This window comes from Schistocerca cancellata, chromosome 3, assembly GCF_023864275.1.
Source record: "Schistocerca cancellata isolate TAMUIC-IGC-003103 chromosome 3, iqSchCanc2.1, whole genome shotgun sequence".
Classification (NCBI taxonomy): Eukaryota; Metazoa; Arthropoda; class Insecta; order Orthoptera; family Acrididae; genus Schistocerca; species Schistocerca cancellata.
The window spans coordinates 907,604,363-908,181,078 of NC_064628.1; the positions used below are offsets into that span (position 1 = coordinate 907,604,363).

The window sequence follows — 576,716 nt, forward strand, 5'->3', positions numbered from 1 at the left end:
TCAGTTAGTTATTGTTCATTGCTGTATTGACTACGACGTTGTGTACACCCTGCAATAAATTTTGCATGAAAGTCAAGAAAAACTTCACAGAGACACGCCAAATGATGCAGGAAGCCTACGGTAAGAAGTGCTTAACCTGCACTTGTTGTTACGAGTAGTTCACACGATTTAAAAATGGCTGAACGGAATTAAAAGGTGACCCTCCCATGAACCATTGACCTTGCCGTTGGTGGGGAGGCTTGCGTGCCTCAGCGATACAGACAGCCGTACCGGAGGGGTATCTGTTGAGAGGCCAGACAAATGTGTGGTTCCTGAAGAGGGGCAGCAGCCTTTTCAGTAGTTGCAGGGGCAACAGTCTGAATGGTTGACTGATGTGGCCTTGTAACATTCACCAAAACGGCCTTGCTGTGATGGTACTGCGAACGGCTAAAAGCAAGGGGAAACTACAGCCGTAATTTTTCCCGAGGGCATGCAGCTTTACTGTATGGATAAATGATGATGGTGTCCTCTTGGGTAAAATATTTCGGAGGTAAAATAGTCCCCCATTCGGATCTCCGGGCGGGGACTACTCAGGAGGACGTCGTTATCAGGAGAAAGAAAACTGACGTTCTACGGCTCGGAGCGTAGAATGTCGCATCCCTTAATCGGGCAGCTAGATTAGAAAATTTGAAAAGGGTAATGGATAGGTTAAAGTTAGATATAGTGGGAATTAGTGAAGTTCGGTGGCAGGAGGAACAAGGCTTTTGGTCAGCTGAATACAGGGTCATAAATATAAAATCAAATAGGGGTAATGCAGGAGTAGGTTTAATAATGAATAAAAAAAATAGGAGTTCGGGTAAGCTACTATAATCAACATAGTGAACGCATTATTGTGGCCAAGAGAGACACGAAGCCCACGCCTACGACAGTAGTACAAGTTTATATGCCAACTAGCTCTGCAGATGACGAAGAAATTGAAGAAATGTATGATGATTTAAAAGAAATTATTCAGATAGTGAAAGGAGACGAAAATTTAATAGTCATGGGTAGTAGGAAAAGGAAGAGAAGGAAACGCAGTAGGTGAATATGGATTGGGGGCAAGAAATGAAAGAGGAAGCCGCCTGGTAGAATTTTGCACAGAGCACAACTTAACCATAGCTAACACTTGGTTCAAGAATCAAAAAAGGAGGTTGTATACATGAAAGAAGCCTGGAGATACTGACAGGTTTCAGATAGATTATATAATGATAAGACAGAGATTTAGGAACCAGGTTTTAAATTGTAAGACATTTCCAGGAGCAGATGTGGACTCTGACCACAGTCTATTGGTTACGACCTGTAGATTAAAACTGAAGAAACTGGAAAAAGGTGGGAATTTAAGGAGATGTTACCTGGATAAACTGACTAAACCAGAGGTTGTACAGGGTTTCAGGGAGAGCATAAGGGAACAATTGACAAGAATGGGGGAAAGAAATACAGTAGAAGAAGAATGGGTAGCTTTGAGGGATGAAGTAGTGAAATCAGCAGAGGATCAAGTATGTAAAAAGACAAGGGCTAGTAGAAATCCCTGGGTGACAGATGAAGTACTGAATTTAATTGATGAAAGGAGAAAATATGAAAATGCAGTAAATGAAGCAGGCAAAAAGGAATGCAAACGTCTCAAAAATGAGATCGACAGGAAATGCAAAATGGCTATGCAGGGATGGCTAGAGGACAAATGTAAGGGTGTAGAGGTTTATCTCACTATGGGTAAGATAGATACTGCCTGCAGGAAAAATAAAGAGACCTTTGCAGAAAAGAGAACCACTTGTATGAATATCAAGAGCTCAGATGGAAACCCAGTTCTAAGCAAAGAAGGGAAAGCAGAAAGGTGGAAGGAGTATATAGAGGGAGTATACAAGGGCGATGTACTTGAGGGCAACGTTATAGAAAGGGAAGAGGATGTAGATGAAGAATAAATGGGAGATATGATACTGCGTGAAGAATTTGATAGAGCACTGAAAGACCTAAGTCGAAACAAGGCCCCGGGAGTAGACAACATTCCATTAGAATTACTGACATCCTTGGGAGGGCCAATCCTGAAAAAAACTCTACCATCTGGTGAGCGAAATATATGAGACAGGCGAAATACCCTCAGACTTCAAGAAGAATATAGTAATTCCAACCCCAAAGAAAGCAGGCGTTGACAGATGTGAAAATTACCGAACTATCAGTTTAATAAGTCACGGCTGCAAAATACTAACGCGAATTCTTTACAGACGAATGGAAATCTGGTAGATGCCGACCTCGGGGAAGATCAGTTTGGATTCCGTAGAAATGTTGGAACACTTGAGGCAATACTGACCCTACGACTTACCTTAGAATAAAGATTAAGGAAAGGCAAACCTACGTTTCTAGCATTTGTAGGCTTAGAGAAAGCTATTGACAATGTTGACTGGAATACTCTCTTTCAAATTCTGAAGGTGGCAGGGGTAAACTACAGGGAGCGAAAGGCTATTTACAATTTGTATATAAAACAAGTGGCAGTTATAAGAGTCGAGGGACATGAAAGGGAAGCACTGGTTGGGAAGGGAGTGAGACTGGGTTGTAGCCTCTCCCCGATGTTATTCAATCTGTATATTGAGCAAGCAGTAAAGGAAACAAAAGAAAAATTCGGAGTAAGTATTAAAATACATGGAGAAGAAATAAAAACTTTAAGGTTCGCCGATGACATTGTAATTCTGTCAGAGACAGCAAAGGACTTGGAAGAGCAGTTGAACGGAATGGATGGTGTCTTGAAGGGAGGATATAAGATGAACATCAACAAAAGCAAAACGAGGATAATGGAATGTAGTCGAATGTAGTCGGGTGATGCTGAGGGAATTAGATTAGGAAATGAGACACTTAAAGTAGTAAAGGAGTTTTGCTATTTTGGGGGTAAAATAACTGATGATGGTCGAAGTAGAGAGGATATAAAATGTAGACTGGCAATGGCAAGGAAAGCGTTTCTGAAGAAGAGAAATTTGTTAACATCGAGAATAGATTTAAGTGTCAGGAAGTCGTTTCTGAAAGTATTTGTATGGTGTGTAGCCATATATGAAAGTGAGACGTGGACGATAAATAGTTTGGACAAGAACAGAATAGAAGCTTTTGAAATGTGGTGCTACAGAAGAATGCTGAAGATTAAATTGGTAGACCACATAACTAATGAGGAGGTTTCACAAGCTGCGACATCGTCGCGAAAAAACACAGTGACCTGAATAGGTAATAAGTTCCCTTTAATTTCTGTCTATGGTCACAATTTTGTTCTGTTTGACAGATTACCGGTTTCGGTCTTTAATGACCATCATCAGATCTGCAGCAAAAATGGGACAAATATAAATACACCTTTAATGGCCATCATCAGATCTGCAGCAAAAATGGGACAAATATAAATACACTTTAATGACCATCATCAGATCTGCAGCAAAAATGGGACAAATATAAATACACCTTTAATGACCATCATCAGATCTGCAGCAAAAATGGGACAAATATAAATACACAGTACGGCAGCTAGTTTTAAACAGTAGTTTTACTGACAACATGACTTGTGCATGTGATGTGATTTGTATGTATTTGACGATGCTGGTGCTGATTCTGCATTTAATAGTTGACTATGCCACTATGGCTGCAGTGCATTAGGACTTTGATTTTATGAGACACGAATGCCTCTTTACATCTAAAGCGCACAAATGTAAATTTTGTCAGCACTACTTTTCAGTATGCTCTACGTATTGTTCTTAAGCCGTATACAGTTTGCGTTTGTATATATATTTGTCCCATTTTTGCTGCAGATATGATGATGGTCATTAAAGACCGAAACCGGTTATCTGTCAAACAGAACAAAATTGTGACCATAGACGGAAATTAAAGGAAACTTATAATGAGGAGGTATTGAATACGATTGGGAAGAAGAGGAGTTCGTGGCACAACTTGACAAGAAGAAGGGATTGGTTGGTAGGACATGTTCTGAGGCATCAAGGGATCACCAATTTAGTATTGGAGTACAGCGTGGAGGGTAAAAATCGTAGAGGGAGACCAAGAGATGAATACACTAAACAGATTCAGAAGGATGTAGGGTGCAGTATGTATTGGGAGATGAAGAAGCTTGCACAGGATAGAGTAGCATGGAGAGCTGCATCAAACCAGTCTCAGGACTGAAGACCACAACAACATAGTTCAGAAAGCCCTTCGATGTCTACAGATGACGCTCATGTTATGAACGTCAACGAGGTTGAGCATGCCAATCGAGGATTGACTGTTTGGGAGACTGCAGAAGAATGTAACATTTCAGTTGGATCATCTCATGAAATCCTGACACAGCGTTTTGGAATGCATCGTGTTACCGCCAAATTCGTTCCACGGCTCGTGAGTCAAGACCAGAAAGACCTCCGCCTCGCAGTCTGTGAAGAGTCTTTCGATCCTACAGATGAGAACGAGATGTTACTAGAGAGAACCATAATTGGTTATGAGACATGAATCTAAGATTACGATGTTGAGACTAACGTTCAGTCTTCACAATCGGACGGGAAAGGTTCTCCAAGACCAAAAACAAAGCTCATCAGAACAGGTCAAATGTCAAAGCCACGCTGGTAGCTTTCTTTCACTTTGAAGGGTTAGGTCATCATGAATTCGTGCCATAGGGACAAATTGTTAACTAATGGTACAGTCGGGACGTGATGTGACGCCTACGAGAAAATTTGAGAAAGAAACGGCATGAAATGTGGCGAGACAATCCATGGCTTTTGCTTCACGATAACGCACTTCCACATTCGACCCTGTTTGTGCGTGACTATTGGACAAATCACAAAATTACTGTGCAGCCTCATCCTCTGTACTCTCCAGTCTTGGCCCTTTCCAGAGTTGAAAACCCGTTTGAAAGGACGAGGATTTGCAATGATACACGCGAAATAAGAAAATTGGCAGACGACGTTTCTCGCGATCCAGCAAGAGGCGTACCAAGACCGTTTCCGGTGCTGGAAACGGCGTTTGGAGCGGTGTATCAATTATGGAGGAGAGTAAGAAACGGCGTTTGGAGCGGTGTATCAATTATGGAGGAGAGTATTTCGAGGGAGACCATACAAAATAACTAAGAGGTATGCGTAGAAAAATTTTGTGGACAAATTTCCAAATTGTCTGAGCAGACAGACCTCGTACTTTCATACTTTCATGGTCTCTCCAGATGAGCTGCGGCTCCCAGTCGTCTTGCGAAACAGACGACGGCAGTGTGATGAACTTGTGTGACTAACGACCTGTTGGAAGCGTTTTCGCTGTCGAGGTCGCTTGAGAAGCTTGCACGTCAGATGGCGCAAGTGTATCTGATTCACTCACGCATATTATCAGTTTTGTGTTGCCTGGTGGGAAAGGGTGAAATCCGGAGCAGTCAGTATGGCTACACATCTCGAATAGCACCACAGGGATCGCCAAGCTTAAAGACCTCTTTATTGTTACGTTCTAGTCTCCCATCCGGTTCCGCCGCTGTGCAGTAGTAATCAGGTGGTAAATGCAGTGGGAACGGATCCTTGCCCCCGCCATACGTTCACTAAGTTTGTTCTGAGTTGTGACTATTTAGAGATTTTTTTGGTAAATTTTCTTCGTAGCTTCATTTGTGATCTATTCCGTTCACCACATATTCTTCTTTGGCTCTCATAGAGTTGAACTATTCAGAGGAGAAGACTCTTGTCGGTAAAAATTTTCTTGCCGTCCTATCAAGTTTTCTAAAGCTATGGGACCGCACAACGATTCTCTGACATTGCAGCTGCAATGATATTCCGTAGATGATATAATATGCCGGCCTGAGTGGCCGAGCGGTTCTAGGCGCTTCAGTCTGGAACCGCGCGACCGCTACGGTCGCAGGTTCGAATCCTGCCTCGGGCATGGCTGTGTGTGATGTCCTTAGGTTAGTTAGGTTTAAGTAGTTCTAGGGGACTGATGACCTCCGATGTTAAGTCCCATAGTGCTCAGAGTCATTTGAACCATTTAGTTGATATAATACAGCCGACGAGTTGTTAGTGGTTTTTTTATTTACACAATTTTTAGTGCTGATTAAGGACGTCGCCGGTATCTTTCTAACACCGAAGAGATAACAACGTATAATTTTGACCAGTGATCGCTGTCTGATAGTGCCAACCAAAGATGTTCATATTTCGTTTCTTGCCAAAATGTCACTAGAACACGAAAAGAAAGTACTTTTCTTTTCCGCTCCTATATCAGCCTATTGCATCACATGTTGACATAAAGTTCAAAACAAGAAATCAGTCTGCAATTATCTCTCACGTACAGACCAATGGAAATTTTTCTGCCAAACTACAGCATAACGAACTATGCAAAGCACATGAATCTGCAGACACGCTACAGTTCTACACTCAGATAACAGACATCTATATCCAGTTTGTATAGAGATGACTGATATTCACTGTTTGAATCTTACTTTGGTTAAGACCGCTTTAATCGCTAAAAATATTTCACTCGTCATTTCAGTTTACGTAAATCAATGATGTATGTTCATTCATACTCTTCCGACTTTCTCTCTAACGCTAGGTGAATATTAATAAAACCTACAAACTGAAGGAACGGATTCCTTACTGGAAATGGAGGGAAAAAGGCCCTATGAAAATATGTCCTTAAATGGACGGTGTGCGAGCAATGGCAACGAATCGTCCTAGAACAAAATACAGAACAGCATCACATCCACACAACGTATGTTGAAAGTTGTCTCCATGGGATGCAGTGTCTTGCTGGATGCACATAATCGCACTCTGGCTGACACCATGTTGGTGGGCCTCTTGAAAGGAGCTTGTACTATGGCTCGTATCAATATCATACAGAACCCGGCCCTCCAGAACTGCTGAAAGCACATTTCGCCGCCTCCCTGCACACGTAAGTCTGTATGAAAGGACCCATGAGCACACAAACGCTTAAAAAGGGCTAGAAATCTTGTGTGCTGTGGTTGCTGTCTGCGAGAGTAGTTGTTTTCGTATAACCGTGCAGTCTCTCGATAGTTTCCATCTGCTTGGCCGTACACAAACACGATCTCGGCGTGTTCCCGACGTTAATACCGGACCATTCTGCTACTTACAGTGCACTGCGTCAATCACACAGCCTGCAACACACAAGAAGCACACGGCACGTGGTCAGAGGAATTGTCATTCGTCAGTTCCATCCACAGCGGAATCGATGCATTTCTAGAAACACGATCATAGGACATTTTTCCCTCCATTTTTAGTCAATAATCCGTCCCTGCAATTTGTAGGTTTTATTAGTGATCACCCTGTATTTTTTTGAATAACTTGAACCATTTGTTCCCCAAGGGAAATTTTAACCCAGAAAAGGACATAAAATGCCCGTCGTGGTATGAACGTTCGAGACCACACTGGTTAGGGGTTGCAGTTATCGATCGCGGTCCGTACTACACTCCTGGAAATTGAAATAAGAACACCGTGAATTCATTGTCCCAGGAAGGGGAAACTTTATTGACACATTCCTGGGGTCAGATACATCACATGATCACACTGACAGAACCACAGGCACATAGACACAGGCAACAGAGCATGAACAATGTCGGCACTAGTACAGTGTATATCCACCTTTCGCAGCAATGCAGGCTGCTATTCTCCCATGGAGACGATCGTAGAGATGCTAGATGTAGTCGTGTGGAACGGCTTGCCATGCCATTTCCACCTGGCGCCTCAGTTGAACCAGCGTTCGTGCTGGACGTGCAGACCGCGTGAGACGACGCTTCATCCAGTCCCAAACATGCTCAATGGGGGACAGATCCGGAGATCTTGCTGGCCAGGGTAGTTGACTTACACCTTCTAGAGCACGTTGGGTGGCACGGGATACATGCGGACGTGCATTGTCCTGTTGGAACAGCAAGTTCCCTTGCCGGTCTAGGAATGGTAGAACGATGGGTTCGATGACGGTTTGGATGTACTGTGCACTATTCAGTATCCCCTCGACGATCACCAGTGGTGTACGGCCAGTGTAGGAGATCGCTCCCCACACCATGATGCCGGGTGTTGGCCCTGTGTGCCTCGGTCGTATGCAGTCCTGATTGTGGCGCTCACCTGCACGGCGCCAAACACGCATACGACCATCATTGGCACCAAGGCAGAAGCGACTCTCATCGCTGAAGACGACACGTCTCCATTCGTCCCTCCATTCACGCCTGTCGCGACACCACTGGAGGCGGGCTGCACGATGTTGGGGCGTGAGCGGAAGACGGCCTAACGGTGTGCGGGACCGTAGCCCAGCTTCATGGAGACGGTTGCGAATGGTCCTCGCTGATACCCCAGGAACAACAGTGTCCCTAATTTGCTGGGAAGTGGCGGTGCGGTCCCCTACGGCACTGCGTAGGATCCTACGGTCTTGGCGTGCATCCGTGCGTCGCTGCGGTCCGGTCCCATGTCGACGGGCACGTGCACCTTCCGCCGACCACTGGCGACAACATCGATGTACTGTGGAGCCCTCACGCCCCACGTGTTGAGTAATTCGGCGGTACGTCCACCCGGCCTCCCGCATGCCCACTATACGCCCTCGCTCAAAGTCCGTCAACTGCACATACGGTTCACGTCCACGCTGTCGCGGCATGCTACCAGTGTTAAAGACTGCGATGGAGCTCCGTATGCCACGGCAAACTGGCTGACACTGACGGCGGCGGTGCACAAATGCTGCGCAGCTAGCGCCATTCGACGGCCAACACCGCGGTCCCTGGTGTGTCCGCTGTGCCGTGCGTGTGATGATTGCTTGTACAGCCCTCTCGCAGTGTCCGGAGCAAGTATGGTGGGTCTGACACACCGGTGTCAATGTGTTCTTTTTTCCATTTCCAGGAGTGTATATATATATATATTACTGTACACGAAACACGTTACAGCTACAGAACCCAATATGTAAAAATATCTGCACCAGACTTCAAACTTATTCCTAGATATGTGTGCGCATTTATACTCTGAACACAAGCCAGGCACCATTCCGAAAAGAAACTCAGCAAGTGTGTAGCTTATAAAATCATACATACATGGACTCTCTAATTTTCAGAACAACATTAGAATGACTTTGCAAAACATGATAACTACTAGTATGATGTGGCACCGCAGGAAGCGCTGAATAACGTGTCACACCCTCTCTATCTCTTTACTTATCTACATTTAAGATGTAAATAAAATTTTCAAAGTAATGTTAGTGTTTAAGATCAGTTTGTTCGTTAATATGCTCTGTGGACTGTTATTCGCATGCATGTAAATTACTGTTTCTTTTAAGATATTCATGTCGTTTTCATTTTCGTTATTTCATCCACAATATTCACTCAAGAGTAGTCATAAAAAGATAACAATGATGATTGAAAAATAATAATGTGAGAACTGTTTGAGAACCGTGATTTATTTTCAAAAAATATTAATAAGAGTTTATTTTATTTACTAGCGATTCATCAAGAACATTAACACATTTAATCACACTATGTAGGAATGGAAGTAGTTGCCAGGGAGTAACTGATGAAATCAGAAGCAAATTCCTTTTTAACAAATGGTAATTTATTCACTTTAATGGTGCCTAAAGCTTTTTTTAAAAGAACAGATTTAAAATTATAATCAGAAAGCACCCTCTAAGAATCAAGTTACAGTTTATTCAGAGGCAGAAAGAAACAAATTTTTTGACTGTATGAGCTTTCGGGCTGAGAACCTTGCCGCTCCCTTTTGACATGGCCGTAGTTACGACCGCTCACAACAACCTCCGAAAGACTACACTGGTGCAAATCTGCAACACACCAGATTACTTTAAACTAAAAGTTTTAACAATTCACAGAAGCACACAAACTATGCACCCCGTCGGAGGGATGGAAATGGTATAAAACACTAAAATTAAAATATTAACATTGCCACCGAAGGTGCAACTTGATTTTAACTTCTAAGAAATGTCTTACGGTGAAACGGTGGGAACTCTATATACTAAAATGACCATTTAAATAAAAGCCCATAAAATGCAATCTTATATAAAATTCTACAGGGTTGGTCAAACAAGTTAAGATGCTCTACAGCACACAGATACCGCCTCTCAAGATGATAGGCAGGATCAAAACATATTTCAGGAATTGGGTTGTTACACTCCAATCAATCCGACAACACATGACAGAGGCAGCTACTAACGCGCGGTAGATTGATAGATTAACGAACAACCCGAACCACAGGTTGCTCTAACCGGCCCCTACTCCACAAAGGAAAAACGGACCACCCAATTGGTAAACAACCACCTTCCCGCGGGTGGGCAAACGGAGAAGAATGGTGGGACGGCTCCAAAACAAAACGGTTGGTGACCTCACCAAGAATACAAGTAGAATTTAACAAGTAAATGAAACAACGTATCACCAATCGCTTAACTTCTAATAACCTGCGATTTCTCGAGAAGACCTGGCGCAGCACCCCCAAATCGCTCTCCCGAACCGTCCGCTGCCAGCCGCTTCAACGGACGCAGGAAGGCGCGCCGATCTCCCGTCTCACGGTGTCGCAGCTCGCACCGGCCAGACCGATGTCGTGGGTTGACTCCTGTTGCTCTCGTGTCGACCGCGAAGTCACTACCCCCTGGCGATACGGCGCGGCCCGCTGGACTCACGTGGCGACCTCACATACGCCGATGCTCAAGTCGGACAAGTCATCTTGTGTCTCAGTGCGCGACCGACAGACCGATCGATCCAACCGCCTTGACCATTGCCTGAGCAGATTGGCGGCCTAACGCGCAGAGTCAGATGCAGGAACTAAGCCCGGACCGAGCGACAACTCGCTGAGTTCTCTTACTGGCGCAGTGGAAAGACTCTCATTTTGCCGGCCTTAAAGGTTGATACGAACGAAAGACATACTAGCACTCCAGACGACAGACAGACACTAGCTGCCTCACAACTGCGGACGAGAGACAGACTAGCAAGCTGGGGACGAGAGACTGACCCCAGACTGACAACTGGCGAGTTTTTTTTTTTTTTTTTTTTTTACTTTATTGTAATTTTAGCACCTCATACAGGCGGGCTGTCAGCAGCATAGTACGCCGCTCTTCAGCCTTAAGTGGTACAATCATATGACAAAGAGGCGACATAGACAATACAATGAAAATGGCGGGCAAAAAAAAGTAGAGACAAAAAACAATAAACATGAAGCCGTTCACGCTGGACGATAAAAACACTAACACTTCTTGGCACGGCGCACAGAACACGGAGGACGGCGACGGCACATGTGAACAGTGGAGTTGTAACTGCGAAAGAACGCGAAACACAAAACGAAGCACACACACGAGACACTGATGGCGATGATCTCTGGCGCGCGAATGTTCACTGAGCTTGTGCGAGTCCGGGGACATGCCAAGAGAGGAGGAGGAGGAGGAGGAGGAGTGGGAGAGGGAGAGAGCAGAGATGCCATGGGTAGGGGAGAGTGGGGGAGGGAGGAAGGGGGAGGGGAAGCCCGGGGCAAGAGGGGCGGAGGAAGGGGGGGGGGGCAACTGGCGAGCTCACAGCGCCCCGTAAATGCACGTGAACAGGCAACCATTCCCCTTTCCCACAGAGGGAGACACCAACGATGCGATTGCTACAGCGGCGCCACCGCCAGAAACGGAGGGCCACTGCTTTACACTACGCGCTGCGGCGCGCGCTTCAAGACAGCAATTTTTACCACGGCTCAACTTGCGTCTTAAGTCAAAAAGGTTAATGATGGTCAGCTAAAAGGACGAAAAATATATACAATACAAAAACAAAGTTGCGATGAAGTTAAGTTCTCCTATGAAAAACACTGGAGCACTGCACTTTCACTTAACATCGGAAGGTTCTGCATTGGGTGAAAAAGTATAGTGGGACGAGAGAATATGGCCCATAGACGCCGCCGTCAGCCCCCGTCCACCTTCTCCAGTTTACCGATGACACCGCCATCCTTGCCTTTGCCCCCACCCTACAGCGCTCCCAACACCTTCTCCAATCCCATCTTGACCGGTGGCTGCTCAAGGTCAATCCCTCCAAAACCCAGGCGATCATTGTAGGCAAAACCACGCCTTCCTTCCGCCTCCTTGATTTCTATATCACCATCTATGGCCGTCCTATCGCCCTCACTCCAACCCTTAAGTACCTTGGCGTCACCCTCGACCGTCGCATCTCCTGGACACTCCACCTCCGGACAATCCAAGCCAAGGCACGCTCCCGACTCAGTCTCCTCAAGCTCCTCTCCGGCCGTACGTGGGGTCTGGACCCCTCCACCATTTTCCACACCTATAGAGCCTTCATCCGCCCTATCCTTTGTTATGCCCATCCGGCTTGGATCTCCGCCCCCCCTACTTTTTACAAATCCCTCCAAATCATTGAACGCCATGCTCTCCGCCTCGCCTATTGCATCCATCTCCTCTCCCCTACGCGGCTCCTGTACGATCTCATCCCCTTCCCCCACCTCCTCCTTTTCCTTGAAAGGATACGGATCCTGTACACCTCCCGTAAACTCGATCCTCCCCACCCGCTCGTCTCCCCGATCCTCTCCCACCCCCGCCCGCTGCCGCACCTGTATTCCCACGTCCCACCCGGTCTCCATCTCTCCACCCTCCTTACCCTCTCCCAAGGTGGCTTCCGCCAGCTCCCTCTCCCTGATGATGCCCTCCTCCCCTCCATCTACCCCTCTTACCAACTTTGATCCTCCCTGCCTCTTCCGTTTTTTTTTGTTCCTTTGGGCACCCTCCCACCCTTCTCTCCCTCTTCCCTCCCTGCTCCATTTCTCCCCACTCCTCCCCCGGGCTTCCCCTCCCCTGTCCCTCTCCTCCTCCCCCCTTCTCCTCAGCCATTCGCATCCTTGTTCTCCTCTCTCCCCCACCTCACCCTTCTTCCCCTCTTGTCAGGCCCCCAGACTCGCACACGCTAAGTGGACATTCGCGCGCCGGAGATCATCGCCATCAGTGTCTCGTGTGTGCCGTCGTGTTTAGTGTTCAGTGTTCACCGTCACACTCCATCGTTCACCAGTGCCACCGACATCTTCAGTGTTAGTGCGTCGTGACAACAGTTTGTAGCGTGGATTATCGTCGAGTGTGAACGGCTCCGTGTTTGGCTTTATGTGTCTACTGTTTTATTACCCACCGTTATGTCACATCTGTGTATTCTTTCTGTTCTTTATTTATCTACTCTATGGCTGAAAAGCGGCGTAACATGCTGCTGACAGCCTGCCTGTTTGTACGGGTTTGAAAATCACAATAAAGGAAAAAAACAAAAAACAAAAATATGGCCCATAGAGATTGGGGAGTGTGGGTAAATGGATAGTATTCTGTTTGGAAGAGAAAATATGAAGAAGATAGGTAGCAGGTGAAGCAGATAGCGAGAACGGCAGAGGATAAAGAGGAGTAATTGTGTGTTGCATACTCATGGTTAGTCCCTTCGGTGTTGCGTGTAATACTTGTATTGCTTGTTGTGTCTGGTTTACTTTGTTGTGACGGAAGAAAGTGGATGGATTTGTATCGCTATTTCTGGTGTGTTCTCGATAATATTTCTGAAATTCCTTGCTGTATGTCTTATATAACATTAATCACAGTCTTGACATTTGCGTTTGTGCTACCAGACCACGATATTATGGCACTAGGCCTTCCGTGGCCGTTGTCGGAAACATGCGGTGATGTTACAGTAAACAAACACAGTGGTGACAGGAAAACTGAGAATGCTTTCAGGACACTTGTGCATATACCGTCAAGTGGTTCGGCGTGTCCTTGTGAAATATCACAAAAAGGTGACTGAAGCGTCTTCAGTCCCACGTGCAATAATATTGTTGGCGTCTAATAAATGCCTGAATTGGTGTGGACTGGTACTTTTGTTTTCCTTGAATGAATTGGTGTTTTTATATTAAAGTTGATACACCGGATTAATCTTATTCCTGTATTTTTCAGTAATGCATTTAATTTGTCGAATATATTTCCTATGTATGTTGTAAGTATGTATAAGATTTTGTGTTTCACTTTGTAAGTAGGCAGTTTAGGATTTTATGTTGGTAACGCCACGTAGCGCTTTGTATGAAAATCACTGACTGTGCTTTCTGCAGTCTGCAGTCTGCGGCTGGTTGGCATTGTTGTAATATTCGGCATTCGGCATTTGGATGTGGACAGCGCGTAGCGTTGCGCAGTTGGAGGTGAGCCGCATATATATATATATATATATATATATATATATATATATATATATATATATATATAATGACGTTTGAACATTATTCAGGTAAATACATTGTTTGTTCTCTACCAAAATCTTTCATTTGCTAACTATATGCCTATCAGTATTTAGTGCCTTCAATAGTCAGAAACTTTTATGTAACTGGCAGTATTGGCACTCGCTGTATTGCAGAATTACGAGTAACGAAGATTATTGTGAGGTAAGTGATTCATGAAAGGTATAGGTTATTGTTAGTCAGGTCCATTCTTTTGTAGGGATTATTGAAAGTCAGATTGCGTTGCGCTAAAAAAAATATTGTTTGTCAGTTTACTGTTGATCAGAATAAGTAAAGAGAGAAATGTTTGAATATGTTCAGTTTTGCACAGCTGTATGAGGGTTTACCAGCACAGTCTTCATAAATTTTTCTAAGGGACGTTACAACTTGTGATTCTTTTAATACAATAGTTTTATGTCCTTTGGCTTTTACTGTAGGCTGGGCTGTTGAGTTTTTTTAATCGAATTGAGTGGTTATGTCTGGGTTATAAGTATTTTGTTGTACTATATGCTGTAGAATTTCTAGTTCCTTTCGTACTGCAGCTTGTTCTAGTAGTAGGTTTTTTCTCATATGTTTAAAATATTTAGTGCTTTATTGTTTGGTTTGTGATAGGCCTATTTTGGACACAGTGTCACCTTATAGCTGTATGTGAATATACATGATTTGGTTAACATTTGTTTCTATTCTTATGCACGGTGATTGACAAAATTGGGAACTCATTCAATGACACCAACATCTTGCCGTCTTCGACGTCCATAAAAGGTAGCAATGATTCGGATTTATTTACTTATAACGTCTCTGCAAGGCATATTTCACGCATCGGTCCCTTCAGAACGCAAACTGAAGTATGTGTGGTACTGACAACGCTTCTAAAGCGTTCCTTGTCATGTAGCCTGGAGCCTTCCGCATTGTGCTCTGAAGCTATGAATGAGTAAGAGACCTACAGGGTGTTTCAAAAATGACCGGTATATTTGAAACGACAATAAAAACTAAACGAGCAGCGATAGAAATACACCGTTTGTTGCAATATGCTTGGGACAACAGTACATTTTCAGGCAGACAAACTTTAGAAATTACAGTAGTTACAATTTTCAACAACAGATGGCGCTGCGGTCTGGGAAACTCTATAGTACGATATTTTCCACATATCCACCATGCGTAGCAATAATATGGCGTAGTCTCTGAATGAAATTACCCGAAACCTTTGACAATGTGTCTGGCGGAATGGCTTCACATGCAGATGAGATGTACTGCTTCAGCAGTTCAATTGTTTCTGGATTCTGGCGGTACACTTGGTCTTTCAAGTGTCCCCACAGAAAGAAGTCACAGGGGTTCATGTCTGGCGAATAGGGAGGCCAATCCACGCCGCCTCTTGTATGTTTCGGATAGCGCAAAGCAATCACACGATCATCGAAATATTCATTCACGAAATTAAAGACGTCGGCCGTGCGATCTGGCCGGGCACCATCTTGCATAAACCACGAGGTGTTCGCAGTGTCGTCTAAGGCAGTTTGTACCGCCACAAATTCACGAAGAATGTCCAGATAGCGTGATGCAGTAATCGTTTCGGATCTGAAAAATGGGCCAATGATTCTTTTGGAAGAAATGGCGGCCCAGACCAGTACTTTTTGAGGATGCAGGGACGATGGGTCTGCAACATGGGGTCTTTTCGGTTCCCCATATGCGCCAGTTCTGTTTATTGACGAAGCCGTCCAGGTAAAAATAAGCTTCGTCAGTAAACCAAATGCTGCCCACATACATATCGCCGTCATCAATCCTGTGCACTATATCGTTAGCGAATGTCTCTCATGCAGCAATGGTAGCGGCGCTGAGGGGTTGCGTTTGAATTTTGTACGGATAGAGGTGTAAACTCTGGCGCATGAGACGATACGTGGACGTTGGCGTCATTTGGACCGCAGCTGCAACACGGCGAACGGAAACCCGAGGCCGCTGTCGGATCACCTGCTGCACTAGCAGCGCGTTGCCCTCTGTGGTTGCCGTACGCGGTCGCCCTACCTTTCCAGCTCGTTCATCCGTCACGTTCCCAGTCCATTGAAATTTTTCAAACGGATCCTTTATTATATCGCTTTTCGGTCCTTTGGTTACATTAAACCTCCGTTGAAAACTTCGTCTTGTTGCAACAACACTGTGTTCTAGGTGGTGGAATTAAAACACCAGAAAAATCCTCTGTTCTAAGGAATAAACCATGTTGTCTACAGCACACTTGCACGTTGTGAACAGCACACGCTTACAGCAGAAAGACGACGTACAGAATGGCGCACCCACAGACTGCGTTGTCTTCTATATCTTTCACATCACTTGCAGCGCCATCTGTTGTTGAAAATTGTAACTACTGTAATTTCGAAAGTTTGTCCGCCTGAAAATGTACTGTTGTCCCAAGCATATTGCAACAAACGGTGTATTTCTATCGGTGCTCGTTTAGTTTTTATAGCCGTTTCAAATATACCGGTCATTTTTGAAACACCCTGTATCTATCGTGCGGCGGACGCGCAGGTTATCCTGATCCGTTCTTAGGACGATCGGAGCCCTACAGTCTGATCACTTGGAATCCATTAACTGCGGCCTGGTCTCGCCCTCAGTCTTCCTTGGAATCGCCGCCCCACCCGCGGGCTAGAACGCGCGGCCTGTGGCGGAGAAGCAGTGTTCTTGATTGCTCTTTTCCTTATACGCCACCCACTAAAGGAAACCTTATATCTGGCCGGACACCTGGCCGGTCCGCTTTCAGCACTCGGGAGACCTGTTCTCATTTGCCGCTGCTGATTACGGCCAATCTCCGCCGCCGGGATTCACCGCTTCGGCCGAGCAATTTCCCGTCCGTGTCTTTTACTCAGGGTACAAGCTGCGATTCCGCGGCGCTCTTGCGCTGTGTCTTATTTCGAGCGATATACCAATTTGTGGTTCAATTCTGCTCGCATCGCTAGCGAGCGCGGCGTCCCATACGAAGAGGGAACTATCTATTGAGAGCAGGCGTTCCCGGGCATTCTGCAGTGTTCTCACGGCAGCCCGTATCTTGTCCAACCCAGGTTTAATGGCGGCAGTAACACAACTTACCGTCCGGCCTCCAGCTGTAATTTGCCTCCGCGGCTGAGAGGTTTACCGCACGAGCGGTTCCGCCGTGTGCACTGAATACTGCCGTTACTTTCGCTATCTCTTGAAACACTGTACGGGCTGTTCTTACTGATGTCTCTGCAACTGTGCTTGGTAACATTAACTGTGTCATTCTTTGTACTGTTTACAAGCTCACATTTCCCACTCCTAAATAAACATTCTAACTTGCAATCCTTGGGAAAACACAATTAATATCTGTAACTTACCTCACCCACTTACCCATACAATTTGCGCTGTTGCGAAGCTTTGTGTGTCTCCATGTGCTCCGTCTCACGTTCATTGACGGAATGGGGACTGTTGCACCACCAGGCACCAACCCGACTTATATCAAGCTTATTAGTGAGAAACACATTCGGTGTATATGCAGGGTGAGTCACCTAACGTTACCGCTGGATATATTTCGTAAACCACATCAAATACTGACGAATCGATTCCACAGACCGAACGTGAGGAGATGGACTAGTGTAATTGGTTAATACAAACCATACAAAAATGCACGGAAGTATGTTTTTTAACACAAACCTACGTTTTTTTAAATGGAACCCCGTCAGTTTTGTTAGCACATCTGAACATATAAACAAATACGTAATCAGTGCCATTTGTTGCATTGTAAAATGTTAATTACATCCGGAGATATTGTAACCTAAAGTTGACGCTTGAGTACCACTCCTCCGCTGTTCGATCGTGTGTGACCACCGAATTACGTAGGGATCCAAAGGAAACGGTGATAGGTACAGAAGAGACTGGAACAGCACATTACGTCCACATGCTAACACCTTTTTATTGGTCTTTTTCACTGACGCACATGTACATTGCCATGAGGGGTGAGGTACACTTTCGACGGACGTTTCATAGGACGTGGAGGACGCATATATTGGCCAGCCCGTTCTCCTGATCTTACACCTCTGGACTTCTTTCTGTGGGGTACGTTAAAGGAGAATGTGTACGGTGATGTGCCCACAACCCCAGAGGATATGAAACAACGTATTGTGGCAGCCTACGGCGACATTACACCAGATGTACTGCGGCGTGTACGACATTCATTACGCCAGAGATTGCAATTGTGTGCAGCAAATGATGGCCACCATATTGAACATCTATTGGCCTGACATGCCGCTCCGTAATTGAAAACGGAAACCACGTGTGTACGTGTACCTCACCCCTCATCGTAATGTACATGTGCGTCAGTGAGAAAGACCAATAAAAAGGTGTTAGCATGTGGACGTAATGTACTGTTCCAGTCTCTTCTGTACCTAAGGTCCATCACCGTTCCCTTTGGATCCCTACGTAATTCGGTGCTCTCCGATACACACGATCGAACAGCGGAGGAGTGGTACTCCAGCGTCAACTTTATGTTACAATATCTCCGGATGTAATTAACATTTTACAATGCAACAAACGGCACTGATTACGTATTTGTTTATATGGTCAGATGTGCTAACAAAACTAACGGGGTTCCATTTAAAAAAACGTGGGTTTGTGTTAAAAAACATACTTCCGTGAATTTTTTTAATGGTTTGTATTAACCAATTACACTAGCCCCTCTCCTCACGTTCGGCCTGTGGAATCGATTCGTCACTATTTGATGTGGTTTACGAAATATATCCAGCGGTAATGTTAGGTGACTCACCCTGTATATGTAGACTACTGCCTTGAGGCCACTATGAAAGTTAACATCTTGCCGTCGCATCCCAGACATACTCTACGGACGACAAATCTGGGGACCAGGAAGGATTGACGAGGATCTGGACATTCCTCAAGGCGTTTGTGTTATAAATTCCACTGTGCGGTGCTCCATTATTCTGTTCTAATAAGACATTAGAAGTACACTACTGATTAGCAGTATGATAAGAAGGATCACTGTACTTGCCACACACTAGTAAACATTCAGTCTCCTTTCGACAATTACCGAATCAGTCCTATCGTCATATTCACTAAGTCTTCACACCTCCTGTAAAGACGGCGAAATTATGAAATGAGTCCTGTCATCATTACTGCACGCAAATAAAATTCCTTAGGTCCTTTCCCTATCATTGAATATACAACCAGCTTTGTGACTGCTGCTTTCAAAATTACTCATCCGTTTGCGCGACGTCCAGCCGTCCAGAAAGTAAGTCTAGTTGCTCACGCTGCGTTTCACCTAAATGCCATCACCACGTGCTCCCAAATTCCTCCCGCCTACATACACTTGTTCAGGCTCACACACACCCAAGAGTGCAAAACATCTTGTCGTTCTACTGAACTTGATTCTCTCGACAAACACACCCAGATCCCGTTCGTACCCTGAACCACACATATGCTACCTTGACAAACTCCATTCTCTAACTAACAGTCCTTGATATGTTTGCCCCACCTATATCCCACTTTCATGATCTACACTACTGACCATTGAAATTGCAACATCAAGAAGAAATGCAGATGATAAACGGGAATATTTTGGACAAATATATTACATTAGAACTGACATGTGATTATATTTTCACGCAATTTGGGTGCATAGATCCTGAGAAATCAGTACCCAGAACAACCACCTCTCGCCGTAATAACGGCCTTGATACGCCTAGGCATTGAGTCAAACAGAGCTTGGATGGCGTGTACAGGTACAGCTTCAACACGATACCACAATTCATCAAGAGTAGTGACTGGCGCATTGTGACTAGCCAGTTGCTCGGCCACCATTCACGTTTTCGATTGGTGAGAGATCTGGAGAATGTGCTGGCCAGGGCAACAGTCGAACATATTCTGTATCCAGAAAGGCCCGTACAGGACCTGCAACATGCGGTAGTGCATTATCCTGCTGAAATGTGGGGTTTCGCAGGGATCAGATGAAGGGTAGAGCCACGGATCTTAACTCATCTGAAATGTAACGTCGACTGTTCAAAGTGCCGTCATTGCGAACAAGAGGTGACCGAGAAGTGTAACCAATGGCAGCCCATACCATCACGCTAGGTGATACGCCACTATGGCGATGACGAATACACGCTTCCAATGTGCGTTCACCGCGATGTCGCCAAACACGGATGCGACCATCATGATTCTGTAAACAGAACCTGGATTCATCCGAAAAAATGACGTTTAGCCATTCTGGCACCCAGGTTCGTCGTTGAGTACACCACCCCACGAGCTCCTCTCTGTGATGCAGCGTCAAGCGTAACGGCAACCATGGTCTCCGAGCTGATAGTCCATGCTGTTGCAAACGTCGTCGAACTGTTGGTGCAGATGGTTGTTGTCTTGCAAACGTCCCCATCTTTTGAGTCAGGAATCGAGACGTGGCTGCACGATCCGTTACAGCCATGCGGATAAGATGCCTGTCATATCGACTGCTAGTGATACTAGGGCGTTGGGATGGAGCACGGCGTTCCGTATTACCCTCCTGAACCCACAGATTCCATAGTCTGCTAACAGTCATTGGAACTCGACCAACACGAGCAGCAATGTCAAGATACGGTAAACCGCAATCGCGATAGGCTACAATCCGATCTTTATCAAAGTCGGAAATGTGATGGTGCGCATTTCTCCTCCTTACACGAGGCATCACAACAACTTTTCGCCACTCACCGCCGGTTAACTGCTGTTTGTGTATGAGAAATCGGTTGGAAACTGTCCTCATGCCAGCACTTTGTAGGTGTCGCCACCGGCGCCAACCTTGTGTGAATGCTCTGAAAAGCTCATCATTTGCATATCACAACAGTGTCGGTTAAATTTCGAGTCTGTAGCACGTCATCTTCGTGATGTAGCAATTTTAATGACCAGTAGTGTAATTATCCCACTCTATCCACCATTTTACCAAGAGAGGTTCTAGCCTCTGATCATTATCTGCCTTCCAACCCTTAGAAGCACCATCATCTCCTTCCAGTGCTGCAACGCGCAGCTGTAATGTCACTAAATTATTGACACTGGGCTTCGTATCACTACCGCTTGGGCAGTAACCGATAATGACGAAGCCTGTGACATCAACAGCCGACCTAACTATAGGCCTGTTTGCACGAAGATTGCGACCATTCGTGCGGCACTAAGGCTTGAGGGTCCGTCGCCCGCCGAATTTACGCCCAGGAGAGATCTTTGCTACTGTTTTGATAGCAGCCTGAGTCGTCATGGAGCACTCATGGAGGCAGTACAACAAGGAAAAGCCCCACCCCTGCCAGGCATTGAACACGGTATCTGCTGGGTCCGAGTCCAGTTCTCTACGACCTAGACCACCGTGGCCACAATTCGCTGAGAATGTAAATATTATGAAGACCGTTCAAAATGAAAGGTGCGAAACAACATTGTGACTCTAAGTGAAGACTTTATTCAAAAGTAACCAACAGCAGCCTGAATACAACTATCCCGCTGTTTCACTAGCCGTAGGATTCCCTGTTCTCAGAACTCCTCTGGCTGTGAGAAGAGCCAATCCTCCACTGTGTCCTTCATCATGCTAGTTCAAGGCTCCCCTTCGAGGTGATTGTTTTAGCGGACCACACAAACCAAAGTCGTAGGGCGACATGTTCGGGCCGTAGGGTTCGAACTGCTCCCATTTGAACTTGGCTATTACACTTTCTGTGGCCTTGGAGACGTGTGTACGTACGTTATCGTGCATAGGCTATGGACTGTCTCACAGACATGTCATTATTAATGCTTTTTATGTGCTCAAGGAATTCGACGAGTTTCTGATCTCGGACGTCCAAAAGGCAACGAGCGGCACCATGCCTGCTGAGGACACAGCTTTCAATTTTTTAGGGAGAGATGAGAATATTGCATTCGCGACCCTGGACGACCCACTGCATTATCCCGAAGAGGTATATGCAAATTTCTACTCGCCTGATTGTTACTTTCGTGTCTATTCATTTGAATACTCTTCTGTTGAAAGCAAAATTGATACATCATATACTTAATCTGCTGCTATTATAAACACTTACTTTTCGTTCATAGGAACTGATTTTGTTATTTTGTTTTCCTTTTAATTTCTATGTGGAGAGAGGAAGTGCCACAATCAACTGTAGTTTATTCACCATTAGTGGCGGGAGCTCAACATAGGTACAGTCTGCGTAGAAGAGGTGCAAATGTGGTAAACTGCCACGCCATTTGGTAACTAATGATGCAACGAAAAGCAAAACTAAGATAAACAGAAAACATCATGGATGTGTTTGACAGTCTGAACAGGTATTCGACGAGATTCCGCGATATTTAAGAGTGGAGAGGTGTGAAGCTGATTTTGTAATTTTAAAACGAAATAAGAAATAAGACTGAAAATTATAGCTAATTGCAGCTAGATTCGCGAATGCCTGAAGCTTGGCGCAGGGACTGGAAGTCGATTCTCAACATAACTAATTTCGACGCACTATGCGTAATTGCGTGAAAGGACAAGTTACTGTTTGGTTACACGATTGCATAATCAGTTTCTAGAAACTGCACTAACAGAAAATATTTGCGAAGTTGCATCTGTTGCGCTGGCAGGAGCACATTGAAATGAAGGCAGGAAGCGAAGGTGCCGGCCGTAGTGGCCGTGCGGTTCTAGGCGCTGCAGTGTGGAACCGTGAGACCGCTACGGTCGCAGGTTCGAATACTGCCTCGGGCATGGATGTGTGTGATGTCCTTAGGTTAGTTAGGTTTAACTAGTTCTAAGTTCTAGGGTACTAATGACCTCAGAAGTTGAGTCCCATAGTGCTCAGAGCCATTTGAACCATTTTTCTTTTTTTAAGCGAAAGTTACCGACTGAGACTGATTCGAAGAATTCAAGGGAAATGTAGATCCTTCATGAAGTAGGTAGTCTACATACTCATCTATGAAGGGATGTGTGGGTATCAGTCGTCAGTCTTACACCCTCGCCAGACAGAATTACTAGCGATGATCCAAAGAAGAGTAGAGCGTTTCGTCACGGGTTCATTGGACATGTGCGAATTCTTCACTCACATAATTACACAAATACAGTGGCAGTATCTACGAGAGAAGCGATAATCTTCACAGAGAATTTTACTGTTAAAATTGCAAGGACATAAGCTGCAGAAGGGTCAAACAGTTTATTATTTCCTCCTAGGCACATGTACGAAAGAACCATCCCGCTAAAATCACGTAAACACTATGCTTCCTGTCCCTCGTTATTCACGTGGGAGAGTATGTGGTTTCAACGTACCATCTAGCATTCGCCTTCAGGCGTCTTGTACAGTGTAGATGTATACTCTAAGGCAAAGAAACGACTAACCATGAAGGAGTTATCTGAATGAGACGCAAAACCGCAGACGTGATGTACACATACTGACAAAACAAGAATATAATTCAGAAAAATTGGATGGTTTATTCAAAAACTGAGCAAATTAATAACGCTCTGGCCATTACTCAGGCAATTATTAGGCTTGGCATTGATTGACAGAGCTCCTGGATGCCCTCCTGAGGAATATCGTGACTCATTCTGTCCAATTAGCGCTTTAGATCGTCAAAACACCGAGCTGATTGGAGGGCCCTGCCCATGATATTCTTACGTTCTCAACTGTGGAGAGATCCGGTGACGTTGCTGAGTAAAGTAGGATCTGCCAAGCAGGAAAACAAGCAGAAGAAATCCTCGCTGTGTGCAGACGGACATTGCCTTGCTGAAATGTAAGCCCAGGATGGGTTGCCATGAAGGGCAACAAGACAGAGCGTAAAATATCGTCGAAAAAATGGTTCAAATGGCTCTGAGCACTATGGGACTTAACATCTGAGGTCATTAGTCCGCTAGAACTTAGAACTACTTAAACCTAACTAACCTAAGGACATCACACACATCCATGAACGAGGCAGGATTCGAACCTGCGACCGTAGTGGACGCGCGGTTCCAGACTGACGCGCCTAGAACCGCACGGCCACACCGGCCGGCAAATATCGTTGACGTACCACTGTACTGTAAGGGTGCAACGGATGATAACCAAAGGGGACCAGCTACAGGGTGTTTCAAAAATGACCGGTATATTTGAAACGGCAATAAAAACTAAACGAGCAGCGATAGAAATACACCGTTTGTTGCAATATGCTTGGGACAACAGTACATTTTCAGGCGGACAAACTTTCGAAATTACAGTAGTTACAATTTTCAACAACAGATGGCGCTGCAGGTGATGTGAAAGATATAGAAGACAATGCAGTCTGTGGGTGCGCCATTCTGTACGTCGTCTTTCTGCTGTAAGCGTGTGCTGTTCACAACGTGCAAGTGTGCTGTGGACAACATGGTTTATTCCTTAGAACAGAGGATTTTTCTGGTGTTGGAATTCCACCGCCTAGAATACAGTGTTGTTGCAACAAGACGAAGTTTTCAACGGAGGTTTAATGTAACCAAAGGACCGAAAAGCGATACAATAAAGGATCTGTTTGAAAAATTTCAACGGACTGGGAACGTGACGGATGAACGTGCTGGAAAGGTAGGGCGACCGCGTACGGCAACCACAGCGGGCAACGCGCAGCTAGTGCAGCAGGTGATCCGACAGCGGCCTCGTGTTTCCGTTCGCCGTGTTGCAGCTGCGGTCCAAATGACGCCAACGTCCACGTATCGTCTCATGCGCCAGAGTTTACACCTCTATCCGTACAAAATTCAAACGCGGCAACCCCTCAGCGCCGCTACCATTGCTGCACGAGAGACATTCGCTAACGATATAGTGCACAGGATTGATGACGGCTATATGCATGTGGGCAGAATTTGGTTTACTGACGAAGCTTATTTTTACCTAGCTGGCTTTGTCAATAAACAGAACTGGCGCATATGGGGAACCGAAAAGCCCCATGTTGCAGTCCCCTCGTCCCTGCATCCTCAAAAAGTACCGGTCTGGGCCGCCATTTCTTCCAAAGGAATCATTGGCCCATTTTTCAGATCCGAAACGATTACTGCATCACGCTATCTGGACATTCTTCGTGAATTGGTGGTGGTACAAACTGCCTTAGATGACACTGCGAACACCTCGTGGTTTATGCAAGATGGTGCCCGGCCACATCGCACAGCCGACGTCTTTAATTTCCTGAATGAATATTTCGATGATCGTGTGATTGCTTTGGGCTATCCGAAACATACAGGAGGCGGCGTGGATTAGCCTCCCTATTCGCCAGACATGAACGCCTGTGACTTCTTTCTGTGGGGACACTTGAAAGACCAGGTGTACCGCCAGAATCCAGAAACAATTGAACAGCTAAAGCAGTACATCTCATCTGCATGTGAAGCCATTCCGCCAGACACGTTGTCAAAGGTGTCGGGTAATTTCATTCAGAGACTACGCCATATTATTGCTACGCATGGTGGATATGTGGAAAATATCGTACTATAGAGTTTCCCAGACCGCAGCGCCATCTGTTGTTGACAATTGTAACTACTGTAATTTCGAACGTTTGACTGCCTGAAAATGTACTGTTGTCCCAAGCATATTGCAACAAACGGTGTATTTCTATCGCTGCTCGTTTAGTTTGTATTGCCGTTTCAAATATACCGGTCATTTTTGAAACACCCTGTATCTACCACACCTGGCTGTTGCGCCGTTGGTGGGCGACAGTCAGTTTGGTATCTCACTGCTATCTGGGGCGCTCCAGACACGTCTTCGCTGGTCTTCGAAGATCATTTCGAAGCGGGACTCGTCACCGAAGAGAATTCCACTCCAGTCAATGCGATTACAGGCCGAAGACGTGTCTGGAGACACACCCGACAACCGTGGGGTACCCACGTGACTGCCGCCCGGCTTACGGCCAGACGAGCAGGGATGATGGTCTGAGATGTCATTTCTTTTCATAGCAGGTTCCCTCCGGCGCTCGTGCGTGGCATCCTTGCAGCACAGTGGTACGACGAAGATGTTCTACGCCCCGTTTTGTTGGTCCTCATGGCAAGCTTTTCTGGGCTTATATTTCAGCAAGATTAACTCCTGCCTGCAGACGGTAGGACTTCGTACTGCTTGTCTTCGTGGTAGCCAAGCGCTACCATTACTAGAAGTTGAGAACGTTGTGAGTGTGTGGGTGTTATGTTGAAGAGTTGCTCAACGGATTGATCTGAGAAGTACCCTTTGGCTCCTGCAAGAAGCAATTTCCACCTCACACTACTACAGAAGTCAGACAGACGCTCCTAAAGTACCGAAAAGAAATGCCTGAAAATCTTTCAGCAATAAATATCTTCTGGAGTCGTCTGCTCTAAGGAAAAGAAACAAAAATGTTCTATTTTCACGTAACTTGTGGGATACTTGGGTAATGGAGTATTCCTAGTTAGTGTAAGGAAAACATTAAACGAAATTTAAGAAAAATCAAATGAAACTTTTATTTATAAACTGATACACAAATTTCCCGGTTCTTTTCGATATAGGAGGTTGCCTGTTACGGACAGGAATTCTCTTAATGACATTTATATACAAAATTTGGGAAAGCTCTTTTATCCCTTTTCTTTAAGAATTTTATTTACTCGGAAGAATGGCTGAGAGCCGCACCTACTCAACTTGAATAATTATCCGCTTGAATTTTTCTAAGTACAGTCGAGGCTGTCGCGTGAGAAATGTAATGGAGTGATGTGAATGAAGTATGTTATTTCTAATGGAGGAAAGATGGGGGCTCGCCTATGCTGTAGCACACAATATTGTGAGCTGCGACGACTGCTGCCTGCGTCGTTCGCCGCTGAAAAATAACAAAACTATCTCTTTCTATCTGGAATGACCTCCGCCAATCGAACTCTCACTATCCCTTGATGAAGTCAAGGACTGCCGGCCGGAGTGGCCGAGCGGTTCTAGGCGCTACAGTCCGGAACCGCATGACCGCTACAGTCGCAGGTTTGAGTCCTGCCTCGGGCATGGTTGTGTGCGATGTCCTTAGGTTAGTTAGGTTTAAGTAGTTCTAATTTCTAGGGGACTGATGACCTCAGATGTTAGGTCCCATAGCGCTCAGAGCCATTTGAAGTCAAGGACTCCTATCTGCCCCTGGTCTAACTATTGGCGTGGTACACCGGTCAAATAACCAGTCCACTGCGATGCCAGTCAATGTTCGCTGGCAGGGGCTAACTAATGCTCTGTCTATGTTCACACCGCATATTAAGTGTCACAGCCTACACAGTGAACAAACGCTTAATCGTGAGCGACTCAGTATAGAGTATCAGTCCGATTCACTAGCGACGCAGAGGTGCTATCTCAGTAGAGACTTTGTTCCTCGCTCTTTGCGTACACGTACGAGCGCACTCGCTCTAGTTACATGTTCCTGCTCCAAGAGCGATAATGGAACGGCCCCTTTTTCTGGAAAAGTTGCAAGGGTATATCATTTGCTATCTTCCCTCACTCCTCTGCCTTTTTCTGTCAGAAATATTCCGCCAATCAGCGTTGCTCTTTTAAACAGGAGAATGACGTTTCGTTTAAGTCGACCAATGTGGAAAGATGTAGCATCTCCGTTAGGCATATACTGTCCTCCTGTGAGAACTCCGTAACTACGCAGTCGGTCCATCGAAAATGCGTCTTCTGGGCACTCAATGTAGCGGAATTGTCTTTTAAGTCGCACACAGGGATTGTTATCCTTTCACTCTCGCAAAAGCTGTCCTCTCTCTGGGCGGTCGTTCCGGCTGAAGTAGACATGTTGACTCACCCCTCTGAAGGGATGGACCTCCCAGTGGGCCAGCCACCTCCCTAGAACGAAAATTCCTGTGGCTCTCATGTTGTGTATGCCAGCCTCAATTTTTTCAACCTCGGTGCAGACTTGCGATTTACTTATTAGATATGCATGTCGCTTACATGAATTCATACAAAATTGACTCTACCCCATCGAGTTTGGGTTCGAATGAAGAGTCCGGATACGCAGAATACGATGTTGAGGTCGGAATATGTAAGAAATGCAGGTCTAGAGACCATGCCACCTTACAACATTTCGAGCATTATGGACAGGGTTCCCCAGTCAGCTCAGGATTCTGACGATCTAATGCACAAATTGGTCACAATTTGGCAAGGTTTCCTTCAGGGGACATCTGACAATTCTGCCAATCAAGACCACGTGGAATAAATGCTTGCATAATAGCCAGAGATGGACCAACACGTTACTGACTTGCGCAACTTGTGAAGCTCCTCCTCCTCAATAAATCATTCAGTTCTTCTCGATTGTAATCACTTATTATCTCTGCATGTTGGTCACATCTTCTGATTTCTATCCTATTCAGATAACTCCTTCGTGGTGCACCTTTCTTTTCTTACATTTCATACATATAGCTGTAGGATTGAAGAGTTAAAGGCGTGGTAGAAGGATATCATTGCGACAACCCTCAAAGGCAAACTCAAATAATGACCTATAGCTCATAATTAAACAGAAAACCTGTATTAAGTGTACAAAACTTCCTCCATTGTGTGTGTGTGTGGTATATTAATGAATGAATATAAATGTATAGAAACTCATGTTTTAAAACAGCTACAGAGCTTGTATCACGTCTAGAGTCAAATCGATATATCATGTACAGCCTCCACAAAAAACACTTTTAACCTGAATTTGCAAGCTAGCAACGAAATTAGTGCATCTACATGAGCAACGTATATGAAAAGTGATAATCCACAGGACATAAGAAAAGAAACGCTACGTATTGTCGAGAATCATGACGCATTGCACGCAGCAGCTATAATTTAAGATACCATGAGTGTTTCTCATCAGTCGCTCTTTGAACTGCAAGAAAAACAAGTTACTTATCGACGGTCGTAATTCATTCTTAACAGCACCATCTAAAACAAGCGTCCGCAGTGGTAATTTGAAGGCACCTCACTCTTCCCTGTTATACATCCAGCTCATACAATCTGTTCAGTCTTCCATTGTCCATGCTAATTGCTTCGCTTGTGTAGCACATTGCTTTGTAATTCGGACCCGCACGAAATTGTGTGCTATTCTCCACACAGTGCTCGGTTATTAACATGCTGCCATGCAGTAACGGACAAGTTGAATTACTCCCTTTAAGTTCTTTGTAATCCTAAATTTTTAACTCTGACTCCATTTACACTCTTTGCAATTGTTCGTATGTAGCTCTGAAGTACCGTACTTACTTTCAAGAGACTTATAAAATGTGATACGAATTCGTTTTCATAAAGGCTTGTATTTTGAGCCATTAAATAAATGGGCAAACATAAAGGAAACCCGAGATGCCGTTTTAATGTTCTACAGTGAAACGTCTTTATAACGTTCCTCCATTTAATGTTTTCCTCTATGTTACGTTCGTTTTTTTTTTCGGTCCCGACTAGAAGCCCATATAAACAATGTTAAATTCTCCTCTTTACTGTGTCTCCTCTATATTACAATTTCCTCCATGTAACGCTCATATTTTTGGAACCCTGGTCAATTATTTACCTCTTTATAACGTTTAAGTGACTGGATGTAGACGCATCGTTTTCCGTTCTGTGGATTCACAGTTTGCACCGGCTAGGAAAGCCCGCGCTCAGCGACAGAACCCGGTCACGTGACATGTGATGCACATTCTGCTTGCGATCTTTTTGGTGGCATTTCAATCGATGCTTTGTATTCGTAGCATGTTGTGTGAGCTGAGAAGTAAACGGTTCGTGTGTCTAGTGAGAGTTTGTCTTCGATATAACTTTTTTTTTTTTTAGCTTTCGTCAGTGGATATGAGTGAAAAGCGGAAGAACATTTCTCTGGAAGAGAAGGTTTCTGTTATTAAAAAAATGGAGGCATCTCCTGGTGTGAGTCGCGTGGAGCTAGCGAAGCAATTTGAACTGGCCCCTTCAACACTCAACACTATTATGAAAAACTTATCGTCGATAATGGAAGGGTTCAAGAATTGTGGAAATTCGAAACGTATGCGTTTGAAACCATCGATTTACTACGAAATGGGGGAAGTTTTATTAACTTGGTTCCAGCAAGCACGTACTGCAAACATTCCTATAAACGGAACTATTTTGAAGGAGAAGGCACTTCAAATATCTTTGCAGTTAGGATTGGAAAATTTTAAGGCGTCCAATAGATGGACTGATAAATTCGACAGCGTCATGGCGTTGTATACAAAGCGGAATGTGGAGAAAGTAAAAGTGTGGACAAACCAACTGTAGCGCAGTGGATGCAGACTCTCCTTAATCTTATACATGGCTGCAAACTGCGTGACATTTATGTTTTTCAATTTAATGTCGGATAAGACATTTACTTTTCGTGGGGAAAATTGCCACGGCGGTGAAAATTTAAAATGTCATCTATAGCACCATTTGTCAAAGCTGATTAGTGGTATCCCGATTTCAGTAATTCCCTATAATTATTATTTGGAAGCCTTCCTCTTTATAGTGTTTTCCTCTATACACTGTTCAGAATTTGTGGTCCCTTGAAAAACGTTAGATAGTGATTTCACTGTAATTTATTTCACATTTTTGTGCTAACAAACTGAGACAGCGTAATGCTTGCACTTGTTATGTAATTTACTTTCTTCCCGTGTTACCTATTTCTCCCTTCGGCTCCTATAGCCTTCTAAATAGTAAATACACTCCTGGAAATTGAAATAAGAACACCGTGAATTCATTGTCCCAGGAAGGGGAAACTTTATTGACACATTCCTGGGCTACTAGGGTAGCAGAGTACGTGTGGCGTGCACACGGGGGTTTTTTAGGTTAGAGGGACCCCCCCTTGGGCGAAACGATAAAATACCTGACGGCTTACCAGAGAGGACATTATCATCGTTGATAAAGAACGTCCGTCCTCAGAGACCAAAAACAGGAAAAGTTAACGTAATATTGGTAAACTGCAGGAGTATCCAGGGCAAGGTTCCTGAATTAGTATCTCTTATTGAAGGAAATAGTGCGCATATAGTATTAGGAACGGAAAGTTGGTTAAAACCGGAAGTGAACAGTAACGAAATCCTAGACACAGAATGGAATATATACCGCAAGGATAGGATAAACGCCAATGGTGGAGGAGTATTTATAGCAGTAAAGAATTCAATAATATCCAGTGAAGTTATTAGCGAATGCGAATGTGAAATAATCTGGGTTAAGCTAAGTATCAAAGGTGGATCAGATATGATAGTCGGATGCTTCTATAGACCACCTGCATCAGCAACCGTAGTAGTTGAGCGCCTCAGAGAGAACCTGCAGAACGTCGTGAAGAAGTTTCGTGATCATACTGTTGTAATAGGGGGAGACTTCAATCTACCAGGTATAGAATGGGACAGTCACACAATCAGAACTGGAGCCAGGGACAGAGACTCTTGTGACATTATCCTGACTGCCTTGTCCGAGAATTACTTCGAGCAGATAGTTAGAGAACCAACTCGTGAAGCTAACGTTTTAGACCTCATAGCAACAAATAGACCGGAACTTTTCGACTCCGTGAATGTAGAAGAGGGTATCAGTGATCATAAGTCAGTGGTTGCATCAATAACTACAAGTGTAATAAGAAATGCCAAGAAAGGAAGGAAAATATATTTGCTTAACAAGAGTGATAGGGCACAAATCGCAGAATATCTGAGTGACCACCATCAAACGTTCATTTCTGAGGAAGAGGATGTGGAACAAAAATGGAAAAAATTCAGAAACATCGTCCAGTACGCCTTAGATAAGTTCGTACCGACTAAGGTCCAAAGCGAGGGGAAAGATCCACCGTCGTATAACAATCATGTACGAAAGGTACTACGGAAACAAAGAAAGCTTCATCATAGGTTTAAGAGTAGTCGAATCATAGCTGATAAGGAAAAGCTGAACGAAGCGAAAAAGAGCGTAAAGAGAGCAATGAGAGAAGCATTCAACGAATTCGAACATAAAACATTGGCAAACAATCTAAACAAGAACCCTAAAAAGTTTTGGTCATATGTAAAATCGGTAAGCGGATCTAAATCCCCTATTCAGTCACTCGTTGACCACGATGGCACCGAAACAGAGGACGATCGAAGAAAGGCATAAATACTGAATTCAGTGTTCCGAAACTGTTTCACTGCGGAAAATCGTAACACGGTCCCTGACTTCAGCCGTCGCACGGACGCCAAAATGGAAAATATTGAAATAAACGATATCGGAATTGAAAAACAACTGCTATCACTTAGTAGCGGAAAAGCATCCGGACCAGACGAGATACCCTTAAGATTCTACAGTGATTATGCTAAAGAACTTGCCCCCTTTCTATCAGCAATTTATCGTAGATCGCTGGAAGAACGTAAAGTACCTAGCGACTGGAAGAAAGCGCAGGTCGTTCCCATTTTCAAGAAGGGTCATAAATCATATGCGAATAATTATAGGCCTATTTCGCTTACGTCAATCTGTTGTAGAATAATGGAACATGTTTTGTGTTCTCGTATTATGACGTTCTTAGATAATACAAATCTCCTTCATCATAACCAACATGGATTCCGCAAACAGAGATCATGTGAAACTCAGCTCGCCCTATTTGCCCAAGAAATTCACAGTGCCGTAGACACTGGCGAGCAGATTGATGCCGTATTCCTGGACTTCAGGAAGGCATTTGATACGGTTCCGCACTTACGTTTAGTGAAAAAAATACGAGCTTACGGAATATCGGACCAGGTTTGTGATTGGATTCAGGATTTCCTAGAAGAAAGAACACAACATGTCATTCTTAACGGTTCAAAATCTGCAGATGTAGAGGTAATTTCGGGAGTACCGCAAGGAAGCGTGATAGGACCTTTATTGTTTACAATATACATAAATGACTTAGTTGACAACATCGGTAGCTCCGTGAGGCTATTTGCAGATGACACGGTTGTCTACAAGAAAGTAGCAACATCAGAAGACTCGTACGTACTCCAGGAAGACCTGCAGAGGATTAATGCATGGTGCGACAGCTGGCAACTTTCCCTAAACGTAGATAAATGTAATATAATGCGCATACATAGGGGCAGAAATCCATTCCAGTACGATTATGCCATAGGTGGTAAATCATTGGAAGCGGTAACGACCGTAAAATACTTAGGAGTTACTATCCGGAGCGATCTGAAGTGGAATGATCACATAAAACAAATAGTGGGAAAAGCAGGCGCCAGGTTGAGATTCATAGGAAGAATTCTAAGAAAATGTGACTCATCGACGAAAGAAGTAGCTTACAAAACGCTTGTTCGTCCGATTCTTGAGTATTGCTCATCAGTATGGGACCCTTACCAGGTTGGATTAATAGAAGAGATAGACATGATCCAGCGAAAAGCAGCGCGATTCGTCATGGGGACATTTAGTCAGCGCGAGAGCGTTACGGAGATGCTGAACAAGCTCCAGTGGCGGACACTTCAAGAAAGGCGTTACGCAATACGGAGAGGTTTATTATCGAAATTACGAGAGAGCACATTCCGGGAAGAGATGGGCAACATATTACTACCGCCCACATATATCTCGCGTAATGATCACAACGAAAAGATCCGAGAAATTAGAGCAAATACGGAGACTTACAAGCAGTCGTTCTTCCCACGCACAATTCGTGAATGGAACAGGGAAGGGGGGATCAGATAGTGGTACAATAAGTACCCTCCGCCACACACCGTAAGGTGGCTGGCGGAGTATAGATGTAGATGTAGATGTAGATACATCACATGATCACACTGACAGAACCACAGGCACATAGACACAGGCAACAGAGCATGCACAATGTCGGCACTAGTACAGTGTATATCCACCTTTCGCAGCAATGCAGGCTGCTATTCTCCCATGGAGACGATCGTAGAGATGCTGGATGTAGTCCTGTGGAACGGCTTGCCATGCCATTTCCACCTGGCGCCTCAGTTGGACCAGCGTTCGTGCTGGACGTGCAGACCGCGTGAGACGACGCTTCATCCAGTCCAAAACATGCTCAATAGAGGACAGATCCGGAGATCTTGCTGGCCAGGGTAGTTGACTTACACCTTCTAGAGCACGTTGGGTGGCACGGGATACATGCGGACGTGCATTGTCCTGTTGGAACAGCAAGTTCCCTTGCCGGTCTAGAAATGGTAGAACGATGGGTTCGATAACGGTTTGGATGTACCGTGCACTATTCAGTGTCCCCTCGACGATCACCAGTGTAGGAGATCGCTCCCCACACCATGATGCCGGGTGTTGGCCCTGTGTGCCTCGGTCGTATGCAGTCCTGATTGTGGCGCTCACCTGCACGGCGCCAAACACGCATACGACCATCATTGGCACCAAAGCAGAAGCGACTCTCATCGCTGAAGACGACACGTCTCCATTCGTCCCTCCATTCACGCCTGTCGCGACACCACTGGAGGCGGGCTGCACGATGTTGGGGCGTGAGCGGAAGACGGCCTAACGGTGTGCGGGACCGTAGCCCAGCTTCATGGAGACGGTTGCGAATGGTCCTCGCCGATACCCCAGGAGCAACAGTGTCCCTAATTTGCTGGGAAGTGGCGGTGCGGTCCCCTACGGCACTGCGTAGGATCCTACGGTCTTGGCGTGCATCCGTGCGTCGCTGCGGTCCGGTCCCAGGTCGACGGGCACGTGCACCTTCCGCCGACCACTGGCGACAACATCGATGTACTGTGGAGACCTCACGCCCCACGTGTTGAGCAATTCGGCGGTACGTCCACCCGGCCTCCCGCATGCCCACTATACGCCCTCGCTCAAAGTCCGTCAACTGCACATACGGTTCACGTCCACGCTGTCGCGGCATGCTACCAGTGTTAAAGACTGCGATGGAGCTCCGTATGCCATGGCAAACTGGCTGACACTGACGGCGGCGGTGCACAAATGCTGCGCAGCTAGCGCCATTCGAGGCCAACACCGCGGTTCCTGGTGTGTCCGCTGTGCCGTGCGTGTGATCATTGCTTGTACAGCCCTCTCGCAGTGTCCGGAGCAAGTATGGTGGGTCTGACACACCGGTGTCAATGTGTTCTTTTTCCATTTCCAGGAGTGTATTATTGCTAAAACAGTTTAGACCTATTGTTTCTTAGTTCTCAAATTTATTTGTTTTAAGTTCTGTTCTCATGTCCGTAATTTAGGCTATCTCAAAAGCCAATTGTTTATTCAATTTATGGAACTTGTAACTGTACTTAAATTACGCAACCATTACAGCATCTCACCTGAACCTCTCGATACCATCAATATTCTACTGTATTTCTGTAAAGTAGTTGACATATTTCTGAGACAACATTCAGATTTGGTTTAATTTGTGATACATCGATATATTTATATTGCAATGATATTATTCTTATGTGTATTCTTTCTTTTGTCACTATGATCTTTGACGTACTTGTAACTCTGAGTTTTGGGCGCGTAAGTGATTATTAGTTAGTTGTTAAGTTGTTGACTTGTTAGAGAGTCGGACCTTGAGAAAATCAAGTCTTGGACGTCATGTTGGAAAGACGCATAACGTAGTCCGCTTATAAAATGTGAACTTTAACAGTGACTGTGAGAGAGGTGTTTTCAAGTATGTTTTGTATCGTGAAGTGATGTTTTGTGTTTACGTGATATTGCAATAAAAACAATTAAAAGGAAGTGTAACTTAATTTCGGAGTGCTGATTATTTTTTACATCACCATTGTCCAGCAAAAGTGTAATCTCCAAGAATGGTTTGAGAAGCGCATCCACAAAACTTTTGAATATAGCAGAATAAAACCTAGGCCTCTTTGCATCCGAGTTTGGAATCATAATCACCTAGATTTTCAAAGATTGAGCCATGATAATACGAGACCAGCGTGGGAAACACAAAAAGATGAGTGCCTAGTTTTTTCATTATTACATGAAATGACTATTAACTGTGCTCTAATGACACCTGCCACATAATATGACTGATGTTGCCCTAAAATGCAGTATTTAGCAGCGTGAGCAACACCACAATCGTTATTAAAATTTTGACCTTTGTTGTGGTAGGTTTGTTAGAACGTGTGTGCTCTTGCCGGGATAGGCAGCACCAAATATTCAAAAATTAACTGTGGATGTGTTTCAGGAAAAGTAGATAGTGAATCTGTTATGAAAAACATCGACAAAAACCTGACAATCAAAAGGAGACAACCACAGGACGAAAAATGGAGGCAAAAAAATGGGACGACAATTGATTTAAAATAAAGACTACGACTGGATGCCGACGGAGACGTATTTTGTAATTTGGTATTGTCATTTCTAGTGGTTCATTTCCTGTTAACAGTTAATAATGGAAAAAATTAATGCAGGGGAAGAAATAGTAGGAGGGGGTCCAAAAATTGATAAGTTAGAATTAATTATCCAGTTTCTGAGTAAGCAGAATGAAAACATAAATAATTTAAAATCTAAATTGAGGGCTGAAATCGACGAAAGGTTAGGGGAGAAGTTGAATAAGCAATTAAATGCAATAAAAATTGAGTTAACTGAGGTCAAAAATACAATGGAAAGTAACTTAAAGGTGATAGAATCGAGGATAAACAATGTGGAGAAAAAAGTAATTGTTTTTGAAAATGAATTCATTGCTGAAAATAGTAACAGAACCAGGGAAATTCAGGAACTTCAAAATGAAAATGAATGAACTGAAAGTAAACAGTGTTAATGCAGTCAGTAGTGTTGAGAGAAAGGTTGACAGTTTAGAATCAAATCTTACCAATAAATTAGACACATTGAAAACTAAAATAAATCAAGTTGAAGAATATGTTGTTAACGAAAATTTGTACAGTCATGGACCACCTTGGTTGAACCTGTTAGTAAAAAGTTTTACTTGTGATAATTTGCACCCAGTTGATTTTTTGCACCATTGCAAGGCCAATTTTGTGCCAGGAATGGCTGATAATTCAAAAATTAAATTTGTCAAAAAATTTCTTGAAGGGAAGGCCCTATCCTGGGCTAACCAAAATTTCGATCAATGGGAAACCTTTGCAAATTTTGAGAGAAGCTTCTTAAACAAATTTTGGTCAGAATCTGAACAGGGGAGAATTAAATCTGAATTTTTCAATGGACCTATTTTCAGAGGGAGAGTGGTCACCATGAAAGCATTTTGTAAAGATCAGTTGAGAAAATTAATACATTTAGATAAACTTTTTGATGAAATGACACCAATAGTTGCGCTGAAAAGAAGGCTACCTGAAAAATTGCAGTGGGATTTAGTTCATGGGCCTGATGATTCTGTGGAAGAATTTTTAAAATATGTGGATAAATTGGATAGGGCATTAGAAAGAGGGATTATGCAAAATTTTAACAATGGTGAACACCAACAGGGGGGGTGGTATTCAAACAGGTATGGAGAGATGAAAGACTACAGAGACAATAGACATGATCAACACAGTGGGAACAATAGGGATCATAATGGTAATGACTGAGACAGGGACAGAAATTTTGGAAATAGAAACAGATGGGATGACAGGAACAGGGGGGAACAAAATTGGAGATCAAACAGAGAAAACAGGCAGGAAAACTCCGGACCGCCTCAATGAGGGTCCGCAGTTTTGGGGTGAGAAAATTTAATCACAGTAGGACCTACAATAACAACTGGGAATTTACAGACAGAGGAAGAAGGAGAAATGTAACTTATTATTATAATAAAACTAGTTGAAGACAAAACAAATACACACCACAAATAACAGACACTCATGTTCAACACCAAATTAATACTTTAAATTTTGATCAGAAATTTTGGGATACAATAAGAGAAAATAATCTTGTAGAAAGCAATAAGGCAACTACTTCTGAGAACAAGTCATTTGAGGATATTGCAATTGTGCCAGAATTTTATAACTGGGTAGAGAATAAAAATCTATGTAATTCTGAAGTATCTGACAAACATTACAGCTCTGATTTGAATAAGTTATTTAATGAAAATGAGAAGTTATGTGAAGAGAGAGAGATGAAACTTAATGTGACTGTGGGTAAGATGCATGATGAGGAAAGTTTTGATTTTGATGAAAATATGGAAGCTAATGATGTTGTTGAGAGTTGTAAGTAATGGTGAGATTAATGCTGTAGGTGAGTATCAGGTATTTGTCGAGATTATTTCAAGTGAAGTAGTGAAGCTATGTGATAATGAAGTTGATAATTGTGAGTATTATGATGAGGTAAGTGTGGTTAGTAATGAGGAAGAGGACACTCATGCACCTGAAGAACAAGTAAAGTTAAGTCAGTGTAACCAATTTAATGTAGCAGAGGACTGTAATGTTGTGCCAGATAATGGTATGAAGTATTTAAAACCACATACAAGTTCTGAAGGAAAAGGTGAAAAATTTTTAAAAATATTATGGAACAGTTGCAATTACAAAACAGATAGGGAAGAGTTGTGGAACTATTTAGCTAAAATTTGTAGAAGGTTATATCCTCACTGGTGGCAAAGTGTAAAATGTAATGAATATCTGTTGTATGTTCAACCAGTTGTATCCATAGATGATGATAATGAAAGTGTCAATGTGTGTGTGTGAAGCTATTAAAAACTGATCAGGAAAATAATGAGGGTAGTTTTAGAGAAATTGAAAATGACCTCTTACATGAACCATTAAAAGAAAAAGTAGAAAAATGTGAATTAGGGTGTCCATACATTAAAGCTAAAGTAAAAAATTGGGAGGGTAAATGTTTCATTGATACAGGGAGTCCTATTTCAGCTATTTCAGAAATAAAATTAAAGACAGTATTGATTTTGTTGAGGCCCCTGTAATGGGAGTAAAGATAAGAGGAGCTACAGGCAAACACAGTAAAGTCATCAAAAGTCAAGTATTTTTATCATTTGAAATAGGAAATATAAAATTTGAGAAGGGTTGTCTTGTTATTCCAAGTTTAGAAGAGAACATATTGTTTGGCATGGACTGGGTGTTAAAGGTAAGTGCTGGATTTAGATGGAGTGAGATGAAGTTAATTGTGTGTGAACCCAAAAGCAATATTATTGTGTGTACACAACTGTTTGTTATACACTTTGGAGAACGTTGCAAACATGTCAGGAAAATCATAGACTATGAAGAGAATTTGTACTGTTGTGATAACAAGCCTAAGCTAAATTTTTCTGGTCAAAATTATGAAAACCTAGTTAAAAGCAAAGTAGAGGAAGCAATTAATTTGGACAGTGATCAAAAGAGACAGTTGGAAAAATTATTGTGGGAATTTCAAGATGTTTTCAATGAAAAACCTGGAAGAGTCAGGAATTATCAATGCACTTTACACCTTAAAAATCATGAACCTTTTTTCCTCAAGCCTTATAGAATTCCTTTTGCAAAAAGAAAAGAAGTAGAGTGTGAGATACAAAAAATGGAAGCATGGAGTATAATCGAAAGAAGTAACAGTGATAATAATAATCCTTTGGTGGTGGTTTCCAAAAGTGGAGGTGGTGTTAGACTTGTACTTGATTCTAGCCACCTTAACAAATTTTTGAAAAGAGAAAACGTTCATCCAGATAACATAGATGAACTGTTACATAAATTTGAATGTGTGAAATTCATGAGCAGCTTAGACTTAACTTCAGGCTTTCACCAAATTTCTTTAGAAATAAATTCTAGAAAATCGTTATTAAAATTTTGACCTTTGTTGTGGTAGGGTTGTTAGAAACTCCATGATATTTACTTTGGTTTTACTACACCGCAATCGTGGAAGAACTTTTGGTTCAAAGTTGTGCGTAGGATTACCGCGAAGTACAGAAAAGTGTGCGTCTCTCCTAGATTTGTAGTTGATCAACATCACTATGAGCAGCCAATGAGCCGCAGTCTGACACCAAAGAATGGACACAGGCCACCTTTGGGTGTTTCTATGTGTTAGAGTCTTCAGTGATACACATCCGATCTGCTCCCACTACCATCAAGGGTTTAGCACTGAGACGACGGAAGCCAAGAAATATCTCCTGACATCCCGTCGGACCTATTTTAACCCAGCGTAATGTAGAAACCCGACGTGGCATGGACTGAAGAAGTTGTTGGAAACCCCTGCAGAAAAATCGAGCCATGTAACCTATATAGCCGTCCATAACTGTGAAACTGTTACCGGTGCAGGATTTTGTGCACTAACTAACCTGTCTGTTATGTACCTTCATTGATCAATGAGATTCATGTCGGGCGATCTGGATGTCCAGTTTTCTTCAAACCAGTCGCGAACAGTTGTGCCCCGGTGTTGTGAGGCAGTGTCATCCATGAAAATTCCATCGTTGTTTGGAAACATGAAGTCCATGAATAGCTGGAAATGGTCTCAAAATAGCCGAACATAACCATTTGCACTCAATGGTCGGTTCACACCACACAACACCATTACGGATCCACCACCAGCTTGCAGAGTGCCTCGTTGATAAGTTGGCTGCATAGCTTCCAGGGATCTGTGCCACACTCGAACATTGTCAATTCTTACCAACTGGCCGGCCGATGTGGCCAAGCGGTTCTAGGTGCTTCAGTCTGGAACCGGGCGACCGCTACGGTCGCATGTTCGAATCCTGCCTCGGGCATGGATATGTGTGATGTTCTTAGGTTAGTTAGGTTTAAGTGGTTCTAAGTTCTAGGGACTGATGACCTCAATAATTCAAGAACAGTCTTAATCGCATTTATCATTATTATTATACGGCCAACCGGTTTCAACCCGACGTAGGGGTCATCGTCTGGGCGTTTACACCATTGGTCGACTGCTGATTGTGTCACTCTCTGCCGTTATGTAGACAGGAGTGACCCCACCAGCTGTCGACCAATGGTGTAAACGCCCAGAAGATGACCCCTACGTCGGGTTGAAACCGGTTGGCCGTATAATAATAATAATAATAAATGTGATTAAGACTGTTCTTGAATTATTAATTAATCATACTAATCGCTGCTTCTCTCCACAACCATGTTGTCCAAAAAACTGATGACCTCAGATGTTAAGTCCGATAGTGCTCAGAGCCATTTGAACCATTTTCTTAGCAACTGAAATCGGGACACATCTGGCAAGGTCACGATTTTCTAGTCGTCTAGGACCAACCGATGCGGTCACGAGCCCAGGAGAGGCACTGCAGGCGATGTCGAGCTGTTAGGAAAGGCACCCGCGCCGGTCGTCTGCTGCCGCAGCCTATTGACGTCAAACTTCGCCACACTGTCCTAACGGATATGCTCGTTGTATGTCCGACATTGATTTCTTCTTTTATTTTACGTGGTGTTGTTGGTCTGTTGGCGCTCACAACCCTACAAAGACGCCGAGGCCCTTGGTCGGAAAGTGGGTGTGCGGACATTTGCCACACCGGATATTTGACACGCCGGACATTTACCACGACTTTACCTGCTCTGAAGGGTTGAGTACCCCGCCCCCCCCGCCACCCTTCCTTCTCCTCCTCCTCATCCGCATTTAGTAGCTCCACTTTAGTGGCACTGTCATCAGTAACATTTTCTTACCAACTGAAATCGGGACTCATCTGGCAAGGTCAAGATTTTCCAGTCGTCTAGGACCAACCGATGCGGTCACGAGCCCTGGAGAGGCACTGCAGGCGATGTCGAGCTGTTAGGAAAGGCACCCGCGCCGGTCGTCTGCTGCCACAGCCCATTGACGTCAAACTTCGCCACACTGTCCTAACGGATATGCTCGTTGTATGTCCGACATTGTTTTATTCTTTTATTTCACGCGGTGTTGTTGGTCTGTTGGCGCTGACAACCCTACAAAGACGCCGCGGCCCTTGGTCGGTAAGTGGGTGTGCGGACATTTGCCACGCCGGATATTTGCCACGCCGGACATTTACCACGACTTTACCTGCTCTGAAGGGTTGAGTACCCCCCCCCCCCCCCCACCCTTCCTTCTCCTCCTCCTCATCCGCATTTAGTAGCTCCACTTTAGTGGCACTGTCATCAGTAACATTTTCTTACCAACTGAAATCGGGACTCATCTGGCAAGGTCACGATTTTCCAGTCGTCTAGGACCAACCGATGCGGTCACGAGCCCTGGAGAGGCGCTGCAGGCGATGTCGAGCTGGTAGGAAAGGCACCCGCGCCGGTCGTCTGCTACCACAGCCCATTGACGTCAAACTTCGCCACACTGTCCTAACGGATATGCTCGTTGTATGTCCGACATTGATTTCTTCTTTTATTTCACTAGGTGTTGTTGGTCTGTTGGCGCTGACAACCCTACAAAGACGCCGCGGCCCTTGGTCGGTAAGTGTGTGTGCGGACATTTGCCACGCCGGATATTTGCCACGCCGGACATTTACCACGACTTTACCTGCTCTGAAGGGTTGAGTACCCCCCCCCCCCCCCGCCACCCTTCCTTCTCCTCCTCCTCATCCGCATTTAGTAGCTCCACTTTAGTGGCACTGTCATCAGTAACATTTTCTTACCAACTGAAATCGGGACTCATCTGGCAAGGTCACGATTTTCCAGTCGTCTAGGACCAACCGATGCGGTCACGAGCCCTGGAGAGGCGCTGCAGGCGATGTCGAGCTGGTAGGAAAGGCACCCATGCCGGTCGTCTGCTACCACAGCCCATTGACGTCAAACTTCGCCACACTGTCCTAACGGATATGCTCGTTGTATGTCCGACATTGATTTCTTCTTTTATTTCACTAGGTGTTGTTGGTCTGTTGGCGCTGACAACCCTACAAAGACGCCGCGGCCCTTGGTCGGTAAGTGTGTGTGCGGACATTTGCCACGCCGGATATTTGCCACGCCGGACATTTACCACGACTTTACCTGCTCTGAAGGGTTGAGTACCCCCCCCCCCGCCACCCTTCCTTCTCCTCCTCCTCATCCGCATTTAGTAGCTCCACTTTAGTGGCACTGTCATCAGTAACATTTTCTTACCAACTGAAATCGGGACTCATCTGGCAAGGTCAAGATTTTCCAGTCGTCTAGGACCAACCGATGCGGTCACGAGCCCTGGAGAGGCACTGCAGGCGATGTCGAGCTGTTAGGAAAGGCACCCGCGCCGGTCGTCTGCTGCCACAGCCCATTGACGTCAAACTTCGCCACACTGTCCTAACGGATATGCTCGTTGTATGTCCGACATTGATTTCTTCTTTTATTTCACGCGGTGTTGTTGGTCTGTTGGCGCTGACAACCCTACAAAGACGCCGCGGCCCTTGGTCGGTAAGTGGGTGTGCGGACATTTGCCACGCCGGATATTTGCCACGCCGGACATTTACCACGACTTTACCTGCTCTGAAGGGTTGAGTACCCCCCCCCCCCCCGCCACCCTTCCTTCTCCTCCTCCTCATCCGCATTTAGTAGCTCCACTTTAGTGGCACTGTCATCAGTAACATTTTCTTACCAACTGAAATCGGGACTCATCTGGCAAGGTCACGATTTTCCAGTCGTCTAGGACCAACCGATGCGGTCACGAGCCCTGGAGAGGCGCTGCAGGCGATGTCGAGCTGTTAGGAAAGGCACCCGCGCCGGTCGTCTGCTGCCACAGCCCATTGACGTCAAACTTCGCCACACTGTCCTAACGGATATGCTCGTTGTATGTCCGACATTGATTTCTTCTTTTATTTCACGCGGTGTTGTTGGTCTGTTGGCGCTGACAACCCTACAAAGACGCCGCGCCCCTTGGTCGGTAAGTGGGTGTGCGGACATTTGCCACGCCGGATATTTGCCACGCCGGACATTTACCACGACTTTACCTGCTCTGAAGGGTTGAGTACACCCCCCCCCCACCACCCTTCCTTCTCCTCCTCCTCATCCGCATTTAGTAGCTCCACTTTAGTGGCACTGTCATCAGTAACATTTTCTTACCAACTGAAATCGGGACTCATCTGGCAAGGTCACGATTTTCCAGTCGTCTAGGACCAACCGATGCGGTCACGAGCCCTGGAGAGGCGCTGCAGGCGATGTCGAGCTGTTAGGAAAGGCACCCGCGCCGGTCGTCTGCTGCCGCAGCCCATTGACATCAAACTTCGCCACACTGTCCTAACGGATATGCTCGTTGTATGTCCGACATTGATTTCTTCTTTTATTTCACGCGGTGTTGTTGGTCTGTTGGCGCTGACAACCCTACAAAGACGCCGCGGCCCTTGGTCGGTAAGTGGGTGTGCGGACATTTGCCACACCGGATATTTGCCACGCCGGACATTTACCACGACTTTACCTGCTCTGAAGGGTTGAGTACCCCCCCCCCCTCGCCACCCTTCCTTCTCCTCCTCCTCATCCGCATTTAGTAGCTCCACTTTAGTGGCACTGTCATCAGTAACATCTTCTTACCAACTGAAATCGGGACTCATCTGGCAAGGTCAAGATTTTCCAGTCGTCTAGGACCAACCGATGCGGTCACGAGCCCTGGAGAGGCACTGCAGGCGATGTCGAGCTGTTAGGAAAGGCACCCGCGCCGGTCGTCTGCTGCCACAGCCCATTGACGTCAAACTTCGCCACACTGTCCTAACGGATATGCTCGTTGTATGTCCGACATTGATTTCTTCTTTTATTTCACGCGGTGTTGTTGGTCTGTTGGCGCTGACAACCCTACAAAGACGCCGCGGCCCTTGGTCGGTAAGTGGGTGTGCGGACATTTGCCACGCCGGATATTTGCCACGCCGGACATTTACCACGACTTTACCTGCTCTGAAGGGTTGAGTACCCCCCCCCCCCCGCCACCCTTCCTTCTCCTCCTCCTCATCCGCATTTAGTAGCTCCACTTTAGTGGCACTGTCATCAGTAACATTTTCTTACCAACTGAAATCGGGACTCATCTGGCAAGGTCACGATTTTCCAGTCGTCTAGGACCAACCGATGCGGTCACGAGCCCTGGAGAGGCGCTGCAGGCGATGTCGAGCTGGTAGGAAAGGCACCCATGCCGGTCGTCTGCTACCACAGCCCATTGACGTCAAACTTCGCCACACTGTCCTAACGGATATGCTCGTTGTATGTCCGACATTGATTTCTTCTTTTATTTCACTATGTGTTGTTGGTCTGTTGGCGCTGACAACCCTACAAAGACGCCGCGGCCCTTGGTCGGTAAGTGTGTGTGCGGACATTTGCCACGCCGGATATTTGCCACGCCGGACATTTACCACGACTTTACCTGCTCTGAAGGGTTGAGTACCACCCCCCCCGCCACCCTTCCTTCTCCTCCTCCTCATCCGCATTTAGTAGCTCCACTTTAGTGGCACTGTCATCAGTAACATTTTCTTACCAACTGAAATCGGGACTCATCTGGCAAGGTCAAGATTTTCCAGTCGTCTAGGACCAACCGATGCGGTCACGAGCCCTGGAGAGGCACTGCAGGCGATGTCGAGCTGTTAGGAAAGGCACCCGCGCCGGTCGTCTGCTGCCACAGCCCATTGACGTCAAACTTCGCCACACTGTCCTAACGGATATGCTCGTTGTATGTCCGACATTGATTTCTTCTTTTATTTCACGCGGTGTTGTTGGTCTGTTGGCGCTGACAACCCTACAAAGACGCCGCGGCCCTTGGTCGGTAAGTGGGTGTGCGGACATTTGCCACGCCGGATATTTGCCACGCCGGACATTTACCACGACTTTACCTGCTCTGAAGGGTTGAGTACCCCCCCCCCCCCACCACCCTTCCTTCTCCTCCTCCTCATCCGCATTTAGTAGCTCCACTTTAGTGGCACTGTCATCAGTAACATTTTCTTACCAACTGAAATCGGGACTCATCTGGCAAGGTCACGATTTTCCAGTCGTCTAGGACCAACCGATGCGGTCACGAGCCCTGGAGAGGCGCTGCAGGCGATGTCGAGCTGTTAGGAAAGGCACCCGCGCCGGTCGTCTGCTGCCGCAGCCCATTGACATCAAACTTCGCCACACTGTCCTAACGGATATGCTCGTTGTATGTCCGACATTGATTTCTTCTTTTATTTCACGCGGTGTTGTTGGTCTGTTGGCGCTGACAACCCTACAAAGACGCCGCGGCCCTTGGTCGGTAAGTGGGTGTGCGGACATTTGCCACACCGGATATTTGCCACGCCGGACATTTACCACGACTTTACCTGCTCTGAAGGGTTGAGTACCCCCCCCCCCCCCGCCACCCTTCCTTCTCCTCCTCCTCATCCGCATTTAGTAGCTCCACTTTAGTGGCACTGTCATCAGTAACATTACCGTTGCTGTCGCGCAGTGAAGGTACTTACTGAGCCTTTCCGCTGGTTTACTTAAGGGGCTCCGGAACGCCCTATACTTGCAATGTTAAAATAACGCTTATAAATTACATCTTTCCTCACAAAGTATTTGAGGTAGGAAGTTGAACATTTTACAGATTATTTATTGGAATATGGGCTACAACTTAACACAGGGATTTTACAAAATTTTAGTTCAGTTATTAAACATGATTTTTTTTCAATTGTAATGAAAATTCACAACATTTTTTTGCAATTTTTTATTTATATATTCAAAAATAGACAGTTTTTTTGGAAAAAGTCTGTGTTAAATTATGCAGAAGGTACTGTGTAACATTTACTGAAAGTTTGAAACAAATATGTTTGGAAGATCCTTAGAAAACATGTAATTAGTATGAGAAAATAAAAGTTTTGGGAATCGAGCGACAATGATTGGATTAACTTTTTAGTGCATTCCAGGTCCATAGGATGGATTATCTTCATCCTCTGCAAACTCCTCCTCCAGCTTCCTCTTGTTCCTCCTCCTGTTTACTCTTGCTTGTATTTGTAGACTCTTTACAGCCCTGTCTGCAGCCCGAAGGCGTTCCTTGTCTAAAGCAAGCATCGCTCGTACCATGTTAGAGTGTTATTATTTACAGTAATAACACATACCTTTGGCTTTCCAACATTTCTCCCTTTCTTAATAGCCTTCAGAGGATTTCTAATAACTTTTTCTTTTACTCATTATTATACTTCAACAAAACAGAGACTCAAGAAACAGAATTAATTACGAATATTTTCGAGATAACGACAGAGTAAATAAACATGAAACATTCGACAATCACACCAGCGATATATATTGAACCATCACAGGTTAGCCACAACACATACTTTATTTCACATCACTAAAATGTACCTGATGAACACGGACGTTAATAATAACACCATTTGACAGCAGTTTAACAGCGCCACAGTGGGTCACGCCCATGTAGAACACATTTAAAAAAAAACTAAAAATAGTTGTCGTCTTCGGAATTGAATAAATTATATATCTATTAAAAGGTAATAGTCTGCAGATTCAGAAAACACAAAAAAGTAAAAATTGAACTTTTCATGATTTTGAGCCTTTCCGGAGCCCCTTAACAGAGGACCAGAATCTCTTTGGATTTTCCGCCACATTTCTAGAGAGAGTTTCTTTGTGGGAACTATTAAATGCATCTCGCATTGAAATCCGCACCAAATTTCGAGCCTCAGTAAAACTTCGCCAATCTTGGAGATTCTGAGTTCGTCTAAATTATACGTGCCTTTCTCGGTGCTCCTTAAGCAGCTTTCTGTCGTGTTTTGTGTAGCATGCGGGATCAGCTCCGTCTCTTATTAATTTATTTGGTATGAATCTCTCGAGTGGTGTTTTTTTTTTATTCGTGTCAGAAGTACCATGGATACAGGAATATAAAAAAAGTGAATAGCACACAGAAAAAAATTAATTACAGGCACATGAAAATATATATACAGGGCTATTACAAATGATTGAAGCGATTTCATAAATTCACTGTAGCTCCATTCATTGACATATGCTCACGACACACTACAGATACGTAGAAAAACTCATAAAATTTTGTTCGGCTGAAGCCGCACTTCAGGTTTCTGCCGTCAGAGCGCTCGAGAGCGCAGTGAGACAAAATGGCGACAGGAGCCGAGAAAGCGTATGTCGTGCTTGAAATGCACTCACATCAGTCAGTCATAACAGTGCAACGACACTTCAGGACGAAGTTCAACAAAGATCCACCAACTGCTAACTCCATTCGGCGATGGTATGCGCAGTTTAAAGCTTCTGGATGCCTCTGTAAGGGGAAATCAACGGGTCGGGCTGCAGTGAGCGAAGAAACGGTTGAACGCGTGCGGGCAAGTTTCACGCATAGTGATGTGAAAGATTCAGTGTTTAAACCTCCTCTACCAAGAAACGTGCCAGAACTGCGAGCTCGCATCAACAATGCTTTCGAACTCATTGATGGGGACACGCTGCGCCGAGTGTGAGAGGAACTTGATTATCGGCTTGATGTCTGCCGAATCACTAAAGGGGCACATATCGAACATTTGTGAATGCCTAAAAAAACTTTTTGAGTTTTTGTATGTGTGTGCAAAGCATTGTGAAAATATCTCAAATAATAAAGTTATTGTAGAGCTGTGAAATCGCTTCAATCATTTGTAATAACCCTGTATATATAAATATATATCCAAATATGTGTGCCCAGAAACAAAATGTTATAGGCATTTGGCCCATAAGCGGGCTACGTCGACAGCATTTGGGGTTGCCAACATCAGATCCTCTAAAGTGCAGTGTGAAGGACATTCTGGGCAGTTATACATGTGCTGGGTCGTCTGCACCTCTCCACAGTTGCAGAGATTAGTAGAATATCCCCACTTCAGAAGGTTATCTCTTGACCGTGCAGTGTTGGTGTGTAGCCTGTTTAGTGATCTCCAGACCACCCAGTCCTCATCGTAACCTGGTGCCAATTCTTCCTTTGGTTCCATCCAGTGCCCTTCTCCCGACCGCTTCCATCTCTCCACCCTAGATCCAGGTTGGTCGCTAAAATCTTCGGTTGCTCTGAGAAAACTGCGTCTAGATTTCAAGCGTTTGGTGGCTGGCTGAGTTTTGTGGAGGAGTTGGCTCTCTGCCATCTCAGCCCTCGCTCTTTCGCTATAGGCTGCCGCTTCTCTTCGCACTGCAGGAGGTGCAATCCCAGCAAGATGGTAGAGCTTGTCTGTTGGCGTCGCTTTCAGACATCCAGTGACGAGCCTGCAGGTCTCGTTCAGAGCAATGTCGACCTGTTTAGCGTGGGTAGAGTTGTACCAGACACTGCTTGCATATTCGCCTGCTGGGAAGCAAACTGCTAGTGCTGTGGTCCTCACTACCTCTGGCTTTGCGCCCCAGGAGGAGTTCGTTATTTTCCGAAGAATATTATTTCTGCCGCTCACCTTCATTTTGGTGTTAATACAGTGCTGTTTATACGACAGAGCCCTGTCTAGGGTTACTCCTAGGTATTTGGGGTTAACGCAGTGTTCGAGGAGTGTGTCCTTCCAGAAGACACGCAGCTTACGGGATGCCTGCTTGTTACGGAGATGGAAGGCGCAAACTTGTGTTTTGCTAGGGTTCGGCTTGAGTTGATTGTCGGCGTAGTACTGACAGAGCATGTCTAGCGCATCCGTGAGCTTTGTCTCAACATCCTCAAAGGAGTCACCCTGTACGGCCATAGCACGGTCATCGCTGCAGATATAGTTTTCCGTACCAGCTGGCAGTGGTTGATCATTGGTGTATATGTTGAAAAGTAAGGGTGCTAGTACGCTGCCCTGAGGGAGACCATTTTTCTGGGCCCGCCACCTGCTTTGCATCCCTTGGAATTCCACAGAGAACCTACGGTTCTCTAACAGACTTCTAACTGTGGTTGTGAATTTAAAGTCCCTGGTAATGGCATACAGCTTCATCATTAGCAGACGTAAGTTGACGGTGTCATATGCAGCTGTCAAGTCTATAAAGGCGACACCGGTTATTTTCCGGTTATGATAGCCATCTTCAATCAGCTGCGTGAGTTTAATTACCTGAGATGTAGTGCTTTTCCCTGGGCGGAAACCTGCTTGTTGGGGGATTAGGTAGTTCTATGGCACTGGAGAGGCGATCCTGGAGTATTCTTTCAAAGATTTTAAAGATATGGCAGAGAAGTGATACGTGTCGGAAATTTCTGGGGTCATCAGCATTTTTGCCTGGTTTTAAAATGGCAATAACTTTAGCCTTCCTCCAGATTGTGGGAATCTGACATGTTTCCATGCAATTGTTAAACAGTTTCAGTAGCCATTGTTTAACGTTGGGACCAAAGTGTTTAATCTGTTCAACAAAAATCCCGTGGTGAGAGGGGTGGTCAGAGTTGAATTTTCTTGGTGTTCAATCCTGTCTATTTTGGTCTCCGACTTCCTGATTTTGGTGTCGGGTTTCCCATTCTTGAGAAGCTGGTGGGCTATTTGGTCGGCTGTGACAGGAGCATGTCCTGGAGAGAAAGTCGGGTCATTGTTGAGACGTTTAAGGAGTGTCCAGGCTTTCTGACTGCTCCTTTTCATGTCCAATTCCTCTATTGTCCTCAGCCATTTCTCTCTCCTGGTTTTAGCTAGTGACTCGGTTAGCTGCTCGCCCGCAGTGATAGTTTCCGCGGATAGAGGGTTTGCGTCAAACAGTGTCAGGTATTCCTGCAACTGGTCCTCTAATTCTGGCGTAAGGCCTTCAATATAATTGCTTCTGCATCCTCTAGGGATCGATTGCTTGGAACACCACTGCACAGCCTTCACGAAATTGTCATAGAATCTTAGTTCAGGTGGTAGGTTGTTTACAGAATCTTCCATGAGGTTTTGAAAGGTTGACCATTCTGCTTTCTTAAAATTGTACCTACGGCGAAAAGGTACGCTATGGGGTTTAACAGCAGATGTGATCTGGCACATTATTGGACGGTGCTGGGTGTTTGGTATTGGTGAGAAAACTCCTTTTGAGCATTGGGACGTTACTTGATGGCTAACAAAGAAGAGGTCTGGGTTATAACCTCTCCCCCATCTGCCACTGTTGTAGGAAGCAGGCAGTTTATTGTCATGTATCAGTTTTAGGTTGTTTAGCTCGGCCCAGCAGATCACAGCCGTGCCATTGTCGTCGTCTTCTTGGTAGCCCCACTGCGTACTGTGGCTGTTGAAATCACCGATTACAAAATTAATTCTGTCTTTATTAAAATTGTTTACGTTGGAGCTGGAAAAGTCCACAGTTGGTGGTTTGTACACTGATGTAACAGTGCAGTCACTAAGTTCAATGGTTAGCACTTCAGTATCATTGATGTCGTTTATACTGCTTGAAAGGATCTGTATGTTTGGCCTGGTAAAGATTGCGCTGCCATACTGTCGGTGTGGCCTTTCAGCTACTAGTCGCATGCCGTTTATCTTGGGTCTTTTGAGTGTGCTATCTCTGTGAGTTTCTTGTAGACACAGGACGTCACATTTCTCTTTCTGACAGAGGTCTTGTAGTAGACGTTCTTTGCATGCAGACAGGCCTTCAATATTTACAGAGATAATCGTCAGTGTTGGGCCTGATAAGGTACTTTTCTGTAGGATTGTCATGTTGCTTCTGGAGTGAAAGGATCAGCCGGTATACAACCGCCCAGGGGACGCCCGAGTATGTGTATTGTATTCACATACTCTTCGTGGAGGCTCCTTTCTTTGTGCTGTTGATACTATTTCTTTGAACTTAAGCCACATATGGTCCTCACTTACATAGTTTGGAAGGATTGGAGAGTGTTTCTTATAAAGGCGTCAACAGAATTTTTAGCTGCTTTTATAAATAGATGTATTTCTCGGTAGTTTTGGTGAATTTCTTGTTTACAGAATTGAGCCTCGCTACGACTGTGTGTTCACTAATCCCTGTATCCGTCGTGATGATCAGGATTATTTGTGGCTAAGAGGTCAAGTATGTTTTCGTAGCCATTTACAACTTGAATGGCCTCATGAACTAATTGTTCAAAATAATTTTAAAAAAAGCATTTAGAACAATTATGGCAGTTGTTTTCTATCTACAACAGGTTCTTAAAATGTATTTTTGTCAACATACGGACGGTAGATTGAAGTCACTGCCAACTATAATTGTATGAGTAGCGTACCTATTTGTGATGAGACTCAAGTTTTCTTTGAACTGTCCAGCAACTATTTCATCTGAGACCGGGGATCGGTAAAAGGAGCCAGTTATTAATTTATTCCGTTGTCGAATAGAACCTCTGCCCATACTAAGTCACAGGAACTATCTGCTTCAATGTCGCTTGTGAGCTGGAACACACGTTACATTATTTTTCCTTAAGTTGTGCTTCTTGTTTCTGTTGTAGTGCAGATCATTACGATTATGGTTTTCCCCTCCAAAACCTAGGATGCTTTCTCTGTGACCCCGTAAATACCAGAGCTAAACAATGTAGAACAACAACGTACGTTACAAGCATAGCATTTTGTGTTACTTCATTTCCTTATTGCTAACATTTTAAAATTGTACGTCGACTTTAGATGACACGTCAACCATAGGTGTTCTTATCTCTATTTCGTGAACTTATTTTCAGTCATGTTTTGAACATTGTCCCGCTACACTTTATTAACTAACGTTTCGCAGCTAGGGATATCGGGTTTTAGAGAGTAAATTAATATGGAGTATGTCGTCCTTCTTTTCAGACATTCACATACCGATTTCTTCTTTCCCTATTGTCTTTTAGACATGCAGTTGTAGTAATTAAAGTAGGCACAAATGCAGTGATCAAAAAGAAATGATTAGTGTACATTCGCATTCTCTTTACATCGTTCCTCTCTTGTTGCTCCCATGGCGATGGACTGTTTCTATTGCAATCAGTAAGCGTGAAAGGAAGCTACCGTACTGACACGAGGGATGTATATTTATACTTGGCAGAACTAATTACGTACTAACATAATCGTCGGTATTGATTTCGTTTCCCGAAAGTTATGAATATTTCGATTCCGGAAAAGAAGTTCTGTATTTCGCCAAGAGGTCGAAGAGGAAAGTCCCTTACGTACTTGTTGTGTCGAGTAAGATGTGGAGACGGCTGTTAGAAAGCGGGCAGAAGTACGAGGAAGGGCGTCCCTTACCTGCGGGATCGCTACCTGGCGAAGGGGCAAGCGTGGCAAATGTCCGGTTTGGCAAATGTCCGTAGTGGCAAATGTCCGGCATTCGGTAAGTGAAGGCCGGCGGTCAACGCTTTGTCCATGGTGAGAAGTCATGCCTGAAATTTGGTATTCTCGGCACGCTATCGATAGTGTGGAAATTGCAATACTGAATTCCCTAATGATTTCAGGAATGGAATTTTTACGCGTCTAGCTCCAACTGCCATTCCGCGTCCAAAGTCGTGCGGCCACAGTCAAGTCGGAAACCTTTTCACGTGGATCACCTGAGTTCAAATGACATCTCCCCCAATGCACTGCAACTTTATACCTCATGTATGCGATACTACTGCCATCTGCATTTGTGCATATCGCTATCCTGTGACTTTTGTCACCTCATTGTGTATTCTACTGTCCAGCATTCTGCGTGGTGTTTTTTTGTTCTAAGTCGTATCTCCCTACCACTTTCGCGCAACGACGCTCTGAGCGTGATTTTTAGGGAATTGACTAGTTTGAACCTGGGACCTGTTGCTGGTAAGGAGCCAGACCACACATGACATGTAGAGTTCAGAAGAGTTCAGTGAGACTATCGATGATATAATCAAATACTTAATGATTTCAACGTCAGCTCCACTGCACTCCCTGTAAAAGAATCTTAATACTAACTAAATTTAGTGGAAGGTGTTCAAAGCTTTCCTATTTTTAGTTAGCTGGTAAAATAACGTCGAGAAAGTAGCTAAGTTTACCATCGGAATTTTTATTCTACTCACAAGACATTATTTATAAATTGCACTATTGATAAAATGAAACATTTTAATACACGATGATAAAAACCAACTGCGTTCAACAAAAATGTGAATGAATATTCCCTGTATGGGTTTCGATGTTCTACAATGGATCTAAGGATGACCTATGCCATATCACATCTATAATCTAGGTTTAAGTTATGTTTCATGAAAGAGAAAACTATCACAATAGTCTACAGTGACTCTCAATTATCCTTAATTACTTATTTAACTTCTCGTAAATTACGGTGGCTGATGTGGCTTCGCAATAATTATATAACAGAAAAATCATCGCGTTTCAGATTTTAACTTCTAATAGCAAATGTGAATACCACGAAGTTTAATTTACGATCGACACTAGTATTACGTAAAAAGGGGGTGTAACAGATGAGACTTCTGCAGTTCTGAGTGAAGCCTTATGCGGCATCGCGTGCGTTCATTACTTTGTCTTTGATTAGGCGGCGTGAGCGGGCGGCGGGCGGCGCAGCTCCACACACCTCGCCGTCTCGGAAGCAACCCTTCTAACTTCTCCTTACTACCATTCACTGAAGTTGGTTTAAGAAAAGCTATCTGGCTGTGTTTTCAACTGACTAATCAGGGTCTCAATGTTAACCTTAAGCTCCGCCTACAAAAATTCTGTCTATCCAATGAGAAACGTTATACTTTTCGTCGTGGGGCAATGTTTTTAATGTTTGCTACGTAACAGAGACGCGAAAAAGTCTCACGCTAAAACTTGCAGCTGGTGTGGCCCTCTTAGTGTTATCATAAGATCTATACTGTTCTTCTGGAGGGCTCTATCTTTTAACATGGGCTGGCGGGTGGTCTTGGCTGTCGGCTGGCAACGTGGGTGTCTGTCCCTTATCGTAGGGCCTTCTAGCTTAACACGGTTCTGCTCTCGCCTTCTGTTCTCGTTTCTTCCCTCGGAACTGCATCTGTTTCACGTTGGGAAGGTATGACATGCATTTAGGCGTTCTTGTGTTAGCCGGTGGTATTCCATTTGCTTACTCGTTGATCGTATTACTTTGGTTAATTTAATGTCTGGATTTATTCGGAGCTATGTGACATACTGCCGGATTTGCTATCATGTCAGGGTTTTCGTGGAAGGTGTTGGATTTGCCTGACACCTTACAACTGTATAGTAGGCTAATAGCAGTTCCATGTGTTTTTATTTACAAAGCTGTCACTACAGATTTTTATTGAAATGGGCTCAAAATGTTCATGTTTCGCGCAGATTGATAATTCGTTATCCTTTCTCCTTCCTATAAATTCGTGCCTTTCAAATGGCTCAGTACGAGCATCAGCAGCGCGATGGGACCAAAATGGCTGCCACCGTCTAGCTGGCCTCGCTTTCCCTACACGGAGCTCCAACCCGTGCGACGGTAGCCGCTGGCGGCCGCGGAGTACACGATGCCATCTCCGCCTCCTATCCTGCTCCAGCCGGTAATTGGACGGCCGCCGTGTCCACCAAACAATTCCATTACACGTGTCCCGCGATCCGATCGCCCCCTGCATTTCTTTACGGCGCTGCTTCTTGTTTGTTTAAGCGCGCGGAACGTGTGATAAGTGGAGCAGGTGTGGTAAACTCTGTAATTGAAACGATATTCGAAAGAATTACTTTCGGGGCTCGTATCTTAATAGGAATCTCCGCAGAGTGGGCGTCCCGTTACGAAATTGGGAACAAAGGCTCTCCAACGATTTAATTTTCGCTTATCGTTTAGTTGCAGAGGATACCACGAAGTAGAGCGAGGAGCGTGGCGAAATATTAGTGAAGAGCACAGTAACATCTTACAGTTGCTGTACATCAAGGCATTGTATTCCGCTTCCGAAAAGTAGCGTTATGTGTTACCAATTTATGGACCCTGTCAAGGGTGGAACTGGTACTTGGTCTCTCTCTCTCTCTCTCTCTCTCTCTCTCTCTCTCTCTCTCCCTTTCTATCTATCTGTCTGACAAACACACTCAGACTCTCTCTCTCTCTCTCTCTCTCTCTCTCCCTTTCTATCTATCTGTCTGACAAACACACTCAGACTCTCTCTCTCTCTCTCTCTCTCTCTCTCTCTCTCTCTCTCTCTCTCTCTCACGCACACACACACACACACACACACACACACACACAGACACACACACACACACAGAGAGAGAGAGACAGAGAGAGAGAGAGACAGACAGACAGACAGACTGACAGACAGACAGAAAGAGACTTAGAATCTGCTACTTATTTAATTGGATAATTTTTGGAGCAACTTTGGGTGATCGAGTTATGGGAGTGGTAGATAAAGGGTCCACTGCATACATTATTGACGACAAATCTTCTTCTTCTACTACTTGAGTTCTGTACCTGTGCCAGGTACGAGTTCTTGCAATCTATTACTCGACAACAGGGTACTTTATGGTAAAAGACTGACAGCAGCTAATGTGTCGAGCAAACTGTAAATAACGCATCAGCTAATTTCAAAAATTCCCTCCCAGGAGAAGGTATTATATTTTGGTAAGACTCTTCAGAACTAAAATCTGTGCGAATATCGGCAATGGCATCCAAAACCTGCAGGAACAATGAAATTGTCCCTAGAATTGTTGTATTTTACCTCTGCTACCTTCAAAATTTTAAAGAGTGTAGTCCAGTCGACAATGTCAAAAGATTTATCTAAGTCTACAAATACTAAAAACATATCTTCATTAGTATGACTTGTAGGCACAAGCCAATTAGCGACTAAGATTATTAATGTTTATAGTCACTTTTCTTCTCTTGCTGCTTCAAATGTACCTTATCATATGACGTTAGAGGTAACTGGCTCTGAGCTCTATGGGACTTAACACCTGAGGTCACCTGTCCCCTAGAACTTACAACTGCTTAAACATAACTAAGGACACCACACACATCCATACCCGAGGCAGGATTCGAACCTGCGACCGTAGCAGTCGCGCGGTACCGGACTGAAGTGCCTAGAACCGCTCGGTCTCCGCAGGCGGCGTTAGAGGTAACTCTTCAGGCTAATCTTTCCTCTGCAACTCTCTTTATCTTCAAAAAACATCTTTAACATACAACCACTTGAACTTGTTTATTGTATTCATCTTTTGGTCTTTATCCCTCACTTTTCCTCCCAGTACTAAACTGACATTTCCTTGATATATCAGAATGTGTGCTTTCAACCGATCCCTTCGTTTAGTCAAATTGTCCCACAAATTTCATTTTCCACTACTTCTATTCAGTAGCTCCTTAGTTATACGAACCACCCACCAAGCTTTCAGCGTTCTTACGTAGCTGAACTGCTTATCGTTCATGTTTCACTTCCCTACAACTCTATACTCTAGACAAATACCTGAAAAAAAGACTACCTAACGCCTAAATTTTAGATCTTAGCATACTCCTCGTTTTCAGAAATGCTTTTCTTACCATAGCCAGTCACCAATTTATATCCTCTTTACTTCGACCATTGTGTTGCCCAAACAGCGAAACTGACATACCACTTTTAGTGTCTTAGTTTCTAATAAAATTCTCTCAGCAACGTCTGGTTTATTTGGGCCACATTTCATAACGTTCCTTTTATTTTTATTGATGTTCGGGCTGTAATTTTTTTAAAGACACTATCCATTCACTTCAATTACTCTGGAAAATCCCTGCTAGAATTACTATGTCAGCGGCAAGCCTTAAAGTTTTTATTTTACATCGCTGAACTTTAATCCCTTTGCCAAATTTCTCTTTGGTTTCCTTCGCAGCATGGTCTTTGAGCATACTGCATGTCATCGGAGATAGGCTACAACCCTGTCTCAACGGGTTACTCAACAAATGCTTCCTTTTCGTGTCCTTAGACTTTTTTCGCTCCCTATATTTTAAGATTTTAGCTTCAGTATTTTCAATACTGTAGTCCATTCGACATCTCGAATGCTTTATATTAATCTACAAATGCTATAAACATACGTTTGCTTTTCTTCAACCTGTCTTCTAGGACAAGTGGTAGGGTTAATATTGCTTCGTGTGCTCCTACACTTTTCCGGAACCCAAACTGATCTTTCCTGATGTCGACTTCTACCTCCTTTTCCCTATTTATGTAAATAATTCGTACCTCTTTTGCAACCAGGATTCATTAAACCTATGGTTCGGCTGTATTCACACCTTTCAGCAGATTACTTCTTTGCAACTAAAGTTATTACATTCTTCTTGAAGTCTGAGGCTATTTGACTTATATATGGTTCACACCAGATTGAATAATTTTCTCATGGCTGGCTCTCCCAAATATGTCAGTAATTCTCAGGGAACGTCCTTTACTCTAAGGGGATTGCTTCCAATTAGCCGTTTCAGTGTTGTCAAATTGTCAAACTTTTCTCGCAGTATCACATCTCCAGTCTCAATTCACCTACTTCCTATAGTCTTTCTATAACATCGTCTCCAAGTTGGTTTCTCTGATATAGACCTTCTCTATATTCCTTCCACCTTCAGCTTTGTATTCTTCGGATAGTACTGGCTTGTCCTCTGAGCCCTTTTCATACAGCTGCTTCTTTTTCCTCCAAGAGCCTCTTTAATTTTCCTATAGCTGTCTACCTTTCACCTGGTCACGCGTGCTTTACCGCCTTGCATTTTTCATCTAGCAATTCCTGCACAGCCATTTTTCGTTTTCTATCAGTCTCAGGTTTTATACGTTTGTATTCCCATTCACCTGCTTCGCTTGCTGCATTCTTATATTTTCTCCTTTTGGCTATTAAATGCATTATATCACGTGTTATCGAAGGTTTTACACCAGACTTAGGCTTTTTATCTTTGTGATCCTCTACTGCCTTCAGAATTTCATGTGTAAAAGCTATCCATCCACCTACTGTTATATTCCTTTGATCTGCTTCAGTAAAATTTGGTCAAATGTTTCCTTTGACACCGTCACAACCGTTGGTTCCTTCAGTTTACCCAAATCTCATCTCCTCCAATTCATTACCTTTTTTCCTTAATTTCTACTGTATTAATCTGCATTACTGTATTAATCTGCAGTTCATAACAAATAAATTACGGTCAGAGTCCATACCTACTCCTGAAATGTCTTGCAGTTTAAAATCTGGTTTCAGTCTTACCTGTATATAATGAACCTGAAATCCGACAGTTTCCCCCAAGTCTCTTCAACATGTACAACCTTATTTCATGTTTAAGAACAAAGCGTTAGCGAAGATTAAATTACGTTCTGTGCAAAATTCTATCGGGCTGCTCCCTCTCTCGTTCCTTTCCCTCTGTCCATGAGCTCCTGTTATTTTTCCTTCTCTACCTCTTCCCGCTACCGAATATCGGCCATATACTATGATTACATTTTCGTCTCTAAATAATCCGAATTATTTCCTATATCTCAGCTGATGTTCCTCCGATCTCTTCAGAAAATAGACACTAGTTGGCTCAAAAATGGTTCAAATGGCTCTGAGCACTATGGGACTTAACTTCTAAGGTCATCAGTCCCCTAGAACTTAGAACTACTTAAACCTAACTAACCTAAGGACATCACACACATCCATGCCCGAGGCAGGATTGGAACCTGCGACCGTAGCGGCCACGCGGTTCCAGACTGTAGCGCCTTTAACCGCTTGGCCACACCAGCCGGCCACTAGTTGGCATGTCAACTTGTAGCGCAGAGACCGAAGTCGAAAAAATGTCGTCTGTGTAAAAAAAATTCGTGTAGGCGCAAACTTTTGTTCAGTGGTAGGTTGGAGTGTCATGAACAACATACTGAAATTTCTGACCGGTGGGATGTGAACGTGGCGGGAGAGGTTGTTGGGAAGGGGGGGGGGGGGCAGATGGCATGGAAAGATCACTATTTCAGATTTTTCTCGAATATCTGGAAAATTAAACATAAAACTTCCAACAAAAAGGGTCCCATTCTTTTCCCTCTAGGACTAGTAGTTCCCCCGTTGCAGGAGATGCAAAACTCACAGATTAATAAAAACAACGTTGTAATGGTATAAAACTGATTTTTATTGTTAACTGAGCACGTATAAGTGCAGTAGACACGTATTACCGGAGAAATTGTGTTCTGTGGTGTAACAGGATGGAAAGTTGAGATGGAGGCTATAAGCGTGAGGGAAGCTAGTTCACCGTATTATAATCATGCACTTCCCTCCTTCATTGGTCTCGAAAATGAAGAGCTGGCAGGCAATTCCCCTTTCTCATCACCGCTCTACGTCACAAATAAAAATAACAGGGTATTTTACAAAAAATTTCCGGGGGAAGGGGGGGGCGGATGCTGTTTATTTTCCACGAAGTGTGTTTACTTTACAATGAATACATATTTGGAGGCTGTGGTGTGGTCGTGTTTTTCATGGTGGGGGCTTGCACTCCTTGTTGTTTTGCGTGGCACTATCAGAGCACAGGTCTACATTTATGTTTTAAGCACCTTCTTGCTTCCCACTGTTGAAGAACAATTCGGGGATGGCGATTGCATCTTTCAGCACGATCGAGCACCTGTTTATAATGCACGGCCTGTGGCGAAGTGGTTACACGACAATAACATCCCTGTAATGGACTGGCCTGCACAGAGTCCTGACCTGAATCCTACAGAACACCTTTGGAATGTTTCGGAACGCTGACTTCGTGCCAGGCCTCACCGACCGACATCGACACCTCTCCTCAGTGCAGCACCCTGTGAAGGATACACTGCCATTCTCCAAGAAACCTTCCAGCACCTGAATGAACGTATGCTTGCGAAAGTGGAAGCTGTCATCAAGGCTAAGGGTGGGCCAACACTACATTGAATTCCAGCATTACCGATGGAGGGCGGCACGGACTCGTTAGTCATTTTCAGCCAGGTGTCCGGATACTTTTGATCAGATAGTGTAAGAGCAGTAAAACCGAATTAAGGAATAACTCGTGTTCTGGTGAGTAACAGGGCGGAAAGTTGGGTGAAAGTTGGAAGCGGGAGGGAAACTAGATCATCGGATTATGGTTACCCTCTTCACGCCTTCATAGATCTTCAAAATAAAGAGCGAGCAGGCAGTTCGTCACTATCACTACTGTACTACCTTACAAGAAAAAACTGCAGGGTGTTTCACAAAGTTAAAACGACCTTTCCACAGTTCATCTTATGAATCGCTGGCAATACCGTACGCAGATACGCGCTGGAGGGGGGAGAAGGGAGGGTGGAAGAGTCGTGTCCAGCACCCGTGTCCTGTGCGACTGTCCCTCGCGCCGCACTCTCCCGAACTACCCCGTGTCCTCTCCGGAAACGATGCTCCCCCCCAACCTCCATACGTCTTAGTAACGAGCGCTGTGATTGGCTAGAGCGCTCCCTCCATGTCTCCAAGCCAACGTATCCACTCAGACATATTGAAACACATACGAAATACTGGATTTACATTTAAATAACTTGAAATTAAATAAATATTCCTACGACTGAAACATAAACACGTTCCAAGACACATTATTAAATACATACACAAATTAAAAAAAACGTATATAAAGCAATAGCAATGAAAGGAAATCCAGTAGCCTAATGTCTCTAAGGCAACGGCCTTGCCGCAGTGGTTACACCGGTTCCCGTGAGATCACCGAAGCTAAGCGCTGTCGGGTGTGGTCGGTACTTGGATGGGTGACCATCCAGGCCGCCATGCGCTGTTGCCATTTTTCGGGGTGCACTCAGCCTCGTGATGCCAATTGAGGAGATACTCGACCGAATAGTAGCGGCTTCGGTCAAGAATACCATCATAACGGCCGGGAGAGCGGTGGGCTGACCACACGCCCCTCCTACGCGCATCCATCCTCAGCTGAGGATGACACGGCGGTCGGATGGTCCCGATGGGCCACTTGTGGCCCGAAGACGGAGTGCTTTTTTTTATGTCTCAAAAACACAGTAAATATTTAACCAATTTCCTCGTGAATACTATAAATCGGATATAAAGAAAGACATAGATGAATAAATATATTTACAAGCATGTTGCTACCGTTTTTTCGTGTAACTGTAGATAACTTAAGACCTGACGCGATCGATAGTAATCGGCCACTTTGAACTCCAATAACTCATGTACTATTCAAGTTACGTGTCTGTAATTTACATCAATTTAGGTTTACACTAATAGCTTTCTAAATACACATCGATCGACAAAATCGGATGAAGCGTTTAAATTATGGAAATTCATTGCTGGGTGTTACTTGTATAATTTACCGTCAGATACTCAATTTTAAACTAATAAAGATATTGAAACTCTGATTACACCATCAGAATCGTCGTGCAAATAATAGTAATGTACGTGTTCCTTTTTGAGGTATCATAATTCATCTGGCTACTATTAATTTCACCTGACCACGTTCGAAGTCCATGAGTTCCGCAGAGCACCCCATTCTTCTCTGTCACGGTATCTAATGACTACTGAAGTCGCTGATATGGAGTACCTGGCGGTAGGTGGCAGCACAATGCACCTAATACGTTAAAGGTATGTTTTATAGGGTGTCGGGATACTTTTGATGACATAGTGTATATGTGGTGCACACGTTTGATGTTTGTTCTTAACCCACTTCATTTAACATTAAACATTAATTCGAGCCTTTTTGTTGGAAATTTAATGTAGTTCGATTTTGTACTGTGAAACATTTTTGCTAGATACCGCGCTTTTCGAGACATTAAAGAAAAACCTAAAAAAGTGATTTTTACATATCAGCCCCCTTTTGTTTAATTTTCTTTCCTTGACTTGACCATATATCTTGTGACAGTTTTGTTTCTGTTTTCGCTGTGCAATGCGTGGACTATGCTGTTCGTAATAGCTTACCGACATTCCTACCTGCTTGTCATAATTAGGCCTTCTCTTGCATTACCCTACACAGAACCGGCCAGATATCTGTTTTTTCTTCCAGTGCGATTTGCAACTTACTACTGCGCCTAACATAAACATATCAACTACCTTTTTGAAATTCTTTACAATTTCTATGCGCTTACGGGATCTACAGGGTGTTTCACAGTGTTTTGACACTTTCGAATTTGAATAATACTTCAACCGCGTAACAAAGTTGAATATTTTACCCGACAAGTATTCAACATTACTTATGAAATACTACATCGTATAAATGACGAGCATTCCCACCTACACAACACTCGAGACCTTTCATCCAGTTTTTGAACACATCTTTCGTTGTTGTTGTTGTTGTGGTCTTCAGTCCTGAGACTGCTTTGATGCAGATCTCCATGCTACTCTATCCTGTGCAAGCTTCGTCATCTCCCAGTACCTACTGCAGCCTACATCCTTCTGAATCTGCTTAGTGTATATATCTGTTGGTCTCCCTCTATGATTTTTACCCTCCACGCTGCCCTCCAACACTAAATTGGTGATCTCTCGATGTCTCAGAACATGTCCTACCATCCGATCCCTTCTTCTAGTCAAGTTGTGCCACAAACTCCTCTTCTCCCCAATTCTATTCAATACCTCCACATTAGTTATGTGATCTACCCATTTAATCTTCAGCATTCTTCTGTACCACCACATTTCGAAAGCCTCTATTCTCTTCTTGTCTAAACTATTTATCGTCCACGTTTCACTTCCATACATGGCTACACTCCTTACAAATACTTTCAGAAACGACTTCCTGACATTTAAATCTATACTCGATGTTAACAAATTTTTCTTCTTGAGAAACGCTTTCTTCGCCATTGTCAGTCTACATTTTATATCCTCTCTACTTCGACCATCATCAGTTATTTTGCTCCCCAAATAGCAAAACTCCTTTACTACTTTAAGTGTCTCATTTCCTAATCTAATTCCCTCAGCATCACCCGACTTCATTCGACTACATTCCATTATCCTCGTTTTGCTTTTGTTAATGTTCATCTTATATCCTCCCTTCCATTCCGTTCAACTGCTCTTCCAGGTCCTTTGCTGTCTCTGACAGAATTACAATGTCATCGGCGAACCTCAAAGTTTTTATTTCTTCTCCATGGATTTTAATACCTCCTCCGAATTTTTCTTTTGCTTCCTTTACTACTTGCTCAATATACAGATTGAATAACATCGGGGAGAGGCTACAACCCTGTCTCACTCCCTTACCAACCACTGCTTCCCTTTCATGCCCCTCGACTCTTATAACTGCCATCTGGTTTCTGTACAAACTGTAAATAGCCTTTCGCTCCCTGTATTTTACCCCTGCCACCTTTAGAATTTGAAAGAGAGTATTCCAGTCAACATTGTCAAATGCTTTCTCTAAGTCTACAAATGCTAGAAACGTAGGTTTGCCTTTCCTTAATCTTTCTTCTAAGATAAGTCGTAGGGCCAGTATTGCCCCACCTGTTCCAACATTTCTACGGAATCCAAACTGATCTTCCCCGAGGTCGGCTTCTACTAGTTTTTTCATTCGTCTGTAAAGAATTCGCGTTAGTATTTTGCAGCTGTGACTTATTAAACTGATAGTTCGGTAATTTTCACATCTGTCAACACCTGCTTTCTTTGGGATTGGAATTATTATATTCTTCTTGAAGTCTGAGGGTATTTCGCCTGTCTGATACATCTTGCTCACCAGATGGTAGAGTTTTGTCAGGACTGGCTCTCCCAAGGCTGTCAGTAGTTCTAACGGGATGTTGTCTACTCCGGGGGCCTTGTTTCGATTCAGGTCTTTCAGTGCTTTGTCAAACTCTTCACGCAGTATCATATTCCCATTTCATCTTCATTCACATCCTCTTCCATATCCATAATATTGTCCTCAAGTACATCGCCCTTGTATAGACCCTCTATATATTCCTTCCGCCTTTCTGCTTTTCCCTCTTTGCTTAGAACTGGGTTTCCATCAAAGCTCTTGATATTCATGCAAGTGGTTCTCCTTTCTCCAAAAATCTCTTTAATTTTCCTGTAGGCAGTATCTATCTTACCCCTAGTTAGATAAGCCTCTACATCCTTACATTTGTCCTCTAGCCATCCCTGCTTAGGTCTTTTGCACTTCCTGTCGATCTCATTTTTGAGACGTTTGTATTCCTTTTTGCCTGCTTCATTTACTGTATTTTTATATTTTCTCCTTTTATCAATTAAATTCAATATTTCTTCCGTTACCCAAGGGTAAGTTTATCCAGGTCCCATCTCCTTAAATTCCCAACTTTTTGCAGTTTCTTCAGTTTTAATCTAGAGCTCATAACCAATAGATTGCGGTCAGAGTCCACATCTGCCCCTGGAAATGTCTTACAATATAAAACCTGGTTCCTAAATCTCTGTCTTACCAGTATATATCTATCTCCAGGGTTCTTCCATGTATACGACCTTCTTTCATGATTCTTGAACCAAGTATTAGCTATGATTAAGGTATGCTCTGCGCAAAATTCTACCTGGTGGCTTCCTCCTAAATTTCTTAGCCCCAATCCATATTCACCTACTATGTTTCCTTCTCTCCCTTTTCCTAGTGTCGAATTCCAGTCACCCACGACTATTAAATTTTCGTCTCCCTTCACTACCTGAATAATTTCTTTTATCACATCATACATTTCTTCAATTTCTTCGTCATCTGCAGAGCTAGTTGGGACTTGTAATACTGTAGTAGGCGTGGGCTTCGTGTCTATCTTGGCCACAATATTGCGTTCACTATGCTGTTTGTAGTATCTTATCCGTACTCCTATTTTCTTATTCATTATTAAACCTCCTCCTGCATTACCCCTATTTGATTTTGTATTTATAACCCTGTATTCACCTGACCAAAAGTCTTGTTCCTCCTGCCACCGAACTTCACTAATTCCCACTATATCTAACTTTAACCTATCCATTTCCCTTTTAAATTTTCTAACCTACCTGCCCGATTAAGGGATCTGACATTCCACGCCCCGATCCGTAGAACGCCAGTTTTCTTTCTCCTGATAAAGACGTCCTCGTGAGTAGTCCCCGCCCGGAGATCCGAATGGGGGACTATTTTACCTCCGGAATATTTTACCCAAGAGGACGCCATCATACAGTAAAGCAGCATGCCCTCGGGAAAATTTACGGCTGTAGTTTCACCTTGCTTTCAGCCGTTCGCAGTACCAGCTCAGCATGGCCGTTTTGGTTAGTGTTACAAGGCCAGATCAGTCAATCATCCAGACTGTTGCCCCCGTAACTACTGAAAAGGCTGCTGCCCCTCTTCAGGAACCAGACGTTTGTCTGGCCTCTCAACAGATACCCCTCCGTTGTGGTTGCACCTACGGTACGGCTCTCTGTATCGTTGAGGCACGCAAGCCTCCCCATCGACGGCAAGGTCCATGGTTCATGGGGGGGGGGGGGGACATCTTTCGTAAGTGGTGGAATAATTCCATGATTTAACTGTTGCAAGCTTCTCGGCCGGGCGGATTACACTCTCGCCATCAGAAAACCCCATAGATAAAACAGGGGCACAGATTCTCGATCCGGCACACAGTTTTAATCTGCCAGGAAGTTTAATATCAGCGCACACTCCGCTCTTCTAGAAAAAACCTCCAGGCTGTGGATAAGCCATGTCTATGCAATATCCTTTCTTCCACGAGTGCTAGTTCTGCAAGATTCGCAGGAGAGCTTCTGTGCAAGTTTGGAAGGTAGGAGACGAGGTACTGGCGGAATTAAAGCTGTGAGGACGGGGCGTGAGTCGTGCTTGGGTAGCTCAGTTGGCAGAGCACTTTCCCGCGAAAGGCAAAGGTCCCGAGTTCGAATCTAGATCCGGCACACAGTTTTAATCTGCCAGGAATTTTCAGAGTTGTCTTTTGATTTCTGTGCACTGGCAGTTGCACGAAAGTTTCTTACCCAGTTTAATATCGTTCCACGAGCAGGAATCGGATACCGCGACTGAATCCCGAAATGATCAAAAAATACTCATTGCACGCACGCAACAGATTTTCCCCAGAGATGATAGCAGTCCAACGCGAAAACCCGAATTTGCTTCGACCAGTACAACATGGTTACTGACCTATATATGGGCTGGAACTTGACACTCCGATTTACTAACAGAAGTCACCATCCTTTCTGTATCTTGATTTGAGCTAGCGTTATTCAAATTTGAAATCGTCAAAACACTGTGAAATAGACTGTACAATGTAATTCTTCAGTTTCTCCCGGCGTATTTGTTGCTCGAACAGTCCACGGGTATACTGCCGGTTCATAGTGTCCAACAGGCCCGTTGGACACTATGAACCGGCAGTATATCAGTGGACTGTTCGAGCAGACTGTACAAAGTTCTTTGCACCTGCTATTAAAATTTGTTGCAGCCATCTCAGTACATTTAGAGCTTCAGCTGTCATATTTTAATTCGTATCAGCTGTATTTATCTTTGTAGTGTGTCACAGTTCTTAATTTCTTTTACATTGAGCTGTTTGTCGTCTAAATACTACACTGGGAAAATCGAAAGGGATTAGTGAAAGTGGATGGGGAATATTCCATGGCTTTTGAGATAAAAACGGGAGCCAGGCAAGGAGATGGAATAACACTATTCTTGTTAACCATAATAATACAGGTCGCACTTGATGCAGTAGGAGAAAAGAAGGAACGAATTAGCTTAGGAATAATGATGAACGTACTGTCCTTTGCAAATGTTGTAGCATTAATGGCTGAAATCTAGAAATGACGAGAAATCAAAGCTCATGAGGACAGAAAGAAAGTGCAAGATGAAAAGGTGGGAACCAATGAAGATTGATTACCAAATGTTTCAAGAAGCAGATGAGTTCAGACTTCTGTGGATCATTCAAAAATTTTTCAAGAAGAGCCAAAATGAAGACATACAAAACTATACTCAGATCAGTATTGGTATGTCTTCTTCTTCTTAAGGCACCTTCTACTGACGGAGGTTGGCGATCCGCGTAGCCAGTTCCGCACGTGATGCTGCAGCGTGGAAGGCTTCTTCCGATGTACCATCGTCGAATGTCCTTCAGCCAATAGTTCCTTCGTCTTCCAATAGTTCTCTTCCCTCGTATTTTCTCTGCAATGATGAGTTGCAAAAAATGGTGTCTTCCACCTAGATGTGTCCTAGATATCGAGTTTTCTTTTTTTATGGTGAGCAAAAGTTCTTTTTGCTTTTTCATCCGATAAAGGACTTCTTCGTTTTAAATTTTCAGCACCCTGGATATACGTAAGAGACGTAGATACAGATACACTTCAAAAGCACCAATTCTTCTCTCTAGATATCCGCAAATGGTCCAGCTTACGTACCCATAGAGAAAAATGGAGAACACGTAGTAACGAATCATTTGCATTCCCACTTGCAGACTAAGATCTGATCTTATCAACAGATTTTTCATGCTGATATATTGTGTCCTGGCCTGTTCTGCTCTACATCTGATCTGTTTCTGGCAGCGACCCGGATCATCCACCACAGTGCGCAAGTACTTAGTCAATCTTGTTTCCTTTTATTGACAAAGTTCCTTCGATTTTTCTTTTATTGAAGACTGCAACTTTGTTCTTGGAAGTATTGATAAATAGCCCAAACTCTTCATTGCACTGAACTAAATTGTCTATCATGTGTTGAAGCCTAGGTACATCATTTTGCTAACACAACAATGTCATCTGCGTACAAAATATTTCTGATTCTCTTTCCGTTTATAATGGCCATGTTGCTTTCTTCTGCCAACACATTCCTGAAAATTGCTTCCGAGTAAATATTAAACAAGAAATGTGAGAGTTTACAACCCCGATGAAAGCCTCTACTAACTGTAGTCGTTCCTTGGGCAGTTTTCACACTTGCGGTCTGATTGCTATACAACAGCTGATGATCAGAAACCGTTTTGTTCGATACCATTTTCCCTAAAATCTCCATCATCATTTTATGCCTCACGTTATGGAAACCTTTTTTATAGTCGATGAAACAAGCGTACACATCGGCGTTGATACCTATGCACCTCTGGTCTAGTACATTTGAGGAGAAGATTTATCCACAAATTCCAGCCCCATTTCGGATGACAAACTGGGACACGTCCATTATTTTTTGTAAATCCGTTTTTATATGGTGGCAGGAGGTAGGACTTCTGGTGAGGTGAATTCACATATGGGTAATACATTAAGATTAATAATGAAGTAAAAAACAGAAATGCGAATAAGCAACTATGAACAGCATAGTGAACGTATTATCGTAACCAAGATGGACACGAGCCCACACCTAACACAGTAGTACAAGTTTACTCCCAATTAGTTCCGCATATGATGAAGAGACCGAAGAAATATGTAATTATATAAAAGAAATTATTCAGATAGTTAAGGGAGGCGAAAATTTAATTGCGATGGGGGACTAGAATTCGACAGCACGAAAAGGGAGAGAAAGAGAAATAATGGGTGAATATGTACTGGGGAAAGGAATGAGAAAGGAAGCCGCCTAGTAGAATATTAGACAGAGCATAATTTATTCATCGTTAACACTTGGTTTAAGAACCACGAAAGAAGGTTGTATACCTGGAAGAGACCTGGAGACATCAGAAGGTTTCACGTTGGTTATATAGTGGTGACAGAGATTTCAGGACCGCTTTTTAAATTGTAAGACTTTTCCAGGGGAAGAGGTAGACTATGACCACAATTTATTGATTATGAAATGTAGAATGGAACTCAAGAAATTGCAAAAAGGTAGGGAACTAAGGAGGTGGCACCTGGATAAGTTGAAAGTACTGGGGGCTGCTGAGTGTTTCAAAGGGAGCATTAGGCTTCGATTGACTAGAACAGGGGAAAGGAGTACAGTAGAAGACGACCGGGTAGCTTTAAGAGACGAAATAGTGATGGCAGCAGAGGGTCTAATAGATAAAATGACAAGCCCTAGTGGAAATCAGTCAATAGCACAGGTGATACGGAATTAAACTGATGGAAGGAAAAAATATAGAAATACAGGAAATGAACTAGGGGAAAGGCAATACAAACGACTAAAAAACGAGATTGACAGTAAGTGCAAAATGACTAAGCAGTAAAGTTTCCAATCCTTGTCTTCGTGCTTGCCAAACCCTACCCTGGCCAGCAAGATAGCCGGGTCTCTCCACAGTCGAGAACGTTTGCAGCAATATGGGCAGGTACCTCCAGTCAGCTCGGCATTCTGACGATCTAACGCACCAACTGGTCTGAATTTGGCACGGCGTCATTGAGGTGGACAACTGTATTAATCAATACCAGACCGAATAACTGCTTGCATAGGGGCCAGAGTTTGACCAACGCGTTATTGACTTGCTCAATCTGTACAGCTCTTTCTCTTGAATGAATTATAAAATTTTTCTGAAATTGTAATCATTTGTTTGTCTGTATTTGTACATCACATCAATAGATTTCCGTCCCGTTCGGAAAATTCCTTCGTGGTACGTCGTCGTCTTCTTTGTCTCCCTTTTTAGAAAGGAATTTCATCATGGGTTCTTTCCTGCTTATTCGACATCGCTGAGAATATCTCAGTACTAATGTGCATAATTTTTGTGGAAGTGCTGTAGTACATTGTGATTCGGTTGTAAGCCTTTTGAGCAACTCACGCCGCACACACATGATGGCAGCTTCCCCACGCATCATTTGTTTTAGAACCCGCATTAAGTCAGCAGTTAAAGTGGGCTGGGTGGCTAGGCAAAATAGGCACACTCGTTTACTAGCAGTAACTTGAACAGACAGTCAGTACACTTGGAAACAAAGTAGTAACCGACAGCCTAGCAGTAATTAATGCGATTCACACTAGGCCCAACAGGGAAGTTCTGGCTTTTAAAACGCATTGCAAATCCTCATCGCCCACATCTCGTGGTCGTGCGGTAGCGTTCTCGCTTCCCACGCCCGGGTTCCCGGGTTCGATTCCCGGCGGGGTCAGGGATTTTCTCTGCCTCGTGATGGCTGGGTGTTGTGTGCTGTCCTTAGGTTAGTTAGGTTTAAGTAGTTCTAAGTTCTAGGGGACTTATGACCACAGTAGTTGAGTCCCATAGTGCTCAGAGCCATTTGAACCATTTTTGAACAAATCCTCATCTTGTTTAACGGTGAGTTATGTTCGCTGTTGTAAAAAAGTTAGTGGGAAGCAATTTACATTTACGTTCTTACACACACCACAATACCGTGTGGTCAGCCGGCCGCGATGGCGAAGCGGTTCTAGGCGCTTCAGTCCGGAACCGCGCGACTGCTACGGTCGCAGGTTCGAATCCTGCCTCGGACATGGATGTGTCTCATGTCCTTAGGTTAGTTAGGTTTAAGTAGTTATAAGTTCTAGGGGACTGAGGGCCTTAGATGTTAAGTCTCATAGTGCTCAGAGCCATTTGAACAAGTGAATCAAAGTAAGGTGGCATCCGTTAGCCAATGGGAAACCAGGCATTTGAACTAAGTAAACCTCTCTTCAGGAGCTCAGCGAATACAGAGTGCACACTGTTAGGATCTACATTCGTAGGTTATGCAATATAGCACTCTATACACAATATTCATGCAGTTATTAAATTTAGATCTCGTAATGTGCTGGGATCGCAACGCGAATGCTGTAATATTCACCACACTACGAGGATTGCCCGCATTAAAAGCAGATTCATGTATGACATTGAGTTTAGCTGGCCACTATCTGCAGAAGTCTACGTACAAGTGAGTCACCAACTGCCTTCCATTCTACTACTGTCTGTATCTAAATATATACTCCGCAAGCTACCATACGTTATATGGCGGAGGGACCTTGTACAAATAAGTACTACTCATTGTTTTTCCTGCTTCAGTCGCACATGGAGTGGGTGAAAAACGACTGTGTATTCCCGTATTAGCCCTGATAGTTCTATCTTCTCTTCGCGGTCCATACGTGAGAAGTACTTTGGTGACAGCAGAATTGCTCTCCAGCCATTTGGAAATGGGATTATCTAAACTTTCTCAACAGTCTTTCGCGAAAAGGACGTCATCTTCCCCCCAAGTATTTCCATTCGAGTTCAAGGAAAATCTTTTCAATGTTCAAAGTGATGATCGATTCTAGCGGTATCAGATCCGGCAGCACGCTTCTGAATTGCTCCGGGGTTTCTTTTAATTCGACCTCGAGGAAATCCCGAACACACAGGCAGTTTTCAAAAATGGGATCGAGCGGGAGAGAGCAGTGGTTAGCACTCTGGGCTCACATTCGGAAGGACAACGTTTCGGACCCGCGTCCGGGCAGCTGAAAGTAAAGCACCGCTAGGGACGCATTATAGACGCCTACGGAATAGTAGAAGGACATGCATCATGCGGTCGCGGCCAGTACCGGATCTGCATCATCACGTTACTTGCAAAAGGCTTGTCAGCCTGGGAAGTTGCTCGATGTGTGCACCAGTGTGGTGCGGACATGGAATCGGTTCCAACTGACAGGTACTGATGAGGACTTGCCGAGCACTGGATGTTCATGTTACGCAGGTGCACAGTCTGACCGATAGTTATGACTTCTCAGTCAAAGTAACCTCCGACTGAGTGCTCCGGAACTGAATTCGGCATTCGAAGAAGCTATAGGACAGTATGTGTCGCATCAAACTGTTAAGAGACGATTGCGTGATGCGGACCTCCAATACCGACGACCATGCAGAGCACCACGCCGTACAGCACATCATCATAGAGTCCGTTACAGAGGGGTACGAAATCACGCAGAATGAACGCCCATTTGTTGGTGCGGGCGAAAGTCGCATTTGTTTGTGACCTGATAATCGCAAACAACGTGCCTGGAGACAACCCGGCAATACCGAATGCCTCCAACTATGTGCCCAATGTATCCACATGTCCTGTTTTTCTTTTTCTATTTTGAAGGTGGTGGATAAGTCATGATCTGGAATGGCATTACATGGTGCAACCGCACAACTCTCGTTGTTTTTGAGCGTAATCTCACTGGTCTACGGTACAAAGAGGAAATTAATCAACCTATAGTGGGGTCAAGTTTTTGTATAACCATCCATGTGAGTTCAGAGGGACTTCAGCCGTTCACTTACGAAATAAAAAGTAACACCTACAGTCGTCCTTATGATGTCATTTATTTTATGGCTACCAGTTTCAGTGCTTCACTCAACCTTCAGTCCTTAGCTGACGCTAATGGGGTTGCACGATGCATCAGTGGCCAACATCTATAACTGGTCTTCGCTGAATATCTTTAAGAGTGATTCGAAATAGAATGTTTCTCGTCTCAATTGACAGTTGATAGTTGGAGAGACTGCATCGCTGTTAGTCTGTGAAAACCAGTTATAGATGTCAGCCGCCGACGATCATGCATACGGATGGTGTTAACCACATTAGCTCCAGCTGAGGCCTGAAGATCACCACTGAAGCACCGAAATTGGTAGCCATACAATAAATAATATCATAAGGATGGCTGTAGGTGTCACATTTTATTACAATAATATGACCATCACCCCTTGATTGATGATAATTTGCGTGCTCATCCTGCTGTTCTCATGAACATGTTCCTAAACCAAGCCATGTTCAACAGAATGGAGTGCCCTGCCTGTTCCCCGATAAGATCTGAACCAAATATATGAGGGATCGATTGAAACGAGCAGTTTTGAAACTCTACAAAGACTACATACTCGGCGCAATTTAAGGTGGATCGCCATTGATGACGCAGGTAAATTTGGAGAAAGGATGCTTTCATGATCTCATAGATGGCGTGCCAAGCAAGGAGACGTGTCGCCATGTATTGAGGTTGTTCAGGAGTGCTGTGAAGCACTCATAGGAAACATAAGATTCTATCATTATACAAAGCCGGCCGTGGTGGCCAAGCGGTTAAAGGCGCTCCAGTCTGGAACCGGGCGGCCGCTACGGTCGCAGGTTCGAATCCTGCCTCGGGCATGGATGTGTGTGATGTCCTTAGGTTAGTTAGGTTTTAGTAGTTATAAGTTGTAGGGGACTGATGACCTTAGAAGTTAAGTCCCATACTGCTCAGAGCCATTTGAACCATTATGCAAAACTGTTTGTTTTCTGACACTCCGCTCTTTTCCATGGAACACAAATTCTGCCACGTTTACTAAAAAAGAATCGGAAAAACTTAATCTCAACAGAACTCTTTCAGCTCGAAATATGCTACAGAGCTCACTTCAAAAAACAGAGTATTTTCTCCGCTTGTGAGAAAATCTAAAGTTTCATTCATACGAAATTGGAGAACTGCAACCACCCTTTTACTCAAGCTGAAAACGTTCTCTGGCGACGTATATTCTGCGTCTGTTTCATTCATGCGAAGCCTGAGAATGACATCCGAAATTCCAAGAATAAAGTACATTCTCCGTTTTATTCGTACGACCCATTGTTCAGGCGAACGTGTTTTTCTGCCGGTCTGGATGGCGATATGGGGTCCCCTCGGACGCTTAACATCACAGACCCAGTGACAGCGCCAGAAGATAAACGAGTGGAGCTACATCCTGTAGTGTGGTCGCTTGTGCAGCCCCAGCGTTTAGTTGCTGCCGGACCAATTTCCGTGACAGATGTCCCTCCTCGGAGCGGCGACCACCTCGGCGAGTGGGACGGCGGTCTGAGGCTGTTCGCCCGCAGCTGCGGCCGCGGCCGTGTGACCGACAAACCGGCTGACTCACTGACAGCGCTCTGATGGCCGGCCGATACTCGCTGACATTTCGTGCAGACGCCGGCTGTGGCGTGGCCGGGGGGGAGGAGCCGATGCCGATGCCGATGCCGCTGCCGATGCCGATGTCGGCAGGCCCGCAGCGCCGCTCGGCTCGGCTCGTGCCGATGGCGGCGCGCCGATACGCCCGCGGCGACCTTTCGCCGCGCTATCAGATGGGCCACTTGCGGCCGGCCACCGCGCTGCGGCCGACGCACGCACGCACGCACGCACGCACGCTACGCAGCCCGCGGGGCCTGTGCGATGCCTCCAATGCTCCGGCTCAGTGCGCTGCCCCACCGGCGGAACGGTCGCAAAGTAACTTGCTCCCTACTTAGCAATCATATACGAGGGCGGTTCAATAAGTAATGCAACACATTTTTCTTCTCGGCCAATTTTGGTTGAAAAAACCGGAAATTTCTTGTGGAATATTTGCGAACATTCCCGCTTCGTCTCGTATAGTTTCATTGACTTCCGACAGGTGGCAGCGCTGTACGGAGCTGTTAAAATGGCGTCTGTAAAGGATGTGCGTTGCAAACAACGGGCAGTGATCGAGTTTCTTTTGGCGTAAAACCAGGGCATCTCAGATATTCATAGGCGCTTGCAGAATGTCTACGGTGATCTGGCAGTGGACAAAAGCACGGTGAGTCGTTGGGCAAAGCGTGTGTCATCATCGCCGCAAGGTCAAGCAAGACTGTCTGATCTCCCGCGTGCGGGCCGGCCGTGCACAGCTGTGACTCCTGCAATGGCGGAGCGTGCGAACACACTCGTTCGAGATGATCGACGTATCACCATCAAACAACTCAGTGCTCAATTGACATCTCTGTTGGTAGTGCTGTCACAATTGTTCACCAGTTGGGATATTCATAGATTTGTTCCCGCTGGGTCCCTCGTTGTCTAACCGAACACCATAAAGAGCAAAGGAGAACCATCTGTGCGGAATTGCTTGCTCGTCATGTGGCTGAGGGTGACAATTTCTTGTCAAAGATTGTTACAGGCGATGAAACATGGGTTCATCACTTCGAACCTGAAACAAAACGGCAATCAATGGAGTGGCGCCACACCCACTCCCCTACCAAGAAAAAGTTTAAAGCCATACCCTCAGCCGGTAAAGTCATGGTTACAGTATTCTGGGACGCTGAAGGGGTTACTCTGTTCGATGTACTTCCCCATGGTCAAACGATCAACTCTGAAGTGTATGGTGCTACTCTTCAGAAATTGAAGAAACGACTTCAGCGTGTTCGTAGGCACAAAAATTTGAACGAACTTCTCCTTCTTCATGACAACGCAAGACCTCACACAACTCTTCGCACCCGAGAGGAGCTCACAAAACTTCAGTGGACTGTTCTTCCTCATGCACCCTACAGCCCCGATCTCGCACCGTCGGATTTCCATATGTTTCGCCCAATGAAGGACGCAATCCGTGGAAGGCACTACGCGGATGATGAAGAAGTTACTGATGCAGTTCGACGTTGGCTCTGACATCGACCAGTGGAATGGTACCGTGCAGGCGTACAGGCCCTCATTTCAAGGTGGCGTAAGGCCGTAGCATTGAATGGAGATTACGTTGAAAAATAGTGTTGTGTAGCTAAAAGATTGGGGAATAACCTGGTGTATTTCACTGCTGAATAAAACAACCCCTGTTTCAGAAAAAAAAATTGTTGCATTACTTATTGAACTGAACTCATACAACCGCTCGCTCACCGATAGATCTGTACCTACAGTATGGAAAATTGCGCAGGTCGCACCAGTGTTTAAGAAGGGTAGTAGGAGTAATCCATCGAACTACAGACCTATATCATTGACGTCGCTTTGCAGTAGGGTTTTGGAGCGTATACTGAATTCAAACATTATGAATCACCTCGAAGGGAACGATCTATTGATACGTAATCAGCATGGTTTCAGAAAACATCGTTCTTGTGCAACGCAGCTCGCTCTTTATTCGCACCAAGTAATGGCCGCTATCGACAGGGGATCTCAAGTTGATTCCGTATTTATAGATTTCCGGAAAGCTTTTGACACCGTTCCTCACAAGCGACTTCTAATCAAGCTGCGTGCCTATGGAATATCGTCTCAGTTGCGCGACTGGATTCGTGATTTCCTTTCAGGAAGGTCGCAGTTCGTAGTAATAGACGGCAAATCATCGAGTAAAACTGAAGTGATATCAGGTGTTCCCCAGGGAAGCGTCCTGGGACCTCTGCTGTTCCTGATCTATATAAATGACCTGGGTGACAATCTGAGCAGTTCTCTTAGGTTGTTCGCACATTATGCTGTAATTTACCGTCTAGTAAGGTCATCCGAAGACCAGTATCAGTTACAAAGCGATTTAGAAAAGATTGCGGTATGGTGTGGCAGGTGGCAATTGACGCTAAAGAACGAAAAGTGTGAGGTGATCCATATGAGTTCCAGAAGAAATCCGTTGGAATTCGATAAATAGTACAATTCTCAAGGCTGTCAATTCAACTAAGTACCTGGGTGTTAAAATTACGAACAACTTCAGTTGGAAAGACCACATAGATAATATTGTGGGGAAGGCGAGCCAAAGGTTGCGTTTCATTGGCAGGACACTTAGACGATGCAACAAGTCCACTAAAGAGACAGCTTACACTACACTTGTTCGTCCTCTGTTAGAATATTGCTGCGCGGTGTGGGATCCTTACCAGGTGGGATTGACGGAGGACATCGAAAGGGTGCAAAAAAGGGCAGCTCGTTTTGTATTATCACGTAATAGGGGAGAGAGTGTGGCAAATATGATACGCGAGCTGGGATGGAAGTCATTAAAGCAAAGACGTTTTTCGTCGCGGCGAGATCTATTTACGAAGTTTCGGTCACCAACTTTCTCTTCCGAAAGCGAAAATATTTTGTTGAGCCCAACCTACATAGGTAGGAATGGTCATCAAAATAAAATAAGAGAAATCAGAGCTCGAACAGAAAGGTTTAGATGTTCGTTTTTCCCGCGCGCTATTCGGGAGTGGAATGGTAGAGAGATAGTATGATTGTGGTTCGATGAACCCTCTGCCAAGCACTTAAATGTGAATTGCAGAGTAGACATGTAGATGTAGATGTAGATGTAGATGCCCTTCAGGGGCTTTCTGTACAAAATTTAAATAGCCTTTCGCTCCCTGTATTTTATCCCTGCCACCTTCAGAGAGTGACCTTCTGGTGACAAACAGACCCGGACTATTTGAAACAGTTAACGCAGAACAGGGAATCAGCGATCATAAAGCGGTTACTGCATCGATGATTTCAGCCGTAAATAGAAATATTAAAAAATGTAGGAAGATTTTTCTGTTTAGCAAAAGTGACAAAAAGCAGATTACAGAGTACCTGACGGCTCAACGCAAAAGTTTAGTCTCGAGTACAGATAGTGTTGAGGATCAGTAGACAAAGTTCAAAACCACCGTACAATATGCGTTAGATGAGTATGCGCCAAGCAAGATCGTAAGAGATGGAAAAGAGCCATCGTGGTACAACAACCGAGTTAGAAAACTGCTGCGGAAGCAAAGGGAACTTCTCAGCAAACATATAGCCAAAGCCTTGCAGACAAACAAAAACTACGCGAAGCGAAATGTAGTGTGAGGAGGGCTATGCGAGAGGCGTTCAATGAATTCGAAAGTAAAGTTCTATGTACTGACTGGACAGAAAATGCTAAGAAATTTTGGTCTTATGTCAAAGCGGCAGGTGGATCAAAACAAAATGTCCAGACACTCTGTGACCAAAATGATACTGAAACAGAGGCTGACAGACTAAAGGCCGAAATACTAAATCTCTTTTTCCAAAGCTGTTTCACAAAGGAAGACTGCACTGTAGTTCCTTCTCTAGATTGTCGCGCAGATGACAAAATGGTAGATATCGAAATAGATGACAGAGAGATAGAGAAACAATTAAAATCGTTCAAAAGAGGAAAGGCCGCTCGACCTGATGAGATACCAGTTCGAGTTTACGCAGAGTACCCGAAGGAACTTGCCCCCCTTCTTGCGGCGGTGCACCGTAGGTCTCTAGAAGAACGTAGCGTTCCAAAGGATTGGAAGAGGGCACAGGTCATCCCCGTTTTCAAGAAGGGACGTCGAACAGATGTGCAGAACTATAGACCTACATTATGTTCGAGTATAATGACTTTTCTGGAGACTAGAAATCTACTCTGTAGGAATCAGCATGGGTTTCGAAAAAGACGGTCGTGTGAACCCAACTCGCGCTATTCGTCCACGAGACTCAGAGGGCCATAGACACGAGTTCACAGTTAGATGTCGTGTTTCTTGACTTCCGCAAGGCGTTCGATACAGTACCTCACAGTCGTTTAATGAACAAAGTAAGAGCATATGGACTATCAGACCAATTGTGTGATTGGATTGAGGAGTTCCTAGATAACAGGACGCAGCATGTCATTCTCAATGGAGAGAAGTCTTCCGAAGTAAGAGTGATTTCAGGTGTGCCGCAGGGGAGTGTCGTAGGACCGTTGCTATTCACAATATACATAAAAGACCTTGTGGATGACTTCGGAAGTTCACTGGGGCTTTTTGCGGATGATGCTGTGGTATATCGAGAGGTTGTAACAATGGAAAATGTACTGAAATGCAGGAGGATCTGCAGCGAATTGACGCATGGTGCAGGGAATGGCAATTGAATCTCAATGTAGACAAGTGTAATGTGCTGCGAATACATAGAAAGATAGATCCCTTATCATTTAGCTACAAAATAGCAGGTCAGCAATTGGAAGCAGTTAATTCCATAAATTATCTGGGAGTACGCATTAGGAGTGATTTAAAATGGATTGATCATATAAAGCTGATCGTCGGTAAAGCAGATGCCAGACTGAGATTCACTGGAAGAATCCTAAGGAAATGCAATCCGAAAACAAAGGAAGCAGGTTACACTACACTTGTTCGCCCACTGCTTGAATACTGCTCAGCAGTGTGGGATCCGTACCAGATAGGGTTGATAGAGGAGATAGAGAAGATCCAACGGAGAGCAGCACGCTTCGTTACAGGATCATTTAGCAATCGCGAAAGCGTTACGGAGATGATGGATAAACTCCAGTGGAAGACTCTGCAGGAGAGACGCTCAGTAGCTCGGTATGCGGTTTCGTTGAAGTTTCGAGAACATACCGTCACCGAAGAGTCAAGCAGTATATTGCTTCCTCCAACCTATATCTCGCGAAGAGACCATGAGGATGAAATCAGAGAGATTAGAGCCCACACAGAAGCATACCGACAACCCTTCTTTACACGAACAATACGGGACTGGAATAGAAGGGAGAACCGATAGAGCTACTCAAGGTACCCTCTTCCACACACAGTCAGGTGGCTTGGGGAGTATGGATGTAGGTGTAGATGTAGAAATGTCTTCAGTGATCAGTCTCGCTTCCAACTGCACCCCGGTGACCAGCGCAGACGTGTCTGGAAACTCCCCGGACGGCGGTGGGACACAAACCTGAATGTCGCCTGCCATACGGCCCCACGGCCAGATGTTTCGGTCTGGGGTGCAACCCCTTTTCATAGCAGGACCCCTTTGGTGCTGGTCGATGGCTTGCGGTCATGACGTCGACGTCGTCGCTTAAAGCCGTCGGCACACTGACCGTGCATCCGAACGTTGAGCGTGGACAACAACGACTCAAAGGAAGGCCTCGGCGCTTGTTGGTGACGTCACGTCAGCTAGGCACGGCGAACGCCAGGTCTGTTGCAGGCAGAGACGCCTGGGCGTGCTTATCACTATAAATCTCTTTTTTTTTCGACAAAATGTTTGGTATTGTTTTGGATTCTGCAGTTTTATTTAGATGAAAGATTTTCTTACTATCGTAAAGCTACAAATGAAGATCATAGTTCTGTATTACTGAATCCTGTCGAAACAAACGTAGATCAATATGAGAAGACGCTTTGCCCCATTGCAAGCTCCGGAAATTTTACATTCAAGTAACTATATTTACTTGATCCATTATGTTATCGAAACTTACCCCAACCCCCTTACAATGAACTCGTTTCTTTTATTTATTTATTTGTTTATTTTCGTTTGACATCGTCACTGGAAATGTGAACTAATTTACGTGTGTAAATGTCCAACTGTTGCCAGTCATTAGATTACAGTCGTTCTCAACGAAAGGAATTCTAAACAGGAAACAAAATAGCTTCATACATCGAAAATACTGCTGAGTTTAAACTTTTTTAAATATGCACATTAGAAAAGATAAATATTCCCCTCTTGCAACTGAAAGGAGAAACTTTATAAGGTAAAAATATTGTATTTGATAAAACAAGTAGCTCTCTTTTGCCTCTTCTTCTGTCCCGCACCCCCTCCCCCAACGTGTACAATCGCAAAGATATTTCATTAACATTCAGCGCTCCTCACTCCATAGTCAACCAAGATACCTAAAGAAGAGCACCAATATGTTCACAGTTTCTTGTAAAAGCAACCCAGTACAAACGTAACTTCTCAGATTTACAAATAAGGTAAAGGAGCACGAATTCTGTTGCTGCTGGACCATGAAGTTGTTTTTGTATGTCAATCCTTAAAACAGGTGGAAATTTAAGTTCAGGAGTACACTATTTGTTAATAAGTGTAATGAATTGCACAATTAATTGATTGCAGAAATCTCTCAGAACAATGTGTGTTGGTCAACTACCGCCAATAGTTTCACATTTTCCTGTGTCAGTGAGGGAGACACCACCATTATGAGTATGCCTGCAATAGACCTGGTGTTTGCCGTGCCTAGTTGACGTGACGTCACGAACAAGCGCCGAGGCCTTCCTTTGAGTCGTTGTTTTTTTTTTTTTTGGCCTTTGAGTATGTACTCAATTTGGCCATCGGCAACACATAGTGACGATGTACACATAATTGAATAATCAAATACAGAAATGCGTATTTACAAGAATAAAAAGCTTAACTGTATTGAATTGAATTGAATTGGCAAATAATTAAAAGTGCCTCGGCTTACAATTCACACCAATTCTGAAATATCTTCATCAGCAAGACATATTTATAATTTACGCACACCAGTAAAACCTACAGATTGTGACCAGTACTCTTGATGAAGTTAACTATCACTTTATATAGACTTTAGTATAGAAAAGAGAAGAAGCTGATTGAGGAAGCAATGTCTTCAGAAAGACCAACCTTTCACGGTCAAATTTGGGGCACATAAATAAGATGTGGTTGACATCAGCTTCCGACTCAGGATCACACTCACATGCTGGTGAACTGTAAACATTGATCCGATGTAGATGTTGTGGGAAAGAGGCATGATTGAAATGGAGTCTTTGATGGTAGAAATCGTGGATCGGTCCAGATGTGTCCTCATGAACCACGACTGTGAAGGAATCCGAGGTTGTAGCACTGCGTAATAACCGCCTTTTGTCTGTTGAGAAACGTTCCACATTTCCTGTCATTGTTGTCTTGCGTGATCCTTGACTTCACGTAAGTAGTCTGTACAAGGAAGGTGCAGATCCAGGACGGTGCCTAAGGTTGCCGCTTGTTTGGCTAATGCATCAACTTCATCATTATAGAGGATACCAGAGTGGGAAGGTACCCACAACAAATAGATCGTCCGGCCCGTGCGTGTGCTGCGAATATATTCAGATATCACATCCAAGATATAACTGTTGGTTGTTTTGTTCCATCGACTGTACTGAATGTTTTTAAGAACGCTTTGCGAGTCAGATACTATCAATATCTTGGGGAAGTAAGTGCTAGAGACAAAGTTAAGTGCTGTCTCCGCCGTAAAAATAGAAGTGCTCGTAGGCAGTTTGCAGGTTTTGCGGATCTGGATCTGAGGGCAGAAAAAAACGCATCCTGTACACTCTTCTTGCGGAATTTTGGAGCCATCGGTATATAGACAGAGAAAACCCGGCATTGTGCTTGAACGAGACGATTGAAGCCAACGTTGACATTAGTACTGTCCGGCCATGTCGTACTTAAATAATGGACTGGGATCTGGGAGCAGAGCGTTTGAAGATTATATTCAAAAACAGGTAGATGCGCTGAACGTCGTATAGAATGTATGACAGGTGACCAAGTGGCGTTGAGCGTGCCGAGTTTCTGACGTCATAGCGTGGAACAGCACGCTCAGGAGTCTTTCCGAACGTGCAGAGCAATATCTGGCATGTCAGATATTCTGAGCGTGCGTCTGAGCGTTGACCAATGAGATGGCACAACGCCACCTACGTCACACGCACGCCGTCTCCCTTCAGTACAGAGCTGTGAGTCGCCATATTGGCATTTATTTCAAGCCTATACCAGTACATATATATGCCGTTTCTGAGCACCAGCAAATTGAGAATCACTGAAAAACCCGTTGTTAGTAGTGTGATTCGTTCCAATAAAATAATGAGAAACATCATATTCGTGGCAAAAGAATTATTTTAACTTGCGTATTATGAGAGTAGGCTATTTGAAGGCCGCGACACACTGAAGATCCACCCAAAACGCATTGTTCTTGGTACAATTTGTTATAATTAAATTTCAATTAGTAACATAATTACCTACGATTAACGTTTTTAGCAAGAGTAATGTAGTATGATTAAGTACATCGAGCGTGTTGTTGGTTTAGCGAAATGAGTAGTGTCTCTGTCCGGTAATGAGTTAAGGCGGTGCATCGCGTCGTAACACTTCCAAATTTTTTTCCTAACATTCGCGTTTTATTTGGTTCCGATACTTTATCATTACTTTAATATAAGTATATGATATAATATTTGATGTTATGTAAATATAAGTTCACCTGTTTTTGAGGGGTGACTTTGTTCGATTGGCTTAATCTACAGGGCATCTTGCGCTACTTGTATAAAGATATTTTGCTCCTTTTTGTTCTACGCTTCGTAATTCATATGTTGCAAAGATTCTGCTACGGGGTAGGAACAGTGATCAAGTAAGACTGACCTTGGGTTTTTACTAAAATGTGGGAATGATGAAATAATTTTTATCTTACGCGGAGAAGTATTCCAAATTTGTACCGCACTGTTTGTAATGGAACTTTTATAAACCTGTGTCCTTATTGATTGGGCATGGTACTTTCCTTTTCGTGGACGATGGAGAAAATGTGCGTTTTAATAGAGCTAATGTGGGACTTTTACACGAGCCCGTTGAGTAAACAGTGTGATTTACGAACTAGAAACATCCCTCAACTGCCGCTGGAGTACGTTGCGATCGCGTGTACCACGTTGGGGCCCGCGTACCGAATGCACAAGTCGGATCGATCCTGAGCGTTCAGCAGCACGCTGAACTTGGCATGCTCAACGTTAACGTTCGACAGCACGGTCCGTGTGTCGACGGCTTAAGGCTGGTCTGTTCGATGCAAAAGTCGTCCAACGTGTAAGAAGCAGGCAAATGAAAACTTAATACCCGCCACAATGGGAGCATAGAATATGGTCATTAAAAGTACTCACCACACCTGCCAAGGCATTTATTCCACTGAGAGACGAGACGACCAATTTCTGTTTCACAGAATGTGGTCGGCCACTAACGGATCCACAATCGCACTCACTCTGCTCTTCCTCGTGCCACTGAAACCGACGTCCACTCAATTCTTTCCTCAAGGTGCTAAAGATGTGAAAATCACAGTGTGAACGATCAGGGCTGTAAAGGAAGACGCTGCACGTTTTTCCAACCGAATCAATGAAGAGCAGCCTTCGTCCAGTTGGCAGTGTGGGAACCGACATTAACCTTCAAATGGATGATTCCGTCCAACAGCATTCCTGGGCGTTTTGACTCCATGACGCATCACAGTTTCCGCCAAGTGTCTTCAAAGCGCTGGCCATTGATTGCGGTTCCATACCCAAGGAACTCGACGAGAAGAGGGTCCCTGCAGTCGAAGAAACAGATCACAATGACCCAAACAAAACTTATGTGAACAGCTGTGGCTTTCTTTGGCGGGAGAGATGTGGGACGTTTCTGCTGTAGGCTTTTCCGGTCGCCCTCGGGCTGGAAATGGTAGCAGCACGTGAGGTCATGATGACCTTCTCCTTCAGCTGCAGGGGCGTTCTGCCTACCGGGGCTACAATCGACGCGCTGCGCTATGAAGATACTTGGCAGAAACTGCGACTCATCATAGAGTCAAAACGCTCAGGAATGCTGTCAGATGGAATCATCTACATCTACATCTACGTACATACTCCGCAATCCACCATACGGTGCGTGGCGGAGGGTACCTCGTACCACAACTAGCGTCTTCTCACCCTGTTCCACTCCCAAACAGAACGAGGGAAAAATAACTGCCTATATGCATCTGTGCGAACCCTGATCTCTCTTATCTTTGTTGTCTTTCCGCGAAATATAAGTTGGCGGCAGTAAAATTGTACTGCAGTCAGCCTCAAATGCTGGTTCTCTAAATTTCCTCAGTAGCGATTCACGAAAAAAAACAGCTCCTTTCCCCCAGAGACTCCCACCCAAGTTCCTGAAGCATTTCTGTAACACTCGCGTGATGATCAAACCTACCGGTAACAAATCTAGCCGCCCGCCTCTGAATTGCTTCTATATCCTCCCTCAACCCGACCTGATAGGGATCCCAAACGCTCGAGAAGTACTCAAGAATAGGTCTATTAGTGTTTTATAAGCGGTCTCCTTTACAGATGAACCACATCTCCCAAAAATTCTACCAACGAACCGAAGACGACTATCGCCTTCCCCACAACTGCCGTTACATGCTTGTCCCACTTCATATCGCTCTGCAATGTTACGCCCAAATATTTAATCGACGTGACTGTGCCCAGCGCTACACTACTAATGGAGTATTCGAACATTAAGAGATTCTTTTTCCTATTCATCTGAATTAATTTACATTTATCTATATTTAGTGTTAGCTGCCATTCTTTACACCAATCACAAATTCTGTCCAAGTCCTCTTGTATCCTCCTACAGTCACTCAACGACGACACCTTCCCGTACACCACAGCATCATCAGCAAACAGCCGCACATAGCTATCCACCCTATCCAAAAGATCATTTATATAGATAGAAAACAACAGCGGACCTACCACACTTCCCTGGAGCACTCCAGATGATACCCTCACCTCCGATGAACACTCACCATCGTGGACAACGTACTGGGTTCTATTACTTAAGAAGTCTTCGAGCCACTCACATATTTGGGAACCAATCCCATATGCTCGAACCTTAGTTAGGAGTCTTCAGTGGGGCACCGAGTCAAACGCTTTCCGGAAGTCAAGAAATATGGCATCTGTCTGATACCCTTCATCCATAGTTCGCAAGATATCATGTAAAAAAAAGGGCGAGTTGCGTTTCGCAGGAGCGATGCTTTCTAAAGTCGTGGTGATGCATGGACAGCAACTTCTCTGTCTCAAGGAAATTCATTATATTCGAACTGAGAATATGTTCGAGAATCCTGCTACAAACTGATGTTAAGGATTTTGGTCTGTAATTTTGAGCATCCGTCCTTCTACGCTTCTTATATACAAGCGTCATCTGCGCTTTTTTCCAGTCGCTCGGGGCTTTACGTTGGGCAAGAGATTCGCGATAAATGCAAGCTAAGTAAGGAGCCAATGCAGTGGAGTACTCTCTGTAAAACCGAATTGGAATCCCATCAGGACCTGGCGATTTTTTTTATTTTCAATTCATTCAGCTGCTTCATAACCCCAGGGATGTCTAGCACTATGTCCTCCGAAGGGTAATCTCTACGAGACTCAAACGGCGGTATGTTTGTACGATCCTCCTGCGTGAAAGATTTCTCAAATGCTAAATTTAAAATTTCAGGTTTCGTTTTGCTTTCCGTTGCCAGGCCAGACTGATCAGTGAGTGGCTGGATGGAAGCCTCATTTCGTTGCATTACAACACGAGCTCCCACACTGCCACTCGCACGATGGCTACGCTTCAGCGATTTGGTTGGGAAATACTGCAACATCCTCCACAGCCCAGATCGTTCACCGTGTGGATTCCCCATCTTCAGTCACCTGAAGAAAGACTTGAGTGGACGTCTGTTTCAGTTGCTAGAGAAAGTGTAAGTTTGGGTGCGGTTTTGGATCCATCAGCGGCCTACTGATTTCTACGAAACAGGAACTGACTGTCTCGTCTCACAGTCAGACACATGTCTTAATGCATGGGGCGATAAATTTTGAATTGAACCATTCCATGATCTCGTTGTGACGAATGTTTGGTTTTCATTTGACTACGCCTCACGATTTCGTGGAGCGATTTGCAGCTGACGTAATCAAGGGGTCGGCTGGCAGCCACCGTGGGAAGCCGTGTGCCCTCTGGGGCGAAGATGGTGATTTCGTTGACCAATTCTGAAGGCGGCAGTAGGTAGTCTTTTGCAAGCAACCGAGTTATTTATAGCAATACGGATGACTCAGAGATTCCAAAAGTGCACTCCCGTGAGCGGGCGTGAAATCTGGCTCAACTATTCCGGTCTGATACGCGAGGTTCGCGGATTTGTCAGCAAAGTCTGCTTCAGTAAAAGAGAGAGCTCTCACAATAGAGTATAGGAGACATTAGCTAGGTGGCAGTAGTGTTCAGTAAAAGCGACGGACATGGCTGGGTCGAATTCATGGCAATAAATGTCATTTCTTTAGTGATGTTTTCGTGTGACTCTTTACTCATTGATTCCTCTTTAGGTGACGTCTGTAGATAAGAAGGGTAGAAGGACGGATCCTCAAAATTACAGACCAATATCCTTAACATCGGTTTGTTGCAGGATTCTCGAACATATTCTCATTTCGAATATAATGAATTTCCTTGAGACAGAGAAGTTGCTGTCCATGCATCAGCACGGCTTTAGAAAGCATCGCTCTTGCGAAACGCAACTCGCCCTTTTTTTTTACATGATATCTTGCGAACCATGGATGAAGGGTATCAGAAGGATGCCATATTCCTTGACTTCCGGAAAGCGTTTGACTCGGTGCCCCACTGCAGACTCCTAACTAAGGTACGAGCATATGGGATTGGTTCCCAAATATGTGAGTGACTCGAAGACTTCATAAGTAATAGAACCCAGTACGTTGTCCTCGATGGTGAGTGTTCATCGGAGGTGAGGGTATCACCTGGAGTGCCCCAGGGAAGTGTGGCAGGTCCGCTGTTGTTTTCTATCTACATAAATGATCTTTTGGATAGGGTGGATAGCGATGTGCGGCTGTTTGCTGATAATGCTGTGGTGTACGGGAAGGTGTCGTCGTTGAGTGACTGTAGGAGGATACAAGATGACTTGGACAGGGTTTGTGATTGGTGTAAAGAATGGAGCTAACACTAAATATAGATAAATGTAAATTTATGCGGATGAATAGGAAAAAGAATCCCGTAATATTTGAATACTGCATTAGTAGTGTAGTGTTTGACACAGTCACGTCGATTACATATTTGGGCGTAACATTGCAGACCGATATGAAGTGGGACAAGGATGTAATGACAGTTGTGGGGAAGGCGGATAGTCGTCTTCGGTTCATTGGTAGAATTTTGGAACATGTGGTTCATCTGTAAAGGAGACCGCTTGTAAAACACTAATACGACCTATTCTTGAGTATTGCTCGAGCGTTTGGGATCGCTATCAGGTCGGATTGAGGGAGGACATAGAAGCAATTCAGAGGCGGGCTGCTAGATTTATTACTGGTAGGTTTGATCATCACGCGAGTGTTACGGAAATGCTTCAGGAACTCTGGTGGGAGTCTAAATGAGGCGTTCTTTTCGTGAATCGCTACTGAGGAAATTTAGAGACCCAGCATTTGAGGCTGACTGCAGTACAATTTTACTGCCGCCAACTTATATTTCGTGGAAATACCACAAAGATAAGATAAGAGAGATTAGGGCTCGTACAGAGGCATATAGGCAGTTATTTTTCCCTCCTTCCGTTTGGGAGTGGAAAAGGGAGAGAAGATGCTAGTTGTGGTACGAGGTACCCTCCGCCACGCACCGTATGGTGGATTGCGGAGTATGTATGTAGATGTAGATGTAGTTGCTGTTGTGACTCTCGGATAATGTTCCTAATTGCCAGTTAAACGCCGTATATGAAGAGTTAGTTGTGTACACATTCCATACAGCGCTTGGATCTCGCAATCCTTCCTGAAAGAAGTTAGACAGCATTGCGTTTTTAATTGCGGACAGTGGAATTGTGATGATAGCTTGCTGGCAACTCTTACTTGGACTTATTTTAATAGTGTGGCAGATCGTTGAATAAATCTGGGTCCGTCAGTAAACGTTTCAGATTAAGTCAGCCGAGAAGCGCGTCACGCAATGTATCTTGTGCGACACACGTCACCAAGAGTGCGTGGGTTCAAACCGCGGCCGCGACTGCGACACCGCTCGGCGCCTCGGAAGTTCAGAGGCACGAACGACAGAAGCATCTCAACCGAAGCGACTTTCGACCGTCCATCAGAAATAAACAGAAAATATATCTCTTAAAATAAATTAGCTTGACGCCTTCCCAAGCGACCATAGGTGGCTTCAGTTCAGATAAACAGTTTTCATACCAACCGAGAGTTTCATACGACATGTATTAAGAAGAGGCGAAACGTATCCCCCATGATACAAAAAACATGCTCCTCCAGAAACAACGAATAGAGCTTGCCAAGTCTTAAAGAAGGATAAATCTCCAAGATTAGCGAAGGTTTTTATTTGCTCGAAACTTACGTGGACTTCACTGCGATCCCAGCTTCTCTTCCGCATGGAATATAGTTAAGGCATAGTCTCTAACGTGAGTTCGCGCGTGCATATCATACTTGTTCTCGATGTTGTATTCATTAACAACAACCCGAAGAAACGTACTTCATCACGTAGATTTCAAGACTGAGATTCGTTTCATAATTTCATTTGAATGGAAGAGGAGATATTTTTCCGAAACTGCCCACCATAGTTGGAGAAAATATTTAGTGGCAAGGTACAAACATGAGCCAGTCCGTAAACCACAAATATTTTCTGAGATAGACTCGCAGTCACGTTAAGATTTCTGACCACTGTAGAAACTTCACAATCGATGGCCTTTGCAACAAGAATTGCAGCACATAAAATTATTTACAATAAATAACATCGACTTTTAAGATAACGCTTCTATTAAGTCAATAAGAAAGGCCCAGAATCTTTTAGAAAACAAGACGTGAAGAAAGTGGAGAAAATTGACATTCACGGTGTATGACGTTATCACAATGAGTTCAGCATAGAAATCGATTTTCGTATACGCATATACTACGCAGAGACTGTATCTACAAAACTCATTCTTTGATATTCAGTACGCACACTGTACCAAAAAGAAGCGCTTTTCGTAGATCATCATTGTGGTGTAGCATTGAAACCGTATACTTTCGTAGAACCCAAGGTATTGTAGTAAAGTCGTCGACTGGAGGAAACCCTTACCTACTGATATACAGGATTATTACAAATGATTGAAGCGTTTTCACAGCTCTACAATAACTTTATTATTTGAGATATTTTCACAATGCTTTGCACACACATACAAAAACTCAAAAAGTTTTTTTAGGCATTCACAAATGTTCGATATGTGCCCCTTTAGTGATTCGGCAGACATCAAGCCGATAATCAAGTTCCTCCCACACTCGGCGCAGCATGTCCCCATCAATGAGTTCGAAAGTATCGTTGATGCGAGCTCGCAGTTCTGGCACGTTTCTTGGTAGAGGAGGTTTAAACACTGAATCTTTCACATAACTCCACAGAAAGAAATCGCATGGGGTTAAGTAGGGAGAGCGTGGAGGCCATGACATGAATTGCTGATCATGATCTGCACCACGACCAATCCATCGGTTTTCCAATCTCCTGTTTAAGAAATGCCGAACATCATGATGGAAGTGCGGTGGAGCACCATCCTGTTGAAAGATGAAGTCGGGGCTGTCGGTCTCCAGTTGTGGCATGAGCCAATTTTTCAGCATGTCCAGATACACGTGTCCTATAAAGTTTTTTTCGCAGAAGAGAAAGGGGCCGTAAACTTTAAACCGTGAGATTGCACACCACACGTTAACGAATTTGCTGCACGAATGCGTGAGGATTCTCTACCGCCCAGATTCGCACATTGTTTCTGTTCACTTCACAATTAAGAAAAAATGTTGCTTCATCACTGAAAACAAGTTTCGCACTGAACGCATCCTCTTCCTTGAGCTGTTGCAACCGCGCCGAAAATTCAAAGCGTTTGACTTTGTCATCGGGTGTCAGGGCTTGTAGTAATTGTAAACGGTAGGGCTTCTGCTTTAGCCTTTTCCGTAAGATTTTCCAAACCGTCGGCTGTGGAACGTTTAGCTCCCTGCTTGCTTTATTCGTCGACTTCCGTGGGCTACGCGTGAAACTTGCCAGCACGCGTTCAACCGTTTCTTCGCTCACTGCAGGCCGACCCGTTGATTTCCCCTTACAGAGGCATCCAGAAGCTTTAAACTGCGCATACCATCGCCGAATAGAGTTAGCAGTTGGTGGATCTTTGTTGAACTTTGTCCTGAAGTGTCGTTGCACTGTTATGACTGACTGATGTGAGAGCATTTCAAGCACGACATACGCTTTCTCGGTTCCTGTCGCCATTTTGTCTCACTGCGCTCTCGAGGGCTCTGGCGGCAGACACCTAAAGTGCGGCTTCAGCCGAACAAAACTTTATGAGTTTTTCTACGTATCTGTAGTGTGTCGTGACCATATGTCAATGAATGGAGCTACAGTGAATTTATGAAATCCCTTCAATCATTTGTAACAGCCCTGTACTGATATATAGATTCGTATCATTTTTTATAACAAATAATAGCTAAAACGACGAGTTTTCGAAACTTTTTCAATTTTCCGATGTTCTGAAACAATTTCTATTCATAACACGTTCTCTATGAGAAAGAATAACCACCAAATATGATTTTTACCGTTATACAATATGGCGCTCATGTGTTCCGCTTGTGACGTAAAACGACGTCACACTCATTGGCCACATTTCTCTCTGCGAGACAAAAACCTAACATGCCAGATTCTCTGTTTCACGCTTCGCAGTGAAGTGGAACGTAGAATCCCACGTTTCAATGTCGGCACCTCCTCATGTACGTGCGTCTTCACGTCCTATGAGAGGACTGATTAAGACACAAACAATATATTCACTAGGTGATGGCAATGGAAATATTAGAAATGAAAATCTGCTAACACAGTGTTGTTAAAGAAAATTTTCCGAATCCTTCAACAAAGGAAATGCTGAATATAGGGTGGTCCATTAAAAGTGACCGGGCCAAATATCTCACGAAATAAGCGTCAAACGAAAAAACTACAAAGAACGAAATTTGTCTAGCTTGAAATGGGAAACCAGATGGCGCTATGGTTGGCCCGCTAGATGGCGCTGCCATAGGTAAAACGGATATTAACTGCGTTTTTTATAAATAGGAAACCCCATTTTTATTACATATTCGTGTAGTACGTAAAGAAATATGAATGTTTCAGTTAGACCACTTTTTTCGCTTTGTGATAGATGGCGCTATAATAGTCACAAACGTATAAGTACGTGGTATCACGTAACATCCCGCCAGTGCGGACGGTATTTGCTTTGTGATACATTATCCGTGTTAAAATGGGCCGTTTACCAATTACACAAAAGGTCGATATCGAGTTGATGTATGGCTATTGTGATCAAAATGCCCAACAGGCGTGTGCTACGTATGCTGCTCGGTATCCTGGACGACATCATCCAAGTGTCCGGACAGTTCCCCGGATAGTTACGTTATTTAAGGAAGCAGGAAGTGTTCAGCCACTTGCGAAACGTCAACCACGACCTGCAAGAAATGATGATGCCCAAGTAGGTGTTTTAGCTGCTGTCGCGGCTAATCCGCACATCAGTAGCAGACAAATTGCGCAAGAATCGGGAATCTCAAAAACGTCGGTGTTGAGAATGCTACATCAACATCGATTGCATCCGTACTATATTTCTATGCACACGGAATTGCATGGCGACGACTTTGAACGTCGTGTACAGTTCTGCCACTGGGCACAAGAGAAATTACGGGACGATGACAGATTTTTTGCACGCGTTCTATTTAGCGACGAAGCGTCTTTCGCCAACAGCGGTAACGTAAAACGGCATAATATGCACTATTGGGAAACGGAAAATCCACGATCGCTACGACAAATGGAGCATCAGCTACCTAGGCGGGTTAATGTATGGTGCGGCTTTATGGGAGGAAGGATAATTGGCCCCCATTTTATCGATGGCAATCTAAATGGTGCAATTTATGCTGATTTCCTACGTAATGTTCCACCGATGTTACTATAAGATGTTTCATTGCATGACAGAATGGCGATGTACTTCGAACATGATGGATGTCCGGCACATAGCTCGCGTGTTGTTGAAGCGGTATTGAATGGCATATTTCATGACAAGGTGGATTGGTCGTCGAAGCACCATATCATGGCCCGCACGTTCACCGGATCTAACGTCTCCGGATTTCTTTCTGTGGGGAAAGTTGATGGATATTTGCTATCGTGATCCACCGACAACGCCTGACAACATGCGTCAGCGCAATGTGAATGCATGTGCGAACATTGCGGAAGGCGAACTACTACTCGCTGTTGAGAGGAATGTCATTACACGTATTGCCAAATGCATTGAGGTTGACGGACATAATTTTGAGCATTTATTGCATTAATGTGGTATTTACAAGTAACGCTGTAACAGCATGCTTCCTCAGAAATGATAAGTTCACAAAGGTACATGTATCACATTGGAACAACCGAAATAAAATGTTCAAACGTACCTACGTTCTGTATTTTGATTTAAAAAACCTACCTGTTACCAAATGTTCGTCTAAAATTGTGAGCCATATGTTTGTGACTATTATAGCGTCATCTATCACAAAGCGAAAAATGTGGTCCAACTAAAACAGTCATATTTCTTTACGTACTACACGAATATGTAATACAAATGTGGGTTCCTATTTTAAAAAAACGCAGCTGATATCCGTCTGACGTATGGCAGTGCCATGTAGCGGTCCAACCATAGCGCCATCTGGTCTCCCCCTTCAAGCTAGACGGGTTTCGTTCTTTGTAGCTTTTTCGTTTGATGCTTATTTCGTGAGATATTTGGTCCGGTCACTATCAATGGACCACCCTGTATATTCCAGAAATCAAATCAAGAACTGCAGATTAATTCTGAGATAGATACTCTTGGTGTAATGAAGCTAAGACTGTTTAGTAGTTACCTTATTTTCGACGTATCCTGATAAAGTGTCTTCATTTTTAAGTACAGGGTGTTTCAAAAATGATCGGTATATTTGAAACGGCAATGAAAACTAAACGAGCAGCGATAGAAATACACCGTTTGTTGCAATATGCTTGGGACAACAGTACATTTTCAGGCGGACAAACTTTCGAAATTACAGTAGTTACAATTTTCAACAACAGATGGCGCTGCAAGTGATGTGAAAGATATAGAAGACAACGCAGTCTGTGGGTGCGCCATTCTGTACGTCGTCTTTCTGCTGTAAGCGTGTGCTGTTCACAACGTGCAAGTGTGCTGTAGACAACATGGTTTATTCCTTAGAACAGAGGATTTTTCTGGTGTTGGAATTCCACAGTGTTGTTGCAACAAGACGAAGTTTTCAACGGAGGTTTAATGTAACCAAAGGACCGAAAAGCGATACAATAAAGGATCTGTTTGAAAAATTTCAACGGACTGGGAACGTGACGGATGAACGTGCTGGAAAGGTAGGGCGACCGCGTACGGCAACCACAGAGGGCAACACGCAGCTAGTGCAGCAGGTGATCCGACAGCGGCCTCGGGTTTCCGTTCGCCGTGTTGCAGCTGCGGTCCAAATGACGCCAACGTCCACGTATCGTCTCATGCGCCAGAGTTTACACCTCTATCCATACAAAATTCAAATGCGGCAACCCCTCAGCGCCGCTACCATTGCTGCACGAGAGACATTCGCTAACGATATAGTGCACAGGATTGATGACGGCTATATGCATGTGGGCAGAATTTGGTTTACTGACGAAGCTTATTTTTACCTAGCTGGCTTTGTCAATAAACAGAACTGGCGCATATGGGGAACCGAAAAGCCCCATGTTGCAGTCCCCTCGTCCCTGCATCCTCAAAAAGTACCGGTCTGGGCCGCCATTTCTTCCAAAGGAATCATTGGCCCATTTTTCAGATCCGAAACGATTACTGCATCACGCTATCTGGACATTCTCCGTAATTTTGTGGCGGTACAAACTGCCTTAGAAGACACTGCGAACACCTCGTGGTTTATGCAAGATGGTGCCCGGCCACATCGCACGGCCGACGTCTTTAATTTCCTGAATGAATATTTCGATGATCGTGTGATTGCTTTGGGCTATCCGAAACATACAGGAGGTGGCGTGGATTGGCCTCCCTATTCGCCAGACATGAACGCCTGTGACTTCTTTCTGTGGGGACACTCGAAAGACCAGGTGTACCGCCAGAATCCAGAAACAATTGAACAGCTGAAGCAGTACATCTCATCTGCATGTGAAGCCATTCCGCCAGACACGTTGTCAAAGGTTTCGGGTAATTTCATTCAGAGACTACGCCATATTATTGCTACGCATGGTGGATATGTGGAAAATATCGTACTATAGAGTTTCCCAGACCGCAGCGCCATCTGTTGTTGAAAATTGTAACTACTGTAATTTCGAAAGTTTGTCTGCTGAAAATGTACTGTTGTCCCAAGCATATTGCAACAAACGGCTTATTTCTATCGCTGCTCGTGTAGTTTTTATTGCCGTTTCAAATATAGCGGTCATTTTTGAAACACCCTGTATCAAATACACCAATCAGCCAGAGCTGTACGACCACCGACATACTGTCCACATAAAGCCGTCCAGGCTACAGCAGCGTCACCTGACGAGGAATGACTGCTAGTCAGACATACGCGCGGTGTATGTGGTATCACTGCGTGAGCCGTCCGTGTGTAGAATGTTGAAGGCCTGCAATCTGTCTGAGTTTGACCGGGGGCAGACTGTGGTCGACACCCCCGGGGAGAACAAGGCCGTCCAGCAGTGTTAGTGACGTCACACTAATCGGCCCATAGCCGACGCAGCAGTCCACGGACACCTCCGTACAGACGCGCCTGATGCTAACGATCTTCTGTCCGTCATACAGAAAGGAGCCAACTATAATTCGAACCAAAGACCAAATTATATATATTCTTGTAAACAGCATAAAGGTTCATAACGGAATACCGATTATATATACGGACAGGAATAGGTTCTAGAACTCCTCTGAAAAGTGTTTATCTTCAGTACCAGAATGAACATCAAATTGTCAGGTTTTCTAAATAGAAAAGCACTTTGTTAGTAACAGACAGCAATAATGAGACTTGCAGTTGGTGATTTCTACTTTGAAAAGGAAATAAACTGTAGAGAGATTGAAAATGGTAAGTAAAGAGAGCCTCAGCCTTTTGCTCACATTCTTACATGTAATGCACTTGGTTATTTTTCATTTCCTTACCTTTCATAAAATTTTTAATATTGTTTCAAGGAGTGTATCTTCATTAGCAGAGTGAACTTCAAATTGTCAGGCTTTTCTTAAAGGAATGAGCAGTCCCTTAGTATCACAGTGCAAGACAGAATCTTGTGTTCAGTGATGTCTATGTTAAAAGGAGAATATTTGATATCTATCTTTTGTTTCCATTCTTTATTACTGGGGATACACTTGTAAAAATTCTTGAAAAGAGCTGTCACCATGAACATATGAGTAAATTCACAATAGTCATGTGTTTTATGAGATAAAGCGAACTCTTGTTACCGTGTTGTAAATGAAAGTTGTGAGGGTTTTGCTACGTATGACAGTGTTTAAGATAATTTTCTTTCAGTCAATAGCTTGAAAATGTTAAGTCCTGCTGCCACTTGGCATTTGTCACCACCTGTATGCGAGTTTTAAAGCTAAATAGTGTTCTGACAATTATAAAATAGTGGCAAAGTTCCTCAAACGATTAAACTTATTCCTGCCCGTATATGTAATCGGTATTTCGTTATGAACCTTTATGCTGTTTACAAGAATATATATAATTTGGTCTTTGGTTCGAATTATAGTTCGCCCCTTTCTGTATGACGGACAGAAGATCGTTAGCATCAGGCGCGTCTGCACGGAGGTGTCCGCAGACTGCTGCGTCGGCTGTGGGCCGCTTAGTGTCTATGGGTGTCTAGAAGAGCGTAGCGTTCCAAAGGATTGGAAAAGGGCACAGGTCATCCCCGTTTTCAAGAAGGGACCTCGAACAGATGTGCAGAACTATAGACCTATATCTCTAACGTCGATCAGTTGTAGAATTTTGGAACACGTATTGTGTTCGAGTATAATGGATTTTCTGGAGACTCGAAATCTACTCTGTAGGAATCAGCATGGGTTTCGAAAAAGACGGTCATGTGAAACTCAGCTCGCGCTATTCGTCCACGAGACTCAGAGGGCCATAGACACTGGTTCACAGGTAGATGCCGTGTTTCTTGACTTCCGCAAGGCGTTCGATACAGTTCCCCACAGTCGTTTAATGAACAAAGTAAGAGCATATGGACTATCAGACCAATTGTGTGATTGGATTGAGGAGTTCCTAGATAACAGGACGCAGCATGTCATTCTCAATGGAGAGAAGTCTTCCGAAGTAAGAGTGATTTCAGGTGTGCCTCAGGGGAGTGTCGTAGGACCGTTGCTGTTCACAATATACATAAAAGACCTTGTGGATGACATCGGAAGTTCACTGGGGCTTTTTGCGGATGATGCTGTGGTATATCGAGAGGTTGTAACAATGGAAAATGTACTGAAATGCAGGAGGATCTGCAGCGAATTGACGCGTGGTGCAGGGAATGGCAATTGAATCTCAATGTAGACAAGTGTAATGGGCTGCGAATACATAGAAAGATAGATCCCTTATAATTTAGCTACAAAATAGCAGGTCAGCAACTGCAAGCAGTTAATACCATAAATTATCTGGGAGTACGCATTAGCAGTGATTTAAAATGGAATAAGCATATAATGTTGATCGTCGGTAAAGCAGATGTCAGACTGAGATTCATTGGAAGAATCCTAAGGAAATGCAATCCGAAAACAAAGGAAGTAGGTTACAGTACGCTTGTTCGCCCACTGCTTGAATACTGCTCAGCAGTGTGGGATCCTTACCAGATAGGGTTGATAGAAGATATAGAGAAGATCCAACGGAGAGCAGCGCACTTCGTTACAGGATCATTTAGTAATCGCGAAAGCGTTACGGAGATGATAGATAAACTCCAGTGGAAGACTTTGCAGGAGAGACGCTCAGTAGCTCGGTACGGGCTTTTGTCAAAGTTTCGAGAACATACTTTCACCGAAGAGTCAAGCTGTATATTGCTCCCTCCTACGTATATCTCCCGAAGAGACCATGAGGATAAAATCAGAGAGATTAGAGCCCACACAGAGGCATACAGACAATCCTTCTTTCCACGAACAATACGAGACTGGAATAGAAGGGAGAACCGATAGAGGTACTCAAGGTACCCTCCGCCACACACCGTCAGGTGGCTTGCGGAGTATGGATGTAGATGTAGATAGATGTAGACGTCACTAACACTGCTGGGCGGCCTTGTTATCCCGGGGGTGTCGCTGTGATGGCCCTCAGGCTCGGCACGAGCCATTAGGAAACTGCACGACTTGTCGGCTCTTCGAGGAGTGTCTTCAACAGATGGCGAAACCAGGGTGAAAACGCGTCCTGGCCTCGTGGGTTTTGGCGGCCGCACCTCATTATACACGTAGGTGCCGCACGCAGTAGGCTGGACAGACTGGCAAAGCAGGGCAGGCGGAGAACTGTGGCGGAAATAACATCAGACTTAATACTGTGAACACACAGTGCATCGAACACTGCAAACGATGGGCCTCAATTGGACAGAATATGGCACGATAACCTCAGAAGGACATCGTACGTGTCTATCAATCAATGCCAAGTCTAATAACTGGCTTGCATAAGAGTCACTGCTGAAACAACCCGTTACTGACTTGCTACATTTATGACGCTCTTTCTCTTGAAAAAAAATCATCCAATTTCCCTGAAACTGAAATCATTTGTTTGCCGGTAGATGTGTATCACGTGTACCTATTTCCGTCCCATCGGGACATTCCTTCGTGGTGCGTCGCTTTTTTCGTCTGAGAGAGTATTTCTCGTTTAAAACCCACCAGCGTTTTTGTTGACTGTGAAACTGATGTGTGTCCTCTAATAAGCTACTGTCATGCTACATGTTACCAGTGCGAGGCAATTAATCATCTTTCCTATGTGTTTAATTGGTTGCAACACATCAATTATAAATACTTGCACTAATGAAGATGTGAGACTAATTAGCAAGGCAGGCAATCATCTTTGTATCCCGTAAAGTGGCAGCCCATATTCAGGTCGAGTAAAATCTGGCTGACAGGACTGCGACTGACAACCAGTTACGGGGTACCGGTCTGATTTATACTGTATAAGAAGGAGGTCACGGTGCCATCTTTTTTCGTTCCCTGTCTACATTTCTACTTTGGACCTCTGCTAATGCATCACTATCAGATTCGATACTTGTTTTATATGACGACATCAAAGTAAGCACATTATTCTCTCTCTACAGCCGCCATCAAGATAGGATGGCAATCCATTACGATAAAATTATGGTGGTTTTCGCTCACAAATATTGCTTTCTAAGCAAGCGTTTATTTGCCATCATATGTTTTTCGTCTACCGGTTATTGCTAATAGTGATAACTACTGTAGGAAAAAGAAGGCCAAGCTGTATTTCCAGTATACAGCCTTTGCTGTTGCGTTTTTGGTAGCATAATACACTATCTCATAAATAGTACCAATACCTCTACACTGAAGAGCCATAGAAATTGGTACACCTGCCTAATAACGTGTAGGACCCCTGCGAGCACGCAGAATTGCCACAACACGACGTGTTGTGGACTCGACACTGTCTGAAGTTGTGCTAGAGAGAACTGACATCATGAACCCTGTCCACAAGCACGTAGGGATGGAGATCTGTTTTCAACACCATGTTGCAAGGCACGCCAGACATGCTCAATAATGTTAATGTCGGGAGAGTTTGGTGGCCAGCGGAAGTGTTTAAACTCAGAAGAGTGTTCCTGGAGCCACTCTGTAGCAATTCTGGAAGTGTGAGGTGTCGCATTGGCCTGCTGGAATTGCCGAAGTCCGTCGGAATGCACAATGGACATGGATGGATGTAGGTGATCAGATACGATGCTTCGGTACGTGTCACCTGTCATAGTTGTCTCTGGACGTATCAACGGTCCCATCTCACTCCAACTGCACACGCTCCACACCGTTACAGAGCCTCCTCCAGTTTGAACACGTCCCTGCTGTCATACAGGGTCGATGGATTCATGAGGTCGTCTCCATATCCGTGCACGTCCGTCCGATCGATGCAATCTGAAACGAGACTCGTCTGACCAGGCAACGTGTTTCCAGTCATCAATAGTCCAATGACGGTGTTGACGGGCACCGGCGAGGCGTAAAGCTTTGCGTCGTGCAGTCATCAAGGGTACACGAGTGGGCCTTCAGCTCTGAGAACCCATATCGATGGTGTTTCGTTGAATGGATCGCACGCTGACACTTGTTGACGGCGCAGCAGTGAAATCTATAGCAATTTGCGGAAGGGTTGCACTTCCGTCATGCTTAACGTTTCTCTTCAGTCGTGGTTGGTCTTACAGGATCTTTTCCCTACCGCCGCAATGTCAAAGATTTAATGTTTTAACGGATTCCAGATATTCACAGTACACTCGTGTGGGAAAATTCGTACTTCATCGCTACCTCGGAGATTCTGTGTCACATCGCCTGTGCGCCGACTATAACACAACTTTCAGACTCACTTAAATGTTGATATCCAGCCATTGTAGCAGCATTAAGCGATTTAACAACTGCACTAGACACTTGTTGTGTTATATAAGCGTTGCCGACCGCAAAGCCGCATTCTGACTGTTAACTTACCTCTGTATTTGAATACGCATGGGTATACCTGTTTCTGTGGCGCATCAGTGTGTTAGCAGACATTCATATGGGGTTTGCAGAAGCTTCGCCTTTATGACGGTTTGAATTCTGCAGACGACACTTTCAGTGTGGTGTCTATATGTCTAATTCTTCGTTAAGATCCGAAATCAGAGAAGGTGGTGATGCTGGACGCTGGAATCTGGAGTGAAGTTGACGTTCGAATTATTCACAAAGGAGCTCCATTGCGTTAACTGCGGGCCTATGGGCTGGTCAGTCCATTCCGTGAATATTACTGCACACAAACCACCGCCTTGTGGATGTTGCTTTGTAGCAGGTGGACTAGCGTGCTGAATCGCTCATCGTTTCCGAACTGTTCCTCTACTTTACTCACTAAGCAATGCTTTAAAATGGGTTCACTGGTTTTCGTATTTAGCCTTTACTGAAGCGGAATATGTGGAACACACCCTAACCACGAGAAACATGGACGACAAATAGTTTAGACAAGGCGAGAATAGAAGCTTTCGAAATGTGGTGCTACAGAAGAATGCTGAAGGTTAGATGGGTATATCACGTAACTAAAGAGAAGGGACTGAATAGAACTGGGGAGAAGAGGAATCTATGGCACAGCTCGGCTCGAAGAAGGAATCTGTTGGTAGGACACTATCTGATGTATCAAGGGTTCACGAATTTAGAATTGGGGCAAGCGTAGAGGGTAAACACTGTAGAGGGAGACCAAGAGATGAATACACTAAACAGATTCAGAAGGATATTGCAGCAGTTACTCGGAGATGAAGAGGGTTGCACAGGATAGAGTAACATGGAGAGCTGCGCCAAACCAATCTATGGACTGAAGCCCACAACAACAAGAAAGTAAGAGCACCTCCTCCGCATCTCAGTGTAGGCACTGTACATGACGTCAGGTAACGTGCTCCAGACATTCACCAAATCCAAACCTTACCACTGAATTGCCGCTGCGTATAGCGCGATCCATCGGTCCGAGCCACTCGTCTCCTGTCATCCACTGTCCAGTGACGTCACTCTTTGCACCACCTCAAGCGACACTCAGCACTGAATACAGAAATGTGTGGGTTTGGAAGGTGCTACTCGACCACTGTATCTCATTGTTTTTAACCCCCTCGCCACAGTCACTGTTTTAGCTGGGCTACTGGTGGCATTTTGGAACTCGCGAGTGACCGCTTCCGCTTATCTCTTGCGATTATTTTTATATAACCACCCTCCTCAGTGCTTGACGGTCACATCATCAACGGTTGACTTTGACACCTTTAGGAAGGTTGAATATCCCTGATGAATTTCTCGCTCTGACGAATTCCAATAATTTCTCTACTTTCGAAGTTACTGAACTCTCCTGACTGAATCATTCTGCTGTTACCGCTTCTCAAGTGACGAGACAATAAAAAAAACGGCTCTGAGCACTAAGGGACTTAACGTCTGAGGTCATCAGTCCCCTAGAACGATGAACTACTTAAAGTTAACCAACTTAAGGACCTCACACACATCCATGCCTGAGGCAGGATTATAACCTGCGACCGTAGCGGTCGCGCGGTTCCAGACTGTAGCACCTAGAACCGCTCGGACACCCCGGCCGGGCATCTAGTGGTCAGTTCCGTATTACTTAAAAGGGAACCTCCCCATCGCACCCCCCTCAGATTTAGTTATAAGTTGGCACAGTGGATAGGCCTTGAAAAACTGAACACAAATCAATGGAGAAAACAGGAAGAAGTTGTGTGGAACTAGGAAAAAAATAAGCATAATATACAAATTGAGTAGTCCATGCGCAAGATAAGCAGCATAAGGGAGAGCGTGAGCTCAGGAGCGCCGTGGTCCAGCGGTTAGCGTGAGCAGCTGCGGAACGAGAGGTCCTTGATTCAAGTCTGCCCTAGAGTGAAAATTTTAAGTTTTTATTTTCAGACAATTATCAAAGTGCAGGCACTCACACAAAATCAACTTCACTCTCCAAAATTCCAGGACATGTTCAGATTTGCTTGGACATATGCATGATCTGACGGTCTACACACGGAAAAATTTGAAAACGTTAAAAACATATGTTTTGACAGAGCACAGGGAAAACTGAGCGACTGTGAAACTGTTGCATTCATTTGTTGCAGTTTATGTGACAAATTCTTATGTTTTCATCACTTTTTTGGGAGTGATTATCACATCCACAAGAAAACCTGAATCGGGCAAGGTGGAAGAATCTTTTTACCCATTCGGCAAGTGTACAAGTTAGGTGGGTAGACAACATATTCCTGTCATGTGACGCACATGCCGTCACCAGTGTCGTATAGAATGTATCAGACGCGTTTTCCTGTGGAGGAATCGGTTGACCTATGACCCTGCGATCAAATGTTTTCGGTTCCCATTGGACGGGCACGTCCTTTCGTCTACTAATCGCACGGTTTTGCGGTGCGGTCGCAAAACGCAGACACTAAACTTATTATAGTGAACAGAGACGTCAATGAACGAACGGACAGATCATAACTTTGCGAAAATAAAGAAAGTAAAATTTTCCCTCGAGGGAAGACTTGAACCAACAACCTTTCGTAACGCAGCTGCCCACGTTAACCACGGGACCACGGCGATCCTGAGCTCATCTCTCCTTGATGTTGCTTATCTTGCAGAAGTACTAGTCAGTTGCTTATTTTGCTTATTTTTTTCATAGTTCCATACAACTTCTTCCTCTTTTCTCGAGTGATCTGTGTTCAGTGTTTCAAGGACTATCCACTGTGCTAACTTGTAACTAAATCTGAGGGAGTTGCGATGGGGAGGTTCCCTCGTTAGGAATGTATGGACAGTTTTAATCATACAGTGTGTATCACTGATCTTCTTCGTGATATGCACAGCAGGCTGTTTACATGAGACTAAGTTAAAGTTACATCTGACATCTAATTACTACTTTCGCATCCTATTTCTAAAGTGTGCTGGTATGAGCAGACTGATGTGAACACTTTGCAGATACAATCCCCTCGGGTAACGCACAGGCACCAGCGCGACAGGGCCAGTAGCTCCAGGCGCAATCTCGAGTATGAAATGTCAGTGCAGACGTATAAACTGTCATACACTGCGAGTTTTACGCTTATTACATTACACTGCGAGTAGGTGGGAAGTGATAAATGAGGACAGGGAGAAACTTAACATCAGGACTGATGGTCACGAAGCAGATGAAGTCAAGACGTTCTACAACCTAGGAAGCAAAATAACCAGTGAGGGACGGAGCAATGACGACATCGAAAGCAGACTAGTGCTGAGAAAAAGGGCACTCCTAGCCAGGGGAAGTCTACTAGTATCAAACATAGGCGTTCGTTTGAGGAATAAATTTCTGAGAATATACGTTTGGTGCAATGCATTGTTTCTTAGTGTAACATGGACTGTGAGAAAACCGGAACAGAAGAAAAAAAAGGTCAAATGTGTGTGAAATCTTATGGGACTTAACTGCTAAGGTCATCAGTCCCTAAGCTTACACGCTACTTAACCTAAATTATCCTAAGGACAAACACACACACCCATGCCAGAGGGAGAACTCGAACCTCCGCCGGGACCAGCCGCACAGTCCATGACTGCAGCGCCTTAGACCGGGACAATCGAAGCATTTGAGATGTTGTGCTACAGAAGAAAGTTGAAAATCGGGTGGACTGATAGGTTAAGGAATGAGGAGGTGCTGCGCAGAATCGGAGAGGAAAGGAATGTGTGGGTAATACTGACAAGGTGAAGGTACAGGGTAATGGGACATCTGTTAAGACATGACGAATGACTTCCACGGCACTAGAGAGAGAGCAGTAGAGAGCAAATACTGTAGAGGAAGACAGATATTGGAATACGTCCAGCAAATAGTTGAGGACGTAGGTTGCAAGTGCTGCTCTGAAATGAAGAGGTTGGCACAGGAGAGGAATTCGCGGCGGACCGCATCAAACCGGACAGAAGACTGATGACTGAGAAAGGGTAATGATAGTAATAAAAACTCTGCAGCAATATTATTTTAAACGCGACTTTATTCAGGGAAATAATTTTCTTAATTATAGAACTTTTTTCAAACATGCAGCGTTGGTGGCGTGGTGTGACAAATACAGGTTTTCTATCATGTGACACAGAGATTCAGACATTCAGGACGGAAAAGAAAACAGTAGACAGAAAGTAGCATTTATTTTAAAAATTTAAGTATCTGTTGTTTATACGTAGTTGTATATTGTTTTAGAATAACTGCTCGTGAAAATAGCAAGTTGTCTAATATAGAAAACCGAATACAAAACAAAGAGTCAATTAATATCCGCCTGTACTTGCTAGAAGGCACCTCAGATCTCTTCAGACACGCTCAGTATTAAGAAACATAAAGCAAATAAGACGGCTTCGAAAAGCCAGTAAAATAAAAGTAAGCCCGTAGTTAAGTTGTACGAACCGCTTTTTTAATTTAGTTCTTTTATTATGTCACTATGAAAGTTTGTACTCTTGCTCTTATCACACGTTACACTAAAATTTATTTCCTCTCTACAGAGAAACGCATTGTCTCTTTCCTTTGGCGATTTTATTTTAGCTGAAAGATGAACACAGGTATAAGTTGCTTGTGCAGGAAACGAAGGTCCTGCATCCGCTGTGCTTCTCGGCAAAATGTTCGTCCTCAGCTACAGCACTCTTACCGGGCGCGAATTTGGCGCGATGAGTTGCTCGTAACCGTTTGCTGCGAATGTTTTGGATCTGAAAACCTTGAAACATTTTGCACTTGGTGCGTCCACTAATTACAAGTATAGCCTGGTACCTAAGTGATACGTCACTTTTCAGATACACAGAAGAAACAACAGAGCGACATATCCTTTTCGAAATTAAGGAAAAATATGCTGCACACGATTAAATAAGCAGTATTCGTACAACTAAAACAGAACCGATTGTACGTATCTAGTATTTGCATCACTTTGTAGCCAGTTTTCTGGTATGAAGCTGTGGTGTCACCGCCAGACACCACACTTGCTAGGTGGTAGCTTTAAATCGGCCGCGGTCCATTAGTACATGTCGGACCCGCGTGTCGCCACTGTCAGTAATTGCAGACCGAGCGCCACCACACGGCAGGTCTAGAGAGACGTACTAGCACTCGCCCCAGTTGTACGACGACTTTGCTAGCGACAACACTGACGAAGCCTTTCTCTCTTTTGCCGAGAGACAGTTAGAATAGCCTTCAGCTAAGTCCATGGCTACGACCTAGCAAGGTGCCATTAACTATTTCTAGAGAGAGTCTCACTTGTATTATCAAGAATGCTGTATACAAATGATGGGTTAAAGTTAAGTATTCCAGACGCTACGTACTTTTCTTTATAGCATTCATTACGTATCCTGTTTCAGACTTAACGCAAGCCGGCGTGAGTTGACGCGTGCATTTCGGCCTCCCCTTGCAACACAGTGTTGGCTCTTCTGCCAACACTACAGAAGCCACACAAATCTAGGAACATATCGAGCTGTAACAACGTAACGCAGTTGATGGTCCTCGCACGGACGCTAAGCGCTTTCTGAAAGTCGGGAACCCATAACCGCGGCCTGTGCGATGTGGACTCGGCCATAATCTATAGTATTTCACCTGCTTCGTGACGTCAGGCGGGTTACTTGTCAGTTGTCACAGACTAGGCTAGGCGGGTTTCCTGTGCTGGGTGGCGGAAGTGCTGCAAGTGACTCACGGTGTAGTTTGCAGTATCAAAGACACTCCAGACTCCTGGAAGTGAGCAACTCAGAAGATCGGAACATTGGTGCAAGTGGGCTTCCGCAAGTAGCAAGAACACACAACTCTCGTTGAAGGTAGTAGCTAGCAAGGACTATGCCACAAACACATTCTGAGGAAAGTGGAAAACAACGAAAATTAGAATATTACTACATCAGTCACAGTTAAAGTTTATTGCTAATACACTGTGGAGCCACACTAACGTGGCCACCTGTCGGAAGTCTGAATAGGCAGCTTTCGTACTGCGGACCGCTGCGAGACGTGCAGGAAGAAACTCGTTGCGGTTACACTTCCTTGCTGGTAGATGCCATTATACCGAGGAAAACCACACTGCAAGTATGGGTAGACATGGTCTCCAAGGATAGATGCACACACGTATATGTGTTGAAACGTCTCTGTGAAGTCGTTTCATAAGACGCTTGTCGAATTCGGTACAACTCATTCACTTTACAACCTGTTTTTAGCTCAATCCATGAACTCTTCCAGAAAGACTGAGCACTCAAATAAGGCCTATTGAATATTATATGTGTGTTTTAATGTGGAGTTTCCGTTTTGTTTTGTGGGAATCGCTGAGTTGGTCATCGTCTGCTGGGAGAGACGATGTTGCTTATCGTTCTAAGGAGAGCGCAGGATGACCATCTTAGGTTTCTAGTACCTGAACAGAGAGGTTTACCCGTCTTAGTCGAAGGCTGTTTTTGTGTGTGAGGTTGGTGACGGAGGGCGACCCCTCTGGCAGCTTCCGCTGCACGGGGAGCTAGGTAATCTCTTGAGAGAAAGGGACACTCTTCGGTGAACGATTTTTGAGTACGGATCAGCTCTTTTGGGGGGTTTCGGGTGATAAGGAGCAGGTTGAGTTAGGACTTCGTTATGTTTAACTGTTGAAATACTTAAGTACCTCAGCTTAACTGAAGCGTGTGAAGCGAGTTATTTTTCCGAATGTGCCATAATTATATTGCTTTAAATAGGCGATTTTTGGGAGTTTGAGTTAAAAAGGTGGAAGTTACTTTGTTCATTTTGAACAACGATGAAGTAGATTTTCAAACGGTAAATCTGATTAGGGAAAGCTGGTTAGGATCATTTCAACATACGTGAGTGTAATACTGTGTCGAAGCGAGTATGATTTTTAATGATTTTGAATCTTATATTTTGTGGAAGTTGCTTTCGTCTTTGTGTGTCGATTTTGTGCCAAGTGTTTGGTAATCAATGACCCTTCTGGTCCACCACGGCACAGCAATAGGCTTTATTCTAACAGTTTGGTTGTTTAATAAGCTATAATTTCTGCAAGAATATCTGTTATTTCTGGCGCTTTCTACAAAGCAGCACAAAAGTTTGATTCGAAGTTCACCACGTGCTCTAGTTCAGCCGTTTGCAAGCAGCAGACGCAGTTGGTATGTTGAATAATTGTCGCACAACCTCGTGCATTAGTTACACCTCTGTCGAGAATCGTAATGCGAATCTCACTGATATATTTTTATGGTATGAATGCAAAGGGGATGATAGTATCATTGTCTCCCACCCCCGTTTTCTGTGTTTCTTCTTGCTGTAGTTAAACTGTGCTCTGTTACATTCTCACGTAATTCTTACTTAAATATTTCTAGTCAGGCACCATTTATGTGTAGTTAGGATGTGCATCCAAATACTTAGATACAATAAATAATTTACGTGAAGGATAAATTCTGTGGTGTTGCTCTTACCCACTTACTCCGATTTCCAGTCCTGAATTAATCAAGTTGCTTCATGCACGACATGGAGTGCTATTTGCCGGCCGGTGTGGCCGAGCGTTTCTAGGCCCTACAGTCTGGAACCGCGTGACCGCTACGGTCGCAGGTTCGAATCCTGCCTCGGGCATGGATGTGTGTGATGTCCTTAGGTTATTTAGGTTTAAGTAGTTCTAAGTTCTGGGGGACTGATGACCACAGCAGTCAAGTCCCATAGTGCTCAGAGCCATTTTTTTGAGTGCTGTTTATCTGGCTACTTAAAGGAATTTGCATACTTGTAATTAAATTGTTAAAGTAATTAAACTAATAATTTTGCAGCTCCGTTTTTTTTTTCTTTTTCTAAATGGTTAGGAAGTATTTGGGCTGGTGCCGACCCTGAATTTCTGAACTTTTATGATTATTGGTTTGAGGGAAGCAGCTAGAAATGTGAGATAACGTATATGGATTGATGAGAAACGTCGTAAAGATAGTAATATGTTACAGTGTTTATCCACTGTGCCTTCCAGAATCACGAGATCACTCAGGCAATGCCACGAAAACAATCCGCAGACAATAACACTTCCTCCGACCTGGACCCTTCCGACGATTGTTGCAGGGTGTCTACTGTCTGTACTATGAAGCACAAAAGGTGATTCATCTGGGAAAGCTACCTGTTCACACTCACTGGACGTCTAATTGCGGCACTGGCGTGCAAATTCCAGCCTTGGTCGCCAATGAACAGTAGTCAGCGTGGGTGAATGAACCAGGCGCCCGCTGTAGAGGCCCACACGAAAGAAACGTTCGCTTAACGGTCGTATAGGAGACACTGTTGGTAGGCCCTTGGTTTATCTGGGTGGTCAATTGCTCAACAGCTGCATGTCTATTCACCCCTACACATCTCCATTGTTCGGCCCTGTCATCTATGGCCCGTTGTGCAGCACAGTTGCTTTAGCGCCGGTAATGGATAGCGTAGTTTTAGCCAGCAGAACATACTTAGCCGTTCCGAAAATACTTCCGACCTCGGCCCGAACGTCAATAATAATGCCGTTTTGAGCGTCAGATAAATCGCCCCGTTTCCGCATTAAGACAACGACTGCACTGTTTTCCACGTACCCCCGGGATGCTTTAATCTGTGAGTCGTTATTGCTCGTTGATGTTGAACATAGTCGATGATCACATTAATGTGACTGGACTTTGTAGTATGGTTCAAATGGCTCTAAGCACTATGGGACTTAACATCTGAGGTCATCAGTCCCCTAGACATAGAACTACGTAAATCTAACTAACCTAAAGAAATGCCCGAGGCAGGATTCGAACCTGCGACCGTAGCAGCAGCGCGGTTCCGGACTGAAGCGCCTAGAACCGCTCGGCCACAGCTGCTGGCTACTTTGTAGTAACTCAGTACTGAGGAAAGGCTGACTAACACAAGAATACTAACAATTAATATAAACAAAGGCAGGAAAAAACCAATAGGAAAAGTAGACTGTATGGCACTGGCGTTTCTTGAGAAGTTCTTGCATAGCAGAACCTGCCATCGGCGAAGGACTCTCTCTCCCGTTTCTAGTAAAAACGTATTGCAGCTCACAGTTACATAATTTTAGTTTTGTTTGTTTGCAGTCCTGGAACACACTGAAATCCCCGTACCGCAGTACTGTAGTTCGCCACTAGAGAATCCACGGCTAAATGGTGCAGTCCAGTTTCACTTCGTCGCTGAGTTACACTATTTTCGTTAGGCTGCTTCATCGGCTGTTACGGTACTCTAGCATAGTATTTTAATGTGTTGCAGGAATGCTGCTGTGGTATTCTACAAAAATCGCGTTGTCACAGCAAAGTTGGCACCGCGAATCGATACCACAGGTGTTAGCGAGGACTCGTTGCAATCCGCAGTGACATATAGGAGCCGCTCGTGAGGACCACGCTTCTTCTCTCAGCCTCTCAGCAGCAGGAGAGCACTCACACTGAGGTCAATACAGTGTACAGCTAGCATGAGCTCTGCCCCAGTTCCAGTCCTCAACTACAGCGTCTAGGATCAACGTAATACTTAAAATTTTTGATGAATTTGCGAGGTGCCGGGGCTAGCAGTGTATTTAACACTCAATTGTTCTAGAATCTACATATGTACATGATGCTCTAAGCCCCCCCTATTCTAACTCCAACTTTTGCTGTTGCACAACGATAAAAAAATACGCAAACTGAATCTAATCAACCCTGGCAGTGGAGTAGAAGAGAGTTTAGCACCTGCAATAATTTAATTTGATAAATAAGTTAAATAAACGAAGGTTTCATTAACATAGTGAGGGATGATGGGGTTGCTCTACCGATTAACAGAATGAAAGTTCTGTCCAAAATAACAATATGATTTATTAAGACTAAACACAAAATAATAAACAAAAACACATGAAACATGTACAATACATCAAATTGGCTCAAATTGGAGACTCAAACAAACGCTGTGAATGTGAAGTTGTCCCTAAACTAGATGGTGAGGATTATGACGAAGTGGTATGTGCAGCCAATTCCTTACAACTCAAATCTTAGAGAAAACACATAGCCAACCCAACATTAATTGCTGCTACCCAAGACAGAACAAAGTTAAAAAAAAGACGAACAGGCGCGCTCTGCTGAGCTCTGATTATCACCTAGGAAAATCCCTATCTGCCGGTGCTGCGGACATACATTACCAAACTGTCTTCTTGACTGCCAGGACACGATCTGGCGTACCGGAGCCGTTGGCTGGTTGCTTCCACGTCCTCGACCGAAAGGCGAGAGCCGACTACCCACAAGAGCACCCGTACAAAACCGAACACAGAACATTCCCGCCCTCACGACAGTGGCCGTGGTTAAACGTTCCAATCAGCAACTCTAAAACCGGCGGAAAATTCCACTCCATTGCCGGAACGCTACCATTCCACCAATGGAGATTCTTGGCGCCAATTTCTGCGCCGATCTTGCTACGTCATGGAGCTATGCCCTGAGCAAGCCAATCACAGTTACTATTTTGCAGAAAGCGCGGGAATTTTCCCGCCACAGCTGCCTGGGTACACGAGTCATTCCCACGCCTCGCTGGTAGCCCGCCAGAAAGTGTTTTCACTAAGTTTGTGCGAAGTAACGGAACCTCTAGCCCAGCCGCTACTTCAGGCCCTGCGGGCGTGCCTCTTGACAATGTCGGCGTCTGGAAAGCGTTCACTCGACTCCCTCACACCTGTCGGCTTACCCTTTCAAAGTCAAACAGAGCCCGCCTGTCACTGGACCACCCGGGTGACGAGAGACGCTTTGTGGGAAGTCCGCGTGTGAAGGAATAGCAACTTTCCACCGCATGCAATTAGAGAGGAGAATCGTAAGATAGAAATATGAGAGGGGGCTCATGCCACCTCTCAAATTTGTTCATTTAAGTGTAAAAAATTGCACTGCAAGAGAACAGTTTGTTAATTGGTGTATTAAGTGATCCATTGCTAAACAACAACAGTTGTAAACTATCGAGTACTTCTGTGTCTAAGAAGTGTGAGAAGTTAAGTAAATAATTTATTCATTTATGTACTAAAATGAATTAATATGTTATGTGGTCTAGTTCCTTCTGTCTTCTCCCAGAGCAGTCAAAGAATCCACCGTTATGGCCAGATGAAAGTAGTTTCGTCTGTAAACAAAAAAATGAAGATACGAAGCATGTTTGTTTAAATAAGGAAAACAAGTGGCTTCCGTTCTATGGCACAACAATCAGCAAAACAGGTAGAGTCGTACACAGCCAAGGAATCAGTCCTGTCTTCCGGCCACCGAGGAAAATCAAGGGAGCCTCGCTACTTGTTAATCTGTGCCCGAAAATACCCGGGATTTATAACATTCTTTGTAAACGTGGCAGCAGTTAGTTGCGGCAATCTATACGAAATGTGTTGAAAATCAAGCTCACTTGAAGTACAAGAATGCTGAAAAGTCACTTACTAATTTTCCTTTTCTTTTCTTCCCTTTTTGCCACTTCAGTCCCCTCACCCAATGTGGGCAGTAGGTGCGATGCCAGCTGTAAAATACCCGGTTCTTCAGCCGAAAATCTTTACACTATGAATAAGGACTTTACAACAAGATTATAAACGCTTCTCATATCTATAATACGTTACCATGATGCTGTTTACATAAAAAACGATGTTGTTTCTCTTTGTTTTTGTTTTCAACTTAAAATAAAAAAGACTTGTACGTAAACACAGTAAGAAAAGTAGCTATATGAAACACAGTGAAAAGACGGTGACGTTCATTGTGAAGGAGCACTGCAGGTTTTCCTAAAAAGCTGAAGGACCTGCATTGGGAAAAAATAGTTGTGGGAAAGAAAACGTTAGATGTTCTACAGGCTGGAGGTGTGTGGAAATATATAGCCTGTTGGGTGGTATCTGTGGAAATGAATATAAGTGTTAGAGTGGATTGTGATAAGACAGAATGGAAGGAGTAGTTTGGTGGGTGGGCAAGGCGGTGGTACCAGAAGAGGAAGGGATTTCTGAGAGATGGAAAGAGGGACATGGGAGCAATTATATAGAGTGGGTTGGGTGGAAAAGAGTTACACTTGGTAGTCACTGGTGACCGAGCGCTAGATAGAAAATAAACACAAGACTATCTTTGCTAATAGGAAAATTCTGGCTCACACTTATAACTATAGATGATCCGTTATTACAGAAGCAGTAGAAGTTCTATATCATAGTAACTTGAATAGACACATGGGCTATGGTCTTAGCAATGCAATGGAACGTGCACTTACAATGTGGCTGGTTCGGAGGATGGTAAGTGGGGTATCTACATTTAACTTCTGCCCTGGAATATCTTACGGCAAAGAACCACCCTTCAGTTAAACAACTACAGAGTGTTACATAACGGCCGGGCGGTGTGGCCGTGCGCTTCTAAGCGCTTCAGTCTGGAACCGCGTGACCGCTACGGTCGCAGGTTCGAATCCTGCCTCGGGCATGGATGTGTGTTACGTCCTTAGGTTAGTTAGGTTTAAGTAGTTCTAAGTTCTCAGGGACTGATGACCTCAGATGTTAAGTCCCATAATTCTCAGAGCCATTTGCTACATAACGGAAAGTTTAAACACATATGGGTGATTCCAAAGTAATTTCTGTTCAGTCCCACATAAATTTATGAAGTGAATAAATGATGAAGGTGAAAAATCCTATGTCATAACAGATAAGATTTTAAATAATAAGAAACTTATTACACCAACAGAGAATAACATTGGACATGAACTGACATAAAAAAACTTCAGTCACATCCAAGTTCTTATGTAGTGAAATAAATAGTGTGTAATGGTGTACAGTTGACAAGTCTGGGGAGTGGGTGGAGAATCGACTCCCACTATCATTAACAATGATAACACGATCTGATCAAAGCTAAGTTACTGATAGTAATTGTGAAATACAAAGCTGAAAGCTACCACGAAATGAAAACTGGACAGTGATTGCTGCTGTTTGGAAGTGCCCATCGTGGATTGTGAAAAATCTCCTTGAAAACTCCTACTGTGCGGGAGCTGCAGGAGGCTCACAATATACCAGCTAGCAGCAGCAATAGGGCGAGAAATGCACCTCTGCGTCGACTAAAACGGTCGACCTCCGTCTCGTTCTCCACGTTCAAGACCCCAGTCTTCACTCTAGTGCCCATCATGGCCTTTGGCTGACAACTTGATCCAACACTTTTTGCGGCCTAGGACCGAATCTTACTCATACTGTGGCCACCACCAGAAGACCTCTCCATCCCTTCACTATGGTTTCCCAAAAACAGACTTCGGGGTGTGCTCTCAAAAAGCTAAAATGTCCAATAATAATGCGTCAGCTCTTCCATATGCCAGTCACAAAGTTCTCCTCACTATTAAGAGTCTCCCTCCAGAAGGCAGGCATATACTATTCCTCCAATCCTGTCGCTACATGTAACGAGGAATAGGGGGCCACCAGCAGGTCCTCCTACATCACAGTCGGTGGCCCAATCAACAAACTGTTCCTCTGCGGGAACTGACTCAGCAACATTGTGACGAGTGTCCTACTGTGCCAGCCGATTTCAGCTACAGTGGCGAAATGTTTATCAGGATTTTGGCAGGTAGGGATCTCGGTAGGAAGGTCCACAAGAAACCTCAGGCAAATACCTGGAGATTCAGAAGAATGCTCTTCTCCCCAGCCAGGAATAATTATCAAGGTGTTGGTTTGTCGCGACATCCCTAAGGACGTCGTAAACATGCTATTTAGAGCCTCTAAGATAATGCACTGTGGCCCGCTCTCCCTGAGGCTAGGATAGCCCCCACTCCCTGTCCCGAATCCGCCTGAGTGAGTTCCACTGCGTGAAAGCGCCAGAAGGGACACCCAGGCCCATCCACTGTACCTGCTCCCGCGTCCCTCCTTGTTCCACGAAGCGAAGGCAATAAAGCGGCCCTTTTCGCCATCAGTACACAGTGAGCTTTCCTTCTCACAGCGGCTGCCGTAACTGTCCACCAAGACATAAACGCAGGCCCATCATCTCTAATTACTCTATGCAATAAACTGCTAATGAACTTAGTACGCAACTACTGTCAACATTCATTAACGAGCGTTACATCGATCGCAGCGCCATTACAATTTTATATTTGTTGATGAACTGAATAACGAGAATGAGAGAAATGCGAGTCCAAAGGACTTACCGCTTTTCACTCTTGATAAAGAAACAGTTCACAGTTGTGGCACTGCAATAGTCGCCAGACAGCGATGATATACACCATGAAGGCCACCCATGCAGACCTTTGGGCATAATAGTGGGAGTCTCACCAGTTTCACGAAAGTCGTACTTAATCCAGAAGACAATGACGGAGGCAGTAATCGAAAGTTTGGAATTTTATCGTAATTTGATACGGAATGATAGCCGAGACCTCTTTATCCATAGGCTCCATCGCGAAAGACTTCATTGTCCTAAAACATTTATTATCCTACATCTACTCTACCTAGATACACCGCAAGCCACCGTTCGGTGCGTGGCGGAGGGTACCCTGTACCACTAATTGTCATTTACCCTCCTGTTCCAATCGCAAATAGAGCGAGGGAAAAACGACTGTCTGTACGCCTCCATATGAGCCCTAATATCTCGTATTTTATCTTCGTGGTCTTTACGCACAATGTATGTTGGCGGCAGAAGAATCGTTCGGCATTCAGCTTCAAATGCCGGTACTCTAAATTCTCTCAGTAAAGTTTCTCAAAAATAACGCCGCCTTCCCTCCACCGACCCCCATTGGAGTTCCCGAAGCACCTCCGTAATACGTGTTGTTCGAACCTACCAGTAAGGAATCTAGCAGCCAGCCTGTGATTTGCTTGGATGTCTTCCTTCAATCCAACCTGGTAGGGATCCCAAATACTCGAGCAGTACTCAAGAATCGGTGGCACCAGCGTCCTATATGTGGTCTCCTTTACAGGTGAACCACTCTTTCCTAAAATTCTCCCAACAAACCCAACTCGACCGTTTTCCTTCCCTACCACGGTTGTCACATGCTCATTCCACCTCATATCGCTTTGCAGCGTTACGCCCAGATATTTAAATGACTTGACTGTGTCAGTGACACTAGTTATACTGTATCCGAAAATTACAAGTTTGACCTTTCTATTCATCCACATTAACTTACATTTTACCATATTTAGGACCAGCTCCCATTCATCACACCAACTGGACGTTTTGTCTATGTTGTGTTGTGGCTTCTTACAGTCACTCAAGTTCGACACCTTACCGTACACCATGCCACCATCAGCAAACAACCACAGACTGGTGCCCATCTTGTCTACCAAATCATGTGTGCGGCCCTATCACACTTGCCTGCGCACTCCTGACGATATCCTCGTCTCTGATGAACACTCAGTGTCGAGAATAGCATACTGGGTGCGATTATTTAAGAAGTGTTCGAGTCACTCACGTATCTGTGAACTTATTCCATATACAGGGTGAGTCACCTAACGTTACCGCTGGATATATTTCGTAAACCACATCAAATACTGACGAACCGATTCCACAGACCGAACGTGAGGACAGGGGCTAGTGTAATTGTTTAATACAAACCATACAAAAATGCACGGAAGTATGTTTTTTAACACAAACCTATGTTTTTTTTTAAATGGAACCACGTTAGTTTTGTTAGCACATCTGAACATATAAACAAATTCGTAATCAGTGCCGTTTGTTGCATTGTAAAATGTTAATTATATCCGGAGATATTGTAACCTAAAGTTGACGCTTGAGTACCACTCCTCCGCTGTTCGATCGTGTGTATCGGAGAGCACTGCAACATACATCGCGTTTCTACAGAATGATCTGCCAATGTTGCTCGAAAATGTCCCACTGGAAACGCGTCGACGTATATGGTATCAGCATGATGGTGCACCTGCACATTCCCCAATTAACACTAGGCTGACCCTTGCCAGGATGTTCGACGGTCGTTTCATAGGACGTGGAGGACGCATAAATTGGCCAGCCCGTTCTCCTGATCTTACACCTCTGGACTTCTTTCTGTGGGGTGCGTTAAAGGAGAATGTGTACCGTGATGTGCCTACAACCCCAGAGGATATGACACAACGTATTGTGGCAGCCTGCGGCGACATTACACCAGATGTACAGCGGTGTGTACGACATTCATTACGCCAGAGACTGCAATTGTGTGCAGCAAATGATGGCCATCACATTGAACATCTATTGGCCTGACATGTCGGGACACACTCTATTCCACTCCGTAATTGAAAACGGAAACCACGTGTGTACGTGTACCTCACCCCTCATGGTAATGTACATGTGCGTCTGTGAAAAATACCAATAAAAAGGTGTTAGCATGTTGACGTAATGTGCTGTTCCAGTCTCTTCTGTACCTAAGGTCCATCACCGTTCCCTTTGGATCCCTACGTAATTCGGTGCTCTCCGATACAGCGGAGGAGTGGTACTCAAGCGTCAACTTTAGGTTACAATATCTCCGAATGTAACTAACATTTTACAATGCAACAAACGGCACTGATTACCTATTTATTTATATGTTGAGATGTGCTAACTAAACTAACGGGGTTCCATTTAAAAACACGTAGGTTTGTGTTAAAAAACATACTTCCGTGCATTTTTGTATGGTTTGTATTAAACAGTTACACTAGCCCCTCTCCTCACGTTCGGTCTGTGGAATCGGTTCGTCAGTATTTTATGTGGTTTACGAAATATATTCAGCAGTAACGTTAGATGACTCACCCTGTATATTCCTTATATATTCCATATATATTCCTGATATGCAGCAAAGTATGAAAATCTTGAATAAGGCACCGAAAGGAAGCAAACTCAACGTTTTGGAAAACATCGGAATTTACAAAAACAGAAAGAGGTTTCCGAGCAAATTGTTGAACGACCGGTTAGAATCGGCGGATCATAATTTCTTTGACATATTTGATACGATGCTCTAGAGACCCTATGCGACCCATTCACACAAAGTGATGGGCGCTGTGTATGTATTATGCTCGGAAAGCCACCTTTAGAATACTGCTATTGTTATTTATGGTTCAAATGGCTCTGAGCACTATGGGATTTAACATCTATGGTCATCAGTCCCCAAGAACTTAGAACTACTTAAACCTAACTAACCTAAGGACAGCACACAACACCCAGTCATCACGAGGCAGAGAAAATCCCTGACCCCGCCGGGAATCGAACCCGGGAACCCGGGCGCGGGAAGCGAGAATGCTACGGCACGACCACGAGCTGCGGACCTAAGGTTATTTATATGATTTTTTAGTTGGGTCTAGCTAGGTAAAGTAAATGCTTGTTATAAGGCTTGAAGTGTAGTTGGCCAGCTTTGTCAGTAAAACTTTACTCGACGATTACCGTTGCCCGCCAAGCGTGTCTGCGTTACGTTCTTCTTTTATTTATTTTTATATTTTAAAGATATATTTGTGTATGAAGCTAGAACGCTTGTGGTTCTGGTATCATAGTAATATAGTTTGTCATTATTCCCCATTTGGTGAGGCCCATGGACGAAACGAGTGCCGTGCCGATTGGAGCGTACGTGGAGTCACTGTGCATCTTGGTCCGCATGTCATTTTCCCCCCTGTTCCCGTGCCCTTCGGTTTGCTTCTGACCTGGCATTCCTTAATTCCATGTGCCTATGCAGGTTTTCATAGTTGATTCGTACCTTGCTCATAACGAATGTATAGATGGTGAGAGACTTTATAGCAAGTGAGTATGTTCGTTTTTAGCGCTTACAATACCTAAGAGCATAGTGCCTCGACAGGTAAAGCCCAACATACAGGTTTTAATCGCCCGTCACATTATACCTAAGTCGTGTTATGAACAGCTTTCTGTGTGCATATTCCTGACGTCCTTATGTGAATAAAGGTAAATTATAATATGTAGTTTTGTAAGGAGCTAATGGATAATGTCTGTGCGTCAGATGCTTTTTCTTTGTAACTGACGTACTTTATAGTTGAAACGTCCCCTTAGAAAAATTATATAAGACTGTGCTTAAACTGACACACAACATTTTTAGCGCAACGCAATCTGACTTTCAAAAATCCCCTACAAAAGAATGGCCCTGACTAACATTAACCTATACCTTTCACAAATCACTTACCTCACCAAAAATCTTCGTTACACGAACTACTGCAATACAGCGAGCGCCACTACTGCCAGCTAAATAAAAGATTCAAACTACAGAAGGCACTAACTACTGATAGGCATAGTTAGCAAATGAAAGATTTTAATAGAGAACAAACAATGTATTTACCTTAATAGCCATCAAAAGTCATAATATATACAGCAGTTCATTACATCCATTTTTACAAACTTTCAAAACTCCGCCATCTCTCTCCCCACGTCCACCACTGCTGGCGGCTCACCTCCAACTGCGCAACGCTACGCGCTGTTCACATCCAGCTGCCGCTGCCCAACACTACAATGGCAGACTTTTTGACATTTCGATTCAATGTTATGTAACTCAGCAGTTAAATCTTCACGTGTTTGTTCGAGAGTTTGTTCCAATGAGTCTAACTTTTGAAGCTTTTGCTGTGTTTGTCTCTGATTTTGTTCCATTGTGTGTAGCTGTTGCTGTGTTTGTCTCTCGTGTTGTTCCATTGTGTCTAACTTTTGAAGATTTTGTTCCATTGTGTCTAACTTTTGAAGCTTTTGCTGTGTTTGTCTCTGATTTTGTTCCATTGTATCTAACTTTTGAAGCTTTTGTCCCATTTGTTGCATTAATTGTAATAACAATGCACTGGTGTCTGAAACATGTTCCTCAGTGCTATTCGGCAATGCATTTGAACCGGCAATATTCGCAGTTTGAAAATGATTGTAGTACGTACAGCAAATGTATGCGCAAATGTGGGCTTTGCATGGGTATGTGACAAGCAGTTATAGTAAAGTTGTGTTTTAGTTGTAATGAGTGGTTATACCGTGGGATTGTGTATGTACTGCTTGGACAGCGCTATCTGGTGGCCGGTTGTCAACAGCTAGAATCACAGCAGGTAAGCCTGCGCGGAACATGGCACTGATGATGCCGACCGGTGTTAGGCGAGCAGTGCTACTTTCATCTGGTGACTTCAGTTTTATATTTTATGGAAAGAACGACCATGAGAGCAGTTTTTTACTATTTTTTATTGGTTGTGACAATGATTTTATCAGATGGTCTGCCTCATATGCCATGATGTCCATATGGTTTTATAAATGTTAATCCACGTTTCAGGTATGTGGTTCTGTAAAAATTGTAATGTATACAGTTTACTCATGTAAGCCCTCCCTCAAACCTGTTATGTTATACCTTCACAGATCTGATGATGGCACCTTCAGAGTGCTGAAACCGGTCATCTAGTAAACGATTGATGCGATCGTGGCTTTTCAATTATTTCAAAAACAGAGTGATCGCCCCACGACACGTCATGTGTTCACCGCTTATTCCATGTGTTCGTAGAATTGGGCAACGTGTCAGATGCTTTCCGGAAATCTAGGAATATGGAATCTGCCTGTTGCACTCCATCCGTAGTTCTCCGTATATTACACTGGTCAACACTCATTTTCTTGCCAAGGATATTTGAGTGGCTTTAGGATGGGTTAGTGGTGCTGAGGACGAATATAGCAACCATTTATGCAGTTTGGCTCTAGTATTTGAGATAATGCATGATTTATTCAAAAAATTAAAAAAAATTGCTAATACTGAACTCGAGCGCTACAAACTACAATGAAAAAAGAAAATAATCTTTATAAATAGCTTCTATGAAAACCTGATAGGCATTTGTCCACGTATAAAACATAATTGAAAAGTTTCTCTATAAGTATATCATTTTCCGTCCATGACGAACCGCTTCCTGCACGCTTTCCTTTTATAGGTCTCTTCAGAACAGTCACGTTGCAGATTCCAGCAATAATCTGCCATCATATGCCTGTCCCATCTTCCTTTATATCTTTCCTCTATTCCTTTCATATCTTGATGGAACCGCTCTCCTTGTTCCTCACTGAAATCACCTAGATTACGAGGAAATCGATCCAAGTGGCTGTGAAGGAAGTGCAATTTTATGCTCATGTTAGCTCCTAAGTTTTGAAAGTTAGTGAGCATGTTTTTGACCAGTTCCTCGTAATTGGGAGCTTTATGATTGCCCAAAAAACATTTTACAACAGCGACAAAACTGTTCCAGGCCGATGCTTCAGTGACAGTCATGACACTTGTAAAATTGGTATCGTTGATGAGCCTGCGAATTTGAGGACCATCAAATATTCCTGCCTTAAGTTTCTCACTACTGAGTCCAGGGAACGTATTGCAGATGTATGTGAAGCAATTACCATTTCTGTCTAAAGCTTTGGTGAATTGCTTCATTAGTCCTAACTTAATATGTAATGGTGGAAGAACAATCTTGTCCCTACTAACCAGAGGTTCATTAATGATGTTTGCTTCACCAACAGCCATATGTTCCCTTGGAGGCCATGTTTTCTGCTTCCAATGTTCGTGCTTTGCCCTACTGTCCCAGATGCAGATAAAACATGGGTGCTTTGTGTATCCACTTTGTTGTCCAAGCAAGAAGTTCACCATTTTCAAATCAACACAAATCAACCACTGGTGCTGCATATACTGAATTTTCTGCAGAACCATCTTGATGTTAGCATATGCTTCACAAAGTTTTGTTGAGTGGGCAATGGGAATAGATGCGTAACGATTGCCATTGTGTAGGAGAACACATTTTAAACTTCTAGTGGAACTGTCTATGAAGAGACGCCAGTCCTCTGGTCTATATTCCAGCAGCCCCAATTCAAGTAAAAGTCCAGGTATATTGCTGCAATACACTATAACCTCTTCTTGGTTGAAGTATGGAAGAAGGTTTTCTTCTCTCGTCCGGTAAGCTGTTATTTTAACACTTGGATGAAGACAGTTCTTTTCCTTAAGCCTGGATGCTAAGAGTTCTGATGCTTGCTTTGAAAGATTGTGTTCTCGTATCAAGTCACTGAGCTCCTTCTGGTCGAACTGCTGGGGTTGTGTCTCACGTCCTTCGTATTCCCAACCACTACTTGTACATTCCTCGCCGTGCACCTCGTCATCTGATGATGTTAGCGTGGGTAATGTTGTGAAGGTTGGTACAGGAACATCGTTGCTGTGCACCACCGGTCTTCTTGCTGACTCCAAATCGGGATATTCCCACTTTCGTTTTTTGAACCTATTAAAACCTTGTTTTGTGTGAAATGAATACTCACCTCTTATTTGCTACGTCACGATGAAAAGGTTCTATCTCCTTGAAGCTGCACTGCACATGTGTGTGACTTTCGACCATCGCCATTTTTCTTGTTTACACTGAACGCTACCTATCGGCTGTTGCGGGGATTACCTCGGCCAACAAATGAATGTCGAGTACCGCCGAATTCAAATCTGCACAACCCTCAATATCTTCAACACACACACCGCACAACAGGACTGAACACATGCTGACAGTGTGATGTTTGCATGATGTAATCCTCAACCACACAGATGCACTCCCTGAGCACAATTGTTTAATAAAGATAGTACAATATCACTAATTAAAAAACAGGTAGCAAATACATTACACCATATATGGACCCTGCAGTCGATATTATCCACATGAAACTCTCATTTCCACAAATAACCTATATCTCAAAAACCAGAGCCAATTTGGAAAAAGTACAAATATACTCGGAATGAGTATCATAACAATATCCCATTTTCGTTCAAACTTCCCTGCCAACGAAAAAAAAATTTTATTTTGTAGAGCTGTGTTATTCCTCCTGAAGCAAACAGTGTATTGGGAACAGTAATGGTCTCACAACATTGACTCGGCACAGCTGATAACGCCCACGCCGTCTTCGAGAGGAGCAGTGCGCGCTGACTCCAGCGAGGCGGCAGGTAGGAAGAGAGACGCGGGCTGTTTGTGCCCGGGGCTGCAGTCGCCTCACGTAGCGGCGATGCGCGCGTCAGATAGGGGCGACGTGCGCGTCCGCCAACGCCACGTAATGACCGCCGCCGGCCTTTGGGCGCCGTGGCGGTGGCCCGCCGGACCCAGATAAGCCCTCCGCAGCGCCCGCCTGCCCCACGTGGAACGTCCGTAGCAGAGTGGCGGCGGTCCCAGCTGCAGCTGCGTCGTCCCCACCTGCGAGCTGCGTCCCGGTGCCGCTTCCTGCCCGTCTCCTCTCTGCCGCCTACCGTCACGCTATCTCCCTCATTACTGACGCACTGTGCACGTTGCTCTCCCAGCGAGATCCGTATCCCACGCACCAGCGTTCCAGCGAAGAGCTTCCGCACCCTCTGGCTACCTATCGCGATTGCGGTTTATCGTATCGCGACATTGCTGCTCGCGTTGGTCGAGATGCAATGACTGTTAGCAGAACATGGAATCGGTGGGTTCAGGACGGTAATACGGAACGCCGTGCTGGATCCCAACGGCCTCGTATCACTAACAGTCAAGATGACAGGCATCTTATCCGCATGGATGTAACGTATCGTGCAGCCACGTCTCGTTCCCTGAGTCAACAGATGGGGACGTTTGCAAGACAACAACCATCTGCACTAACAGTTCGACGACGTTTGCAGCAACATGGACTACCAGCTCGGAGACCATGGCTGCGGTTACCCTTGACGCTGCATCAGAGACAGGAGCACCTCCGATGGTGTACTCAACGACGAACCTGGGTGCACGAATGGCAAAACGTAATTTTTTCGGATGAATCCAGGTTCTGTTTACAGCATCATGATGTTCGCATCCGTGTTTGGCGACATCGCGGTGAACGCACTTTGGAAGCGTGTATACGTCATCGCCATACTGGCGTATTACCCGGCGTGATGGTATGGGATGCCACTGGTTACACATCTCAGTCACCTCTTGTTCGCATTGACGGCACTTTGAACAGTGGACGTTACATTTCAGATGAATTACGTCCCGTGGCTCTGCCCTTCATTCTATCCCTGCGAAACCCTACATGTCAGCAGGATAATGCACGACCGCATGTTGCGGGTCCTGTACGGGCCTTTCGGGATACAGAAAGTGTTCGACTGCTGCCCTGGCCAGCACATTCTCCAGATCTCTCACCAACTGAAAACGTCTGGTCAATGGTGGCCGAGTAACTAGCTCGTCACAATACGCCAGTCACTACTCTTGATGAACTGTGGTATCGTGTTGAAGCTGCATGGGCAGGTGTACCTGTTTACGCCATCCAAGCTGTGTTCGACTCAATGCCCAGGCGTATCAATGCCGTTATTACTGCCAGAGGTGGTTGTTCTGGGTACTGATTTCTCAGGACCTATGCACCCAAATTGTGTGAAAATGTAATCACATGTCAGTTATAGTATAATATATTTGTCGAATGAATACCCGTTTATCATCTGCATTTCTACTTGGTGTAGCAATTTTAATTCCCAGTAGTGTAGATGACAAAAGATGGGACAATATACATAACATTTCTAATGACAATGATTCCTTTGCAAATGTAACTACCGATATATACTGATCTGCCAAAACTTTATGGCCGCTACCCACCGCCACACTGAATGTTGAAAGATGGCCTGACCTTTGGACCTGCCTTCCTTCCAGTTTACTTATTCAGTCTAGCAGGTTTATACAACTGGGGTACTTTCACTAGGTTGCAATGTTTGTATGGTTAATGAAATTGTGAACACTAGAAGTACTACGCAGGTAGTTTTTGACATACGAGAGTTTTTCGAGGCCCCTGCCACACTCCATAATTACCGCAGGACCAAACACTCCCGTGACTTTATCATTTATGGCATTATTCAACTCATCTAAATCTCATCCCCTTAGACCACCGAGAAGTATGAATAATTTACCTTTTATACCTTTGACCCTTACGCATTTTAACGCAATTTGATACCAGTAACATTTGTTTTCAGACGCTACATGGTTTATGGAGTGCCTCGACATTATTCACGAGATATTGGGCCAAACAGAATGTGAAATACGAAGAATTCGGAGGTCAGGCGATACTTTACAGCCAGAGTGGCTTTCCGTTTTCTACTGACTGGCAGCAAGCAGACCTATTAGTGACACTGGAAAGCCACAGAGTAACGTATTAGGCAGTGGGAAAGTCCCTCCCCCCCCCAACCCCCGCTCTATACCGCTGTCTTCGGCACGCTAATAGCTCTCTTATACGACAGCAGATGTCAGGCGCGTCGCCCTTACACGAGTTTCCTGTCAGTATATACAGGGTGTTTCAAAAATGACCGGTATATTTGAAACGGTAATAAAAACTAAACGAGCAGCGATAGAAATACACCGTTTGTTGCAATATGCTTGGGACAACAGTACATTTTCAGGCAGACAAACTTTCGAAATTACAGTAGTTACAATTGTGAACAACAGATGGCGCTGCGGTCTGGGAAACTCTATAGTATGATATTTTCCACATATCCACCATGCGTAGCAATAATATGGCGTAGTCTCTGAATGAAATTACCCGAAACCTTTGACAACGTGTCTGGCGGAATGGCTTCACATGCAGATGAGATGTACTGCTTCAGCTGTTAAATTGTTTCTGGAGTCTGGCGGTACACCTGGTCTTTCAAGTGTCCCCACAGAAAGAAGTCACAGGGGTTCATGTCTGGCGAATAGGGAGGCCAATCCACGCCGCCTCCTGTATGTTTCGGATAGCCCATAGCAATCACACGATCATCGAAATATTCATTCGGGAAATTAAAGACGTCGGCCGTGCGATGTGGCCAGGCACTATCTTGCATAAACCACGAGGTGTTCGCAGTGTCGTCTAAGGCAGTTTGTACCGCCACAAATTCACGAAGAATGTCCAGATAGCGTGATGCAGTAATCGTTTCGGATCTGAAAAATGGGCCAATGATTCCTTTGGAAGATATGGCGGCACAGACCAGTACTTTTTGAGGATGCAGGGACGATGGGACTGCAACATGGGGCTTTTCGGTTCCCCATATGCGCCAGTTCTTTTTATTGACGAAGCTGTCCAGGTAAAAATAAGCTTCGTCAGTAAACCAAATGCTGCCCACATGCATATCGCCGTCATCAATCCTGCGCACTATATCGTTAGCGAATGTCTGTCGTGCAGCAATGGTAGCGGCGCTGAGGGGTTGCCGCATTTAAATTTTGTATGGATAGAGGTGTAAACTCTGGCGCATGAGACGATACGTGGACGTTGGCGTCATTTGGACCGCAGCTGCAACACGGCGAATGGAAACCCGAGGCCGCTGTCGGATCACCTGCTGCACTAGCTGCGCGTTGCCCTCTGTGGTTGCCGTACGCGGTCGCCCTACCTTTCCAGCACGTTCATCCGTCACGTTCCCAGTCCGTTGAAATTTTTCAAACAGATCCTTTATTGTATCGCTTTTCGGTCCTTTGGTTACATTAAACCTCCATTGAAAACTTCGTCTTGTTGCAACAACACTGTGTTCTAGGCGGTGGAATTCCAACACCAGAAAAATCCTCTGTTCTAAGGAATAACCATGTTGTCCACAGCACACTTGCTCGTTGTGAACAGCACACGCTTACAGCAGAAAGACGACGTACAGAATGGCGCACCCACAAACTGCGTTGTCTTCTATATCTTTCACATCACTTGCAGCGCCATCTGTTGTTGAAAATTGTAACTACTGTAATTTCGAATGTTTGTCCGCCTGAAAATGTACTGTTGTCCCAAGCATATTGCAACAAACAGTGTATTTCTATCGCTGCTCGTTTAGTTTTTATTGCCGTTTCAAATATACCGGTCATTTTTGAAACACCCTGTATTTGTCTGTGGTCAAGTCAAGCGCACTGAGGCGGTGCTGACCTAAGCCTGCAGTTTATTTTCGCGAGTTCGAATCATTGAAGCTACGATGGAGAGACGACGAGGCCTTACGGAGCCCGCGATTCTCCATTATATGGAAAACGTTTAACCGACGCAATCGAGTGAAGAATCTGGTAGTGAGACGAATGCAGAGGACGACGACGATTTTGTTGCAGTGGAGAACTGCTGACAAGTGATCCAGAAGCATCATACGAACAGCAAGCACAATCTGATCCATCTTACCCATGACCTACGTCTTGCACAATGTAAGTATGAACCATTCTAACTAAGGTTTTGAACCAATGAGCGCGAAGTCCACTGAACGGCTTTCTTTCTACTATTCTTTAGGTGTTGGATTTACACATTCTACCCAAAGGTGTGGATGTCCCTCCCGATGATGAGCTAAATGCGTGTGCAGTAAAGAACGGGGCCTTCGACGAGGACGTGGACGGTGGAGGTGGAGGGGTTATCGGTCAGCTACCTGACTGAGAAGGTAAGTCTTTGCTGAAAGCTCAAACGCAGTATCACTGGTCTTCTAATGTAAACATCTAAGTCAAATTGCGTCATGGCCGGCCTTTTTCCACCATTCCCTATCTCTCACCGGATACGAAGAATTTTGACATACATTTCAAGTTTCAACTGACATTGGCAATGATCCAGTTGTTGTGGACGACTCACAAAACAGCGACAATGGTGCAGTTGGCAGAACGGAGAGAGGAGGACTTGCTTGCGGCACACTGGGTGCCAGAAATGGTACAGCATCTCGACGTGGACGAGGAAGAGGAAGTGCTGTGCGACATCCACTCTCTGGTGAGGAAGTTGAGACTTCTAATAGCACCAAGTGGACATGAATTGAGCCAGGCAACACAGCAGCTAGGCGCAGTACTCAGGAGATACCCAGGCCGACGGGACACGCCAAACAACATTATGTAGACAACTCGCTACTCTCTGCGTTCACTGAAGAAAGGCTCATAGCATGTGGTAATAATGGGTGATCCCTAAGGCTGGAAGAACTAAATGCTTTCATTTTAGCATGTGGCTCTTGGGGTATTTCATACAACGACCTATGTAGCAATAAATGGCGACTTCCTTTGTTTAAAAGTACCGTGTCAAGGAACAGATTTGCAAAAATATGCAGGCCACCTTAGGTTTGATTCTATGTCATCGAGAAGACAACGTAACGGAACTGATAAATTTTTTGCCTTGCTTCAGAAATATGGAAACTACACTCCTGGAAATGGAAAAAAGAACACATTGACACCGGTGTGTCAGACCCACCATACTTGCTCCGGACACTGCGAGAGGGCTGTACAAGCAATGATCACACGCACGGCACAGCGGACACACCAGGAACCGCGGTGTTGGCCGTCGAATGGCGCTAGCTGCGCAGCATTTGTGCACCGCCGCCATCAGTGTCAGCCAGTTTGCCGTGGCATACGGAGCTCCATCGCAGTCTTTAACACTGGTAGCATGCCACGACAGCGTGGACGTGGACCGTATGTGCAGCTGACGGACTCTGAGCGAGGGCGTATAGTGGGCATGCGGGAGGCCGGGTGGACGTACCGCCGAATTGCTCAACACGTGGGGCGTGAGGTCTCCACAGTACATCGATGTTGTCGCCAGTGGTCGGCGGAAGGTGCACGTGCCCGTCGACCTGGGACCGGACCGCAGCGACGCACAGATGCACGCCAAGACCGTAGGATCCTACGCAGTGCCGTAGGGGACCGCACCGCCACTTCCCAGCAAATTAGGGACACTGTTGCTCCTGGGGTATCGGCGAGGACCATTCGCAACCGTCTCCATGAAGCTGGGCTACGGTCCCGCACACCGTTAGGCCGTCTTCCGCTCACGCCCCAACATCGTGCAGCCCGCCTCCAGTGGTGTCGCGACAGGCGTGAATGGAGGGACGAATGGAGACGTGTCGTCTTCAGCGATGAGAGTCGCTTCTGCCTTGGTGCCAATGATGGTCGTATGCGTGTTTGGCGCCGTGCAGGTGAGCGCCACAATCAGGACTGCATACGACTGAGGCACACAGGGCCAACACCCGGCATCATGGTGTGGGGAGCGATCTCCTACACTGGCCGTACACCACTGGTGATCGTCGAGGGGACACTGAATAGTGCACGGTACATCCAAACCGTCATCGAACCCATCGTTCTACCATTCCTAGACCGGCAAGGGAACTTGCTGTTCCAACAGGACAATGCACGTCCGCATGTATCCCGTGCCACCCAACGTGCTCTAGAAGGTGTAAGTCAACTACCCTGGCCAGCAAGATCTCCGGATCTGTCCCCCATTGAGCATGTTTGGGACTGGATGAAGCGTCGTCTCACGCGGTCTGCACGTCCAGCACGAACGCTGGTCCAACTGAGGCGCCAGGTGGAAATGGCATGGCAAGCCGTTCCACAGGACTACATCCAGCATCTCTACGATCGTCTCCATGGGAGAATAGCAGCCTGCATTGCTGCGAAAGGAGGATATACACTGTACTAGTGCCGACATTGTGCATGCTCTGTTGGCTGTGTCTATGTGCCTGTGGTTCTGTCAGTGTGATCATGTGATATATCTGACCCCAAGAATGTGTCAATAAAGTTTCCCCTTCCTGGGACAATGAATTCACGGTGTTCTTATTTCAATTTCCAGGAGTGTATTTACTGACAACTGCATTGCCTGCTACGAGCCAGGCGAGAACACGACTGTCGATGACTAGCTGTATCCTTCCAAGTGCAAGTGGCCATTCATACAGTACATGCCGAAGAATCCCGATAGCTATGAGATAAAATATTGGCTTTTGTGTGATGCTGACAAGCGCTACATCCTGAACGGATTCCTTTACTGTGGCAAACATAGAACTCCTGATCCAAGCATGTCGTTATAAAGTTGACACTGTCATTCCTCAACTGTATCTTAATATCAAGACTGACAAGTTCTTCACCTTGGTGGCGGATAAGCTGAAACAAAGAGGAACAAGTTTAGTTGGCACTCTTCAAAGGTCACTCAAAGATGTCTCTCCTGCGGCGAGAAGAGGAGACGACGCATTGCATGTAGCACACTCGTACAACTGAGGCGACAATCTTCGCACAGTATGCCAAGAACGAAAAGTGTCTTTATCGTGAGTAACACGCATGCTTGATGTCATGTGAGTGAGAATATTGAGAAGAAAGTTCCAGAAACTGTGAAGTTTTGTAATGAAAGCAAGGACGGAATCGATGCAGTTGACCAAATGGCTGGACACTACAGTGTCCAACCTGGCACCCACCGATGACATGTGCGTGTCTTTTACAAATATTCTTGACCTGACCATGATTAATGTCCACACAAAGTAAGGGTGGAGTCGATACAGTTGACCAAATGGCTGGACACTATAGTGTCCAACCTGGCACCGATCGATGGCCTGTTCGTGTCTTTTACAATATTCTTGACCTGGCCATGATCAATGTCCACACATTTTTTAAGTTACTTACCTCTGAGAAGTTTTCACGCCGAGACGTTATTCTCAGAGTAGCACATGAACTAGCTGCCCCATACGAAGTGCAGAGATGAGCAAATCTCCCCTTGTAGGCACTCGATACCGGCGATGGACAATAAGGAAATAGTAGGCGTTGTCAAATTCAGGTATCTTGCAAACAACGAAAGGAGACTAAAACCTCAAACGTGTTCTTCAAGTGCAACGAGTATGTGTGCGAAAGCTGCCAAGCAAAAGCTCTTGTCGAATGTCTGAACTGTGAGCCTGTACAAGCTTAGACAATTTTGTCAACTCTTTATTCCTAAATATTTCAAAATATTTATAATTATAGCCTGAAGTTCTCTGTTCTTATGTTGTATTCCTTGATTGCAATAAGCAAGAAAACACGCAGAGCATTTTAGTCACCTGCTGCGTTTTAGAATCTTTCACAAATACTCGGTAATTACCTTATTTGTCTGTAAAAATAAAAATACTATTAGTACTCACGCAAACAGTATGTTTTGACTCTATTTCAATGTTTTCATAAAGGAAAACGTAGTAACATTATTTTACTTACTTGTTTTTAAGATGAAGGATGAAAGACTGTGACATTTCTTCTGTAAAATTCAAAATGAAAAATAATAAGTTTGTTTCTGAACATTTATGTTTGACTGTCTACTATTCATTTTAGACCAAATTATCCTTTGGTTATGTTGTGGATTGGCAAGACAGCCAACCCACTATGAGAGGAAGCCGAAAGGCACGCGTTTTAGCTCACGCAGGCTGACGTGAGGTCTGGAACAGGTCAAGGAAATGAGACTAGCAAAAAACGGACTTATCTGTGCAATACTTAACTTTAATCCATAAATGGTGAACATCGCTCTTGACGGTACATGTTTTACAGCATCAATAGTAACTGGTAATGGCGCCTTGCTAGGTCGTAGCAAATGACGTAGCTGAAGGCTATGCTAACTATCGTCTCGGCAAATGAGAGCGTATTTTGTCAGTGAACCATCGCTAGCAAAGTCGGTTGTACAACTGGGGCGAGTGCTAGGAAGTCTCTCTAGACCTGCCGTGTGGCGGCGCTCGGTCTGCAATCACTGATAGTGGCGACACGCGGGTCCGACGTATACTAACGGACCGCGGGCGATTTAAAGGCTACCACCTAGCAAGTGTGGTGTCTGGCGGTGACACTTTAGTGTCTTCCTGAACGTATTGTCAACATGGCGACACTCGAAACACCACCCAAATACGAATAAAACGGCAGTTTCCGACTGTGGCTCAAAAATTATCCACATGGTACTGCAAGGTGTACAGTGAAATCCATTACTTTTTGTGTTCTAAAAGGGTTATCACTGGTTGTAATACGGAATTCAGTGGTAGCTAGATGCATACAGTTATTACAGGCTTTGGAACTGAGCGCTTGTTTGGTCGGACAGCCATGTCTGTGGCTTGAAATGATTTATTCGTGTCAGTTCAGAGAACATGGCGGGAAGGAAGAGCAGCTATCGACAAGCGCAAGGAGACGGGCCGGTACTTTCGCACAGCGGAAGCCGAGGCAGAGGACACGGCCTTAGCCACAGGCTGCCCACTGGCCACGGGAAGTTGCGAATCCGGACCGTGTCACAGCATATTGTTCAAAAATGGTTCAAATGGTTCTGAGCACGATGGGACTTAACAGCAATGGTCATCAGTCCCCTAGAACATAGAACTACTTAAACCTAACTAACCTAAGGACATCACACAACACCCAGTCATCACGAGACAGAGAAAATCTCTGACCCCGCCGGGAATCGAACCCGGGAACCCGGGCGCGGGAAGCGAGAACGCTACCGCACGACCACGAGCTGCGGATACAGCATATTGTCCCAGAGGACAGACGCAGAGATCCCTATAACTGATTTCAGCGAGCTGAGATGGACCGAGGCACTGACAGTTGTTCTTGGCCAAGGGGAAGTGCTTTCCGCCCTCTCTGTAGGAATCCTCACATTGTTTGCTCGGAACTCTCCCATAAGATCGGTACTAGTTAGCCCTGTGAAACCGAAGCAGCCTCAGAACCTCCCATGCTGTGTAGCTGGGAGAGCTGTTGCGTTTTTTGAGGCCACGTTGGCACATAAGCTGTACTATTTCCCACGCATACAAAATAACAGTGCGTTGACTGCTAAAGAGGTGCATCGACCATTAAAAGGGGTCGGGAATGGCAGGGCCTCCCCTTTCACCACCTAACGTTGATTTTGCTCACAACTGCCCCATCAGTGTGGCTTTCCCTTATCTAGAAGGGAGGAGTGGCGCTGAATTTCACACAGATCACCACGTACAAGAGTCGTCGGCGCATCAGGATTAGGGCCTGGCGCAAGGATCGTATATCTGACTGCATAAAAAATGTCTACCACGATCAAACAAAAACTACTCACTGGATTTAGAATTAATTTTATGATCTTAAGAGAAGCATATTCAGTAGGGGGCCTTCCAGTGCTAGCATTTCCTTGTTATCTCTATACATGGGAGTAACACTCTTCATTGAAAGTCGCATTAAAAGCACAACAATTTATTACAAATCGAAATTAAACTTGAAGAACGAAGTATAATTATTGAGTATACATATTTCGTTACCAATGGACGTTAATACAAGACTGGGTGGCATAGGATGATATGGCCTAAATTCAGCAGTCACCCACAATACTCGCGTTCGAAATGGACAAGGAATGGTGGGAGCTGACCATTCAGAAAAGAATTTACTCTAATAATTAGTGAAAGGTAAGAGACGCGATCCAATAGCTAATACGTAAATATATTGAAAAGGCAAACTGTGAACTACTTGTGGGTGCACAATATCAAAGTGACCTCCCGTCCGTAAACTAATAAAATTCATAAACTCATTCTGCAACACCTTGATTTACCAATACGAATAACAAGAAACGCGGGCCATGCTACTTCTGGTCAGTTTAGACACGTCTTGACACGTGGGCGACAAAGAAGGAGAAACCTAACACACAAATACCATTATGAAATGTTCACTAATATCACGGAGTATTGTAGAAGGAAAGACATTCGCTGAAGGCGAAGTAGTTACGAGGGGGGTTGATTTATACCGAACGTGGTGACTGAGAGCCCCACGTATACTTTGCGTACTGCAACCGACCAAGCTCTGACGCCAAGTCCAAGAACAAAATTGCAAAATTGGGAAGAAATCAAAGCAATGAAGCGCAAACCCTCCCGGAATTAAAGATCACCTAACACTTTAATATGTACTCGCGACTCAGTCCACTTCTGAACCTAGCAAGAGCACACATGCTTATCAGCTTGCAACCACCTTTTTCCGGCTGTCGCCACCGACTCCCCGGCACTAGGAACCTTTACAGTGAATTTCAATCATGGCACTGCATCCTCACTTCAGTAGCATTCACTGCCCGATTTTAGCACTTTGTGGTAGTTTGTTCCAGTAAATAGTTCCCAGTCTACCACCAGAACGTGTTATCAATTTTTAAAGTCAAAATTAGAGTCAATTTGCCACCCTCTGATTCACTTTGTCAACTGTACATCGGTACACTTCATTTTATGAAAACCAACATAAATACAATTCACGCATTATGTTGAGCTTTGTTCCATGTCACTCATGTTCTGCCTTATTCTCTCTTGCGTTTCTGTTCTCGAACCCTCCGTGCTTCAAGCCCATTGGTTCTATTGCCTCACCCAGTTACTTGAAATGTCTGGCTCAAATGGCTCTGAACTCTATGGGAATTAACATCTGAGGTCATCAGCCCCCTAAGCTTAGATCAAGTTAAACCTAACTAACCTAAGGACATCTCACACATCCATGCACGAGGCAGGACTCGAACCTGCGACCGTAGCAACAGCGCGGTCCTGGACAGAAGCGCCTAGAACCGCTCGGCCACAGCGGCCGGCTAAATAATAAATAGTAACAGTAAATACTGGGTAGTTATAATAGAAGTACATCTACTCACAGAGGTCCAGTGAGGACTGTAATTACCATATGGAAGAGAAACTTGGTAGATACGATAATGTGTTAATGCGGAACTGCTGAAAAAAAAAATTACTTCCAGTTTTGGCAAACAGGTGCAAACGTGGCGCTGTGGATGCAAGAAAGATGTATAGGAATATTTTCATATGAATGGAATGGTGTAAGGTAGCTGAATTTCTCATTGTGAGCACATCACACATTTTCTTCATGTTTTTTATGCTCTAATTAGTACTACGCAGCTCTATTCATTTAATGAATGTGTAACTAAGATTTATTCATCATAATTCGTAGTAAATTCATAATGCTGCCTACTATCAAGACAGAAATTGTATTTTTTTGTCACTTTGGTTTGTGAGAAGCAGTATTTTTCCATTATGAGATTCTCACTCTGCAACGGAGTGTGCGCTGATATGAAACTTTCTGGCAGATTAAAACTGTGTACCCGACCGAGACTCCAACTCGGGAGTTTTGTCTTTCGCGGGCAAGTGCTCTACCAACTGAGCTACCGAAGCACGTCTCATGTCCCGCCCTCACAGCTTTACTTCTGCTAGTACCTCGTCTCCTACTTTCCGAACTTAACAGAAGCTCACCTGCGAAACTTGCAGAACTAGCACTCCTGAAAGAAAGGATATTGCGGAGACATGGCTTAGCCACAGCCTGGGGGATGTTTCCATAATGAGATTTTCACTCTGCAGTGGAGTGTGCGCTGATATGAAACTTTCTGACAGATTAAAACTGTGCCGAACCGAGACTCGAACTCGGGACCTTTGCCTTTCGCGGGCAAGTGCTCTACCAAGTTTCTTAGTATTTTTCGATTTCGGCCCAGCAGACTAGCAGAGAGCGATAATACAGATGGCCCAAAGTCCCCAGCCTTCTGCACGGTTAAAGACACGTTGCGCTAAATTTGTGGGACTGGCATCCCACCCCCACACTCTTTCTAAGTCGGGGCTTGCCATGTATCACAGCAGGCTGTGACGCAACAGGGAGCTTAAAAGCATTCATTCCGAGGCGAGATGCCAGGACGAAATTCTTCCTTTTCTTTAAGAAAAGGTCGGTAGGAAATTCTCACTGTGAACCGCTTAACACAATATCTTAACAACTGCTCACGAACGCAGCTGGAAAGTCAGTTTTGCTGCTGGCCGTGTCTCCGCCAACGAAATAAAGAAAAAGCCTGACTTCTGCTGATGCTCTGCCGGAAGCTGTTAATTTCATAGGAGCTGTTGTCTCAATCTCTTTTAAACTTAGCCAGAGATTGGATGGCGTAACGAATCATTACCCTTGTTGGTGGATGACTTTGAGCATTTCCAAAACTGAAGAAAGAAGATTTTAGAGAGAGTACTCTGCCTACTACCTTCTTGAGTTATGGTCTTGCAGCGCTTTCCAGGTGCACACACGCAGATGGGGCTAGTACGCTACTAACAGCTGATGTCAGCTGGTGCACACGCAGCCGAATACTGGAAGTTCATTAGTTGAGATTCGGCCAGTAATGTTTTTGTGTGGAATGGTTCAGGGTGTGCAATACTTGTTAGCTTTGTGGAGTTTATTGTTTTATCAACTGATGACCGCAGTCAGTTGATAGATCTGCAGGATGCATTTTGCATCTCTGTACGGTGTTCGTCCTCCTGAGTTATCTTTTCAATAGCATTTTCTGATATGGTCTTCGCTTAACCATTGGCAACATTCTTTACGTGACACCCAACTTCTATCAAGATAGCCATTAGACATAATTGTCCCTTACGTTGCATTCGTTCACACCCTGTCAGAGTTTTTCTATATGAAGGGCAGTATACAGGAACACATTGCTCAGATTACACCAGGGAAATAAACAGTATCTTCTATAGGCTTGCATTTCCGTTTGATAATTAGATGACTCTCTAAACTAAAACATTTTTTGGTGTGGAGGCTGACTTCCCCCTTTCATGATGATTCTTAACTTTTAAAGTTGGGCCCATGCCTTAATAAATTCAGCTTAAATAAGACGTTATTCGTGGAACGAATTGTTTTATTACACTGTAAACGTAAAAGCACATGACTGCATAGGGGCTCCACTCCGTTTACTGATCACAGTGACTTTAATCTGGCCTTAAGGGGTATGCACACAAAGACTCACGACGGCCAAAATTCACAACAGATCGAGAGAAGAAAAGGCCAACAAGTGAAGTAGGCACAATGTTGATTTTATTATTAACCATCGCTTACACAATTTGTTCAATACGTGATCAACAGTTGCTCGCAGCAGCTCTATAGGAATCTGAGCAATGTGTTCCTGTATACTGCCCTTCAAATCAGATAGAGTCCCAAGATGGCCCTGGTAAACGCATTCTTTAAAATATCTCTAGAGCCAAAAGTCACATGCATTCAGATCAGGTGACCTTGCAGGCCATGCATCTGGGAAACCTCTAGAGATAACATATTCGTGGCATGTTGCATTAAGCAGATCTTTCACTGGGCAAGCGACTTCAGGTGTTGCCGCTTCTCGCATACAAAAGCGGTTTCCACACAGTTGTGCTCTTCGCATGCTGTTTAAAGGGATCTCCACAACGCACAGACGCCGTGCTATACCTGACAGGCCCTCTGGGTCTATTCCCGTCAAAGAACAGATGCTTGTGAATCCACAGCATACAGTCACATGCGGCGAGTGCAGTGGCTCTTTGTACGCAACGCGTGGTTTAACAGTACGACAAATTCGGCAGCTCTGTCAATTTTCTGCACCCTGTACTGTATAATGAGCCTTGTCACTCTATAGAATATTGACCAGCCTCACGTCATCAACATCGATCAAATCGAGCAAATTCAGAACACGGCGGATCAAGGGGATCCAGTTACTGGATCTTGTACGGGTACCAGTGTACAAAAGACCCCAACACTTATTCGTACTGTTGCTCATGGGATGGGCAATTCTCGTGACACTGCGCGAGCACTAGCACGTGCTGCATGGACAGTTACAGCAACAGCAACCTTATCAATAACTTCGGCTGCGTTAGGATGTCTTCCTCTCCATGCTGCCCCCGTGTTTCCTCATTATACTTCCATCCTCTTTAAGCCGCTTAATGACGCTGAGACTCTCCTCAGACTTTTCAGTCGGCGATACTCTCGCAACGCAGCGCTGTAATTGCTGCCGTTGACATAAAACAGTTTCACTGACACTGTATGGTCTCTCTTCTCGATCGCCATGCTGTTTACTCGTGTTATGGTTTGTCAAATTACAGCGTGGATATCATAATAAAAACAAGTCTTCTTGTCCAGACTGTGTACCAATTAGGTTTCTTCGGAGTATGCTGACGCATTAGATCCATACTTAACAATCATATACAACCGTTCGCTCGACGAAAGATCCGTACCCAAAGACTGGAAAGTTGCAGAGGTCACACCAATATTCAAGAAAGGTAGTAGGAGTAATCCACTAAATTACAAATCCTTATCGTTAACGTCGATATGCAGCAGGATTTTATAACATATATATGGTGTTCGAACATAATTAATTACCTCGAAGAAAACGGTCTATTGACACATACTCGACATGGGTTTAGAAAACATCGTTCCTGTGAAACTCAACTTGCTCTTTATTCGCATGAAATGTTGACAAGGGATTTCTGATCGACTCCGTATTTCTGGATTTCCGGAAGGCTTTTGACACTGTACTACACAAGCGGCTCGTAGTGGAATTGCGTTCTTATGGAATATCGTCTCAGTTATGTGACTGGATTTGTGATTTCCTGTCAGAGAGGTCACATTTCGTAGTAACTGACGGAAAGTCATCGAGTAAAACAGAAGTGATTTCTGGCGGTCCTCAAGGTAGTGTTATAGGCCCTTTGCTGTTCCTTATTTATACAGGCTGTTACAAAAAAGGTACGGCCACACTTTCAGGAACATTCCTCACACACAAAGAAAGAAAATATGTTATGTGGTCATGCGTCCGGAAACGCTTACTTTCCATGTTAGAGCTCATTTTATTACTTCTCTTCAAATCACATTAATCATGGAATGGAAACACACAGCAACAGAACGTACCAGCGTGACTTCAAACACTTTTTTTTACAGGAAATGTTCAAAATGTCCTCCGTTAGCGAGGATACGTGCATCCACCCTCCGTCGCATGGAATCCCTGATGCGCTGCTGCAGCTCTGGAGAATGGCGTATTGTATCACAGCCGTCCACAATACGAACACGAACAGTCTCTATATTTGGTACCGGGGTTGCGTACACAAGAGCTTTCAAATGCCCCCATAAACGAAAGTCAAGAGGGTTGAGGCCAGGAGAGCGTCGAGGCCATGGAATTGGTCCGCCTCTACCAGTCCATCGGTCACCGAATCTGATGTTGAGAAGCGTACGAACACGTCGATTGAAATGTGCAGGAGCTCCATCGTGCATGAACCACATGTTGTGTCGTACTTGTAAAGGCAGCACAGGTAAAATATCCCGTATGAAATCATGATAACGTGCTCCACTGAGAGTAGGTGGAAGAACATGGGGCCCAATCAAGACATCACCAACAATGCCTGCCCAAACGTTCACAGAAAATCTGTGTTGATGACGTGATTGCACAATTGCGTGCGGATTCTCGTCAACCCACACGTGTTGATTGTGAAAATTTACAATTTGATCACCTTGGAATGAAGCATCATCCGTAAAGAGAACATTTGCACTGAAATGAGGATTGACACATTGTTGGATGAACCATTCGCAGAAGTGTACCCGTGGAGGCCAGTCAGCTGCTGATAGTGCCTGCACACGCTGTACATGGTACGGAAACAACTGGTTCTCCCGTAGCACTCCCCATACAATGACGTGGTCAACGTTACCTTGTACAGCAGCAACTTCTCTGCCGCTGACATTACGGTTATCGTCAACTGCACGAAGAATTGCCTCGTCCATTGCAGGTGTCCTCGTCGTTCTAGGTCTTCCCCAGTCGCCAGTCTTAGGTTGGAATGTTCCGTGCTCCCTAAGACGACGATGAATTGCTTCGAACGTCTTCCTGTCGGGACATCTTCGTTCCGGAAATCTGTCTCGATACAAACGTACCGCGCCACGGCTATTGCCCCGTGCTAATCCATACATCAAATGGGCATCTGCCAACTCCGCATTTGTAAACATTGCACTGACTGCAAAACCACGTTCGTGATGAACACTTAGCTGTAGATGCTACGTACTGATGTTCTTGATGCTAGTACTGTAGAGCAATGAGACGCATGTCAACACAAGCACCGAAGTCAACATTACCTTCCTTCAATTGGGCCAACTGGCGGTGAATCAAGGAAGTACAGTACATACTGACGAAACTAAAATGAGCTCTAACATGGAAATTAAGCGTTTCCGGACGCATGTCCACATAACATCTTTTCTTTATTTGTGTGTGAGAAATGTTTCCTGAAAGTTTGGCCGTATCTTTTTGTAACACCCTGTATAAACGATTTTGGAGACAATCTGAGGAGCCGTCTTCGGTTGTTTGCAGATGATACTGTCGTTTATTGAATAATAAAGTCATCAGAAGATCAAAACAAACTGCAAAACGATTTAGAAGAAATATCGGAACGGTGAGAAAAGTGGCAGTTGACCTTAAATAACGAAAAGTGTGAGGTCATCCACATGAGTACTAAAAGGAACGCGTTAAACTTCCGTTACATGATAAATCAGTCTAATCTAAAAGCCGTAAATTCAACTAAATAACTAGGTATTACAATTGCGAACAATTTAAATTGGAAGGAACACACAGAAAATGTGTTTTATTGTCCGGACACTTAAAAAATGTAACAGACCTACTAAGGAGACTCCCTACACTACGCTTGTCCGTCCACCTTTAGAATACTGTTGCGCGGTGTGGGATCCTTACCACATAGGACTGACTGAGTACATACAAAAGGTTCAAAGAAAGGCAGCACGTTTTGTATTATCGTGAAATATGGGAGAGAGTGTCACAGAAATGATGCAGGATTTGGGATGGACATCATTAAAAGAAAGGCGTTTTTCGTTGCGACGGAATCTTCTCACGAAAATCCAATCACCAACTTTCTCCTCCGAACGCGAAAATATTTTGTTGACACCGACTTACATAGGGAGGAACGACCACCAAGATAAAATAAGGGAAATCACAGCTCGCACGCAAAGATATAGGTGTTTATTCTTGCCGCGTGCTATACGAGATTGGAATAATAGAGAATTGTGAAGGTGGTTCGATGAACAATCTGCCAGGCACTTAAATGTGATCTGCAGAGTATCCATGTAGATGTAGATACCATTGTACAAACGGCGCACAGCACCAGATTTTGCAACTGAAGTTTTGTTAAGAGTAAATCGGTTGCCTGTTAACGTATCAGCATATCACGTTATTCACATTTTTACTTGGTTCAGAAAACGTGGTGACTTGAAACCGTCTCCGTACTAGGAAGCTGTAAATTCAATTAATTTACAAGAAGCCTTTTCCACTCACGGTTTCCGCGGGTTCTGTATTAGTACTTGTCGTGTGAATGTGAGCCGTTATTCGGCATGTGAGATACGCTGTTGTGGTTTGGCAAGACAGCCAAACCACAATGAGGAAGCCGAAAGGCACGCGTTTAAGCCCACGCAGGCTGGCGTGAGATCTGGAACAGGACAAGGAAATGAGACTAGCAAAAACGTACGTAGCTGCTGGAATACTTAACATTAATCCATAATTGGTGAACATTGCTCTTGACGGTACATGTTTTACAGCATCAATAGTAACTGGTAATGGCGCCTTGCTAGGTCGTAGCAAATGACGTAGCTGAAGGCTATGCTAACTATCGTCTCGGCAAATGAGAGCGCAATTTGTCAGTGAACCATCGCTAGTAAAGTCGGCTGTACAACTGGGGCGAGTGCTAGGAAGTGTCTCTAGACCTGCCGTGTGGCGGCGCTCGGTCTGCATCACTGATAGTGGCGACACGCGGGTCCGACGTATACTAACGGACCGCGGCCGATTTAAAGGCTACCACGTAGCAAGTGTGGTGTCTGGCGGTGACACCACATACGCCACCACGGCGTAGTTGTATAACTGATCTGCTGGCAGATTATATTGTTTATCAATTCTTCTGAATTTAGATTTCGCGAATTCATTAGCCATATTCTCATTTATTTCGAGATTTCCTGCTGACAAGACTATGTCATTGCGAACTATTGCATTCACCATGAACACGAAATGTTTATAAGTTATTAAGCAAAATGGGTAACAGACGACGAAGTCATGTGTCCTTGGACAAATCGGAGCTATAATGTGCGATTTGCCTTATTTGGAGGTTGTCTTGTATGTGGTTCACAGTTCCATGCACATGTTTAATATTCAGTTGCTTTACTACCGAGTAACTTTTCCCATTTTCGTTGTGCTTTCAATGAGCTTGACATCTCCTGTCATTAGTAAAAAAGTCAGACCGTGTTATCATTAGGTCATTTGTATTCATTTCTGGCGACAGACTTCAGGGCAAGAAGAGTGTTCATCGGTAATCGAGACAAAAGGGTGGTTTACATCATGCAGTATTTGTTATGACCAGATGAAACTACAATTGTCCGGCCATAACAGTGTGTTCTTTGTTGCGCTGTGAGGTGGCTCATTGGAACTACAACGTATCTAATGTTTGTTCGCTTTGTTACATGAATGAATGAAAAGATTTACTTAACTTGATACTGACCTTCGTCGCAATTAACACTATTGACTATGAAATCGTCACCTGATGCACTAATTAACAAACTGTTCTCTTGAAACATAATGTTCTACATTTACGAAAGTACATTTCCATCTGATATTTGGATAGCTCATTAGTCTATGATGTTGAGTGCTTCGGCTGAGCTCATTAGCTGCGGCAGAGTGCTTCCACGCTGGCCTCTATGTTGACCACCGTGCGAGGGTGCTACGGTGCTGACAAGGGGAAGGCCTCAGTCACGGCCAACCGATTCGGCTCAATTTTGACAGGTCGCTTGTGTACAACCTAAAACGAAGGACTCTAAAATATTTTGGGTCAACGCCCCCGCAATTTTGAGAAAATCACCCCTAAAGGTTATGACGAGCAATCGACTCAAAATTGGAGGGATCGATAGGTAATTGTAAATACAGCATTTTTCATCATCAGATATGAGGTCCGCAAACGCAAACATTTCCAGAAATCGGGGAAAGCAACTTTTACAACTGCCGCTTCTGTACGCACATGGTAAACGCTTTCCGCCGATAGCGCAACGGCCAAGAAAACTGGCTAGGAATCGGAAAACCCGGGTTCGAATCGCGAAGAAACCTATCGGATGTTATTCTTTTAGTTTGCATTTTTCCATATCTCAATTGATAGAGATAGGAGGGTTAATAGAGTAAGTAAATCAATAAGGAATGATAATAATAAGGTAGGCAAACTAATTTCCCAAACGCCGTGAGTTATTAAAGCATTAAACTTTTAAGCCTTGTCACATAAAACAAGTCCGAGTAAGAGTACTGCGAATTCCTCACGAGTGATCACAGATAGCCAACTGCGCGACGCTTTTTTACAGCGAGGCAGAGGATGGAATGCAGGCGGGGAGAGTTATGTTGTCCCGGTTGCCTCTTCGACATATCATAGTTGTGAACCTGGAAGAGTGAAGGTGTCCAGCACGAGCCTTATAGAAGTCAATCGGATAGAGTTGTTTTCCGTCATTAGGCTGACGCGAACCTCGCGGATACATGTAGTGATTTTTCCATCGTTAATGCGCCGAATGAAATACGTTTTGTGAATGAATGCAGTGGTCTTCCGTAAGTAACATATGACGAGTACTGCATGTAGTTTGTAGTAATTAGCTCGTCTGCTTATGCCGTAGTAACTAGTTATTGTTTGTTGTGCCATATCATTCAGGTGCATAATCTGAATAATGGAGGACGTACACCCTTCGACTAGCGCTGTAATATATAGTTGGGAGCCTGTCACAGACGATGGCAAGCGGGAAGTTACCGACGCTGTGTTTTGGTTTGTAAAAGTGTTGCAAGACAGATGCATTATCAGTGCACTACCGGAAGCAGGCAGTTCTGTTTCTCGGCGTTCCAGATTGATAAGAGCGGGTATCGTCGAGCGATTTTTGGAGCTGACGAACTAAATGACTTTTGTTGATACTGAAGTACTATACCATGAAGACGAAGCAGAAGGTGATTCAGTGGGAGATATCCCGACTAGTGAATCGCAAAATGGTCATAACACTTTGGAAATCTCCACGTCACTGGGAATATTTGCTTCATCTGGTCCCGATGACTATTACGAACCGGTTACTAAATGATTGAACTACGGTGCTATACCCCTGAAGTAAAAGTAAAGGCGGTAGCGCTAGGCAGGTATCATTCAAATCGGAACTTACAAACACTGCAAAAGAATGGAGCAACAACAGCCGTGAAATGGAAGGACTTGAAATTGTAGGAAAGTGATATCGTTAAAGGAGGGACAAGGTACGACAAATACCAGGCGATAAATACGTGGACATACGACCGATTTATCGAATTTCGTTGTCGTAACGAGAATGTAACAACGAGAATACTTCAGGAGTGGGCTACAGGTGCAGCGCTTCAATATACGGCCAACAAGGATTTTACGTTTCCTGCATCATTATCTTGGGCAAGATATTTCAAATCGGAGTATAAAATTCATCAACGGCACGTCACTAAATACGTCTCTCATAAGGAGGTACAAAATATAGAAGATATACAGTAAGTGCCGGCTCCTTTCAGCCCGCAAACGGCGTCACTTATGACCGGTTTTAATCTTGATCACGTGATCAACACCGATCAAACGGGATGCGAGTATCGGGTGAACATCCGACGCACGTTATCGCATAAGGGAGAAAAACGAACCTTTGTTGCAGTTGGTAGTAAAAACAAACTAACACATTCGTACACGGCGCAATATGCCATCACAGCCTCTGGAAAAGTGTTCTCTAAGGTTTTACAGTGTTTACAAGAAACGAATGTTACATTTGGTCCTCGGGTTATAGAAGAGGTCAATCGTTTAACCGACTCGTTGAAAAATGTTTACATTACCCGCTCCAAATCCGGGAAACTGACGGATGCGGTTTACAGAACATTTCTTGAGAATGTTTTAAAACCATACATTTCTGATAACAAGTTTTGACTAATATTGGATTCCTGAAGTGGACAAATTAACACTACAATATATGACAATTTTTATAGATGGCGAGGGTGAGACGACGTGCACAGTAAAAGTAGTACCGTCAAACTGCACGCTTGTGCGCAAGCCGTGTGATGTTTATTTCTAGCGCCAGGTTCAAAACTTTTACTTCCAGGCTTCAGAATTGCAGTGTGCTTCTGGAAACCCAGCGGTAATTGCACGACCGCACGGATGCAATAACTATTCACAGCATAGTTCATAACCAACTTCCAGCATTGATTTTTCAGGCAATGATGTCGTATGCGTGGTACGCATCAAAATTAATTCCCGAAAAAGACATATTTTTAAATGTAAACCAAGTTTGTTTTCCGCCAACTCTTCGGAAGGAACAGTGTAGCTGTCGAAAGATTGCATTCATTGGATGTTCTTAGTGCCGTGAGTATATTTGTTTGGAATGTTTATATGACAAGTACCATCCATCTAGTTGTTCGAAGAAAAGTGAGGACACGTAACAGTGACTGGAAGAGCCATTGTAAAGTGACCAGGAGTAACATTTTAGTTGCTTACTATCCAAAGAGGTTTGAGAAATTTATTTGCCTACCTTATTATTATCATTCCTTATTGATTTACTTACCTTATTATCCCACCTACCGCTACCAATTGAGATATGGAAAAATACAAACGAAAAAAAGAACATCCGCTAAATTTCTTCGAGATTCGAACGCGGGTTCTCCGATTCCCAGCCAGTTACCTTGGTCGTTTTCTTTCTTTCTTTCTTTCTTTTTACAAAAAAACATATATGCTGTAATATTTAATTAATTTTGGCACACTGAAGACATGGTATAATTTTTATCTGGTGCAAACTATTCGCACACAGACAGGCCATTTCGCAGATTTTCGCACTCAGTTTGCCACGTAACCGTGACTTATTTAGTTTTTTGTAATCAGAAAACGTTCTTTCACACAGGTATGTTGATCGAAATATTAATTCTCACTATGGAGATGTCGAACCTTTATGTGCGGAAATGAATGTGGAAATCCTGGGCATTTGTAAGATAATGGGATTTGTCTTTGAAACGGGAATTACAATGCAGACCAATCAGTTACACCTGCACATGTATAGGGGTGCGTTTAACTAAAGTGATAAACGGTCTCGAAAACAGACAGATGATTGGCAGTGTCCTCTAAACGTTTAGAGAGTTAAATGATAATTAAATCAGGACCCTAAGCTGTTGACAGGCGTTGATATAGATCAACGGAGACAGTCGAAAATGTGTTCCCCGACCGGGACTCGAACCGGGCATCTCCTGCTTATATGGCAGACGCTCTATCCATCTTTTTTTTATTGCTCTACCAACTTCTTTTTTCTTTTCTTGCTATTCATTACGCTTTTTTTACAAGGGAACCACTTTATTTTGCCAGGAACGAGGTTTTTTATTATTGTTATTTTATTATTAAGGATGGTAGGAGAAACAGAAACCTTTATTATTCACAAAATAAACATAGTACGTCCTGACACATGATAACTGTCCTGGAAGGAACCTCGCTGCCGTCGTACCATGCAGCATGAAATAACAACAAAATTAAGGTGGGACCACCTCCGGCACACTAAATAAAAGTATTTATAGATATTAAAACAAAATTTGAAGTACATCCATTTACAAAGTGTGCAAGCGTTAGTTTTTCCTAGGTCGCATACTCGCATAGTGTCCTTAGCTGATCACTTTACTTGGTCGGTTTCACAACGACAGCACCGCCGCTTATCTTTGCACACACGGCACATCCCAAGTATATGGCGGGTCCGCAAAAACCGTTACTAGGAAATTGGCATTCCAATCCTTGCACTTGTGTAGCCGTAATAGTTTTGTGTGTCCACCTTGCAAGTATTGCCAGTAATCCAGGAAGTTCAGTAAGTTCGTACGTGTGTATCTATAGATGTAATGGACCGTCATACCTGTGATCCACGCCACTGCGTTCGTTACCGTTGCGCTATCGGTGCTGTCGGCGAACAGCGTTTACCAAGTGGGTACAGAATCGGCAGTAAAAGTTTCTTACCTCGATTTCTGGAAAAGTATGCGTTTTCGGACCCCATACCTGATGACGAAAAATGTTCTATTTACAATTATCTATCGATCCCGCCAATTTTGAGTCAATTGCTCGTCATAAACATTAGGACAGGAGAACGATATGGAACATATACAAAGAAGAGGTGGCAATAGTGAGATGTGGGGAACATCAACAACAAGCAAAAATTAAACAGGGTGTGAGACAGGGATGTGCACTCTCCCCTGTCCTCTTTAATATGTACATACAGAAAGCAATGGACGAGGTCAGAGAAAAGGTAGGACAGGCTAATGGAATCAGGATCCAGGGAAAAATAGTTGATATGCTGCGTTTTGCGGATGACGTTGCTGTCCTAGCGGAAAATGAGGAAGAATTACAAGTAGTGTTGGAGGAAATGGAAAACACTCTTGCTACACGGTACAACATAAAAATTAATAAGTCAAAAACAAAAATCTTAGTTGCAAGCAAACAAAATAATCAAGCAATTACGAATATAAGGCTGAATGGAGAGAAGCTGAAAGAAATACAAGACTTTGTCTACTTGGGAAGCAGAATAACATCAGATGGTCGTAGTAGGAAAGATGTAATAAGTAGAATAAATCAGGCAAAGATTGCATTCTATAAAAGCAAAGGACTCCTCACATCAAATATGATAAGTCTGTCGTTAAGGAAGCGGTTAATAAAGACCTTTGTTGGGAGTGTGCTTCTCTACGGCAGCGAAACCTGGACACTTGGAGAGGACGAAAGAAGAAGGATTGAAGGATTCGAAATGTGGTGTCTGCGAAGGATGTTGAAAATTCCATGGACGGCCAGGATGACAAATGAAGAAGTCCTGCAGAGAGCGGAGGAAGTTCCAGTTCTTTGGAAGACGGTCAAGAAGAGGAGAGATATATGGATGGGACACATTCTGAGACATGAAAGTCTTCTCCACACTATAACGGAAGGCCTTGTGGAGGGCAAAAGGGCAAGAGGCAGACCTAGAAGAAAGTACATAAGCCAGATAATGCAGGACCTAGGTTGCGGAAGTTTCACGGAATTGAAGAGGCTGGCCGACAATCGCACTGAATGGAGAGCTGCTGCAAATCAATCTTAGGATTGGCAACTTAAGAAGAAGAAAGAACCATTAGGGGAGATTTGCTCAAAAACGCGGGGGGTGTTGACCCAAAATATCTTAGATTCATACGTTTCAGGTTGTACACATGCGATCTGCCAAATTTGAGTCGAATCGGTTGGCCGTGTCTGAGGTCTTCCCCTTGTGAGAGAAAGGAGTGATCTTCATCAGCGTCTCCCCGTCGTTGCAGATAGCAGCGGCACTTCGCAAACGTCTGTGGTATTGATGTGCGTTGCCGACTCTGGTGTGACACAGCCATATCTGGACGATATCTCAGTTTCAGTGGCCGCACGTAAACTTAGCGTCTCACAGAGTACTTGCTCCTAGCCACTGGACACGGAGCACCAGAGGTCACGCAGCCAGGCGCCGCCGAGGAGCGGCTGCTCTTGCATCGGACGACCAGGGCCCGGTTCACGCGACAGCTGCAGCTGCTGCTGCGGCGACCCGCCGACCCGCAGCGAATTAAATCGGCCGCTGACATCAGCGAACAGTAGCCGCCGATCCAGCAGCGGGCGGGCGGCCGCTGTTACGTCACCGGCCGCCAGCACGTCGCAGCCGGCATGCCCCTCTCCACTAGAGATGGGCAAACTGAAACACGTAACTGTTTCGAAACAAATGAAACAGTACAATGTAATGTTCCGATACGTTGTTTCGAAACAGTGAAACAGTTTGTGTTTTGTATTCTACACTCCTGGAAATGGAAAAAAGAATACCTTGACACCGGTGTGTCAGACCCACCATACTTGCTCCGGACACTGCGAGAGGGCTGTACAAGCAATGATCACACGCACGGCACAGCGGACACACCAGGAACCGCGGTGTTGGCCGTCGAATGGCGCTAGCTGCGCAGCATTTGTGCACCGCCGCCGGCAGTGTCAGCCAGTTTGCCGTGGCATACGGAGCTCCATCGCAGTCTTTAACACTGGCAGCATGCCGCGACAGCGTGGACGTGAACCGTATGTGCAGTTGACGGACTTTGAGCGAGGGCGTATAGTGGGCATGCGGGAGGCCGGGTGGACATACCGCCGAATTGCTCAACACGTGGGGCGTGAGGTCTCCACAGTACATCGATGTTGTCGCCAGTGGTCGGCGGAAGGTGCACGTGCCCGTCGACCTGGGACCGGACCGCAGCGACGCACGGATGCACGCCAAGACCGTAGGATCCTACGCAGTGCCGTAGGGGACCACACCGCCACTTCCCAGCAAATTAGGGACACTGTTGCTCCTGGCGTATCGGCGAGGACCATTCGCAACCGTCTCCATGAAGCTGGGCTACGGTCCCGCACACCGTTAGGCCGTCTTCCGCTCACGCCCCAACATCGTGCAGCCCGCCTCCAGTGGTGTCGCGACAGGCGTGAATGGAGGGACGAATGGAGACGTGTCGTCTTCAGCGATGAGAGTCGCTTCTGCATTGGTGCCAATGATGGTCGTATGCGTGTTTGGCGCCGTGCAGGTGAGCGCCACAATAAGGACTGCATACGACCGAGGCACACAGGGTGTGGGGAGCGATCTCCTACACTGGCCGTACACCACTGGTGATCGTCGAGGGGACACTGAATAGTGCACGGTACATCCAAACCGTTATCGAACCCATCGTTCTACCATTCCTAGACCGGCAAGGGAACTTGCTGTTCCAACAGGACAATGCACGTCCGCATGTATCCCGTGCCACCCAACGTGCTCTAGAAGGTGTAAGTCAACTACCCTGGCCAGCAAGATCTCCGGATCTGTCCCCCATTGAGCATGTTTGGGACTGGATGAAGCGTCGTCTCACGCGGTCTGCACGTCCAGCACGAACGCTGGTCCAACTGAGGCGCCAGGTGGAAATGGCATGGCAAGCCGTTCCACAGGACTACATCGAGCATCTCTACGATCGTCTCCATGGGAGAATAGCAGCCTGCATTGCTGCGAAAGGTGGATATACACTGTACTAGTGCCGACATTGTGCATGCTCTGTTGCCTGTGTCTATGTGCCTGTGGTTCTGTCAGTGTGATCATGTGATGTATCTGACCCCAGGAATGTGTCAATAAAGTTTCCTCTTCCTCGGACAATGAATTCATGGTGTTCTTATTTCAATTTCCAGGAGTGTAATAAACCTACACATTTTATCATCTTGAATGTCTACTGTATAAGTATGTCCATATAAACGCAAATGAGGAGCGAGAGCGCTAATCATGTCGCTGAAAGTATGACACTATCACTTAGGCGTCTTGGCAGTCTCGTATTTCCTGCAGCAAATGCGCTGCTTTCGTGTCGCGTTACATTCATACTTTTCAATTGGCTGAGGACAGCTATAGCTCAAGACAGAAGAACCACCACGAACGGAACTGGAGGTGGGAGCAAACTGCAGAAACACACATTCCGTTAGTTTGGGTAATATACCCATCCTGCTAATTTCCATCTACACAAAGGGAATCATTGTGGATAAAAGGCACAGTGACTATATACTCACAAATAACGCCAAATAATTCGAATAAATAACAAAATATAACAGAAAATTTTTTTGTCTTTCAAGGTGTTTCGAAGCGTTACTATAAATTCACCATGCTTCCCAGCCCTTCCCGTACACCATTACACTATCAGTGATTTCTCAAACAGATTGCTTGCAATTATACCTACATCAAATTTATGTATATGTCTAATAACTGTCACTCTACGCCTTTTTTTATTCAAAATGTTGTAGGCTTACTTGCGTTTCTTAATATGATTACTATACATGAACAGAGAAGCGTACGTTATAAAAAAAGTGTAATTTAACTGAATGATTTTCACATATTTATTATTTTGAATGTGAATAGTATGCGTTGTTTTATCGTTTGGTTAGTGTTTATAAAGCAGATGTTACGCCATTTCGAAACAGGACAGTCAGCTAGAAACGAAGCTTCATTTTCGAATATCTTAAGCTTCATGCTATTGCTTGTCAAAAAGATTTCGACGACACTCTTGAACGAGTTTCATGAAGTGGTATGTTGTGTTTCAGCACCTGTACCGAGCCCGAATCTCGTCCGACACAGAGTGGAATGAAACATCACTGTTTCGATACAATTAGTCCGTTCCAGGCACAGGTGGACTGAAACAGCCTTATTTTGAAACAACGATACATTTTCTGTGTCTGGCTCGAGATCGAATCTGGTCCGAGACAGGGGCGGAATGAAACACCACTGTTTCGAAACAGTGAACCACAACCGTTCCGAAACACTGAAACAGTTCCACGTATCGATACACTGTATCGAAACATAGAAACAATGGCCAAGTCTACTCTCCGCTACCGCCTCCTTCTAGCAAGGTAGTCGAAAGGCGGGTGCGACGAACGAGACCTGAACGAAGTACAAAGTGAGTACACCGAGAGAAGTTCGAGGAACTACCAAGGAATTCATAAGCATATTTTCCCAAAGGATGTAATAAAATGTCCTAACTAGCTTCCCAAGGACGGGTTTGCTACAGATCTCCGTGTTACAGTATACAAGCCTCTTCATCTCTCTGTAACTATTGGAACCTATCAGTTCACTTACTGTAATCAAGATATAAAGTCTCTCCACAGTATCCACTCGCCCTCCGTTCCCATTGTCACTAAATTCAATATTTCTTGACGCCTCAGCATGAATCCCACAAACAATCCCTCCTGTCAAATAGAGCCAAAAAAATTTGTTTTGTCCGCAATCCGATTCATTTTGTCTTCACTAGTTACTTCACTTACCTATGCAATCTTCAACACTCTTCATTTGAAGAGTTCGCATTACGTCCTTATCTGCACTGTTTAGCTTCCATGTTTCACTCTCGTATGGGCTACACTCCAAACATATATTTCCACAAAAGACTAAACCACACTTAAATTTACACTACTGGCCACTACAACTGCTACACCAAGAAGAAATGCAGATGATAAACAGGTATTCATTGGACAAATATACTATATTAGAACTGATATGCGATTACATTTTCACGCAATTTGGGTGCACAGATCCTGAGAAATCAGTACCCAGAACAACCACCTCTGGCCTTAATAACGGCCCTGATACGCCTGGGCATTGTGTCAAACAGAGTTTGCATGGCGCGTATAGGTACAGCTGCCCATGCAGATTCAACACGATACCACAGTTCATCAAGAGTAGTGACTGGTGTATCGTGACGAGCCAGTTGCTCGGCCACCATTGACCAGACGTTTTCAATTGGTGAGAGATCTGGAGAATGTGCCGGCCAGGGCAGCAGTCGAACATTTTCTGTATTCAGAAAGGCCCGTACAGTACGTGCAACATGCGGTCGTTCATCATCCTGCTGAAATGTAGCGTTTCGCAGGGATCGAATGAAGGGTAGAGCCACGAGTCGTAACACATCTGAAATGTAACATCCACTGCTCAAAGTACAGTCAATGGGAACAAGAGGTGACCGAGACGTGTAGCCAATGGCACCCCTTACCACGACGCCGGGAGATACGCCAGTAAGGCGATGACGAATACACGCTTCCAATGTGCGTACACCGCGATGTCGACAAACACGGATGCGACCATCATGATGATGTAAACAGAACCTGGATTCATCCGAAAAAAATGACGACTTGCCATTCGTGCACCCAGGTTCGTCGTTGAGTACACCATCACAGGCGCTCCTGTCTGTGATGCAGCTTAAGGGTAACCGCACCTATGCTCTCCGAGCTGATAGTCGATGCTGCTGCAAACGTCGTCGAACTGTTCGTGCAGATGGTTGTTGTCTTGCAAACGACCCCGACTCAGGGATCGAGAGGTAGCTGCACGATCCGTTACAGCCATGCGGACAAGATGCCTGTCATCTCGACTGCTAGTGATACGAGCCCGTTGGGATCCAGCACGGCGTTCCGTATTACCCTCCTGAGCCCACCGATTCCATATTCTGTTAACAGTCATTGGATCTCGACCAACGCGGGCAGCAATGTCGCGATACGATACACCGCAATCGCGATAGGCTACAACCCGACATTTATCAAAGTGGGAAACGTGATGGTACGCATTTCTCCTTACACGAGGCATCACAACAACGTTTCACCAGGCAACGCCGGTCAACTGCTTTTTGTGTATGAGAAATCGGTTGGAAACTCTCTTCATGTCAGCATGTTGTAGGTGTCGCCACCAGCACCAACCTTGTGTGAATGCTCTGAAAAGCTAATCATTTGCATATGACAGCATCTCCTTCCTGTCGCTTAAATTTCGCCTCTGTAGCACGTCATCTTCGCGGTGTAGCAATTTTAATGGCCAGTAGGGTACATTAGATGTTAAAATATCTCCCCTTTTTTAGTAACGCTTTTCTTGAAACTGTTAGTCTACATTTTATATCGTTTCTGCTGTTTCCATCGTTGCTACCCAAGTAGCGAAACTCGTTTACTAATTTCAGTTTCGCCTTTCGTAATCTAATTCCCTCTGCATCACATGACATTCTTTTCCTGCACTCCGTTAGTTTTGCTTCAGTTTTATTGAGGTTCACCTTGTTATTCATTTTCAGAACAATACTCATTTTCTTCAACCGGCTGTCCACGTCCCTTACCGTTTCTGACAGAATAACCAAGTCATCGTCAAACTTCCAAGTTTCGGTTTCTTTTCTCTTTCCATATTTCTCCATGGCTTCTTTTATTGCTTCCTCAAAATGTCGATCGAGGAACGTCTAGGAAAGGCTACAGACCTGTCTCATTGCTTTCTCAGCCACTGCTTCCCTTTCATGTCATTGGACCATTATAATTGCGGCATCGTTGCCGTACAAGTTGGAAATAAACTTTTACTCCCCGTATTCTGTCCTGCTACCTCCAGGATTTCAAACTGCACTGTCAAAAGCTTTCTCTGAAACTAGAAATGCTATAAACGTAGGTTTTTTTCCTTTTTTTCAGTCTAAGACGAGGTCTTGGGGTCAGTACTGTTTTGCGTGATCCTGTAAGTTCCTGTATTGAAACTGTTGTTGTTGTCGTGGTCTTCAGTCCTGAGACTGATTTGATGCAGCTCTCCATGCTAATCTATACTGTGCAAGCTCCTTCATCTCCCAGTACGTACTGCAACCTACATCCTTCTGAATCTGCTTAGTGTATTCATCTCTTTGTCTCCCTCTACGATTTTTACCCTCCACGCTGCCCTCCAATGCTAAATTTGTGATCCCTCGATGTCTCAGGATATGTCCTGCCAACCCAACCCTTCTTCTAGTCAAGTTGTGCCACAAACTTCTCCTCTCCTCAATCCTATTCAATACCTCCTCATTAGTTACGTGATCTACCCACCTAATCTTCAACATTCTTCTGTAGCACCACATTTCGAAAGCTTCTATTCTCTTCTTGCCCAAACTATTTATTGACCATGTTTCACTTCCATACATGGCTACACTCCACACAAATACTTTCACAAACGACTTCCTGACACTTAAATCTATACTCGATGTTAACAAATTTCTCTTCTTCAGAAACGCTTCCCTTGCCATTGCCAGTCTACATTTTATATCCTCTCTACTTCGATCATCATCAGTTATTTTGCTCCCCAAATAGCAAACTCCTTTACTATTTTAAGTGTCTCATTTCCTAATCTAATTCCCTCAGCATCAACCGACTTAATTCGACTACATTCCATTATCCTCGTTTTACTTTTGTTGATGTTCATCTTATATCCTCCTTTCAAGACACTGTCCATTCCGTTCAACTGCTCTTCCAAGTCCTGTGCTGTCTCTGGCAGAATTACAACGTCTTCGGCGAACCTCAAAGTTTTTATTTCTTCTCCCTGGATTTTAATACCTACTCCGAACTTTTCTTTTGTTTCCTTTACTGCTTGCTCAATATACAGATTGAATAACATTGAGGAGATACTACAACCCTGTCTCACTCCCTTCCCAACCACTGCTTCCCTTTCATGCCCCTCGACTCTTATAACTGCCATCTAGTTTCTGTACAAATTGTAAATAGCCTTCGCTCCCTGTATTTTACCCCTGCCACCTTTAGAATTTGAAAGAGATTATTCCAGTTAACATTGTCAAAAGGTTTCTCTAAGTCTACAAATGCTAGAAACGTAGGTTTGCCTTTTCTTAATCTTTCTTCTAAGATAAGTCGTAAGGTCAGTATTGCCTCACGTGTTCCAACATTTCTACGGAATCCAAGCTGATCTTACCCGAGGTCGGCTTTTACCAGTTTTTCCACTCGTCTGTAAATAATTCGCGTTAGTATTTTGCAACTGTGACTTATTAAACTGATATCTCGATAATTTTCACATCTGTCAACACCTGCTTTCTTTGGGATTGGAATTATTATATTCTTCTTGAAATCTGAGGGTAGAGTTTTGTCAGGACTGGCCGTCAGTAGTTCTAATGGAATGTTGTCTACTCCCGGGGCCTTGTTTCGACCCAGGTCTTTCAGTGCTCTGTCAAACTCTTCACGCAGTATCGTATCTCCCATTTCATCTCCATCTACATCCTCTTCCATTTCCATAATATTGTCCTCAAGTACATCGCCCTTGTATAGACCCTCTATATGCTCCTTCCACCTTTCTGTCTTCCCCTCTTTGCTTAGAACTGGGTTTCCATCTGAGTTCTTTATGTTCATACAAGTGGCTCTCTTTTCTCCAAAAGTCTCTTTAATTTTCCTGTAGGCTGTATCTATTTTACCCCTAGTGAGATAAGCCTCTACATCCTTACATTTGTTCTCTAGCCATCCCTGCTTAGCCATTTTGCACTTCCTGTCGATCTCATTTTTGAGACGTTTGTATTTCTTTTCCTTTCATTTACTGCATTTTTATATTTTCTCCTTTCATCAATTACATTCAATATTTCTTCTGTTACCCAAGGATTTCTACTAGCCCTCGTCTTTTTACCTACTTGATCCTCAGCTGCCTTCACTACTTCATCCCTCAGAGCTTCCCATTCGTCTTCTACTGTATTTCTTTCCCCCATTCCTGTCAATTGTTCCCTGATGCTGTCCCTGAAACTCTGTACATCCTCTGGTTTAGTCAGTTTATCCAGGTCCCATCTCCTTAAATTCCCACCTTTTTGCAGTTTCTTCAGTTTTAATCTACAGTTCATAACCAATAGATTGTGGTCAGTGTCCACATCTGCCCCTGGAAATATCCTACAATTTAAAACCTGGTTCCTAAATCTCTGTCTTACCATTATATAATCTATCTGATACCTTTTAGTATCTCCAGGGTTCTTCCATGTATACAACCTTCTTTCATAATTCTTGAACCAAGTATTAGCTATGATTAAGGTATGCTCTGCGCAAAATTCTACCAGACGGCTTCCTCCTAAATTTCTTAGCCCCAATCCTTATTCACTTACTATGTTTCCTTCTCTCCCTTTTCCTACTGACGATTTCCATTCACCCATGACTATTAAATTTTCGTCTCCCTTCACTACGTGAATAATTTCTTTTATCTCATCATACATTTCTTCAATTTCTTCGTCATCTGCAGAGCTAGTTGGCATATAAACTTGTACTACTGTAGTACGCATGGGCTTCGTGTCTATCTTGGCCACTATAATACGTTCACTATGCTGTTTGTAGTAGCTTACCCGCACTCCTATTTTTTTATTCATTATTAAACCTACTCCTGCAATACCCCTATTTGATTTTGTATTTATAACCCTGTATTCACCTGACCAGAAGTCTTGTTCCTCCTGCCACCGAACTTCACTAATTCCCACTATATCTAACTTTAACCTATCCATTTCCCTTTGTAAATTTTCTAACCCACCTGCCCGATTAAGGGATCTGACATTCCACGCTCCGATCCGTAGAACGCCAGTTTTCTTTCTCCTGATAACGACCTCCTCTTGAGTAGTCCTCGCCCGGAGATTCGAGTGGGGGACTATTTTACCTCCGGAATATTTTACCCAAGAGGTCGCCATCATCATTTAACCATACAGTAAAGCTGCATGCCCTCGGGAAAAATTACGGCCGTAGTTTCCCCTTGCTTTCAGCCGTTCGCAGTACCACAACAGGAAGGTTGTTTTGGTTATTGTTACAAGGCCAGATCAGTCAATCATCCAGACTGTTGCCCCTGCAACTACTGAAAAGGCTGCTGCCCCTCTTCAGGAACCATACGTTTGTCTGGCCTCTCAACAGATACCCCTCCGTTGTGGTTGCACCTATGGTACGGCTATCTGTATCGCTGAGGCACGCAAGCCTCCCCACCAACGGCAAGGTCCATGGTTCATGGACGCTGAAACTAATGTACACAAATTTCGGCTTGTGAGACCTTTTCAGCCCCACAGTAAATAAAATATGTCAATATTTTGCAAACAGACTTGCTAAACGAATCGATCGAAAATATTCAGCGCTTTTACTTCTCTAAGCACGAGGAATAATTATGAGGAGTGTTCAGATGAAAAGGTACGAAATTGCACTGTGGAAATAACTGGTCTTTATTCAAAAGTAGTCACCAGAGGCCCAAGCAGAACAATTACGTGCCGAAGGATTCCCTGTTCCCAAAATTCCGGTGGCTGTGAAAGGAGCCTGTGTCCTTCATTTCGTCGTCACAATTGATGTGCTTCCCTTTAAGATGTTGTTTTAGCGGTACACATGGCAGTAGCAGGGTGACATGTCTTGGATCAGGGCTGACGCTCAAACTGCTCGCACTCGAACTTTTGTGTGACCTTGTAGACGTGTAGACGCGTGTTATCGTGTAGCAGAATGATTCCTTCATTGGGCAGTCCAGGCTACGGTGTGTCTTACAGTATACGTCACTAATAATGGTTTCTCGACGTATAGGAATTCGATGAGTATGGTATACTTCCGCATACGTATTTACACACAGTTGTGCATGTTAGGAGTGATCGCGAAATATCAGGAATTTAGTATATAGTCACTGAGTTATTGCTAAGCTCGTTTCCTTCTCTTTTATATTAAATTCTTCCAGCATAAATTTCACGAAAGCTGCATAGTTGGTTCAGGCGATAGTATTGGATTATATTTCAGACGATGTAAGCTTCATCTGGAAAGCTTATGTGAATGGGACTCCAACTAGAAACTTGTAATTTCTCTCCAGACTGCTGAGGAACAATATATTCATTTTAACCACATGTATTCCACACACTTCGGGAAGATCTCCATTGCTCTGTGGATCGCTACAAGCGGGAAATTAACACAAATTAGTAGAACATGTTGCTTCCATGCAACTACTCACTTACGTATGATACCGTTTATCGAGATACGCAAGCCCTTTTTATCCGTTGTGTCAGTTATATGAAAGTGTGTGCCGCGTGACTGCTTTTGGGGCATTATTTCGAGTTCAATAGCGGTGGAAATCTTTTCATGCCCATTACATATTTCACAAGCATATGACCATAACAACAGGGCTTGCACATCACTACCTATGAAAGCGATTGATGCTTTCCACAAAATACACACACATTTATTTTCAAGATATATTGGCTGTCTCATATATTTAGCGTAACAGGTTGATTCTCCTAAGGATCTAATAGTTCTGAGGTAATAACATCCATTCTAGGTTGTTTGTTTCGATTTACGTCTCTCAGGGCTCCGTCAAGTTCCTCTCACAAAATCATATCTTCCCTACGTTTTCTTCCTCTTCGTCTTCATCTTGTAGTCTCTGATGTTCGTGTCAATATACTCTTGTCATTGTACGTATATCTGCTCATACTGAAGGCTGATATGTTCTTAATTCTCTCTACTGTTCTTTTATTGCTCCTGTTTCTTTCTGTTGCATATTTTCCCATGTATTTAAAATTGTCCACTGATGGCTCTCGATCTTCCACCATAATCGAGTCCATCAACATGAGGTGGCAAATATGAGGTAGCCAAGGAGGTGGAAACGTGTGTGTTCTTCTATGCCAAGACTGCTTGGTAGCTACAACAGTAAAACACAATTAACTAGCAGGAATACAAAATAAGAAAGTATTTATTACTTATCTGATTAGATCCATTATAAATGGTTTTTGAAAGCCTGCGACTGTAGATATAATAGGTTTGTTTATAAATAAATAATCTGCTACCAGTCACGATTTTTTCTTTATTTTATTATTCGCACGACGCGTTTCGAGAAATAATTCTCATTTTCAAGTGCGTTTTTTATATGTGTTAATCCATTTCTTTTGATGTTGTCAGTGTGTGAGAGTCTGCTTCATTTTGTTGACTTTTACTGTAATACATAAGAAACGCGATTTTTAGTTGGGTATCAATTCTTTCTGTGAGGTTAGTGGCTAAAGTTTGAGAACAATTTGTACTTACAGTTTCCTAATGGTCCATTTGTGTAGAGTCTCACACACACTTAACATCTTACACAACTTGTACACTTTACACATCGAAAATATCTTATATAAACAAAACAGTTACAAAGATCTTCTTACATGTAGTTCACAGAGATAACATTATAGGTCTTCCACAGATTATGATATGCTTTTGTACAGAGGTTATTTATCTTAACAATTTGGCTTATGAATTACTTATATTGATTTTACAGTTGTGCTTATTTCTATGTTTTACTATTTTTATTTAAGTATATTATCGAAACATCTGAAGAAATTAACTGATTCACTTTCAAGTTTTTCATTTAATATTTTATCTTCATATTTTCTGTGATGTGAATATATCTCCAGTTCTTCAAGCAAATCCATTTTATGTCCTTTATTTAGTCGGTGGAGTACTTTGACATTTTGCTCTATTTTTCCAATTGGGTACAAACTGCACCACAGAAGAAAAAGATAAAAACAAATATATATCTAGCATTCCATACATAGGAAATGTATCACAGAAAATTGCAAATATTTTCAAAAATCACAGAGTAAAAATTGGGTTTTCTACATCCAATAAACTACACCAAAAACTAATACATAATATAAAGTGTAATCATGATCCATATTCAGACTCTGGAGTATACCAGATAACATGCCAGGAATGCTCCAAGTTCTACATAGGACAAACAGGCCGAAATATCAACACCAGGTACACAGAGCACATTAGAGCATACACACACAACAAACACACTACATCAGCAATAGCAACACACATACATAATACAGGGCACCCAATTGGAAAAATAGAGCAAAATGTCAAAGTACTCCACCGACTAAATAAAGGACATAAAATGGATTTGCTTGAAGAACTGGAGATATATTCACATCACAGAAAATATGAAGATAAAATATTAAATGAAAAACTTGAAAGTGAATCAGTTAATTTCTTCAGATGTTTCGATAATATACTTAAATAAAAATAGTAAAACATAGAAATAAGCACAACTGTAAAATCAATAGAAGTAATTCATAAGCCAAATTGTTAAGATAAATAACCTCTGTACAAAAGCATATCATAATCTGTGGAAGACCTATAATGTTATCTCTGTGAACTACATGTAAGAAGATCTTTGTAACTGTTTTGTTTATATAAGATATTTTCGATGTGTAAAGTGTACAAGTTGTGTAAGATGTTAAGTGTGTGTGAGACTCTACACAAATGGACCATTAGGAAACTGTAAGTACAAATTGTTCTCAAACTTTAGCCACTAACCTCACAGAAAGAATTGATACCCAACTAAAAATCGCGTTTCTTATGTATTACAGTAAAAGTCAACAAAATGAAGCAGACTCTCACACACTGACAACATCAAAAGAAATGGATTAACACATATAAAAAACGCACTTGAAAATGAGAATTATTTCTCGAAACGCGTCGTGCGAATAATAAAATAAAGAAAAAATCGTGACTGGTAGCAGATTATTTATTTATAAACAAACCTATTATTTATTACTTAACTTTGCCGTAGTCCATGATCAGCTGGTTGACAATTATAGAAGACGCAACTAGACTAAGCGTCTGTAGAATGACACAATTTACAAGTCACAAATCTTCCAGTGACGAATTAATCCCTCGTAGTCTTGAATGTCGAATCCGGTGAATTTGAAGACTAACTTGGAACCGAGCTACAGAGACTTGATGGCAGCAATGACTGAGCTGCAGACGTTGACTAACATCGGCGGCGGCCGACCACTGGGAGCGGCTACGAACTGTAGACTGCCGGCCGCGGTGGCCGTGCGGTTCTGGCGCTGCAGTCCGGAACCGCGGGACTGCTACGGTCGCAGGTTCGAATCCTGCCTCGGGTTGGTTGGTTGGCTGGTTTGGGGAAGGAGACCAGACAGCGTAGTCATCGGTCTCATCGGATTAGGGAAGGATGGGGAAGGAAGTCGGCCGCGCCCTTTCAGAGGAACCATCCCGGCATTGGCCTGGAGTGATTGAGGGAAATCACGGAAAACCTAAATCAGGATGGCCGGACGCGGGATTGAACCGTCGTCCTCCCGAGTGCGAGTCCAGTGTCTAACCACTGCGCCACCTCGCTCGGTCCTGCCTCGGGCATGGGTGTTATGTGATGTCCTTAGGTTAGTTAGGTTTAAGTAGTTCTAAGTTCTAGGGGACTTATGACCTAAGATGTTGAGTCCCATAGTGCTCAGAGCCATTTGAACCATTTTTTCGAACTATAGACTGGCACAACTGCGCTACTCTCCTGCTGCACATGAAGTGGCCTAGCGGCGCCTCGCGGCGATCGTAAGTATTGCGACTGGCTGTGTACTCTTTGGCTAACACAGCCGTTTTTCTGTTCCGTCTATCGAGAGAATCGCATCCGGCGGATCGATCTTTCAGGCGGCGGTGTGGTCGTACGACTGTCGACATCCCACCCACCACATCTGATCGGTCGCTTCCAGCGTCCTCCGATCCTCAGAGGCATTCACTCACTTTGTCTTGTTGCTCAAGATCGTCTTTTCCATCCTTCTGGGCACCTTGTGCAGTTTGAAAAGTTGTTTCGTTGCATATTGTCCTGCCTCACAATAGCTAGGTCGTCCACGAAGGCTAGGAACTGGGTAGTGCTGTTGCAAACTATTTGTAATGTGCCCCTTTCGTATTCGCATATCGCTGTTTATTGTTTTTGACTGTCTGATCGCTTCGTCAAGTACGTACTATGTGGAACAAAATGTTTGACAGTCCAGTTGTCTGTTCGACAACGGACTTGATCTCAAATTCTTCCGATGGCGCTCCTCTGAATCTCGTCCTTGTCTTTGCGTCAGTCAGAATTTCTGTCATTAGTCTTCAAGTAGTGCCGTCTAGCCCTCCGTTCTTCAGTATCTTTCTACGTGTCTGTCTGTCTGTCGATGGAGTCCGATGCCGTCGTGAATTCTACGACACTTACAACTGTCCTGTTGTTCTTTAAGATCCTATGTTCTATCTCTATGGAAGAAAACCCTCTACAGCATACAAAGCCGCACCACATAGAAATTATACGAATAGGACGGAAATCGGCACATGTGATGTACGACGCGTGTTTTTTTTCTAAGTAAGTATCGTTTTAAAATTTAAAAAAAAGACGTGCTAAGATATCTCAATAATTTTATTTTTACATGATAGCCTGTACCTTAATCTACTTTTCTACATAATTTCCGTCAATACTGAGGCACTTGCCATAACGTTGTACCAGTTTTTGAATACCCTCCTCATAGAAGTCAGCCGCCTAACTTGTTAACCACCGCGTCACCACTGTTTTGACTTCGCAATCGTCTTGAAGAAGCTGACCGCCCAGGTGTTTCTTCAAGATGAAACATGGGTGGCCTACGTCATACTAGAATCAAAGCAACAGTCCGTGGAATGGCGGCATACAGATTCACCCAGAAAAGTGAAGTTTAAGCAAACAATTTCTGCCTAGAAAATCATGTGCACAGTATTTTGGGACAGAAAAGGAGTATTGTTTGTGGATTTTCTGCCTCGTAATGAGATAGTCAGTGCAGCAGATTACTGTAAGACGTTGCACAATCTGCGCCGTTGAATTCAGAACAAAAGACGTGGCAAGTTGAGCAAGGGCATCGTTTTGCTGCAAGACAATGCCCGTCCGCATGTGGCGAATCAGACCAAAGGTCTCATCACATCTTTTCGATGGGAAACTCTAGATCATCCTCCGTACAGCCCCTATCTTGCGCGCAGTGACTACCGTCTGTTCTTTCACTTGAAGAAACACCTGGACGGTCAGCGTCTTCATGACAAAGTCAAAACAGTGGTGATGCAGTGGTTAACAAGTCAGGCGGCGGAGGAGGGTATTCCAAAACTGGCACAACGTTATGACAAGTGCCTCAACACTGACGGAAATTATGTAGAAAAGTAGATTAAGATACAGGCTTTCATGTTAAAATAAAATTATTGAGATATCTTAGCACGTCTTTTTTAATTTCAAAACGGTAAATACTTAAAAAAAACACGCCTTGTACATGTAATGGGTAGATGTGATATACATGTACAAACAAATAAATGATAACAATTTCAGAAAAATGGATGATTTGGTAAAGAGATAGAGCTTCAAAAACTGCGCACGTCAATAATGCGTTTATCCACCTCTGGCTCCTATGCAGGTTGTTATTCGGATTGGCGTTGACTGATAGAGCTGTTGATGTCCACCTTACGGATATAATTCCAAATAGTGTCCAATTGTCGCGTTACATCGTCAAAACTGGGAGCTGGCTAGAGGTCCCTGCCCATAATGTTTCACTTGGGGACAGATCTGGCGACGTTGCTGCCCAAGTTAGGGTAAGGCAAGTACGAAGACAAGCAGTATAAACCCTCGCAGTACGCGGACGAGTATTATCTTGCTGAAAGCTAGCACAGGGTAGCTTGCCATGAAGGCCAACAAAACGGTGCGTGAAATATCGTCAACGTACCACTGCACTGTCCTGTAACTGTACCGTGGATAACAACCAAAGGGGTCCTGCTATGAGAAAGGATTGCACCCCAGACCACCACATCTGGCCGTAGGGCCGTATGGTAGGCGACATTTAGGTTTGTGTCCCACCGCCGTCCGGGGAGTTTCCAGACACGTCTGCGCTGGTCACCGGGGTGCAATTGGAAGCGAGACTGATCACTGAAGACATTTCTACATCTACATCTACATCCGTACTCCCCAAGCCACCTGACGGTGTGTGGCGGAGGGTCCCTTGAGTACATTCCAGTCTCTTAGTGTTCGTGTAAAGAAGGGTTGTCGCTATGCCTCTGTGTGGGCTCTAATCTCTCTGATTTTATCCTCATAGTCTCTTCGTGAGATATACGTAGTAGGGAGCAATATACTGCTTGATTCCTCGGTGAAGGTATGTTCTCGAAACTTCAACAAAAGGCCGTACCGAGCTACTGAGGGCCTCTCCTGTAGAGTCTTCCACTGGAGTTTATCTATCATCTCCGTAACACTTTCGCCATTACTAAATGATCCTGTAATGAAGCGCGCTGCTCTCCGTTGGATCTTCTCGATTTCTATCAACCCTATCTGGTACGGATCCCACACTGGTGAGCAGTAAAGCAGTGGGCGAACAAGTGTAGTGTAACCTACTTCCTTTGTTTTCGGATTGCATTTCCTTAGGATTCTTCCAATTAATCTCTTTACCGACGATCAGCTTTATATAATCATTCCATTTTAAATCACTCCTAATGCGTGCTCCCAGATAATTTATGAAATTAACTGCTTCCAATTGCTGACCTGCTATATAGTAGCTAAATGATAAAGGATCTTTCTTTCTATGTATTCGCAGCACATTACACTTGTCTACATTGAGATTCAATTGCCATTCCTTGCACCACGCGTCAATTCGCTGCAGATCCTCCTGCATTTCAGTACAATTTTCCACTGTTACAACCTCTCGATATACCACAGCATCGTGCGCAAAAATTCTCAGTGAACTTCCGGTGTCATCCACAAGGTCATTTACGTATATTGTGAATAGCAACGGTCCTACGACACTCCCCTGCGGCACACCTGAACCAGTCTTACTTCGGAAGACTTCTGTCCATTGAGAATGACATGCTGCGCTCTGTTGTCTAGGAACTCTTCAATCCAATCGCACAATTTGTCTGATAGTCCATATGCTCTTACTTTGTTCATTAAACGACTGTGGGAAACTGTATCGAACGCCTTGCGGAAGTCAAGAAACACGGCATCTACCTGGGAACCCGTTTCTATGGCCCTCTGAGTCTCGTGGACGAATAGCGCGAGCTGGGTTTCACACGACCGTCTTTCTCCAAACCCATGCTGATTCCTAAAGAGTAGATTTCTAGCTTCCAGAAAGGTCATTATACTCGAACATAATACGTGTTCCAAAATTCTACAACTGATCGACGTTAGAGATATAGGTCTATAGTTCAAAGCGTTTTCAAGTTGCACAATTCTCATTTCTACCGCAGTAAATGAGATTCCAGACCGAAGTGTCTCGAGACACCCTGGGCAGTGATGGGATCCAACCCGACTGTCGGCCTCCATGAGCCCGACAACTGGGCGTGAAGATCTGATTAGAAATTTCTTTTCACAGCAGGATCCATTTGGTTATCATCCGCTGCGCTCTTACAGCACAGCGGTACGTCGACAATATTCTACGCCCTATTACGGTATATTAATAATTTTTACTTATGGACCGTCTGACAGCAACTGAATAAAACACAATTTTAGTGCCATACGCGTTTCGCCTTTATTTTCTGCAAGGCATCATCAGTGGCCTGGAATATGTACATATGTTAGCTATTTTATTTACATTTTTGTCATTGTGCCTATAGGTTATAAACAGTTCTGGTGGTTGGTATTTCCTATTAAGTAGTAATGTTTTGGACTGTACTTACAGTAGCTAACATATGTACATATTCCAGGCCACTGATGATGCCTTGCAGAAAATAAAGGCGAAACGCGTATGGCACTAAAATTGTGTTTTATTCAGTTGCTGTCAGACGGTCCATAAGTAAAAGTTATTAATATACCGTAATATTGCGCGCAACTGAGGAGGACAGACTATAAAATTTGAAGATTCTACGCCCTGTTTTGTTGCTCTTCATGGCAAGCCATCCTACACTTACAATTCAGCAAGACAATGCCCACCCGTACACTACCGAGAGTTTCTGCTGCTTATCTTCGTGCTTACCAAACATTTACTTTGGTCAGAAAAGTCACCGAATCTCTCCACATTTGAGAATGTTTTGAGCATTGTGTGCAGAGTCCTCCAACCATCTCGGGAATTTGACTATATATCGCGGCAACTGGACAGAGTCTTGCACGAAATCCATCAGGAGAATACCCAGCAACTCTGTCTGTTAGTATCAAGTCGGATAAATGCTTGTACAAGGACCAGAGGTGGAGCAACGCGTTATTAAATTGCTCAATTTTTGAAACTCTTTCTCCTGAATAAATCATCAGAATTTTCAGAAATTGTATGAGCCGTGTGTGGCTCATGTTCCCCCATCATGTACTTTCCACCATGTATTTAACGTACTTCCACCTCACTACGTTAATTTAAATTATTACTGTCACTCAGCTGCTGCTTTGCCTGACCGTGACTGGCGCTAGCAGCGCGTACCGATATCATGGAGGTAAGAATAGAGGGAGACGCCGTGACGTCACAGCTGTGACGCTATGTGAAGCCGAGGGTAGCCATCTCAATCCGACCAAAACATTGCTGCTGTAAGCTTGTGTGCATAGGCTTGTCGCTCGCTTTTGGAAGGATTTTGCGCTATTATGGTAACTTGTGTGGTGTTCGGATGTACGAATCGTTCTGATTACGATGCGAAATCGAAGGGAATAACATTTCATGTGTAAGTTGTCTCGTTAAGTGTGATTTTACAACTTCATTGTGAATGAACGTGTGCTACATCGGTACTTGTACTATAGCGTGTTTTTCTCCTGTATGATTTTAGATTTCCTAAAAATGAAAGTCGAAAAGCTCTGTGGGAGAATGCAGTGAGGAGGAAGAATTGGCGTGCGTCTAAATGGAGCACTATATGTTCTCAGCATTTCCGAGAAGAGGACATAGACCGAACTTCCCTTTCAACAGTAAGGCTCCGAGAAAATGCTGTACCATCAGTTTTCCCTACACACCCAAAACATTTGTAAAAGGTTTGTTAATTCAAAGAATTAAATTGTTAGTTTTCAAGTTCACGTTTCAGTATAATACGTACGTATCGTCGATAATCGAAGTGTTGAGTAACTCTCTTCATCATGTACCAAATTAAAAGCTAACACTACATTAACTGGCGTAAAGTATAGGCCTAAACAGGACACTGTGTAGATTTACCATTCTATGTACCGTATTTCAGTAAATATTGGTGGTAATGAACAGTGTTTCCCAGTAGTGTACCAGTAGTGTAAAGTAACTGAAATGTCCCAGTACGTATTACAAACAAGATGTATTTATGGGGCTTTGGAGGGAGGGTATAGCTAACTTAGTTTTCAGTTTATATTATTTAGTTTGTGATACACGTTTATTACTGAATTAACAAAATTGTATCATTTACATTGAAGGCTAGCTATTCGAAATATTACATTAAAAACTATTTTTAATCAGAAGAAACGCGGAATTTCGCCTTTACGAGATTTTATTTTAAACAAAAACTTTGAAACAACCGATCTGATGACGTTACATGCGTATATGGTGGAATTAGCGACTGCAATACACGCAGCGCGATAGCACACTGGCAATGTTTTGGTCAGGGTGTCATGGCAGAGAGCCACGCCCCCATGGCTCCAAAACGTAGTACGGCTGGGATACGTAGCGCCATCTCCCCTTATTCTTACCTCCATGACCGATGTATCCCCTCTCATAGTATCTTTGCTCGACTGCTATTACTTCCCGGTCGTTGTCTGCTGTAAGCCAGTTCGGGTCGCGAGTTCGGCCGCCGGGAGTTCGATCGTGTGTGGAGTGCAGTCCGAATCTGCCAGTCGGGGAGTTGCAATGCGGCATTAGTGCAGTCGGGTTGGAGCTGTGAGGTCTGCGTCGACATGGCTCTCCCGTCCATTGCCGCCACGCATCACTTGAGCCGTGCCACGGTCTTGGTGGATCGTCGGTCGGTCGTCCTACCGGACGATGAGGTTTGGCTCGCCGATTGTTCATGAGCCGGCTGTGTGTGTGTACATCGACTCCCGTTTTGTCTTCATGCGTGCTTAGTTACTGTTGCATATCATTCAGATCTTCGTGCAAGTGTTTGTCAGGCTGTGTGTCTTGCCGTTATTTCAACTGACGACTATTTTAGATGTTGTCGGCATTCTGAAGTGAGTCGGTCGGTTGCTGCGGAGCGAGGAAGTTATCTGCGCGTGGTGCAGTCGGCTGGGTCCGCTGGCAGTCCCTGCGCAGTGTCGGAGCGTTTGTGGATCTGTTCGATCGCTATGAGCTTCGTGGTTCACCAACGCAGGACGTCAAAGTTGAGTAGTGGTTTCAACTACTCAAGCTACGTCCATTCATGTTGTGTGGTTCGCTGTCGGGGAGGTTTTCCTCTGAGCAACACCGAGTGTTTGTATTGCTGAAATTCAGCCGCCATGCGGTTGACTACAATTCAAGTGCACCAGCGGAATTTTCTGTCTTGTGGCTATTAGTGTTCTGGTTACCTGCCCTGGCCACTAACGTAATTTCAGGCAGTGTCCTTTCCTCACCTGTTGTCGCTATCCAACACGGTGTGTAGTTTTGACAGCTTAATACACTCCTGAAAATTGAAATAAGAACACCGTGAATTCATTGTCCCAGGAAGGGGAAACTTTATTGACACATTCCTGGGGTCAGATACATCACATTATCACACTGACAGAACCACAGGCACATAGACACAGGCAACAGAGCATGCACAATGTCGGCACTAGTACAGTGTATATCCACCTTTCGCAGCAATGCAGGCTGCTATTCTCCCATGGAGACGATCGTAGAGATGCTGGATGTAGTCCTGTGGAACGGCTTGCCATGCCATTTCCACCTGGCGCCTCAGTTGGACCAGCGTTCGTGCTGGACGTGCAGACCGCGTGAGATGACGCTTCATCCAGTCCCAAACATGCTCAATGGGGGACAGATCCGGAGATCTTGCTGGCCAGGGTAGTTGACTTACACCTTCTAGAGCACGTTGGGTGGCACGGGATACATGCGGACGTGCATTGTCCTGTTGGAACAGCAAGTTCCCTTGCCGGTCTAGGAATGGTAGAACGATGGGTTCGATGACGGTTTGGATGTACCGTGCACTATTCAGTGTCCCCTCGACGATCACCAGTGGTGTACGGCCAGTGTAGGAGATCGCTCCCCACACCATGATGCCGGGTGTTGGCCCTGTGTGCCTCGGTCGTATGCAGTCCTGATTGTGGCGCTCAACTGCACGGCGCCAAACACGCATACGACCATCATTGGCACCAAGGCAGAAGCGACTCTCATCGCTGAAGACGACACGTCTCCATTCGTCCCTCCATTCACGCCTGTCGCGACACCACTGGAGGCGGGCTGCACGGTGTTGGGGCGTGAGCGGAAGACGGCCTAACGGTGTGCGGGACCGTAGCCCAGCTTCATGGAGACGGTTTCGAATGGTCCTCGCCGATACCCCAGGAGCAACAGTGTCCCTAATTTGCTGGGAAGTGGCGGTGCGGTCCCCTACGGCACTGCGTAGGATCCTACGGTCTTGGCGTGCATCCGTGCGTCGCTGCGGTCCGGTCCCAGGTCGACGGGCACGTGCACCTTCCGCCGACCACTGGCGACAACATCGATGTACTGTGGAGACCTCACGCCCCACGTGTTGAGCAATTCGGCGGTACGTCCACCCGGCCTCCCCCATGCCCACTATACGCCCTCGCTCAAAGTCCGTCAACTGCACATACGGTTCACGTCCACGCTGTCGCGGCATGCTACCAGTGTTAAAGACTGCGATGGAGCTCCGTATGCCACGGCAAACTGGCTGACACTGACGGCGGCGGTGCACAAATGCTGCGCAGCTAGCGCCATTCGACGGCCAACACCGCGGTTCCTGGTGTGTCCGCTGTGCCGTGCGTGTGATCATTGCTTGTACAGCCCTCTCGCAGTGTCCGGAGCAAGTATGGTGGGTCTGACACACCGGTGTCAATGTGTTCTTTTTCCCATTTCCAGGAGTGTACATACACATATTTGATTGTGGGTAATCACACCCACAACATTTTCTGTTTGAATTCTCATGTACCGATTGGTGGCAAGCAAGTCGTTTGTCGGTCAGTCCGTGGCTGTCCCTTGGTTGGGTTACCGACGGATGAAGTGTAGTTGCGCTCACTACGTGTCTCACATTTTTTTTTAATCTCATTTTGTTCGCTTTCGTTCGTTGCATCTGCTCGGGGCGGACGTAGTAAGACGTCCGTTTAAGTCCGTCGTTGATCCATTAACTCAGTTTTTTTTTAATTACAGAGGGCAGATAACCCTCTGACCGAACACGCTGAGCTACCGTGCCAGCGCATAAGTGAACGAGGGCAGACAGACATCCTGAAGGCCATTGATTGCCGCTGTCTTTATTGTGCTTCTCACCGTTGTTTAATTGTCTGTTTACGTCGATGATTTGAAAAATTCTTGGTTTTACTGTGTCTTCTCTAAGTACGTTTGAATTCAGGCAAGTGAATATTTGCTGAAAGGTTATTGCCACTGTGGTGACTTTTCTTCTAGTCCGGTTTCAGCTACTTAAAACTTAAGGCTTATGGTTATATATATATTTTTTTTAATTTTGAAAAAATTAATTGTGGGCCTTCAGCCTTGGAACTTTATTCTTAAATTACCTTCCAAGCTTAAACAATGCGGTTTGGAACCTTATTCTTAAAATTACCTTTCAAGCTTAAACATTTCGGCCTTCTGCCTTTGAAAGGTTATGCTAATTATTTTAAAATCTTGAAAATTTTACCGTGGGCCTTCAGCAGTTTGTACTGATATTTTATTTGTAATTTTAACTGCGTGTTTTCAGTCACTTCAAATTTATTTTGTTGCTTTTAAGGTATATTGTTTGGTGGCCTTCAGCCATGAAAGATTTGGAGTTTGCAACTCTAAGTTGTGAAGGTGCGGCTATGTGCCACTTTGGTTGTAAATGTGTTATTAAATTACAATAAATTACAGTTTTAATGTGAAACTGGCCCATACTTATTTGGCCCTTTCCACAATCTTAATCATCTGTTTTGGCCAGCGGGTGTAGTGGGCGTTTCATTGTAGTCATTTGGTTGTCTGTACATTTACGTCATATTTTCTTATACCCGTACCATTCCGATAGTTGCTTCGTGGGCGCCGTTTTTTCTTTGTGTTGCAGTGTAATATGTTCCATCCATCCCCTTCTGGTTCTAAATACCCTAATTTGCGAAAGTGCTCTGTAGCCGTCCTACAGTAGCGATATTGCTCAGCAGTTGTTTCCTTCCCTCTGGTCCCCATTCTTATGTACAGGCAGTATTATTGCATTCTTTCATCTTTCTGATAATTTCTTGTCCTTCAATTCTGGCAGGTAACAACGCTCGTGTGTTCTGCCTACTTCTCCTCTCCCCACTCTATCATGTCGGCTGCTACCCCATGTTCCCCCATTGCCTTACTGTTCTCTAGGTTAGTTATGGCGTGTGAGGCCTCACCCCTGATTGGGACGTGTGATTCTGTGTCCTCACCAATTCCAACCCGTCTTCAAGCGGTTCTCAGTTCAGTAAATCGTCAAAGGTACTCTGCGCGTATCTTACAGCTCTCCTTGGCACTGAAAGAGTGTTACCCTTTATTATCTCTTTTAAACAGTTCTCTGCACCTGTATCCAGTCAGAATTGTTTTGAATTTCTCAACAGAGTATCTAATTTTTTTTCCCCTACGTTGTTTTCGATATCGCTGTCTCATGGGCCCCTACCACCACGGCACAGCGCGTCCCCAGGTTGCGGATAGGGGATACGGCCTTCAGATATGAAGGATAGCTGCGAATACAAAAAATAAGCAGTCGCGGACAGCCGGGAGGGGGGGAGAGGGGGGGGGGAGCAAGCGATGGCGTTTCTTCTTCTCTTACTATCAAATCTATTCATCAAGAATCAGCAACATTAATGGGCATGGTCCCTTTGAAGTAAAATATTCCGGAGGTAAACTAAGTTCCCATTCGGATCTTCGGGCGGAACCTACCTCGAAGAGATTCAGGCCGAAAGGAACTTTCAGGTTGGGAACATGGAACGTTAAAAGTTTAAACAGGCCAGGAACGTTCCAGACATTACTAGACGAATTAGATAGATACGATGTAGACATTACAGCTATTCAAGAACCTCGGTGGCAAGGGGAGGGTTGCGTAAAGAGGGGTAACTATACATTTTTCTATGGAGGTGTGGAAGCTCACAGTTTCGGAACAGGTTTCGCAGTACAGAGAAAAGTGCTTCACGCAATCAGAGATATAAGGTTCATTAGCGACCGACTGTCAGTTATAGTGTTGTCCGGCAGGTGGAATAGACTAGTAGTAATTAATGTACACGCACCAGCTGAGGACACTGAAGAGGTTGTTAAAGACGGCTTTTATGAAGAATTAGATCAACTGTGGGATGAGTTCTCCTCGTACGATACAAAATTAATCATAGGTGACTTTAATGCGAAGATAGGGAAGGAGGAAGCATTTCGGCCTACAATTGGGAAAGAAAGTTTGCATAACATTTCGAATGATAATAGCACAAGGGTGGTTAATTTTGCTGTTTCAAATGACGTGATTGTTGAGAGCACATATTTCAAAAGGAAGGACATTCATAAAGCAACTTGGGTCTCTCCGGATGGACACACCTGAAACCAAATTGATCATGTTCTTGTAGATCGTAGATGACACACTAATATAGAAAATGTTAGGCCTTTCAGGGGAGCAGACTGCGATTCTGAACATTTTCTTGTAGTTGCCAAAGTTTACCAGCGGCTATCTACAGCAACATCAAGGTGTCACAATGCAGAACTTGTTAGGTTCGACACTGACAAGCTATTTGATGAAAACTTTAGAAGAAGGTACATGATAGAAATTTCAAATAGGTTTGATGCTCTCAGGACAGACGAAGATCAAGACGAGGATGTAAATAAACGGTGGATCACTGTGAGGAATAATATCAAAGAGGCAGCGAAGGTCACAACAGGTACAATTAAGGCGAACAGGAGGAAACCGTGGTTTGATGAGGAATGCAAGAAATTGGTAGAGGAAAGGAGAAAAGCGCGATTAGATTGGAATAGAATGGGAGACAGAAAACGAGAGGAGTTCTTGAACCTGAGAAAGGAAGTTGGTCGTAGGCTACGGGCAAAGTAGAGGGATTATTTGAACAATCAAATTAAAAAAATGGAAACAAACAGTAAAACAAAAAACATTAGGGAACTTTACCCTGACCTAAATGGGTATAGGTAGAGGTTCAAAGCTAGGACAAATGCACTTCGAGGGGATGCTGCGGGAATACTGACAGACCCCAGTGCTATATTAAGTAAATGGAGGGCGTATTTTGAGCATCTATTAAATGTACACAAGGAAGCAGGAAATGAGCAGGCGTACGAAATACATACAGCAGAACCACAGATACCTGAGCCAACGTTAAAGGAAGTAAGAGATGCAATTAACAAATTGAAAAACAATAAAGCACCAGGATCAGATTGCATAACTGCAGAATTAGTTAAAAATGGGGGACAGAAATTGGTGGAAGTAGTTCACAAAGTGATAAGTAAAGTATGGAACTCAGAGATGATACCTGAAGAGTGGCAGGAGTCGATTCTGATCCCAATTTTTAAGAAAGGCGACAAAATGGATTGTAGTTATTGTAGAGGGATATCGCTATTACCAATATGTTCCAAAATTTTCTCGAATATTCTGCTAAACAGGCTTACAACATACGAAATTGTGGGGGATTACCGAGCTGGCTTTCGGAGCAACAGATCAACTATAGACCAAACATTCACCCAGAGTTAAATTTTGTAAAAGAAATGGGAATACAATAAACCAGTTCATAATCTTTTCATAGATTTTACAAAAGCATATGATTCAGTATTGCAATCAAAACTGTACAGAATTCTTTTGGAACTTGGAATTCCAAAGAAGTATGTTAGACTTATAGAAGCGAGTTTCAAAAACACAAAAGGTAGAGTACGCCTGGAGAAATTGGAGTCAGAAGAATATGTAATAAAGTACGGACTTCAGCAGAGAGATGCTCTGTCTCCGCTACTTTTTCATTTAATCCTAGAATATATTGTACGAATGGCAGCAGATAAGTCAGAGGGTGTAGAGTTAAATGGAAATATTAAGATATTAGGGCATGCAGATGATCTAAACATCATTAGCGATAGGAAAGAATCTTTAACAGCAAATGCGAATGCGTTAATCAAGGCTAGTGAAGACGTAGATCTAAGGATAAGTGAAGACAAAACTAAATACCTGGTTACCACTAGAATGCCAGCAGCAGTAGGTCAGGAAATGTTAAGAGTTGGAGACATGCAGTTTGAAAAGTGAACAAATTTAAGTATATAGGCGTGGACATCACTTCGAGAAATGAGATTGAATCCGAACTGAAGAAGAGATAACGGGCGGGAAATGCGTGCTACTTCTCACTGAATAGATTACTTTCATCACGGATATTGTCTAGGAATTTAAAGATTAGAATATACAAAACTATTATTCTACCAGTTATGCTGTATGGGTGTGAGACTTGGTCTCTCACTGTGCAAAATGAAAAGCCGTTTCGAGTATTTGAAGACAAAATTTTGAGGAAAATTTTCAGAGCAAAAAGCGATGACATTAGCGGAGAGTGGCGAAAACTGCATAACGAAGAGGTCCACGAACTGTGTTCAAACCCTGACAGAATCAGTATTATTAAATCACGTAGGCTGCTATGGGTGGGTCACGTAGCTCTAATGGATGAGGGCAGGGCAGCGCGCAGAGTACTGGTAGGGCACCTAGAGGGAAAACGTCCGAGGCGTAGATGGGAGGACAATGTGAAGGCTGATTTGAGGAAGCTAGGTATTGAAGGTGAATGGAAAGAAATAGCCCAAGACAGGGACAGATGGCGAAAATACGTTGCTACTGTAATGGACTCTCGAGTCCGGCATGACCAGTGAGTGTGTTTCCGATATCGTCCAGTTGCTGGTTTATGTGTTTTGCATTACAAAGAGGTTTATTGTGGAAATGTCGAGAGTTTGCATTCCAAGGAAGAGACGGCAGGCGTGTTACCTCCTTCCACATGCGTATCCCTCAATAGCAGGCTGTCATTCCATTATGTCAGAAGTGTTAATAATCAACAGGGTAATAAACAACTGTTAAACGAAAAGGCAGACGAAGCACTTCAGAGATATTCGGTTCGTGCCTCTTACTTGGATGGCGGGCGATGTACGAGTATTTCGGCTGTAAGATCAGAGCTGATTCGGCAGTCTCGGAAGAGAGACTTGTTATCTGCCTTACTTACTATCGGTTAAGGACTTAATTAGCAATCTCTGTGTATTTGGATATGTAATTGAGAACAAAAAAAATGGCTCTGAGCACTATGGGACTTAACGTCTGAGGTCATCAGTCCCCTAGAACTTAGAACTACTTAAACCTAACTAACCTAAGGACATCACACACATCCATGCCCGAGGCAGGATTCGAACCTGCGACCGTAGCGGTCGTGCGGTTCCAGACTGTAGCGCCTAGAACCGCTCGACCACTCCGGCCGGCTAATTGAGAACAATTTGATAGTAATTGCGCAAATGGGCAGTTCATTGTTTTGATTATTTTTTATGAAAGTGTAAAGATTGGAGATTATTTGTGACTCATGAAGTAGAATATGATTGTGCATTTTCATGTATTCTGCTTGTAAAAAAGCTAGTGGCATCCCGTATAAACAAACTAAGTTTAGATTTAATTATTTATACAGTATCAGTTCCTCGCTAAGGGTTTATTACACGACCTACGTGCTGTTTTCTGCGCAGGAGATAAAAACTATAGAAGACTGCAGGTTGCTGAACAATAGTTAGAACTTATTTATACCACTCAGGCAGGTTTAAGTAAATAGGAACCTCGGGTGTACTGCAGTTTTAGTACAAATGAAGATTAGTGACACGCCATCCGTGGTAATACAGAGGAGGCACAGGGAGAGAAATTTTCGAGGGAAGGGGTTTATCACCCGCACGTATCTATCTCCCTGTCTCTCAGTCTTTTTCTTAAAGTGCCGTGTCGGTTCCTTAGAAAACCCGAAAATAGGAGTTTTCCCATTTTTTAATGCCAGCAACGAGCCGTTGGTTCCAAGACGGTTATGCACAGCATATGGTTGAAATTTTTAAGATATGTTCGTAAGATCGACATATCGAACTACCTTGAGAATTTTCTTAATACCATTAGCCGTTTCTGCGATATCGAGATTCAACGTTACCCTACTTCTACACGCAAAAAAAAGGAACCTAAAATCCGCTATGAGGCGAAATCCAAACAGTAAATAGCGAAAGCAAATTGCCCAAATTTTAATTGGATATTCTAAAAACATTTTTCTACAAGTACCATCTTCTCGTTTTCAGAAATCTTTATTTTTTCATGGGGGGAACCGTACAAAACCCAAAGAGCGTTTCTTACCATTTTTTCGTACCGAAACCAAACCGCTAAATCCAGGACGGCTAAGTACAGAAAATGGCTTACATTTTTACGGCATAGTCTCAAGACTGCGATCTCTGAGGAAGATGAAAATTTTATTGATATCTTTATTCATTTTCAAGATGCGGAGGTTCAAAATTACCTTAAATGTACACGTAAAATACGCATGTAAAATAGTGTGAGGCGAAATCAAAATAAAAAATAACCGGGGCAAATTGCTTTAATTTTAACTTTATATTCTTGGGGCATTATCTAGAAATTCCATATATCTCTTTTTACAAATCTTTATCCGTTACCGAGAAACAGCCTCTGAACATGGATTTTGGGTACCAAACCAAGCCACAGATTCCAAGACGGCTATGCACAGCAAATGGGTGTAATTTTTACATTCCTAAAATGCCAGTCTCGAATAGCCTTCTGAATTTTCTGTGTGTCTTCATCCGTTTACGAGATACAGAGGTTCCAATTTACTCTACATATAGCCGCAATGACATTGATTGCGCGGCCTCTCCCTCCGACATTGGTGTGTGTGTGTGTGTTCTTAGTATAAGTTAGTTTAACTTAGTTTAAGTAGTGTTTATGTCTAGGGACCGATGGCCTCAGCGGTTTGGTCCCTTAGGAATGCACACTCATTTGAACATTTATGCTACATGTACACTAAAATACGCTCGAAAAATCCAGTGTGAGGCGAAAACGCATTTTATAAAATGACTTACCATGGAAACAGAAAAGATTGTAACAACTACAGAGGTATCTCTTTAATCAGCGTTGTGGGTAAAATCTTCTCAGGTATTGTTGAAAGGAAAGTGCGAGTATTAGTTGAGGACCAATTGGATGAAAATCAGTGTGGGTTTAGGCCTCTTAGAGGTTGTCAGGACCAGACCTTTAGCTTACGGCAAATAATGGAGAAGTGTTATGAGTGGAACAGGGAATTGTATCTATGCTTTATAGATCTAGAAAAGGCATACGACAGGGTTCCTAGGAGGAAGTTATTGTCTGTTCTACAAGATTATGGAATAGGAGGCAAACTTTTGCAAGCAATTAAAGGTCTTTACATGGATAGTCAGGCAGCAGTTAGAGTTGACGGTAAATTGAGTTCATGGTTCAGAGTAGTTTCAGGGGTAAGACAAGGCTGCAACCTGTCTGCACTGTTGTTCATATTATTTATGGATCATATGTTGAAAACAATAGACTGGCTGGGTGGGATTAAGGTATGTGAACACAAAATAAGCAGTCTTGCATATGCGGATGACTTAGTTGTGATGGCAGATTCGATTGAAAGTTTGCAAAGTAATATTTCAGAGCTAGATCAGAAATGTAAGGACTATGGTATGAAGATTAGCATCTCCAAAACGAATGTAATGTCAGTGGGAAAGAAATATAAACGGATTGAGTCCAAATAGGAGGAACAAAGTTATAACAGGTGGACGGTTTCAAGTACTTAGGATGCATATTCTCACAGGATGGCAACATAGTGAAAGAACTGGAAGCGAGGTGTAGCAAAGCTAATGCAGTGTGCACTCAGCTACGATCTACTCTCTTCTGCAAGAAGGAAGTCAGTACCAAGACTAAGTTATCTGTGCACCGTTCAATCTTTCGACCAACTTTGTTGTATGGGAGCGAAAGCTGGGTGGATTCAGGCTACCTTATCTACAAGGTTGAGGTTACGGATATGAAAGTAGCTAGGATGATTGCAGGTACTAGTAGATGGGAACAATGGCAGGAGGGTGTGCAGAACGAGGAAATCAAAGAAAAACTGGGAATGAACTCTATAGATGGTGCAGTCAGGGCGAACAGGCTTAGATGGTGGGTTCGTGTTACACGCATGGGAGAAGCAAGGTTATCCAAGAGACTCATGGATTCAGCAGTAGAGGGTAGGAGGCGTCTGGGCAGACTGAGGAGAAGGTACTTGGATTCGGTTAAGAATGATTTTGAAGTAATAGGTTTAACATCAGAAGAGGCACCAATGTTGGCACTGAATAGGGGATCATGGAGGAACTGTATAAGGGGGGCTATGCTCCAGACTGAACGCTGAAAGGCATAATCAGTCTTAAATAATGATGATGATGATGATGATGATGATGATGATGACTTACCATAATAATTAGATGAGTACTGGGAACGCTATGCTGTAGTACTAAAGCGCATACAGAATTTGTGCGCACGTGAAATGTGATCTGAGCTGTAAAATTAGTTTTGTGTTATTTCAGTTTCACATACGTAATTTTTCTGACCCACAATGTTCTTTTCATATGAGTGACAAGCCTGGCTGTGGCAGGCAAAAGAAGAAAACCAGCTGAAAACTGCTCCTATTGGAGCGCAAAAGATAGAATAAGCTCCTGTTGGAAAGAATCTTACTGAAAAGCGTAGTACTAGTGTGGTGTCACCGCCAGACACCACACTTGCTAGGTGGTAGCCTTTAAATCGGCCGCGGTCCGTTAGTATACGTCGGACCCGCGTGTCGCCACTGTCAGTGATTGCAGACCGAGCGCCGCCACACGGCAGGTCTAGAGACACTTCCTAGCACTCGCCCCAGTTGTACAGCCTACTTTGCTAGCGATGGTTCACTGACAAAATTACGCTCTCATTTGCCGAGACGATAGTTAGTATAGTCTTTAGCTACGCCATTTGCTACGACCTAGCAAGGTGCCATTACCAGTTACTATCGATGCTGTAAAACATGTACCGTCAAGAGCGATGTTCACCATTTATGGATTAAAGTTAAGTATTCCAGCAGCTACGTACGTTTTTTGCTAAAGTCTAATTTCCTCGTTCTGTTCCAGACCTCACGCCAGGCTGCGTGAGCTAAAACGCGTGCCTTTCGGCTTCCTCTCATACCGGTGTTGGCTCTCCTGCCAACCCACAACAACTAGCTGTCTCATTTTCTCTTCCTCGGAACATTTCTGAACAATTTTGGCTTGTTAATATATTGGCGCTTTTTTATGCTTAGATAGACAGAGACAGTGGCATTGAGAAAGATGCAGAAAAGTAATAAATCAGGGAAGATAGTAGAGGACGTTTGTGGTTTAGAAAGAGCGAAGGAGGTAACGGCAGTGTGGGAGAAAGAGAGGCACACAGTGGCAGTGTGAGGTAGCTGACAGTGAGAGAACAGTGCTAGGAATAGAGTGAAGGAGACAGAGCAAGTGGGAGTGAAATAAAGAGGAAGAGAAAGTGCAAGTGGGTGAGAGACAGTGATAATGAGAGACGGAGTACACTCCTGGAAATGGAAAAAAGAACACATTGACACCGGTGTGTCAGACCCACCATACTTGCTCCGGACACTGCGAGAGGGCTGTACAAGCAATGATCACACGCACGGCACAGCGGACACACCAGGAACCGCGGTGTTGGCCGTCGAATGGCGCTAGCTGCGCAGCATTTGTGCACCGCCGCCGTCAGTGTCAGCCAGTTTGCCGTGGCATACGGAGCTCCATCGCAGTCTTTAACACTGGTAGCATGCCGCGACAGCGTCGACGTGAACCGTATGTGCAGTTGACGGACTTTGAGCGAGGGCGTATAGTGGGCATGCGGGAGGCCGGGTGGACGTACCGCCGAATTGCTCAACACGTGGGGCGTGAGGTCTCCACAGTACATCGATGTTGTCGCCAGTGGTCGGCGGAAGGTGCACGTGCCCGTCGACCTGGGACCGGACCGCAGCGACGCACGGATGCACGCCAAGACCGTAGGATCCTACGCAGTGCCGTAGGGGACCGCACCGCCACTTCCCAGCAAATTAGGGACACTGTTGCTCCTGGGGTATCGGCGAGGACCATTCGCAACCGTCTCCATGAAGCTGGGCTACGGTCCCGCACACCGATAGGCCGTCTTCCGCTCACGCCCCAACATCGTGCAGCCCGCCTCCAGTGGTGTCGCGACAGGCGTGAATGGAGGGACGAATGGAGACGTGTCGTCTTCAGCGATGAGAGTCGCTTCTGCCTTGGTGCCAATGATGGTCGTATGCGTGTTTGGCGCCGTGCAGGTGAGCGCCACAATCAGGACTGCATACGACCGAGGCACACAGGGCCAACACCCGGCATCATGGTGTGGGGAGCGATCTCCTACACTGGCCGTACACCACTGGTGATCGTCGAGGGGACACTGAATAGTGCACGGTACATCCAAACCGTCATCGAACCCATCGTTCTACCATTCCTAGACCGGCAAGGGAACTTGCTGTTCCAACAGGACAATGCACGTCCGCATGTATCCCGTGCCACCCAACGTGCTCTAGAACGTGTAAGTCAACTACCCTGGCCAGCAAGATCTCCGGATCTGTCCCCCATTGAGCATGTTTGGGACTGGATGAAGCGTCGTCTCACGCGGTCTGCACGTCCAGCACGAACGCTGGTCCAACTGAGGCGCCAGGTGGAAATGGCATGGCAAGCCGTTCCACAGGACTACATCCAGCATCTCTACGATCGTCTCCATGGGAGAATAGCAGCCTGCATTGCTGCGAAAGGTGGATATACACTGTACTAGTGCCGACATTGTGCATGCTCTGTTGCCTGTGTCTATGTGCCTGTGGTTCTGTCAGTGTGATCATGTGATGTATCTGACCCCAGGAATGTGTCAATAAAGTTTCCCCTTCCTGGGACAATGAATTCACGGTGTTCTTATTTCAATTTCCAGGAGTGTATATGACAAGAACAAAAATGAAGGGAGGGGTAGTGACAGTGAGAAAAGATATCAGCAGTGGGAAGGAATGAATGAGATAGTAGCAGTGAGAGACCGGTAGAGGGAGACAGTGGTAGTGAGAGGAGACAGTAGTAGCAATAGGACAGAACCAAGGAGAGAGTCGCTGTGGACAGGAGACATTCGCAGAGAGACACGAAGAGATAATGACAATGAGATGGATGAGAGAGTGAGAACGTGCAAGTTGGAGAGGGTGGTTATGAGTGACCTACAGCGTTGGACTAGTGGGTTGAGCGAGTTAAGGGAGCTTGTGTGAGTGAGAGATGAGCTGCTTGTTGAAAAGAGCGTGAATAGTTTCGCATGCCAGATGTTTGGAAATATTTTTGAAGATGCTGAGGAAGGTAGAATGAAGCAGCTGGAACCCCACTTTTCAGAGCCTTTTAAACAGGTGCATATTCGCTTTTTTTGTGCTGTGACAGGAGCATTTTTCCGCTGCTCTCGTGCTTGCTTTGAACATCGGCCATTCTTTCTTCGAGCAGCATGACCGGCCCACTACCATTTCTACATCTACATCTACATACATACTCCACAATCCACCATACGGTGCGTGGCGGAGGGTACCTCGTACCACAACTAGCGTCTTCTCTCCCTGTTCTACTCCCAAACATAACGAGGGAAAAATGACTGCCTATATGCCTCTGTAGGAGCCCTAATCTCTCTTATCTTATCTTTGTGGTCTTTCCGCGAAATGTAAGTTGGCGGCAGTAAATTGTACTGCAGTCAGCCTCAAATGCTGGTTCTCTAAATTTCCTCAGTAGCGATTCACGAAAATAACGCCTCCTTTAGACTCCCACCAGAGTTCCTGAAGCATTTCCGTAACACTCGCGTGATGATCAAACCTACCAGTAACAAATCTAGCAGCCCGCCTCTGAATTGCTTCTATGTCCTTCCTCAATCCGACCTGATAGGGATCCCAAACGCTCGAGCAGTACTCAGGAATAGGTCATATTAGTGTTTTATAAGCGGTCTCCTTTACAGATGAACCACATCTTCCCAAAATTCTACCAACGAACCGAAGACGACTGTCCGCCTTCCTCACAACTGCCATTACATGCTTGTCCCACTTCATATCACTCTGCAGTATTACGCCCAAATATTTAATCGACGTGACTGTGTCAAGAGCTACACTACTAATGGAGTATTCAAACATTACGGGATTCTTTTTTCTATTCATTTGCATTAATTTACATTTATCTATATTTAGAGTTAGCTGCCATTCTTTACACCAATCACAAATCCTATCCAAGTCATCTTGTATGCTCCTACAGTCACTCAATGACGACACCTCTTCGTACACCACAGCATCATCAGCAAACAGCCGCACATAGCTATCCACTCTACCCAAAAGATCATTTATGTAGATAGAAAACAACAGCGGACCTATCACACTTCCCTGGGGCACTCCAGATGACACCCTCACCTCCGATGAACACTCACCATCGAGGACAACGTACTGGGTTCTATTACTTAAGAAGTCTTCCAGCCACTCACATACTTGGGAACCAATCCCATATGCTCGTACCTTAGTTAGGAGTCTTCAGTGGGGCACAGAGTCAAACGCTTTCCGGAAGTCAAGGAATATGGAAGCTGTCTGATACTCTTTATCCATGGTTCGCGAGATATCATGTGAAAAAAGGGCGAGTTGCGGTTCGCAGGAGCGATGCTTTCTAAAGCGGTGCTGATGCATGGACAGCAACTTCTCTGTCTCAAGGGAATTCATTATATTCGAACTGAGAATATGTTCGAGAATCCTGCAACAAAACGATGTTAAGGATATTGGTCTGTAATTTTGAGGCTCCGTCCTTCTACCCTTCTTATATACAGGCGTCACCTGCGCTTTTTTCCAGTCGCTCGGGACTTTACGTTGGGCAAGAGATTCGCGATAAATGCAAGGTATACATATTTTACGTTATATCACTGACCTGTACGTCTGATGTCCACTGCTTTCTTTCTGTCATTATGTAGCCCATCGTTGGTCTTTCCATTCCTCTTTGGTCTGCTATGGGTTATCTAACAATGAACTCCTCTAGAGTCGTTGTCTTGCGCCATAAGTTATTACTACAGTTGTAAATTAGGGAAAAACTGTTTTCTGCAGCTCAGCCGACATTTTAGACTTGAAAACTGAAGTCTATCTTCCGTAAACTTGGCAGCCTAATTTAATACGGAGAATAGCCATGGAATTATGTGAGGTACATTTCTTTTCCTTCGGTCTTATTCGCTACCGTGCAATCCAGAGAGCAGCGAGTATCTTCGCGGCAGCCAGGTGCCCTCCAGTACACAGAGAGGCACAGCAGCCAGGGAAGAACGCGCCGCGTGGCGCAGCCTGCGGCGGCTGCTATTAACGGCCGCCGCTCGAACATAACAAATGACTGTGGCAACAGGTTTGGATGTCGTGTCTGCCGTGTAATTCTCCAGCCACTGCCGGCCTGTAATGGCATATGCAAGGTTGACAGCGCCAGAACCAGTTTTTGTGTTGTCGTTACGCCTCGGATCCCGGCTTACTGTACGCCGTAATACGGCCTCTTAAGATAATTCTCGACTGTAAATCTCTGCATTGGCCGCTGCGTGAAGCAATTTGCAGCCGTCCGCCGAGAAGAATGCGCGTATTTGACATCGTGGCAGTGTGGACGCTGACGGCTTTAGGACAGCGTTAAAACACAATCTTCTTATGTCGTGACATAGCGCTTCATGAAAGTATTATGTAAAGAATAATAATAATCGACCAAAATGCTTTACCTGCACTTGGTTCTTGCCAGAGAAACATGGTGTATGTCGTACGAACGCTGTAGCAACAGCATTTGACACGCTCATAAAATAATTTCCTTTGTAAGCTCACCGTGTAAGGTGGTCATGTCATTTTGGTTTTTGTGTGTTACCGATGTGCACGTCAGAGACAGAGAGCTAGTAACGTTACTGTTAAACAATCTTTGGTCATCCTGCGCCACAGTCTTTGCCTCTGTGCAGTCTGATATTTTCTTAGTTGAGGTGTGGTAGGTGACGGATGTATTCTGTTGTGCTGTGTCGTCTTGTGATTGTGTCTGTTAGATAAAGAGAGATTGATCGTAAAGGACAGCAAGGATGGGTAAGACGTGTATGTTATAAAACGAAGGAAATATAAATTTTGAATAATGTTATTATTTTTTGAAGAGAAGAAGTTCGAGGTAAGACTGCAGCATTGTGCGGCTAGTTTGTCAGAATAAATATTGTCAGATGGTTAACTGGCTCAGAGCTGAGAGAAAGACCACCCCACTTCCCTGAGTCATGCATTAACATATTAATTCATTAAGCTCTTTGACTGTAATAGAAATTCTCTGTTAATATTGTACCCATTTTAAATCATTGTTCACTTTGTTCAAATGTTCAAATGTGTGTGAAATCTTATGGGACTTAACTGTTAAGGTCATCAGTCCCTAAGCTTATACACTACTTAACCTAAATTATCCTAAGGACAAACACACACACCCATGCCCGAGGGAGAGTTCGAACCTCCGCCGGGACCAGCCGCACAGTCCATGACTGCAGCGCCTCAGACCGATCGGCTAATCCCGCGCGTTTTTCACTTTGTTAAAAATAGTATTGTTCAGACCTATGTTGTGTGTGAAGATTAAGCGAAGTTTTACTCTGTCTGTTTGAATACATACGTCATCCTAAACTCGTTGTTCTGGACTACCATTTCATACGAATAGTTACTCTCCCCACCCCACTGATTAAAGAAGGTTTATCATCGGGCATTACACATTGCACCATATGGTATGCAAGAGTTTGAATATTGTTTGGAAAATTTGGTTTAGAAATAGAAATCTAACTTAGCCGCTGCCTGCTTGCTGTTTGCTGTTGTGTTTTCGAGAAATCTGCAACAATGTTATCAAGACGTGAGGTAAGTGGAAATTGTGATTAGGGCCAAAGAACTGTTTTACTTCAGTTGCGCGATTAATATAAAGACAAGTTGTATTCAGATCAATTACAGTTCAATTCAAATTAGGTTCTGTTCGTCAAAGGTTAGCATACGAGTTTAAGTTCTATAACAGATTGTCGGTATATAGATGTGGTAATACGTAGACTATTATTGAGTGGGAGGAAAAGTAGGGCTAAATTCCATACAGAAACAAAATGTTGCGGGGAAGTTACAACCGGATAAAAAATTACTCCTTTCAGTGCGCACGCACAGATGCATCGTTAAACCTTTACAGACGATGCAGCAATCGAATTGCACTGTTCTACGTTAGCATACGACAGTAGCGATCAGTGAGGCATTGATGTTTCGAGCGGACATCGTACTTAAAAATGTGTAAATGTAAGGGCGTGTCGGAGTCGCAAACAGGGGGACTTGTGTCTGACCGTGCCCATGGCCGTATGCTATATGAAATTACTGGATTTGTTGGTGTTTCGTGGCGGATTGTTCAACATGTCTAGAAGCTATGGTGTAACACACATGGCTACGAAACAAGATTCAAAATTGTGGTCAGTAAAAGAAGCCGACTGAGAAAGGCCGGAGACGCGTTTCACGGCTTGCGAATGAAAACCCGACAGCAATTGCTGCAGGCAGTGAATGAAGGTCCATCCCAACCTGTTAGCGAGAGAAAGTTGGACTGGAACTGCATGCAGTGAACATTTGGAGCCGGTCACTTAGCAAGGGGCCGTTGCACACACAGTCAAATGGTTCAAATGGCTCTAAGCACTATAGGACTTAACATCTAAGGTCATCAGTCCCCTAGACTTAGAACTACCTAAACGTAACTAACCTAACGACGTCACACACATCCATGCCCGAGGCAGGATTCGAATCTACGACCGAAGCAGCCGTGTGGTTCCGGACTGAAGCGCCTAGAACCGCTCAACCATAGCGGCCGGCTGCACACAGTCACAAAAGACAAAGACAGCAAAGTTCATCGGTGTAGAAGAATATCTGACTGGTATTGGGAACACTCCACTACCCTAATTACATCTCGCCTGGCTTGCAGAATCATCTGACCTGAACCCGATAGAAAATCTGTGAGTCCTGTTGGAGCATCGAGTAAAACACCAACATCATTATCCTCACAACTTGATGAAATTGCATCATCAAATCCTTAGCGAGTATCTTCATCTGGATGCGAAGAACCAGGACACCCATGTGGAATCACTTTCTAACTGAATCCAGGTGGTCATCAAGTCCAGGGGCGAAATTATACGGTATTAAATGAGATTTGTCCTGATGTCTCTATCGCAGACCAATTTTTTGTTGGGTGAACATACTTTTACTAGACTATGGCGGCCAATTTACTATGTATGAATACATCCCTTTAATGCGATATTCTGTTCTCCACGTTAGCCGATGGACAAGTCCGAGCCCAAGTAGCAGAACACAGGTATAATTTATTGAGAAGTTAAACTGCATTATAAATCTCAATGTGGGGCTAAAGTAATGTTGGGAGAATTTAATAATATTTTCTAAGTAATAGCAGTCACGAATTCAAATAAGAAAATCTATGGCATTGTTGTCTGGGAGGCACCAAATCATTCTTCAGCCGGCTAACCGCAACCAGTTTCCCTCCTCGAAAAGCCAGAACATTATTGTCGTGTCACCGCCAGACACCACACTTGCTAGGTGGTAGCCTTTAAATCGGCCGCGGTCCGTTAGAATACGTCGGACCCGCGTGTCGCCACTATCAGTGATTGCAGACCGAGCGCCGCCACACGGCAGGTCTAGTCTAGAGACTCCCTAGCACTCGCCCCCAGTTGTACAGCCGACTTTGCTAGCGATGGTTCACTGTCTACATACGCTCTCATTTGCAGAGACGACAGTTTAGCATAGCCTTCAGCTACGTCATTTGCTACGACCAAGCAAGGCGCCATATTCAGTTACTATAAATACTTCAAGAATGTATTCTGAAAAGATAATATTGTGAATCATGTACCGTCAAGAGCGACGTTCATCATTAATGGATTGAAGTTAAGTATCAAACTAATTACGTCCGCTTTCTGAATTTTCATTCCTTGTCATGTTCCAGACCTCACGTCAGTATAGATATTCCCTCCTCACCCCAGCCTGCGTGAGCTAAAACGCGTGCATTTCGGCCTCCACTCGTAACACGGTGTTGACTCTTTTGCTAACACAAAAATTATAATCACTGATTCACACCCGACGGTGACGCAGGTACTTGAGGCGGTGACTGAAGTATATAAGCAGAGCAGAGGCGAACGGGGAATCATTCTGGCCACGATACGAGCTGAAAATAGGGAACTGGACTGTCAAACGACTTTTGCAAAGCGAAGGGTGTCATTGGCACCGGAAATGAGAATCTCGGGAACGGCGAAGTTCGTTACGCGGTCGTCGGGTGTTGAAATGCGCATCATGTTTCCTACAAAAGTCGTCATTTCACGGACCGTGCATTCGAATGTTAGCATTGTGCATGCCGAGTATCTCACATGACGTGGAAGAAGCAAGTTGGGGTGTTTTTCTGAACTTGTATAACAATATCAAGCATGGCTGATACTCTGAAAGTGCGTTTGAACGCTGCCGATGTCACATGGGGGCCATATCTTTGCAGTACAGACGAGTATTCCAGTCGAAGCCCATATTTGCTGGGTTTTGGGCTGTATCTAACGTCCTATGAATATTTTTCAAATAATTAAATTGATGTTTAGAAAACCCACCGTTTATTAGTACGATTTTTTGTGATAAAATAACGGCAAAAGTAATATTCGTGGATAAAGAATTTTCGAATAGTGACTTACGTGTTGTGAGAGTGTGCCCTTTAAGACAAAGGCACATTGAACAGCCACAAAAAATTCATTGTTCTTTGTACGTTTCGCTATAATTATATGTCAGCTAATAATGTATCTGCAACTAGAACATTCAGCAGTTAGTAACATATAGACAAGGTAGAGTGATACAGAAGTTCAGAGTAGCGTATAGAATAGAGACACTGAATTACGAAATGATACATGCTGTTCTGAAGATTTTGGTCTTACTACATTCAAATTCTCACTTCACATTGCCTAATAGGGTGTGATACTTTCAATTTAATATACTCGTGTTTTATATAACATATCCTATTTAATATATATTCTATCATATTTGATGGTACGTAAATGTGAGTGCTCCCTCTTTGCAGGAATGTGTTTGTTCGATTGCGTTTATCTACAAGAGAGCTTGCACAAATTGAAGTCAGATATTTTGCACTTTCTTGTGCGGGCTTGTGTTTCACGTGTTTTAAAGGATCTGCAACTGAACAGAGCGATGAAAGACGAATTAATTTACGAGTTCACTCAAATGTGAGACTGATGGAATAATTTTTATTTTATGTGGCAGACTATTCTGAATTCTTCCCCATGAACCATGTACCTTGACGTTGGTGGGGAGGCTTGCGTGCCTCAGCGATACAGATGGCCGTACCGTAGGTGCAACCACAACGGAGGGGTATCTGTTGAGAGGCCAGACAAACATGTGGTTCCTGAAGAGGTGCAGCAGCCTTTTCAGTAGTTCCAGGAGCAACAGTCTGGATGATTGACTGATCTGGCCTAGCAACATTAACCAAAACGGCCTTGCTGTGCTGGTACTGCGAACGGCTGAAAGCAAGGGGAAACTACAGCCGTAATTTTTCCCGAGGGCATGCAGTTTTACTGTATGGATAAATGATGGTGGCGTCCTCTTGGGTAAAATATTCCGGAGGTAAAATAGTCCCCCATTCGGATTTCCGGGCGGGGACTACTCAAGAAGACGTTGTTATCAGGAGAAAGAAAACTGGCGTTCTACGGATCGGAGCGTGGAATGTCAGATCCCTTAAACGGGGAAATGGATAGGTTAAAGTTAGATATAGTGGGAATTAGTGAAGTTCGGTGGCAGGAGGAACAAGACTTTTGGTCAGGTGAATACAGGGTTATAAACACAAAATCAAATAGGGGTAATGCAGGAGTAGGTTTAATAATGAATAAAAAAATAGGAGTGCGGGTAAGCTATTACAAACAGCATAGTGAACGTATTATAGTGGCCAAGATAGACACAAAGCCCACGGCTGCTACAGTAGTACAAGTTTATATCCCAACTAGCTCTGCAGATGATGAAGAAATTGAAGAAATGTATGATGAGATAAAAGAAATATTTCGGGTAATGAAGGGAGACGAAAATTTAATAGTCATGGGTGACTGGAATTAGAGAGTTGGAAAAGGGAGAGAAGGAAACATAGTAGGTGAATATGGATTGGGGCTAAGAAATGAAAGAGTAAGCCGCCTGGTAGAGTTTTGCACAAAGCATTACTTAATCATAGTTAACACTTGGTTCAAGAATCATAAAAGAAGGTTGTATACATGGAAGAATCCTGGAGATACTAAAAGGTATCAGATAGATTATATAATGGTAAGACAGAGATTTAGGAACTAGGTTTTAAATTGTAAGACATTTCCAGGGGCAGATGTGGACTCTGACCACAATCTATTGGTAGATAAAAACTGAAGAAACTGCAAAAAGTTGGGAATTTAAAGAGATGGGACCCGGATAAACTGAAAGTACCAGAGGTTGTACAGAGTTTCAGGGAGAGCATTAAGGGAACAATTGACAGGAATGGGGAAAAAAGTACAGTAGAAGAAGAATGGGTAGCTCTGAGGGATGACGTAGTGAAGGCAGCAGAGGATCAAGTAGGTAAAAAGACGAGGGCTAGTAGAACTCCTTGGGTAACAGAAGACATATTGAACCTAAAAATGCAGTAAATGAAGCAGGCATAAAGGAATACAGACGTCTCCAAAATGAGATCGACAGGAAGTGCAAAATGGCTAAGCAGGGATAGCTAGAGGACAAATGTAAGGATGTAGAGGCTTATCTCACTAGGGGTAAGATAGATTTGCCTACAGGAAAATTAAACAGACCTTTGGAGAAAAGAGAACCACTTGTATGAATATCAAGAGCTCAGATGGAAACCCAGTTCTAAGCAAAGAAGGGAAAGCAGAAAGGTGGAAGAAGTATATAGAGGGTCTATACAAGGGCGATTTACTTGAGGACAATATTATGGAAATGGAAGAGGATGTAGATGGTGATGAAATGGGAGATACGATACTGCGTGAAGAGTTTGACAGAGCACTGAGGGACCTGAGTCGAAACAAGGCCCCGGGAGTAGACATCATTGCATTAGAAATACTGATGGCCTTGGGAGAGCCACTCCTGACAAAATTCTACCATCTGGTGAGCAAGATGTACGAGACAGGCGAAATACCCTCAGACTTCAAGAAGAATATAATAATTCCAATCCCAAAGAAAGCAGGTGTTGACAGATGTGAAAATTACCGAACTATCAGTTTAATAAGTCACAGCTGCAAAATACTAACGTGAATTCTTCACAGACGAATGGAAAAACTAGTAGAAGCCGACCTTGGGGAAGATCAGTATGGATTCCGTAGAAATATTGGAACACGTGAGGCAATACTGACCTTACGACTTATCTTAGAAGCTAGATTAAGGAAACCTACGTTTGTAGCATTTGTAGACTTAGAGAAAGCTTTTGACAATGTTGACTGGAATACTGTCTTTCAAATTCTAAAGGCAACAGGGGTAAAATACAGGGAGCGAAAGGCTATTTACAATTTGTACAGAAACCAGATGGCAGTTATAAGAGTCAAGGGGCATGAAAGGGAAGCAGTGGTTGGGATGGGAGTGAGACAGGGTTGTAGCCTCTCCCCGATGACCTTCGAATGCACGGTCCCTGTGAAGAGTTTAAAGAATGTTGACTGGAGGCCCATTGGGCACACAGTATCATGTTACAACTAACATAAATACAATCACAAGCAGTAAGAGCGCTGTAATCCTCGAAGGCCACGCACTCCGCCTAGCATTTACAATCCGCTTACCCTTACCCATCCCCATCCTCTACCAACGTATCAAATTTCCGTCCCTCCTGTTCCATCTTGAACATCTCCGAATATCCTGCGTTACCCGCAAAGTCGACACTACCCACCCCTTATTTGCCCACCTGTACGCTGCTTCTGGTACTCCGCCGCGCCTAAATCACCACATTTCCCCAACACTTCACCTCCACACCCTCCACTTCCTCTCTCGACGGAACATTAATCGCTTACCCTTTCCTGACAATGCAGTGCGCCCTGATATTGCAACCAGGGTGTCACATCAAACACGTTTCAGACGCCTAATTTCCAAACGTTTATGTTGTTTGTGTACCACTTTCGGCGATTTACTACGCCATCTTCAGGCCCCTGTCTAATGACAACAGTGGTAACAGTATGCCATAGGGGGATGCTGGATGTCTTATATACATTGGTAATATCTAATAACATAACAATACCCAGCAGTACATGATGTTACATAAAGTTACAGATAAATTAAGGAATAAAATAAGAGAACATACTGTATTAACTTAAAACTAGTGAGCAAAGCATATACGTCGTATAATCGTTTAAAAGAAACTACTGAACGGAAGTTATGCATAGAAAATCACGGTGTAACGTTAATGCAATGCCCGTTACACAACTGGAGTAAAACAACATAGTAATATAATGACGAGTACAGATTAAAGGTAAGACATATGCTTCTTCGACTCTTTATAACTGCCATCTGGTTTCTGTACAAATTGTATAAGTACCCTTTCGCTCTCTGTATTTTACTCCCGCCACCTTCAGAATCTGAAATAGCGTATTCCAGTCAACATTGTCGAAAGCTTTATCTAAGTCTACAAATACTAGGAACGTAGGTCTGCCTTTCCTTAACTTATCTTCTAAGATAAATCGTAGGGTCAGTATTGTCTCGCGTCTTCCAACATTTCTACGGGATCCAAACTGATCCTCCCCGATGTCGGCTTCTATCAGTTTTCCCATTCCTCTGTAAAGAATTTGTCTTAGTATTTTGCAACTGAATCCATCATCGGTCATGGATGTGTGTGATGTCCTTAGGTTAGTTAGGTTTAAGTAGTTCTAGGGGACTGATGACCTCAGAAGTTAAGTCCGATAGTGCTCAGAGCCATTTGAACCATTTTTTTATTTTGCAACTGTGACTTATTAAACTGATAGTTTGGTAATTTTCACACCTGTCAACACCTGCTTTCTTTGCGATTAAAATTATTATTTTCTTCTTGATGTCCGAGGGTATTTCGCGTGTCTCATACATCTTGCTCACAAGATGGTACAATTTCGTCGTGACTGGCTCTCCCAAGACTGTCAGTAGTTCTAATTTAGTGTTGTCTACACCCGGGGCCTTGTTTCGACTTAGATCTTTCAGTGCTCTGTCAAACTCTTCACGCAGTATCATATCTCCCATTTCATCTTCATCTACGTCCGCTTCCATTTCCCTATTATCGCCCTCAAGTACATCACCCTTATATAGACCCTCTAGAATGTAGAATACTATGTACTATATATACCATGTAATGCAGAAATTGAAAATTAAAAGAAAACATGATTCCGTTTGGGACGCGACCACGCAACCCTTGTATTGCTAATCTGTTATTTTCCGCTGCCGACTGCTGCCTGAAAACTAGGCTAACATAAATGGTTCATGCCGCACCCGAATCCCACCAAAATTGCTATTTTTTTTAAGGTTTTCGTACCCTAATCGGCAAAACCGGGACCGGTATAGGATCACTTTGTTGTCCGTCCGTCCGTCTGTCTGCTTTTCGGTCCAACTGTTCAAAAGCCTTTTTCTCAGGAACGGGTAGACGTAAAAATTTGAAATGTACGTCACATACTAAGGTCTACGGCTGTTTTCGGTATAATAAACGTTAGAAATATATGTCATTTGACAGTCGCAAACTCACTCATTAAAACCCATAGAGTATTTTCCATTGACCTGGAATCATGGAATTTGACATGAAGAAAGATCTCACAGTGCAAGCACAGGGAAAAATCAATGTCGTGATTATACGACATGAAAAATAACATTTCTTTTGTCATTTGTTATCCGACTTCAGACTTGATGTTAAATCATTCTTGAACGTCTCGGAATTTCTCGTACTGATGTCTTTCCAGTACCATTGTTGACAACAGGCGAAAATCGCCAAGATCCTCAGTAAGCGGAAGAGCCGTCTATACAGGGTGATTTTACACCACGTACGAACTCTGGGGATTGATCGACGAGAGGAAGCGGAACAAGAAAGGTGTAATGAACTTGTGTCCGGAAATGCAAGGTTTCCATGCTGGAGATCATTTACTCAATCACACATTGTTAGAGAGACAGCGGTCTGATACGCACTGTACCTATGCAGCAATAGTTACAGTATGCATTGAAAATGGTTTCCATGTGCCTCAAATCGTGCGTATACGTGCTGTAGCACGTTCTGTCTTACAAGTTCACGTCGGCCAGGCTGCAACCGATCAGTGTCAAAGGCAGTACGAATACGCTGCTCCAGTGTCTCCACATCTGGAATGGGCTATGCGTACACAATACTTTCGAGGCGGCCCCACAACCAGAAATGGCACGGGTTGATATCCGGTGAACGATCAGGCCATGCAACTGGACTCCTCCTCTGATCAGTCGACCAGGGAAGGCACGACTGAGATGCGTCTGAACGTCAACAGTGACGTGGACTGGTGGAGCACCAACATGTATCAGCCACATAACCCTTCGAATCATCATCAATGGCACTTCTTAAAGCAGTGGAGGCGAAGTCACGCGCAAGAAACGCCGATAGTTCCGGCCTGTTAGGCGACGTGGAAGGAAGAAAAATATGGTCGCCAATAATCCCGGCCTACTCATTCCGAATGCACCGATGCTGATGATTCGCTGTCACCATGTTGTTGTTGTTGTGCCCGCATCTCGTGGTCGTGCGGTAGCGTTCTCGCTTCCCACGCCCGGATTCCCGGGTTCGATTCCCGGCGGGGTCATGGATTTTCTCTGCCTCGTGATGGCTGGGTGTTGTGTGCTGTCCTTAGGTTAGTTAGGTTTAAGTAGTTCTAAGTTCTAGGGGACTGATGACCGTAGCAGTTAAGTCCCATAGTGCTCAGAGCCATTTGAACCATTTGTTGTTGTTGTGGTCTTCAGTCCTGAGACTGGTTTGATGCAGCTCTCCATGCTACTCTATCCTGTGCAAGCTTCTTCATCTCCCAGTACCTACTGCAACCTACATCCTTCTGAATCTGCTTAGTGTATTCATCTCTTGGTCTCCGCCTACGTTTTTTACCCTCCACGCTGCCCTCCAATACTAAATTGGTGATCCCTTGATGCCTCAGAACATGTCCTACCAACCGATCCCTTCTTCTGGTCAAGTTGTGCCACAAACTTCTCTTCTCCCCAATCCTATTCAATACTTCCTCATTAGTTATGTGATCTACCCATCTAATCTTCAGCATTCTTCTGTAGCACCACATTTCGAAAGCTTCTATTCTCTTCTTGTCCAAACTATTTACCATCCATGTTTCACTTCCATACATGGCTACATTCCATACAAATACTTTCAGAAATGACTTCCTGACACTTAAATCTATACTCGATGTTAACAAATTTCTCTTCTTCAGAAACGCTTTCCTTGCCATTGCCAGTCTACATTTTATATCCTCTCTACTTCGACCATCATCAGTTATTTTGCTCCCCAAATAGCAAAACTCCTTTACTACTTTAAGTGTCTCATTTCCTAATCTAATTCCCTTAGCATCACCCGACTTAATTCGACTACATTCCATTATCCTTGTTTTGCTTTTGTTGATGTTCATCTTATATCCTCCTTTCAAGACACTGTCCATTCCATTCAACTGTTCTTCCAAGTCCTTTGCTGTCTCTGACAGAACTACAATGTCATCGGCGAACCTGAAAGTTTTTATTTCTTCTCCATGGATTTTAATACCTACTCCGAATTTTTCTGTCACCATACCATGGTGATTCTGCATACTATCCCACAGATGACTGTTACGAAAGTTAAAGATACTACTCCGCATAAAGGTGGTCCCACCTGTGAATGGGATGGATGACACAAATCCCGAAATAGAGGTTGTCTGGTAAAGAAACCTGTGACAAAACTGCTCCCGATGTGGAAAGTCTGTTGCTAGTAATCCCCGCGCCCTCTGTAAGTGATAATGGTAGTTAACAGTTGTCACGGAGAAGGTTCCACACGGTCGTCTGGCTTATCCTGTACTGGCGGGCCAACTGCCCGGTACTGACACGGCGGTAGCCTTCCACAGTGTTAATCACATTTTCCTCCAAGTCTGGTGTCTGAACATTTCGGGTCCGTCCTTCGTGACTTCCTGCTTCCTGAAACGACCCTGTCGCAGACAAACGGCGAAGCACTTTTGCAAACATTACATACTGTGGTTGTTGCTGCCAGGGATAGGTCTCCTGATACAACCTTGTTGACAGCCGCCCATTGCCATTTGCCTTTCTGTAAGCGAAGACCATGTCGGCAAGCTTTCGATTCGAATACGAAACCACAGTGTACAATGTTGTATCACATCCACTACAAGGTGAGTTAGCAAGAGAAGTGAATCGGACACAACAACTTTACCAATGACTGTGGCAGGAGATGGCGCTAGAGCATGACGTAAGAGGAACAGTACTACCCTCTAGGAGGAAACCATATGTACTGTAACACTGTCTCCATGGTACAGCGTGTATTAGATCGCATGATTTAATAGATGGTCTCTAGTATGGAAACCATGCATTTCCGGACATAAGTTCTTTAGACCTTTTTTGTTTCATATCCTCTCATCGATCAATCATTAGAGTTTGCACACGATGAAAAAAAATCACCCTGTATATCATAATTATTCGTTTATTCCTGTTTTTTCTATCAGTACTGCGAATAGTTACAAGATAAATAGAATATGACTGATTTGATTGTGTTACCGCTTTGTATTATATGTAATTTATCAGAAAAAGTGCGGATAATGCTGAGAAGCGTCCATATTATCGAACTCCCAGTTTAATATGAAATGTCTACAAATACTAACACGAATTGACATCTTCAACTTTTATAGTCCTGTCTTCCTGAGTTGCGTGTAATATTACGGTATATTAATAATTTCTACTTATGGACCGTCTGACAGCAACTGAATAAAACACAATTTTAGTGCCATACGCGTTTCGCCTTTATTTTCTGCAAGGCATCATCAGTGGCAGGTTGCATGGACATTTTCCTACATATTACGCTCCTGTTGCATTTTTGGTGTTGTTCTTCTTCTTATGAACGCCAATTTGCGGTTTTTTTCGCCATTCCACAACAGTATGCACAGAATGCTTGTTTTAAAGCCTTGCAGAAAATAAAGGCGAAACGCGTATGGCACTAAAATTGTGTTTTATTCAGTTGCTGTCAGACGGTCCATAAGTAAAAATTATTAATATACCGTAACTAACACGAATTATTTAGAGAATAATGGAATACCTGTTCGAAGCTGACCTCTGGGAAGATGATGATTTTGGGTTCCAGAGAAATGCAGGAACACGCGAAGAGATACGTGCCCATAAGATTTATATTAGAAGACAAGTTAAAGAGAGGAAAACTTACGGTTTTGTCATTTCTAGATTCAGAAAAAGTATAGAAATGTTGACTGTACTAATTCCTGTGAAATTCTAATGGCAGGTTGGGTAAAATACAGGAAGCGAAAGGTTATTTGCAACTTTTGCATCAACGTGACTGCAGTTATAAGAGTGTGTTGGCATTAAGGCAAGCGGTGGTGGAAAAGGGATTGAGACAGGGTTTAAGCCTATCCCAGATGTTATTCAAGCTGTACATCGGGGAAGTAGCAAGGAAAACCAAAGGAAATTTTAGGGATGAAAGTAAAGTTCAAGGACCTAGGGATAAGAAACAAAAATTTTGAGGTTAGACACTGTAGTTCCGTCGGAGACAGCGAAGGACTTCGAAGAGCAGTCGAATGCAATGGACAATGTCTTGAAGGAAGGGTGTGAGATAAATATCAACAAAACCAAGACAAGGGTAATATAATGTAGTCGGATTAAATAAGTCGTTGCTGGAGAAATTCGATTAGAAAACGAGCCACTAAATGTTGCAATTGAGTTTTGCTATTTTGGCAACAAAATAACTGATGATGACCGAAGTAGAGAGTAGGCAACAGCCCAGCCAAGATAGAGCAACAACAGGGAAGTAACTGATTTTGTGACATTTTACGGGTTCCTAACCAGGAGCGACTTATACTCGTGTAGTTTCAGCTGTGTGCTATGGTAGTTGAGTTTTCGAATTTCTGCTTGGTAATTTAACATTTAACAGACACAGTTAATACGTTTTGTTTTCTGTCCGGAAGGAAAGCGATTTTATGTCAGTTTACAAGTTCCTGTATAGGAGCAAATTGTTCAGTCTCATCTGTGTGCTTTCATAGTTTAGTTTTTGAATCGCTGCATGTTAAATTAATACATCAGACACACAGTTCTTGCCTTTTCATTATTTTCTGAAGTAGAGTTTCGTAGCGCCTGTCGATAGCCGACTGTTTGTCTGTGTAGTGTAGTTTTCCACTGTATAGACAGCGACTGTGCTGAGTTGGTGATATTTCATTCTCAGCTCCAGGCTGTAATGGCTTCGGTTACACAGCTTGAGGCTGTAACGGATAGATATTAGTGTTGTGGGCTGGGACCCAATGGTTGAACGGCATGGCCCACGAGTCTGCTTGAAACGTTCCCTTAGAAAAAATTATACATGACTGTGCTTATACTGACACACAATATTTTTAGCGCAACGCAATCTGACTTTCATAAATCCCTACAAAAGAATTGCCCTGACTAACATTAACCTATACTTTCACAAATCACTTACCTCACAAAAATCTTCGTTACTGAAGCTACTGCTATACAGCGAGCGCCACTACTGCCAGCTAAATAGAAGATTCAAACTACTGAAGGCACTAACTACTGATAGGCATAGTTACCAAATGAAAGATTTTGATAGAGAACAAACAATGTATTTACCTTAATAGTTTTCAAAAGTCATGATATATATAACAGTTCATGACATCCAGTCCTACAAATTTCAAAATTCCGCCATTTCTGTCCCCACATCCACCACTGCTGGCGCCTCACCTCCAACTGCACAACGCTACGCGCTGTTAACAGCCAACTGCCCAACGCTACAATGGCGAGTATTACAACAATGCCAACCAGCCACAAACTGCACACAGTACAGCCAGTGATTTTCATACAGAGCGCTACGTGGCGGCGGCGTTACCAATATAAGAACCTAAACAGCCTACTTACACGTTGATCGGTCTGCACTAGTGGCCAGCCCAGTTCTGGCTTGCACCAAGGTTGACCCCTCACCCGTGGTCGAGTGGGAGGTCGCCTCGGGGTGTGCCAGGTGGCGAAAGACTTCCCAGGGGGCTACAGTTAAGGCCTCCCTGGTTAGTCTGACAACCAGGTTCCAGGTGCTATGAATGGCTGACATTGTCGCTCAGACAGATGCAGTCGTTTGTCCAGTTTCATAGGAAACCTACCAGCCTGCAAGATCCGTGCGGTCATAGACGGTGGGATTATTGGTAGCTGCGAACATCGTTGAGGGAGCGTATGGAGCCCCTTAGGGACATGGCTGCCAAGTAGGGGATGAAAACCAATGTACACTCCATGTGCATATTGGGTGGAGTCATTCCACATGTGAAACGAGTAATTCCAGATGCCGTCATAGGCACAGGGCATAGCCAACTGCAGGTGGTGGCTCACGTCGGTACCAATAATATGTGTCGCTTTGGATCAGAAGAGATTCTTTGTGGTTTCGAGCGGCTATCAGAAGTGTAAAGGCCGCCGGTCTTGCTTGCGAGATGAAACCAGAGCTGACAATTTGCAGCATAGTCGACAGGACCGATTGTGGAATTCTGGTAGAGAGCCGAGTGGAGGGTCTGAATCAGAGGTTCAGGCGGTTCTGCGGCCGTGCCGCCTGCAGATACTTCGATTTTCCCCGTATGGTGATGGGATTAAACAGTTCAGGAGTCCATTACATGCAGGAGGCGGCTACCAGGGTACTGGGGACTATGTGACGTGGACTTGGTGTTTTTTTGTTGTCTTTTTTAGGTTGGAGGGTCTCGGGGAAACACAGAAAATTCTTCAGTCTCATAAGGTGCAGGTCGAACTCAGAAAAAACGTAGATCTAGGAACCATCGGTATAACAGTTGTAAATTATTAGCCGACCGAAGTGGCCGTGCGGTTCTAGGCGCTGCAGTCTGGAACCGCGAGGCCGCTATGGTCGCAGGTTCGAATCCTGCCTCGGGCATGGATGTGTATGATGTCCTTAGGTTAGTTAGGTTTAACTAGTTCTAAGTTCTAGGGGACTAATGACCTCAGAAGTTGAGTCCCATAGTGCTCAGAGCCATTTGAACCATTTTTTTTTTTTTTTTTTGTAAATTATTGTAGCTGTGCTGGGAAAGAAGCAGAGCTCCAAGCGCTAATAGAAAGCACCGATTCTCAACTCATTATAGGTACGGAAAGGTGGCTGAAGCCGGAGGTAAGTTCAGATGAAATTTTTGTGAAGGAGCTAACGGTATTCAGCAATACTGTTGGTGGTGGCATGTTTGTTGCTGTTAGAAGCAGTTTCTCTCGTAGCAAAATTGAATTAGGTGATTCCTATGCGTTAGTATTTGTAGAGGTCATTCTTGGCAACTGGAATAAAATAATAATTGGATGTTTTTCCTACGTTCCAACTCAGATGGTACAGTTGCTGAAAGGTTCAAAGAAAATTTGAGTCTAATTTCAAACACGTACCCAACTCATGCATGTATATTTGGTCGTGACCTGAATTTACTCTCCATATGTTGGCGAAGATACATGTTTAAAATCGGAGGTACGCATCAAACATTATCCGAAATTGTGCCAAACGCATTCTCTGAAAATTGTTTCGAGAAATTAGTTCATGAGCCCATTCGAATAGTAAACTATTCTGAAAACACACTTGACTTGTTAGCAACAAATAATCCTGAGAAAATAACGAGCAACAAAACGGAAATCGGGGTTAATGAAAAAAGGGTTGTCGTACCGAGAATGAATACCGTAACTCCTAAAGACCAAAAATAAACGAAAACTCTATTTGCTCAGAAAAAGAAAATAAATATTTTCTTTACGCCTTCCTTAAATACAGTCTCCACTCCTTCCAAATTAACAATGTAAGTGTAATCCAGATGTGGCTTAAAATCAGAGAAACAGTATGGACAGCAATGTAGAGATTTATACCAAATAAATTAACAAACGACGGAGCTGATTTCCCATGGTAGCAAAACAGTCGTAATACTGTTGCAGAAACAACGAAACAAGCACCGCCAAGATTAGCTATCTTTTACAGGAGGTCGAAATTTAGCGCGGTCTTCAATGCGAGATGCTTATTGTAGTTTCCACAACCAAACTTTGTTTCGGAACCCGGAAGAAAATCCAAAGCGATTCTCGTTGTACGTGAAATGTGCCAGCGGCAAGACGCAATGAATGCCTTCTCTGCGCTTTAGCAATGGAAATAGTATCGATGACAGTGCTGCTAAAGCAGAGTTACTAAACACAGCCTTCCGAAATTCTTTCATCAAAGAAGACAAAGTTAAATTTACAGAATTCGAATCAAGAACAGCTGCCAACATGAATAACTTAGACGCAGATATTCTCGGAGCAGCGAAGCAACATAAATCACTTAATAAAAACAGGTCTTCCGGTCCGGATTCTGTACCAATTAGACTCCTTTGTTGATGCAATAGCTCCATACTTAACAATCATATACCCGCCCGCTAGACGGTACATCCGTACCCAAAGACTGGGAAGTTTCACAGGTAACTTCAATATTCAAGAAAGGCAATAGGAGTATTCCACTAAATTTCCGGTCCATATCAATTAACGTCCATATGCAGCAGCATTTTGAAACATATTTGTGTTCGAACATAACAAATTACCTTGAAGAGAATAGTCTGCTAACACATAGTCAACAAGGATTTAAGAAATATCTGTACTGTGAAACACAACTATTTCTTTTCTCACGCGATCTGTTGAGTGTTGTTGACAAAGGATTTCAAATCTATAGCGTATTCTTAGGGTTCCAGAAGGCTATTGACGCCGTACCCCACAAGCAGCATGTAATCAGTTGGCATGCATACCGAATATCGTCTCAGATATGAGACTGGATTCATGATTTCCAGTCAAACCTCTGAAAATGGGAAGTCTTCTTCAGGGGTTTGATTTTTAACTACGAAATGGGATGGAGAGGGGCGGGGGGCGCCTTGGTGGCTAATGTGACACTGTTGGCACCTGAGGATGCTGTTTTAATGCAACGAAACCGGTTGTGACAGTAAAGAAATGACCAATCCATCTGGTTAGCGGTTCATTTTACTTCCATTCATTACGAAGTTTAACCGCTCTGTCTGCCCCCATTACAAAGTTCTGTTCGCTTGTGTCTCTCTGCGAAAAAGACAGGTAAAATGATGCATGAGCAGAATCGTGATTGGGTAAAGAATAAAGTGGGCAAAATATGAATAAAATTAAACGGTGTGAAACTTATCATTCGCGAGAAACCCATAGTGCTCTTTGTTGTGGCGTAGCAAGACAGCCACGCCACTCGGAAGTAGCCGAAATGCACGCGTTACACACGCCGGCAGGCGTGATGTCTGAAACAGGATACGTAATGAATGCTATAAAGAAAAGTACGTAGCTGCGGCTATACTTAACTTTAATCCATCATTTGTATACAGCATTCTTGATGATACAAGTGAGACTCTCTCTAGATATGGTTAATGGCGCCTTGCTAGGTCGTAGCCATGGACTTAGCTGAAGGCTATTCTAACTATCTCTCGGCAAATGAGAGAAAGGATTCGTCAGTGTAGTCGCTAGCAACGTCGTCGTACAACTGGGATGAGTCCTAGTACGTCTCTCTAGACCTGCCGTGTGGTGGTGCTCGGTCTGCAATTACTGACAGTGGCGACACGCGGGTCCGACATGTACTAATGGACCGCGGCCGATTTAAAGCTACCACCTAGCAAGTGTGGTGTCTGGCGGTGACACCACACTCTTGACAAATGACTATAAAATTACAGAAGTTTCCTAACACAAAAATCTGAACTATCTCTCTATCTAATACTAAAGTCAAAATGGGCACAGACGCCGCACGACGGTACACTTGACCCCAGGGCAGCGACTGTTCCTCTGCGCATAATCCAAAATGCCTCACCTCCGTGCACCCGGGCAGAAGGAAACTTGGAGGGGGCCATCTGACTAATCGACAAGATGACATGTCAGTAGTGGTCTCCTCTAACCAGAGGACGGGAGAAGCAACGCCTGGTACGTTTGCTCACAATTTTCTATCTGTTAAACGTTTAAAATTTGAACGATCACTTGCGTAGCTCTGAGGAGACCAGTCGCGGGGCCATACGTTACGAAAGCCCGAGGAGAAAAACACCTCGCCACACTGCTGCCTCAGGCCAGCTACGAAACATTAAACTGAACGGCCTCTTGAGCCCCTGTTACAAAGCTCACACAAGGAAGCACACTTGAATTTACCAATTTCATTTGCATTGACGCCGAAATCTAGGACTCATCAATATGTAGGATAGTGCATCAGGTAATGAATATGAAACGCAATAAAAAATGAAGATAAAAATCAGTGTGGTTGGTTCCCAAAGCGATTCCCACCCTCCCCACCCCCACCCGCCACCCCGTAACATGATTTAAAAAAAAAAAATGAGAAAACGCAGGGAGAGCAAATGCACACTGCATAACTTGATAAAAGTAGAAAATCGCGTGCAAGATCGATTGACAGCCGCCTTTCAACTGCAAGCAGGTTCAAATGGATACGGACTGCAGTAGTAACACGGAGACGAAGAAGGATAGAGTAGCTTAGAGAGTTCCGTCAAACCATTCTGCCGACTGAAGAACACTACAACAACAACAACATCGAGCGCTTGGATTCAGTAGACAAGTGGTGTATTCTGGCTCTCTTCTAGTTCATATGCGCATCTAGACCAAAATGAAGATTACCGTAGACAGGCAAAGTGAACAATTCTGCGCCATTTCTCATAACAAATGGGCGTGATGTAGGATAGTTGGACATAATATGCAAATTAATTAGAAGTTAACGTCCAAATGTTGACGTTCATCAGTTAGACACCGAAATGAAACTAACTACACATGACTAAGAGGCTTAACACTTGAGATACATTAACTATCAGCAGCGATTGTAACGTAGGCGATTAAAACTGTAGTCCGAGACGATCAATCTTCGTTTCGCTTTATCATCGTACACTTTACAATAGATAAGATGTAGCCAAAGCAGAAACATTCCAAAACAATAGTATATAGTTGCAATTCACAATTTGGGATGAACAGAGATCCCGGAGAGGAACGTCCTAGAAAAAGCTTGCTTTTAAAAACCACTATCCTGCAACTTAAACTCGACTCAGAGATATGCTCCATTCCCACGGAACCCATCCAGCCATTCGAATATGCAACGACGTACTTGGATGATCATATTTCAAATTAATATTCAAGACACCAACTAACTGAACTATCTTTCTCCTGAATTAGTTTATCATCTGCTCGTTACATAAAACCAAACTTTGTAAATTGTCTACCATGTACGAAACGACACCGAGATTTGCAGAAGCAGCTGCAGTGCAACATATTCTTAATACGCAAAAGTTTTAGATACCAAAATTGTTTCGTAGATCAATTTACGCTTTGTACATTTAACTTTGCGTACAAAGGGCTCTTATTGTAATCTGAAGTTATAATATCAAACTAGTAACTGTCTACTCGTTGGGAATTACAGAACTTTCTGTCCTGAATCCATTTTTTCTAAAGCGAAAGAATAATTCGTTTAAAATTTGACAGGAAGTGAAAGAAATAATTATGGGTGTAATACCTATTGCAACTGTTTACTTGAAACGTCTCTGTGGAGTCGTTTCATGAGACGCTTGTCTCACTGGATTCTGTGCATCGAATTCTGTCCACCGCCTGATTCCCGTTTAATTTATCAACTCTCCCAGAAAGCCTGAACAATCAATCTAAAGCTTATTAAATGATATTATGTTTGATTTTTTTATACTCCACAAGAAATCATGACCTGTATTTGTTACGTTTTCCCTTCACCCTAACTTATGTGTGCGTGAATGTGACTGAATGAGTGTTTTTATGTGTGGTTTCGGGTTTCTTTTGTGGGGGACGCTGAGCTGGTTGCTAGAAGCAGGTGATGTTTGCTTCTCGTTTAGAGGGTAGCACGGGATGACCACCTTAGGATCACAGTAGCTGGACAGAGAGGTTTACCCCTTTTAGTCTGACGTTGGTTTGTCTGTCAGGTTGGTGGTGGAAGCCTACCTCTCTGGTAGCTTCCGTTGCATCGGTAGTTAGGCGATGCCCGATAGAGAAAGGACACTCTGCAGATAGCGGTTGGTAAGCACAGTTCGTAGTTCCTAGAGAAGGTTTCTACTGATAGGAAGTAGGTCGAATTAGAACTTCCCTATGTTAAACTCATGGGATATTCAAGTACTTCAGCTTAACTGAAGCGTTTGTAGTTACGTATTTACGGAACGTGGCATAATTATTTTGTTAAAAAAATCGGCAAAGATGGTTGAAATTAAATGTGCGGAAGTTGCTTCGTTCCTTTCGGACACCATGGTGTGGCATTTCTAGCAGTGAATATGTTTAGGAAAAACTAGTCAGTATAACTTCGGGTAAACGTGAGAATAATAGTGTTTTCCAGTGAGTGTAATTTTTATTGTTCTTATTTTCTATATTTTCGTAGATGCTATTGTCTCTTTGTGTTCGTCTCGTACATCGTGTTTGGTAACCGACGATCCTTCTGGTCTACTACTGCACTGCAATAGGTTTTCATATTACCGGTTTAATTGTTTCGTGTGTTATAATTTCAGTAAAATATCAGTCTGTCGTGCGCATAGAGGAAACGTTTGTAACGGTTTGTTTCTGAACGGACCACGTGTAAATTGAAACGGTTGGGGGGGGGGGGGGGGTTCCTGCCTTGCCGAGTTAATTTTATTTCGTGGTGGCAAAATCATTCTGGCATTGCACCATTAAAATTTCTTACATTTGTGCTTGGTTTAAAGTCTAATTTCTGAACACTTAACTTGTAATCAAGTTTCGACGTGCTAAAGTTCGGCCGTTCGTAAGCGGCAGGCGCGGTTTCCATGTCGTTTATCTACTCTACAAAACCTTGCGAATCGGATAAACCTCTTTCCAAGCTAGCGAATGAGCATAATGGTGATAGGTATCTCTCTGGGCTATTTCTGTCGTGGGTATGTAGACGGAATGATTGAATTATTGTGCTCTACTTCCCTCTTGTGTGTTTTTTCCTTTTTCATTGCGCTATCCTGTCATTTTGGCGAATTATTTAGTTAAAATTTCTTATTCAGGCACCAGTCATGTGTATGATAGGATGTGCATGAAATTCAGTCATGAAATAAATGTGCTACGTAAAAGACAAATTCAGCGTCCTTAACCTTTCTCATTGATGCCACTTTTCAAATTAATATTCTATTCCCTGATTTTTTAAAGTAAGTCTGCCTGCTTGTGATGAACAAAAATGGGAGGAAAAATCAGAGTGAACGGTGTACTGTCTCAAAATTAAGGAATTCACATTTAATTACACAAGCTCATTGACGTACGACATACAATGCTGTTCGACTTGTTAGTTTCTTTAAAAAAAATTGCTTTCTTATAATTAAATTCTTAATTTAATTAAACTGATAATTTCTATTTCGGTCTTTTCTTAATTGTTAGGAAGAGCTTGGGCTGGTGGCGACCCTGTAGTTTTTAAACTTATATTTGTCCTTGTGAGGTGGCTTAATCAGAAATTGCCCACAAGTGTTACATCTCCATTATTCTTGGTACGTAACGTATGTCGAGCCTTGGCTAGGATCCGTTTACAGTCCTACATACATACTTTACATACTTTATGTTACCTATACAGAAAGAAAAGTTCACCTTACCCTACATTCAGAAAGTATGTTTTCAAGCACAACAAGAACTTATATTCCTAACGTTTCGGACATGTTACATAATACTACGTTGCAAGATTCTACATCCTCTCAAAATTCTCGGGATATTGTTCGGCTTAAGGTATATAGCAAGGAGAGCTTGGATGAGACAAGCATTATCACGCAAGGTAAGAAGTATATGGTCCAGTCATATTAACGTGACCACTGCCTATTTTGACATCACCAGGCAATAACCTCTCACATGAGGCGGGTGGCAGCACTAGCATTATGGGGGGAGGGGAGGGGGGGGGGGTTCGGGGAGGGTATATAAAGCAAGTCGGAAGGACGCGGGTAACAGTGTAGTCGTTGTAAGGACGAAACGCAACTGTTTACCTGACGTCCAAAGGGGCATGATAAAGTTGGAAGGTTTTCCGAAATGGCTGAATTCTGTAAACTGTTGGTTGAAGTATACTGTGCATGGCAAAATGGCGCTATCCAGAACCTGCAAAGAGATAACTGGTGCAGCACGGACACAGGAAAATACGCGTGCAACTGTTGAGCCACTGACTGCTCAGGAGAACAAAGGACTGGCAGCAGTGTCTCGTACAGGGCCGTTCAACAAGTGCTGCGGCATGAGAGCCTCTGCAACAGGTGCCTGGTCCAAGCATCCGTGATGACTGCTGTTCACGGGCACCCAATGCTGGAATTTGCGCGCCAGTACCGCAACAGATCGTCCAGCGAGTCACGACAGGTAGCTTATGAGATGAAGCATGTTTTATGCTCCATCGGGAAAGTGGCCGTTTATGTTGTAAGTAGGCTGTTTATGTTTTCTTATTGGCAACGTTACGTAGCGCTCTCTATGAAAATCACTGGCTGTGCTGTGTGCAGTCTGTGGCTAGTTTGCATTGTTGTCTGCCATTGTAGTGTTGGGCAGCGGCAGCTGGATGTGAACAGCGCGTAGCGTTGGGCAGTTGGAGGTGAGCCGCCAGCAGTGGTGGATGTGGGGAGAGAGATGGCGGAATTTCTATTCTGTTGTAAAGCCTGTACTACAAATGTTATCTGTATTGTTTTGTTTTTAATGATGTATTTTGTACCTTTGTAATTGTATTCTCATGTTATAATATTGTAATTGACACCAGTTAATCAAATTAAGTAACTTGTAAGTTCCATTTCACTGCACACGTTTCTGTTGGTCATACTATATGAACAATATGTGAGAAGTTGGGACTGTTAGTGTTTGCACGTGTGTTAATAATTCGGCAAGGGACTGGATAACAGCATTGCTGGTTCTAAGGACAATTCCAAAAAACTTTGTGAGTGCACAAGTGGTGGTTTATGGACTTGCTATATTATCCGCAAGACTCTTCAATGGTGATTGTGCACCTGCACAGTCGCAACAGATGGTTGCTGACCGTCTCTACAATGACTACAGCGGGTGTACACCTATGATGACTCACCAGTACCATTATTTCTACAAGGACTACAGTGGGTCTACACCTTTGCTGACTCACCTATACCATACTCTCTATCAGGACTACAGTGGGCCTGTCCACAATTTCTACAAGGACTGCAGTGGGTCTACACCTCTGGTGGCCCACCAATACCACAATCTCTACCAGGACTACAGTGGGTCTGCTCTGTGATGACCTACCTACCAATATTCTTCAAAACTTCGACTGACTCTGATGTGGGTTTGCTCTGTTGTGGCCCATTACCTGTCTGCATGTCAAGAGTCAGCACTGTCTTTCCGTTGGAAGGACAACACTACTTCTTCAAGACTGCATGGAAATCCACTACTTCTGTGTGCAATTTCTTTTACTAATGAGAATTTTTGAAAAACAAAAACTGTAATTGCTATTATGATGAATGATCAGGACTATCTTTATGGACTGTGAGAAAATTTTAGCTTTTGACCAACATTGTATTAATAAGTGTGTGCATTTGGTATCTTTCATACTGTAATTATGAAAAAATTTTTTCAAATCTGTATTGGCCACTGCCCAAAAAAAAATTGTAAAATTTTTTGTGGGGAGCATGGGGGCTATGTAAGTAGGCTGTTTATGTTTTCTTATTGGCAACGTTACGTAGCGCTCTGTATGAAAATCACTGGCTGTGCTGTGTGCAGTCTGTGGCTGGTTTGCATTGTTGTCTGCCATTGTAGTGTTGGGCAGCGGCAGCTGGATGTGAACAGCGCGTAGCGTTGGGCAGTTGGAGGTGAGCCGCCAGCAGTGGTGGATGTGGGGAGAGAGATGGCGGAGTTTTGTAATTTGTCATGAACTGCTATATATATTATGACTAATAAGGTAAATACATTGTTTGTTCTCTATTAATATCTTTCATTTGCTAACTATCCCTATCAGTAGTTAGTGCCTTCCGTAGTTTGAATCTTTTATTTAGCTGGCAGTAGTGGCGCTCGCTGTATTGCAGTAGTTCGAGTAATGAAGATTTTTGTGAGGTAAGTGATTTCTGAAAGGTATAGTTTAATGTTACTCAGGGCCATTCTTTTGCAGGGATCTTTGATAGTCAGATTGCGTTGCGCTAAAAACATTGTGTGTCAGTTTAAGCACAGTCTTGTATAAATTTTTCTAAGGGGACGTTTCAATGTGTGCGGTGTGAAACGTCTGAAAGCAAATACCCTGTAACCTCGAGGGAACATTACGGGCTTGGGAATGTTTTCGTGGCATGCCGTAGGTGATCTCGGGTTTCTGGGAGGCACAACAATAAATATAAGCATGTAGCTATCCTTGGGGACCATGTCCTCCCGTGCATGCAGCTTGTTTTTCCTCTGCGCGATGGCATCGGCCAGCAGGTCACAACGTGTCTCATAGCTGACGGTGTACCTGCGTGGTTCGAAGAGCGTCAGGATGAGTCTACCGTACTCCCTGGATTAAAACCCGATCGAGAATCCATGATACCACCTCAATCGGGCTTTTCGCGCCATGGTGGCTCAACTGAGAAACCTAGCGCGTCTGGCCACGACACTGCAATCGACATCCCTGTCGGTATCTTGCGAAACCTCATTGATTCTCTTCCTTCACATCGCGCGCCGCAAACGGTAGTAATTCATGGCTCTTGTCAGGTGGTCACATTAATGTATTTGGTCGGTGTAAGTCGATCTACACAAAATACAGTGTCACAAAACATAGGTAATATACGAGGTGCGGCTAGAATCAAACCGGACTAGTACTGGTGAAACAATAAAACGAATGCAATAAGGCTGAAAGTCGCGTGGCCTGTCACGTGACTCTCGCTCCGCCTACTGCTCGAGTTTCATCTGCCTCCTGTACTCAGTCTGCCCGTGGCGTCTGTTTTAAGTAGTTGACGTTTTGTCTGTGCGTCGGAAAATGTTGAGTGTACAGAAAGAACAGCGTGTTAACATCAAATTTTGTTTCAAACTAGGAAAATCTGCAAGTGAAACGTTTGTAATGTTACAACAAGTGTACGGCGATGATTGTTTATCACGAACACAAGTGTTTGAGTGGTTTAAACGATTTAAAGATGGCCGCGAAGACACCAGTGATGACACTCGCACTGGCAGACCATTGTCAGCAAAAACTGATGCAAACATTGAAAAAATCGGTAAACTTGTTCGACAAGATCGCCGTTTAACAATCAGAGCAGTGTCTGAGTTAACAGGAGTTGACAAGGAAAGTGTTAGGCAGATTCTTCATGAAAGTTTCAACATGAACAAAGTGTGTTCAAAAATGGTTCCAAAGTGTCTCACAATTGAACAGAAGGAACGCTGGAGAATGATTTGTTCTGACATCCTGGAAAACATTGAAAGTGATCCCACCTTCTTACAAAATGTTATTACTTGCGATGAATCGTGGTTTTTTACTTACGATCCCGAAACTAAACGCCAATCGATGCATTGGAAAACTCCTGGTTCTCCACGACAAAAAAAAGCACGAATGTCAAAATCGAAATTCAAGGCAATGATGATTGTTTTTTTTTTTTTTTTGACATAAAAGGGATTGTGCACATTGATTGGGTACCAGAGGGACAAACAGTGAATCAGCATTACTACATTAGCGTCCTGGCTACCCTACTTGAGCGAGTACGGAGAAAACGGAACGATTTGTGGAGAAAAAAGTCATGGATCCTTCACCGAGACAATGCCCCAGCTCACAGTGCGTTGTCAGTGAAGACGTTTTTGGCAAAACGCAACATTCCCATCTTAGATCATTCACCCTACTCACCTGATTTGGCCCCCTGTGACTTTTTTCTTTTCCCTAAAGTCAAGTCAGCTTTGAAAGGAACTAGATTTGAGACTGTTGAAGCAGTAAAAGAAAAAGCGACGGAAGTAATGTATGGACTTACCGAAAATGCTCTGCAGCATTGCTATGAACACTGGAAAATTCGTATGGAGCGGTGTAGAGACCGAGGAGGAGAGTACATTGAAGGAGATAACATGAAATTGTAAATAATTGTAAATAAATGTTTTTTCCAGCATCAGTCCGGTTTTTTTCTAGCCGCACCTCGTATATACACCAATTTCAATCTTTTTTCCAGAAATGTGAGTGCACTTGAATCGTAAACGCCATTCAGGCACGATTCCGAAATGAAATACACCAATTGTGTATGTTCCAAAGCGAAACACAAACTCACTCCGACCGGGGAATGTCGCGGCTAACACTAAGGCTGTGTCCACAGTGGCACCCACAAAGGTCGTCAGACGCCGCCGCCGCCAAAGGTTGCCCGATAAAATTGGACGACAGCTTTATCACTGGGCATCCGATCTCGGTCGTCTGTTTTTGAAGGGCTCGAAGAGGTTAGGTTAGGTTAGTATCTATTTTATGCGTAGAGTAGGCTATATTTTAAACTCCAAGGACGGGATGGATACCACGACGTCTCTGTGCTTGGAGACGAGTGCCGCATAGAGAATTTTGTTATTAAAAAAATGCGTGTAAGTGAGCCATATCTGTCTCGAAAAGAATGCGACGAGTTCTGCACACTCTGTCCTCAGTTACTGAAATCACCAGACATGTTTTAGGAATAAACGAGATGAACGGAGAAACACCATCCGATAAAAGTTAAAAAATGATTCAAATGGCTCTGAGCACTATGAGACTTAACTTCTAAGGTCATCAGTTCCCTAGAACTTAGACCTACTTAAACCTAACTAATGTAAGGGCATCACACACATCCATGCCCGAGGCAGGATTCGAACCTGCGACCGTAGAGGTCGCGCGGTTCCAGAGTGTAGGGCCTAGAACCGCTCGGCCACCGCGGCCGGCGACAAAATTAAAAACGCTTTAATCTTGTGACGCCACTTTCCTTCTCTCAGCGGTGATTAGTGTCAGAAGGAACCAGTACCTTACAAACTAACAGGCCGTATTTGATATTTCGCACATTTATACGGGTGCATCACGAAAATATGTAGTTTCAGAGACACACTGCACTAACGATCTCTCCAAAACAAGTAGTTCAGAATATGGTTTATTATGCTAGAGTGACAGGAAGTGCAACTTCGCTGTGTAAAGTTTTTGACAATGAGATTATGAGCACATAATGGTTAATTTATGTGGTGAAAGTACTTGTTTCCATTATATGACGCATGGATAAAATATGTGTGTAAGTAAACAAATGTTATCTAATTAATGGAAGGTAGATTTGTAGTTTCACAGCAGCTCATTTTATTGTAAAATTGGTGAAAGTGAGTGCAGTAAAGACAGAATATAGAGATAATCAGATTCTACTACACTTCACTACTCTCTAAACACTTACCCAGTGGATATGAGAAGGGAAGTACCAATATTCCCGGAGGCTGTATTATTTCAGATGGAGTATTGCTTTTAATAAAGAAAATCAACCACATTACAGTCGCTTTTAGTGTAGTTACACAGCTACAGAATTCGGTGTAGAATAAATTCAAAATTTCGTAGTATAGTAATTTGAGGCGCAACAGTGAAAATACTACATTTCAGATTAGTTCTTAAAGCATCGTAAATAATATTCAACATATGCACAAAAACTTTGAAATTGTGCTTTTCAGAAAGTGATGTAGGCCTAGTTATTAGATTGATGTAATCGGCAGATGTCACGTATCAAAGTGTCACTTGCAGTGTTACCTGAAGCAGAACTGCATCTATAATGCGGGAATCGGATCTTTTAATAGACCTCGAAATCTGTTTTGCTGGATTTATTTAAAGGTGTCCAGGCATACGTCAGTTAACCTTCAATGACTGTCATTCATTATACGAGTGAAGGCCAAACATAAAGTTTAGTTAACATACTCCGAACATCTAAAGGACTGAAAAGTGGAGACACATACGTACAGCAAATTTGCAAACCACTTCATATAACAGAATCATCATCCTACTGCCATAAAACACAGTAATAATAATTTGTAGAAAACTGATGTCCACCTATCACAACCCAGAAAGATCCACTCCAGTAACTTTAAGCAAAAGATAAGCTATCCATGTCACTTGAACACATTATTTTCCAGATTACAAACCACAAGTGAAATTTCTGATAGAGATTTTGCCCACTTGTGGTTTCCAATAAACATGTGACTTCAGTCCATAGATTCCGAACTGTACCTCGCTTACGATATTTTTTATGCTCAGGATGCCACAAACTCCGCCTTTGACTGAATTTACCAGTTTCTCACAGTTCATGTTTCGTGTCGTGCCGAACAGTATAACTGAAAAAAAAACTGATGTGAATTTCACCGATTGTCGTCCGAAATACACTACTGGCCATTAAAATTGCTACACCACTAAGATGACGTCCTACAGACGCGAAATTTAACCAACAGGAAAAAGATGCGGTGATACGATGACGGGCATCTTATCCGCATGCCTGTAACGGATCGTGCGGCCACTTCTCGATCCCTGAGTCAACACATGGGGACGTTTGCAAGACAACAACCATCTGCACGAACAGTTCGACGACGTTTGCAGCAGCATGGACTATCAGCTCGGAGACCACGGCTGCGGTTACCCTTGACGCTGCATCACAGATAGGAGCGCCTGCGATGGTGTACTCAACGACGAACCTGGGTGCACGAATGGCAAAGCGTCATTTTTTCTGATAACTTTACAAGGCGGTAAATGACACCATCATCTGCAAACAGTCTATGGGGCTGCTCAGACTGTCTCCTACTCAATGCCCAGGCGTATCAAGGCCGTTATTACGGCCAGAGGTTTTGGTTGTTCTGGGTACTGCATCATGATGGTCGCATCCGCGTTTGGAGACATCGCTGTGAACGCACATTGCAAGTGCGTATTCGTCATCGCCTTACTGGCGTATCACCCGGCGCGATGGTATGGGGTGCCATTGGTTACACGTCTCGGTCACCTTTTGTTCGCATTGACGGCACTTTGGACAGTGGACGTTACATTTCAGATGTGTTACCACCCGTGGCTCTACCCTTCATTCCATTCCTGCGAAACCCTACATTTCAGGAGGATAACGCATTACCGCATGTTGCAGGTCCTGAACGGGCCTTTCTGGATACAGAAAATGTTCGACTCCTGCCCTGGCCAGCACATTCTCCAGATGTCTGACCAATTGAAAACGTCTGGTCAATGGTGGCCGAGCAACTGGCTCGTCACAATACGCCAGTCACTACTCTTGATGAACTGTGGTACCGTGTTGAAGCTGCATGGCCAGCTGTATCTGTACACGGCATCCAAGCTCTGTTTCACTCAATGCCCAGGCGTATCAAGGCCGTTATTACGGCCAGAGGTGGTTGTTCTGGGTACTGATTTCTCAGGATCTATCCACCCAGATTGCGTGAAAATGTAATCACTTGTCAGTTCTAGTATAATATATTTGTCCAATGAATACCCGTGTATCATCTGCATTTGCTCTTGGTGCAGGATTTTTAATGGCCAGTAGTGTATGTACGTCCGGACCATGAGGTCGGCCCCGTTGTGACCGCGCACGTAGTGGAGTACCTGATCTGAAACGACCGACCGTCTTTGGCCGATGTCGGTCGTGGGTGGAGTCCACTGATTTCAGTGCCACTGTCACCGCGACATCCGGCGTGGCAAAGCAGGGGCCGCTAAATAACGTTCCACAGTGTCCGTGTGTATTCCCTACCTCTTTGATCCAGATCGGTATGTCTTCCCGGCTCCAGTCAAATCACGAGCACCAGACGGCGGATACTCGCCCTCAACTATCCGACCAGTGAGTGCACTCCGGTACCGTTGGGTCCACGGCCGCTATGCGTGAGGCTGCCGGCGCGCCGGAGTGGAAACGGGCTTCCCGTTGCGGCGTGGGGCGGAAGGCAGCGATGGGAAAGACAAATACCTGCGGCGCGAGGCCAGGCGCGCAGCAACAGGTGTAGTGAGGTGAGGTGAGTGGCTGGAGTGTCGCAGCCACGGCAGCAGGTGCGCTGTGGGAAAGCGAGCCACGGCCGGTTTTTTGTGGCGGGTCTTGCGCCTCCCGCTGCACTCCCTCGGTCGCGCCGGCGGCGGCGCGGGTACCGCCTGCCACGTCATAGTAGTCCCACTCTGGTCGCCCGTCGCTACAAGCCTTAATGGCTGTTATACACGACACGCGTACGCTTGCCGTCGACGGGTATGTGCGAAACAGCCAACAGAACAAGCTGGACACCGTGGATGATGAAGTGACGACGTTGTTCTGAAAATGAGATTTTCACTCTGCAGCGGAGTGTGCGCTGATATTGAACTTCCTGGCAGATTAAAACTGTATGCCGGACCGAGACTCGAACTCGGGACCTTTGCCTTTCGCGCAAGGTTTGGAAGGTTGGAGGCGAGGTACTGGCAGAAGTGAAGCTGTGAGGACGGGGTGTGAGTCGTGCTTGGGTAGCTCAGTTGGTAGAGCACTTGCCCGCGAAAAGCAAAGGTCCCGAGTTCGAGTCTCGGTCCGGCACACAGTTTCAATCTGCCAGGAAGTTTCAACGTTATTCTGCTTCGAAGGGCCGTTTGACGGTGTGACCAGTTAGGCCCGGCGAAGGACGCGGGCATAGAGGGAGAGCAAAAACTGGGAAATAAGATTATTTAATTAGGCAAGGCTTCCGGGGGAATGTTTAATGGTAGTGACACACCAAAATCACAGTAGTAATCCGTTGTAGTTGCTATATATTTTATTACAATCAAAAGCATTATAAAACCACAATGACAATAATACAGGACACTGTCTTACAACGCCAGATCATTTGGACAAATAACAAATAAATTTCTTTAACCGGAACAAAACCCATAAAATCTGAAATTTGAATATGACTAGGTAAATATACTCAGGTAAAGCTTTACTTAAAGAGTACAAATGTCCTTACAATTCCCATCAGAACTCTCATTACTTCCAGTCAGCTGAGGAACAGATTAAGAGTGAGAACACAGATCCTATAAGGTTTGGCTAGCCAACTTTCCTAAACAAAACTATGTACAAATGACTAAAACAGTTACGGAGGTGCTTTAATTTTAACCAAACCAATCTTCAAATTTACTTACTTATCTGATTAATCAACAATATTTTTGAAACTTCCTGGCTGATTAAAACGGTGTGCCGGACCGACATTCGAACTCGGGACCTTTGCCTTCCGCGGGCAATTGCTCTACCGTCTGAGCTACCCAAGCACGACTCACGCTTCTGTAAAGTTTGCAAGGTAGGAGACGAGGTACTGGCAGAAGTAAAGCTGTGACGACGGGGCGTGAGTCGTGCTTGGGTAGCTCAAATGGTGGAGCACTTGGCCGCGAAAGGCAAAGGTCCCTAGTTCGAGTCTCGGTCCAGCACACAGGTTTAATCTGCCAGGAAGTTTCACATCATCGCACACTCCACTGCAGAGTGAAAATCTAATTCTGGGAACAATATTCTTAGAATGATTACAACTAGAACATGACCATATGACAATACCCCTAAAATGAGTTTGCTTCAATATTGCGCGTGATTTAGCGATTGACGCGAGCACACCTAGGATTCCAGTCAATACGAGAGATCCACGAGACAGGAAATGACATAGAAATGTACTCAACGTTGCCTGCAATTGAACTTCAAATGCTATAATTCTCTGGCGGAAAGATGGAATCACGCAACAGTGACAATATAACTCAAGATATAAAGGAGCGGACAGGGCCTTAAATATCTCTCTGCCCCAGTAGTGCTGTGCTCCCAGTATGCTCGTGTCGACCGCTGCCAATTATCTGTAACACATCAACGGCAGACAGTATTCTGTAACAAACTACGCAATCGTATCTAGAGAACACGTGATCAATACAACTGAATAGAAACAGATTAGCCTCCGGGACTTACTTGGCCAATCCAAGCCCTTTGATTAATAAGTTCGCTAAAAATCATACCCTAAAGTTTAGATGACAAGAATTATCTCGGCGCACATTTACACGCCCAACTACCAAATGAACATCAAGGTAGAATAGAGGACGTATCTCGGCGTGTCTTGAAACGACAGAGCCGGACTTACTCACTACTCGTTGCACTTCTAGCTACGTCTTTAACCACGCTTCATGTCGGTTCGTTGGGCGTAGCCACACTTCCTCAACTGCCGTCAAGATAGTTAGTCACGACACCGAGGTAAATGATAAACAACTAAAACAATTCCAAAGGAGTTTTAGTACACTGGCATATTCCATTAAGCCGTACTTAAGGGGCTCCGGAAAGGCTCAAAATAATGAAAAGTTCAATTTTTACTTTTTTGCGTTTTCTGAATCTGCAGACTATTACCTTTTAATAGATATATAATTTATTCAATTCCGAAGACTACAACTATTTTTAAATTTTTTTTTGAAATGTGTTCTACATGGGCGTGACCCACTGTGGCGCTGTACGATATGTTAATTACCTTGGTGACGGTGATTCTAAAAGTTTCAAACATGTTCAAGGACTGAAGCCGTATGGTGATGATGTTGTAGTGCAGAAATTTGTGTGTATTGGACACGTATAGAAGCGAATGGGAACAAGACTTCGGCGACTGAAAGCTTCGTACAAAAAACAAAAACTCAGTGATGGTAAAGGGTTGGATGGGAAGGGAAGGTTAACTGACAGTGTAATTGACAAAATACAGAACTATTATGGAATGGCTATTAGGAAAAATACACAAAGTGTCGACGAAATGAAGAAGGCTGTTTGGGCTCTTTTTTTTTTCATACTTCTTCAACCGATGAAAATCCGCAACATAGCTTGTGTCCCAAAGAAGAAGACAGTTGGTGTAAATATAACAAAGGATTGCTAACTGGTGAAGTGTACACTCATAAGCATAGTCTGCCTCATGCAATAATGGAGGTGATAAAACCTATTTTCAGAGACTTAGCAGCACCTGAACTGTTGAAAAAGTCTATTCACGGAAAAACTCAAAACCCCAATGAAAGTGTAAATAGTGTTATATGGTCGAGAATCCCCAAGACTGTATTTGTTGGAATAGAAAAACTTCACTTTGGTGTGTATGATGCTGTTGCGACTTTCAATGATGGCAACATTGTAAGGTGCAAGGTATTTAGAAATATGGGAATGAAGATAGGTTCTAACATGGTACGAGCGATGCATGCTTTAGATAAGGAACGCCTTCGGGCTGCAGACAGGGCTGTAAAGAGTCTAGAAATACAAGCAAGAGTAAACAGGAGGAGGAACAAGAGGAAGCTGGAGGAGGAGTTTGCAGAGGATGAAGATAATCCATCCTATGGACCTGGAATGCACTAAAAAGTTAATCCAATCTTTGTCGCTCGATTCCCAAAACTTTTATTTTCTCATACTAATTACATGTTTTCTAAGGATCTTCCAAACATATTTGTTTCAAACTTTCAGTAAATGTCACACAGTACCTTGTGCATAATTTGACACAGCCTTTTTCCAAAAAACTGTATATTTTTGAATATATAAATAAAAAATTGCAAAAAAAATGTTGTGAATTTTCATTACAATTGAAAAAAAATCATCTTTAATAACTGAACTAAAATTTTGTAAAATCCCTGTGTTAAGTTGTAGCCCATATTCCAATAAATAATCTGTAAAAAGTTCAACTTCCTACCTCAAATACTTTGTGAGGAAAGATGTAATTTATAAGCGTTATTTTAACATTGCAAGTATAGGGCGTTCCGGAGCCTCTTAACCCACAAAACCAACTCGGCGACTCCAATTGAATCGGCCGGCGTAGCTTATAACAGACTCGAAGGAACTTGTCCTCCGGACCTCTAGGAAAGCCAAATCACCATGGCCGGAGGATCTGCCCTCACGACTCAACACACCGTAGCCGCTGGCCCCGCTCCTTCATTCTCCGACTCGGCCTCTTGCCGCCCTGCCTACGAACACAGTCCCACGTGACTGTCACTCACCCCCGATCCCGACACACCTCTCCAGCAGAGCGCACGCGCTGCCGCTATATCCGCGCCGCCAGAGATGAGCAGAAGACAAACAAGCATCGAAGTCGAGTCAAAGATCAAAATGACGATCGATGGAAACTGGCGCCAGAAACGCACCAGCTCATCCGGTTGTAATCTTACCCTTCTACACATGACCATTAAAATTCTATTTTTTGAACAAATTTTGAAAACTTCGAGAGGCGTAACATATGCAAAAGAAAAAAGTTTTTACTTATCTTCATTATCTTGTTGTTGTTGTTTTTGTTCTGTTGTTGTTGGCTCCAAGTCTTGTCTAGAGGTACATTCTTGAGGGTGTGATTTTTATGAAGTTGCGGGTTTTTGAAGACGGAATTACTGATGAAGATTTGCCTGTTGCTTCGCAATATCCATCGATTACATTGTTGTTGACAAGATTAGCAAAATACGTGTACTTCCATTAGAAGCATGCCCACCACTACCTACATTCTGCGGTACGAACAACGATCCAAAGAGTTTAAAAAGCGAAAGAGTTTACAAACTTTCTTGAAAGAAGAATCACCACCAAGATATATCGTTATTTTATAAATGAACACAAAAATAAATTTAATAATTAGCGTTAGATTGTGCAATGTATAATAAGAATTTCATGTATACCAAGAATTTCGTTATTTCAAATATTTTTAAAGGAAGAGTAAATTTAACTGCACGAACAGAATACTAACAAATTGATTTCTTTTTACATATTTTGGCCTGAAACATAACACATCGTATATAAAATCGTATCAAGTTCATTCAGTTACACAGCTGACATAATGTTCACGTATACAAAAATCGATAGTATATGTGGGATCCGTTATTTCTGTAAAAAAAGATAATGTCAGGGGACGGTAACCCATTATACGGTCCAGACAGCATACCAGTCAGGTTTCTTTCAGCGTATGCCGATACAGTATCTCCATATGTACGAGTAACAATGAAATACAACCACTCGCTCATCGAAAGATCTGTACCTGAAGACTGGAAAGTTGCACAAGTCACATCGATACCCAAGAACGGAAATAGGACCAATCCGATCAGTAATAAACCCATACCATTAACGTCCGTTTACAGTTGAGTTTTCGAACGTATTCTGTGTTCGAACTTAATGAATTATCTCGAAGTAAACGATTTATTGACTAATAGCCCGGGTTGGGGAGCAATCGTTGTTGTGAAACACGAGCTCTCTATTCTTACGAAGTAATGAGAGCTGTCACAAGTATTACGTACTTTTAGATTTCCAGAAGGCTTTCGACGCCTTCCCTCACGAGCGCCATCTAATCAAATTGCCTGCCACTGGAGTATCGCCTCTGTTGTGCGACTGGATTCGTAAGTTCCTTTCAGGTACCTGTAGTTCGTAGTAACTGACGGAAAGTCATCGGGTAAAACAGAAGCAATATCTGACGTTCCGCAAGGAAGAGTTAGGGGCCCTCTACTGTTCTGATCTACGTACATAAACGGTATAGGAGACAGTCTGAGCAGCCCCCTGGACTGTTTGCAGATGATGCTGTCATTTACCGTCTTGTAAAGTTAGCGGATGATCAAAACCATCTGCAAAATGATTTAGGCAAAATATCTGTACGGTGCAAAAACTGGTAATTCACTCTAAATAATGAAAAGTGTGAAGATATTCACATGAGCACTAAAACAAATCCGCTAAATCACTGAAATCCAAAGACTGTAAATTCAATTAAATACTTAGGGATTACAATTACGAATGACGTCAATTGGAACGAACACATAGATAATGTTGTGGGTAAAGCAAACCAAAGACTGCGATTTGTCGGCAGAACACTTAGAAAATGTAACAGATCGACTAAAGAGAATGCGTACACCACGCTTGTCTGCCCTATTCTGGAGTACTGCTGTGTGATGTGGGATCCGCATCAGACGCGACTGACGAAGGACATTGAAAAAAACTCAGAGAACGGCAGCTGGTTTTGTATAATCGCGAAACAGGGGAGAGAGTGCAACGGACATGATGTGTGAGTTGGGATGGCAGTCATTAAAACATAGGCGCTTTTCGTTGCGGCAGGATCTTCTCGTGAAATTTCAGTCACCAACCTACTCCTCCGAATGCGAAAGTATTCTGTCGGCTCCCACCTACTCAGCGAGAGAAATGATCATGGTGATAAAATAAGAGAACTCAGATCTCCCACAGAAAGATTTAAGTGCTCGTTTCTCTCGCGCATTATTAAAGAGTGGAACCGCAGAGAAATAGCTTGGAGGTGATACGCTGAATCTTCTACCACGCACTTAATAGTGAATTGTAGAGTAATCATGTAGATGTAGGTGTAAATGCAGATAATTATTACGCCAAAATCGCTTAGTAACGATAAAGTTGGCGTCACCGGTTTCGGCAACTGATAGCCATCGTCAGATGTGATAAATCCACTAACAACCTCGATATGCTATGTGATGACGGTTGGCATCTGGCGGAGAGTAGCTGTTACTGTATGTGAGAATAGGCGGGCACACCAACGTTTCCTTTCTTTCTTTTTTTTTTCTTTTTTTAACTTGTGGTACCAAACTGCTGAGGTCATCGGTCCCTAAGCTTACACACTACTTAATCTAACTTAAACTAACGCTATGGGCAGCACATACACCAGTGTCCGACGGAGGACTCGAACCTCCGACAGGGGGAACCGCGAGGACCGTGAAAAGGCGCCACAAACCACGCTGTTACAGCGCGCGGCCCACGCCGAGTCGACCGCACGGTTCTGAGAACTACGACACCGGCGCGAGCGCCACGATTCATCACGTTATCACGCTACCGGCTACAGGACACTGTTGCCCTCACATCAGTCCATTTTATTGTAATCTTATTTCAACCGTTTCAGAAAAATATTGGTTTCTCTTAGTTCACCATTAATATAGCTTCTGTATCATGGCCTTCTTGGAATATCTCTTGCTGTACTTATTTCATTAACAACACATGTTACCAAAAATGTATTGTGGTTAATCCATATCCTCTGGGTAACGCAGGAGTAGGTTTAATAATGAATAAAAAATAGGAACACGGGTAAGCTACTACGAACAACATAGTGAACCCATTATTGTAGCCAAGATGGACCTGAAGCCCACGCCTAGCACAGTAGTACAAGTTCATATGTCAATTAGTTCCGCAGATGACGAAGAGATTGACGAAATGTATGATGCGATAAAACATATTATTCAGGTAGTTGGTTGGTTGGTTGGTTTGGGGAAGGAGACCAGACAGCGTGGTCATCGGTCTCATCGGATTAGGGAAGGATTGGGAAGGAAGTCGGCCGTGCCCTTTCAGAGGAACCATCCCGGCATTTACCTGGAGCGATTTAGGGAAATCACGGAAAACCTAAATCAGGATGGCCGGACGCGGGATTGAACCGTCGTCCTCCCGAATGCGAGTCCAGTGTCTAACCACTGCGCCACCCCGCTCGGTATATTCGGGTAGTTAAGAGAGACGAAAATTTAATAGTCATGGGGGACTGAAATTCAATAGTAGGAAAAGGAAGAGAAGGAAAAGGGCTAGGTGAATATGGATTTGGGCTAAAGAGTGAAAGAGGATGTCGCCTGGTAGAATTTTGACAGAGCGCAAGTAACCATAGCTAACACTTGGTTTAAGAATCATGAAAAAAAGTTGTATACGTGGAAGAGGTCTGGAGACACTGAAAGGTTTCAGATAGAATGCTGCAGAGTGAAAATCTCGTTCTGGAAACATCCCCCAGGCTGTGGCTAAACCATGTCTCCACGATGTCCTTTCTTCCAGGAGTGCTAGTTCTCCACGGTCCGCAGGAGAGCTTCTGTGAAGTTTGGAAAGTAGGAGACGAGGTACTGTCGGAAGTAAAGCTGTGAGGACGGGGCGTGAGTCATGCTTGGGTAGCTCAGATGGTGGAGCACTTGCCCGCAAAAGGCAAAGTTCCCGAGTTCGAGTCTCGGTCTGGCACCCAGTTTTGATCTGTCAGGAAGTTTCATATCAGCGCACACTCCGCTGCAGAGTGAAAATCTCATTCTAGATTATATAATGATTCTACAGATATTGAGGAACAAAGTTTTAAATTGTACGGCATTTCCAGGGGCAGTTGTGGACTCTGACCACATATGAACTGAAGATTAAAACTGAAGAAACAGCGAAAAGATAGAAACTTAAGAAGATGGGACCTGGATAAATTGAAAGAACCTGAGGTTATAGAGAGTTTCAGAGAGAGCTTAGGGAACGAGTGACAAGAACAGGGAAGAGAAGAGTGTGTAGCTTTGAGAGACGAAAATAGTGAAGGCAGCAGAGGATCAAGTAGGTTAAAAGACGAGGGCTACTAGAAATCCTTGAGTAACAGAGGAGATATTGAATTTAATTTATGGAAGGAGAATATATAAAACTGCAGCAAATGAAGCAAGCGATGAGGAATACAAACGCCTAAAAAAAGAGATCGACAGGAAGTGCAAAATGGCTAAGCAGGGATGGCTAGAGGACGAATGTAAGGATTTTTTTTTTTTTTTTTTTGGTCATCAGTCTTCTGACTGGTTTGATGCGGCCCGCCACGAATTCCTTTCCTGTGCCAACCTCTTCATCTCAGAGTAGCACTTGCAACCTACGTCCTCAATTATTTGCTTGACGTATTCCAATCTCTGTCTTCCTCTGCAGTTTTTGCCCTCTACAGCTCCCTCTAGTACCATGGAAGTCATTCCCTCATGTCATAGCAGATGTCCTATCATCCTGTCCCTTCTCCTTAACAGTGTTTTTCACAAATTCCTTTCCTCTCCGATTCTGCGTAGAACCTCCTCATTCCTTACCTTGTCAGTCCACCTAATTTTCAACATTCGTCTATAGCACCACATCTCAAATGCTTCGATTCTCTTCTGTTCCGGTTTTCCCACAGTCCATGTTTAACTACCATACAATGCTGTACTCCAGACGTACATCCTCAGAAATTTCTTCCTCAAATTAAGGCCGGTATTTGATGTTAGTAGACTTCTCTTGGCCAGAAATGCCTTTTTTGCCATAGCGAGTCTGCTTTTGATGTCCTCTTTGCTCCGTCCGTCATTGGTTATTTTACTGCCTAGGTAGCAGAATTCCTTAACTTCATTGACTTCGTGACCATCAATCCTGATGTTAAGTTTCTCGCTGTTCTCATTTCTACTACTTCTCATTACCTTCGTCTTTCTCCGATTTACTCTCAAACCATACTGTGTACTCATTAGACTGTTCATTCCGTTCAGCAGATCATTTAATTCTTCTTCACTTTCACTCAGGATAGCAATGTCATCAGCGAATCGTATCATTGATATCCTTTCACCTTGAATTTTAATTCCACTCCTGAACCTTTCTTTTATTTCCATCATTGCTTCCTCGATGTACAGATTGAAGAGTAGGGGGAAAGGCTACAGCCCTGTCTTACACCCTTCTTAATACGAGCACTTCAATCTTGATCGTCCACTCTTATTATTCCCTCTTTTGTTTGTTGTACATATTGTATATGACCCGTCTCTCCGTATAGCTTACCCCTACTTTTTTCAGAATCTCGAACAGCTTGTTCCATTTTATACTGTCGAACGCTTTTTCCAGGTTGACAAATCCTATGAAAGTGTCTTGATTTTTCTTTAGCCTTGCTTCCATTATTAGCCGTAACGTCAGAATTGCCTCTCTCGTCCCTTTACTTTTCCTAAAGCCAAACTGATCGCTGATCGTCACCTAGCGCATTCTCAATTTTCTTTTACATTCTTCTGTATATTATTCTTGTAAGCAGCTTCGATGCATGAGGTGTTAAGCTGATTGTGCGATAATTCTCGCACTTGTCAGCTCTTGCCGTCTTCGGAATTGTGTGGATGATTCTTTTCCGAAAGTCAGATGGTATCTCGCCAGACTCATATATTCTACACACCAACGTGAATAGTCGTTTTGTTGCCATTTCCCCCAATGATTTTAGAAATTCTGATGGAATGTTATCTATCCCTTCTGCCTTATTTGACCGTAAGTCCTCCAAAGCTCTTTTAAATTCCGATTCTAATACTGGATCCCCTATCTCTTCTAAATCGACTCCTGGTTCTTATTCTGTCACTTCGGACAAATCTTCACCCTCATAGAGGCTTTCAGTGTATTCTTTCCATCTATCTGCTCTCTCCTCGGCATTTAACAGTGGAATTCCCGTTGCACTTTTAATGTTACCACCGTTGCTTTTAATGTCACCAAAGGTTGTTTTGACTTTCCTGTATGCTGAGTCTGTCCTTTCGACAGTCATATCTTTTTCGATGTCTTCACATTTTTCCTGCAGCCATTTCGTCTTAGCTTCCCTGCACTTCCTATTTATTTCATTCCTCAGCGACTTGTATTTCTGTATTCCTGATTTTCCCGGAACATGTTTGTACTTCCTCCTTTCATCAATCAACTGAAGTATTTGTTCTGTTACCCATGGTTTCTTCGCAGCTACCTTCTTTGTACCTATGTTTTCCTTCCCAACTTCTGTGATGGCCCTTTTTAGAGATGTCCATTCCTCTTCAACTGTACTGCCTACTGCGCTATTCCTTATTGCTGTATTATAGCGTTAGAGAACTTCAAACGTATCTCGTCATTCCATAGTACTTCCGTATCCCACTTCTTTGCGTATTGATTCCTCGTGACTAATGTCTTGAACTTCAGCCTACTCTTCATAAGGATGTAGAGGCATATATCACTAGAGGTAAGATAGAAACTGCTACAGGAAAATTGAAGAGACCTTTCGAGAAAAGGGAACCAATTGTATGAATATCAAGGGCTCAAATGGAAAACCAGTTCTAAGCAAAGAAGGGTAAGCGGGAAGGTGGAAGAGGCTCTATACAAAGGCGATGTCCTTGAGGGCAATGTTATGGAAATGGAAGAGGACGTAGATGAAGATGAAATGGGAGAAACGATACTGCGTGAGGAATTTGACAGATTACTGAAAGATCTGAGTCGAAACAAGGCCCGGGAGTGGACAACATTCCGTGAGACCTCCTGATAGCTTCGAGAGAGTCAGCCATGAGAAAAACTCTTTTATATGGTGAGCAAGATGTATGAGACAGACGAAATACCCTCAGATTTCAAGAAGAATATAATAATTCCAATCGCAAAAAAGCAGGTCTTGACAGGTGTGAAAATTACCGAACTATCAGTTTAATAAGTCCTGGCTGCAAAATACTAACACAAATTCTTTACAGACGAATGGAAGAGCTGGAAGAAGTTGGCCTCGGGGAAGATCAGTTTGGATTCCGTAGAAATGTTGGAACACGCGAGGTAATATTGACCCAACGACTTATCTTACAAGAAAGATTAAGGAAAGGCAAGCCCACGCTTCTAGCATTTGTAGACTTAGAGTAAGCTTTTGACAATGTTGGCTGGAATTCTCTCTTCCGAATTCTGAAGGTTGCAGGTGTGTAATGCAGGGAGCGAAAGGCTCTTTGGCAATTATACAGAGAAAATATGGCAGTTATAAGAGTCAAGGGCACGAAACCGAAGCAGTGGTTGAGAAGGGAGTGAGACAGGGTTGTAACCTACCCTCAATTTATTCAATCTGTGTATTGAGCAAGCAGTAAAGGAAACAGTAGAAAATTTGTAGTAAATATTAACATCCATGGAGAAGAAATAAAAACTTTGAAGCTTGTCGACGACACTTTAATTCTGTCAGAGGCAGCAAAGGACCTGGAAGAGCTGCTGAACGGAATGGATAGTGTCCTGAAAGGAGGATGTAAGATGAACATCAACAAAAGCAAAACGAGGATAATGGAATGCAGTCGAAACAAATCAGGTGTTGCTCAGGGAATTAGCAGTGAATGACTTTTGCTGCGTGGGAAGCATGATGATGGTCGAAGGAGAGATGATATAAAATGTGGATTGGCTATGGCAAGGAAAGCATTGCTGAAGAAGAGAAATTTGTTAACATCGAGTATAGATTTGTTACGAAGTTTTTTCCGAAAGTATTTGTATGAAGTGTAGCTATGTATCGAAGTGAAACATGGACTATAAATACACTCCTGGAAATGGAAAAAAGAACACATTGACACCGGTGTGTCAGACCCACCATACTTGCTCCGGACACTGCGAGAGGGCTTTACAAGCAATGATCACACGCACGGCACAGCGGACACACCAGGAACCGCGGTGTTGGCCGTCGAATGGCGCTAGCTGCGCAGCATTTGTGCACCGCCGCCGTCAGTGTCAGCCAGTTTGCCGTGGCATACGGAGCTCCATCGCAGTCTTTAACACTGGTAGCATGCCGCGACAGCGTGGACGTGAACCGTATGTGCAGTTGACGGACTTTGAGCGAGGGCGTATAGTGGGCATGCGGAAGGCCGGGTGGACGTACCGCCGAATTTCTCAACACGTGGGGCGTGAGGTCTCCACAGTACATCGATGTTGTCGCCAGTGGTCGGCGGAAGGTGCACGTGCCCGTCGACCTGGGACCGGACCGCAGCGACGCACGGATGCACGCCAAGACCGTAGGATCCTATGCAGTGCCGTAGGGGACCGCACCGCCACTTCCCAGCAAATTAGGGACACTGTTGCTCCTGGGGTATCGGCGAGGACCATTCGCAACCGTCTCCATGAAGCTGGGCTACGGTCCCGCACACCGTTAGGCCGTCTTCCGCTCACGCCCCAACATCGTGCAGCTCGCCTCCAGTGGTGTCGCGACAGGCGTGAGTGGAGGGACGAATGGAGACGTGTCGTCTTCAGCGATGAGAGTCGCTTCTGCCTTGGTGCCAATGATGGTCGTATGCGTGTTTGGCGCCGTGCAGGTGAGCGCCACAATCAGGACTGCATACGACCGAGGCACACAGGGCCAACACCCGGCATCATGGTGTGGGGAGCGATCTCCTACACTGGCTGTACACCACTGGTGATCGTCGAGGGGACACTGAATAGTGCACGGTACATCCAAACCGTCATCGAACCCATCGTTCTACCATTCCTAGACCGGCAAGGGAACTTGCTGTTCCAACAGGACAATGCACGTCCGCATGTATCCCGTGCCACCCAACGTGCTCTAGAAGGTGTAAGTCAACTACCCTGGCCAGCAAGATCTCCGGATCTGTCCCCCATTGAGCATGTTTGGGACTGGATGAAGCGTCGTCTCACGCGGTCTGCACGTCCAGCACGAACGCTGGTCCAACTGAGGCGCCAGGTGGAAATGGCATGGCAAGCCGTTCCACAGGACTACATCCAGCATCTCTACGATCGTCTCCATGGGAGAATAGCAGCCTGCATTGCTGCGAAAAGTGGATATACACTGTACTAGTGCCGACATTGTGCATGCTCTGTTGCCTGTGTGTATGTGCCTGTGGTTCTGTCAGTGTGATCATGTGATGTATCTGACCCCAGGAATGTGTCAATAAAGTTTCCCCTTCCTGGGACAATGAATTCACGGTGTTCTTATTTCAATTTCCAGGAGTGTAGTTTAGACAAGAAGAGAACAGAAGCTTTCAAAGCGTGAGGCTACAGAAGAATGCTGAAGGTTAGATCGGTAGACCACGTACTTAATGAGGGGGTACTGAATAGAATTTGGGAGAAGAGTAATATTGGGCACAACTTGACTAGAAGAAGGGATCGGTTGGTAGGACACGTTCTGAGGCAGCAAGGGATCACCAGTTTAGTATTGAAGAGGATCGTGGAGGGTAAACCCTGTAGAGGGAGAGCAAGAGATAAATACGTTAAGGAGATTCAGAAGGATGTAGGTTACAATACTAATTCGGAGATGAAGAAGGTTGCACAGTATAGAGTAGCAGGGAGAGCTGCATCGAACCAGTCTCTGGACTGAAGACCACAACAACATCAGCGCATTTAAGGTAGTATTTCATAAAAAATGCACACAGTAAACAACAGTGAGCGCAGAGTGTGCTGTTACCTGATCCACTTCGCCTACAGATTCAATTTCCCCCCTCCCACTTTTTCCGTGACCCCCTCTTCCATAGCCCCCCTAGAAACATAACACGTCAGTATTTTAATTTAATCTATTTTAACAACTGCGGACGAGAATTATATACTCATTTCACTAAGGTTTTAAGCTCCTCTTGATGTTCTTCAGTGTTTGCGATTAAAAATTGGGTGGCTTTGAGAATCAGCCTTATGCAAACTCAGTTTGTTTATTTTTGTATTTACCCAGACATGTTTCGCCACCTATGTGTCATATTCTGTGGGTCGAATTTTTATTTCTGTAAAGTACAGCACGAAATTTTAAGTAATTTAACTGTTTTAGGCCTCAGAATTATAAAATGTGCAATTTTGTTTAGACGCTCACATTTTGTGTAAGGTCATGTGAAGTGAAGTAGTGAGCCTGAATTGTGTGAAAAACTGTGCGGAAACAGTACACTGCATAGCCATTGATCGAGACTCCAACCAGACAAGCAATAGGACGAAAAAATGTAAGTACAGAAACGCACATAACCTCTACCCACGAAACAGTTTTTGATAAATACGCATTAATTTTCTTCATAGCTAGTTTGCAGATGACATGCTGTAAAAAACGACTAAAAATAGCTCAAAATCGGTTGTAATAATGCAGTTCATTTAGTCAAGTAATTTTAAGGTGAGCGTCTAAACAAAACAAAGCAAATTGAACATATTATAATTCTTACGCCTACAACAGTAAAATTATTATAAATTTCGTGTTGTACTTTACAGAAATAAAAATTCGACCCATAGAAGATGACACATAGGTGTCGAACATGTCTGGGTAAATACAAAAATAGACAAATTGTGTTTGCATTAGGCTGATTCTCAAAACAACCCAACATGATTCATAATTTTTAAGTTTCTTATATATCTAAATTCGTGTCTCCAATTGTCAAGCTGTCATCTGACAAAAGCGTAAGACTCACTTTTGATATCTAAATATGGAAATATCAGTGCAGGGCAACAGAGCTATGTGAAAATTTGTATGGATTTCACGCTACACGATACGAAATCCACGCTAGCCGGCAAATCAAACAATTCGTCTGCGATAACGCAATCCGTTTTCAATGAAATTTACATACGCCATCTGACTGTAAAACGTTGGCCCCGAATATTGCTATCTTGATCTTCAATCACCCTACCAGAACTGAAATTGTAATTGCACAGCAAAAGAACATAAAAATTAACGCATCTGACTTTCTGATAAAACTGCTTGAAAATTCACAAGATAGGACTGGTATTAAGCCTCTGATTTGATAGTGCTATTCTTTAAAAAAAAAAAAAAACGCTCTGCAATCACTGTGCTTTACAGTGGACATAAACTTTGATGGTAATTAAATTTATTGGCCTCGTTGTGCTCAAGAAACGCTTGTCTGCTATCCACCTTGTTGCTATTAGGAATAATGATGTGACTGCTAAAAATCAAATTTCATTTGGCATACTTGCGATGTGCAGTGCGAGAATGTATCTTACCAATTTTCATAAATGTTTCGCAGTGCGCATCTCGTAATGTGCAATGCAAGTGTGCAAATAGAGTCATAAGAGTGAGTAAAAATGGGGAACTCATGTTAACGACAAATAAATGACAAGAAAGACTGTGCTTCATTATGCCATAAGGTTCTCACACGTAGACAAGTTAGCAAAGTATTTCTTAATAACTCTTCTGTGTACAGTTGCCTCTCTTGACACTTGTTTCATAAGACAAGATTATACGTTTCGTTAGAACATTTCTACACCAAACTTCAACCATGCGCAATGTTCTAACAATGAGAAGCTACAGTTACAAATATAAAAAATGATGGGATTACCTTAAATGTTGGTGTCAATTGTCCATTAACAAATTCTCATTTGCTCATTATCTTTCCTCAAAACATGTTATTTCAAAATCCTTTTTAAATAATGCAGCCTCCACTACACAGCAGGCATTCGTACTTTTTAAACCAATTGCAGTGCCAGACTACCCCAACACACTCTGCTACTGCTACTCTCTGACTTACTCTGACAAAGCAAAGCTAACCTCTCTGACTAACATCTCTGGCCTCAAGCACAATCTTACGTATCAGAATACCGTTACATAGATATTACAGAGATCGATTACATTCATCAGATTCGCAACTTCATTCACGTTTGTGGCCAAAACTCCCTAAATAACGTCGTGGCTAACACAGCAGCCCCCTTTCAAATTCACTGATACATTTTATCCGAGTTAATAATATTCAGAGTGTATAACTGGAATTGTTACACTACATCATGAGGAAGCTGTGAGTGATTTTATCACATATAAACACGGCGCGCAATTGCCGAAGCCGGTAATGTTATAATTTTAATTATTAAGCAATCTTAATGTCATAAATTATAACGTGACTGCAGCATATTGCGACCACAATTTCATCACATCATAGGTCACAAAAATCTACTTAAGGTCGAGTACGGGTGAAAGCAGCCTGTCATATTTAGTTATATTATAGACAGAATAAGACGCAGATGCTAAACTTGACTTCAGTGACATAATCAATGACTTTGCTTTATTCGAAAGAAGGAAATAGAAAGTAAAAGTGTAATAAAAGCACAGTTCCTGGCAAGAGATATTTGCTCAGTACTCAGTTATAGCCCTTTATCTTCTACTTTTAATTAATAATTTATGCACTGTTAATAATTTAGGAGAAACAACTAAAATATGTTCTTTATAATTCAATGTACTACAATCAATGTACGGTAGCTGCCATAATATACATTTTGTTCTGCTTTCAGTTTTTTTAGAAAGTTGATGCAATATGAAATTCATTTACTCCAGTGTCAAATTTCATTTGTTGTATGCAATACAGGGCTATTACAAATGATTGAAGCGATTTCATAAATTCACTGTAGCTCTATTCATTGACATATGGTCACGACACACTACCGATACGTAGAAAAACTCATAAAGTTTTGCTCGGCAGAAGCCGCACTTCAGGTTCCTGCCGCCAGAGCGCTTGAGAGCGCAGCGAGTCAAAATGGCGACAAGAGCCGAGAAAGCGTATATCGTGCTTGAAATTCACTCACATCAGTCACTCATAACAGTGCAACGACACTTCAGGACGAAGTTCAACAAAGATCCACCAACTGATAACTCCATTCGGCGATGGTATGCGCAGTTTAAAGCTGCTGGATGCCTCTGTAAGGGGAAATCAACGGGTCGACCTGCAGTGAGCGAAGAAACGGTTGAACGCGTGTGGGCAAGTTTCACGCATAGCCCGCGGAAGTCGACGAATAAAGCAAGCAAGGGAGCTAAACGTACCACAGCCGACGGTTTGGCAAATCTTACGGAAAAGGCTAAAGCAGAAGCCTTACCGTTTACAATTGCTACAAGCCCTGACACCCGATGACAAAGTCAAACGCTTTGAATTTTCGGCGCAGTTGCAACAGCTCATGGAAGAGGATGCGTTCAGTGCGAAACTTGTTTTCAATGATGAAGCAACATTTTTTCTTAATGGTGAAGTGAACAGACACAATGTGTGAATCTGGGCGGTAGAAAATCCTCACTCATTCGTGCAGCAAATTCGCAATACACCAAAAGTTAATGTGTTTTGTGCAATCTCACGGTTTAAAGTTTATGGCCCCTTTTTCTTCTGCGAAAAAAACGTTACAGGACACGTGTATTTGGACATGCTGGAAAATTGTCTCATGCCACAACTGGAGACCGACAGCGCCGACTTCATCTTTCAAACAGGATGGTGCTCCACCGCACTTCCATCATGATGTTCAGCATTTCTTAAACAGGAGATTGGAAAACTGATGGATCGGTCGTGGTGGAGATCATGATCAGCAATTCATGTCATGGCCTCCACGCTCTCCCGACTTAACCCCATGCGATTTCTTTCTGTGGGGTTATGTGAAAGATTCAGTGTTTAAACCTCCTCTACCAAGAAACGTGCCAGAACTGCGAGCTCGCATCAACGATGCTCTCGAACTCATTCATGGGGACATGCTGCGCCGAGTGTGGGAGGAACTTTATTATCGGCTTGATGTCTACTGAATCACTAAAGGGGCACATATCGGACATTTGTGAATTCCTAAAAAACTTTTTGAGTTTTTGTATGTGTGTGCAAAGCATTGTGAAAATATCTCAAATAATAAAGTTATTGTAGAGCTGTGAAATCGCTTCAATCATTTGTAATAACCCTGTATTTTACAAAAATACTGTTCATTTAACAAATATTCTTCAATAATGTTACATGTTCATTAAACCTACTTATAAAATTTGCTAACTCTGTGAAGAAAGAAATTTCGGAAACCCGATTGGCTCAAATGGTTCAAATGGCTCTGAGCACTATGTGACTTAACAGCAGTGATCATCAGTCCCCTAGAACTTAGAACTACTTAAACCTAACTAACCTAAGGACACCACACACGGCCGTATCGGTCGCGCTTTTCCAGACTGTAACGCCTAGAACCACTCGGCCACTCCGGCCGGCGGAAACCCGATTCTGCAGTTTTTTATGGAAGGGGTGGGTGTACACAAACACCTTGGAACGGCTACCTTGGAACGTATTAGGTAGAGTTTCTTCCCGTTGAATTACAGTACGGATCGTTTGAAGAGTGACTTCTTAAATGTCTCTGTGTAAGCTCTAAGTAGTCTGGTCTTATCTTCGCAGACCCTATATCAGAGATACTTAGGTGACTGGAGTGTATTGCCAGATACATCCCCTGATACTTGGTCATGAAATTTAGAAAGCCGGCTTCCGTGGTATAGTTGACGTACGTCTACAACCGTTAACCATTTCAGGTCTTCCAGCATTTCTGTGACGCTTTAGTGGGAGAAACAAACCTCTGACCAATCAGTTCTAGCCCGGAAGAGCAGAAGTTAGACTTCTTCAACTAATATTTCGGCTGTATACCATTCGACCGTGGAAATTGGCTTAACGAAGATTTTATCACTGAAGACTGCGGTTTCAATTAAGATAAAGTGTGGATTTCGTCCAGTCTTTTTTTTTTTTTTTTTTTTTTTTCACGCAGAGTACAGCGCAACTCTTATTGATGCATCGATATCCCACCTTGATCTGAGGGTCTAGCCACAGATTTCATGCAAAAGGTCTTTGCCGCTAAATAGCATGTGTGCTTCCTGTGTATTCTGTGGTCACAAGGAAAGTAACGCGGCTCTCTCGTTTAAAAGAATGGATGCGAGTGCTGTAGTTTCAGACTGTAAGATAATTTGGCAGATGGACAAATGGTATACCGTCGGGATATCAATTCAATGAACAGAATTTCTGTGGTTGCTCGCCGAAAACCTAATGTATTAAGAACACCGCTAAACTATTATAACGCACAACAAACGTGTGATCATTCGTGTTGACGTGATAGTTCTAGACTGTGCAACACAATTAAAGGATAACATTTTTCGAAACCCCTTAATGGTCCGCAATTTGCGACGCAGATGCTTCAAACTGGGCTCAAAGGTGCCTACTACTCTGCTCTGTAACGGTACAAAACCAAGGCGTCCTGTGGCGTCAGTCTTGGGCTCGGCCGCGCGTCAAAACTGCACACTGTCGACACAAGTGGAAACAATATCACAGGTCAGAATTTCATTTAAGGTTGAGAGGTGGCATGAGCCCCCTCTCATATTTCTATCTTACGATTTTCCTCTCTAATTGCATGCAGTGAAAAGTCGCTATTCCTTCACACGCGGACTTCCCACGCAGCGTCTCTCATCACCCGTGTGGTCCGGTGACAGGCGGGCACTGCTGATCTGGAAAGCGTTAAGCCGACGGGTGTGAGGAAGTCGAGTGAATGCTTTGTAGACGCCGACATTGTCAAAAGACACACCCGGAGGGGTCTGAAGTAGCGGCTGGGCTAGAGGTTCCGTTACTTCACAGAAACTTAGCGAAAACACTTTCTGGCGAGCTACCAGCAAGGCGTGGGAATGACTTGTGTACCCAGGCAGTTGTGGCGGGAAAATTCCCGCGCTTTCTGCAAAATCGTAACTGTGATTGGCTTGCTCAGGGCATAGCTCCGTGACGTAGCAAAATCAGCGCAGAAATTGGCGCCAAGAATCTCCATTGGTGGAATGGTAGTGCTCCGGCAATAGAGTGGAATTTTCCGCCGGTTTTCGAGTTGCTGATTGGAACGTTTAACCACGGCCACTGTCGTGGGGGCAGGAATGTTGTGTGTTCGGCCTGTACGGGTGCTCTTGGTAGTCGGCTCTCGCCTTTCGGTCGAGGTTGTCGAAGCAACCAGCCATCGCCTCCGGTACGCCAGATCGTGTTCTGGCAGTTAAGAAGACAGTTTGGTAATGTATGTCCGCAGCACCGGCAGATAGGGATTTTCCTAGGTGATAATCAGAGCTCAGCAGAGCGCGCCTGTTCGTCTTTTTCTAACTTTGTTCTGTCTTGAGTAGCAGCAATTAATGTTGGGTTAGCTGTGTGTCTCTCTTAAGATGTGAGTGGCAAGGAATTGGCTCCACATACCACTTCGTCTTAAACCTCACAATCTAGTTTAGGGACAACTTTACCTTCATAGCGTTTGTTTGAGTATCCAATTTGAGCCAATTTGATGTATTATAAATGTTTAATGTGTTTTTGTTTATTATTTTGTGTTTAGTCTTAATAAATCATATTGTTATTTTGGACAGAATTTTCATTCTGTTGATCGGTAGAGCAACCCCATAATTCCTCACTATGTTAATGAAACCTTCGTTTATTTAACTTATTTATCAAATTAAATTATTGCAGGTGCAAACTCTCTTCTACTCCACTGGCAGGGTTGATTAGAGTCAGTTCGCGTATTTTTTTTAATCCTTGTGCAACAGCAAAAGTTGGAGTTAGAATAGGGGGGCTTAGAGCATCATTTACATATGTAGATTCTAGAAGAATTGAGTGTTAAATACACTGGTAGCCCCGGCACCTCGCAAGGTATCAGGTGGGTTGATGACGTAGCATGCATCAACTTTCACCACAATTCTGCCCAACGCCACCGTAGACGTGTCACAGGATAGGAATGTCGCCACAGCCACTTTTATCCACATTTCACCTCTTACTTCGACACAAGTGCGCTGCAGGTGAGAACCACAACTCTCAGCATTGAAATCACGGGCTTTTCTTACCTTTGGCCGAGGGAAACGTTTCAGACGTGCCACCGTTATCAAAACCTAAAGGCATTTGGGTGTGGCATAAAGGACACAAATGAAACCACTCCTTCCCTAGGGATGCTGATTCGCACATAATGCGCGGTCGAAAACGACTTGTCGCAGTGCTACTAGCAACAGGCCGACGTTCTTGACAAAATTTACATGGTGGTACCCCAAGCGCGATTCAACCCTTCTCTAACTCTGTGGCGCATAGCTTCCACTACAGTGGACAACTGTTAATTGTAGCTTCTTTGGCATTTTCAATCAGTCCTGAAGTTGCAGTAGGCTCTCCCTATTGGTGTTGTGTCCTGCATCCATTTTCAGCCACATGACTGATTGGAAACGCCAGAAAATTGACCATTATAAGTTGTCCAGCGTAGTGAAATTCAGGCACCACAGGGCTAAGGATATCGTGGCCCTGCAACTCCACTGAACGTGATAGCAAACCATTTGGAGTGTAGTGTGATCACAATGTTTCGTCTGGCGTACAGGGCGGAACCAGTACGGACCGTTCAAAACGATCCGACGAAACTCGTACGTCATCTGAAGCACTGGATAGTGTTTACGCTTTTCGAGTCCATCTATGGCGTGTTCACCGGGAGTGGGGGAAAGGAGGGGGGTGGAGGGGAAGAATCTGATGCGATATGTGCTTGAACAAAAAGATCACTTTAAGAACCCCAGTACGGGAACAACCTCCGTACCACCTGCCCATCTTAATGGGCAGTTTTACATTGATAAGCCAAAACACTATAACCACTTCCCACCGCGTCGTTGGATTCCGCCTGGTGGGGTTCTGGGCACGTGACGCGGTAACAGAAGTATGTAAGCAGAGTAGACACAGATGGGCGACCACCCGAGCGAAGATATGGGCTGCAGATGGAGAAGTATATTGAGAGAAGCGACGCTGGCAAAGGGCAGGTTATTATTACGCAGAGTCTGTGAACTAGTATCTCGAAAATGGGGAAGGAGGTCGAATGTTTATAGGTGCTGCTGTCGTGAGCATCTACGGAAAGAGCTAGAAGGACAGTGAGACTGCCACTAGTGCTACATAGTTGGAGTTCCACGATTCTTCACAAACGTGGCGTTTTGAGGCTTTGTCTGCTCTGTAAAGTAGAAAAGACGGTTATCTTTGGCATCTCTGCCGGAAGAGCGTAATGCTGGTGCTCGCAGTGTTTCAGGGCACACACAGTTCATCGTTCATTGTTGAAAATGGAGCTCCGCAGCAGACCACCCCCTCGTGTTCACATGTTGACCGAACGACATCGTGTAACATTCACGAGATAAATTTTAGCTTCAGTGCGACGAAAGGAAATTATGCCTCTAACAGTTATAAACATATCTATCCGACATATGAAAAAACTGTGAAATAAAACGATGGTAAATATTAATTATTTATATAATATTTTGTGATGTAATTGGACATATCAATGTGTATCATACAAAGACAATGATAATTGTAAATTCCCTTTATGATCTGCGTTTGTCTTCCTTTGTTTTTACCTTTTGTTGTTTGGCTTTTGTAGGTTGCGGACGCAAGACGCATATCAAACTGAGGTCTGTTAAGAATTGTAATTATTTGTTAGTTATTACTTGAGAATAGAGTTCATTATTATTATAAATAGGAGTGAATAATAATTTGTAACTTTAATTCCTCTCTCAATAAGCATTATCTGTGTTAATTATTTCTTTCCGCTGCAAGGAGCGCAGCCATTGATGGTAGCGATTTGTATCGCGTTTTTATCTGTGTTTCGTACGAAAGTATCAAAGGTTTGCTTGGTTCAAATTAGTCTAAATAGTGCACAATATGAAAGTAAAGTTTAATAAGCATTTCAAATACTTATCCTGTTAAAAGGAAATCTGCTGTGGTGTCACCGCCAGACACCACACTTGCTAGGTGGTAGCCTTTAAATCGGCCGCGGTCCGTTAGTATACGTCGGACCCGCGTGTCGCCACTGTCAGTGATTGCAGACCGAGCGCCGCCACACGGCAGGTCTAGAGAGACTTCGTAGCACTCGCCCCAGTTGTACAGCCGACTTTGCTAGAGATGGTTCACTGACAAATTACGCTCTCATTTGCCGAGACGATAGTTAGCATCGCCTTAAGCTACGTCATTTGCTACGACCTAGCTAGGCGCCATTATCATTTGCTATTTATCTTGTGATGCATGTACCGTCAGACCGATGTTCACCAATTATGGATTAAAGTTAAGTATTCCAGAACTACGTACCTTTTTTTTTGCTAGTATAATTACTTTACCTGTTTCAGACCTCACGCCACCCTGCGTGAGCTTAACGCGTGCCTTTCGGCTACCAATCATAGTCGCTTGGCTGTCTTGCCAAGTCACAACATTTGCTCTAACAATAGAAAGTCTCTATCAATTGTCTGCCGCCATCTTAACAATTATCTCAGGGGCAAATTCAAATTACGCAACTCTGCGGACATATATGCCGAGGGTAATAAAAATGTGTAAAAATAAAAGTGCACGGGTGGTCCCGAACTCATTTTAATGAAAATAATTCGAATCAGATTGGTTCTTTAAAACAGTGCTCATAGCACGATCCATATAACAAACTTTTCTTGCCGATGTATGGAGCCGAAATTAATTACGCACCAGTTGCGAAGAATATTGTTTCACGTAACATACGTCAGTGTTGTACGTGGCTGATATTCGGTGGTTTTAATGATCTTTTGCTGAAGATAACTGTTTCCATCATAATCAATCATCATCATCATCATCATCATCATCATTTAAGACTGATTATGCCTTTCAGCGTTCAGTCTGGAGCATAGCCCCCCTTATACAGTTCCTCCATGATCCCCTATTCAGTGCTAACATTGGTGCCTCTTCTGATGTTAAACCTATTACTTCAAAATCATTCTTAACCGAATCCAGGTACCTTCTCCTCGGTCTGCCCCGACTCCTCCTACCCTCTACTGCTGAATCCATGAGTCTCTTGGGTAACCTTGCTTCTCCCATGCGTGTAACATGCCTGTTCGCCCTGACTGCTACATCTATAGAGTTCATTCCCAGTTTTTCTTTGATTTCCTCATTGTGGACACCCTCCTGCCATTGTTCCCATCTACTAGTACCTGCAATCATCCTAGCTACTTTCATATCTGTAACCTCAACCTTGTTGATAAGGTAACCTGAATCCACCCAGCTTTCGCTCCCATACAACAAAGTTGGTCGAAAGATTGAACGGTGCACAGATAACTTAGTCTTGGTACTGACTTCCTTCTTGCAGAAGAGAGTAGATCGTAGCTGAGCGCTCACTGCATTAGCTTTGCTACACCTCGCTTCCAGTTCTTTCACTGTGTTGCCATCCTGTGAGAATATGCATCCTAAGAACTTGAAACCGTCCACCTGTTCTAACTTTGTTCCTCCTATTTGGCACTCAATCCGTTTATATTTCTTTCCCACTGACATTACTTTCGTTTTGGAGATGCTAATCTTCATACCATAGTCCTTACATTTCTGATCTAGCTCTGAAATATTACTTTGCAAACTTTCAATCGAATCTAAGTCATCCGCATATGCAAGACTGCTTATTTTGTGTTCACATATCTTAATCTCACCCAGCCAGTCTATTGTTTTCAACATATGATCCATAAATAATATGAACAACAGTGAAGACAGGTTGCAGCCTTGTCTTACGCCTGAAACTACTCTGAACCGAGAACTCAATTTACCGTCAACTCTAACTGCTGCCTGACTAGCCATGTAAAGACCTTTAATTGCTTGCAAAAGTTTGCCTCCTATTCCATAATCTCGTAGAACAGACAATAACTTCCTCCTAGGAACCCGGTCATATGCCTTTTCTAGATCTATAAAGCATAGATACAATTCCCTGTTCCACTCATAACACTTCTCCATTATTTGCCGTAAGCTAAAGATCTGGTCCTGACAACCTCTAAGAGGCCTAAACCCACACTGATTTTCATCCAATTGGTCTTCAACTAATACTCGCACTTTCCTTTCAACAATACCTGAGAAGATTCTACCCACAACGCTGATTAAAGAGACACCTCTGTAGTTGTTACAATCTTTTCTGTTTCCATGTTTAAAGATTGGTGTGATTACTGCTTTTGTCCAGTCTGATGGAACCTGTCCCGACTCCCAGGCCATTTCAATTATCCTGTGTAGCCATTTAAGACCTGACATTCCACTGTATTTGATGAGTTCCGACTTAATTTCATCCACCCCAGCCGCTTTATTGCACTGCAATCTATTGACCATTTTTTCCACTTCCTCAAATGTGATCCTATTTCCATCATCATTCCTATCCCATTCTACCTCGAAATCTGAAACATTACTGATCGCATTTTCACCTACGTTGAGCAACTCTTCAAAATATTCCCTCCATCTGCCCAAGGCATCCACAGGATTCACCAGCAGTTTTCCTGACCTGTCCAAAATACTTGTCATTTCCTTCTTACCTCCCTTTCGAAGACTGCTAATTACACTCCAGAATGGTTTTCCAGCAGCTTGACCCATAGTCTCCAACCTGTTTCCAAAGTCTTCCCACGATTTCTTCTTGGATGCTGCAATTATCTGTTTGGCTTTGTTTCTTTCTTCAACATAACTTTCTCTGTCTACCTGGGTTCTGGTATGTAGCCATTTTTGATACGCCTTCTTTTTCCTTTTACAGGCTGCCTTGACTGTATCATTCCACCAAGCTGTTTGCTTCGTCCTACTTTTACACACTAATAATCAATAGTTGTATGAAATCTGTTGTATGAACTGTGATTTAGTGTTACTTACACAACTTACAGACAACACTTTAACACAACGTTAACTTGGAGTTCTTTCGCAACTTGACCAAATCTTTAGCTGGGAGAAAAAAAAATTATTTATTAATTACTCACTGTAATGAAATAAGATTATCATTTTCATTTACAAATTAGTTAAATACCAAACCACTGAATAACACAGCGAATGCCACAATCGTCAGTTACGATTGTAGTGGGAAAGGGACCGTCGGGATTCGACCGTTGAGCAACAGAAAATTGCCAGCTGGTGGGAAGAATCGCCGTCATCGAGGTGAACGACGGCCCGAAACGTGCAGCGCACCTCGGTCGCAAGCTGGTGGGGGCAGTATTGTGCCACGGAAGACACTTCCCGGCGCTTGCATGGGATCTGTGATATTAGCTGAAGACAGGCTGAGAGCTACAAACCACCTGCATCCCTTCGTGCTTAATATCTTCCCGGACGGTGATGTCATCTTTCAGCGGTATAATTGTTCGTATCTCGGAACCAGAACCGTGGCACAGCGGTTTAAGGAACATTATAGTGAACCCAGATTGATGCCTCAGCGACAGTATTCGCCTGATGTAAATCCTACGGAGCTCATCTGAGTCGCTAACGGATGCCATCACCACGTACGAAGATCAGAGGCCCGTTGTTTACACAAAACACTTGATCTGTGCGTAGACTTCTGATGCCACATATAGGGTGTTTCAAAAATGACCGGTATATTTGAAACGGCAATAAAAACTAAACGAGCTGTGATAGAAATACACCGTTTGTTGCAATATGCTTGGGACAACAGTACATTTTCAGGCGGATACACTTTCGAAATTACAGTAGTTACAATTTTCAACAACAGACGGCGCTGCAAGTGATGTGAAAAATATAGAAGACAACGCAGTCTGTGGGTGCGCCATTCTGTACGTCGTCTTTCTGCTGTAAGCGTGTGCTGTTCACAACGTGCAAGTGTGCTGTAGACAACATGGTTTATTCCTTAGAACAGAGGATTTTTGTGGTGTTGGAATTCCACCGCCTAGAACACAGTGTTGTTGCAACAAGACGAAGTATTCAACGGAGGTTTAATGTAACCAAAGGACCATAAAGCGATACAACAAAGGATCTGTTTGAAAAATTTCAACGGACTGGGAACGTGACGGATGAACGTGCCGGAAAGGTAGGGCGACCGCGTACGGCAACCACAGAGGGCATCGCGCAGCCAGTGCAGCAGGTGATCCAACAGCGGCCTCGGGTTTCCGTTCGCCGTGTTGCAGCTGCGGTCCAAATGACACCAACGTCCACGTATCGTCTCATGCGCCAGAGTTTACACCTCTATCCCTACAAAATTCAAACGCGGCAACCCCTCAGCGCCGCTACCATTGCTGCACGAGAGACATTCGCTAACGATATAGTGCACAGGATTGATGACGGCGATATGCATGTGGGCAGCATTTGGTTTACTGACGAAGCTTATTTTTACCTGGACGGCTTCGTCAATAAACAGAACTGGCGCATATGGGGAACCGAAAAGCCCCATGTTGCAGTCCCATCGTCCCTGCATCCTCAAAAAGTACTGGTCTGCGCCGCCATTTCTTCCAAAGGAATCATTGGCCCATTTTTCAGATCCGAAACGATTACTGCACCACGCTATCTGGACATTCTTCGTGAATTTGTGGCGGTACATTCTCCCTTAGACGACACTGCGAACACCTCGTGGTTTATGCAAGATGGTGCCCGGCCACATCGCACGGCCGACGTCTTTAATTTCCTGAATGAATATTTCGATGATCGTGTGATTGCTTTGGGCTATCCGAAACATACAGGAGGCGGCGTGGATTGGCCTCCCTATTCGCCAGACATGAACCCCTGTGACTTCTTTCTGTGGGGACACTTGAAAGACCAGGTGTACCGCCAAAATCCAGAAACAATTGAACAGCTGAAGCAGTACATCTCATCTGCATGTGAAGCCATTCCGCCAGACACATTGTCAAAGGTTTCGGGTAATTTCATTCAGAGACTACGCCATATTATTGCTACGCATGGTGGATATGTGGAAAATATCGTACTATAGAGTTTCCCAGACCGCAGCGCCATCTGTTGTTGAAAATTGTAACTACTGTAATTTCGAAAGTTTGTCTGCCTGAAAATGTACTGTTGTCCCAAGCATATTGCAACAAACGGTGTATTTCTATCGCTGCACGTTTAGTTTTTATTGCCGTTTCAAATATACCGAACATTTTTGAAACACCCTGTACCTCCACAAAGCTACCAGCAAAGTGACTATTTCGTTCCTATGACGGACAAATGAGCTATTAATCATGTGGTCGTAATGTTTTGGCTCATCAGTGTAAATATGCACCTGTACAGAGACAGCCAGCCATGATTCTTGGCACCCGTGTGAACGGCAACACTTTCGACACTCAGATTTCCCATGTGTCCAGCAGGCGCTAAATCAACTACGTAGCGCCACACAGCTTAGGGGTCTCGGAATGGTTACCTGTCACACGAATGCCTGGAATCAATAACAGGCTGGCCTTGATACAGTACATTTTTAAAAATACTGAAAATCGTTTCATGGGCGGTACCGACGTTGTTGCCGAACGCGGTAGGGTGAGCGGAGAATGTGGTTTTATAGTGACCCTTCGCGGTTTTATTCACGCATGTGTTGATATCACATTCCCATTGCCCCCTACCCTTGTGAAATGTGAACATGCCACAAGGGGATGCAAAACGCAGAGACTGAAAAAGCAAAAACATGTTTTCTTTTCTGCTTCAGACCACCTTCAAATTTCATCGAATGATTTTTACCGGTCCCTAGCGTCTCTACCATGTACGCTGGGGCAAAAATGCGGTCGGGCTACACCCCAAAGGTGTGTAAACACGTTGAGTGGGGTGGAGGCTCACGATATTCTTAGAGATGTGTTGAATCGTCAGGGAGAGCGGAGAGGGTTGGTTGCGGCGGCGAATGTCGAAGATTGTCAATAACATCGTCCCGTTGCTCATAGCAGTGCGAACTGTCGTTTCCTAAGCTCGTTGTGTAGGGGCTTTATGCCACCTCCTCAGCCCTCCTCGTGTCGATGCTGGGCGTCCGTGTGTCTGATGTGTCTCCCTCGGCAACTCATAATAAATCCGCGTGATTTCGACTCTGGACGGCGCAGTTTTGAGGCCCATCGCAAAGGCACCGAAATAAGGGGTGAAAAGTTGATAGGGAAGCGTATGTCCGCGGTGGCGCTGGGCAGAAATGTGGTGAAATCTGGTGCCAATGTGACGCCATTAATCCATCTTACACCCAAAATGAAATTTTAAACTGTGACCCCTTTTTCGCACATGTTGACACCTCGCCGTTCGAAGAACAAGTAGCGTCGAGAAATGTAAGGAAGAACAAGGTAACTGTGGTTCTGCCAGTCGATAATGGCAACGCTACGGTCCTCATGACACGTGTGGCCTTCAATAAGAAAATTTTCTATCTTTTGATTGACCTTGAATACAGACGGATAGATGGCGAGCCTACGAATAAAATCGAGACGAAGATCGTAACTCTTCTCAAGCAGTTGGGCGTGCCATGTAACACCATTAAGGATCTTGCAACACCAGCAGCAGTACCATCACAGCTATATGGCCTTCCCAAGGTGCGTAAGGAAAGAAATCCTCTTAGACACGTAGGTAGCAATATTGGTGCACATACATACCGGATGACAAAATACTTGATAGGCATCCTCAGCGAATATGTGAAGAAGTGCTAGCACCACATTTAGAACTCCGCTGAGTTTGTGTAACACCTCAGTCAGTAATGGTTACAGGATGCAGATATTATGGTCAGTTTGGGTGCTCTCTCCCTCTTTACGAGAATTCCACTTCCACACGTTTTTGTTGTGGACACGTGGACTGGGAAAACGTCAGCAGTTGCTGGAGCATTTAAACTGTATAGATCTTATAATCAAATTTTCCCCGAGACAAAATGGTTCAAATGGCTCTGAGCACTATGGGACTTAACCTCTGAGGTCATCAGTCTCCTAGAACTCAGAACTACTTAAACCTAACTAACCTAAGGACATCACACACATCCATGCCCGAGGCAGGATTCGAACGTGCCACCGTAGCCGTCTCGCGGTTCTAGACTGTAGCGCCTAGAATCGCTCGACCACACCGGCCGGCCTTCCTCGAGACATATGAGTCTCATCTTTATCTACGATAATGATGGGAGCTGGAGAAATGAAGTAAAATTTGTTCCACAGCCCAGGTCTACTTGCCTACTAAGCAGGAATGTTAACCAATTTTTTTCCTCTAACTCAGGAACTTTATCTTTCACTCGCAAATGCTCTACCGACCCTTTTTTGATTATTTCTTAAATTAATAAGAGCTCTACCAACTTTTTATTTATTTTGTAACGAATATTTTTCTTTTCTACTTTCCTTTTTGTCGAAAAGAAATCATTTGGCCGAAAAACTAAGCTAAACTCTATGTAAATCCAAGATTTGAAAAAAAATGTTTTGTTTGCTTGGTGGCAAAATGATCACTGGACTTATTCTACCTCTTGTACACGGAAACGGAACAGTAAAGTAAAAACAAATGTATCACCCAGGAATCTAACTTGGGGCACCTAACGAGTTCATCTATTTGCTTATTAAATATAGGAGCACAGTCAGCGGCAGGGTGGAGGAGGCATAGTGGGCAGGGATCGAATTCCGCGGCTTGGCCGTGATGTCCATTACATCACTGCACCACTAACATCGCTGCATGTACTACCTAAGTCCAGTATCTTCCCCAATAAGGTCGTGTATTTTTCTATTGTCTATTGTCAAATCACAATTTATGAAAGATGTTTATATTTTATTAATAGGATTAAGTAGGAATAATTAATATTTGTCATGTTGGAAATAATTGTGGTAGCAGGGAATGTCTGCACCAAAGTATTGTTGACAAGAGAGACCGCAAATTGATATAATTTTAAAAAGGGTGGGAGAGACCGCGTATGGATACATTTTAAGAAAAGAGCGGGAAAGACCGCGCATTGATACATTTTGTAGTGGTAGCAGGGATTGTCTGCACCAGAAAGCATTGTTAGCAGGAGGGACTGCACTTTTAGCGTTCGTAGGAAGTCAGTAGTAAGCGAGATGTGAAGCGAGTCGGTAGCAGGTCTGAAGCGAGAGGTTGAGAGGAGCGGTGTGCCTGCCAGCCACCAGCTATGATTTATAAGAGATTATAAACGGATGTACAGAGACATCAGCTCACTATTATCATAAGAGGAACTAATATTATTGAATTATTTTTTTGAGAAACTCAAGACTACTGAAGGTATGTTTGCGCAATGCTAGTTGTAAGATTATTGTAAAAAGTAAGTCTCATTTGAACGTTCGTAAAATCATTTCATTCAGAATATAATTACTTTTTGCCAGCAATATTACGTTTATGATTATAATCCATCTCAGAAACCATCAACGTAAAACTTTGCAAAATTTTATTGTTGTCAAGAAAAAGTTTAACTATGAATTACTTAACTTCAGTCAAATTAATTAAAGAGGTAATAAATATAACCACTTTATATGGAAGTCCACCAGCAGCTAATAGAGTATAGTAAAACAGAGTAAGTATATTCATGTCGAAGTTCGATGTAGCAGTCAGATGGCGATCCAGTAACAGTAAAAAAGGTAAGGAACAGTTTTGGGTTATTGCAAGTAACGACTGAGGGCCACGACGACGACACATTCTATCTTTCGTCGAAATAATCAGAAAATAATTTTTAATAAGCAGCATTTAAATTTGTATGCGAAGATTGAGAAAGAGAATTAATTTCAAAGGGAAGATTTCATTTGTTAGTATTAAGCAAGAGATAGAAATCCTAAGGAAAGGTTTCATAGTTTATTGTAAAAGGAAGGTTATCAATAACAAAAGAGGTATAGACGAGACGGGAAGGTTTCAATATGAAGCTTGTATTGGAGAGGGCATTTGACTTGGCCAGTCCATGCAGGACTCTTAGCCATAGTACTGTGCTGGTGTAATGGTTAGCATTACCGCATAGTAAGCAATATAATTCATTTCCTCTGCTTCTATCATTATCGTTTGAACTCTATTCACTGTAACGCAAAATTCACAATGGAACTTGACAAATAGGGTCAATTATTTTTTTCTCGACATATTAGTTAAGAGAAGAGCGAGCGGACGCATGGATTACACTGTGTACATTAAAGAAAACCACGCACTCTCACGTTTGTCTTCACACCTCGAGCCATCACCATCCATCACAAAGAAATTCGGTCTTATATACTGTAATACATAAAGCATAAAAGCTTTAAGACAAGGATAACCTAGTCGAAATACACCTACGAATAGTGTTCCAAAGAAGTTCGTACGTAAATCATCAGTCTGAAAGGGCAATTCAGTCAAATCAAGAAGGCCCTGGGAAATAAATTCAGATTGAGGTTGAGACAAAGAAGTCAGAAATAGCTCACGTATCTTATGCTGGCCCAATATAGAGAAACATTGGGTGGTCCTTATAGAAACATGTCATCCAGTGTATTTCGCTCTCTTCAACTAAGATGAAAAGTATCTCGATGCATATCTCCGTTAAGCAGCTTGTGTGCCGAATTTTATTCGAATGTGGCACGTCTTACGTGATGCAGACTATCAGAGAAGTCCAAGACAGGTGTAAGGAACATCACCGACGCACCCGGCAAAAACAGTCGAGCAAATCAGCTATCGCTGGCACTGCTGCAATTGCAGTCATGAAACGAAATACCATTAGACCAGTATCGTGGCGCAAACTTCGAACTTCTGCGACAGAGTAATTAAGGAGTGTATCGAAATAAAGATTAGGAAAACCTAGCAAACTGGGACAGAGGTTTTAGTTTCAAAAATGTTTGTGGTCTGAGACTGAATTTATTAATATCTCGCCGGCCACCTCTTCCACCAAGGCAGGAAAACGCTGAGAGAATTTGCGTTTCATGCAATATCAGTGCGAGCTCTGAAAAATAAAAGTGCATCATAGGATGTTGGGAGTGTTGGGAATCGAACTCGGTTGTAAATGGTGGCGCGGGGCCAACAATACCTGACAGTCTGGTTGGATTCCAGGCAGCGAGTGCACATAACAGCAAGACTCGCAGCAGCTGGAGGAGAAGGCTGGATCGTCCTCGAAATATTAGCATAAAATGGAAACAATAACGCGGCAGAACTCCCGGAAGCACATTACTAATCATTTTGATTGACTAATATGGCAGTTCATGGTGGAACACAATGTTTTGTGTTAACTAAACGGAACATTTTATTTTGCCTTGTTTCATGAAACTGTAATATTCTTGCACGACCAAGTTTTCGAGTTTTAACATAATTTCCCAGTACATAACTGCTTTCATTGATGGCAACAAACCAAATATTAACATACGCCAGTTTCTTAATTGCTTCTCGACTGCAACAAAAAATTATTTCTTTCGACTATTTTGACACAGCTGCATTTTAACACATAATTTCTTAACTGCCCAGGTGTTGTAACACTGTTTAGGGATTGTAGTCGCGTCGGTTTGTTTCATTATGACGATTGGAAGAAGGTTTTTTTTTCGGCCTGAAGAAGATGGGATGGATTTTCTCTAATCCTTGAGTGCGAGTTGCAGCTGAATGGAGTGACTGAGAGGGTGAGAAAGATTCCATGTTGGGCTTTACTGGAAGATTTCTTCTACTGGCCATTAAAATTGCTCCACAGAGAAGAAATGGAGATGATAAACGGGTATTCATTGGACAAATATATTATGCTAGAACTGACATGTGATTACATTTTCACGCAATTTGGGTGCATAGATCCTGAGGAAACACTACCCAGAACAACCACCACTGGCTGTAATAACGTAGTGATTGGCGTATTGTGACGAGCCAGTTGCTCGGACACCATTGATAGGACGTTTTCAATTGGTGAGACATCTGGAGAATGTGCCGGCCAGGGCAGCACTCGAACATTTTCTGTATCCAGAAAGGCCCGTACAGGACCTGCAAAATGCGGTCGTGCATTATCCTGCTGAAATATAGGGTTTCGCAGGGATCCAATAACGGGTAGAGCCACGGGTCGTAACACATTTGAACTGTAACGTCCACTGTTCAATGTGCCGTCAATGCGAACAAGAGCTGACCGAGACGTGTAACCATTGGCACCCCATACCATCCTGCCGGGTGATACGCCAGTATGGCGATGACGAATACATGCTTGCAATGTGCTTTCACCGCGATGTCGACAAACACGGATGCGACCATCATGATGATGTAAACAGAACCTGGATTCATCCGAAAAAAATGACGATTTGCCATTCGTGCACCCAGGTTCGTCGTTGAGTACACCATCGCAGGAGCTCCTGTCTGTGATGCAGCGTCAAGGGTAACCGCAGTCATGGTCTCTGAGCTGATAGTCCATGCTGCTGCCAACGTCGTCGAACTGTTCGTGCAGATGGTTATTGTCTTGCAAACGTCCCCATCTGTTGACTCAGAGATCGAGACGTGGCTGAACGATCCGTTACAGTCATGCTGATAAGATGCCTGTCATCTCAACTGCTGGTGACACGAGGCCGTTGGGATGTAACACGGCGTTCCGTATTACCCTCCACAACCCACCGATTCCATACTCTGCTAACAGTCATTGGATCTCGACCCACGCGAGCAGCAATGTCGCGATACGATAAACCGCAATCACAATAGCCTACAATCCGATCTTCATCAAAGTCGGAAACTTGATGGTACGCATTTCTCCTCCTTACACGAGGCATCACAACAACGTTTCACCAGGCAACGCCGGTCAACTGCTGGTTGTGTATGAGAAATCGGTTGGAAACTTTCCTCATGTCAGCACGTTGTAGGTGTCGCCACCGGCGCCAACCTTGTGTGAATGCTCTGGAAAGCTAATTATTTGCATATCACAGCATCTTCTTCCCGTCGGTTAAATTTCGCGTCTGTAGTGTGGTGTCATCGCCAGACACCACACTTGCTAGGTGGTAGCTTTTAAATCGGCCGCGGTCCGCTAGTATACGACGGACCCGCGTGTCGCCACTGTCAGTAATTGCAGACCGAGCGCCACCACACGGCAGGTATAGAGAGACGTACTAGCACTCGCCCCAGTTGTACAGCCGACGTTGCTAGCCGTGGTTCACTGAGAATTACGCTCTCATTTGCCGAGACGATAGTTAGCATAGCCTTCAGCTACAATTGCTACGACCTAGCAAGGCGCCGTATTCAATTGATATTGATATTCTATTAATGTATCATCAAGAGAGATGTTCTACAAATGTGGATTAAAGTTAAGTATTCCAGAAGCTACGTACTTTTCTTTATAGCATTCATTACATATCCTGTTTCAGACCTCACGCCAGCCTGCGTGAGTTTAAGCGCGTGCCTTTCGGCTTCCTCTCATTGTGTCTAGGCTGTCTTGTCTAGACACAACATATTTGGCGACGAGTCTAAAAGTGTCTTCTTCTTCTTTCTACTTGCTTACTTTATTTGTGTAATGGCTTCGCCAAAATCTCCAGATGTACTGTCCGAATTTTATCGCTTGCAGAGTCAGCAGACGCAGGCCTTACTGGACGCCCTTGGACAGCTCGTCCAGGGTCAACGTGCACTGCAAAACGATGCGACTACCGCCGCTTCATCGCTACCGCAGCCACAACACGCAGTTGCACCACTGTTTCGTCCGTTCGATACGGAATTGGAAAGCTGGACGGAGTGGTCACGCCAATTTGGATTCCATCTCGCCGCCTACAGAATTCAAAGTAACGAGCGACAGCCTCATCTCCTTTCTTGTGTAGGTGTGTCCACCTACCGTGTGATAGTGAAATTGTTTCCCCGACGCGACGTAGCAACTCTGTCCTACGAAGAAATTTTGTCTGCATTGGATGCCTATTTCAAAGAATCAGTCAATGTAGTTGCAAAAAGATATACATTCTTTCGTACAAAACGTACGGCCGGTCAGACTAATCGGGAGTGGGTTGCAACTTTGCAAGGCCTAACAAGGGATTGTGCTTTTGAGTGTGAATGTGGACTCTCTTATTCAGATACTATGGTGCGTGATGCAATTGCACAGAACGTTTCTGATGTTCGCATAAGGGAACAGATTTTGAAACTAGTCAATCCCTCCCTTCAACAAGTGACAGACATATTGGATCGGCAGGACACACTTGACTTTGCTCAGGAATCATTTGAAACTTCGCCAGCTGTGTGTCACATTAACCGGCCCGCCGGGCGAGCTGCAAGGAACTGTAAACAGTCCTCGCGCACGTGTGTAGCCACGTGTGCCGCGCAAGCACGCAAAAGCAGTGAAATCATGCCCGCGGTGTGCTACTAGACATTCGCGTGAGAATTGCCCGTCACGCCAGGCTATTTGCTTTTTCTGTAATAAAAAGGGACATGTTCAGAGTGTTTGCCAGAAAAAGCTCAGGTCGGACGCTAACAACCATTCCAGGCCCTTTGCTTCGCGCCGAAATCGAACCAAGAATACTCGGGCTCGTGAACCTTCGCCCATGGAAATTCATGTAGTTCATGCCACTCCTCCCAGTGCCAATCTCTCTAAAAGTGACTGTGTTCGTCCCACAAAAAGTGTGCATCGACGTCGACGGAAATCCCGTCAAGTCGCAAGTGATTCTGTACCAGTGTCTGTTCACGTTGCACGAGACAGTCGCTCTTGTCGTCAGCAGGACAATAAACTTTTTGTAGACTTGGAAATTAATGGCAACGTGATACCATTCCAGCTCGATACCGGAGCGGCAGTTTCATTGATCAATCACGACACGTACAAACAGGTGGGCAAACCTCCGTTGCGTGTCGCAAATGTTAAGCTAACTACATATTCAGGACAACTGATCCCTGTGTTAGGACAGTGCAGCCTTCTTGCAACATACAAGGGAAAAACAAAACTTGTGTCATTTTACGTCCTTCGTTCTTCTTCTGCAGTGAACTTGTTTGGTTTAGATTTATTTCAGTTGTTTAACTTGTCTATAGTAAATCAGGTCCTATCAGTGAACCAGACTGTGCCTTCAGCCAGTGTTTCTCGTCTATGCGAAGAATTTGCAGACATTTTTGCACCGGGCCTTGGTTGCGCTAAGAACTATGAAGCACATTTGGAACTGAAAGTAAACGCGCAACCGAAATTTTTCAGAGCGCGCAATGTTCCCCACGCATTGCGTGATGAGATCGCAAGAACATTAAACGATTTAGAATCACAAGGTGTAATTGAACATGTGCTGGCTTCTCTCTGGGCCTCACCGTTAGTAATTTTGCAAAAACCTTCCAGAAAATTGAGACTTTGTGTGGACTTCAAGGCAACAGTGAATCCACAACTTGTGACTGCTACTTTTCCTTTACCCCGCCCGGAAGATCTTTTTGACAAACTGTGCCCGGGTAAATATTTTTCGAAGTTGGACCTAGCAGATGCGTACTTGCAAATACCGGTGGACGAAGAATCCCAGCGCGTATTGGTGTTTAACACGCATCTTGGTTTGTACCGATTCAAAAGACTGCCATTCGGGTGTGCATCCGCCCCTGCATTGTTTCAGCAATATTTACAAACTGTTTGTGCGTCGGTCCCTACTGCAGCGAACTATCTGGACGATATTGTGATCTCCGGAAGGACGGAACAAGAACATTTAGCCAACCTCCCAACATTATTTCAGGTCTTGCGACAGAATGGTCTTCGCTTGCTGAAGGACATATGTGTGTTTTTTTCTCGTGATTTGCCATATCTGGGACATGTACTCAATGCCCAAGGCATACATCCCAGTCCAAAGCACCTCCGTGCCATACAAGACTTGCCTTCGCCGCAGAATTTGAAGCAGCTAAAGAGTGTGCTGGGAAAAATTAATTATTACAATAACTATGTTCCACATGCCTCTTCCATTTCAGCACCACTTCATCACTTACGCCGTAAAGGTGTTCCGTTCGTCTGGACGACGGAATGCGAACGCGCCTTTCGCCAGTTGAAATCGGCGTTGCTTTCTAATACTTGCCTTACGCCATTCGATCTCCAGAAACCCCTTTTGTTGATGGTAGATGCATCGGATTTCGGGATCGGTGCTGTGCTTGCGCACAAAGATGGATCGCATGATCGCCCTAATGCCTTTGCGTCCAAATTGCTGTCGTCCGCGCAAAGAAATTATTCACAGATCGAGAAAGAAGCTTTGGCTCTCGTATTTGGTGTTACAAAGTTTCATGATTTCTTGTGTGATCGTCACTTTACCATCATCACAGACCACAAACCTTTGACATCGCTTTTTCATCCGAACAAGCCTGTACCTCCACGTACAGCGCAGAAATTCATTCGCTGGTCTATTTTCCTCTCGCAGTACCACTACGATATCTTGTAAGCACAGAAACGCCGATGCGTTGTCCCGTTTGCATGTTGCTGAGGATAGAGCATTCGATTCTTCTGAACTTGCTTGCATGTTCATTGATGCGGAAACCGATGACGTGGTCGAATCGTTTCCGATTGATTTTCGTCGTGTAGCTACAACGACAGCTGCTGACCCAGTCCTTGCTACCGTTCTGCGTTTTGTTGCTACGCAATGGCCCTTGTCCAAGTCACGGATCGAGGATCCGTTGGGTCGCCGATTTTTTGCTCACAAGGAGAGACTTTTTGTACGACGTGGTGTTTTGCTGTTGCATTCTGATAATGATCAGTCCAGGGTCGTGGTCCCACGTTCGTTACAGTCCTCTGTCTTACAGCTTCTCCACCAAGGACATTGGGGTATAGTGCGAACGAAACAACTTGCTCGTCAGCACTGTACTTGGTTCGGAATCGATGCTGCGATTACGAATATGTGCTCTTCTTGCATGGCGTGTGTCGAACAAGAATCCGCACCACCGCGGAAATTCTTTGCATGGCCGACAGCCACTTCCCCTTGGCAACGCTTACACATCGATTTTGCTGGTCCATTCTGGAATGCTCGATGGTTGGTTGTGGTCGATTCCTTCAGTAATTTTCCTTTTGTTGTCCGGATGTCTTCCACGACGTCTTCTGCCACAATCCAAGCGTTATCCGCTATCTTTTGCGTTGAAGGTCTTCCACAGACTATTGTTTCCGACAATGGCCCACAATTCATGTCCGCAGAATTTCAGTCATTCTGCAAGGCCAATGGTATTCAACATCTGACGTCCACGCCGTTTTCGCCTTTGTCAAACGGTGCCGCTGAACGATTGGTCCGGACTTCCAAGTCACAGATGTTGCAGTTAAAAGAGTCGCATTCTCGGGAGGACGCGTTATTGCTCTTTTTGTCTTCGTATCGCTCTCAGCCCCGAGATGGTCGCTCGCCGGCTGAGTTGCTCCATGGTCGTCCTCATCAAACCTTGATGTCTTTGTTGCATCCGCCTCATCAGGTTCCTGTGCGGCGGCAGCCACCTGCTTTTGCTCCAGGCGACGTTGTATACTATCGCAACTATCGCGGTTCACGGCGTTGGCTCGCAGGGCGCATTCTTCGCTGCCTCGGCCGCGCGATGTATTTGGTTTTGGGGGCCTCTGGTGAGGTGCCTCGGCATCTCCATCAGCTGCGCCTCTGTCATCGCCTGGGTTCTGCCGCTCCCCGTCTGCTTTCAGCGACGGTGCCGTCCGGTCAGCGCCCTGGGGACCCATCTACTGGCTCGCCTCATCCCCAGGTGTTACCGACGATGCCTTCCATTTTGCCCCATGGTGACGCGCCGCAGCCGCCGCCCGCAGTGGACACGTCGCTGCAACCGCCGGGCGCCTCCATGGGTCGCGCGCCGCCGCTCGCTTCCCGTGACCAGTTGTCCTCCGCCATGGAACTTTTGCCCGCTCCGGACCATCTGTCGTCTTCGCCAGTCGGGTGCTCCGACTCGATGGAGGTCGACCCTTCGGCCCCTCCTGACTATCTACGGGCGCATACACCTCATGTTGGCGTGCACCCTGTACTAGGTTTCCAGACGTTTGCTAGCTCCCCTCGGACCGAATGGCCGGGTGCGGGTGGCACAGCCTCGCCTGTTGTTAGGCTCCCCACCTCGTCGCATACGTCAACATGGGGTCCTCCCCACGGCGGGCGGAAGCCTTATAACACAACCGTTCGCCGATTTGCGGGGGAGGAATGTGGTGTCACCGCCAGACACCACACTTGCTAGGTGGTAGCTTTTAAATCGGCCGCGGTCCGCTAGTATACGACGGACCCGCGTGTCGCCACTGTCAGTAATTGCAGACCGAGCGCCACCACACGGCAGGTATAGAGAGACGTACTAGCACTCGCCCCAGTTGTACAGCCGACGTTGCTAGCCGTGGTTCACTGAGAATTACGCTCTCATTTGCCGAGACGATAGTTAGCATAGCCTTCAGCTACAATTGCTACGACCTAGCAAGGCGCCGTATTCAATTGATATTGATATTCTATTAATGTATCATCAAGAGCGATGTTCTACAAATGTGGATTAAAGTTAAGTATTCCAGAAGCTACGTACTTTTCTTTATAGCATTCATTACGTATCCTGTTTCAGACCTCACGCCAGTCTGCGTGAGTTTAAGCGCGTGCCTTTCGGCTTCCTCTCATTGTGTCTAGGCTGTCTTGTCTAGACACAACATGTAGCACGTCATCTTCGTGGTGTAACAATTTTAATGGCTAGTAGTGTATATTTTCAGGTAGTAGAACCTGACAGAAATGCTGTAAACATGAGCTTGATTGAAGCCAAGCTGAAAGGGACGGCAGAGACGCCATTAACTAAAGTTCTTTTTATGCTGCCACCTCGCTGCTCGCCAGCACGGAATGACGATGATGAACCAGACCCAGGGAGTCCTATCGGTCGATTTAACGTGCTCCATTGTTTCTCGCCAGGCGATGATATTAAGCTGGTTTGTGTTTCACGCCGTGACCGTTGCCTGAAACTTGACCCGTGATTGGCTGCTTCAAGTTCGCTCCAGCACTGCAGTGTTTGACTCTGCTAGCACTCTTCTCGATCTTTGAACAGATGCAGGGTAATTACTCCCCGCAGGCAGAGGGCAGTGAGGCTGCAGCGTAAATGATCTACGCACCTCAGCGAGCGAGAACTTGCGATGTTCCAGCAGCGTTTAGCGAGATTGCACAAGCGCATAGCTGTCAGCAGCCTAGGCTTCTATGGGGCATCCTCGATGCTGGAACCTCGCTCCTCGCAGCACGCTGCTAGTGTATCGCCCCTCGCCGAAAGCCCTGTCACATTTAGGCTGCAGCCACGCTGGTCACCGGGAGTAATTACAATGCAGCGGTTCAGGTAGCTCACGAAGGTTGTAACGCCGTAAATGCATATCCTCCTATTTCCATCTATTGTACTATAAATTTGTTTTCCTTACTTTTGTTACCTGAATATATGACATTTCTGTGTCTTTACATATTGTAATTGTTTTACTATTTGTCGATGTATAATTGGTTTGTTTCGTAAATATTACTTGTATTTTTACGCTGGGTCTTGCCTAGGGAAAACTGCTATCGAACGATTACATCGATAGGTCGTGTGAAGAATCAAAGTGTGTAGGATCTTTGGTAGTGTTAACTCTGGCGCGTGGAGCGCGGGCAGAGAGAGTCTGGCTGGAGTAGCGAGTGGAGCAGGTGTGTTGTGTGAAGCTCCCGCGTGTTGCCGCGCTTTCGGGGTTTGGCAGCATGTAATTGCGCTCGACTTGCGATGATAATTTCTGACATGGTGTCGCGGACGCGAAGCATTAGCTGGCGCACATCAAGAGCCCGTTTCGTCTGGTGACCGTGTCGAGAAGAAGGCGCGCCAACATCCAGCTTCTGCAACAGCGACGGCCGACAATGAGTGACTGTCGCAACCTCCTCGATCGACGGCTTCAAACCTTCAATCAACTAACAAGGAAGACTGGACGCACGTAAAGTTTTAGAACTGTATGGCAGACCTCAGCTTTTAAAACTGTTCAAATCACAAAATTACAGCAACGTAGCATGAACCTTTGTTGCTCATTGTCCCAGTTGCATTACCAAGCAGGGTCCCTTCCTTTTCCGAAATGAACCCGAGTGTCGTTGAAATTCAAACGCCAGCATTAAACTAATATGGATAATTCTATTTCACTGCTTTAATTTCAAAGTTAAGTTAAAGTATTCATAGCTGGCTACAATATTCAGATACACAAGCACAAATTAAGAGTGCGAGTTTTGTTACCATATTTTAGCTTACCTGTGACTGCAGCTCAGCTTGGTACGTACTAAATTTTACTATTGTTAATTGTTCAGAATCATTTAATTCAAGTTCAAAGTTAAATCTCTTATTTCTAAATTGCGTAGATTCAAGTAGCTTTTGAAATGATTGTTGAGGTAGTCCAAGACTAACCGTATTTTACTGAATTTCGATTTGCTTCAGAAAGAAAGCTCACTATTAACTTCAGTCACTAAATTAACTTTCGATTTTCCGGTTTTATTAATTCTTTTGCTAAATTAAGTCAGGGTGTAGCGAAATTTATTACTTCTGACAAACTTTCAGTTTTCACACTGCACGTGTCAACCTTCAGTTGCCACGCTTCTAGTGCTAATTATATGTGTAATAACCTTTCTTTTTCAGTTACTATAGTAATTGTCCTTAGGACTGGCGACCGTGATTTCCCCCAAATCTCAAATACCTAATTACCGCTAGTTAATTGTTAACGTAACGGCTGCACATTTACTTTCTTTATTAACTTTACCCCTTTTCAAAATTAACTTCCACCAGTTTCGTTAGCACTTTTCCTTTCATTTAGATGTAACCCTTTCCTCCCTCTTTACCGACAGGTTAACTTCGGTGACGATTGCTTTTCCAAAATTCCCATTAGGTACACGCGGTTTCATTTTTCACTGTCATTAAGGTCGATAAGTGAGGGGGAGGTTACAAGGTATAGTCCGGTACTACATATCATATATCTTTGACAAGGAAATATGATCAAATATTCGTGCAAATTCTTTGTCAAAGATCTTTGATGTGACACTGAAAAGGGGTATTATACTGTTGTCACATTTTTTGTCGAATTTCGAGATGGCGAACAACAACAGTTCGATATAATGCGCTGCAGTTGCTTGTACCGTAGTTGCACGGTGTGAGCATTTGGAAGAAAAAGCGGCGGAGAAAGGTAAAGATACTTGGGTGCAGTCATGGGTGTTTCGTCGAGATAGTAACAGCATTCGGCAAAATTTGTTACGAGAGCTGCAAATGGACAACGCCAAGTCGAATATAAATTACTTACGAATGGATGAGAGTGTATTTCATTATTTGCTCAGTAAAGCAGCTTCTCCTATTACCAAAAAAGAGTACTCACTTGAGAAATGCGATATGTGCAGAAGACAGGCTCAATGTGACATTGCGGTTCCTTGATACAGGAAAGAGCAACTATAGTTTACAACCCAACACTCGAATACCACAGCAAACGCTAACCAAAATAATTCCAGAAACGTGTGAGGCTGTTTTTAGAGCACTGAATGGGGAACATCGGAAGGTAAATACAGGGTTATCACAAATGATTGAAGCGATTTCACATCTCTACAATAACTTCATTATTTGAGATATTTTCACAATTCTTTGCACACACATACAAAAACTCGGCATTCACAAATGTTCGATATGTGCCCCTTTAGTGATTCGGCAGACATCAAGCCGATAATCTAGTTCCTCCCACACTAAGCGTAGGATGTCCCCATCAATGAGTTCGAAAGCATCGTTGATGCGAGCTCGCAGTTCTGGCACGTTTCTTGGTAGAGGAGGCTTAAACACTGAATCTTTCACATAACCCCACAGAAAGAAATCGCATGGGGTTAAGTCGGGAGAGCGTGGAGGCCATGACATGAATTGCTGATCATGATCTCCACCACGACCGATCCATCAGTTTTCCAATCTCCTGTTTAAGAAATGCCGAACATCATGATGGAAGTGTGGTGGAGCACCATCCTGTTGAAAGATGAAGTCGGCACTGCCGGTCTCCAGTTGTGGCATGAGCCAATTTTCCAGCATGTCCAGATACACGTGTCCTGTTCCGTTTTTTTCGCAGAAGAAAAAGGGGTCGTAAACTTTAAACTGTGAGAGTGCACAAAACACGTTAACTTTTGGTGAATTGCGAATTTGCTGCACGAATGCGTGAGGATTCTCTACCGCCCAGATTCGCACATTGTGTCTGTTCACTTTACCATTAAGAAAAAATGTTGCTTCATCACTGAAAACAAGTTTCGCACTGAACGCATCCTCTTTCATGAGCTGTTGCAACCGCGCCGAAAATTCAAAGCGTTTGACTTTGTCATCGGGTATCAGGGCTTGTAGCAATTGTAAACGGTAAGGCTTCTGCTTTAGCCTTTTCCGTGAGATTTTCCAAACCGTCGGCTGTGGTACGTTTAGCTCCCTGCTTGCTTTATTCGTCGACTTCCGCGGGCTACGCGTGAAACTTGCCCGCACGCGTTCAACCGTTTCTTCGCTCACTGCAGGCCGACCCGTTGATTTCCCCTTACAGAGGCATCCAGAAGCTTTAAACTACGCATACCATCGCCGAATGGAGTTAGCAGTTGGTGGATCTTTGTTGAACTTCGTCCTGAAGTGTCGTTGCACTGTTATGACTGACTGATGTGAGTGCATTTCAAGCACGATATATGCTTTCTCGGCTCCTGTCGCCATTTTGACTCGCTGCGCTCTCGAGCGCTCTGGCGGCAGAAACCTGAAGTGCAGCTTCAGCCGAACAAAACTTTATGAGTTTTTCTACGTATCTGTAGTGTGTCGTGACCATATGTCAATGAATGGAGCTACAGTGAATTTATGAAATCGCTTCAATCATTTGTAATAGCCCTGTAAATGTTTAATACAATATGTGGACAACAACAATTATTTATATTTTTGAATAATTTAATCAACGGTATTAGTGTTCCAACAACTACAAAATTAATAAAAAGCACGAAACAGATGAAGCGCTTTTTGGTTTGAGGCATCCAGAGTTCAAAAGTAGACAAAGTGGAATGTAAGTGTGGGAAATACTTTTTTAATTTTTTTTTCGATTGTGTCCACAGTCTTCATTCAGGCTTGCTAAAAGGCTGCCTGGATGTTTGCAGATGTAGAGATTGATGGCTATACCAGTGATGGTGGATATGAAGTCGGCTGTAGCGTATTCCACCTGCTCATCACCACATGATTAATAGCGTGCATTGTGCGCCTTGGTCACCCTCCCTCCTGCCCCACCATAATCGAAGCTAGGTAGATTCGAAAGAACACACTAAACATGAAGCCATGGTTACAAACACACTACAGATACGTCAAATAGCTGTAGCGATGCTAGCGTTCCAAGCGGTTACATTTTACACTGTAGTGAACAGAAGGTGAGGCTTTAGATTAAATCATATTTCTTTAACGAAAAGGCGAAGCTTACGGCAATCACATAGACAGAGGTCGCTGTTTACATGCACTTGTTCAGCAGACCTCGGTGTGACGGGGCTTGACACGCCCTCTATGTGACATGTGTCACGTGAAGACATAGTATTACTGGTTTTGCGAAATATTAACACTAAATAACTCTTGTGCTTTTGTGAATGGTGTAGTAATTCAGCACGCATCTCGTGGTCGTGCGGTAGCGTTCTCGCTTCCCACGCCCGGGTTCCCGGGTTCGATTCCCGGCGGGGTCAGGGCTTTTCTCTGCCTCGTGATGGCTGGGTGTTGTGTGCTGTCCTTAGGTTAGTTAGGTTTAAGTAGTTCTAAGTTCTAGGGGACTGATGACCATAGATGTTAAGTCCCATAGTGCTCAGAGCCATTTGAACCATTTTTTTGTAGTAATTCAAATTTAAAATGTACGTACAACACATAGAGACGCAGGGGGAAGGAAATATCTAAAATACATTGGCGTATTGTTTTTATAAACTATAAAACATAAAACAGATCGATGATAAGTTGTTAGAGTGCAGGACATATAAAAAGCAAAAGAGTTATTTAGTGTTAATATTTCGCAAAACCAGTAATACTATGTCTTCGCGTGACACATGTCACATAGAGGGCGTGTCAAGCCCCGTCACACCGAGGTCTGCTGAACAAGTGCATGTAAACAGCGACCTCAGTCTATGTGATTGCCGTAAGCTTATTGACAACAGTGCATCCTAATTTAAGTTATACAATATAGGTTTGTTTCTAACAAGTGTTATGTTCATATGCAGATGTAATTGTGATTTTCTATTTTATACTCTCTGATCGTAATGTGAAAAATTTTTAACTTCTAGCACTGAAGATGGTCACTGAGTGACAGAAAATCGATTTTGCGATAGTAAAAAATATACGACCAATGCTGTCTCTTTTTTCAAGTATACCTGTTATCTGGTCGTAGTGCACAGGACAACATGGAGTCGCCAATCAGTAAAACTGTGGGGTTGTTACATCATCGCTGCGCCGTGCCGACGCGCTGCGAGCACCGAGGTGGCTGCATGAACGGATCCTAAGATCTCTATACAGGACGTATCGCAATTAGTAGTGGCCGCTGGGGGCGCAAAGCTAAGAGGGGTTTCACGGCTGCCCACGTGCAATATCTATACAGAGCGTCTCCAACAAATTGTAGCGAAAACTAACATGGGTGAAACTATACGGGGGGAAAACGGGTAGGAGGTGACTGTGGGGGCGTTTGCTTGGAAAATTGTTCACGAACCTCTCCTCGGAATGGCGAATCAGAATGTCTACATTCTGCTTCTTATACTGACTGCTGAAGGGCCCAGATGGGAAATAATTTCGTGGAGCGGTTCGTATCTCACGAATTCGAGAGTTACATCCTTTCTGAGACAAAGATGGTCCTTCTCTTGTATATTTCTGAAGTCGGGAATCGGTGATCCTTAACGATCAAACAAGTTATTTAATGCAGTACACAAGGCTGAGAAAATCCGAAGTGCATTCCTGGGTGCGAACATGGATTGCTGCTCAGACACTTACTTGTTTCGCTTGCGTAGTGTTGCCGATTAGTGACGACGGCCTGATTCGGTGAAAAGAGAGACATCGGAGCAGGACGTGGAGGAAGTTAGGTAGCTGGAGGCGGTGTTGAATAAAACTGATGGATTTGGTGAAGGGTAGTTCTTGCCAATAAATGTCATTTCTTTCTGTGCAAATTTGAGAAAGAAAGATTAGAGAGGCGATAGAAATAGCCAAAAGACCCGCCAACATGAATAGAGAGGACGGGTACAAGCTTCCGAGGTATTGGCTGCCTGAAATAGCAGGGCTACGGAGCGGCGGCAGAGCCGCGGCGGCCCATGCAGACACGCGGAGAGCCGCAGTAGTGGTCGCGAGCACACAAAGCAATGGCACGCCGCAGCCGGCTTCTGGACAGCATGTAAACAGTGTGACGTCACAGCCATCACCTGTTCGCTATTCGTCCGTCTCCTCCAATGGGGTGGATTAAGATAAAGACCAATAGAAAACAGCTATTTCAGCCAATGACAGATAATAAAGGAAACACCAATAAAGCATACCTTTCAACCCTCCTCCTCCTCCTTTTACAGCCAATCTAGTAACGACACGGTTTTCTCGTGCAGCTATTTAAGGAACCAAGTGTGTTTCATTTATCAGTTTGACGTAAGGCCCTGATGAAGGCTAGCTGCAACGCTGGCCGCAACGTTGGCGCATTTTAAATTATGACGATGCGGTCTGATACCCTGAAGAATTTTATTGAAGTTGAGAGAGATGGTTTTATCAAAATCTTTCTTAATCGACTTTGAAGCGTGTTCCTGTGTTGTTATGTTAATTACCAACGGCAGTTGCTATTAACTAAGTGAAGGTGATGCACTGTACTGCTAGTGGTGAACATACACTGATGAACTAGAAAATTGTAGCTACCGACTTTTTTTTGGGGGGGGGAGGGGGTCATCAGTTTTCTGAATGGTTTGATCAGGCCAGCCACAAATTCCCCTCCTGTGCCAACCTCTTCATCTCAGCATTGCATTTGCAATCTACGTCCTCAATTATTTGTTGGATGTATTCCAGTCTCCGTCTTTCTCTACAGTCTTGCCCTCTACAGTTCCCTTTAGTACCTTGGAAGTCATTCCCTCATGTTTTAACAAATGGCCTATCATCCTGTCCCTCCTCCTTATCAATGTTTTCCACATGTCCTTTTTCTCTCCGCTTCTGCGCAGAACCCCCTCATTCTTTTCCTTATCAGTCCACCTAATTTTCAACTCGTCTGTAGCACCACATCTCAAATGCTCCACTTCTCTACTGTACCGGTTTCCCCACAATCCATGTTTCACTACCGTACAATGCTGTGCTCCAAACGTATATTCTCAGAAATTTCTTCCTCAAATTAAGTCCTACGTTTGTTTGATACTAGTAGACTTTTCTTGGCCATTGCTAGTTTGCTTTTGATGTCCTCCTTGCTCCGTCCGTCATTGGTTATTTTACTGTCTTCGAAGCAGAATTCCTTAACTTCATCTACTTCGTGACAATCAATCCTGATATTAAGTTTCTCGCTGTCTTCATTTCTGCTACTTCTCATTACTATCGTCTTTCTTCGATTTATTCTCAATCCATATTGTTCATTCAGCTCAGCAGATCATGTAATTCTTCTTCACTTTGACTCGCGATACCAATGTGATGAGCGAATCGTATCATTGATATCCTTTCACCTTGAATTTTAATTCCAATCCTGAACTTTCTTTTATTTCCACTATTGCTTCTTCGATGTACAGATTGAAGAGTAGGGGCGAAAGGCTACAGCCTTGTCTTACACCCTTCTTAATACGAGCACTTCGTTCTTGATCGTCCACTCTTATTATTCCCTCTTGGTTTTTGTACATATTGTATATGACCCGTCTCTCCCTATAGCTTACCCCTACTTTTTTCAGATTCTCGAACAGCTTGCACCATTTTATATTGTCGAACACTTTTTCCAGGTCGACAAATCCTATGAAAGTGTCTTGATTTTTCTTTAGCATTGCTTCCATTATTAGCCGTAACGTCAGAATTGTCTCTCTCGTCCCTTTACTTTTCCTAAAGCCAAACTGATCGTCACCTAGCGCATTCTCAATTTTCTTTTCCATTCTTCTGCACATTATTCTCGTAAGCAACTTGGATCCATGAGATGTTAAGACGATTGTGCGATAATCCCACACTTATCAGCTCTTGCCGTCTTCGGAATTGTGTGGATGATGCTTTTGCGAAAGTCAGATGGTATGTCGCCAGACTCATAGATTCTACACACCAACGTGAATAGTCGTTTTGTTGCCACTTCCCCCAATGATTTTAGAAATTCTGACGGAATGTTATCTACCCTTTCTGCCTCATTTGACCTTAAGCCCTCAAAGCTTTTTTAAATTCTGATTCTGGAATAGTGGATCCCCTATTTGTTCTTAATCGACTCCTGTTTCTTCTTCTATCACATCAGAAAAATCATACCCCTCATAACGGCTTTCAATGTATTCTTTCCACCTATCCGCTCTCTCCGCTGCATTTAACAGTGAAATTCCTGTTGCACTCTTAATGTTATCACTCTTGCTTTTAATGTCACCGAATGTTGTTTTGACTTTTCTGTTTGCTGAGTCTGTCCTTCCGACAATCATTTCCTTTTCGATTTCTGAACTTCCTGTTTATTTCATTCGTCAGCGACTTGTATTTCTGCATTTCTGAGTTTCCCGAAACACTTTTGTACTTCCCCCTTTCATCAATGAACTGAAGTATTTCTTCTGTTACTCATGGTTTCTTCACAATTACCTTCTTTCAACCTATGTATTTCTTTGCAACATCTGTGATGGCCCTTTTTAGAGATGTCCATTCGTCTTCAATTATAATGCCTACTGAGCTGTTCCCTATTGCTGTATCTATGTCCTTAGAGAACTTCCGTATCCCTTTTCTTTGCGTATTTATTCTTCCTGACTAATGTCTTAAACTTCAGCCTACTCTTCATCACTACTGTATTGTGATCTGAGTCTATATTTCTCGCTTCCCACGCCCGGGTTCCCGGGTTCGATTCCCGGCGGGGTCAGAGATTTTCTCTGCCTCGTGATGACTGGGTGTTGTGTGATGTCCTTAGGTTAGTTAGGTTTAAGTAGTTCTAAGTTATAGGGGACTGATGACCATAGATGTTAAGTCCCATAGTGCTCAGAGCCATTTGAACCATTTGAGTCTATATCTGCTCCTTGGTATGCCTTACAATCCATTATCTGATTTCGGAATATCTCTCTGACCATGATGTAATCTATCTGAAATCTTCCTGTATCACCCGGCCTTTTCCAAGTATACCTCCTCCTCTTGTCATTCATGAACAGAGTATTCGCTATTACTTGCTGAAATTTATTACAGAATTCAATTAGTCTTGCTCCTCTCTCCTTCCTTATTCCAAGCCCATATTCTCCTGTAACCTTTTCTTCTACTGCTTCCCCTACAACTGAATTCCAGTCCCCCATGACTATTAGATTTTATCTCCCTTTTCTTACTGTATTATCCTTTCAATAGCCTCACATACTTTCTCTACCTCTTCATCTACAGCTTGCGGCGCCGGTATGTATACCTGAACTATTGTTGTTGATGTTCGCTTTCCCTCAATTCTGATAAGAACAACCTTTGCTGTCGATTCTGATAAGAACAACCGTATCACTAAACTGTTCACAGTTCTATTCATAACGAATCCTACTCCCGTTATACCATTTTCTACTGTTGATTGTGATATTTATATATAACCTATTAATGTGTGTGCTGTCGAATGGAAAGTGAATGTGAGGTTTCATTATTTTATTTTGGTTTCACTGCAAAGATATGGGAAGGCCCAGATCGTTCTTACATTTTACTGAGACAAAAATGTAGCGTGGGATCGTATATAATTATTGCAGTCACTTAGACGAATACGTGCTCAAAAACAGTTAATAATCATACGCTGTATACACACAAAAACGTTTTCCATCATTTTCAGTATGTAAGGACCTACGTGTAATTTAATTTCGTCTTGGTGCAGACCAAGTCTGTGTCCTATTACACGTAACACAAATCGTCTGAATAAATCGTTCAGTACATTAAAAATATCGGTTTCCTACAGATCATAAATGAAAGAAATAATATCGCCGATCTGCAGCGTTGCCTGGGGTAAGAACGGGATAGTGATTACGATAATTTAAATGGCTTCTTATTGGCGGCCAGGTGTCTCGGTCCAGCGGTTTCAGCTTGCTGCCGTCGCGGGGTCTCTAATTCTTTTAAAAATGATGGGACAAGCAGACGGGATATGTGGTGCAGGTTGCAGTTGAAATTAACAACAGCAATACTTTATACATATAATGGAGCTCACTGCTCAAATAATAAAACATGTACACACTTTATTATGTAGGTTGACGTCCTATCAAAACAAGACAAAGCAAGAGACAGTCTGGCGCCCTTGGATTTCACGCCGATACCAAAAGAACGAAGATAATAATAATAATACTTACTTTACAGATGATAGTTTGACTTTATAATAGCAGGTTTCCTTGGATTTCAGTAGAGTTTCTTTTACATATGACAAATATAATTGCTTAGTGATGATGATGATGATGTCCCATACTTCTTTACAGAGCGTAGGGGAGTGACACGGGAGACCCGCGCCGCCTTACTAGGCAAGATCCTAGTGGAGGTGGTTTGCTATTGCCTTCCTCCGAGCGTAATGGGAAAGAATGATGATGATGAGGACGACACAACAACACCCAGTCATCTCGAGGCAGGAAAAATCCTTAACCCCGCCGGGAATCGAACCCGGGCCCCCGTGCTCGGGAAGCGAGAACGCTACCGCGAGACCACGAGCTGCTTAGTACTGTGGAAAAATGGTTAATAATTTATAGTTCTCCTTATTTGGGCCAAGGGACGTCATATGATATTACCCTCCACTCATCTGACCAGAAATCCTTGTCTGCTTTCAATTTCACTTCAATGACCCCTACTATACGTAGATTGAGCCTTTGCATTTCCCTTCTTTGATTCTCTAGTTTCCCTACTACGTTCAAGCTCCTGAAATTTAACGCCCCGACTTGTAGAACGCGCTATCCTTTCGTTGATTATTCAATCTTTATCTCGTGGTCACCTCCCTATTGGCACCCCTCCCTGTGATCCGAAAGGGGGACGATTCCGGATTTTTTTTTGAAAATGGAGAGATATTCATGACACTTTTCAATTACGGGCCACATGTTCTGTGGATACATGCTACATGTCTTCAATGCCGTAGTTTCCATTGCCTTCTGCATCCTCATGCCGTCGATCATTGCTGATTCTTCCGCGTTCAGGGGCAGCTTCCCACTCCTAGAACAAGACAGTGCCCTGAAACTCTGTGCGTTCCTCCGCCCTCTTTGACAAAGTCGTTGGCAGAATGAGGGTGACTTCTTATGGCGGAAGTTTTCGGTGGCCAGTGTTGATTATTAATCAAAATTTCATCGAAGGCGGAGTTTGAACACTCTACTGAGGACGTTTATGATTACTAATCCAAGACGCTATCCCTAGACCACTGCCGCCCGCGGTGGTCGTGCGGTTCTGGGCGCTGCAGTCCGGAACCGCGGGACTGCTACGGTCGCAGGTTCGAATCCTGCCTCGGGCATGGATGTGTGAGATATCCTTAGGTTAGTTAGGTTTAAGTAGTTCTACGTTCTAGGGGACTGATGACCTCAGCAGTTGAGTCCCGTAGTGCTCAGAGCCATTTGAACCAACCTAGACCACTGGTCCTCTCCCCGGACAAACTATCAATATAAACCCATCCAGACCATAGAAGTGTCTCCTGGCGAGAAATGGCTGCTGGTCAGACCCACGTACGGTGCATGTAGTATCACTGAGCGTGGTGTCCGGCGTAGAATGGGGACGATGCGCTATCTTATCTGAGTTTGACCGAGGGCAGATTGTGATGGCCTGGTGATTTGACACTAGAATTTCGGAAACTGCACAACGTGTCGGGTGTTCCAGCAGTGCTGTGTCTTCATCATGTGGCGAAACCAAGGTGGAACCACGTCCAGGCGTCACAGGGTTAGGCGGCCACCAGGTGTCGGATGTCGTAGCCTGGGCAGACTGGTAAAACAGGATAGGCGGCGGACTGCGGCGGAACTAACATCAGACTTTACAGCTAGGCAGAGTACAAGTGCGATGGACAGCACAGTGATCCCACAACCCAAACGCCACAGCACCTAATGAATAAGAGTATCCAAAGCACCAGACTCGCCGTACATTGCCGGCCGGGGTGGCCGAGCGGTTCTAGGCGCTACAGTCTGGAACCGCACGACCGCTATGGTCGCAGGTTCGAATCCTGCCTCGGGCATGGATGTGTGTGATGTCCTTAGGTTAGATAACTTTAAGGTCTATGGGACTGATGACCTCAGAAGTTAAGTCCCATAGTGCTCAGAGCCATTTGAACCATTTTGGGCGCTCTAGGATCACAGAGGGCCAAGATCACATGCAATAATGCGCACTCGGGAATAATGGAGAACTGCTGTGTCAGCAGGCCTCGAACCAAGCACTAACGGCCAACGTGACCTGACCAAACCAGGGCCCCACCCAGCGAATCACTCCAAGCCTGGCTGAGTCCGACTTGTTGTGAACCACACTGAGGCTAGCGGCGCCATGGTCACGCCCCTAGTCGGAGAGTGCTCTCTGTGTCGAGGAATCTCTAGTACTCTGGTGCGCACGGCGGGACATTTGAAAGAAGGAAGCCGCCGCGGCTCCATGACTGCTAAATTTTTTCGTGCCTTATGGAAGGGTAACTGTGTAGTGCACATATCCGTACACAGTAATCATGAATTAATGATTTATCCCCAAATCTGAAAAGAGCTTTAAGTAAGTAAATAAATAAAAAAAATATTGAAATGCGAGTGTATCAAGCAAAGACAAAGAGCACCGAGCAACGTGGCCTGATGGTTAGCGCACAGGACTCTCATTCGGAGGGACGGTGGTTCAAATCCTTGTCTGACTATCCAGATTTAGGTTTTCCGTGATTTCTCTAAACCGTGATTTCTCAAATCCCGGAATGGTTCCACTGAAATGGGCGCGTCCGGTTTCCTTCCCCATCCTTTCCCAATTCGAGTTTATACTCTGTCTCTAATGACCTCATGGTCCACGGGTAGCTAAAATCTACCCCGCCCCCACCTTTTCCTTTTTGACATTTTGACATAGAAAACAATCTTGCAGTCCATTTGCCCGTGTTCTCTGGCACAGTCGCAAAATCGAACAAACTCAGTTATGAACAGAGAGTGACTCCTATTAACGTTCAAAAAACCCGCGAAGCGCTGCACATGACTTTGAGACAAGGAGTTTAATATAAGACGCATGGGGCCGCAAATGAGAAATACCCGTAGAATGGAGGAAAAATGTTGAGCGTGACGTTACCAGACGACGGGCTTGTCGATGATACACTCCTGGAAATTGAAATAAGAACACCGTGAATTCATTGTCCCAGGAAGGGGAAAATTTATTGACACATTCCTGGGGTCAGATACATCACATGATCACACTGACAGAACCACAGGCACATAGACACAGGCAACAGAGCATGCACAATGTCGGCACTAGTACAGTGTATATCCACCTTTCGCAGCAATGCAGGCTGCTATTCTCCCATGGAGACGATCGTAGAGATGTTGGATGTAGTCCTGTGGAACGGTTTGCCATGCCATTTCCACCTGGCGCCTCAGTTGGACCAGCGTTCGTGCTGGACGTGCAGACCGCGTGAGACGACGCTTCATCCAGTCCCAAACATGCTCAATGGGGGACAGATCCGGAGATCTTGCTGGCCGGGGTAGTTGACTTACACCTTCTAGAGCACGTTGGGTGGCACAGGGATACATGCGGACGTGCATTGTCCTGTTGGAACAGCAAGTTCCCTTGCCGGTCTAGGAATGGTAGAACGATGGGTTCGATGACGGTTTGGATGTACCGTGCACTATTCAGTGTCCCCTCGACGATCACCAGTGGTGTACGGCCAGTGTAAGAGATCGCTCCCCACACCATGATGCCGGGTGTTGGCCCTGTGTGCCTCGGTCGTATGCAGTCCTGATTGTGGCGCTCACCTGCACGGCGCCAAACACGCATACGACCATCATTGGCACCAAGGCAGAAGCGACTCTCATCGCTGAAGACGACACGTCTCCATTCGTCCCTCCATTCACGCCTGTCGCGACACCACTGGAGGCGGGCTGCACGATGTTGGGGCGTGAGCGGAAGACGGCCTAACGGTGTGCGGGACCGTAGCCCAGCTTCATGGAGACGGTTGCGAATGGTCCTCGCCGATACCCCAGGAGCAACAGTGTCCCTAATTTGCTGGGAAGTGGCGGTGCGGTCCCCTACGGCACTGCGTAGGATCCTACGGTCTTGGCGTGCATCCGTGCGTCGCTGCGGTCCGGTCCCAGGTCGACGGGCACGTGCACGTTCCGCCGACCACTGGCGACAACATCGATGTACTGTGGAGACCTCACGCCCCACGTGTTGAGCAATTCGGCGGTACGTCCACCCGGCCTCCCGCATGCCCACTATACGCCCTCGCTCAAAGTCCGTCAACTGCACATACGGTTCACGTCCACGCTGTCGCGGCATGCTACCAGTGTTAAAGACTGCGATGGAGCTCCGTATGCCACGGCAAACTGGCTGACACTGACGGCGGCGGTGCACAAATGCTGCGCAGCTAGCGCCATTCGACGGCCAACACCGCGGTTCCTGGTGTGTCCGCTGTGCCATGCGTGTGATCATTGCTTGTACAGCCCTCTCGCAGTGTCCGGAGCAAGTATGGTGGGTCTGACACACCGGTGTCAATGTGTTCTTTTTTCCATTTCCAGGAGTGTACAATTGCCGGTAGGGGCAATGCTACACAGCTCGGCAGAGTACAAGTGTGTCCGAACACACAGTCCTCCGAATACCTTCTAACGATGGGCCACCGCTGCCAACGACCTATACATGTGCCAATGTTAACATCATGACATCGGCAATTACTACTGAAATGGGCACATGAGCACTGGCATTGGACGTTGACACATTGGCAGAGCGTTGCATGGTATGGCAATTCGTTACTTTCTTCACCATTCCGATGGAAGAGCCGAATCCATCGACTTCCAGAGGAACAGCTCCTTGACACCTGTACTGTAGGACGGAGATAAGCGGGCGGCGGCTCCGTTATGCTCTGGGGAACATTCACGTGGGATCCATGGGTCCAGTGGAGCCCGTGCAAGGCACCATGACGGCCAAGGAGTATTTCACATTGGTTGCAAACCACGCACACCCCTCATGACGATCATGTTTCCTGACAGTGGTGGCATCTTGCAACAAGATGACGCGCCATCCGCCAGGAATGTGATGGAGTGCTTCGAGGACCACAGTGGTGAGCTCCAGTTTATGTGCTGGCCCCACAACTCGTCAGATCTGAACCTGATCCAATACTTAAATATCCTCAACATTTCGCGTCTCTGTCAGTAACTGTCTAAATACTAATTTTAATTTTAATAGTTAAGGGGCTCCGGAAAGGCTCAAAATCATGAAAAGTTCAATTTTTACTTTTTTGCGTTTTCTGAATCTGCAGACTATTACCTTTTAATAGATATATAATTTATTCAATTCCGAAGACTACAACTATTTTTAAATTTTTTTGAAATGTGTTCTACATGGGCGTGACTCACTGTGGCGCTTTTAAACTGCTGTCAAATGGTGTTATTATTAACGTCCGTGTTCATCAGGTACATTTTAGTGATGTGAGATAAAGTGTGTGTTGTGGCTAACGTGTGATGGTTCAATATATCGCTGGTGTGATTGTCGATTGTTTCATGTTTATTTACTCTGTCGTTATCTCGAAAATATTCGTAATTAATTCTGTTTCTTGAGTCTCTGTTTTGTTGAAGTATAATAATGAGTAAAAGTAAAGTTATTAGAAATCCTCTGAAGGATGGCAACATTGTAAGGTGCAAGGTATTTAGAAATATGGGAATGAAGATAGGTTCTAACATGGTACGAGCGATGCTTGCTTTAGACAAGCAACGCCTTCGGGCTGCAGACAGGGCTGTAAAGAGTCTAGAAATACAAGCAATAGTAAACAGGAGGAGGAACAAGAGGAAGCTGGAGGAGGAGTTTGCAGAGGATGAAGATAATCCATCCTATGGACCTGGAATGCACTAAAAAGTTAATCCAATCTTTGTCGCTCGATTCCCAAAACTTTTATTTTCTCATACTAATTACATGTTTTCTAAGGATCTTCCAAACATATTTGTTTCAAACTTTCAGTAAATGTTACACAGTATCTTCTGCATAATTTAACACAGCCTTTTTCCAAAAAAACTGTATATTTTTGAATATATAAATAAAAAATTGCAAGAAAATGTTGTGAATTTTCATTACAATTGAAAAAAAAAAATCATCTTTAATAACTGAACTAAAATTTTGTAAAATCCCTGTGTTAAGTTGTAGCCCATATTCCAATAAATAATCTGTAAAAAGTTCAACTTCCTACCTCAAATACTTTGTGAGGAAAGATGTAATTTATAAGCGTTATTTTAACATTGCAAGTATAGGGCGTTCCGGAGCCCCTTAAAAGCCTCTGTTGCTCTGTTTGCCTAGAATTTACCTAGGTTTCAGTCGGGACAACCCAGCCTTCTTCAGAATAACAGTAACTACCGTCTTTCCATAGTGGACATCGTCAAGCTAAAACTACAAAGCCATAAATTATCGTCAGAGTATAAAACGTATCTGGAACTGCCTCGGCCCCACTTCGCGACCGCGATGGGGCAGCCACAAGTGCTCTGGCGATAATTTATGGATTTGTAGTTTTAGCTTGACGATGTCCACTACGGAAAGACGGTAGTTACTGTTATTCTGAAGAAGGTTGGGTTATCCCGACTGAAACCTAGGTAAATTCTAGGCAATCAGTGCAACTGAGGCTGTTAATTATTAAAATTAAAAAAAAAAAAACTGATCCAATACGTCTGGGATTTGACTGAATGAAGCGTCAGATCTTATCGCCCCTTCCGCAGGTTTTATTGAGATTAGGTGACTTTTGTGTGCAAAAGTAATACCAACTCCCCCCAGCAACCAAGGCCTCATTACTTCCATACCACCATGCGTCGCCGCTCTTATTCGTTCCAAATGTGGGCACGCGTCGTAGGAAGGCGGCCATAATGTTCTGGCTGATCATTGTATACCAGTCCAGCAGTCGGACGCCAGAACATTTGCTGAAAGTCTTCGGAGCTTTTAATTATTCACTTTTGAGTTGCGAAGTTCAACCGTGTCCCGTTGGCCAAAGCAGGCTTGTGAAACCCTTCTACATTTATTTGGTTGTGTCCAGTGCAGACAATAAATCCTGGTCCCCCAGTAAACTTTTCCGATTGAATCCATGGAGCAGTACGACGCGTAATTCGTCCCCTGTGCTGCACATTGCCAGAAGTGCGTGGATTCAGGTCGCGCTCGCGTGCGAGATTTTGCACTGCACTTCGGGAGCTTCGAAAGTGGACGAGAGGAGAGTTTCCAAATTTCTACTGTACGAACGTAAGACATTCATTAAAATATCATTTACTCTAACTGTAACTAAACGCACACTAGAACAGAGGTGAGTGCACAAGAATGAGGACTTTTGTGATTACCTATTTGTGAATGAAATCAGTGATTCCAGAATGAGATTTTCATTCTGCAGCGGAGTGTGCGCTGATATGAAATGTCCTGGCAGATTAAAACTGTGTGCCCGACCGATACTCGAACTCGGGACCTTTGCCTTTCGCGGGCAAGTGCTCTACCAACTGAGCTACCGAAGCACGACTCAAGCCCAGTACTCACAGCTTTACTTCTGCCAGTACCTCGTCTCCTACCTTCCAAACTTTACAGAAGCAGGGTTCGCAGGAGAGCTTCTGTAAAGTTTGGAAGGTAGGAGACGAGGTACTGGCAGAAGTAAAGCTGTGAGTACTGGGCTTGAGTCGTGCTTCGGTAGCTCAGTTGGTAGAGCACTTGCCCGCGAAAGGCAAAGGTCCCGAGTTCGAGTCTCGGTCGGGCGCACAGTTTTAATCTGCCAGGATATTTGAAATCAGTGATGTTCTACTCCGACGTAGAAGCAGTACCATTATCTAACAGGGGTGAACGAGTGTGTAGAATCGGACAGTGATGGTGTGCTGATGCACACATCTGTTTTTAATTTTTATTATATCTAATTAAGCCAAATTTTCATCCGTTTCCTCTATGTGTAGGACTTCTCTGTTTCATATCTGTGGTTCTCGCTTGTGCAACGTTCAGCAAAGGCATAATATGGCCTCTTTTAATCTCTAGTTTACGTGGTGTTTAGGAGACAACTACAGATTCGTTGCCCGGCCAGTGCTTTACATCGGGGCTGACATTCTTGGCAGATGATCTCATAAACGCCAGTTTTCATGTCAGAGAGTTTACCCTTTAAACTGAAGAAACATCTGCAGTGTCTGACAAGAAATGTGAAGAACCCGCAAGAGGAGGAAGGAATCAAATGAAGCTTCACGAATTGAAAGGCTGTTCTTGGTCTTACATTCAGTCCAAAGACTGATATGAGGCAGCTCTCCACGCTACGCTAACCCGTGCAAGCCTCTTCATCTCCGAATAACTACTGAAACCTGTATGTCTTACAACCTGCTTACTGAATTCGTCGTTTGATCTCCCTCCTTACAATTCACACACACACACACACACACACACACACACACACACACATACACTCCAATGCTAAACTGATGATTCTTTGATGTCTCAGACTGCATTCTATCAACCGATACCTTATTTTAGTCAAGTAGTGCCACAAATTTCTTTCCTCCTCGATTCTATCAGTACCTGCTCACTTGTTACGCTGCTTACCCACCTAATCTTCAGCATTTCTCGGTAGTGCCACATTTAAAAAGCCTATATTCTCTTGTTGTTTGAACCGCTTATCGTCCACGTTACATTTCCATACAAGGCAACGCTCTAAACGAAAGCCACCAAGAAAGACTTTCTACACTTAAATTTATGCTCGATGTTAACAAATTACTCTTCTTCAAAGCACATTCCTTGCCATTGATATTCCACTCTTTGTATCCTCTCTACTTCAGCCTTCGCATTTACTTTATTGCCTTTATAACAAAACTCATCTACTACCTCTAGTGTCTCGATACCTAATATAATTCCCTTAGCGTCACCTCGTTTAATTCGAGTACATTCCATAATCTTTCTTTTGCTTTTGTTGGTGTTCACCTTATATTCTACTTTCAAGACACTGTTCTTTCCGTTTAACTACTCTTCCAAGTTCTATGCAGTCTCTGACAGAATTACAACGTTAACGGCACACCTCAAAGTTTTTATTTCCTCCCTCTGAATTTTAATATCTTCCTCAAATTTATTTATTGATTTACTTTTTCCTTTACTGCTTCCCCAACATACAAGTTGAATAACATCTGGGATAGGCTACAAACCCTCTCGCACTATTTTCGTACCAATGCTTCTCCTTCATATCCTTTGACTTTTATAACTGCCATCCGCTTTCTGTACAAGTTTTATACAACCATTTGTTTCCAATATTTTACCTCTGCTACCTTCAGAGTTGCGAAGAATGTATTCCAGTCATAATTGCCGAAAACTTTCTCTATATCTAGAAATGCTACAAACGTAGGTTATCTGAGGTAATTTATAAGGTCGGCACTGCCTCGCGTGTTTCTATATTTCTCCGTAATCAAAACTCAGCGGTTATTTGATGTTATTTCAGTGATTACCAACTCCAGTCATTGTTACAAGGAGCAAAGGAGCACGAGCACACTTACCAGTGTAACGTAGCACCCCTTCTGGCCTGGATGTATGCTCTGGTTAGATTGGGAAGGATGTCATGAAGCCGTTCTGTCCTCTACTGACGCAGACTGGCCCACAGCTGTTGTAGTTGTTCTTAAATTCCCTATATACTAGTACTGGAACGAAGTCGAAGACCGATCTCGTTCCGCACCCCTCCTGTCGGGGCAGATTTGGGGATTATGCTGGCTACAGGAGTACTCTAGCAACTTACCGCTAGTTAATTTCGAGATGTTCCATGTGTGGACGAGGTCTGTACTGTTGAAAAATGGCACCACGATACTGTTAGATAAGAGGTGACACACGATGGCAGAGAATGTCCGATATACTGTTGCGCTGTCAGAGTTTCCTCAACCAGTACCAGCCATGACCTGAAGTCATCGCTCATGGACTCGCACATATGGCACCAAGAGCGTGCCTCTCCAGAACGTTGGGAAAATGGGACCTCCTCCCAGATGACCGCCATATCCGCGGACGATTGTCAGCCAGTGTAGCGTACAACCATGATTCATCTTTAAACACAGTACGACTCCATTCATCAACGGTCCAATCTTCCTGCCCACTGCACCACTCCAAGCGCAACCGTTTCTGTTGTGTTAACGGCGGGTTAAGCATCGGACGGTAGTTTCCTGGTCCGGCTCCTGTTAGTCACCGACCAACGGAATGTTGCAGGGAGTTATTTGTTCTTTCCAAGGCATATGCAGATGTGAAGGGATTATGATGTGCTTGGTGCACATTAACCCTCTTAGTGATATTATACCGCGATGGTCAGACGTGGTTGACTTGAACACTGACGACTATGATTGGCCACACGTTCCCATTTTTTCCAAAATCGGGCCACTGCCACACATGAAAGTCCCAAAAATCTGGATATCGCACTTTTCGAAGAGCTGGCCAAATGGAGACGCAGAACCAAGTCCCCTTGGTAAAACTGTTCTCAAGATTACGCGGTAACTCTGTTCCCTTCACAGTGGCTACTCTGCATCTGATGCTGTTTACGCCCCTTACAAACCCCGGCAGACCTGGTGTAAGATGGGCATGCCATTTTGATTTTTGTAACTTATCAATGTGCGCGTCAGAGAGAGGTAGCAAGTTACGTTACTGGTAAGAAATCTTTGGTCATGTATGTAATGTATTGTATGTTAACTGGGGACCTACAAACGACGGAGAGGCTCCGTCCCCACCGCAGCCGCAGTGGTCCGCAACCCCACGACGACTACCGCAGTCCACTTCACCCCTCCGCCACCCCACACCGAACCCAGGGTTATTGTGCGGTTCGGGCCCTGGTGGACCTCCCAGGGAACGTCTCACACCAGACGAGTGTAACCCCTTTGTTTGCGTGGTAGAGTAATGGTGGTGTACGCGTACGTGGAGAACTTGTTTAGGCAGCAATCGCCGACAGAGTGAAACTGAGGCGGAATAAGGGGAACCAGCCCGCATTCGCCGAGGCAGATGGAAAACCGCCTAAAAACCATCCGCAGATTGGCCGGTTCACTGGACCGCGACATAAATCCGCCGGGCGGATTCGTGTCGGGGACCAGGCGCTCCTTCCCGCCAGGAAAGCCGTGCTTTAGATCGCACGGCCAATCTTTGGTCTTGCTATGGCACAGTCTTTGCCTCTACGCAGTCTGATACATTCATAGTTGAAGTGTGGTGGGCGATGGACGTATTAAGTAGTACTCTGTTGGCTTGTGATTGTAGCTGTTAGATGAAGAAAGATTTATTGTAAAGGACTGCAAGGATGAATATGATGTATATATTGAAAGGCGAAAAGAATATAAATTTTGAATACTGTTACTTTTTCGAAGTGAAGAACTTTGGGGTAAGACTACACCACTCACCCAGCTGGTTTGTCGCAATTATTATTGTCAGATATGTAGCTTTGTTCACTTGCTCAGAGCTGAGAGAAAGACCACCCCACTTCCCTGCGCCCTGGGTTAACATATCAATTGATTAAGCTGTTTGCTTTTTATAGAAATTCTCTGATGACGTTTTACTATTTTTAAATCATTGTTCACTTTTTTAATCATAGTTTTGTGCAGAACAGTGTTATGACTGAAGATCACGCGAGGTGTTACTCTGTCTTTTTGAATACATACTTCATTCTAAAATCGTTGTCTTGGAATATCATGTCCATTCCACTGTTTAAAGAAGGCTTATCACTGCGCGTTACCACATTGCACCATATGGTATGCAACAATTTGAATACCGTTTGGAAAATTTTGTTAAATAATAGAAATCCAGCTTAGCCGCTGCCTACTTGCTGTTTGCTGCTGTGCTTTCGAGAAATCTGCACCAATGCTGTCACGACGAGTGGTAGGTGAAAATTTTAATTTCGTCCAGATAATTATTTTACTTCAGTTGCACATTTAATACAAAGAGAAGTTTATTTAGACCAGTTATATTTCAATTGAAATTAGATTCTGTTTAGTCAAAGGTTAGCATAGGAGTTTAAGTTAGATAATAGTTTGTGAGTACATAGTTTTGGTAATAAGTAGACTTTTTAAGGTTGGAAGGTAAATTTGGGTTAAGCGTCAAACAAAGCACACAGTGAAGAACTTACATTGGGCACGAAGAAAACTCAGTGTAATGTGCTGCCTTTTCTACCTGTAATGGGGATTTGCTATTCTTAATCATTTGTATACTCGCCAGTGGTGTTTACGTGTAGAAAATAACGTTGACGTCTCGACATGTCTCCTGTGTGGTTAACATTTTTGTTAGGCACTGTACCTAATATCCATGGGACAATGAGAAACACAGAGAAGACCTTCGCCTCTAAAATGGTACTTAAAATATTACAAATTTTATCTATAAACGCGACCTGCACCATTACCTTTTTGGTTTGTCCGTGTTGTACATTGGATACAGTAGTAATCTGTCTTGGTTCTTCAGATTTTTTTTTAAACCGAGAATGTTATCAATAATGCTGGTTTTAAGTTCGATGGCCGCGCGGGATTAGCCGAGCGGTCAAAGGCGCTGCAGTCAGGGACTGTGTGGCTGGTCCCGGCGGAGGTTCGAGTCCTCCCTCTGGCGTGTGTGTGTGTGTGTGTTTGTCCTTAGGATACTTTAGGTTAAGTAGTGTGTAAATTTAGGGACTGATGAACTTAGCAGTTAAGTCCCATAAGATTTAACACACATTTGAGTATTTTTTAAGTTCGTTATTTACATCTATTGTTTTTATTGAAATAGCTTCCTAGACAACGGGGATGTAAAGGAGGCGGTGGATCATTTGATGGGATGCTGCATGTTTATAATCAGTTGGGTATACAGAGGAAGCTGAAATGAATATGTCAGCAAACGAGCCCTTCTGGTAAGCTTTAAATTTATGGCTACTATTTTGTGTCTTTTAGTTGATATCTAGAAAATTAATTGTGGAATCTCCAAACTGCATATTAATCTATATATTATCGTGTCCCTGGCTCATATACTCCAAGAACTCAGGGAGCTGTCTAGGGGAAATTTTCCACGTACAAAGAATATTGTCAGCGTATCTGTACCAATGCCCTACATGTTTTGCTAGTGTTTCGCCTTTAAGAAATTCGGTCTTCCTCTTGTCCGACACCATTTCTGCCACAAGAGGGATAAGGGTGAACTGATTGCTTGTAATAGTATCCTTGAAAGCAAAATTTATTTTGATTTAAACACTATCCTACAGTACTGACTACGCTCAGTTATTGTTCTCGTTTAATGCTATGTAGGTACAATAAATCTATGCAATCTCTCACAGGAATGCTTGAGAACAGGCTGTGTACATCAGAGGAGATCAATTTTGCATTTGTTGAAATCTTAACACCCGTTAACTTGTTACTAAATCCAAACTGTTGTTAATGCTATGTTTCTTTCTGAGGTTCACCTCTTTTCTCATTAATAACACTTAAACTCCACATCTGTCAGCTGGCCTTAGCCTAAATTCTCGCTCTGGAGTGTAAAGAGAATTTCACGTAGTGTTACTTCTATATTTCACAAAAATCTAAGTGAAAGACACGGGACTAATCGAATCTGGAGAGAGTTACAGTTTGTAGATTTGGTTTTTAACAGTGTGGTTAATGTCAGTGAATTTTCAATTTTGTCGGATGCTGACACTGAGAACTGAGAACAAATTATTTTAAAATGTGGAGTGTATCTGTCCTACCTGACATGAACATCTTTCATCTGGAAAAATCTCCATTTGCGTGCAATCGAATTGTGGAGGTTAACAAACCTAACGGCTTCAGAAGCGCATGTCGCTGAAGAAGCAATACTGTCTAATAGACATTTAACGGCCAGAAGATTCACAAGAGCCGTCATGAGATGTTATTTGGCGAAAAGCTATACATTGGTCAGGAATATTGTATCTTACGACATGCTGTACTAATAGAGTTCACAAAGGAGGAACTGCTGTGTTCTCATACTCCTCCCCTTATTACTGAAGTACAAACGTGGATCTTCAACGAAGTGACTGAAGCACAGCGGAATGGAACAGTACGCAATTTGAAAAGGGCATCATGTGCACACGCTACATCAGTGTACCCACACTACAGTATCCCAGCTCCAAAAGCCGCAGTGACCACGTTTTCCACAACTTTCCACGAACTTTAGGCGAATCACTTGCAAGTTCGCTATCGCTGTGCTTCCTTGAAACTTAGATGGTCTTGACCGATAGCATGGAACTTTTGAACCATGAGGCCGAATTTGGAAATCTTGCTCGTGAGCTTTACGCAGTCCAGAATATACAGGGTTATTACAAATAATTGAAGCGATTTCACACCTCTACAATAACTTTATTATTTGAGATATTTTCAAAATGCTTTGCACACACATACAAAAACTCAAAAAGTTTTTTTAGGCATTCACAAATGTTCGATACGTGCCCCTTTAGTGATTCGGCAGACATCAAGCCGATAATCAAGTTCCTCCCATACTCGGCGCAGCATGCCCCCATCAATGAGTTCGAAAGCATCGCTGATGCGAGCTCGCAGTTCTGGCACGTTTCTTGGTAGAGGAGGTTTAAACACTGAATCGTTCACATAACCCCACAGAAAGAAATCGCATGGGGTTAAGTCGGGAGAGCGTGGAGGCCATGACATGAATTGCTGATCATGATCTCCACCACGACCGATCCATCGGTTTTCCAATCTCCTGTTTAAGAAATGCCGAAAATTATGATGGAAGTGCGGTGGAGCACCATCCTGTTGAAATATGAAGTCGGCGCTGTCGATCTCCAGTTGTGGCATGAGCCAATTTTCCGCGGGCTACGCGTGAAACTTGCCCGCACGCGTTCAACCGTTTCTTCGCTCAATGCAGGCCGACCCGTTGATTTCCCATTACAGAGGCATCCAGAAGCTTGAAACTGCGCATACCAACGCCGAATGGAGTTAGCAGTTGGTGGATCTTTGTTGAACTTCGTCCTGAAGTGTCGTTGCACTGTTATGACTGACTGATGTGAGTGCATTTCAAGCACGACATACGCATTCTCGGCTCCTGTCGCCTTTTTGCCTCACTGCGCTCTCGAGCGCTCTGACGGAAGAAACCTGAAGTGCGGCTACAGTCGAACAAAACTTTATGAGTTTTTCTACGTATCTGTAGTGTGTCGTGACCATATGTCAATGAATGGAGCTACAGTGAATTTATGAAATCGCTTCAATCATTTGTAATAGCCCTGTAGTTAACTGTCTTTACACCCACAACTAATCGTACACCAGTAACAGTATCCATTTCTTAAGTGTTTTCTGTGGAAATTAAGTGTCGTATTGTTGACCAAATCGTCGTACGTCGAGTAAAGTCAATGGAGCAACGATGCTACATTTTTAAAATTTAATTACTGCTTTTGTAACAGCACGGTACACACACCATCAGATTATTTGACTTGTCGCTCTAACGAAGTAGGCGAGTGTCAGCAATACGTCTCGTGGTCTTATCGTGGCGTGTTTATCTTCTGATGTTAGGTCAGACGACAGAAATGCCACTTGCACGCTTAGAGTAGCAGATTGACGGTGACCAACTTTAAACAGAACTTGATTAATTTTCACACTCATTTATTAAAATAATAAAAAGCATAGACATTACGTAACTTGATTCTGGATGCTATTTACAATTGACAATCTGAAGTTCCTTTGGTCTTGGTACGTTAATCTTATTCTCACATATCTCTGATACTTGACAAAGTGTCTATACATTTATCTTCATGGGTATGTACAGGAATATAATAATCTTATTAGGCGCAGACTGAAACTTGACTATAGACTGGTACATACTAATGCAGACTGACTAATCGGAGGTCTGTACACTCGTTATAATACCTCACGCGTTCAGGTATCACTGTGCGAGTGTGATCCGCGAGGAGAAAAGGTTCTATGTTAGCAGCAATCTCACTGGCTGCGTTACATATTAATACGCTGATCGGCGGAAGCAGAATTTGGTCCATCCCTAAGGCAGCGCCATCTCGTAGTGCGGAGACGGACAGACGGACTGTTGTGCTTAGCGAGGCGCGCTCTAGTGGGAAAGTTGTGTACGCGCTGACTACGTGGAAGTATGTACACAACAAGTTGTAAGTAAACACTTCCAAAAGTGGTTGTCAACATTTCGGAGACACAGACGTATCTGTTTTCCTGTATTATTGTCATTACTATACAGAGATTTCTCGATTACTTTAATAACACATTAACAGAATAAAATCGGAATACCAAGAAGGAGTCGTGCGACATAAACGAAAGTTGGTACGCATGTTTCAACGTCTGACAGATGATGCCTATTGAGATTTCGGGCGCCGGTCGCATTAGAGTGGTATTCGTAGTGTCGCTTTGAGGATGGACGTGGTGAACTGATGTTAATCAAGAAACGACACAGACGCAACAGCTGCCACCACAGTGACACAACACACTGTTACAAATTGGTTACTTCAAGGACAGACGCACTGTAGCGTGCATTTGACTAACCCCAAACCACTGTCATCTTCGCCGCCAGTGGTGTCAAGCGACAGGTCATTCGAGTGCAGGCTGGAGGTCTGGTGTGTTTACAGATGAAAACTGATTCTGCCTTGGTGCCAGTCATAGCCCTTTGTTGGTTAGAAGGAAGCCAGCGGAGGACCTGCAACCAACTTGTCCACGTGGTAGACACACTAGACCTACACCTGGAGTCAAGGTCGAGGGTGCTACTTCGTATGACTGCAAGAACGCTCTTGTGATTATCCTGCGCACACTAACTGCAAATTTGTAGCTTAGTCTGGTGATCTGACCTCTTGTGCTGCCATTCATGAACAGCATTTCAGGGTGTGCTTTCCAACATACCCTGTTGTAACTCAACATACTGTACAGATTGTCGACATCTGATATATGGCAAATCGAACACATATGGAACATCACCGGAAGGCAACTCTATGGTCATTTACAAACTGCATTAAACGTCACTGTATTACCGACCAAGTGCAACAGGAATGGAACTCCATCACACAAATTGATATCTGACACCTGTACAAGACAATGCATGCCTGTTTAAATACTTGCATGCAACATTTTGGCTGCTGCACCGGTTATTAATGTAGCAGCATTTCACATTTATAATGGCTCTTAAATATCTTATCTAGACTGGCCGGGCGGTTCTAGGCGCTTCAGTCTGGAACCGCGCGACCGCTATGGTCGCAGGTTCGAATCCTGCCTCAGGAATGGATGTGTGTGATGTCCTCAGGTTAGTTAGGTTTAAGTAGTTCTAATTTCTAGGGGACTGATGACCTCAGATGTTAAGTCCCATAGTGCTCGGAGCCATTTGGACCAATTTGTTACCTAGACAAAGTATTTCCGAAATTTCATTACTCTACATTAATTATTTTCAGGTTTCGTGTTTTCTTTTCTGTCAGTATAGTAACATGTAGCACAGGTTGTTTCTTGCAAAGAAGAAAACAGCAACCAGTCACTTTTAACAATGCAATTTACTCGCACAAACAGTTCCGTTATAGGGTCATTATCAGGTGGCTGTTAACGTTAACGCTAGATTACTATAACCCCGTAAAATATAAGATAGCAGATCGTATGTCGTACGGTTCCCGACAGTCTGGTTGCTTGAGCGATACGTAGTCTTGATTACCTTCATGGCAGACATACTACGAGGTGCATTCAGGTTCTAAGGCCTCCTATTTTTTTTCTCCAGACTGGAAAGAGATATAAACATGCGCATTGTTTTAAAATGAGGCCCCGTTCATTGTCAATATGTCCCAAAGATGGCAGCACCGTACGGCAGATGGAATTTTACCGCCAGGGGCGATAATGAGAACTGTTTTAAATACTTAAAATGGCGACGTTTTCCTTACTTGAACAGCGTGCAATCATTCGTTTTCTGAATTTGCGTGGTGTGAAACCAATTGAAATTCATCGACAGTTGAAGGAGACATGTGGTGATGGAGATATGAATGTGTCGAAAGTGCGTTCGTGGGTGCGACAGTTTAATGAAGGCAGAACATCGTGTGACAACAAACCGAAACAATCTCGGGCTCGCACAAGCTGGTCTGACGACATGATCGAGAAAGTGGAGAGAATTGTTTTGGGGGATCGCCGAATGACTGTTGAACAGATCGCCTCCAGAGTTGGCGTTTCTGTGGGTTCTGTGCACACAATCCTGCATGACGACCTGAAAATGCGAAAAGTGTCATCCAGGTGGGTGCTACGAATGCTGACGGACGACCACATGGCTGCCCGTGTGGCATGTTGCCGAGCAATGTTTACGCCCAACGACAGCACGAATGGGAGTTTCTTTTCGTCGGTTGTAACAATAGATGAGACGTGGATGCCATTTTTCAATCCAGAAACAAAGCGCCAGTCAGCTCAATGGAAGCACACAGATTCACCGCCACCAAAAAAATTTCGGGTAACCGCCAGTGCTGAAAAAATGATGGTGTCCATGTTCTGCGACAGCGAGGGCGTAATCCTTACCCATTGCGTTCCAAAGGGCACTACGGTAACAGGTGCATCCTACGAAAATGTTTTGAAGAACAAATTCCTTCCTGCACTGCAACAAAAACGTCCAGGAAGGGCTGCACGTGTGCTGTTTCACCAAGACAACGCACCTGCACATCGAGATAACGTTACGCAACAGTTTCTTCGTGATAACAACTTCGAAGTGATTCCTCATGCTCCCTACTCACCTGACCTGGCTCCTAGTGACTTTTGGCTTTTTCCAACAATGAAAGACACTCTCCGTGGCTGCACATTCACCAGCCGTGCTGCTATTGCCTCAGCGATTTTCCAGTGGTCAAAACAGACTCCTAAAGAAGCCTTCGCCGCTGCCATGGAATCATGGCGTCAGCGTTGTGAAAAATGTGTACGTCTGCAGGGCGATTACGTCGAGAAGTAACGCCAGTTTCATCGATTTCGGGTGAGTAGTTAATTAGAAAAAAAATCGGAGGCCTTAGAACTTGAACGCACCTCGTAGTTAACAGTGGCTGCATTTCATTCTGGAAACCCCCCAGGCTGTGGCAAAGCCACGTCTCCGCAATATCCTTTCTTCCAGGAGTGCTAGTTCTGCACGTTTCACAGGAGACATTCTGTGAAGTTTGGAAAGTAGGAGGCGAGGTACTGGCGGAACTACAGCTAAGAGGACGGGTCGTGAGTCGTGCGTGGGTAGCTGAGATGGAGCCGGCATGGTAGCTCAGCGTGTTCGGCCAGAGGGTTCAGCTCCCCTCTGTAATACAAAAACTGAGTGAACGGATCAACGAACAACCTGAACGGGTGTCATCGGACGTCCGCCACGAACAAATTCCACGAACAATACAGAACAAAATTGCGAGGTGCCGGGGCTAGCAGTGTATTTAACACTAAATTCTTCTAGAATCTACATATGTAAATGATGCTCTAAGCCCCCCTATTCTAACTCCGACATTTGCTGTTGCACAAGGATTAAAAAAAATACGCGAACTGACTGTAATCAACCCTGCCAGTGCAGTAGAAGAGAGTTTGGCACCTGCAATAATTTAATTTGATAAATAAGTTAAATAAACGAAGGTTTCATTAACAGAGGAATGATAGGGTTGCTCTGCCGATTAACAGAATGAAAGCTCTGTCCAAAATAACAATATGATTTATTAAGACTAAACACAAAATAATAAACAAAAACACATGAAACATTTACAATACATCAAATTGGCTCAAAATGGATACTCAAACAAACGCTGTGAATATGAAGTTGTCCCTAAACTAGATTGTGAGGATTATGACGAAGTGGTATGTGCAGCCAATTCCTTGCAACTCAAATCTTAAGAGAAAACACATAGCCAACCCAACATTAATTGCTGCTACCCAAGACAGAACAAAGTTAGAAAAAGACGAACAGGCGCGCTCTGCTGAGCTCTGATTATCACCTAGAAAAATCCCTGTCTGCCGGTGCTGCGGACATACCTTACCAATCTGTCTTCTTAACAGCAAGAACACGATGTGGCGTACCGGAGCCGATGGCTGGTTGCTTCGACGTCCTCGACCGAAAGGCGAGAGCCGACTCCCCACAAGAGCACCCGTACAAAACCGAACACAGAACATTCCCGCCCCCACGACAGTGGCCGTGGTTAACCGTTCCAGTCAGCAAGTCGAAAACCTGCGGAAAATTCCACTCCATTGCCGGAACACTACCATTCCACCAATGGAGATTCTTGGCGCCAATTTCTGCGCCGATTTTGCTACGTCACGGAGCTATGCGCTGAGTAAGCCAATCACAGTTACGATTTTGTAGAAAGAGCGGGAATTTGCCCGCCACAACTGCCTGGGTACACAAGTCATTCCCACGCCTCGCTGGTAGCCCGCCAGAAAGTGTTTTCGCAAAGTTTCTGCGAAGTAACGGAACCTCTAGCCCAGTCGCTACTTCAGGCCCCTGCGGGCATGCCTCTTGACAATGTCGGCGTCTGCAAAGCATTCACTCGACTTCCTCACACCCGTCGGCTTAACGCTTGCCAGATCAGCAGAGCCCGCCTGTCACTGGACCACCCGGGTGACGAGAGACGCTGCGTGGGAAGTCCACGTGTGAAGGAATAGCGACTTTCCACCGCATGCAATTAGAGAGGAGAATCGTAAGATATAAATATGAGAGGGGGCTCATGCCAACTCTCAAAATGAGATTTAAAAATAAAAATAAAAGGTTGAGCACTTGTCTGCGAAAGGGAATGGTCTCGGTCCAGCATACAGTTTTAATCTTCCAGGAAGTTTCAGTGGCTGCATTATTTATTGTCCGATTCCAGCGGTTTGCTGACACTGGTGCTCTTGTAAAAATTACGAATGTTTACTAATGATGCGCCTATTTGTCTTATCGCTTAGAATTTATCTTCGTGTGGCGGTTTTTTTTTGTGAAATATCATGCAGTGACATATAGAAGAATAATAGTTGATATCAAATTGATCCCCTTCAGTGCCCGTCTCGCCCGGCCGCGGTGGTCTAGCGGTTGCAGGCGCTCAGTCCGGAACCGTGCGACTGCTACTGTCGCAGGTTCGAATCCTGCCTCAGGCATGGATGTGTGTGATGTCCTTAGGTTAGTTAGGTTTAAGTAGTTCTAAGTTCTAGGGGACTGATGACCACAGATGTAAAGTCCCATAGTGCTCAGAGCCATTTTGCCTGTCTCGGTTTTTGGTACCGAATAGTGCAGAGTTTGGTTTTGACACTGACATAATGGACGAGTTGCTCGAACGAGCTGACGAAGAGACATATAATGGATGTTTTAGTGAGAAAGAAGTTAATATTGTACACACAGATGACAGTGGTGTAGACCCAGACTCTGAAAAAGTAAATGAGGGAAACAGAGAATCAAAAGAAGAATCTCTGGGAGACCGTGGAAGACCGAGCCAGGTTTTGCTTGGTTTATAATAATAACACCTAAAGCAGAAGACTCTCTACTCATACCCTTGGAGCTATAATAAATGATGACTAGTGCATAACATAAATTATGACTTCTTTTCCAATAAACTTTTGAGCGGTAAAATTGTCATTATAGGGTATAAAACAGAACATTTTGCAGTTACTTTTTACATAACATACCATTCGAGATCTAATAACGGTAGTAAACTAGTCCGTAGTTTATAAATTATGACTTCCTTGATTAAAATTTACGATGGTGTAGTAATGACGTGACATATTCTGTCCTTTAGTGCTCTAGGATTAAGATATATGTTTGTTCTTGTTTACATTAATTTTCACATTTTATTCCCCCTTGTGCTGAAATTTCATTTTAATAGCGCTGCCCGACAACCAAGAGATGATGTGAGAAACGGCCTATTTAACTGTAGTTGTACCTAATAACGATTGGAAACGACGTAAACGAGTCATTAAAGTAGTTGTCTGAGTTGTCACGCAATAATGGCGAATTAGAAGAGACACAAACAAAAAGGTTTTGATGGAGAAACAAAAGTGAAAAGATAGTCAGGCATCGCAGACAGGGAGACCAGACGGTCGTTGCTAACAACTAAATAACACACTTCCCAGAACACACGGCACTAGAACGAAAGCTACGCCGCAGATGCGATTCGGTTGCCTCGCGCGTTTTCTTCTGGTGGTCACGTGTTATAAGGGGAGAAGGCGAGGAGAATGTCGTTTTTCCAAAACGAGTGATGATTGCCAGTTTCGTCATTCCTTAATAGAGTCTTAAAGAGCCTTGCAAACGCTATTTCACGGCTCTGATTTCTGACCTCTTTACGGCGAAAACAAGTTTCCCTCGCCATGACGAATGGAGAGAGTGGGGCACGAGATTCCCTCTGCAACGGGGGCAATAGTTACGGCAGTAAAAACGCGAGGGGCTCCGGCGCTGCCGGCGACTGTGGGCGGTGAATGAACAGCTGCCGGGCGCGCCGGGTTCAGGGACGGCGCAGAGGTAGCGCTGAGGACGTGCGGGAGGGCTCGAAACGTCACCACAGTCATCAAACAACGTCACTTGTATCAGAGTTACCATAGGGTGGGAGCTAGTACACATACTATTTTCTGTCTATGTGCATCTGAATAAAACCATTTATCTATAAGGTCACACGCATTTTGCATGGCCTGAAATCTCTCTCAAATATATTAGAAAAATGTGTGTATGTATCGATGTATGTTCCACATCCCCTCCTTCAACAAAATTTCGTGTACATATCGCTTACTATCTGGAAAGAACCTCATTCACCCGTCCACGCCACCCGTCCCCCCCCCCCCCTCTCCCCATATATATACACAAAACGATGAAAGGAAGAAAGTTTTACACTTACTACATTTTCGCTGTTTGGGCAGAAAGCAGCCGCATCAAGCATATTGTTTGAATTGGTTACTTGTTTACTAATAACTCTATTCTCAATTCGTTTTGCAGACACTGTGCACAAATATCATCGAATGTACTTGCAAAGTTATGTCATTTTACGAGATATATTTCAGGAGATGTGACGTCATAAACACCTAGAAGTCTGAAAAACTACTTTCTGTAAAACAGAGTACTAACTATCCACACCTAGATAATGAGAGCACTTTTCCACTTCCAACAAATCTAAATAAAATTTCAAACCTTTTCTAAACTTTCCTTGTTTACATGCTTAACGTCAAATATTTAACACAGTAGATCATTCGTAAAAAAACAAAAGTTTGAAGCTGTTTTGCACAGGAGAGCTCGATTCTTGACAGAATCGGTGTTACTGATTACTTACTATCTCGCAAGAAGCACAGTAGGCTTAAGAACCACCTATATCCCACACGGGTACGCATGAAAAGGGATCGGCATTGAATCGTAACTCGGGAGCGCATGGAGCAATTTCAACTGGATATGTTAGACACATTATTTATTATCTGCATCAAAATACTGTGTGAGTAGGAGACACCACTACTATTATGGGTTGGGACGTAGTTGAGGAGGAGTCACGTAAAAATGTTCAAAAACGACCCATGGCATTTCTTTCCTATTTTTGTTAACTTGGAATACCTTTAAAAGCATGAAATGGAATTATTCTCTTATTTGTGCCGTTCAGTGTGTCTTCTAGGTAGCGAGAATGAGCGCTGCAGCGAGCCAACTATTTTGTCAACATCTTTCAGGACCTAAGATCAAGCCACCTGTCTTACTGCCGGAGATAAATTTAACATCCTTCTTGGCGTCATTTGATGTAAAGTAGCAGAAAATCAAACGTATACGTGTCCAATTTTTTCCCACATACGCACATGTTCGACATCTTCTAAGCCCCTCGATCAGTTTCAGTCTAACTTAGCACAAATGTTATTTACTATCTGGATGTGAGCGGTGCTGATAACAAGGTAATGGAAGGAGAAGGGGGGCGGAGGAGGAGATGGACAGAGAGAGAGGGGATGAGGAGAGATGATGATGATGATGATGATGATGATGCTTGGTTTGTGAGGCGCTCAACTGCGCGGTCATCAGCGCCTGTACAAAGTCCCAATTTTTACAAATCCAGTTTTTACACAATCCAGTCTAGCCCTGTCACGAATGATAATGATGATGATGAAATGATGAGGACAATTCAAACACACAGTCCCTCGGCGGAGAAAAATCCCCAATCCGGTCGGATATCAGACCCGGGACCCCATGATCCAGAGGCAGCAACGCTAGCCAGATGAGAAGAGAGACAGACAGAGAGGGACGGGGGAGACAGATAGAGAAAGGGGGAGTAGGAGATGGAAAGATGGAGGGGGGACGAAGAGATTGATAGAGCGAGGGAGGAGTAGTAGACGGAAAGATAGAGAGGACACGGATAGAGCGAGGATTTGGAGGAGTAGATGGACAGACAGAGATGATGGAGAGAGGGAATGGGTGGACGAAGAGTGGGAAGGGGGAGATGGACAGCAAAGGAGGAACAGCAAATGGACTGGGAGAGGGAGACCGAGACAGAGATGTCAGTACAGAGAAAGAGAGAGAGAGAGAGCGAGAGAGAGAGAGAGAGAGAGAGAGAGAGAGGTGGAGGTGGATAGAGAGAGGAGGAAGAAGAGACAGAAGAGGGAGGAGACGGCCAGAGAGCGGAGGGTGGAGCGAACGAACTAATAGAAGATTGGAACTAATAAATACACGGGCGGAGGGGTTTCTCAGCTAATATATTCGTATGTTGGTGTACATTGCATTACTTTACAAACTACAATAACGGAAAAAAATCGAAACACCAAAAAATTATTAATGTAGACTAATGAAATTTTGGTGATACATTTCTCTAGGTAACACAAGAAAATTATTAACACTGCAAGGTCACAGGTTAATGCAAGTGCGAGATAAACCACTGCAAATGTTAAATATTGCTACGTTAATAACCGGTGTAACCGCCAGAGTGTTGAGTACAAGCATGCTGATGAGTATGTATTGTATTTTACATGTGCCAGATGTCAGGTTGTGGAATGGAGCCAGTTACGCTGGGTCGGTCAATACGGGGACAGTTTCGACGGGATACAGATCTAGTGATCGAGCACGCCAAGGTAACAAGTCGACAATCTGTAGAGCATGTTGAGTTACAACACAGGTATGTGTGGGAATGTTATCCTGTTGGAAATCACCTCCTGCGTGCTGTTTATCAATAGAAGCATCACAGGTAGAATCATCAGACTGACGTACGAATTTTCAGCCAGGATGTGTGGGATAACCAGGAGAGTATACCTGAAGTCATACGAAACTGCTCCCTGGACCATAATTTCGAGGGTAGGTACAGTGTGCTAGCGTGCAGACTGTTTGGTTGTAGGCCCTCGTCTCACCTCTTTCTAACCAACGCACGGCTGTTACTGGCACCGAGGCAGAGGCGCCTTTCATCAGAAAACACAATAGACCTCCATCCAGCCCTTTAGCTCTCGCTTGACATCACAAAAGGCGGTGGATTGAGGTATGTGGAATGGACGCTACAGGGCGTTTGGATCGGAGCTGTCCTTGAAATAACCGATTTGTAACAGTTCGTTAGGACACTGTGGTGCTAGCTACTGCTCAAATTGCTGCTGCAGATGCACTACGATGGGGCAGACACCACACTTGCTAGGTGGTAGCCATTAAATCGGCCGCGGTCCGCTAGTATACGACGGACCCGCGTGTCGCCACTGCCAGTGATTGCAGACCGAGCGCCGCCACACGGTGACACCACACAACGCACATTCCCCTGTACAGTGAAGATTCATTTTGGAAAGAGTGGTGAGGTATATCGTGCCAAAGATACTAAATCCGCTATCTATCTATCGCTTGAGCCTTGAGCCGCAGTTACGCAGGGTCAGCCATCGTTAATCGGATTTGGCATGTTAATGCTTAAGGGATGGCCTTCCTGCCGACACCCCGTACCCCCGGGATGGAATTAGTCTACCCCAACTGTCTGCGTCGAGTGTAATCCATGGAATAAAGCGAAAGTGTTCAGATGTCTGCGAGCCGTATAAGTGAAGCGGAATATGGGGACCAGCCGGGTATTTACCTGGTGGGATGTGGAAAACCGCCTAAAAACCACATCCAGGCTGGCCGGCACATCGGCCCTCGTCGTTAATCCGCCGGGCGGATTCGATCCGGGGCGGCGCGCCTACCCGAGTCCAGGAAGTAGCGCATTAGTGCTCTCGGCTACCCTGGCTGGTTATACTAAATCCGCTATAACTCGAACAAAACACCTTGGAAGAATACCAGAAAAAGGAAACGACAAAGTACATCGATACCTGAAATAAGATACATGACAAATGTCATACGTGCCGCCAAATCGTTGAAAACAGTTTCTGGAAAAAATTAACGAAGCTCAAAAATAGAAACACGTCTGAAAAATCATGGTTACCAGGGCACATTGCAGGGATCACACGCAGTGTCTGCGCCGTAGCAAGCTTCGACGCTGACGACACAGCCGGAGCCGACCTCGCCGTCGCTCAGTAGCCTTTAACTGCCATGCGTTTGTGAGTGATAAGAGAGCGCGTAATAAATGTGACTGCTTCCGTTGTTTCTTCCACAAGCGTGTAATGATACAATAATGACTCTTTCTGTCTGCTTGTGTGCAGTCTACACACGATAGCATTATCCGAAAGTGAGGATTAAGTGCAACGTTATGCCACAGTTGCCCGCAGCTCGTGGTCGTGCGGTAGCGTTCTCGTTTCCCACGCCCGGGTTCGATTCCCGGCGGGGTCAGGGATTTTCTCTGCCTCGTGATGGCTGGGTGTTGTGTGCTGTGCTTAGGTTAGTTAGGTTTAAGTAGTTCTAAGTTCTAGGGGACTGATGACCAAAGATGTTAAGTCCCATAGTGCTCAGAGCCATGCCACAGTTACCAGTACTTCTAAGGGTCCTGAGTGTGTGTGTGTGTGTTGGATGTTTTCCGTGAAGAATGAAGGTTTGCATGCTGATCGCGAGTTGCACTAACCTCTGAAGACACTTGTGAGTGCAGCGCCTGCTCCCTCCAGCGACCTAAGAAGGCTTCATTGCTTCCATGCCACGACACGTCGCCGTTGTTATCATTGCGACAGGTGTACATACTGGCTATTGCGTAGGTGGTCATAATGTTCAGGCTGATTAGTGTATATTCAACAGCGTTCACTAAGGCACCTCAACAAAATAAACTTGTTTTTAGTTTCAACAGTTGATCTTGTAAGTAGGCTGTTCAGGTTTTTCTTTGTTGGCAACGCCACGCAGCGCTCTGTATGAAAATCACTGACTGTGCTGTGAGCAGTCTGTGGTTGGTTGGACTCATTGTTGGAATATTGCCTTTTGTAGTGTTGGGCAGTTGGATGTGAACAGCGCGTAGCGTTGTGCAGTTGGAGGTGAGCCGCGAGCAATGGTGGATGTGGGAAGAGAGATGCGAGAGTTTTGAGCGGACGATCTGAACGTGTGTCCGTCAGAAAAAGGAAATTTGTTTAATTTGGTGTCAAAAATCACTTTCGAACGCTATTAACGTAAATACATTGTTTTTCTCTTTAAAAATCTTTCATTTGCTAACTACGCCAATCAGTAGTTAGTGCCTTCAGTAGTTAGAATCTTTTATTTAGCTGGCAAAAACATTGTGTATCAGTTTAGTGATGAGAGAACAGTATGAGTACGTTCAGTTTACCAGCACAGTTCAAATGGTTCAAATGGCTCTGAGCACTATGGGACTCAACTTCTGAGGTCATCAGTCCCCTAGAACTTAGAAATGCTTAAACCTAACGAACCTAAGGACATCACCCACATCGACGCCCGAGGCAGGATTCGAACCTGCGACCGTAGCGGGTCCAGACTGAAGCAGCTAGGCCACTGCGGCCGGCTGTAGGTGGCTAAAATGTCTTGTAATTATTTTGCAAATGTGTCAGTCTCCCCTGTGTTTCCAGTACTGAGTGGTAGTTTGCTTTATCGGATGGTCAACACGTTTTGAATATTTATTCGGACTTGCGTATTTCACGCTTAAGGGGGAGGAGAAACGGCAGTCACGTATTTACATAACATCGAATACGTCTATTGACCTGTTAAGGTAGTTCCAGAAGTTTCTAAAAACATGAGGGAGGAAAAAAAAGCTACAGATACGGCAGGAGACAAACGTGTCACATAGTTACACTACAGTTTGTAACTCAACGCTTATAACCACTTAAACATCATAACTAGCGGAAGTTTTAGGACCTTATGCAACAAATCGTACCAAGGCCTTTTAATATCTTTAGTGGCCATTGCCCTGAGACGGCATACTTTCATAACACGCAAATAACAATACCAAATTATGGAATCCAGCATGCTATATATGACGGTAGTATCTGTTCCGGAAAGAACAGTTACCTTTGATGACCATGTAGCTTTTGCTAGAATGAAATGATGATTAGCTGGACACCCTAGCTGCAACCAGGTGTTGATATACTTCATTGGGGACATGTTGAAAACTTGTGACCCGACCGGGACTCGAACCGGGGATCTCCTGCTTACATGGCAGACGCTCTATCCATCTGAGCCACCGAGGACACAGAGAATAGTGTGCCTGCAGGGACTTATCCCTTACACGCTCCCTGTGAGACGCACATTCCCAACATGTCCACACCACTACATTCGTAGTGCGCCTAATAGATGTCTGCCCATCATACTCATTACTCGTGCCACATTAATCTACAAAGTCCTGTACGAGTTCCCAATGAGGTATATCAACGCCTAGTTGCAGCTAGGGTGTCCATTTAATTATCATTTCAATCCAGCATGCTGTTTGCGAATCACCCAGCATCGAAAGTTTGAGAGGTGGCATGAGCCCCCTCTCATATTTCTATCTTACGATTCTATTCTCTAATTGCATGCGGTGGAAAGTTGCTATTCCTTCACACGCGAACTTCCCACGCAGCGTCTCTCGTCACCCGGGTGGTCTGGTGACAGGCGGGCCCTGCTGACTTTGAAAGGGTAAGCCAACGGGTGTGAGAGAGTCGAGTGAATGCTTTCCAGACGCCGACATTGTCAAGAGGCATGCCCGTAGGGGCCTGAAGTAGCGGCTGGGCTAGAGGTTTCGTTACTTCGCAGAAACTTAGCGAAAACACTTTCTGGCGGGCTACCAGCGAGGCGTGGCAATGACTTGTGTACCCAGGCAGTTGTGACGGGCAAATTCCCGCGCTTTCTGCAAAATCGTAACTGTGATTGGCTTACTCAGGGCATAGCTCCGTGACGTAGCAAAATCGGCGCAGAAATTGGCGCCAAGAATCTCCATTGGTGGAATGGTAGTGTTCTGGCAATGGAGTGGAATTTTCCGCCGGTTTTCGAGTTGCTGATTGGAACGGTTAACCACGGCCACTGTCGTGGGGGCGGGAATGTTGTGTGTTCGGCCTGTACGGGTGCTCTTGTGGGTAGTCGGCTGTCGCCTTTCAGTCGAGGACGTCGAAGCAACCAGCCATCGCCTCTGATACGCCAGATCGTGTTCTGGCAGTTAAGAAGACAGTTTGGTAATGTATGTCCGCAGGACCGGCAGATAGGGATTTTCCTAGGTGATAATCAGAGCTCAGCAGAGCGTGCCTGTTCGTCTTTTTCTAACTTTGTTCTGTCTTGAGTAGCAGCAATTAATGTTGGGTTAACTGTGTGTCTCTCTTAAGATTTGAGTGGCAAGAAATTGGCACCACATACCACTTTGTCTTAAACCTCGCAATCTAGTTTAGGGACAACTTCACCTTCATAGCGTTTGTTTGAGTATCCAGTTTGAGCCAATTTGATGTATTATAAATGTTTCATGTGTTTTTGTTTTTTTTATTTTGTGTTTAGTCTTAATAAATCATATTGTTATTTTGGACAGAACTTTCATTCTGTTAATCGGTAGAGCAACCCCATCATTCCTCACTATGTTAATGAAACCTTCGTTTATTTAATTTATTTATCAAATTAAATTATTGCAGGTGCCAAACTCTCTTCTACTCCACTGGCAGGGTTGATTAGAGTCAGTTCGCGTATATTTTTTAATCCTTGGGCAACAGCAAAAGTTGGAGTTAGAATAGGGGGGGCTTAGAGCATCATTTACATATGCAGATTCTAGAAGAAATGAGTGTTAAATACACTGCTAGCCCCGGCACCTCGCAAGTTAACCAAATTCGATAGCAGCTCCTGCGGTCTTCGATAAGTGCGTGTGACGTCAAAATGGCGTAGCGTTTGCACAAAGTCTTGCGAACCGTAGGTTGCCCCTGAAGATGACGGTTAAAGTGATTATAAGGTAAACTTGTGAGAGCGAGCCACTGCAGCTGACGGCTTGCAGGCGTGTCGGCACGCATTGCAAGAACGGGGCTGAACGTCTTCTGCAGCAGGAGCAGAGGAGCGGCCGGCGCGGCGAAGCGGCGATGATTGATGAGCGCATAATGCGGTCGCTTCTCCGGCCGCGGCTTAATGGCGGCGATGCTCGCCCGACAGGTTTGCGGCGTTTAGTCGCGCCATTACGCGCGTCAGTCAGCGCGGCGCGACGCGTAGCGCGTTGTGCGAGGCCAGGGGGCGCCGCGCTCCATTGTTCCGGGCGGCGGCAAGTGGCGGCCGCCGTGGTGGGGGCAGGCGCACGCACTAAACAGTTGACGCGACGGCGCGGGCCGCGGCGGCGGTGGGGGGCGGTGGCGGGGGGCGGCCTGCCTGCGCATCTGCGCGCTCCGGGGGCCCGCCACGGCGCCGCCCGCCCCCGGCACGCGTCCGGCCCGCCCCCGGCTGTGGGCTGCGGCGTGAACGCCGCGCCGCCCCCGGCAGCCGAGCCGTCCGCGGAAGACGCTGCCCCCCAGGCGCCCTGAGGCGGGCAGTTGGTTCGTTATTGTCCGCCTCCGTCATTAAACAGGCCGCCCGGCACAGCCAGATCGGCTTCTTTTTTTCTCTCTCTCTCTCTTTGCGTGACGGCCGTTTGGAGACCAGCGCCGGGTAATTGTTTCTGCTGCACTGGCGCGTGGACCATATGTTGCCATTTCTCCGTGCTTTCCGGAATTTTAGAGGGAAACAGCGAGCACCATTCGATTCTCAATTACTGCGTCCGAAACTGTCCGTTTACTAATTCGTATTCTCGTTTGATTGACAGACAGCTGACTGAGAACACGTAGAATGCAGAAAGGTCAGTCGGTGCGAGCAGCTGGGACCTTTCCGTCCGACCAGGTTTCATAATGTCGCCGATACGTGCCGCGTCATCGTCGCGACGGAACGACTGAATTGGCACAGTGGTTATGACAGGGTACTTGGCGAAGACTGGCCGTTCGGGCCTGTATCCAGCTGCTGTTACTTTTACTGACGAAGATCGATGACCGAAGAAACTTTTCTGTATTTTTCTTTCTCGTTTTATGCGGCTGGTGAAAAAGCAAGGGAAAAAAGTTTGTGTGGTGTCACCGCCAGACACCACACTTGCTGGGTGGTAGCTTTAAATCGGCCGCGGTCCATTAGTACATGTCGGACCCGCGTGTCGCCACTGTCAGTAATTGCAGACCGAGCGCCACCACACGGCAGGTCTAGAGAGACGTACTAGCACTCGGCCCCAGTTGTACGACAACTTTGCTAGCGACTACACTGACGAAGCCTTTCTCTCATTTGCCGAGAGATAGTTAGAATAGCCTTCAGCTACGTCCATGGCTACGACCTAGCAAGGCGCCATTAACCATTTCTAGAGAGAGTCTCACTTGTATCATCAAGAATGTTGTATACAAATGATGGATTAAAAGTTAAGTATTTCAGCAGCTACGTACTTTTCTTTATAGCATTCATTACGTATCCTGTTCCAGACCTCACGCCCGTCTGCGTTAGATTATAGCGTGCATTTCGGCCTCCTCTATCTACAAGGTGTTGGCACATTTGCCAACACATCAGTTTGTTTCGTAAACAACTCCCCATACTGCTCGATATGGGCTCCTTCGACGGATGTACGGATGTGCCAACGATCCCCTCTGTTGTTGGCGGTCGTCAACTGCTCGCCACGTGCTTTGCCCGACCTCTTGGCTGTCAGGTCAGATGCCTACCTGGCTTGTGAAGCATAGAAGCCGTGGTGCAGGAGATCAGCGCGTGGGACCGTATGTCTTCTCATCGGCCGTTGAAACCACTGGCAGCGGTTGGCTCTGACGAGCATTTTGAAGTGCAACGTGTTCCCGGCGCTGTGGTCGAGTGTGAGAAGTTGAGTACGGTTTTTATGTAGCAGAGATATGTAATAAAACGGGTTTTTCAAGTTCTAGTGAAGTGTATGAGTTTCTTCACCAGTGGTTTTGTTGGGGTCTTCTCACCACAGTTTTCTTTGCCTGTCCGCGGGAATGTCGTAATTGCTTCTCGGTCGGGCCGTTTCATTCACACCTCGAGTGGGTGGTTTAGGGTCGGTGTCGCGTGTCTCTGTGGTTCGGAGTTCGTGCAGACACCGCCCTTGCTACATCTCCAGGTTTTGGGTAACTCGGGGAGGTGGTGGCTTGTAACTGAAGTTTTGGGGGCTGATCTGCTGTGGCCCTGTAGACCACGAATGACTATTCCGCCTTTTGTGATCTGGGCCCCTTTACACGCGTCACTCCCTCACCGAGCTAAGCAAAATTCTTTTGGGAACTGCCTTTAATGTAAAGGTTTGTGTGCTGGCTTATTCACATTTATCTTGTAACTGACAGGTGTAATATAAGTTATTTAACTGGCGAGAGACAACTAGTTTAGCTTAGTACAAACTAGCTACTTAAAAGAGTTTATATATATATATATATATATGCTACCAGTGTTAAAGACTGCGATGGAGCTCCGTATGCCACGGCAAACTGGCTGACACTGACGGCGGCGGTGCACAAATGCTGCGCAGCTAGCGCCATTCGACGGCCAACACCGCGGTTCCTGGTGTGTCCGCTGTGCCGTGCGTGTGATCATTGCTTGTACAGCCCTCTCGCAGTGTCCGGAGCAAGTATGGTGGGTCTGACACACCGGTGTCAATGTGTTCTTTTTTCCATTTCCAGGAGTGTAATATCATGGATTCTGTCAGTCACTTCTTCTGTAGTGACGACCGGAGCGCACTTCGTCTTCGGTGCTTGTCCAATCAAATTTACATTTATTAATCCAAAATTAAATGGTCTTCAATGACGGTATGGAGTCAGCGTGAACTTCATCCGATTCTGTCTTGATCTGTGCGGCAGTCCAATCCTTCAAACGAAAATGTTTAATAACAGTACGAAACTCGGTTTTCTCCATTTTCTGTTTCAGTAGACAGACTGACCAATCATTCGGTTGTCAACAATGTCCCGTATGCAGCACATTGTTGAAATTCTTTATAGGATACTTGGAATAATCAAGCTTACCAGCCACGAAAGCGAAACAAAAGTGTTCCATTATTCATGGAAATATACCAGACTTATCAAACGACACTTGTAACGCCTGCTTTGTGTGGCTGCTCGTTTGCTTAAAAACGATGCTTGAATTTACTTAAAAGTATCTTCATTTTGCCTACTTCCATGAACGCGTAAGTTCTGTATAACACTCTGAATAAGAAACACCTTATTAATTACAACAAAACTCATCTTTGCTCACCAGACTCGGCTGTAGCTATGAAACTGCACATGTGGACTTCCGATTCAGAACAGACTACATGAACCACGATTACTGGGTGACCAATTGATACAAGTTCAGAATGGCCATACGGTGGCGTCACTACTGCCACTAAAAAACACAAGTTCTTAGACACTTGTTGACATAGTTCTGATAGCGTTGGGGAACAGGCAACGTTGCGAAAACAAAGAAGAAGATCTTAAGATACTCCACCACTTCAAAAAATCTTATACAGTCGATTTAATGGAGGAACTTCAAGGTTTTCTATACCACAAAAAGTAGTCAGTGACAAGCTAGATAATGAACAGTTAATTTATTCAGATGTATTTCCTGCAAGTGATAACTGTAACAGTTTTCAAAAATATATATGATTCATCATTAGAAAAAGTGTAATCGATAATTTAGCGGTCACTAGTAGTGAAAATACATTTTATAATTACAACCTTTTCATATTCTGTCAGTAAGAAATGTATTTCCTTTAACTGTCCTTTGATTTTCTTATTGAATTTTTTATTGGCTCTTTAAATTGTACTATGGTGCTTTCCGTGAAGAACTTAAGAGTTTTCTCAGTGTATTCACTTTCTTTCATAGTGACAACTGTGTGGTTGTTATCTGATTTTAAGCTTAGTGCCTCATATTCTCTAAGTTTTTTGTTTATAGTGCCTATTGTTCTTTAATTATTTTGTATGTGCCAGTGGTTGACTTCATACTTCACCACTTCCTTTTCAAGGAGTTTTTTAGTGCTGTAACTGTTGTTACAGTTTGTATATCTATACAAAATCCAAACTCTAACAACAGTGTACAACACTGCAACAACTCTAACTGTGAGCAAACTCTTTGTGAAACTATAGTGTCATAATATCTTTGCAGCATGTTTCGTAAACAAACAGTCTTAAGTGATGATTTCTGTGTGATGTTCTGTATAACTGAGGCGGGACAATACCTGTAAGTAGAGGAAAGGAATACTATTTCTAAGAACCGTACTTGCAAGCACTCAAAGATTCATTTTGTCCAATTTTCCGACAGTTGCCAAACATTAAAAAAAAAAAAAAAGAAAAAAGAAACAGAAGATAGGGATAAAATGATACAAGCAAACATCACCAAACATATACACATAAAAATACGCACAAATGAGAATTAATTCTCGAAACGCGTCGTGACAAGCATAAAAAAAAGTAGTTGGTACAGTTTTAATTCCTGAAACATCTAATACGATGAACGAAATTAAGTTATTAGTGCCTAGCCAGACATCGGAAGTAGTATAGAAGTTCACAAACATATAAATGAAAGCTTTTCAAAACGATTGCACTCATAAATTTCAACAAAGGGTGTAAGCAGCTAGGTTTGATTCCTAACTGAGATGCAGAAGTGACTGTACGAAGATTCTGAAGCGGTAAACCCAATCAATATGGTTAAATACAGAAATAAAACTTTTATACAAGAAGGAAGACATTAAAAACGGACAACTTTTGAGCAATCATTCACAAGTAACAAACAACATGGACCATAATATATGGATGTTGGCATACGAGAAAATTCATGCGACAGTTTGTAAGGAGTACCTTGACATCTATAACACACACGGTAAGAAACTCTACAATCTGAAACCCAAACAATATCAGAATAGTAAAAAAGGGGACATCGTTAAAAACACACATGCATTCTACGGCCGAGTAGCAAACAACACAGGCAGAGTATTTAATGAAAGAGAGTGAAACGTGTTAAACAAAGTTTAAAATATAATGCAAAAGAAAACTTGTCAGATAACTCACTGAAACAGCTCATAGAGACAACAGCGAGTGCAACACACATCGTAAAACTAAACAACAAAGAAAGATGAGCCGTAAGTCACAAATTAAACAAACTACTTGAAAAGGAAGTAGTGAACTATGAATATAACCATTGACAAGTACAAAATAATTAAAAAACAATTGGCAGTATAAACAAAAAAGAGAATATCAGGCACTAACCTTGTTGTTGTTGTTGTGGTCTTCAGCCCTGAGACTGCTTTGATGCAGCTCTCCATGCTACTCTATCCTGTGCAAGCTTCTTTATCTCCCAGTACCTACTGCAACCTACATCCTTCTGGTTCAAATGGCTCTGAGCACTATGGGACTTAACTTCTAAGGTCATCAGTCCCCTAGAACTTAGAGCTACTTAAACCTAACTAACCTAAGGACATCACACACATCCATGCCTGAGGCAGGATTCGAATCTGCGCCATAGCGGTCGCGCGGTTCCAGACTGTAGCGCCTAGAACCGCTCGTCCACCCCGGCCGGCTACATCCTTCTGAATCTGCTTAGTGTATTCATCTCCCTCTACGATTTTTTCCCTCCATGCTGCCCTCCAAAGCTAAACTGGTGATCCCTTGATGCCTTATAACGTTTCCTACCAACTGATGCCTTCTTCTATTCAAGTTGTGCCACAAACTTCTCTTCTCCCCAATCCTATTCAATACCTCCTCATTAGTTATGTGATCTACCCATCTAATCTTCAGCATTTTTCTCTAGCACCACATATCGAAAACTTCTATTCTCTTCTCGTCCAACCTATTTATCGGCCATGTTTCACTTCCATAAATGGTTACACTCCATACAAATACTTTCAGAAACGAGTTCCTGACACTTAAATCTACACTCGATGTTAAGAAATTTCTCTTCATCAGAAAAGCTTTCCTTGCCATTACCATTCTACATTTTACATCCTCTCTACTTTGACCATCATCAGTTATTTTGCTCCCCAAATAGCAAAACTCCTTTACTACTTTAAGTGTCTCATTTCCTAATCTAATTCCCTCAACATCACCCGACTTATTTCACCTGCATTCCATTATCTTCGTTTTGCTTTTGTTGGTGTTCATCTTATATCCTCCTTTGAAGACACTGTCCATTCCGTTCAACCGCTCTTCCAAGTCCTTTGCTGTCTCTGACAGAATTGCAATGTCATCGGTGAACCTCAGAGTTTTTATTTCTTCGCCATGGATTTTAATACCTACTCCTAAGATCAGTTAATCATCCAGACTGATGCCCCTGCAACTACTGAAAAGGCTGCTGCTCCTCTTCAGGAACCACACGTTTGTCTGGCCTCTCAACAGATACCCCTCCATTGTGGTTGCACCTACGGTATGGCTATCTGTATCGGTGAGGCACACAAGCCTCCCCACCAACGGCAAGGTTCATGGTTCATTGAGGGGGGGGGGGGGGGGAGGGAGGGAACAAACCTTAAAAGCAGAGAAAAGCCACACAATTGTTATTATAAAAGAAAGTGAATACACTGAGAAAGATAGTAAATTCTTCACAGAAAACAACATACTACAACTTAAAGAGCCAATAAAAAATTCAATAACAAAATTTAAGGACAGATAAAGAAGGCACATTGTGACAGAATATGAAAAGACGTACATCACCATGATGTCCAGTTAGGCCTGTAGTTAACAGTATAAAAAGTCCTATATATAAACTGTCTCACAAGCTCAATTAGTTCCTAAAAATGTAATTCGTGTACGAAACAACATATGCTGTAAAAAAGAGTACCACACTATTCACTGAAATAAAATGAAAATAAAAAACATTCCAGATGCTGCCCATTTTATATCACTAGACATCACAAACATATATTCCAACATCCCCATTAAAGAAGCCATTGCAGTAATATAGAACAACTTACTGAAGCACGAGAAATGTTCGCGAGCTGAAATTATTGAATTTATAGATTTATTGGAAATAATCCTCAACTACAGTTACTTTGCATTCATTGGTAACATCTATCAACAACGAGACAGGCTTGCCCATGGGCTCATCCATATCTGGCAAAATAGCAGTTGTTTTCATTAACCACCAAGAACGGAAAATATTCAGCAGCCAGGAATTCTGCTTAAAAAACGTAGTAAACTACAAAAACTATGTAGTTGAAACCTTAATTTTACTCAAAGGTGACACCAAAGACAAAAAAATCATAAATTTGTTTAATAATGTGCACAAGAATATAAATTTCACAGTTGAATAACAAAAATCAACTGTATCAATTTTCTAGATTTGTGCATAGAAAACAAACACAACAGGCACAATTTCAAGATATACAGAAAAAAGAAAACTACCTGCAACACAGTGCTCATCACATCATGTCATCCAGATGTACGCAAGAAAGCTGCATGCAAAGAGATAATACACAAAGCAAACAAAATCCCAGTGAACAAAGAGGACAGGGAGACATCATTAAGCAAATTGCATCGGCCAATGACTTCCTCTACTCGATGATAGTCAGTATGCTGAGACGTAACAAGAAAGAAAGAAAGTCCTGACCCTTTAGATGGAACCAATAATACTATCAAATATATGGCTACGATACCTTCCACAGGTAGCATTTCTCGAAAAGTAGCAAACCAACTTACGTCACTTTCTCCACAAACAACAAACTAGAACAGAGACTAGTCCACATCTTAACGATGAAAAAGATAAATTCTCAGACTCAGAAAAAATAACACGCAAAACTTGCTCAGTCTGCTACATGGGACAAAGTGGCAGAATTTTTCAAATCAGATACACTGAACCCAATAACTGTTACACATAACCAGTTTATGAAATCAGAATTAGCAACACACATCAAAAGCGTAGGACACCCATTGGAAAACATAGGAAAAGATTCTAAGGTACTTCACCACTTCCAAAATCTCATTCAATAGTTTTAATGAAGGAGCTTGAAATTATTGTACAGCGCAAAAAGCAAGGACAAGAAATTATCAGTGAGAAACTAGAAGCAAATCAGTTAATTTCTTTAAAAGTTTCTCCTGCATATGATACCTATAACAATTTTCATAAATATTTTTATGTTACTCAGAAAAAAATGTAATCGATAACTTAGTAGTCAGTGGTGGTCAAAAACACGTTTTAAAATTTACATTTGTATAATTTACAACTTAATATTATATATATAATCCAAACTGTGAAACATCCCATTTGAGAAATTATAAATGACACTGCTGGTAAACCTCTACGTTATTTGATTTTCAAACAGCTGAGCAAAACTGAGCGTACTCAGACATTTCTCTCTTTACTTATTCTGATCAACACTTAACTATACACACAATATTTTTTTTAGTGCAATGTAATCTTTCAATAATCCTTATAAAAGAATGACCCTGACTAACAATAACCTATACCTTTCATGAATCACTTTCCTCACAAAAATCTTCGTTACTCTAACTATTGCAATATAGTGAGTGCCAATACTGCCAGCTAAATAAAAGATTCTAACTACTGAAGCCACTGATAGGCATAGTTAGCAAATGAAAGATTTTGATGGAGAACAAACAATGTATTTACCTTAATAGTGTTCAAAAGTCATATATATATATATATATATATATATATATATATATATATATATATATATATATAAAATCAGTTCATGACATGCAGTCTTACAAATTTCTTTTTTCTGACGAACACACGTCCAGATCGTCAGCTCTCAAAACTCCGCCATCTCTCTCTGCACATCCACCACTGCTGGCGGCTCACCTCCAACTGCGCAACGCTACGCGCTGTTCACATCCAACTGCCCAACACTACAATAGCGAATATTCCAACAATGCCAACCAGCCACAGACTGCACACAGCACAGTCAGTGATTTTCATACAGAGCGCTCCGTGGCGTTACCAACATAAAAAACTAAACAGCCTACTTACAACTGTAACAAACGTTCACGGGAAGTCACAGTTCACAGGATATGGAAGTCTCTTCACTCCCCGACAGTTGGCACGGACTGTGTAACGGCGAGTACGAGTATGGCGAGTGGCGAGTAGGCAGCACAACTATTTTAGTTCAACAGGAACTTCCTGGCAGTGGGCAGGATCCAAGCTCGAACACAACTGGCCCCCTCGTCTCTGGAAATGTTATTCGAGGGCAGAGGTGTGGCGGTGGCACCACGGAACTACGGGAGGCTCGGCTTCTTCCTAGCATCTCATTGGCGCCTCATGATACCACTTTGCTGTGCAGTATCTGTGCAGTGGTCGATACTTCTTGCGCCACTCGCGACAGGAGAAGACATCGCATGCCTCCCCCCAAACCCCTCACCAGCCCACCCCTGCCCAGCAGAGTCCTATGACGTAGAGCACGCAAGAGCTCCGCTGGCGACATTCCATATTTGGGCAGGGAGCGGTGCGGCGACAGAAAACTTTCAAAGCCTGGTCCCAGGAGTGGGTGGCTCACAGCTTGTCTATATGTGATTCGAAGGTCATTACGAAGCATTTGGCTTCACTATTCGACTGCGGATGAAAGGGCGCTCCAGGGACATGCGGAATACCGTTGTCTGCACAAAGCTATTCAATCTCCCAATTACCCAACACTGTCACCTCAAGTAACCCTTCAGCGTAGAAGATCGATGTAAAAGCTGGCACTGTGCTGACTGATGTGGTAGGCTTCATTGCAATGAGGATGGGGAACTTGCTGTACGCATCAACAGCCGCTAACCACATCTGTGTGCAAGGGTTGACAAGGCCCGTCAGGATGTGGCCACTAAAAGTAAAGCTGTGGGGAAGCAGATTGGTATTCTAGACACATTGCACACTCTGAACTCGCAGCCTGTATTTGTGCATCCACTCCCGGCCATGTACAATGGAGCCTTGCCAACTGCTTGGTGCAATGTCTTTGGTGCAACAGCCGAAGAACTTCCCGCTGGAGGGACTGAGGGACCATGACCTCCGCATTGCCACTCTCAGTGTGCATCAGGAGGACGCCCATCTGTACAGAGGCGGCACGCTGATGGTGACGCACCACGGGGTGGCGGATCTTCTTCAGACTCCGCGGCCACCCACGACAGACAAGCTCGAGCACCATCTGCAACGCTGACTCCGATGCCGTCTCCTCCTCCACAAAGCAGTGGACAGTAAAATCTTCCAAAAGGCGGATTTCTTCCGAATCAATGCGATAACAGGAGCAGGAGCCTCGACAGGAGTTCAGCGTTGGAGTGTTTGGTAGTGAGCCGATACGAGACTCGTACTGGCAATTCGAGAACGGAAGAGCCTACCGTTGTAACTTGTGTGCTGTACGTGCTGGGAGAGGCTGGGAGGAGCTGAACAGAGACGTCAATGGACTACGGCCCTTAAATAAAGAAAAGCGACGGCCTTACAGCTATTGATGGAAGTGCTTGACTCCATAAATGATAGCATTTCAATCCGGCTGTAGTTGCATTGGGCCTTGGTCAGTGTTACGGTATATTAATAATTTTTACTTATGGACCATCTGACAGCAACTGAATAAAACACAATTTTAGTGCCATTGCTTTAAAATAAGCAATCTGTGCATAGTGTTGTGGAATGGCGAAAAAAACCGCAAATTGGCGTTCATAAGAAGAAGAACAACACCAAAAATGCAACAGGAGCGTAATATGTAGGAAATTGTCCACGCAACCTGCCGCTGATGGTGCCTTGCAGAAAATAAAGGCGAAACGCGTATGGCACTAAAATTGTGTTTTATTCAGTTGCTGTCAGACGGTCCATAAGTAAAAATTATTAATATACCGTAATATTACATGCAACTGAGGAAGACAGGACTATAAAACTTGGTCAATGTCTTTGACGCAAACGCATTGGCCTGATATTGGACCTCATTCTGTGTCACAATACCGCACCAGTGCCACAAGGTGAAGCATTTACTGCAAGAACGAGAGGCTTGCTGGGGTCTAAATGCACCAAACACCGGGCACTTAGTAGTGCTTCTTTCAGCCGCTGGAAAGCGGTCTGACATTCGGCCGACCATACGAACGGAACGCCCTTGAGGCGTAACCTATTTAGAGGGGTAGCGATCTGAGCAGCATTCGTGATGAAACGGATGTGATATGTTAGGTTCCCCATTATAGCTTGTAGCTTGCAGTTCTGATACACTTACCAGCGCAGGCAGGTCCCGAATGGCCACTAAGTGCGACTGTGACTGATGGATACCATGCTCATTAATCACGTGGTCAAGATATCCAAGTTCTATGAGGAAGAAGGAACACTTAGAATGGTTGCACATTAGTCCTACTTTGGAAAAAATTCAAACAATGCCTCTAAATTTGTAAGCGTTGTGACGGAGTATGACCAGAGACAACTTTATCAACTAAATACACTCCTGGAAATGGAAAAAAGAACACATTGACACCGGTGTGTCAGACCCACCATACTTGCTCCGGACACTGCGAGAGGGCTGTACAAGCAATGATCACACGCACGGCACAGCGGACACACCAGGAACCGCGGTGTTGGCCGTCGAATGGCGCTAGCTGCGCAGCATTTGTGCACCGCCGCCGTCAGTGTCAGCCAGTTTGCCGTGGCATACGGAGCTCCATCGCAGTCTTTAACACTGGTAGCATGCCGCGACAGCGTGGACGTGAACCGTATGTGCAGTTGACGGACTTTGAGCGAGGGCGTATAGTGGGCATGCGGGAGGCCGGGTGGACGTACCGCCGAATTGCTCAACACGTGGGGTGTGAGGTCTCCACAGTACATCGATGTTGTCGCCAGTGGTCGGCGGAAGGTGCACGTGCCCGTCGACCTGGGACCGGACCGCAGCGACGCACGGCTGCACGCCAAGACCGTAGGATCCTACGCAGTGCCGTAGGGGACCGCACCGCCACTTCCCAGCAAATTAGGGACACTGTTGCTCCTGGTGTATCGGCGAGGACCATTCGCAACCGTCTCCATGAAGCTGGGCTACGGTCCCGCACACCGTTAGGCCGTCTTCCGCTCACGCCCCAACATCGTGCAGCCCGCCTCCAGTGGTGTCGCGACAGGCGTGAATGGAGGGACGAATGGAGACGTGTCGTCTTCAGCGATGAGAGTCGCTTCTGCCTTGGTGCCAATGATGGTCGTATGCGAGTTTGGCGCCGTGCAGGTGAGCGCCACAATCAGGACTGCATACGACCGAGGCACACAGGGCCAACACCCGGTATCATGGTGTGGGGAGCGATCTCCTACACTGGGCGTACACCATTGGTGATCGTCGATTGGACACTGAATAGTGCACGGTACATCCAAACCGTCATCGAACCCATCGTTCTACCATTCCTAGACCGGCCAGGGAACTTGCTGTTCCAACAGGACCATGCACGTCCGCATGTATCCCGTGCCACCCAACATGCTCTAGAAGGTGTAAGTCAACTACCCTGGCCAGCAAGATCTCCGGATCTGTCCCCCATTGAGCATGTTTGGGACTGGATGAAGCGTCGTCTCACGCGGTCTGCACGTCCAGCACGAACGCTGGTCCAACTGAGGCGCCAGGTGGAAATGGCATGACAAGCCGTTCCACAGGACTACATCCAGCATCTCTACGATCGTCTCCATGGGAGAATAGCAGCCTGCATTGCTGCGAAAGGTGGATATACACTGTACTAGTGCCGACATTGTGCATGCTCTGTTGCCTGTGTCTATGTGCCTGTGGTTCTGTCAGTGTGATCATGTGATGTATCTGACCCCAGGAATGTGTCAATAAAGTTTCCACTTCCTGGGACAATGAAATCACGGTGTTCTTATTTCAATTTCCAGGAGTGCATTTAGAAGAAGAATGTACTTGCGATGTCAGTTGCTCGATGTACCTTTGTAAAATATCTGTGGGCTACCGAAAGTTAACCGCCTAAACTGGAATAATCCCTTTTGTGTGTTGATCACAGAAATCTTCTTTGCTCTTCATTTAAAAGCATTTGGAGGTAAGCCTCCTGAACATCAGTTTTTGAACTGAAATGACCATGACCTAATTTTTCCATCAAATCCTCAGAGCAGGACACTGGAAAAGAATCAAAAACAGCTTGTGAGTTGACTGTTGACTTAAAGTCTGCTCAGACTCTCAATTTCCCGCCGACTTAGTAAGGACCACCACAGTTGAAGCCCATTGGCTATCCGACACTCGTCTGATGACATCACTGTCCTGAAACTGCTGCAACTCTGCGAGAACTCCGTCCCGTAATGCATAAGGTACGGGACGAGCTCGAAAAAATCTTGGGCTGCACATTGTCTTGCAGTGTCAGAGTGGTCTCGAACACTTTGTCACTGCCTAAAATACCACTCAACAGAGAATTGTGTTTATCACTTAATGCATTAATAATTGTCAGAAACCCAGGTGAATTGATTCGTAGTACCTTCCCATGAATTGACAATCCGACAAGGTCAAAGCTACCCATGCCGAAAATGTCAGTAGACTCGCGAGGACACAAGACATGAAATAACGCTGTTTCAGCAGTACAACGGAACTTGTCTGGTAAACTATACATTCTAAGTACTGGAATTCGTTTTCCATTGTATGCTGACAATGAATTACATGGTTACTGAAACTGTCGGCTAGCTATCCATTCACACGTAGCTCGGTTGAGCAGCGTAGAAGTTAACACCATACAACTTATTGGACTGTCGATTGATAAGTTTAGAGTTTGTGTCCAGGCAGTCCGACGAGACAACAATAGGATCGGCGGACCGTTGCACTTCAGACACTACATACACCTCTTTAGAATCACTGTCTGACATGGAATGTGAAAGCTGCCTAACACCATCTATGTATGTGGTCTTGCTTGCACTTGCGAAACACTTGGCTTTGCGGCATTGGTACTGTGCCCTGTCATGTGTCTGAAAGCAACTCGGGCAGGACTTCCACGATTGTGTATGCCGCTACCTGACGGTGCAACTGATTCGCACATGACGTAGAAGTGGTTGGCTCTGAGCACTATGGGACTTAACATCTGAGGTCATCAGTCCCCCAGAGCTTAGAACTACTTAAACCTAACTAACCTAAGGACATCACACACATCCATGCCCGAGGCAGGATTTGAATCTGCGACCGTAGCAGTCGCGCGGTTCTGGACTGAAGCGCCTAGAACCCCTCGGCCACCACGGCCGGCTGACGTAGAAGTTAGGCGACGTCTGACTAGAGTGGGGGAAGGGGGAGAGGGCAGGAGCTGACCACTGATCTGTCTTACTCTTGACAACAGATATTGCAGGTGACTGAAACTCACGGTCAGTTACATCGACAATGTCCTAAGACAGTGCTGGACTGAAATGAGGGTATGGATGCTTTAGTACGGCAAAACGAATATGGGAACCAGACTCTTCATGAGTAATCGCATCTCTTATCGTAATTTCACTGTACTCAATCCACATTAACACTGAAAGTGACTTTGTCTAGTAAGACCACGAAGTTCTGTTATCAATTGTTTGTAGGACAGCCGTGGCTGCCGTTTTAATCTGAAAAACTTACAACGAGCAGCCGCTACATGCTCTTGTGATTTAAAATGTTTTGATAGTTTATCAACTAACTTGTCGTAGGCGACCTTGAGGTTGGTTACCTGGAAACCAGACCGGAATACATCTGAGCCTACAGTGGAGAGGAATACGGCAGTTATCTATTATGCCACAGCCGCTGAAATGCGGCGTAAACTGCGCAACATCAGCTCAGTCTTCGCTTCGCCCTAAAAACTCTCTGAACTTGAACCGTTTCCAACTGAACAGGCTAGGGTGGCAGTCGCGGTTGTGGCACAGTTCCTTGCAGTGTTTGTAATAATTGTTCAGTCCTTTGCCCCTGCAGTTGTATGACTGCCATTAAAGACAAGCCGGCCGTTGTGGCCAGGCAGTTCTAGGCGCTTCAGTTTGGAACCAGGCGACCGCTACGGTCGCAGGTTCGAATCCTGCCTCGGGCATGGATGTGTGTGATGTCCTTACGTTAGTTAGGTTTCAGTAGTTCTAAGTTCTAGGGGACTGATGACCTCAGATGTTAAGTCCCATAGTGCTCAGAGCCATTTGAAACATTAAAGACGCATCTGGAAGAGACATCATGAATACTCCATATAACAACACAAAAAAAGAATAGCGCTGTTGAAAGAGGGGAGGTTAGTAAAACGATATGCCGCAGTGAGCTAATCCTCAGCGACGCTTTCCTTGTTGTGTCCAGCTTCTTTCAGACTGAGGTGGCTAGTGATACGGCAGTTAATTAGAACACTCTGAATAAGTGACACTTCATCAATTACAACAAAACTTATCTTTGCTCGCCAGATTTGGCTACAGCTATGAAACTGCAAATATGGACTTGTGGTTCAGAACACACTACATGAAACACGATCACACGATCACACGATCACACGGTTGACACGGGCTGTGTGGCAAATTGATACAAATTCAGAGTGGCCATACTGTAGCTTCACTGCTTTCACCAAAAACACAAGTTCTGTTCTGATAGCGTTGGCGTGTAAGCACAGTTCGCAGGCGACGGAAGTCTCTTCACTCCCCGACGGTTGACACGGGCTGTGTGGCAAATTGATACAAGTTCAGAGTGGCCATACTGTAGCTTCACTGCTTTCACGAAAAACACAAGTTCTGTTCTGACAGCGTTGGCGTGTAAGCACAGTTCACAGGCGACGGAAGTCTCTTCACTCCCCGACGGTTGACACGGGCTGTGTGGCAAATTGATACAAGTTCAGAGTGGCCATACTGTAGCTTCACTGCTTTCACCAAAAACACAAGTTCTGTTCTGACAGCGTTGGCGTGTAAGCACAGTTCGCAGGCGACGGAAGTCTCTTCACTCCCCGACGGTTGACACGGGCTGTGTGGCAAATTGATACAAGTTCAGAGTGGCCATACTGTAGCTTCACTGCTTTCACCAAAAACACAAGTTCTGTTCTGATAGCGTTGGCGTGTAAGCACAGTTCGCAGGCGACGGAAGTCTCTTCACTCCCCGACGGTTGACACGGGCTGTGTGGCAAATTGATACAAGTTCAGAGTGGCCATACTGTAGCTTCACTGCTTTCACCAAAAACACAAGTTCTGTTCTGATAGCGTTGGCGTGTAAGCACAGTTCGCAGGCGACGGAAGTCTCTTCACTCCCCGACGGTTGACACGGGCTGTGTGGCAAATTGATACAAGTTCAGAGTGGCCATACTGTAGCTTCACTGCTTTCACCAAAAACACAAGTTCTGTTCTGACAGCGTTGGCGTGTAAGCACAGTTCGCAGGCGACGGAAGTCTCTTCACTCCCCGACGGTTGACACGGGCTGTGTGGCAAATTGATACAAGTTCAGAGTGGCCATACTGTAGCTTCACTGCTTTCACCAAAAACACAAGTTCTGTTCTGATAGCGTTGGCGTGTAAGCACAGTTCGCAGGCGACGGAAGTCTCTTCACTCCCCGACGGTTGACACGGGCTGTGTGACAAATTGATACAAGTTCAGAGTGGCCATACTGTAGCTTCACTGCTTTCACGAAAAACACAAGTTCTGTTCTGACTGCGTTGGCGTGTAAGCACAGTTCGCAGGCGACGGAAGTCTCTTCACTCCCCGACGGTTGACACGGGCTGTGTGGCAAATTGATACAAGTTCAGAGTGGCCATACTGTAGCTTCACTGCTTTCACCAAAAACACAAGTTCTGTTCTGATAGCGTTGGCGTGTAAGCACAGTTCGCAGGCGACGGAAGTCTCTTCACTCCCCGACGGTTGACACGGGCTGTGTGACAAATTGATACAAGTTCAGAGTGGCCATACTGTAGCTTCACTGCTTTCACCAAAAACACAAGTTCTGTTCTGACAGCGTTGGCGTGTAAGCACAGTTCGCAGGCGACGGAAGTCTCTTCACTCCCCGACGGTTGACACGGGCTGTGTGGCAAATTGATACAAGTTCAGAGTGGCCATACTGTAGCTTCACTGCTTTCACCAAAAACACAAGTTCTGTTCTGATAGCGTTGGCGTGTAAGCACAGTTCACAGGCGACGGAAGTCTCTTCACTCCCCGACGGTTGACACGGGCTGTGTGGCAAATTGATACAAGTTCAGAGTGGCCATACTGTAGCTTCACTGCTTTCACCAGAAACACAAGTTCTGTTCTGATAGCGTTGGCGTGTAAGCACAGTTCGCAGGCGACGGAAGTCTCTTCACTCCCCGACGGTTGACACGGGCTGTGTGGCAAATTGATACAAGTTCACAGTGGCCATACTGTAGCTTCACTGCTTTCACCAAAAACACAAGTTCTGTTCTGACAGCGTTGGCGTGTAAGCACAGTTCGCAGGCGACGGAAGTCTCTTCACTCCCCGACGGTTGACACGGGCTGTGTGGCAAATTGATACAAGTTCAGAGTGGCCATACTGTAGCTTCACTGCTTTCACCAAAAACACAAGTTCTGTTCTGATAGCGTTGGCGTGTAAGCACAGTTCGCAGGCGACGGAAGTCTCTTCACTCCCCGACGGTTGACACGGGCTGTGTGATGGCGAGTAGGCAGCACAACGACGTTACTTCCGACACGAACTTCCTAGAAGTGTTCTGAACTGCCCTCCTGGCCTCTGGCGACGCTGATTCAGGGCGGAGGTGCGGCGGTGGTGCCTCGGAAGGCACGGCTTCCTCCTAGCTTCTCACTGACGACTCGTGCTACCGCTTTGTTGTGCACTACCTCTACCGTGGTCGTACTGCAATACGTATTCCCATCGCATCCTTACCTAACTGACGCCATTTAAGTCGGATGAATGGCCACCGAATATCCTCTCATTCAAGAGCTCTTCCCCATGTGCTTTTAGATGCAGCAATACGTTGTCACGCACAACAATGAAGTCAGAGCCGAATGCACCGCTGAAAATTGGAAGGAGTACAGTGCTACAATAAAGTTGATCACAGAGTACACCGCGCCTCGAAACTTTGAAGGTCAGTACGCCCATGCGACATTACACATACCCGCACCATAGAGCGGGGACCACATAAACGATCGTGTTCCACTGTGTTCATGTTGTAAGTAGGCTGTTTAGGTTCTTATATTGGTAACGCCGCCGCCACGTAGCGCTCTCTGTATGAAAATCACTGGCTGTGCTGTGTGCGGTCTGTGGCTAGTTTGCATTGTTGTCTGCCATTATAGTGTTGGGCAGCGGCAGCTGGATGTGAACAGCGCGTAGCCTTGCACAGTTGGAGGCGGGCCGCCAGCAGTGGTGGATGTGGGGAAGTGAGATGGCGGTTTTTTGAGAATGGATAATCTGGAAGTGTGTCCATCAGAAACAGTACATTTGTATGAATTGATGTCATGAACTGATATATATATATATTATGACTATTAAGGTAAATACATTGTTTGTTCTCTATTAAAATCTTTCATTTGCTAACTATGACTATCAGTAGTTAGTGCCTTCTGTAGTTTGAATCTTTTATTTACCTGGCAGTAGTGGCGCTCGCTGTATTGCAGTAACTTGAATAACGAAGATTTTTGTGAGGTAAGTGATTTGTGAAAGGTATAGGTTAATGTTAGTAAGGGCCATTCTTTTTTAGGGATTATTGGAAGTCAGATTGCGTTGCGCTAAAAATATTGTGTGTCAGGTTAAGCACAGTCGTATATATAAATTGTTCAAAGGGGACGTTTCATAATGTGTGCACTAGGCGTTTCCACCTCTCTGTATGGCGGTACGTCCCGAATATGCTCTCGTTCTGGAACAGCACGGGACTCCATGCCCCATTATTCCAGCCCCCACACTTTTGGCATCCTTGCGAGCAGTGTCGACGATGTTCTGCTGTCAAGAGACCACAATGCACCGGTCATCGGGCAGAGAGGAGGCCCCCATGCAGTCGCTGTGCTTCAGTGGAGCATGAGTTTGCCGCCACCCCTGTTAACTGTGGTTGCAATTTCATCCGCTGTTTGAATTGGATCCCTTCTTGCCTGGTGCAAAATGTTGCGATCACCTGTTGCTGTAGTTGACCATGGTTCCTTCGGGCAGCAGTGCCTGCGGTTCAGAAGGTGCTTCTACAACTACATCTACATCTATATCAACATACATACGTGAACGTAAACGTACCAGGTGTATTCGCACTGATTAGGATCCAAAGTATGATGTTCTGTTTTGCGTTCACAATGTCACCCAGGGTTTCTCGGTTTGTTGTTTCTTGTGCAAGATTACGAGGGAACTCAAAGTGTTAGTCATGGGCTTGGTTACACCTTAAATGTTGGGTTGGTGCAATAAGTTCGTTAGAGATTTTCCAGAAGTTTAACAAACGCAACAGACACACATAACAGAGACTCTAATGATCAATAATACAGGGTGATTCAAAAAGAATACCACAACTTTAAAAATGTGTATTTGATGAAAGAAACATAATATAACCTTCTGTTACACATCATTACAAAGAGTATTTAAAAAGGTTTTTATTCACTCAAAAACAAGTTCAGAGATGTTCAATATGGCCCCCTCCAGACACTCGAGCAATATCAACCCGATACTCCAACTCGTTCCACACTCTCTGTAGCATATCAGGCGTAACAGTTTGGATAGCTGCTGTTATTTCTCGTTTCAAATCATCAATGATGGCTGGGAGAGGTGGCCGAAACACCATATCCTTAACATACCCACACAAGGAAAAATCGCAGGGGGTAAGATCAGGGCTTCTTGGAGGCCAGTGATGAAGTGCTCTGTCACGGGCTGCCTGGCGGCCGATCCATCGCCTCGGGTAGTTGACGTTCAGGTAGTTACGGACAGATAAGTGCCAATGTGGTGGCGCTCCATCCTGCTGAAATATGAATTGTTCTGCTTCTTGTTCGAGCTGAGGGAACAGCCAATTCTCTAACATCTCCAGATACTGTAGTCCAGTTACAGTAGCACCTTCGAAGAAAAAGTGACCAAAAACTTTATTGACTGAAATGACACAGAAAACGTTCACCTTAGGCGAGTCACGTTCATACTGAGTTGTTTCCCGCGGATTCTCAGTGCCCCATATACAGACATTGTGACGGTTGACTTTCCCGTTAGTGTGGAAAGTTGCTTCATCACTAAACACAATCTTTGAAACGAAAGATTCATCTGTTTCCATTTGAGCAAGGATAAAATCACAGAAATCGATTCTTTTAATCTTATCAACTGCAGACAGTGCTTGAACCAATTTCAGACGATAAGGTTTCATAACTAACCTTTTTTGTAGGACTCTCCATACAGTTGATTGTGGAATTTGCAGCTCTCTGCTAGCTCTGCGAGTCGATTTTCCTGGGCTGTGAACAAATGCTTGCTGGATGCGTGCTACATTTTCATCACTCGTTCTCGGCCGTCCAGAACTTTTCCCTTTGCACAAACACCCATTCTCTGTAAACTGTTTATACCAACGTTTAATACACCACCTATCAGGAGGTTTAACACCATACTTCGTTCGAAATGCACGCTGAACAACTGTCGTCGATTCACTTCTGCCGTACTCAATAACACAAAAAGCTTTCTGTTGAGCGGTCGCCATCTTAGCATCAACTGACGCTGACGCCTAGTCAACAGCGCCTCAAGCGAACAAATGTACAACTAAATGAAACTTTATAGCTCCCTTAATTCGCCGACAGATAGTGCTTAGCTCTGCCTTTTGTCGTTGCAGTGTTTTAAATTCGTAAAGTTGTGGTATTCTTTTTGAATCACCCTGTATATCCTCCTTCACTATTTACAATAGTCTGCTAACGCTGCGGCTGCGGAAGTCACGTGGCTTTGAGGAGAAGAATTCCTTTAGCTAAGTTCGGAGCACATTTTCGTCTGGAAAAGAAGTTCCTTGAAGGTTGTTCGAGAGAGAGCGATAAAAGTTAAAATCTAACTAGGCAAGATCGGATGAATATGGTGGGTGCGGAATGACTTCCCAACCCAACTCCCGCTTAGTGTGTTTCGTCAGTCTAGCAGAATGTGGGCGGGTGTTATTATGAAGTAGCTTCACTTCACGCAATCTTCCTGGTCCTTGTTCTTGGATTGCGTCAGCAAGACTTCTCAGCTGTTGGCAATTAATGCCACCTGCGACAGTTATACGTTGGTGAAACAATTCGTAGAACACCACACCGACGCTGCTACATCAGATGCAGTGGACACCCGCAGATCTTCCTAGGCGGAGTTGCTGCTTCGTTTGGGCTCAACCATTCCTTTATTTTCCCTACGTTGGCACAAAGACACCAATTCTCGTCACCGGTAACGATACAGGGTATGAATGGTGGTTTTTGTTCACGAGCCAATTGATGACCAGCAAGCATTGATGCACATATAACCACCCACTGATTTTGGCTTAGAGCATCTGGCACTCGTACATCCAATTTGTGAACTTGCCTCACTGATGCAAATGTCGCTCGGTGGTGCAACGATCACAGTTTAACACATCTGCCAGTTCTCGGCTACACTGACGTGAATCATTATGGATCAACGCGTTTAAACGAACCTCATCGAACCCCGAAGTTCTTCTTGAACTTGGAGAGTCAGTAATGTCGAAACGATCCTCCTCAAAACGAAGAAAAACATTTTCCTACCGTGCTCCCTCCCGTGGCACTGTCCGCATATACGGGGCAAATGCTTCTGCCTGCCTCCACTACTGTCAAACCTCTACTGAACTCAAACAGAAGAATATGTCGAAATTGTTCCCATTCCTCAAAATGGTTCAAATGGCTCTGAGCACTATGGGACTCAACTGCTGTGGTCATAAGTCCCCTAGAACTTAGAACTACTTAAACCTAACTAACCTAAGGACAGCACAAAACACCCAGCCATCGCGAGGCAGAGAAAATCCCTGACCCCGCCGGGAATCGAACCCGGGAACCCGGTCCCATTCCTCCATTCGGCACTGCAATTCCTTAGCGATCACAGCTCCACTCACAATCCCCAGATGAAAAAATAACGATATGCAAACTCAAATAGCAACAGCGAGCTACAAATAAAAAAATGGCAATCGATAAATAAACCCATGGCATCCCGAATACCAACATGCAAAACAAAACCGCAACGAACTTACGTACCAACCTACTATTATACTATTTAAGGGAATTTAAATAAAGATCATCCTGAGTCTAAAGAGGCAGATATTCACGATTGAGCCGGCCGGAGTGGCCGAGCGGTTCTAGGCGCTACAGTCTGGAACCGCGCGACTGCCACGGTCGCAGGTTCGATTCCTGCCTCGGGCATGGATGTGTGTGACGTCCTTAGGTTAGTTAGGTTTAAGTAGTTCTAAGTTCTAGGGGACTGATGACCACAGCAGTTGAGTCCCATAGTGCTCAGAGCCATTTGAACCATTTGAATTCACGATTGGTGCTAGATCATGGTTTGGTCTGAACAATGACTAGCGTTTGTTTTACACCTGATTGAGTTAGTATGTGATATTCCACGTTATTTAGATTGGTTTGGTGTGTTTAGGAATTTGTTCTACAAACAATTTCTTTTCTAGATTGTTTCTTACTAAGTATTTGTTAGCTTCTATCACTTTCATTCCGTCTATGTATTTTAAATTTGAATACGTTTGGTGGATTTGGTTCCTCATGTTATGAATAGTGCATTTTTCTGTGGGTTTGTAGGAATATTACAATGCATGTTTAGGAGAAGCAACTGCATACTTTACGTGTGAGTGAGTTTATTGCTGATCTGTTAACAAGTGATATGGCTGAATTTGGTAATCGAGAGGCCAGAAGTAGAATGAAAGAGCGAATGCTGCCAGCACCAGAGAATTGAGAATTTATGAAGCAAAAATGTGCGAATATGTGCTCAATCACCTTTTTGTTGTAAACAAGTTGCCTGTTGGCATCTGTTCCGGGTTCTTCGGCCAACTTTTGTAAGATGAATTTTCTGACGTTTGTCAGTATCAGTGGCTGGCATTATCAAAGCTTCAACCTTCATTGCTGGTGGATGGTGAAGCTTTGAGAATTCCAACTACTCGTGCTGTGGAAACTTCAGAAAAATCATGAAACGAACCTCAGCCGAAGAACCCGAGGCATAGGCCAACAGGCAACAAGTGGCCAGTAAATCCTGCACATGTGGATACTCTGAAGTGCCAGTTGAACGAACGCATTGTGTCTTTTCTTTTCGAACCTACCTTCGAAACTATTTTCCTCGCTAATGTTTCATTACTGACTGATTGATTCTGCCAGTTTATTGATGCAATCAGTGCCTCATCTTACAATTCGCGCCAAATTTCGATTTCCTGCCCCCCAAACACACCATAACTGGGACACAGCGCAATTTTGGAGTTCCCAAGTAGAGTTCTGAATAGCGTCTACGCCCCCTGCTCGCTTTCACAGTTTTTCATTTACGCGACCACTAGTTTTCTGTTACCATAAAAAAATTCGTAGAATTTGCGTCTGAACATGCAGCCTCAAGCCTTCGCACAGTTCTGTGTCACACATGTTACACATACGAACAGTGGGCTTGCCTTGAGTACTGCAGCCTCCAGCAGGTCTGACCTCAATTACGAATTCGAGTACCGTCACAGCTGCTTTCCAACTCATAGCGGCGATGGTACAGTGACCAGTAATATACGACGAAGACACAAACACTCTTTAAACTTCCTGGCAGATTAAAACTGTGTGCCGGACCGAGACCCCAACCCGGGACCTTTGCCTTCCACGGGCAAGTGCTCTACCAACGGAGCTACCCAAGCACGACTCACGACCCCTCCTCACAGCTTCAATTCTGGCAGTACCTCGTTCCCTATCTTCCAGACTTCACAGAATCTCTCGTGCGAAACTTGCAGAACTAGCACTTCTGGGAGAAAGGATATTGCGGAGACATGGCTTAGCCACAGACTGAAATTTGGAGAGTCCGGTATACAGTTTTATTCTGCCAGGAAGTTTCACATCAGCGTCGTGTTTGCAGGGTTGCCGCTGCAGTGCTCCGAACTTCTGCAGTTGCCACACCCCTTCGCCTCTCCTGTTCCTCAAAATGCTTTTCATTTGTACTATACTGTTGTCGAAATAGCTCCTGAAGCTCGTCACTCCTGGAATTCCTTACTCTGTCTCCGCAATAGTTCCTCAAGGATGTTCATGTCGAGCATAAGTGAGACCAGTTTCTTTCCAACTTCCACTGCCATGGTCAGGATGTCTTGCACAATGTGCTGGACTAGTTTCACTGCAACCTACTCAGATTCAGAACCTGGAGAGAAGCTTGATTCACATGTATCCGGAGTTATTTCATCCCTCATTATTTCGTTCACATGTTCGTCCGCCGTCCCTTGTGGCAAACTATTCTCATACACGTCGAAGATGGTGGCCTTACTGTCGCGTATCTCAGAATCAGCTGGCTGTTCGATACCTCACTGTTCAATCATATTCTTGACTTTGACTAAATGATTAAGGACATTCTGAGTAATTTTTCTCTGCAGGTAACCAGTGAAATCGCACTAACTGTGTAAAACAATAACATCGCTTCCAGTGATAATACCAAGCGCCAAAAAAAAAAAAAAAAAAAAAAAAAAAAAAAAAAAGTCGTATTACACACTGAAAGTAATAGCAAATACGATCCCCGAATAGGCAAAAATACGCAAATATCATATAATAAACTTTGTCAAGCTACCAATCAACTGAGTTAAGCAACGCCAATTGAGGAAACATGTAGAAATGTGGTGTTCTTGGCATTATAAACACAGATATTAAGTATCATCCTGCTGCCCATGCTCGAAACCTGTGGAAAATACTGAGCAGGGCCGACCACATGAAAACTGACCCTGACCTCTTTGAATTCTGTTTTGACCTTCTACACCTGTCTTTTGTAGTCAGGCCTCACTCACACGCGTCACGTTCGACTTCCTGTATGCCAGTCGGATGAATTATATAATACACCATGTAAACGACTCAGTACAGTAATTAATGACAGATCTACTCTTGCTGCGGAACGGACAGCAAGCATCGGAATTTACCAAGTGCCTGATGTGCGTGCAGGAGATGGGGAAGATAGCTTCGTGAAGAGTGCAGTACTCCGTGTGATTTCATTCACTTAGCTCGCAGAAGGCCAAGCTTCCGTTTAGTACCAGGTATGCTCACGTCACATATTGAGTTTACATTTCTTGTGGATATGAGAATGGTTGAATATAAAGGCACTTACAGGGTGTTTCAAAAATGACCGGTATATTTGAAACGGCAATAAAAACTAAACGAGCAGCGATAGAAATACACCGTTTGTTGCAATATGCTTGGGACAACAGTACATTTTCAGGCAGACAAACTTTCGAAATTACAGTAGTTACAATTTTCAACAACAGATGGCGCTGCGGTCTGGGAAACTCTATACTACGATATTTTCCACATATCCACCATGCGTAGCAATAATATGGCGTAGTCTCTGAATGAAATTACCCGAAACCTTTGACAACGTGTCTGGCGGAATGGCTTCACGTGCAGATGAGATGTACTGCTTCAGCTGTTCAATTGTTTCTGGATTCTGGCGGTACACCTGGTCTTTCAAGTGTCCCCACAGAAAGAAGTCACAGGGGTTCATGTCTGGCGAATAGGGAGGCCAATCCACGCCGCCTCCTGTATGCTTCGGATAGCCCAAAGGAATCACACGATAATCGAAATATTCATTCAGGAAATTAAAGACGTCGGCCGTGCGATGTGGCCGGGCACCATCTTGCATCAACCACGAGGTGTTCGCAATGTCGTCTAAGGCAGTTTGTACCGCCACAAATTCACGAAGAATGTCCACATAGCGTGATGCAGTAATCGTTTCGGATCTGAAAAATGGGCCAATGATTCCTTTGGAAGAAATGGCGGCCCAGACCAGTACTTTTTGAGGATGCAGGGACGATGGGACTGCAACATGGGGCTTTTCGGTTCCCCATATGCGCCAGTTCTGTTTATTGACGAAGCCGTCCAAGTAAAAATAAGCTTCGTCAGTAAACCAAATTCTGCCCACATGCATATCACCGTCATCAATCCTGTGCACTATATCGTTAGCGAATGTCTCTCGTGCAGCAATGGTAGCGGCGCTGATGGGTTGCCGTGTTTGAGTTTTGTACGGTTAGAGGTGTAAACTCTGGCGCATGAGACGATACGTGGACGTTGGCGTCATTTGGACCGCAGCTGCAACACGGCGAACGGAAACCCGAGGCCGCTGTCGGATCACCTGCTGCACTAGCTGCGCATTGCCCTCTGTGGTTGCCGTACGCGGTCGCCCTACCTTTCCAGCACGTTCATCCGTCACGTTCCCAGTCCGTTGAAATTTTTCAAACAGATCCTTTATTGTATCGCTTTTCGGTCCTTTGGTTACATTAAACCTCCGTCGAAAACTTCGTCTTGTTGCAACAACACTGTGTTCTAGGCGATGGAATTCCAACACCAGAAAAATCCTCTGTTCTAAGGAATAAACCATGTTGTCTACAGCACACTTGCACGTTGTGAACAGCACACGCTTACAGCAGAAAGACGACGTACAGAATGGCGCACCCACAGACTGCGTTGTCTTCTATATCTTTCACATCACTTGCAGCGCCATCTGTTGTTGAAAATTGTAACTACTATAATTTCGAAAGTTTGTCCGCCTGAAAATGTACTGTTGTCCCAAGCATATTTCAACAAACGGTGTATTTCTATCGCTGCTCGTTTAGTTTTTATTGCCGTTTCAAATATACCGGTCATTTTTGAAACACCCTGTATGAACTATGGGGGTTCTGATCAGTCACATTGAAATATATAGATCTTAAAATTAATTTATCTATGAACATCAAAATTGAAATAATCATGGGATGCATCTACACCTATAGACTTATGAAAGCAATATAACAAATCATGCTTTAAATAGTCCTTTATGGACAATACAGTCTATCGAAATACAAAAGATGAACTAGTCAAATACAGTCTTCTATGTGGGAATCGGAGGGCCAAGTAAGAACCAGGAGAGATGCACATTCTAATGACTCGTACACTGGTGCACACAGGATCTCATCAGTTCAAATCTAAACCTAAATCGCCAAAACCTAGAGCGTTGTGCATTTAGGTGAACTGGAGGAGGTGACAAGCAGCATGTACAAGGGTATAAAAATACAAAAACCATTAACCCGGGAGAAAATTCCCATAAATGTGAGTTACATCTCATAATATCTGGAATAAGTACAAGTAGTTTTGCATGATAATTCTATTTGTAGTTGGACCATGCGGCTGGTTGACGGCCAAAGTTCAGTCTACCTTTGATAAATTCAGGAAACTGGGAATAATTCAGAATTACACATGTGTGTGCATACACATTAAATTCAGTGAATTGAGATCTAATGTTTCAAAATAGCCACGGATGATAACTTTGAATCGAGGGCGACATGGATGCCTGATGGCCACAATGCAGTCTATCTTCGACAAAATTAAGAAATTGCGAAATAATCCAGAATTATACATGTGTAAGGGTACTCGTTAAACTCAAGAGAATGAGATCAGACATTTTAACGTAGCCAAAGATTTACAATCTTGAACTGAAGACCAAATGGTTGGCTGATGACCAGAACAAAGAAGAAAAAATCCCACAGGTACACTCCGATGCAGAAATACACTCCTGGAAATGGAAAAAAGAACACATTGACACCGGTGTGTCAGACCCACCATACTTGCTCCGGACACTGCGAGAGGGCTGTACAAGCAATGATCACACGCACGGCACAGCGGACACACCAGGAACCGCGGTGTTGGCCGTCGAATGGCGCTAGCTGCGCAGCATTTGTGCACCGCCGCCGTCACTGTCAGCCAGTTTGCCGTGGCATACGGAGCTCCATCGCAGTCTTTAACACTGGTAGCATGCCGCGACAGCGTGGACGTGAACCGTATGTGCAGTTGACGGACTTTGAACGAGGGCGTATAGTGGGCATGCGGGAGGCCGGGTGGACGTACCGCCGAATTGCTCAACACGTGGGGCGTGAGGTCTCCACAGTACATCGATGTTGTCGCCAGTGGTCGGCGGAAGGTGCACGTGCCCGTCGACCTGGGACCGGACCGCAGCGACGCACGGATGCACGCCAAGACCGTAGGATCCTACGCAGTGCCGTAGGGGACCACACCGCCACTTCCCAGCAAATTAGGGACACTGTTGCTCCTGGGGTATCGGCGAGGACCATTCGCAACCGTCTCCATGAAGCTGGGCTACGGTCCCGCACACCGTTAGGCCGTCTTCCGCTCACGCCCCAACATCGTGCAGCCCGCCTCCAGTGGTGTCGCGACAGGCGTGAATGGAGGGACGAATGGAGACGTGTCGTCTTCAGCGATGAGAGTCGCTTCTGCCTTGGTGCCAATGATGGTCGTATGCGTGTTTGGCGCCGTGCAGGTGAGCGCCACAATCAGGACTGCATACGACCGAGGCACACAGGGCCAACACCCGGCATCATGGTGTGGGGAGCGATCTCCTGCACTGGCCGTACACCACTGGTGATCGTCGAGGGGACACTGAATAGTGCTCGGTACATCCAAACCGTCATCGAACCCATCGTTCTACCATTCCTAGACCGGCAAGGGAACTTGCTGTTCCAACAGGACAATGCACGTCCGCATGTATCCCGTGCCTCCCAACGTGCTCTAGAAGGTGTAAGGCAACTACCCTGGCCAGCAAGATCTCCGGATCTGTCCCCCATTGAGCATGTTTGGGACTGGATGAAGCGTCGTCTCACGCGGTCTGCACGTCCAGCACGAACGCTGGTCCAACTGAGGCGCCAGGCTGAAATGGCATGGCAAGCCGTTCCACAGGACTACATCCAGCATCTCTACGATCGTCTCCATGGGAGAATAGCAGCCTGCATTGCTGCGAAAGGTGGATATACACTGTACTAGTGCCGACATTGTGCATGCTCTGTTGCCTGTGTCTATGTGCCTGTGGTTCTGTCAGTGTGATCATGTGATGTATCTGACCCCAGGAATGTGTCAATAAAGTTTCCGCTTCCTGGGACAATGAATTCACGGTGTTCTTATTTCAATTTCCAGGAGTGTAGTAAGAACTTAGAAACACACTGGAAGCAACATCCCGTATTTTACACTATTACAAGCAGCAGTAAGTTACAAGTTTAACTGTCATTCTCTTAGGACACAGCAAGACAGTGCAATACCCACTGCATAAAACGCGAGAATTTACCCCAAGAAAAATTTAGAATACACAAAATCTGTGAAACCTTCCCAGTATATCCCTAAAGAGCTATACCAAATTATCTGTAAACTCAAACCAAACTGTTCTAACCGAACACTTTATCCATGATGCTAGAACAGTGATTGCGGAAGTGTGTCCGTCACTTACCAAGTCCCGCCAGAGAGTCCCCTGTACTCCTTGTCTGGGAGCGTGCCCATCCCAAGTAGGTAGTAGATGAAAAGTCCCATTGGCAGAAAGGCACCTGTAACTCACAATATGGGACATTCGCTCTCTGCGACTAACCAGCGTCTCTGCTTTTCGCACAAACTGCCTAATGGTTAGGGTGGCACTACGAACGACTGTACAAAAAAAAAAAATCATATTATACTGGACTGGATTTCAAATTACTTGAGAAGGAGAACCGACTGCGTAAGGAAAAGAAATAAATAAACACGGACACTGCGTCATTTCGCCAGAGGCTAAGTGTTGGTGTGGTAGCGAATTATAAACAAGGGAATTAGTCGTTCCCATTGTGGTGTCGTAAGCACACCACAGACGTCGACAGCCTACTGCAGAGGCGGCGTATAGTCCAGCGACTGCCGCACCAAGGAGTCGCAGCAGTGGCGCCACCAGAGAAGTGATACACTTAAAAGGCCGGTTCCCACTAGGGCTGCCGCGCGTCAAAACCGCGCATCAGCGGCGTGGTTGCCATGGAAACGGCGTCAGCGGCACGGCGCGGCGGGCTCTGCGTCGCGGTTTGACCATGTCGAACCGCTTCCGCTGCCGCGTGCCGCGCTCCAGGTGCGTGCCGCCAATCACAGAACGCGCTGAGCGTGACGTCAGGTACGGAACCCCGGGCCACACCAACTTTCGCCGAACCGCTAGCGCGGGCGCGGCGGCAGCTATGAAAAACATATCATCCTATTCCAAGGAAACTATTCGGCAGAAAAATTTGATTCTTGGGCATGTTACAGCCTGATCTCTTCTCTCGATAAAGGACCGAATTTCTTTTCGTTATTCGTCGTGGTTACTTGCTGTATCGCATTTACGTAAACCTTTACACGAAATTTTAATGGTGTGCAGAGGTAAAAACGCATTGCGTGGACTTTGCGTACAGTTCATTTTAGGTAATACATTATTGCGTATGAAATTTAGTCAACATATCGAAATTGTTTTTAAAGCTGAGAGCAGATCGATAGCTATCACCGTTCTCGAGATATTGAATGATATGTCGGCGGACGGGCTGTGCCGTGACCGCGCGCAGGTTGCTCGCGATGCGACCGGTACTTCGTCCTGCTCGTCGTAAACCATGTGGTTGTATCAACCGCAATTTTCGTAAACGGTTCAAGAAATCGAAACGTGTTTTTTTGCAAACGATAACTTGTGAAAAGTCATGTATTTCGTCGTATGATAAATATCCTAAATCTGTTTATCTACCGAGATATGAATGTAACTACAGTTTTTCAGAAGGGATAGATGAATTTTTTTAAACAGCATTTAATAGCATGTGGAATGAGAAGTTAAACAGAAACTAATTTGCTGGTATGTCATAAGATGTAATTTACTAAATATCTACAGCTATTGATTATTTCCTTAGGTCAGTAACAAACTTTTCTTTCTTTATCCAGTGTACTTTACTGATTCAAGACGTGTATCGCCTTTTACTTTAAGGCATCTTTGGTGGAATCTAGAATGATTCAGTTTTGTTTTGATATGTGATACTTGCAGATTATAAAACAGTTCACATCTTTTCTTACATGAATGACTGATTGCTTACAGTGAATCGAGTTTTTGGCGGACATATACGTTTCCCCTCACCTGGTCACATGCTGGAGGTAGAACTAAAACTTTTTTTAGATTATGGAACATAAGCACATTTTCATGTTTGCTCTTTTTTCTTCTGACACTAGCAGTAGACGTTTTACCAAAAACTCTGGTTTGAAGTCATAACTACAGTGTGTTCACCTCATGTCCCTTCCTGTCTGGTTTGTTTATGTACATGTTGCCAACCTGCAGAATTATATGCTGAAAACTAATCTTTGTTTACTTTTGTTCTCCTTATATCTGAATGTGTGTGTGGCTAGCCAGTGATAGTTATAGAAAGTTGAAAGTGAATCCAGTAGTTGTCAGACAGTGGTTGAATGATTTGGTGTTCGGCTGATTTCAGTTTTGGTTTAAATGTTTTAAGGAGGAGTGCATGGAAGAGAAATTCACTGCTTACATTAATAGATAAAATAGTAGAATAAAAGTTCAACAGATGATTATTATCAGAATACTATCACCCAACCCCTTTGTCCTCACTCTTTGACGCCCCATAATACGTCCTGTCAACAAACCCCTATTGTTGTCAAAGTTGTGCTGTAATTTCCTCTTCCTCCTCTATTTAAATCCGTACCTCTTCTTTAGTCACATGATCCTCGTATCTAATCTTCAGCACTCTTATTGATCACCACGTTTCCATGGCAACCACGCCGCTGACGCGCGGGTTTGACGCGCGGCAGCCCTAGTGGGATCCGGCCTTTAGGCGTCACAGCTGAGCGGACAGTTCCAAGACAGCTCAACTACCGAGAAGGCTGCCTGCTACTTGTGTACTTCACGCCACCGCGTCTGCTTCTAGCGATTCCACATTAGCCCGTCTTCAGTGAACATTCTAGTGGGACAAGAACTGTTTAATATCCGACCTCAGATTCTGGAATAGTCGTTGAACTTCAGGATCTACTCCCTGGACGATTTTGTACAAAGCTGAGTAATCGTCAATAAATGTGTGTGTTCTCATCACTATTAGTGTCTGCCCCAATAGCTGAGTGGTGAGCATGACGGATTGCCATCCTACGGGCCCGGTTTCGATTCCCGGATGGGTCGGCGATTTTCTCCGCTCAGGGACTGGGTGTTGTGCTGTCTTCATCATCATTTCTTCCCCACTCGCCCAAAGTGGCGTCGAATGTAATAAGACCTCCACCAAGGTGGCTGAACCTGCCCCACAAGGGGCCTCCAGGTCAATGACGCCAAACGTTCATTTCCATTTTTCCATCACTATCAGTGGTTCAGTGTTCTCCTCGTTCTCCTCTCACACTGTTTCCCTCAGTGCTCTATAAATGGTTGGGAATGGTGGCGAATAAAGTCACTTTCTGTGGTTGTATCAAAAGTACGAAGCAACAATCGGCACGTCAGTGCACAATTTGCACTTAATATTCATGAAAGCAGTCTTGCCGAGCCCTTCAGCAGCACCAAACGTAAATCTTAACCTGAAGAAGAAATTTCTTAGAATGTGCATTTGAAACACAGAATTGTGTGGTAATGAGTCATGGACTGTTGGAAAACCGGAAAAGAAGAGAATCGTCGGGTTTGAGATACGGTGCCAGAGAAGGACGATAAAAATCAGATGGACTGGTAAGATAAGGAATGGGGACATCTGCACAGAAATGGTGAAGAAACGAGCTTGTGGATAACATTGATAATAAAAAGGAAGATGGTGATTGTAGATGTGTCAACATAACCGGAAATAATCTCCACCATTTCAGAAGGGGCTGTAGAGGGTAGAAACAGTAGGGGAAGTCTGGGATCACAGTACATCTAACAGATGATTGAGGTGATAGAGCGCAATTGTTATACCAAGATAAAAAAGTTGGTCACAAGAGAGGAATTAGTGGCGGGCCAGCCAGAAAACTGATATCTAAAGAAAGTATTTCACTGTACTGACTTGAGTACCCTCTTTGAAATTATAAAATTAACATGGATAAAACACTGGGAGTCAATGGTTGTTTACAACTAGTGCAGCAGCCAGACTTCAGTAGCAAGAGTCGACAAAGATGAAAGGGTAGTAGCAGTTGAGACGAAAGGAACTGGTTGCCCCTCGACAGTTAAGAAGCATAGCGTAAAAGTAGTTAAGACTTGGAACACACGAGACAAAATTCATCAGTCGCTCCTTGGCAGAACAACTTCACAATCATCAATGAAAGACGCCAGACTGTGGTTGTTCTACGGTATTAATTTACTTCGTTAACTGGTTTTCAACTTATCGTTTTCTAAAAGGATACGATACTAGTGAGCAACACTGAAAACGATAGTACAGCAGAAGAGATGGAAACGAAGAATCAACATTAGCTCTGACAGTGTAAAGATAGCATAATTCGAAATATGAAGCTGAAGAGTAAACAGACGTAAAGGGAACAATCCACCGGCCGCTGTTGCCGAGCAGTTCTAGGCGCTTTAGTCTGGAACCGCGCAGCTGCTGCGGTCGTAAGTTCGAATCCTGCCTCGGGTATGGATGTGTGTGATGTCCTTAGGTTAGTTAGGTTTAAGTAGTTCTAACTCTGGGGGCACAACTTGACCAGAAGAAGGGATCGTTTGGTGGGACATGTTCTGAGGCATCAAGGGATCACCAATTTAGTATTGGAGGGCAGCGTGGAGGATAAAAATCGTAGGGGGAGACCAAGAGATGAATACACTAAGCAGATTCAGAAGGATGTAGGTTGCAGTAGGTACTGGGAGATGAAGAAGCTCGCACAGGATAGAGTAGCATGGAGAGCTGCATCAAACCAGTCTCAGGACTGAAGACGACAACAACAACAACAAGTCTAGGGGACTGATGAACAACAACAACAAGTCTAGGGGACTGATGACCTCAGATGTTAAGTCCCATAGTGCTAAGAGACATAGTGTATGTGTTTGTGTGTGTGGGGGGGGGGGATGAGAAGTGTTAATGGTAACTGTGATCCTCACTCAATACATTTTTAGCAAAGGTGGGGTCATTATTGGTTGGTTGGTTTGTGAGATTGAAGGGACCAGACTGCGATGGTCATCGGTCCGTTTTGCGTCATAATTCTGCAGCCCCCGTTCTTGTTCAGCTAACCTAACTGCTATGTCTCATAGTGGCTGGCCAACATTAAAGTAGTTGCCAGAATGAAGAAGAATTGGATGGACGTTGCAGATTTTTGATTCTACATTTGCTGACTATGTACTACGTGAGAGTTACACCTACCAGATACAATCCTATGCTCTCCACAACAAAGACAAGAAACTTAATTTGGAAGCACCGTAAATCAGTAAACATACTATACACAGCCCTGATTTAACATTAAATGACTAAACACAACTCAATACCTCGCCTCTCCTAAACCTCACTTACGCTTTTTTCATTTCTTCCCACATTCTGTGTTCCATTCCATTCAACTTCTTTTTCTTGTATTTATTTGTGTTAGTCTGACTGTGAATATTCTTTGTATATTCTGTTGTTTTATTACATGTAATTTACATCACACCACTGATATAAAATTTAGTTTAAGTATTTCCTGTTGCAAATATCTCACTCTATTTCTGCATCATCTTCCATATGTAAGATTTCTTGCGGATATTTTCCAGTACTCTTGTCTTCTGTTAATTTTATTTTACTGCGATGGTTAATTTAATTTCAGTTGTCATATACGGTTTTAGATTGCCTTGCAGCAAGTACATCTTCTGTTCTGTTGGGTGTAATCATTTGGTAATGTTGTTCTCCTTTTCTACCTGTCTCTCTCTCTGACACACACACACACACACACACACACACACTGCTAAATGTTTACAAATATTCAAGTTCTCAAATACAAGTGGAAAAATATTGTTTCCAAAGGATAACAGGACAGACGGTACACTTTACTTATTTATCGAATTAATAAGTAACAAAATTCCTAAGAGAGCCTAGACCCAATCACGCCATTACCTAGATTAATCTATCACGCTATAGCTGCTCACGACAGCCTTTATAACAGTTCAGATAATAAATGGTCTCCAAACTGATGCTTCTGGTTAAGAAGATGCTACTGTTTTTTGACTAATTTTGTGTTTAATTATGCACACGCCCTGCATTATTGAACAGAAGGCAGCGAGACAGTGTCTCTACCGGAAAATGCGCGCTCGCCGCCGGAAGTTTTAAAGAACCAGCGTTCTACGTCATACCACTATCGATAATAGTACTGTAAAATAAAATGAATAGAGGCAATTTTCAACTTTAAAAGAAAAACTAATGGTTCTGAAAAGAAATATGAATGTCTATATATATAATAGGAGTGTAGGTTTTGTACATAACTTTATATTTAAAGTTGAAACCCAGCTCTTGCTTCCATCACATAAAAAAGGGAAAACTTAGTGTCTGCATTCACCACACAGAGATGGGTAAACACATACATGTCAAAATATGTTTTGGATCTAGGAGAAATTTATCGAGTTCAGAAAAGATTTGTTCAATACAAAAACTAAAAATATTACATGGATTGTGACTTTTTATTCTGATTTCCAAACAAACAATGTTATATCTCTAATTAATTTATTGTAACATTAGATTGACGAACTTGGTATGTTAAGTAATACATCAAGCCTCTGACATGATTTTAGAAGAACCATGTCTTGAAATCTACAAATCGTACTCGCAAAGAGTAATGAAGAGTTTTCATACAACTTCTCCTTAACTAACGCTTTTGTTCACCCAGTTTTTCGCACTCTTTACAGCATACATTCATAAACTCCCTCTGAGAATTTAATTGCAAAATTCCAGGAAATTGCTGAGATGCTTATGCCAGCTTTCTACCCGCTGTTCCAACATGTCCCACAGATTTTCTATGGAGTTCGAGTCAGGTGATTTTACAGGCTACTCGAGATGTAATGGGGTATGGGAGTGTTTGGAAAACGAGTCACATATTCTTCCATCCTGATGAAACTGGCTTTTGTCGTCTTTATCTGCCTGTGTGAGCATTGTTGGGAGATGACAGAATCAAAATTTTCATTGTATGCAGGTCCTGTCACAAAAACCTGTCTCTTAGCAGGCTGGAACAGACCTCCGTTCACTGCCTGCAGCAATTCCTGTCTGGTTTGGAAGCGATTTTGGTTCTCAAGCCGTGAAAGACGTCTCTGGTCCCTCTCAGTTGGGATCTATTTACGACCACAATTCAGACCTTTTGTTTCGGGCCACGTGTGTTACCCCACTGCTTGCAAACACGCTGAAAAGCCCGCTGCGATATGCTTACAAATCCAGCAATTTCCGACACCGTATAGGCATGGGCATGGCCAAACACAATTGCTCCTTTTCGCTGCTCTGTGTACCTAACGGGTGTCGAACACTTTGGCACTGCCTAAAATACCACTCAACAGAGAATTGTACAGGGTTATTACAAATGATTGAAGCGATTTCACAGCTCTACAATAACTTTATTATTTGAGATATTTTCAAAATGCTTTGCACACACATACAAAAACTCAAAAAGTTTTTTTAGGCATTCACAAATGTTCGATATGTGCCCCTTTAGTGAATCGGCAGACATCAAGCCGATAATCAAGTTCCTCCCACACTCGGCGCAGCATGTCCCCATCAATGAGTTCGAAAGCATCGTTGATGCAAGCTCACAGTTCTGGCACGTTTCTTGGTAGAGGAGGTTTAAACACTGAATCTTTCACATAACCCCACAGAAAGAAATCGCATGGGGTTAAGTCGGAAGAGCGTGGAGGCCATGACATGAATTGCTGATCATGATCTCCACCACGACCGATCCATCGGTTTTCCAATCTCCTGTTTAAGAAATGCCGAACATTATGATGGAAGTGCGGTGGAGCACCATCTTGTTGAAAGATGAAGTCGGCGCTGTCGGTCTCCAGTTGTGGCATGAGCCAATTTTCCGCGGGCTACGCGTGAAACTTGCCCGCACGCTTTCAACCGTTTCTTCGCTCACTGCAGGCCGACCCGTTGATTTCCCCTTACAGAGGCATCCAGAAGCTTTAAACTGCGCATGCCATCGCCGAATGGAGTTAGCAGTTGGTGGATCTTTGTTGAACTTCGTCCTGAAGTGTCGTTGCACTGTTATGACTGACTGATGTGAGTGCATTTCAAGCACAACATACGCTTTCTCGGCTCCTGTCGCCATTTTGTCTCACTGCGCTATCGAGCGCTCTGGCGGCAGAAACCTGAAGTGCGGCTTCAACCGAACAAAACTTTATGAGTTTTTCTACGTATCTGTAGTGTGTCGTGACCATATGTCAATGAATGGAGCTACAGTGAATTTATGAAATCGCTTCAATCATTTGTAATAGCCCTGTATTTATCACGTAATGTATTAATACTGGCCAGAAACCCAGATCAATTGTATTAGTAAAGTGACGTTGCGATCTTAGTATGTGTTTTCATGAAACAGTCTATGTGTCCTTAACTATTGCAGAGTACTATGTGACTCACCGGTGAGTCTGGTAAAAGAAGATTGGAACTTCACTCTCACAAATCGGATTCTCTTTCGGGCCCGTGAGTGCAGCTTTCTTAAATTTTATTTTGTAACTGAAAGAGAATCACTCACTGGTGAGTCACTTAGTAATTTGCAATAGAAAGGAGGTTAACGAGCAGTTTAAATGGGTACAGACCGCAACACATGTGCGTTTGCCGCCCTTCGCGTATGTAGTTAACCACACACACTCGTTAAGCGGCGACTAGTGCTGCGAATGGAAACGAACGTAATCCAGAGGAGCCACACACTAAGCATCACAACGTCTGAACTGTTATTCCACACCGTCGTAGAACACACTAATCGCGATTTCAGCAGTTTCATAAGCATCGCAAGCAGTTGTTAGCCAATTAAACGGTAATACGTGAGTTTCATGTGTGCCATTACTGTCACGACCACTAAAATCGCTAAGAAGAGAAGCGTACAGTTACTGAACATTTATCTGCCATTAAATTACACCTATTCTGACAACCGGTGAAGCTCCTGTTTAAGATGGTGGCAAGACAAAACTGTTTAAACAAGGTCTCATCCACATTTCTTTCCCTACCGAAACAGTGTTATTACGAATACCTCCACTGGAGGAAAGGTGTTAGTGAATGTATTGTACCACTGGCTTCCTCCGACTTGTTACATTGTGTCAAGTGTGTGTCTGTGTGTTGTATATGTCTATCGGGAGTGCACTGAGTCTTTTTCGTCTTATACCTCCCGGCCGTATTGGAGTATTATTTACGAATTGGCATTGTTAGTGGTAGAGTTTGGCCAGATGCTATTCCTGGCGTCACAACTCCCCCTTCCTCACCCCTCTCCGCCACCTTCGCATGGGGCGGAAATTGTGTACGCCGTCAGTCTGTGTCTAATGTTATCTCATGCGCAAGTGTGGAAACGTTCTTTGGTGGGTGCCAGCCCGGTATTCATCTAGTCGGATGTGAGAAACCGCCTAAAAACCACATGCAGGCTGGTCGGCAAACTAGTCCTCGTCGTTAATCCACCGATCGAATTACATCCGAGACGAGAAAAGCGTTAACGCTCTCTGCCATCTGGGCGGGTACTACTTCAAAAGACACACACTCAGTGGAGCTTCATTCGACAATAGTTGGAATCGTCTCTTCGATGAGGGAGTGGGTACTGTACTGGATCCTGCCGACGTTGATGCAGCTGCCAGAGAGTGTCGTTTGCTGATGATAACTCTGAGCCCTCTGGGCCAGATGTTTGGACCCGAAGAGTGAGACAAAGAGACAGGGATAGAAATGGATAGATGGAGAGAGAGAGAGAGAGAAAGAGAGAGAGAGAGAGAGAGAGAGAGAGAGAGAGAGAGAGATCGGAGCGAGATGGAGCACTGAGGGCTTGGAACTTGAGGTTGTCTCTCCTCTAGAAGAAAATTCAGCATACACTTAATGGCCTAAAATGTAAGTATGTTTATAGACTTAATTAATATTTCCAAATGATTTAATTAATATATTTGAAGAACATGTGTTACAGCACAGGGACCTCACATACCATCAATATCATTCTTTTATCTGTGACTCAGCTTTGTCTTTAATAAATGTTATGAATGAAAATACTTATATTTATCAGTGTGCCGTCTGAAACAGTCGTTGGCGTCTGTAACTATGTGCAAATGTTCTTAGCTCTAGGAAATGGTTACTGCGTAATGACTGGCAGAAATTAATTAAGGCAGAGTTATTTTCATGTGAAAAAAGGTTACATGAGTTCATTTTTAACAATGATATTGTTTTTAAACTAATCAGCTCTATTTCTGTGTGACTAGGAGCCTGCATTATATTTTGTTCACTGACTAAAAATTGGCTGAAAAGTAATGAAAACAACTTTCAAATGACCATCACAATATTTAAATTTTTTCAAAAATTTGGTCACATTGCTGTTATCCGCAGAACTTTCACTCTGTTCTTTCAGCTATGTAAATTGACACAAATTTTCATTTTAACTGAAAGACCATCGGTTTTAATATAATTCTAAATTGGCAGATGCTTTTGCCCTCTAGTTTTAAATTTAGGCTTTGAGATAGCAAATAACTTCAATAAAAATGCCAAATCAAATTGTTCATTGTCACTGATTTGGCATTTTTAGTTGAAGTTCGTTGCCATCTCAGAGCCTATATTAAAAATTAGATGACCTGTTTTGTAAAGTTACATCAAAATAATTTTGCCATAATTAATTCATTACGCAGTGGAGATTTCCTAGAGCTAAGAACATTTGCACATAGTTACAGAGGCCTACGTTTCTTTGAGATGACACAACGATAAATATAACACAAATCTTTTCATCCATTATATTTACTAAATACAAAGCAGCAACACAGATAAAAGAATGAAATTAATGGTGTGTAAGGTCCTTGTGCTGTAACAGATGTTCTTTAAATATATTAATTAAATCATTTAGAAATATTAATTAAGTCTAAAAACATACTTACATTTGAGGCTGTTAAGTGTATGCTCCTTCTAAAGGAGAGACAACTTCAAGTTCCAAACTCTCAGTGCTCCATCTCGCTTCGATCTCTCTCTCTCTCTCTCTCTCTCTCTCTCTCTGTCTCTCTGGCTCTCTCTCTATCTCTCTCCCTATATCTCTTCCCCCCTTTTTCTCTATCTGTCTATGTATGTGCCTATCTCTCTTCTGTTTCTGTCACTGTCTCTTTCTCTCACTCTTCGCATCTAAAGATATGGCCCAGAATTATCTTCAGCAAACGACACTCTCCGGCAGCTGCAGAACCGTACGCGGGGTGCACGACAGCACTCACCATCCATCGAAGAGACGATTTCTGACTATTGTTGATTGTTGGACGGGGCTCCCATAAGCATGTGTCTGTTGAAGTGGTGTAAGTTAACTGATTGAAGTGCGTGAGTCTAAGCCAATCCCTGTTTTCCTACCGCGACACTGAGCGCGCCGACCGGGGTGGCCGTGCGGTTCTAGGCGCTACAGTCTGGAACTGAGCGACCGCTACGGTCGCAGGTTCGAATCCTGCCTCGGGCATGGATGTGTGTGATGTCCTTAGGTTAGTTAGGTTTAATTAGTTCTAAGTTCTAGGCGACTGACGACCTCAGAAGTTAAGTCGCATATTGCTCAGAGCCATTTGAACCATTTGAACACTGAGTGCATGGAGACACAAGAGGTGCTTGAACTGCTTGACGTATCTGAACTCCTTTGTGAAAAATGATAGCAAATGTCTAAGTGTTGGAAAATTCCAGGATGTATCGAACACTGAAGTGACAGGAATGCGTTGAAGCACATTAGAGAGACAGCTATCTTCAAATCCGGTACATTATTGTAGCAAAGAATATCAAATCAAATTTGTTGTAATATAACGCAAGCAGACGAAAAATGCTAACTACCTATATTGCTCAGGTTGTCAGCAGTCCGATACATAACAACAGTCGACACGATTTGTGCCGACTTCTACTTACATGCACCGATCGCAGCTAGGCCAGTTCATCTCAGATTCCGATCTGAAAGGTTCGTAAAGTGGGTCCCACACTATTGAAGTTATTAACGTTTATCTTCACAAGAAATTACCGTACGTTTTTCAATAAAACACTTGGGGTGCTATCCATAACAGTCGTCAAACTGTTATCGGATCTCTAGTGCGATTCCGTATGTTTTTTCCAGTGAAAAAGTATCTCCCGATATTTCAGTTATCTCGTGAGCTATTAACTACACAAAAAATGTCATGAAGCTTTCTTATAGAACTTTTGAGGAGCTATTTAGATTTGTAATAACAGTTTTCTTTCACCAAATTGGAAAATAACATCTTTTTACAGTATAAAAATTTTCCATATTACAAGTGTTTTCTTTATGAAATACTGCAGAACTATTCTAATTTAGATCTCGAAAGATGGGTGCCAATTTCACAGCTAGGCAGTTGATCAAAAACGTGATTATAATTTTTATCGTGATGTTCCACAGAACTACTCAAAATTTGTCCAGAGAACTACAGAATTATAGCATACCTATAAAGAACTCTGAAAATAAGTTATTTATCGAATATCGATTGGCAACTTCACAGCTATTCAGGTATTCAAAATTCAGATCATAATTTTATTCGTAAAATTCTACAGAACTATTAAAATTTTTTAAAGAGAACTCTAAAACTATAGTATATCTGAAAGAATAAAAGAAAACTTATTTTTCTCAAAAATCTGCTGCCAGCTTCACATAATTGTAAAAATAGGTCCCTCGTTTCGTCGTTATCTCATAAACTATTATCTGCACAAAAAATGTCATTAGGATTTCTTGTATACCTCTTTGGGAGGTATTCAGAATTGTGCTTATTAACTCTTTTTCTAAGTGTTGCAACTAATTTTGATAGAAAATTAAAGTTTTCTTAATTACTAGTGTTTTCTTCTCGGAATTCTGCAGAGCTAGTCAGGTTTTATACCGAGAACTGCAGAACTATGACATACATGCACGGCGGCTGAGAACCAAGGGAAGCTTTTTCTGTGGAACCTGTGTGAAAACGTTTACCGACAGCCAAGTAACCCAGTGTCACTGTGCAGACACATTGGGTGGCGCCGGTTGGTCGGCGGACATGTCCAGGTAGGCTGACTAATGCCAAGGAGTCGCTGCAGCCATAAGTTGCCAATTGTAAGACCTGATGGCCAACAATAAAGCAGTGTATGGGCCCTTGTTAGCCAGAAATCAGATGAGATGGCTGAAGTTTCTGCGAAATTTGTGGGACAGGGCAGTAGCTCTCAGGTGTCCAGAATCTGCTACTAAATACACTACTGGCCATTAAATTTGCTACACCAAGAAGAAATGCAGATGAGAAACGGTTATTCATTGGACAAATATATTATACTAGAACTGACATGAGGATACATCCAGAATGAGATTTTCACTCTGCAGCGGAGTGTGCGCTGATATGAAACTTCCTGGCAGATTAAAACTGTGTGCCGGACCGAGACTCGAACTCGGGACCTTTGCCTTACGCGGGCAAGTGTTCTACCAACTGAGCTACCCAAGCACGACTCACGCCCCGTTCTCACAGCTGTACTTCCGCCAGTACCTCGTCTCCTACTTTCCAAACTTTACAGAAGCTCTCCTGCGAACCTTGCAGAACTAGCACTCCTGAAAGAAAGGATATTGCGGAGACATTTTCAGTATCCAGAAAGGCCTGTACAGGACCTGCAACATGCGGTCGTGCATTATCCTGCTGAAATGTAGGGTTTCACAGGGATCGAATGAAAGGTAGAGCCACGGGTCGTAACACATCTGAAATGTAACTTTCACTGTTCAAAGTGCCGTCAATGCGAACAAGCGGTGGCCAAGACGCGGAACCAATGACACCCCATACCATCACGCCGCGTGATACGCCAGTATGGCGATGATAAATACACGCTTCCAATGTGCGTTCACCACGATGTCTCCAAACATGGATGCGACCATCATGATGTTGTAAACAGAACCTGGATTCATCCGAAAAAATGACGGTTTTCCACTCGGGCACCCAGGTTCGTCGTTGAGTACACCACCGCATGCGCTCCTGTCTGTGATGCAACGTCAAGGGTAACCACAGCCATGGTCTCCGAGTTGATAGTCCATGCTGCTGCAAACGTCGTCGAACTGTTCGTGCAGATAGTTGTTGTCTTGCAAACGTCCACATCTGTTGACTCAGGGATCGAGACGTGGCTGCACGATCCGTTACAGCCATTCGGATAAGATGCCTGTCATCTCGACTGCTAGTGATACGAGGCCGTTGGGATCCAGCACGGCGTTCCGTATTACCCACCTGAACCCACCGATTCCATACTCTGCTAACAGTCATTGGAACTTGACCAACGAGAACAGCAATTTCGCGATACGATAAACCGCAATTGCGATAGGCTACAATCCGATCTTTATCAAAGTCGGAAACGTGACGGTACGCATTTCTCCTACTTACACGAGGCATCACAACAACGTTTCACCAAGGAACGCCGGTCAACTGCTGTTTGTGTATGAGAACTTGGTTGGAAAGTTTCCTCATGTCAGCACGTTGTAGGTGTCGCCACCGGCGCCAACCTTGTGTGAATGCTCTGAAAAGCTAATCATTTGCATATCACAGCATCTTCTTCCCGTCTGTTAAATTTCGCGTCTGTAGCACGTCATCTTCGTGGTGTACCAATTTTAATGGCCATTAGTGTATATTTGTGAAGGCATGAGGCTTTTAGTTAATTTATAGCCATTCTTCGGAAAGGTCGAACTGGACGCAACCGAAGAGATAACGGTCTGTTTATGGAGGGCTGTGGTTGAATCCAATTTGCCGACCTCAACTTCCATAGTCGTTGCGCCACCCAGTTACTGCGGTGGCATCGGTTCCTCTCCTCCCTTCAAGGCGACCTCGTCCCCATTCCCCAGCACACCCGCCCCGAATCCAACTCCACTCCTGATGTCATCCTCTCCTCCCCTAACCTCCTTGGCCGCATCACAGTGAATGTCCTGGACCCCATTGGTAGTGACCATTGCTCTGTCCACCTCACCGTTTCAGATGGTCGTCGCCCCCACCCCGACCCCTCGTCATGAACCTCCCCCAAAGTACTTCCATGATTATTCCCGTGCCGACTGGAATCCCTACCGGGATACCCTATCCACCCAGGTCGATGGCCACCCCTTCACCTACCGCCACCCTGATGATATTACCCATGCCGCCTCCTTTCTCCAGCAGACCTTTTCTGAGGCCGTGGAGGCCCACATCCCTTCTGTCACCATCCACCCCCACCGTCCTACCTTACAGCCACAGGCCGTCCTCCTTCTCCATGAATCCCGCCGTCTCTACCGTCCATACCTTCGCTCGCGTGACCCGGACACACTTCGACGCCACCGGCAACTCCAGAGACACATCTGTAACTTGCTCGTGGCTAAGAAACGCCGGGACTGGCGAGAGACAATGCTACCCTTCCTATCAACTCGTCCAAGTACTGGTCAGCCTTCCACACCTTACTGGGTCTAACCCCCCCACCCCATTATCCTCTCCTTCATGACAACCAACCCTTCCCTGACAACATTAGCAAGGCCAATCACTTTGCCTACTACCTCTCCGATGTCTTTCCCATCCCTGACGATCCCCAGTTCGATTACTCCCTCTTCCCAGATGTCTGCGATCAAACTGACATCTCTGTCCCTCCCCTCGCACCTGGTTTCCAGTAGTTGGACAACACTGAACACACTGAACTCAATGCCCCTATCACCACACAGGATCTCATCGCTACACTCTGCACGAAACGCAACACCGGTCACGATCGTGTCACCTATCGCCACCTTTGTGAAGCTCCTGCCTCTTTTCTCTCTACCCTGGTCAGGCTGTACAATGTAGTCCTGTCCACCAGCTACTAACCTGACCTGTGGAAAACCTCCCATATCTTGATGTTCCTTAAACCCGGTAAACTGCCATCCGCTGTCTCCTCCTACCGTCCCGTCAGCCTTACCTCGGTCTTCAGCAAAGTCCTGGAATCCATCCTCACCTGACGCATCCACCAACATCTCCGCCAGCACTGCCTCCTTCCCGTTACCCAGTGTGGCTTTCAGCCAACCTTCTCTTCCGATGACCTTCTCCTTCACCTCACTCATCTCCTCTCCAAACAGCTTAATTCCCGTCGTTCCGCTATCTTCCTCTCCCTTGACCTTGAACGAGCCTATGACGGTGTGTGGCATTCCGGTCTCCTCTTCAAGCTCCAAACCTTCGCCCTTCCTATTAACTACATCCATCTGATCGGCTCCTTTCTTTCCCAACGTCCTTCCTACGTTACCATACCATCAACAACACGGTTTCCTACACCTTTTTCTCCTCCGCCAGTGTGCCCCAGGGTTCCATCCTCTCCCCTCTTCTGTACCTCTTGTATATGGTGGACATGCCGCCGCCTTCACCCCCCATCCACCTTATCCAGTTCACCGATGACACCACCTTCCTTGCCCATGGCCCCACCCTGCAGCGCTCCCAACACCTTCTCCAATCCCATCTTGACCGCTTCGTGCAACCAGTGCTTACTTAAGATCAATCCTTCCAAAACCCAGGCGATCATTGTAGGCAAAACCACCTCTTCCTTCCGCCTCCTCGATTTCTACATCACCATCTATGGCCAACCGAACGCCTTCACCCCCACCCTTAAGTACCTTGGTGTCACCCTCGACCGTCGCCTCTCCTGGACCCGCCACCTGCGGACGATCCAAGCCAAGGCACGCTCCGGCCGTACTTGGGGTCTGGACCCCTCCACCATCCTCAATACCTATAAATCCCTCATTCACCCTATCCTCTGCTACACCCACCCTGCCTGGATCTCCGCTCCCCCTACCTTTTACAAATCCCTTCAGATCCTAGAACGCCATGCTCTTCGCCTCACCTATCGCATCTGTCTCCCCTCCCCCACGTGGATCCTGTACGAACTTATTCCCTTCCCCCATCTCCTCCTTTTCCTCGAACGGATACGGATCCTCTACACCTCCCATAAACTCGATCCTCCTCACCCGCTGTCTCTCCCATCCTCTCCCGCCCCCGTCCGCTGCCGTACCTGTATTTCCACGTCCCACCTGCTGTCCATCTCTCCACTCTCCACACCCTCTCCCAAGGTGCCTTCCGTCAACTCCCCCTCCCTGATGATACCCTCCTCCCCTCCATCTACCCTTCCTACCAACTTTGATCCTCCCTCCCTCTTCCTGTGTTTGTTCCTATGAGCACCCTCTCTGCCTCCTCTTCCCCTTCCCTCCCTCTTCCCTTTCTCCTCACTCCTCCCCTGGACTTCCCCCTACCACTCCTCGTCCCTTCCCCTCCGCCATTGGCATCTTTACTCTCCCCTCTCCCTCCCCCTCCCCTCCCTTCTCCCCTCTTGGCAGATGCCCAGACTCGCACACGCTACATGGACATTCGAGCGCCGGAGATCATCGCCATCGGTTTCTCATGTGTGTGCCATCGTGTTTGTGTTTAGTGTTCGCCGTCACGCTCCTCCGTTCACCGTGCCGGCCAAGTCGTCAATGTTTGTGCGCCGTGCCAACGTGTTTCAGTGTGTTTTTCGTCGAGTGTGAACGGCTCTGTGTTTTTTGTATTCTGTGTCTACTGTTTTTTGACCGTCACTATGTTCAGTATATTATGTGTCTTCTTCATGTTTTTCTCATTGTCCACTCTGAGGCTGAAGAGCAGGGTAGTATGCTGCTGCCAGCCTACCTGATGTACAGGTATTAAAACAACAATAAAGGAAAAAAATTGAATCCAATTCACGCTTTTAGCAAAGACATGGCGTAAATGTGTGGGAAAGAGGGTGTGAAGGTGCATCTTTTTTCAAAATTTTAAACATGGCTGATACAGCAACTGTTGAAATTCTTCTCGGTAAATGATGACAGCCAAAACAGTTGCAGGATAAAGATTTATTAAATTCTTGACCAAGGTTTCGCTATGTATAAATATACCTTCATCAGAAGTAAAAAATCCTGGACAGGAAGACACTTTCATTAGCAAAAACTTAGCATCGGAAATGAGAAATAAAAAACACTAAAGCTTAAGTAACCGTAAAATTACCAGAGTATTACAGGCACAAAATCTTTTAGTTACTTACTAAAATTACATCCTGCATTGGAGATTAATAAAACAACTATGCCAAAAGGCGTCGTCAGTAGTTAAGACATCATCTCCATTTGTACAACATGATTATGGATATAGCGTCAATGCGAACACAGTTCAGCATCGGTACTTCTCCTATGAACTATCGACCCGAGAGTGTGAACGCACTAGGGCAGATGGTTTCGCCGAGAGAGTTCACTTGTGGTATGTGCCAGACACTCGCGCATATTGAAATCAATGGATGCATACACAAGCGCATCAAAATTAATAAACGTTGTGCTAATTCGAACCTTCTGTCTTAATAAATAAAACATATAGACTATTTAAAAACATCTATGTAAAATAGAAAATATGGAACCGATTTACCTGTGTCCTAGTGTCAAACAGATGAAGCTTGCGCTATGGAACACATCTAATGAGAGAGGGCACTAGTGTATTACGCGAGAATCTCGCGTAACGTAAGCGGTAAAATACATACTAGTGAAAACAAACAAAATGTTACAGTAAAACGAAACCATCTGTCGTTGTGAACAAAAACATACCAGTCAATCAACCACACATACGCATCGAAAATCTTAACTACTGACGACGCCTTTTGGCACAATTGTTTTATTAATCTCCATTGCAGGATGTAATTTTAGTAAGTAACTAAAGATTCTGTGCCCGTAATACTCTGGTATTTTTACGGTTACTTAAGCTTTAGTGATGTATCTTTTTCCCTTTTCTCCCAATTAATTTTTAAGTCGCTGGTTGGTCCAATCCGCGTATGCAGAGCAGGCGTTGGGGGGGGGGGGGTTCTCTCAGCTTCCAATGAATAGCTCCAGCTCGTGACGGGCTTATGCTAAACTGGGTGTAGTGTGAGCATGGAAATGTGCTATGCTACTGAGCTGTAGAGGAAAGCTGTAGAGAAAGAGAAAATCACTCTTGTTCTGGCGCTTCGCTAGTAAAGAATGGCAGGTCTTTACCGACTTGCGTCCTTCGCTAGTGTGCCACTTACAGACTGTGCCAACCACCACGTGAACGTTCAGAGTGCTGCTTCTTGTATCATGCATACAATGAGTTATGTGTGGGTGTACTTTTTTCTTTTGAGTAGGCCGTCTTAATGTTTCACATATTCCGTCACGGATAGTCATGTCGCGGAGTCAGATAGGTTTGGCAGACCAGCAAATGGGTCTCCCTGCACACTGGAATCCACTGAGGTTTCAGAGGCTCATAGAGAAGTATCTGCGTTCCGAACTCGAGACCGCATACTTGCACGTTTTTCCGGGTGCGCGCCGTTAATAACTGATTGTCGCAGTCCGTGGCAGTAGCCGGCGAGCGCGTCGTGCTGTGCTGCGCTGACCAGCATATTCGCTGCTACAGCGTAGGGCTCCAATATACACTCCTGGAAATTAAAATAAGAACACCGTGAATTCATTGTCCCAGGAAGGGGAAACATTATTGACACATTCCTGGGGTCAGATACATCACATGATCACACTGACACAACCACAGGCACATAGACACAGGCAACAGAGCATGCACAATGTCGGCACTAGTACAGTGTATATCCACCTTTCGCAGCAATGCAGGCTGCTATTCTCCCATGGAGACGATCGTAGAGATGCTGGATGTAGTCCTGTGGAACGGCTTGCCATGCCATTTCCACCTGGCGCCTCAGTTGGACCAGCGTTCGTGCTGGACGTGCAGACCGCGTTAGACGACGCTTCATCCAGTCCCAAACATGCTCAATGGGGGACAGATCCGGAGATCTTGCTGGCCAGGGTAGTTGACTTACACCTTCTAGAGCACGTTGGGTGGCACGGGATACATGCAGACGTGCATTGTCCTGTTGGAACAGCAAGTTCCCTTGCCGGTCTAGGAATGGTAGAACGATGGGTTCGATGACGGTTTGGATGTACCGTGCACTATTCAGTGTCCCCTCGACGATCACCAGTGGTGTATGGCCAGTGCAGGAGATCGCTCCCTACACCATGATGCCGGGTGTTGGCCCTGTGTGCCTCGGTCGTATGCAGTCCTGATTGTGACGCTCAACTGCACGGCGCCAAACACGCATACGACCATCATTGGCACCAAGGCAGAAGCGACTCTCATCGCTGAAGACGACACGTCTCCATTCGTCCCTCCATTCACGCCTGTCGCGACACCACTGGAGGCGGGCTGCACGATGTTGGGGCGTGAGCGGAAGACGGCCTAACGGTGTGCGGGACCGTAGCCCAGCTTCATGGAGACGGTTGCGAATGGTCCTCGCCGATACCCCAGGAGCAACAGTGTCCCTAATTTGCTGGGAAGTGGCGGTGCGGTCCCCTACGGCACTGCGTAGGATCCTACGGTCTTGGCGTGCATCCGTGCGTCGCTGCGGTCCGGTCCCAGGTCGACGGGCACGTGCACCTTCCGCCGACCACTGGCGACAACATCGATGTACTGTGGAGACCTCACGCCCCACGTGTTGAGCAATTCGGCGGTACGTCCACCCGGCCTCCCGCATGCCCACTATACGCCCTCGCTCAAAGTCCGTCAACTGCACATACGGTTCACGTCCACGCTGTCGCGGCATGCTACCAGTGTTAAAGACTGCGATGGAGCTCCGTATGCCACGGAAACTGGCTGACACTGACGGCGGCGGTGCACAAATGCTGCGCAGCTAGCGCCATTCGACGGCCAACACCGCGGTTCCTGGTGTGTCCGCTGTGCCGTGCGTGTGATCATTGCTTGTACAGCCCTCTCGCAGTGTCCGGAGCAAGTATGGTGGGTCTGACACACCGGTGTCAATGTGTTCTTTTTTCCATTTCCAGGAGTGTATGTTTCCCGGCACCCTGTGCTTTGGAACCACATTTTTCTGTATGGAATAGCAGAGTAGTACCGTAGTTTTTGGGCCGTAGCACAGATTCACATTTATGAAGTCAGATCACCTCCCCTACCAAGATTAAGCACCGAATCAAAAGTGAGAGTGCCCTGAAATCTCTCGATCTCCGTTCCGCAAACGTGCCACAATGGACAGTCATGTGAAGTTGGCACCTGACTATCAAGAAATATACTTTTTTTTTCAGAGTCCTTGATACGTATGCCATAGTTCTGCAGTTCTCAGTATAAAATCTGACTAGCTCTGCAGAATTCCGGGAAGAAAACACTAGTCATTAATAAAACTTTAATTTTCTATAAAAATTAATTGCCACATTTAGAAAAAAGTTAATAACCACAATTCTGAATAGCTCCATAAGAGGTCTAAAAGAAATCGTAATGACATTTTTGTGCAGATAATAGTTTATGAGATAACGACCGTAATGAGGGACCTATTTCTACCATCATGTAAAGCTGGCAGCCGATTTTTGGGAAAAATACGTTTTTTTCGGAATTCTTTCAGATATGTTATAGTTTTAGAGTTCTCTTTAAAAATTTTTAATAGGTCTGTACCGACACTGAATGCTAATGAGCGATCCCGCCATGCTGAAGCGCTTCCAATCTTACGAGATCGCCTTAAATGGTCAGTCATGTGTGTTCAGTGCACTCCGTAAAATCCCACTAATCTGGAAAACAACATCGTTGGCTACAAGGTCCGTCAGTTATGCAAAACTCCGTTTTTTCGGTTCTCCCAAACAGCACCTCTGTGCCATCATCAGTGGGTTTCTGTTTTATTTAATGTGTAATGTGAACATTTTACTAAATGATTACAAAGTTACGGAAATATTTAGTTCAAACAACACCAACGCAAGTGGAGATTATGTAGTTAAAGCAAGAAATTAGGGAATTATGTGTTAAAATCAGTCGCCCGACACTGAACTTTACCAAACACATTTAGAATTGGCGAACAAATGTGCAATACCAGCACACTTTGAAGAAATAACAGAGAGGAAATGCATAGATACAGAAAGTAATGCAAGAAAAACAGAGGAAACGAAACAGAAAACTCAACAGAGTAATTAACAGCACAAGCACAAACACTGAAAACAATCAGAGCCAGCAATATACATTCCATGACAGAATCATTAACCTAACTGACATAAATCTTACCAAACAAGGAAAAAGCCTACTAGAAAATGGACCAAAGCACAACATTAACACAAACATATCACACAAAACAATAGATAACCTCATAACGCAATCTAAACACATTATAAATGAACGAGAAAGACTAAGCGCACCAAATTTTAATACAAACTTGACAAGAGAATTAGTACCTGCAGAAATAACGCAGATTATCAGAACACACAAATCTACCATTATCTCTAATAACAGAACATCAGAGGAAATTACAACCAGCAAGCTGAAACAAAGATTAAAACAGAACAATGCCATAGTAACAAGAGCAGACAAAGAAAATTTTACTGTCATTATGGATGAAAAGGAGTACATAGATAAAACACTAGATTTTCTGAAAGACAACATCACTAAAGTGACCAGTGAGCCAACAGTAAGTTAACAGGAAAACATTCAACAGACACTGGAAAACATCAAAAATACATTCTCAGAAGTCCAGATAAAAAGGATGACACAGAAAAATCCAAAATCATCCACTCTAAATTCTCTACCAAAGGTTCACAAGGATAATATCCCATTACGGCCCGTCATCAACTTCAGAATTGCTCCATCCTACCACCTAACACAACAGACACACGCATTACTAAAAAAAAATATATATATATAAATTTTTGACAACCACAGGAACCTGAAAAACGCTAAGGATCTAATCGACAGAATCAAGAACATACACATACCAGACACAGAAACCCTTACATCATTTGATGTCACATCAATGTACACTTGTATTCCAATAAATGAAACAATCAACATCATCACACAAAGATTGAAACAAAAAGGAAACACATGAGACACACACATTAATCAAATAACGACCATATTCAAGACCATAACATCACAAAATTATTCTGTGTTCAACAAAGAATTTGGTTCTCAACGTGAAGGACCGCCAATGGGATCACCAATTAGTGGCCTCTTAGCTAACATATTTATGTGACAACCTGGTGAACATGATCTTCAGACACATAATAAAACCAAAAAGTTACAAAGTTAGATACTGGTATCGTTATGTCGATAACATAATACTTCTGACTGATGAACCTCACACACACTCATAGAACAGCTACACAATGAAGTACTCAACTTACACCAAAAAATTAATTTCACATTAGAAACAGAAACAAATAATGCACTACAATTTTTAGATCTCACCATATAAAAAACAAACAACACACACGACTTCATAATATTATGGAAACCGACAGCCACAAGCACAACCATTGACAACCTGTCGAACCATCCATTGACACATAAGCAAGCAAACTTCAGATTCATGCTCTATAGATTAAACAGAAACACGTAAGCAAACAGAACTACACGTAAGACCTAAACATAGTAAAACAAATAACAGTAGAAAATGGTTATGATACCCATACTGCAGACAAATTAAACCCAAAAATATGAAAACAGTACAGAAATGAACATACCACACACACACAAATCCTCACCCAACACAGAACAACACAAAACACAAACAATGACCATATGAAAGACACAACAGAGCCACAACATACACACAAAACGAAATGGCACATACTCACCTGCAGACAAATTTAACAAAACAGGAATATATGAACTTACATGCAACACTTGCCGGTCGGTATACAGAGGACAGATGTGCAGAAACTTCAAAACCAGGCATTCAGAACACCTCAGAGCTCTAAAAAGCAACAGCTCCCATAGCACATTTGCTGATGACATGACAGCTGACATCACCACCCAACTTCAATAGAAACACACTTAAGAATACCAACCCAGCCACAGCCTATACAGAAAACTGAGCAATTGAGGAAAACTTTCACATACAGACGGCAACAGCAGAAGAAAAACAGGTCATAAATGAATACATAACACCTTGGAAGGGCACACTATTTAACACATTAAAGGAACTTTGCAGAAATCAACACAAACAGCTAAAGTGTCTAGCCACACACACACACACACACGCACACACACACACACACACACACACAGTATATATATATATATATATATATATATATATATATATATATATATATATATATATATATATATATATATATACTGCAAAGGCTCACCATTTTACACACTAAAGGAACACCACAACACCACACAAAAAACAACACAAACAGCTAAGAAGCGTACAGAACACACACAACACACACACAAAGATGAAATGCAAACAAAATCCAAATTTGGCCCTAAACTCACTGGTAAACAAATCATCACTGACTGCACTGGGACACCCAACAGCCACGATTACACTGTTTTTTGGTGAAGTGTGAAATGCTTTTTTACTACCAAATGTCTGAAAATATGTATGTGTACTTCACAATACCACATTAGGATGCAGAGAAAAAAGGACTTGCCACACAATAACGTAAATAAAAACGAATATATGCGCGAAATATCGCGACAAACAACAAATCCCAACAAAATTTCTCATCAACATCGTTTGGTTGCAGATGACAAGCTACCAGTCCGCAAGCGGTCCTGCAAAACTGTGCAAACAAATAGATGTTTGAACTAAATATTTCCATAATTTTCTAATCATTTAGTAAAATGTTCACATTACAGATTAAATAAAACAGAAACACACTGATGATGGTACGGAAGTCCTGAAACATGTTTGGGAACTTTGAAATACCGGTATTTTGCATAACTGGTGGACCTTACACCCAATAATTTTAACTGCAAACATGAAAAATACAAGAGCTGCAAACCAAACGATAGATATCAACATTTTTTGTACCCGTCGCGGTCGTTGCCACCAATTTCTAGTACGGCTCTCTGACGTCACATGACGTGTTCTTGAGATGCCGAATAAACTGCCTGCATTTCGCAGTACGTGCTAAAGCAGCCATGAAAACAGCCGTCAGAAACGAACAAATTATCACCCAGGCGTCGGTGTATCGGGCGTCCCGTGGGCTCAGACCTCAGATTTCTAGAACCACTGAGAACAATACTAGCACCTGGAGTCGGCCGAGTGAAGCCCAGACTGCAAACATTAACAAAACGTTTAACGTTGGCTCCAGAAAGTCGCGCTCTTCACCGCTTCATGCCTCAATAATGACCAAGATCCGTAGCAGGTCTGCTGCGCTAAGAAGCTGCTACAGGGTTATTGTCCACTCCCCCTTGCACCGCAGAAAGTCTGGTCTGGCCCAACCTCCCCTTTTTCTGTCACGCTGAATGCGGATGGCCCTTGTCCAGCCACAGCTCACCCACCCAACAAAAACAGTTGAAATATCAAGGAATAACAATCAGAGTCCTCATTACTGGATTCATGTACAACAGCGACATTTCGCGGCCCAGTCCCACTGAGACACATTAATAAAATGGTATCTAAAAAATGAGAAAAATGAGAGGATACAGGTCACAAGAGACTTGTAACCTCTCAACCATTCAGCGCATATTCCCGAACACGACGCTCCGCATTAGACAACCTGTACGTGTTCCCGTGTTGAACCAATGACATTGTCAATAACGATATCAGTGGATACTGAACCATCGAGTCTGGGCTGTGGATCGATGGAAATGTGTCGCCTGCTTAAATTAATCACATTTCTTGTTACACCACGTCTGTGGTCGTATAAGGAAATACCCCCATATGGGCGAATGGCTGCTCAAACCATGCACAACATCACACACGCAGGCTGATGTGGACAGTGTTAAACTATGGGATGCATTCACCTGAGCTTCCGTGTTTTCTGTGGTGGTAATCAAAGGCACTATGACAGCTGTGGCCTATGTTAATCTAACTGTGGACCATCTCTATCCCTTCACGCATGATGTTTTCCCCTGACGGTGTTGGCAACTTCTAGCAGAATAACTGATCCTGTCAAGATCAAAATTTTAAATTAGTGGTAAGGTCTAATACAACCAAACTACTGAGGTCATCGGTCCCTAAGCTTACGCACTACTTAATCTAACTTAAACTAACTTACGCTAAGGAGGACTCGAACCTCCGACGGGGGGGGGGGGGGGGGAGTCGCCCAGACCGTGACAAGACGCCCTAGACCGCGCGGCTACCCCGCACGGTTGTCAAGATCAGAAACGTGCAGAAAGTTGAGGAACATGATCGTGAACTCACGTCGTTGTCTTAACTACCAAATTTGCCTGCTCTGAACCTGATTGAACACACTCCATGCTCATGAACCAATGGCCAATAATTAACGGAAATTGCATGATTTTTACACAGACATCTGGTGCTACACGGCTCCAGGAAGAAAGCTAGGACTTGTCGAATTCATGTAACGCGGAATGGCTGCTCGAGTGTGTTCCAGAGACTACGAAGCACATGATCATAATGTATTGGCAAATCAATGGAGTTTGATTCAGTGCCTTGTTTATCCGCCGGCCGCTGTGGCCGAGCGGTTCTAGGCGCTTCAGTCTGGAACCGGGCGATCGCTACGGTCGCAGGTTCGAATCCTGCCTCGGGCATGTATGTGTGTGATGTCCTTAGGTTAGTTAGGTTTAAGTAGTTCTAACTCTAGGGGACTAATGACCTCAGATGTTAAGTGCCATAGTGCTTAGAGCCATTTGATTTGAACCTTGTTTTTCAGAGTTTCTCGGTAGGGATGCAGACACAGAGCCGAAAGTTCTCACTATGAATCCCAGCTAAGTGATATCTCATTCTCATCGTTTTTCAGTTAGTGTATGGTCTACAAATGTTTCATAATACTACACACACTTGTGAAACATGCTTATTCCTGTGCAGGATTTAAGTCTACTGTGTTTCTATGCGACTGATAATACATTTCACGTATAAATTTTACTTTATGGAGGCTAATACGCCCATCTGTTTTCACTTACTGCGTCACTCCTTTCCTGTGCACCTGTACAGTGAACTACACAGACATTGGAAAAATAATTTCGCATATCCCTTTTACATTCCTTCTTCACCAGCTTCAGTCACTTCTCTTGAAAGCCCAACATTTTTAGGAATCTCCACTTTCTTCATAACTCCACGCGCTGTATAAGCTGAGTAAGGCATTTTTAGCCGAATATCATTGTTTACATTCTCAATCTGCTCTCTTTTCACACAAAATTATCGAAAACTTGTACGGTTTCTACTTTCTGTTAGTTACTGTAATTCTTTGATCTTGCGGCATCCGCCCAACATAATTTTATGTTTGTTTCTCCATACTGTTATTGTTTTCCGTCATTTCTCTAATAAAATTTACAACAAATTTTGTCAACAGTTCTCAGTGACATCTCCTAATGGCTTTGTTTAATTCATCCCATTCTCTCATACTCTAGACTTTCATCTTCTCGTGGATACTTGTTCAATTTAATGTTTTTTTTATTATTTAATCTTCGTAGTACTTGCAACCGCTACTGCTCTTTATGTGATTGTTGTGGTCTGGCGTGGTTATTATTGGACAACTATCTAGATACACATATGTATCAGGAGTGTGCCCGAATGCACCAAACACTCAATGAATACATACTTACTGATCTCGATTCCCAAAAATACAGATCCACATCTGATACAGAGATCAGTAAATGCGTACATCAAGGAACCACTCCACCAATCCTCTAAAATCCCAGGAAGTTATTATAGGCGAAACCATCTGACCTTCTCGTAATGCAGTCTTCCACATTACAGTCCACCACTGTCCAAATCACGTAATTAAAATGTTGTCAGTCCTCAGATTGATTTGATGCAGATCTCTATACTTGACTATCCTGTGTCTGTTCCTTCATCTCTGTATAATTAATGCAACCTACATTCATTTAAACCTTCTTACCCTATTTAAGCCATGGCTTCTCTCAACAGTTTTTACCCTCACACTTCATCACGTAATTCACGATCCTTAAATGTCACTGAATCTGTCCTGTGAACAGGTCCTTCATTTTATGCAGGATAAACCATGAATTTATTTCCTCCCCCGTCCCCAGTTGTATGCCACACTATTTTAATAATTAATTTATATTAGCCATTCTATGCATCTAATTTTCAGCATTCTCCTGTAGTATCACGTTTCCAAAGCTTCCAGTCTCTTCTTGACTGAACCATTCATTGTCCACGCGTAACTTTGGCACAAAGCTAGACTCCAGAAAAACGCCTTCAGAAAATGTTTCCTAACACTTAAATTATCTTTGATGTTAACAAATGTCTCTTTTCCATAAAGTAACTACTTACTATTTTCAGTCTGCATGTTATACATGCTCTGAATCCCTTATCGTCAGTTATTTCACTCGTCCAAATACCAAGAAACTTTTAGTGTCTCATTTCACTTCTTAATCTAATTCTCTGAGCACCACCTAATATAATTTGACTGTGGCCTATTACCTATTGCCTACTTCTGCTGGTGTTCGTCATATAACCTCTTACCAAGTCGTTATCCGCCCATTTCAACTTGTCTTCCGTCGTCTCTGATACTCTCGCAATGTCGTTAACAAACCTCAATGTTTTCATTTATTTTCCCGTAACTTTAATTCCCTTTCAGACTTATTCTTCGTTTTCTTTACAGCTTGCTCGACATGCATTCTGAATAAAAGCTGCTACAGGCTACAAGCTAGTCTCACTCCTGTCTCAACTACTACTTACCTTTCATGTCGTTTGGCTCTTACAACTGGAGTCTGGTTTCTGTACAAGTTTTAGATAATCTTTGGCTCCCAGCATTATGTCTCCGCTACCTTGAGAATTTCAAAGAGTGTATTCCAGTCAACACTCCCAATATCTTCAAATCTGTAAATGCTATAAATGCATGTGTGCCTTTCCTCGTCTGTGGGATTGTCGTTGCTTCAGATGCCTTGTTTCGACCTAGGTCTTACAGTGCTCTGCCAAATTCTCCTTGCAATATCATATCTCCCATCTCTTATGCACCTTCTTTTTCTTCCCATTCTTCTTCTACAATAACGTCTTCGAGTTTGTTTCCTTTGTATGTACCTATATATTCCTTCCACATTCCTGCCTTTCGTTCTTTGCTTCGATTTGACTTGGCATCTGAGCTCGTAATTTTCACAGATATGGTTCTCTTTCTGCAAAGGTCTCTTTGATTTTCCTGTTGACGGAACCAATCTTTATGAGAGTCACGCATATTTCTGCAATTTTGCATTTCTCCTCTACCTGTTACATCTGTGCCATTCTCTACATTATACGCACATCTCTCTCTCTCTCTCTCTCTCTCTCTCTCTCTCTCTCTCTCTCTTTTAGGCTTCTGAATGCCGTTGTTTATTTTCGTCTACGTTCATGTAACCTTCATTTTCCATAATCCTGAGCTTAATGCTTAATTTAATCTGATATACTTGTCAATTCTTACTTGAATTATCATAATGTATAATTCTAATTTACTAACTGACCATGTCTCTCTTTTGTTTTATATCCATTTTTAACTTGTATCTTACTGATCTTGGCAATTGTTACGTGGATTCTAATAATGTACATTTCTAATTTACTAACTGACGGTTCTTTCTTTTGTTTTATATCCATTTTTATGTTGTGTCTCACTGATTTATGGTCACTTACACTCTGGCGTTATTTATGACGTTCACAAACATTTTTGATAAAAAACTGAATTTTTTAGTTCCTTTTGATATTTGGCGTGGCCTTTTAATATTTATTTTCTTATGAAAAATGCTTAAGAAGTTACATACTGTTCTTCTTGGCCAAAATCACTAATGTGCAACTGAAATTTGTGGCGTCATGCAGGAAGATTACTCCGAAAAGTATTCTGATGTTACCACTGTCGGGACATTAAGTATGTTGGTGCATAGTCACGAACGATTTAGTTGAACATCTTTGGTTTATTTTTGAAACATCCATGTTATTCTGCCTTGGGGTCTACCTGTATCTGTAACACTGTTTTCATTTCCTTGTTTACAGTGAAGCCTATAACTAAATTTCATCCCTGCTCGTTTTTCTATAACAGATCGCTCGCCATGATTTTAAAACTATTTGGTGCCGTTTCTCGTCGCCATTTTGGATAGCCTTGCTGCCATGATTAGAGAAAACATTATGACCACACCCCACCGCAGTAATGATTCGTTGGTGGAGTTCCGGGTACTTGGACCAGCAAGGGAAGTATATAAGCGGAGCAGAGACGAATGAGGAATCGCTTTAGCGACGATACGGACCGCAGATGGGGAAATCCACTGACAGCACCGACTTTAACCGAGGGCGGATTGTTGAGGACCGGAGACTGGGAACGAGGATCTCGGGAACGGTGAAGCTGGTCCGATGTTGCCGTGCTGCTGTCGTGACCATCTGTGGAAAGTGATTGAAGGATGGCTAAATCACCAGTCGGCGACAACGTGTTGGACGTCCGTACTTCATCATACAACGTGACTAGCTTGCTCTCTCCGTAGTGAAGGACAGGGCCCTCAAAATGGTTTAAGTGCCGGCCGCGGTGGTCTCGCGGTTCTAGGCGCGCAGTCCGGAACCGTGCGACTGCTACGGTCGCAGGTTCGAATCCTGCCTCGGGCATGGATGTGTGTGATGTCCTTAGGTTAGTTAGGTTTAAGTAGTTCTAAGTTCTAGGGGACTGATGACCACAGCTGTTAAGTCCCATAGTGCTCAGAGCCATTTGAACCATTTTTTTTGGTTTAAGTGGCTCTGAGCACTATGGGACTTAACATCCGAGCTCATTAGCCCCCTAGAACTTAGAACTACTGAAACCTAACTAACGTAAGGACATTACACACATCCATGCCCGAGGCAGGATTCGAACCTGCGATCTTAGTGGTCGCGCGGTTCGAGACTGAAGCGCCTAGAACCACTCGGCCACAACGGCCTGCAGGTCAGGGTGCAATGTGTTTTACATCTGACGACAGAGTACAACGTTGGTGCTTGCGTAAGTGTTCTGGAGCACACCACTCAGCGCCCATTGTTTAACGTGTGGTGCCGCTGCAGACGCATCCTATGTGATCCCATGTTGATACAAAGAAATTGCTAGTAACGATTGCAGTGGGCACGGGGCGATCTAAATTGGACCTAGAATTTATGGCAACGTGTCGCCTGCTGGGATTAATCACATTTTGTGTCAAATCGTGTTGGCTGTCACATCCAGATACGCGAGAGGCGAGAGGCAACGTGCATCGCATGAAATACCGCCATAATTTCATTTGAAAAGAAAATGGATTTCCTACCTTCATATCGCTAGTTAATGAGGTTGCGAAAGCGAACTATTCACTGTTTTATGAACGTGTAGTGAGAATTCGTACAAAGTGTAAACACACGATTGAAGACCATAAAAGCCAAGATCGTACAAAATACATTTTTTTTTCAGGACAACCGATTGCAACAGTCTAAGATGTCGTCTTCAGGTCTGTAAGAAAATACAAAACATGGAGTTGATATGAAAATTTTAGTTTGGTGCTGTAAAAAAAAAAAAAAAGAAGTGAACCTTTACGTTTACATACTTGAAACATTTTTTGTTTTAAGACTTGTTCATTTTACGCTGAACCACACGTACAAGATTTTATATCCCGCCTGGTAGGCGCGCGTAGGTCTGCTCCCGTAAACTGAAGGGTAGGGCGAATGTAGGAAGTGCGTAGGAGCAGAAAAAGGTGAACTCCTTCGGTACTGCAATTAAGTGGTTTTACTATAGTCAAAATTAAGATTACATTAGGCTTACGTAACTTTGGCTGAGATAAGCACGTAGGTGCGAAGGCGTATATCAATCAATGCTAACAGTTTTAATCTGCAAGGAAGTTTCATATCAGCGCACACTCCGCTGCAGAGTGAAAATCTCATTCTGGAAACATTCCCCAGGCTGTGGGTAAGCCATGTCTCCGCTATATCCTTTCTTTCAGGAGTGCTAGTTCTGCAAGGTTCGCAGGTGAGCTTCTGTAAAGTTTGCAAGGTAGACGAGGTACTGGCAGAAGTGAAGCTGTGAGGACGTGGTGTGAGTCGTGCTTGGGTAGCTCAGTTGGTAGAGCACTTGCCCGCGAAAGGCAAAGGTCCCGAGTTCGAGTCTCGATCCGGCACACAGTTTTAATCTACCAGGAAGTTTCACATGACCAGTATCTTTTAAAGTATTAAGATTTATCCAAAGTGCGATAGATGCCTCACCCTATGCTGGTATTCGAGGAAGCGAAGTTCATCTACATCTACATCTACATCCATACTCCGCAAGCCACCTGACGGTGTGTGACGGAGGGTACCTTGAGTACCTCTATCGGTTCTCCCTTCTATTCCAGTCTCGTATTGTTCGTGGAAAGAAGGATTGTCGGTATGCCTCTGTGTGGGCTCTAATCTCTCTGATTTAGTCCTCATGGTCTCTTCGGGAGATATACGTAGGAGGGAGCAATATACTGCTTGACTCTTCGGTGAAGGTATGTTCTCGAAACTTTAACAAAAGCCCGTACCGAGCTACTGAGCGTCTCTCCTGCAGAGTCATCCACTGGAGTTTATCTATCATCTCCGTAACGCTTTCGCGATTACTAAATGATCCTGTAACGAAGCGCGCTGCTCTCCGTTGGATCTTCTCTATATCTTCTATCAACCCTATCTGGTACGGATCCCACACTGCTGAGCAGTATTCAAGCAGTGGGCGAACAAGCGTACTGTAACCTACTTCCTTTGTTTTGGGATTGCATTTCCTTAGGATTCTTCCAATGAATCTCAGTCTGGCATCTGCTTTACCGACGATCAACATTATATGCTTATTCCATTTTAAATCACTGCTAATGCGTACTCCCACATAATTTATGGTATTAACTGCTTCCAGTTGCTGACCTGCTATTTTGTAGCTAAATGATAAAGGATCTATCTTTCTGTGTATTCGCAGCACATTACACTTGTCTACATTGAGATTCAATTGCCATTCCCTGCACCATGCGTCAATCCGCTGCAGATCCTCCTGCATTTCAGTACAATTTTCCATTGTTACAACCTCTCGACACACGACAGCATCATCTGCAAAAAGCCTCAGTGAACTTCTGATGTCATCGACCAGGTCATTTATGTATATTGTGAATAGCAACGGTCCTATGACACTCCCCTGCGGCACACCTGAAATCACTCTTACTTCGGAAGACTTCTCTCCATTGAGAATGACATGCTGCGTCCTGTTATCTAGGAACTCTTCAATCCAATCACACAATTGGTCTGATAGTCCATATGCTTTTACTTTGTTCATTAAACGACTGTGGGGAACTGTATCGAACGCCTTGCGGAAGTCAAGAAACACGGCATCTACCTGTGAACCCGTGTCTATGGTCCTCTGAGTCTCGTGGACGAATAGCGCGAGCTGAGTTTCACATGACCGTCTTTTTCGAAACCCATGCTGATTCCTACAGAGTAGATTTCTAGTCTCCAGAAAAGTCATTATACTCGAACACAATACGTGTTCCAAAATTCTACAACTGATCGACGTTAGAGATATAGGTCTATAGTTCTGCACATCTGTTCGACGTCTCTTCTTGAAAACGGGGATGACCTGTGCCCTTTTCCAATCCTTTGGAACGCTACGCTCTTCTAGAGACCTACGGTACACCGCTGCAAGAAGGGGGGCAAGTTCCTTCGCGTACTCTGTATAAAATCGAACTGGTATCCCATCAGGTCCAGAGGCCTTTCCTCTTTTGAGCGATTTTAATTGTTTCTCTATCCCTCTGTGGTCTATTTCGATATCTACCATTTTGTCATCTGTGCGACAATCTAGAGAAGGAACTACAGTGCAGCCTTCCTCCGTGAAACAACTTTGGAAAAAGACATTTAGTATAGTAAGTTGCTCCGTTTCCGGAAAAAAAATTGTCTGTGGTCGGCAGTAGTCACAAAACATCTGCGTTTTGTTTAAATAGACATAATGTTTAATTGGCAACAGACGCACCCCATCGGACTACTTCGTTGCCTTGGATGAAACGAACCATCGCTTGTAATCACCTGACGTCTCAACTAACACATTCCAGCCTCGGGTTACGCAACGCGTCGCCAGCGAGCAGTGCGGCGCATTACCTCGGCGCCAGCGGCCGCCCCACTGCGGCGCGCTATTAACGTCCCGGCCGGTCGTCGCCGGCGCCTCCTGCACTGCAATAGGTCGCGCGCGCCTCCGCGCCGCCGGCGGTTCTTGCCGGCCAGCGCGCATAATTGCGGTGAGCGGAGCGCGTAATGAAGTCACCGAGAGTCTAAAGTGCGATGCGTGAAACCGTTCCGAGCAGATCGGCTTCTTTCACTTTCGCTGTCATGACGACACTGGCGATGAAACGCGCGTGGCAAGAAACTTGGTGAACTCCTCCTTTTGTCCGTCCCTATTATTGTTGCTGGCCCAATAACATTTGAATCAAGCGCTGCCTGGAGCCTTATACAGATCCGAGAACAGCGTCACACCATTCGTGCTTATACAGGGTGGTCCATTCATAGTGACCGGGCCTAATATCTCATCAAATAAGCAACAAACGAAAAAGCTAAAAAGACCGTGCGAGGTGCCGGGGCAAGCAGTCTATTTAACACTAAATTCTTCTAGAATCTACATATGTAAATGATGCTCTAAGCCCCCCCCCCCCTATTCTAACTCCGACTTTTGCCGTTGCACAGGGATTAAAAAAAATACGCGAACTGACTCTAATCAACCCTGCCAGTGGAGTAGAAGAGAGTTTGGCACCTGCAATAATTTAATTTGATAAATAAGTTAAATAAACGAAGGTTTCATTAACATAGTGAGTAATGATAGGGTTGCTCTACTGATTAACAGAATGAAGGTTCTGTCCAAAATAACAATATGATTTATTAAGATTAAACACAAAATAATAAACAAAAAGACATGAAACATTTACAATACATCAAATTGGCTCAAATTGGATACTCAAACAAACGCTGTGAATGTGAAGTTGTCCCTAAACTAGATTGTGAGGATTATGACGAAGTGGTATGTGCAGCCAATTCCTTGCAACTCAAATCTTAGAGAAAACACATAGCCAACCCAACATTAATTGCTGCTACCCAAGACAGAACAAAGTTAGAAAAAGACGAACAGGCGCGCTCTGCTGAGCTCTGATTATAACCTACGAAAATCCCTGTCTGCCGGGGCTGCGGACATACATTACCAAACTGTCTTCTTAACTGCCAGAACACGATCTGGTGTACCGGAGGCGATGGCTGGTTGCTTCGACGTCCTCGACCGAAAGGCGAGAGCCGACTACCTAGAGCACCCGTACAGGCCGAACACACAACATTCCCGCCCCCACGACAGTGGCCGTGGTTAAACGTTCCAATCAGCAACTCGAAAACCGGCGGAAAATTCCCCTCTATTGCCGGAGCACTACCATTCCACCAATGGAGATTCTTGGCGCCAATTTCTGCGCTGATTTTGCTACATCACGGAGCTATGCCCTGAGTAAGCCAATCACAGTTACTATTTTGCAGAAAGCGCGGGAATTTTCCCGCCACATCTGCCTGGGTACACAAGTCATTCCCACGCCTCGCTGGTAGCCCGCCAGAAAGTGTTTTCGCTCAGTTTCTGTGAAGTAACGGAACCTCTAGGCCAGCCGCAACTTCAGGCCCCTGCGGGCGTGCCTCTTGACAATGTCGGCGTCTGGAAAGCATTCACTCGTCTCCCTCACGCCCATCAGCTTACCCTTTCAAAGTCAGCAGAGCCCGCCTGTCACCGGACCACCCGGGTGACGAGAGACGCTGCATGGGAAGTCTGCGTGTGATGGAATAGCAACTTTTCACTGCATGCAATTAGAGAGGAAAATCGTAAAAAAGAAATATGAGAGGGGGCTCATGCCACCTCTCAACCGAAACTCGTCTAGCTTGAAGGGGGAAACCAGATGACGCTATGATTGGCCCACTAGATGGTGTTGCCATACGTCAAACAGATATCAACTGCGTTTTTTAAATAGGAACCCCCATTTTTTTATTACATATTCGTGTAGTTCGTAAAGAAATATGACAACTTTTTTCGCTTTGTGATAGATGCCGCTGTAATAGTCACAAACGTATAAGTACGTGGTATCAATTAACATTCCGCCAATGCGGACAGTATTTGCTTCGTGATACATTAGCCGTACTAAAATGGACCATTTACCAATTGCGGGAAAGGTCGATATCGTGTTGATGTATTGCTATTATGATCAAAATGCCCAACTGGCGAGTGCTATGTATGCTGCTCGGTATCCTGGACGACATCATCCTAGTGTCCGGATCGTTCGTCGGATAGTTACGTTATTTAAGGAAACAGGAAGAGTTCAGCCACGTGTGAAACGCCAACCATGACCTACAACAAATGATGATGCCCAAGTAGGGGCTTTAGCTGCTGTCGTGGCTAATCCGCACATCAGTAGCAGACAAACTGTGCAAGAATCGGGAATCTCAAAAACGTCGGTGTTGAGAATGCTACATCAGCATCGATTGCACCCGTGCCATATTTCTATGCACCGGGAATTGCACGGCAACGACTTTGAATGTCGTGTACAGTTCTGCCACGGGGCACAAGAGAAATTACGGGACGATGACAGATTTTTTGCACGCGTTCTATTTAGCGACGAAATGTCATTCACCATCAGCGGTAACGCAAACCGGTATAATATGCACTATTGGGCAACGGAAAATCCACGATGGCTGCGACAAATGGAACATCAGCGACCCTGGCGGGTTAATGTATGGTGCGACATTATGGGAGGAAGGATAATTGGCCCCCATTTTATCCATGGCAATCTAAATTGTGCAATGTATGCTGATTTCTTACGTAATGTTCTACCAATGTTACCACAAGATGTGTCACTGCATAACAGGATGGCGATGTACTTCCAACACGATGGATGTCCTGCACATAGTTCGCGTGCGGTTGAAGTGATATTGAATAGAATATTTCATGACAGATGGGTTGGTCGTCGAAGCACCATACCATGGCCCGCACGTTCACCGGATCTGACGTCCCAGGATTTCTTTCTGTGGGGAAAGTTGAAGGATATTTACTATCGCGATCCACCGACAATGCCCGGCAACATGCGTCAGCGCATTGTCAATGCATGTGCGAACATTACGGAAGGCGAACTACTCGCTGTTGAGAGGAACGTCGTTACACGTATTGCCAAATGCATTGAGGTTGACGGACATTATTTTGAGCATTTATTGCATTAATGTGGTATTTACAGATAATCACGCTCTAACAGCATGCGTTCTCAAACATGACAAGTTCACAAAGGTACATGTATCACATTGGAACAACCTAAATAAAATGTTCAAAAGTACCTACTTTTTTTTCTTTATTGTGATTTTCAAACCCGTACAAACAGGCAGGCTGTCAGCAGCATGTTACGCCGCTCTTCAGCCATAGAATAGATAAATAAACAACAGAAAGAATACACATAAGTGACATAACGGTGGGTAATAAAACAGTAGACACATAAAGACAAACACGGAGCCGTTCACACTCGACGATAATCCACACTACAAACTGTTGACACGACGCACAAACACTGAAGATGGCGATAGCACAGGTGAACGATGGAGTGTGACGGTGAACACTGAACACTAAACACGACGGCACACACGAGACACTGATGGCGATGATCTCCGGCGCGCGAAAGTCTACGTAGCGTGTGCGAGTCCGGGGGCCTGCCAAAAGGGGAAGAATGGTGAGAGGGGGAGAGGGGAGAACAAAGATGCCAATGGCTGAGGAGATGAGGGGAGGAGTAGAGGGACAGGGGAGGGGAAGCCCAGGGGAGGAGTGGGGAGAAATGGAGGAGGGAGGGAAGAGGGAGAGAAGGGAGGGTGCCCAAAGGAGCAAACACAGGAAGAGGCAGGGAGGATCAAAGTTGGTAGGAGGGGTAGATGGAGGGGAGGAGGGTATCATCAGGGAGGGGGGGCTGGCGGAAGCCACCTCGGGAGAGGGTAAGGAGGGTGGAGAGATGGAGACTGGGTGGGACGTGGGAATTCAGGCGCGGCAGCGGGCGGGGGTGGGAGAGGATGGGCGAGACAAGCGGATGAGAAGGATCGAGTTTTCGGGAGGTGTACAGGATCCGTATCCGTTCAAGGAAAAGGAGGAGGTGGGGGAACGGAATGAGGTCGTATAGGATCCACGTGGGGAAGGGGAGACAGATGTGATAGGCGAGGCGGAGAGCATGGCGTTCAAGGATCTGAAGGGATTTATAAAAGGTAGGGGGGGTGGAGATCCAGGCAGGATGGGCGTAACAGAGGATAGGGCGGATGAGGGATTTATAGGTGTGTACTATGGTGGAGGGATTCAGACCCCACGTGCAGCCGGAAAGTAGCTTGAGGAGACAGAGTCGGGAGCATGCCTCGGTTTGGATTGTCCGGAGATGGGGGGTCCAGGAGAGGCGAGGGTCGAGGGTGACGCCAAGGTACTTAAGGGTGGGGGTGAGGGCGGTAAGACGGCCATAGATGGTGAGATAGAAATCAAGGAGGCGGAAGGAAGGGGTGGTTTTGCCTACAATGATCGCCTGAACGTACCTACGTTCTGTAATTTAATTTAAAAAACCTACCTGTTACCAACTGTTTGTCTAAACTTGTGAGCCATATGTTTGTGACTACTACAGCACCATCCACCACAAAGCGAAAACATTCATATTTCTTTTCGTATTACACGAATATGTAATAGAAAATTAGGGTTCCTATTTAAAAAAACGCAGTTGATATCCGTTTGACCTATGGCAGTGCCATCTAGCTGGCCAACCATAGCGACATATGGTTTCCCCTTCAAGCTAGACAAGATTCGTTCTTTGTAGTTTTTTCGTTTGACGCTTATTTAGTGAGATATTTGGCCCGGTCACGATCAATGGACCACCCTGTATAGAGTGGTTCCGTGGTAATGTTACAAACCTTTAGGGATGATGGGGTAGGGTAAATTGCAATATTCCCGGATCTACAGCCGTCATATTCGGATACAAGAAACCGGGCAGTTGAGAATGCAGCAGTGGGTAGACGACGTAACTCGGTGTGAAGGACCGATGAAATATGGTTTGTTCGGCACGAGCGTCGTGCAAAGACTAATTTTCCACGATTGGCTGCTGTGTTCGGAAGTGATGTTCTGCTATTAAAATTAGAAAAACAAAGCAGTGAATAAGCTTTTCTTTCAAATAAAAGCATATCTCAATAGCAGGCTATCATTCCATTATTTCAAAAGTGTTAGTTAGCAGCAGATTCATAAACAACTTCTAAACGAAAAGGAAATCTTCGGATCGCGCCTAACTTGGATCGGGCGAACTGGTTCGGTTGTAAGACCAGAGCTGGCTCGGCAGTCTCGGAGAACAGGAATGTTGTCTGCCGCGGTCGGTGTCAGTTTATTAGCAATCTCTGGTTTGTGTATGTCAGACTTGTTTTGGGAGTCTCAGAAGACAGACATGTTGTCTGCCTTTGTCCGCATCGGTTAAGAACTTAATTACACTCCTGGAAATTGAAATAAGAACACCGTGAATTCATTGTCCCAGGAAGGGGAAACTTTATTGACACATTCCTGGGGTCAGATACATCACATGATCACACTGACAGAACCACAGGCACATAGACACAGGCAACAGAGCATGCACAATGTCGGCACTAGTACAGTGTATATCCACCTTCCGCAGCAATGCAGGCTGCTATTCTCCCATGGAGACGATCGTAGAGATGCTGGATGTAGTCCTGTGGAACGGCTTGCCATGCCATTTCCACCTGGCGCCTCAGTTGGACCAGCGTTCGTGCTGGACGTGCAGACCGCGTGAGACGACGCTTCATCCAGTCCCAAACATGCTCAATGGGGGACAGATTCGAAGAACTTGCTGGCCAGGGTAGTTGACTTACACCTTCTAGAGCACGTTGGGTGGCACGGGATACATGCGGACGTGCATTGTCCTGTTGGAACAGCAAGTTCCCTTGCCGGTCTAGGAATGGTAGAACGATGGGTTCGATGACGGTTTGGATGTACCGTGCACTATTCAGTGTCCCCTCGACGATCACCAGTGGTGTACGGCCAGTGTAGGAGATCGCTCCCCACACCATGATGCCGGGTGTTGGCCCTGTGTGCCTCGGTCGTATGCAGTCCTGATTGTGGCGCTCACCTGCACGGCGCCAAACACGCATACGACCATCATTGGCACCAAGGCAGAAGCGACTCTCATCGCTGAAGACGACACGTCTCCATTCGTCCCTCCATTCACGCCTGTCGCGACACCACTGGAGGCGGGCTGCACGATGTTGGGGCGTGAGCGGAAGACGGCCTAACGGTGTGCGGGACCGTAGCCCAGCTTCATGGAGACGGTTGCGAATGGTCCTCGCCGATACCCCAGGAGCAACAGTGTCCCTAATTTGCTGCGAAGTGGCGGTGCGGTCCCCTACGGCACTGCGTAGGATCCTACGGTCTTGGCGTGCATCCGTGCGTCGCTGCGGTCCGGTCCCAGGTCGACGGGCACGTGCACCTTCCGCCGACCACTGGCGACAACATCGATGTACTGTGGAGACCTCACGCCCCACGTGTTGAGCAATTCGGCGGTACGTCCACCCGGCCTCCCGCATGCCCACTATACGCCCTCGCTCAAAGTCCGTCAACTGCACATACGGTTCACGTCCACGCTGTCGCGGCATGCTACCAGTGTTAAAGACTGTGATGGAGGTCCGTATGCCACGGCAAACTGGCTGACACTGACGGCGGCGGTGTACAAATGCTGCGCAGCTAGCGCCATTCGACGGCCAACACCGCGGTTCCTGGTGTGTCCGCTGTGCCGTGCGTGTGATCATTGCTTGTACAGCCCTCTCGCAGTGTCCGGAGCAAGTATGGTGGGTCTGACACACCGGTGTCAATGTGTTCTTTTTTCCATTTCCAGGAGTGTAGTAATCTCTGGTTGTTTTGACACGTAACGTGTGTGAATTTCTGAGTGACAAAACTGCATAGATCATTGGTCCCTACACTTACACACTACTTAAACTTTAACCTAACTTACGCTAAGGACAACACACACACCCATGGCCGAGGGAGGAGTCGAACCTGCGGCGGGAGAGGCCGCGCAGTCAGCGACATGGCGCCTCTAACTCGCGGCCACTCCACACGGCGGACATGTAACTGAAAACAATTCGATGGTAACTACGCAAACAGCAGTTCTTTTTTTTGTTTATTTTTTATGAACGTGTAAAAAATTGAAATTATTTCTGATTCTTAAATAGGAATATAACTACGCTTCTCGTATTCTGCTAATAAAAAGCGAGTGGCCTCCCGCATAAACAAACTATTTCGAAATTTTATTATTCATACGACATCAGTTCCTCGCTAAGAGTTTATTACAACCTCTAGGTAACGTATTCAGGACCTACGTTCTGTTTTCTCTGAAGGTGACAACATCTGTAGAAGACTGCGGGGTAGGGAACATGACGTCAGTGACACGTCATCTCTGGTAACACAGAGGAAAAATTTTGTACATGGCTTCACGTTCAGAGACCGTGAATAGTAGAAAGAAATCAGCCCTCGGTCACTATTTTTAACGAAGTAACCGTGTTTCAACACTGCTAAGAGTGTCTTCCTCGGAATTTAAATCAAAGAATGGTCTATAACATCGTCACAGAATTATGACTAAAAACGTATGATACAGAGTATAAGTACAGAATCATCGTGGAAGACTGCCAGTACTTATATACCATTTATAAAATAACAAATATGCCAAAAGGGCATTAGTCACAAAGATATTTAAGATAAAAAATTGTGATGGCGAGCCACTAAGGGCTGCTTGTTACTTACGCGGTTACAGGTTGCAAACACATATACTTTATAAACCTGACGCTCAGATGCGGACATATCGCACACCCAACACTAATACTAAGTATAATACTACCTCCTCAATAAGTGGATGCATACGACACGAAATAATACTGACCGAAACTCAACGATGGGTGTGTATGTCTCTTACGTTCTTCCTGCGAGTCTTACCACCGTGTCATAGACGTAATAGAGAAGATTTTAAAGAAACAAATCCCGATCCCAACAACTACCGCATGTTACTCTGACAAGCGCTCGTCGTTCTACAGGAGCACCCAAGTATCCATGTTAAAACTTACAACGGCCTTACGAATCGAGATACGACATTACCTCTGAATGAGGTGGTGTTTTCCGGACAAATACCGTGACAGTGATCGTAGAAATGTGTATATTAAGAGCCAACGATGCAACCTCGCGATGTTGTTGTTGTTGTGGACTTCAGTCCTGAGACTGGTTTGATTCAGCTCTCCATGCTACTCTATCCTGTGCAAGCTTCTTCATCTCCCAGTACCTACTGCAACCTACATCCTTCTGAATCTGCTTAGTGTATTCATCTCTTGGTCTCCCTCTACGATTTTTACCAATGCTAAATTTGTGATCCCTTGATGCCTCAGAACATGTCCTACCAACCGATCCCTTCTTCTGGTCAAGTTGTGCTACAAACTTCACTTCTCCCCAATCCTATTCAATACTTCATTAGTTATGTGATTTACCCATCTACTCTTCAGCATTCTTCTGTAGCACCACATTTCGAAAACTTCTATTCTCTTCTTGTCCAAACTATTTATCGTCCATACATGGCTACACTCCATACAAATACTTTCAGAAACGACTTCCTGACACTTAAATCTATACTCGATGTTAACAAATTTCTCTTCTTCAGAAACGCTTTCCTTGCCATTGCAGTCTACATTTTATATCCCCTCTACTTCGACCATCATCAGTTATTTTGCTCCCCAAATAGCAAAACTCCTTTACTACTTTAAGTGTCTCATTTCCTAATCTAATACCCTCAACATCACCCGACTTAATTCGACTACATTCCATTATCCTCGTTTTGCTTTTGTTGATCTTCATCTTACATCCTCCCTTCAAGACATCATCCATTCCGTTCAACTGCTCTTCCAAGTCCTTTGCTGTCTCTGACAGAATTACAATGTCATCGGCGAACCTCAAAGTTTTTATTTCTTCTCCATGGATTTTAATGCCTACTCCGAACTTTTCTTTTGTTTCCTTTACTGCTTGCTCAATATACAGATTGAATAACATCGGGGAGAGGCTACAACCCTGTCTTACTCCCTTCCCAACCACGGCTTCCCTTTCATGTCCCTCGACTCTTATAACTGCCATCTGGTTTCTGTACAAATTGTAAATAGCCTTTCGCTCCCTGTATTTTACCCCTGCCACCTTAAGAATTTGAAAGAGAGTATTCCAGTCAACATTGTCAAAAGCTTTCTCTAAGTCTACAAATGCTAGAAACGTAGGTTTGCCTTTCCTTAATCTTTCTTCTAAGATAAGTCGTAAGGTCAGTATTGCCTCACGTGTCCTAGTATTTCTACGGAATCCAAACTGATCTTCCCCGAGGTCGGCTTCTACTAGTTTTTCCATTCGTCTGTAAAGAATTCGTGTTAGTATTTTGCAGCTGTGGCTTATTAAACTGATTGTTCGGTAATTTTCACATCTGTCAACACCTGCTTTCTTTGGGATTGGAATTATTATATTCTTCTTGAAGTCTGAGGGTATTTCGCCTGTTTCATACATCTTGCTCACCAGATGGTAGAGTTTTGTCAGGACTGGCTCTCCCAAGACCGTCAGTAGTTCCAATGGAATGTTGTCTGCTCTGGGGGCCTTGTTTCGACTCAGGTCTTTCAGTGCTCTGTCAAACTCTTCACGCAGTATCGTATCTCCCATTTCATCTTCATCTACATCCTCTTCCGTTAAACTCAATGAACTTTGAAAGTCATTCGGCTAAGGAACGTCGTATACAAGGGCTATTTGTGGTTTCATCACACTGCACTCAACTACATAATTCATTAGTTTTTGCAATGCATTCTGTCTCGAGACTATTTCAGACGTTTCCCGATATATCTGCTGAGGTATAGGCGATGGCAGACAGTATTTGTAGATTATGTGCTGATTGAGGTCCTAAGAAGGAAAATACGAGGTGCATTCAAGTTCTAAGGCCACCGATTTTTTTTCTCCGGACTAGAAAGAGATAGAAACATGCGCATTGTTTTAAAATGAGGCCGCGTTCATTGTCAATAATTCCCAGAGACGGCAGCACCGTACGGCAGATGAAATTTTACCGCAAGTGGCGAGAATGAGAACTGTTTTAAATACTTAAAATGGCGACGTTTTCCTTACTTGAACAGCGTGCAGTCATTCGTTTCCTGAATTTGCGTGATGTGAAACCAATTGAAATTCATCGACAGTTGAAGGAGACATGTGGTGATGGAGTTATGGATGTGTCGAAAGTGCGTTCATGGGTGCAACAGTTTAATGAAGGCCGAACATCGTGTGACAACAAACCGAAACAACCTCGGGCTTGCACAAGCCGGTCTGACGACATGATCGAGAAAGTGGAGAGAACTGTTTTGGGGGATCGCCGTATGACTGTTGAACAGATCGCCCCCAGAGTTGGCATTTTGTGGGTTCTGTGCACACAATCCTGCATGACGTCCTGAAAATGCGAAAGTGTCATCCAGGTGGGTGCCACGAATGCTGATGGACGACCACAGGGCTGTCCGTGTGGCATGTTGCCAAGCAATGTTGACGCGCAATGACAGCATGAATGGGACTTTCTTTTCGTCGGTTGTGACAATGGATGAGACGTGGATGCCATTTTTCAATCCAGAAACTAAGCGCCAGTCAGCTCAATGGAAGCACACAGATTCACCGCCACCAAAAAAATATCGGGTAACCGCCAGTGCTGAAAAAATGATGGTGTCCATGTTCTGGGACAGCGAGGGCTTAATCCTTACCCATTGCGCTCAAAAGGGCACTACAGTAACAGGTGCATCCTACGAAAATGTTTTGAAGAACAAATTCCTTCCTGCACTGCAACAAAAACGTCCGGGAAGGGCTGCGCGTGTGCTGTTTCACCAAGACAACGCACACGCACATCGAGCTAACGTTACGCAACAGTTTCTTTGTGATAACAACTTTGAAGTGATTCCTCATGCTCCCTACTCACCTGACCTGGCTCCTAGTGACTTTTGGCTTTTTCCAACAATGAAAGACACTCTCCGTGGCCGCACATTCAGCAGTCGTGCTGCTATTGCCTCAGCGATTTTCCAGTGGTCAAAACAGACTCCTAAAGAAGCCTTCGCCGCTGCCATGGAATCATGACGTCAGCGTTGTGAAAAATGTGTACGTCTGCAGAGCGATTACGTCGAGAAGTAACGCCAGTTTCATCGATTTCGGGTGAGTAGTTAATTAGAAAAAAAATCGGAGGCCTTAGAACTTGAATGCACCTTGTATACACTAACTTCTCAGATCTCTAGCCTTACGTTATATATTAGAAACTACCTCCATTCAAACACATACTTGCATAGGCTCACACGCACAAGTCAATTATATTTCACGCACTCTCATACATACGAATCACCTTCCTCGAATCTGTACGCTACAGTAAAATTACAACCTTTTAATCACACCCTACACATCCTCCAGTGGCACCCATTTCTACAGCTTTCCACAACTGCTTGTTCCAATTTAAATCATAGAGACACATATCTAACATCTTCTGCAAGCCATGTAGATACAGACCAAGCTGAGTTACTGCAACACAACAGGACCGTGGAAATGCGCGCAATGTTGTGCGTACCCAAACTGGTTAGAATGACTACAGATCCCCAACACGCTATCTTCGTTATTCTATACTCACCCGAACATAGAAAAATTACGAACCATAAAAGCTCATCCTATTTACAAGTCACCTAGGCGTCGATGCGTGCGCAATGACGTATAGCTACGGTGGGCCTCCAGCGCGAAGAAAGACATTTCAATATACTTCCCCAGAATAGCGTAGCGTGCATCCATCCAGGGATTCCTAACGGTTCACTAAGTCCGACACCTCAAACCGCAGCTGCCTATGTGGAGACGATCATATTAAATATACAGGGTGTTTCAAAAATGACCGGTATATTTGAAACGGCAATAAAAACTAAACAAGCAGCGACAGAAATACACCGTTTGTTGCAATATGCTTGGGACAACAGTACATTTTCAGGCGGACAAACTTTCGAAATTACAGTAGTTACAATTTTCAACAACAGATGGCGCTGCAAGTGATGTGAACGATATAGAAGACAACGAAGTCTGTGGGTGCGCCATTCTGTACGTCGTCTTTCTGCTGTAAGCGTGTGCTGTTCACAACGTGCAAGTGTGCTGTAGACGACATGGTTTATTCCTTAGAACAGAGAATTTTTCTGGTGTTGGAATTCCACCGCCTAGAACACAGTGTTGTTGCAACAAGACGGAGTTTTCAACGGAGGTTTAATGTAACCAAAGGACCGAAAAGCGATACAATAAAGGATCTGTTTGAAAAATTTCAACGGACTGGGAACGTGACGGATGAACGTGCTGGAAAGGTAGGGCGACCGCGTACGGCAACCACAGAGGGCAACGCGCTGCTAGTGCAGCAGGTGATCCGACAGCGGCGTCGGGTTTCCGTTCGCCGTGTTACAGCTGCGGTCGAAATGACGCCAAAGTCCACGTATCATCTCATGCGCCAGAGTTTACACCTCTATCCGTACAAAATTCAAACGCGGTAACCCCTCAGCGCCGCTACCATTGCTGCATGAGAGACATTCGCTAACGATATAGTGCACAGGATTGATGACGGTGATATGCATGTGGGCAGCATTTGGTTTACTGACGAAGCTTATTTTTACCTGGACGGCTTCGTCAATAAACAGAACTGGCGCATATGGGGAACCGAAAAGCCCCATGTTGCAGTCCCATCGTCCCTGCATCCTCAAAAAGTACTGGTCTGGGCCGCCATTTCTTCCAAAGGAATCATTGGCCCATTTTTCAGGTGCGAAACAACTACTGCATCACGCTATCTGGACATTCTTCGTGAATTTGTGGCGGTACAAACTGCCTTAGACGACACTGCTAACACCTCGTGGTTTATGCAAGATGGTGCCCGGCCACATCGCACGGCCGACGTCTTTAATTTCCTGAATGAATATTTCGATGATCGTGTGATTGCTTTGGGCTATCCGAAACATACAGGAGGCGGCGTGGATTGGCCTCCCTATTCGCCAGACATGAACCCCTGTGACTTCTTTCTGTGGGGACACTTGAAAGACCAGGTGTACCGCCAGAATCCAGAAACAATTGAGCAGCTGAAGCAGTACATCTCATCTGCATGTGAAGCCATTCCGCCAGACACGTTGTCAAAGGTTTCGATAATTTCATTCAGAGACTACGCCATATTATTGCTGCGCATGGTGGATGTGTGGAAAATATCGTACTATTGAGTTTCCCAGACCGCAGCGCCATCTGTTGTTGAAAATTGTAACTACTGTAATTTCGAAAGTTTGTGTGCCTGAAAATGTACTGTTGTCCCAAGCATATTGCAGCAAACGGTGTATTTCTATCGCTGCTCGTTTAGTTTTTATTGCCGTTTCAAATGTACCGGTCATTTTTGAAACACCCTGTACAAACACCGCAGAGACCACTTTAAACTTTCATCACATATACTCTAAGCCAATTATCGTACGAGACGTTCCCTCTGGTGCTGATTCAAATACTGTTTTCTACCATGCTTTTGTAAATTGCCAAACATTTCGTCTTCTGCCACGACTTCGAGGTGTACGTCAGATTCTAAATTGTCATTAAGACGCTCGGATCCAGGACCTCTCACAGAAAACGAGACATCGCACGATGTAAAACATATTCTTACGGTGGATAGCATAACACTGAACGATTTTCAAATGAACTACGTGCCATTCGACACTCAATAGGTCACCAAGTGGCATGGTGTACTAATAAGGAACGTGCCTCATAGTCGCACTGAGCTTGCCTTGAGTCCCCATCCGGTTATCAAGAGTTACGTTTCTGTCTTATTCTCTAAATCCACATCTTTTCCGAAGTTTGTTTTATCAGAGCTTATGTTCTCACTGAAGACGGGAATGAAATTATTGTTTTATTTTTCACATCCGCATAATCGCGCACCCTTTGACAGTGAGACAGAGTAGACAGAAAATATTTTTTACGGCTCTTGCTCATTGCTGTTAAAGCTGTGAAATTTTATCAGGTTTAAATGTAGACTAAGAAACACAAAACAAAAAGAAGAAATTATGGGAATGGAACGGAATGATAACAAATGATCACAATTTCAGAAAAAATGGATGTTTTATTCAAGAGAAAGAGCTTTGAAAATCGAGCATGTCAAAAACGCTTTCGTCTATCTCTGGCCCTCATGCAAGCACTTATTCGGGTTGGAATTAATCGACAGAGTTGTTGGGTGTCTCCTGAAGGTACTGTGCCAAATTCTGTCCAACTGTCGTGTAAAGATCGTCAAAATCCTGAGCTGATTGGAGGACCGTGCCCATAATGCTCACGACGTTGGCAACTGGGGAGAGGCCCTCCGATCTCGCTGGCCTAGGTAGGGTTTGGAAAGCAGAAGATGAGCAGCAGAACCTTCGCTGTGTGCGGGGGGGCATTATCTTGTTAAAATGTTCCAAGATGCTACTCCAGGCGGGTGTAAAAATAAACGTGAGCAAAGGAAAATAATAAACGCTAAAATGATGATTTGGCCCTGTCTGACTACTCCCTGATGCAGATCTTAGGATCTCAAACGCTCTTTTTTACGTATAAATTACAATCTAGACATTAGTGAATGATGAAGGCAACTAATACCACTAAATGGTAAACGTTGTTGTTCAATATAACTTTATTACAAATTAAAATCAACCCTTTAAGTACAATTGTCTATATTTCCTAACTAAAATTATTAATCAGTTGCCTAACTCTGCCCCTTATTATGACTGTGCGGTCTAATATCACTAACGTGAAATGACTGACATCATCTACATCCCAAACACTAGAAGACACTGCTTTCAAAGATGATCTACAGTGGCGTGGAACATCAGTGGAAATAAACTAACGTGATCACAGCTGTTTAGCTTTTATAGCCCTAATAATCCGAAGTAATTTGCGATATCACTGTATGTACTGCATCCGGTGAGTCGAAGTGATGGTTCTCGTATTCATATGCGACGATGGACGAACGCTTTCAAACACTAGGACGGCAGAAGGCAGTCCTCTGCCTAATGTCCTCTAATACTGTCTTCTCCTCTCTGTGTTCTACAGACGAGAAACGCGAACTCCCACTCACAAGGATAGAGTTCAAATAACGACTCAACGTAAGTAAAGGCAGAAGAAGTGCTCTCAATTACTGAACGCTGCATACTCAACGACGACTTCCAACCCGGAGGTGAAGTCCACAATCGTGGACAGTACTGTACCTGATTGTTCTAACTACTAAGTCTCCTGAGAGCAAAGACAACAAGTCCGTCTATACCAACAAAGCTGATACCGAACGACTGTCACACTCACAACGGAAGATCTCGTCTCACCGCTGCTGGCTTCCCAGCAAGGCTCGGCTCCCCACCCTCGTAATTCCGAAAACGAATCATACTCCCGAAACCACGGAATATTCTCCCTCTCTAAAGATTCTTCCGAAAGCCGACCAACCATATTTCAGTCTTTCGTCATCCAGCGTGGAAAGTTTGCCAGGGAAAACCTACACTCGTACAGTGGTACGTTTGTGCGTAAAAATCCTTGGAAATAACCCAGCCTGCGTGGTTTCCTCTCACCTGCGTCTAAGATTTGGTGAGTTCCCGGTTATCCTTGCGGTCCTGCTACAATAGTGGTCGGCCGTCACCCTATTGTGCTCCAGAGCTCAGCTGCCACGACGTCCGTCTAGCTACTTCCTATTTTTAAACAGGACCAACACCTGAGAGGGCCTTTCACCCGGAGCTTGAGTTCTGCCTGCCATTTGATCTCCACTGGCGTTGCAACCTCTACTAACATGGGCAATCATTCATTACACCGTTCTGATAAAAAGACACTCCGTCACCGCCGGCCGAAGTGGCCGTGCGGTTAAAGGCGCTGCAGTCTGGAACCGCAGGACCGCTACGGTCGCAGGTTCGAATCCTGCCTCGGGCATGGATGTTTGTGATGTCCTTAGGTTAGTTAGGTTTAACTAGTTCTAAGTTCTAGGGGACTAATGACCTAAGCAGTTGAGTCCCATAGTGCTCAGAGCCCACACTCCGTCACCTTTCATGCAATAAGCGTTAACAGTTATTCACGAAGCGTACGTGACACTGTCAGTCTCCTTTAAATATTAATACATACGATGTACAACTTATCAAATGATACCTAATTGTGGTATTAGTTCACGGCAAAGTATGAGGATGAGTGCTTTTAAGGTGCGAAATTATAGCCACCTTACAATGTAAGCCTTCGACAGCTTGCCATGATCGACAACAAAACGGGGTGTAGACTAGCGTTACCCTATAGCCGTGCTGTAAGGGCGCCGCGTATGGTAACGAAAGTGGTCCTCCTGTGAAAAGAAATGGTACCCCAGCCCGTCAAACCAGGTTTTCGGGCCTGCATGGTGGATGACAGACAGGTCGGTATGCCACCACTATCGGGGGCTTCTCCAGTCCCGTCTCCGGCCTACAATCTCATTGACTGGAGTGGAATTCAGTGATCTGTCCCACTTTTAACTCTGCCCCAATGCCAAGTGAAGACTCCTCTTTGGACGTCCTGGACAGGGGCGGGGGTACCAACCTGACTGCCTCCCGTCAGTCTAGAGTGACTGTCTCTGGTCCCATTTCTGATCTGAGCAGAACTCTTTTGGTTGTCATGCGTGACACCTCACAGCACAGTGGAGTGTAGATGATATTCCACGCCCTGTTTTGTTGATCTTTCTTGGCAAGCCATCCTGGGCTCATATTTCAGCAAGATAATTCCCGTCTGCCCACCGTGAGAATTTCTTCTGCTTGTCTTCGTACTTGCCGAACCCTACCTTTGTCAACAAGGTCACTGGTCTCTCGCCAGTTGAGAAGGTTTGGCGTATTATGGTCAGGGCCCTCCAACCACCTCGAAATCCTAATGATCTAACAGACAGAATTAGGACAGAGCAGAGTATCCAACAACTCTCTCATAACTGACTTTTTTTGCGTTACAAAACGTATCTTTGTTTAAAGCAGATAAGTATTGTTGTGGATTGGCAAGACAGCCAACCCACTATGAGAGGAAGCCGAAAGGCACGCGTTTTAGCTCACGCAGGCTGGCGTGAGGTCTGGAATAGGTCAAGGAAATGAGACTAGCAAAAAAGGACGTAGCTGTGGAATACTTAACTTTAATCCATAAATGGTGAACATCGCTCTTGACGGTACATGTTTTACATCATCAATAGTAACTGGTAATGGCGCCTTGCTAGGTCGTAGCAAATGACGTAGCTGAAGGCTATGCTAACTATCGGCTCGGCAAATGAGAGCGTAATTTGTCAGTGAACCATCGCTAGCACAGTCGGCTGTACAACTGGATCGAGGGCTAGGAAGTCTCTCTAGACCTGCCGTGTGGCGGCGCTCGGTCTGCAATCACTGATAGTGGCGACACGCCGGTCCGACGTATACTAACGGACCGCAGCCGATTTAAAGGCTACCACCTAGCAAGTGTGGTGTCTGGCGGTGACACCACAAAGATGTAACTTCATCCTATTATTATTAGTGCTTACGTTATGCCTGAATCAGCTTCATCACAATTTCATGTGTCTAATTTTGAATGTACAGTAGCCTAGTTGTTTCTGCGGCTACTATATGGCGCTCATAGCAATACCATGTTTACTTGCCCACACTTTCTAACATGGGCACCTCAGTCTTGTTGCAACCCTTGTTCACTCAAGTACGAGCAGCCCTTAGCGGCTCGCTATCTTATTTACAACTGTTCATGACGTCGCCTTTCCGGCTTAGATTTTTTAAAATGTGACTTGTAAGTACTGCATCTCTTTCCAGTCACTACAAACTTTCATTTTATTAATGTAATATATACCTAATATGTTTTAGAACAGTTAGTTTAATTCTGAAGACGACGCTCATAGTAGCGTCGAAACCTGGTCAATTTGGACTTAATATTTGTGCCCGAGGGCTTATTTGTTCTAATATAATCTCTCAATCAGTTTCAAGCCGAATAACTGCTTGGAGACAGAGGTGGAGCAATGTGTTATTGACTTGCTCAATTTGTGAAGCTGTTTCTCTTTAATAAATCATCTTTTTTCTGAAATTTTTATCACTTGTTTGTGTGTACGTGTACATTCCCTTTGCTTAACTCCTTTTTTATGTTTTAGTATACGTTGTTGTCCTATTCATATCAAACAGCACTAGACTCGATATCGTGTTCCTCTACCATTGACTTACTCCCCTTTAAAATTTTACAGCCAGCTTCCACCATTCGTTTCATCAGCACCTCGCGCTCTTCTACTCCTCATCGGCAATAAGACCAAATGCGAATACACTGAGCCACTGCGCCGCCGTGCATTACCTGCGTCATTGTAGTGCTCGTAATGGAAAACAACAAGGTACGTTGCCTGGAAGTAGTGTGTAATTATACATCCTCACGTCACAGAGCTAGTGCCCGTCATCGGCAGGCCTACAACTTGTTTTGACGAGTAATTGCTGCCAAGTGCGTCTCCGGTACGTTAACACACAACAGCCACGACTGCCTGAGGATTCCTAAATATCACAACCAACATTGCCGAAACGCTTTGACGCACGCCGCTTTCCAAACAAGAGGCAGGGTCAAACTGAACGAGGCAGTCACGTCTCGCAAATAGCTTCGTTATGACCGATGCTTATTTTAGGCACCTTTAACAGTAAGGCCACAGGCCTCACTTGAACAACCATCACACAACATACATGGCGTTTTGAAGCTCCTATTACATGTTTATAGATGGTAGATATGTTTTTGATAAGGGATCCACGCCTGGAAATGACCCCTTTGAATACAAAACAGGTTTGAAGCTCGGATCACCACAAAATCTCCAGCTTCACGGTACGCACACAGCGGAGACAATGAACCCTGACCTCTGTCTCTACAGGTGCAATGTTTTGAGAACTCGTCGTGTGGTTTTCTTCTGTACGGTATCCTCTCGAAAGCTGTGGCGAACCTGACTGTTTCTCGTAGCAGCTGTTATTGTAGTCTACTGGTTACCAAGGTGGGAGTTAATACCCCATGAGTGATAAAATGAAATTTCCCGAGGGGTAAAAATGTAACGATTCGATTACTTTTCGATCACGAAACAATGTTACCGTTACTATTATCACTCTCTTATAAGACTGATACTGATTACATCTGTTTCCAGTAACTATATTATTCTTCCAATTTTAGCAATACCGCGCTAAACAATGTGGTGGTGGATACAGCTTGTGAGAGGAATGTATGAACAACATTTCCCTCACATACTCTACCCACTACACACACACACACACTCAGTAGAATGGACCTACGACAGCGAAACTGAGGCGTATACGTAACATATACATAAATATTTGGTGTAAATGCGTTCTTCGAGTTGGAGGCAGTTCGTGGAAGGCATAATTAATTACTTCATTGTTGACCTTGCAACAATAAATGAAGTAATTGATTCCAAAATACAACGGTAACTCTGTAACGGCTGCTCGACTGTCGTACGACCTATACAATTATCATCATCATCATCATAATCATTATTTTCTTATTATAAATGTTTGAAAACATATATGTATATATGTAAGTATAATTAGGTGCATCCATGGTGTACCGCATTCACCCTCCAAGTTGCGAACCTGACTGTTTCTCGTCGCAGCTGTTATCGTAATCCAGTGGTTACCAAGATGAAAGTTACTAATGTGTGTGTGTGTGTGTGTGTGTGTGTGTGTGTGTGTGTGTATGTGTGTGTGTGTGTGTGTTATTAAATACAGTATGGCTAGATAAAAAATCTAATCACTAAGTAGCGGCGCAAAAACGCACGTTAGATGTTCTAATGCCCAAACTTTCGGAGACAGTGCTTCCTACTTCTGTGACAAGGGCTGAAGAGGAGAATGCACAATGATAACAATAATAATAATAAAATAATGATTACGATGATGATGATGATAATTGTTTAGGCCCTACAACAGACCAGCAGCCATTACAGAGTTACTATTGTGTTTTGGAATCAATTATCTCATTTATTGTTGCAAGGTGAACAAAGAAATAATTAATGGTGGTTCAAATGGCTCTAAGCACTATGGAACTTAGCATCTGAGGTCATCAGTCCCCTAGACTTAGAACCGCTTAAACCTAACTAACCTAAGGGCATCGCACACATCCATGACCGAGGCCAGATTCGAACCTGCGAAGGCAGCAGCAGCGCTGTTCCGGACTGAAGCACCTAGAACCGCTCGGCCACAGCGGCCGGGTAATTAATGATGCACTCCAGGAACTGTCTACAACTCCGAAATTTCACAAATACTTAAGCATGTGTTACGTATACGTCTCAGTTTCACTGTCGTAGGTGCATTCTACTGAGTGTTTGTGTGTGTGTGTGTGTGTGTGTGTGTGTGTTTGTAGAGTATGTGAGGGCAATGTTGTTCATATATTTCTTTCACAAGCTGTATCTACAATCACATTGTGTCACTCGTTAATGCTAGAAGTTGTAGAGAAATATGGTTACTGGAACCTGATGTAATCAATAGCACAGTCTTATTTCTTTCTACATTGGCCCTCACGATCGTTTGGCTTCCGTTTTAAATTTTTTGTGTCTCAGCTGTGTCACTTTCCCATGTAACTCCGGACTGCTACGATTCTACAAGATCGCGGCTTCTTTTCCGCAGTTGTTCAGATTTGTGTCCACCAGGGCGCAAAATGTCATTTCAAAGTCAGCAGCCGGCCGTTATGACCGAGCGGTTCTAGGCGCTTCAGTCCGGAACCGCGCTGTTGCTACGTTCACAGGTTTGAATCCTGCCTCGGGCATGGATGTGTGTAATGTCCTTAGATTAGTTAGGTTTAAGTAGTTCTAAGTCTAGGGGACTGATGACCTCAGATGTTAAGTCCCATAGTGCTTAGAACCATTTGAACCAAACTCAGCGAGACGAATAGATTTTCCTGTAATTCGTTAGTTTAAGCCAATTTCTGCATTATCGTAGACTGAGAATGTTTCATATAACTTACGTAATGTGTCCAAACACATGTATGAAGTGCCTTTTTTATATTATACATGTTTGTATGTCGAGTAGCACGATCATGCTAGCGATTTCCTGAACAAACTATTACCATCAAGATTTTTTCAGTGTTTTTACCTAATTCCAGAGGTCGTAAACTATTGGAACTGATATCTATCAGATAAACTTCTAAGAAATTTTCTATCAGGGTGAAAAGTGCTTGAAAGAGTGATAACAGTAACTATCTTTCAAAAGACAATTTAGTTTCGTGATCAAAACGCAATTGAACCCTTATGTTTTTACTCATCAGAAAATTTCATTTTACCACTCATGGGATAATAACTCTCATTTGGTAGTCTCTGGACCGAGCATACTACATTGGATTTCGTGCTTTATCACAAGTCAGACACATCCTAAATCTCTTTTTGTACATGATATGTTGGCGGATACAAAATAAGGAAAAAAAAAAAATACATCGTGAGGAATTATCTGAGAGGGACAGAAATCAGTACATGCAATTTACATGTGCAGACAAACAAATTGCTTCAGAAAAAATTGATTATTTACTCAGGAGAAAGAGCTTCAAAAATTGAATAAGTCAATACCGCGTTGGACCACCTCTGGTCCTTATGCGAGCATTTATTCGGGTTGTTACTGATTGATAGAGATGTTCCATGTCCTCCTGAGATATACCGTGCCAAATTCTGTCCAGTTCGCGTGTTAGATCGTCAGTGGTCAGAGGAGCCTCCCCATAACGCTCCAAATATTCTCATATAGGGAGAGACCGGCTACCTTGAAACGTCCCCTTAGAACAATTTATACATGACTGTGCTTAAACTGGCACACAATATTTTTAGCGCAACGCAATCTGACTTTCAAAAATCCCTACAAAAGAATTGCCCTGACTAACATTATTCTATACCTTTCACAAATCACTTACCTCACAAAAATCTTCATTACTCGAACTACTGCAACACAGCGAGCACCTCTACTGCCAGCTAAATAACAGATTCAAACTACTGAAGGCACTAACTACTGATAGGCATAGTTAGCAAATGAAAGATTTTAATAGAGAACAAACAATGTATTTACCTTAATAATCATAATATATACATAGCAGTTTATGACATCCATTATAACAAATTTCAAAACTCCGCCATCTCTCTCCCCACATCCACCACTGCTGGCGGCTCACCTCCAACTGCGCAACGCTACGCGCTGTTCACATCCAGCTGCCGCTGCCCAACACTACAATGGCAGACAACAATGCAAACTAGCCACAGGCTGCACACAGCACAGCCAGTGATTTTCATGCAGAGCGCTACGTGACGTTGCCAATAAGAAAACATAAACAGCCTACTTACAACCTTGCTGTCCAACGTGGCGTTTAGCAGGCACGAAGAAAAGCAATAGAACCTCTCGCCGTGTGTGGGTGGGCATTATCTTGCTGGAATGTAAGCCCAGGAATGGCAACAAAACGAGGCGTACGACATTGTCGACGTACCGCTGGGCTTAATTGAAACGCGGATGATGCTGGTGATGATGTTTGGTTTGTGGTGCGCTCGACTGCGCGGTTATCAAGCACCCATACAAATTCCAAACCGTTGCTCAGTCCAATCTCGCCAGTCCAATGAGGATGAAATGATGAGGACAACACAAACACCTAGTCATCTGGAAGCAGGTGAAAATCGCTGACCCCGCAGGGAATCGAACCCGGGTGCCCGTTCTCGGGAAGCTAGAACGCGACCGCGAGACGACGAGCTGCGGAGAAGTAACGCCCACGACAACTGAAGTACCCCTGGTATGAAAAGAAATGGCAGCCCGTACCATCACCCCCAGCCGCCGGTCGGTATGCCGGGTGACAGTCAGGTTGGTATCCCAACACTGTCTAGGGCATCTCGAGACACTTTTTCGGCCTGGAATATCATTAACTGCAGTAAAATTGTCTTCATTGATGAGTCTCGCATCGAAATGACCACCGAAGACGTGCATGGAGACGCCAGGGAGAGTGGTGGGACGCCAGCCCGACTGTCGCCCAGCATGTGGCCCGACGGCCGGGAGTCACAGTCCTGGGTGCCGTTTCCTTTTCATAGCAGGACCGCTTTAGTTATCCGCGGCACACTTACAGCACAGAGGTAAGTAGACGATATTCTACTGCCCGTTCCGTTGCCCTTCGTAGCACGCTATCCTGGGCTTACGTTTCAGTGAGATAATACACTCCTGGAAAGGGAAAAAAGAACACATTGACACCGGTGTGTCAGACCCACCATACTTGCTCCGGACACTGCGAGAGGGCTGTACAAGCAATGACCACACGCACGGCACAGCGGACACACCAGGAACCGCGGTGTTGGCCGTCGAATGGCGCTTGCTGCGCAGCATTTGTGCACCGCCGCCGTCAGTGTCAGCCAGTTTGCCGTGGCATACGGAGCTCCATCGCAGTCTTTAACACTGGTAGCATGCCGCGACAGCGTGGACGTGAACCGTATGTGCAGTTGACGGACTTTCAGCGAGGGCGTATAGTGGGCATGCGGGAGGCCGGGTGGACGTACCGCCGAATTGCTCAACACGTGGGGCGTGAGGTCTCCACAGTACATCGATGTTGTCGCCAGTGGTCGGCGGAAGGTGCACGTGCCCGTCGACCTGGGACCGGACCGCAGCGACGCACGGATGCACGCCAAGACCGTAGGATCCTACGCAGTGCCGTAGGGGACCGCACCGCCACTTCCCAGCAAATTAGGGACACTGTTGCTCCTGGGGTATCGGCGAGGACCATTCGCAACCGTCTCCATGAAGCTGGGCTACGGTCCCGCACACCGTTAGGCCGTCTTCCGCTCACGCCCCAACATCGTGCAGCCCGCCTCCAGTGGTGTCGCGACAGGCGTGAATGGAGGGACGAATGGAGACGTGTCGTCTTCAGCGATGAGAGTCGCTTCTGCCTTGGTGCCAATGATGGTTGTATGCGTGTTTGGCGCCGTGCAGGTGAGCGCCACAATCAGGACTGCATACGACCGAGGCACACAGGGCCAACACCCGGCATCATGGTGTGGGGAGCGATCTCGTACACTGGCCGTACACCACTGGTGATCGTCGAGGGGACACTGAATAGTGCACGGTACATCCAAACCGTCATCGAACCCATCGTTCTACCATTCCTAGACCGGCAAGGGAACTTGCTGTTCCAACAGGACAATGCACGTCCGCATGTATCCCGTGCCACCCAACGTGCTCTAGAAGGTGAAAGTCAACTACCCTGGCCAGCAAGATCTCCGGATCTGTCCCCCATTGAGCATGTTTGGGACTGGATGAAGCGTCGTCTCACGCGGTCTGCACGTCCAGCACGAACGCTGGTCCAACTGAGGCGCCAGGTGGAAATGGCATGGCAAGCCTTTCCACAGGACTACATCCAGCATCTCTACGATCGTCTCCATGGGAGAATAGCAGCCTGCATTGCTGCGAAAGGTGGATATACACTGTACTAGTGCCGACATTGTGCATGCTCTGTTGCCTGTGTCTATGTGCCTGTGGTTGTGTCAGTGTGATCATGTGATGTATCTGACCCCAGGAATGTGTCAATAAAGTTGAATTCACGGTGTTCTTATTTCAATTTCCAGGAGTGTACTTGCCTTCACGTGGCGAGAGTTTCTGCCGTCTTCGTTCTTGGCAGACCCCGCCTTGGCCAGCCCGTTTTCCGTCTCTCTCCTCAGTGAAGAACGTTTGGAGCATTGTGGGCAATCAGCTCAGGACTTTGACGTTCTGTCACCAGAACTAGGCATAATTTGGCACGGTACCCCTCGGTAGGACATCCTACATGTGTGTCAGTCGACGACAATCCGAATAATTGCCTGCATACTACGGTAAGTTGGTCAGCTTCCCTCGAACATTTCCCTTCTTCATACCTTCTCTGTGTTAGCACAGATGACGTGTCACTGATCTCGTTTGTACTAAGATTGCAGTACACACGAGGTGCCTGTTTGCTTGCACCGCCCGGAGTGGAATGCATAAGTTCTAATTAATTACAGAATGTATGTATAGCCACCTCGGCTGCATAAAACGGTTGTCAAATTGACAATGGTTTCGAGAGCACTAAGGCAGTTTTCATCAGAATAAAAATTACGTAGGATTACCTATAAAATATAATGACATGGTTCAAAAATACAATATACTTAATAGGATTGTTATTGTTGTTGTGGTCTTCACTCCTGAGACTGGTTTGATACAGCTCTCCATGCTACTCTATCCTGTGCAAGCTTCTTCATCTCCTAATACGTACTGCAGCCTACATCCTTCTGAATCTGTTTATTGTAGTCATCTCTTGGTCTCCCTCTACGATTTTTGCCCTCCACGCTGCCCTCCAATACTAAATTGGTGATCCCTTGATGCCTCAGAACATGTCCTACCAACCGATCCCTTCTTCTTGTCAAGTTGTGCCACAAACTCATCTTCTCCCCAATCCTATTCAATACCTCCTCATTAGTTATATGATCTATCCATCTAATCTTCAGCATTCTTCTGTAGCACCACATTTCAAAGGCTTCTATTCTCTTCTTGTCCAAACTTAATAGGATTAACTCCATAAATTGTACAAACAGTGTACCTACACGTAGTCACGCCATGGGTGAATAACAATTGAGCAAACATGCCTTTCCAAATTGACATTACAACAGAAATAAAAATTAAACTGTAAAAATGTAACATGTTTGTCAGTTGGAATAAAATGTTCCATCGAAATACAATGGCAGTCGTGGTGTTGCTTAGGCCCCGAACTGCATCAAACCGCCGCTACCGTCACACTAGACTGTTAACAAGCCAAGGCAGCCGCGAGGTGTACACGAAAACATATTCGTGCCATCTAGCAAGAAGTGATCGAATTACAGGCAAGAGCAAATGAGTCACCGCATAGACAATTTAACACTACAGGCAACAACAGGAACCAGTGCATGAAAGTTACAATATACCATAATTGTCTTATTTTACAGAAGAAATGCAGTTCAATAAATGAACATAGAAAATACAAAAATGGATGGAAAACGGTGTTTAACAGTCTACATTGAGCAGAGTGTAGCTATTCATTTTTAACTAGCGGCTATATACCTTGAAAAAAGTTTTTGTTGCGTAATTGCAACTGTTCGTTAAGAATGACACCGTCCTTCAGAAATAGGCGTTTAAAAAGCTCTTCTAAGATGTTAAGCCTAAAGCATTTTTCTCCGAGTGCAAGATCTGGACATCTTTTACAACTTTAGGATTATGTCCTCTGATCAACAAATGGTCAGCGAAAGTTGAATTAACATTGGTGCCATTTTGCCGAGAAGTTGCTCCTTGAATCTTGTCGAAATAGCTCGGTCTGCTTGGCCTATGTAACAGGCAGGACAACTCCGGCAAATAATTTTATAGACACCAGAATTCTGGAGAAGGGAAAGCGTAGGTTTCAAGTTATGTTTAATGTTACTTTTTAAAGAGTTATTAGTGGAGAAGGTTAAGTCAACGTTGTATTCTGTAAGAAATTGGACCCAGAAATGGTACACAGAATTTTTTTTTTCTTTTCAGTAGGTTCGTTATTAGCAAGGCCTAGGGTGGTGACTCTCTTATTGGGTTTCTTACTAAAAATACTATCTACTATAGATGGATCATAGCCATTATTGACAGCAACGGTTTTAATCAGATTGATTTCACAATTGAGATTTTCAGAGGAAAGGAGGGTGAATGGCTCTATGAATAACTGAATGAAAAAAGGCCATATTATGAGAATGCGGGTGTACTGACGTGGGTGGAATAATTTGATCAGAACTGGTTTCTTTACGGAAGATACTGAAGCTAATTTTGTCATCTACTATCGTAAGAGTGAGATCGAGAAAATTCAATTGCCGGAAATCATTTTCGCGTTCACAGGTGAAAGAAATATTTTCCACTTTATGAGTCACAAATAATGTCCAATCTTCACTTTCATAGAAACGGAAAATGAACTGCGTATTTGCGTAATTATTATCAAATCATTCTCGGTTACATGTCCACATAACCAGAAATTGTTAATAACATCTTAACTGACATCGATCGCGGCAGACATGCCTGTCCTACGAGGCTGCCGCACCAGCTTTGATTTACTTGCTAGACATTACGAATTATGTCTTAACTGATCCCTTAGGCACCCTATACAAGACGAGTGGGCAAGACCTAACATTATTATTATTACTATTATCAGTTACAGCGGTTAGACTCAGTATATTGGCTACGTGCAGTCTTCCAGTTTCTGCCATTTCATAAGTGAGTAGCGCACACATTCTAACTTAATTCATTTTACTGAAGGTGCAGAGTGTGGTCGAAGCACGTGTCGCTAGAGAGACCTGTGGCGCAGAGGTAACATGTTTTGGATCAAGTGTCTACCCTCAGGGTGGACTGTTAGCTTTTGTTGTGAGGCGGAGTTTCAGGTAGCACTCGCGGTGCACTGAGAATCTCTACGTTCTATAAAAATAAGTCGTTAGAAGTAAGCAGCACCAATAATCCGATGGCCTCATTAGTTCGCGGTTTAATAAAACACCTACAAAAGTTAGATATCATTAATCTTTGCTCATTTCAAAGATAAGTGTTCGAAGAAAATTCTTTTCCCTTGTAAAGTTCTGTTTGGTTCTGAAGTTAATGGTGGGGGCTGGAATTACTAGCTAGTATCTGACGGTACTCAGGGGTAATGATGTCAGAAAGGTTGGGAACGACTGTTATCGTGCCACGAGAATGGTACGTGAAGACATCGATTTAAATCGCCGTCTGACCGTCTGTACTTAGCCTTACCGTAATTACCCTACATCGTTCCAGGTGAATAGCGGGAAGGCTCTTTTGGAAAACGTCAAGGCCGATTTCCTTGCTCATCGTTTCGCATTCCGAGCTTTTGTCTCTCTCTTTATTCATTTTGTTCGTTGTTGTTCGTTACATTTGGTCGTGACAAACGCCAAGTGGCAGCCGTACAAGTTCATTGTTGATCCCTTTACTCGGTTTTCTTATTTTTATTTTTTTATTGTTGTAATTATATTGTTACAGAGAGCAGCTAGCCTTCTGACCGAGTACGTTGAGCTACCGTTCCGGGTGCTGTCGACGAGACGTTAAACTCCAGTCTACTTTCCTCCGTTCATTTTGTGTGCCTATGGTTTTATATGCAAACGGTACATTTACAGGCATTGCTACCCTATCAAATCTTTATGTACTAAGTCTCCTCTAGAACCCCTGCTAGCCTGTAGTAGGATTTGTGAAACATCCGCCGGCCGGAGTGGCCAAGCGGTTCTAGGCGCTACAGTCCGGAACCACGCGACCGCTACGATCGCAGGTTCGAATCCTGCCTCGGGCATGGATGTGTGTGATGTCCTTAGCTTAGTTAGGTTTAAGTAGTTCTATGTTCTAGGGGACTTATGACCTCAGCAGTTGAGTCCCATAGTGCTCAGAGCCATTTGAAACTTTTTTTTTTTTTTTTTTTTTTTTTGTTTGTGAAACATTCGTTACACGAATGACTTAATCACATTCATGAAATCTTAATGCGGACGGTGTCAAGGTTTTAAAACTCAGTCAAATCTTAAAAATAAACCGATAATTTGTGCGTTGCGACGTACTGTGCCTATCATAGTATCTCGGAGTGGCTGCGCGGCTTGTCACGGATTGATTGGCCCCTCCCGCCGGAAGTTCGAGTCCTCCCTCGGGCATGGGTGTGTGTGTTGTTCTTAGCATAAGTTAGTTTAAGTATCGTGTAAGTCTAGGGACCGATGACCTCAGCAGTTTGCTTTCTGAGGAATTCACACACATCTGAACTTTTTTTGTTGCATATTATACATACTTCCTGCTCGCCCACTGGATCAGACGTTAATAAGGTTAGCCGGCCGCGATGGCCGAGCGGTTCTAGGCGCTTCAGTCCGGAACCGCGCGACTGCTAGATCGCAGGTTCGAAACCTGTCTCGGGCATGGATGTGTGGTTCTCTGAGCACTATGGGACTCAACTGCTGAGGTCATTAGTCCCCTAGAATTTAGAACTAGTTAAACCTAACGAACCTAAGGACATCACAAACATCCATGCCCGAGGCAGGATTCGAACCTGCGACCGTAGCGGTCTTGCGGTTCCAGACTGCAGCGCCTTTAACCGCACGGCCACTTCGGCCGGCTATGGCATGGATGTGTGTCATGTCCATAGGTTAGTTAGGATTAAGTAGTTCTAAGTCCTAGGGGACTGATGACCTCAGATGTTAAGTCCCATAGTTCTCAGAGCCATTTTAACCATTTTGATTAATAAGGTTAAGTAAGCCAGTAGAAGATTACTCGTAGTTACTCGGTTGAATGCGTTGATAAATAATACGGCAATCTCTGGCAGCAACGTACGTGACCATTATGTAAACACAGTTGCCGGTATTTCTACGAGTCAAGTGCATCAGTTGGACAGTTTCGGTGTAAATGCGTTCAACACCGCTCTGGATTATGTGACAGTTTTAATACAAAAGTTATTATCTTCTATCCTTTATACGCTGATGGGGTGGTGGTGTTGAAGTCAGGAGACAAACAAGAAATTCAAGGGAAGCATTACAGAGTGCTAGGGCAAACATCAGTTAAGCTAAAACGGAATCCATGCTCTTAAATTTCGACGACACTAGAACCAGTCTACCTGATGAGTCGGACGTGATGGTACCAAATTACCGAGGTTTACCATATTCAGATATGTAGTATCTATAACATCAGATGATGAATTGTAGTTGTAGATGTTACCAGTTAGATAATCGCTACCGTATGCACGAAGTGACGATTGATCGCAGCAGTTTTTCGTGTTTTTTTTTTTTTAATTCTATTCGAGCCCTATACAAAGTGTATAGAAACAGCCATTAGGCCAGAATTAATCTGTGGCAGTGTGATATGGGCTGCTGAGGACACAAAAGAGCAAAAACTACATTCGACGGAGGAACACAGTTTCATTCTGTTAGTAACGTAGCAGCGCGATCTACGCAGCAAGTTAGAATACTTTTCTGTCATTATTAAATTGAGAATTTTGTCCCAAAGTTTCTCCAAATTGGCTGAAACACTTTTCTTTCTGCGCAGAAAATTGTACGTAACCTTGGGACGGTATGAATTTTGCGCTATTCCGTATAAAACTGAGTACATTCATATCTATTTGAAACTTTGAAGACGAGTCTCTGAGTATGCACCGTTACTTTTTTCACCTTCACCGGCTTCTGAGAAGCACATTCAGACTCATTATTTCTTTACACATCCGTTAGAGTCTACCTACAACATCAGTTTTTTCTCCATGTCGTGAATTTATTTTCAAAAGCGAATTAGCGCATACGATGATGAGCTAAATGGAAAGGGTCTGGGAGGAAACAAGCCCCTTGCAATTAATTTAATGAGCGGCATTACTCTGGTAAAAACAGTTACTGTGCTACTTTGAAAACAGTTACAGCTTCTTAGTAGCTCGTCATAATGAATACTTCTGCGTTCGCATGATGATCCCGACTTCTAACATTAATCCTAGGGCACATAGGAAGTCGTCCAGTACAAGAAACTCATGAAGGACGGCCTGATGAAAGGGGCTCAAGAAGATGAGGGGTACACCTCTTAATACATGTGCAATTTCTGCAGTAATCAACCGAAGTATTAGCAGTTTTTCATCAAGTAGTTGTATAAAGCAAAACATGAACTCACGAAACGCTCAGCGTAAGCAGCATAAGAAGCCACAAAGTTTAAGAATCTATGATGAGAAAAGCAATTACTTTATCCGAGATATTATTGACTGGTATAAGTTTCCACGCCATTGGTGAATTAATATATCTGTCAGAAAACTATACATCATTATCATCATCATCATCACTTCCTTCCAAGCGTTAGGCCTCTCGACCCGTTACTGTCTCCTCAAGAAGTTCTCCTGTCGTCCTTTCCTAGTGACCTTACATCGTTGGGGTGGTAGTGTGAAAAATGGTTAAGATGGCTCTAAGCACTATGAGACTTAATACCTGAGGTCATCAGTCCCCTAGACTTAGAACTACTTAAACCTAACTAACCTAATGACATCACACACATCCATGCCCGATACAGGATTCGAACCTGCGACTGTAGCAGCAGCGCGGTAACGGACTGAAGCGCCTACAACCGCTCGGCCACACCGGCCGGCCGGTGATAGTGAAGCATGGACTTTGGGATCCTCTTGAGATCATTAGGTGTCGATGTTTTGTCCAGTTGTGTTAATAGTTCTCAGTAGCCTGTAATGTGTGAGGGTTTCATTTTATGTTCCTTCAACACATCTTCATTCCTTTTGTGATCTCATTTGGCGTAACCTGCCGTTCGTCTCAAGAATTTCATTTCACTAACTGTTAGTCTTTGCATATATTTTGTCTTCATTGCCAGGCATCGCTATCACAGCACATCTGAGGTTTTATCAAAGCGTATTCTGTTGTTCTTCTAGACTAGGGAATGTTCCATTACGTTGTTAATGACCCCATTGTTTATGTACGTGTAGTGGCTTTTTCAGCCAGACCTGTTTTTTCCAGAAAGGATAGTCTGTAGCCTAAATACGCGAATGTGTTCATTAGTTATCGAATTTTATTTTTCGAACGTGTCTTACATTGTAATGAAAATTTGCGCAGAGAGCCATAGTTTTCGCCTTTTTCTGTGCTGATATCTATTCTGCATTTCTTGGATAGATGATTTTATTCATGTAAACAATAAACAAGAGTGGTCAAAGTTCGCATCACTCTCGTAATCCAGCATGTCTTCTACCTCACTCTGATAATTTTTCCTCTTTCTTCACATAGATTGAATTTGTTATGTAAATATTATCGATAAGTTGCAGGGAAACATGATAATCTGCCAGAATCCATAGTAATTCATTTCTGTTGACTTTATTAAAGGCTCTCTTAATGTCGAAGAAGACAATATGTGTAACACGATTGGATTTTCTTTGATCTTCAACTTGCAATTTCAATGAAAACTAGCCATCACAGGCTTATATTCCTTTTAGAAATCCCTTTCGCTCCTCATTCATGGTGGGTTCATAGTGCCTGTAAAATTTATTTGATGATATTTTCAAAACTTTTTGTAAGCCTGGTTCATTACTGTTGTTCCTCGGTATTTGTCACATTTTTTTCTGGTCCCCTCTTTTGAAAATAGGAATAACAAATGATCGAATCCAGCTTTCAGATACGTAAACATCCTCTCTGCCAACACCACTTCTCAATGACGTATCTTACTCGACAGTACTGTGAACGCAGTTTTTATTTTCTTTTTAGCCTTATCCGGCGTTGTCTGTTCACTTTCCAAGGTAGAGTGTATATCTTTCATTTAATACCACGTTTGTTCTTCTTACTTCATAATCACTACTTCTATATCAAAAAGTTACGGCTTCTGTTCATATTGCCATTTACTCACGTCTTATACCAAGTCTCATCGAAACCACTTTGCCAGCGTGCCGCGGATGCTGTGAAGTGCACATCTGCTTGCCGTTCGCCGTTTGGAGGCATATATAGACTTGCCTTCGTGCTCATTTACACGTTCCATTACCACCGAGTCGGGGTGGTGCGTTGGTTAGCACACTGGACTCGCAGCCGGTAGGACTACGGTCATACCCGCGCCCGTCCGTCCTGATTTAGGTTCTCCGTGATTTCCCTAAATCGCTTCAGGCAAATGCCGGGGATGGTTCCTTTGAAAGGGACAGCCGACTTTCTTCCCCATCCTTCCCTAACGCGATGGGCCCGATGACTTCGCTGTTTGGTGCCCTCGTTTCACCGAACCGAAGACAAGTCTGTAATAATTATACATATCTGGTTGACTATTCATACAGTATAATAGATGTTTACACACAGATATTGAAACAATTAAAATATAAAATTGAATGAAAAGTCCAACTGTCCGCAATAAATGTCTTTATTGAAGACGATAAGAGACTAACATTTTCCGGTGTAAATAATGTGAAACGTCCCCTTAGAACAATTATACAAGACTGACACACAATATTTTTTAGCGCAACGCAATCTGACTTTCAAAAATCCCTACAAAAGAATGGCCCTGACTAACATTAACCTATACGTTTCACAAATCACTTACCTCACCAAAAATCTTCCTTGCTCGAACTACTGCAATACAGCGACCGCCACTACTGACAGCTAAATAAAAGATTCAAACTACGGAAGGCACTAACTACTGATAGGGATAGTTAGCAAATGAAAGATTTTAATGGAGAACAAACAATGTATTTCTTATGCACCTGCACCGTCACAACAGATGGCTGCTGGCCATCTCTACAAGGACTACAGTGGGTCTGCATCTCTGATGACCCACCAATACCATTATTTCTACAAGGACTACAGTGGGTCTGCATCTCTGGTGGCCCACCAATACCACAATCTCTACCAGGCCTACAGTGGGCCTGTCCACAATTTCTACAAGGACTGCAGTGGGTCTGCATCTCTGGTAGCCCACCAATACTGTAATCTCTACCAGGACTACAGTGGTCTGCTCTGTGATGACCTACCTACCAATTCCTGTCAGCATGTCAAGAGTCAGCACTGTCTTTCCGTTGGAAGGACAACACTACTTCTTCAAGACTGCATGGAAATCCACTACTTCCGTGTGCATTGTCTTTTACTGCTCAGACTTTGAGAAAAACACTGCTATTTTACTGTGATCAACAATTACGACTATCTTGATGGACTGTGAGAAAATTTTAGCTTTTGACCAACATTGTATCACTAAGTGTGTGCATTTGATTTCTTTCTTATTGTAATTATGAAAAATTTTTTCAAATCTGTATTGGCCACTGCCCAAAACAATTTGTAAAAATTTTGTGGGGAGCGTGGGGGCTATGTAAGTAGGCTGTTTATGTTTTCTTATTGGCAACGTTACGTAGCGCTCTGTATGAAAATCACTGGCTGTGGTGTGTGCAGTCTGTGGTTAGTTTGCATTGTTGTCTGCCATTGTAGTGTTGGGCAGCGGCAGCTGGATGTGAACAGCGCGTAGCGTTGCGCAGTTGGAGGTGAGCCGCCAGCAGTGGTGGATGTGAGGAGAGAGATGGGAGTTTTGAAATTTCTAATACTGGATGTCATGAACTGCTATGTATATTATGATTTTTCAACACTATTAAGGTAAATACATTGTTTGTTCTCTATTAAAATCTTTCATTTGCTAACTATGCCTATCAGTAGTTAGTGCCTTCCGTAGTTTGAATCTTTTATTTAGCTGGCAGTAGTGGCGCTCGCTGTATTGCAGTAGTTCGAGTAAGGAAGATTTTTGGTGAGGTAAGTGATTTGTGAAACGTATAGGTTAATGTTAGTCAGGGCCATTCTTTTGTAGGGATTTTTGAAAGTCAGATTGCGTTGCGCTAAAAAATATTGTGTGTCTGTCTTGTATAATTGTTCTAAGGGGACGTTTCAAATGCAGCAGGTATGGGAGCTACTACAGAATGCTGCAGAGGAACAGTTGTTGCGATTAGGCAAAGCTCTCAGCCTTCTTCAATTTTTTAGAATCATTATCAGTGATGAATGACCAGTCTAAGATCACAATGAACTGTCATCCGTCAGTGATGATTCCGTAGTCGGTAATTTTTTACAGTGGTATGAGGGAGTGCCAAGAAGAACATACTAGAAATCCCGACTGATGTGGATGAGTGTGGGGGTGAAGGTCGCTTTTGTACGTTTTTCTTGAACAACTTGAAAACCATGGCCTCCCGCGAAAACGTATCTCAGTACAAAATTTAACTACATTAAATTTCTTACAAAATTGTCCAGCTCATTTTTTCTGTAGGACTAAAAAATTTTGCATAGTTGAGAGGTGGCATGAGCCCCCTCTCATATTTCTATCTTACGATCCTCCTCTCTAATTGCATGCGGTGGAAAGTTGCTATTCCTTCACATGCGGACTTCCCACGCAGCGTCTCTCGTCAGCCGGGTGGTCCGGTGACAGGCGGGCACCACTGATTTTGAAAGGGTAAGCCGACGGCTGTGAGGGAGTCGAGTGAATGCTTTCCAGACGCCGACATTGTCAAGAGACACGCCCGCATGGGCCTGAAGTAGTGGCTGGGTTAGAGGTTCCGTTACTTCGCAGAAACTTGGCGAAAACACTTTCTGGCGGGCTACCAGCGAGGCGTGGGAATGACTTGTGTACCCAGGCAGTTGTGGCGGGAAAATTCCCGCGCTTTCTGCAAAATCGTAACTGCGATTTGCTTGCTCAGGGCATAGCTCCGTGACGTAGCAAAATCAGCGAAGAAATTGGCGCCAAGAATATCCATTGGTGGAATGGTAGTTTTCCGGCAATAGAGTGGAATTTTCCGCCGGTTTTTCGAGTTGCTGATTGGAACGATTAACCACGGCCACTGTCGTGGGGGCGGGAATGTTCTGTGTTCGGTTTGTACGGGTGCTCTTGTGGGGTAGTCGGCTCTCGCCTGTCGGTCGGAGTAGGTTACAAGACTGAGCTCTCGCTGCTCTGGACAGCCTGCTTTCCGTTGGCTGTCTAATATACTTTTATTTAATTGTAACTGTTTGACGAAGTTGCTGAAGTTTCGACTTCAACGTAACTTTCCGAGTACAGTTGGCAATTGAGCATTCTGCGTACAAGCAGCCTATGTTGTCTGTCTTGGGCAGTTTTGGCTAAAGTTGACTGTATCGGAGTTACTGTGTGACTTCGCTTGTGAAAATCAATCACTGTACCGTCAGTGATTGTGTGGCGAGCCTTCTTCGTCTCACTCAGAGGCGCGTTTGTATTGATAGGAAGTCTTTAGTCTGGAACAACCAGACCAGGACAATTTGATTCGGACTATACTCGCGACATTATCGTCACCACGACGGGACGTCGAAGCAACCAGCCATCGCTTCCAGTACGCCAGATCGTGTCCTTGCAGCTAAGAAGACAGCTTGGTAATGTACGTCCGCAGCACCGGCAGAGCAGGCATTTTTGCTAGGCGATAATCAGAGCTCAGCAGAGCACGCCTGTTCGTCTTTTCTAACTTTGTTCTATCTTGGGTGTTCATTGTCTGAGTTCTCACTAATGTAGCAGCAATTAATGTTGGGTTAGCTGTGTGTCTCTCTTAAGATTTGAGTTGCAAGGAATTGGCTCCACATACCACTTCGTCATAAACGTCACAATCTAGTTTAGGGACAACTTCACCTTCACAGCGTTTGTTTGAGTATCCAATTTTTAGCCAATTTGATGTATTGTAAATGTATCATGTGTTTTTGTTTATTATTTTGTGTTTAGTCTTAATAAATCATATTGTTATCTTGGACAGAACTTTCATTCTGTTAATCGGTAGAGCAACCCTATCACTTCTCACTACGTTAATGAAACCTTCCTTTATTTAACTTATTTATCAAATTAAATTATTGCAGGTGCCAAACTCTTTTCTATTCCACTTGCAGGGTTGATTACAGTCAGTTTGCGTATCTTTTTAATCCATGTGCAACAGCAAAAGTCGGAGTTAGAATAGGGGGGGGGGGGGGGGGCTTAGAGCATCATTTACATATGTAGATTCTAGAAGAATTTAGTGTTAAATACATGCTTGCCCCGGCACCTCGCATAGTATGCAAGAGAATACGAAAATCTCGTGCGTGGTTTATGTAGGCTAGATATAACGTTGAGGGTTGCATGAAACGACAGCGGAATAACCCTGAATGTTTCTGCGTAGTTCGTAAACTGAAAAGGTGCATATGTTTTGGCGCACTGGTGCATACTACATAAAATCAAACACACTGAGGTGGCAAAAGTCCTGAGATAGCGATATGGTAACATACAGGTGACAGTAGTATGGCGTACAAAAAGGTCAATAGGATAGCATACTGGCGGAGCTGTAATTTGTGCTTACGTGATTCTTGTGAAAAGGTTTCCGACGTGGTTTTGCCCGCACCACGGGAATTAACAGACTTTAACGAGGAATAGTAGTTGGAGCTAGACCCATAGGACACTTCGCCGGCCGGAGTGGCCGAGCGGTTCTACGCGCTGCAGTCTGGAACCGCGTGACCGCTAAGGTCGCAGTTTCGAATCGTGTCTCGGGCCTGGATGTGTGTGATGTCCTTAGGTTAGTTAGGTTTAAGTAGTTCTAAGTTCTAGGGGACTGATGACCTCAGAAATTAAGTCCCATAGTGCTCAGAGCCATTTGAACCATGTTTTGAGCCATAGGACACTTGTTTTTAGAAACCTTTGGGGAATTCAATATCCCGAGGTCCACAGTGTCAAGAGTGTGCCGAGTACACCATTTTTCAAAAACTGCCTCTCACCACGGAGAACGACCGAGAGCAGAGGCGTTTGCCTAAAGTTATCACCGCTAACAGAAAAGCAAAATGTGTGAAATAGCTGCAGAAGTCAACGAAGGACGTACGACGAAAGCATCCGTTCGGACAGTGCGGCGAAATGTCGTTAATTGGCTACGGCAGCAGACAAGCTACGCGAGTGCCTTTGCAAGTATCACGACATCGCCAGCAGCGCCTCTCCTGGGCCGTATCGTTTGGACCTCAGACGACTGGAAAACCATGGCCTGGTAAGATAAGTCCCGATTTCAGTTGGTAATATGGTTCAAATGGCTCTGAGCACTATGGGACTTAACTGCTGTGGTCATCAGTCCCCTAGAACTTAGAACTACTTAAACCTAACTAAACTAAGGACATCACACACATCCAGGCCCGAGGCAGGATTCGAACCTGCGACCGTAGCGGTCGCGCGGTTCCAGACCGTAGCGTCCAGAACCGCTCGGCCACTTCGGCCGGCAGTTGGTAAGAGCTGATGGAAGAGTTAGAGTGTGACGTAGACATCACGAAGCTATTGAAGCAGGTCATCAACAAGTCACTCTTCAAGCTGGTGGTGGCTCCATAATGGTGTGGGCTGTGTGTGCATGGAATGGACTGGGTCCTTTGGTTGAAGTGAACCCGCAGTGACTGGAACTGTTATGTTTGGCTAAATGGAGACAGCAGCCATTCTAGTCCTTCATCGTCCCAATCATGCCACTGAGCAACAATTGTTCACGATTGGTTTCAAGAGCGTTCTAGACAATTCGAGTGATGTTCAAATAACTTACGGGTTTGCTGCCGGGTGACGTCGGCGACGACGTCCGTAAGCAAACTCGTAAGTTATTTGAACATTCGATTCGCCGGCAAAGTTAAGGTCTCACAATTCGAGTGATGATTTGGCCAACCTGATCGCTCAACATGAATCTCATCGAACATTTATGGGACATAGTCGTGAGGTCAGTTCGTGCAAAAATCCTGCACCGGTAGCACTCTAGGAATTATAGACGGCACTAGAGGCAGAAAGGCTCAATATTCCTGCAGCGGACTTCCAAAGTCATGTTGAGTCCAGGCCACGTTGAGCTGCTGCCCTTTTTTTTGTTGAGTCGTCAGCCTTCCGACTGGTTTGATGCGGGCCGTCACGAGATCCTCCCCTCCGCCAGCCTCTTCATCTCAGAGCAGGACTTGCTACCTACGTCCTCAATTATTTGCTCGATGTATTCCAATCTCTGTCTTCCTATACAGTTTTTGCCCTCTACAGCTCCCTCTAGATCCACGGAAGGCATTCCCTGATGTCTTAACAGATGTCCTATCATTTTGTCTCTTCTCCATGGCTGTGTGTTTCATATATTCCTTTCCGCTCCCATTCTGCAGAGAACTACCCCAATCCTCACCTTATCAGTCCAATTAATTTTCAACATTCTTCTGTAGCATCAGATCTCAAATACTTTGTTACTCTTCTGTTCCGATTTTGACACAGTCCATGTTTCACTACCATGTAATGCTATACTCCAAACGTACATTCTCAGAAATTTCTTTCTCAAAATAAGGCCTATGTTCGATACTTGTAGACTTCTCTTGGCCTGGAATGTCGTTTTTGCCAGTGATAGTCTGTTTTTTATGTCCTCCTAACTCCGTCCGTCATGAGTTGTTTTAATACCTATGTAGCAAATGGTTCAAGCTCTAAGCAATATGGGACTTAACATCTGAGGTCATCAGTCCCCTGTATTTATAATTACTTAAACCTAACTAACAAAAGAAAATCTCACACGTCCATGCTGAGGCAGGATTCGAACCTGCGACCGTAGCAGCAGCGCGGTTCCGGACTGAAGCGCTTAGAGCCGCTTGGCCACAGCAGCCGACCTAGGTAGCAGAATTTCTTAACTACATGTACTTCGTGACCATGAATCCTGTGTGGTGTCACCGCCAGACACCACACTTGCTAGGTGGTAGCTTTCAAATCGGCCGCGGTCCGCTAGTATACGACGGACCCGCGTGTCGCCACTGTCAGTGATGGCAGACCGAGCGCCGCCACACGGCAGGTCTAGAGAGACGTACTAGCACTCAGCCCAGTTGTACAGCCGACTTTGCAAGGAACGGTTCACTGACAACTACGCTCTCATTTGCCTAGACGATAGTTAGCATAGCCTTCAGCTACATTTGCTACGACCTAGCAAGGCGCCGTATTCAATTGATATTGAGATTCTATTAATGTATCATCAAGAGCGATGTTCTACAAATGTGGATTAAAGTTAAGTATTACAGAAGCTACGTACTTTTCTTTATAGCATTTATTACGTATCCTGTTTCAGACCTCACGCCCGCCTGCGTGAGTTTAAGCGCGTGCCTTTCGGCTTCCTCTCATTGTGTCTAGGCTGTCTTGTCTAGACACAACATCCTGATTTTAAGTTTGTCACTGTTCTCATTTCTGTTACTTCTCTTTACTTTCTTCTGTCTTTGATTTACTCTCAATCCTACTCCGTACTCATTATGCAGGTCATGTAATTCTTCTTGACTTTCACTCAGGATAGCAATGTCATCAGTGAATCTAGTCATTGATATCCTTTCAACATGAATTTTAATTCCACTCTTTTACTTTCCTTTTATTTGCATCATTGCTTCTTCGATGTACAGATTGAACAATAGGAGCGAAAGACTACATCCGTGTGTTATGTCCTTTTTAATCCGAGCACTTGATGTTTGGTCGTCCACTCGTATTATTCCCTCTTTTCTACATATTGTATATTCCCTGTCTCCCAATATAGCATATCGCTATTTTTTCAGAATTTCGAATACCTTGCACCGTTTTATATTGTCGAACGCTTTTTTCACGTCGACAAATCCTACAAACGTGTCTTGATTTTTCTTCAGTCTTGCTTCCGTTATCAACCGCAAAGTCAGAATTGCCTCTCTGATGTCTTTAACTTCCCTAATGCCAAACTGGTCGTCATTTAACACATCCTCAATTTTCTTTTCTGTTGTTATGCATATTATTCTTGTCAGGAACTTGGATGTATAAGCTATGATTTATTTTCTATGAATATTCTTAAGAATTTATTTTATTTACTAGCGATTCGTAAAGAACATTAACACATTTAATCATACTATGTAAGCATGGAAGTAGTTGCCAGAGACTAACTGATGAAATCATAATCAAATTAATTTTAACAAATGGGAATTTTATTCACTTTAATAGTGCCTAAAAGCATTTTTAAAATAAACAGATTTAAAATTATAATCAGGAAGCACCCTCTAAATATCAAAGTTACAATTTATTCAGCGGCAGAAAGAAACAAGTTTTGACTGTATGAGCTTTTGGGCAGAGAACCTTGCCGCTCCCTTTTGACACGGCCGTAGTTACGACCGCTCACAACAGCCTCTGAGAGACTACACTGGTGCAAATCTGCAACACACCAGATAACTTTAAACTAAGAGTTTTAACAATTTACACAAACACACAAACTATGCACCCCCCGTAGGAGGGATGGAAATTGTACAAAACACTAACAATTAAAATATTAACCTGGCCACCGAAGGTGCAACTTGATTTTAACTTCTAGAAAAGTCTTACGGTGAAAGGGTGGCAACTTTATATACTAAAAAGATCATTTAAATAAAAGCCCATGAAATTCAATCTTATATAAAATTCTACAAGATTGGCCAAACAATAGTTAAGATGCTCTACAGTGCACAGATACCGCCTCTCAAGATCATAGGCAATAATATCAAAGTTTCCAAGGATCAAAACATATTTCAGGTACTAGGCCGTTATACTCCAAGCAATAAATTCGTTAACACACCGAATCCGACAAACATGACAGAGGCAGCTACTAACGTACGGTAGACAGGGAGATAGGGAGATTACCGAACAACCCAAACCGCAGGTTGCTCTAACCTGCCCCTTCTCCACAAGGGAAAAACGAACCACCCAATTTATAAACAATCACCTTACCGCGGGTGGGCAAACGGTGAAGAATGGTGGGACGACCCCAAAGCAAAACCGCTGGTGACCTCACCAAGAAAACAAGTAGAATTTAACAAGAGTAAATAAAACAACATATCACCAATCACTCCTAATAAACTGCGATTTCTCGAGAAGACCTGGCGCGGCAACCCCAAATCGCTCTGCCGAACCGTCCGCTGCCAGCCGCTTCAACGGACGCAGGAAGGCGCGCCGATCTCCCGTCTCACGGCGTCGCAGCTCGCACCGGCCAGACTGATGCTGCGGGTTGACTCCTGTTGCTCTCGTGTCGACCGCGAAGTCACTACCCCTCCCTATACACGGCCCACTGGACTCACGTGGTGACCTCACACGCGCCGACGCCCAAGGCGGCAAGTCATCTTGTGTCTCAGTGCGCGACCGACCAACCGATCGATCCAACCGCCAATGACCATTGCCTGAGCGAACTCGAGCAGACTGGTGGCCTAATGCGCAGACTCAGATGCAGGAACTAAGCCCCGACTGGGCGACCACTCGCTGAGTTCCCTTACTGGCGGAGTGGAAAGTCATTTTGCCGGCTTTAAAGGTTGATGCGAAAGACATACTAGCACTCCGAACGACAGAGAGACACTAACTGCCTAACAAATGCGGACGAGAGACAGACTAGCGAGCTGGGGGACAAGAGTGTGACCCAGACTGACCCCTTGGCGAGCTCATAGCGCCCCTTAAATGTACGTGACCAGGCAACCTTTCCCCTTTCCCACCAGAGGCAGACACCAAAGCTGAGATTGCCACAGCGGCGCCACCTCCAGAAACGGACTGCTTCACACTACGCACTGCGGCGCGCTCTTCAAAACAGCAATTTTTACCACAGCTCACTGATTACGTGATAATTCTCGGACTTGACAGCGCTGGCAGTCTTCGGAATTCTGTGGATATTTTTTGAAAGTCATACATTCTACACACCATTGTGAATAGTAATTTTGTTGCTACTTCCTCCAATGATTTTAGATATTCTGATTGAATCCTCCATAACTGTTTTAAATTGTGGTCCTATCTTCTCTAAATTGACTCCTGTTTCGCCTGCTATCACATCACGCATGTCTTCCCACTCATAGAGGCCTTCGATGTACACTTTCCACCTATCCACTCTCTCCTCTGCAAAGCGCCGGGCAAAAAGAATTTCCGACACGATAACAGGAAGCATCCCACAACTTTTGTCGCCTCAGTGTAAATAAGTTATAAGAGAGGAAGGAAATAAAGGTGCGGAGTCGGGGAGAACTACGGCGACGACAGAACAAAAAAGGGTCAAGTGGCTCTGAGCACTATGGGACTTCTGAGGTCATCAGTCCCCTAGAACTTACAAGGGAACCTCCCCATTGCACCCCCTCAGATTTAGTTATAAGTTGGCACAGTGGATAGGCCTTGAAAAACTGAACACAGATCAATCGAGAAAACAGGAAGAAGTTGTGTGGAACTATGAAAAAAAAAAGCAAAATATACAAACTGAGTAGTCCATGTGCAACGTAAGCAATATACAAGGATAATTTTAGATCAGGAGTGCCGTGGTTCCGTGGTTAGCGTGAACAGCTGCGGAACGAGAGGTTCTTGGTTCAAGTTTCCCCCGAGTGAAAATTTTACTTTCTTTATTTTCGCAAAGTTATGATCTGTCCGTTCGTTCATTGACGTCTCTGTTCACTGTAATAAGTTTAGTGTTTGTGTTTTGCGATCGCACCGCAAAACCGTGCGATTAGTAGACGAAAGGACGTGCCTCTCCAATGGGAACCGAAAACATTTGATCGCAAGGTCATAGGTCAACCGATTCCTCCACAGCAAAACACGTCTGATATATTCTATACGACACTGGTGACGGCATGTACGTCACATGACTGGAATATGTTGTCGACCCACCTAACTTGTACACTTGGCGAATGGGTAAAAAGATTCTTCTACCTTGCTCGATTTAGGTTTTCTTGTGGATGTGATAATCACTCTCAAAAAAGTGATGAAAACATAAGAGCTTGTCACATAAACTGAAAATAAATAATTAAACTTTTCACTCGAGGGAAGAACTGAACCAATGACCTCTCGTTCCACTTCTGCTCACGCTAACCACGGGACCACGGCTCTCCTGAGTTCACACTGTCCTTGATGTTGCTTATCTTTCCCATGGACTACTCAGTTTGTATATTTTGCTTATTTTTTCATAGTTCCGCACAATTTATTCCTGTTTTCTCGACTGATCTGTGTTCAGTTTTTCAAGGCCTATCCACTGTGCCAACTTATAACTAAATCTGAGGTGGGTGCGATAGGGAGGTTCCCTTGTTAGAACTACTTGAACCTAACTAACCTAAGGACATCACACACATCCATGCCCGAAGCAAGATTCGAACCTGAGACCGCAGCGGTCGCGCGGTTCCAGACTGTAGCGCCTAGAAGCGCTCGGCCACGCCGGCCGGCGCGGCGACAGCACCTTGCTGCGCCAAGATCAGACTCTGCCCTCTGACAGGAAAGTTTCCTCGAGTGGGTCCGGAGGCGCCCGGGGCACGGAAAGGAAACACGCTGGCCGCCGGGTAAATAAGCGGCGGGGCGTGGGGCAGCGGGCTTATCTCCGGGCGCGCAGGCCGCACCTGATTCAACAGCGCGGCGGAACGCCACGTACAGCGTGCCACGGAGGGCCGCCTGTTTTCCTGTGGCGAGTCGAGTCGACGCAAGCAAACCGCGGTCAGACAACAGCCGGCGATAGCCGCAGGCGTCTCCGGCCGCGCCGTCAATATTTGTAGTCCTCACTGTCCCTGCGGCGCGTTTGCGTTTCAGCATCTCCTCCGCGCAGATAGGGAAACCCCGCCGTACTTTTCGATAAGCGTCCACCACTAGAGGGTCCCAAGCCTCCCGAATAACAAGGACACAATAGCTGTCGTAATTTTATTCATTGCTGACAGTGCTGCTTCGCTGGCTGTTATACTGACGAGGAATAAAAAATACACCGATTTCAGGCACAAATTGTGATTCTTATTTCAATGCACGATGCATTTAGAGCCCTAGGGTCTCATCTTCAAGTGCTTGATGAGTCTACGTCATTTCTTGAATTTAGGTTACTACTGGTTCCGTTAAGAGTACTTAGATATGTTGTTGCTGTGGTCTTCAGTCCTGAGACTGGTTTGATGCAGCTCTCCATGCTACTCTATCCTGTGCAAGCTTCTTCCTCTCCCAGTAACTACTGCAACCTACATCCTTCTGAATCTGCTTAGTGTATTCATCTCTTGGTCTCCCCCCACGATTTTTACCCTCCACGCTGCCCTCCAATACTAAATTGGTGATCCCTTGATGCCTCAGAACATGTCCTACTAACCGATCCCGTCTTGTGGTCAAGTTGTGCCACAAACTTCTCTTCTCCCCAATCCTATTCAATACTTCCTCATTAGTTATGTGATCTACCCATCTAATCTTCAGCATTCTTCTGTAGCACCACATTTCGAAAGCTTCTATTCTCTTCTTGTCCAAACTATTTATTGTCCATGTTTCACTTCCATACATGGCTACACTCCATACAAATAATTTCAGAAACGACTTCCTGACACTTAAATCTATACTCGATGTTAACAAATTTCCCTTCTTCAGAAACGCTTTTCTTGCCATTGCCAGTCTACATTTTATATCCTCTCTACTTCGACCATCATCAGTTATTTTGCTACCCAAATAGCAAAACTCCTTTACTTCTTTAAGTGTCTCATTTCCTAATCCAATTCCCTCAGCATCACCCGACTTAATTCGACTACATTCCATTATCCTCGTTTTGCTTTTGTTGATGTTCATCTTATATCCTCCTTTCAAGACACTGTCCATTCCGTTCAACTGCACTTCCAGGTCCTTTGCTGTCTCTGACAGAATTACAATGTCATCGGCGAACCTCAAGGTTTTTATTTCTTCTCCATGGATTTTAATACCTACTCCGAATTTTTCTTTTGTTTCCTTTACTGCTTGCTCGATATACAGATTGAATAACATCGGGGAGAGGCTACAACCCTGTCTTACTCCCTTCCCAACCACTGCTTCCCTTTCATGTCCCTCGACTCTTATAACTGCCATCTGGTTTCTGTACAAATTGTAAATAGCCTTTCGCTCCCTGTATTTTACCCCTACCACCTTTAGAATTTGAAAGAGAGTATTCCAGTCAACATTGTCATTAGATATAGTTTTGTAAAAATTGTAATCTCAATATGCCTATGTAGTCGTAACACGTGCAGCAGTAACCTAAAACTGGAAAATGATGCAGACTGATCAAGCACCTGGAGATGAGCCCCCAGGACTTGAAATACATAGTGCATTGAAATAAACATCACGATTTATGTCTTTACGCTTTCCGTATATCAGGATAACCTTTAAAGTTTAAAAGATCATATTTGAATTTAAATGAAACGTGAGTTTCTGTAGCGAATCATTTATCGACTTCTGCTTTTGTTCATTGGGACAGCAGTGCAACATATATTCTCCAACGACTTGATTATTATGAATGTCAACCAGCTACACTGCTCTTTAAATGGTTTTTATTTTATAAATCATCCACGATGATCCCATTTCGGCGTATATCCATCATCAGGTGCATACATAAGTAGGTATGGTCTTAATATAATTTTCTGTAACTATGATGAGAAAAGTTATAATGTGTTCGTGTGGTGTTCTTACCTTACATGTAATATCGTTGCTGCCATGTCCTGTTCTTTTATGAAAAGGGATATTATGTTGTTAGTTTTGGCAGGGGCTGTTGTTTCTGCATGAGGTGTTTGATTTTATTTTTGTGTGTACATATGATCTGGGTGCTGAACACAAATTGGAGTCACGATGGGATGTAGCATTCCTGTAATCAGAGCTGGCATATTTCCTAATGGCTTAGAAGAAAAATTCTTTGCAACAAAGAACACAACTAATAAAAAATCATATGCTACTACAGATTCGTAGACAACACTTTAATGTTTCTAGAAGGCAGTCTTACTGACATAGACGAAATATATCAAGCACTGAATCAGTTACATCCAAAATTAAATTACCTTAGAACACGAAAGGGCGAAAACAGTTAACTCTCTCGACTTACCTATTAAGAACATTGCTTCGAAATTTACAGGAAGCCTACCACAATAGTCTGTATTATCAATGCACACTCGTATCAATTCAAAGAACACAAACTCGAATTCTTCCACCCAATGCTTGCCACCAGAAGACGAACCAATTCAAATGGAAATAGAAATCTTGGAATACAAGACCCAGCAAAACGATTATGACCCCAATATTGTATCACAATCACACCACAGTAAAACACAACCAGAAAGGCCCAACATACATAAAAATAACACTAAAAATACACACAAAAGGAAGGAAAAAAACAACGTACATAACCACAACTTGTCTAGGAAAAGTGTCAAACAAAATTAACAAATTATTCAACAAAACCCACATTGCCCTAGTATATCAAAACACACACACTCTCAATAACAAAATCCACAAAGGCAGCTCCAAACTTCCCATCACCGGCGTTTACAAAATTTCATGTAACACATGCCACAAATGCAAACCGGTAGAAGCTTCAACATTCGATGTGAAGAATGTGAGATTGCAGGGCACTGTCAAGTCTGATATGGTGTTATGCTGCGTAATGTTCTTAGGGAAGTTGACCTTCATTATTTGGTTGCTATACCTCGATATGATCTGACTTACTTCATATGATGAAATGGTTGAAGTAGTTAATTCTCTTGCTTGTCTGCTCTAGTGAAGGAATAGCAGTAAGGTTTCCCTGCGTTCAAAGGTAGAGGGTGCCAATGTAAACGACTGCAGTAAAAGCATAGGGCAGCTGAGGGCCAAGGGGAGCGGTTTTTCGGTGGAACCTGGGTCAAAACATTTGCAGACTGTCCAGTCCCTCGGTCTCATTGTGCGGACACGTTGTATGGCGCCGGTCGGTCGGCGGCCGCGTCCAGATAGGCTAACTAGCGCCAAGGAGTCGCCACTGCTATGGGCAATGCCTTGATGACCGGCAGTAAAGCAGAGGATGGGTCGCTGTTAGGCAGGAAGCCGATGAGACGAATGTGTGTCTCTGCGAATTTCCGTGGGACAGTTCAGTGGCCCCTGACGCCCAGACTCTGCTACAAAACAATTTTGTGAAGGCACGAGGCTTTTAGGGAGTTTATGGCCGTTGTTTGGAAAGTTCGAAATGGGCGTAACAGGGCAGATAACGATCTTCTTATGCAGGGCTCTGGTTCCATCCAAGTAATGCTATTAGCAAACGTGTGGGAAACAGGCCGCGAAGCTGAATCTTCTCTACTTTTCTTCCCAATTAATTTTTAAAGTCGCTGATTTGTCAAATCTGTGTATGCAGAACAAGGGGCAGTCTCCCAGCTTCGAGAGCCGCGCTCCAGCTCATGATTAGCTTGGGCCAAAGTGGGAATAGTCTAAAATATAAATGTGCTATGCTACCGAGCTGGCGAGGAAAGCTGAGAGAAAGAAGCCACTCTTTTACTGGCGCTTCGCTAGTATAGAACTGCAGGTCTTTACCTAAACAGTGAGACTTCAAAAAAATGGTTCAAATGGCTCTGAGCACTATGGAACTCAACATCTTAGGTCATAAGTCCCCTAGAACGTAGAACTACTTAAACCTAACTAACCTAAGGACATCACACACACCCATGCCTGAGGCAGGATTCGAACCTGCGACCGTAGCAGTCCCGCGGTTCCGGACTGCAGCGCCAGAACCGCACGGCCACCGCGGCCAGCTAGTGAGACTTCTGTCCTTCGCTTATGTGCTACTTAGATCCTGTGCCAGTCACCATCTGAACTGCCAGAGGTACTGCTTCTTGCATCACACACACAACGAGTGATGTGTAGGTGTACTTATTTGTCTTGAGTCGGCCGTCTAAACATTTGACATGTTCTGTCACGAATAGTGTTGGCACGGAGTCAAATTGGTTTGGCAGACCAGCAAATGGGTACACCTGGACACTGGAATCCACTAGTGTTTCAGCGGCTATTAGAGAAGTACCTGCATTGTGAACTAGCCGAACGTAAGGCCGCGTACTTACATTTTTTCGGACGCGCCTTTAACAACAGACTGCTGCCATCCATGACTCCAATCGCCAAACGCACTGCGGTGTGCCACCCTGACCAGCAGGAGGGTAAAGTATTCGCTGCTACGGCGTTTGGCTCCAATTTAAGCTTCTCAGCACCCAGTTCTTTGGAACTATATTTTTCTTTATGGGCTAGTAGAGTACAGATGCTGGACCACACCACGAATTCACATGTATGAAGTCAGGTAAAGCGATTAGTTCTGGTTAGTGTCGTGTGTTGATCCCCAGCTGTTGACTTTGTTCACTGTGGACTGCATATCGTTAAAAGTGTTTGCCCAATAAAAAAAAATGTTTGTGTGTTATTCCTTTAGCCATTTTTTGTTGTTTTTGTATTGTGATGTTAAGAATGATTAAATCTTTGTCTTATACTCTACATGTTCTTATCGCTGTTGCTATGGATATATTTTATTTATTGTGTCTTATTTATTACTTTATTTAGACCACAACTCCTCCCAGTTTTCTGATTAACACTATCTTTTAATAAAGTCTTGATAACAATTGAAAGTTGGAAGCTTGCAAGGTCACACCAGAGAAAAGGAAAACAAGCCATCAACAATTTTTCAACACCTACAAACAAAAAACACTGTGTAAAACCTATACACGAAGCACTAGAAATCCTCCATGTTTCGCAAATGGAGCATTCGTGAACATCGTTGAAGAAATACAGATAGATTCACATACTTACAGCAACCGCACAAAATTACAGAATGAACTAACCGACATAGAGCACTAAAAGTTCATAGAAAATTTATTCATGTTACAGCATAAAGTTAAGCGCCGGCACGTGAGTTAGGAACGACAGAGAAGAAATGGCTGTGAGTAGAGACCTTCCTCCAGGACGACAACGCGACAGCAGTAGCCCCTATGTGAGAGGTCATAAGCGCCGTGGCCGATGGGTGACAGCCCGGTTCAGTAGCAGCTTCAAAACTAGTGACTTGTAAAGTGGCGTCAGCTCTACTTAATTCGCTTGTGCTCTCTATGCAGCACAGACTTGGAATTGTCTGTCCTGAAGAAGTTACATTATTTCGTATGTCGGCCTTTGCTTGAGACACGTTTCGCGAAAGGGGGCATTCATAAACATCCTTGAGGAAACAAAGGTATGTTCATATGGACACACCAACATCACAAATTTTCTGAGTGAACAAAGCGACCTATAACGCAAAACAGTACATAAAAAGCTTTATTCATATTATAAAGCAAGAAAACAGGTAAAGTAATAAATACGAGACAATAAATAACATATATCCATAGCAACAGTGATAAGAACGTGTAGAGTATAAGAAAAAGACATAGCGCCAAGAAAACATAAAAAATCATTGACACTAACAAATTTATTACGAAAAAATAAAAATATGACATAAAAGTATCAAATAAAACAAACCAAATTCCAGGCAAAAAAATAATTAGAACCAAACCAATAAAAATAAAAAAACGAATTTCACAACACATATCTACTTATAATGGTAACTATGTAATGGTATAATATCGCTGATCCACTGTCATCCAAACTGTCAAGTAGTATACATAAAACCCGACTAAAGTCAGATATACGTATCCACCGTACATCCAGGGAACTGCTAATAATTCTACAAAAAGACAGGACGTGGCAGCAACGATATTACATGTAAGGTAAACACACCAAACGAAAGTTTTATGACTTTTCTGATCATAGTTACAGACCATTATATTAAGACCATCAATTACTTATGTACAGGGTTATTACAAATGATTGAAGCGATTTCACAGCTCTACAATAACATTATTATTTGAGATATTTTCACAATGCTTTGCACACACATACAAAAACTCAAAAAGTTTTTTTAGGCATTCACAAATGTTCGATATGTGCCCCTTTAGTGATTCGGCAGACATCAAGCCGATAATCAAGTTCCTCCCACACTCGACGCAGTATGTCCCCATCAATGAGTTCGAAAGCATCGTTGATGCGAGCTCGCAGTTCTGGTACGTTTCTTGGTAGAGAAGATTTAAGCACTGAGTCTTTTACATAACCCCACAGAAATAAATCGCGTGGGATTAAGTCGGGATAGCGTGGGGGCCATGACATGAATTGCTGATCATGATCTCCACCACGACCGATCCATCGGTTTTCCAATCTCCTGTTTAAGAAATGCCGAACATCATGATGGAAGTGCGGTGGAGCACCATGCTGTTGAAGGATGAAGTCGGCGCTGTCGGTCTCCAGTTGTGCCATGAGCCAATTTTCCGCGGGCTACGCGTGAAACCTGTCCGCACGCGTTCAACAGTTTCTTCGCTCTCTGCAGGCCGACCCGTTCATTTCCCCTTACAGAGGCATCCAGAAGCTTTAAACTGCGCATAACATCGCCGAATGGAGTTAGCAGTTGGTGGATCTTTGTTGAACTTCGTCCTGAAGTGTCGTTGCACTGTTATGACTGACTGATGTGAGTGCATTTCAAGCACGACATACGCTTTCTCGGCTCCTGTCGCCATTGTCTCATTGCGCTCTCGAGCGCTCTGACGGCAGAAACCTGAAGTGCGGCGTCAGCCGAACAAAGCTTTATGAGTTTTTCTACGTATCTGTAGTGTGTCGTGACCATATGTCAATGAATGGAGCTACAGTGAATTTATGAAATCGCTTCAATCATTTGTAATAGCCCTGTATTTACAGAGCACCTGGTGATGGTAGTATGCCTAAATTGGCTCATAACGAGTGATTTATGAAATAAAAACTACCTAAAGAGCAGTGCAACTGACTGATATTCATAATAATTTATCGATTTATAACACGTATATTTGAAAATTAGGTATGGCACGACACATACGAGATATGACCTCCACAGCTTTGGTGGTACACGTCTACTCTTCTGGCGAAATTTTCAATTTTACAGAAATGTCGTGGCATTTCGTCGACGCAGCATTCAAAAAATGGTTCAGATAGCTCTGATCACTATGGGACTTAACTGCGAAGGTCATCAGTCCCCTAGAACTTAGCACTACTTAAACCTAACTAACCTAAGGACATCACATGCATCCACGCCTGAGAACACAGTATCCAGTTTCGTCTTTTAGTACTTAGGTGGTCATTAGGTTGTTGGGGTAAATCTGATACTCTATGGAACTCCACAGACACAAGTCCATAGCTGTTCAGTTGCAAGATCTTGGCAACCTATTTTGGTCACCAAAAGTGCGTGACACGACCAGCGAAAGACTCGTACAGGACGGTCAGTGTTTCAAGAGCTGTATAACTACTGGCAACGTCTTACTGAAACCACATGTCTTTAAGAGAATCATTTTCCAGTTGAGACACAAACGAGTGGGTTACCATAAGGTCATCCTCTTACTGTTAGCACATAACCTGCCTCGTTTCCAATGATAAATGGTGCACTGATTCCTCCAGACCACAATGCACACCAAACAGTGACCCGCTGGGGATTCATTCTTTCCTCATTAATCACTGGTGGATCTTATAAATCCCAAATGCGGCAACTGTGTCCATTAATGAAGCCATCGAAGTGAAGATGGGACTCGATGCTTACTTACCGTAACACCTTCTTCTCCGTGCTTTGCTGCTTCTGCTACAGATGATGGAAGGTAACATTGTCCAAGCATTCATCGAATCCTGAACCTTTCATGGGACTGCCGCAGAGTATAGCGTGATTCATCACACAAACCACTCGTCTCCAGGCATCCATTGTCATCGCGTCACAGTTTGCGTTACATACAGCGTCGCTTACAAGGAGAGGTTCCAAACAGTGCTGTCGACTTTTTGAAACTAAATATGCGGTGATGTAGGTTAAGATCCTAGGTATCACAACCTGTAGCCATTCGTTCTGGCGGGGCCTCGTTTGTGAATAAGTGGCGAAAAAAAATTTCAGAATTTTGCGTGATGCTCAGTAACGTCAAAAACGTTTCAGTACGCAGACTAGCATAGCGTAATGTATAGGGCAACAGCTTTTCATGAATTTGGTTGTTGGTTCGACTCTAGTCATGTGCAGTAAATTATAATATTTTTAAATTTTTATAGAAAAGAGTTTGATCATTATTTTTGTTCAATTATTTGGTTTCAATATAATTTTTTAATTTCATTCCTTTGTCACATAATATTAATCAAAATATCAACTACTTCATTTGGTCCCATTTTTCTTCCTATCATTCTTCTTCCCCTTGAAATCGTTTTTCATGTGCCTTTAATTAATTTTACAAATTGATTTCGATTTAATTTCTTTTGTTTTATTGCCCTGTTTTTCGCCCACGTTATTGAGTTCATTAAATTTATTTCTCACTTTGCTTCAATTTAGTTTTACTTATAAACGTTATACGCAACCGAGGTCCCACGAGGGTGAATGACTGCAAGGTATGATACCTGGAATCTTAACCTACATCATCCTACATTTGGTTTCAAAAAATTTATTGCATTTTGGGACCTCTCTTTGTTAGCATTGACTACAGAAGTATGTGAGTTGTAAGGAAATTCTCAGCCATAGAAATCTATTCGTTGTAACTCCCAACGAACAGTCATTGTGCCATCTGGACTTCTTTTAGCGCTTTCGAACTGACGAGGGGTTCATTCAACTGATTTAAGGGGAGTTGGAACGCTCTATCCCGACAATGTTAAATTTAGTGACTTGGCTTCCCTGTATTTGAGGAACTACTGTAGCCATTGACATGAAACCCTTACAGTACATTAAACTGTATGTTCTGAATCTACTGAACTACAATAATTGCATTTCGGCCACTACTTTCGGAAATACAAATTTTTAATCACATGGTTAAAATTTTCTGTACTTTTTTTTACGTTATCCTAAATAATTTTAATTATACATAACATTATGCTCTTCTTTTAGTTCAGTGGACTCAGGATATGTGTGTTATTACTCCCTGAAAATTAGATTTATGGAAAAATGCAACAGAAAATGTAAATTTTCAAGAACGGTTTCTAAAGTTTCGAAAGTCTCTAACTCACTTACTATACGCTTATTTTTTTTATTTTTAGCCACTCAGAAGCACCCTGCACCATACTGTATATCATCCTCTTGATCTTTTTCCTAGTTTTTTTCATCTTCCCTTCTTTCTGAACTCCTTAGTGGCCAACTGTGCTGCAATGCCAACCTTGTCTATCTGTTCAAGTTCTCTGATGTAGTTTGCTCCAGGTTTAAATACCAGATGCTGTAGCACTTTCACCCTACCAATGTTGCCATCATTAAAAGCAAGAACAGCATCACTGACTCCTCCACTTTAGTGTCTTCATTCCAAAGAAACGTTGTTTGGTAAGTGAGCCCATATAAGATACTTTAACGACTCACTGGGATTTTTAATCTCACCATGAAGACCCTTCAACAGTAATTCAGGATTTGGCAGGTCTCTGTAAAAAGGTTTCATGATATCCATGACTGTTGCTGGGATAGAATGTTTATGGCTGTATGAACTGTTTGAGTACTGGGCATTGCGGTAATTGCACCATGAATCAGGTCCAGGAGGGCAAAGATTGTGTACTGGTTTTTCATCAGTTGACAGTCTGTGGAAGAAGGTAGCCCATACTATCTGATTCATTTTCATCAAATGCTTAGTATCATATCTGATGGTATTATTTCTAATGGCCATGCCATAACATTGCTGTAGTTCATCAATCATTTTGTCTGTCAGCCTGCCTCTTATGGTTTTACCATCAAAAGTTTCTTGTCTCTCAAACTTTGTTTCAACTTCCTCAATCTGGTGCCCATCCCCTTCTGGACATGACCAACACATTCCATTTTTGTGATAATCTTCTCACCATAAGGCTGAGTGGCTACTATTCTGTTATATGCTTTTCAGTCTCCATCACCTAAGAACTTAGTGTAACACACTCCACTTTCGCTCACAGATCGACTAAAAATTTCAGTAGCTGCAGAGACCTCCATCCAAAGATTGTGTACTGGTTTTTCATCAGTTGACAGTCTGTGGAAGAAGGTAGCCCATACTATCTGATTCATTTTCATCAAATGCTTAGTATCATATCTGATGGTATTATTTCTAATGGCCATGCCATAACATTGCTGTAGTTCATCAATCATTTTGTGTCAGCCTGCCTCTTATTTCATAATTTCTGTCACAGATATGCCCTTCTTCATTCCATGATTTTCACTTATAACAATTTTTGGTTAAAATCTGGAAATCTATTACCTTTCCAGTATCCACACTGGTCACAGTAGCAACAGAATTCTTAGAACTGTTGTCACGGTTCTTCCAAGTGCAATCAAAAGCTATTGGTATGTCAGCCATACCATCATTTATTTCAACAGCTTCGTTTTCAGCACCCTTCATTGACTCACATGCAACAGATTCTACAGCGGCTCCAATAAATTCTGCATACTTGTCAACTTCAGATGGTGGGCGTGGCTTTCTCATCATGGCCCACATTGTTTCTGCCGCAGTGTGTCCTCTCCCAAAAGCTCTAATGGGTGTTTCTCTAGATGCTGAGGAGTTTGCCTGTATTTCATTGTCTGTAACTTCATGCACCACGCGTTGAACACAATTTTTCCGTTTGGCGTCATACTTTACTTTTTGAGAGATTTACCAATCTATTCATCACCTTTCCTCTGAAAAACGTTAGCATTTCGACATACAACGCGTGTTTATACCATGAAGCGAGACTATACTGTTTTTGACAGTACCAGCAATATAAACACGTAATTTAACCTTAATAACACAGCAATCCACACCCTTCTATATAAAAAATTACCGATTTTATTAGATCTTGAAGCAATGCATGTAAAAATTCTAATATTTTTAACCAGTGTAGATTATATCCTAACACCCCTTAATGGAATTTTTTTAGAAACACGCTCCGCCACTTTCGATGGCCCCTGCCTGTTGGTAGATGTACGCCTGGTCTTGCTTTAGCTGTCGTTATTCCCTTGCGTTTGCACTTCCCAATCACATCACCAACAGCTGGCTTAGACAGCTTTGGAAGGGTTGAAATGTCTTGACGGATCTGTTACTCAGGTGACATCTAACGACTAGTCTACATGCGAGGTCACTGATCTCTTCTGAGTGACCCATTCAGCTGTTACTGCTTCTGTACTGCCTCCTTTCGCACTGGGGGTCTGCCTCTCGTGACATATAGTGGTCAGTTCCACATTACATATGGGTGTGTGGATTCTTCTTGTCAGACAGTGTATTAAAGACGAATGCTACAGTCACCTTTAATTATTTCTTTAAACGCAATAGAAATTTCAGAACTCAATAGCACCACTTGTTTTGAAGATAGCACTAGAATTTAATTTAATAGTAATGCTGCCACTTTTAACTTGCAGTAACTATTAATAGTCATTTACATGCTTGAAATAAGGTATTTCTAAATAGAAGCGGTCCTGTGTCCTCTTGCAGTTTGAGAACTGACCACTTTTCGAATCTACAAATCGGAGACATAGTTATAACATGCCATACGTTATAGAAAAAAAGAATCCCCGGATCCTCTGGGGTAGAACACTAGACCATTACGAAGACTTTCACCTGTCCGCTGACGTACTGTTTTGTAAAGAGTCACCTTTCCCTCGCTTCATCCGTACTTTCTGCTAACCATTTTTCCCTTTCTTGGATTAGCGGTATCCCCATTTAATGACCTTGAAAATCGCTATTCTTCAAAAGATGAGCATTTTTTTAAACTTAAATCTTTCTTGCTTGTAACTCAATGAATTATCTGCTTTATAACTCGCCTCTAAGTAATATTAAAATGCTGCATGTTTATAAAAATAAAGTTCTTGCTTCTTTAGAAGTGACGATTTTTCAAAAATCTTGCGCCAGCATGAAAGGACAACACTCGTGAAACAATTTAAATCACCTTCGATGAATTGAATTCTAAAAATTTCTTGATAATATTGAAAGGTCTCTGTTGGATTCCTTTCATGTTAATTTCTTAAATCTGTTGTCATTTACGGCATAAATTCCTCTTCTAAATTTACTGAGGCGTTTCTGACTATCTGGGAGGAGACTGAGTAGTGGAACGTGTTACTTTTGCACATAAACAAGAACGATCTGTCACACTACTATACTTTAAAACACAGTTTATATGTAATTCATGTCAAACAGTCTCATACGGAACCTACATCCGCTTTCTTTTATATACTGTATATGATAAGATACTGTCAACCCCCTTCCCTTCTGTGTGAGAGGATGAATGAGCAAATGTATTTCTAGTTGCATGCCTCAGGGTAGCAGACAAGCCTGTCTGCTAGAGAAGAGTAGGACCAACGTCGGAACAGGTAGCTACGCTTTCTAAAAGCAAAGAGGTTTCTATCCTTAGTATGGTCCTGTCTGTCCCTTGTCATGTTGGTATAGGAAGCTGCCCCTCTGGCCACGTCCGTTTGTAGTGGGGAGCCACCATCAGGAAGGTACCAAGTCACTCTGTCCGTGGCGAGCGTCTGAAATGGTAAGATCTCCGGCTCAGCGCGTGTCTGCTAAGTCCGTAGGACAATGGATTTCATAAGTGCAGCCTAACTGAAAATTTAATCACCTTTATTTCAGGTTTAGCTCTAAAATATCTAATGTTATCTTAAATTGCAGCACAGTGTAATTCTCGTGTGAAGTTCAGAATATATTCTGGTAGTTGCTTTGTCACTACTTTGTGAGTAAAGTGGAACCACGTGTTGATCAGTAACTCTAACTAAGATCATCAATCTTAAATGCGAATGTGCGTGAGATTATAACTTCTCGTCTTGACAATATTTTTCAATATAGCAACTTTTCTTTATGTTCAACCCACGTGGGGTGTACTCTGTGAGACCAGTACCACGTGCTTATACAATTGTTTGACCCATCAGGTTAATAGTAAGACGTTAGTAACCAGTTCGAGGTTTTTCTTTTGTAAATTGCTTTTCGATCTAATTTATTTTAATTATCAAAATTATTGTGGAGTTACACTCTTTGTGTGAACCAAGTTGACCACGTGAAGCATGTGGTGTAATCATCAAAGTAGCCCTCAGCTATTCTTTTCGGGAAGATTTCACAGAGAGTTAGTATGAATTTAGTATACCAGTGTGTGGTAATTGCATGACGGACAGGATTGTGCTAAGAACGTAACTTCTTTGGGTAAAAATTGAATCGGTTGGTTGTGGTTAATTTCCTCTTGCATATGTTTCAACGTTCTTTATGTGTTATTTTATGAATGCAGTGTTGTATGCAGTATCCCAATCTTGGCTCCATATTTGATGTGTTCCGTAAGATTACAAACTCACATTTTCCACAACCCTAAATAAGGCACCAGTTTAGTTATGAATCAAATTTAATATGCTGAAATCTCAATGATCAATGTTAAAATAAATTTCCAAATATAAACTGATTTATTTCTTTTCATTTAAATTCTCTTTTAAATATACACTCCTGGAAACTGAAATAAGAACACCGTGAATTCATTGTCCCAGGAAGGGGAAACTTTATTGACACATTCCTGGGGTCAGATACATCACATGATCACACTGACAGAACCACAGGCACATAGACACAGGCAACAGAGCATGCACAGTGTCGGCACTAGTACAGTGTATATCCACCTTTCGCAGCAATGCAGGCTGCTATTCTCCCATGGAGACGATCTTAGAGATGCTGGATGTAGTCCTGTGGAACGGCTTGCCATGCTATTTCCACCTGGCGCCTCAGTTGGACCAGCGTTCGTGCTGGACGTGCAGACCGCGTGAGACGACGCTTCATCCAGTTCCAAACATGCTCAATGGGGGACAGATCCGGAGATCTTGCTGGCCAGGGTAGTTGACTTACACCTTCTAGAGCACGTTGGGTGGCACGGGATACATGCGGACGTGCATTGTCCTGTTGGAACAGCAAGTTCCCTTGCCGGTCTAGGAATGGTACAACGATGGGTTCGATGGCGGTTTGGATGTACCGTGCACTATTCAGTGTCCCCTCGACGATCACCAGTGGTGTACGGCCAGTGTAGGAGATCGCTCCCCACACCATGATGCCGGGTGTTGGCCCTGTGTGCCTCGGTCGTATGCAGTCCTGATTGTGGCGCTCACCTGCACGGCGCCAAACACGCATACGACCGTCATTGGCACCAAGGCAGAAGCGACTCTCATCGCTGAAGACGACACGTCTCCATTCGTCCCTCCATTCACGCCTGTCGCGACACCACTGGTGGCGGGCTGCACGATGTTGGGGCGTGAGCGGAAGACGGCCTAACGGTGTGCGGGACCGTAGCCCAGCTTCATGGAGACGGTTGCGAATGGTCCTCGCCGATACCCCAGGAGCAACAGTGTCCCTAATTTGCTGGGAAGTGGCGGTGCGGTCCCCTACGGCACTGCGTAGGATCCTACGGTCTTGGCGTGCATCCGTGCGTCGCTGCGGTCCGGTCCCATGTCGACGGGCACGTGCACCTTCCGCCGACCACTGGCGACAACATCGATGTACTGTGGAGACCTCACGCCCCACGTGTTGAGCAATTCGGCGGTACGTCCACCCGGCCTCCCGCATGCCCACTATACGCCCTCGCTCAAAGTCCGTCAACTGCACATACGGTTCACGTCCACGCTGTCGCGGCATGCTACCAGTGTTAAAGACTGCGATGGAGCTCCGTATGCCACGGCAAACTGGCTGACACTGACGGCGGCGGTGCACAAATGCTGCGCAGCAAGCGCCATTCGACGGCCAACACCGCGGTTTCTGGTGTGTCCGCTGTGCCGTGCGTGTGATCATTGCTTGTACAGCCCTCTCGCAGTGTCCGGAGCAAGTATGGTGGGTCTGACACACCGGTGTCAATGTGTTATTTTTTCCAATTCCAGAAGTGTATAGTGGGTCTGATACACCGGTGTCAATGTGTTATTTTTTCCATTTCCAGAAGTATATATATATATATATATATATATATATATATATATATATATATATATATATGACCGGTTGTCGTATGACTATTAAAAGATTATAATTAATGTTAGTCTGGTTGGGAATTTGGTAAGCTAGACTGGATACCTGGTGAAACAGTTGCGCAGTAATGCAAGGTTAACTTCCCCAGACAGCTCACAGCTTTTAACCCGCTTTTATTGTCTATCAGTTCCGTTTACACCAAAAAAATAAAGCAACAACGTTATAATATAAAGCTCTCTGCAGAAGAAAGTGATACCATCAATTTACTAAGGATTAATCTGATAATGCTATCGGCTACGCCTTAAAGGGCGTTACCATATCTTTACTCCCCTCTTAAACTACAGATTTTGCTATATGGAGAGTGCGAAACGCGAAAGTTTTGAAACGTTTTGTTGTACTTTATTTGCGTCTTAATCCTGATCTCCCAGTGCTGCTGCGAAAGCTACTGCTGAACCTCACAGCAGGGCTGGATGTATTTAACGTGTAATGAGTGGAGTGACCAATGACTTAGATTTAGCAAACAGTTTGCAATCGTTTTGCAACATATCTGTCACGGATCTCGTTTGTGGTCATGTCCTATTTATCACAACTGTTTATAATAAGCAACTTTTCCCTCGTCCAGTACCAGATGTGAAAACATTCAGCCCATAAGAAGGAAGTAGCGACGGAAGCTGTCAGTTTTCACTGTACAAAGAAATTCCACTACATTGTGTGGGAGCGCCCAGCCTACGCATTCTTTACAATATAGCACTTAGTTTCAGAGATTTTCACAGGGAGACAGCAAACACCAAACGCCAATACTACAGATTTCCGGATTGGTCGCCTTAAACGAAACGTCATTCTCCCGTTTTAGAAGAGCAATGCTGATTGGCAGACGATATTCCTGATTCCTTGAGCTAAAGGAGTAATTGAAGAGACCGAAAGATGTACCCCTTCACGTCTGGCATGGAGAGGGGCCGTTCCATTGTCGCTCTTGGAGCGAGAACACGTAACGAGAGCGTTCGCATTCGTATGTGTACTCAAAGAGAGAGGAACAAGTCTCTCCTCAGTACTTCACTGGGAGAGCACCTCATTCGAGAGCGAATCGGAGTGCGACTCTATGTTGAGTCCTTGTGATTAAGCGTGGTTCACTGTGTTGGCCGCCACACTTATTGTGCGGTGTGAACGGACAGAGTTATAGTTAAACATCTGCGAGCGAATTTTTGAGTGGCTTTGCGGTGGACTGGTTATCTGACTTGTACCACGCCAATAGTTAAACCAGGGGCGAATAGGAGTCCTCGTCTTCATCAAGGCGTAGGGAGAGTTTGATTGGCGAAGGTCAATCCAGATAGAACGAGAGTTATCTTATTTGTCAGCAATGAGCGGCGCAGACAGCAGTCATCCCAGCTTACGGTATTGTGCGCTACAGCTCTTGCGAGCCCGATATTTCCTCCACCACTGTACACTTCACTGCATTTCACATGCGACAGCCTCGACCGTACCTAGCAACATTCTGATGGATAATTATTCAAGTTGAGTAGGCGCGTCTCTCAGCCATTCTGCAAAGCCAATAACAATCTTAAACGTTGTACAGAAATTTCATTAGCGAATCCTATCTTTAAGAGGTAACTTCAAATTCAGAAAAGAAACTGGAAATAAATTGATCAGTTCATAACTAAAAGTGCCACTGTGATTTCTCAGAATTTTAGCAAAAATAAATAATAATTTTCGTTAGTTTCATTGTTTTCTTACACTAACTAGCACTACTCCACTGCCCAAGTATCCCACTAGTTACGTAAGAAATTTTGTTAATTTTTTGTGTCATTTCCTTACAGCGGACGACTCCAGAAGTTATTTATTGCTGAAAGTTTTTCAGGCATTTCTCTTTAGGACGTTAGGAGAGTCTGTGTTACTTCTGTAGCAATGTGGGTGTGCAAATTGCATCTTGCAGGAGCCACAGGGTAAAGGGTACATCTCAGATTAATCCGTTGCACAGAATGACAGAATAGCACCCACACGCTCACAGACTGCAAATGGGAGCTACCTCCAAGTTTTCCACGCCACTATTACACAAGCCTAATGTTCAATAATTTATAGCACTTGTTTCAAAGTGGAATCACAATGTTTGAGAATTTGTTCACGGAACCTACTGTTTGGAACATTGTACGTAACTGCATCACGAATCATTGGGTCACTGTAGTACTGTCCACAGCTACATTGAAAACGACACAGTTGTGTCAGACCCTGAAGTTCAGTGACCCACCGACGGATGTCTGATATGGCTTTTTCAGCAATCAAAAGATTTTGTAACGAGCTGCAGCAACCTGTACCTGCTCCTCATATTCCTTACTAAGGGGGGAAACTAGATCTTGAAAAACAGCACCTGTAGCCTTCTAGTGGGTTATAACTTCTGAGCGAGGTGTTAACCCCCTGTGCCGTCTGTTGACAGGTTCACAGTACATTACACTTGATGTGCAACACAATGGGCGTCGAACTGAGCATACTACTTGTTCCACCGCAGCGACGCACGGATGCACGCCAAGACCGTAGGATCCTACGCAGTGCCGTAGGGGACCGCACCGCCACTTCCCAGCAAATTAGGGACACTGTTGCTCCTGGGGTATCGGCGAGGACCATTCGCAACCGTCTCCATGAAGCTGGGCTACGGTCCCGCACACCGTTAGGCCGTCTTCCTCTCACGCCCCAACATCGTGCAGCCCGCCTCCAGTGGTGTCGCGACAGGCGTGAATGGAGGGACGAATGGAGACGTGTCGTCTTCAGCGATGAGAGTCGCTTCTGCCTTGGTGCCAATGATGGTCGTATGCGTGTTTGGCGCCGTGCAGGTGAGCGCCACAATCAGGACTGCATACGACCGAGGCACACAGGGCCAACACCCGGCATCATGGTGTGGGGAGCGATCTCCTACACTGGCCGTACACCACTGGTGATCGTCGAGGGGACACTGAATAGTGCACGGTACATCCAAACCGTCATCGAACCTATCGTTCTACCATTCCTAGACCGGCAAGGGAACTTGCTGTTCCAACAGGACAATGCACGTCCGCATGTATCCCGTGCCACCCAACGTGCTCTAGAAGGTGTAAGTCAACTACCCTGGCCAGCAAGATCTCCGGATCTGTCCCCCATTGAGCATGTTTGGGACTGGATGAAGCGTCGTCTCACGCGGTTTGCACGTCCAGCACGAACGCTGGTCCAACTGAGGCGCCAGGTGGAAATGGCATGGCAAGCCGATCCACAGGACTACATCCAGCATCTCTACGATCGTCTCCATGGGAGAATAGCAGCCTGCATTGCTGCGAAAGGTGGATATACACTGTACTAGTGCCGACACTGTGCATGCTCTGTTGCCTGTGTCTATGTGCCTGTGGTTCTGTCAGTGTGATCATGTGATGTATCTGACCCCAGGAATGTGTCAATAAAGTTTCCCCTTTCTGGGACAACGAATTCACGGTGTTCTTATTTCAATTTCCAGGAGTGTATTTGAAACGGCAATAAAACTAAACGAGCAGCGGTAGAAATACACCGTTTGTTGCAATATGCTTGGGACAACAGTACATTTTCAGGCGGACAAACTTTCGAAATTACAGTAGTTACAATTTTCAACAACAGTTGGCGCTGCAAGTGATGTGAAAGACATAGAAGACAACGCAGTCTGTGGGTGCGCTATTCAGTACGTCGTCTTTCTGCTGTAAGCGTTTGCTGTTCACAACGTGCAAGTGTGCTGTAGACAACATGGTTTATTCCTTAGAACACAGGATATTTCTGGTGTTGGAATTCCACCGCTTAGAACACAGTGTTGTTGCAACAAGACGGAGTTTTCAACGGAGGTTTAATGTAACCAAAGGACCGAAAAGCGATACAATAAAGGGTGTGTTTGAAAAATTTCAATGGACTGGGAACGTGACGGATGAACGTGCTGGAAAGGTAGGGCGACCGCGTACAGCAACCCCACCGAGGGCAACGCGCAGCTAGTGCAGCAGGTGATCCAACAGCGGCCTCGGGTTTCCGTTCGCCGTGTTGCAGCAGCGGTCCAAATGACGCCAACGGCCACTTATCGTCTCCTGCGCCAGAGTTTACACCTCTATCCATACAAAATTCAAACGCGGCAACCCCTCAGCGCCAATACCATTGCTGCACGAGAGACATTCGCTAACGATATAGTGCACAGGATTGATGACAGCGATATGCATGTGGGCAGCATTTGGTTTACTTACGAAGCTTATTTTTACCTGGACGGCTTCGACAATAAACAGAACTGGCGCATATGGGGAACCGAAAAGCCCTATGTTGCAGTCCCATCGTCCCTGCATCCTCAAAAAGTACTGGTCTGGGCCGCCATTTCTCCCAAAGGAATCATTGGCTCATTTTTCAGCTCCGGAACGATTACTGCATCACGCTATCTGGACATTCTTCGTGAATTTGTGGCGGTACAAACTGCCTTAGACGACATTGCGAACACCTCGTGGTTTATGCAGGATGGTGCCCGGCCACACCGCACGGCCGACGTCTTTAATTTCCTGAATGAATATTTCGATGATCGTGTGATTGCTTTGGGCTATCCGAAACATACAGGAGGCGGCGTGGATTGGCCTCCCTATTAGCCAGACATAAACCCCTGTGACTTCTTTCTGTGGGGACACTTGAAAGACCAGGTGTACCGCCAGAATCCAGAAACAATTGAACAGCTGAAGCAGTACATCTCATCTGCATGTGAAGCCATTCCGCCAGACACGTTGTAAAAGGTTTCGGGTAATTTCATTCAGAGACTACGCCATATTATTGCTATGCATGGTGGATATGTGGAAAATATCGTACTATAGAGTTTCCCAGACCGCAGCGCCATCTGTTGTTGAAAATTGTAACTACTGTAATTCGAAAGTTTGTCTGCCTGAAAATGTACTGTTGTCCCAAGCATATTGCAACAAACGGTGTATTTCTATCGCTGCTCGTTTAGTTTTTATTGCCGTTTCAAATATACCGGTCATTTTTGAAACACCCTGTAATTATAAGCAGTGCATTGCGGTTCCTCTGCAAGACAGGACATAATCCAATTCTCCTCTGAAAGAAAAGAGATAAATACGAGGGTTGGAACTTAAATAGTGGCAACTATTTATTCACAACTGATACAAAAGAGTTTCATGTTTTCACTTGTTACTGTGTTCAAAGTAGTCACCAGTGTTGTGTAGAACCCGTTGCCAGCAATGTGGAATGCGTAGTATACCGTTAGCAGAGCCTGTTCTGTTGATGGTGCGGATGGAGCGGTCTACTGCCTGTCGAATCTCTGGAACAGTTCTGAAGCGAATGTGACGAAGGATTTCCTTCATCTTCGGAATCGAATAAAAGTTGCAAGGACTTAAGTCCGGGGAGTATGCTGGATGGTATAGTACGTCCTAGTCCCATCGACTGAACAGAGCAGCCACAGCTTGCACTGTATGCGCCCGCGCAGTGTCGTGCAAAATGATGGGTGGGTTGCTCAGAAAGTGTCGCCGCTTCTTTCACAGAGCTGGTCGCAGATGATGCTCCAATAACCAACAGTAATACTGTGCATTGACGGTCAGCCGTGGAGAAACGTAATGCGTTAGTGTCTCAACAGCAGTGTTGCCACTATTCAAGTTCCAACCTACGTACTACAGTTCGTTTTTGGATCATCACCTGCGACTAGGTTTGCGAAAGAAGCGGCGACACTTTCTGCACTACCCACCTACCATTTTGCACGATATTGCGTGGGCGCATACAGCGCAAGCTGTTTCTGCTCTGTTCAGTCGATGGGACTAGGACGTACTGTACCGTCCAGCATACTTCCCGGACTTAAGTCCTTGTGACTCTGATTTGATTCTGAAGATGAAGAAACCAGTTCGTGGCATTAGCTCAAAACTGTTCCAGAGATTCGACAGGCAGCAGACAGCTCCATTCGCACCATCAACGAATAGGCTCTGCTAACGGTGTACTACGCCTTCCACAACGGTGGCAACGGATTCTACGCAACGCTGATGATTACTTTGAAGGACAGTAACAGGTGGAAACATGTAACTCTTTTGTATCGGTTATAAATAAATAGTTGCCACTATTTAAGTTCCAACCTAAGTCTTAGTGATGCGCTATGATGGAGCGGCGAAGAGTGAACGCAGCGCTGGTTGTGTTCAAAATGTGTGTGAAATCTAATGGGACTTAACTGCTAAGGTCCCTAAACTTACACACTACTTAACCTAAATTATCCTAAGGACAAACACACACACCCATACCCGAGGGAGGACTCGAACCTCTGCCGGGAGATGGTTGTGTAATGCTTGTCGCCAGGCGTTGTGTTGGGTACTATGGCAGTCAGCACTGACACAAAGAAGGAAGGAGGGTAGTTCCGATGGCCGGTGGCAGGAATCTACAATTGTCTGTACATAACACTTGCAGACTAATAGAACTCTTCGTTTCTAAAAAGGGAAGAAACATAGCTTCCCGTTATGAGGTGGCTTCATGTGATTCTCGTGTCTCCTACTTGCAAATTACTTTTACACGCTATTACTTCTCGCACAACAAAGCCTAAGTATCTGCTTCCTGTTACTCATACCAACGCTCTTGAAGTCTGCGATGGAACTGATCACCATTGACGGGGGTCGCTGAACTCTGTGTTGCTGGAAGTGTGGCGCCGCCCACTTTTCATTGGCGCGCGGGTCAGAGCCTTTTGATGACGTTTTGAGGTGCTGCGATGGTCAGTGTGGAGTCGTTGCTTTAGGACTGTTCAGTTTCTCAATTTCTTCAGAATTTCCTAAGCAGGCATGAGGCGTGGGGACTCATACACAGAAACAAGAGTACTACTGACAATGTTTGACCAAACAAGACATTGTGTTACCATACAAAATGTGGAGTTCCAATGGATCCTCAAGTACACGACCAGTTTCAATTTTCTCGTCCAAAAATTCCTCTCATTTTTTGCTTTAATCTCGTTAGATGTTTCATTAATTTAACAAGTCTGTGGTCATATGTAACACATGTCATATCATTGCATCTTCTTCTTGTTCTTTTTTTCTTCTTCTTCTTCTTCATCTTCGTATTAATCCCATCTAGTATGGGGTTAGTTCTACTCAAGGTTTGCCAAATTTACTTTCATTAAACTTTGCAACCAGTTGCCCATCCTGTCGCTGCAGCCCCATGAGGTACTGGAGGGTGAATATCTGTGCCCCACCTGACTGCGTAAATTTCGTTCTGAGTGTGATAGTATTTTAACAGTTTGTGAAAAATATTTTTCAAAGCAGAAAGTAGGAAAAGACGAGCATTTGCCTAAATGAGAGAGGAAAACGGTCTAAAACCCAAACTCAGGCTGGCAGTTCTGATTCGATTCTTGCCTCGGGCACCTCAGTTTCTCATAAGCTAATGTGCTGCGTATTTCATTTACTTATTTTCCTTATTTCGTGCGGTTACGTTAACCACTTCCTTGTTTTAATTCAGGAAACACAATTTCATTACAGTGAGAACTATACCTTCATTTGTTTCTATGATTTATTCTCCAACAACAAGAGAATGTACTACCATGTTTCTCCTCGCGGCACATCTACAACTGTTATTCATTGTCAATGATAAAATCCGCCACAATAACAAAAATTATTTATTTCTAAATGGAAATTGCTACCCAGGATCAGAACATATGTCCCATATTGAAATGCGTATTAAAATGTCACTCTAGAGTGGATGCATCCTTAAGGTTAAATAAAGGTAAAATACATTAAAATACTGCATCCCTGGTACACGACATGCAAGAGAATATCCTCCAAAATCTCCTAGGTCTTTCAGAAAGCCTGTTGCAGAGGAGAACAATGAACCAGACTTAGTGCAAAGTCACACACGCACCCGCATAAAGACAGAGGGGAGTGTTGGGACAAAGCTGTTTCTGACCGACTCTCCATTGTTTCCAGATGTAGCCAAGATGCGGCAATGACATCATCCAAGATGGGGGAGTGTAGACTTGGCAACAGTACATGACGACATCCAAGATGGCGGCCATGACGTCATTCAAGATGTCGGATTTTGGCAGGAAGATTGAGTTTTGGCAGGAAGATAGGTCAATTGCGCTACCACCACTAACCTAACCCCCTTCCCTCTCCTCCCCTCCTAGGGTCTGGAGCGAAGTTTGAATTTTAATGGGAAAGAAAGGGCACTTGGGTTGCCTCCACTAACCTAAGTCATCCAACCACCACCTCGTCCTAGGAAATGGTGGGAACAGGACTCAACTTGTGCTGGACATAAGTCTTTATTTTTCATACAGTAATTAGTAAAACAATTAGCATCTGTACCACCATCGAGTGTAGTCGCCATGGGATCCAGAGTCCAACTGACCTAGTACACAGTACTGCCACCAGAGGGCTCTCTCGTCCATTCTGTGACATAATATAAGATGGTGGTTGGCGGTGGGAGAAAATCACGGGAAACATTGTGTTTGTGACGAGGTCTGGGCCTAGTGCACAGTACCACCACCACAGGGCACTATCGTCCCTTCCATGACATAATCCAAGATGGCGGTCTGGTGGTGGAGAGGAAGGGGCTCATAACAGGAAATTTTAGGTCTTGTAATTACATGGAGCAAACATGTGTAAAACCTAATGTTTGGCACTGTATGTGTCTTAACCTAATGTTTGACTCTCTGTTGGCACTTAACCTATTGTTCTGTTAAGTGGTTTTCCATATCATCCCCATTTCATTAAACTATTCTACCACCTTTGATTCCAAGTTAAGTAATTAGTTATGTCCTCCCACCATTTTCTGGTACACTTTTCGGGATTTGACATTCTTTTGAACGCCATTTCTGGTGCATTCTTGTTTGTCACCCACCCCCGTAAACTATTGTACTGTGATTTACACAAAAATCATACAAATTTATCTACTGTTCTGCACTTGACCTGCTGTTCTGCTCCATGTCACCCGCTCACGCACACCCTCCCATGAACTGTTGAACCACTAACACCACATTGATATAATAATAGCTTATTAAATTTTACTAAATCGATAAACAAATGATAGCTGACAAAAACACATCCTGCCACTCGATGCCTGACGCCACTGCTGCCCCAGCCACCGCCGCTGCTGCAGCTACCCCTGACCCTGACTCTACCCCAGCCACAGCTGCCATAGCATTACCGATCACACCCCTGTCCGCTTCGCCACAGAACCCCAAGATGCACTCACACTGATTCCATACACAAAAATCCTCTGGACAGAATGTGTGTTTACCATTGCTGACACTATACCTATGGATACTGATGTCACAGATCGCACTATAGAAATTTGTTCCAGAATAACACAGGCTGCTTTCTCCCTAGTGCCCTAGTGATCCTAATGGGACATACGAGCAGCATCCAGCTGTGCTTACCTGCTCCAGGGTGACTGACACCTCACTGTGAAATGTCTACATGATGACACACCATCTAAAAGGTTCTCAATCTTATAGTGACATCACAGAGCCAATTCGATCACACAGAAATTGTATAGTGTCCCAGAAATAGTTAATGGTCGCTTTTGTAGGAGCTTTTATGATGTCTCGGATTGTATGCATGGAAATTCTTGCCCTAACAGAACGTGTTAACGAAAATAGCTCAGAATAACCTCGAATGCATTCTTCCTCGCAGTCATATCATGGCACCCCATCCATCACATGTTACCCTTCCTGCTTTCAACATATGCAAACGTTCTCACCGCTATGTAGAGACTCCTATATCCCGGCACAAATGATGTTGTGTGAATGAATTGAGCAATATGATCGAATTTACCTTCCAAATTACTGATGCAGCGGGTGTGGAAGCACCGTCCGCCTTTTCTTTCTATCTGCAAATGAGACTTTCAGATTTAAAAAAAAAAACTGTTTTACCCAGATCGCCATATTGCACTGACAATTAATCCCTGCGAAGTGCACCTATGTAACCTCAAATACGGAAAGACTCTGACTCAACTACACTGTTCTCCCACTGAGGAGAGGATCTTGAATATTAGAGCATGAAACAGATCTCTTACCCAGCAATATATCACAGCGTACCATATCAATGTAGTAAACATGCATTTCCTATCCTGAAGCATAGAAAATCATTCCTTTTACATCATTCATACATATACAGTGAACACAGACAGCATTGTATATACTCCTCACAGTACTAGATATTTCCATGGAAGGTAGGTGGTCATCCACCCCCGACAGGTGACCAGAGCACACTCAGTGAACCAAAGTCACTCTCAGAACTGTTCTACAAGTTTGGGCTCGTTTCCCCTCGCCACAAACGCGTTACTGTCTCTGGTCCAGACCTGCTTGCTTGCTCACTTTTCTACACCCGTCTCCAGACTCGGGGACTACAAGAACACACGTATTTTCACATGGTTTGCCACAATATTATACCATTGCCGCGGTAATTCTCCATATGAAGCACATGGCAGTATCCTACTGATCGCTTGCACAACATAATTCTGAAGACCTAGACTGGAAATTATTTCTGTAGAAACCCCAAACTTTAGCAGGGTCGAGTGTGCTTTAGACCACTGAGGAACTAGAAACTTACCCCACCTGCAAAGACCTTTATGTGAGAACTCTGAAACAAATACATGAAATTGATATTTCCACTCTCAAATACTGATGTCGGTGATGTAACAGATTCCAAATCATTTGTATTGTTTACATAGTCAACTAAGGTGCATCTCATTTCTAGAGAACCAGAAAAGATGTCTTGCACTTACTAGTTGCACACACCACAATCGATGTTCTCTCAGCTAAATAAAGACACGAAATGTGAACAAACAGTCAACCAAACAATTTACATGGGTGGGAATAATGGCTCAGTCCAAACACACATCCATATTGATTTGCACGCACTCATGAAAGCTATCCAACACATACCAAATATTAGTTCACTATGCAGCCGTCTGGAGGACTTCACGGTTAAGTCAGCTACATTCCTACACTCCAACAAGCCTTTCCATTTGGACAGCTCCTACCGTTAATGGAAAATGTGAATCATTGGCGTCGCCAGTGGTGCATACCAAGCACGCACAGGCAGAATCATCCTAGAAAATAGGTCACATATACGTTTTATCACTGTACTTACAATTAAATGTTACAATTGCAGTCTCAATTGAACGACATTCAACAATGAGTGAAGTATCAGAAATACACCCTGCTGACAGCTGTGGCTCTGGAAATAGAAATACCTGTACCATTCTTATGTCCTGACATACTCTTCCGTTTGCTGTCACAGTATTCCAAGTCAAATCCATACCTTCGTTTGCACACATCTGAACACAAACACATACTTTACAAGCCTGATGCTCAAGGTGAACCTATCACACATTCCCTACTACTACTAAGTATAATACTTGGCCAATAAATTTTTCCAGACGGTACAAAATAATACTCAGGGAAAATCAACGATGGGTGGACATGTCTCATAAGTTTTTCTTGTGAGTGTTATCACTGTGTCTTAGAAAGAGAGGCGTAATTGTCTTACAAAACCCAATCGCAACAACTACTGTATGTTACTGTCACAAGCGGACTTGGTTCTAGAGGTGCATGAAAGTATCCATGTTAAAAGCTATACTGCCTTTATAAATCGAGCTATGGCATTACCTCTGACTGAATTGTTTTCTTCTTTTTTTTTTTCCAGACAAATACCGAGCCGGTGATCGTTGGAGTGTATATTATCAGGCCAGCAGCCCAGTTACACGTAGCCCATGATGCAACCTCGTGAAGAAATACCTGAATTTTGAAAGTGATTCAGCTAAGGAACGTGATATGAAACTGCTGTCTGCCACTCCCTCACGCCACTAGATATTTCTACATTATGTGTAACGTATTCTGTCTCAATACCATGTCATATGTTCTGCGATATATCCTCTGAGTTATAAGCGATGACTGATGGAGGAGGATCATAAACAATAGTAGATGGCGTGGTGATTGAGGTCATAAGAAATTTATACTAGCTTTTCAGATCTCTAGTGTTACACTATCCGCTAGAAATAATGTCTATGATTTGGAATCAAGTCCTTCCATTCAACCACATACCTATATTGCACCATAGCCACAAGTGAATCATATTTATCGCACTCTCATATCTCAAAACGTGTCATCTTTCTCAAACCCATCTGCTAGAGTAAAATTGGAATGTGGTTTAAGTCAGTCCCTACACATCATGCAACTTCCGCAATTTCTTCAGCTTTGTGCATGTCATCGTTCCAATTTAAGTTGTAGTTGAGCAGAAGTCAGAGAAATACATATCCACCACCTTCTGCAGCCCATGTAGACACAGAACGATCTGAGTTAGTGCCACAGGACCGTGTTTTGACCATTTAGTGGAAATGCGTCCCAAAACTACTTACAGACACTACAGTCCGAAGCAGATCTGCATCCATTCACATCTATCAGCATGACATGCTGCCATAGTTATTCTGTATCATCCAACAGAGATAATTAGCAATTATAAAAGCTCCACTAACCTCATCTGATATAGAACTCACCTTGGTGCCATTGCTGCAGGATGACACATAGCTGCGGTGTGGGCCCAGTGTGGAGAGAGGTGTTGCAATGCTTCCCAGAACAGCACAGGATGCATTCCTCCAAGCAATCCTAACTGGACACCCCATCCACCACAGAATTTACCTCTCAAACTGTTGCTGCTGCTGGTGTGAGACGATTGTATTAAACATACAGCTTTTGATCCACGGCATAGACCAGTTTAAGGCTTCATCACCTGTACTGTAGGAGGATGATCGTATCCCACAGACTATACTTGTATTGCAAGAAACGCTCCCTGTGTCCTTGTCCCATTGTTTGAAACATTTTTTTTCTGCTGTATTATTCTTTGTACACATTTTGTTTTTCTGCCATGACTTTGAGGTCTGTGTCAGATTATAAAATGACATCAAGGCGTTCTGATCCATGGCTTCTTGCAAAAAGCTAGACATCACACAGTGTAAATCATATTGCTACTGCAGCTATCATAACATGCCACACACACTGGCTGTGGCTGGGGTGGCAGTGACATACGGCATCGAGTGGTGGGATGTGTCTTTTATTAGCGATCTTTTGTTTAAACTGAATTCAATCAGTTTCACCGACCAATAGGATGCTGTGAATTAAAAAAACTACCCCATACATGTGAAAAATATCGATTTAATGAATTTGCATAAATTAGTTTATTTCAATGTGGTGTTAGTGGTACAATAGGTAAGGTGAGTGTGCGCATGTGTGGGTGACATGGAGCAGAACAGCAGGTTAAGTGCAGAACACTAGGTTATGTTTTTATGTAAAATGTAATTCAATAGTTTAAGGGTGTGGGGGACAAAGAATGCGCCAGAAATGGCGTCCAAAAGCATGTCAAATTCGAGATGTGTAATAGAAAATGGTGGGAGGACATAACTAATTACTTAACTTGGTATCAAAGGCAGTAGAATAGTTTAATTGAATGGGGATGACATGGAAAACCACTTAATAGAACAATAGGTTAAGTGCCAACAAAGAGTCAAACATTAGGTTAAGACACATACAGTGCCGAACATTAGGTTTTGCACATGTTGGCTCCATATCATTACTTCCTACAAGTCCTGCATGTTTCCAAATAGCAGACAATGATGAGGAAGAGACATCCAATCCCCACAAACTGATTTGTTTGTGAATAAACAATATGCCCTTTTATTTCCTGTTATGAGCCTCTTCCCCTCCGTCACCAGATGGCCATCTTGGATTAAGTCATGGAAGGTACGATAGTGCCCTCTGGTGGTAGTACTGTGTATTAGGCCCAGACCTCGTGGCAAACACACTGTTCCAGCGATTTTCCCCTATCCCAGACCGCCATCTTGTATTACATCACAGAATGGACAACAGAGCCCTCTGGTGGCAGTACTGTGTACTAGGTCAGTTGGACTCTGGATCCCATGACGACTACACTCGATGGTGGAACTACCTCTAATTATTTAAATAATTAGTGCATAAAAAATAAAGACTTATGTCCAGCACAGGTCGAGTCCTCTTCCCATCATTTCCTAGGATGAGGTGGCGGTTGGTTGACTTAGGTTAGTGGAGGTAGCCCAAGTGCCCTTTCTTTCCTGCTGAAATTCCAACATCACTCCAGACCCTAGGAAGAGGTGGCGGTCGGATGACTTGGGTTGGAGGAGGCACCCCAACTGCCCTTTCTTTCCTGCCATTTTTCTTAAATTAGTAGAGGCCGCATTATCCTGATGGGATTTTAGCATGCTGCCATATTCTGCTGGAGGGGAGGGGAGGGGGAGTTAGGTTCATGGGGGTATCCCAATTGACCTATCTTCCCACCAAAATTCAATCTTCCTGCCGTAATCCGTCTTCTTGAATGATGTCATGGCCACCATCTTGGGTGTTGTCATGCGCTGTTGCTAAGTCTGCCAGCTAGAGTGGCCGAGTGGTTCTAGGCGCTACAGTCTGGAACCACGCGACCACTAGGGTCGCAGGTTCGAATCCTGCCTCGTGCATGGATGTGTGTGCGTCACATGATGTTAAGTCGCGTTTGTGGAAAAATGTTCTCGAATCCCCTCTGCGCTTACAGACTATATTACAAATGGTGGTTTAAGGACGACTGACTGGAAATCATCAAGAACAGCAACAGTTTTACGAGAGTTTGTCAACCATCAAAGACTACAGTTTATCATGTAAGTTCCCTGCCATTACAATGTCTATGGCACCTTGCTCAGGGTAAACCCTAGAAAATAATAGTATAAACTGTAACTATTTGTGCAAGTAAGAAGAGGCCTTAAAAACACTATAGCGGAAGTGAGAAAATGCCGTCTTCGTTCGGCACATTCATGGCTTGTAGAACGAGTGGCGGTTCGTGGAGTCTTTTCTGGGGGTTGACCGGAAAATTAAGTGTACGTTTCCAAATAACTAGCATGACGGACTGAAAATGGATAACACAGTAAATATTACAGGGAAATACACCTAACTTTCATTACATGAAAAACCCATTCTCCTCTCCTTACGAACACAGAATCTATCAATGACGCGTTCGTGGAGGTTTACTATGCTGCTACCAAAGTCCTTCGCAACGGTAAGAGCTGCCAGTGCTATTAGCCGCTATCGACTCATAGTACTTGGCAGAAAAGTTTTTGTTCTCTTCATGGTAGACAGAAATCGTTCCACCTCAGACGTTGCCGTCAATATGCCAACAATTACTTTCAGGAGTTCATTGTTACGCTAAGAGGATCCTCCAAATTATGTTCCAGCAGTAACTGCAGAACAGAAACAGTACCACGACGCTGACAGGATTCCTTCAGATGGTGACCGGATGTCCTGCCTTTCAGACGGTTCCTCTTCATTGACACCGACTGACCCGGAACTGCCTACAGAGGAGTCAGGGATAATGACCCGGCAGCCACATCGAAGTGCAACAGAGGACGTTTCTGGAATTGATGACCAATGCGACTGGACAGAGCCAGTCGAAGAGATACAGGAATTGGCACCCCCACTTGATGACGGCACACTTATAGGATGCACACCACAGAACGGGAACAATGGAGGGCAGCCCGTTGCCGAGCACCCCTCTGAGCACGAATAGTGGACTAAAGCCCTTGGAGTTGACAGTGACATGACACGAGCATGACAACGACAACGGACCAAGCAAATAACGTGGGAACAGTGAACATTAACACAGCACGATTGCATGCAAAAATGCAACGTTTCTGGGACATGATTTACGCCACAGACGTGGATATTCTGCCGGTGCAGGAAACCTGCAATGCTGCCTTTTCTGATGTGAGTGGTTACAACATTTACCTATCGTTGACTCCAAACATAGGATGTTGCGCCGCGATGTTAGTTCGGGAAGGGATTCTGTTGCGTGATCTCCATTACCCCCCTTCAGCTCGAGGTTTGGCGATGATCGTGAACGGCATTCGTATTGACAACATCTATGCAACCTGCGGATCTGACAGTCGACGGGCCCGTGCGCATTTCCACTCGGAGGAGATTGCGTCCCTGTTCCATGGGAGATATGACCATATCTTGGTAGGAGGAGATTTTAAGTGTTTTCTCACGCCGAAGGATCAAACCCCTAATTTCAGTCGGTGCTACGCATTGCACACGATCTGCCGGGACACGGCACTAATGGACACGTGGGAAAAGATCCATGGGCAACGAGAGGGCTACACGTTGTTTACTAGCCACTCGGCGAGCGGGCTGGGTCGTATTTATGTTTCTGACGGATTAAGAGATCACGTGTTGGCTGCTGAACGTTGGTTCAAAATGGTTCAAATGGCTCTGTGCACTATGGATCTTAACATCTGAGGTCATCAGTCCCCTACAACTTAGAACTACTTAAACCTAACTAACATAAGGACATCATACACGACCATGTCCGAGGTAGGATTCGAACCTGCGACCGTAGCGGTCGCGTGGTTCCAGACTGAAGTGCCTAGAGCCACTCGGCCACACCGGCCGGCCTGAATGTTGGCCCACAGATTTTACGGACTACCTTGCGTGTTTATGCACGTTAAGCCTCCCACGTCAGCGGGTCTGGCGGAGCCATAGTTCATGGAAACTTAATTCGTCCTTATTGGTGGATCCAGAATGTCGCCAGCGGATCGAATAAACATGGCAGACATGCACTCGCCATCTGCCGATGCACTGTATGGTTCTTTCATGTTGGCTGCAATGGCAAAACCGGTGAAACGAAGCGCTCTCATAACGTATGGCAAGGAAAAAGCGAAATGGCTCCGAGATACACTTGATTATAACTAGATGGTGCTCCGTGTCGGACATTTCTTGGGCTCGAAAAACTTCCCTGTCCCCTAGGCAAGGGGAGGACGTCTCACCCGAAGTACGGCGAAGCTTCTTGAGACGCTTCGGCGATCGTAGTTAGCGCACCCTGCCCTGTGCCGCCGTAGGCGACGCCTCACTATGTCCGTCGGGGGTTTGTTGGTCCGTTGCTGGCGCCACTGTCTCGACCTGCACTTCCACGCCGCGTGCTACATGTGACGGCGCGGAAGGTTCCTCCCTCATCAGACGTGACGTAGATCTAGGGGCATTTAACGTGTCACCTCCGTGCTGCCCTAACACGGCCTACTCTTGCGTCGACACGTCCTTGTCACGTTCCGAACTCGGCAACACCTCCCGGCGGGTTACCGACACATTCATTATCGACAGTTGCGTGAGAACTTCTCGCTGCGACGCTTCTCCATGTTAGAGCTGCATCACGCGGCGTTGTATGCACTCCGAGCGGATACGTCCTTCTCCATGACAGCCAGAACAGGTGAGTGGCTGGCCATCGTAAATCACAATACCTCGATATCCGCCAATATATAAATATGAAGGGATATGTTCGTTAAGGACGATCCCCATCTGTCGGACGCCGTTGAGGACGGGGTAGGTGCTAAAACTCGCCCAGTGTTCAGTCGTATGACTGAGTACCGTTCCATATGGTCGCAGCGATTCAATAACCACCGATTCTGGTACCTCAAACGGCTATTCAAAGATCCGAATGACCGCGAACCCAAGCCTCAAGGAGCTACTGTTACATCGCTGATACGGCCATCAGAGTGTCGAAAATCTAAATCCTTTTTGAGCAGCGGCGATAGTTCTTTCACGCGCAGCTTCATCGCTCATGTTGAAGTACATTGTACTGCTTACAATGGATAGGTGTATTCCAATTAGGTCTGTAGCAGGTAAACGAAATTCTAGCCCTCAAAAAATGATCTTTTCGAAAGCCTTGGGTCTGACATGTGTTGTTGTTTTTGTGGTCTTCAGTCCTGAGACTGGTTTGATGCAGCTCTCCATGCTACTCTATCCTGTGCAAGCTTCTTCATCTCCCAGTACCTACTGCAACCTACATCCTTCTGAATCTGCTTAGTGTATTCATCTCTTGGTCTCCCCCTATGATTTTTACCCTCCACGCTGCCCTCCAATACTAAATTGGTGATCCCTTGATACCTCAGAACATGTCCTACCAACCGATCCCTTCTTCTGGTCAAGTTGTGTCACAAACTTCTCTTCTCCCCAATCCTATTGAATACTTCCTCATTAGTTATGTGATCTACCCATCTAATCTTCAGCATTCTTCTGTAGCACCACATTTCGAAAGTTTCTATTCTCTTCTTGTCCAAACTATTTACCGTCCATGTTTCACTTCCATACATGGCTACACTCCATACAAATACTTTCAGAAATGACTTCCTGACACTTAAATCTATACTCGATGTTAACAAATTTCTCTTCTTCAGAAACGTTTTCCTTGCCATTGCCAGTCTACATTTTATATCTTCTCTACTTCGACCATCATCAGTTATTTTGCTCCCCAAATAGCAAAACTCCCTTACTACTTTAAGTGTCTCATTTCCCAATCTAATACCCTCAGCATCACCCGACTTAATTCGATTCCATTCCATTATCCTCGTTTTGCTTTTGTTGATGTTCATCTTATATCCTCCCTTCAAGGCACCATCCATTCCGTTCAACTGCTCTTCCAAGTCCTTTGCTGTCTCTGACAGAATTACAATGTCATCGGCGAACCTCAAAGTTTTTATTTCTTCTCTATGGATTTTAATACCTACTCCGAATTTTTCTTTTGTTTCCTTTACTGCTTGCTCAATATACAGATTGAATAACATCGGGGAGAGGCTACAACCCTGTCTTACTCCCTTCCCAACCACTGCTTCCCTTTCATGTCCCTCGACTCTTATAACTGCCATCTGGTTTCTGTACAAATTGTAAATAGCCTTTCGCTCGCTGTATTTTACCCCTGTCACCTTTAGAATTTGAAAGAGAGTATTCCAGTCATCATTGTCAAAAGCTTTCTCTAAGTCTACAAATGCTAGAAACGTAGGTTTGCCTTTCCTTAATCTTTCTTCTAAGATAAGTCGTAAGGTCAGTATTGCCTCACGTGTTCCAGTATTTCTACGGAATCCAAACTGATCTTCGTCTGTAAAGAATTCGTGTTAGTACTTTGCAGCTGTGGCTTATTAAACTGATTGTTCGCTAATTTTCACATCTGTCAACACCTGCTTTCTTTGGGATTGGAATTATTATATTCTTCTTGAAGTCTGAGTGTCGAAGTGTCAGAGTGTCGAAATTTAAATCCTTTTCGAGCAGCGGCGATAGTTCTTTCATCACTCATGTTGAAGTACATTGTACTGCTTACAATGGATAGGTGTATTCCAATTAGGTCTGTATCAGGTAAACGAAATTCTTCCCTCAAAAAATGATCTTTTCGAAAGCCTTGGGTCTGACATATTCGTTGCGAAATTGGAGCGTTGTCTTTGTAAAATTGTGGCGATCTAGTCAGACAACAGCATGCGCGAGTACCGGCGGTGTAAACACTTCCTCATCCACGCGCTCCCGCGGCCGGCGCAGCATGTCCGTGTCGTGCCGTCACCTAAAGCAGACTGATGCTTACTACACACGCCATCCAGGACACAGGTTTATCGTATCTGCGCGAACTGTCTCTCGGCACGCCTCAAGGCTGCTCCACATTCCTACGGAGCGCCACCTCTCTGCAGTCCCTGCCCATTTCCACAACGCCCGCTACTCTGAGATTCCCACAGGACATTGGACGTATTTGTGCATCTGCTCTGTAGTAGGTGCATCCATTGAACAGTTAGGCTTCTCAGTTATATGAATGCGTGGTGTCTGTTCTTTCGGAGAGGTCCGAAAGAACTGAAAGCACGCATTTTATAAGGCGGTACTGACCGCCGTGCAGTGCGGTAGATGTTCACAGGTGGCGTCAGAGGGGACGGGAACAATACCGTCGCTATAGAAGGTGTGACGGGTGATGGGCCTCTGAACACTGGCTCAGCTACTTAGAAAAAATGTAACACGGTATACAAAAGATTCAGTGCTATTTATAAAATACTGGAAGTGGACAGTTGAAATGGAACATATTCACAAAAGCTGGCTGGCAATACAGTATAATACAATCTGACAGTCCAAGCAGACAAGCATTATACACTGTACCAAAAATGGTTCAAATGGCGCTGAGCACTATGGGACTTGTGAAGTCATCAGTCCCCTAGACTCATTAACTACGTAAACCTAACTGACCTAAGGACATCACATACATCCATGCCCGACGCAGGATTCGAAACTGCGACCATAGCATCTGCGTGGCTCCGGACTGAAGTGCCTAGAACCGTTCGGCCACAACGGCCGGCTACAGTGTATCACTTCGTTATTAGCAGAGGTCTTTAGCCTCACAGACAGCCTATTGAATTTTTAAATTAACCTATACTTGTATTTTTTTGCATGAGGGAATTCGTATTACCACTGAGGTTTTGTTAATATGTTAGATTTAAATTGCGCACTTTCAGTTCTTTATAAACAGACTCAATCTTCTGTATACTTTGTTACATATTTATCAAGTAGTTCAGCCTTGGTTCAGCAACCCCTCCTCCACCATTCATGCCTTCTATGACATCGCTTCTGACCCCACCTGATACACATAACCCACATTGCATATCGGTCCGTACTGCTTTGCCTGCTGCCGCTCAGCAGCCTTTCCGTTCGTGGCATTCTACGGCTCTCCTCGCTTACTGAGTTCGTGCACTGACAATGGAAAGGTGCGCTGCTAGTCTTAAGATCCGTTTGTCCCACATGGTCTTTATTCACATTTTTTTCTATAGGTTACACGCTGTCACATTCATATTACCTCTGACTTACCGTGCTATGTGTTCATCGCTTGACGTGAATGATGGGGAATTTCTCTAAGCCAGTTACTTTTCCGCTAAGAGTTGTTAAATACAATCGCTGTGAGTACTTTTCAAGCAGTGACGATGTAGTAGGAAGAAAGTAAGTTGAAGATGTGAATTGAAGTTTGTGTGGCGGAGGGCGTTGAAGTTCAAAAATGGTTCAAATGGCTCTGAGCACTATGGGACTTAACTTCTGAGGTCATCGGTCCCCTAGATCTTAGAACTGCTTCAACCTAACTAACCTAAGGACATCACACACATCCATGCCCGAGGCAGGATTCAAACCTGTGGTTCCAGATGTAGCGCCTAGAACCGCTCGGCCACAGCTTCCATATCTTTCAAGATTTGTCGTATGATGCTATACTTCATTTCCCTTTAGTCTTCAGGCCACTCCTAAGAGTTCTTTGCAACTTCCTTTCTTTATTAATTTTTGTGCGAGTCGCCTGATGATGTGCCTTCGGTTGACATGAAACCGGACGTGACAGCCACTGCCTTTTATTTGATTGGGAAAGAGAAGATGTAAGGGGCTTGAATTCTGTGCGTTGGTTTCTCTGCGCATTGTGCTGGGCGGGAGACGTGAGGGGTCTGTTCGGGCCGCCTTGCAGCTCCAAATTCTCAGACATTGTCTCTAACCTCGCCCAGTAGGTCAAAATATTGACACGGACCGGAATCAGGGAGCTGCATGGACACCTGGCGATGCTCCCGGCAGTGGCTGTCTGAGTGTGCATGCCAGATACTGTCCCAAAGATCTGCAAACACAAAAAAAAACAGAGCGACACACCAGCAGATCGGCCAGAACATTATGTCCACCTGCCTCATAGTCAGAATGTACACCTTTGGCGCAGATAACAGCGGCGACGCGTTGTGGCATCGAAGCAGTGAGGCCTCGGTAGGTCGCTGGAGGGAGTTGGAACCACATCTGCAAAACGCAAGCCATTTAATTCCCATAAATTTAGGACGTTACGGCTAATAATGAGAGCAAGGCTAAAGAAAAATCAAGACACTTTCATAGGATTTGTCGACCTGGAAAAAGCGTTCGACAATATAAAATGGTGCAAGCTGTTCGAGATTCTGAAAAAAGTAGGGGTAAGCTATAGGGAGAGACGGGTCATATACAATATGTACAGCAACCAAGAGGGAATAATAAGAGTGGACGATCAAGAACGAAGTGCTCGTATTAAGAAGGGTGTAAGACAAGGCTGTAGCCTTTCACCCCTACTCTTCAATCTGTACATCGAGGAAGCAATGATGGAAATAAAAGAAAGGTTCAGGAGTGGAATTAAAATACAAGGTGAAAGGATATCAATGATACGATTCGCTGATGACATTGCTATCCTGAGTGAAAGTGAAGAAGAATTAAATGATCTGCTGAACGGAATGAACAGTCTAATGAGTACGCAGTATGGTTTGACAGTAAATCGGAGAAAGACGAAGGTAATGAGAAGTAGTAGAAATGAGAACAGCGAGAAACTTAACATCAGGATTGATGGTCACGAAGTCAATGAAGTTAAGGAATCCTGCTACCTAGGCAGTAAAATAACCAATGACGGACGGAGCAAGGAGGACATCAAAAGCAGACTCGCTATGGCAAAAAAGGCATTTCTGGCCAAGAGAAGTCTACTAATATCAAATATCTGCCTTAATTTGAGGAAGAAATTTCTGAGGATGTACGTCTGGAGTACAGCATTGTATGGTAGTGAAACACGGACTGTGGGAAAACCGGAACAGAAGAGAATCAAAGCATTTGAGATGTGGTGCTATAGACGAATGTTGAAAATTAGGTGGACTGATAAGGTAAGGAATGAGGAGGTTCTACGCAGAATCGGAGAGGAAAGGAATATGTGGGAAACACTGATAAGGAGAAGGGACAGGATGATAGGACATCTGAGGGAATGACTTCCATGCTACTAGAGGGAGTTGCAGAGGGCAAAAACTGTAGAGGAAGACAGAGATTGGAATACGTCAAGCAAATAATTGAGGACTTAGGTTGCAAGTGCTACTCTGAGATGAAGAGGTTAGCACAGGAAAGGAATTCGTGGCGGGCCGCATCAAACCAGTCAGTAGACTGATGACCAAAAAAAAAAAAAAAAAAGAAAAAGAAAAAAAATTAGGAGAGGGGTGCGATGAGCTCTGTTCAGTCTCATCTCATGTGGGTTCCATCGGGTTCAGATCTGGCGAGTTGGGGAGCCAGCACATCAATCGGAGCTCGCCACGGTGTTCCTCGAACCACTCCATCACACTCATTGCCTTGTGACGCGGAACATTATTCTGCTGAAAAATGCCACTGACGCCGGAAATCTTGATCGTCGTAAAGCGGTGTACCTCTTCTGCAACCAGTGTAAATACTCCTTGGTCTTCACGGTGCCTTGCGCGAGCTCTACCCGATGCCCACATGGATGTACCACAGAGCGTAATGGAGCACCCGCCAGCTTGTCTCCGTCCGACAGCACAGGTGTCAATAACTTGTTCCCCTGGAAGACGATGGATTCGCTCCATCCCATCGCCATGATGGAGGAGGTATCTTCAGACCGTGCAACACTCTGCCACTGCGCCAACGTCCAGTCCCAGTATCACGTCTCCATTTAAGTCGTAATTGTCGATGTTGTGGTGTTAACATTGGCACCTGAGTGGTTCGTCTGCTGCAGAGGCCCGTAGTGAGGAGCTTTCGGTGCACTGTGTTGAAACGTCCCCTCAGAAAAATTATACATGACTGTGCTTAAACTGACACACAATATTTTTAGCGCAACGCAATCTGACTTTCAGAAATCCCTACAAAGGAATGGCCCTGACTAACATTAACCTGTACCTTTGACAAATCGCTTACCTCACAAAAATCTTGGTTACTCGAACTACTGCAATACAGCGAGCGCCACTACTGCCAGCTAAATAAAAGATTCAAACTACGGAAGGCACTAACTACTGATAGGCATAGTTAGCAAATGAAAGATTTTAATATAGAACAAACAATGTATTTACCTTAATAGTCATCAAAAGTCATAATATATACAGCAGCTCATGACATCCATTTTTACAAATTTCAAAACTCCGCCATCTCTCTCCCTACATCCACCACTGCTGGCGGCTCACCTCCAACTGCGCAACGCTACGCGCTGTTCACATCCAGCTGCCGCTGCCCGACACTACAATGGCAGACAACAATGCAAACTAGCCACAGACTGCACACAGCACAGCCAGTGATTTTCACACAGAGCGCTACTTACATAGCCCCCATGCTCCCCACAAAAAATTTTACAAATTGTTTTGGGCACTGGGCAATACATATTTGTTAAAATTTTTCATAATCGTAATTACAATAACAAAGAAATCAAATGCACACACTTATTGATAAAATGTTGGTCAAAAGCTAAAATTTTCTCACAGTCCATAAAGACAGTCCTGATCATCCATCACAGTAAAAGTGTTTTTCTCAAAGTCTGAGCAGTAAAAGACAATGCACACGGAAGTAGTGGATTTCCATGCAGTCTTGAAGAACTAGTGTTGTCCTTCCAACTGAAAGACATTGCTGAGTCTTGACATGCAGACAGGTAATGGGCCACAACAGAGCAAACCCACAGCAGAGTCATTCGAAGTTTTGAAGAAGATTGGTAGGTAGGTCATCACAGAGCAGACCCACTGTAGTCCTGTTAGAGATTATGGTATTGGTGGGCCACCAGAGGTGCAGACCCACTGCAGTCCTTGTAGAAATAATGGTATTGGTGGGCCACCAAAGATGCAGACCCACTGTAGTCCTTGTAGAGATGGCCAGCAGCCATCTGCTGCGACTGTGCAGGTGCACAATCACCATCGAAGAGTCTTGTCTAATTGTAAACTTTGTCAAAAGGCGAAACCATCTACTATCTCCCATCGTGCTCCGTTGTTTCCTATCATTCCTTCTAAATTAAAAGAATTTGCTGCTGTTGATCTCTTGGGACGCTTGTCAGAACATCGAATGGATTTTCGTACGTTCTAGTCGCTGTTGAACTTACTTCAAAATTTATTTCTTTCACTCCGTTACGTAAAGCCACTGGACGGTCTGTATCCAACGCCTTTGTTAAAAATTTCTTACGTGAAGTTGGCCACGTTGCTAAAGTCATTTCAGATAACGGACCGCAATTCAGATCTGCTGTTTGGTCACGCATGCTTCGGAATCATAAAATCAAACCTGTTTTACACTACAATGGCAGACAACAATGCAAACTAGCCACAGACTGCACACAGCACAGCCAGTGATTTTCACACAGAGCGCTACGTAACGTTGCCAATAAGAAAACATAAACAGCCTACTTACAGTGTGTCAGGGATTCTTGCACTCCGCCCAGCATTAAAGTCTGATATTCGTTCCGTCACAGTTTGTCGCCTGTCCTGTTTTATCAGTCTGCCCAGCCTACGACGTCCGACGTCTGTAATGAGAGACCCCAAGACGTTTGGACGTGGTTTCACCAAGGTTCCGCCACGTGTTGAAGACACTCACCGCGGCACTCCACGAAGTTGGCAGGAGCGGCTGTGAGGAGGTGGAATCACTGTCCTCTAGTTGACTGGCACTACTGAACACGTGCCCAAGTGCCTATCTAGCAGAAGCCATTGGCTCCTAATTCGCTTGGTAAGCCTAACTTCCCATGTAGGCTTGAAGACATAGTAGGATGCAGACGAGATGAATAGGCAGAGTGGCACTGCACCTTGGTAACTGGTAGCGGTGTGGGAACTAGTTTCTGCCCCAAAAGCGGTAGCTTCCATTTGTGAGAGTTTTTTGCTTAAGTTTACTATTTTCGGTATGTTTATCACTAGCAACATATTACACATGCTGAAATTTGTAGTGCTGTTCTACTGTTACCGTAAACGCTTTAGTAACAATGTTAAAGAAGTTTCCACTGTAGTGTTAACATTCCTTACGACCCAGTAGTAACAAATATGTGTTAATAAAATTGTCTTTTTTTTTTTTTTTTTTTTTTTTTTTTGCAAGGAGCATCGTCTCGTTGCGTGTCGACTGTTACGTACAGAGAATAACCTGAACATAATCATTTTAGGTCTAAATGCTTCCGTCCTCTTTTCTCGAGGTTCGAAGCGTTATTGTGAAAAAATTGCGGATAATTTACGATGCACAGTATTGGCCATCGCCGGCTACTAATTACTCCCTTCTTTTGCACAGCATACAAATCCCGCGGCGGAAGAACTGGACGTCTTTTGAGGACATGCGTGAATCGATCCTATTTGGCACTTGTTCATGTGACCAGAGGTGCTGGTCAGCCAGGTCGTATGCCATTGATCCAAAGCCCGCATCTCATGGTTGTGCGGTAGCGTTCTCGCTTCCCACGCCCGGGTTCCCGGGTTCGATTCCCGGCAGGGTCAGGGATTTTCTCTGCCTCGTGATGGCTGGGTGTTGTGTGCTGTCCTTAGATTAATTAGGTTTGAGTAGTTCTCAGTTCTAGGGGACTGATGACCATAGATGTTAAGTCCCATAGTGCTCAGAGCCATTTGAACCATTGATCCAAAAGTTGGTAGTCGGAGGGGAAAATGTCTGGAGAATACGGCCGGTATGTTAGCACTTCCCATTTCAACGTTTCCAGGTATGTTTTGATACCTGCGACACGGGGTCCTGCTCCGTCACGCTGCAAAATCACGTTTTCAGGTGTGTCGTTGTATTGTGGTCGTTTCTCTTTCAGTGCTCGGCTCAAACGCATCAGTATCTTTCGATAATGGTCTGCTGTGCTTGTTTCCGTCACTTACAGTAGCTTCAAAAACATTCTCTCTTCCAACATCATACTGATCTTCGACATCAGAGTCATCGTTATTGAAGAGCTGAAACCATTCTCTGGACATTCTTTCACTAATGAGTGGCTAACCATAGATATTACCCAGCACTTTATGAGCCTCAGCGGCAGATTTCTTCACGTCAAAGCAGAAAATTAAAACTTCACGCAAATGGCGAGAGTTGCGCCCAAGAGTTCATACATTCAATCGAGAGTAACTTATTGATGCATTCACTAATCGACTAACATTTTGATGGAGTTAGTTATGTTCACAAACGCCTGCGCTTATTGTGTGGTACTTCCGACCTACTACCTGCACCATCACTTGCCGATACTGCTATCTATTGCAAAACGGCAGAACTAAAGTTGTACACCTAATATACACTCCTGGAAATGGAAAAAAGAACACATTGACACCGGTGTGTCAGACCCACCATACTTGCTCCGGACACTGCGAGAGGGCTGTACAAGCAATGATCACACGCACGGCACAGCGGACACACCAGGAACCGCGGTGTTGGCCGTCGAATGGCGCTAGCTGCGCAGCATTTGTGCACCGCCGCCGTCAGTGTCAGCCAGTTTGCCGTGGCATACGGAGCTCCATCGCAGTCTTTAACACTGGTAGCATGCCGCGACAGCGTGGACGTGAACCGTATGTGCAGTTGACGGACTTTGAGCGAGGGCGTATAGTGGGCATGCGGGAGGCCGGGTGGACGTACCGCCGAATTGCTCAACACGTGGGGCGTGAGGTCTCCACAGTACATCGATGTTGTCGCCAGTGGTCGGCGGAAGGTGCACGTGCCCGTCGACCTGGGACCGGACCGCAGCGACGCACGGATGCACGCCAAGACCGTAGGATCCTACGCAGTGCCGTAGGGGACCGCACCGCCACTTCCCAGCAAATTAGGGACACTGTTGCTCCTGGGGTATCGGCGAGGACCATTCGCAACCGTCTCCATGAAGCTGGGCTACGGTCCCGCACACCGTTAGGCCGTCTTCCGCTCACGCCCCAACATCGTGCAGCCCGCCTCCAGTGGTGTCGCGACAGGCGTGAATGGGGGGACGAATGGAGACGTGTCGTCTTCAGCGATGAGAGTCGCTTCTGCCTTGGTGCCAATGATGGTCGTATGCGTGTTTGGCGCCGTGCAGGTGAGCGCCACAATCAGGACTGCATACGACCGAGGCACACAGGGCCAACACCCGGCATCATGGTGTGGGGAGCGATCTCCTACACTGGCCGTACACCACTGGTGATCGTCGAGGGGACACTGAATAGTGCACGGTACATCCAAACCGTCATCGAACCCATCGTTCTACCATTCCTAGACCGGCAAGGGAACTTGCTGTTTCAACAGGACAATGCACGTCCGCATGTATCCCGTGGCACCCAACGTGCTCGAGAAGGTGTAAGTCAACTACCCTGGCCAGCAAGATCTCCGGATCTGTCCCCCATTGAGCATGTTTGGGACTGGATGAAGCGTCGTCTCACGCGGTCTGCACGTCCAGCACGAACGCTGGTCCAACTGAGGCGCCAGGTGGAAATGGCATGGCAAGCCGTTCCACAGGACTACATCCAGCATCTCTACGATTGTCTCCATGGGAGAATAGCAGCCTGCATTGCTGCGAAAGGTGGATATACACTGTACTAGTGCCGACATTGTGCATGCTCTGTTGCCTGTGTCTATGTGCCTGTTGTTCTGTCAGTGTGATCATGTGATGTATCTAACCCCAGGAATGTGTCAATAAAGTTTCCCCTTCCTGGGACAATGAATTCACGGTGTTCTTATTTCAATTTCCAGGAGTGTATAGCTAGGCAACATACGTAATCACAGAGTAGACGGGGGTTATGGGAGGCATTGTAGTTGGTTAAGCTTCGTATCTTCGTTGATCTTTCTCAGATCTGCTGTTATTTCCTATGAGCGATAATGGCTGTCTCGAAAGTGAAATCTCAGGAGTGAATTTTATGCAGTTTTCTGGCACATAATGGGAAGCTTATGAACTGCTACCGAAGACTCTGTCAAACAAGGGCACCGCTCTTTCCCTAGAAATTGAGTGTCAGAAATCTTTGAAACGAGTTGCAGAAGCATGCCTCGTAACTATCTTGAAGTGTGTCAGACAAGAAGGGGAAAAAACGGAGAAGTGCCTGTTGTTGTCTTCCTCCTTTTTTTTAGTTATTAACATGTATTTATTGATTTATAACTTCTCTAAATACATGTTTTGAAACCTGTATAGTCCCTAAACAGCTTTGTGTGTAGACCATCCGATATGCTGTTCATGAATGATGTTGTGTTTTGTTGTAAAGTTTAGCTAACTGATGAGCGTGGATGCCAAAAGGTTGTGAACAATCGCAAGATCGGAACTGCACAAAAACCTGTGTTAACTACTTTCAATAATTTTGCTCAAGTGGTGACTGGTCCATTATGAGATAAGCAGGCGCTTTTTTGAGTAATGGGCCATAGATCTTGAAGACTGCTAGCGTCACATGGGTGACGTCTTCACAGTAAACGATAATCGCTCTTGGTGTGGTCGTTACGCTGTGGCACGCTGCAGTACGTCAGAGGGGTCTCAGCGTCTTATTCTGTAACATGAGTCACGTTTCATACATCGCCAGTGAGGGCTGTAATCAACTAACGAGAGGTAGATGTGCTCCAGGAAGCTCAGTCATGCACTGTTTTTGCCACGCAGCTGCCATGCTCGAGCGACTGTGATCATCAGTCTTAATTCTTCCATTTTTTTATGAACTGTGTAAGTTAAAGCTAAGAGCCACTCACTACACTGAAGGGCAATTACCTTTATATTATTTCTGTATCTTAACTATTAACTGAACTATGCTGGCAGTTGTCACCAAATCAAAGTTTACTCTCTATTAACTATCTATCTGGTTTAATAATGGAACTGGGCTTGTGGCACGAAGAATGAGGACTGAACAACTTAATTAATTTAAAAGATTATTTATTTATTTATTTATTTAACCTGGCAAGAGTAGGGCCACCAGGCCCTCTCTTACATCTAACCAGGCATTCTACTTATTTTACATTCATATGTTTTAGTAGGCATGTTAAACTACATCTATTACAAAAAGTGAAATAAATAATTAGAAAGGTACACCTGGAAAAATACATACATATAGAGTTTATATTCGTAGACCATAAGCACTGTTATAATTAGACATTAATGAAGAGACAGATTTTAGATAGGAGTGCTGGCAGCAGAGAGTATGAGGGAGACTCATGGTGAAGGAGGAGAAGAGTAGAGAGACATGATGAAACATATTTAAGGAAATATAAAGGAAAAGAAAAGATTAAGCTCACGAGGCATATAATACGAGATTATATTTTGCCCTAAATAGGTCAGCCGTTGTAGGGACAACCAGTGCAAGGCACGTGTTTGTGCTGTCTGTATTAGATAAAATTCAACAGGTGCAAGTAGCATTCGCGCACTGAGATTTCCGTACCAACTTAATTGTGAGTAGAGACAGTTCGTCCATCCGAGAACAGAGAATCTCGACGATTGGTACATGTTACTGACACTCATAGCGCAAAGATATCGGCCCCAGGAATTCCAAGACTTTCGAGAATGTCTTAAGTTCGAAATCGGATAACAAATGCCAAAAGAAATATTTTTTGTGGGGTATAATTACAAATTAACAATTTTCTGAGTTTATCCTGTTCTTGTACTGAGAAACCTTGCTTCTTGTTGTAGCCCCCCGCCACATATCCGGTCTTTTTCGAAACTAAAATTTATCCGAACTAACCCTTGCGAGGCAAACCGAGGAGCTACTTGATTGAGAAGTAGCGGCTCCGGTCTCATAAACTGACATACGACCGGGACAGCGGTATGCTGACCACTTGCTCCTCCATATCCGCATCCAGTGACCCCTGTGGACTGAGGTTGACACGGCGGCCGGTCGGTACCGTTGGGCCTTCATGGCCTGTTCGGATGGAGTTTACATTTTTAGCCATGAACAATTCCCATATTTCAAGTTAAATCACGAACTCCCGTTATAAAACAGAGAAAATTAAATAAAAGAATAACAAGAGCCAATGGATTAGAGTAAGAAGCAAGGGGCTTTATTCAAAAAGTTTCTAACGAACGGCCGCGCGGGGGAGCCGAGCGGTCCAAGGCGCCTTGTCACATCAGCGCGTGGGTGTCCTCCCTCGGGCGTGGGTGTGCGTGTTGTCCTTAGTGTAAGTTAGTTTAAGTTATACTAACTAGTGTGTAAGCTTAGAGACCGATGACTTCAGCAATTTGGTCCCATAAGATCTTACCACAAATTTCCAAGTTTTCCAAAATTTCCAATTTTCTAACGAACGACACTTTTGTTTCACAACTCCTAAATAAACCCAACGCACCTATTGTTTACGTCTTTAGCGTCTGTGTGTCTTTGGTGCCTGGGAGTCTTTAGCGTTTGAGATTTTAGTGTCAGATTTTTTAGCGTTTGAGTCCTGAGCATCCGCATCTCGTAAGTTCATGCGCCACTGTGTGAAATAGTTACATTCGTCGGAAGCCGGGCTAGTTAAAAGTAAATTTCGGTTCTTTTAATTTATTGCCAAAAATACGAAAACTGGCAGAACTGAGATAACGCTAACAAAAATGGCTCTGAGCACTATGGGACTTAACATCTGAGGTCATCAGTCCCATGGAACTCAGAACTACTTAAATCTAACTAACCTAAGGACATCGCACACATCCATGCCCGAGGCAGGATTCGAACCTGCGACAGTTGCGGTCTTGCGGTTCCAGACTGAAGCGCCTAGAACTGATCGGCCACCCCGGCCGGCGATAACGCTAACATCCAGCGAACATCTCAATCGATAAAAGATTGATATAATTAATTGCAGTTTCAGAGCTTTGGTTGTTACCGAAGTCACTATTCAATTATCCCGTCGCAACCTGAATTTCTATTATAGACCCTGTCTGGATATTTATTATGGGGCTTAAGTGTGACCATTCATAGTAGCGAATCATATCAAAGAAACTGCGATAATAAAAACCAAGGTAAAGAAACACTATTGTGACCTACAATTTCGAACAGAATATCACGAGTAGTGAACCGTGTATTGGATTCCCTCTGGACATTAATAATAGTAATAATAACAATAATAGTTTATCCCATATTAATACTAAAGAGAATAAATTTCAACGGACAAAACATCGTGCTGTGTTAAACGTGCTCTGTGACTTTAGAAGGAACTAATTCGGTGTACAAATGCTACGCAAATCAAAGATATCAGTTAATTTTGTGATGCGAATAGGCCGCCTAGTAACTGTCGATGAGCACTTTGGCAGCAACCGCTAAACGACGCAGATAGACGATAGTAATAATTTGAATCTAAATTTATTAATCAACAAATACTGACTGCAGTAACAGATAGTGTTGTGTCGCCTCGTTTTCTAGAGGAGATGTAGGATACTGGCTGGGCATAGAAAATAATCGTGGAAGTACCAGTAGGCACCAATAGGAGGCGTCACACTGTCAAATTTCATGATTCTATGTATGCTGAAGGTTTCAATTAAAAGGTTTGTGAGTACCGATATATGTGACGTAAATGATCGTTTCTTTTGATTGCACTGATCCTACGAGGGCTACTCAGAAAGTGAGGTACGATCGGTCGCTAAATGGAAACGACTGTGAAAAGCCGACGAGGCTCTTCACAAACGTTTCGGCAGTGTCTCTAGTAGGCGCATCGATCGCATCAAGACGCTCTTAGGCTTCGCCTTAATGAATGCAGCCCACCTAACACAACTGCCACGCACTTCTTCTTCACGGCAATTCTCAGCTGCACTCAGTAGGGGCAGCGAAGACGCTCCCGCAGCCTTTTTGATGGGAAGTGTGCGATCACCCACAACACAGCCCTGATTGGCTCGCCTGAGTATCATCTCTGTTCACATGAAATGCTGGATATGAAGGCAACACTTCGCCGCAGGCTACGCGCTGTAGATCAGAGTAGAGAATTATCGGAAAGCACAGGCCGTCTTCTATGACTATGGTGTTGGAATTTTGGTATAACGCTTCTACAAAAGTCTCATTCGGAGTGGCGACTATGTAGAGAAGCACCTGGAAGGTGTAGCTAAACGTGACAAGAAAACAGTTTTGATTTTCACTGTGGTTTCCATTTCGCGACCGATCGTTCCTTACTTTCCGAACAACCCTCGTATAATGGTTCTGTGCTTACCGATTGAGGTACTGAAATCAAAAAGTACATAAAACAATAATTGGAAAGGTATTCATGCATCTGACTATGATAAAAATATCTCCACTGGCATTTCTACAACTCCAAAGAAAGTTGATGCATTACTGCTTGCCCATGCATGTCACAGCTCATTTCCACTCCTAACTCCCACAATGGTTTGTACTGCACGTGGTCCCAGCTCCCCGAAAGCACCTTCGTTTAGCTGAAGATTACGGAAAGATACATGGCTTTGGTGCTATGGGACGTCGCAACACAGAGAGAGGCTGCGAAATAAATTAAATTTCTGACATGGCAGAAGGATTGTAAGTAGGCTGTTTATGTTTTCTTTATGTAAGTAGGCTGTTTATGTTTTCTTATTGGCAACGTTACGTAGCGCTCTATATGAAAATCAATGGTTATGCTGTGTGCAGTCTGTGGCTAGTTTGCATTGTTGTCTGCCATTGTAGTGTTGGGCAGCGGCAGCTGGATGTGAACAGCACGTAGCGTTGCGCAGTTGGAGGTGAGCTGTTGCCGACCGATCGATCGATAATGCTTCCCTGTTTACTACCTGTTTCACTGTCTACACCATTATTTGACGCACGCTCTATTTCCCTATGCACAGTTACCAAATTACTACTTTGAATATTAGTTAATTCATTACATGGTGGCGTTAACACACTGCTTTCGTCTTCACTGTCATTTCTCAGTTTAGATTGGAGCCTAGTATTACGTTTTTCACACGCCATTATTTCACAATATTTCACACGACAACACAGAAAAACACAATTTGAAGAGCAAAAATAGGAGAACACATTAACATAGCACTGAAAATAATATCTAGTTAATTGCAAGCGTAGCTGCGAAATACTTGGTGCAAATCTACATGCATGCCACAACTGTTTTACTGTACAACAGTGGAAGACTGCAACTACAAAGGAGATTTTCTCTCTACAATTACGTGCTAGCAATAAACAAAATCTACACTAATTACACAAACTACAAAAAAAAAAAAAATCAGAAGATTCCAGTGAGGTATCCTCGGCTAAGGGTCGACATATGAAACGTCCCCTTAGAACAATTATATACGACTGTGCTTAAACTGACACACAATATTTTTAGCGCAACGCAATCTGACTTTCGAAAATCTCTACTAAAGAATGGCCCTGACTAACATTAACCTATACCTTTCACAAATCACTTACTTCACAAAAATCTTCGTTACTCGAACTACTGCAATACAGCGAGCGCCACTACTGCCAGCTAAATAAAAGATTCAAACTACGGAAGGCACTAACTACTGATAGGCATAGTTAGCAAATGAAAGATTTTTGTAGAGAACAAACAATGTATCTACCTTAATAGTGTTGAAAAACCATAATATACATAGCAGTTCATAATATCCAGTATAACAAATTTCAAAACTCCGCCATCCCTCTCCCCACATCCCCACATCCACCACTGCTGGCGGCTCACCTCCAACTGCGCAACGCTACGTGCTGTTCACATCCAGCTGCCGCTGCCCAACACTACAATGGCAGACAACAATGCAAACTAGCCACAGACTGCACACAGCACAGCCAGTGATTTTCATATAGAGCGCTACGTAACGTTGCCAATAAGAAAACATAAACAGCCTACTTACATAAAGAAAACATAAACAGCCTACTTACAGGATGAAGACATGTGGTTTACCAACGACCTCTACCGTCACTGTGGACACCGCCTCATGATCTGGTCGAACTGATGCCGGTGGAGCCTGATGTCTAGAGCGTCAAGGTAGAGGAGAGCTTCGCATTGGGATAGCGGCTATGCAGCAAGTTGGGCATCCTACTGTAGCAACTGAGATGAACACTGGTAAATCTTACCACTTCAGCCACCTCATTCCCCCTCCCCTTGTGGGTGGCCGAACTTTGACATCAGCCTGAACGCCCACACAAGTGGCGCCAGTGGGTACGTGGTCAGCGTGTGGCCCGCCACACCCTCGACGTAAGTGGTATGATAACCAGGCCTCTTGTGCTTGCGTCTTGAGGATCGACGTCCCGGCGCTAGTAAAAGCAGTGTGGCAACCCCTCCGGTTTACAGTTCCAAATAACGGATTCACCCCGCGAGATTGCGTCGATTCAGCTAGTGTAGGGATGAACCGTCCAATAGGAAATAACACGATTTCAATGCGGTACCAACTTCGTAAAGACAACTGTGAATGTTATATGCAGAAGAGGGAAGTTTGCTACCTTTTACATGATCTTCCGAAAATGTCTAAGAATAAAATGTTAAATTTAGGACGCTTTGAATACACAAGAAATCGGGCGCAACATGGACAGAAGAAACGAAAAGGCAATATTGCGAGAAGACGAAGAAGTATCGGAAAGACAGAAAACAACAAGGAAAGAAGAGGAATTGAACTTGTTACTTGATCCTAGTGGGACAGTACTAAAATAAATAAAAATGTTTATTAAAAGCACCTCTGACTTCTCTTACAAGGTCCTTAGCTTTTCCCGTAGCTTTCCTGGTTAGTTACGATAAGGATAACCTGCTGTGGCATCAGGCCGTGCTTTCCTGTGTCGGTTATGTCGTTTGTGTACAGAGGTCAGATTTTACGTTAACTCGTTGTTGTTTCACTAGCAGCAGCAGAAGCAGCATGTGCAGACATGCTTTACCACACATTTACAGTAATTTGAGGCGAGCCTGCTGCAGTTCTTAGAATAGTCAAGGTCTGGAATTGGCTTGTAATGGTCTGTGGTGATGAGTAGTGAGGAGATGTTGCTATGAGTCCGGAGAAGATACTCATAATCAAAATCAGTCTCTCACAAGGAAGTGACAAAGAAAAGACATTACGAAAAGTTGCATTACGGATATGTTCCTATTTCAACTTCTAATTAAATACATATTCTGGAAAAGAAACTAGAAAATCTGAAAAGTTAAAAGCAAAGGCTCGGTCTAGATATAATGGAGTCACTGACATGAAATGGAAAAGTAGATGAGGATTTCTACTCAGACGTATCGTAGGGTAATATCACGAGCAGTAAAACGTAGTATAATAGGAGCAGGATCCGTTATGAATAGGAAGAAAAGGCAAAGAGTGAATTATTCTGAAAAGTTCTGTGATTGAGTTGTTCTCATCACAGTCGGCAGCAAACCAATGCCAACTACTACAGTTCAATTATGCATGCCGACATCACAAGCAGAAGATGATGAGGTAGAGAAAGTAAATGAGGTCATTGAATGGGTGGCTCAGTATGTTAATGGAGATCAAAATATAGTAATCATCATAGACTTGATAGTGGTAGGAGGTGAAGGAACAGACGAAAGAGATATGAAGGAATGTGGGGTTTGTAGTAGGAATTAGAAAAAAAGAAAGTATGATTGAGTTCTGCAATAAATTTCAGTTGTTAACAACGAATACACCACTAATACCAGTAACAAATTTAAAAAAAATTGAAAAAATATTCCGGGCGCTAATGGGTTATTCCAAATCTTAATTCCCTAACAACGTAAATGTAGCATCACAGCTTCATTGGCCGTCGGTGCACTCAGCTGCTACGTGAAATTCTCGTTCCAGATACGAGATGACCAGTCCGAACAGACCACGGACGCACGCTTTCACACGTGCGGCTCATGAATGGGCGCCCCCGTGTAGGAGTGTTCGTCGTATAAGGCGCGCCCAGCGGCGCCGAGTTTCGCAAGGTGTCTGTGGGCGGCAGCCGGCTGCGACTGTCTGCTGTCCGCCGGGGCCACCCGCAGCTGCGCGACCCACATGGGCACCCCCCGCTCTCCCACTGCACTTGCCCTTGGGCGGCGCTGCAGCCCAGACACCTGTACCACACCGCAGCGTAGCAGCACAGCACAGCACAGCACGCGACTCTGTGACCCCGTTCCTCATTAAGGGCCGCTAGGCAGGCAGACATTTGTGGTACGGGAAGCCGTCGTGCAGCCTCCTACTGTGGTACCGCTGTCCAGCCCAGGTTACTCTGCAAGCCGTAACAGAACGGCTGACGCGAGTATGTCACAAATCGCGAAATGTGTGTCGTTGTGAGTGTGTGTGTGTGTGTGTTTCGTGAGTAGCGATCAACTCCGTCACTTAACACATTGGGTTCTTTGGCTGCATTTACATACACGTTAATGATCCGAAACGTTATTATGATCACGATCCATTGGGAGACTTGATGACACGTGGTATTGTTGTGCACACGTGACGCAGTAAGCAAGATAGATAAGGGGAGTAGAGACGCATAGCGAGTCTTCTACACCTACGGAGCGCCGCATTCTTGGCAGCGAACCTCAAGTTCAGTCCTTGGACCACTGTTGCACACACTGTCCGCAGCCGCAGCGGATGTACCAAGGATCCACCCTGTCCCGCTATTCTCTGCTCGTCAATTTCAGCTAACACTACACGTAGTAATATGTGGGAAACCTCGGAGAGAGGGCAGAGGACTTAATGAAAAGATGTTCGTCTATACATACGATCAATTTTTTTTAAATTCCTACTTGCAGATACATTTTCTCAATGAGAATGGAAGCTAAAGTAAGAAAAATTTGTACCAAGGGTGAGATTTGAACCCAGGTTTCTTGCTTACAACACAGATGTGCCAGCCACTTCTTTTATTTTTAGAGTCATCGCTAAGGGGTGTCTAGAGGCAAGGTGGGCAGGGTTCGCAACCAGAGACCTGGCCATAATGTCCCGTTTTACCCCTCAGAACCAACAAGGGTGGAGGGCATAGCATCCAGGAGGGCAAAAATGCATCAAGGAGAAGGAGGAAAGAATATTTTTTATTTGTTTCATTTTATTTACTTTTATTTTACGTTGCTTGATTTTTTTCTACCATCAATAACGTGTTAGAAAGCTAATACTATGGAGCACCTCATAATAATGAGGGGAAGTTAAAAGCTGGTCCTTGTCAGCTACCAAAAAGGAACAAAAACAGAAGAAGATGCCTCGTTACTATGTGAGGATGCTCCAAGTTGCTACTCACTGCGGAATTATCGATGCATGTCTTCTAATATCAATGTGGTTGCCATTGGTAATTCAATCTTTTTTCTCTCCCATCGTAGGTAATCCAGCTATGAGGCAGTTTATAGAGAAAATTTAAAAATTATTTAAGGTATGTGAGGATCCATAGGGTTGCACAATCCCCTAGACCAGGGTTGGCCCGCGGAGGGGTTTTGTGTAGCCCGCCAAGACATTTAAAAAAATCATAGGAAAAACAAAATTTCCCTTCCCCGCGCAACTAAACAAATCCGCGAGCTTCTGCGCTACTTGGTAGTGCGTACTACCGACAGATGTCTCTGTCACGCAACCAACCTAGCTGCATGTGGGCGCGGTGGATTATGGTAGCACTACCATCAGTCATCACGGGCACGGAAAAAGGCATTGTGCATCCTGCTATTGGCGCAAATTTATATATATATATATATATATATATATATATATATATATATATATATCCTGCTATTGGCGCAAATTTATGCTCCACGCGGTGGCTGATGTGAGCGCTGTATTTCTCCCGCGCCGAGTGAATATATATATATATATATATATATATATATATATATATACTCCTGGAAATGGAAAAAAGAACACATTGACACCGGTGTGTCAGACCCACCATACTTGCTCCGGACACTGCGAGAGGGCTGTACAAGCAATGATCACACGCACGGCACAGCGGACACACCAGGAACCGCGGTGTTGGCCGTCGAATGGCGCTAGCTGCGCAGCATTTGTGTACCGCCGCCGTCAGTGTCAGCCAGTTTGCCGTGGCATACGGAGCTCCATCGCAGTCTTTAACACTGGTAGCATGCCGCGACAGCGTGGACGTGAACCGTATGTGCAGTTGACGGACTTTGAGCGAGGGCGTATAGTGGGCATGCGGGAGGCCGGATGGACGTACCGCTGAATTGCTCAACACGTGGGGCGTGAGGTCTCCACAGTACATCGATGTTGTCGCCAGTGGTCGGCGGAAGGTGCACGTGCCCGTCGACCTGGGACCGGACCGCAGCGACGCACGGATGCACGCCAAGACCGTAGGATCCTACGCAGTGCCGTAGGGGAGCGCACCGCCACTTCCCAGCAAATTAGGGACACTGTTGCTCCTGGGGTATCGGCGAGGACCATTCGCAACCGTCTCCATGAAGCTGGGCTACGGTCCCGCACACCGTTAGGCCGTCTTCCGCTCACGCCCCAACATCGTGCAGCCCGCCTCCAGTGGTGTCGCGACAGGCGTGAATGGAGGGACGAATGGAGACGTGTCGTCTTCAGCGATGAGAGTCGCTTCTGCCTTGGTGCCAATGATGGTCGTATGCGTGTTTGGCGCCGTGCAGGTGAGCGCCACAATCAGGACTGCATACGACCGAGGCACACAGGGCCAACACCCGGTATCATGGTGTGGGGAGCGATCTCCTACACTGGCCGTACACCACTGGTGATCGTCGAGGGGACACTGAATAGTGCACGGTACATCCAAACCGTCATCGAACCCATCGTTCTACCATTCCTAGACCGGCAAGGGAACTTGCTGTTCCAACAGGACAATGCACGTCCGCATGTATCCCGTGCCACCCAACGTGCTCTAGAAGGTGTAAGTCAACTACCCTGGCCAGCAAGATCTCCGGATCTGTCCCCCATTGAGCATATTTGGGACTGGATGAAGCGTCGTCTCACGCGGTCTGCACGTCCAGCACGAACGCTGGTCCAACTGAGGCGCCAGGTGGAAATGGCATGGCAGCGCTTGCTGCTATTGTTATTCTGCATTCGTCTTCCGCACGTAGACCAACTGTAGTTCATCGTGTTAACAGACGTCTGTGATAGTGTAGTGTTGTAGGAACTGTGACCATGGTGTATTCGAACTCTGAAGGGTGTATGCAGAACGGTACCCGGACAGAGAGCATCCAACGTGCCGCACATTGCAAAACATCTACCGCTAACTGTATGCAACAGGTATGGTCGAAGCACGCAAACGGGTCCGTAACAGGCCCGTCACAGGAGAAGCGGGTGCAGTTGGTGTGTTAGCTGCTGTTGCCATCAACTCACACATGAGTACACGGGACATTACGAGAGCCGGTGGACTGAGTCAAAGTAGTGTCATGCGCATACTGCATCGTCACCGCTTTCACCCGTTTCATGTGTCGCTACATCAGCAATTACATGTTGATGACTTTAATCATCGAGTGCAATTCTGTCAATGGGCATTAACAGAGAATGCGTTGCAGTTCTACCTGTTTACCGATGAAGCGGGTTTCACAAACCACGGAGCAGTGAATCTGCGGAACATGCATTACTGGTCCGTGGACAATCCTCGCTGGCTCAGACAGGTAGAGCGACAGCGACCGTGGACTTTAAATGTATGGTGCAGAATCATTGGCGACCACCTCATTGGTCCTCACTTCATTGCAGGGGCCCAAACAGCTGCAACATACATCGCGTTTCTACAGAATGATCTGCCAACGTTGCTTGAAAATGTCCCATTGGAAACGCGTCGACGTATGTGGTATCAGCATGATGGTGCACCTGCACATTCCGCAATTAACACTAGGCTGACCCTTGACAGGATGTTCGACGGGCGTTTTATAGGACGTGGAGGACGCATAAATTGGCCAGCCCGTTCTCTTGATCTTACACCTCTGGACTTCTTTATGTGGGGTACGTTAAAGGAGAATGTGTACCGTGATGTGCCTACAACCCCAGAGGATATGAAACAACGTATTGTGGCATCCTGCGGCGACATTACACCAGATGTACTGCGGCGTGTACGACATTCATTAAGCCAGAGATTGCAATTGTGTGCAGCAAATGATGGCCACCACATTGAACATCTATTGGCCTGACACACTCTATACCACTCCGTAATTGAAAACGGAAACCACGTATGTACGTGTACCTCACCCCTCATGGTAATGTACACGTGCGTCAGTGAAAAAGACCAATAAAAAGGTGTTAGCATGTGGACGTAATGTGCTGTTCCAGTCTCTTCTGTACCTAAGGTCCATCACCGTTCCCTTTGGATCCCTACGTAATTCGGTGCTCTCCGATACACGCGATCGAACAGCGGAGGAGTGGTACTCAAGCGTCAACTTTAGGTTACAATATCTACGGCTGTAATTAACATTTTACAATGCAACAAACGGCACTGATTACGTATTTGTTTATATGTTCAGATGTGCTAACAAAACTAACGTGGTTCCATTTTAAAAAAACGTAGGTTTGTGTTAAAAAACATACTTCCGTGCATTTTTTTATGGTTTGTATTAACCAATTACACTAGCCCCTCTCCTCACGTTCGGTCTGTGGAATCGATTTGTCAGTATTTGATGTGTTTTACGAAATATATCCAGCGGTAATGTTAGGTGAATCACCCTATATATATATATATATATATATATATATATATATATATATATATATATATATATATATATATATATACACTTCAGTGCAATCATGACTCCTAAGAAGAAGCGTGAAGTCGGTGATAAGTGTCGTCTGTTTAATGACGACTGGACGACCAAATATTTCTTTATTGATGCGGGAAATAAAGCCGCATGCTTTCTGTGCCATGATACAGTTGCCGTATTCAAGGAGTACAATCTGAAACGACATCATGAAACAAAACACAGTGACTTTGCCTGCAAACTTTCAGATGATGAACGAAAAATAAAAGCAGCGGAGTTCGTGAAACGCTTGAAGAAGCAACAAGCGTTATTTACGAAGGAAACACGGTTTCAAAATAGTGCTACAGAAGCAAGTTTCATGGTCGCCTACAACCTTGCTAAACGAAACAAACCTTTTACGGATGGCGAGTTTATTAAACAGTGCATGGTGGAGTGTGCAAGTGTATTGTGTCCTGAGGTTAAAACCAAATTTGAGAGCATTTCGTTGTCAAGGAGGACTATAGAGCAGCGCATTGATTTAATTAGTGACGAACTTGCAGACCAGCTAAAGACTGTGGGCGAAGATTTTGTTTGGTTTTCACTGGCAATGGACGAAAGCACAGATATTGAAGACACTGCACATATACTCATCTTTATCCGTGGAATTAATGAACATTTCGTCATCACCAAGGAATTACTTGGTATAGTATCCATGAAACATAGAACCACTGGTCAGGACTTGTTAGAATGTGTTGTTAACTGTGTGGAAACAAGTGGCTTATCCTGGAACAAAATGATAAGCACTACAACAGACAGGGCCAGAGCTTTCCGTGGGAAAAATGTAGGTATGGTGAAACTTTTAAAAAACAAGTTACAAGCTGAAGATACAGACTGTGATATTTTGGATTTTCTTTGTATTTTACATCAGGAAAGCCTCTGCAAGACTGCACTAGACTTAAAGCATGTGGTATATCCTGTTGTTGGTGATGTGAACACAATCAGAGCAAGGGCACTCCATCACAGACAGTTCAAATCTCTTCTTGAGGAGGTGGGGGCAGAACATGAAGATGTAATTTACCATAACAGTGTGAGGTGGATGAGCTTGGGCAAGAGAGTCTGGGCATTAGAGGATGAAATTATTTTATTTCTGGACACTAAGGAGATATCTCATGATTTTGTTGCAAAAATAGGATGTGAAGGGTGGACATATGAGATGATGTTTGCAGCTGATATTTTTGAAAAACTGAATGAGCTGAATGTGACATTGCAGGGGAAGGGGTTGTTTGCTCATGAAATGTGGACACATATCAAAGCATTTAAAACAAAACTAGGTCTGTTTGCAAGGCAAGCAAATGAAGGCAAAATTTGTCATTTCCCTCTACTAGGGAAACAGAAAGTACCTGGAAGTGCTTCAGCTAAGATTAGCGACTATCTACAGAGTTTAGAGGCTGAGTTTACTACAAGATTTCAGGATTTTAAGAAAACTGAGCCTCAATTTAATGTTTTATCGTTTTGACATGAAGGCAGATCACGCAGTCAAAGAAATGTTTAGTGCTGTAACTTTAGTTGACTTTTATAAATCTTTGTCAGCTGAAAAATTTCCGTGTATCAAGAAATTGCAGGCAAAATGTTCTCCGTATTTGGATCGACGTATATTTGTGAACAAAGTTTTTCTTGCTTGAAAATCAACAAGAGCAAATACCGAAGCTGTTTAACAGACAGTAACTTGCAGGCTGTGATGCGAATATCTACTAGCAGCCTGACTCCTGATTTCAAAAAAATTGTGTAAAATTGTGATAGGACGCATTTGTCCCATTAAACTTGTTTTAAAATTTAATGTACTTGGAGATGATATTAAATCAACAAAATAAATGAAATTAAACACAACTATCTTATTTGAGGATGTCAGAAGGAAAGAGGTACAAGTGACTTTAGTCTTATCAAAATTATAAGAAGTATACTTCTACCCCTTTGCTTCTGACTCTTTCATTTATATCTAATGATTTTTATGATACCTTTTATGAGATGTAAAGCTAACTAATCAATGCATTTTAACGCTTTCACTGCTACACCCGAAATTGCAACTCTGTGTGTGATATGTGATTAGAAATAAAGAAAACTTGCATTTTCATAAAAATTTTGGGAATATTGCGCACACACACACACACACACACACACACACACACACATATATATATATATATATATATATATATATATATATATATATATGCCGCCAGTATATATACGGAACTAGAAGTGAAAGGTTATAAGGTACCGCCCTTCGCTAACCTCTGTGTCTATAATGGGGCCCCCGAGCCAAAACAATTGTTCACCCCTGCACTAGACGACCCTGGCATTGTGGCTAACACAGCTGCACAGAATACCCTGATCCAGTGCCCTCTCTGCCACAAACTCTAATTCCCACATCAGCTTATCTTGATTTTCCCCTTGTTAAATCGTCAGTATTGCCAAGACTCTCCGATAGTGGAACAGCACCCCAGCTTTGCACGTAATGGAGAAAACCTGCCTGTACCTCAGGCGTAAGTGTCCTATTGATCTGATGTAATAACATTTCCCTGGAGACATACTATGTCTCAACTTTATGTTCGATAAAGATAGAAGCTGAAGAGGCACAGGCAGGATTTCTCCATTACATACCAAGATAGAGTACTATTCTAGTATCAGACAGCCTGACGACTTACGAAGGGGAAAAATGAAGATAGGCTGAGGCGTGGAGTTAGTAGTATGGAGGACACTGGACTATGCTATTCCATGCAGCTGTGTTAGCTGCAGTGCCAGGGTGGTGTAATGGACAGCACGCTTGCGTATTAAGCAGGAGAATAGGCTTCAAGTACTGTACTTCGCTCACATTCATTACTTTAGCTTCTATCCTTATTGAAGATAAGGTTGAGACCCAGTATGTGTCCAGGAATTTGTAAATACATCAGATCAATAGACAATTTGGATTCTGTTTCTTTGTTTTGTAAACATTCCAGCTTGCTTCTGCAGGTCTTTTTTTTTTTTTTTCCTTTTCCAGTGTTCGCTTCTGATTCCTGAATGAAATGCTCAAAACGTCTACCATAAGCAGAGTGTAGGAAGAAAGCTTGTCAGCCAAGATCTCATTTGCAAAACCTTTATTTTCAGTGACCGGTTTCAGTAAAACAGAGTTACCAGCACTTGATATTCATTCAATGTTAATACATGTGCATAGTTTGAGCTACAGAGGCGACCTTGGTTGAGAAGCTATCTTCGTTCAACATGCATTCTTCAACAACCTTTATTACTCAATATGAACAACTTAACGTCTGCCACGAGCTGCTACACACACTTCGAAAGGTCACATCATGAATCATCTAACAAGATTCCATGTTCGAGCCATCTGCTGTACCCGCTGAAATCCTTCTTAAACGTGCTGGCGGAGATTTTCAACATTAACAAATAACTGAGATCAGGAGATGGAACAGCCCAAGATGTTGTTGCCCACAACCTATCGGCCGGCCGGTGTGGCCGAGCGGTTCTAGGCGCTGCAGTCTGGAACCGCGCGACCGCTACGGTCGCAGGTTCGAATCCTGCCTCGGGCATGGATGTGTGTGATGTTCTTAGGTTAGTTAGGTTTAAGTAGTTCTAAGTTCTAGGGGACTGGTGACCTCAGAAGTTAAGTCCCATAGTGCTCAGAGCCATTTGAACCATAACCACAACCTATCGATTTATTTGGAAAACGCTCATTTAAAATGATTCTAGCTTGCAGAGCAAAATGCCTTTGCGAATGTTGTTACTCCTTGCCAAAGTGTTTTAGAAGAATTTCAGTAGATACAGTAGACACTTAGAATATGTGAGCGAGTAAGAAAACCCATGACGGGACGTTTGTGTTAGAGCTAATGGTAGTCGTTTTTGGCATTTGATTTAGCCATCGGAATACAACATTTGGAAACAAATAACAGACTATCAACAGAAACAAACTGGAAATTTGCAAACAAGAAGACAGAAAGAAGAAATCATTTAACAGAAACAAAAAAGTCTGTAACTAAAATTATTTCATTTGATCAGGTCGGGAAGGCCCGACGTTACCTAGTGACCACCGTGTCATCCTCACTCGACAGGTGTCACTGTTTGCAGTTATGGGGGAGCATGTAGTTAGCACACTGCTCTACTTGCTATTGAGAGTTTTCGTGAGCAGAGCCGATACTTCTCAATTGGCCTCACAAGTGCTGAGTGATCCCTACTTATCAATCGCATTCGGAAGACTTGGTCAGTCACCCATCCAAGTACTAGTCTGTATTTTAAAAAAAATTTAAAAATCATCATATGTATATATGAATTTCGTGTTTCTTTCTAAGTCCACTGCCAATCCACAGAAGTTTTCCACACATTAGTTAACACTCTGTAAGCCTGCAATAATGTACTGTAGCCTCGCCGTATGAACATGGCCTTCAATGAGCCTGCCACTTCCCCAGTCAGTGGGTGACAAAGTGGAGATACAAATTCATTAGCTTGAAGATGCAGGCCTTGGTCGTCTGTAGAAGAGCACGTCCCGTGGGCTGGTGACTGTTCGGGTGACAGCAGTGCCTCGGGGAAGCACTTCTGAATACCTGGGAGCCACCACTGATCGTGGGCTGACGCGGGGTCAACAAGTAGACCTCCAGCATAGGAAAGTCGTAGGAAGACCGCACGCGCTCTATATCCATTTCTCAACCTGCAGTCAGCGCTCGCCCCCACAACTGAGGCTCATTCTACTTGAACCTTATTTGCCCCACCTTTAAGCACGTGGCCACTCTCTGGGGCAAGCTGCACAGACTGACGTCCAGCGTCTCCAAAGTCTTCAGTCCAGTCACTCCAGCTCGTCCTGAATCTGCCAAACGGATTTCTGACTGGAGACCTGCTATGCATGAGCCTCTATGGGAGAGATTTCCAAAGGCACGCTGGTCGTTCATCACAAGACAACCAGGTCTTCAAACCATCATCTACGATAGCTTTGAACCGGCGTGCAGAGAGTGAACAGTAACTAACGTCTGGGGTCTCAAACGCCTTTAGATCAATCTCTCTGTCTCACCCTACATCTGCCAAACGGATTCCCTACTTTGGAACTACTAGAGATGAGCCCCTCTGGGAGAGGTTTCGACAGATGGCGCGGGTCTTTTATCACAAGACAGTTCAATTTTCAGTCGTCGTATTCACACACTTTGAACCCACGTGCAGAGATTGGACAGCAATAGATGGCCCCATCTGCTTCAGAATTGAGATCCGTGAAGCTGTGGTACCAACGACGGAATCAACTAACAACGGAACAATGACAGGACAGCCACGACGCCAGGAAAATTTAGACCACACTTTTATTTGAACGTTGAGCTTCAGGGCACCTCAGCCAATACACCTCCGCAACTTTTGCGACTGCTGCTGCTGCTCCTGTTGGGAAGTCATAATAGAGACGATACAGACCGCAAAAGGGAAATCCAGTGACATAAGCGACTTTGAGAAGGGCAGATTGTTACGATCACGCTCCAGTGGAAGAACATGTCAGAATCAGCGAGCTGGTCAGCTGTTCATGTGCTACTGTCATGAGGATGTATCGAAACTGGTTGAAGGATGGTGAAACCATGAGTCGGCGACGAGCTGTGGGATGTCCATGTCTCTTCACAGAATATGGATATTGGAGGCACGCCCGTTCTGTAAAACTGGACAGGATGTGATAAGGGGCATACCTGAAGGCAGAGTGCTGGTTAGGTAGAACTGTTTCTTAGCACGCAGTTCAGTGTACATTCTATCACATATGGCTCTGGGGCATAGGAAACCACGTGTTCACAACAAATACAATTCCAGAACAGTTGTAGGCTCATTTGCAACCACTTCAACATCCTTCTGATACCTCCCATATATCCACTGTCCACATATTAACAGCATCAATCAGTTTCCCATTCGTCCACGTTTGATAACATTTCGACAACATAGGTGAGTACACAGCTCAGTGCACTAAAGCTTACGACCCCATAACAGCACCACTTGAAGTCTAAAATGACTGTGGCACTAGTTTTCGTGCTACTTTCATATGTACGCCACCAGTCACACTTTGAATGAGGCTGAACAGTTGGAGGAACACTCCACGAACGTGAGGGTGTTATCAGCTCGTCGGGTCACGTGATCTCAGTTCTACTGAGCACAACCGGGTCGCTATCGTGCTTCCGGCCGCTCAGCCAAATCGCTGTTTTCATTTCATCCTCAATGTTTCGACGAATAAACCGGTCATTTTCCTCAGGTAGCAAGAGTTGGGCTGTTATGAATAGTCACACCCTGGGATTCAGCCAGGACTAAGCCAATCGGTCAAATATTGTGCGTAAAAAGGAAACAACTTGGCCGCAGAAGAGACTATTATGTCATGAAAATAATGTCACATTCTGAGATTACCTTCAGTTTAATCACACACAGAAATGACAAAAGACATGGGGTACGTGCTATGACCGTGTCAGACCTCTTTTTGCTCGGCATAGTGCAGCAACTCGCTGGCAAGGACTCTACAAGTCGTTGAAAGCCCCTGCAGAAGTACTGATCCACGCTGCCTCAGCAGCCGTCCATATTTGCGGAAGCTTTGCCACTTCACAATTTCGTGCACTTACTTACCTCTAGGTAATGTCCCATAAATGTTCCATGGCATTTATTTCGCGCGATCTGGGTGACCAGATCATTCGCGCGAATTATCCATAATTTTCTTCAAACCAATCACGAATTACTGTGGATTGGTGACATGGCGCAGGGACATCCATAAAAATTCATTCGTTATTTGGGAACATGAGGTCCATGAATGGCTGCAAATGGTCCCCAAGTAGCCGAACATAACCATTTACAGTCAATGCTCTGTTGAGTTGGACCAGAGGATGCAGTCCACTCCATGTAAACACAGCCCCCACCATTGAGAGCCGCCACTGGGTGCCTAGTGCCTTGTTGACAACCGTGGTCCACGACCTCGTGGGATCTGCGCCACGCTCTACACCTACCTTCAGCTCTTACCAACAGAAATCGGGCCTCTTATTACCAGGTCACCGTTTTCCAGTCGTCCAACCGATATGGTCACCAGCCCAGGACAGACGCTGTATGCGATGTCGTGCTGTTAGCTAAGGCACTCACGTCGGTTGTCGTTGACGTAGCCCCTTAACTCCAAATTTCGCCGCACTGTCCTAGCGATACGTTCGTCGTAGTCTCACACTGATTTCTACAGTTATTTCATGCGCTGTTGCTTGTCTATTAGCACCGACAACCATACGCAAACGCCTCTGCTCTCGGTCGTTAAGTGAAGGCGTTCGGCACTGCTTTGTCCATGGTGAAAGGTAACGTCTGAAATTTGATACCCCGGCACACTCTTCACACTGTGGATCTCGGAATAATGAGTTCCCTTACGATATCACAAACTGAATGTCTCATGCGTGTGGCTCCAACTATCGTTTCGCGTTCAGGGTCTGTTGACTCTCGTCGTGCTGTCATAATCACGTCGGAAACCTTATCACATGAAACACAGTACAAATTACAGACCCGCCAATGTACTACTCTATTGCACTTTGTGTACGTCATACTACGGCCATCTGTATATTTATATACAGGGTTATTACAAATGATTGAAGCGATTTCACAGCTCTACAATAACTTTATTATTTGAGATATTTTCAGAATCCTTTGCACACACATACAAAAACTCAAAAAGTTTTTTTAGGCATTCACAAATGCTCGATATGTGCCCCTTTAGTGATTCGGCAGACATCAAGCCGATAATCAACCTCCTCCCACACGCTGCGCAGCATGTCCCCATCAATGAGTTCGAAAGCATCGTTGATGCGAGCTCGCAGTTCTGGCACGTTTCTTGGTAGAGGAGGTTTAAACACTGAATCTTTCACATAACCCCACAGAAAGAAATCGCATGGGGTTAAGTCGGGAGAGCGTGGAGGCCATGACATGAATTGCTGATCATGATCTCCACCACGACCGATCCATCGGTTTTCCAATTACCTGTTTAAGAAATGCCGAACATCATGATGGGAGTGCGGTGGAGCACCATCCTGTTGAAAGATGAAGTCGGTGCTGTCGGTCTCCAGTTGTGACATGAGCCAATTTTCCTCGGGCTACGCGTGAAACTTGGCCGCACGCGTTCAACCGTTTCTTCGCTCACTGCAGGCCGACCCGTTGATTTTCCGTTACAGAGGCATCCAGAAGCTTTAAACTGCGCATACCATCGCCGAATGGAGTTAGGAGTTGGTGGATCTTTGTTGAACTTCGTCCTGAAGTGTCGTTGCACTGTTATGACTGACTGATGTGAGTGCATTTCAAGCACGACATACGCTTTCTCGCCTCCTGTCGCCGTTTTGTCTCACTGCGCTCTCGAGCGCTCTGACGGCAGAAACCTGAAGTGCGGATTCAGCCGAACAAAACTTGATGAGTTTTTCTACGTATCTGTAGTGTGTCGTGACCATATGTCAATGAATGGAGCTACAGTGAATTTACGAAATCGCTTCAATCATTTGTAATAGCCCTGTATACAGATATTCCACTGCTTTTGTCACCTCAATGTATTCCTACTTTCTAGCAGAATTCAAAATCCAGAGAACGATAATATCGTTCGTTTTGGCAATTGAATTAATTGTATGAAGGCTGTTCACCAAATTCGATTGGCTATTGGCTATTGAAAATAAACAAATGCTTGGATTTTCATGATATGTGTACGGTCTGATTAGGAGACTTTGAAGATGATGTTGTGTCAGTCAGCTCTCGACTGCCACCGTCATTGCGTGAGCAACAAGCGCCGTTATTGTGTCTCCGGTCAGCTGTAAGGTATCATCTGCCATTCGCTTCACGCAAACAAAAGGAATCGATGCTGCGGACATTCATCGCCAATTGTGTCGCGTGTACTGAGATGGCGTTATGAGTAATGGCGTTACGAGGGAGTGATGCAGAAGATTCAAGGCTGGTCGCACCGATGTACGTGATGAAAGTGGTCGAGGGAGACATTCAGATGTGACAGATGATGTGTGGAACTGCTTGACGAAGTTATGTGCGTCTAATGTCGCTTTACAATTCACGAACTTTCTGGAGATGTGCCTCAGATTTCCAGGATAACCCAAATTAACTTGTTCAAAGAGAGTGATGTTACCGTACGTTTTGTGGACCGTGTGTGCCAACAAGTGCAACCTCCGATGACAAAAGTGAAAGAATGGATTTGGCCTTGACATTCCTTCAGCGCTACCATGAACATCGGAAGGAATTCCTGAAGAGAATCGTGTCAGGGGCCGATAAATGAGTGCAGTGTGTGAACTCTGAAACTAAGCAACAGTCCGGACAGCGTCTGCACACTCGTTCCCTCAACACGTCCAAATATCAAAGCAGACACTGTCAGACTACGAAATTATGGTTACACCTTTTGGGATCGAAAAGAATTTTAACAACAGAGTTCATGTGAGCAACGTGTGAGAATGTTGTGACACTACAGGTTTATTCGGAGACTTATGAGACTTCGAAGGTCAGTCCGAAACAGACGGCGCAGGATGATTCTGTGTCAGTTCCCAACGTTTCGTCCCCGTCTGAGGAGGACATCTTCAAAGGGGTCTGTATCTCGATGGAAGGTCCAACACACCTACTGCCTCGGTGCGACCTTCCATCGAGCTACAGACCCCTTTGAAGATGTCCTCCTCAGACGGGGACGAAACGTTGGGAATTGACACAGAATTCATCAACCGACCACGGCATAACAGCCCGGATAATTATAATGGACATGACATTTCCGGCAGTGAAAATCAAAATTTTAGAATTACGAATTGCTTCCCCCCAGGTGTAACCATCACTGCAGACATTTATTGTCAACAACTGAGACGTCATGCAGACGCAGTCCAAAAACAGCGACCAGGAAGGCTGTGTGAAGTAATCCTACTCCACGATAACGGCCGCCCACATTATGCTAGACTGACAAAACACACCATGCAGGTGTTGGGTTGGGAAGTCACTCCGCACCCACCTTATTCACCTGCTCTTGCGCCCGCCTCGCCTCTCCCGCTCTCTATTGAGCAACCTTCAAGGAAGATTCTTTCTCGATGAAAATGAGCTCTGAACATGGGTCGACACATTCTTCGCGTGAAAACCATGTGATTTCTACAGTCGCTGAATCTGAAATTTAGCCTAGTGTTGGCAGGCTGTTGTAAACAGTGAAGGAGAACACGTTATCGATGACTAATGACTCTGTTGCGTTTATTAAACTTATCGAAAAAGGGTTCGAACTTAAGCACCAAACCAATAGTTCTTCTGTTCTCCAGATTGTTGCCGGCCAGGGTGGCCGAGCGGTTCTAGGTGCTACAGTCTGGAGCCGCGGGACCGCTACGGTCGCAGGTTCGAATCCTGCCTCGGGCATGGATGTGTGTGATGTCCTTAGGTTAGTTAGGTTTAAGTAGTTCTAAGTTCTAGGGGACTGATGACCTTAGAAGTTAAGTCCCATAGTGCTCAGAGCCATTTGAACCAGATTGTTGGCATCAGCCAGTTTAGTCTTTGTGCAAGGTTCTCGCCTCCGCCTGGGACCTCTCAACCTGTATTCGGCTTTCACCTGGGGTCTTATCTTTCTTAATCCATTTTATTTGCGTTTTGATCTCACAAACAGCCCTCGTACCAGAATGGTCTCATAAACCGGACCGTCTGTTTAGTAACAAATACGGCTCGATGTAAAGCGACATATAACTAATGCTCGGTAATAATTGTCCCCTACAAGCTATCGGCAGCTGTCATCTGGACCAGACGCCAATACCGGGAGTACAGCACGAGTCGTTTCTTACTGTCACATCAGTCGGCGGCCGCTGTATGAATCGCACACTCTGATACAGTTGTAAATCGCTTTCGCGGCTGATTTCAGAATAGAGAGCTATTGTCAATCACGGCGGGCAGCGTGCGTGCCTCACAATGCGCGGAGCCTGGTCTGAGTTACGGGCGATGCGAGATACGGCCGGGGCAGTAGACCCGCCGCATACATACGTCATACGTAGCTGGCAGTGCGGCGGCGTCGTGACCGGCAAGTTTCTATTCCAGCTCGCAGACTTACCCGCCGGCCGGCGGCCGTCACCCGCGATTTATGCCCCGTGGCTGCCGCTGCGCGCGTGCCGCCCTCGCAGTGCAGGTCACGCAGCGGTTTTTCCGGAGTCGCAGCTTTCGCGTCATTCCAGCATCCAGCGTGAGCCTCCGAGTTGCTGAAGGTGGAGACAGAGAGGGAATTCCAAGAAGGGCGTGCTCCGTCCTCCCTAGGCAGCATCTCTTCCTCGAATCTCACTTGTAGAGTAGAACGTATCTCGGAATGGGGGGGGGGGGGGGGTATAGTGAAATTCCATTACTGCAGTACTCGATGCCACGGTTTATAAAAGCTCGATACTAGGACTGTTGAAATTTTTAAAAATATCTGCAATCCCACTTATCGACATTAGAAAAACTATCATTATCGGTCATCAGTATATCGAAAAGTTGTTGTTGCTGTGGTCTTCAGTCCTGAGACTGGTTTGATGCAGCTCTCCATGCTACTCTATCCTGTGCAAGCTTCTTCATCTCCCAGTACCTACTGCAGCCTACATCCTTCTGAATCTGCTTAGTATATTCATCTCTTGGTCTCCCCCTACGATTTTTACCCTCCACGCTGCCCTCCAATACTAAATTGGTGATCCCTTGATGCCTCAGAACATGTCCTACCAACCGATCCCTTCTTCTGGTCAAGTTGTGCCACAAACTTCTCTTCTCCCCAATCCTATTCAATACTTCCTCATTAGTTATGTGATCTACCCATCTAATCTTCAGCATTCTTCTGTAGCACCACATTTCGAAAGCTTCTATTCTCTTCTTGTCCAAACTATTTACCGTCCATGTTTCACTTCCATACATGGCTACTCTCCATACAAATACTTTCAGAAATGACTTCCTGACACTTAAACCTATACTCGATATTAACAAATTTCTCTTCTTCAGAAACGCTTTCCTTGCCATTGCGAGTCTATATTTTATATCCTCTCTACTTCGACCATCATCAGTTATTTTGCTCCCCAAATAGCAAAACTCCTTTACTGCTTTAAGTGTCTCATTTCCTAATCTAATACCCTCAACATCACCCGACTTAATTCGACTACATTCCATTATCCTCGTTTTGTTTTTGTTGATGTTCATCTTATATCCTCCCTTCAAGACACCATCCATTCCGTTCAACTGCTCTTCCAAGTCCATTGCTGTCTCTGATAGAACTACGATGTCATCGGCGAACCTCAAAGTTTTTATTTCTTCTCCATGGATTTTAATACCTACTCCGAATTTTTCTTTTGTTTCCTTTACTGCTTGCTCAATATACAGATTGAATAACATCGGGGAGAGGCTACAACCCTGTCTTACTCCCTTCCCAACCACTGCTTCCCTTTCATGTCCCTCGACTCTTATAACTGCCATCTGGTTTCTGTACAAATTGTAAATAGCCTTTCTCTCCCTGTATTTTACCCCTGCCACCTTTAGAATTTGAAAGAGAGTATTCCAGTCAACATTGTCAAAAGCTTTCTCTAAGTCTACAAGTGCTAGAAATGTAGGTTTGCCTTTCCTTAATCTTTCTTCTAAGATAAGTCGTAAGGTCAGTATTGCCTCACGTGTTCCAGTATTTCTACGGAATCCAAACTGATCTTCCCCGAGGTCGGCTGCTACTAGTTTTTCCATTCGTCTGTAAAGAATTCGTGTTAGTATTTTGCAGCTGTGGCTTATTAAACTGATTGTTCGGTAATTGTCACATCTGTCAACACCTGCTTTCTTTGGGATTGGAATTATTATATTCTTCTTGAAGTCTGAGGGTATGTCGCCTACATTTAAGTACTGATTATTAGGTATTCTGTACATCAACAAGCTAGCGGCTTGCTTATCATCCTTAGAGCAAGAACTGAAAGGATAACGATGGAGCCGGCCGGTGTGGCCGAGCAGTTCCAGGCGCTTCAGTGTGGAACCGCGTGACCGCTATCGGATTCGAATCCTGCCTCTGGCATGGATGTTTGTGATGTCCTTAGGTTAGTTAGGTTTAAGTGGTTCTAAGTTATAGGGGACTGATGACCTCAGATGTTATGTCCCGTAACGCTCAGAGCCATTTGAACCATTTGATAACGATGCACGTTCACGCTTAGCGATAACCACTTTGCTAACAATATAAACTACATGTAAATGGCACAATAAAAGATGTCCGATGGGTCCGTCGTTCAGTTTCGTGACATATCTGATTCTTCCGGAAACTTCATGTCGACATCTCTGTTTTTCACATTTCTCTAAACGCCAGCGAGCTAGAAGCTGCAGTGTCGAGACTGCGTGATGAAGTTGAAGCTGCAGTCTCTGCTGGTAACGCCGAGCCTCGATTAAGTCAGCATTTCCCCTCACACCTCTCTACCCGCAGCAAAGACCAATCTCGTCATTTGAATTTTTGTTCATTTTCAGCAACTATTTTTGGAGGCTGCCGATGTGAAGAAATTGCACACTTGTTGCGCTAAAATTGTGATGAAAGCTAGAAAACGAATAAGACTCATTCACACCTGAAACTAAAATTATATTTTACCACAATTTCGAAAAGAACAGTTTCAAATATTTACTGAAAATTGCAAAAAAATGTAAAATGAAATAAAATATCAGCACTCGATATTGCCATTTCGATACCGAGAAGTCGGTATATCGGACAGATAACGTCACCGATATATAACAATGTACTTTGGTCAAATTAACGATATATCGTTATATCGATACTTTATCTACAGCCTACTCCATACTGTCTTGCTTATGAACTGAGCGATACATCAGAAGAATTGTATTTCACAGTGGCAAAGATGAATAAGTGTTCACAGCTCTTGAGGTATGCACTTTGGAGCGCTATGTTTACTAGACTTTTTTTTCTCATTTTGGTCCGTACTACCATGTCGCAAAACGTGGACAGCAAAGAGATTGCAGTAGAAGAGATTTGCTTCACAGTATCCAAGATGAACTAGTGCTCATAGCTCTTAAGGTATACAGTTTAGAGTCCAAATTTACTGAACTTTTTTCTTCGAATGATCGTTCCTCTTATATCTCTGAATAATGACCATTGTACTTGGGACACCCTGTGTAAGTAATTGTATTAAAAAACATATTGCTGTACACCATGAGCTACCCGTAAAATTCTGCATTGCCAGACCGGTATTTCCACATAGAGCCCATCCTCAGGGGCATCTGATACAGAGGACGCAAGGGCGCCCATACCCTGCGGAAGGGTATGGTTTCTAAAAGTGTAATCTTTTGTCAAAATTAAGTACTAATTATAATTTATTGGAACGAAAAAGCTTCTGTTTAAAGAAGATTCCTGCGGGGAGTGTGCGTTTATAAACATGAGGCTGGCGTGCGATTTCCAATAAACTGTGTTTAGCCTTCGACCCATAAAGAAACGCTGCCCAGTCAGTCTCTAACTTAATACTTGGAAGATTCTATCTCACTCGTCTGAAAACGTTTTGTTGTCTAGTTTGTCTGTAAAAGTGGTGTCGTGAATAGCTGATCCGATGTTAATAAATGACGAAAAAAGCGAAGACATATGTTTCAGTCATCACATAACGAACAGTGCCTCACACGACGAACAGAAACTAAGAAATTAAGATGAGGACAACTTATTTTACTGTAGTTATTTTCTCCAAACGATAATTAAGTTGTGTGAGGATGATGAACGCTTATGCATAGAAAGCACTTACTTTGCTTGATGTTTAACTTTCTTCCATAGTGAACGGAATGCCTTATTACAAGAGTGAAGCACCTATTTCACTTCAAATTCTGTTGGATACACTAAAGATACTGAAAACCATTTTCCACTTCGATGAATAGTCACTAAGACCACAAAATATAGAGAACATCGCTTCATCGTACCCTTGTTTTCCGCAGCGATGCAGCTAATATTCGATTATTCGTTTTTCTTTTTTTAAAATCAAATTGTATGTCCCTTTTTCCAGAATATTAGTTCTACAATAGGTACGTTGCACTTTACGCATTATTCATAAGTCAGTACAGAGTTAACTAATTCTTCATTAATAAAGTTATTATACATGTCAACCATGTTTAAAAATTCTGTAACTCTGATTTAACGTTTTATCGGCAGCATGAATGAAATCAACATCGTCATATGTCCTAATATAGCTGATCCATCTGTATTTAGTTCACATCTTCAGAAATTTCGTGTCTCGGTGAAGCGTTTTGTTCTTGTGGTGTGTATTCATACCACCATAAGAACGTCGATAAAATCTGTTTAACGGAGTTTTTACTGTACTCTTTTTCCCAGATCTATGGAAGTGCCATATTACTAAAAGTCACAGCCAGGATGTTTCACAATTCCTATTACAGCCTTTAGGAATTATAGAAGGTGCAAGAACCCTCCAGCTGTAGTAAACTTCCATAAATGTCTCAGCTTAGCCGGTCAGTCCATAGATGGTGATATAAGAGGCGTATAGTATAACTCGCCACGCTTTCCCAGCTGAGTTCTGCGATTGTAAAGCCAGTCCGTCCTTGAACTGACTTAGTGAGCCGCCGTGTAGGATTTCTTCCTACCCGTTACCTGGAGATTCTCTAGTAGTTTTATGACGCCTTGCAGAGCCGTAGCAGGACCGCCGGCTTCTGAAAGTGCAGTAGTACTGTATATGTTTTACATAATGAAGCGGGAAGAAGGTTTTTTTGTGCAAGTAATTTTTACATGGGATCCCATTAGGTGTATTTATTTAAGATAAAACTGTAAACTGAGCTTCTTGGCACTGGTCATAAATTAACTGTTATCGGTACGAGAGCCTGGTCTACCGCATGACAAGATCAAAAGGCGTCTTATCGACGACTGCCGACTATGGCGCACTGTCTACAGCTTCAGCATACAGTCGGTTAAGTTAGTACAAGATGGTACATCTACGATTATGGCAAAATTATTCACATTTTTATAAACATAAACGTTTTCCGGCATTGTAAAATTACGGAAAGATGGTATTTATGACCGATAGATTCCTTCTAATGTTTGAATGGCAAGAGGCAACATTTGTTAGCATTATTAATAACAGTCACTCGATTCGGGCCAGAATAAATGTACTGATCCTACGTATCTCTTGCTGACGTTAGGAGTGATTTCTCCATCATCACCTCACCCCACTGGCTCTCCAAGCACCATATGGCAGACAGCCTCTGTTAGCCAGCATGGGAACCTACCGACTGCACCTTACTCCGTACGTGACTGCTCCGCTGATACATTCAGATGACGAATGTCAAACAGCAATACTGGAAATAAAGTAAAATGCACACGTATCTGCAAATAAGGGGTGTCTTACAAGGGGCCATGTACCGTGTGTACGTAATAAAAGTTTGAAGAATATGTCACTTTCAAATCTCGCTCTTGAGAGCTCCAAAATGCATGTATCGAGAAGTTTTCAAGATCGTATTGTTCCATCAGATCTCATTTTCGTTCGACTACAACAACGGCTAAGAGAAGTTGGTACATTTGCACTGGCAGGGACGACAATGGTGCTCCATAGACACACGCCACAATTTGAACACACGCATAGATACGCCTTGTGCAGCGAACAGCAGAGTAGCCACGTGGAGCATCTCCCATAAAGCACGTGGGTCAGAGGTCATTGTCTCCGCTGTGTGCGCACCGTGAATCCGGTGATGAGAAAATTCTCCGAAGTTATTTTACATCCAAACGGTACATTCCTTGCCAAACTTTACCATGTCCCCACTACAAACCCTAGAAGTCTGTAATGAGAATTTTGAAACACCATATACACTTTTTCGCTTTGTGACAGATGGCGCTGTAATAGTCACAAGCATATGGCTCACAATTTTAGGCGAACAGTTGATAACGTTGTAGGTTTTTTAAATTAAAATACAGAACGTAGGTACGTTTGAACATTTTATTTCGGTTGTTCCAATGTGATACATGTACCCTTGTGAACTTATCATTTCTAAGAACGCATGCTGTTGCAGTGTGATTACCTGTAAATAACACATTAATGCAATAAATGCTCAAAATGATATCAGTGCATTTGGCAATACGTGTAGCGACATTCCTCTCAACAGCGAGTAGTTCGCATCCGTAATGTTCGCACATGCATTGACAATGTGCTGACGCATGTTGTCAGGCGTTGTCGGTGGATCACGATAGCAAATATCCTTCAACTTTCCCCACAGAAAGAAATCCAGGGACGTCAGATACTGTGAACATGCGGGCCATGGTATGGTGCTTCGACGACTAATCCACCTGTCATGAAGTATGCTATTCAATACCGCTTCAACTGCACGCGATCTATGTGCCGGACATCCATCATGTTGGAAGTACATCGCCATTCTGTCATGCAGTGAAACGTCTTGTAGTAACATCGGTAGAACACTACGTACAAAAATCAGCATACATTGCACCATTTACATTGCCATCGATAAAATGGGGGCCAATTATCCTTCCTTCCATAATGCTGCACCATATATTAACCCGCCAAGGTCGCTGATGTTCCACTTGTGGATTTTCCATTGCCCAATAGTGCATATTATGCTGGTTTACGTTACCGCTGTTGGTGAATGACGCTTCGTCACTATATAGAACGCGTGCAAAAAATCTGTCATCGTCCCGTAATTTCTCTTGTGTCCAGCGGCAGAACAGTACACGACGTTCAAAGACGCCACCATACAATTCCTGGTGCATAGAAATATGGTACGGCTGCAATCGATGTCAGTGTGGCATTCTCAACACCGACGTTTTTGAATCCCGATTCTCGCGCAATTTGTCTGCTACTGATGTGCGGATTAGCCGCGACAGCAGCTAAAACACCTACTTCGCAATCATCATTTGTTGCAGGTCGTTGCTGACGTTTCACATGTGGCTGAACACTTCCTGTTTCCATAAACAAAGTAACTATCCGGCGAACGGTCCGGACACTTGGATGATGTCGTCCAGGATACCGAGCAGCATACATAGTACACGCCCGTTGGGCATTTTGACCACAAAAGCCATACATCAACACGATATCGACTTTTTCTGCAATTGGTAAACAGTCCATTTTAACACGGGTAGTGCATCACGAAGCAAATACCGTCCGCACTGGCGGAATGTTACGTGATACCACGTACTTATACGTTTGTGACTATTACAGCGCCATGTGTCACAAAGCGAAAAAAGTGGTTCAACTTAAACGTTCATATTTCTTTACGTAATACACGAATATGTAATAAAAATTGGAGTTCCTATTTAAAAAAAACGCAGTTGATATCCATTTGATATATGGCAGGGCCATCTAGCGGGGCAACCATAGCGCCATCTGGTTCCCCCCCCTTCAAGCTACACGAGTTTCGTTCTTTGTAGTTTTTTCGTTTGATGCTTATTTCGTGAGATATTTGGGCCGGTCACTGTCAATGGATCACCATGTATATATCACACTGATTCCATATTTATGCATTTCCTATGCTCTTTCTATAGTATTTCTTTCCAAGTAAACTTGTGTGGGATTTGCAAGGTAGGTTATACAGAAAAATAATTGTTAAGACAAAAATTCGGTATGCAGTTCCGTTTTCGAGTTAACTGACATCGAAATTAGCCAGTCAGGCCACTGCGCGTGCAAATTGAAGCGGCCCGCCAGATACAGTTATTGTGATACGATACGATATTGCAGTGCCTGTGTCATTACCGATTACGATGCAAAAGCATGTCCGAAGGAACAGGCTGTATAATGGATTGACGACGACGAAAATTTGTGACTGACCGAGACTCGAACCAGGATTTCCCGAGCCGTGACCTCTCCGTTTGGCTATCTAAAGACGACTCACGTCCAGACCTAAACTCCCATATCTGGCCTATAATGTATCTACAAACTACACTCGTACGTTAATGTACGTTCTGAACGACACAAGTACTGCAATATCGTGTTTACCTGCCAACAAAGGGCAAGCGACTTTCAATTATAATGTCACTCCTGTACGGGAATACAGGCGACCGCTTGCGATGTTCATGGAATTTGGGTTCGAGTCCTATTCCGATACAAGTTTTTCACTGTCGACATTCCATTACACAGCTGATGCTTGTCCATATTCGCAACTGCGAATACGTTTCCTGTATTGCGTAACGGCTGCAGTTGCTGCAGTGCCTGTTCCCACGGACGTGCATGCGTGCCTGAAAGAACTTTGCATCGTAATCCATAATAAGCAGGTACTGCAATATCATATTTATCCACCGACCACTGGCAAGCGACATTCAAGTAAAATGTCTCTCCTGTACGGGATATCCATAATGGATGTACGAGTACGGTTTTTAGACACATAGCACGAGAAATGGAAGTTTGGCCTTGAGGCATGCTCGGATGGCCCAATGGTAAGGCGATAAGTGGAAAATCCGGTTTCGAGACCCGGTCCGACACATATTTACACTTTCATTATTCCACTGCATAGCTGATGGTTGTCCATATTCACAACTGAGTACATTCCTTGTCGATATATTTAGTGTCCACTGTTCTCATAGCGTGTATAATTTGTCAGGCTTTGCTTTGGGTTCGGTCCTTGGTACTGCCCTGTGCCCAGTTTTTCTATGTTTCTGTTGTCCCGTTTTAGGAAACGAAGAACACGTCTGACGACACCGTCTTCGGCGTGCTGCTTGAATTTGGGCGAGCAACGGTCTGACTGGATAACTTCAACGTTAATTAACTCGGCAACGGAGCTACGTATTGTATTTTTTTCTCACAGTTATTTCTCAGTACAATCTACCCTACAATCCTCTTACAAGGTTACTGACAACCCAGCGTACTAGTGATAAAGTACAAACAGCGCCAATGATGGAAAATAACCAAATGTTAGTTACTGTGCGACGGCAGTATAGTAGGGAGAACTAATGTTTAAATTTGTGGACGATTTGGGGCTACACAGGGTGCGAAATTTACTACTCTTTACATTTTCACCTATCGTGGATTTTACATCTACATCTACATCTACATTTATACTCCGCAAGCCACCCAACGGTGTGTGGCGGAGGGCACTTTACGTGCCACTCTCATTATCTCCCTTTCCTGTTCCAGTCGCGTATGGTTCGCGGGAAGAACGACTGTCTGAAAGCCTCTGTGCGCGCTCTAATCTCTCTAATTTTACATTCGTGATCTCCTCGGGAGGTATAAGTAGGGGGAAGCAATATATTCGATACCTCATCCAGAAACGCACCCTCTCGAAACCTGGCGAGCAAGCTACACCGCGATGCAGAGCGCCTCTCTTGCAGAGTCTGCCACTTGAGTTTGTTAAACATCTCCGTAACGCTATCACGGTTACCAAATAACCCTGTGACGAAACGCGCCGCTCTTCTTTGGATCTTCTCTATCTCCTCCGTCAACCCGATCTGGTACGGATCCCACACTGATGAGCAATACTCAAGTATAGGTCGAACGAGTGTTTTGTAAGCCACCTCCTTTGTTGATGGACTACATTTTCTAAGGACTCTCCCAATGAATCTCAACCTGGTACCCGCCTTACCAACAATTAATTTTATATGATCATTCCACTTCAAATCGTTCCGCACGCATACTCCCAGATATTTTACAGAAGTAACTGCTACCAGTGTTTGTTCCGCTATCATATAATCATACAATAAAGGATCCTTCTTTCTATGTATTCGCAATACATTACATTTGTCTATGTTAAGGGTCAGTTGCCACTCCCTGCACCAAGTGCCTATCCGCTGCAGATCTTCCTGCATTTCGCTACAATTTTCTAATGCTGCAACTTCTCTGTATACTACAGCATCATCCGCGAAAAGCCGCATGGAACTTCCGACACTATCTACTAGGTCATTTATATATATTGTGAAAAGCAATGGTTCCATAACACTCCCCTGTGGCACGCCAGAGGTTACTTTAACGTCTGTAGATCTCCATTGAGAACAACATGCTGTGTTCTGTTTGCTAAAAACTCTTCAATCCAGCCACACAGCTGGTCTGATATTCCGTAGGCTCTTACTTTCTTTATCAGGCGACAGTGCGGAACTGTATCGAACGCCTTCCGGAAGTCAAGGAAAATGGCATCTACCTGGGAGCCTGTATCTAATATTTTCTGGGTCTCATGAACAAATAAAGCGAGTTGGGTTTCACACGATCGCTGTTTCCGGAATCCATGTTGATTCCTACATAGTAGATTCTGAGTTTCCAAAAACGACATGATACTCGAGCAAAAGACATGTTCTAAAATTCTACAACAGATCGACGTCAGAGAGATAGGTCTATAGTTTTGCGCATCTGCTCGACGACCCTTCTTGAAGACTGGGACTACCTGTGCTCTTTTCCAATCATTTGGAACCTTCTGTTCCTCTAGAGACTTGCGGTACACGGCTGTTAGAAGGGGGGCAAGTTCTTTCGCGTACTCTGTGTAGAATCGAACTGGTATCCCGTCAGGTCCAGTGGACTTTCCTCTGTTGAGTGATTCCAGTTGCTTTTCTATTCCTTGGACACTTATTTCAATGTCAGCCATTTTTTCGTTGGTGCGAGGATTTAGAGAAGGAACTGCAGTGCGGTCTTCCTTTGTGAAACAGCTTTGGAAAAAGGTGTTTAGTATTTCAGCTTTACGCTTGTCATCCTCTGTTTCAATGCCATCATCATCCCGGAGTGTCTGGACATGATGTTTCGAGCCACTTACTGATTTAACGTAAGACCAGAACTTCCTAGGATTTTCTGTCAAGTTGGTACCTAGTATTTTACTTTCGAATTCACTGAACGCTTCACGCATAGCCCTCCTTACGCTAACTTTGACATCGTTTAGCTTCTGTTTGTCTGAGAGGTTTTGGCTGCGTTTAAACTTGGAGTGAAGCTCTCTTTGCTTTCGCAGTAGTTTCCTAACTTTGTTGTTGTACCACGGTGGGTTTTTCCCGTCCCTCACAGTTTTGCACGGCACGTACCTGTCTAAAACGCATTTTACGATTGCCTTGAACTTTTTCCATAAACACTCAACGTTGTCAGTGTCGGAACAGAAATTTTCGTTTTGATCTGTTAGGTAGTCTGAAATCTGCCTTCTATTACTCTTGCTAAACAGGTAAACCTTCCTTCCTTTTTTTATATTCCTATTAACTTCCATATTCAGGGATGCTGCAACGGCCTTATGATCACTGATTCCCTGTTCTGCACTTAGAGAGTCGAAAAGTTCGGGTCTGTTTGTTATCAGTAGGTCCAAGATGTTATCTCCACGAGTCGGTTCTCTGTTTAATTGCTCGAGGTAATTTTCGGATAGTGCACTCAGTATAATGTCACTCGATGCTCTGTCCCTACCACCCGTCCTAAACATCTGAGTGTCCCAGTCTATATCTGGTAAATTGAAATCTCCACCTAAGACCATAACATGCTGAGAAAATTTATGTGAAATGTATTCCAAATTTTCTCTCAGTTGTTCTGCCACTAATGCTGCTGAGTCGGGGGGTCGGTAAAAGGAGCCAATTATTAACCTTGCTCGGTTGTTGAGTGTAACCTCCACCCATAATAATTCACAGGAACTATCCACTTCTACTTCACTACAGGATAAACTACTACTAACAGCGACGAACACTCCGCCACCGGTTGCATGCAATCTATCCTTTCTAAACACCGTCTGTGCCTTTGTAAAAATTTCGGCAGAATTTATCTCTGGCTTCAGCCAGCTTTCTGTACCTATAACGATTTCAGCTTCGGTGCTTTCTATCAGCGCTTGAATTTCCGGTACTTTACCAACGCAGCTTCGTGTGTTCCTAGAAATTGGAGAATTGCGAAGGGTGGAAGTGCTACAAAGTTTGTTGGACTAACAAGTAAGGAAAAACTTTTTGACTTCAGAAAACGTAAAAAAGATTGTACCAAAATTCATTAAGGAAGACAGTTACAATGTGTAAATATCAAAATGTAGGAACGTAGTATGTTTTCTATACTTGTTGTTGTAAACAAATGTGAAACATAAATTACATTATGCTTAAGTTGGTAAAAAATCAAAACAATTTAATTCATATTCTTATACAGGATGGGCAAAACAAAAGTGACCTGCAAAATATTTCGCGTGGCCGTGAGGTTCTAGGCGCTTCAGTCTGGAACTGCGTGACCGCTACGGTCGCAGGCTCGAATCCTGCCTCGGACATGGATGTGTGTGATGTCCTTAGGTTAGTTAGGTTTAAGTAGTTCTAAGTTCTAGGGGACTGAGGAATACAGATGTTAAGTCCCATAGTGCTCAGAGCCATTTGAGCCATTTTTAAAATATTTCATGTGCCTTAAGACAGGTTGCCCTACTTACGTCAGGTGCGGCTGATGAAATTTTGGAGGCCTGTCTGAAAGGCCCCGGGAGTAGACAATGTTTCGTTAAGACTAGTGATAGCCTTGGGACAGGCATCCATGTCGTGAGAAAGATGTATGAAACAGGCGAAATAACCTCAGATTTCAAAAAGAATATGACAATTCTAATTCCAAAGAAAGGAGCTAATGGCAGATATGAATACTAACGAACTATTAGTTTAATAAGTCATTATTGCAAAATATGAACACAAAACCTTTATAGAAGAATGGAAAAACTGGCAGAAGCCGACCTCGGGGAAGATCATTTTGGATTCCAGAGAAATGAAGGAAAACGCGAGGCACTACTAACCCTACGACTTCTCAAAGAAGGCAGGTCAAGGAGAAGCAAACCTAAATTTCTAGACTTAGAGAAATCTTTTCATAATGTTGACTGGAATACTCTCTTTGAAATTCTGAAGGTAGCATGGGTACAATACAGAAAGCGAAATGTTACTTACAACTTGTACAGAAACCAGTCGGTAGTTATAAGAGTCAAAGGCCATGACAGGGAAGCAGTGGTTGAGAAGCCATTAAGACAGGGATGTAAACTATTCCCGATGTTATTCAGTCTGTGCATCGAGCAAGCAGTACAAGAAACGAAAGAAAAATGTGGGATGGGAACTGAAGTCTAGAAAGAAGAAATAAATACTTTGAGGTTTGCTGATGACATCGTAATTCCAGCAGAGACAACAAAGGACTTGGAAAAACAATTGAATGGAATGCGCAGTGTCTTGAAGGCAACGGAATTGCCGCAGTGGATACACCGGTTCAGATCACGAAAGTTACGCTCTGTCGGGCATGGCCGGTACTTGGATGAGTGACCATCCGGGCCACCATGCAATGTTGCCATTTTTACGGGGTGCACTCAGCCTCATGATGACAACTGAGGCGTGATGACTGGGTGTTGTGTGCTGTCCTTAGGTTAGTTAGGTTTAAGTAGTTCTAAGTTCTAGGGGACTGATGACCATAGCAGTTAAGTCCCATAGTCCTCGGAGCCATTTGAACCATTTTTTTGACAATTGAGGAGCTACTCGGCCAAATAGTAGCGGCTCCGGTCACAGAAAACCATTATAACCACCGGAGAGTGGTGTGCTGACTAGACGCCCCTCTTATCTGCATCCTCAATTGAGGATGACCCGGTGGTCGGATGGTTTTGATGGGCCAATTGTGGCTTGAAGAGGTAGTGTTACGGTGCTTTGAAAGAAGGATATAAGATTAACATCAACATAAGGAAAACAAGGATAATGGAATGTAGTCGAATTAAATCAAGTGTTGCTGAGAGAATTAGGAAACGAGACACTTGAAGTATTATATGAGCTTCAGTATTTTGGCAGCAAAGCAATTGATACCGAAATAGAGAGGATGTTGTTGTTGTTGTGGTCTTCAGTCCTGAGACTGGTTTGATGCAGCTCTCCATGCTACTTTATCCTGTGCAAGCTTCTTCATCTCCCAGTACCTACTGCAACCTACATCCTTCTGAATCTGCTTAGTGTATTCATCTCTTGGTCTCCCCCTACGATTTTTACCCTCCACGCTGCCCTCCAATACTAAATTGGTGATCCCTTGATGCCTCAAAACATGTCCTACTAACCGATCCCTTCTTCTGGTCAAGTTGTGCCACAAACTTCTCTTCTCCCCAATCCTATTCAATATTTCCTCATTAGTTATGTGATCTACCCATCTAATCTTCAGCATTCTTCTGTAGCACCACATTTCGAAAACTTCTATTCTCTTCTTGTCCAAACTATTTACCGTCCATGTTTCACTTCCATACATGGCTACACTCCATACAAATACTTTCAGAAATAACTTCCTGACACTTAAATCTATACTCGATGTTGACAAATTTCTCTTCTTCAGAAACGCTTTCCATTGCCAGTCTACATTTTATATCCTCAGTTATAAAATGTAAACTGGCAACAGCAAGAGAAGCGCTCCTGAAGAAGAGAAATTTATTAACATCAGGTATAAAAAATGTTCAAATGGCTCTAAGCACATTGGTACTTAACATCTGAGGTCATCAGTCCCCTAGAACTTAGAACTACTTAAACCTAACTAACCTAAGGACATCACACACATCCATGTGCGAGGCAGGATTCGAACCTGCGACCGTAGCATCAGCGCGTTTCCGGACTGAAGCGCCTAGAACCGCTCGTCCACAACGGCCGGCTAACATCAGGTATAGATTTAAGTCTTATGAAGTCCTTTCTGCAAGTATTATGTAGTGTAGCCACGTATGGAACTGAAACATGGACGATACACGATCTAGAAAAGAAGAGGATAGAAACTTTTGGGGGTTGGGATGGGTTGTTTGGGGGAGGAAACCAGTGAGGTCATCTGTCTCATCGGATTTGGGAGGGACGGGGAAGGAAGTCGGCCGTGCCCTTTCGAAGTAACCATCCCGGCATTTGCCTGGAGTGATTTCGGGATATGAATGAAAACCTAAATCAGGATGACTGGACGCGGGATTGAACAGTCGTCCTCCCGAATGCGATTCCAGTGTGCTAACCACTGCGCCACTCCGCTTGGTTAGAAGCTTTTGAAATGGGATTCTACAGGAGAATGCTGAAGATTGGATCACGTAACTAATGAGAAAGTAAAGAATAGATTAGGTGAGAAAAGAAATTTGTGGCACAGTCTGACTAGAAGAACGAATCGGTTGGTTAGACGTGTTCTGAGACATCAGGGGATCACCAATTTAGTACTGGAGGGAAGTGTTGGGGGTAAAATTCCTAGAGGGAGACCAAGAGATGAATACAGTAAGCAGATTCAGAAGGATGTTGGTTGCAGTAGTTACTCGGAGATTAAGACGCTTGCAGAGTGTAGAGTAGCATGGAGAGCTGCATCAAACCAGTCTGTGAACTGGGGCGCACAACAACAGCAACAAAACCATTTTTAGGTGCATGAAAAATTTTCCAGGCCATTTTTATTCTGTTGACCCTGCAGTTTTAATCTGACACATGTGAGGCTTTTCTGATTCGTTATGAGAGACTGACTCAAAGCGTAGGCATGCATAGTCAAGGCATGGGTGTATGAGGGTGCCAAACATTTAATGGTGATGCGCACCTGACAGTCGGGGCTGCAGCTAGAGATAGGGGATGCGCTCTTGAACTAATTCATAGAGTTGAATCTTTCAAAGGAGTGAACAATCAGTGATTCAGAAAAAAAGAACGGTAGCTCCAAACGTTTCCCACGGCAGAGAGAGAGAGAGAGAGAGAGAGAGAGAGAGAGAGAGAGTGAGAGACGGAGCATATCAGCAGTGCCTCTACTGGTCACAGCACAGTGCACGCCACACAACACAGCCGGCACCGGCCTCTGCCCTGCTTCTGCCTTGGCTGCCTGCATTGTGCAGTGCCCCATTGTATTTTGTGTTTCACATATGCCCTGCCATCTCTGTGCGTCCTCTGCCGCGTGCAGTGAGTGTCTGGCGCAGCTTAACTTCGCATCGCACTCTGTCGGCGATCGTTTCAGTCGCACGTCCTGCCCTCTGGGCAGTTGATGCGAGCAACAGGACAGAGAGCCACCTAGCGGATAACATAGGAACTACTTGCAACAACCTGCTCGCAAGGGAACGGACGATTTGTCTCGGAGCGGGTGAGTTCACCGCTCCCCCACCCTCGGAACTCGCCCGCTCAACGCTCACCCCACCGTCTCGACTCTAGCCAGAGCGTCGAGCAAAGCGACTGAGGTGTCACTCTGATCTCTGTGGTCTCAGCTCACGCAGTAATACAGCTCGCAGTTCGACCTGCTCGACTCAGCGCCTCTGCATCGGAGTTCGTCCCTACTGGATATTGTTCTTCGTAATAATACCGCTATGTATATTACATTATTATGTTATGTATACATCAATTGTTTTTATTTTATTTTTATTTGTTTAAACTGATCAGATTAGGTTCCTGACGACTCCTCTTACTACAGGATTTTTATTATGGACACTCGAATTTACGCTTTAATTACGAGCGAACCGATAAACGTATCGCAAAATGTGGTACACCAATATTTTCCTTGTTTTATTCTACGTAAGGCTATATGCAGCTCTTTCGTTTTACAGTCAAATTTATATTTTTTTTCTTATTCTGGTACGGATTTTGCGATTTTAGGCGTCTTCGGAAGGAAATGTTCACTTTAAAAATATATGGCTTGCGATGTGTTTGTATGAGGTTAATGAAATTTTAATACATTGTAGCCAAATATATTGTTAATGTAAATCTCAAGTTACAACATTTTCTGATCACCCAAAAAACCACGATAGTGCAAAATAAATCAATAATCAAAAACTTTGTCATATCGTGGAAATTTCAATAAACAATACAAAATTCTTACTCATTATCTGTGTTACTTCAAAATAGGATCAAATAAGATCAAAATACAGGTATAGTACTGGAATAAACCAAGTTTAAAGGGCAATGTGCCTTCCATTTATTTTCTATTGCAAATGAGTGGTGAGTCATGAAAAAGAGCTAATTCATTTCAGGGAGTGAACAGTTCTGATCCGATCTCTGAAAAGAACAGTTTTGCCCATCTCTAGCTGCAGCAACGTAGCGCCTGTTACTTCACGAGACACATTATTACTTTTTTTTCCAATATCTGGTTACTACATGCTTTGTGCGGCTGGACCATTGCATCCTGTGTTGTACCTTTAGCACAGCAAGAGGTGAGGGGTGGGGAGGGGGGCGAGGGGAAGATTTGCTAGTGGAGCCCGTTGTTGCAGCGTTAATTGCGTCGGCATTCCCACCACGGCGCCACCTCATTAGGCGCGAGTGCCTGCCTGCCGCTGTAGCTCATTTGTGGAACAGGCCGCGCGAGGTGAGGTGTGACGTCACGCGACGTACTTGCGGGCCGTCACACGTGCGCGGCGCGGCGCGGCCAGCGCAACACAAGGCAAGCGGGCGCAGACACGTGCGACATCTGCCACCCACCTGTCGTCCTGGTCACACGTGGGGTACTCGAGACACCGCACGAAACACGCCGAATACACTTCCAGTTTTTCAGCTCTGAGAACGACATCATTTTACAGACATTCTCAAACGAGATGTTGAGTTACAAGTCTCGTTACTAAATCCACATCTAGATCTACATCTGAACTCTGTGAGGCAACCTGCGTGATGCGGCGGAAGGTACAAAGTTCACCAGTACTGCTCTCTTCCTATTATTTTGAGGATACGGTAATCTACAGTTTCCAGTAACTTTTTTTAAAAAAAAACTATGTTTTTTCAAACTTGCTGTATTGTCACATCATTACACTTCCAGTTTCACTCATAAAGAGGCCACTTCCCCAGTACCATAAACTGACTAAATAGTTTATAACAAATTCCCTGGTACAAATGAGTAACACACACATCATTCTCGAACAATCCTCACGTGACCAATTACTTCACTGTACAGTATAAAAACTTTACACAAGAAGTATTTCTCATTCACACCTTCATTCACTCTTACAGGGTGTTTCAAAAATGACCGGTATATTTGAAACGGCAATAAAAACTAAACGAGCAGCGATAGAAATACACCGTTTGTTGCAATATGCTTGGGACAACAGTACATTTTCAGGCGGACAAACTTTCGAAATTACAGTACTTACAATTTTCAACAACAGATGGCGCTGCAAGTGATGTGAAAGATATAGAAGACAATGCAGTCTGTGGGTGCGCCATTCTGTACGTCGTCTTTCTGCTGTAAGTGTGTGCTGTTAACAACGTGCAAGTGTGCTGTAGACAACATGGTTTATTCCTTAGAACAGAGGATTTTTCTGGTGTTGGAATTCCACCGCCTAGAACACAGTGTTGTTGCAACAAGACGAAGTTTTCAACGGAGGTTTCATGTAACCAAAGGACCAAAAAGCGATACAATAAAGGATCTGTTTGAAAAATTTCAACGGACTGGGAACGTGACGGACGAACGTGCCGGAAAGGTAGGGCGACCGCGTACGGCAACCACAGAGGGCAATGCGCAGCTAGTGCAGCAGGTGATCCGACAGCGGCCTCGGGTTTCTGTTCGCCGTGTTGCAGCTGCGGTCCAAATGACGCCAACGTCCACGTATCGTCTCATGCGCCAGAGTTTACACCTCTATCCATACAAAATTCAAACTCGGCAACCCCTCTGCGCCGCTACCATTGCTGCACGAGAGACATTCGCTAACGATATAGTGCACAGGATTGATGATGGCGATATGCATGTGGGCAGCATTTGGTTTACTGACGAAGCTTATTTTTACCTGGACGGCTTCGTCAATAAACAGAACTGGCGCATATGGGGAACTGAAAAGCCCCATGTTGCAGTCCCATCGTCCCTGCATCCTCAAAAAGTACTGTTCTGGGCCGCCATTTCTTCCAAGGGAATCATTGGCCCATTTTTTCAGATCCGAAACGATTACTGCATCACGCTATCTGGACATTCTTCATGAATTTGTGGCGGTACAAACTGCCTTAGATGACACTGCGAACACCTCGTGGTTTATGCAAGATGGTGCCCGGCCACATCGTACGGCCGACGTCTTTTAATTTCCTGATTGAATATTTCGATGATCGTGTGATTGCTTTGGGCTATCCGAAACATACAGGAGGCGGCGTGGATTGGCCTCCCTATTCGCCAGACATGAACCCCTGTGACTTCTTTCTGTGGGGACACTTGAAAGACCAGGTGTACCGCCAGAATCCAGAAACAATTGAACACCTGAAGCAGTACATCTCATCTGCATGTGAAGCCATTCCGCCAGACACGTTGTCCAAGGTTTCGGGTAATTTCATTCAGAGACTACGCCATATTATTGCTACGCATGGTGGATATGTGGAAAATATCGTACTATAGAGTTTCCCAGACCGCAGCGCCATCTGTTGTTGAAAATTGTAATTACTGTAATTTCGAAAGTTTGTCTGCCTGAAAATGTACTGTTGTCCCAAGCATATTGCAACAAACGGTGTATTTCTATCGCTGCTCGTTTAGTTTTTATTGCCGTTTCAAATATACCGGTCATTTTTGAAACACCTTGTATAAATAAACACTAGTAATAATTAATAAACAATTAGAAAATTGAACAAACAGAACTGGGAATGAAACTGACAGTATTTTGACTGCAGCACAGTGTCTGGCAGCTAGCGACCTCTACCAGATCGCATAGAAACTACATACACTTGAGCGATCTGACGCCTCCTGTCTTAACGCGTGACTCGCACTGTACTTGTGACCACTGGTGTAATGTACCATCTACATAGGTACGATGTAGTGGTGCTACGCCGCATGTTGTCCGCTCACAAGCGGTCTTATGTCTTGAATACTTCCTCGCAGCACCGCAGTGAAAGGAAATACACACTTCCGCCATTGCATTTCTTGCGAGAAGACTTCTGAGAAGAAAAGCTTGCAGAATTATTTTATTCCACTTTTTCAGCCTCGAAGCATACTAAAAGTAAACGGTTCACTCACATTAATGTGACAACCGCCAGTGTTTGACGTCAGTGTGTAACAACCTCTCACATACAGCAGGTGGCAGCACTAGCAGTGGAGGGTATATAAAGCGCGTCTGAGGGGACGCGCAAAACAGTGCAGTCGTTGTCATAATGCGAAAATGGAGCGATGTATCTGACGTCCAAAAGGCGGTGATCATTGACTCTCGGGTAAAGAGCGGTAGCACTTCCGAAACGGCTAAATTTCTGAACTTTTCGCTTGCTACCATTGTTAATGTATACCATTCATGGCAAAATAACACTATCCAAAACCGACGTTGAGGCAACTGTGGTGCACAACAGGCCGTAGACGACAGCAGTGACTGACAGCTATGGAGATGTATACGGGCAAGCAGACGTGCACCTGTTGAGCAACTGACTGCCCAACTGAACCAGTGTCTCCACAACGAGAGTTCAGTAAACATGACTGCGAGTGTGCCTCTGCAGCAGGCGTCTCGTTCATGAACAGATGCTGATTGGTGCTCATCGGCGACGAGGTCTGAAATTTGCACGCTAATATAGCAACTGGACGTCGACCGAGTGGCGACAGGTGGACCTTTTCAGATGAACCACGTTTTACGAGGTGCATTCAAGTTCTAAGGCCTCCGATTTTTTTCTAATTAACTACTCACCCGAAATCGATGAAACTGGCGTTACTTCTCGACGTAATCGCCCTGCAGAGGTACACATTTTTCACAACGCTGACGCCATGATTCCATGGCAGCGGCGAAGGCTTCTTTAGGAGTCTGTTTTGACCACTGGAAAATCGCTGAGGCAATAGCAGCACGGCTGGTGAATGTGCGGCCACGGAGAGTGTCTTTCATTGTTGGAAAAAGCCAAAAGTCACTAGGAGCCAGGTCAGGTGAGTAGGGACCATGAGGAATCACTTCAAAGTTGTTATCACGAAGAAACTGTTGCCTAACGTTAGCTCGATGTGCGGGTGCGTTGTCTTGGTGAAACAGCACACGCGCAGCCCTTCCCGGACGTTTTTGTTGCAGTGCAGGAAGGAATTTGTTCCTCAAAACATTTTCGTAGGATGCACCAGTTACCGTAGTGCCCCTTGGAACGCAATGGGTAAGGATTATGCCCTCACTGTCCCAGAACATGGACACCATCATTTTTTCAGCACTGGCGATTAACCGAAATTTTTTTGGTGGCGGTGAATCTGTGTGCTTCCATTGAGCTGACCGGCGCTTTGTTTCTGGATTGAAAAATGGCATCCACGTCTCATCCATTGTCACAGCCGACGAAAAGAAAGTCCCATTCATGCTGTCGTTGCGCATCTACATTGCTTGGCAACATGCCACACGGGCAGCCATGTGGCCGTCCGTCAGCATTCGTGGCACCCTCCTGGATGACACTTTCCGCATTTTCAGGTCGTCATGCAGGATTGTGTGCACAGAACCCACAGAAATGCCAACTCTGGAGGCGATCTGTTCAACAGTCATTCGGCGATCCCGCAAAACAATTCTCTCCACTTTCTCGATCATGTCGTCAGACCGGCTTGTGCGAGCCCGAGGTTGTTTTGGTTTGTTGTCACACGATGTTCTGCCTTCATTAAACTGTCGCACCCACGAACGCACTTTCGACTCATCCATAACTCCATCACCACATGTCTCCTTCAACTGTCGATGAATTTCAATTGGTTTCACACCACGCAAATTCAGAAAACGAATGATTGCACGCTGTTCAAGTAAGGAAAACGTCGCCATTTTAAGTATTTAAAACAGTTCTCATTCTCGCCACTGGCGGTAAAATTCCATCTGCCGTATGGTGCTGCGATCTCTGAGACGTATTGACAATGAACGCGGCCTCATTTTAAAACAATGCGCATGTTTCTATCTCTTTCCAGTCCAGAGTGCTCCCTGCCGCCGTTGGATAAGCAGCTGCAGCAGCAAGTCGTATACTCCTAGCTCACTCATTTGTTACATAGTTTAATTCTTAATTTCTTTGCGTGTTTTTGGTACTTGCATTGTTTAATTCATAAATTTCGGGCGTATTATAGTATTTGAGAGTTGTAGCATCGCGTTTTAGTACCTGAATAGTGTAAATTCGCGTAGTCGTCTGTCAACTGTTTTTGTTTTGAACGGCCAGTGTCGGTTGGTCACAGTCAGTGTGCTCCCTGCCGCCGTTGGATAAGCAGCTGCAGCAGCAAGTCGTATACTCCTAGCTCACTCATTTGTTACATAGTTTAATTCTTAATTTCTTTGTGTGTTTTTGGTACTTGCATTGTTTAATTCATAAATTTCGGGCGTATTATAGTATTTGAGAGTTGTAGCATCACGTTTTAGTACTCGAATAGTGTTAAATCGCGTAGTCTCCTTCCGCCGCCGAGCAGTGTGTCAGCAGTGCACAAGTGGCAGCATTACTGCATTTACTAGGCAATCTTGTATTTTAATAACCGCTTCAATTTTGTGTCGTTTTGTTTGCGCTCTCTGTAGATTAGTTCAGACGTTCTTTGCACAAGTTTTTAGCATGGATAGGGACTGCAACTGCTGTGTTCGGATGCAGGCTGAGTTGGCATCCCTTCGCTCCCAGCTTCAGGCAGTGTTGGCTTCGGTCACACAGCTTGAGGCTGTTGCCAATGGGCATCACTGTGGGGGTCCGGATGGGGGTTTGTCGGGGACGGCCAGCTCGTCCCACGCATCCCCCGATCGGACTACGACTGTGGTTGCCCGGGATACTGCCCGCATTGAGGCTGATCCCTCACCTGTGGTAGAGTGGGAGGTCGTCTCAAGGTGTGGCAGGGGGCGAAAGACATTCCGGAGGGCTGAACGGAAGGCCTCTCCAGTTTGTCTGACGAACCGGTTTCAGGCTCTGTCTCAGGCTGATACTGATCTTCAGCCTGACATGGCTGCTTGTCCTGTTCCAGAGGTTGCCCCTCAGTCTGCAAGATCCGGGCAGTCGCAGAGGGTGGGCTTACTGGTAGTTGGGAGTTCCAACGTCAGGCGCGTAATGGGGCCCCTTAGGGATATGGCAGCAAGTGAGGGGAAGAAAACCAAAGTGCACTCCGTGTGCATACCGGGGGGAGTCATTCCAGATGTGGAAAGGGTCCTTCCGGATGCCATGAAGGGTACAGGGTGCACCCATCTGCAGGTGGTCGCTCATGTCGGCACCAATGATGTGTGTCGCTATGGATCGGAGGAAATCCTCTCTGGCTTCCGGCGGCTATCTGATTTGGTGAAGACTGCCAGTCTCGCTAGCGGGATGAAAGCAGAGCTCACCATCTGCAGCATCGTCGACAGGACTGACTGCGGACCTTTGGTACAGAGCCGAGTGGAGGGTCTGAATCAGAGGTTGAGACGGTTCTGCGACCGTGTGGGCTGCAGATTCCTCGACTTGCGCCATAGGGTGGTGGGGTTTCGGGTTCCGCTGGATAGGTCAGGAGTCCACTACACGCAACAAGCGGCTACACGGGTAGCAGGGGTTGAGTGGCGTGGGCTGGGCGGTTTTTTAGGTTAGATGGCCTCGGGCAAGTGCAGAAAGGGCAACAGCCTCAATGGGTGCGGGGCAAAGTCAGGACATGCGGGGACCAAGCAGCAATCGGTATTGTAATTGTAAACTGTCGAAGCTGCGTTGGTAAAGTACCGGAACTTCAAGCGCTGATAGAAAGCACCGAAGCTGAAATCGTTATAGGTACAGAAAGCTGGCTGAAGCCAGAGATAAATTCTGCCGAAATTTTTACAAAGGCACAGACGGTGTTTAGAAAGGATAGATTGCATGCAACCGGTGGCGGAGTGTTCGTCGCTGTTAGTAGTAGTTTATCCTGTAGTGAAGTAGAAGTGGATAGTTCCTGTGAATTATTATGGGTGGAGGTTACACTCAACAACCGAGCAAGGTTAATAATTGGCTCCTTTTACCGACCCCCCGACTCAGCAGCATTAGTGGCAGAACAACTGAGAGAAAATTTGGAATACATTTCACATAAATTTTCTCAGCATGTTATGGTCTTAGGTGGAGATTTCAATTTACCAGATATAGACTGGGACACTCAGATGTTTAGGACAGGTGGTAGGGACAGAGCATCGAGTGACATTATACTGAGTGCACTATCCGAAAATTACCTCGAGCAATTAAACAGAGAACCGACTCGTGGAGATAACATCTTGGACCTACTGATAACAAACAGACCCGAACTTTTCGACTCTCTAAGTGCAGAACAGGGAATCAGTGATCATAAGGCCGTTGCAGCATCCCTGAATATGGAAGTTAATAGGAATATAAAAAAAAGGAAGGAAGGTTTACCTGTTTAGCAAGAGTAATAGAAGGCAGATTTCAGACTACCTAACAGATCAAAACGAAAATTTCTGTTCCGACACTGACAACGTTGAGTGTTTATGGAAAAAGTTCAAGGCAATCGTAAAATGCGTTTTAGACAGGTACGTGCCGTGCAAAACTGTGAGGGACGGGAAAAACCCACCGTGGTACAACAACAAAGTTAGGAAACTACTGCGAAAGCAAAGAGAGCTTCACTCCAAGTTTAAACGCAGCCAAAACCTCTCAGACAAACAGAAGCTAAACGATGTCAAAGTTAGCGTAAGGAGGGCTATGCGTGAAGCGTTCAGTGAATTCGAAAGTAAAATACTAGGTACCGACTTGACAGAAAATCCTAGGAAGTTCTGGTCTTACGTTAAATCAGTAAGTGGCTCGAAACATCATGTCCAGACACTCCGGGATGATGATGGCATTGAAACAGAGGATGACAAGCGTAAAGCTGAAATACTAAACACCTTTTTCCAAAGCTGTTTCACAGAGGAAGACCGCACTGCAGTTCCTTCTCTAAATCCTCGCACCAACGAAAAAATGGCTGACATTGAAATAAGTGTCCAAGGAATAGAAAAGCAACTGGAATCACTCAACAGAGGAAAGTCCACTGGACCTGACGGGATACCAATTCGATTCTACACAGAGTACGCGAAAGAACTTGCCCCCCTTCTAACAGCCGTGTACCGCAAGTCTCTAGAGGAACAGAAGGTTCCAAATGATTGGAAAAGAGCACAGGTAGTCCCAGTCTTCAAGAAGAGTCGTCGAGCAGATGCGCAAAACTATAGACCTATCTCTCTGACGTCGATCTGTTGTAGAATTTTAGAACATGTCTTTTGCTCGAGTATCATGTCGTTTTTGGAAACTCAGAATCTACTATGTAGGAATCAACATGGATTCCGGAAACAGCGATCGTGTGAAACCCAACTCGCATTATTTGTTCATGAAACCCAGAAAATATTAGATACAGGCTCCCAGGTAGATGCCATTTTCCTTGACTTCCGGAAGGCGTTCGATACAGTTCCGCACTGTCGCCTGATAAAGAAAGTAAGAGCCTACGGAATATCAGACCAGCTGTGTGGCTGGATTGAAGAGTTTCTAGCAAACAGAACACAGCATGTTGTTATCAATGGAGAGACGTCTACAGACGTTAAAGTAACCTCTGGCGTGCCACAGGGGAGTGTTATGGGACCATTGCTTTTCACAATATATATAAATGACCTAGTAGATAGTGTCGGAAGTTCCATGCGGCTTTTCGCGGATGATGCTGTAGTATACAGAGAAGTTGCAGCATTAGAAAATTGTAGCGAAATGCAGGAAGATCTGCAGCGGATAGGCACTTGGTGCAGGGAGTGGCAACTGACCCTTAACATAGACAAATGTAATGTATTGCGAATACATAGAAAGAAGGATCCTTTATTGTATGATTATATGATAGCGGAACAAACACTGGTAGCAGTTACTTCTGTAAAATATCTGGGAGTATGCGTGCGGAACGATTTGAAGTGGAATGATCATATAAAATTAATTGTTGGTAAGGCGGGTACCAGGTTGAGATTCATTGGGAGAGTCCTTAGAAAATGTAGTCCATCAACAAAGGAGGTGGCTTACAAAACACTCGTTCGACCTATACTTGAGTATTGCTCATCAGTGTGGGATCCGTACCAGATCGGGTTGACGGAGGAGATAGAGAAGATCCAAAGAAGAGCGGCGCGTTTCGTCACAGGGTTATTTGGTAACCGTGATAGCGTTACGGAGATGTTTAACAAACTCAAGTGGCAGACTCTGCAAGAGAGGCGCTCTGCATCGCGGTGTAGCTTGCTCGCCAGGTTTCGAGAGGGTGCGTTTCTGGATGAGGTATCGAATATATTGCTTCCCCCTACTTATACCTCCCGAGGAGATCACGAATGTAAAATTAGAGAGATTAGAGCGCGCACAGAGGCTTTCAGACAGTCGTTCTTCCCGCGAACCATACTCGACTGGAACAGGAAAGGGAGATAATGACAGTGGCACGTAAAGTGCCCTCCGCCACACACCGTTGGGTGGCTTGCGGAGTATAAATGTAGATGTAGATGTAGAAAAACAATCGGAGGCCTTAGAACTTGAATGCAGCTCGTATACTCCATCGGCGTGAACTTTTCAAACCAACCATTGGAGGTGTCCAGGCTGGAGGAGGGAACATTATAGTATGGGGAATGTTTCAGTGACATTCCCTTGGTGACCTCATCATTCTCGAAGGTACAGGAACCATGACCGTCCCTACATGCAGATTGTTTTTTTTCGTTGGCACGATGGAATCAATCTGAAGGACAATGTAATGTTTCAACAGCTTGCAGTGTACCTGCATGGTTCAAACAGTACAGGGACGAGTCTCCCATGCTTTCCAGGCCACCAATCACCTTGTATTTAAACCCTTCAATGTGACCATATCGATCTGGCTGTCAGCACTATGGATGCTGTAAGTAGGGCGAAAACCTTCGTGCAGCCCAAAAGTACCTTTATCCAAGATGGTTGCCGTGACGTCAGCTGATGACGTCATCCAAGATGTCGGCTGTGATGTATGCTGATGACACAAGTACTGTTATCCAAGATGGCGCCTTTTGGAGGGAAATTTGAATTTTGGTGGGAAGATAGGTCAATTGAGCCGACCGGTGTGGGGATGCGGTTCTAGGCGCTACTGTGTGGAACCGCAGGACCACTACGGCCGCAGGTTCGAATCCTGCCTCGGGCATGGATGTCTGTGATGTTCTTATGTTAGTTAGGTTTAAGTAGTTATAAGTTCTAGTGGACTGATGACCTCAGAAGTTGAGTCCCATAGTGCTCAGAGCCATTATGAACCATTTTAGGTCAATTGGGCTACCTCCACTAACCTAACCCCCTCCCCACCCCCTGAAAATGACGGGAAGTTGAAATTCCATCTGGACAATGCAACTCAGCTCCCTCCAAAAAATGGTTCTGAGCACTATGGGACTTGACATCTGAGGTCATCAGTCATCTAGACTTAGAACCAATTAAACCTAACTAACCTAAGGACATCACACACATCCATGCCCGAGGTAGGATTCGATCCTGCAACCGAAGCAGCAGCGCGGTTCCGGATTGATGCGCCTTGAACCGCTCGGCCACTACGGCCGGCAGCTCCCTCCACTAACCTAAGAAAATGGTGGGAAAGAAAGGGCACTTGGGCTACCTCCACTAACCTAGGTCATCCGACCACCACCTCTCCCTAGGAATTGGAGGGGAAAGGACTCAGCCTGGGCTGGATATGTCGTTGCATGCAGTCCTTATTTAAACAATTAGAGTCAGTACCACCATTAAGTGTCTTCGCCATGGGGTCCAGAGTTCAACTGTCCTACTACACAGCACCGCCACCAGAGAGCTCTGTCATCCCTCCAGTGTCGTAATCAAAGATGGTGGTCCACAGTGGGGGGAAATGGTGGGAACAAATAGGAACCCTTAATACAGTCACGTGTTAGAGTTCAGCCCATAGGATTGCGGTATCTCGTAACAGTAACATTGGAGGGGATATAGGGCTGGTTCAGCAGCCCTCGGACCTCAGTCTTGCTCAGTCAGTCAGCAGCAGCAGAAGAAGAAGAACCATGAAGCATCAACAGCAGTTGTAATCCAGCACAGTCCTCCAGAACAGGAGGAAACGGAAAAGTAAGTATCCCATATCACAACTTTCTCTGTGGTTAGCATTATTATTATTATTATTATTATTATTATTATTATTATTTACAATTTTTGCGTCTTGGTCCATGTGTAATGATTCCTCGTCTTTGTTCAGCAGTAGCCCTAGACGCATCCAAGCCCGCAGGGTGGAGCGCCAACATCCCGATCTATGCCGCGTCCGGACCTGTAGCAACCTTGGCTGCCATCTTGTTGAGACCTGCAGCGACCTCTGGACCTGTGGCAGCAACAACCTCCAGCACTTCTGAACCTGTAGTGACCATGTGGGATCCTGTAGCGTACACAGCCCACTTGCTGGAGCCCGACAAGGAGCTGCTTTTGTCGGTCCCCCTCATCGATTGGTGTGGTGAAGGCATGCGATCTGCTCCCAACACATCGAACGCTGCTGGTGGTCCTAAGCAACAGCAAGATGGAGGACAGTACTGGTCACCAACATATGACCCATCCCAGCAGAACATCCCTGTGATAGAGTAGCCACAGAGTGCAGATGCTGTGGATAAGAAGGCATCAAGTATACCCATGCTTTTCAGTTCCACTTACAATCTAACTCCCAGTGGAACGAAACGTGTTAATGTTGGTATAGAAGCACATCATGTCTGGGGATTGCATGCGAGAATGGAAATTGAAAATGCATCGAAGGGTGTTAATTTGCCGATTTCCTAGTTCGACTGGGACGAAATATGTCATGCAGAGCGCTATATCAATCAGAAGATGACTACAGAGTATTATCCAACCCGTACTGCCCCAGACATTCGTCTTACTGCTGTGACACTTTCTATTATAACAGTGTATGAATACTGTGCACTGTGTTTGAAATCGGGTGACAACTGTGCTAATCTAAGACACGCCTCAGTTATGAAGATCTACGGTCTGGATCCTGTGTTACGTCTTGCATTGGAGAGACTGAACCGTTGGTTGCCGAGCATAGACTCTGCATACAATGTGAAAGGTCTCTGTTGGATTCCTTTCATGTTTGATTTCTTAAATCTGTTGTCATTTACGGCATAAATTCCTCTTATAAATTTACTGTGGCGTTTCTGACTATCTGGGAGGAGACTGAGTAGTGGAACGTGTTACTTTTACACATAAACAAGGACGATCTGTCACACTACTACACTTTAAAACACAGTTTATATGTAATTCATGTCACACAGTCTCATACGGAACCTACATCCGCTTTCTTTTATATACTGTATATGATAAGATACTGTCATCCCTCTTCCCTTCTGTGTGAGAGAATGAATGAGCAAATATATTTCTAGTTGCATGCTTGAGGGTAGCAGACAAGCCTGTCTGCTAGAGAACAGTAGGACCAACGTCGGAAGAGGTAGCTACGCTTTCTAAAAGCAAAGAGGTTTCTATCCTTAGTATGGTCCTGTCCGTCTCTTGTCATGTTGGTATAGGAAGCTGCCCCTCTGGCCATTTCCGTTTGTATTGTGAGCCACCCTCAGAAAGGGACCACGTCAGTCTGTCCGTGGCGAGCGTCTGAAGTGGTAAGATCTCTGGCTAAGCACGTGTCTGCTAAGTCTGTAGGACAATGGATTTCTTTAGTTCAGCCTAACTGAAAATTTAATCACCTTTATTTCAGGTTTAGCTCTAAAATATCTAATGTTATCTTAAATTGCAGTGCAGTGTAATTCTCGTGTGAAGTTCTGAATATATTCCGGTAGTTGCTTTGTCACTACTTTGTGAGTAAAGTGGAACCACGTGTTGATCAGTAACTCTAACTAAGTTCATCAATCTAAAATGCGAATGTGCGTGAGATTATAACGTCTCGTCTTGACAATATTTTTCAATATAGCAACTTTTCTTTATGTTCAACCCACATGGGGTGTACTTTGTGAAACCAGTACCACGTGCTTATACAATTGCTTGACCCATCAGGTTAATAGTAAGACGATAGTAACCAGTTCGAGGTTTTTCTTTTGAAATTGCTTTTCGATCTGATTTATTTTAATTATCAAAATTATTGTGGAGTTACACGCTTTGTGTAAACCAAGTTGACCACGTGAAGCATGTGGTGTAATCATCAAAGTAGCCCTCAGCTATTCTTTTTGGGAAGATTTCACAGAGAGTTAGTATGAATTTAGTATAACAGTGTGTGGTAATTACACGACGGACAGGATTGTGCTACGAATGTAACTTCTTTGGGTGAAAATTGAATCGGTTGGTTGTGGTTAATTTTCTCTTATATATGTTTCAACGTTCTTCGTGTGTTATTTTATGAATGCAGTGTTGTACGCAGTCTCCCAATCTTGGGAGATGTGTTCCGTAAGATTACAAACTCACATTTTCACAATCCTAAATAAGGCACCAGCTTAGTTATGACTCACGTTTAATATGCTGAAATTTCAATGATCAATGTTAAAATAAATTTCCAAATATACTGATTTATTTCTTTTTATTTAAATTCTCTTTTATATATATATATATATATATATAATTGGATGTCGTATAACTATTAGAAGATTATAATTAATGTTGTCTGGTTGGGAAATTGGTAAGCTAGACCTGGTGAAACAGTTGCGCAGTAATGCAAGGTTAACTTCCCCAGACAGCTCACAGCTTTTAACCCGCTTTTATTGTCTATCAGTTCCGCTTACACCAAAAAAAAGCGACAACGTTATAAATGATGTTACAAACTTCCTACGTGTGTATGGTGAACATTTTGATGATTTGCAGCAAAACCTTTGTTTGCACATGAACGTTGAACCCAAAGAGAAACAGATTAAATGTGCGTGTGAAAAACCTGAGTACTGCGAGGCAGCCACTGACTTGAGGGAGATAAGAGCGGAATTTATTGCATGTCAAAAAGCTGTGTTTGGGAAATTACATGTGCGAAGAAATATATCAGAAGGAGTTTGATGATTTTCTTGAAATACTGCATCATATCTATGACACTTAAATAGATAAATAATTTATCTATATATAATATCAAACTGTGTGTGTATTTATTTCATACCTCTCTCATTATAGTCAAAGCTTATTAAGAGTTCTTCAATGCTATACCAGTTATTGACGTAATGAAGGATCACGTTATCCTTCATGAGGTGTAGCCAATATAGCTCAGTCAATTATCTGATGGATCTATAGTGGCTAAACATACTATTACTGTCATTTTGAGGGTATCTTTCTATATACAACTACTTGTCAGTACCTGGTGTACTTAGTGTCATGGCAGGGTGGGTGAAACATCCTCATCACAAGAACTTTGTTGTCGGTGAACGAGATTCGCTCCTCAAAACAGTCTGCAAACACAGAGTACTCTACCTGCGGTAGGGTATCACTGATCTGATAGCCTTCACTAAAAGAACGGGAGAAGCAACTGCCACTAACCATAGGATCTTCTCTGTTATTAATACTACACTACTGGCCATTAAAATTGCTACACCACGAAGGTGACGTACTACAGACGCGAAATTTAACCGACAGGAAGAAGATGCTGTGATATGCAAATGATTGGCATTTCAGAGCATTCACACCAAAGGTTCGCGCCGGTGGCGACACCTACAATATGCTGCTGACATGAGGAAAGTTTCCAACCGATTTCTCATACACAAACTGCAGTTGACCGGCGTTGCCTGGTGAAACGTTGTTGTGATGCCTCGTGTAAGGAGGAGAAATGCGTACCATCACGTTTCCTAGTTTGATAAAGGTCAGATTGTAGCCTATCGCGATTGCGGATTATAGTATTGCGACATTGCTGCTCGAGATCCAATGACTGTTACCAGAATATGGAATCGGTGGGTTCAGGAGGGTAATACGGAACGCAGTGCTGGATCCCAACGGCCTCGTATCACCAGAAGTCGAGATGACAGGCATCTTATCCGAAAGGCTGTAACAGATCGTGCAGCCACGTCTCGATCCCTGACTCAACAGATCGGGACGTTTGCAAGACAACAACCATCTGCGCGAACAGTTCGACGACGTTTGCAGCAGCATGGACTATCAACTCGGAGACCGTGGCTACGGTTACACTTGACGCTGTATCACAGACAGGAGCGCCTGTGATGGTGTACTCAGCGACGAACCTGGGTGCACGAATGGCAAAACGTCATTTGTTCGGATGAATCCAGGTGCTGTTTACAGCATCATGATGGTCGTATCCGTGTTTGGTGACATCGCGGTGAACGCACATTGAAAGCGTGTATGCGTCATCGCCATACTGGTGTATCACCCGACGTGATGGTATGGGGTGCCATTGGTTACACGTCTCGGTCACCTCTTGTTCAAATTGACGGCACATGTCTCCTATGGGGCTCCCTGGATACAGAAAATGTTCGACTGCTGCCCTGACCGGCACGTTCTCCAGATCTCTCAACAATTGAAAACGACTGGTCAATGGTGGACGAGCAACTGGCTCGTCACAATACGCCAGTCAGTACTCTTGATGAACTGTGGTATCGTGTTGAAGCCGTATGGACAGCTGTATCTGTACACGCCATCCAAGCTCTGTTTGACTCAATGCCCAGGCGTATCAAGGCCGTTATTACGGCAAGAGGTGGTTGTTCTGGGTACTGATTTCTCAGGATCTATGCGCCTAAATTGCGTGAAAATGTAATCACATGTCAGTTCTAGTATAATATATTTGTCCAACGAGTACCCGTTTATCATCTGCATTTCTTCTTGGTGTAGCAATTGTAATGCCCAGTAATGTACAACTACAACTAGTCGATGGAGTTGGTGACGTGGTTAGGAGTGCGTGCTGTACCTCACGTTGTCAGCGAGGAAGTGACGGCGGAGGAGGAGACGCTGCGGAATCGGGACGCTGGGAGCAGGCTGGTTGCTGCAGCCCAAATCCGCTAGCCTGAGGAGGGGCGTCCAACGGACGCCAGAGCGATGCTGTGGCGGCCGCAGCCGGGGCAGGGTCGCGGCCGGGGGCAGCAGCGGCGGGGCGGCGGGGGCAGCTGCGGCGGCTGCTTCCCAGTGAGATCAACCCAGGGTGGGTGCAGGAGGAGCATAACTGATGACGCTAGCTCGTTTCTGTGGACTTGCCCCAGCGTCGCTTAGCCTGCAATCACTTGTAGAGGCATCTGCAGCCACCTGCAACCTCTGCCGAGCAGCCGACAAAGGGGCGCGAGCTGGCAACGCATGCAGGTGCGTGCACCGTGTGCAAAGATAGGACGGAAGCAGTAAGTACCCACATCCACATTATATGAGGAAGTGGACACTTATTCATATAATAGCACTAATAATAGTAATAATAATAATAATAATAATAATAATAATAAACCCCGTGGAGGCCCGGGAAAAGAATAGGCCTCCGGTATGTTCTGCCAGTCGTAAAAGGCGACGAAAAGAACAAACCACTAATAGGGCTAACCCCCCTTTTAGTGTGATTACTTGGTTCAGGACAGAACTAAGGAAGCCTCGGACAAGCGCCGTCATGGTCGGGGACGACGCTTGAACCCTATGCCCGCCCACAATGGTAACGACACTGCTAGCCACATGGAAAATGATTTAAATCCGAATAGAGGTGTTTTGCAGGATATGCTTCCTGCAACCACCCTAGAAGGAAAACAAAGACAGAGGATGAGATGGTCAGATGAAGTAAATCGACACCTCATGTTCTGTTATTACCAAGCAACAAACCTAGGAACCAACACAACTGGATACAGATCACAAGTATACACAACATTTATTACCAGATACCCGGAATTAAAATTTTTAACAGAACAACGACTAGCTGATCAGATCCGTGTAATAATCAAAAATAACAGGATACCCCAGTCAGAATTAGAAAACATCAAACAACAAGTACAACAAATACTGGAACAAAATAATGTGCAATCAGAAGAAGAAGAAAACACAGTAATGGACTCAAACATCCCAGAGCAAACAAACAAAGACCAACACGCATCAATTAAACAATCAGAGGAAAACGAAATCTTAAGACAGCCACCAGAACAAGCACAAATAGAACACGAAGAGACACACGTGTTAGATATAGAAGAGAAATTTCAGCTGACATATATAGAATACAAAGACACAAATACAGACATTAGACCATTCTTGCATAGACCGCCAAATAACCCCCAAGTCGAAACAACAATAAAAACTATCAACACAATCATACACAACAAAATAAATGAAAACACAACTATGGAAGAGTTACAACTACTGGTTTATATAGGAGCACTCACTACACTAAATATACACACTAGGCAGAGATCAGAACAAACCAACACACAGAAGAAACGCACAAAACCAGCATGGCAACACAGGTTACAGATCAGAATAGAAAAACTGAGAAAAGACATCGGACAGCTAACACAATTTATAAGAAATGAAATATCAGACAAAAAACGAAAAAGGTTAGGTAAAATCTCACAACAAGAAGCAATAGAGCAATTAGATGAAAAAAAGCAGAAATTACAAGCATTGGCCAAACGACTTAGAAGATACAAAAAAAGTGAAAATAGAAGGAAACAAAACCAAACATTCAACACAAACCAAAAGAGATTTTACCAAACAATGGATAACACACACATTAAAATAAACAATCCACCAAACATAACAGACATGGAACACTTCTGGAGCAGCATATGGTCAAACCCGGTACAACATAACAGGCATGCACGGTGGATACAAGCAGAAACAGACACATACAAGATGATACCACAAATGCCTGAAGTGATAATTTTGCAACATGAAGTCACCCGAGCAATTAATTCTACACACAATTGGAAAGCCCCTGGAAATGATAAAATAGCAAATTACTGGCTAAAGAAGTTCACCTCAACACATTCACATCTAACTAAGTTATTTAACAGTTACATTGCAGACCCATACACATTCCCTGATACACTTGCACATGGAATAACCTATCTGAAACCTAAAGATCAAGCAGACACAGCAAACCCAGCTAAATATCGCCCCATAACATGCCTACCAACAATATACAAAATATTAACTTCAGTCATCACACAGAAATTAATGACACATACAACACAGAACAAAATTATAAATGAAGAACAAAAAGGCTGCTGCAAAGGAGCACGAGGATGTAAAGAGCAACTGATAATTGATACAGAGGTGACATATCAAGCTAAAACTAAACAAAGGTCCCTACACTACGCATACATTGATTACCAAAAAGCCTTTGATAGTGTACCCCACTCATGGTTACTACAGATTTTGGAAATATACAAAGTAGATCCTAAATTGATACACTTTCTAAACACAGTAATGAAAAACTGGAAAACCACACTTAATATCCAAACAAATTCAGATAGCATCACATCACAGCCAATACAGATTAAGCGTGGAATATACCAAGGAGACTCATTAAGTCCTTTCTGGTTCTGTCTTGCTCTGAACCCACTATCCAACATGCTAAATAATACAAATTATGGATACAATATTACTGGAACATATCCACACAAAATCACACATTTGCTATACATGGATGATCTAAAACTACTGGCAGCAACAAATCAACAACTCAACCAATTACTAAAGATAACAGAAGTATTCAGCAATGATATAAATATGGCTTTTGGAACAGACAAATGTAAGAAAAATAGCATAGTCAAGGGCAAACACACTAAACAAGAAGATTACATATTGGATAACCACAGCGACTGCATAGAAGCGATGGAAAAAACAGATGCCTATAAATACCTAGGATACAGACAAAAAATAGGAATAGATAATACAAATATTAAAGAAGAACTAAAAGAAAAATATAGACAAAGACTAACAAAAATACTGAAAACAGAATTGACAGCAAGAAACAAGACAAAAGCTATAAATACTTATGCTATACCAGTATTGACCTACTCATTTGGAGTAGTGAAATGGAGTGACACAGACCTAGAAGCACTCAATACACTTACACGATCACAATGCCACAAATATAGAATACATCACATACATTCAGCAACAGAAAGATTCACATTAAGCAGAAAGGAAGGTGGAAGGGGATTTATAGATATAAAAAACCTACATTATGGACAGGTAGACAATTTAAGAAAATTCTTTCTAGAACGAGCAGAAACTAGCAAAATACACAAAGCAATCACTCATATAAATACATCAGCTACACCATTGCAATTTCATAACCACTTCTACAACCCTTTAGATCACATAATATCAACAGATACAAAGAAAGTAAATTGGAAAAAGAAAACACTACACGGCAAGCACCCGTATCATCTGACACAGCCACACATCGATCAAGACGCATCCAACACATGGCTAAGGAAAGGCAATATATACAGTGAGACGGAAGGATTCATGATCGCAATACAGGATCAAACAATAAACACCAGATATTACAGCAAGCATATTATTAAAGATCCCAACACCACAACAGATAAATGCAGACTTTGCAAACAACAAATAGAAACAGTAGATCACATCACAAGCGGATGTACAATACTAGCAAATACAGAATACCCCAGAAGACATGACAATGTAGCAAAAATAATACATCAACAACTTGCCATAAAACATAAACTAATAAAACAACACGTTCCCACATACAAGTACACACCACAAAATGTACTGGAGAATGATGAATACAAATTATACTGGAACAGAACGATTATAACAGATAAAACAACACCACATAACAAACCTGACATCATACTCACCAATAAAAAGAAGAAATTAACACAACTAATTGAAATATCCATACCCAACACAACAAATATACAGAAGAAAACAGGGGAAAAAATTGAGAAATACATCCAACTGGCTGAGGAAGTCAAGGACATGTGGCATCAGGATAAAGTCGACATTATCCCAATTATACTATCAACTACAGGAGTCATACCTCACAATATTCACCAGTACATCAATGCAATACAGCTACATCCAAACATATATATACAATTACAAAAATCTGTAATTATTGATACTTGTTCAATTACCCGAAAGTTCCTAAATGCAATATAACATATACCATACAGTTACAAGGAAGTCACGCTTGACCGAGGTCCGCGTCACGTTCCATTTTTAACCAGACTTAAGTCTGAGGAAAAAAAGTCAATAATAATAATAAATTTTACCAAACAATAGATAACACACACATTAAAATAGACAATCCACTAAACATAACAGACATGGAACACTTCTGGAGCAACATATGGTCAAACCCGGTACAACATAACAGGCATGCACGGTGGATACAAGCAGAAACAGACTCATACAAGATGATACCACAAATGCCTGAAGTGATAATTTTGCAACATGAAGTCACCCGAGCAATTAATTCTACGCACAATTGGAAAGCCCCTGGAAATGATAAAATAGCAAATTTCTGGCTAAAGAAGTTCACCTCAACACATTCACATCTAACTAAATTATTTAACAGTTACATTGCAGACCCATACACATTCCCTGATACACTTACACAGGAATAACTTATCTGAAACCTAAAGATCAAGCAGACACAGCAAACCCAGCTAAATATCACCCCATAACATGCCTACCAACAATCTACAAAATATTAACTTCAGTCATTACACAGAAATTAATGACACATACAACACAGAACAAAATTATAAATGAAGAACAAAAAGGCTGTTGCAAAGGAGCACGAGGATCTAAAGAGCAACTGATAATAGATACAGAGGTGACATATCAAGCTAAAACTAAACAAAGGTCACTACACTACGCATACATTGATTACCAAAAAGCTTTTGATAGTGTACCCCTCTCATGGTTACTACAGATATTGGAAATATACAAAGTAGATCCTAAATTGATACAGTTCCTAAACATAGTAATGAAAATCTGGAAAACCACACTTAATATCCAAACAAATTCAGATAATATCACATCACAATATCACATCATCAGATAATATCACATCACAGATTAAGCGTGGAATATACTAAGGAGACTCATTAAGTCCTTTCTGGTTCTGTCTTGCTCTGAACCCACTATCCAACATGCTAAATAATACAAATTATGGATATAATATTACTGGAACATACCCACACAAAATCACACATTTGCTATACATGGATGATCTAAAACTACTGGCAGCAGCCAATCAGCAACTCAACCAATTACTAAAGATAACAGAAGTATTCAGCAATGATATAAATATGGCTTTTGGAACAGACAAATGTAAGAAAAATAGGATAGTTAAGGGAAAACACACTAAACAAGAAGATTACATATTGGATAACCACAGCGACTGCATAGAAGCGATGGAAAAAACAGATGCCAATAAATATCTAGGATACAGACAAAAATAGGAATAGCTAATACAAATATTAAAGAAGAACTAAAAGAAAGATATAGACAAAGACTAACAAAAATACTGAAAAGAGAATTGACAGCAAGAAACAAGACAAAAGCTGTAAATACTTATGCTATACCATTTGGAGTAGTGAAATGGAGTAACACAGACCTAGAAGCACTCAACACACTTACACGATCACAATGCCACAAATATAGAATACATCACATACATTCAGCAACACCAAAGATACACATTAAGCAGAAAGGAAGAAGGAAGGGGATTTATCGATATAAAAAACCTACATTATGGACAGGAAGACAATTTAAGAAAATTCTTTATAACGAGCAGAAACTAGCAATTACTCATATAAATACATTGGCTACACCACTGCAATTTCATAACCACTTCTACAACCCTTTAGATCACATAACATCAACAGATACGAAGAAAGTAAATTGGAAAAAGAAAACACTACATGGCAAGCACCCGTATCATCTAACACAGCCACACATCGATCAAGATGCATCCAACACATGGCTAAGAAAAGGCAATATATACAGTGAGACAGAAGGATTCATGATTGCAATACAGGATCAAACAATAAACACCAGAAATTACAGCAAGCATATTATTAAAGATCCCAATACCACAACAGATAAATGCAGACTTTGCAAACGACAAATAGAAACAGTAGATCACATCACAAGTGGATGTACAATACTAGCAAATACAGAATACCCCAGAAGACATGACAATCTAGCAAAAATAATACATCAACAGCTTGCCTTACAACATAAACTTATAAAACAACACGTTCCCACATACAAGTATGCACCACAAAATGTACTGGAGAATTATGAATACAAATTATACTGGGACAGAACCATTATAACAGATAAAACAACACCATATAACAAACCTGACATCATTCTCCCCAATTAAAAGAAGAAAGTAACACAACTAATCGAAATATCCATACCCAATACAACAAATATACAAAAGAAAACAGGAGAAAAAATTGAAAAATACATCCAGCTGACTGAGGAAGTCAAGGACATGTGACATCAGGATAAAGTTGACATTATACCAATTATATTATCAACTACAGGAGTCATACCACACAATATTCACCAGTACATCCAAACAATACAGCTACATCCAAACTTATATATACAACTACAGAAATCTGTAATTATTGATACATGTTCAGTTACCCGAAAGTTCCTAAATGCAATGTAACATATACCATACAGTTAAAAGGAAGTCGCACTTGATCAAGGTCCATGTCACTTTCCATTTTTAACAAGACATAAGGTCTGAGAAAGGAAAGAATAATAATAATAAGCATCTACTCTTATGGTTCAAATGGCTCTGAGCACTATGGGACTTAACGTCTATGGTCATTAGTCCCCTAGAACTTAGAACTACTTAAACCTAATTAACCTAAGGACATCACACAACACCCAGTCATCATGAGGCAGAGAAAATCCCTGATCCCGCCAGGATTCGAACCTGGGAATGCTACCGCACGAACACGAGCTGCGGACACAGCATCTACTCCCAAATATCTCTGCAGACAAGCAGAGACATCAAGAAAGGTCATACAAAAGCTAATGTTAAATATTTTTTGGGACACTATACAATTTCCGAGAGGTCGACTTGGTTCATATTTTACATAGCCATGTGACATCAGTGTAAGATTGAGAATCTTGTTAAATGCACTTGCGATGCAGGCTAGATGCATGTCCTGTTATGATCGCAGGGAAGAGAAAGCAGGTAATCAGATTCCTATAGCGCGATCTGGTATATCAGTATCCAATGGCGCGAGTGGCCCACAGGATAACTTGGCGCTTATTTAGATAGACATGTGATGTCAGTATAACACTCAAAGAACTGTAACTGTAGACGTGACTTCCACATACCATCAGCAGTGGCATGACCTGCCATTTTCCCCCACCCCAAACCGCCATCTTGGGTTATGTCACAGGAGGGATGACAACGCCCGCTGGTGGTGGTTTTGTGTACTAGGTCAGTTGGATTCTGGACCCCATGGACTCTAATTGTTTAACTGAGGACTGTGTGCAAAATAAACACTTACATCCAGCACAGGTTGAGTCCTTTTCCCTCCATTTCCTAGGAAGAGGTGGTGGTCGGATGACTTAGGTTACTGGAGGTAGCCCACTTGCCCTTTCTTTCCCACCATTTTCTTAGGTTATTGGAGGTAGCCATGTTGCATTATCCTGATGGAATTTGAACTTCCCGCCACTTTCTGGGGGAGGGGAAGGGGTTAGTTGAGTGGAGGTAGCCCAATTGGCCTATCTTCCCACTAAAATTGAAACTTCCCAACAAAAGTTGCCACCATAATAACAGTACTTGTGTCATCAGCTGACATCATGGCCGCCATCTTGGATGACGTCATAAGCTGAACTAACGATCGCCATCTTCGATAACAGTACTTTGGGGCCACACAAAGTTGGTCCCCCTCCTGCTGTAACAAGAAACTTAACGCAGCTGGCTACAATGCTGAAGTCAGCAGGGCTCCACATCTCTGTTATTCCTTCCAGAACCGCACTGACTTCCTGCTCATCCACACTACGCACTACAAAAGATGACTGTTCAGGTTTTTGATAGGTAGTAGTTAGTGTCACTCGATCGTCTGTGGTAACTGGTTACTGCTTCTTAGAATTCCTTCATAAAATAGGGTGTTTAAAAAGTGTGAAAAGTTGTACAAATGGTGATCTTTCTCACACTGTAGAAACTCAAGCAACTGATCGATGAGAAGATACAGGACAAAAAAGGTCTAGTGAAATTATGTCCAGAAATGCATGGTTTCCATGCTACAGACCGTTTATACAATCATGTATTGTTATAGAGACTGCAGTATAGTACGCGCTTTACAGTGCAGCCACAATTACAGTTGCGCTGAAAATGGTTATGTGCCTCAATGCATACACATACGCGCTATAGCATGTTCTGTCTCACACGTTCACATCGGCGAGACTGCATCTGAACAGTTCAAAGGCAGCATGAATACGCTGCTACTGTGCCTCCACATCTGGAATGGGCTCTGAATATACAATACTTTTGGAGTCGCCCAATAACAAGAAATCGCATGGGCTGAGATCCGGTGCACGAGCAGGTCATTCACACTGGACCCTCTCGTCCGATCCATCGGCCAGGGAAGACACGACTGAGATGCGTCCGGGAACCCTTATAATCATCGCTGGCAATTCTTCCAGCAGCAGAGCCAAAGTCCCCAGGAAGAAACGCCGATAGTTCTGACCTGTTAGGCGAAGTAGAAGGAAGAGTGGTCCCAAAATACGGTCGGGCCACACTTGCTGATGATTCACTGTCTTCATACCGTACCATTCCGCAAGTTATCCCACGGACGACGGCTATGAAAGTTGAAGATACCACTCCGTGTAAATGAGGTCTCACAAATCCCGGCCAGGTGAAAAACCCAGTGATAGAACTGCTCTCGATGTGGGAAGTCTCTCGCTAGTACTGCCTGCATACGTTGTAGGCGATAAGGGTACTAACAATTGTCTTGGACAATGTTCCACATGGTCTTCTGGCTTACCCTGTACTGGGAGGCCAACTGTGTGGTACTGACATGGCGGTCGCCTTCCACTGTGTTAATCAAATTTTCCCCAAGTCTGGTGTCCGACATTGTGTTTATTTACGGGAAAGCAAATGGCAACTGGCGGCGGGCAGCAAGTTTGTACCAGGAGACCTATCATTGCCGACAGCAACCACAGCATTCATTGTTTGCAAGTTTTTCGTCGTTTGTCTGAGAGAAGGTCGTTTCAGGAAGCAGGAAATCATAAAGAATGTAGCCGAAATGTGTCCGAACATTTCGGCTACATTCTTTATGATTTCCTGCTTCCTGAAACGACCTTCTCTCAGACAAACGACGAAAAACTTGCAAACAATGAATGCTGTGGTTGCTGTCGGCAATGATAGGTCTCCTGGTACAAACTTGCTGCCCGCCGCCAGTTGCCATTTGCTTTCCCGTAAATAAACACAATGTCGGCAATTTCTCCATTAGAATACGGAACCATTGTGTACAGCGATGCATCACATCCGCTACAAGCTGAGTCAGCAAGAGAAGAGAGTCTGACACAACGTTGCCAGTTACTATGGCAGGTGGGGGCGCTAAGGCATGACGTATGAGGGAGAGTACCTCCGTCCAGCAGGAAACCAAGAATATTGTACACTCCTGGAAATTGAAATAAGAACACCGTGAATTCATTGTCCCAGAAAGGGGAAACTTTATTGACACATTCCTGGGGTCAGATACATCACATGATCACACTGACAGAACCACAGGCACATAGACACAGGCAACAGAGCATGCACAATGTCGGCACTAGTACAGTGTATATCCACCTTTCGCAGCAATGCAGGCTGCTATTCTCCCATGGAGACGATCGTAGAGATGCTGGATGTAGTCCTGTGGAACGGCTTGCCATGCCATTTCCACCTGGCGCCTCAGTTCGACCAGCGTTCGTGCTGGACGTGCAGACCGCATGAGACGACGCTTCATCCAGTCCCAAACATGCTCAATGGGGGACAGATCCGGAGATCTTGCTGGCCAGGGTAGTTGACTTACACCTTCTAGAGCACGTTGGGTAGCACGGGATACATGCGGACGTGCATTGTCCTGTTGGAACAGCAAGTTCCCTTGCCGGTCTAGGAATGGTAGAACGATGGGTTCGATGACGGCTTGGATGTACCGTGCACTATTCAGTGTCCCCTCGACGATCACCAGTGGTGTACGGCCAGTGTAGGAGATCGCTCCCCACACCATGATGCACGGCGCCAAAAACGCGTACGACCATCATTGGCACCAAGGCAGAAGCGACTCTCATCGCTGAAGACGACACGTCTCCATTCGTCCCTCCATTCACGCCTGTCGCGACACCACTGGAGGCGGGCTGCACGATGTTGGGGCGTGAGCGGAAGACGGCCTAACGGTGTGCGGGACCGTAGCCCAGCTTCATGGAGACGGTTGCGAATGGTCCTCGCCGATACCCCAGGAGCAACAGTGTCCCTAATTTGCTGGGAAGTGGCGGTGCGGTCCCCTACGGCACTGCGTAGGATCCTACGGTCTTGACGTGCATTCGTGCGTCGCTGCGGTCCGGTCCCAGGTCGATGGGCACGTGCACCTTCCGCCGACCACTGGCGACAACATCGATGTACTGTGGAGACCTCACGCCCCACGTGTTGAGCAATTCGGCGGTACGTCCACCCCGCCTCCCGCATGCCCACTATACGCCCTCGCTCAAAGTCCGTCAACTGCACAGACGGTTCACGTCCACGCTGTCGCGGCATGCCACCAGTGTTAAAGACTGCGATGGAGCTCCGTATGCCACGGTAAACTGGCTGACACTGACGGCGGCGGTGCACAAATGCTGCGCAGCTAGCGCCATTCGACGGCCAACACCGCGGTTCCTGGTGTGTCCGCTGTGCCGTGCGTGTGATCATTGCTTGTACAGCCCTCTCGCAGTGTCCGGAACAAGTATGGTGGGTCTGACACACCGGTGTCAATGTGTTCTTTTTTCCATTTCCAGGAGTGTATGTACAGTTGCTTGGTACAGCGCGTATTAGACCGCAGTCTCTGTAACAAAATATGATTGAATAAATGGTCTCTAGCATGAAAACCATGCATTTTGTGACGTAAGTTCATTAGACGTTTTTAGTTCCGTATCCTCTCATCGATCAATCCCTAGAGTTTGTACACAGTGGAAAAAATCACCCTGTATCTTAAGCTCAGGCCAACTTCTGTACGTGCATTCAGGGTGGAAAAATAAAACTGGCCAAGAAAAGATAATAAGAATGGCCTTTTGAATGAACTGGAAAGCCGCCCATCGAAGAAAACGCTGGAACCGTGATTCCAATGCATCAGTCGATAATTGTCACGTGACTATACATTCTCATCTCCCCTAAGCTCTGTCCCAAGTAATACGCTGTGTCATTGCATTTCAGCGAGTGAGAGGAGCACGCGTCTTTAGAGACCAGTTGAATCCAACACGAAGTGGTGCTCACAATAAAGCACGTGTTCACTATTAAGTGTTATGCGAAGTACAGTCCGTGGAAAATGTTTGCGAAGGAACATAAGACTGGTAGCGCTATGACAAAACCACCATGGAAGTCTACATTGCAGAACGTAGTGGCAAAATGCCGTGGAACGGTTGCCATTTCCAGTAACTTCTGTGGCGTTCATTAGGAATGGTCGAGCCTGCCTGCGTCAGTCTTATTGTAAATATTTTCCTGGCCACTTTTACAGGGTGTTTCAAAAATGACCGATATATTTGAAACGGAAGTAAAAACTAAACGAGCAGCGATAGAAATACACCGTTTGTTGTAATATGCTTGGGACAACAGTACCTTTTCAGGCGGACAAACTTTCGAAATTACAGTAGTTACAATTTTCAACAACAGATGGCGCTGCAAGTGATGTGAAAGATATAGAAGACAACGCAGTCTGTGGGTGCGCCATTCTGTACGTCGTCTTTCTGCTGTAAGCGTGTGCTGTTCACAACGTGCAAGTGTGCTGTAGACAACATGGTTTATTCCTTAGAACAGAGGATTTTTCTGGTGTTGGAATTCCACCGCCTAGAACACAGTGTTGTTGCAACAAGACGAAGTTTTCAACGGAGGTTTCATGTAACCAAAGGACCGAAAAGCGATACAATAAAGGATCTGTTTGAAACATTTCAACGGACTGGGAACGTGACGGACGAACGTGCTGGATAGGTAGGGCGAACGCGTACGGCAACCACAGAGGGCAACACGCAGCTAGTGCAGCAGGTGATCCAACAGTGGCCTCGGGTTTCCGTTCGCCGTGTTGCAGCTGCGGTCCAAATGACGCCAACGTCCACGTATCGTCTCATGCGCCAGAGTTTACACTTCTATACATACAAAATTCAAACGCGGCAACCCCTCATCGCCGCTACCATTGCTGCACGAGAGACATTCGCTAACGATATAGTGCACAGGATTGATGACGGCGATATGCATGTGGGCAGTATTTGGTTTACTGACGAAGCTTATTTTTACCTTGACGGCTTCGTCAACAGACAGAACTGGCGCATATGGGGAACTGAAAAGCCCCATGTTGCAGTCCCATCGTCCCTGCATCCTCAAAAAGTACTGGTCTGGGCCGCCATTTCTTCCAAAGGAATCATTGGCCCATTTTTCAGATCTGAAGCGATTACTGCATCACGCTATCTGGACATTCTTCGTGAATTTGTGGCGGTACAAACTGCCTTAGACACTGCGAACACCTCGTGGTTTATGCAAGATGGTGCCCGGCCACATCACACGGCCGACGTCTTTAATTTTCTGAATGAATATTTCGATGATCGTGTGATTGCTTTGGGCTATCCGAAACATACAGGAGGCGGCGTGGATTGGCCTCCCTATTCGCCAGACATGAACCCCTGTGACTTCTTTCTGTGGGGACACTTGAAAGACCAGGTGTACCGCCAGAATCCAGAAACAATTGAAGACCTGAAGCAGTACATCTCATCTGCATGTGAAGCCATTCCGCCAGACACGTTGTCCAAGGTTTCGGGTAATTTCATTCAGAGACTACGCCATATTATTGCTACGCATGGTGGATATGTGGAAAATATCGTACTATAGAGTTTCCCAGACTGCAGCGCCATCTGTTGTTGAAAATTGTAATTACTGTAATTTCGAAAGTTTGTCTGCCTGAAAATGTACTGTTGTCCCAAGCATATTGCAACAAACGGTGTATTTCTATCGCTGCTCGTTTAGTTTTTATTGCCGTTTCAAATATACCGGTCATTTTTGAAACACTCTGTATTTGCCAACCCTGTACGTGTACCTGAATACGTTGGGTGTTAAATCGTCACACCACGGGTGTAAAGGTCAACACAGGCCCTGGCACTGTAAGCATGTTTGCCTTCTGATTGAAGGAGCTGAGGTCCGCAGTTAACTACATAACGGTGTAAAGCATGTACTCTCTTCAGTCACAAATATGAGATTAAATCGCAAATATTGCTTACCTTTTCTTGTGAATCACCGGTATTCTGACTGGTTTCTTGCGGCGGTCAGGAATTCCTCTCGTCGCCAACAACATCATCTTAGAGCAGAACTTGCACTCTTTGTACTCAACATTATCTGTTGGATGTGTTACAATCTCTGCATTCCCCTACAGCCTTTGACCTCTACAGCTCCCTCTAATACTATCGTGGTTATTCTCTGATGTCATAACAGGTGCCCTGTTATCCAGTTCCTTTTTCTTGTCACTGTTTTCTATATGTTCCTCTCTTCGCCGATTCTACCGAGAACGTCTTCATTCCTTACCTTATCAGTCCACCTAATTTTCAAGATTCTTCTGTAACGTCACATCCCAAACGCTTCGATTCTCATCTGTTCCGGTTTTCCCACATTCCACATTTGCCTACCATACAATGCTGTGCCGCAGACGTACATTCTCAGATATTTCTTCCTCAAATTAAGATCTATGTTTCATACTGGAAGAGTTCTCCTAGCCAGGAATACCCTCTTTGTCTGTGTTAGTCTGATTCTTATGTCGTCCTTGTTTCGATCGTCGTCGTATTTTGCTTCCAAGTACCAGAATTCCTTAACATTGTCTACTTCGTAAACATCAACTTTCTACAAAACGTTTCTCACTATTCCCGTTTCCTCTGTTTCTCGTCATTTTGTCTTTTTTCGTTTTATTCTCAGACATATTCTGTACTCATCACACTGTTCATTCCATTCAGAAAGTTCTGTAATTCTTCTTCACTTTCGTCAGCGAATCTCATCATTGATATCCCTTCTCTCTTAATTTTAACCCCACTCTTGAATACTTCATTATTTCTCTCATAGCTTCTTCGATGTAGAGACTGAACAGTGCGGGCGAAAAATTGTATCCCTGCCTTACACACTTTTCAATCCGAGGACTTGTTCTTGGTCTTCCAGTCGTATCGTTCTCTGTTGGTTCTTGTACATATTCCATGTTGCCGGCCTGAACGCATTACGCTGTTTACTTTATTTCCTCAGAATTTCGAACATCTTGCACCAGTTTACACTGCGAAACGCTTTTATAGGTCGACAATTGCTATGAATGTGTCTTGATTTTCTTCAATCTTCCATCTTTATCAACCGCAACGTCAGGACTGCCTCTTGCCTCTTCGGTGCTTTCCTAAAACTACACTGAAGGTCATCTGGCGGATTCTCCATTCTCTTCTCTTCTCTTATTCTTGTAAGCAGCGTGGATGCATGTACTGTCCAGCTGATTGTGGGATAATTCTACCACTTGTCAGATCTTGCTATAATCGAAATCGACTTCAATTTCTTCTTCTGTCACGTCATCAGACAATTTCTCCTTATCTTTGGTTGCGTACACAGATAGCTATTAATATTTGCCATATTTAACTTTGCGGACTCGCATTCGGGAGGACGACGGTTCAATCCCGCGACCGGCCATCCTGATTTAGGTTTTCCGTGATTTCCCTAAATCGCTCCAGGCAAATGCCCGGATGCTTCCTTTGAAAGGGCATGGCCGACTTCCTTCCCCGTCCTTCCCTAATCCGATGATACCGATGACCTCGCTGTTTGGTCTCTCCCCCAAACAACCAACCAACTATTCAACTTTGCTATGGCTAACTCTGCAGATGATGAAGAAATTGATGAAATGTATGATGAGATAAAAGAAATTATTGAGGTTGCGAAGGGAGACGAAAAATTAATAGTCATGGGTGACTGGAATTCGAGAGTAGGAAAAGGGAGAGAAGGAAACATAGTAGGTGAATATGGATTGGGGATAAGAAATGAGAGAGGAAGCCGTCTGGTAGAATTTTGCATATAAGATTTCAGGTTATATAATGGTAAGACAGAAATTTAGGAACCAGGTTTTAAATAGTAAGCCATTTCCTGGGGCAGATGTGGACTCTGACCACAATCTATTGGTTATGAACTGTAGATTAAAACTGAAGAAACTGCAAAAAGGTGGGAATTTAAGGAGATGGGACCTGGAGAAACTGACTAAACCAGAGGTTGTACAGAGTTTCAGGGAGAGCATAAGGGAACAATTGACAGGAATGGGGGAAAGAAATACAGTAGAAGACGAATGGGTAGCTCAGGGATGAAATAGTGAAGGCATCTGAGGATCAAGTAGGTAAAAAGACGAGGGCTAATAGAAATCCTTGGGTAACAGACGAAATATTGAATGCAATTGATGAAAGGAGAAAATATAAAAATGCGGTAAATGAAGTAGGCAGAAAGGAATACAAACGTCTCAAAAATGAGATCGACAGGAAGTGCAAAATGGATAAGCAGGGATCGCTGGTGGACAAATGTACGGATGTAGAGGCTTATCTCACTAGGGGTAAGATAGATACTGCCTACAGGAAAATTAAAGAGAACGTCAAGAGCTCAGATGGAAACCCAGTTCTAAGCAAAGAAGGGAAAGCAGAAAGGTGGAAGGAGTATATAGAGGGTCTATACAAGGGCGATGTACTTGAGGACAATATTATGGAAATGGAAGAGGATATAGATGAAGATGAAATGGGAGATACGACACTGCGTGAAGAGTTTGACAGGGCACTGAAAGACCTGAGTCGAAACAAGGCCCCCGGAATAGACAACATTGCATTGGAACTACTGACAGCCTTGGGAGAGCCAGTCCTGACAAAACTCGACCATCTGGTGAGCAAGATGTGTGAGACAGGTGAAATACCCTCAGACTTCACGAAGAATATAATAATTCCAATCCCAAAGAAAGCAAGTGTTGACAGACGTGAAAATTACCGAACAATCAGTTTAATAAGCCAACGCTGCAAAATACTAACGCGACTTCTTTACAGATGAATGGAAAAAGTGGTAGAAGCCAACCTCGGGGCAGATCAGTTTGGATTCCGCAGAAATGTTGGAACACGTGAGGCAATATTGACCCTACGACTTATCTTAGTTTAAGGAAAGGCAAACCCACGTTTCTACTATTTGTAAACTTAGAGAAAGCTTTTGACAATGTTGACTGGAATACTCTCTTTCAAATTCTAAAGGTGGCAGGGGTAAAATACAGGGAGCGAAAGGCTATTTACAATTTGTACAGAAACCAGATGGATGTTATAAGAGCCGAGGGGCATGAAAGGGAAGCAGTGGTTAGGAAGGGAGTGAGACAGGGTTGTAGCCTCTCCCCGATGTTATTCAATCTGTATATTGAGCAAGCAATAAAGGAAACAAAAGAAAAGTTTGGAGTAGGTATTAAAATCCATGAAGAAGAAATAAAAACTTTGAGGTTCGGCGATGAGAATGTAATTCTGTCAGAGACAGAAAAAGGACTTGGAAGAGCAGTTGAAAGGAATGGACCGTGTCTTGAAAAGAGGATATAAGTTGAACATCAACAAAAGCAAAACGAGGATAATGGAATGTAGTCAAATTAAGTCGTGTGATGCTGAGGGAATTAGATTAGGAAATGAGACACTTAAAGGAGTTTTGCTATTTGGGGAGCAAAATAACTGATGATGGTCGAAGTAGAGAGGATAAAAAATGTAGACTGGCAATGGCAAGGAAAGCGTTTCTGAAGAAGAGGAATTTGCTAACATCGAGTATTGATTTAAGTGTCAGGAAGTCATTTCTGAAAGTCCCAGAATGAGATTTTCACTCTGCAGCGGAGTGTGCACTGATATGAAACTTCCTGGCAGATTAAAACTGTGTGCCCGACTGAGACTCGAACTCCGGACCTTTGCCTTTCGCGGGCAAGTGCTCTACCATCTGAGCTACCGAAGCACGACTCAGGCCCGGTACTCACAGCTTTACTTCTGCCAGTATCTCGTGTCCTACCTTCCAAGTTTTACAGAAGCTCTCCTGCGAAACTTGCAGAACTAGCACTCCTGAAAGAAAGGATATTGCGGAGACATGGCTCAGCCACAGCCTGGGGGAGGTTTCCAGAATGAGATTTTCACTCTACAGCGGAGTGTGCGCTGATACGAAACTTCCTGGCAGATTAAAACTGTGTTCCCGACCGAGACTCGAACTCGGGACCTTTGCCTTTCGCGGGCAAGTGCTCTACCATCTAAGCTACCGAAGCACGACTCACGCCTGGGCCCCACAGCTTTACTTCTGCCAGTATCTCGTCTCCTACCTTCCAAACTTTACAGAAGCTCTCCTTCGAACCTTGCAGAACTAGCACTCCTGAAAGAAAGGATATTGCGGAGACATGGCTTAGCCACATCCTGGGGGAGGTTTCCAGAATGAGATTTTCACTCTGCAGCGGAGTGTGCGCTGATATGAAACTTCCTGGCAGATTACCCGACCGAGACTCGAACTCGGGACCTTTGCCTTTCACGGGCAAGTGCTCTACCAACTGAGCTACCGAAGCACGACTCACGCCCGGTACTCACAGCTTTACTTCTGCCAGTATCTCGTCTCCTACCTTCCAAACTTTACAGAAGCTCTCCTGCGAAACTTGCAGCACTCCTGAAAGAAAGGATATTGCGGAGACATGGCTTAGCCACAGCCTGGGGGATGTTTCCAGAATGAGATTTTCACTCTGCAGCGGAGTGTGCGCTGATATGAAACTTCCTGGCAGATTAAAACTGTGTGCCCGACCGATACTCGAACTCGGGACCTTTGCCTTTCGCGGTTTGGACAAGAAGATAATAGAAGCTTTCGAAATGTGGTGCTACAGAAGAATGCTGAAGATTAGATGGGCAGGTCACATTACTAATGACAAGGTATTGAATAAAATTGGGGAGAAGAGGAGTTTGTGGCACAACTTGACAAGAAGGAGGGACCACGTCCGCAGCTCGTGGTCGTGCGGTAGCGTTCTCGCTTCCCGCGCCCGGGTTCCCGGGTTCGATTCCCGGCGGTGTCAGGGACCTTCTCTGCCTCGTGATGACTGGGTGTTGTGCGGTGTCCTTAGGTTAGTTAGGTTTAAGTAGTTCTAAGTTCTAGGGGACTGATGACCATAGCTGTTAAGTCCCATAGTGCTCAGAGCCATTTGAACAATTTTTGAGGGACCAGGTGGTAGGACATGTTCTGAGGCATCAAGGGTTCACGAATTTGGCATTGGAGGGCAGCGTGGAGGCTAAAAATCGTAGAGGGAGACCAAGAGATGAATACACTAAGCAGATTCAGAAGGATGTAGGTTGCAGTAAGTACTGGGAGATGAAGAAGCTTGCACATGATAGAGTAGCATGGAGAGCTGCATCAAACCAGTCTCAGGACGGAAGACCACAACAACAACAACAATGGGTAAGTCATACAACCAGTTTCAAATGGCATACATTTTGAATCTTATATTGCGATCTAGCTGGTCACGAAAACTGACAGGGCTGGGAGCACGGCGTGCTGACTACATGCCCCACCATATTCGCAGATGGAACGCCTAACGCTTAAGATGACGCGGTGGCCATTCGGTACCGTTGGGACTTCAAGGTCTTTTGGAACGGAGTTTTTTTTTAACAGTGATTTAAGAATCACAAGATTCTTACTACTGTGAAGTTAACAGTAGCCTTCACTTCCGTCAATCAGAGTCCGGATATGTTAACACTGCGTGCGTCTCTCCCGGTTGGCTGACTTTTACTGAAACGAGTTACTACGCAACTTGCGAAACTGCGAATGATACTTGTCTTACGTTTGTAATTTAGTTTAATAGCATTTTGACGTTCCACTATTTCTTTTTCTAAAATAAATCATCTGTATCTGAGTTCTATGAATTCTCAACCATTTGTGATCCCTTTTGTGTGATCCGAGGCTCAAAAATTCTCATTACAAGATTTTTACTCACACGGCAATCAGTGTATATGCCTTAGGCACTTCGCCGAAGCTGTATGTGTGTGCGAGGAAAACAGTCTTCGCTGGACGCGTCGTCCAAAGTTCAAGAACAGTACAAGGAAATAATTGCGTTGCTGGTACTGCATTGGCGCCTAGCTAGCGTCAATAAATCATTGTACGCGATCTCATTTTCATTTTCTCTGCAGACGGATTTTATCAGTCTGGTAGATCTTTATAGCACATACAGTGTTTATTTATGGCCGTTCCCCGAATTTTATCTAAGGTCATCTACTTCCTCGCAAGCTGTGTTCAGGGAGTAGGATCTGCGCAGAACAATGGAACCGTACGGTATGTTCCACTTGAGATGACGACTATATAAACGTCGCACGTGTTTTTTATGGGCAATAGTAGCCAAGGACGATCAATTGAAGGACAGCCTCAGATATCGGAAAAAAGAGACTTTTATGGCTATAAGGATACAGCTGTAATACGCCCGCACCATTCATTTCTATCAACAGTTGTCTGTATTTCACAGAAATGGTTGCTATCGGATTGTATATAGGAACCCGTACTCCTGCTGGGTGCATTATTCCCACTGGTGTTTGTTTGTGACATCTATCATGTGTCTTTTGGTCTCCACGTTGTCTGGCTCTGCACAGAACAAAAAAATAAAAAAAAAACTTTGGAAACTTTCCATTTTCATAATAAACATTTGCCTTAACTTTGTGGTTCTGCTTCTGAGACAAGAAAAACAAGGATAATGGCGTGTAACCGAATTAAATCATGGGATGCTGAGTGTATTTCAGAATGAAATTTTCACTCTGCAGCGGAGTGTGCGATGATATGAAACTTCCTGGCAGATCAAAACTGTGTACCCGACTGCGACTCGAAATCGGGACCGTTACCTTTAGTGTGCATCTGGAGACGAGGTACTGGCGGAATTAAAGCAGTGAGGACGTGTACTGAGTTGTGCTTGGGTAGCTCAGGTGGTAGAGCACTTGCCACAAAAGGCAAAAGTCCCGAGTTCGAGTCTCGGTCCGACCCACAGTTTTAATCTAAGTGTATTTGTTTAGGAAAATACACATTAAAACTTGTAGATGGGGTTTGCGTTTGGGCAGTAAAATAACTGACCATAACCGAAGCAAAGAGGATATGAAATTTTAACTGGTACCAACAAGAAAGAAAAACTTTCATGAAAAAGAAAAATTTCCTAACGTCTTATACAAATTTATATGTTAGAAAGTACTTGTCTAGCCTTATTTGAAAGTGAAACATGGGGAGTCTAGTGTAAAGAATGGAATAGTAGATTTTTAAATGTGGTTGTAGCAGTTTTCTCCAATCCTTCTGAATTTATCCCTGTTCTGAATCGTGTTTTCAAGGATACGAGGTTATTTCAGGTCTTTTATGCATTCTTGAAACACTCACAGTTAGGACGTCATTCAGGTTATAAAGTTTCAGATGTTCTTAGTTACTCAGTTGCTATCCACTCGTATATTTGGGCATACAACAGCAGTATTCTCTGTGACATTGACGATGTTATTGGTGCTAAATGTCTGCTCAATTCTTGATAAGTTCTTAATCACTGCTGTCGATCGGTCCATAAATTTCTAAAACTTTCTCTCAATAGCTTCCATCTCCATTTTATTCATGGGATGACTGGATCCTTTCAAGTAATATGCAACATCTATAATAAGTGTAACTCCGGTTTGATAACGATGCAGTAGTGTCTCCCTGTATCTCCACAGCAAACAGCCTTCTTATTACGCAAGATTCTCGCCATATGATAGATCCACACTAATTTTAATCCTCTGTCATTCACTGCATCCCGATATAGCCCACTGTCTTCAATAAGTTCGCTACTGAATTTAAATTTCTTGACCTATTCTACCTCACCATGGTTTTCTATCATTGAGTTTCGTCTTATATTTCATATTTCGTATTGTCGTAGAAGATCTGCAGACATATTCTCTTAGCTACACGTTTCTGACAATTCAGCGTTCTAAATGCTGAGTACATGTTATTACTTCCGGCAAACAACATTTACTGCTCATTTTGAGGCACACCCTCAGTTTTTTTTCTTTTTTTCCGAAGCACAGTTGAAGTGCGAAAAGTACATTACTTTCCTTGATATCAGTACTATCAATTGAGTCTGAGATCACACCCATGCAGATTTTGTGAGAAGCTTGTGATCAGGCCATTTTTTTATTTTTTTAATCGTATTGACCAACTAGTAGCATCACGTTAACAACTTCAGTTCCTCTTCTTCCTTTGTTGTTGTTTCCTATTTTTCCAGTATTCCCTTCCTTTCTTCTGTCCATGTTGTTCCCGATTTTTTATTTCTTCTGCTTTGAAAGCCTTCCAAATTTAGTATTTTGTTTTTAAAACGGTTTCTTTCTGCTGTTTCTGATTCTTTGATGTTGTTTCTTTTAAGATCTTTTCTTACTTCTGCTATTACTTCAGATATTTTCTCTGTATTTTTGTAGATCTCCTCATTACTTCTTATTTTCCAACCATCTGCAGCTTTCATTCCACCCAATATTTTTCTAATAATCCTTCTTTCCATTACCTCTAGTTTGTTCATCTTATAGTTCATCGTTAGGCATTCAGATCCATATAAACATTCTCGGCATATTTTATTTTATTTTATTTTTTTATTATCTTTTTCGCTCCGCTAAGTACGTTCCGCGATCGGTACTAGAACTTTTATCTGTCACTTACCACTTCTTTCGTCTCTGGTTATATTTGTTAGTGCGAAAATTACCCATTTGCTCCGTATTATGGAATCAACGTTAAACTCCAAAGCCTCCTATAACTGGCTGGATATATCAGTTCACGAATCTTTAGAAGACAGGGCCATGTCATCGCCAACAGCATCACTTGTAGTAAAGCACTGTAGTATTCAAACAGACCTTTGAGTTAATGACAGGTATACTTTCCTTTCAGTTATTGGACATTATACTAAGAAGGGAGCGGTATGGTCTCCGCCGTAGTAGCTATCCGCTCTACTGTTTTTAACTGGACTCACAGCCGTTCCGACAAAATCTGTTATCGCCGCTATTTGTCTTTTTTTTTTTTTTTTACATCGGAACACCCTGATATAAAGCGTCTGCTGATCCCTGTTTGAACTGCAGCCTTCTTTATCCTGCTGTCAGTTTCTTCTTATTCGTTGCATTATATCAAGAAACTGGACTGTACCTCATTGCTATATTACGAGCGAAGACTTATTCAGAAAAGCAGGTAACACGATCTGGCTTCATAATTAATTGCTATAGAAATACCGATGAAGATTATATCTCGCTTGTTACACGCAGAAGATGCGCCGCAGCAAAACACGGGCCTGTGAATCCGAACAGGTTGTGATACAAATGAGGGTGTTCGCTAATTGGGAAGGGTTGAGCTGCATGATTCGTAGCGAAAGCAGGTAGATTTATTTACCAGCTGCGCGGGTCGAGGGGCGCTGCTTTGAGCGTCGTTTCGGCTTAATGAATGATCGCTTAACCTCTTCACCCGCAGATGAGTAACGGCAGTGCATCAGTTGTAAATAAATAAGTAATAATTACGGCGGACGTTTTTTCTGGTTTTCTTGCAAAGCACTGGCAGCATGTTTTCCCGTCGACAAGCGTGTTCCCCACATCGTTAATCCAGAAACCTGTTTTGCTTGCAGCAGACGTTAGACGGCCGTGGCTTCACACAGACTGCGTAATTTTCTATATGATATCACAAAAAAAAGTAATGTAAAAAATGCTTGCGACGATGAGATAGTGAAAGAATGGTAAAAAATAAAATTTGTCTTATTTAATTTGCATACCACTGTCTACGTAAAGACATCTTTCTACATACCTCAGCATAGCTGCTATAAAACTCTGTGTTGCTGCATCTAATTTCGACTCTTTCGTCTCGTCATCAACTAACTGAGCAGTTCATAAATCTTGAAATGGCATGTGCCGAACGATTCCATTCAGGACACCTCTGGTCTGTCAAGTCCACTACCTCAAACTGGCCTACCAAAATCACCCATGATTTTCAAATTGATCCCGCTCCCTTCGCGCAAACTCTTACTCCTACGGAAAAAATTGACAATGTGCGAGTAGTACTCACGCATTGGCGGTTCCGTAAAAACATAATTCTGTGTATAGATAGTCCATACAACGCGGGAATCGACGATTGGAGCCTGCTATCGTTAATGCTGGTGGAAAGATATGGGTCCCAGGGATTCCAAGACTCTCGAGGAGGCTTTAATTTCAAGTCTGAAGTCGGATAACAAATGACAAAAGAAATATTTTTTCGTGAGATATAATTACAAATTAACAATTTTCTGAATTTTGCTTTAGTTGTACTGTGAAACCTCTCTTCTTGAAAAATTTCATGATTTTGCGTCAAGGGGAAGTAGGCCCTATGCATGTTTTTGAGCAATGAGTTCGCGAGTGTTAAAAAACGTGACATAAACGAACACATCTTTTGATTGCACTGAAATAGAAGTTCAATTTATTACGTCGTTAAGGGCTTGTTGATCTTAATACTTGACACAAATTTCAGTTTGATACGTCTAACTGTTGCTGAGAAGAAGGTGTCTCATGAGACTGACAGACGATAGACAATGTGCTATCAAATGGCAACTTTTCTTTCGTCTGATATAGTTACAAATTAACAAATTTCGGATTTTCTTTTTTTTTTAGAGTGAAATCTTCCTTCACGGCAAATTTTACGATTCTAGACTAATGGGAAGTACCGTGAAGGTTTTGCTGACTGAGTTTTCGGGTCTCAAAATATGTGACATATGTTTTGATCGGATTGACATAGAACCTAATGTTTATTATACTATGCGGTTCCCCCCGTCGGAGGTTCGAGTCCTCCCTCGGGCATGGGTGTGTGTGTTGTCCACAGTGCAAGTTAGTTTAAGTTAGAGTAAGTAGTGTATAGGCTTAGGGACCGATGAACTCAGCAGTTTGTTCCCATAATACCTTACCACAAATTTCCAAATTTATCCCCAGTGTACGTGACACAAATTACAGCCTGAAACGTCTAACCGTTCCGGAGAAAAAGGAGCTTTAACAGACAGACAGACAATCAGAGAGATAGTCTGATAACAAAGGACAAAAAATTTTTTCCTGTAATATGATTACAAATTAACAATTTTCGGATTATTACTTTGATTGTAGCGCGAAATTTTGCTTTTTGACAAAGTTCATGACTCTTGATAAAACCCAGTAGCTTTTGAATACTGAGTTTGCAGCTGTCAAAATATGTGGCATAAATGGCCGTATCTTTTGATCGCATTCGCTTTATTTTTGAGATCACTTTAATATATGATATAGATTTCAGCTTCACACGCCTACCCGTTCCTGAGAAAAGGGAGTTTTAAAAAGTCAAACTGGCAGACGGACAAGAAAGTGAAGCTGTAAGGATTCCATTTATACTGACAGAACTACGAAAACAGACTTTTTTGTAGTAAATTTAATGTAGTTTAATTCTATACCGGGATACGTTTCCGGCAGAGGTTCTGGTTTCGAGTTATTCAAGAAAGATGTACACACCTGGCGTTGAAGCACAACCCTCCTTTCCCACCATTAACCCCCTGCCCCTCCCCCCCCTGTCCAGTTAGGATTCTTAATATGCTGTTCATGGTAGTCCTGCGACTTCAAGAATTATTTTCCATTTTTGACACTTTTTGATCACTTTAGTCGGCTATTTCGTTAACTTTACCAATTTAATTTTTTCGTGACAGAAATGAAAGAAATGCTGCTTAAAGAAAACTGAAATACATTTACAATTGGATCTAAACTTAATAATCACAAGCACAGTAGTTCCCTAGTAAGAAGGTCATGCAAATAACGTCAATTTTGTTCCTTTTTCTTGAGTAACTCGGAAACCGCGACTACTAGCAAACTACATAAAATTTTCTAGAAACGTATCTCGTTCATTTTTTTCTCCAGGAAGAGAGCGAGAGAATATTAAAAACCTAGCGCGATGCGTACGCCTTATATTTTGGGTGGTTTTTGTAGGCCAGTTTGTGGTAGTTTCCTGCTTGACAGACCTCATATGTCCTATAAAGAAGTGTTCGTCTCGACTTCACCTACAGAACGGTGGTCCGTTCTAAACAGTTATCGTTAATACCTTGCGTAATATATTTTGCAATAGTCGACATCCGGTATGCGCCAACGCTTTAAGGTCTGCCAGCCTACAGTTGCTGCGAAGTAAATTTTATAGCAGTTTTTTGCTGGTGTACATAATAACGTGTAACAAAAATTATGTTACAAAATGGTAGTTTATTCTTAGAACTTCGTAATATTTTTATTTATCTTTTTAAGAACAGCCTTTAATCTATGTGGGGAGCAATATCTATGTCAATCAAGCAACTTTTAGCAGCCATCTTCGTTGGAATGAGTTCGCCACAACAGCTGGAGACAAGAAGAACCGCATACCAGTTAAGAGTGTTGCTGCTACCGCACTTGTCGACGGACCCTGTGTTTTCTGTGGTTGCAGACTTAATTTTAGTATTGATCTTAATGATGCATTTTCACACGGCAATGGTTGGCTTACAGTAGCTGTTGTACGTGGTGGTAGTGGTGTACCTAGTGTTGGTGGACTTGAAAGTTTTGTTGATAGAGACATTATTGCCTATCGTACCTACCATATGGCAGAACTTGCAAATAATTCTCTCTAATTTTAGTCAAGACATTATGATGGAAAATCAATCTTATGTAGTATGACGTTCTGCATACAGCCTAAATACACTCCTGGAAATGGAAAAAAGAACACATTGACACCGGTGCGTCAGACCCACCATACTTGCTCCGGACACTGCGAGAGGGCTGTACAAGCAATGATCACACGCACGGCACAGCGGACACACCAGGAACCGCGGTGTTGGCCGTCGAATGGCGCTAGCCGCGCAGCATTTGTGCACCGCCGCCGTCAGTGTCAGCCAGTTTGCCGTGGCATACGGAGCTCCATCGCAGTCTTTAACACTGGTAGCATGCCGCGACAGCGTGGACGTGAACCGTATGTGCAGTTGACGGACTTTGAGCGAGGGCGTATAGTGGGCATGCGGGAGGCCGGGTGGACGTACCGCCGAATTGCTCAACACGTGGGGCGTGAGGTCTCCACAGTACATCGATGTTGTCACCAGTGGTCGGCGGAAGGTGCACGTGCCCGTCGACCTGGGACCGGACCGCAGCGACGCACGGATGCACGCCAAGACCGTAGGATCCTACGCAGTGCCGTAGGGGACCGCACCGCCACTTCTCAGCAAATTAGGGACACTGTTGCTCCTGGGGTATCGGCGAGGACCATTCGCAACCGTCTCCATGAAGCTGGGCTACAGTCCCGCACACCGTTAGGCCGTCTTCCGCTCACGCCCCAACATCGTGCAGCCCGCCTCCAGTGGTGTCGCGACAGGCGTGAATGGAGGGACGAATGGAGACGTGTCGTCTTCAGCGATGAGAGTCGCTTCTGCCTTGGTGCCAATGATGGTCGTATGCGCCACAATCAGGACTGCATACGACCGAGGCACACAGGGCCAACACCCGGCATCATAGTGTGGGGAGCGATCTCCTACACTGGCCGTACACCACTGGTGATCGTCGAGGGGACACTGAATAGTGCACGGTACATCCAAACCGTCATCGAACCCATCGTTCTACCATTCCTAGACCGGCAAGGGAACTTGCTGTTCCAACAGGACAATGCACGTCCGCATGTATCCCGTGCCACCCAACGTGCTCTAGAAGGTGTAAGTCAACTACCCTGGCCAGCAAGATCTCCGGATCTGTCCCCCATTGAGCATGTTTGGGACTGGATGAAGCGTCGTCTCACGCGGTCTGCACGTCCAGCACGAACGCTGGTCCAACTGAGGCGCCAGGTGGAAATGGCATGGCAAGCCGTTCCACAGGACTACATCCAGCATCTCTACGATCGTCTCCATGGGAGAATATCAGCCTGCATTGCTGCGAAAGGTGGATATACACTGTACTAGTGCCGACATTGTGCATGCTCTGTTGCCTGTGTCTATGTGCCTGTGGTTCTATCAGTGTGATCATGTGATGTATCTGACCCCAGGAATGTGTCAATAAAGTTTCCCCTTCCTGGGACAATGAATTCACGGTGTTCTTATTTCAATTTCCAGGAGTGTATGGAAAGTGGAAGGTGCTACTGTAAAAAATGGTAACAATAAATACCTGCAAAAGAATTCTAGTGTTATATAACGAACAGATCCATTTCATCCCATTTTTAATTAACTGTATTTGAGTTTTGGCTAGAGACTCTGTCAGTACTTTCATTTTTGTGTGGCAGTTACCTAACGCACTAATCAAAGTCACTCTCATAAAAGCCACATATATCTGGAAGCAGTTAGGATTCATTGCTCTTTTGTGCGTGGTTGCACACGAGGAAAATCGAATATATCGTCATGTCGAGGCAAAGAGTGCATTTTGACGCTTTCTGAGAGTAAGCGGGAGATGAGACAAGGCAGGCGCTAGCTTTCTTATAACACTGTTCTAATATTACTCTTATATTAGTATTCTGCAGTGTGGGTGATGGTTGCTAGCAATCAATGTGCTCATACAATCGCCTGGGCAGCCTGTCTCTAAGGGCGAGTAGTGATTAATTGAATGGGTAAAGGAGGATAGAGTAAAGCAATGAAGCCCTTACATGCTCAACTCGGAAGGTATCGTAAGCACCTTCATTTCATCGCGAAAAATCGTAATCATTAACGTAGTAAGGCTAGGGAGGTAGCTTGGCTGGTGAAATGAATCCCGCTGATTGGCCAGTTTGTAATGCCTTTCTTGGGAAGCAGTTACGAGCGCTAGGAACGACCGCTTTCCAAGCTGATCTGAAAAGAAGAGAACGTGTTTCGTACTGAGGACGAAAGCTTAAAGGAGCGGCAGTGATCTAGTAACTTTGGGAGTCAAAGCTGACGGGCTTGTACAAATATGTGTGATTTCAGTGGCATACTTGTTACATTAATCGTTCTAATGATTCAGTCGCTTGACAACTGGACCGGATAAGATATCTTTGAGATTCTGCAGAGATTTGCGGCGGAACTTGCTAGGCTTCTACCACTAGTGTATCGCAGGTCGTTAGAACAACGATGGATACCTAGCTACTTGAGAAAGCTCAGGTTATTCCCGTTTTCAAAAAGCATCGCAGGACAGACGCAGCGTGCTGCAGAATTGTGGAACGTGTTTTGTGCTGTTGTAATATGACGTTTTAGAGAACGAAATATCTCCTCTATAAATATCGACATTTCATCCGCAAACAAGGATCCTGCGAAACCCAGCTCACTCTCGCACTGTTCGTCTATGACAGTGGTTCCCAACCTTGGGGTAATTACCCCCTGAGGGTTAATACGAAATGTTTTGAGGGTGAAACTAAACGATTTGATTCTGTTTCGGTAACGAAACTAAGTTACTTTCAAAAGATCATTACTATTGTCACAGTTTTCTAAGGTTCTAATACTGATTACATATAGTATAAATAATTATTTTTTCTCATTATGCGGCGTAGTTTAAAGGTTCCTCACATAGTCCATCCACTACAGACGTTCATTGTACCGCACGTAGATAATGATAAAAGTGAGACATAGACGTAAAAAATGCTAAATATCTCAAGAAAATACCTTCTTCATGTTGTAGGTAGTACCTGTAGTAGTCTAGAAATTTCTTCATCAATCGTTCGAAACAGCACAATGGGGTGTAGGGCTTTACATCAGGAAAGAAATGGAATCCAGCGTAGTTGCAATAAGGTATGTAAACGAACGACTGATGTGGATAGATTTGACAGTGTCTAGCAAGAAAATTAGGATTGTGTCAGTATATTCGCATTGTGAAGGGACAGATCAAGATAAGATGGATAGTTTTTATGAGGCACTCAGTGATGTAGTTGTTAGAGTAAAGGACAAGGACAGTGTTCTGCTCATGGGTGATTTTAACGCCAGCATTGGAAATCGAACAGAAGGGTATGAAAAGGTTATGGGTAAATTTGGAGAGGATATGGAGGCCAACAGGAACGGGAAACAACTCTTGGATTTCTGTGCCAGTATGGGCTTAGTAATCACAAACTCCTTTTTTAAACATAAGAACATTCACCGGTATACTTGGGAAGGCAGGGGAACCAGATCTGTTATTGACTATATAATAACAGATCAGAAATTCAGGAAGGCTGTGAGGGACACACGTGTATTCAGGGGATTCTTTGATGACACTGATCATTATTTAATCTGCAGTGAAATTGGGATTGTGAGGCCGAAAGTGCAGGAGGTCAGGTCCATATGTAGGAGGATAAGAGTGGAGAAACTTCAGGATAAGGAAATCAGGCACAAGTACATAACAGCGATCTCAGAAAGGTACCAGTTAGTTGAATGTAGTCAATTACAGTCATTGGAAAAGGAATGGACAAGGTACAGGGACACAGTACTAGAAGTGGCTAAAGAATGTCTTGGAACAGTAGTGTGTAAAAGTAGGATGAAGCAAACAGCTTGGTGGAATGATACAGTCAAGGCAGCCTGTAAAAGGAAAAAGAAGGCGTATCAAAAATGGATACATACCAGAACCCAGGTAGACAGAGAAAGTTATGTTGAAGAAAGAAACAAAGCCAAACAGATAATTGCAGCATCCAAGAAGAAATCGTGGGAAGACTTTGGAAGCAGGTTGGAGACTATGGGTCAAGCTGCTGGAAAACCATTCTGGAGTGTAATTAGCAGTCTTCGAAAGAGAGGTAAGAAGGAAATGACAAGTATTTTGGACAGGTCAGGAAAACTGCTGGTGAATCCTGTGGATGCCTTGGGCAGATGGAGGGAATATTTTGAAGAGTTGCTCAATGTAGGTGAAAATGCGATCAGTAATGTTTCAGATTTAGAGGTAGAATGAGATAGGAATGATGATGGAAATAGGATCACATTTGACGAAGTGGAAAAAATGGTCAATAGATTGCAGTGCAATAAAGCGGCTGGGGTGGATGAAATTAAGTAGGAACTCATCAAATACAGTGGAATGTCAGGTCTTAAATGGCTACATAGGATAATTGAAATGGCCTGGGAGTCGGGACAGGTTCCATCAGACTGGACAAAAGCAGTAATCTCACCAATCTTTAAACATGGAAACAGAAAAGATTGTAACAACTACAGAGGTATCTCTTTAATCAGCGTTGTGGGTAAAATCTTCTCAGGTATTGTTGAAAGGAAAGTGCGAGTATTAGTTGAGGACCAATTGGATGAAAATCAGTGTGGGTTTAGGCCTCTTAGAGGTTGTCAGGACCAGATCTTTAGCTTACGGCAAATAATGGAGAAGTGTTATGAGTTGAACAGGGAATTGTATCTATGCTTTATAGATCTAGAAAAGGCATATGACCGGGTTCCTAGGAGGAAGTTATTGTCTGTTCTGCAAGATTATGGAATAGGAGGCAAACTTTTGCAAGCAATTAAAGGTCTTTACATGGATAGTCAGGCAGCAGTTAGAGTTGACGGTAAATTGAGTTCTTGGTTCAGAGTAGTTTCAGGGGTAAGACAAGGCTGCAACCTGTCTCCACTGTTGTTCATATTATTTATGGATCATATGTTGAAAACAATAGACTGGCTGGGTGAGATTAAGATATGTGAACACGAAATAAGCAGTCTTGCATATGCGGATGACTTAGTTGTGATGGCAGATTCGATTGAAAGTTTGCAAAGTAATATTTCAGAGCTAGATCAGAAATGTAAGGACTATCGTATGAAGATTAAAATCTCCAAAACGAAAGTAATGTCAGTGGGAAGGAAATATAAACGGATTGAGTGCCAAATAGGAGGAACAAAGTTAGAACAGGTGGACGGTTTCAAGTACTTAGGATGCATATTCTCACAGTATGGCAACATAGTGAAAGAACTGGATGCGAGGTGTAGCAAAGCTAATGCAGTGAGCGCTCAGCTACGATCTACTCTCTTCTGCAAGAAGGAAGTCAGTACCAAGACTAAGTTATCTGTGCACCGTTCAATCTTTCGACCAACTTTGTTGTATGGGAGCGAAAGCTGGGTAGATTCAGGTTACCTTATCAACAAGGTTGAGGTTACGGATATGAAAGCAGCTAGGATGATTGCAGGTACTAGCAGATGGGAGCAATGGCAGGAGGGTGTCCACAATGAGGAAATCAAAGAAAAACTGGGAATGAACTCTATAGATGTAGCAGTCAGGGCGAACCGGCTTCGATGGTTGGGTCATGTTACACGCATGGGAGAAGCAAGGTTACCCAAGAGACTCATGGATTCAGCCGTAGAGGGTAGGAGGAGTCGGGGCAGACCGAGGAGAAGGTACCTGGATTCGGTTAAGAATGATTTTGAAGTAATAGGTTTAACATCAGCAGAGGCACCAATGTTAGCACTGAATAGGTGATCATGGAGGAACTGTATAAGGAGGGCTATGCTCCAGCCTGAACGCTGAAAGGCATAATCAGTCTAAAATGATGATGATGGTGATGATGATGATGATCGTTCGAAACAGGTAAATGGATCAATTCGCTGTACGATATAGCAGAAGTAGATAAGTGCTACTAAAGTGCTGCACACAGTATTATTATTGTTATTACTATTACTATTAGTGGTTGTGATCAGACTCAGATCATTAACAGCCTGAAGTCTTCTAATTTCTGCTAATTCAGAAGTAAGAAGTGCAGCAGTCAATTGATTTAAGAGCGTAAGTAGTGTGCACACATTTTAATTTGGTTGATTTTAAATGCGACTGCAGTGTCCAAGCCAAGCAAGTGTCGCAACGGAGAGGAGTAATGCAGGGGAAGTATGTTTTGTAACAAGAGTCACTGTGCTATAGTCAGCTTTCTTCTCCGAGATGGAGTTGAGGGTAGCATTTGCGTTGCACCAGATTCCTTTGTCATTCATTCTAGCAACCCCCTTAGCCCCCCTCCCCCCACACGCACACAAAAAAGTAAATATCATTTATATAGTAAATATCATTTATATTTCATCATTTTAAGAATAAAAGTCTTTCATTCTACATGTTAGTTAGGTGCTAAAGTCGGTGATAATGTGCATGAGGGGGTGCAAGAGTCAGCAGTGGGGAGTGGGGGGCGGGGGGGGGGGGCGGGCTAATAGCTAATGTCTGATTGCACTCAAAGGTAATGGTCTAAGAAAGGTTGGGACCCGCTTGTCTATGAAATCAATTTCGCTGCAGACATCTGTGCTCACGTTGACGCTGTGTTCCTTGATCTCAGGAAGGTATCTCATACACCTTCGTATTGACCTTTAGTGAATAAAATATAAGCTTACTGAGCATCGGACAAGATCTGTGGATGGAGTCAGGAATTCCTTACAGACAGTACCCCAACACGCCGCTCTTAACGGAAACAAGCTTGGCAGACGTAAAGGTATTTTCAGGAGGACGGGAGGGAAGTGTGACAGCACCTTTACAGTTTATGCAGGTCGTAAATGACAGTTGTTTAAAACCTACAATAGTGGTGCAGGGGAAGTGGAGATGAACGAACTGGTGTAGGACATCCGTGGTCTGTTGAGCCCGGAAATAGTCTCAAAATGGCCTACAGAAGCAAGCTGATCCACAAGCATAAACAGGCTGCGTGAGAGTTTTAATATCCTGTCTCCTCCTTGCCACATTGAACTAGTCGTGCACTTAAAAACTGTAAAAATGATGTCTGTGTAAATTTCAACTCACAATTGTGTGAAATTTGTTAGCACAAAATTAGCTGTTATATCGTTTTGTTTCTCTGACTTCTTTACCACGAGACGACTGGGACTGGGCTTGTAAGGTTTCTTTTTAGAGCGAATTGTCAACGTAATTAGTTTTCACTTAACGTGTTCAAAGGCCTTTTTACTTTCGTTACCATAATGTTTTTACGTTGAAATGGTGCAGTCACTCAGTCCGGCTAGACACACAAGCATTTTATTTCGGTGTTGACGGAGTGAGAGATGTAACGACGGTCATTTTATATTTTATGATTGATTAGGATTTTATCAGGCAGAGTGTAAAACCCTTCTCAATTTTTGTATCAGTTCATAAAAATTTTTTTTCGCTGAAGTTGCCTTTCATACAGTTGCAAGCTAATGACTGATGTGATTTTACAGATACAAACAATTTCTTTAACTTGCGTCATGTGCGGGCACGGCGTGCAGCCTGGCTGATTTGCTGTTACTGTTAGCACAAAATTTCTCATTCATGTTACTTTCTAGATCCATGTCACTGTATGATGTTTATTACTGATGCATCCCGCCTGTGTTCAAATCCCATGTAACAAATGTGTTGTTGTGGTCTTCAGTCCTGAGACTGCTTTGATGCAGCTCTCCATGCTACTCTATCCTGTGCAAGCTTCTTCATCTCCCAGTACCTAATTCAACCTACATCCTTCTGAATCTGCTTAGTGTATTCATCTCTTGGTCTCCCCCTACGATTTTTACTCTCCACGCTGCCCTCCAATACTAAATTGGTGATCCCTTGATGCCTCAGAACATGTCCTATCAACCGATCCCTTCTTCTGCTCAAGTTGTGCCACAAACTTCTCTTCTCCCCAATCCTATTCAATACTTCCTCATTAGTTATGCGATCTACCAATCTAATCTTCAGCATTCTTCTGTAGCACCACATTTCGAAAGCTTCTATTCTCTTCTTGTCCAAACTATTTACCGTCCAGGTTTCACTTCCATACATGGCTACACTCCATACAAATACACTCCTGGAAATTGAAATAAGAACACCGTGAATTCATTGTCCCAGGAAGGGGAAACTTTATTGACACATTCCTGGGGTCAGATACATCACATGATCACACTGACAGAACCACAGGCACATAGACACAGGCAACAGAGCATGCACAATGTCGGCACTAGTACAGTGTATATCCACCTTTCGCAGCAATGCAGGCTGCTATTCTCCCATGGAGACGATCGTAGAGATGCTGGATGTAGTCCTGTGGAATGGCTTGCCATGCCATTTCCACCTGGCGCCTCAGTTGGACCAGCGTTCGTGCTGGACGTGCAGACCGCGTGAGACGACGCTTCATCCAGCCCCAAACATGCTCAATGGGGGACAGATCCGGAGATCTTGCTGGCCAGGATAGTTGACTTACACCTTCTAGAGCACGTTGGGTGGCACGGGATACATGCGGACGTGCATTGTCCTGTTGGAACAGCAAGTTCCCTTGCCGGTCTAGGAATGGTAGAACGATGGGTTCGATGACGGTTTGGATGTACCGTGCACTATTCAGTGTCCCCTCGACGATCACCAGTGGTGTACGGCCAGTGTAGGAGATCGCTCCCCACACCGTGATGCCGGGTGTTGGCCCTGTGTGCCTCGGTCGTATGCAGTCCTGATTGTGGCGCTCACCTGCACGGCGCCGAACACGCATACGACCATCATTGGCACCAAGGCAGAAGCGACTCTCATCGCTGAAGACGACACGTCTCCATTCGTCCCTCCATTCACGCCTGTCGCGACACCACTGGAGGCGGGCTGCACGATGTTGGGGCGTGTGCGGAAGACGGCCTAACGGTGTGCGGGACCGTAGCCCAGCTTCATGGAGACGGTTGCGAATGGTCCTCGCCGGTACCCCAGGAGCAACAGTGTCCCTAATTTGCTGGGAAGTGGCGGTGCGGTCCCCTACGGCACTGCATAGGATCCTACGGTCTTGGCGTGCATCCGTGCGTCGCTGCGGTCCGGTCCCAGGTCGACGGGCACGTGCACCTTCCGCCGACCACTGGCGACAACATCGATGTACTGTGGAGACCTCACGCCCCACGTGTTGAGCAATTCGGCGGTACGTCCACCCGGCCTCCCGCATGCCCACTATACGCCCTCGCTCAAAGTCCGTCAACTGCACATACGGTTCACGTCCACGCTGTCGCGGCATGCTACCAGTGTTAAAGACTGCGATGGAGCTCCGTATGCCACGGCAAACTGGCTGACACTGACGGCGGCGGTGCACAAATGCTGCGCAGCTAGCGCCATTCCACGGCCAACACCGCGGTTCCTGGTGTGTCCGCTGTGCCGTGCGTGTGATCATTGCTTGTTCAGCCCTCTCGCAGTGTCCGGAGCAAGTATGGTGGGTCTGACACACCGGTGTCAATGTGTTCTTTTTTCCATTTCCAGGAGTGTCCTTTCAGAAATGACTTCCTGACACTTAAATCTATACTCGATGTTAACAAATTTCTCTTCTTCAGAAACGCTTTCCTTGCCATTGCCAGTCTACATTTTATATCCTCTCTACTTCGACCATCATCAGTTATTTTGCTCCCCAAATAGCAAAACTCCTTTACTACTTTAAGTGTCTCATTTCCTAATCTAATACCCTCTACATCACCCGACTTAATTCGACTACATTCCATTATCCTCGTTTTGCTTTTGTTGATGTTCATCTTATATCCTCCCTTCAAGACACCATCCATTCCGTTCAACTGCTCTTCCAAGTCGTTTGCTGTCTCTGACAGAATTACAATGTCATCGACGAACCTCAAAGTTTTTATTTCTTCTCCATGAATTTTAATACCTACACCAAATTTTTCTTTTGTTTCCTTTACTGCTTGCTCAATATACAGATTGAATAACATCGGGGAGAGGCTACAACCCTGTCTTACTCCCTTCCCAACCACTGCTTCCCTTTCATGTCCCTCGACTCTTATAACTGCCATCTGGTTTCTGTACAAATTGTAAATAGCCTTTCGCTCCCTGTATTTTACCCTTGCCAGCTTTAGAATTTGAAAGAGAGTATTCCAGCCAACATTGTCAAAAGCTTTCTCTAAGTCTACAAATGCTAGAAACGTAGGTTTGCCTTTCCTTAATCTTTCTTCTAAGATAAGTCGTAAGGTCAGTATTGCCTCACGTGTTCCAGTATTTCTATGGAATCCAAACTGATCTTCCCCGAGGTCGGCATCTACTAGTTTTTCCATTCGTCTGCAAAGAATTCGTGTTAGTATTTTGCAGCTGTGGCTTATTAAACCGATTGTTCGGTAATTTTCACATCTGTCAACACCTGCTTTCTTTGGGATTGGAATTATTATATTCTTCTTGATGTCTGAGGGTATTTCGCCTGTTTCATACATAACAAATGCATGTTCTGAAATGGTTAAAATGGCTCTGAGCACTATGGGACTTAACATCTGAGGTCATCAGTCCCCTAGAACTTAGAACTACTTAAACCTAACTAACCTAAGGACATCACACACATCCATGCCCGATGCAGGATTCGAACCTGCGACCATAGCGGTCGCGCGGTTCCAGAACATGTTCTGACTCTTGTAAAACTGGTCACCAGATTGAAACGCCGACCAGGATACATCAGATGTTCCTAGGTACGCTAACCTCCAGGCACAATACTCTTCACTACCGAAATACAATGAAAGAGAAAAAAAAAAAGGAAAAAATACATCATATGAATTTTAAAATTATCGTAGGCTACGATAAGTAAGTGCATACGGACCCCAGTAGCTTTGCTCATTTTACGTCGTACTCTTGTCACCTTCACGTTAGGTTTGGTGCGCACCCCTCGGTCGTTACCATATAACTACCGGTTTCTTGCCATATACCATCACTGTCTTTTCGATACTCCCAAAAACTAGAAGTGACGAACCGTCTAGAAATCGACTGAAGACACATAAAGAGCCGGGTAACCTACGGAACATTTTCGTTCTGCATAGTTATCTCCTGTCTGTTACTTAAAACTAAACGGTATTTGCAGGAGAGTTGAAACTGTCAGGTTTTATTCGAAAATTGTTTATTTATAGTAAATGTAGATGTATTAAAATAAAGAAGAAACGGAAATTTATTATGCTCCGCTGGAAAATGATATTTCCTCAACAAAAAGACAAAAAAAAACGCGAAACCGGGATATATCAAACTTCTTCGAAATTACATAGAACATGTTTCTGTTATTCATAAACAACTTTCGCATTTATTAACAGTAACAGGAAACCTGCCTTTCGTCATGATGAAGACGTTCTACTAATTGCAGAATAACAACAATAATTATTTATACAGGGTGAGTCACTAAATATCGCCACCTAGAATAACTCCGAAAGTATGATAGGAGCTGAAAAGTTTGTGCGACAAAAGTTGCATGGGGCAACGCCGCCCATTATATGACGTTGGTTTTCTGTTGCTAGGTGAGGTCGCTTCAGAGATATGAAGGTCAACTTTGCTCTTTAAATGGGATGCTATAGTTTGGTACTTACTTTCTGATAGCGGCTATCGAGATGAAGCCAATGATGTGTAACAGTAAGGTATTTGAAAGTCAACGAAGGTCACACAGGTTTTCGGTGTGCAACTTGCCGCGGCCAACATGGATTTTAAGTTGCCCTATAATGCATGTTATGCAAATTAACATTTCCATAGTTCAGTAAATAAAATTAAATTAATAAATGCGTCATACCTCTGAATCTGAAGTTGAGCCCATCGGCAGAATTCAATGCGACGCATACAATCCGTATCGGTTAATTCTTGGTGGAGACTGATATGGTAAAGACGACGTTTATGGCGTTGAAGAACACGAACAATACTACTATGGCTCATGTCAGATTCCCTTGCGATTTGACGTGAACTAACACAAGGATCTCGAACTACAGTGGCAAGAGTACCAATTTCCGTTTCCTCGTTAGTAACTTTCCTTTGCCGGATATGTTTCCGATGCGTTAAAGATCCAGCTGTTCTCAATTTATCAAACACATACATAAATATGTGTACGTTGAGGGCATCCTTCAGAGTATAAGTCTCTAGCTCTCACTGAATTTCGTTGGCATTCTCGGTAAATGAGAAGCACATTGACTTGTTCTTCGAAGGAATACATCATTCACATTCGCGTGATTCGACGATACTTTCCGTTCCTATTAGGGTTGTACTGCGAAACCGTCGAATGGTTTTTACATGTCAAAGGCACTTTAGATTGATAAGCCTTTTTCGGCGAATGTTTACTATTTGCACGGTATACGAGAGAGCATGTGCTTCGGTAAGTGCGGAAGTAATAAGGAATACCATTCAATCCATGATAAGAAGATTGCAGCACTGATTGATACTGATGGCCATCACTTCGAACACCTTCGGTAAATGGACGTTCATGCCACCTTCTTTACCTTCGTTCACTTTTAAAGACCTTACTGTTAAACATCATTGGATTCGTCTCTATTGCCGCTATGAGCAACTAAGTATCGAACTATGACATCCCATTAATAAAATGAATAAATAAATTCAACCAAAGTTGAAGTTCATATTTGGCGGCTCCCTCCGTCGGAGGTTCGAGGCCTCCCTCGGGCATAGGTGTGTGTGTGTTGTTCTTAGTTAGTTTACGTTAGATTAAGTAGTGACCTCAGCAGTTTGGTCCCGTAAGATCTTACCACAAATTTCCAATTTTTCCTTCATATCTCTGAAGCGACCCCACCTAGCAACAAAAGACCAACGTCATATTATGGCCCCCGTTGTCCCATGCAACTTTTGTCCCAAGAACTTTTCATCTCCTACCATACTTTCGGAGGTATTGTACGAGGCAATACTTAATGACTCACCCTATATTTTTCTATTTTTTTGCATGTAAACTGTTTTTGCGCCAAAATTAATCGCTTTGGTTACAAAAAAGCGCAGAGGATACGTGGCCAACCAACTTTTATTACTTATAAAATGCAATTTATGTTATGTAAGGATATAAAATACACAACAGACTAACACTGAGTGATGTACCGACCTAATTATGTGCAATACAAGTTAACAGACGAAGAAAGAGAAGTCGTCATCTCCCAGTTCATCCCGTACACATCCATTTATGTTCATTTCCCTACTAATACTACCAATACTACCGCTAATACTACCATTCACTATATTTATGTAGTGTACCAAAACCACCGAACCGTACTTTTGGGAGTGCGCAGCTCTACGTACCACGAGGGAATTGTCTGAATGTGAGGGATACCGGTAGATGTGATGTACATGTACAGACAAACAACTGACTCCAATTTCGGGAAAGCAAATCAGTAATGCGTTGGTCCACCTCTGCCTCTTTTGCAAGCAGTCATCCGGCTTGGCATTTATTGATAGAATTGTTGGATGTGGTCCTGAGAGATATCGTTTCAAATTCTGTCCACAAAACCCCGAACTGATTGGACGTCTCTCCACATAATGCTCCAAACTATCTCAATTGGAGGGAGATGTGGAGACCTTGTTGGCAAAGGTAGGATTCGGCAAGCACGAAGACAACCAGTAGAAATCCTCACCGTGTACGGGCATGCATTATATTGCTTAAACGTAAACCCAGGACGGCAGGCCATGAAGGGTAACAAACCGGAGCGTAGAATATCGACGCCGTACTGTAAGGGTGCTTTGCATGACAACCAGAGGGGTCTGGGGTCGACAGTCAGGCTGGTACCCCAGCGCTGTCCGGGGAGTCTACAAACACGTCTTCCGGTCATCAGGGCTCAGTTCGAAGCGGGGCCCATCACTGGTTCTAGTCCAGTAAATGAGGTTTGAATACGCCTGACAAAGGTGCAGATGGACATGTTGGTGTACGGATGTCCATGATAGAGTGGCCGCGAGCTCAGGCCCCTATCTCTGAGCCGCCCGTTAATGGTCGCTGTGGCCACTGACCCATCAGCTGCACGTTGGATCGGTGATAACAATGAACCCAATGACGGTTTGCTCGGTCCTCGGGTTCTGTCATCTCTCTAGGCTGACCGCTTCCTGACGCTGTGTTCGGGCGTCGTTCACACATTCCTGCCAACACCGCCGAGTAATGGTACCGCTCCTGTTCACATGTCGAGCGATTCCCCGATTACTCTAAGCGAATATTTGAGCCCAACTACACTCCTGTCTCAAATGCTGACATCTGCTTATATTGTGCATCAACCAGTTTGCGAAGCACAGTTACTGCCCACCCGGGCACTCGGAATGAAGTTCGCAAACTTTATGCTCTGATATCGACATGTCTCCTGTTCACTATTCCTAAAGCTCCACTCTGAAATTGCGCTGTAGCGTCACCCAATCATCGAACGGCCGCCAAAGATTACAGTTTCGTGTTTTTGTCGATAGCTGTGTGAATACCAATTTGCGACAATGAAATTAATGCAGAGAGAGATCCATTTCAGTTGTACTAATATTTATTCAAATTACGACCGGTTTCGAGATTTTAAAATCCCATATCCAGGTGCAAGACGGGATTTTAATGTCTCGAAACCTGTCACGGTTTAAATTAATGTTAATACAACTGAAGTGGATTCCTCCAAATCAATTATCGTGCATCTCAGTTGCGGATATCCTACGTAGCAAATCTTGTGCAATTTGTGACGATTTGCATATACTGTAAGTGGTGCGTCGCCAATTTCTTTCTTTGGGTGTAGTAATCGTAGCTTTCTTTTCTGACGATGTTCTTATTCAGAGACGTATCACCCTGGCTAGATGGAAAGGATATACTATGGGTGTTTCGACTGTTGCAGTTGCATTTCCAAAAATCGTACAGCAAAGCCGAGTTCTACACCTACAGCTACATCTACATACGTATTCCGCAATCCACCATACGGTGCGTGGCGGAGGGTACCTCGTACCACAACTAGCATCTTCTCTCCCTGTTCCACTCACAAACAGAACGAGAAAAAATTGACGGCCTGTATGCCTCTGTACCTGCCCTAATCTCTCTTATCTTATCTTTATGGTCTTCCCGCGAAATGTAAGTTGGCGGCAGTAAAATTGTACTGCAGTCAGCCTCAAATGATGGTTCTCTAAATTTCCTCAGTAGCGATTCACGAAAAGAACGCCTCCTTTCCTGCACAGACTCCCACCCGAGTTCATGAAGCATTTCCGTAACACTCGCGTGATGATCAAACCTACCAGTAACAAATCTAGCAGCCCGCCTCTGAATTGTTCCTATGTCCTCCCTCAATCCGTTCTGATAGGGATCCCAAACGCTCGAGCAGTACTCAAGAACAGGTCGTATTAGTGTTTTATAAGCTGTCTCCTTTACAGATGAACCACATCTTCCCAAAATTCTACCAATGAACCGAAGACGACTATCCGCCTTTCCCACAACTGCCATTACATGCTTGTCCCACTTCACATCGCTCTGCAATGTTACGCCCAAATAATTAATCGACGTGACTGTGTCAAGCGCTACACTACTAATGGAGTATTCAAACATTACGGGATTCTTTTTCCTATTCATCTGCATTGTTGTTGTTGTTGTTGTGGTCTTCAGTCCTGAGACTGGTTTGATGCAGCTCTCCATGCTACTCTATCCTGTGCAAGCTTCTTCATCTCCCAGTACCTACTGCAACCTACATCCTTCTGAACCTGATTGGTGTATTCATCTCTTGGTCTCCCTCTACGATTTTTAGCCTCCACGCTGCCCTCCAATACTAAATTTGTGATCCCTTGATGCCTCAGAACATGTCCTACGAACCGATCCCTTCTTCTAGTCAAGTTGTGCCACAAACTTCTCTTCTCCCCAATTCTATTCAGTACCTCCTCATTAGTTATGTGATCTACCTATCTAATCTTCAGCATTCTTCTGTAGCACCACATTTCGAAAGCTTCTATTCTCTTCTTGTCTAAACTATTTATCGTCCACGTTTCACTTCCATACATGTCTACACTCCCTACAAATACTTTCAGAAACGACTTCCTAACACTTAAATCAATACTCGATGTTCACAAATTTCTCTTCTTCAGAAACGCTTTCCTTCCCATTGCGAGTCTACGTTTTATATCCTCCCTACTTCGACCATCATCAGTTATTTTGCTCCCCAAATAGCAAAACTCCTTTACTACTTTAAGCGTCTCATTTCCTAATATAATACCCTCAACATCACCCGACTTAGTTCGACTACATTCCATTATCCTATGCATTATGATCTGCATTAATTTACATTTATCTATCTTTAGTGTTAGCTGCCATTCTTTACACCAATCACAAATCCTATCCACGTCGTCTTGTATCATCTTACAGTCACTCAAAGACGACACCTTCCCGTACACCACAGCATCATCAGCAAACAGCAGTACATTGCTATCCACCCTATCCTAGATAGAAAACAACAGCGGACCTAACACACTTCCCTGGGGCACTCCAGATGATACCCTCACCTCCGATGAGTTTCTTTCCGGTAAGCATATCCTCGAAGCCCCTTTGAAACTAGAGGAGGAAAGGGGGTAGCAGAGGAAGCCCCTGGCGAACGCACCACTGTAGAATGCAGTGACGCACCAGAATGGGAGCGTATAGGCGGGTGGTCGCTCTTGAGCAAGACCCCGCCCGCTATCAGCTGGCGGCGACCCGGAGGCTGCGGGCCGTGGGGGAGAGCGCTTAATTCCGCAGCACGCAGCTCCTCGCCTCTCCAGACGCCTGTGTTTACGCTGCGGCGATAACGCGGCGTCGGTACGGCCGCACCGCGCCGCTCATTAGCTGTGCAAACACCTGGCGGCGCGCGCCGCGCTGGGCGGCTCAGTCCTCTCTGCTTCTTCCGCAAAGAAATCAGCAAAATGAGGCGGATGCACTCTGATCCCAGCCGCGGCTCACTTCAAGGACTGCAGGCAATTATCATCAGTTGCACGTACAAGGTGGAGTTAGACATTAACGGTCGGGAACGTGTAAAGAGAAAAAAAGCGCTGATGGCTCCAGTATTGGACGAAGCCGCAAAATTACCGGCTAACATCCTTAACATCGGTTTGCTGTGGAACATTTGAGTATATTTTAAATTTGAATCTACACCACTGGCCATTAAAACTGCTACACCACGAAGATGACGTGCTACAGACGCGAAATTTAAACGTCAGAAAGAAGATGCAGTGATATGCAAATGATTTGCTTTTCAGAGCATTCAAACAAGGTTGGTGCCGGTGGCAACACCTACAACGTGCTCACATGAGGGAAGTTTCCAACGGATTCCTCATACACAGTTGACCGGCGTTGCCTTTTGAAACGTTGTTGTGATGCCTCGTGTAAGGAGGAGAAATGCGTACCATCACGTTTCCGACTTTGATAAAAGTAGGATTGTAGCCTATCGCGATTGCGGTTTATCGTACCGCGGCATTGCTGCTCCCGTTGGTCGAGACCCAATGACTGTCAGTAGAGTATGGAATCGGTGGCCTCTGCAGGGTAATACGGAACGCCGTGCTGGACCCCAACTGCCTCTTATCACTAGCAGTCGAGATGACAGGCATCTTACCCGCATGGCTGTAACGGATCGTGCAGCCACATCTCGACCCCTAAGTCAACAGATGGGGACGTTTGCAAGACAACAACCATCTACACGAACAGTTCGACGACGTTTGCAGCAGCATGGACTATCAGCTCGGAGACCGTGGCTGCGGTTACCCTTGACGGTGCATCACAGACAGGACCGCCTGCGATGGTGTACTCAACGACGAACCTGGGTGCACGATGGCGTCATTTTTTCGGATGAATCCAGGTTCTGTTTACAGCATCATGATGGTCGCATCCCTGTTTGGCGACATCGCGGTGAACACACATTAGAAGCGTGTGTTCGTCATCGCCATACTGGCATACCACCCGACGTGATGGTATGGGGTGCCATTGGTTCCACATCTCGGTCACCTCTTGTTCGCATTGACGGCTCTTTGAACAGTGGACGTTACATTTCAGATGTGTTACGACCCGTGGCTCTACCCTTCATTCGATCCCTGCGAAACCCTACATTTCAGCAGGATAATGCACTACCGTATGTTGCAGGTCCTGTACGGGCCTTTCTGGATATAGAAAATGTTCGACTGCTGCCCTGGCCAGCACATTCTCCAGATCTCTCACCAACTGAAAACGTCTGGTCAATGGTGGTCGAGCAACTGGCTCTTCACGATACGCCAGTCATTACTCTTGATGAACCATGGTATCGTGTTGAAGCTGCATGGGCTGCTGTACCTGTAAACGCCATCCAAGCTCTGTTTGACTCAATGCTCAGGCGTATCAAGGCCGTTATTATGGCCAGAAGTGGTTGTTCTGGGTACTGATTTCTCAGGATCTATGCACCCAAATTGCGTGAAAATGTAATCACATGTCAGTTCTAGTATAATCTATGTGTCCAATGAAGTTCTTCTTGGTGTAGCAATTTTAATGGCCAGTAGTGTAATAAATTTCTTCGAGAGATATAAACTTCTGTCCTAAAACTGAAAGGATATATCAAGCGATTCATTAAGCTGTATATATTTTGTATTACATATGCTATTACATTTTGCACAGCAGAATCAAAGAACGACTGGATAAGGAACTGGGGGAATAGAAGGAGTCTTCAGATCTTGGAGAAGGTGTGCCTAACAAATAATTACTCTGAAATTAATCATGACTTATTACCGCCAACGGAACAAACCTCTCTCAATCACATTTAAAGATTTTAAGAAAGCATATGATTTTCTCCATAGGCCATCACTGTTAAAAATTTTGAGACCTTTCGGACTCCACCCAAAACAAATTAAACTGACAGAGCTTACCTTAACAAACACAAATTCGAAAATTAAGCTCAGAGGGAAACTTTTCTGAACCATGCTTGATAAAAACAGTTTTGAGGCAGGAAGATGGCCTGTCACCACTTTTTTTAAGATTGTGCCCTTGAATACATAATAAGAGAGTGGTACGAGTACAATCCAAAGAAAATTAAAATTGGAACACAAAAAGACGACATAAAGTTGAACTGTTCAGTATTTGCCTGCGACCTCGCTCTTCAAGCCAACAATATTCAAGAAACCATCAACAAATACAATTACTACAGGAAATACCCCAGAGCATTTGCCTTAAAATATCTTTTGAAAAACAGAAATAATGCTAACGGAACCGACTCGAGCAAACGAATTTAGAATTGGCGAACACAGCATAAAAATTGTTAAAAAGTTTAAATATTTGCTAGAAATAATAACACACCACCTGAATGAGAAACCATCATGGAAGAGTAGAATAAACAAACTGATTAAAGCACATCATGTTAGCAAGAACACATTAACAAAAAATGCCTGTCAATAGCCACAAAACTGAAACATTACAAAGTACTTACATAGCCGTAACTAACATATGCTATCGAAAATATATTTAAAACAATCAACCCTATAGCAGTAGACAGATTACTTAAAATAGAAAGAAGGGTAGTCAGAACATGTAGAAATAAGAAAAAAAGCAAAAAGACGGAATTTGGAGAATAGCTTCAAATGAAACACTTTATAGAGAAATAGAACCAGTGATAAGGACAATGAAAAAGAAACAGATCTCTTTCCTAGGACGTTTGATGAGGACAACAGAAAATAGAATAAGTACGAGAATAATTGAGAAGTTATGGGATACTAAGGGAGGCATTAGATGGATTGGAGAGATCAAGGAGGACATGATCAAATAATAAATTACGATGGAGGATTTGAAAGGCAAAACAGCCGCACTTATGATAATTCAGGACGAACATATCACACTACGAATAAAAATTGACAAACATAAAATGGGAAGTGTGATTTCGGATGTGGAGAGAAGGGCACGATCTGAAAGAATAAAAAATTTTTGGGTCAACAAAAAACAGATGTACCTAGTTCATAATATGACTAAGTAAATAAAAAGTACTATAAGGAATCTGTAATTGAATGACCCTCTATACGAGTGGCCAGAGAATGTAAACTTAATATATTTCACTAATTGTGATCAAAATCAACAAAAATGTTGTATCAGAATTTTTGTAAGTTGTTCATCACATGCTTCAGCTAGCGTACTCTCTCCTGCTTTGGCCATTGCTTACATGAGCATTTGTAATTCTTAGTTAATAATAATTGCATTAATTGGAAATGGTATACTTATGTCAATTTAAGAGTAATGATCACTACATTCACAGCTGAGAAACAGGAGTTCCAATTTCTGTAAGTACTTATAACACTTTCCGGAATAACGGCTTGCTGGCGAACAATTATCAACTATTTTCTACGTCTCATGCAGATTGCTACTAACAGCAGTAAACTCTTTCAGAGCCTGCTGCTGTTAGTTCACTACGAAGTCTGATGTCCAAGGGCGAATAAAACTGACGAACCTGAGATAGTTATTGTTGACGTGGTCACGAATAGGAAATTGAGGGCTTGTTATAACGGCCGCGAAGTATGAGGCTACATACTAAAATAAGTTCCTTTACCGATATAACTCTCCTTCTTAGGCGGAGAGGGAGAGTTATAAAACCAGCACGAGTTTAGAAAGATTTGGTCGTGTCCTTTATCTGCACATCATGCGAACCGTGAATAAAAGAGCAAAAGGCTGATTGCATATGCTAGATTTCCAGAAAGCGTTTGAACGGTGCCACACCACAGACTGCTAACAAAGGTCAGAGCTTACGGATATGCGAGTGAAACGAAAATTTTCAAGTAATAGTGCGTTGTTGCGGACGGCAATGCTTCATCAGACCCAAAGGTGTCGTTAGGAGTGCCCCAGGGAAGTGCGAGAGGACCGTTCTTATTGTCTACATACCGAAACGATCTCACAAATGGAGTGATCAGCATCTGCGACTGTTCTCTGATGATTCTGCAGTGTACGGGAAAGGTGTCGATCTTGAGTGACTGTAGGAGGATGCAGAATTTAGAATTTCCATCTGGCGTGATGAATAATAGTTTGACTTAACGTGGAGAAATGTATGTTAATAAGATGAATAGGAGAAAAAACCCTCCAATGTTAGAATACAGTATTGGCGATGTGCTGTTTGCCACAGTCACGTCCATTAATATTTAGGCGTCACTTTGTAAAGCGACATGAAATGGAACGAGCACATAATCTCATTAGTACGAAAGCTAAATGGTCGAGCTTTTCACTAAGTTGTTTTAAAACTAAAGTGCATCAATAGTTGATCGTCCTTTTCTTAATGCTACCTGTTATTCCATCAGTAAACATTTTGCCATTGTTTTCACTCTTGTGTCTAAAGTTCTTGCGTCGTACTAAAAAAGTGTTCTAGGTGGAAAGTTAAGATCAGTGAAGGGGACATCTACCTGGGCTACAACTGGCCACCTCCTAACCATTCCTCCTGCGAGGGTTGGGTCAATGTGGTGTTTTCAAATGGGAAACCCCATTTCTATTGCATATTCGGATTCTACTCCAAAAAGTACGTACGGTTTTTCTTAAGCCATTGTTTCCCATTGTGGTAGATGGCGCTGTAATCGACAAATATGCCTGTTTTTGCAATTAAGAACCGACGCATTTGATTCTGCATTTCACCTCCAATATAAATGTAAACCTTTGTGTTCTGACGGTTGAAGCTGACGTTCAAATGTTCGTTGAGTTTTGCATACGATTGTACAGTACAGACAACATGGCTATACGTTGACATTTCTGACAAATAAACTACTTATACGGTAACGAAGTTTTCCGGTCCCGCCTGCTATGGTTAAGGTGAGTCACCAAACCATCGGAATGGCTGATTTCGGTAACTGCTCTCGAATCCCGCCACCGATTTCGGTGTGTGTTTCCATCCAACCGCGGTAACCCTCGCGCTGGCCTCTACGCGGCTACTGGCAAAATATAAAAAACAACAACAGTGATAAGGTAAAACGAAACGTTCATGAAGTGATACTGAGATACACAAGTGCCATGGATACTCACCGACATCAAGCACCCCAATGATGAGAGACAAGGGGGCTCACAAATATCCAGCATCCCGTGGGGAGCAGAAAACTGTATCACGTTAAACGTAGTTTCTACCCATACGCTAAAAACGGCTAAACATATTCTACTGTAAAATCAAATTTGCAGTACTAAAGTAAATTTCGAACATGAATATCAACTGTCAGGACACAAAGGTATACGTTTACATCCTAAATGAAAGAATCCAGTGCTTTGGTTCTCAATTGCAAAAACAAGCAAACTTGACATTTCCGATTACAGCACCATCTACCAGGAATGGAACAAATGGTTTGAATAAACCGTACCTAATTTTTGGCGCGGACTTCGGATGTGAATGAAAATTGTGGAGGTGGGCTTCTCATTTGAAAATACGAAATTGGTCCCGCCCACGCAGGAGGGGTGTTTTGGTGGTGGCCAGTGGCAGCACAGACAGCTGTCCCCTTTACTAATACTAACTTTTCACCTAGAACGTTTTTTCTGTATTGTGCTTCGTTTTCGAGGTATTTAGTTGTCTTAAGTTAGAACAAATACCCTTTATTACGATATTCTTCCAATATTGCTAGACATTTCTCTGCGCCTAGCACAAGTCGTACAGTACAAATTTAGTAATTTAAGGTGTAGCGATAATCCTCCAGATTTAATGAACACTGTATTAATTCCATGTAACCTTTTGCTTTTCGATTTTTTGTGGGTTTTTGAAGATGCTGCAAGTGAAAGATGTAAGCTAGGAGTTAAAGGACAAAGAGGAAAACGAACACCTGGAACTGTGAAACGGTTAACCTTTGTTACGAAAAGGAACAGAATCGAGAGTAGATGCACAAGGGAAGTCCTTGTCTGAGTTCCGGAAGATAAGAAAAAAACCGAGGCAACGACCTTGTAGTAACATGTGGGATCAACGTGGATGGGTGTAACTGTCATAGTAATGTGTCAAAGGTAAATCAGGATTTTATTCTGCTTTGGATGTGAAATGATGGTGACTGATACAGTTATATAGACGATAGTGATGGTGGTTGTGGTCGTTGTTCACAACTAGTTCGTCACGGAACACCTACCAAGAACTGTTGAATCATTACAGACTCGAGTACAAACCGTGAGGATGGCGGCTATCCATAAAACTCTTCACGCCCTAGGTGATTTATGCTGTACTGAGTTCTCAGTAGCTGGATACCGTGCAAAGATTTGTAATTCTGATTCGTTTACTTAGCGTATGACTAAAATACGTGTTATTGCAGATTATGTGAGAGAGGTAAAACAATAGTAGGTCTACTCATGAAAAGTAGGTAAAATAGAGTTCAAATCTATAAGTGTTACAAAAATGAGTATGTATGTTCCACATCTCTTCTTAAGCCACTGGACCGATTTCAACCAAACATGATATACATGTACCTTACTGTCAGATAACAATCCCTGTGGAGGAGATACGACGTCACAAACACCGACGTGTCTGGAAAAACTGACTCTTCAGACATGAATTTTAAATACGTTTATTCTTTACTACAGCGACACTCCTACAGTCGACCCAGCTAAAGAAAATGCCGGACACCCAGCAGCGCTTTCGATACCTTCCAACTGCGAAGGCGAAACCAGTAGTCGTTTGTAGAGCTATGGAGAGGCGTTGCCACAGAGGCCTTTACAAAATCGCTAAGGAGGGCGCCCAGTGTGCTTAAACTGTTCAAATGGTTCAAATGGCTCTGAGCCCTATGGGACTTAACTTCTGAGGTCATCAGTCCCCTAGAACTTAGAACTACTTAAACCTAACTAACCTAAGGACATCACACACATCCATGCCCGAGGCAGGATTCGAACCTGCGACCGTAGCGGTTGCGCGGTTCCAGTCTGTAGCGCCTAGAACCGCTCGGCCACCCCGGCCGGCGCTTAAACCGTCCGGGATCATAACACGGCGAGTCTACTGCATAATTTCAAAGGTGTTTTTACGAATATATGGAAATGAAAGTTTTTCGATAAACGTAGTTCATTTTTTGTTTTCGTTCCAAATAGAAAATTGGCAAAATAAAAAACCAGGTGACGTCGGGTTCTTCAGCTAGTATCTTACATGTACAACATAGTAGTTCAATGGATAAACACTTAAAATATTTGGTTAATTTTGTCTGTCTAGTGAACAACATCTGGTGGAAGTGTCAGGATCATTTGCGTTACCTGTATATGATGTGGAAGTACGTTCATGAAAGACGTGTTGGGTGATCTGGGATGTGTCGCCGCAACTGCAGGGAGGGTCGGACACTTTAGGAAAGAAAATCCTTAAATATTCTCTGTTTCTACTTATTCTGTAAACTGCCTTCCATGTACGTTAAGGTAAATCGTAGCCCGTTAGTGTGTTGAGGATGTTTCGATGGTTTGTACTGCTAATGGTGCTTGCTCGGTCCATATTTGCTCACATTTATAGCTTATACGTAACGTTTCATCAAAAACTTCTGCAGCAGTTTTTATTGCTGGCTTTCTGGACCTACGCCTGCCAGATGCAGCGATCACGACTGAGAAGCTAGTGGGTTTACCGGTATCTCCTTGTACCCCCGTAACAAAGCGACTGAGTTCCAGTGGTGAGATATGGCACAGAAGGGAGGGAGCCAATAAGTTAGTGTACTTTCCAGATAGTCTGCTATGATACACATTGTTGTATTACGTTGGTTGCTATTTAGACACACAGGATCTGTTCTGTACACTAATTGTGATCATTTTTGTATTCTCTTGTGAAATACCGAATCTGAGTTACAAAGTTCCATACACCGTCAAGTATCCTTCTTGGTACTGAGTTTCTCACAAACGTTTACTTCTCTAGTATGCTGTTTCGCGTTCTAATGGTTTCCCATGGAGAGCGATCGTAAATGTAAATGAGATACAATTTTTTACGACCAAACCGACTCGTTACGCGCACATGCAGTTATTCAGCTATCTACCGCTAGCAGAGGAGAGATATTAACCCAACTGTCAGCAATATTTCGCCACTTTTTTCTTATAAATGACACACACATGCCATTTAAGATACCGTGTACCGTTACTTAACGAACGCAGGGAGATAAACTTTGCCAGAAACGCAGCCGCATCAGTTTTTCTGAGGTTGCAGTTCGTCTAATTACTGAAATAAATTTAGTTGTGTACTCTGAGCGCTTTTCCATATAAGCGAACATGTAGACGACATCTCGTATCTCGTGTAATAGCAACCGTAATCCTTGTGGTAATTAAGGTGCCTGCTCCATTAATGACGTATCACATTGGTAAAGATACCGGAATCGTACTTCGTAAACCTCACGTTTGATTGATAATGACGGTGTGAGTATCCCGCGACTGCTATATCGTGAGAAAGTCCTCTAAAAGTATGGCCAGATATCTGCAAAATGGAAGAAGAATTAGCAAAAGTACAAACGACATTTGAGCATCATGCGCATCATGCCAGCCCTTGTGCAACGTCGATCTTGACTGCAGCTTAGGTGAATCTCACCCGACAGCAGTTTTCGTATTTGACAAATCATCTAGAGTTTCCGGGAAATTCCGTTAGAAAGTCACAATGTGTCTCTCTTTGCTAAAGATTACTTAATTGTAGAGACTGGAGGTAACATTTCCAAAAGTTCCAAGGAATCTGGTTTTTTTCTTCCTGTAGAATAAGGAATAATAATACATTATCATGGATTTTACACCAGGGTACTTGGTTATAAATGAAATTGCTTGTGTGTGTTTACGGGGGTGCAATTCTAATTACGTTCAACCCCTCTTAGTTCATTTTCAACTCCTTTAGACTTATGACAGTGGCACGGGAAGAGACAGCAATGCAATATACCGAGCCAGAACATCCACTTTTGCACAATGATAATGATTTAAGGTTGTAATGCTAAACATGTGTAACTGGAAAACCACTACTCTGATGACCAAACGGCACTAATCGCATGCATGTATTATTTAAACAGATCCTCATACGGAACTTGGTTTTCGTAGCCTTAATGCAGAGCCTGTCACAATTCCTACAAAATTTCGGATAAAAAACTAATACACGTGTCATTATTCCAGAACCACCTCTCGTAAGAGCGTGGAACTCCGGTTCATGGCCTTTTTAGATACCCTGAACACAGCCCAGAAATGAAAACTATAGGACACCACAGAAAGAAATTTCAGTAATCGAAAAATGCATTGCCTGGCAAAAAAATGAAGCGTGGAGAAGGGGAGGAATGGAACATGAAGGGGTTGTGGGGGAGTGTGATGTTATTTCGGTGATTCTAAAATCTAATAACATTTACAAAGAAGTTGGCAGAATGAGCTCACATTTAGTATGGCGTTGCACGCCGTCTGGCCTGGATATATGAACTGATCTACACTACTGGCCATTAACATTGCTACACCAAGAAGAAATGCAGATGATAAACGGGTATTCATTGGACAAATATATCGTACTAGAACTGACATGGATTTACATTTTCACGCAATTTGGGTGCATAGATCCTGAGAAATCAGTACCCAGAACAACCAGCTCTGGCCGTAATAACGGCCTTCATACGCCTGGGCATTGAGTCAACAGAGCTTGGATGGCGTGTACAGGTACAGCTGCGCATGCAGCTTCAACACGATACCACAGTTCATCAAGAGAAGTGACTGGCGTATTGTGACGAGCCAGTTGCTCGACCACCATTGACCAGACGTTTTCAATTGGTGAGAGATATGGAGAATGTGTTGGCCAGGGCAGCAGTCGAACATTTTCTGTATTCAGAAAGGCCCGTACAGGACCTGCAACATGCGGTCGTGCATTATCCTGCTGAAATGTAGGGTTTCGCAGGGATCGAATGAAGGGTAGAGCAACGGGTCATAACACATCTGAAATGTAACGTCCACTGTTCAAAGTGCCGTCAATGCGAACAAGAAGAGACCGAGACGTGTAACGAGTAGCACCCCATACCATCACGCCGGGTGATACGGAAGTATGGCGCTGACGAATACACGCTTCCAATGTGAGTTCACCGCGATGTCGCCAAACACGGATGCGACCATCATGACGCTGTAAACAGAACCTGGACTCATCCGAAAAAAATTCGTTTTGCCATTCGTGCACCAACGTTCGTCGTTGAGTACACCATCGCAGGCGCTCCTGTCTGTGATGCAGCGTCAAGGGTAACCGCAGCCATGGTCTCCGAGCTGACAGTCCATGCTGCTGCAAACGTCGTCGACCTGTTCATGCAGATGTTTGTTGTCTTGCAAACGTCCCCGTCTCTTGGCTCAGGGATCGAGACGTGGCTGCACGATCCGTTACAGCCATGCGGATAAGATGCCTGTCATCTCGACTGCTAGTGATACGAGGCCGTTGAGATCCAGCACGGCGTTCCGTACTACCCTCCTGAACCCACCGATTCCATATTCTGCTAACAGTCATTGGATCTCGACCAACGCGAGCAGCAATGTCGTGATACGATAAACCGCAATCGCGATAGCCTACAATTCGACCTTTATCAATCCTTTATCAATCCTCCTTACACGAGGCATCACAACAACGTTTCACCAGGCAACGCCGGTCAACTGCTGTTTGTGTATGACAAATCGGTTGGAAACTTTCCTCATGTCACCACGTTTTATGTGTTGCTACCGGCGCCAACCTTGTGTGAATGCTCTGAAAAGCTAATCATTTGCGTTCCAGAGCATCTTCTTCCTGTCGGTTAAACTCCGCGTGTGGAGCACATCATCTTCGTGGTGTAGCAATTTTAATGGCCAGTAGTGTACATGTACATCTATATTGATGGTCTGCAAATCACATTTAAGTACCAGGTAGAGGGTTCATCGAATCACCTTCATAATTCTCTATTGTTCCAGTCTCATATAGCGCGCGGAAAGAACGATCATCTATATCTCTCCGTACGAGCTCTGATTTTCCTTATTTTATCATGATGATTATTTCTCCCTGTGTAGGTCGACGTCAACAAAATATATTCGCATTCAGAAGAGCAAGTCGGCCATACGGCTCGATGGGGTGTTATGAAGCCGTCGTATCCTCTCGTGAGGCAAGCTGCCCCACAACTGTTGTAACTGGCACTTAGTATCCTGTGTAGAGGCACCGGGGCGCAGCTGACGTCACAGCTGGTCACACACATGTTCTATCGGGGACGGGTGTGGGGATGCTGCTGGCGACGAAAGTTCCTCTGCATCACGAAGACTGTTTTGAGAGACAAGTGCCACGTTTGGACGAGCAATGTCGTGTTGAAGAATGACACCACAATACTTTTCTTAGAGACATGTACAAAATGTGGACGAGAAAGGTAGTGTTGGAAAATTATACCATGATAATGTTCTCAGACACACGTACCATACATGGACGGGCATTATCTTGTTGAAAAATGACACCACAATACTGTCACATTGGAGATAACACGTGTGGACACAGCATGTTAGCGTGGTACTGTTGAACCATCACTGTTCCCTCAATTAGTACCATGCGTGACAGTAGTCGTAATCGATGGCTCCTCCACCAAGACTCCAGGACTAATACAGTTCTGCCTCCCCCCCCCCCCCCCTCCTTGCCATCAAACCATTGGGAGATTGGGACATCTCCCGAGGTTGCCTCTGTACTACCCGACGATGGTCATGTGGCGGTCATGCCGAACTGCGTATCACTACTGATCACAGTGCGACGCCATTCCCCAGCGGTCCATGATTCCCAGTCACGGCACCTTTCCAAGTGCACCTGTTTGTGTTCTGGTATTAACCGCAGCTTATTCATGGAAAGGTTATTCCGTATTCCAACTGCTGTTAGTGTCCAACCTATGGTATGGGATGTGCCAGAATGTCTCAGGGAGTACGCAACTTGTTGTCGGACGGCAGACGCAGATGTGAAGGGGTTACGGTGTACTTCGTCCTTCCTTGTGGTGGTCAGATGTTGTCGACGTGAACCTAGACGACAAGTGTGACTGCCCCGACGTTTCCATGCTGTGCAACATAAGGGCACTGATACATGACTTGGATACCCACGATGAGGTCACTTTCAAACACTGCTAGGTGTTGATAACAGGGCCTCACGCGAGTACATAGTATCTCTATATCCACCGGCCGGTGTGGCCGAGCGGTTCTAGGCGCTTCACTCTGGAACCGCGCGAACGCTACGGTCGCAGGTTCGAATCCAGCCTCGGGCATGGATGTGTGTGATGTCATTAGGTTAGTTAGGTTTAAGGAGTTCTAAGTTCTAAGAGACTGATGACCTCAGATGTTAAGTCCCATAGTGCTCAGAGCCATTTTTTTTTTATTGTGATGGCTCCATTTCGGCTAGACTGCCATTTCAAGCCACCTGCGAAAGTTACATAACCTTTTTTATTTTATTATAATTTTGGTTATTACGCCCAATTATTATCAATGGTCGCGGTCACTCTTTATTGTATTACAACCTGGCGTAGGTTTAGGACTCTTATGCTATAAGCTGTTTTGTGGTCTACTATTGTCATTAATAGTTTTTACAATTTGACATTTTATCATCAAATTTCACATAGTTGTGACTGTCTGTCAAAGACAGTATGTGTTTACAGTTGTTATGGCGTCTTGATGCTATCATTTGGAGCTCTATGTACACTCCTCGCAATTGATGGGTCTGTGAGTAGTTGTTTGTGTCCACCGGTTATCTTTACTTAGAAATTCAATAAAATTTTGTGTAAAATGAGTATGTTTTAAATCCGTTTTTTTATATAAAATATCGTCAGGGTGTTGTATTTTGTGTAAAAGTATTTCAAATTCCTTTACACATATTACGTCACGGTTTAACAATGAATGTACTCGAAGAGAAATATATAAATTTAAAACTTAAAACGTTTCATACAAAATTTTATAGAATTCCTGAAGAAAGATAGCCGACAGACGTACAGGACTATCCACAGACACATCGAAAACGTAGATCATACATGCAGCGCGAAATGATAGTATTAAAACACCACAGAAACTATAACTATACAGCGTCTTTGACCAACTGTCATACCCGGTGATAAAATGTCCAATTAAAAACATTGCAAGAATGGACCATTAGTGACAGTAGGAAACTACAAAACAGCTTACAGCTGTACACCACGTTGTAATACAATACAGAATGACAGCGGCCACTGATATATGGACGTAAGTGTCAAATTTGTTTATCCGAAAATACGATTTACCAACGTTATTATAAAAGAAAAAATGTTATGCATATTCTGCCGATGCTCTGAAGATGGCAATCTAGGTGAAATGGACCCATCGCAATAAACACACCATTAAACTGCTACAGCAGAATATAAATTTTATTACATAATGTTAACGTCATTGCGGACATCTGCATTTCTTGAAACTTGGTGACTTTCCTTACGCCGATGGCATCTACCACTAGGATGACTGTCGGTGTCACAAGACCATGACAGTTCTACAATGTTTTGAGCAGCATGACAGAGAAATCACGTTTAGTCTATCAAATTCGCATGGTCTGAAACAGACAGAACACATCTGAGACGACTGATGCCGGCGGAGGTTCGAGTCCTCCCTCGGGCATGGGTGTGAATGTTTGTCCTTAGGATAATTAGGTTAAGTAGTGTATAAGCTTAGGGACTGATGACCTTAGCAGCTAAGTCCCATAAGATTTCACACACATTTGTTGAATACCTGAGACGCTGTCGGACTCTCACAAACCACTGTCCCCATAGAGAGAATGAAATTTTCACTCTGCAGCGGAGTGTGCACTGATATCTAACTTGCTTGGCAGGTTAAAACTGTGTGCTGAACCGAGACTCGAGCTGGGGAGTTTTGCCTTTACCAACTGAATTACCCAAGCACGGCTCACGCCCCCTCCTCATAGCTTTACTTCCACCAGTACCTCGTCTCCTACCTTCCAAGGTTCACAGAAGCTCTCCTGCGAACCTTGCAAGACCAGCATTTGTGGAAGAAAAGATATAGCTGGGACATGGCTTAGCCACAGCCTGGGGGATGTTTCCAAAATGAAATTTTCACTCTGCATCTGAGTGTGCGCTCGCATGAAACTTCCTGGCAGATTAAAACTGTGTGCCTACCACCTCTACCCGTGATAGGCAAAGGTCCCGAGTTCGAGTCTGGGTCCGGCACACAGTTTTAATCTGCCAGGAAGTTTTACTGACCCGTAATTTGTGGGGACTGCGTGACCTGTGTGTAGACAACTGATGCCCCATGTCTCCGGAAACCTACCAGAGACTTACCAAATCCATGCCACTCAGAATAGCTACTGCGTTGCATTCCAAAGGTCGGTCAACAATCTATTAAGAAGGCGATCATCAAGTTTGGCTCATCCGTGTATATTATATGGATACTTGACACTTACATGTTCTCACCCTTCCTAGTCCTACCTACCTGGACGACCACTGACCGTTGGCATTTCCATCCTACAGCGCATCTAACGGTTCGCTCCCGAACTGTGACGATGGGGCTCCAGACTTATGTTTCACGTAGTAATAAGTATACATATCGTGCAGTTATGACGTACAGGTTCACAAGGTAGACAGCAGGATGTTCCCTTGAACTAAACCACTCTCTACTTCCTTTCTCTTCCTTGTCCAATCCTAGCTTATTCGCTTTCCGAATATTGAAAGGTATAAAACGTCGATTTTTCTTTATATTTAACTATTCATACATCCTCCTTACGAGGGGCATGGAACGACTACTAGCGTCGAACGAAGCTTGCCGTATTTCGCGTTATCTGTGCAGTTTCGATCTGCAGAGAGTAAAGATACTGAGCAGATTTTTCGCGGAATCCATTGAGACTGCCGTCGTATTACCGACTTCCGTAGAGCTTACAGCGTCGGGGAAAATTATCGTCGCAGTGAGGTTTTTATACGGCGATTGCCCCACTTGCAGTTTAAATTGCAGAACTGCCCATTGAGGCCAGCACTCCATTTTCGTTTTATGCATTTACCATAACTAGAGATAAGAGGAAATTACTACAGAATCTTACATTGCAGCTGCTGTTAGCTATGTATGTTAATACTGAAGATATAATCGTAGATGACGGGCCATCTTCGTGTTATGTGGCTGTATACGTCCTCCAGCACTTGGTATATTATCTTCACGTTCTGTGATTACTTAACTGTAATATCAGCTTCTGATGTCAAAGAATACAGGCACCTTTCAGTCATTGTAATAAGGATCATCTAATATCAAACAGTGCTGTTTATACCGGTTTCCTCTGACATTTCAGTTTTGTAATATTAAAAAAATCCAACGATCGCAAGGAGTTCTTAAAAAGCAAGCACTAGTTTCCGTTGAGCTAGTATAAGATGTTTTTAATGCAGTAGGTAAGTGAACATGTATCATCTGTGTCGTATGAGGGACAGTGCTGCTGTTCAAATGATTTTAAATACGGCGGGATTTATACCATAAGACACGTCAATCTCTATAAGTCCCACATGAAAACTGGCTATGACCACAGGAGCTAAAACTTGAAAGCAGCTATGCCAATATGAGCGGATCTCTGCCGCTCTTAGAAGGTCAGTAAACGGCTTGATTCCAGTCAATTCCCGCCGCTAGAGTGCTATTTTGAAACACAGTCTGTGACATCGACTTATAAAAGTTCCGTTACAAACTTTCGATACAAATTTACAATAACTCTCCACGTGAGATAAAAATTATTTAATTATTCTCACCTTTCAGTTAAACCCCGAAGTCGTTCTTGCTTGCTCACTGTTTCTATTCAGTAGCAGAATCTTCACAACACGTGAAATATAAAACTTGAATCAGGAGAGTCCAAAATACGTTACTGAAAGTAATGCAGGCTGTCTTGTAGATAAAGCCAGTCAAACTCACTCCTCAGAAAGGGGAATATGCTTCTATCAAACATATAACAGCCCGCATCTCGTGGTCGTGCGGTAGCGTTCTCGCTTCCCACGCCCGGGTTCCCGGGTTCGATTCCTGGCGGGGACAGGGATTTTCTCTGCCTCGTGATGGCTGGGTGTTGTGTGATGTCCTTAGGTTAGTTAGGTTTAAGTAGTTCTAAGTTCTAGGGGACTGATGACCTAAGATGTTAAGTCCCATAGTGCTCAGAGCCATTTTTTTTAAACATATAACAAAGTATCAAGACCTATCAGAAAACACTAAGGTTAGTAACCAAAATATTTGAATCCATTGTGACGCGAATCATAAACACATCACATATATACCTCCCTGTTCCGCGTTTCTACTCATTACGCAACACCGACCAGTAAATAGTCACGACCATATCTCGTCTACATCTACATCTGCATAGATACTCAGCAAACCACCGTACTGTGCATGGCGGGGCATCCTATACCATTACTAGTCATTTCCTTTCCTGTCCTCTTGCAAACAGAGCGAAGGAAAACAATTATCTGTATGTATCCGTATGAGCCCTAATTTCTCGTATCTTATCTTCGTGGTCTTATGCACAATGTATGTCGGCGGCAGTAGAACCACTCTGGAATGTCAGCTTCAGATTCCGGTTCCACAAATGCTTTCAATAATCTTTCTCAAAAAGAACGTCGCCTTCGCTCCAAGGATTCGCGTTTAGTTCCCGAAGCAACTCCGTAAAATTTACTTGTTGTTCGAACCTACCGGTAACAAATCTACCACTCCGCCTCTGACCCCAAACACTCGAGCGGTACTCAAGAACAGGTCGCACCAGCGTCCTATATGCTGTCTACTTTACAGGTGAACCACTCTTTCCTAAAATTCTCCGATTAAGGGGCTCCGGAACGCCCTATACTTGCAATGTTAAAATAATGCTTATAAATTACATCTTTCCTCACAAAGTATTTGAGGTAGGAAGTTGAACTTTTTACAGATTATTTATTGGAATATGGGCTACAACTTAACACAGGGATTTTGCAAAATTTTAGTTCAGTTATTAAAGATGATTTTTTTTTCAATTGTAATGAAAATTCACAACATTTTTTTGCAATTTTTTATTTATATATTCAAAAATATACAGTTTTTTGGAAAAAGGCTGTGTTAAATTATGCAGAAGGTACTGTGTAACATTTACTGAAAGTTTGAAACAAATATGTTTGGAAGATCCTTAGAAAACATGTAATTAGTATGAGAAAATAAAAGTTTTGGGAATCGAGCGACAAAGATTGGATTAACTTTTTAGTGCATTCCAGGTCCATAGGATGGATTATCTTCATCCTCTGCAAACTCCTTATTCCAGCTTCCTCTTGTTCCTCCTCCTGTTTAATCTTGCTTGTATTTCTAGACTCTTTACAGCCCTGTCTGCAGCCCGAAGGCGTTCCTTGTCTAAAGCAAGCATCGCTCGTACCATGTTAGAACCTATCTTCATTGCCATATTTCTAAATACCTTGCACCTTACAATGTTGCCATCATTGAAAGTCGCAACAGCAACTTTACTTTTACTCATTATTATACTTCAACAAAACAGAGACTCAAGAAACAGAATTAATTACGAATATTTTCGATATAACGACAGAGTAAATAAACATGAAACAATCGACAATCACACCAGCGATATATATTGAACCATCACAGGTTAGCCACAACACATACTTTATCTCACATCACTAAAATGTACCTGATGAACACGGACGTTAATAATAACACCATTTGACAGCAGTTTAACAGCGCCACAGTGGGTCACGCCCATGTAGAACACATTTCAAAAAAAATTTAAAAATAGTTGTAGTCTTCGGAATTGAATAAATTATATATCTATTAAAAGGTAATAGTCTGCAGATTCAGAAAACGCAAAAAAGTAAAAATTGAACTTTTCATTATTTTGAGCCTTTCCGGAGCCCCTTAAACCTAAGTCCACAATTCGCCTTCCCTGCAACTGTTCTCACATGCTCGTTCCATTTCGTATTGGTTTACAAACGTTACACCCAGATACTTAAACGACTTGACTGTGTCCAACAGGGCACTAGTAGTACTGTATCCGAACATTACAGGTTTGATCTTCCCACTCATCTGCATTAACTTACGTTTTTCCACATTCAGATCAAGCTGCCATTCATCACACCAACTGGAAATTCGGTCTAAGTCGTCTTCTATCTTCCTACAGCCACTCAACTTCGACATCTTACCGTCCACCAAGGTATCATCAGCAAATAACCGAAGATTGCTGTCCACCCTGCACACCAAATCATTTATGTATATAGTCTGTCGGTAAACTGAAGAGCGAGCGAGCGAGTCCCCACCCTGCCTACCCTGCTACGTCACAGGGCGCTTCTACAGGCTGTTTCACAATTTAGTACCGGTCCTGCCGCGGCGCGCGTTTTAAATCTTTGTCGACGCCGTGTACAGATACGTCCTGGCAGCGTTTATTTTTACACAAATCCGTTAAGACCATAATGAATCCAAAAGACGATAGCTTCTTCCGAAACACAACATTATAGAGTAAGTAATATTAACGTAGGAACGGAAGTCAGGATTCTGCTACAAATACAGAACCGAATGCCTGTTCATGTGAATGTATGTACCCTCTACTGCTATTCGCAGAACGAACCCCGTATGGTGCAATCAATCTGTAGAATTTAAGCCTTGTTCTTACTTTATGTTTCTATTAAAAGCTAGAAATTTCGAGGTAAATCCCATTTTACGCTGTGTCTTACGTAAAACATCTTTCTGCCAAAGAAAACAGATTTTTTTTTTTTTGACGGCAGTAAGCAATGTCCATAATGTCGTCATTATTTTTTGGTTTGTGTGAAAGTCCTCCATCGTTTGTAGAATGACCGATTTTGTGAAACTGCCTATAACGAAGAGTTTCCTCCCAAAATTATCAGTTTTCCTTCGTGGCGGTTCCAGTAAACCACGCGGTTTATTTTCGCGTTTCTTCCTTATGCGTCCTATTGTGGCGAGGCTGACGTTTGCATAAATTGCAGCCCTCTGATTGGGACTGGTAATATTAGCCCACAGTTCTTTTGTGCCGCCTCTTTAACACATGATGTTGTAACATTACAGACAATCGAACGCTCGTTACTCCATAAATACCTCCTCTTCTCCATATTCTGCACATTTTCTTGCAATGCAGGGCGGTTATCCATCACTTCCGGATACCGAAGTATATCAGTAAGCATACAAAATTAACTGTCTGACACTGGCAATTAAGATCCCACGAACAGAACGACGTGTATCACTGCTCGCTGACCTACACCGCTAGGCAGGTAACGGGCAACTGATTTTGGGTGCCCCTGTAGGCCAGTGGCAGGGTTCTTCTGGGAAAGGCCGCTTCCCCCACCAAAAGCACTGCTCGCTCTTGAGTTTACAGACTATAGAGACCAGAGCAGTGGTCCTATCACACTTCCCTGGGGCGCTGCTGGAGATACCCTTGTCCCTGATGTACACTCGGCGTCGAGGATAACATAATCAGTTCTATTAAATAAAATATCTTCGAGCAACTCTCATATCTGTGAACATATCCCGTATGCTCGTTCGGTCGTTAGCAGCCTCCAAATCGTTTACAGCCTGCAGTGGGACATCGTGTCAAATGGTTTGCGAGAATCTAGAAATATGGAATCTGCTGTGCCCTTCATCAGTAATTCGCAGTATATCATGTGAGAAAAGGGCAAGCTGAGTTGAGCACGAGCGGTGCTTTCTAAAACCATGTTGATTCGTGGACATAAGCTTGTCAGACTCAAGAAAATTTGATACACTCGAACTGACAATATGTTCAAGGATTTTGCAGCAAACAGAAGTTACGTATATTCCTCTGCAGTTTTGCGGATCCATTCTTTTACCATTCTTTATTCCAGACGCTTGGAGCTTTGTGCTGGGCGAAAGATTCACGATAAATGCAATCTAGGTAAGAGACCAGTAGCGTACTCTTCGTAAAATCGTACTAGTATTCCATCCGAAACTGGTGGTTTATTTGTTTTCAAATCTTTCAGTTGTTTCTTTACGCCAGAGATGCTTATTGCTATGTCGTACATACGGGAGTATGTCCGATGGTCAAAAGACGGTATGTTTGTACGATTGTCGGGTGAGAATGATTGCTTGAACGTGAAATTTAGCACTTCGGCTTTCGTTTTGTTACCTTCAACTGCCACGCCAGATTGTCAACGAGGAACTGAATGGAGGCCTTAGACCCACTTAGGAACATTACATATGACTAGAATTTTCTCGGGTTCTCTGACAGATCTTTTGCTAAGGTGTGACGGTGGTAGCTGTTGTATGCTTCTCGCATAGATCTTTTCATAGACTTACCTTTTCATAGACTTACCTTTGCTTGTCATTTGTGCGTTCTATTTTGAACAGGTTCTGCTTGCTCAGCATCTTTCCGAATTTCGTTATTAAAACGTGGTGGGTCTTTTCCGTCCCTTATCCACTAACTAGGCACATAACTCTCCAGATCACTTTTGAAATCGATTTGTACTTTCCCATAATTTCTCTATATACGACTTACTGGAATTAAGTGATGCCAGTTCACTTTCTAAGTTTCTTACCATGTCCTGAATACTTTCATAGAAGATAAGTTATTAAGTGACATTTAATTATAACAAACTGTACCAAAAACAATGAGTTTTTGACGGAACCGGGAATTTGACGTTGCCTTGAAATGGCATACTTTCAGAGTCAGCAATTTACAATCTACATCTACATCTACATCCATATTCCGCAAGCCACCTGACGGTGTGTGGCGGAGGGTACCTTGAGTACCTCTATCGGCTCTCCCTTCTATTCCAGTCTCGTATTGTTCGTGGAAACAAGGATTGTCGGTATGCTTCTGTGTGGGCTCTAATCTCTCTGATTTTATCCTCATGGTCTCTTCGCGAGATATACGTAGGAGGGAGCAATATACTGCTTGACTCTTCGGTGAAGGTATGTTCTCGAAACTTTGACAAAAGCCCGTACCGAGCTACTGAGCGTCTCTCCTGCAGAGTCTTCCACTGGAGTTTATCTATCATCTCCGTAACGCTTTCGCGATTACTAAATAATCCTGTAACGAAGCGCGCTGCTCTCCGTTGGATCTTCTCTATACCTTATATCAAACCTATCTGGTACGGATCCCACACTGCTGAGCAGTATTCAAGCAGTGGGCGAACAAGCGTACTGTAACCTACTTCCTTTGTTTTCGGATTGCATTTCCTTAGGATTCTTCCAATGAATCTCAGTCTGGCATCTGCTTTACCGACGATCAACATTATATGATCATTCCATTTTAAATCACTCCTAATGCGTACTCCCAGATAATTTATGGTATTAACTGCTTCCAGTTGCTGACCTGCTATTTTGTAGCTAAATGATAAAGGATCTATCTTTCTGTGTATTCGCAGCACATTACACTTGTCTACATTGAGATTCAATTGCCATTCCCTACACCATGCGTCAATTCGCTGCAGATCCTCCTGCATTTCAGTACAATTTTCCATTGTTACAACCTCTCGATACACCACAGCATCATCTGCAAAGAGCCTCAGTGAACTTCCGATGTTATCTACAAGGTCATTTATGTATATTGTGAATAGCAACGGTCCTATGACACTCCCCTGCGGCACACCTGAAGTCACTCTTACTCCGGAAGACTTCTCTCCACTGAAAATGACATGCTGCGTCCTGTTATCTAGGAACTCCTCAATCCAATCACACAATTGGTCTGATAGTCCATATGCTCTTACTTTGTTCATTAAACGACTGTGGGGTACTGTATCGAACGCCTTGAGGAAGTCAAGAAACACGGCATCTACCTGCGAACCCGTGTCTATGGCCCTCTGAGTCTCGTGGACGAATAGCGCGAGCTGGGTGTCACATGACCGTCTTTTTCGAAACCCATGCTGATTCCTACAGAGTAGATTTCTAGTCTCCAGAAAAGTCATTATACTCGAACACAATACGTGTTCCAAAATTCTACAACTGTTCGACGTTAGAGATATAGGTCTATAGTTCTGCACATCTGTTCGACATCCCTTCTTGAAAACGGGGATGACCTGTGCCCTTTTCCAATCCTTTGGAACGCTACGCTCTTCTAGAGACCTACGGTACACTGCTGCAAGAAGGGGGGCAAGTTCATTCGCGTACTCTGTGTAAAATCGGACTGGTATCGCATCAGGTCCAGAGGCCTTTCCTCTTTTGAGCGATTTTAATTGTTTCTCTATCCCTCTGTCGTCTATTTCGATATCTACCATTTTGTCATCTGTGCGACAATCTAGAGAAGGAACTACAGTGCAGTCTTCCTCTGTGAAACAACTTTGGAAAAAGACATTTAGTATTTCGGCCCTTAGTCTGTCATCCTCTGTTTCAGTACCATTTTGGTCACAGAGTGTCAGGACATTTTGTTTTGATCCACCTACCGCTTTGACATAAGACCAAAATTTCTTAGGATTTTCTGCCAAGTCAGTACATAGAACTTTACTTTCGAATTCATTGAACGCCTCTCGCATAGCCCTCCTCACACTACATTTCGCTTCGCGTAATTTTTGTTTGTCTGCAAGGCTTTGGCTATGTTTATGTTTGCTGTGAAGTTCCCTTTGCTTCCGCAGCAGTTTTCTAACTCGGTTGTTGTACCACGGTGGCACTTTTCCATCTCTTACGATCTTGCTTGGCACATACTCATCTAACGCATAATGTACGATGGTTTTGAACTTTGTCCACTGATCCTCAACACTATATGTACTTGAGACAAAACTTTTGTGTTGAGCCAACAGGTACGCTGAAATCTGCTTTTTGTCACTTTTTCTAAACAGAAAAATCTTCCTACCCTTTTTAATATTTCTATTTACGGCTGAAATCATCGATGCCGCAACCGCTTTATGATCGCTGATTCCCTATTCTGCGTTAACTTTTTCAAATAGTTCGGGTCTGTTTGTCACCAGAAGGTCTAATATAATTGTTAAACCACCAGTACGAGCTTTCTCGTCATTTCATCATAACAATTCGAATGATTAACGGCGCGTTTTCGAGGAGAGATCGTCAATTTGCTGGTGCTTAGAAACGGCAAATATACCATATGCCTTCAATTGAAAGCCAATATGGCGCCTCGCGGCTCTGTACTGAAGAGAGATTGTGTCATGTGACGTAAGTGGCGCTCTTCCATCTCACTGGTCTATGTTCACCCGCACTTTCAGAATATCTGTGGTGCTAGATATTACTCTGCATGCTCGGAAAGACTTCCCAACGTTCTTTGACTACGCTATGACTCTGTACGCTCGACGTTAGAACGCACGGTCCGTGTGCCGACGTCTTTACTGTGCACCGCCTCTCCGGCACTTCTGTTGACATGATATTGGATCACTTTGTCGTATTCAGAAAACGCGACCCTCACCTGACAACGCAGTGGAAACTATGCTTAGCGGCCATTCTTAACATTTACTTCTTACAACGTCCTGGCCACGTCAGCTAACCTCTTCACAGCAGAAAATTCAGTATGGAAAATTCATTATGGAATAATGACAGTGTTATGAAATGGACAGATTGCTACTCATCATATAGCGCAGACGTTGATTCACAGATAGGCACAACAAAAAGACTGCCAAGCAAGTAAGATGTCGACTAAAAACGACCCAGGGACAGTGGTCATGTATGTGTGTGAGCTGAGTTTAAGTGAGTGTGTGAGTGTACGTTTGATATTTCGGAAGAAGACCTTTTTGCATGAAGGCTTACTTGTTCGACAAGCCTTATTATTGCGCCTATCTGCGATTGAACGTCTCCGCTATATGGTGAGTAGCAATCTATCCTTTTCATAATATTGTCGTTTCAAAGCAGACATTTGCAAGCGACACATTGTATTTCTTTACGCAAATGTTCAGGGTTACTTCTAACGTTGGGCGGTTCATTTTGAAACACCGTTATTTCTAAATACTTCGGCAGATAAAAAACTTTGTAATACTAACTTTGACACAAAACGCTTACCCATTTCTGTGCTATCGCTAGTCGAGGACCCTGTTTCAAATGGCTCAGGTCGTGCAGGAAACGATAAAAAGTTTTGAAACCTGTTGAAACATTCATCCTACCCATGTTCCAGCAGTAAATGTCAGTTGGTTAACTTTAATCGTTATTTATTTTCCTATATGAGTGTACTGCATGGTTATGAGATGTCCTTACTGTTTATCCTAAAGTTTATATTAGCAACCAGGTTTCCTCTGTTGAACGCAATTCGCCAGTGATTAATGAATTTGTACTGTATGCTGTGAACAAATATAGTTTTTTACTGGTACGCCTGCCAAGAACCTTTAGCGCTTTCCGCAATTTTGTATACTGGGATTCTTGTATTATCACTACAGCCAACGTACTTGTCACAAGAGATTCCGCAACAATGTCGCATCATGTTCGTCTACAGCTTAAATCTTAAAATGTCTTTCTTTCGTTTTTACGGTCAGTTTTTATGCGACTTCTGCGCCTGCGCCCCTCGAAGGGTTCATAATAATCCTTCAATTGATAGACACAGCAGTTAAACGAACGAAAGCTGAACGAGACAGGAGAGAGTTGAAGAGAACTCGCACCTGTAAAAACACTACGGCCAGAAAATCAGCCCAATATAAGTCTAAAGAATATGATGTAACCAAAAACTGCGACGTGATTGGTATAGATATAATGTTTATTACAGCACTCTTATTAAAGGAACAACTTGTAAATCTGAATGAACTTCACATTCTGCAACAGACTGTGTATTACTTACGAAACGTTTCGACAGATTAAACCTGGGACTTAAGACCATACCACGGACTTTCTGAAACAGCGCACACTCTGCTCCGAAGTAAAGGAGATGTATGGGAAACAAACTGCATGCTATTGTTGGCCATTTCTCCGTGATACCCTTTATTCCAGGTTCGCCCAAGTCAGGCTACAGAGGCGATAGAGGTTCGGTTAAGTTCCTGAATAGTAGAAGTACAGGCGGAAACAATCTTGTGAGGTTAGCTCATTTAACTGAAAAGAAACGATGATATGAAAGGAGACACTCGTTTTACACAAAGATGTGACGCCCGGTTTGTTTTAGAACAGGAGCAGCTTTGTTTTAGAAGGGGAGCGACGTTAATTCTCTTTTCTTTTTTTTGTTATAAAACAGGAATCTTGCTTGCTTCAGAAGATGAATTCTGTTTGGTTTGCAAAAGGAGTCCCGTTTGTTCCGGAAGAGGTAGTCCCTTATTATGTTTGTCCTTTGAAAGGGAGTTTTTTTCTTTTTGCTCCGAAGAAGAACCATGTTTTTTATGTTACGTTGAAGAGAGGTAGATTAGATTAGATTAGATTAGATTAATACTAGTTCCATGGATCATGAATACGATATTTCGTAATGATGTGGAACGAGTCAAATTTTCCAATACATGACATAATTAAGTTAATTTAACAACATAATTAAGTTAATATAACAACTTTTTCATTTTTTGTGTTTTTTATTTTTATTTTTTTATTTTTTATTTTTTTAATATTTTTTTAAATTTATATCTAAAAATTCCTCTATGGAGTAGAAGGAGTTGTCATTCAGAAATTCTTTTAATTTCTTCTTAAATACTTGTTGGTTATCTGTCAGACATTTGATACTATTTGGTAAGTGACCAAAGACTTTAGTGACAGTGTAATTCACCCCTTTCTGTGCCAAAGTTAGATTTAATCTCGAATAGTGAAGATCATCCTTTCTCCTAGTATTGTAGTTATGCACACTGCTATTACTTTTGAATTGGGTTTGGTTATTAATAACAAATTTCATAAGAGAGTATATATACTGAGAAGCTACTGTGAATATCCCTAGATCCTTAAATAAATGTCTGCAGGATGATCTTGGGTGGACTCCAGCTATTATTCTGATTACACGCTTTTGTGCAATAAATACTTTATTCCTCAGTGATGAATTACCCCAAAATATGATGCCATATGAAAGCAACGAGTGAAAATAGGCGTAGTAAGCTAATTTACTAAGATGTTTATCACCAAAATTTGCAATGACCCTTATTGTATAAGTAGCTGAACCCAAACGTTTCAGCAGATCATCAATGTGTTTTTTCCAATTTAATCTCTCATCAATGGCCACACCTAAAAATTTGAAATATTCTACCTTAGCTATATGCTCCTGATTAAGGTCTATATTTATTAATGGCGTCATACCATTCACTGTACGGAACTGTATGTACTGTGTCATATCAAAATTCAGTGAGAGTCCGTTTACAAGGAACCACTTAGTAATTTTCTGAAAGACAGTACTGACAATTTCATCAGTTAATTCTTGTTTGTCAGGTGTGATTACTATACTTGTATCATCAGCAAAGAGAACTAACTTTGCCTCTTCATGAATATAGAATGGCAAGTCATTAATATATATTAAGAACAACAAAGGACCCAAGACTGACCCTTGTGGAACCCCATTCTTGATAGTTCCCCAGTTTGAGGAATGTGCTGATCTTTGCATATTACACATCAGGTTCATAAAAGGTAGAAGGGGGATTTAACTTCAGAAGCTAGCCATAGAAGGCGTTCTTGGAGAGAGACACGATGGAGAACAAGGGGAAAAGGGAGGTCCACACATGGCGGGAAAAACAGGATACAAAAAATTCAGTGAGGGCACTGTCCTCCGTCGGCACTGTTCTTAGCCCCATCCATCATACCGTTTCATCCTGTCAAGCAAACCAAATGGCCGTGAAGAAGGGACTATCTGTGTGAGGGACTCTAAACCTGAAATACCGACAGTAGGATATTTAAATTTTTGATACGCTGAGCGTATGTTTAGTATATTCTCGACCATAAACCGAGTTTAGGAATGAAGAACACAGACAGAATGCCGTAGGAAACGTACGGACTACGCTTACTTGATGCATCTGTGAACACGGAACAGGATCAAATATGGTGTGGGTGTCATATCGTGGTCATCAGTGATCTTATGTTGGTGTTGTTGTTTTGGGGAAGGAGACCAGAGAGCGAGGTCATCGGTCCCATCGGATTAGGGAAGGATGGGGAAGGGAGTCGGCCGTGCCCTTTCACAGGAACCATCCCGGCATTTGCCTGGAGCGATTTAGGGAAATCACGGAAAACCTAAATCAGGATGGCCGGACGCGGGATTGAACCGTCGTCCTCCCGAATGCGAGTCCAGTGATCTCATGTTCTGGTAGAAAAGAAAGATACTTAAGTTATAAGATCGGCTAAACTGTTTTAGTGGATGTATACTGAATAGCGACTCCATCGTCCCAACACGAAGTTCCATCGGCATTACTTTTGAACAGCCATGCTGCAACTGCTGGAAATTTTTCAAATTTATCTGACGATCACGAGGTTGAAACAACGTCTCCTTTCTGGCTAGTACAATAGCCGCTTTTAAATAATATTTTGTGGTATCTATACTGTAAAAACAGGTGAGAATCTAGTAGCCCATTTTAACGACAATCGAGGAATTTTTTTTGGGAGAAGTGTAATGAAATCGCAATTTCTGCCTTTCTGGTTTTGTATTCAGCGATCCCAAGGAGAATTTAATCAGCCAAATAGATGGTTGTTCATATTGATTTGGTTCACTCTTACATGCAGAGAATCACAGTAGGTTACAACTGAATGTCTGGGCTCACAATGAGGTTTATATTTCAGATTAATCGCAAAATGGAACAACACATTTGTTGCTGACCAGGAGACTCGTTAGAAACTGTCGCTCTGTTATAGCTTTAAATAATGATTGTATTTGTAATAAGCGTAGTCGCTGGGATAAGGGTAGTTGTGGGAATGAAGAGAAAACATGTTTAAAAGTGAACCGAACGTGAAATAAAAATCACGAATTTGTGATACATCTTTGTATATACTCCCCTGCCGGAGGTTCGAGTCCACGCTCGGGTATGGGTGTCGTGTGTTGTCCTTAGCTTAAGTTAGTTTAAGTTAAATTAAGTAGTGTGTTAGTCTAGGAAACGATGACCTCAGCAGTTTGGTCCCCTAGGAACTTACTACAAATTTTCATATTTCTTTGTATATACATTTCCGTGTGCTGTTGTTATTGTTGTTGTGGTCTTCAGTCCTGAGACTGGTCTGATGCAGCTCTCAATGCTACTCTATCCTGTGCAAGGTTCTTCATCTCCCAGTACCTACTGCAGCCTACATCCTTCTGAATCTGCTTAGTGTATTCATCTCTTGGTCTCCCTCTACGATTTTTACCCTCCACGCTGCCCTCCAGTACTAAACTGGTGATCCCTTGATGCCTCAGAGCATGTCCTACCAACCGATGCCTTCTTCTAGTCAAGATGTGCAACAAACTCCTCTTCTCCGCAATTCTATTCAATACCTCCTCATTAGTTATGTGATCTACCCATCTAATCTCCAGCATTCTTCTGTAGCACCACATTTCGAAAGCTTCTATTCTTTTCTTGTCTAAAGTATTTATCGTCCATGTTTCACTTCCATACATGGCTACACTCTATACAAATACTTTCAGAAACGACTTCTTTTTCCATTCCTTGCCATTGACTGTCTACATTTTATATCCTCTCTACTTCGACCATCATCAGTTATTTTGCTCCCCAAATAGCAAAACTCCTTTACTACTTAGTTTCATTTCCTAATCTAATTCCCTCAGCATCACCCGACTTAATTCGACTACATTCCATTATCCTCGTTTCGCTTTTGTTGATGTTCATCTTATATCCTCCTTTCAAGACACTGCCCATTCCGTTCATCTGCTCTTCCAGGTCCTTTGCTGTCTCTGACAGAATTACAATGTCATCAGCGAACCTTGAAGTTTTTATTTCTTCTCCATGGGCTTTAGTAACTACTCCGAATTTTTCTTTTGTTTCCTTTACTGCTTGCTCAATATACAGATTGAATAACTTTGGGGATAGGGCACAACCCTGTCTCACTCCCTTCCCAACCACACATTTCCTTTCATGTCCCTCGACTCATTATAACTGCCATCTGGTTTCTGTACAAATTGTAAATAGCCTTTCGCTCCCTGTATTTTACCCCTACCACCCTCAGAATTTGAAAGAGAGTATTCCTGTCAACATTGTCTAATCTCTAAGTCTACAAAAGATACAAACGTAGGTTTGCCTTTTCATAATCTAGATAATTCGTAGGGTCAGTATTGCCTCACGTGTTCCAATATTTCTACAGAATCCAAACTGATCTTCCCCGAGGTCGGCTTCTACCAGTTTTTCCATTCGTCTGTAAAGGAATCGTGTTCGTATTTTTCAGCCGTGACTTATTAAACTGATAGTTCGGTAATTTTCACATCTGTCAACACCTGCGCACGTCGGATATCTCCGCTGAAATGCTAGGAGGTGTGTGGCAGTCATTCGGGACAAGGCTGGAAGCCTGTCTCGAAGATGGCGGCGATCATTCTGAACACAAACTGAGATGGTCAGTTGTCTCGTTACTGGTCAGAAGCCACGTAACTAATGTACGCAATTGAGTTGTTCTTTAGTATACGCTACCACAGGTACTGTACAAGTGTCGGTGCGGAAACTTTTCAAAATAAACGATTCGCACTAGAGTCCTACAACAAACACCTCTGACATTCTAATTTACCATTCTATTAACCCAGTTTAAAAAAGTGTAGCCGGTCGCGTTGGCCGAGTATTTCTAGGCGCTACAGTCCGGAACCGTGGGACCGCTACGTTCGCAGGTTCGATTCCTGACTCGGGCATGGATGTGTGTGATGTCCTTATGTTAGTTAGGTTTAAGTAGTTCAAAGTTCTAGGGGACTGATGACCTCAGAAGTTAAGTCCCATAGTGCTCAGAGCCAATTAGAAAAAAATGTAAGTTTGCGCAAAAAACTATTATTGGAATCTGTTGATGGGCTAAAAATACGAGCCCTTGACTACCAATCCATTCTGTAAAAACCGCATATCAATACAGCTTTCCATTTGAGCAATATTTGTGGTGCAAGTTTTAGGTGATTCAGCCAGTGTGAGGTAAGTGTGCGGAGGTATTTAATTGCAAAGCTTTGAAAATCATAGAAGCAAATCGGTTTCAATTTAGAAGTAAGTAGTGACAGTACCGGCCCTGCAATTTCGAAGGGTTACGTAAAATGCAAATCTTTAAACAAATCTGCTCATTATCGGTAGATTAACTAATTATGGAGTGCAGCCTCCAGAAATAATTTCCTCGTCATATTAGCATAACTACTCATTTGCTAAATCGATAACTGTACTGTAAAGACAATCACTGATTACTGCAAACGAGTTCTGCGGAGGCCTTAATTGGAAGAAAGACCACACAGGAGTCGTTATAGCAACGGGACAAGTCTCGTGAGGTTATGGAAGCCACACCCACCCACCCACCCACCCAGCCGCCCTGCGAGACAAGCAGCTCGTCACGACGCACGCGGTGTGTGTGTTTAAAGAATTCCGATGCAATTAAGATTTTAATTTGTGAGTGCTGGAGGGCGCGTCGGCAGGTAACGGCGTCGGGTGGCGTCACCCGGGCAGAGCGCGTAATGAGGGCTGCGCCCAATTACGCCGGCGATCTATCTGGACCGGCGTCAGCGGCCGACGACTGCTCCGCTTCTCTCTCTCTCTCGCTGCCAGATAGCATCGAGCGCTGCAGCGGCGGCAGAGGCAGAGGCAGAAAGTGAGCAAATCGAAAAGCAGAGCGCAGCCGGCGCGAGCGTTAATCGAGAACGTGTCGAAACGGTTCCGGCGGCCGCTCGCCGCCGCGTAATCTGCTCCGCCTGCGACTGACGCGCGTCAGCCACTGCCGGGACGCACCGCATCTATCAGTGCAGCCACACACCTGTGGCTCCAGCGTGGTCTGCATCGGCCGCTCCCCTGCCCCGCCAAGGATGTACCGTGAGGTGTGCAAAGGGATAATGCAGACAATTTTAGACCTGCAGTACTGGCCATTAAAATTGCTACACCAAGAAGAAATGCAGATGATAAACGGGTATTCATTGGACAAATATATTATAATAGAAGTGACATGTGATTACATTTTGCCCGCCGGAGTGGCCGAGTGGTTCTAGGCGCTACAGTATGGAACCGCGCGACCCCTACGGTCGCAGGTTCCAATCCTGCCTCGGGCATGGATGTGTGTGACGTCCTTAGGTTAGTTAGGTTTAAGTAGTTCTAAGTTCTAGGGGACTGATGACCTCAGAAGTTAAGTCCCATAGTGCTCAGAGCCATTTGAACCATTTTTTATTAGATTTTCACGAAATTTGGGTGGATAGATCCTGGGAAATAGGTGCCCAGAACAACCACCTTTGGCCGTAATAACAGCCTTGACACGCCTGGGCACTGAGTCAAACAGAACTTGGATAGCGTGTACAGGTACAGCTGCCCATGCTGCTTCAATACGATACCCAAGTTCATCAAGAGTAGTGACTAGCGTATTGTGACGAGCCAGATGCTCGGCCACCATTGACCACACGTTTTCAATTGGTGAGAGATCTGGAGAATGTGCTGGCCAGGGCAGCAGTCAAACATTTTTTGTGTCCAGAAAGGCCAGTATAGGACCTGCAACATGCGGTCGTGCATTATCCTGCTGAAATATTGGGTTCCGCAGAGATCGAATGATGGGTAGAGCCACGGGTCGTAACACATCTCAAATGTAACGTCCACTGTTCAAAGTGCCGTCAGTGCGAACAAGAGGTGACCGAGACGTGTAACCAATGGCACCTCTTACCATCACGCCGGGTGATACGCCAGTATGGCGATGACGAATACAAGCTTCCAATGTGCATTCACCATGATGTCGTCAAACACGGATGCGACCATCATGATGCAGTAAACAGAACCTGGATTCTCCGAAAAAATGACTTTTTGCCATTCGTGCACCCAGGTTTATTGTAGAGTACGCCATCGCAGACGCTCCTGTCTGTGATGCAGCGTTAAGGGTAACCGCAGCCATGGTCTCCCAGCTGATAGTCCATGCTGCTGCAAACGTCGTCGACCTGTTAGTGCAGATGGTTGTTGACTTGCAAACGTCCCCATCTGTTGACTCAGGGATCGAGACGTGGCTGCACGATCCGTTACAGCCATGTGGATAAGATGCCTGTCATCTCGACTGCTAGTGATACAAGGCCGTTGGGATCCAGCACGGCGTTCCGTATTACCCTCCTGAACAAACCGATTCCATATTCGGCTAACAGTCATTGGATCTCGACCAACGCGAGCAGCAATGTCGCGATACGATAAACCGCAGTCGCGATAGGCTACAATCCGACCTTTATCAATGTCGGAAACGTGATGGTACGCATTTCTCCTACTTACACGAGGCATCACAACAACGTTTCAGCAGGCAACGCCGGTCGCCTGCTGTTTGTGTATGAGAAATCGGTTGGAAACTTTCCTTATGTCAGCACGTGGTAGGTGTCGCCACCGGCGCCAACCTTTTGTGAATGCTCTGAAAAGCTAATCATTTGCATACCACAGCATCTCCTTCCTGTCGGTTAAACTTCGCGTCTGTAGCACATCATCTTCGTGGTGTAGCAATTTTAACGGCCAGTAATGTATTTCTATGCTATCAATGTTTGGTAAGGTTATTGAAAAGGCTGTGTATTATAAATTATGCGTGTCCTTTGGAAGTCAGGTCTGGAAGCTGGAGAAACTGAATAAGAGTCACTAACCGTTCTTTCCAGCAACCTGAGGTCTTCTAAAGTTGTGTCCCCAGCGCAGAAGACAGCCCGTCGGTCGTGGCATCTTCTTCGGTCGATGCTGCTATGCTGTCATCTCGAACATGTGACTGTGCTTTTTATTGGATGCCACTTGGCCCCATTAGTCTCTGCATCTACAAAGTTCAAGATCCGTAGGACTGACAATGATGGTTGGCGACAGTTCTAATTAATGTATCCTGTTTCATTATTGTTTAAATCTTCATACGTTTTACACTCGACACAGCTTTCTTAATTGTACGGTAACTTTTCTGACAACTTTCGATACAGAGTACAACATGTTCTCCCCGTAACAGAGATACGTGACCTGCTCTGAAGAACGCCCGGAACAATCTTACACATCAGGCGCTCCGAACGACCGAAACAGAGTTGCGTGACCGGACCTTCAGAACGCCCGAAACTGTCTCGCTAGTGCAGCCGAAGTACTTCGTCTCGTGGCGCGCCAAAGCGACCTGGAGGTGTCCGAAGCATTTCGGTTGTAATATCATATGTTTCTCACAACTTTTGAAATTTAATGAACAAAAACGGTAGACTCGTAGGGTAACTATGAGAGATTGTCATACTGAAAATTGGGTTAAATACAATGAAAAGTATATAAATAATTAATAAGAGGAGTTAGGTGCTTTGGCGCCGAACACCCGAATCTGCCGACCATTCAGAAACAAGTTCAGTAAAATTGGCGGACTATCCCGCGGGTATGGTACATATTGTACCATCTGTCGCTTGTACCTCGCCCCACTTTTTTACCATACGTTACATCACGTGTATCAAGCTGCATCAAAGCGATCTTCTAGCAAGATAAAATACTGGCGGCCACAACCAGGAATATCACATTATGTAAGGATAATTTATCATTTAATTTCACGTAATTTGCTAACAAATGAACAGTTCGGTTTTAGAAGTGGTTTAACAACTGAAAATGCTATATTTTCTTTCCTTTGTGAGGTACTGCATGGATTAAAGCAAAGGTTTTGAACACTAGGCAACTTTTTTGATTTATCTAAGGCGTTCGATTGTGATCATCACAAAATTCAGGGTGATTCAAAAAGAATACCACAATAGGAATTTAAAACTCTGCAACGACGAAAGGCAGAGCTAAGCACTATCTGTCGGCGAATTCAGGGAGCTATAAAGTTTCATTTAGTTGTACATTTGTTCGCTTGAGGCGCTGTTGACTAGGCGTCAGCGTCAGTTGATGCTAAGATGGCGACCGCTCAACAGAAAGCTTTTTGTGTTATTGAGTACGGCAGAAGTGAATCGACGAGAATCCGCGGGAAACAACTCAGTACGAACATGACTCGCCTAAGGTGAACGTTTTCTGTGCCATTTCAGCCAATAAAGTTTTTGGTCACTTTTTCTTCGAAGGTGCTACTGTAACTGGACTACAGTATCTGGAGATGTTAGAGAATTGGCTGTTCCCTCAGCTCGAACAAGAAGCACAACAATTCATATTTCAGCAGGATGGAGCGCCAGCACATTGGCACTTATCTGTCCGTAACTACCTGAACGTCAACTACCCGAGGCAATGGATCGGCCGCCAGGCAGCCCGTGACAGAGCACTTCATCACTGGCCTCCAAGAAGCCCTGATCTTACCCCCTGCGATTTTTTCTTATGGCGGTATGTTAAGGATATGGTGTTTCGGCCACCTCTCCCAGCCACCATTGATGATTTGAAACGGGAAATAACAGCAGCTACCCAAACTGTTACGCCTGATATGCTACAGAGAGTGTGGAACGAGTTGGAGTATCGGGTTGATATTGCTCGAGTGTCTGGAGGGGGCGATATTGAACATCTCTGAACTTGTTTTTGAGTGAAAAAAAACTTTTTTAAATACTCTTTGTAATGATGTGTAACAGAAGGTTATATTATGTTTCTTTCATTAAATACACATTTTTAAAGTTGTGGTATTCTTTTTGAATCACCCTGTATATCCCCAGGAGTTGGACCATTGTGGCATGCGGGGGTGTAGCTCACAACTGGTTCACCTCTTACGCTGAAGCGCCAAAGAAACTGGTACAGGCATGCGTATTCAAATACGAGATATGCAAACAGGCAGAATACGTCGCTGCGGTGGGCAACGCCTATGTAAGACAACAAGTGTCTGGCACAGTTGTTGATCGGTTACTGCTGCTACAGTGGGGGGTTATCAAGTTTTGAGTGAGTTTGAAAGTGGTGTTATAGGGGGCGCACAAGCGATAGGACACAGCATCTCCGAGGTAGCAATGAAGTGGGACTTTTACCGTACGATCAATTCGCGAGTATACAGTAAATATCAGGACTCCGGAAAACGTCAAATCTCCGACATCACTGAGGCCGGAAAAAGATCCAGGATGAACGGGGCCAACGACCACTGAAAGGA

At 44.1% G+C, this 576,716-nt stretch overlaps 2 non-coding genes and 1 pseudogene across 2 annotated transcripts; 2 read left to right on the plus strand and 1 right to left on the minus strand.

Moving 5' to 3' along the window:
• The first annotated feature begins 61,010 nt into the window (after window positions 1–61,010).
• LOC126177608 (5S ribosomal RNA) lies at window positions 61,011–61,128 on the plus strand (annotated as a pseudogene).
• Window positions 61,129–270,637: 209,509 nt separating this feature from the next.
• Window positions 270,638–270,712, plus strand: Trnas-cga (transfer RNA serine (anticodon CGA)). Its single transcript has one exon. It is a non-coding gene; the product is annotated as a tRNA-Ser (tRNA).
• A 246,222-nt stretch (window positions 270,713–516,934) lies between these two features.
• Trnas-uga (transfer RNA serine (anticodon UGA)) lies at window positions 516,935–517,009 on the minus strand. The gene has a single exon. It is a non-coding gene; the product is annotated as a tRNA-Ser (tRNA).
• Window positions 517,010–576,716: the final 59,707 nt, after the last annotated feature.